This window comes from Amblyomma mixtum, chromosome 2, assembly GCF_055824585.1.
Source record: "Amblyomma mixtum isolate Tamu chromosome 2, ASM5582458v1, whole genome shotgun sequence".
NCBI lineage: Eukaryota > Metazoa > Arthropoda > Arachnida > Ixodida > Ixodidae > Amblyomma > Amblyomma mixtum.
Genome location: NC_143013.1, coordinates 107,508,651 through 108,085,366, shown reverse-complemented (window position 1 = coordinate 108,085,366; position 576,716 = coordinate 107,508,651). Strand labels below are relative to the sequence as shown.

Sequence of the window (576,716 nt, the reverse complement as noted above, 5' to 3'; positions counted from 1 at the left end):
TGCTTGGACCGTTTCTCCGATTCCCTTTCGTGGGAAGTTTTGTGCTGTTGCTATATCCTTGAAGTTCACCCGGCCCGTCGGCTTGGGTTTGGTTAAATTTGGGCCGATGCTCAGTCTCGAGCTCCTGCTCAGTCTTGTTCTTCTGCGCATTCTTTTGCTTCTGCTCAGGCTTTTGGTTCTTCTGCATTTGGCTCTGTGCAGCAATGTCTTTATAAGGATGACGTCGGATTACGGGTTCATCAGCTTTGCTGGTCTTTTTCCCTCTTGTGGTGTAGTTCTTCTGTCTTGCCGGGCAGTTCGTGTCAATGGTGGAGTGGTCCGATGTGTCGCAGACGATGCAGTACTTTTTGCAATCGACATGTCCTGGTGGAGGATTGCGTACTCCGCAATTGTAGCATCTTTTCTCCTGCGGAGTGGGACAAATGTCAGCACGGTGCCCTATTTTCAGGCAGCATCCGTAAACCTGCATCACTGGTCGGAATGGTTTGCACCTGTATTCGATGCCGCTGAGGTAGACAAACCGTGGCACTGCTTTGCCTTCAAAGGTATATAGACATGCCCCCTTGGTGCCGAAAGGCCTCGCTTGAATGATGTTGATTTGTTGGGGATATGTTTCCGTGCAGTTTAGTAATTCCTCTTCTGAAGGTATCGGTAAGGCGCCGGTAATGATGCCTTTACATGAGTTATCTGGTGAGGCTGCATAAGCGCTCATTGAATATTCCTTTCCTCCTAGATTGATTGCTTGGATGATGCATATCTGTTCAGTGAGGTCCGGATCTGGGGTGCTCAGAATAGCGATGTTTTGCTCTGGCTTGATCCTGACTCTGGCCTCGTGGGTCAATTGGCGGCTGAGCTTGAATTGCAAAGCAGCAAGAAGTGACCTACCGGAGTTGTTATGCAGCGTCACCCCTCCACGCAGACGTATTACCACCTTGTAGTCATCATGCGGCAGCCTCGGTAATTTGATGGGGCGTGCGGGTCGTGATCTTTCGGCAGGTGTGTGTGCTTCTGCCTCCGTTACAAGTTTGAATCGTTTTTTGCGGGCGTCGATCATCTTGAACCATGGCGTGCTTGTTCCCTTCCGATTATTAGAGCATTCTTGCAGGTTAACTTCATGACTCTACTTCCGAACTTAGTAGTTTCTTCCAATTTTACTGAACGACCCCGTTTACTAGGCTTTATGCAGGAAGTTTATTCCTCCGTGCGTTTTTTGACAGTTCGGTTTTCAAATGAGTACTTATATTCTGTTTCGCGCAAAAATTTGTACAGGGATTTGATATCGATGCTCTTCCCGCCCCCACTGTATCGTTCCGTTTACTTTGGGCTCATGGACCACGCCACGAGATGTTAACTAGTCAACTTATGTATCGTGATATGAGCAGCCACAGTTGTTTCCTGTTCTTTCCATTGCATGTAAATGTAGCAGCAGCATCTACGTGCTCGCAGGGGGAAAACAGCGTTGTTCAGAAGGACCTTTCAGGCCTGTTGGGAGTGCCAACGTATTCCGAGCCTTGACATACAGCGCATTGGCCTGTCAAACCGCTTGGGAAACTACAAGTTTCAGAACGACAGCTGTCCATTTTACTGTCTTAGCGCTTCTAATCCTTGGTACAGACCACAGCGTTGTGCAAAACTGCACTCCGGGGCATAAATTATTGAAATAATGCGCTAGGTAGCTTCAAAACCTGCGAGCATGGTAGCGACACACATCTTTCTAATCCAGCTGAACGTTTGAATAATGTAAACACACATGATGAGGTGACTGAAGATCGAGAGACTGCGCTGTCTTTTTTATATTGTACACTGGTACATCGCATGCTTGTCACGGGTTTTTTTCTTGTTGCGTTCCTTTCTGCACTGTTCGGAGTTATATTGAAAACAGCGCGCGCTTACGCTTGCAACGTGACGCACTATATGGAGCCTGCGACTGAGCGAGCCTTTGATATTACGTTGTTCGTTGCTGCGTCAGTGTCTTCGAGCCTATATTTTACACTTTGCAGAAAAAAAAAATTTCTTCCTTTCACTCTTGCTGGTAGCGCGTTTTTTGGTCACTCATATAAACGTTACCGCGCGATACGTTCATCGCTTTGAATAACGATCAGATATAACGACCACTAATCTGGACACTAAAGAACAAAAAAAATCAAAATTTCCGTGTAATATTTCAATAGTTAGCTGTCGAGAGGCATAATGTTTTTTTTTTTTCAAGAAAATCTTCACTGGTCAGTAAACAACCTCTCTCTTTCCAGACTGCCGACACTGTCATGAAAGCGTAAATTGTAGCCCCCCTCCACCCCAAGTAACTCCGGCGCTTGTGGCAATTATTTCATGCATGCCTTTGTGCGTACCACAAAGGCAATGGCATGAGAAATTCGTGTGAAATAACATCTGAATATGTCGTCCTATATTTCTGGATGGGGGTTAACGACGAGCAAAGTCACTTGAGTGGCTGATAGCCAATGACGTAAGAAAATCATCTGTTTTAACGCCAAAGAGTCTCTGTTGAGTTTTTATTGTCGAAATACATGAATACCTGACGTCGTGGTGACTTTCTAATGTGTCATAAGGAATACATGAACATGACACCAGAAACTCAACGCTCATTTTTGTAAGGGAAAGCCTTCGATTCAATCAAGCACGACATTCTACTTTAGAAATTTGACATGTATGGTATCCGCGAAACACCTCCCAGATTACTTCAAAGCTACTTGTCAAATCGCACTCAGTACACGCGACTAAATGGTGCCGTATCTGAGAAAGAAATAATAAAATTTGGCGTTCCTCAATAATCTATACTGGGGCCCCTTCAATTTACACTATATAGAAATGACATAGTAAACATTTCACCTTATTATAAATTGTTTTATGCGCAGATGACTCGAACGTTTTCTTTTTTGGTACTGATCGCGAACTCGAGCGTCGTTCGAACTCCTGGCTACAGAACTGATGCGGTGGCTTGCGGTAAACAAACTGGAATTGAATATTAAGAACACAAAGTTTATGCTTTTCCGTTTTAAAAGTAAACCTATAGATTATCTCATCCAACTTCAGTTCAGCAATACCCCGACTGTATCCGTAAACTACTGTAAATTGTTGGGCTTATTTGTTTTAGTGACCTAGGATGACGTCATCATGTAAATCACGTCCGCTGACATGTAGCTCGATCTATTGGTGTTATCCATCGTATAGGTACCTGTTGCCCGCGCAGACCAAACAAAAACGACAACTGTATTTTGCCGTAATCCATTGACAACAGATATATTGAAAGTTAATCTGGGGCACATGGAACAAAACTGATCCAGCCAGACTATTTTCATTAAAAAAGGGAGCTTTGCGAGGTTGTCCTAATTCTTCCAATGATGACTGCTTATTTCAGGCATTTCATGTTCCTCGATTCCAACTGTGGCACAAGCTTTCTGTAGCCGTTCATACAGCGTGTGTTCTAAAGTAGTAGGACTCATTTTTTAAAATAAAATTTATTCAAGAGAGTAGTACAACGATTAGAATTTTTCAAAGTAGCACCCTTCCGCACCTACATGCTGCTGCCAATGAGTTTTCCAGTTTTCGTACGCCTTCATGGACGCCTGGACCGGAATGCTGTTTAGCTCCCTCGTCACGGCCTGTTGGAACTGTCTCTACTGATCCGTGATGTTCCCTCTTGAGCGTCGATTTTATTGTCGGGAATAGAAAAAAGTCTGGCGGGGCCAAGTGGGGGCTGTAGGGGGCCTGAGGCAGCGTTGCCGCCTAGTGCTCGGCAAAATATCGGAGTCCTCATTCACCTGATGAAGAAGATCCTCGCAGATCGCTTTCCGGTTGGCCTTTCCCTCCTCTGACAACACTCCCGGCACCAACTTCGCGCACACTTTCCTCATGGCTAAGTTTTCTGTCACGATCTCAAAAATTTGGGTTTCAGGAATGCTCAAGTCATCAGCAATCATTCTTATACTCATCCTACAATCACTGTTCAGTAAATGTTTCACTCGCTACACATTTTCGTTGGTCTTGCTGGTCGAAGGGCGTCCGGAGCGGTCGTCTTCTTCCACTCTTTCCTGACCTTCTCGGAACAGCTTGTGCCACTCAAAAAACACCTGATCTATCCATGGCAGCGTCACCATAGGCCTCCTTAATCATGTCGTGAGTTTCTTTGCCCGTTTTACCAAGATTTACACAAAATTTGATCACGTATCGCTGATCCAGAAAACGCTCTATAATTCTGCGTGACGAGACGTTTCGACTGGGGTTCACAGTACAAGCGACCTGCTCTCTTCAACGGCCGAGAGCCGACTGCCGATTTTCCCCAGCATTCCCAATATCCCCCTTCAACGATCCGGCACGCGCAGATTGCCTCTCGTCCGCCCGTTTGCCCAAGAAAAAAACACTCCTACTACTTTCAGAACAGACCCTATTTACCCTAAAATTAAACAGGGCACGTTATCTTTCAGAAACACATTCGCGAACAGAAATAAAAGCTACAGTCTACGAGTTACCTCTCGCGCTCCCACTCACGCTCAGAGTAACTACGGCCCCCAACACACACAACCGAATTGCCACAATATGCACTGAGTACCCCTCAATAATTGATGACGCTGTAACCAGCAAAATTATTTTTAAATATAAAAAGAAGGTGATGTTATTTCGCATGCATGTGATATGTAGTGGTTGTAGCCATAGCCTCGTTACTGTTAACTTTTTTTTTGTGTGTGTGCGGCAAGTTGTAGCAATACTGATGGTTTTTCCTTTTTTTATAATGCCTTGTGTCCTGATTAGTTTCCCACTATGCTCAAAAATGAACAGAAGAATGTTGTTTTCTTTTGTTCTTTGTTGTTGTTGAATTTTGTTTTGAAATGAATTTGTTCACCCTTCTGTCACTGATGTGTTACCCGGGGTGAGGCCTCGTCAAGAAGTGTGCTGTTAGCTTCTTCCTCTTGCCTAATACCGTGGGCATGTTCCGTGTAATTATGCTGATGTCCGAATAAACTGATTTGATTTGAAATAAATGTGAGTAGGCACCTAGGCGGTGGCCTAGATGCTTGAGCATCAGCCTCGCATGCGAGAGGTGCAGGGTTCGATCCCCACGGCCACCGGGTACCCACCGGCGATACGGTTAGCACAACCTCTTCCTTGGCCTGGTGCCCGACTTCTGTGGGGTGCGATCCTAGAAAAAATTACCGACGATTACGTTACTTCCTAATGCGAAATTTGAGCGCAGCAAATAAGCTGTTTCACCTTTTCGATAGATTGAGGCAAAGAAATCGAGCAACACATGTATGCGCTATCACAGAATTTTTTTTTTAGCAGACGGAGGACTTCCATCGGTCGTCTCGCTCATGGCTCAGAAAGAACTGGCAGATAATTTCGCAGTGGCGAACGGCAGCGGCAATTTCGGCTCGGGCGGTGCACATATACAGATCCGCCGCCACCGATCTGGCTCTCTGATTGCCACCGTACAGGGGTTGCATTGGAGGAGGAGCGAAGAAAGGAATTAAGTTCGAGCCGGCGCTTTGACAACCGGACACTCGCAGGAAGAGGGGGAGGGGGGCGGCGTGTACACCCAGCGGCAAACGATGGGGGCAGAAGCGCGCGCAGCAAGCGGACAACACGATAAAGGGAGGAGGGAAGAGATAGCAGCGACTGACTGATGCCGCTGACGCCGATAGTGAGTCAACCCCAGCTGCGGATGAAAGGGGGGCGGAGCTGGTTACGAGGCCGACGCCGACGACAACGCCGACGCCGACGACGACGCGAAACCCAGGAACGGACGCCAAAGAGCTGCGCTCTAAAATTGGTCTTTAACCTGACCTTGTATAAAGAAAAGTACCTTGTACCATGGAGCTCCTCGGTCAAAGCTGCACTTGAGCCATTGAAATTAACCACTATCGAACGTGAGTATGCTTATTACTTCTTCAATAGCTGCCGCTATTTTATGCAGGACCGTTGTGACAGGCACATTCCTTCTTCTCGTGGTCTACACCATAGGCCTCATGGTGGGCGTGTCACTGACTATCTGGTACCGCGGATGCGACCCCGGCCTGTCAGGTGCGATCACCAGTCTTGACCAAGTGAGACTGCTTATTCTCACGTTTTGGAAAATGCAGTGCTGACCCTGTCGTACGTTAAAAACACTGAGAAATTCTCTGCATCTAGGTGATTCTCCGTGGGCAGAGCTCTGCTCATCGAAAAATGGAACCAGGCTTGCTTTTGAGATACCACCGAAGTGATTTTGGGATTTTCTCATACACTGTTGAAAATTTTTATCAGACACCTTCAGATATTTCGGCTGTGGAAAAAAATCCATAACAGGCAAATAACACGGGTGATCCTGTTGGAAGTCGCACCTATTAATTTACGCTTCGTGCATAACTAAGCTCAGGCCATTCCAGCCTCGCCGGCTTGAATGGCTCGGCTCGACCAGTAGCTTGCATTGCTAGCTAGGGCGACATGACAGAGCCTTTACAAAGAAAACGGCTGCTCTCACAATAATAGAGTACGAAGTTCCGAATCAAGATTGCTTTAATGACCTCATATACGACGCCATCAACCGCATTAGGGAAGTAATGGTATGATGTTTAACGTCCTGATGAACGCTTGATTGGTGTGTGAGCGTACGTGGCGAGGTGGTTCTGAGTATTATTTTTCTACGTCATCACCCGCGGAAATCCAAACTGAAACAAAAAAATCTACAGGGGAAAAACAACGCCGTTATGGATTTTATAAAGCACACCGGGAACATGTAAACTAATGTCATGCCTTAGAGTTTCTCCTCCATCGAAATTCGACCGGTCGCGGTTGCCGAATATCGACGGAGGAGAAATTCTAGAGGCCCGTGTGTAAAGAACCCCAGGCGGTCGAAATTTCCGGAGCCCTTCAATACGGCGTACCACATTGCTTGAGTCCCTTTGGGACGTTAAACCCCTATAAACCATAAACCGAACCTTAGGCACTGCGCACCACCATTAAGAAATAAAATGATAGACGATCAATGCGAATGATGGAGCGGAGTATGCGTTAGTATTACTGCTCCTTGAGTTCGGAGCAGCCGCTGCCTCTGACGGGTCCGGACAGTGCGACTGGGTGGCGTGATCCAATTCTCAATCATCGTGTGACACGCTGGACGCCCGCTCTACACTCCCGATCCAATCCGGCGGTCACAGTGGGACACGTCGTACCCCGCCCATTCTTTCCCACCTGGTACCTCCCACTCTCCCTTCGTCTTACCTGTCCAACTTGTAACCAAACATTCTAATCGGTAAATCCCTAGCCGTGTTTGTGGGCTCGTGCCAAGTGAAATAAATAAATAAAACAAATAAATATCCTCGACTGGGATTCGCGCCCGAGTGGGCGCGAACAGATCCCCTTCGCTGGCAACTGCTCGAGAGCATCGCCACAGCCGAACACGCCTCGTGTTAAACTGAAAAACACTCTTGCGCTGTGCATTGCACGTCATCTTCTTCATCAAATAATACTGCTATCAAACTAATATTAGCTTTATGGGCTACGTGGCGGTAGTGAAAGAGAGATGTCTGTTGCGTGCATTGGCTTGGACAACACTGCGGCAGAAACATAGCACTAGAGCAATACGTGTTGGTGTTGACAAGTTTATTGCAGAAACGCGGCACTGGAGTATATGCCATTGGCGTACATTGAGTAAACTGGCATTGAACAATGAAAAAGTTGAAGACGCGCATAAACTGGCACCCTGGGTCAGTGGACATCTTAATCGCGCTGTCAGGTACTGCGCGGCCGTGGTGTCCACCTGCAAAAAACTCTGCTTTTCCCCTGTACTTTGCGCTTAGCAATGCTAAACCGACAGCAATTTTTTCAGTATTTGCGCTTACTACTGAAATTTTCTTTTTTTCACGGTTTTTTAGTGCTATGTAATTTTTTATTTATGCGGCACTTCTTTTTGAATATTTGTACTTTTCCTAAATTTTCTCTTGTTCGCGTTTTTCCGGGATTCTACTGAGGTATTTGTTTCCATTTACCTTTTCACTTTTCCTTGAAAAAGCGCTTCTTCGCTTGAATTACATAATTTCGCTCTCTTCTGTGTACTCTACCCCTATATGATTCTCTGCGAGACATGAAGGCTTTGGAAATGAAATAAATTTCTTAAATGCTGAACATATTTCAGCGAAGTTAATTGTTATCCAACAATCAGGAAAGCTATCTAGCTTTTCTCATGAATATTTGTGGTAAGCTTCGAAGCCTGTGGGCAGAAGTAATCCCATAATAGAAATTCCGCGCGAACAGGGAATCGAGTTGCAAGTTTATCCGGGATCCGAGCAGTATAACATTTCGACTACTTTCGGGGAGTTGCGGGGATGGGCGCTTTGTTGGCCTGTGGCTCTTGAATTTCACACTACTCTGTGTTGCCCGGGGCATAACGGAAAATGCCAAATACTTCTTTGGAGTCCCATTATGTCCATTTCATATTTTCTGTTGTACGTGCACCTGCCAGCGCCCTTATAAAAATGCCTTATAGACAGTCTATAGAGGACATATTGCCTCTGTTGCCTTCCTGTAATTACTTCTTTTTATCTATTCTTTGTCTTTAGGCTTTGTATTGAAAAAATTCTACTAAAAGCGTATGGCCATAAATATATAGGTTGTCTATAGACTGTCTATAGAATTTGTATTGCCTATAGAGTGTTCTCTAGGATTTGCTTATAGAAAGTCTATAGACTTTACAGACAGAAGTCTATGGACAGTCTATAGAATGCCGTAAAATTTTTGTAAGGGGGGGCCTTACATTCTTGGTTTTCTGTAGGTATTGAGAACCTTTTCGGGGTTTCCATATTTGTTGCTAGTATTCTTCACTGTGTTGGTGTCGCAAAGTCTATAGTTGGTTATTCGAGCGTTTTCAGGTCTTGGTTTTAGACTTTTGTTTTGACATTGCTTTTCAGATCCTGCCATATTACATCAACAACAACCTCGTAAAAATACCAGGATTCATCGGCCTGTTCATGGCTGGTGTAGTAAGCGCTGCGACAAGGTGAGTGCACGAATACCACATGTATTCAAGTGGCGACCACTTACACGCACTGGAGTAGAGAGCCGTCGGCTACGCTGCATTGGCTTTTTGCCTTGCAGTCAGGACTAATTTACTCCACCAGAGTAACAGGCAACGAAAGTATTACTTCAAGCGTGATGTCATTGTCCTATTAAAACGAATACTTTTCACTTCAGTTGCATTATCTGCCGCTTTGACTACAAATAAACCGGGCTCAGTGAGCGCTGATATAGTGAGCTTAAAAGATAAGTTATTTGTGTGAAAAGAAACCCAATGAAAATTCACAGTGAGAAACTTGGGACCCCAGCCATTGGTATGCTGCCCCTCATAGAGGTGATTTGCGATTTTTACTATAGTCATAACTTTTATTTCTCCGAGGTGAAAAAATATGTAACTTTCGAGGCTCAAGCTGACTTTTCCAAGGAGAGGTTAGGAGACAGGAAGAGTCAAGAATAAACTCGGGCTTCTGAAGCTTGTAGCTGCACCTTGATCTGCACTGGTCTTATTTAATGATTAAAACGCCCACTTTAATAAATGAGTGTGCATTTGTGTGTAATCGTATACTACACAGTGCCGTGGGTTGAATAGGAACCGCTATATAGTTCTTAGAAATGTCGGACGCCCACACCGGCAGCATCTTTGTTTTATTTTTCAGGAGATGGCGTTTAAACCTTTGTTCTCAACACGTTTTTTTAAGCATTATAGAAGCTTGCATGTAGAAATATAAGCGCCAGATTAGTCGCTTCTACACAGTAGAACTTGCCACTTCTACGATAGGTTCATTTCTGGCTACAATTTTTTAACCCAACGAAGTGCAGGAATTTTTACTCGAACTCCGTGAATAGCTAGCGACATTTGTGAGGAGATAAACAGAGGAGGAGGAGGAGCAGGAAAAGGAAAGGCAGGGAGCTTAACCGGAAGAATAAACCGGTTTTGCTATACTGCATGGGGGTTAGAGATGAGGGTATAGAAAGATGAAGGAGAAAAGAGTGTGCACTCTACACCACATGTATTGAAATGGCTACCACTTACACGCACTGGAGCAGAGAGTCGTTGGCCCATTCTGCATTTCATATCGACATTCATTGAGCTGAAATTATTGGTGCCGAATGTGCACAGGCATTCGTGTTTTTAGTAATTTTCCGCCTCTGTCTCTTTGTTGCCTGGACGGCCGCAGAGATTACCGCGAGACACTATAAAAATCTAAACCAGTTTTACGAAATTGAAACAATTGTTAGTTTGGAACATAATTCGTTAATACGAAAATCTTTCAAGGACAAGTACGATTGATAATTTGGAACATAATTTTTTAGTACGAAAATCTTGCAAGGAGGAGATACAAGTGCGCAAGATTTATCCCCCTGATTTTGGGTGTCTGCTACATTTCTAAAAAAATGTTACATAACACTAAAACACCGCCCTTGCGCGGTCTTCTCAGATCACGTGTTGGCACCACATCTTGGGGAAAATCTTCCCAGTTGCGTGTGAGCGGGTCTAGAGAAACAATGTCTCGAGTTTCGCGAAAGGCACCCGCCTGTGTCCGCATAATGCACTTCGTGTATTGATGTCCTTGATTCCCGTCTGCTGATCTCAGAACAGCGAGAGTGTTTGTGGCAGTTGCCTCCCGTACGAAGTGCTTTGCATTTATTGTGCTCATAATTAATGCCGACAGTACTTAGTCACCTCTGCGTTATATGTATGCTACCTTGTAATTTCTTAAACAAATTTTTCACTAATTTAGAACGTTACAAGAATAATTACAGTCACTTTAGAGCCTTAAATTTTTTTTTTCAGCACAATATCGTCAGCTATCAACTCTCAGGCTGCCATCCTGTATGTGGACGTGATCTCGCATCGGCACAAGAAAGCAGAGCAGCATATGTCGTTGATCACGCGTGTCACAGGTAAGTGTAGTTGTTCGCATGTCCCAAGATGTCATTAGGGGCGGTGTAAAAGACAACCTGTTCCTCTTTAATGCCCCTGCCACCATAATGCGACTCTCCACGATTGCGAAAAGTTTATTTTATAAAGTGAGAAGCTGAAAGCAATGGAAGGCCACACGGGGCGTTCGTATTAAAGGCAGTGCGTTGTTGGGCGAATCCGTCAATCATGATCAACAAGTATACTGCGAACATGCAAACAAGGTCTTGCAAAGGCTAAGACATGCCGGAGTAGTGACCGTTGTAAAGAGAAGAGGCCAGCAGTGCTACCCTATGTTTATGCAGGTTTTTCCACAATTTGAAGAATGCGGCGTGTTGCTACAGTGTGCCGGTTGTGTTTTCTACTACCCCGTGCAAGTTGGCCTCATTGTGTCCCCGGATCATGTCCGAAGGGAAGAATGTTGCGGATTGTGTGGAGCGTCATGCCACTCCTTTCGTCAGGCGCCCGATGAGCGTTTTGTACGAAGTCCCCGTAACCTGTGGGAGGGTATACATCAGTCACACGGGCCGATTTTTAAATGGCCGATTAAGAGAACTCCAGCTTGCGCTGAAGTAAAAATTGGCTTAAATTTACCCCTGCAATGCGGCGCATGCCCGGATGCCACACGAAATAAGCCGTGCTTGCCTTTGCTGGCAAAAAGAAAACTTTTGAGGAGAAGCCGTGACCAGGTGGCATGTGAGCTTGCCGAGGCGTTTTTGTAATTGAGTAATTGCCCCACCAATCAACTTGTATCAGAAAAAAGACAGGCTTTTGGACTTCGCATATTCATTCATGTGACAGAAGTTGATTTTGAGCTTTGCGGTGCATCTTTATACCAGAGAGCACAAACTGATTGCAGTGCTCATTAAAGGGAATGTAAGAAATGTGCCAGAAGTGCCCAAACACCGGAAAAATCGAATCGAGTGGCGAAAAAGAAAAGGCTAAATTTCAGCGATAGAGGCATCTTTGCTTAGCAAGTCATCGTTGTGCCTTCTCGCTTCCTGTGTAAGTGGCGTTTTCCGCATCCGTGACACTGTTTCGCGAGAAGAAAATGAATTGGCAGATATTAAGGCGGAAACTTGGGCTAGTTGGAAAGCGTTTGAAATCATTTTTGCTAGCGCTTAGTGAACACACGAGACAAAGAACACAAATACACAGGACAGACGCCACTGTTAAACTGCCGTTTATTCGAAAAACAATCAATATATGACATCTCAAAAATACTGTTACTCACACACGCGCTGTGTTCTCGCCAGATTCCCGGCTGCCAGCCTCCAGAAACGGCGCAGCTTTCGTTTCAGGGACAGAAAACACATCGAAACACGAATTAGTTATCAAAATACCATGTGTCCCAAATTTCTTTACGCTGAGAGTTATTTAATTCGTAATATATCGCTGACACTGAATTTTCTGTACTTTTCTTCCCTCATCCTTGCAGCCCTAGGCCTGGGCATTGTAATGACCATTTACAGTACAGTATGCGTATATTTGGGATCCTTAACCAGGGTGAGTACGATGGCCGATTACAGTATATTAACACCAGGTGGTGCGCGTTGTTGGCGAGCAGGAATTTATATTTAGGAAAGGTCACACTTTGAGACGAGCTACAGTTGCACTTCTGACCTTACACGTGTGGATGGGCATTCAAGACTACAGACGCATGACATGTGAAAGGGAGGGAATATGACAAATAATTACTGTCTTCTACGATTAATTTAAAGGCAGTATTTTGGTTCAGAAAAAAACTGAACCATAAAGTCCTTCCAAACTTAAAGAAATACAGCTGCGTAGTCCTTAACACTTCTTCTGTAGAAGTATTCAGTCTGTCCATTTCACATTAAACTCGCGAAGAACCTTTCTGCTGAAAGCGCATTATTTGACAACACTAGCTTAAGCCAATGGAGCAAAGAAGCAGCTTAACGCCGAGGATGAAACTGGTTACATTCATTATTTGTAAATTGCTGCAGCCAGCGTCTTCAAAATTTAAAGGAACAATTTCATAAGCTACCCCTGGTATTATGTTCGTGTTAATTTCACTAAAAAAATCTGACTGCAGGCTTTTGAATGCATTGCTGAAATAGTTAACATTATGCGGACAGAAGATGTGTCTATGGCTTCTGATCGCAGCCCACGTTTTTGGCTAGTCTAATAATAATATAGTAATAGTATTTAAATTGCCACTTCCTAATTTAGTTGAAAAAAAAAATGGCAGGAACTTAGCTCTGCTAGTCCAGGAAATATGTGGCGAGAGAACGGTTAAACTTGGTTGCACCTTGTCGTTTAGCTTGATTTCCCTCCGGCTACGTCCAAAGTTTAGCTTTGTTTGTTATCCCCCGTTGCGTCTAATTGCGGCTACATTAAAGACGAGACATTTGTTATGCAGCAAAGTGTGACGCATTTATTTTATTTCCGGTTCTTCGTCTCGCAGTTGAAGCCTGGATTCTTTCAGTCTTTCCGACTCACTATCCATATCTGCCGACGGCTCATCTGAGCCGCCTTCTAAGTATATACAGCCGCACCAACCCCCTCCTCCTATGGCGCATGCGCACAGCTGTTACAACTCGGTTTCGCCGGCACGCCGCGGCACCGGCTCCTCCTGTGACGTCACGCCAGATGGCGTTGCTAGGCAACGACTCAAGGTCACGGTGCGGCCACGGTGAAACTGGTGCCACGGCGAAACGGCGAGACTTGCGCGTAATGTAGCTCTCGCTACAAAAATGACGGACGATTCAGCGCGGTTAGGCCAGACGAGAATTAGGTACGCTAGCATTTCGATTTCCATTCTCTGATTGGTCAATCTCTACTTCGCATTCATAGATCCCTGGGAGTCCTCGTACCCCTCCAGGTGCAGTGGTGCAGCGGTTAAGCGATGCGCCACTGCCCTGCGATGGCAGGAGTTGCCACCGGTGGGGCTTGAGACTCAGGTTGCTCTTCCCGACGAACCTGTCGCCAATAATCATTATTTGAATGGCCTCCTGCCACGGTCTGCAGTTTGCTTACAATCGGATGGGCGATTTTTGATGACGTTCACAAGATCACGTGACCTTAGTGGCCCACGTGCAACTCAGCTCTTCAAGGTCACACAAGGACCGGACAGACAACGTCAAAATAGGCGAGGGGCGTTATCCAGTACTACTGCACTAAAATTCTCAGAGAAGCAACGTAGGTGGCAGGTGAGCCAGCTAGGTCATGTGGCCTTGTGACGTCACCATAAACTACCCATACAGAGGTACCGCACAGACAACGGCTAAGCGGCTGAGTGGAAGTTTTGAGGCTAGCGCTCTAAAATATTAGGCATGTAGCATGAACTTTATATTCATAGCAGGGTTTAAAATTGACACGTTGTTAGATATTTTGCAGTGAACCTTATTTTTAGACCTGGCTGGCACCGTTATCGAGAATGTTCTTGTTAAGGCCGATGCCTTTTGGTTTTACTTATCTCAGAGCTCTACCGGACCCTTCTGTGGTGAAAACCCGCAATCTCTGCTGGACACTTTCGCTCCATGCGCCTGCGGCTAAAAGAAAATAGATTTCGTAGAACTTGGGGGGCCTATGTGAGAGTGATGTTTAGTGGACGTAAGCAAATGAGCTATCACGAAGGCATGCCAACACATTCCAATGAGCGACTGCATCGGCAGTATACGCGTAAGCATAGTAAAATTGAGGCCTGCCCGCATTTTAAGATGCCCTTTTCGACAGAAGACGATGGTCCTTGGTAAGAACTGAACCTAATATCGACCACGCTACTAAAGTGTTGGGCTTGACAGAAGGTTTCTACCACTGTTATATTCAAAGATTAATGCAGATTATGTGTGCAGACACTGCAAATCAGTCTTACTGAGGCAAGGTGCATTGTTGGGCTAGCTGGATCAGTGCTCATCGGCACAAAATTTGAGCGGGACATAAGACGAAGACATGAAGTGAAATAAACGAACAGCGACCATCCTGTCTTTGTACTTAGTGTCAACCTTCATTTCAACAAACTGGGTCATTACAATGTTGGAGTTTGCATGAAATGCGCGTGCTTTTACACTTGCCTCAAGCTTGCTTTTCTTTTTATTTTGCCCCTTCGCTCAAATAGTGGCAAGCGGGGCAGGGGCACTCCATTGGATCTTGTCGGTGGCAGGGATAAAGCCTAAATAAGATGGTCAGTGCAGGCAGGTAGGGAACTGGTCGCAGAGCTCTGAGCTTGGCTCGCTCTGTGGTGTAGGCTGCAGCGTCTTAATTATGCACAAATGTTTTTTAAGTAATGCTCTGAGTCCGTATAGTAGCTATGGTCTGAATTCTGGGTGTTCTGTTTTCTCCGTAGATCATACTCATGATATACAGTGCCGTTACGGCGCCGTTTGTAGGACTGTGTGTGTTGGCTGTGCTGTTCCCTTTCGTCCATTCAAAGGTACGTATCCACGAAAGATGTCGCTTTCTCCAAGTAAATCAACCGTGCAGTCGTGAAAAATGTACCCTGACTTTTCATGTTTAATTCAGGAGGAATGTTTGTGTGTTTGGTTTATTGGGGTTTAACGTCCCAAAACGACTCAGGTTATGAGGGACGCCGTAGTGAAGGGCTCCTGAAATTTCGACCCCCTGGGGTTCTTTGACGTGCACCGACATCGCACAGTACACACGGGCCTCTAGAATTTCGCCTCCATCGAAATTTGACCGCCGCGGCAGGGATCGAAACAGCGTCTTTCGGGTCAGCAGCCGAGCGCCGTAACCAGCCACCGCGACGGGGCACAATAAGAATGGATATAATTGTAAAGACTTTCGTGGAGGTACATAGCCGGCGTAGTGAACTAGAGAATTCTATGGGGCCTCACTGCGGCACCAAAGTTTCCAACAATGAGAGCAATTTTGTAAATTGTAGGAGCGTAACGGTAGTAAAGAAGCCGCGGATGAGAGGCCTTAAAGAATAAAGATTCTGCACTAAATTCTGAGATGAAGACATTTAACAATCAACGCTGGGAAATTTGTGTAGCTGGTGTATAAACGATAGTATTGCTCATGTGGTCCTTTTGGCCCAGATCAATCAATTTACCTTTTCTAAAATAGCTGAAGAAGGCGAGTTTCAGCAAACTACACTAAAAAATCTTAGCTACTTCGCTGTAGAATTTCCTCTTCTCTGTACGTAGATAGAGTGAACATGGTTCTCGAGTACACTGCGTTTAATGGCAGCAACGAGGCAGGGACCCCATGGCGTGATAATAAAGTCAAGTACAACTGTTGTTATTGTGGCTTCCACCCGCTTTGCCTTTTTTTTTGTTAAACCGCACTCACGTAAGACGGCAAACATTGTTAAGATATACACCTTGTCAGGAACCTCTTGAGAACGATGGTATCAAGCGCATGAATAAAGTAATCGTGCAGCGGACGAGCTCAACCAATTATAAATGCTAAGACTGACATTCAAAATGTGTGACACATCTGTGGAAGAGGTGATGACCAGCAGCCAAGTGTCCCTTGGTTGCTATCTTCTTCACTTCAGCGGCCCCCCTGCTAAGAACTTTACGGCGCAGGAATGTTACTGGCGGCGTGACACCATGTTATTGGTGGTGCATTTGTTTGGTAGACCGTTTCAGCGCGCAAAAGTAACCGCAGCGGGGCGCCCCAGTGGTTGCAGCAGATTTTATGGACTCCTTCTTTTTCTCAATGGGAAGGGAGGCTGTAAGGAGGCATTGCTACTGCTTGAAACGAAAGCTTTTTCGCTAATTGTTATTAGTTGAAAATTCAATCCATTGTCTTAAGCGGTTAGAAAATTGAGATAATTTACAGAGTTCGTATCATTAACAGGTTAATATAAGGAACAAGTTTATTACTTGGCAGCTTTAGATTCAAGGTTTTGGAAAGCATTCATTGACTAAAAGATTAAATGCCTCTCTTAAATGCTTTAAAAAATAAGACAGTACGATGTTACAAAAATTAGGAAGGTATGAATGCTACCTTGAATGCTACCTTGTGCTCTAGGCTATCCTTCAAGATTATTTAGTTTTACTCTTGCGAAGAGAGCGTAAGCCTTTTTGTAAAATTTTATTTAAACCACGTAACCCTCGTTATCATCATCATCATCATCATCATTTATTTGACCCTTAAAGGCCCCTGGGAGGGGGTATTACATAAGGGGGGGGGGGGGGGGGGAGTAGTACATTCATCATGACTCACATTGGTGGGGAAAAAAAGGGAAAAAAAAGAACAAACAAGAAAACACACACACAACAAAAGCATAAAGAGAAATAATGTCACGAAAGGGAAATGAAACCATTTATACAGCAAGATAACACATCAGACGTTCTTTAAACCTTACTGGATTGCTTTCAATGACAACCGATTCTGGAAGCCGATTCCAGTCTTGAATAGCGGCTGGCAAAAAAGATTTGTTAAAGGCATTAGTTGATCCGTGTAAACGTTGGATGCTCATGGAGTTGAATAAACGGGATGACGTGCGCACAGGAGGGACTAGAAGGGACTCGCGTAGGTTAGGAAAATTGTGATATAATTTGTGCAATAAACATAAGCGAGAAACTTTGCGTCTAAGGGCTAGTGGGCTGATAGCGATGGATGACTTGATAGCGGTAATGCTGTGCTGAAAATCGTAATCTGAAGTAATGAAGCGTGCCGCACGATTCTGAATGGATTCAATGGTGTTAATTAAGTAAGCCTGGTGAGGAGACCAAATTGCTGATGCGTACTCAAGTTTAGTGCGAATGAAAGTCTCGTATGCTAGTTTACGGATTGATTGCGGAGACAGTGAAAGTGACCTTCTAAAAAAACCCAGTGTTTTTGATGTGTCAGCAACGAGTTGATGTCAAATATGTATACAACCCTCGTTGTATACATATTTGACGAGCCTCTTGATAAAGTGTCTTGGTATCTGCGTGCGCACCGTAAATGAACGTAAATATGACATTTTAAACGAACATATCTTGCAACATTATTTAACAAGAGCTGTTTAATGCAGGGAGCTGGTATAGCGACACTTATAACAATAGCGTACCAGCTTTGGAGCATGACAGACACCATTCTACACGGAGAAAAGCCTGAGAGAATGCCGGTGTCCCTGGACTACTGCCCAGGAAATCTTACCACCATCCACTCAGTTTCCAACACAACGTACGCTACATCAAGTTATGGGTAAGGGTGCGTTTGCTGCTGTGCCGCATTACCAAGTAAAAGAAGATATCTACATTGAATCACGAAAGTATTCGGCACATCATGCACTGCTTAACTATTTTCATTAGGGAGGAGTGCTGCCATTATGGCAAGGCCATTTATGAATCTACAATGCAGGTGGATATTTCACAGAAATTTATCGACGAAGGAAATAAAACACTAGTGACTTCGATGGAATATCGGTGCATAACAGCCTGGCGAGATGGTTTAATACCTTTACTGGGATCACGCATTTCATACGAGTCCTCAAAAACATCCATGACCTATCAAAACCAAAAAGCTAATTTTATTCAATTTACTCGCTTTGCGGCATGTACATACAAAAGCGGGTGTCAACAAAATATGATTTAGCACGAATTCGTATAAAGTTAAAGAGCGCTAAGTCGCAGTGCGTAGTATATTTTTGTGAGGAGATGCTGGGACTACCCTATTGAAAATATTGAGCGTGAATTCTGCGTGCCTATCTTTGCGTGTTTATTGCCACGCACATTGTGACGATTGAGCGAGGTCGCAGAACGCGAGACATATTTCACACAATTTGCGCAAGCCGAGCAAGCTCGCAAATGCGAGACATCTGTCACATAACGTGCGCAAGCCGCGTAAGGCTCGTACAGCAGGAGACATCCTTGCGTGATATGCGCAAGCCGGGTGGGGCTTCCAGAATGTCCGAGAGCCAAGGGTGAGTCCCAGAATGTTCAAGAGCCTTGTCTGGCTCACAGAGCACTAGAGAGTGTCAAATGGAGTTACCATCATGATACTGATAATACCTTGCATGGCTGCAAGGCTCCTACATCACTGCTCAACACATTATGCCAATGCCCTACCTTAAGGCCTCCTCATCTGTCTGTCACTGCCTCATTCAGCATGCATGTTGTGAGATAACAAGCTTTGCAGCAATGGTGCTTCGTGGGATGGCTCTCATGTGTGTAGCATGCTTGCAAAAGGACATAGATAAGGTCACCTTAACTGGCTTTATTAATGCCACATCCCTCATGACGGGTGCCACACAGTGGCTAAACAATTTCTTCAGCTTCTCCAAGTCCAGCAGGTTGGCGTCTTGATCCAGGTTCTCACTATGCAGCACCTGCAAAAAGGTAGCAGTATATGCAAAAAAATTCAGTTAATTTGTTTTCTGGAAATTCCAGAAAAGGGCACAAGTAGTTCTTCCATTAATGAACTAATGATGATTTCTAAAAGTATCAGGTTTGAAATACAGACATTGGAAAACCCGACTCAAGCACGCAGGCTGCTCAGCATCAAACCTGCACAAAATCTAATAACCATGTCACACAGGCATTTTGAAGGCTTTCAAATGGCTATCAGCTCAGTGGCACTTGAATGCAGCTAAATGGGCATTTCCAATAGCCACAGAGTCCCTAGAACAGTGTGGACATCTATCAAGATTTTGAAGGCTTTTCAGTGTTAGAAATTTGCACTCAGACATGGAGCACTCGCAACTTACGGTAAGGAATAAAATCAAAGCAATTTAATCGCTGAAAGAATACTCAACATGAAATGTACAACTTATTTCACTGAAAAAAAAGAAGGCTGGCCACAAAACACTGCAGCAAGCGTATTATCACTGTTGCCAATAGAGCAAAAACAATAAATACCACCTTTTCAAAACTGCGTGAGTGCTACAACAGCTTCCCAGAAAAATTATCAACTGTGACAGTGGCGCCACAGCAGTTTGGTGCGAGATGATGAAATATCTCTACGGCGATCAAGTATTCTGTGTAGCAGCGGCATAACTCCCGAGTTGAAGTGCAAATCTCAAAGCTCAATCTCCCACCCTGATATCTTTAAATACATACTTAAATTCATTGCAGCGTGCTGCAGAAGTAGGTGGTCAGATCATTCGAGAGGATACCTGCAAGCTATCTCAGGAGACGAAAGATCTGATGAAGAAACGCCAAAGCATGAGGACGTCTAACTTCAGAGATAGAATAGGACTAGGAGAGCTATCGAAGTCATTTATAAGTGCAAGGTAGCCAACATAAGAAAGTTTAACATGGAGAAAACCTAGCATGCTCTAAAGCATGGAGGTAGCCTAAAATCAGTGAAGAGAAAACTAATCACTGGTAAAAACCAGATGTATGCGCTAAAAGACAAAGAGGGCAATGTCATAAGCAATATGGATAAGATAGTTAAAGTAGCCGAAGAGTTCTACACAAATCTCTACAGTAGTGAATGTAATCAGAACGTTACAGAGAGAGGCAGTAGAGCACAGCAATGGGACATCCCGCCAGTAACGAGGGAGGAAGTAAAGAAAGCCTCACGAGCAATGCAAAGGGGTAAAGCAGCTGGTGAGGATCAGGTAACAGCAGATTTGTTGAAGGATGGAGGAGAGATTATGCTAGAGAAACTAGTCACCCTGCATACGCTTGCCTCGTGACCACGAGCGTATCAGAAGCTTGAAAGAATGCGAACATTATTTTAATTCATAAGCAAGAAGATGTCAAGGACTTGAAGATTTACAGACCGATCAGCTTACTATCCATGGTCTACAAGGTATTTACTAAGGTAATCACTAATAGACTCAAGACAACCTTCGAATTCAATCAATCAAATGATCAGGCAGGCTTTCATAAAGGATACTCAACAAGAGACCACATTCATGCAATCAATCAGGTGATAGAGAAATGGGCAGAATACAACCAACCCCAATATATAGCCTTCATTGACTACCAGACAGCAACTGACTCGGTGGAACCACAGCTGTCATGCAGGCATTGTGGAATCAGGGTGTAGAAGAGTGTTATGTGAAAATATTGGAAGATATTTATAACGACTGCACAGCTACCATAGTTCTCCATAAGGTCAGCAATAAAATTCCAATAAGGCAAGGTGTCAGGCAGGGAGACACGATTTCACCAATGCTATTCACCGCCTGTTTACACGAGGTGTTCCGGGGCCTGAAATGGGAACAGTTGGGGAGAAGAGTTACTGGAGAATACCTAAGTAATTTGAGATTCCCTGATGGCATTGCCTGGCTAAGCCACTCAGGATATGAACTGCAAAGCATGATGAATGAGTTAGACAGGCAGAGCAGAATTGTGGGGCTAGAAATGAACATGCAGAAAACCAAATTAATGCTCAACAGTCTAGCAAGGGAACAGCAGTTCATAATTGGTAGCGAGGTGCTAGAAGTAGTAAGAGAATATGTATACTTAGGGCAGGTAGTGACCACTGATCCAGATCATGAGAGGGAAATAACTAGAAAAATAAGAACGGGGTGGAGCGCATATGGCAGGTTCTCTCAGATCGTGAAAGCCAGTTTGCCAATATCCCCCAAGAGAAAAGTCTAACACAGCTGTATCTTACTGGTACTCACCTATGGGGCAGAAATGTGGAGGCTAACAATGAGGGTTCAGCTTAATTCAAGGACAACGCAGTGAGCTATGGAAAGAAAAATGATAGGTGTAACGTTAAGAGACCGGAAGCGGGCGGAGTGGGTGAGGGAAAAAACGCGGGTTAATGAAATCCTATTTGAAATCAAGAGGAAGAAATGGGCTCGGGCAGGGAATGTAAGGCGAAGGCAAGACAACCGCTGGTCCTTGGGGGTAACAGAGTGGATTCCATGAGAAGGTAAATGTAGCAGGGGGCGGCAGAAAATTAGGTGGGCGGATGAGATTAAGAAGTTTGCGGGGATACGCAATTGGCAGAGGACATAGTTAATTGGAGAGACATGGGAGAGGCCTTTGCCCTGCAGTGGGTGTAGTCAGGCTGATGACGATGAATTTTAACTAATGTATACAGCACTCTATGCATTACAGTTATATGTGTCTGGCCTGCTACAGCCTAGAAATCTTCCATTACAAAATAGGGAAGTGGATAGCAAAACTACAGCACAACAGTGGCTATGAAAACAGATATGGCACATCTGCAGGTAGTAGTCCTGGAAAGTGCATGTTTTTCAGTCAGAGCCAATAACACTCTAAATTCATAGATGCCATCTCTCGTGTATGTCAACAGGCTATCACAGAAGCTCAGACCAGGAAGACTATCAAGAAGGAATAGGACCCAGAGATGAGGGGCAAAGAAAGTACACAGCATGAGCAATGACTCACAACTGAATTTACTGCCAGAAACCTCATTGCAATCGTAATTGCAATTGTAATCATGTAGGAAGGTTGATGCTTGCATTGCGCATGACACTGTTTTTAGCTGAGCGGTCGGGAGCTTGGCAGTTCCTTGCATCTGCTAGACATGGTGCCGAAAAACAAAGGCAGCATTGGAAACATTCCCCAGTCCAGATGGACAAGTTACAATGACCCACAAGATTGTGGAGATGAGGCAGCTAGGTATGCAAGTTCTACTCCCTTAATATTGGGTTGATGCAACAGCCGGCCTGGACAAAGTACACCTGCCTTCAAACCGTAATGTGCGAAATTTATTGGTGCACTATATAATTTGGACAATCTAAATTAGGCTATGAAATCAAAAATTTTCACTAATACTGCTTTCCATTTACTTTCATTTACTTTGATAGCACCTTTATCTTCAATCATGTAGCAAAGAAATTAGAAAAAACACAACCGAGCACAGTTTACATTTGTTAAGCTGTGCTTGACATAGTGCTTTTTTCACTTACTAATGCCTGTCTTCCATTAATCAATGAGTGGGCAAAGGTGCTCAAGCTTATTAGGGGCCAAAAGGCCCTCAGAACCTTGCACCTGGCTCCAGCATTCTTCAAAGAATGAGATAACTGGTGTATGTACGAAATGATCGCAATCCTATGTCACTTTTCTTCCAATGGACGCATTTCCTGATAGCTATTTTTGGCAAGGCTTTTGCATACAGAGGTTAAAACAGATGCCAAAACACCAGCACCTTGAAGGCCGGCTACAAGTCACAAAAACCTTTCATTTACAAAATATATGCACGAAGGCAACAGAGCTACAGAGGCAAGACATGTTATCCTAGCAGTAGCTGCAGTACAAGCACCACTACTGTCAAAAATCTAAAAAAGTTGTACTGCTGTTTTTCGCCCGCCTGTCTCACTGTTGCATTCGTGAGTATATTTGGCAGGTCAAAATTTCTGGCGGTTATCAGCCAGGCTTCATTTTTTTTTTCGTATGTTCTAACATTTGCAAGCACGAGCTTTGTAAAAAAAATGTAAAGGACAAAGAAATGTGATCACGGTTAAAGAATGCAGTGTGAAAAGACAAAAACAAACGAAGAAATGGACACACACCAGTCCTGTCCACTTTTTCATTTGTCCTTGTTTTTTCACACTGCATTCTTTAACCATGATCACTGACCAACAAGTCCAAACAGCCACTTTAGTTGAAAAGAAATGTGGCCTTTCAATTGTGGTCATTCCATACTTACACAAGTTATATTATTCTGTAAGAACTCTACTGCTATATACGAGGTCGAAGTGCCTTTCTGATGCCTACTCAGCTTACTGAGCACTTTTGGCCACTTTTTAACAAATGAAAGATGGGAGCATGTAAGCGAAATGAGTGCAATGTCGAGCACGCTGCAACTTGTATAGATAGTGCTATTGGTGCTCTGTATCTAACTTCTACATGAAGTTGTATAACCAGAACAGCTGCTGCATCAGCCAGACATGAAAAGTGTACGAACTTAGTTCGAGGAACACTGGCCTCACGTCTCGCTGCTGATTGTAAGACATTCCTCTATATTCCGAGTTTTCTAACACCACCATCATTTTTTGGCACCGTGACCATATCATACAAGAATGTGAGAGCTACTGCATACCTAAAGAAAATATGCGTGTAAGCCAAGCATCAGCCGTTCTATGCAATAAGAAGTCTAAGTGAAAAAGATTCGATGTAAATTAGAGAAAGACTTGCCATTTTTGTACTTCTGCTTCTATGACTGCTTGCTGGATTTTTTTCTTTAGTTGGAAGCATTCTTCCATCCCTTATCTCTATACACTATTCCTCTGCCAAATGACTGAGTAACCCAAATAGCAATTCCTAAGTAGGGAGGGGGCCTTCCACAGTGACCACACAGGGGCCTTCAAGTTCTTGCAGCAATCAAAACATCCCTTTGTAACACTGGCCTTGAATGCACCACTATACTTTTGTGGCAGGCCAAATACTTATACAATTTGTTTTAAAACCACACAGAAATCCACAACTGCCATTATGAAAACAACCTAGTAATGTAACCATAAGCGTACCTGGCCAGCATGATCAGCATGGAAAGGCGCACAGTTTGTGTGCAGCTCCTAAAATGAAAGCAAATTCACATGATTAATTGCAATTTCCACAAAGACATTCTTGAAAAATCATGTTTTTGCACCACTCAGCCTCAAGCCTGCCTTATTGCTCTTGCAGCACTGAGGCAAATCTGAGCACAGCTTGGGGTGAGCTGGTGGTATCACATTACGCACCTGACACTACGTGCATCAATCCATTTGTATGATTGAATTTCAGAATGGCGAAAAAGACACACACACAGGAAAAAATGGTGGGTGGATGAGATTAAGAAGTTTGTGGGGATACAGTGGCCACAAGTGGCAAAGGACAGGGTTAATTGGAGAGACATGGGAGAGGCCTTTGCCCTGCAGTGGGTGTAGTCAGGCTGCTGCTGCTGCTGCTGATGATGATGATGACAGCCAGAGCACACCTACAAAGTAAAACTGTGAACTCGACCCAGCAGCACTTTACTGTGTTGAAAGAGAACAGGTACAATTGAATTACTGCATTACCTTGTTATTATCATTAAAAAGTACAGGGCTCTAAGGACTTCCTAATTTACATCGAAACGAATGGTTTACAGTGAACTTTCACGGATTACACTAACAGGCACTGAAAATCCAATACAGCTGCCCAAGAGAATATTAGGCAGCCGCGCTAGCCTTCTTTTGCGCTATGCTACCTGATACCAGATTAATATTCGAGAGCAATTTACTCATACTCTAGCACTGGGATACGTTATGCCCCAGACTGATGCAGCTGTCTTACTAAAGGCAGAGAAGCTTTCAGTGTGGGTCATGTGTGCTGTGGCGTGAACACATGCACAGGATCGCCTGCTACCATTCAAGTCCTCTGTGTACACAAATGCAGGTGCAATAGAAAACCCACATCACAAATTTGGCTAGTCTGGTCGGCCAAGCATGGGCCAGCTGATAGCACGAAGCAGCAGGTGCGACACATACCATCATCATCAGCCTGACTAGGCCCACTGCAGGGCAAAGGACTCACCCATGTCTCCACATTAACCCTATCCTTTGCTAGGTGTGGCCACCATATCCCCGCAAACTTCTTAATTTCATCCGCCCAACTAACTTTCTGCCGCCCCCTGCTATGCTTGCATTCTTTTGGAATCCACTCCATTACCCTTAAGGACCAGCGGTTATGTTGTCTTCCCATTACAAGCCCCGCCCAGGCCCATTTCTTCCTCTTAATTTCAAGTAGCATGTCATTAACCCGTGTTTGTTCCCTCACCCACTCCGCCCCCTTTTGGTCTCTTAATGTTAGACTTATCATTTTTCTTTCCATAGCTCACTTTGCTGTCCTTATCGTTTGGCACGTGTTTTTTTCTTTGTAATAAGGCATAAAGTATTATACACGGATTACCACATGGCATCCTCCTATGACCGCTAAATAATTTATAATCAAATTTCTTTCTCCTGCTGTATTTGTTTCGGTTTCGACAGCTGAATGATGGCTGTGACGTCAAAGCGAGGTTATTGGTCACGTGAGGCATAAAAAACTGCAATACAATTGGTACTTCTGGCTCTTAAGGAATGCTGGCGTCAGCGCTGTAGCGAATTAAAATGATGAAGCAGCGATTATAAGTGGTTTTTCCACGCCTCACGTGACCTATAACCTCTCTTTGATGTCATAGCCATAGTCAAATTGTTCACCGAAACAGGATGGCGGAAAAAGTTGATTATAAATTATTTAGCAGTCTCACGCGAATACCAGATGGTGATTCATGCATAGTAGTGTCTTCCGCATCATTATATAGAAGAAAACATGCCACCAAGATTAGGTGTCTATACTCTTTTAAGCTGAACTCTTTTAATTAGCCTCCACGTTTCTGTCCCAAAAGTGGGAAACATGCAGGCTAAAGAAAAGATTTCAGCTAAAGTACCAAAGTGGCTCTAATCACACGATGAAGTGGAAAAACTCTCGACACTTGAACAGAGAACAAATAGGAATTCCAACAAAATTTTAGATTCTTGTAAGGCTATCAAGCATTTCTGAATATTATAAACTGCACTTTCACACATACAGTACGCATGTATGCCAAGCTCACATTCAGTAGCCCTGTTTTCCGGCTGTAATTATCACGGTCTGAGCTCAGTTGCAGATTTAAAACCAGCCAAAAGATGCAACACAGGAAAAGAGATGACAACAGGTTGGACTATCAATTGAATTTTTTGTGAAGGAAAAGAAGGCTCGCATGAAGATGTGCCACACATGACCCACACCAGCGAAAGGCAGGACAACAAATAACTGTCACTGATATACAAGCACGTCATCTAAAAGAGAAAATTCTTTCCGTTGAAGATTGACTAATGGCTTCGCTACTCATACAGCCGTTGCCTTGGAGATATGCATCAAATACCTTACAGATTTGTTTACCACTTCTACACACCACTGAAGTGTCACAGAAATCAGGCGTACACACTGATGGGTCATCTTATGATTTACACTCACGACACTGGCACTGTAGTGCCAGATCAGAAGCTGCCTTCCCCCTAACGAGTTAGTGCTCAGTCAGGAACACATTAAAGACACCTGCACATATCCCTGAAGTAGTTTCTTGCACAAGCTAGCAGAATGTGATAAACCACTTCCTGCAAGTCCTGAACCTAGTTTTATGGGATACCATACTGCTATCCCGGGTTTTAACAGCAGCGCAAAGGCCATCAACACAATGATTGGCGCAAAAATTACATTTAAAAATTTTCCCGACACTCGATTTGAACTCATGAAGTCTACACAAAGGACTCCATGATAACCGTTCTGAGGTGAATGGCAGTTCAGCCTAGCCTCTGGAATCTGTGCCAAAAAAAAAAACGGAGTCAGCGCATCGCAATTTACTTCCGAAATCAGCCGGTGCTGATGACAATTGTATGTTTTGCTTTCTCTGGCTTATAAAGCTCCACTTTCAGAAAAAGTGTCGTCTTTGTGGTTAGAATGCGGAACTTCATCATCACAGGTCAACTTCAGCTTGCCATCAGTGTCCCTTTAATGCCTCAAAGTTGAACAATAGCTCCATTCATAGAGGAGGGCTGTGCATAAATTTCGCCCACCAAAGATTCTTTAACATGCACTGACATTGCATAACACACGAGCAAATATGCATTTCGCCTTGTCGAAACAAAGCCACCACAATTCAATCCCGCGTCTTTGGGCTCAGTAGCCGAACACCAATGCAGTAGGCCACAGCAGCAGGTGAAAAACAAAAGAGAGCCCTTAATAGGCAACCTAACTTGCCAAAATAAACATAACGAGGGGTCACACAAGTAGCAGTGGACTAGGAAAATAAAAGCTACTTGTGTCGGAAGATGTCTTCAGTGCTTACCTCAAAAGCCTGCTTGCTTGCTGGGCATCCTAGCACCAAGTGAAAGGCTGGCACAGCTATACTGGAGAGCTTGGAAGAGGCATTGCTGGTAAAGCTATGTGGAGCTTGCTGCAAGGTAAAAAGACACATTTAACAGCAGCACAGTGCAAAAAATGGACTAGAATCAAGCATGTAAGGCAAAATGCAAGGCACAAAAAGGAGCCGGTCGCAGAATGGAACACGACTGTTTAACCACATTTCGAAGTGGGCCAGGCAACAAGAAATTCATAACCACGGCAGTCATTCACAAGCTAGCCTCAGACGAGACATCACTTGCATATCGATATCCAGCATCGTTTCTACAATACATACCACCATTCAAAAGAACAGACCACAGGAGAACGATATTTTCAGTAGAAGGCTGGTTTGCTTCAAATTCTGCATGCGTCCCTCAATTTGAAATCTGGCATGATTAGCACTGATTTCACATTCTCACAGGTATGATGAATTAATAGTGCCAATTGCAGAAAAACCACACTTTTTCCTTTAACATCAAATAAGGTATTGGAGAGGTACCTCAGCATATTTAAGTCAAAGTCAGATTTATTTGCGCCATTGGTTATAATCATGCAACAATCAAGTTTATTCTTCGTACATATTAAAGGCTCAATTACCCTTAAATTTCACTGCAACTTCGGGATTTAGGCCAAATGGAGCTAGGGCACCTGTGTGCATTTTGCAGTTGTTTGTACCATTTCAGCTCCGAGCCAAAGTATGAAAAAGCGAATGCCAAAATAGAGGCGAAAAACTTCAGAGCAATTTGTTTTTATCTCACCGTTCTGCTATTCAAGGCTCGACTACACTGGCTCGGCTATAAGTACGAACGCAGCTGGATCATACGGAGCTTCGTACCTTAAATACACAATTTATAAAAGTACAAGTGAAATACAAGTGAAAGAGGAGGAAGCTCAATCCTAACGGATACAGCTGAATCGCAGTCTACGTAGTTAAACTGCTCGAGCGCTGTTACTTCAATTACAGCGTAACATGCGGCGAGAATGTAAAGCCCGGGCCGAAGATCTATTGGCGGGCACATATTCCATTCTCGGCGAGAGATGAATGGCAGTACGGCGGCAGTACGGCGCCGATATCGTGCACCCCGCGATCGGATCAGCTGTGCATATTTGCATGGCATACTGACCATGACCGTGTGACCACTAACACTACACGCGCATTCATGCCCGTGTGCCGCCAGCAAACAACCTTTCAGCGCTGCGTGCTGCCGCGATAGGCACTGCGTCTTCGCGTCTCTGTACTAGCTGTGTTGACGTGGCCAGTTGTGCGCAAAGGCTTTTAAATAATGAACAGGTTCGAAGAAAATTAACTTACCCCCAAGATGCGAGATGTCACCCGGGTAGTGGTCTCCCACCAGCTGCTCCGCCATGGAGGAAATGAGCCCCGCCGTCAGCATAGCGTTTCCAGTGAAGGCGCGCAAAGGACGACGCGCTATCCGTCGAGCCCGCTGACGCACGCTATAAACACAGGTTTACTCAGCACCTTCACGTTTTCGTACATCGCACCAGCGAATTTCACTGCTGTCGGCACATCACATATCGGAAGAGTGACAAATGCTCATGCCAGCGATGGTTCACGCCCTCGACACCACAAAGGAGGACCACGACTATAGTGAACTAGAATGTATTCTCTATAACCACGACAAACGTAGCAACGCTGACCGCCATGTTGTCCCTCCCCAGACGCTGCGTTCGTTGGCTAGCGCTTCGGCCAGTTCCGGCTTCCATCGGCCCATTTAGAAAGGCATCGCCTCCAGGCATTCCTCCAGGTCGTCTCTTTCGGGCTCTATGCTTTTGGCGTGGCTTTTGGGCAGTGCGATAGCAAAGGATTAAAACCAAATGAAACTTTCGTTACAAAAATAATTAAGTTCTTGTGCACATATTAGCATTAAAAACTTGAGAAATTTGTGACGCGTGGACGCATGAATATGCGTGTCGGTACATGCGTGCGTGCGTGCGTGCGTGAGTGGGCATGGTCTAGCGCGTCAAATCCAAAGCCTATCCGACATGCTGCATGGTTTCTGAGATCACCGCCGTGAGCTTCGCTTGTTTTCTCGTGCTGCTGCTGGGCTGTCTTGCGCGCCGCTGTTACTGTGCTGGAATCGCAAAAGAAGAAGGATTACCGGTGTGTGCTGCCGGTGGGCGCGCTCTCATCCAAGAGTGGTAGCAGCTCCCAATTAAGCGATCCGTCGGGGCATATGTGTTATGGATGTCTGGTCGACAACGATAATGAGGTCAGCAGTGCGGTGCCGTCGTTTGATGAGTCGCACCTTTCGGCCTATTGCACTGCTAACTTCGTTGCAAAAATGCCTGGCTCATAAGCAGCGACAGTGGCCATTGTTTCTGTGGTGTGTTTCGATTACAACACGGCGCCCTTCTACAGTGTGGCTTCCTTGGAAACTTATTCGGCGGTGTGCCTGCAACGCCTGTCGCTGTCAGCTCAAACTGACCGCCTGCGAGCGCTGCCTTCTTTTGCGATGTGAACGGTGACGGGACACTTACTGCCTGTGGCCGGAGCTTATAGCAAAAGCGAAGAGTGTTTTGTGTGAAGGTTTGACGAAGTGCGTGTGTCAGCTGGACCCTTAGCAAGTCATACGAGATGCGACATGCAAAAGTGGTCCACCAGTCGCTTCAGCAGAAAGGAGTGCGGATGTTTTTTACGTTACTTCAATCGAGAACTGCCCACGCAAATATTTCAACTCGTCTCTTGCCTAAACAGCATAGTAAAGAAGCTAAAGCAACAGAACTGCTGTTTCCATGCTGTATATTGATTCCGCACTCGTGCTAGAGGTGGGAAATATGTAGCAGTTATTGGCGGAGTTACAGCCTATGAAGCACGTGCAGCTTCCTGTAATTGCAGGTTAGGATATGTGCCTTACTTGGTATTGACTTTGTAACCAGACATAGCCATCTGTCAACTAAAAGAAATTTTCTTGCTATAGGATTCTGCAGCATTATGTATGCTTCTGGACACTGAATACCGGGTGCGTCACCTCTCTTGAAAGCACTCAGATTTGTGTACTTATCAGTACGCTTGAGATGAGAAAATTTTATCAGCTTCTTTTCTTTATTTTATAATTAGCTACACAGCATGTTGCAAAAAAAAATGTTTTAAGGAAAAGTATTTCAGTTTAGAGTAGAACAGTTCAACAAAGTTGTTTTGGGCATTCTGGTAACTTCAAGATGGTATCTGATGGTTGCATACAGACGCGCAAGTCAAACCTCAAAGGGCATCAAACTTAACAGTACCGCTGAGCTTATCCTTTCGTGCTTTTTATGTGTGTGTAGATCACCTGGGGAAGTTCAGTATTGGATGTTGGATTTCATAGTTCTGCTACAACTCTTATCTTCCTTTCTACACATGAAACATGGCTGAACTTGATTACATTCCCCAAGCAAATACCTGACGCCTTACAAGCGTTCCTTACTGTGCACAGTTGTCCCAGTGCATTATATCCACTCATGTGCAGCACACTGTTGTGTTGCTCTTGGTCTTCAAATGTGACTCTCAGCAATATGATGGAATCATAGTTCATCCAGATGGTCTTTGTGGTAGTGCAAATTTCAAAACAGATTGAAGACGAATGAAGAGTGTGATACTTCGTCATGCATCATGCAATGCTGGTGCTAATCAGGCAACATGTGTGGTATATATACTTCGCACATTTGAGATTCATTGGATTTGTTCTGGAGCCATACTGGGAATTAATTAATCGATCTGTGATTTGTCACTGAAATTGAGAGAGGGCACTAATTTCTGAACTTTTGACACCAACTGTGAATTCAAAACTGTCTTTTCATGTAGGCTTACACGGCCTTTTTACGTGTATGTAAATTTATGCTAATGACTTTGGAAATTGCTTTGGAAATGGTTTTAGAAATTGCCTCGTAACATTCCTGTTACAGCTCACAATTCGCTTTCTGCACGTCATGTTTGATTGAACCTGATTATATCCCCAAGCTTGTTTGTTGCACCTAACAAACACTGTTGCCCTTTCAGAGTTATTCCATTGATTGACTCCTTTCGAGTGCAAGCAACAAATGGTTGTGTTGCTTCTGATTTCGAAATATGGCTGTCTGCATGACGGGCAACAACAGAAATGCTCTGGATGGCTTTCATCATGCATCTATAAGATATCTGTAACTTTCAGAATTGGTTAAAGGAAGAACTGAAGGATGCTGTAAGAGTCATTAGAAGCTTGTTTTTTACATTATTTTACAATGAACTTTCAATGTTGACAAGTTCTTGCTCAGTGTGCATGTTGTCATGTACAGGTCCCTGCAGTATCGAAGGGAACCATTTTGCACTAAAAGATAATTTTTTGGTTATTTGTTTGCTGAAGTTGAAAATGATTAATGGGTACTTACGCCAAGACGAAAATTATAAAACAGCAAAACGTGAGCTTATTGCTCATTATTGGGAAGTAATCATTAACTGAATGCTCGAACTTTGTTTGCTTTCACCCTAAATGGGCCTTTACAGTCTCGACAAGTTGCTACTAAGCAAGCAAACGCACACATGGCCACACGCAGCCTCACTGAGCTTGTTCAGTATGCACATAAGCACGCACAGCTTCGGCAAGCCCCCTCTCAGCACGCAGATGTCCACGCACAGAGAGTTGTCCACGAGAGTCCACGATTTTTTACACGCAAAGAGTGTGCGTGTACGTCTTTCAGCTCACAGTACGCGCATATGTACACACAGGACGCACAGAATGCGTACAGGTAACGCACAATTTCTGCGCATTCGTGTGCAAAATGAACGTGATCGTACAAAAATCACTGTTCTCGTGCAAGCTCACGCAGAGTTTTTTCAATAGGGTAATCATGACCAGCAATTCTGAACAAAACCGTTTTTTCAACAGCAAAGAGTTTATGCACGCAATGTTTTCATATATTGTAAGGTTTCAATATAAAAATCAATATATCCGCAGGTCTTCCCGCGGGAAGGCTTGAGTTGTTTTGCTATTAACGTTTTGTTGTAGTCAGAAACGTTCCCCGTTGGTTTTATACGGCAGTCTTAACTGCTCGAAGCAAGCGATGAAAAAACTGGAAACAAATATTTTGCTACACGTCGGAAGAGTGGACCATTACCTTAATATTTCCATAACAGTACCTTACAATACACCAGTATTAAAAATTTTCGTCCAGGAATGCTGGACATGACCCTGACGCATACGATCTCTTGTACGCGTCCCGCTTATCCGGTCCGTACCGTGGACCAGTACTAGTAGTAGTTGGTTGGTTTATGGGGTTTAACGTCCCAAAGCGACTAAGGCTATGAGGGACGCCGTAGTGGAGGGCTCCGGAAATTTCGACCACCTGGGGTTCTTTAACGTGCACTGACATCGCACAGTACACGGGCCTCGAATTTCTCCTCCAAAGAAATTCAACCGCCGCGGCCGGGATCGAACCCGCGTCTTTCGGGACAGCAGCCGAGCACCATAGCCACTGAGCCACCGCGGCGGCCACTAGTAGTAGTAGCTTTAGTAATCTCCCTTGGGGGCCATTGGCACAGCTTGATTTTTGACTGTAGGCAAGCGCAGAGAAAAAAGTGCTGTGATTGTCTCGAAAACTCCAGTTCTTTGAAGTACCACTGCTGCTACTTCGCGAGCGCTGTTTTATTTTTTGTAAAGTGGCCACTGGCCTCTGAACCTAATATAAGTATAAGGTAGCACAAAGCATTAAAAACCTTTTCTTTTCGCAATGATTACTCGTATTCTCTGGTGTTTTTTCCTGGTGTTTCCACGTATCAGAAACATACATTTGAGGGATCATTATCAGAAGAATAAATAGTGTTCAAAAAGCGAGGCAGTGGCGAATGAGATGTGAACGAGGTCATTCAATGTGTCTCTCTCCTTATTGCAGGTCACAAGAAACGCCTGGATTTCGTCTCTCACACTTATGGAGCAGCTTATTCGCTGTTTTTGCAACTATAATAATTGGTGTGGTTCTTAGTGCTGTTACAGGTATCGTACTGCTTACACATACCTCGTTTTACTGCTTTTTATTTTTGCAGCTGCAGCTGATAAAGCTATCAGATTGCAAGTTGCGTGCCGAACCCGTTCAACGCCGTAAGAGAGGGAGAGATATGATGCGGGGCTTAGCTTATGTTGCCAAACGTTTGCCACAGCTTGCCATGTAGCTGATTGCGGAATAGTTTTGGAGTGCGTAAATGAAGTTGGAGATAGGATAGCTGAACTAGCCATTACATAGGTAAACTGCCTTCCCGTGGGATGAAAAACTTGGAGCATATAGAATCAGTACACCTTTAGGCTTGAATCATTGTTGTCAAGAGACTGGTTTGCGGAAAGGGTTGTATACTTGTTTATTTATCAAATTCAGCTTACGTAAGATACGTCCAAAAGGAGAATGGTATCAATGCACCAGAAAACTTAATCAAATCAAATTTTGTTTTTATTTGTACAAGGTTCAAAGATGGAGCAGCCGCAAAAAACTACTGCTGCCAGCAGCTTGGTGAGGCGACTGCCCGAACTCATGACAGCAGCATAGGCGCAATATGAATATTCTCAGTGAGGAAACAAAAGCACAGATAAATTTTACAAGGAAGAAAACAGCACTGACAGGTTCACACTAACAGAAAGAAAAGCAGCACTCTGATTGCAAGGTGTTAGCTTACTATATATTCACACGGTTACAATATTGGCATCACAAGAAAACATTCTTCAAACGTTTTTTAGGCAGCCTGATAATATCAACAGATTCACGACCATAACTGCTGAGGCCAACTGGAAGATTATAAGTTAGTGATTGAATGGAATAGTTTTGTGCGGGGTTGGCATGTACCACACGTCTGGATAACGTGTTATATGCGAGAACGGCTGTCTTCAATGTGGAGCTTTTCTGGTAGAAATGGTTGCTTTTTACAGCTGCGCAGTACGATGCTGTAAGTCGGTAGTTGTAATGCTTAACAACATTAATGACTCTAAATCTTTTAAAAAGCTTTTTGCGCGAATCATACCTTATGTTAGCTCTTTCTCTCATTACTTTCTTTTCTAATAACAGTAATTTTTTAAAGTCTGTTTTTGTTGTTCCCCATACCAAATGGGCATAGATGAGTTGAAGTAGTATTGGCTAGTTCTACGGAAGTAGCCTAATCATCCGAGTTAATACATGTCTACACTTGTTTACAATGCCTGTAGCTCTGGTGACTTTCTTGCTGGTTTCATGAATATGTTATCCCAAGTTAGGTTTCAGTGTAGTAAGATTAGTAATGTAACAGCACTACACCAGTGTAGTAATGAGAAGCATATAGGTTGTTCATCAATAAACAACTACAGCAATACTACGTCATTAACGTGCGTAAAATAATAATATGAATCAATGTTAAAATAACAGCTGCCGTCTCGCCCTGTTCGTGCCTTCGTTCGTGCCTTCTCACGCTACGTTATCCTTAATAAAATAAACAGGTTGGTGTTTAAAATCTTTGCAAGGGCGGTCGTCATCTCTTGATAGTTTGGGCTGTGGCTTAGCTTGTCGCATTCGTAAATGTAATCCTTTATCAGCAGTTCATCATAAACTAGCTTTGCTTGATCACCAAAATGCCGTGTACATTGTTATGAATTTCCGTAGTTTTCTTTTCTGCAGCGTCACTTCTGAGTGATCTTGAGAGATCTGTGCTGCAGAATTTGAAAGCTCGAAGGAATTCTTGCGAATTGAAAGTATCTAATGATATCTAAAGGAGCCTGAAAGGATATGCCGACGCCCGCTATCACCCGGTTTTGTAAATTGGATGTTTGTGTTACACCGTACAGACTGAGACATCGCGTTCTCCTTTAGCATCCAGCGCCATTTTTCCTAAAACTACTCACGTGCAACAAAATATTCTTACGTTCCCGTCAATATTGAGGTAAAAAGCCAACAATGATCTGTGACGTAAGCGAGATGCGGTGGAGCTTACTGATCATGCACCGAAAATAAGCTTCATCCAGCGCTGCTTAATTCATGCCCTCACCATGACGAGGCGCTGCCATCGCGGACTTTTCGCCTCACGCGTTGCGTTTGAATCCGCTTGTTGAGCCCAGCTGCTGTGAGATTCGTGCGCTTAACAAGGATCACAAACAGCTGCATGGCTCCAGCATCGAAAGGTGCAGGAATAATAGCAGAGAGCTACTAGGGACCATGTTCCGCTCGCAGGCAGTGTAGGAAAAAAAAATAAATGAAATAAAAGGAGGTTGAGACAACTGCAGCTGCAAGGCAGCGTGTGGGAAGCACCACACAAGGGTAAGCGGAACAACTAAATGGCGATTCAAAACTACCAATGCAGGAAATCACTGTAGTTTTCTTGCGATAATGATTTCGCACAGAAAGGCACCGGTCTGTGCGAGGTCCTTGCCTTTTCCTTGCTCCTCTTCCTGCAGCCACGCTCGACTGCCGGAACGCGAAATCTCCACTAACAAACAAAAATATGCCTCTTCTGAAAGCCTTCAAGGCGCAAGGTGCGGTTTATGCCCAGTCAAAAAGGACAAAAAAAAATTTCTGTTGTCACAACAGATTTTTGGTAATGTATTGTACCAAAAGCTTTTAGCAACAACAGAAATTTCTGTAGTAACAACAGAATTTTGTGGAGTTACTGCAGAAGGGTACTACAGAGCTATGGATATAGAAAATTGCTACAGTAAAAAACTGCATTAGTGAAAAAAAATACTGAGAGAAAACTGAGAATTCCGTCGTTACGACAAAACTACAACATTTTTGACACGGTCGTCACGTCGTCACAAAAGTGTACACTTTTTTGACGACGACGGCAAACACGTTTTTTCCAAAAACTTTTACATTAAAAGCTGGCGCTGTAATAAGCCTGTAAAAAAACATCTGGCCAGGAAGGAAACTGACCCAAGTGCAGCTTAGTGCACCATCATGGTCTTCATGGTGCGAAAAGTGTATTGAGTTAGACGGGCGTTGACGAGTGGTGTCGATCTAATTCTCCGGAATGGGAGGGAGGGGGCGGGGGGCGGAATAGTTTAAGGAAGTTGGTTTTATAGGACCAGCTTAAATGCAGCTTGCCAGAATATTTGATTCTATTTAGAGGCTGCACATGCATCGTTCCTAAGTGAAAGCAGCTGAGTGAAAATATTCTGATCGCACCCTTGCTGTGAGGTACTTGACAGGCATGAAGGAATGACCGAATAGATATGGCGTGAAATAAACTCCAAATTCCCTAGGAAAGAGGCCAGTTATTCTAACTGAAGGAACAAAACCAAAGCGGCGAGGGCATTACGCCGAGGAGGAAAGGAAACAATTTATTGTTTGGTACTTTCCAGAAAGCCAAGTTAGAGCTAGCTTTAGCAGCTTGGAGGAAAATGGCTCCATGTGAAGTATCTTGAGGTCTATCTTCTCGGTCATTTTCAGTTCAGAATGTTTTAAGATTGTGCGTAAAAATCCTTTAACAAGAGCTCCTACAGCCTTTAGCAATTCGTAGGCATTGTATATGGTCAGCATTTTGTGCTGTAGCTAAACTTCAACAAAATTGTCCAGTGGTTTCTCCGAGGGGCGCTTCCAGTTTCGCTAATGCACTATAAAAAAAAACAGGGTTAAAACTTCTTTTCTATGGACAATCTGGAGGTGTCCCTTAAAACAATTCAGGGCCAATAACAGGGGTGAAAGGAATCTCAAAACCGTTGTTCAGAACACTCAGTGCAGAACGTGGCCGAATAAGTCGTGCGATACTTATAAGTGTTCTCTGTCTGGGAAATAGAAAATATTTGTCGAAGCTTTCTTCAGCGAACTTCTTCCATCCTCTCATCGCAAGCTTATGGACAAAGGTGACAGAAAAGCACAAAACACCGAAGGGCAGGAGGCCGCTAGGTTTACGTCTTCGTGGCACCGTGTTCATCGTGATTTCTGCATTTGGGACATAATTACGAACCATTTTCTTTCGTCCTTCAGTTATCAAGATTAAATGTATCGGGCCCTTACTGCTTGTTCGCTAAATGCGAGTGCCTTTTAACATCGTGCGCATCTAGCGGCGGTCAGAGGTTTCTGAATTGTATTCTTGAATAGAGTCTTAAGCCGATGAGTGTGCAGACCGTAAATTGGCAAGTGGGGTGATGGTGAGCTGGGTTGGCGTCGAGATGGCGCCGATAAGACAGTTGACTTGAACTGTAGCCTTCTTCCACCCTCAGATGACGGTAAATGAGAATCCTATGCCTACATCATCATCATCAGCCTGACTACGCTCACTGCAGGACAAAGGCCTCTGCCATTCCTCTCCAATTAACCCTGTCCTTCGCCAGTTGCGGCCACTTTATCCCCGCAAATTTCTTAATCTCATCCGCCCACCTAAATTTCTGCCGCCCACTGCTACGCTTGCCTTCTCTTGGAATCCACTCCGTTACCCTTCAGGACCAGCGGTTATCTGGCCTTCGCATTACATGCCCTGCCCAAGCCCACCTCTTCCTCTTGATTTCAACTAGAATATCATTAACGCGCGTTTGTTCTCTCACCCACTCCGCCCTCTTCCGATCTCTTAACGTTACACCTATCACTTTTCTTTCCATAGCTCACTGCATAGTCCTTAACTATGCCTACGCTTGTCTCAATTCCCCTCTGCCAGCGTGGAGACCGGGACTGGTGGGTTACGAAAACTCGCATCAGGGTCAGGTTGCTTTCTGCAAAAAAGGTTGTTTTCCTCACCATACACGTTGCTATGAGAGTGGGTAACTGCCAATTCAATATTAATTTCTGTAGCTGTCATAAGTGGTGGATTAAAGAGTCCGCCAAACAAAATTTTTTCCGTCTCTGCCATCTTCTGGTTCTTTTGATTGAATCAAGTCGGTCAATCTGTTCACCAAAGGCTAAAAAAATTCGCTGTGGCTTAGCTTGGTTAAGCCCGGTAATTGCGAAAGCAATATCCGTACCTACGTCATGGTTCAGCCGGTAGTGTAGCTGGTGATGGTGCTTGTGGTTAGACATGTGGCGATGCATCTGTTATACAATCCAATCCAATCCAATCCAATGCAATACAATCCAATCCAATCTAACGTAATCTAATGTAATCTAATCTAATCTATTCCAATACAATCCAATCCAATCCAGTCGAGTACAATCCAGTCCAGTACAATCCAGTCCAGTTAGGCCGCCGTTCATGTGCACCGCCGTCGCACACGGACGGCGCGAGATCGAGAAGCAATGTTAAGCCACTGGTGGTTGGCACAGCTACTGCTTTCTAGCGACGTGAGTCGAGCCTAATCTCTTCAGCGTAACGCCCCAATCGCACTCCTAGCGGAGAGCACAGGAGTTAGGCGCCGGTGGTGGCACCGCCGCGGCTTGCGACGGCGCGAGTCGGTCGCCCTTCTCTTCGGCGTGACGTCACAAAGCCCCTGTTGCGCTCCTAGCGGAGAGCGCAGGAGTTAGGCGCCGGTGGTGGCAGCGCTACAGTGCTCTAGAATATTCTAGAGCACTGTAGCACCGCCGCGGCTTGCGACGGCGCGAGTCGGTCACCCTTCTCTTCGGCGTGACGTCACAAAGCACCTGTTGCGCTCCTAGCGGAGAGCGCAGGAGTTAGGCGCCGGTGGTGGCACCGCCGCGGCATGTGACGGCGCGAGTCGGTCGCCCTTCTATTCGGCGTGATGTCACACATGACGTCACACAGAGGTCAACTAAAGGTCAATGGTGGCACCGCCGCGCCACGGCAAAGGCTGAAAGTGCAAGTAGTAAAGCTTTCGCTTTAAAACCAGAAATAACACAGATCAGAATTTCTGGCTGACAGAAAGATGAGGTATATCTTGAGGAAATATATTTTTACGAGATGTGTCATGAATATTTTGTTGTTCGCAGGTGAAATTACCAGCAAAAAGGAGCAGCCTAAATTGACCAGCGACGCGCTAGTGAAGTTGTGGCGAAGGTCAGCGCTTCCACCCTCTGATGCGGAACACAAGGTACGTATATCAGAGAGAAATTCCTTGGCACACCAACCAATAACTGTTTTCTCCATTTGCTGCAGGACGTGAAGTTCATAAAGATAGAAAGCACGAATAATGACAACGCTGGAGATGACCAGCTCCTTAGAAACCATAATGAGACGGATGTCTAAGAAATTCTCAAGAGGAGCCTCATGTGCACGAACCGCCTAGACGAGAAGGATCACTGGAAATAAAACATACGGTCACCACACTGAACCAATGCAAGAGAGCTGAGGGAGCGGCTGCGTTACGAGTGACAATGCCCCGCACACCTGTTTTCACGCATTTAGGTAAACATAAATTCAGGTAAACATTATTTAAACAAATTTAGGTAAACGCATTTAGGTAAACATAATAATTTCTGGTCCATTAGATAAGAACCAGAGTTTTGCGCTTGCCTTAGGAACTTTGTTACCATGTGAATTTATGGTCGCAGTTATCATCCTAACCATGATCGAAACGGGCTCACTGCAGAACAAGGGGTCCTTCGACTTCTGGAGCTACCTTTGCTTTGAACCAGGCTTTCTATTTTGAACATCACTGCATAGCTTATTATGAGCTGCCTTTGGCTAATATTTATTTCTCTTCATATCCAGTCTATTATTGTAATGACCGTTGGTGGTCATTTTCTACCCGGCTCTTCGCTTGCCCGCTATTCACGTTATGACTCCAGTAGACTACCATTTACCTAACCTGTGCATGACAGGCGTTCTTCTTGTTGAGCTTCCAATCTAAGCAGGAACAGTTGGTGCGGCCCTTGCTTTGTTTTGTTACTGAAGAGTGAGACATCATCATTATCATCAGCCTGACTACGCCCACAGCAGGGAAACACCTCTGCCATGTCTCTCCAATTAACCCTGTCCTTCGCCAGTTGCGGCCACCGTATCCCCAAAAACTTCTTAATCTCATCCGCCCACCTAACTTTCTGCCGCCTCTTGCTACGTTTGCCTTCTCTTGGAAACCTCTCCGTTACCCTTAAGGACCAGCGGTTATCTGGCCTTTGCATTACATGCCCTGCCCAAGCCCATTTCGTCCTCTTGATTTTATCTAGGATGTCATTAACCCGCGTTTGTTCCCTCACCCACTCCGCCCGCGTCCGATCTCTTAACGCTACACCTATCATTTTTCTTTCCATATCTCGCTGCGTTGTCCTTAAGTTAAGCTGCACCCTCTTTGTTAGCCTCTACGTTTCTGCCTCATAGGTGAGTACCGGTAAGATACAGCTGATGTAAACTTTTATCTTGAAGGATATTTGTAAGCTGCCATTCATGAACTGAGAGAACGTGCCATATGCGCTCCACCCCATTCTTATTCTTACAGTTATTTCCCTGTCAAGACCCGGATCAGCGGTCGCCACCTGCCCTAAACAGACATATTTTCTTACTACTTCCAGCACCTCGCCACCAATTGCGAACTGCTGTTCTCTTGCTAGGCTGTGGAACATTACTTTGGTTTTCCGCATGTTAATTTTTAGCCCTAGCTTTCCACTCTGCCTGGCTAACTCATTGATCATGCTTTGCAGTTCACGTCTTGAGTGGCTTAACAAGGAAATGTCATCAGTGAATCACAAATTGCTTAGGTATTCTCCATTACCTCTTATCGCCAACTGTTCCCATTTCACGCCCCAGAATACCTCCTTTAAACAGGTGGTGAATAGAATTCGCGAGATCATGTCTCCCTGCCTGACACCTTTCCTTATTGCAATTTTATTGCTGACTTAATGGAGCACGATGGTAGCTGTGCAGTCATTATAAATATCTTCCAATATTTTTACATAACACTTTTTACACCCTGATTCTGTAATGCCTGCATGACAGCTGAGGTTTCCACTGAGTAAAATGCTTTTTCGTAATCAATGAAGGCTTTATATAGGTGTTGGTTATATTCTGCGGATTTCTCTGTCGCCTGATTGATAGTGTCAATATGGTCTATTGTTGAGTGTCCTTTATTAAAGCCTGCATGGTCATTTGGTTGATTGAAGTCTAAGGCTGTCCTAGCTCTATACGCGATTACCTTAGTAAATAGCTTGTAGGCAGAGGACAGTAAGCTGATCGGTTTTAATTCATCATGTTCTTGACGTCTCCTTTCTTATGAATTAAGATAATGTTAGGCCCGCTGCGTTGTCTCAGTTGATACGGCACTCGGCTGCTGGCCCGAAAGACGCGGGTTAGATCACAGCCGTGGCGGCTGAATTTCGATGGAGGCGAAATTCTAGAGGCCCATGTACTGTGCGACGTCAGTGCACGTCAAAGAACGCCAAGTGGTCGAAATTTCCGTAGTTCTTCACTACGGCGTCCCTCATAGCCAGAGTCGCTTTGGGACGTTAAACCCCAATTAATCAATAACTCAAATTAAGATAATGTTAGTGTTTTTCCAAGGTTTTGGTACGTTCGAGGTCACAAGGCATTGCGTATATAGGGTAGCTAGTTTTTCTAGCATAGTCTATCCTCCGTCCTTCAACAAATCTGCTGTTACTTGACCTTCACCAGCTGCTTTCCTCATTTGCATTGCTCCTAAGGCTTTCTTTACTTCCTCCTTCGTTAGTGGCGTGGTGTCCCATTGCTGTGCACGACTGCCTCTTCCAGTAGCATTCTGATTACATTCGCTACCGTATAGATTTGTGTCGAACTCTTCGGCTACTTTAGCTATCTTATCCATATTGCTCATGACATTGCCCTCTTTTCTCTTAGCGCATAAGTCTGGTTTTTACCTATGCCTAGTCTCCGTTTAGGCTGCCTCCGTTCTTTAGAGCATGCTCGAATGTTAAACTTCCTTATGTCGCCTACCTTGCGCTTATTTATTAACCTCGGTAGCTCTGCTAGTTCTATTCTGTCTGTGGAGTTAGATGTCCTCATGCTTTGGCGTTACTTAATCAGGTCTTTAGTTGTCGCTATCCTGTCGAGCCATCCTGCCACCTACTTCTGTGGCGCACTTCGTAACGATAGCTGGGAGATTTACCATTCATTGTTTAAACACTACGGTCGTCTTGTTCAATTAAAGCGGAAAGTCTGCTCTGCAGCAAAATCTTGAATTCCTCTACTCTCCCTCTTACCGCTAACTCGTTAATAGCCTTTCGCTTCACCAGTTTCCTCCGTTCCCTCCTCAAATCTAAGCTAACACGAGACCTTACCATTCTGTGGTCGCTACAACGGACCTTACCGAGGACCTCCACATCATCTACGATGCCAGGGTGAGCGCACAGTATGAAGTATATTTCATTTTTAGTCTGACCATTGGGGCTTTTCCACGTCCACTTACTGTTTGCTAGTTTGCGGAAGCAGGTATTCATGATCCGTATATTATTTCTATCTTCGAACTCTACTAATAACTCTCCCCTGCTATTGCTAGAACCTATGCCAAAGTCACCTACCGCCTGGTCTCCAGCTTGCTTCTTGCCTACCTTCGCATTGAAGTCGCCCATCAGTACAGTGTACTGTGATTTTACTTTGATCATATCCTATTCTACATCTTCATAGAAGCTTTCAACGATCCTGTCTTTATGGATTGTTGTAGGCGCGTAGGCCTGCATCCCCTTCAACTTCTTGTACCTTTATTAAGCCTAATTACGATTGCTACTACCCTCTCGTTAGTACTATAAAACTCCTCTATGTCGCCAGCTGTATATTGATTTATGAGGAATCCCACACCTAGTTCTCGTCTGTCTGCTAATACACGATAGCACAGTATGTGCCCGTACTTTAGTACTGTATACGCATCTATCCTCCTAACCTCACTATGCATTATGACATACCATTTAATACCCGCTAATTCCTCCAACAGCACTGTTAGGCTAGTCTCACTGAATAAGGTTCTAGTGTTAAACGTTTCCGGGTTCAGTTTCCAATCGCGGTCTGTCCGGAGCCAGTGGTTCTTAGCATCCTCCGCTAAGTCACGGGAACAGAGGGACAAGGGTTAATTGGTTTGTTCATAGAAGGTTGCAGCCAAGTACTACACCAGGGTGGCTAAATCGTGTTCTGGTGAGGAAGTACGTTGCCGGTTCTGGTCACCGAAATCAGGCCGCACTCCAGGCCTACTTATGCAATTCCATCGACACGCGGAGTTTTTTTTAAAGCTGGTGAAAAATTGCCTGACACCGGAATGCGAACCGCGGTCCTCTTTCACACGAGGTGGATGCTCTACCTCTAGGCCTTCGCTGCCCCTCTTGTTTTTTCAGGAAGTTCAGGACTTGTCAAGCCGCTTTAGCAGCTTTTTCCTCAAACCTGACCGCTCTCAAATGTATATTGCTAACGGAAAAATAAACCACTTTTACTTTACTTACTTTGCTCACTTACTTTAATTACTTTACTTACTTACTAAGCTAATACAGCCTAATAATAATAATGACGATTGCGACGAGCTAATAATAGCTTGTCGCAGTTGCAGCAGAGAAGGAGCACCGACCACAATGTGATCCGCGTTGATCGTAGACCCATCCCTTGAGAAGACAGTGCACGGCATACAGCAAGAGCTTGGTGGTCGATAAGTAGCCTAAAATTCCTTCCCTCTGTGGGTACATGGCTGTGCTCACATACACGCACGCTTGCCAGTGATTTTCTCTCTCCGATAGCGTATTCGCATCCGTACAGCTTAAGGTAAAGATTGGGAGGCGAAAACGATGTCACGAAATTCGTCTTTGCAAATCTACTGCAATACATCACCAGTGCCTATTAGGAAGCGTCTGTAGTCAATGCCGAAGGCAGCGTAGGTCACTCATGTAAATGGACATGTCAGCTTCTTCAGAAGGCTAAAACGTTGTCTTGGCTTGTCATAATGGAAGGTTGCCCCTAGCCGCAGGAGCTGACGCATAGGCTTTACTGCAGCATAAGCGAATTGTATCATATATTTTGACTTTGCATAGCTTTTGCCTGAAAGTCGCAAAACTCTTCAGCATAGGTAGGCTCTGGTGTACCACGGTAACGTCGATTATAAGTTGTAAATGCACTAGAACGTTGTAGTTTACGGGACCGAAATGATAATGGTTCCTGGACATTGACTACACGTTTGGTGTTACGCTCTAGTCTAGCATACGATATGTGTTTAAAGTGATGACCAACTTTAGCGCCTCAACAGACTCGTATTTTTCGGAGACAGTGCAGTCTGTGTTGTACACCCTCCCTGGCGGTACTTTGCGGAACGGCGCTTACACCGTATTGTCTGAACTCACCTAGCACGACACATAGCCTACATCCTACAACATACGGCTACCACTGACTTTTCGAAGGATCATTAGCAGTTAACCTAAGCACCTATCGCTGAACCCGGACGTGGGTGATCGCGAATAAAGTGCTTCATGCTCACTTTGGTTCCATCGAATTTGCTCAAAAAACGGCAATAATCTTTGGAAAAGCGGCTCGCATAGAAGCAAAAACTGGAACACGCTCGGAAAAATAAGAACACGCCGTCACTCTTTAATGCCATGACTGCATGACTCACTGAGGCGAATTCCAGTTGGTGGAAACGGATTCTGCCAGCTGCTGCTAATGTTCTTCTGCGCCAGGAAGATGAAAGCCATCCAAGATGCCAGATTCCTTGCGAACATGTAGGCCCTCTTTCCCAGCGACGTTTATTGTTGACGTCCACTCAGAGATGATGCGTCGTCGGCAAACCTTGTCATGACCACGTGATCATAACGTCACCTCACCAGCGGGCTATAAAAGGAGCTGCCTGAATAAATCGTTCGTTATTGTTGTGTCATTCCTGCGTGATGCTATCTAACAGTGGCGACGATATAGCGCGCCGGCGCTAGGCGAACTTACGTGCGCAAGAATGAGTGGCGGGCGGCCACCGGAATCCACAGATGCAGAAGGTACGTGGCCTACGCATCGTGTTCGGCTAGAGGCTTACTTCGAAGCCCATAGCATCGCGGAAGCAACGAAGAAGCGAGCGCCGCTCATAGCTTCGCTCATGAACAGTGCGATGCGAGTAGTGCAGGGGCGGTGTCATCCGAAAAAAGTGAGCTGAGTTACGAAGAAGTCGTCCAGCATTTGGAAGACCACTACGCTCCGCAAGTTAACGAGATCGCTGCAAGTTATGCTTTCTTCAGGCGCTCGCAAAAAGGCGGGGAACCTGCCCATGACTTCATTGCAGAAATTAGACGGCTAGCGGAGAAGTGCAACTTCGGAATGTCACTGGAGGGCATATTACGGGACAGAATTGTGTGCGGTGTGCAAGATGACGCCGTCCGGCGACATTTACTGACTCAACGGAAGCTTACACTAGAAGAGGCGGAAGACTTTTGCTGTCTCGGCACAGAAAGCCTCCCAGAACGCCAAAAGAATGCACTCTGCAGAGCAAGGAGAGGTACATTTTGCCCGTCAAAAGAGCCGTTCATCGAAGCCGCGCTCAAGGCTTAGAAGCGCGATACATGTGGAAGGTGTGGTGGCGAGTCGCACACCGAGGATGAATGCAAACACCTTCACGCGGTGTGCCACCGGTGCGGCAAACGAGGACATCTGCGCCGAATGTGCCAGTCCAGCACAAGTTCCTTCGGCACGCATCGCACCCGGGAGGCCAACGACGCCAGGGCTCGTACGCAATGGCAGCAGCAGGGGACACGAGCTCGGACGACAGCGAAGCCCTGTACACTATTGCAGCGGTTCTCCACCAAGAAGCCAGCATCCGCAAGGTTCGGCCAATTTAAAAGGACATTAATGAACAGGCTTACGTTCCACCGTGAAGACTGACGACAACAAAACAAGCGTTTATTTTGCACGCGACTGTGTTGAGTAAGCCTTCAGAACTAGGGACCATTCAATGAAGCACGCGCAGCGAGCGGCCCCTGACGCGGCCGGATATAGGAACACAAAACGAATTTGTCAGTCTCTCCAACGCGCGCAAGTTTTTTGCGCGGCTCGCGTAGGTTTCAGCGCCTAGAAACGGGTCTTGAAGGAACGCGATATTACTTAAACAGCCCACTCATTGTATTTTCCTCGGTGCGGTTACGTGGAACCTGGTTCCTGTTATTTTCTGAAACGTTCCAGATAGATCTAGGTCACTGCTCGCGAGCGGAGAGGAAAAGGATGCGAGCGCATTAAGGAAAGTATTTTTTTTAGTCCACCGTTACGCACTCAACTTGTCTGCTCGTGATATCTTAGAGCGAATAGCCTTACAGTGGGTTGAATATCAAAAAGGGAAGGATAAAAGGAGGATCAAAAGAGGAGGAGAAATGCTGTGAAAGCAGAGTCCACATGAACCATTGCATCGGAATGAACATACTCTACCGAATGAAGCAAAGTTAAACAGATAATATTCGCTGAAAGCGCTGGATTACATGTCAGAAAATCACGTATTGCGAGCGATAGTGTGGAAAGATTAAGCATAAAGGAAAAAAAAAGACAGGTACTTCCAGTTTGTGCAGGCGGAAGAAAATGCAAAACGACGCGAGCCCATTGTCGGCGAGTACTGAGTCCTCAAGGGTTCGGAATGACAGAAGGTATCGCCATGGACATTAGCATTCTTATCTAGGTAACTGTACATAATCTGAGGCGGTGCTCAGCATAAGGGTTGAGATGGAAAAATTGATGAAACGCCATGCTAGCACGGATGAAAGCGGCAGGAAAGGGGCTCTAGCTCTGGGCCAGCGTACTGCACTCGGCGTCAGTGTTCGTGCTCGCCCTGGCCGCGCAGCCAAAGGCCCGCGCGAAGTGCCTCGTGCGGCGCAGGACGTCGTCGCAGCCGGGCTCTGCTCCGCCGGCGTCGCTGGTGAGGCCAGCGATGAAGCGAGCAGGCGAAGGCAGGCCCGGGCACATGGCGTAGCAGGCAGCCACGAACAGCAGCTGCGGCAGCGTGAGGCGTTCGAAGCCCACCAGCCGGCTGTCGGAGGCCTCGGCCGTCGCCCTGTACGCGTCGAAGACCACGTTGGAAGACAGCACCTGGGCAGTAGAAACGCAGGGAGTGTATGTGCAGTTGCCTGATCGTTAATTACAGAGAAAATGTTACTGTGACTCATCACTAAGTGTCAAGGATGCGCCTGAATCATTAAGGCCATCTCGTGCATCAGCTGGCCCTAGGCTCTCCAGGCTCTCCGCGTCGAATGAGAGGCGTACGGATGACGGATAATGCATTGCCTACACCCGTAGTGTCAACACGGGGCGCCTGGAATCCCTTTGGCTTTAGATATCAAGGCGGGACCACTACTCACTATGTTTCAGAAATATCTTCGTACTCTCCTTGTCCTTGACAAATCTCATGACAGCCTCCAGCTTTGCGCTTGCTAACATGTCATGGGTAAACAAGCCCTGCTATGCCATGTTGTATGCTTGTGCAGCTTTTTCTTTTTTCACGACGCCCGAAGAGGGAAACTAATCATAAGTCTTTCAGTTGGTTATCGTCGCTTTAGGTTTCCGATGTAGCTGCCGGGGATACTATAGGCCTTGTTTACAACGCAGAGGGCTTTTTCTGGAGTCGCCGTCCAGTGTTGAAGGCGCCGGTGGCGACCGGCCCTTTTCCGTGAGACAGGGCAAGAGCCCAACAATCCTTATGACCTTCCGTTCCAACATCGATTGGAAAGAGTACATGCAAATGGACAGCTTTCTCTTAAAACGAAGCGTATGGGGTGCTAACATGTTCAAGGAATGCGAGCATGAAAAAAATCTCTCAACATAGCTCCTGATTTGCACTATTCACTTCGAAGTCGGCACCTTGAGGATATATATACACCGATCCCGGCGTTTCTATACTGTCGTGCATCCGCGGAAACTCTCAAGCATGAGTGCGTTGAAGACTACCTGCGATTCCGACTGTACCTCTTCAATTGTGCTTGAACTTCGGTTGCTTATATATTGAACTTGGGCTGCGATCCAGGTTCCTCTTCTCGAGAAGCCTCTCACGATTAATTGAACTGCTGCCTGACACAGTGGACAGGTGAGCAGCCTGCCAGAAAACCCGCTTCAGATAAGCAGACAAATACAAAGGCTAAATGCGGGGCATTGCGGAATCAGGGTGTAGAAGAGTGCTGTGTGAAAATATTGGAAGATATTTATAACGATTGCACAGCTACTATAGTTCTCCATAAAGCCAGCAATAAAATTCCAATACGGAAAGGTGTCAGGCAGGGAGACACGATCTCGCCAATGCTCTTCACTGCCTGCTTACAGGAGGTATTCCGGGGACTGGAATGGGAACAGTTGGGGATAAGAGTTAATGGAGAATACCTGAGTAATTTGCGATTCGCTGATGACATTGCCTTGCTAAGCAGCTCAGGACAAGAACTGCAAAGCATGATCAATGAGTTAAACATGCAGAGCAGAACGGTGGGGCTAAGAATTAATATGCAGAAAACCAAAGTAATGTTCAACAGCCTAGCAAGGGAACAGCAGTTCGCCATTGGTAGCGAGGTGCTGGAAGTAGTAAGAGAATATGTCTACTTAGGGCAGGTAGTGACCGCAGATCCGGATCATGAGAGGGAAATAACTAGAAGAATAAGAATGGGGTGGAGCGCATATGGCAGGTTCTCTCAGATCATGAATGGTAGCTTACCAATATCCCTGAAGAGAAAAGTATACAATAGCTGTATCCTACCGGTACTCACCTATGGGGCAGAAACGTGGAGGCTAACAAAGAGGGTTCAGCTTAAGTTAAGAACAACGCAGCGAGCTATGGAAAGGAAAATGATAGATGTAATGTTAAGAGATCGAAAGCGGGCGGAGTGGGTGAGGGAACAAACGCGGGTTAATGACATCTTAGTTGAAATCAAGAGGAAGAAATGGGCTTTGGAAGGGCATGTAATGCGAAGGCAAGATAACCGCTGGTCCTTAAGGGTAACGGAGTGGATTCCAAGAGAAAGCAAACGTAGCAGGGGACGGCAGAAAGTTAGGTGGGCGGATGAGATTAAGAAGTTTGCGGGGATACAGTGGCGGCAACTGACAAAGGACAGGGTTAATTGGAGAGACATGGGAGAGGCCTTTGCCCTGCAGTGGGTGTAGTCAGGCTGATGATGATGATGATGATGAAATGCGGGGCATGGCCACTATAAGTTCTAGCACACTAATAAGCTTTCAAGAGCCCGATGTCCCCGCACCAACAGCCGGTGTCACACTTTGCCCCCTTGGCAGGGGCTAACAGGTGGCAGGTCGCAGCTGGCATTGCGACCTGCCCCGGCTGGCAGGATACAGAGTTTGAGATCTCTTATGGTTGGCAGGTGGCAATTTGGAGAGGATGATAAACCTGCCTCTCCTTTTCTCAGTGAGAGCAGGGAGACACCGGAAGGCGGCTGCCACGGGAAAAGCCCTGTCACCTGCCAAGTTAGGCACACGGCACAGCCAGCATGTAGACACTGTTGTGCATATGTATATATAGGTTGTTTTACCTAAGAATATACACAATATTTAAATATAGGCTTTTTTCGTTATGCGAGTACTTTTTTGGCACAGCATTGCCAGCGGTGTAGTTCTTCAGAATACAGTAAAGACGTGGTGACTAGCAATATAAGTGATATTGAATTGTATTTTTTAACTATTTCTTTTAGGATCCTTATTTATTGAGAGACCCGTAGCCCACCGTAATTAATAACCATATCATTTGTAGAATTTCGAAAACGCTTTTACCCTCGGCACTGTGGGCCAACAAGTTCTGGATATTTCGATGAGTTACGGGCCCTGCGGAGGTTGGTTTGCGTGAGTTTCTCAAAGAGTATTCATTTTGTTGGCGATATTGGGGATTTGGCTATATGTTGGGCCACAGAGCCGAGGGTAACCACGTTTTCGAAATTTTAAACACTTATATGGATATTACTTACGGTGGGCTACCGGCATCTCAATAAGTAAGGAGCCTAATAGTAATAGTTAAGAAGTTAACTAATCTATATCAGTTAACCAGCCTGCTAGTTAGCACGTCTTAGCTGCATATTGATGTACTAAACCGCTGACAATGCTATGCCGAAAAAAGCGGTATGCTATCTCGGAAAGCCTATTATTAAAAATGTGTAAAGTCTTAGGTGAAGTAGCCTATATAACTGTGATATCCCGAACAGTATATTTGCGCAATTAAAAAAAAGAAATAACGAGCTGGGACCCGCCACATGCTATTGTAGAAGGTGGCGAAATGGGAGAGAGAAATCCCCTTCCCGGCTCGTATGGTATGTGTGGTAACGCATGGCAGGTCACAACGACGTTCTTACGCTATCGCATTTTCACAGATAATGCCAGGTTAGTGTCCTTCAATCTTTTTGCTATTTTTTCGAATTTTACTGTTTTTAATTCAGCAACGAGTTAAGTATTTTCTTGCGAGTTTATTTTTTTTCTCTTGCCTTTCATATTGTTCGTACTTTGTTTTTATGTGTGTTTTACTAGATATAAAGTCCACCCTCTTTCTGTTAAACATGTAAGGGTTCTGAGGGTAATGCAATAAAAAAGTAAGTGTACAAGGTACCGCTCCGTGAAGGAATAGCGGGCGGCACTAAGTTCGCCTAAGCTTTCGAAGTTCCGCAAACCTTTTGGTAGCACCTCATGTGTTCAGTTTCCTTCGAATGAGAGCAGCGCTCCACCTTCCGCGGCTAATTTCTGGTCTAGACTCGCAGAATCGCTAGTCGTGCAGTGGAAGCCCCCTCACCTGCAACGCCTGTCTCTGCCCCTGGCGGACCTTGGTCGAATTTGGCACGAGGCAGTGCAGCCCTCGGGGGAGGAGGGAGTCCCCGTGTGCCTCCAGCAAGAGCTCGCCCAGCGCCAGCGCCACCTGCGGCGCATCAGCCAGCTGTGCATAAGGCTGCCCGTTAATCACAGCTATTGCAGTGCACTAGCACTAATCTAAAAAAACAAACAAACAAAAACAGTTGTCTGAGTGGCTGAAGCCAGTTAGACCTGCAGAAATGAAGTTAATGTGGCCGTGACTGCACCGTGCCTTGCTTTCGAGTCCGCGGCGGCGCGAACAGGCCAGCCTCGTTGGCCAAACCACGAGATCACTATGGTATCGCCGCAACCGATCACACCTCGCGTTTAACTGTCACTCTCTCGCACTGTGCATTGCATGTCGTCGTCTTCATCAGCTTGCGTACGTGCGCAATGGATCCAGAACACACTACTGGTTTGGTTTGGTTTATGGGGTTTAACGTCCCAAAGCGACGCAGGCTATGAGAGACGCCGTAGTGGAGGGCTCCGGAAATTTTGACCACCTGGGGTTCTTTAACGCGCACTGTTACTATAGCAGTGCCCTCCTAAAGTGCGTTAAGCGGTGCGTTAAGCGGTGCTTTAAGCACTGCTTAAGTTCTGCGGTAAAAGGTACGTTAATAGGTGCAATAAGCGGTGCGTTAATGTGCCTTTTTTAAATTGTTGAAAAAGAGGTCACATACAGTTTCACTTCAAATTTCGCGACAGGCGTTCGGTATGGAAGCTCGATTTTTCCGATTGACTAACTGAATTTAGCTCAGTCTGCCAATTCTCTTCCCCGCTTTGGTGTGTCATATACTTTGACGTTATCCTCTTAATGTTAACTTTACCGATTATAATCTTAACAAAGCGGCAGGATTCCAATGGAGGCGAAAAGCATAAGACGCACTGTGCGCTAAACGACCCCATTTGGTCCAAGTTAATCCGAAGCCCTCGAACACAGCGCGTCTTCTAGACCACCACGCATCTGCTCAGGCATAAAAGGATTCATTCACCATTGACCTTCCCTTCCGTTCCACGTGCACCACAAACCCCAATTCTCTCTTCCGCTCTGCTTTGCTGCCGCACCTGGCTGCCGAGGCCGGCGTAGCTGATGGCGCGCGCCGCGTCCTCGTCGTACAGCGGGAACGAGAAGGCGTACGGCAGCAGCACCGAGTCGCGCTCCACGACGGCGTGCAAGGAGAGCGACTCCACCGCGGACGCCACAGACGCCGCCTCTGGCGAGAACACGGCGGCTGGCTGCGCTTCCGCGACGCGGCGCCAGTTGTCGACCAGGGAGTAGCCCATGTCCGGGTAGCCGACACTGCTGCCGTTGTCAAACTTCTCGATGCTCGTGGCGTCGATGGCCTGCCACGGGGTGAGATGTGTTACTTGGTTAAAGGGAACTGGCTCTTTGCGTTAAGATTTGTATATGTAAGTCCGGCAAAATCACGTAGCAATCGTCGTCGGCGCTCATGGTGGAAGGAAAAACGAGAGGCGCTCGCTATCCGAGCTGCAAGCGCACACAAACTCCTCTTGTACCCTCTGCCACCAACCCAAAGCCACTCTAGACCATATTCTTTTCCTCTGCCCGGCGGATCCTCCCAGTCCCCCGCGGGGCCTGGAGCACCTTACCACTTGGGAGACCCTACTGCGCTCCGAGGACGCGGCCAAGCAAGCCATCGCCGCAGGCCGGGCTGCCAGCTTAATGAGCCTCCGGGACACGAACGCTTGAGCGCAGTGGGGCCGTGCGGGGGCCATAGAACCCATGTGTCCCAAACTCCTCTGTTGCAAATGAAGTTTTCACCACCACTGCCACCACGCCAGAAAGTGTGCTAGAAGTCACGCGCTTTCCCAAGGACTTCTGGGAGTATGCCCACCGGCGCAGCCAATAGCAACGCTGGGTGCCCCGGCGTCGTCTGCTGCTTTGTCTGCCGCGCTTGAGTAGAGTGCTGAGACGACGGTCAAGTAGGAGGGCGGGGCGCAAGGGGCTTAAAAAAATGTGAACTAATGGCTTCTATTTAATTCTTTCCTTCCTCCATACCCGGGCTCTTCCCCTCTCTCTCATCTTTTACCCTTGCCCCTTACCCCCGCTGCGACTGTCACGCCTGGTCACGCCGGACGCTCTCCTTATATATGTGGATAGGCAACGATGGTTTGGTAGGAGCATCATCTTTTAAACGGGGTAATGGTGGGCGCCACCAAGCTTGAAACGTTTTTCTTTAACCTGAAGCCCTATTCTTAACGACAAGCCCGCCGTGGTGGCTCATTGGTTACGGCACTCGGCTGCTGACCCGAAAGACGCGGGTTCAATCCCGGCCGAGGCGGCTTGATTTCGATGGAGGCGAAATGCTAGATGCCCGTGTACCGTGCGATGTCAGTGCACGTTAAAAAACCCCAGGTGGTCGAAATTTCCGGAGCCCTTCACTACGACGTCCCTCATAGCCTGAGTCGCGTTGGGACGTTAAACCCCCCGCAATACAAACTAAACTATTCTTTCTTAACCTCAACAAGAATTAGTATAATTAATCATTCCTTCAGGTGCAAACCTTAATTACTTAGAGGGTGTACCGTTTTGACTCCTAAAACCCCGTACGAAGGTCCCTTTTGCTCTTGAACGCCACCACTTTCCAACCGTTTTTTGCTGACCTCTATTGCTAAAACGCCAACGTAATCTTCCTTATCCCTCAGTTCGACGGCCTCACAGATACTTGCTTTGGGCTTACTGTCATCGGGATAGCTACTACGACATACCCACAAAATAGGTTCCGCTCACTCCTGAGGCTTAGAACGCACTACATGAATAATTCTCCAAAACATATTTCTGCTTGTCTACGCGTTTTTAAGCTAGACGATACCGGTCAGAAAAGTAGGACTCAGTTTCCTGATTTATTTTGCGGTGATTTTTTTACGATTTCGCTCTCGCCCCCTCTATGTGCGTTCATAGTCAGGAATTTCCCATCGAAATTGCAGAGTTTACCTTCAGCTTGTAATTTTCTTTTAAAGGCCTTTATTATGTCATTCTAGTATCTTCATGCTTGCTAGTTTCTTTCTGGCGTGAATCTTCCACTGGTGTAAAAACCGTTAACCCTTCCAACCCAAAATAAAATCGTTCAATATAAAAAATTGATAGGAAGAGGAAGGCGTGTGTAGGAAGAGGATAAATCAACAAGACCAGAAAATCAAAGATCTGTCGGTTCTTCATCAGTTTTTTCATAACCTCAAATGGAATCAATGGCATTTTCGGGTGCACAGCATTAGTGGGGTGATTTCTTCGAAAATGTAATATTTACTGCTTTGCTGAATTATAGGTACGCTTTAGAGTTGTTACAAAAAGCACGCGAAAATGACATGACACACAGCTTATACCCGTGCTGCTAATATTTCCTTGTGTAAAGAGCAGTGTGCGGTTCTATGCAAGTGGAATCCTTTCTTTGATTGAAGACAAGCACAGGTTCTTTTAACAGGTGGCGAGTAATAGGCTGTGCGAGCACTTCCCTAGTACATTTCCAGCTTCGAGCTCACAGCATCTTTCTGCACTGGATAAGATCTTAAACTGCAAAATTTTCAACGACTGACTCAGTGCGCAAACTATTGGTGAAGGTGCTCCAAGCAGGAGGGGTTCGCAACCTTTAATTCTTCCCTTTCAGTGGTATCATGCTGCGTCCCCAAAAAAGATTTTCCACTGATGACTTTTTGGATGCGCAGCACGTACTGTGCGCCCTGTTTTAAGTTTACCCTATAACTGAAAATATTCTAGCCATGGTGCATTTTTAATTCCATTGCTTGGACCCTCAATATGTAAGTAACCGCTGTCATCATAATTGTCTCCAAGATTTAACGTTACTTTGAACTTCCGTTTCTTTGAAGGTTAAAAAAATTCTACTGAGTCGTAGCTTTGTAGAACTTTTCTGTGGCTTTTGGACTTGTTACGAATTTTTTCTTTGGGGACTGCATATGAAGGATAAGAAGCCTTCTTTGCAAGCATTTCTTTGCAATATTGGTTCTGAATAAAAGAACGATTCAGTTTGTGTCCTATCCGCCCTTAATCCGGCCCTCGTTAATGCCCATGAACTCTCCTCGCTGTGGCTACATCTGCCGGTCGGTGCTATGGTCCATATGATTTGAATAGAATCCAAGAGAAAGAATTGGCACTGTTTGCTGGCCCTGATGCAAGACTAAATATATTGTGGGAAATAACAGGTCACGCTTTTCGCGGGATGCACTGCCCATATAAAACTCCGGTGAAACAAGCACAAGGCGGGGCAGTGTTTCGGTCGTAATGTGCATGTCACAGCCACTGCCTCGCGCCTCACTGTATACGCGCTGCGGATACAGTGAGGCCGGCAGCGAGCTCAGCGTACCATGAAGACGACGTCCGTCGATGTCCAGTCGGCAACGACGGTGCCGTTCTTGTCTTGGTCCGCAAGTGTCTTGCGGAACTCCCCGCGCACGGCCCTGACGAGGGCGTCTGCGTGGGCTCTCGCGTCGCCGTGAAACAGATCAGCGTTGTAGCCGGCGAACAGCGAAAACCCAGAGAGGCGGTAGGCGTGTGCCAAGCAGTGGAGGCTCTGCGCGATGGGACCAACCCTGTCGCACCCGTAGAAGCTGGCGACGAGCCGCCGGCTGGCGAACAGCGCGGCAACCTGCACGTCGGGTTCGGAATAATAGCAGATTCCTTTTGAAATGCGTGATATGGTATGACACGGTATGGTATGGTAGGGTAGGCTACGGTGTGGTACGGCACGGCACGGCACGGCACGGCACGGTATGATACCGTAGGGTACGGTATGGTTTAACCTTCCAAGACTGTACATGGGCTATGAGAGAGGCCATTGCGGAGGGCTCATGATGAGTTGGGTCCACCTAGGGTTCTTTAGCATGCACTGACAGTGACAAGACACAAGCCTTTTGAAATGAGGTCTGTCTTAAGGCGCTTAAAGAGCGAAGTTGGAGCTCAACCTTTGTATTGCATCTAATACAGCGTCGAAAGCAATGGTGGACATTTCAAGAGACGAGGTATCCGTTCCCTCACAAGAACCTCAGGACGTCGAAATTTCCGAAGCCCTTCACTACGGCGTCCCTCATAGCCTGAATCACTTTGGGACATCAAATCCCCATAAATCCAAATCAACAGTGTGTCTCTCGGCGTCATCTCAGTAACCATGCCGGCCATCAAGGTCAAAAGAGACAGATGTTTGCCGCGATTGAGATACATTATCCTGCACGACATTTGATGCAAGAAAGTAAGGCTATGAGCATAAGGGGAGATGCTCCTCGAAAACACTTTTTCTTTAATATTATAACCAAGGTTATGAAACTGTGGTCTCTGATAGAGTTTTTAATGCTGATTCCAAATATGCTTTTAGTTTTTATGTAGCTTTATTAGTTTTTGTGTAAGAGAGTCCTCAAGACTACAATATAGGGCTTTTTGTGCACACTTTTTTGATAAGTAAATATATGTTTACAGCAGCTTGCAATACCTCATTTTGCTGCTATAGTAATGTAGTATGCCGATATCTACTTCAAATTTATTCATATTATCCCATTATTTTAAAAAAAATTCAGGAACACCAAAGTGTATATTTTGGGCACTATGAGTCTAACATTCTGAATATTTAAAAAAAAATGTAGAAGAGATATTGAAAATTAAAATAGATATCAGCATTCTGCACACTTCGAAGGGACTGTGTGCAAAATTTCATCCAAATCGGACAATTTTATGCACTTGAAAGTTAGTGCACAAAACGCAAAAAATGCTGAAAATTAGAATTGGAGAAAAACGCATTTGAAAGTTTCAAACACCTGTATTCTTGAAAAACATGACACAGGCGCATGAAACTTCTTGACAAAATACAAAAATGAGTCTCAAACAAAGTTCTTGAGATGCAACGGCGTTGGCAAGCCGAGAATCGCACAAAAACGGGACAGCTGCTCGTGCCCGATGCCTATCTCGCGCGCAGCCACGGCGACCTTGACGTTCACGGCGAAGCTGTCGCGGGAGCTCCCGCTCTGAAAGTTCCGGCTTCCACTGGCACCATTCGCGAGTCCACCAGGCACAGCACGGCTCGACGTGTGTAGAAGAAAGTAGCGATGCAGGGCACTCACTATTTCCGCGGTGAAGTTCAAGAAGCGCCGAGAGGCCCTTATGTTTTTCGGCCGGTTCACGCACCGCAACGTTGCAAGTACGGCACGTTGGGCAAACAGCCCCGCTTACCAGTAACGTAAGCGCGCTGATGTCGCATATCGCGGCACTCGTGGGGTGACTGCTCACGGCTGTATCGCTTTCAGAGTCCAATCTTCACCTCCGAGGTGCTCACAAAGTTCACTGCGGCTTCAATTTCGCCCAAGTGGCCGTTGCCCTGGTTAGGGCTAGCTGGCGTCGGGCGACTGTCTTCGGCTGTCTCTTTCTGTCGCGGCTAGCGACAGCGTCCTCGGTACGCTTTCTTCGTGTCAGATTTCCGAGCTCGGATATCACGCTTCTTCGTCTCGCCGTTTATTTTGAACCAATTGAGAAAACAAACGCCGGAGAGATCGATGTAGACGCAGCACAAGCGAAAGCAGGCGATGAGAGAAGAGGGGGCTTCACCGCAGTTGCGCATCGGTCTCGGCCAATGGCGGCTCCGCTAAAGCACCACGTGATTTAAAGGTCCAGTAGAAACGCTTGAAATAGGCGCCGAAAACGTGTTTTTTTTATTATTTACAGCCCGAATACGAAACTGCAGGATATGCTGTTTGAGAGAAGAAGGCTTACTCTTTCTCTCCAAGCAGACGGCAATGGCGGGCGCTCCCGCGTTCTCGAGAGGCAGACGCGCGAAAGTTGACGATGTGCGCGAAAAATTGCAGTTTCTCGTGTCGTCGTGGCTCAATAAAATGGATTTTTTATGAACTTCGCGTTCGAATTTTGGCTTGATTTTTGGGGGGATTGTAGCTGAATGCCCAAAGATAATTTTACAGTAAAAACTGAAAACTGAAAAATGTCGCGAAAAACATGCTTTTTCGACGCGCATCTCCCCATAAACTGGACAATGCTCAAGGATGTATTTGCGAACAGACAGAAAGACAATAAACAGAATTATAAAAACAAAGGCATATATTAAAATTACAAACAGAAAGTTAAACAGACAGAAAATCATTCTAACAGAATGCCAAGAAGACAGAATCTTCAGTATGGCACTGGCTCTTCAAAGACCACTAAGGAAGTGCCAGCGGAGTTTTGTGGTCTCATTCCACTACTTTTGAAAAGCCATTCACAGAAGCCGCGCAGGAAACTTGAAAATGTTTAGTCATAGGAATCATTTGTACCACGAGCATGGAAATGCGGGACATGCTAAACTACTTGCAATATAAGATATGTATGGTCATGTATATGATGTAATACTATACTGCAGATTGAGGATTTTCAGTCTTTGCAAGTCGGTACTTGTTTTTAAATTTCAAAATCAGAGAACTGACAGCGATGTGTACTTCCTACTGCTTTCTGCTCCTGTGTGTTTTTCTGGACTTTCTAATTCTAAGGAAAAAATCTCCTGCATAATCTTAATTAATGGTGCGAAACCAAGGAAACTGATGTCCTCAGAGTACGTCCAAAGGGTTCGCCTACGTAGAGCCCCTTTCCTATGAAACATTACGAAGGATCGTAACCTGAATCGTGCACCAGGATACGAAGAGATGCATCTTCGCTTCGCCCTTCGCTTTCCAAAGGTCGAAGAACATGCGGACGAAATCGCCATCCACGGTGCGCAGAAGGACACGGTGGCCCCCACGGAAGCCATAATCGGCCATGGTGTTCTGCCAGTGGTCCTCCAGCGCAGGCCAGCCCGCGAAGAGCGCGCTGTCCTCTAGGGCTTCTGTTCCTTGCGAACGCTGCTCGCCAATTGTGCTGGCCAGGGGAAGTAAGAAGTCGGCGTCCAATAGCTGGGCAGCGTCGAAAGTGGTGGCCTGCAAAGACCAATCCGTGTTGCAAACGAGCTAGCGATGAACACCTGAGTAGTCCTGGTGGACATAAACGGCTTCTCACGTGCTTTTGCGCGGCAATACTTTTCACGATCAAAGCGGCGTCTGAATATGCTGCGCCAGGCTCTCAACACCAGAATGTTTTGTTTACCAAGGCACTCACACGTGCGGCACTGACATAAACTGGGAGGAGGCTAATAAAGATTGTAGTTGGACCACTGCCTCATACCATAGGGGGATTACAGTATGAGGCAAAGCAGCAGCGACAATTAAGCAGGATGAGCTGCACATTCGCAGAGTACAACTGCCAAGAGTGGATACAATTCTACGTCTCTTTATCCCCAAAGACAGATTTATCGGCTTCTATTCTGACCAGGTCTAAATACTGGTCGGTGCCTTCTTATTTCGTTTCCACAACATCAGCCTATAGCGTTACATTGAATAAAGGCCAGCAGGAAAGCATCTGGAATGTCCTGTATAGAGGTTTGGAACGTCGTAAGAGGTTTTCATAATGACTTCATTCTGTGTTAAGCTGTGATCACTCGTCTTGCAACGAATTTAGTTGGCTGTTAGCAGAATATGTTACTGTGGTCAGAAAGTAGCGCGCACAACGGCTGTGGTGGCTGACGGCTCCTGCATGTATATCGCGAAAAAGTAATGCCGTCGCGAGCATGTTGACGCTCGAAGAATGACGCAGTATTATAAGTTTCGTTTTTGTTATTGTTACCAGAGGCTGGCAAGGGACCTAGCTCTGCGGTAGCGTTCAGTGGATGCGAGCAGATCGCCGAAATTGTAATATTCAAATTCAGACTACCGAAACAACGCATGCTAGTGTAGGCAGACAACGCCGACCGTTGGCAGCGTACATGAAATGGCACGTGTCTAGTTTCTTCTGGCCAGGATAGATAGGATCGGAGTCGGCAGAATACGCACTTGTATGCAAGGCATGACTCATTGAGAAAACCTAGCTTTAATATAATGAGTAAAGCGATGTTCAAGTAATACAGTTATCGGTATAATTCCTTCCTGCTTGAGAAAATATACAAATGCTTTCACTTAAGTTACAGTTCCTCCATTTTACCAGAGCACATCTTGTATGCTGTCAACAAATATATCGAAACTTACTCAACCTTTAATAATGTACTCTACACGATATCTGATAATTATGCTCATGCCAGACGCAGCTACTAGGATCCACCTCCACACGCCAGTTATGTACCGGCTGCGGTTCACAAGATCAATGCAGATTTCATGGTTACCGTAAATCATTAAAAGCGAAAAATACTTAGCTTGACTAGAGAAGCTGCTACTTGTACTTAACTCTATGTTCTTGTTCGAAGATTTCTTTTTTAACAGCTCAGAGTTTTAGTGCCCAACAATATTAACTTCTCACTAGGTTTAGTAGATTCGAGAGTTCCTGGGAGCTGCGTGTCAGGTGTTCTAACGTCACTCAAGCCTTCTGAGGCTTCGGCAGCCGCGAATTTATATTTCTACGCAGAAAATTAACAAAACTATAATCATGAACATTTTGTTCCCTATGCACACTAACGAGCTATCCAACCGTGTCTCTTCTACGCTGTTGATCGTCCATCTGTTGACCGTCCTTATAGTACACATTCAACATCCGGACACTTATAACTGGTCACGTGTTATCAGGTAACCAGCGCCAGGCAAATGATCATGGGCCCGTTGCGGCAGTTGTGAGCCTCGGTTGCGACAAAATGTGTTCGTCTTGAAATTTACGGTTGGTCTTAAGCATTAGCTAGCGACAGGCAGCAGCACTGTGAAAACTTTTACTCAGTTTAGCATCTTACGAGAAAAGAGTGAGCATTTAGCAATTTAGCGAGCCTTTAACACCACTCCTTGTATACATGAGTGCGTTTGTATCCGCTATGCACACTGGCCAATGTTCCGCCGTGGATATGTGCCATTAAGCCTGAGGAGATCGTCATCGCCATCTACACGAGGCGTGTTGGCTGCGGCGATAGCCTAGTGGTCTCGCTGAGCGCCCTTAAAGGATATCTGTTCGCGCAGCTGTGGGTTCGGCTCCCAGTCATGGATATTGATTCAATTTCTTTTTCTCTTTTTCATGGTTTGACCTCTAACTCAGCTGAAGGTCAAATTTACACGGTGCTCGATTGAAGCCCGAGGTCCCGTATTGAAGCTTTCGCTTTGAAACTTGGAAAGGCTAGGGAACCACACTTACCGGCAAACGGCTTCGCCAAGCGGCACCAGTAATACAACACTTTCGAAGAACTATGAGTTAGCGGCAAGCTGCGACGACATCCGAATGCCTGGCTACTCACCGCAGAAGCGTCGGCACCCCCGTGGCCGAGTTCTTCGCTGAGCAAGTCGACATACGCAAGGCGCGCTGCCGGCGTTGCCCGCTGAGAATCGTACTTCCTCGCCAGCATGCCGAACTCGCGGGAAGGCGTCAGCACGACGGTGTGAATCTGCTGCTCTCGCGACGCTGCGTCGCCGTTGGAGACCGTGCTGCCACCTGGAGACGTGAGCAAATGGGCACCGCCACGCAGCCATCAGTGGATGAAAGCACGATAATCTTTCAGGGGTTCGGGGATGTGGGGGAGGGAGCGGAGGGGTGAAAGGAAGCATGGACGCGACTGGTACACAGCAACACTGCGTTAGAAAGTGCTACGGCCTACTGTTGAGAACCCAGTGGAAAATGTTACCCTCCCTGTACTTGCATGGAAGTGGAGAAGGAAACGTACATACGCTGCTTCACGGAGCCAGCTCAACATCACAAACGCACGAGATTATATCAAGAGGCATCTGAAAGAGAAAGACTGGAAATTAAAAGAATACAGGCGCAACAAATGCTGCGACCATAACTATTGCAGTGAATACTCATTGAGACACAACAGCATCCCATAGAGAGCACGATGCTACTGGAACTCAGTACGATCTAGGTGATCCTGCAGCTACTAGAAAAAAAATGTAAGTTTTTGTTTGAGCACAATTGTTCAACATTACGCTTTTTCTTACCCGGAATGTATTCAGTGAAGCAATATAAACTCGCCAATGGCGCGTTATTGTCTCCTATATCCAGCGATACGCGTGCTTTTACAAATCGAAGGTGCGTTTCGAGCCATTCAAGACTCGTGGGGACATGAAAGTACATTTTGCTCGTTGAGTACTTAGTTAGCGAGGCTTCTAAATAAGAGTACTGAAGGGAAGTGGAGCAAGTATCAGCACTCTCTCAATGTTTTTACTAATATGAAAAGAGCCTTAAAGAAGGCGTCCTTAAGACTTAAAAGAAAACTGGAAGTTATAATAGTTATACTGAAGATACCACGACACCTTTCAAAGAATAGCGTTTCTCATTTTACGCTGCTTTCTTTTGAATTGTAAGTTGTTCTTGCACGTTCTTCGCAGATGAAGTGCAGCTGCCACCGACATGTTTTTCATTTTCTTTGGTGGACAGTGCTTTGGTAGACAATGGTTGCACTGCTAATGAATTAGGCCTGCAACCTTTCAAGATGGCCGTCGGCAGGTTTTTCTGCATGCTTCCTGCATGTGGCTATTGACGTAAATGAAATCCCATTGAATTGTATTCTATTAATAAATGCTGCACTGTGCTCGGTGGAGCAGCCGCCACATCTTCGGGAGTGTCCAACAAAAGCAGTCAAAGACCACGTCTGTCCGGTGATCTGTTTGTCTCCTAAATTGTCCCATCATTTTGATTTGAGATGCCTCATGAACCAAGAAGCTCAAACCAGAGTTGAACTTTGCGTGGCAGCGGCTAATATTCAAGAAGTGCTCGCTCGTCAGTACCGTTTGTCGACGGCCGGCAGCTTGGCTACTGTTTCATTGAGCATCCGCGTCGGTAAGCTGCTCACAGACGTCGGCCTATTCTGAAGCATCGCTACGGGAGCACGGCTCCAGTGAAGTGGGCCTACAAAGGGCTAAGGGAAGTTGCGTAGCTCATGCAACAGCGTGCAGTGTATTCTTTGCGCACAGTGAAGATGATCTTAAAGCCGTGTTTATGGGTCACACTGGTGTTGTAGGACCTGGACAGATATCGACCACAGCTTCTGCTATGACACGAATTCTCTGAACCCGTTGCGCCGCTCATACGCTACGCTTGGCCATTGTTGGTCAACTACCACACAGCACCACCATCAACATCATCAAAATTTCCTCGTCTTTAAGAACATTGCCCGCAACTTAACTAGGACAAACGCTAAAAAATAAACACCTGTTTCGCAATCGCCAACTGACATACGTGAATAAGCTAGAATTATCTATAGAGTCTCTATATATACTTTATTGACTGCTGCTTTTAATCAAAATTAACTACGGATAACCAATTATTTTGAAATTAGTGCTTATAGCCCTAGTGCTCGTCTTTATACTGAATGATTTATCACGAACTTCAAGCCGATAGATGGGACTGCCCAGTTTCATGCACAAATTACGCCATTAAATTGTTACGAGTCATGCTACCATCAACACAGAACAGACTAACTAAAAAGTTTGGATTTGGGACAGCCACTAATTTTTCTGAAGTGCCCTTCGTGCTTCTATACTGACGCTATTTATTGCGATCATTGTTTGTGCATGGTCGCCTCATTTATATGTTCTTTTAATAGTTTATGTTTGTTTCACATTTTTACCGCGCATCTCACCTGCGTATTTGTGTTGATGGGGTTGTCAGCATATAATTATCTTTATAATTATACGTTCTCATAGACCCTCCTTTCAGTGCCGTCTATTTGATACGTACAAGCTAAGTCTGCTACTTCCGAGTTCGATTAACATTCATGTATGTTTTACGTTAATTCTGAAGCCGATATACTGCGTCAGTAAGTTCTCTTGTAACAATGGCTGCGCTCGTGACCTCTCTAGATGTTCGATAAAGTTTGATTCCTGGAAGATTGCTTTAAAGATACACTTCTGGACCTCTTAACGGAAGACGAGGGTTAATTAGACAAGGATAGTGCAGAAGCCTCGCTCCTGCTGAGCGATGCCGAGAGACAGTCCGACACAGGGAGTAAAAAGGGCGAGGTGGTCACCTTAGAGATTGAGGCGCAAGGCCATTCTAAGACAGAAAGCTATTAAAACTCGCCCCGTTGATGTCTGCTATAAATCTGTCTGGACGCCCATATAGACCAACACCCTGTTTAAATACAAATCGGGAAGAGGTTGCGGCACCCAGACTAGTCTGGTGGTGAAAACTGGGCTTAGCGCCTATAGGAGTAAATGGAAGCATAAGTTTTCAAACCGCTTCTAGGATTTCAAAATGAATGAGTCAAAACTTTATTATCGCTGATGGGTTCTGTCCACCCCAACAAATGGCTATAGGGGCTGAAGGCCGCCTCTTGTGCTCTTGCTTTGACCCGTAATTGTACTTTCTGTGAAGAGATGGCCAGCAGAGTCTCGAACTTTTCTGAGCGATCGTGCTTCTGAAGTTCTCGGGCGGTGGGTCTGCGCGGCAGTCCCCAAAAAATATCTTCCATCGTGACTCTGTCCACCACTTTTGGGCAATCGGATTCAAATTAGTCTGGGTTCATGTGGTGGATTCTGACCGGCTTTGGGAGAGCATTGGTTTGGAGTCTCCATTTTCCAGAAAAAAAAAAATTGTTTTTCTTTTTTAGACGTATTCTCTCCACTGTTTCTTCTTCTTTTTGAGCCCATGAACGTAAGCCGTTACTTTTCTCATTGGTTGTTGTGCTCTAATATCGTATCGCCAGCCGAGGATTTCTTCTATAATGTTTATTAATGTTTCCGTCTCTAGTTTTGTTTGTATTCCTGCTCTTAAGGATTTAAATTTTACCAACCTTTTATCACTATAGCCTGCCAGTTGTACCTTTTGCTTGTATTTGTTTGTTATATTGGTATGTACACAAACAACACTCCTTTTGTAATACCCTCAATGAGGTCCTTTAGGATGCCCGAAATAGCTTCTAAAGCTTTGGGAAGACCATTGAGAGGTGGCGGCATCTATTTTCTAGCTAGTTTAATTTATTAGTTTATTTCCTGGTAGCTAATGAGATTTTCCTCAGTGAGTTTCGGGCTCGAGTCTTTCCGCACGGGTCGGCCGATAGATCCTCGAGTCATAATGTAAACTGCCTCATTTCCAGGGATATCAGAGGTAGCGCCGTAATCATGTCCGTTCCACGTCCCTCTTTTTTTAGGGTAGTTACGGAGGATTTTGGGAGACCCCTTTCAGATTCTCCCTCTGGAGCAGTTATTAATGGCAGTTTTGGAGTCACTCTTAACGATTTCAGTTTTGGGGTTAGTTAAAGCTAGTGCAATGGCCGCTTCCCCCGCAACGTCGGAGCGTTCTACTCTGACTGTAGTAATCGATATTGCTTCTCCCTGCCTGTCCCTTATCACATACCTGTCGCCATTTCTTCCTCTCCAGCTCCGCGGTGTATTCTGTTATTTATTTTTCTAGTTCAGCTCAGCGTTTCTTTAGTTTACGGTTGTGTTTCTGCGATTTCCAGCGCTTTCGACGCCCTATATGTGCTCATATGATGTCGTCCCTTCGAGAAAATTAACCAAGTTCGCTATAGAACAGATTCTTAAACTATGAAGCGTTATTTTTAAGACGATGTAATGTTAAAACACAGTGAAACGTACGCATGGGAACGCTCGCAGCTGGGTGTAGGAGGCGGTTGTACGACTCTTAGAAAGAACGGTAAGAAAAAAGTACTAAATTATATTTCCCGTTTGAGAGAGCCCCCATGGAAGCGGCCATTGGTTAACAGTTGGTGAGTGCTTTGAAGAACAGTGCGACAAAGTACGCTTCGTCATTCTATTTGTCATTTCGAAGCTATCATTTAAAAATGACACGATAAATGTGTGTTGTTAAGGCGCACATACCCCAAAAGGCGATCTATCAGCTGGGTGTTATCCCAAATCGCGCTAGATTATCGTGTAGTGTGATATATATGCCGCGTCCGCTACATTTCTTCGCAAACACCACCGAATAAATGCGATCAAGTTTTAAATTTAGTAGAATCGCCAAACTGCTAAAGTGAACTGAGCCCTGCAGCAGACGACTAACAGTGTAATTCAAAAGATAGGTAGCGCTGGCTGACGCTGGAGCCGGAGATGGCCGAGGGTATCGTCTGCGGCGCCGTCTGCTAGAGTGCGTGCTTCTATTTTGTGCGCTTTCTATAGAGTTTGAGAAATTCTTATTCGAAAGATGCTGTCTAGGCTATGTAGTTTGTACGACTGTATTAGTGAGAAAGTGCAGCGCATGCGTAAGCATGTGGGACTATACGTTAAGCTTGCGTGATTCAGCGAAACACCCAGTGGAGAGAGTGCCTTATGGGCATACCCGGCTTCACAAGACATTTTTACTAGCATTTCAAAAAGGTAACTTCGAAATGATATCGCATAATCTGTCCTATCTTCTTCAAAGTACTCGCCAACTGCTAACAGACAGCCGTCTGCATGGGTAGTGTGTGTTTCAATGGGGTGCGTTCCATTTCCGTACCTACAGCCAGGTGTCACCCCATGCGGACATAATGCGGGCTGTTTTAAGAAATATATCGCCTTCGAAATAATTCATACTTTTAGAATCGCTTTTAGGATGAACTTGGTCGTTATTCTGTAGGGGACGACATCATTGGTGCGCTGTGAAAATAGAAAACTGCTTCCATTTATTAATGAGGCCACTAAGCCTACTTTTCACCCCGAGTTTTACCCCAGTCGTACCAGCCGGAGACAGCAGCGCCACCGCATCTTTCTTTCGTCACAGATCGGTGTTGGTATATGGAAAAACACTCTCTTACAGATTATTACGGTACTAGCTCAGTACAGGTTATTACTGTACTAGCTCTGGCATCGAAAAAGTGCCGAAATAAACAGAGCCTGAAAAAGCCGCACCGCTGTGCATGAAACGTTCACGCTGCATAAAATTAATCGCGTAATCATCACTGCTTCTTAGCTGCACTGTAGGTTTCGAGTTGACCGCCGCCGCTGAGTAACAATATGCAGTGCCATCGTGTGGTTTGCAGTTTGCTTTGAGAAAGAAATGCAGCATTTCAAGCCTCTCTCAAGTAAATTTGAAAAGTAGTATGTTAATTTGTTGACACCGACGGTGTTAGAAAGCCATGGAACGAATATCTGACCGCAATGATTTATTCGTGTTCTTGCGATTGCTCAATGCATAACCTCCAAACACTTGGACTGTACATACATGTGCTTGGTCACGTAACCTGAGGTTCTTGCTCATATTAACTGTCGACACCTGCTGGGACACGGTAAGCAGTGCGTGGTGGAAGACACTAATGTTCCCGGGAGCGGATCAATGAGGCACCGCCGACGCACCCCGGATGTCGACGCGCAAGATGGCCGCCCAGCCGAGGCGAATGGCGGAGAAGAGGAGCGTGCGCAGAGCGTCCGGCTGCCGTTGCGAGGTCGACGTCTGGCCGGGCCACAACACGTGCGCCTCGTCCAGGGCCCTCCTCACGCTGAGCAGCTCGTCCCGCTCACCCCTGCAGAGCGGCCGCGCGCTGCAGTCATCGGACTGGACCGTCTCGGTTTGGCCAGCAGCGTCAGCGAAGATCGCCAGTCTCGCTGAGTCAGTCTACTGACCAGCCTTGTGGCCACTAGCACTGCAGTCCAGAGCTAAATGATTTTACGAGGTTCTTCTAAACTTTTTTTTTTTCTATTCGAGAAGTGTGCCATGAATCAGAAGTTGAGAAAGGGCGAGTAGAATGTAGGAGATAGAAAATTAAAAGGAAGGTTTGGTTTGGTTTGTGGGGTTTAACGTCCCAAAGCGACTCAGGCTATGAGAGACGTCGTAGTGAAGGGCTCCGGAAATTTCGACCACCTGGGGTTCTTTAACGTGCGCTGACATCGCACAGTACACGGGCCTCTAGAATTTCGCCTCTAGAGAAATACAGCCGCCGTGGCCGGGATCGAACCCGCGTCTTTCGGGTCAGCAGCCGAGCACCATAACCACTGAGCCACAGCGGCGGGTTTAAAAGAAAGGGTGGAGGCGAGTATCACCAATGTAGTCGGATAGGCTGCTGCTGAACTAATTGTTCATAGTCGAACTTGACATAGTCACATTCGCGGTTCCAATGCGGGCCCATTCCTCGAGGAGCCGTCTTCTAATAGGGGCCATCACGGGGCAAGTCCACAAGAAGTACAGCGTATCACAAATGTCAGGTGGAGCACAGCAGTGAGGGCACCTCTCAGTTGCTGGCAGATCTTTATCACGCCACCAATGACGGACAGATGCGGTAAGAACCGCCCCTGCCCAAATCCGGCGCACGGATACCTACTCCTGCCGAGTAAGACTAGAGGGAGAGGCTGCGAAGATGGAGGAATTAGAGCGCGTGTTCGCTGGCGTAGAGCTTGAGAGTTGGAGACATGGGACAGGAACGAATATGGGGGAAGAAGGGAAAGTGGCGGGTTGTCTGATGTGCCAAGGGGAGCCATAGCATCCGCTTGAATATTATGTGGGTCGTGAGCATGTCCGCAAATCCAGTGTATGCGTACAGGACATTGGTACTTTGAGCAGAGCAGATGAATTGATTGTGTAACCTGGAATGTGCGTCGAACAGCCTTAAGTTGTTTAAGAGCGGCGAGGAAGTCGGTCTAAATATGAAGAGCATTGGATGCGGGAACAAGCGGAAGGGAAGCAATGACATTGTAAATGGCTTGCAGTTCCACTTCCAGGGTGGTGTATGTCGGGGGAGTGTTGAGATGTAGATGGGATGGACTGTACAAAGCAGTAACTCCTCGCTCTACAGTATGTGATGCATCGGTGTACGCTATGCCGCTAGCGTGCTTCGCAACTCTCCACAGAGTCACCTTGTTCAAACCGTGATCGCTACAGACATGAGAAAGGCGTATGATAACATCCTTCACTCTGCCATTCTTACCTCCCTTCAAACCCTTGCTCTCCCTCACCGGATTCTCCTCTCCATTCACGCCATTTTAACAAATGGAACCTTCGGTGTACAAGCCCACGGAAAGCCCTTTGTTAATTTCACTTGCAATAGAGGAGTACCGCATGGCTCCCTTGTCGCCCCCACATTATTAAATACGGTTTTTATTCCTCTTGTTCGAGCCCTAGAGACAATCCCTTCTATCCGTGTGCTTGCATACGCCTATGACATAACCTTGTGGTGCTGTCACCCAGATGCGTTTACCCATCAGTCGGTCCTCCAGCATGCGTTGGATGTCTTGTCTTCTCGCCTCCCACCTCTGGGCCTAACCCTCTCGCCTACTAAATCATGTTTCATTCGCTTTGCAAACGGCTTTACAGTAGATAGTTCTAAGATTCCTCACGTAGAAAATGTTCGTATTCTTGGCCTCCACCTTTATACATCTGGGACTGGCAGCCCGTGGCTAACAGCCACCTGTAAATCGGCGCACGCTAGCCTAGGTCTGATTCGTCGTATAGCTATGCGATCTGGTGGTCCGCGTGCTCATAGGAGCCACCAGGTTGTGCGCTGTGTCCTTCACCCACGGATAATATGTCAGGCACAATTTCAACGTCTCACCCACAGACAGTGGGACTCCCTTGAGGCTATCAATCGCGAGGCTGTGCACGCATAACATATTTGCCCCGTTTAACACCCATACCCGTGCTTTAGGAGTTCGCCGAACTTAATACTCAGTGAAATCATCGACCAACGGGTGGCGAACAGAACTCGCAAATAGTGTCTGCAACTTCATCGTTTGAGATACTCCCTCCGTCAGCTCACAGACAATCGACCCCCTGTTTCCCCGTCGGTATCAGCCGCGTATCTCCCTGAAGGTTGTAAACTCCTAATTTCGACTAATCCCTGTGGCCACAAAATATACGCGTGGCCACTTAACAGGTTGCGATACGGTGACGCCACAAATGAATAGAGCGTGGTGCTGTGGTTAGAGCCCTGCAAAGTGCATTTCTGAAGTGTGCACATGCTCTGAGCAGAGATGAGCAGTTAATCCGAACAGCCCAGGTGGCCTTACATTCTGGAAACCTATTGCTTTTGGCCTATACTCAGACCGCCGTATATTTAATACATGGACCCATCGGTAGCTTCGCAACTTGTAATATCAGAGCTCTGGCTGCAGTGCTTCGCCAAGCATACCAAATGACAATGTATTATATTTTTTTGCGTCTGTTTAGGTGAATGGCCCGTTTGATGGCGCCGAAATGAAACAAGCTGTGCAAGCAAATCGAGGATTAAGTTATGAAGCCTTCAAGACGCCTTTTCATGTTAGCATTACGCAGCCTAAGCTAACCTGACTATTCACGCTGGCTACGCGTGCCACGAAACCGTAATCCGAAATCAATACCATCATTTGGGCTATATAGTTTCGCAAGTTCCCGGGCTTACGCCACATCTTTTCAATAGGTGTCACGAAGAGCGATACGTGGCAGAGCAATGCGATTTTTTTATGTGCAAAACTTTCACACCTTTTCCTCCGTCTCACGTCAGAAGTGAGGCTTGGTAGAGTACCTAAGAAGATTTGTGACCAGCAACTTTTCACTGGGTTGTTATTTAATCACCTTTACCACCATCGTGTGTAGGTGATCCCGGTGGTAACGACTGAGTGTGCTGCAGCAGGTATAAGTGCGGGATGTAATGACGAAATATTGAAAGGGTAGGTATAGAATAGAATCATTATGCTTTTCTTTGCCTGAATCCTCTTAATGAAGGCAACCGCATGTTCCACGCATCGAAAGGACCGGTCGACCTCGACCATTTTGAACGTGCTGACAGCTTCTAGAAATCGGCTGCATGTTCAAGACGCGATCCCAATTTCCGCTTAAATGATAAGGAATTTTGAAAACCTCGCAGGTGTAACACTAATGCGGACATGTGCTTGAATAACCGATTCCGCATATAATGGTATTATACCCTGAAGAGAGAGCTTAAACGTGATTTCGCCGATATTTGCCTGAAGCCTGCGTGACCTTGAAAACCAAGCCTCAAGCCTCAAACCGGAGCCGATGTTAATACCGAGGTGATAGAGCACCTAATTCGCACTTGGCTTAACCGCGCTAAATCAACCGGCCCTTTTTTGCCATTCGCTTTCGTTTTTTATTTTAGCGCACTTCGCAAAAAGCTCACGGAGCAGAACAAACGAATGACAGTTGACAAGAGGACGCTCTTCTCTTGCCAGCCTTCGGAAACATACGCAGCGCAGAGCGAACGGATGAAAAGTGATGCAGACGACATGTCCAAAGCACTGGAGCGCGAGAAGCTGGATGTTTGACGTGCGCCGTGAAAGGCTGCGCCAATGGATGAGAGGCCTGAAGCAGCGGGAAGAACGTCTCCGTTGAGGCTTCCGCTTTATGCACACTCCGGAAGGTGGAGTTTCGGAGAATGATAGAACTGCTGTTAACGCAGTAAAAGTGCCATGCTAATACACAAGTAATATATAGCAAATGCGGTCCTACCACGTACGTACCGTGACTAGTAAGGCAAGGAAGCATTATTCTCGCCAATAACTCATTTATCTTATTAGTTAGCGATACTTTTTGCCTGTATGGCAATGTGCTCAGATCCGAGAACTGCAGTAGGCTGCTCTTTTGAGACGCTGAAGGACGCCTAATGTAATTCTTTCTTGAATCACAATCAAATGACGCGTCACTCACCTTCGTTAAGTCCAGAGGGAACTAAAATCACATGGTTATCATCTGCAACGCAGTGTCGGGTGTCCATCCAGATAGAAGTGTGTGCGTGTAGCTGTCAGAAACAACCTGAACAACGATTGCCGCGACATCCCAGGCACGCACCTGAGCACGGCGTCGCAGCTTCGGAAGAGGACTGCGCCGCGCTGCTCGGCGCTCTGCGGACCCCTGGTAACGCGGCTGACAGAGCGCGCGAGTCGGGACAGCCGCGCCAGCGCAGTTTCCAAGAGGTTTAATCGCTTGCTGAGGACGTTCTGCTGGTTCCAGCCGGCGCACACGAATCCCTCCAGGCTGTCGCACGGGTTGACGGAAAGGTTGAGCGACCGGCGGAGGCGCTCGGAGTACTCCAAGCACGAGTGGCTGCGGCACACCTTCACTGGAGGAGGGGCCGGCATGAGCATTTTCAAGACCGCGATCATCGCAGTCACCAGGAGCATGCCGACGACGGCCCGCAGCATTAGGCCCAGGGCTACCTTGCGGCACAAAACTTCCTGCAAAGGTAACGGCCAGCACTGGATTTGAGCATTAAAAATCTAACAGGACAGTTACCACGGTGTAAAGCGAGATTTAGAAACGGCTGTTAGGGCGAATATACGTGCAAGTTCTTTCAGAGCCGAAAAATTGCCACATTATCACCTCATTCGCTGTATTTGTTTTTCATTCTGTTGCAGCATTACCTTTCTTGCCTATGCACGGTCTGTGAAGGGAGTGTTTTTCTGCCAATTCTGATGAGGTCCTCCGCCTTTGGAAAACGTTTTTTAGTGAATCGCTACTGCGATCCTCCGCAGCACAGGCGACAGGTGCAGGCCTGCCACCTGTCGCCTGCCACGGGGCCTGCCACAGCGCAGGCTGCGTGCCTGGCGTAAACTTTCGCCGAAAGGGAACTTTCGCATCCGGAGGCCCTACAAGCGAGACGTACTGCCTTGGAGATGGGGGTAAGAATAGCGTAAAATATTTCTTTCAGTCTGAGGGCTATATACATTCCGTTATTTTTTGCAGGATAAATTTGCTTTAGCGTATTCCTTGGAAAATACCTGAAATCATTATGAGGATAACCATATTTTAGATCAGATGGTGCTCATGGACCCTTTAAATAACGGAATGCATGATAGGTTTGACGCCGGCCCCTTTGGGACGTTATACTTACAAGTGGCAGAACCAGCGCCTATCGCGAGGCCTATTAAAACTGCGTGCGCTGCTTGATGGCGTTGGTAACACCACCGCAGAATTGTGCGAGGCTGTCCGAAGCAGTGTTATTGCAAGCTGCGAGATCTTTATGCTAAAGTTACAATTTAAGTACCAAGAGTTGCGCGTTTGTTTTCCCTGCGCCGCTCGTGCATCTATTGGATAAATCCGATCGCATGGTTGAAAAGGATCCATTCATTGGGGAGAAGCGAACTCCTTTGCTTCGTTTAGCACTAAACCGTTGCTGACAGTCCATTTGTGCACCAACTGTTTGCGTGCTTTGCGACAGTGCACACGTTCACTGAAGAGGACATTTTCTTATCAATAAATGCAAATTTATCACTCGTGTTCACCGATTGTTAAAAAGAAAAGGTTTCTAATTTCTGACGTTCACGACAGATGGCGCTACCCATCCACTACATGGAACCACTACTACATCCCCTACTACACCCCTCCACTAGGCCCACCCAGTAGGAAACAAGCCAGTAAGTATGCCGGACCTGAGGACAGAGAAAGAAAGAGCATTAAACGACAGGTTAAAAACGCGGAAGTTAAAAATTGGATTGATTCAATGGAAAAGAACCATAGTGTCGAACTATATCGATACTGGAAAAGGCAGATCAGGAAGGAATTGCTCTATGACAACTGAAGAGGTTGTGCCTGACCCTTCAAATTTAGGTGAGAGTGTCTTAGAATGCGCAGCTACAAAAAAAAATTAACGAAGATGGTGACATATGCCCTGTGTGTGGTAGATCTAATTGGTTTGGTTTGGTTTATGGGGTTTAACGTCCCAAAGCGATTAAGGTAGATCTAATTGAACACCTCATACTTAAATGTGATGGTATCCATCTGCACTTCGATGCAGGTACAGTCACTCTTCGTGAGGCCCTAGGGTTTAAAGATAAACAATGGCCATGTAAATAAATCTGCGGTGGAAGTTAGCAAAAGGCGATTGGAAGATTGGTGGCTGAAAAGCAGAGAGGTGACATAAGGTTTGAAGTGCTGGAAACAGCACAGGAAGAAAATGGTGAATTTTAAGGATAATTTACAACCCAGTTAAAGATAAAGAAAAAAATCCGAGCATGGTGGCAATTCCCACCATCCCTTTTCAAAAAGGATGCTCCTATCCTACATTCATCCGTCCATCCGTGGCGAGTACGTTTTTCGTAACTAGTTGCGATAGGCCTCAGTGCAGCCGACGCATACTAGCCAGCTGCGTCATGCAGTTGAACAGTGATCTGTGTAGAACCAAGACGTTCGGCTGCCAGAAACAAGCGGATAGAGCCTGCACTCGCTCTAACCACTGCACCAAGTCCGCTTCCTGCATTGAAGAGTTGCGGCTTTCCCTCATAATTTGGGAGCTTGGGGTAGCAATATGGCGGACTTACGCGCAACTCTAGGTGTATTTTGCCTAGAAGGTGCTTATACAGTAGCTCTACCTTACCCGGTCGTGCGGCGCCCCTGTCGGCCTCTCCCTTGCAGTCTTCGCCCTCAGCCGCTGCTGCTCGGAGTAGCGGCGCATAAAGAAGTTCGAGCCAGCCCACGTGCTTGGCGACAGCGCCGTAGAGGAGGAGAAAGAGGAACGGAGGGAGCGCCCCATGTCGCGGAAGCGCCGGATCGTCGACAGCCTCCTCGTCGTCCGTTCGTTGGGGCCACCGTCCTGTTCCCGTGAAGTTTATAGTTGAGGAGCAGCAGAAGAAAGGAACGGGTCAAAGCCGCAAGTGGGCTAATTAAAGATGCCGTCATCATGCTACTTCTGACTTGCAAAAATAACCCATTGAGAAGATTGCTCGTGTCAGCCACACAAGTAGTGTGCATGAACTGTAGCAGGCTTACCGTATTGAAATAATTTTTAAGCTAAAAATTTGTCATCTCAGGAGGAAAAGAGCTTAAATAATAGATAAGTTACAATAGTCTCTCAAACGAGGTTTGCTTACGAATAATGTTAGAGCATACGTGAATGGGTTGCGCTTCCAAGATTTGATTAGTTTCACCGAAAATAGATGTTCATAAAGCTCTTCTACTCATGTTTATAGCAGACACCTTTGTACGCCCGGATTGTCCTGGTCTAAAAAGAAGAGGAGACGGGAGTAGGCTTGACCAAGGAATGAAATGATTAATTTCGTATTGGTTATTGAAATAGGTGCTAAAAAGGGGACCAGTGGTCCACACTAAGAGGTTCCCATGGTGGCACTACCTGCCTTTACGAGTGCCTCCGATAATCGCAATCAACAAAATGCACTCTTTTGTCAGCAGATAGTTCGAAGCCTCTATGTTACTGTCGAGCAGCTTTGCTTGTTTATTTTTTAATGCAGACAGGCGCCCACTCACGCCCCCCTCCCCAAAAAAAGCACATTTCGATAGCCCACACCTTGGAATTACCAATGACTGGCTTGCATTCTTTGGGCATTCAGCGAATAGTACTTATCATGCAGCGATTTTATTTCATGATAATTTTATCGTCGATGGCCCCACGACGACACTGAGGACAACGCTATTCAATTTTTCAAGTTGATAAAATTCAATTTTATGTCTCTCCGTTGACGCTGGTCCTTAAAGGGTAACGGAGTGGATTCCAAGAGAAGGCAAGCGTAGCAGTGGGCGGCAGAAAGTTGGGTCAGCGTATGAGATTAAGAGGTTTACGGGGATACGGTGGCCGCAGCTGGCAAAACACAGGGTTAATTGGAAAGACATGACAGAGGCCTTTGCCCTGCAGTGAGCGTAGCCAGGCTGATGATATTGCTGCGTCGATGCTTATGGGGCATAAAAAGGGCCATTATTTAATTAGAAATTAGACCTGAAATGAAACTTTTTGCTACTGATACATCATAGCAGAAAAGAACTGAGTGAATACCGTTAGGGCGCTAAAGTCAGTTGAGCCTAGCATCAGTTATCAGCGCCCCGAAAATTGGGTTTACGTCGCCGTACTTCACTTGCGAAAACGGCCGCTGGCAGCGACAACTGTAGATCAGTGTTTGACCTTCTCTACTTATAAGGCTGTTTTCAGTGTAAATAGAGTATTTATCGTTGGAAGACAGTAATAAATCCGCACATGTCGATCTCAAATTATCCTCAGTGAATTTTTATAGTTGCTTTATAGGCTTGAACTTTCGGCGTTTTTTAACCGAGCACAGTGATGAACCGTACTATTGCAGTAGTTGTGAATACAAAAATCAGGGCGCCTCACTTACTGAGCCTGGCAGAACAGGTGTATCCGCACCAGGAAAGAAAGCAAGAACCGTGAAAGACAATCGACATGCTGGTACCTTGGGGAAAGTCATGTGCCGGCGCATTCCTCTAATGAGGCGCAGTGCTTGAGCGTGAAAGAAACCTGAGCCACCGTAACGGGCCGTAACTGCTGCCGTGGAATATGCCTTTTGTGCCGCTTCTTTAGTTAGAGGATGGATACTGACCTGATGGCTGCCACGCAGCGTCTCTTCGGCCCCGCTCATAGGCAGAGTTACGTCAGACCGCCGCGATCGGATAATGCGACCGGCCATCTGTTCTTCCTCCCCGGCGGTCGGAGTTATCGCAGCGCTCGGAGGCGCAGGGGACATCGGACCGGTGAGCTCTTCGCCTGGCCCCTGCCGCCGCTGCTCATGGTCTCTGTAGGATACCGCATTGATGTCCTCGTGTGCTACCTCCACGGACCATGGAGATGGCACCACGACGGGCTCTTCGACGACCAAGGCGTTTTCGTCGCTTATGTAAGAAGTGGGCTGGCAGACGCTGGAGACCATGGCGGTGACAGGTGTGGCTGCGTCAAGTAAAACAACGAACATGTTAGATTGCTCCATCTGCATGAATTTCCCCTTGCATAGACTAGAACTGCCCGTAGGGACGACTCTGCATAGGAGTTTGTGTTGCATCATGCTGAACATTTTATTTACATGACAATGTATCGGCGACTAGACAGTTCAACTAGTACACCTGTTTGTCAGATGCGTCGGAAATTTTGAAAACCAGGTTAGGCCGGGCCCGATTCCTGCAGGCAGCAATGTCATTTGTCCTCTGGTGGTGTTCACAGTTCTGCGAAAAACACCTCTCCCGCCAACTCCTTCAACCACCCATCTCCCTACCGCCGTACAACATATTCCTCTAAATGTTCGGATGGTTGCCGCTTTCCAATGTGATATAAACATGATTGCTGCATCGGACTAAACATTTCAGCTGAGACCTCTGCTCAATTAGGGGGCACAGCTCGGTACGTAGCTGGGTGGTGATGCTGCTGGTGCGTCATGCTCCGCAGCAACATCCATTTTGCTTAAACCAGAACCTGCACATTGCACCATTTGATCTTCCGGCGTTCCCACAGCTGAAGCGGTGGCTATTTATGTGCAGCTCGAGCTAGCTGCTCGATTGTGAGATCCGTTTCACTGTGGAAACAATTCAGACTTCATATCAGGTCTACACGGCGTCTCCGCGCAGCACCTTCAAGTATACCCATCCGAAGGGAGGCTCGTTTAGTGAGCATACAGGCTATAGCAGCCATTGCCATACGCGACACTCGATTTTTTTATGGACGCGTGTCCATGCACATAAAATGCACTGCACTGCACGACCTTTTCAAGCTGATATTCTTTTCTGAACTGGATTCTGCGTGAAGCCGGTCCTATACCAAGCAGTCTTCAGCTCTTAAGCAGTTCAGTGACCCCTTTCCGTTGGACAACATCGATGAATGCCTTCGAGTGAGAATAAACGACAGCCTTTGGTAGCTGTACCGCCTGCTTTACCTGGCCATTTGAAAATGAATGACGTGCCCAGTTTGAATCGCACAACCGGTTCTCTCACGTGAGGAAAAGCTCTATGGCAAGTTGTGTGTTGCAATGATAGCATGTTTTTTCCGACTGACTGTTGGTGCATTCAGGGATGAGAGCTGGACAGCTTCCAAGCACACGCAGTAGAAATCTAAGCAGAAAACACCTTTCTTTCATAAGACCTGGCAACCTTCTTGTCAATCTTTTTTTGAGGGTTGTTCATGAATTCCAGCGGATGCAGGGTATTCGATGTTCAAGTTCTGGCGTTGTCACCTCTCAGCGCAGGGAATTTCTGACCTTCCTTTCGATCGCTTCTTAGATCCCAGGCCTGCAGGATGTGCTTCTGGCAAGTGTAAGGACAATCCGAGGATGCACACTGTGCAAACGCTCCAAAAGTTGCTCATCGATTGCCTCGGAATAATCACTTTGCTTTTCGACAGAAGATTCTAGTGTACTCCGGCAGCTGCAGTTGTCGTCGAATGCATGCCTTCAACTCGTCTGCCGTATTGCTTTGAGGACAGTCATCAAGAGCGCAGTGCATGACTGGTGACAGTATTGGGGCATAGCAGGTGCAGCGACCAACAGTCTGAGCATACTAAGAAACTTCTGATGGTGTTTCTAGGAATCTTAAAACAGGCGTTTATTTAAGCGCTTTCTCCTTTGAGCTAAAGGTATTCGGGCGAGTGGATCAACATTTCGGAGTTTACCTACAGCCTGTATTCCATATCCATAACTGGGTACCATCAATAATCACCGTTTGCTGTGCTGCAGTGGCAAAAAATTCTGGCGCTCGGGCACCATCCAAAAATGTTCATCTTAAATGAAATTCCTGCAGCCTCCACAAGGTATAGCAAGGCCTTCATGTTGTGACAGTGGAAAATTTTTATTGGCTGGTGTCATTGCCGTGAACTGACAGTTTTAAGTGAGCCTCAGCGTATAACTGCGTACGTCAATGCCACAAGTGAGGACGCACTGCCCCATGTCTTGCAAACAATCACGCTTTTCAACGGGGCAAACGCAGCACCCAAGAAGCGAAACGCACTGTGCTAAGCCATAGTTATAGTAACACAGAGTGGTTCAGCACTGGGCGTGCAAACTTTTTTGCAGTTAAACGAGAGTAATCAGCGCCTTAACATTGTTTACAGGGGTTGAAACGATAAAATTAGATGCTAGCGAAACAGCAGAAAAGCTGACTCCGAGTGGGAGCACAGCTTCATAGCGCATCCCTTGAATGACGACAACGTCAACTGCATATAGCCAGAAAATCTAGTTAGCAGCTAAAAAACCTCCAACAAATCTGAAAAACAACAACTTGTCTGCTCTATATTTACCTATAGGTGAAAATGCACTAATAACAAGCTAACCTCAAAATAATCAGAGACCGCTATCGCGATCAAAAATGCAGCGTTGACTCTGCATCTCGTGGAAACGGGGCTGTCGCCATATTGCCGACGCTATCCATGCAAGCCTGGCAAAGGCCTCAACGCTGACGCCCACTGTTTATGCATGTGGTTATGAGGCAAGGCTGGCGCTTCCGTTCTGCGCACCGCACTCACTACCAGATCCTTTCGTGCGCAGGGCTGGAGATGGACGCTGCGACATTGTCCGTTTTTCGGAAGCCGCAGTCTACATTGAGCTGTTGTAATTGATCGTCAATATTGCTCATCACTTTTCCCAGCACACATATTGAAGTGACGTAACAGCATGTAAATAGACCTTTTATAGGCTGTAGTGCATAACGAAATCAATGAGCTCAAGGAATCGCACGGCCTACACTCTGGATACGAATACGCTTATATGGGAGTAAAAATGGAGTCGGCTGTAAACTGACGCACTTTCTTTTATAAAAGGTTGTGTGCGAGAGGACAAATAACTCCATTTTTAGTCCTTTTTGTATAGAGCGAACTGAAAGCGTCGCCTTTTTGAGCTGCCCACTTCCGATTACTGCCCCTGCCATGCAAGCTGCACAGAAGTTCTACGGTGAACGGTGCTTCTAGCGGGTATCTGTTGCAGAAAGTGCAGGTCCGACGCAATGCTTGCAGCTCCTCCGTTTGGTCTGGTGTGGGCACGCAAGGAATATCTTTGTCTATGCCTTCTGGTGGTTGCAAAATTAGATGCCGTCCTCCTGGATTCCCTGGAGCACATGTTCTACAAGCGTTCTGTGCTGTTCCTGATTCAGACCTGTTGAAATGACCATAGAACTACTTGGGCATCATAAAGACCTTGCTGTAACTCGTACATTCAGCTCGGAAAGATTTCAGCTATTCATTGTAGCTATAGATGTTTACCGTGCGACACGAAATTTGTCATGGTGTAATGTGGTTGTCAGCAGGTTAGCTCATTCCCCTTCCAGTCTAAGGCGGTGGTATAGCCTGGAGAACGCGGATCATTGTGATGACTATGATCTCGACAAGCGGAACGGTTCCCTTCGAGCCTTTCCTCATATGAAGCAAGATCTCCTTCGTCTACTGCAGAAGATTGTCCTGGGTCTTCAACATTTGCGTCACCAGAGTGAATGGAACTGCCCGACGCGCACAGCCACACTGAGGGGATCTCTAATAAGGTTTTGTAGTTAGTAAAAACGAATTGTATGGTCCTTTTGGTTCGATGATGCTTGTCCGACAGTGAAACACGCTTTTATGGCCGACGAAATTGCATTAAAAAATTTCAAATCAATCGAATCAAACTTGTCATGTCTAGGTCCCCTCCTAGCCTAAAGAAAGCTCTGGTCGTGGTTAACTAGCGATTGTATGATTGGTATGCAGTAATTTATCGATACACACCAACTAAATTTGCCCTCACTCTCTGTTTAAGGAATATGGGGGAGGTGTTTTTCCAGCTCCACCAGTAATAGAGTTGCTTTGCTTCTTTCAACCCGCTTTGTAAACCTTCGGCAGACTTGTAGAGCACAGTTGATGTCGATGAACTCTGGGTCTTGGCTCTGCCTTCCAGCTGATATATCTTTACATGTATCCGGAGAGCTTTGAAGCAGCCACAGCGAAGTAGGACAGATCTTTGCTCTCTATACCACTATCAGACGCAGTCGGTCTTGTCCACCCTTGTGTATACCTGGACCGTCGCGGAGACGAGTTTTCGCAGCCTTTGCATGCTGTTCTTGCGAAGATAAAATTTGAACGGCTGAAATATGCGCTTGACATAAACATGAGTCGCATCACAGAGCACACATCTTCGTGTGAACTAATATTGTGACGAATCCATTAAATCATTAAATTCACTAAAACAGCGTCCATTAAATCATCTCTCATCCATCGCTCACCACGCCTCATTCTTAGGCTCGTCGCCACGCTACATTTGGTGTGAGGTGCGGGGTCTCTTCATCGCCATCCTGGTCCCGGAGCTTCGGCGTCCTGCGCCTGCCGTGGACGTCGGCCGTGAGTGCCTGGTACGCGCCGCCCGGCTATGCCCCCGCCCGCCTGACCTGAACCGACCTCGCCGCTCACCCCAGCCCCGTCCCCCGCCCGGACCGCAAGACACGACGACCCAAGACCCGACCGACCCGAGACCCGACCGAACAAAGACCCACACGTGAAGACACCACCCCCCTGCCCCTGCCGTCCGGTGCGTCCACGGACCTCGGCCGTCAGCTCCTGGCACCCTCGGGCCCGGATGCTTCGTGGACCGGGACTCATCCTTCAATCATCTCATCCACTGTGGCGGCCAGCACCTCACCACTTCCTCCTTTCCGTCCCACCATCTTCCGAAGCTCATCACCATTTTGCGCGTCTCCGTCACCGATCGGGACGATCGCTCGGTGGCCCCGGGAAGTGTGACGAAGACGACGAAGCTGGCAGTGGCGCGGGACGGAGCGCTTGGGCTAGGCCAGCGGCCATTAAATCATCTCTCATCCATCGTTCACCACGCCTCATTCTTCGGCTGGCCGCCACGTTACAATATCTTGAGAGGCTGTCCGTTGCCTTCACCAGACACGTCAGTCGCCGGCTCTACCACTGCCATTGGAAGATTCCGTGAACTTGCGTTGTTTTACAGCCGCCACGGCAACGGTTACTTAGTAAAACACGTTGCGGGGCTAGTTGGTTATGCATTTTCATTCGTTCAAATCTAAGCAGTGCTAACTTTTAGGACGAATACACAGAGGACATGAAAGGACGGGCGCTGTCCTGTCATGTCCCGTCCTGTCATGTCCTCTGTGTATTCGTCCTAAAAGTTAGCGCTGCTTAGATTTCAACGGCAACGGTTAGCACGGTCGCATCGAGGTTCGTGTTCTGGCTACACGCGCTTCGGTTTATTTTTGTGATGGCGAACTTATGCGACGTGCCCATGCCGTGGGTACACTGACATCACATGTGCTGTCTGAATTTGGGCTAAGTTGATTTCGGCATCGCTGCACTTCTTGCAGTGCACCAGAATAAGGAGAGACATAACGCAAAAAAAGAGCGCTGTGCTTGTTTTCCTTTTCTCCTAATCCGTGTCTTACTGAGAGTTTTCATGAACCCGAAAAAAGCTTCCTTTGCATGAGTCCGACAGGAGCGGATTGAGTCAGGCGTCTAGCCAAACAAAGCCCATGCCTCTGATTGCATGAGCTCGGACTTAGCGAGTAAAAACTGAAACGGCACCAACACCCAGCCCGAAGAGCGCAGCGCGAGCATCCAATACAACCTCCAAGATCAAGACGCACTACCGCCGTCTCGGAGATGCGGCAGTGCAAGCTAGAAACACGTTTTCATTTATCCTCTCTCCTCCCATTAGCCCCGCTCTTTGACACCATAACCGGGCTGACAAACAGGTGGTTTTCACCCCAGTCGGCTGCGGGGAGCGGTGGGTTCGATTCCCTGTTATTCTTGGTGCCTACCGGTTTTTTAATGGGTAGCAGCTTACCGCTGGCCTGATGCCTCGCCTTTTTTTTTGCGGTCAACAATTTCGAAAATAGGGTGTAATTGAACTTACTGCAGCAAGCGGGCTTCATTTTTTCGACGGCGGAAAGAATCACCGACATGTGGAAGCAGCGATTTCAGCGAAACGTTTGTGGTGGTGAAGTGATATAGCATCCGCATCGTGTGCGGGAGGTGCGAGGTTCGATCCCCACTGCAGCAGGGTACCCACCGGTGATACAATGGGTACAACCATTTCCCTGCCTGGTACTCTGCTTAATCAGGGTGAAATGCGTGGGAAACAGGTCTTCGACCCCACCTTGAGCAAACGAAAATCATTTGTGCCATGGCGCTCTTCGGCTGCAGATGCTCTTGCGCGATAAAAAATTCATCATCATTGAATACAAGTCCATAAAATTATTTTTCTGAGCGAAAAGAGATCCTCTGGCACTATCCGGCTATGTTGACTTCTGTCCGGCAAAAAAAAAAACTCTGCCTTGAGAATCGATCGCTCCGCGGTGTTCGATCCCCAGGGCTGCCAGGAACCAACAAGTTCTGTAGAAAGACTCGCTCTCCACCGGTCTATTACTCAACTTTCTGCTAAAAAAGCTTTAGAGAAAAAGACTTCAGCAAAAAGTTTGCTTGTAGAGGATTCGTTCGGTATTTAAACAACTGAATCGCCTTTCATGGCAAAGCCCAATTGTGGCCCTTTTTCATTCTTACCCCCTGTTCAAGCTCACAGTCCAGAAATGTATATGCCAGGTTCTTTTTCCGAGCGATTCACGGATGAGAGCAGAGCACCACGCCGGGAATTGGTTTGTGTTAGGGGTGTGCGAATATTCGAAAATTTAGAATAGCGATTCTATTAGTCTCCTAATCGATTATTCGAACGAATCAAGTAGTGCCGCCGCGGTGGCTCAGTGGCTATGGTGCTCGGCTGCTGACCCAAAAGACGCGGGTTCGATCCCGGCCGCGGCGGCTAGAATTTCTTTGGAGGAGAAATTCTAGAGGCCCGTGTACTGTGCGATGTCAGTGCACGTTAAAGAACCCCAGGTGGTCGAAATCTCCGGAGCCCTTCACTACGGCGTCTCTCATAGCCTTAGTCGCTTTGGGACGTTAAACCCCACAAAACCAAACCACAAAACCAACGAATCAAGTAGTGCGTAAGAAAAGGTATTCGAAAGGAAAAAAATGTTCTCAATAGTTCGAATACAAAGTTTCCAGTAATTACACCCGCACTCAAATCCTGCTCACACAAAAAATAGATAGTGTACTGCCGCGAATCTTTGTAGCGTTTGCTTGTTGTGTTTATTTGTTCATGCTTCAAGGCTGCCGGCACGCCGCTTTAAGGCTTCGTTTGTGACGCAAGACGCGCCTAGAATTATCTCGATGGATCGCATCCGGACGGAGCCGATTCTAGTTGGTTCCAGAATGTTCTAGTAACTTCTAAAGCTTTATCTCGAAGGTTCGCTATCAGCTTTAAAAAGAGCACGGCAGTCAGCGGCAGTCATTCTGTTCGACGACCGCCCAGCACGCTTGTTGCTACGCCGCTGCCGAGTGATTCAGTTCTCTGCGGGCGCAAGTCAGCCCGAATAAAGAGTTTCGTTTCGAGGACATTCTCGCTGTTTTCCTGTTCGCCGTACTGCAGTCACCACTACGTGACAGTATTAACATAGCTAAACCTATAGCAGGCTTGCAAAACATGTTTTTAGCTTTATAGGCTTATGGTTTCGCTTTGCTTGGTGGTAGGCACGCCTGGCTCCGATATTAGAGTCAGGCTAAGTCCTCATCGAGGTTAAGCTGATCTCATCTGTTCTCGCCGCAGATGGACGAAGACGACGATGTGCAGAGCACATCACATGCAGCTTAGCACTCGGTCTGATCGGCTGCGGCGATAGCATAGTGCTCTCGTGCACAGGCCAGTGAAGCTGATCGGTTCGTATCGGTGCCGGTTCGAATGCCAATCGGGGCAAGGTTTATTTTATTTATTATGTATTAGTGCTATGCCCTTGGCATAAACCCACAAACATCGCAAGATCTTTCTACGGCTTTAACCATCACAATAGTGCTTTCGCACACACACAGAAAAGACAACTGCTTCGAAGCGCAGCTCGAAGCAGTTGTCTTTTCTTTTGCCCACCTACACTCATCACACCACGCGGGGTTGCAAACGCAACATGGCTGTCCGCATTATGCAAAGCTCATCGCAAGAGCATTGGAAGGATGCTTTGATCAGCTCAAACCTGGAAGACCAGCGACGCTTGGCGGACCGGCCAAGAGCAGCTGCAGTCTCCGTGGGGACCTGGACTTGGGGCCCCACCCAATCGGGGAAGGTTTCGCAGGACTACGTAAATGGTTTTCATTCGTTAATTCATTTCCAATAATGAGCATAAGGTTCTAATCAGGGCCGTCGTATTTTTTCCTCGATGACTATTCCAGAAAAAGGACCAGCTACGACGGGGCGTATGCCATCCTGCAGTAGTCAGTATGCAGAATTGCAGAGTTCAGCACCGCGACGTGGTCCATTCGTGAGGCGGCGTTCATAATCCCCATAGACAGAATATAAAACGGGATGACGTTGCAGGCCGCAGGCAAGTTCAGCAAATCCTGCCTTGATGCCCCATCTCGGGGGCCATGGCTCTTACGCAGCTGTCGCCTTTGTCATGGCCTAAGTTCTGGCTCTCAATAGCAAATCGTCAGTGGCAAAACATAAGTTTCCTATTCATATAAGTTGCCAATCATAGTTATTATACTGTCTTTGTGCTGGGATCCCTTCGAGGATATTAGTGTTGAATCTTTAATAGGTATATATTGCCGCAAGTTATAGCAAGCTATCGCAGCGCAAAGTGTTTCGATGTTTCGCACGATTGCTTGTTTAATGCGAACATTCGGTGAATTTTGAAACATTAGTATAAATCTTCAGTAGATATTGTATTCGGTTCCGTCATTATTCGGTTAGCATTAAATTCAATTTTAGCTCCACTGTTAGTGAACGATTCGGTAGCGAAGCTACATTATTTGTCTCCAATTCGATTTTGAAAACGTGCAATTCGTACGCCACTACTTTGTACCTATTTGAGGACAGCGGTTGGTGGCAGGAAGAAATGGGAATTGATCCTAGCACGTCTCACTTACTATGTCGGCTACTCAAACCACAGTGTTATGCAACACTCTGAAGTGTCTGACTGTACCGCATGGGTTTCAGGGTCGATTCTCGAGTGAACATGCAGCGACATGGCAACACAGATTACGAACTGCCTTGACACGCGCGTCGTCCATAATGCACAGTCGCTACTGTTTAATTGCGAATTCTCGATAAACCACAGGTGTGACTTACTTGTTTTAGTCGCAGGTGTCCCGTCAGGTGTCGTGGAGAGCTGAACGGAAACTTCTGAGGTCGACGAGACGGCCGCATCGGAGTCGGGAAAGCCTGCGGATGAAGTTTCTCCTGACAGGGGTGTTTGCCGTTTTAGTGAGGACGCTCAGTCAAATAGAAGGTGTAGCTTACGTGCTTTCGATGGTGTTTTTACGTCTGGCGTCGAGGAAAGCCGAGTGGCGACCGCTGAAGTCGACGGGACCGCCCGATCAGCGTCAGGAATGGCTGCGAGGTAAGGTTTCGTTTTAGGCTAGCTTCTGCTGTTCCTGTGAGGGCGCTGAAGCACCCAAAAACTGCAGCTTACGTGTTTCCGCCACTGGTGTCATGTCAGGTGCGGTCGAAAGCTGAGCGGAGATTGCTGAAGTCGACGAGACGGCCGCGTCGGCGTCGGGAATGCCTGGGGGTGCGGGCTTCGCCTGAGAGCTTTCTTCGTCGGCCGCGGACAAACGGGACGACGTGGACGAAGGGGTGCCGTGTTTCTTGTGAGAACGGCGCGACGTCCTCTTCGACTTGTGCTTCGTCGTCGCAGCTTGCTCCGCAGGCTCCATAGCCCTCTGGGATGACTGGTCTGGAGGGAGCAGGCGACAACAGCTTTCTGGAATAGTTTGCCCGGTGAAGAGAAGACAGTAAGCCGACAACAGAACGCTGACCAGCCCGGGGAGTTCCTTCTTCTTCTGGGAGAAGGGCGCGTGCGTTCGCAGCTAGCTTAAAATCTTCGTCTCTTTCTTTGGCTACGGCTACTCACCTCCACACAGTGGTCCTTTATCGAAGTTTAAACACTGGCGCTCATCATAGATTGGCATGATTTAGGCAAATACATAAAAAATGTGAAGAGATTCATGCGAACAGCATGAAACGGGCGCTTAAAGCTATGTGGGTGAGTCATTTGTCCAGTATGGCCATGGGCGTATGTCCTCGGATATGATTGCAAGATAAAACAGCCCTACCTACAGACTTTACATGAACAAAGCCCGGCTGATGATGACGGCGATGACAAAATATCTCTTGAAACATTACTTTAAATCCTTCACATATCAGCCAGGTCGGAATGTATTCACAGGGGACTCAATCCTACCTATCAGTATCGGCCTCTGATTTCCTAAAATTAAAGTTTGTCATACTCTAAACTTTATCGAGGGGATACTTACCTGGCATTTAACATTTGTTCCTCGGTCAAGGGTTTGTGTGTGACATTGTTTTATAGGGACAGACAAGGTTACAGACTCGGTGGCGTGAGTTCAACAAAATTTTAGAAAAACTGCAATATAGGCGTTAATTACACCCATGTACTGTTCTTGAAGAGTTATTTATCAATGGAGTTAGAACTTTGAAACCTTGAAGGAGTATAGTCGCAAGATAAATTTCAAGTATAAAGTGTAATATTCAAGCAATCTTTGTCAAGAGCACATGAGCGCACAAACATGTCACACAGTCGGAAGGCGTGTTGAATCCAGAGTTGAATATTCAGAAAATACTAGTGCTCCAACTTTCAGCACAGCTACTTCTTCCTTGCATTACCATTGTTAACATAAGAGCAGAAAATCAGACCCTTCAGGCTTGGTTTGCGTCCACGTCAAGCAGCGTTATAGCTAGTGTGGGCGTTTTACGAACAATGGTAAAATATTGAGGTTTTGAAGGTTGTGAAGTGCGTTTTCGGAGACTTTTATTAAGACACCAATAACGACGCTGAAAGCATTCAGTCTATATACAAAGTATGCACAAACCTTCGAGAAGTGCAGATGAAGTACGTACTCAACGTAGAGTGATTAATAATTGCGCAGTCTGTGCAGCCTCTTCTCTGAAAGAGGTGAGGTGAGGAAAGTTACGATCGGTTTCCGTATTCTTCACAGTACCCTTATCTGTTGCAATGGATGCCCCTCAGAGCAGAAATGTTCTTCATGTTAACATCTGCTAAAATACCGTATGGCCAGGATAGTGCAGGCTAGAAACTAGTTATTATGAAATAAATCATAGAGCATGAAGGTGGACAATAGTGCATTGGATACTATATAGGTTAGGTGAGCGATGGATGATTGATAGATAATTTGGGTTTAAAGCTTGTAGTGAGAACAGGCCGTGTCACCGCGCCACGAAAAGTCATCAGAGCAAACTGAGAAGGAAATCGCTTCTTATGATCTCTTTTGAGTCCTGAGAAATCTTTTGCAAGATATGCCGTGCCAGCGACTAATAGTTTTGTTTAGAAGCTCTAATCAACTGAAGGGGACAGTCGCAAGTATGTTGCGGTTGACTTCAATTTTTCTTCTTGACAATAAAGTATCAACTGACTCCTCACTGCTTGTAAGAAAACACCTGGTTACTTGCTGATCGTTTAAATTAACCGCTGCGACAGCCGAGGCACCGAATACTCGGCTGTACGTAGAATAAATGCAGTAACACTAGCCGAGCACATGCTCCAGCACTTTGGGAAACTTAAAGAACACAATGTGGTTCTCTAGGAGGAGCGCTCTACTGAAGCATTTTTGTATTGTTTACGTTAATCCCCTCTATCATGACGCGGTTGAGACGTCCACCAGGAGTGAAACTATTACCCTACCCTTCCTCATAACTGATTCTCTTAGTGTTGCATTTTCATGCCAGTCGCCTTTAACGCACAGCATGTTGGCTCGCGAGCACGCGTGGGTCCTTTCGGCTGCCTTCGGTGGCAGCGTTAGGGCTGGGAGCATTCTCGAGGCTCATTCTTTCAGAAGCCAACATGCACTTCTTGACAGCAGAACACCTTTGTGCATAGTTTTTATTATTTTCCGGGTAGACATTTTGTTGTTTGGTATATCACTTAATACCGCTGGAAAGCTTTGCGATGCCGTCTGCATGTGACCTTACCTTTTTCTGCCAGGCGCGCACTACGAAGCCAGAGATTCACTCTGAGCGCCGTGGTCACGCATGGCATCTTCCGAGATGCGCGGGATAGTTGTCAGCATCGTAAGAGGGAAACAGCCTGCCTGCAGTGTCAGGCGGCAGCTAAATTAATCATGAGAGGCTCCTCGGGAAGAACAGCCTGAATAAAAACTCAACCCAAGTTTCACCCATGGCAGCCCCTATCATAGAAGGGCAGTGACGGATCGCTTGGCGGCTGCACCACTGCACCAGGAGTGGTAGGAAGACTCTCAGTAATCTATGAATGGATATAATGACCAATTCGACATATATGGACTTTAACCCATTATCGCTATCCAAACAACTACCGCCCGTGAACACTGGATCTGAACACCGGAATAGAAGTGAAAACCAAACTACTAGGGCACCTAATTCTATTTGGCCTAACTATGCAAATCGACCATCATTTTTTTTCTTTCCTCCATGGTTTAACCCAACAACGTAATCTCAGAAGCGTGAGGGCAGCCTAGATGGGGTGTTTGAGCCGCTGTTAGAAAATAAATGGAATGGCAGACACGTACAAAAGTGTCGTGGTTCAGCAGACAGCTGAGATCATGGTGGACGACTCAGTCAACAAAGGCAGAGCTGGAATAACCGGCAAATCTTCAATATAAGCAAGCCTTAATAATAAATAAGCTGGATTATACCGCATGCACCCACATTCAGGCCCAACTATAAAGCGGCCAAAATGTTCTTTAAATATGCGCCATGAGGAATAAATAAATTGAAATTGACTGCAGTTAGTGCACAAGTATTACTGCTCGTGATCTCACCGCCCAAGCTGACGCTTCAAGCTAAACAGTACAAGGCAAGCCCTTTGTCTCCCAAAAGTCTCAAAACAGGTTTACGAATGTTGCCATCGGCACGCCCGCTACTCTCCGGACTTCGTTGTCTTTCTATGTCTGCCGTTCCATCATATTGGCTCGTGCGAGGAGCATCTCAAGACACTACGTGGCTAATCCAATACGATATCCTCGATCCGAGCCCCATCCGATCTAGACGAACCATCCTAGGCCTAGACGTCAACAAGGCTTTCGACAACGTGTCCCATGCTTCCATACTGGCAAATCTCTCAAAAATTAATGTAGGCACATGCACTTACAACTTCATTTCCAACTTCCTTCAAAACCGTACAGCAGAAATTCACATAGCGGACCTCCGCAGCGAGAAGACCAACCCTAGGCACCCGAGGTACACCGCAAGGAGCAGTCCTATCTCCGTTCTTTTCCAACACTGCAATGAGAGGCCACCCTAAACTCCTGGAAGACATACCTGACTTTAAGCACTAAATATATGGCGATGACATTACCCTCTGGACCAACTCCGGCTCTGATGGGGAAATCCAAAGCTCTCACCACGGGACAGCAACTGACTAAGTCCACGCCTTTGTAGAGGCGAACGGCTTCACGTACATCCCCACGAAGTCCAAATTACTAGTCATCACGGACAGACCAGTTCGCCTCCCCGTCCCCGACCCGACAGAGCCTATAGTGCGCCAAGTCGACACACATCCCATACCTCCGGTCCGGACCATCCGTGTTCTAGGTATGGTAATACATAACAACACGCAAAACTCGGAAGCCATTCAGCGTCTCCGCACCACAGCCAATCAGATGAGCGGCCTCATCTGCCGCATTGGCACCCGCCGCAGAGATATGAAGGAGGAGTACCTCTGTCGGCTCCGGCAAGCTTTCCTCATTAGCAGGAGAGTCTACTCCTACCCATCACTTTCGCCGGAAAGACGAGGAAGATGTGAACAGAATTGTGCGTTCAGCGTGCAAAGCGTCATTGGAGCCGCCCCATTACGGCAGCACACAGCATCTCCTTCAACTCGGCATCTACAACACGCTCACAGGGCTCATAACGGCACACAAGGCCGCCCAAATCCACCTCCTCTCTCGCATCAAACACTGCCGCTCATACTTGACCGTCTCAACATCAACCCCATAGACGACGTCCACCCCCTCGGCCCCCAATCTGATAAGGGCCCATAGCCGCCTTGTTGTGAAACCAATCCCCAAGAACATGCGACCTGGCCGTCATGATACGAGCCGCCAGCTCAAAGCCCTAGCACTAGATGCCACATAACTTCCGACAAGCACGCAACATACGTTTTATCTACCACGCCATTGCATGTATATTTCGCGGTTGCACTCCCGACCATGAGATCAACTTGGTCTGGGCAGCCTCCACGCGGGAAACTCTGCAAAAAAAGGGGTCGGCAGACTAGCCCGAGGGCTAACCAACCGGGCGGTCGACCCCACGAACCAAGACGCTCTTGCCGAGGCTCCCCAGACCTTTGTCGAAATCATCAACGCCCACAGAGAGACGAGACGCCAGTTCCGGCCTCCGCACATTGACTTAAATGGAGCGCAAGCCACCTTGCTCCATAGGTTGCCAATACACTCGATCCTTAGCCATTCTAGGCTTTCACTCGTCACAGACATGGAATTCGACCCCGTATACCAAAATTGCAACCAGGGAGAAATCGCCACCCGGACGCACATCGTCTGGGGTTGCTCCAAGAAATCTGCGCCCTCGAAACTTACTGCCAGTCGCCTTCGAGAAGGGATGGAACCAACTCCTCAGAAGGCCAGGCAGGAACATGCAACTGGCACTCGTTTCGGGAGGTCAGGAAGTCGCCCCCACCTGAGGGCCACACCCAGCCCATCTGCCCTATATCCCGACATTTTATGCCAATAAAGTTGTTCCTCTCTCTCTCTCATTACATTCACCTTTACCTTGTTGTAACCCCATGACCGAGCCGAAGTTGCTGTTTTTGCGACAGAGAGAAGGATGAAAAGGAAATCGCATGGGCCTGCCGACTGGATCGAGTCGAGCCGCCACGGGTGCCACGTGCAGATAGAGGTGAGTTAAAAGATGAGAGGAAAGAATGAAAGAGAACGAACAGACGTGCGTCGCAACAGCCGCGTCTGCCGAAGCGAAGACGCTGGCTGCAATAACCGATACCCCAACCCCCTACTGTGAGCCGAAGTACGAAGTTGTGCCTTTGGACCTGAATTCAACATTCTTTGGATCACCTGTCTCTAGCATGAATATTGCACGCGAATGAAGGCTATCCAGACCTGGTACACGGGTTTTGTTTCCGTTAGCATTCATTCTCTTTACTTCCTTTCAGTTTTAAACATATTGGGCAGAACTGGTGCAGAACTTTGTGTTCCGATGTTTTACCCACGCTAGTGCCCATTTTTGCACCAATTGCATGCAGGATTTGGCACAGCCAGCGCCATCTGCTAAGCGCACGTGAATAGCAGAAGACGACGAAAGTGTCGCACTGGAAGCTGCTCTAGAGAAGAAGAAGAAGAAGGAGGAGGAGGCTCCTGACAGACAGCCGTCTCCATAGTGGACAGAGGAGTGTGAGAAGGCATATCGTCGTCGCAAAGCTGCCTGGAAAAGCCTTTCCTATAATCAGAGCCCAGCTAATTGGATAAATTATAAGTTCTTCTCTGCATCTTTCAAACGAACTGTCAAAAAAGCCAAAGAGGAATATAATCAAAATTTAGATACGTATCTCTAAAGTCCCCAAAATAGGAAGGCTCTGTATAGGTTCATGGCGCGCAATAAGAACTCTCTGGCCGCCAACTGCACTAAGTCAATAGTTTTGTCTCCTCAGGAGGCTAAGAAAAACCTTGGCCAAATCGCTCAGGGGCTGGCTTTGCGTTTTCAGATGCAGAAAACAGAACCATTACTCACACTCGCCCCAAGCTCGGACTATACTGAGGTCGCTGTGTAGGAGCTCCTACCAATTGTTTATTCGATGCATTCTCCTGCCCCTGGATCTGATGGGGTTACTGTGGGTATGTTGAATATTTTAGCGCAAGACTTCACCACTCATCTTCTAGATATCGTCAACGCGTCATTGGAAAACACGTGGATTCCTCAGAGTTGAAAGACTGCGAAAATAATTTTGCTTTTGAAGAATGCAGAGAATGGATTCCAATTAGACAATATACGGCCAATTGCTTTAACCTCAAATTTAGTCAAGTTGATCGAAAGGGTAGTACATAGTCGTCTCTCAAAGCACGTTAATGCCGTAAATGGCCTCAGCTCAGCGCAGATTGGCTTTCGTCGGGGATGTTCCATTTGGACCGCGCATGTGGATCTAGAAAGCCGAATCAGACTTTCGATGCGCAAGAGGGAAGTTTCGGCCTTGGTGACACTTGATGTTGCTAAGGCTTATGACAGCGTGGAACACACGATCCTTCTTAACAAACTTGCACAGCTACATCCACCGCACTACATTTATGCCTGGATTTGTGAATTTTTAAAAGACAGAATGTTCTTCTGTACAGACGGATCTTTCTGTTCTAATACTTATGTCCAATCCAGAGGTGTGCCGCAAGGATCTGTTCTGTCACCGCTGCTTTTTAACATATTGGTTCGAGACATCCCCATTCATCCCAACATTACAGTATTTGTATACGCAGACGATATAGCTTTTTTCGCCGCAGAAAAGAATATTCATGCTCTTTACCAGTCTTTGCAGGCATACCTGACTGCTCTTGAAGATTGGTTGGACCAAATTAGTTTATCACTTAATGTCAGCAATTGTGGCGTGCTGGTATTTCCTCCAGACACCCCTTTGTACATCTCTCTAGTCTACCGTACCACCCCAATTCCGCAGGTGGAGTCGGTTAAATACCTAGGTATAATTTACGACCCAAGATTGGACTGGCGCCAGCATATTAAGAATAATGTTATTAAAGGCGAACGTGCTCTAGGCCGGCTGACACGGATAGGCAATAAAAATTTTGGCATGCGTCGCGACACCTTACTGAATCTAAACTTCTAAATTCATTTCTAAAAAAACCACTCATATACCTGCGATATATAGACGATATTTTCATGATATGGGAGCATGGGGCTGAGACCCTGAAGGCATTCGTCACACATTTCAATTCATTCCACTCCAGCATTAAATTCACCTTCAACTCCTCGAAAACGCAAGTCAATTTCCTTGACACCACTGTACATTTAGAAAATAGCAAGCTCAAAACCACACTTTACAGGAAGCCTACTGACCGACAACAATACTTAGATTTCACTAGCCATCATCCAAGACACTGCAAACAAGGTATATTCGTAGGACAGGCAACGAGACTAAGAAGAATATGTAGCGACGACGATGACTACCTGAAACACCTCCACTCGCTAAAAAACACACTAATCACCAGAAACCATCCACAGACAACCCTTAATAATGCGTTCCAACGAGCAACCACTTTGAAACGAGATGTAGTTCTTAAAAAACGAACAAAAGCTAACAGTCAACGACCTCCTGCACTTATAACGAAATACTCAAACGCGCTTCCAAACATAAACAATATCCTGCGGAAATACCACCCCATTTTAACTGGTAACGACCGTCTCAAGAAAATATTTCCCGACGCACCAAGGGTAACATACAGACGCAACACAAACCTGAGGGACATCCTGGTGCATGCTAGGCTCGGTAAGAAACCACCACCGACAGTAACTTCATGCTCTCGACCCAGATGCAAGACATGCAAACATTTACAAAGGGACACTACGGTTAAAAGTACGGCAAGCGATTTCAGTTTCGATATAAAGACCAGTTTTGACTGCACATCGTCCAATATTATCTACATGCTCCAGTGCTCCTACTGCCAGAAACAATATATCGGAGAAACCGGACAAACAATGAGTGCCAGATTAAACGGGCACCGGGCTGACACAACACGGAATGAACAGAAGGCAGTGTCGACCCATTTTAATCAACGCCATCACAAATTCGACGAACTCAAATTGTTCATTCTTCAGTCAGGCTTCAAATCGACTAGGGACAGAAAATACAGAGAAGCATTCCTAATCCACAAATTTAAAACACTGCAACCAACAGGGATCAACATGTCCAGAGGAAACCTGGAATCTCTCAGGTACATTCCAGGGTCAGCATAATTTTAAATTAACAAATGTCTTGCACGTGGTCAGACTATTTCCTAGAACCTCACATAAGGATATTGTCGCTCCTTGCACCCTTCCCACGTCATATCTTCCACCCCATTTCCGGCCTTGTCACCCTCTCCCTTTGTTCACTTTTTTTTTTCTCCTAATCCCCTGCTACCAGTTCTCGGAAACCATGACACTCCTGTTACCCCCTCCGCCCCCACTTTTTGGCTTTCTCTGAACACGAGCCATTCCCCCCCCCCTGCCTTGTCCTTCCTTGGAAATGCCCCCCTTCCTTTCTCCTTCCAGTGCCAGCCCCCCCCCCCCCCCTTTTTTTTCCTTGTTCTCATTTCCCTGTACCACGCTGACTAATCCTTTCATCTGAGTTTTGCAGGTTCACCCAGCGCCTCCCCCCCCCCCCCCCCCCCCCCCCGTCGCAGCCCCTTCAAAGCCTTTTGTTCATTGCACACCCCCCGGATATAGGTTGTTCCACTATTGCAGCCTAGCGAATGATGATTCACCTCCCTCCCCTTCCTGACACGCATCCCCTCCCACACCACTTTCCTTCCCCACCCCCGGGGCCTTCCTCCTCGGAGCGAAGGCCCTATATAATCCCTGCCGATGATGAACGCTTTGCCCAGACGAAGACAAGTCCCCTTGTCGAAACGTTGGCTCCAGCAACCTGAGGTTTTCCCCTCCCTTGTTCATTTTGTGATCTCCAAGGACCATCTACCGCACCCTCTCTCTACCATGTTACTCTATAAGGCTTATATGAGACCAATTCTGGAATTCGGTTGCGTCTTGTTCTCTGGCAGCGCAAACTATAAGCTGCCGCCTTTAGCCTTACTGGAAAGGCGTGCCCTACGGCTATGCCTAGGGCTCCCAAGATCGGCTTCCAATGCTCTCCTTTATCTGGAAGCCCGTATTCCCGATCTATATTCCCGCTTCCAACTACTCACGGTGCGTACTTTCCTCAGGTCCTTTGACCCGGCCCCCGGTGTTAATGCTCCCATTTTTCTATCCCACCCACACCTGTTTTTCTCTGCTCATTGGCCACGTTATCAGCTCCCGCAAGTTCGGTTTACGCAGAACCTGTTGGCCCCGCTTCAGGTCGATCTGACCTCCTTGCAACGAGTTGCTGACACGCAGGCTGATCCCGTCTTCTGTTACGACCATATCTTTCCATCTCATGCAAAACACATGCCCGCAAATATCCTAAATGGTCTTCTGGCTGAGCACTTACAGCATTTTCCTCATCATGCTGTTCTCTCCACCGATGCTTCCGGGTGCTGTGAGAAGGCGGCAATTGGGATATATTCACAGGATCTGGCTTTCAGCTATTCCGTTCGTATACCGGATTACACTTCTGTATTCTTTGCAGAGTTTTTGGCACTCGGTTTGGCTCTTCTTAAAATTCCGACGCATGTAGCACAGGTACTTATCCTTGCAGACTGCCTTTCAGTTTTAGTCGCTCTCCAAACTTCCGGCACCTCTCTATTGATGCGTTCCCTTAGGTTTTTTGTTCCGCGCACAGTAAGGGAGGTCCGCTTTGTCTGGGTACCTGGTCATTCGGGAATCTATTTCAACGAGGTGGCCGATTTATTGGCAAGGTCAGCTCTCACTGCCCCTGTAATATATCCCGTGCCGCACCTTATTATGTTAGAGACCTCCCGTTTCCAGCGGTTCCAACATATCTCAGCAAGCTTGGGTGATCCGTTGCTGAATACCGTGGACTTTCAACATTTAAAGTTCCCATGGAATGTTCGATCATGTAAGACAAGGCGGTGTGAGGTGTCCATGACGCTTCTGCGATGCAGAATCCCCCACCTCAACTTGTACTTACGCAGATGCGGGTTCGCTACGAGTAAGCTTTGTAACACATGCGGAGAAGTTGAATCAATTGACCATTATCTCCTCTCTTGCCGGCGGTTCGCATTTCAGAGAAAACAGTATTTGGAAGACCCTCTTTCGAGGTTAGGACTCCCTTTGTCTTTACCAGTTCTGCTCTCGTTTGGTGCGAGCGCCACGGGATTCTCGTTAAGCACTATTTGCGGCTACCTTCATGATTACATCATTGCAACTGGGCGCTTACCCTGTTAAATCCATATAAAATTCCACTGAATGTCCAAAAGCGTATTTTATTTTGTTTCCTGATGTATCTAATTTGCTTATTATTAAACATTTCTAACAATTCATACATATTTTCTGATTTCAATCATTCTACTATTTTACTTAGCTTTTTTTCCGCACTCATACCTCTTTGGCATTCGCCTCCGTACCTTAGCCAATCCCCCCGCGTGGGTATGTGCCATTTTCATATGGTGAAGAAGAAGAAGGCTACTGTCTTGAGCCTGCGCTCCTAGAGCAACCTGTAATAGAATAGATGGTTTTGTGCGAGGACCGCACGAAAGGCTCTTCAGTGACCCGAGAGACCTGCAGGCGTTGAGGCGGGGCTTCCCGAGAATAATGGCAAGTCCTTCATATTGGCGTTCGCTTACACCTGGTTCGCCCTGGGCATCATGGCGGCAGCGTCGTTCCTCACGTTTTACTTCCTGTCCATGTCCGTCCACTTCGCCATGCATCGCGACCCGCACTGGCAGCTCTCTCACCGGTGGCGCCTCAACGTTAGCGAGTGCCCCCAGGAGCGCCGGAAGAGCCCCTTCGACGTCGCACCCGAACGAACGCTGGTGTGCACGCTCGGGCCTTACGCGCTGCAGCGGGCCGCCTACCCCTCTGACGGCGTCTGTAGCGTCATCATCTTCACCCACGTGCGCTACGACTCCAAGGCCAACTCCGTCGTTCCAGTCCCCAGTGACTCCGCTGCGAAGAAGAGCTGGCGGATCTTCCAGAAGCGTGCACTTCTCTACCGCGTCACTTCCTTCATGCCGTCCTTTGAGTAGAAAGCACTTCTCTCCACCCTCACAGAGCGTCGAGCCCGCGAGATTAACGCTACTCTGGTGCAGACCAACATGCTGGGGCTGGCGGTGCTGGGCGTGCGTGCTTCGGTCGACGTCCTGCCACACGTGACGTCGGCACTTGTCCTTATGAAAATCGCCAACCCGGGCATGTTTCTCGGCCTAGGTGCGTCCTTTGAAGGTATGACCGACGTCAACGCCGCTTCACGGATACATACGGAAGCGCTGGACGCCATGATTACGCTACTGAGACTCTTCGTGCTGGAGACGCACATACCGGTGCCGGGAAACGCTTGCGTAGCGGGATACGCGACGAGCATTGAGCCTTACGACGCCGCGCCACGACTTACATTACGTGGAGCCGGCTGGCTGCTCTCCCACCGCGCCTTCACTCTGGTGCAACTAGGCGTACTCACCCGCTGCCTCTCGGTGTTTGCCGGAGCCATAGTATTCAGGGCGGAGAAGGTGGCCACGAAGCTGCGGCCCGGTGACCCATGCTCTTCGTGGCACTTGGAGAGACTCTGCCACTTCTGCAACAGCAGCCGCGTTCGAGTGGACGTCGGGGTTCGGGCTGCCTACGGAGACATCCCCGGGGAGTTTGTCACTTTCGAGAGCGTGTACGAAGTTGACCGCAAGGCAATCCCAATGATGCAAAGGTTCCTGGACGCTGACATGCCTATCTGCCTGGCCGTCTACGGTCTCGACCTAGACACCATGCGCCCGACTAATATCGACAAAATGACATGCAGTGAACGATTCTCGTGGTGCACTCTCGCCGAGTGCCTACGCGAAGCCATGAAGGTCGTCAGGAAAGCAGACCTTCAGCCAAACGTGGCATAAGGAAACAGCTTCACTATTGCACTGGACTAAATTCGACTCAATAGCATCTGGTTTTCTGTAATCCCTCTTCGAACGGACGCAGTTAAGAGAATGGTGGTTTGCACCTCTCTGGGAACCGACGCCGCATGTGTTGCGGCTCCAACAAAGTACGCACGATGGCATCATGCGGGATTCTTTGAAGCTGGCCTCAGAGGCCAGTAAGCTTTTCTTTGACCTTCCGAATGAGCTGTTTCATTCGTCATCAATGCGAACTGTAATTCGTCGCGTCGATGCATTATATGCCTCATATCTCCTATAGTCCACATTTTTAGTCTTCTGGTTCAATTTAAGATATTTTTGCCGCGTAATTGTACCTGTGAATGTTGTGAATCGTTTAATTTATGGTCTAGCAGCCTTCTCTAATCACAGCAGTGTTCAGTGAATGAGTTCGCATGTCCTCTTTCGCCTCCAGAAACTTAACATTCTTAATGTATGCCACCAGTTCACCTTTAAGACTCTATTTCTTTTCAGATGATCGTTACGTGATACTAAATAACTAAGCCAGCTGCAATAAAATTCGCACAGACACTGAGAACTGCTTACGTGTGGCAACACGAAAGCATTGATGGTTCACTGTTACGCTGTAGACAAACAGTTACATCACAATTTTCATACAAATGTTTGGGAAGACATACAAAAGGCGCATATGTCGTCAGTTCGAATCCCTGTCGCAAGCTTGCCTCCAACTTGACTATTACATGCAGCTTATAATGAAACGCGAAATCGTATGACCCATCCGCAATGCTGCACGACGAACGGTTGCTCGCGCTACGTTCCGCTGGCGCCTCAGGGGAGTGGAACGTAAGTGTGCTCAGCTAAAAGTCTCCAAGTTACGTACGAATGTTCGGAAAAGTGGCGCCACTTAAAGATGGGCCAGTGGCGAGTAGATATAGACAAACTAAATGTGAGGATTGAAGTGGCGGTGCTCGGCACGTGTGTGTCTTATGGCCGCTTGATGACGCCATCCTATTTTTCTTGCCGTTTTTTCCATCCATCCATCCTTGCCGCGCACGCACGCACGCACGCCCCCCCCCCCCCCCCACACACACGCACGCACGCACGCACGCACGCACACACACACACATGCACAAGAGCGCGGCTCTTCCGGCAACCCTGGTGAGACAGTGCGCGAGGGAAGAGGGTCCGCGATGGTTCCAGCACTCTAAAGAGGACCTCGGGAGGGAGATGCAGACTAGCGCGGACTGCAGCGCCCAATGTTTCTGACAAAGCCATTTTGCGCCTCGAAATTTCTCGTACAATTATAGAAGAGCATGTAAGCGGTGGTACGCGGTTTTTCATCAAGCTTCGAGTAGCGAAGTATACATCCCCGCTTTACTGGAAGTCGTCAATTGAGCTCTGGAAGCTATGTGTGATGGTGTTGTTACTTTTCTGCGTGTGTGTTCTTGAACTAAGTAAGATTTTCCATGCATTGCCCGTTCTTCATCTGGTTGTCTGCTACACGTCCTGTTCCAAATAACGTGTGCTTCGGAAGAGCGAGGTGAAGAAGAATCTGACTTTACTGTCATCTCTACCGCTTTACTCATTTCGTACTTCTGTTTTTATGTTATGAGCTGATTCTGGAAACCTAGTCTTGCACACATCCGAACCGGTATGGTCTATAAATCGGGCATTGCTCCTAGACGCCCAGAACACGTTATATGCGCGGGTCAAATGAGATTATTCTCGGCGAATTTCAGCATCTGCAGTCTCATATGTGATTGGATGTTACATCTTCATGCAAAGCGCACAGCCAGGAATGTTTTTCAACGATTTTTTGGCCCAAACTTCGAAATAATGCATTTTAATTTTTCATCTTGTTTTTTTTTTCATTATATTTAGTGCCCTTTGTTTTCAGATTAACTTCTTTATCCGGAAATCGGATGGTAGAAATCGGGCGCTCTATGTTCAACTCAAGTACGGGCACAAACTGTGGTATTTAGAACTGTTGCATAATTCAAGTTTTTTTCGGGTAATATTTTGCAACAATTCTCGTTTTCTTGCGGGACATAAACTGCTCAGTTTTTGTCCATTATTTTGTAAACGAGGGGAAAATGTCATGTTGCGCTGCAAAGCGTTTAGTTATATCAGGTATTTCTTTGCTTTCTCATTTATTATTACTTCGCCGCGTACATTATCATCTGCTAAGCAGCACTTCCGCATACGTGCAAAATTTCCCCGTCTTTGTTCGTGCACTGTGAATACATTCATCGTCACAGCGATCATGATAAACGCATAAGAGCATTGGAGGGACGTAGTAAGCGGAGAAACACCTAAACGGCAACTGCAGAACTGAGAATTCGACGAGCTCAAAGGGGTTGAATGTGCGAAACTTGCAGATAAAGCTTGCGTAGTCCTTGTGGGTTAGTGTTTAAAACGGTGAAGTAATGGATACTAAAGTGGCGATGGCCTTCAACTTTCTCTGCCGCGCACAGCGCCACTTCTAGGTTGTATGATGCAATCTGCGGTACCAGTACATTTCCAACCCCTAAAGGTAAGAAACCAACACCACAGGAAGGTAAAGGCCGCCGAGCGTTGTTTCAAACCATACAACAAAGCCTGGCAGGATGTGGTTAATTTGGAATTTTGCAGCCCGTGATACCCGCCGCGGTCGATCAGTGGTTAAGGCGCACGGCTGCTGAGCTGTACTTCGACGGAGATGGAACGCAAAAGCGACCGTGTGTTGTGCGATGTCAGTGCACGTTAAAGATCCCCAGGTGGCGGAAATCATTCCGGAGCCCTCCTCTACTGTAGCTCTTCTGCCTCATAAGGCAAGCGTACAAAGCGGCTCTCGGCCTCCCCAGAAACACGCCCACCACGAGACTTCTGTTTCCTGGATTCCACAACACACTGGAAGGGCTCATAGAGGCACAACTCACGGCAGAGGAACAGCGGCTCAGACAGAGTGAGCGGGGTTCCGTATCGTAAGTGATCTGGGCATACGGGGAAAGGACCCCTCTGACCAAGCTGCTCTTCCGATCGAGATGCGCAAGCGCATACAAGTTAAGCCACTCCCCAAAAACATGCATGCAGGACGTCATGAGAGGCGGAGGAGGGGCAGGACGAGAACGCTAGGCAAAAAGTACGAATGGGAATTAAGTGTTATATATGTCGATGCGGCAAATACTCGAGGACAAGACCTGCTTTGCTATGGCCGCGGTCAGTATCTCACGCGAGGCAGCAGCCACAGTGGTCACGGACAAAGTAGCGGCGGCCGAGGAAGACGCCATCGCCCTGGGAATTATTCACGAAGGCGCTAAAATGATTCTTAGCGATTCCTAGACGGCCCTTTGCAACCTTGTGAGAGGACGCATCTGCGCCACAGCCAAAAATATTCTTAAAACGTTACCTAAGCACAGGAGCGGCGTGAACCTCCTCTCGGTCCCGGCCCTGTTACATGTATTTTTTTAATTAATGCAATTAGTTTATGATAGCAAACAGCTAAACAACCCATCAGTGAAACACGCTCTAGTCCGCCATGTAGTATGCTCTCCACATCATGTATTTTGACTTGCTACACTGTCCCCATTAAACAAATTTAATGCTCTAAAGATAATTCCTAAGGTTACGCTGGCAAAACGCCATGTTCCCCGCCCGTCCATTTTTTTGCCTGTCTGCCTGCAACCGGTTGTGTGGCACAGAGGGCATTCTGCCCCCTCTCTCAGGCGGCAGCCCATTCCATCGTGAGAGGCTGGTCGGGAAGAGCAACCTGGGTGGCAGCCCAACCCAAGCAACCCAAGTCCCACCGACGGCAACACCGGCCATAGCACTTGCCTTGTGCCAGTGCGCCACTGCTCAGGAGCCCACCGGGTGGCCTACTTGCCAAGGCGCAGCCGGTGGTAACCAGGCGAGAATCTGTGGCGCTGATTAGGCCCACTGCCTCTAAGCGCACCGAGCTAAGCGGAGTGTGCAGCAGCAGTTAGGAGGAGAACCTGATTCGAATGATGCTTACGCAGTATCAAAACGGGAGAAGTTGGGGTGCTAATCAGGTGGTAGCCTGGTACCACCTTGTAGGTCGCAGCTCCAACCGACAACTGACGTAATGCTAGAGCACATATCCCCATTTGGCCTCATTACCCAAATCGACTGACATTCTTTTATTTAGGTTAACGTCTGAGCTAAAGGCTTAGGGCGAATTATGCGAAGTCGTCTGATAGCATTTGAGATTTCTTCTCTTTGCATTTTTTTTTTCGAACAATCTTCAGCCAACAGAGTAGCCAGGATACTGAAAGCAGCAGAATCGCAGAGTTCCAACGGTTCAAGCTATCTCTAAACCACGAATTTTCATTGTGTCTAAGAATTCGCGCCGGCGTGTACAGTAAAAGAAAAGTTGAACGATGAGAAGAAAAGGCAACTTACATTTTTGCAGGAATTCTAGATCAGTCGAAAAGGTGCGGGGGAGGAGGGGGATGTAGGAAGACCAGGCTTTTCGTGTCAGGGCCAGTGCTTTCTATTAAAGGGACTGTGCAATAAATTAATTGAGATTATGTAAACCGGACAGGAGATAGGGATGCCATCACTGGTCACCCCATCGCAAGAATTTTTGAGCTAGCATCAATAACAACGAAGTTAAAGACAATTAAAAACTACGCTCCTCTTGTAGCCCCTGAACTCATACACGCGGGGCACCAGAAAAAAATAAAGAAAACAGCTCTGGAACTGGAGCCCACCCCTACTTACGTCATCCGCTGACGTTCGGGTCGCGATTTCCGTTTGTCGTACTCAGACACAGACTCAGCACTTTGCACCACAGGCACCTTTGGCCCAGTTACCCCCACGCACTCAGATATACTCGATCATTACAGTGGTCAGCGAAAACGCTACCCAGCCCCACACAAAAGGCTCACCAAAGAGGAGGCGGTAGACTGGCGCAGACTACAAACCGGTACCTACCCACACCTGCACAAACTACACAAGATTTTCCCTACACAATATGCAGACGAATGTCCGTGGTGTCAGGGTAAACCTACACTAGAACATGTCACATGGACCGGCCCTAAGGCAGACTTAGAGGCAAGAATAAACAACCCGAGTGTGATGCAGAGGGAGCACTTGCTGGCCAGCGAGGACGAGGAAGCGCAACGATTCCTTGTGCGCCGAGCTACGATGGCAGCAGTCAAGTGCGGCATCCTGGACCAAGGATCGACCACGGCGCCCAGTGACCCGTAAGGGTCAATAACACCAATTTATTAACAATAAAGTTTTTTCCATCCTTCTGTTTGTCGTAGCCAGCACTGCAGCAGCAGCGTCGGCAGCCTTTCTCCGGTATCTCCTCGCTTTCCTGAATTGCGCCGCGCGTCGGATTTCTTTTCTCGCCACTGCGACAAAGGCACTGCGAGTGGCTCCCAAACCCCCGACAGAAACAGGCGGCAGTGGTAAATTGAAACCATATGTGCGAAGTCAATGCCCTGGCTCGCAATTGCGCCCTAGGGGGCCCCGTGGCGGCACGAGTAGACGATTTTCACGGCTACCGGAAGTGTGACCGTGACGTAGAGGCTACCGTGGCTCGAGAAAATGGCAGCGTGTGGTGGCCTGCCGACGTCACGGGACCAGTGACGTCTATTTTCTCGATTTCAGTTTCAAAATCGAAGACTACGAGGACACCAACCGCGAATTTAAAAAAACACGGTTTTTAAAATTTCATAATTGCCGGTTCAGTTCTGAAGACTCATACTTGGTGTGAAGGCTTCTTAGCATCATTTATAAGCATTGAAAACATTTAACAGCGACTTTTAATTCGTTGCATAGTACCTTTAAATGTTTAGAGGTCAGTTCCGCACTTGAGGATGATGGGAATTGTACGGTGACCAGAAATAGATATAGCGAAATATTTAAATTTGTTTTGGGTTGAAGGCACTTCGGATAAACTGAGATAGATGAGAGGCGTTAGATGCAGCGGCTGAGGGGTGTCGAAGATGTTTATTTGCAGGAGTATCGAGGAGCACTTTAAGAAGGCAGCGGCAAGGAAGCGTCCAAGGCGGCGGCAACGCAGCATCGAAATAGTTCGAGCGTCCTTTTCCTCTTCGGCGGACACCTGCACTGTGCCCGCGTTCACCTGCTCCATTACTATTTGTATATTTCGCAGCTGGTGGAGTGAGGGCGTTGGTAACACGCAGGCGTATGCGAAAGGCAACGTTTCGAGTCTTCCTCCATAAGGTTGCCATAACGGATATGGACACTCCATTTGTACAGTCGGTGGGAGAGGCCACAAGAATGAAGGCGTCCAGTGCATGATATAATCCGAGGGGTGGCCAAGGGTCCACTCGAGCACGGCGGTGTCTGGATTAAGGTGTCCATCGTAATGTAGACATAACCCGAATGGCTCGAAGGGATGTGCCTGTTCTTCGGTGCCATTATGGCCGCCATAGAATAAGCGTAGATGGTGTCGCCATGTTGGTTGGGCTTGGCGGGCACTGCCTTGTATGCTTGCCACAGAGGGGTGGGTGTTGAGGGTGTCGCTAAAGGGGAGGGATCGTGAGGAAGGGCGTGTAGGGTTTGTGTTTCCTGTTTGGCATTTATTGCCGTGACGGCCTTGCCATATTATTGCTGGGTTTTCTATAAGGCTTCGATTGGGGAGGGGGGGTGGGACCTTATGAAATGTGGAGGTAGAGAGGCTGGTGGTTGGTGGTGCTTCTGGAAGGTGAAGGTGGGTAGAGGGTGTGAGGTGGTGGACTGACGGTGGTGGTGGGTGACTGGGCGCTAGGGTGCCTGGCGGATGTTGCTTGCAGAAGGTAAAGGCGTCACTCTCCCATGCTACACAGAGACGGTACTGATGCCTTTGTAGACGAAAATACGCGAGCCAAGGCGCTCATTCGGCAGGATTGCATGGCGCCATTAAAATAAAATCATCTAAGTGATAGTCGAAGTCTGTTCGAAGTCCAGTTTGAGTAACGAGAGCATACGGTTTAGTTATGATCCTACCTAACTTCACTGAGGCACTGCCATTGTCACAACGGTGGTCATACTGGTTAAAATATGTGAACGAAACTGAATTCAGGGTCCGGCAGGGGGCTAGTACACCAGGAAGTCTACAGACTCGAGGAAGGGGTCCAAGAAGATGGCGCTGGCGAAGTATGCCCCGAGGCCCAGCACCACGGAGAAGGGCAGGGCGGGCAGTGGCTTCCGGAACACGAAGAGCAGCATCACGGTAAGCAGGGCGCCCACCAGCACCGAGACGTAGCAGGCGACCGAGGCGGCCACGGTGCCGTGCCGGGATGCCTTGCCCAGCAGCATGCCGTAGAAGATGAAGTCGCCCAGGCCCAGCTTCAGCCCGCGCTCCAATGCGTTCTCCTGGCGGGGAAAAAGCACGGCTACATTTGAGGCGACTGTTCTATTCCGCGATAAGCCGGAATTTTTGTTGCAATTACTACTACTACTGCGGCAGTAGGTCTACACGCCACGTGGGAATTTGTTGACACTGGAGGGGTTGGTAGAAAATTAAATGGCGGACTTCTGGAACGCTTTCCGAGTGCCAGAGCACTAAATTGTCTTCCAAGACACTTTACAGCGAGAGCTGTTTAAGACCCGCTTCCTGTGTTTTCACTCTTGTAGTAGCGGCAGTAGGCGCCGTAACTGGAGGGCGGTTGCCACGAGAGCCACTCAACGGGTGGCTAACGTGAAAGGAGGAGGGTATACTGGGAGTGCCGTGAAATCCTCGACTGGGAGTTCATCGCCAGCGCAACCGCTCGAAGAATGGTTGCCATGGAACCAGGAGCATGAGTATGGTGAGAGAAGAGGAACGTGGGAGGTTCCGTTTGCGGTGGTGGTGGTGGTGAAAAACTTTAATCAAAGAGAGCTTGAGGGTTAAAAAAGAAATAACCCTGGTGCATGGTCGGTATCCTTAGTCGGGGACACCGCATGACGAGGCCCCGTCTCGCGCCCGCTTGACCAGAGCCCTTTGGGACTCCAGTGTGGAGCAGTTGATGAGGGCAGTCTCCCATGCCTCTCGGGTGGGGGTGGGGGAGGGGGGAAGGTGAGGATTCTGAGTACATGCCCAAACCATGTGAAAGATATTGCAGATCTCTCCACAGTGCGGGCAGCGCCCATCTGTGTTCGGATCGAAGTGTTTTGCTATTGCAGGACAGAGAAGGGTTCCTGTCTGCAGGCGCCGCAGAGTTCGCTCCTCCGCCTTACTCAGCCCCTTGGCAGGTGCCGGGTAGAGACGGTGGCTGTCGCAATAATAAATTAGGATTTCGCGGAACCGCAGAAGCGGTTTATGAGCTTCTGAGCCATGAGAGCTAGGATGAGGAGCCCGGTGTGTGAGCGCTCGGGCGGCCGCATCAGCGGCCTCATTGCCTCGTAGACCCTGGTGGCCAGGAGCCCAGATCACTTTTGTGCGAGTTGGATCGGCGAGAGCGCGTCTTAGAATTTGCGAGGCCAGAGGTGATATTTCGACTGCAAGATAATGTTCACAGGCCCGGCGAGAGTCTGTGATAACCGTTTTCGATTTTGGATCGGCGGCAGCGAGAGCTATTGCGACTTCCTCCGCTCGTGTTGAATTTGGGGCCCGAAAAGATAGCCCCTCGACATTCATTCCCCGGCGGACTACGGCAGCCGTGAAGAATCCCGCGGGCGACGGCCCTGTGATGTCCACGTAATAGGCGCCCTCTTTATAGCCATATTGCCTCTCAAGCGTGCGAACCCGCGCTTGTCGTCTGCCTTCATGTGAAGCCATGTCCATGTTACGCGGGAGCGGAGCGACCAAGAGCATGTGGCGCCACAGCACCGGAAGTTCTCCGTCCCCTCTGGTATGCATGTGTGTTGGATGTGTAAGCGGTTTAGCGGGCGGCGTCCAGGCACCGTCTGCGATAGCCGCGTATATTGGTTCACGAGGTGGGCCTCCCGCAACTCCTGATAGGAGTTTACCACTCCCAACGCCTTCAGTTTGGCGTTGGAGGTAGCCACCGGAAGGTCCAGTGCTCGCTTTGTTGCATTCCTGATGATGGCGTCAATGCGCTCGTCTTGTTGTTTGGTGGTGCGTAGGTACGGCACGGCGTAGAGGATCCGGCTGGTCACGAAGGCATAGGCGAGCCGTAGCGCGTCCCTGCCCCGCAGACCACCCCGCTTGTTGGAAACACGGCGGATCATGCGCCCTACCTGTTCACCTATGCTCTTGAGTTTCGCTATAGTAGAGTGCTGGGCAAAGCGCAGCCCGATGAGAGGGTCAGATGCAAGGACAGGCTCAACTATCATTACTGCAAAGGTGCAGCCTTGAGCGAGTCAAACAGTTTTTGCTTGAAAATGAATTTGCCAGCGCCATAAATGAACGTCATGAGTGTGGGACGCGCGCTTGCAGTATTCATTCTGCCTGGGATCAGTGACTAAGGACCCTAACCTCACGTGTCGAATCGACAGACTTTTTTCTCGTCACTGCTTGTCTTGCTCTGCACATTTCTCTTCTTTGGTTACGCCGGCAGACCAGACACCCGAAGACGCCTGCGGAACGATGGGGACGAACTGCGAGGAGCAGTCTTCGTCGCTCGGCTGGCTGCCTACTGCGGAGCCTATCGGAACAACAATAGTTCCTGACAGTCTATCAGCCTACAGCTACAGGCAGCCTGCTCGCAAGTAAGGTTTGGCCCAACACTCGGTCAAGAGCAAGTATAATTGATTCAACACCTCCTATTTGGATAACGTCTTGTAATGCATTAAACCCTCGGAGTTGAAGGAATGAGAGCAACCCACATCCGGATTGCTCTCACTCCTGCCCAAACTCGAGAGTGGCCTCAATTTCGAGACTTCCATCCCTGCCCCAGGTGTGCATTCTGCAAATCCCAGAATACTGAGGCGGATATTCAATACCTGCTGCTCGTTTGCCCGGCGCTGAAGTGGACAGAAACCAGGCACATGACATCTACGAGTCTCTCGCCGAACAGTCTTTCGTCATATTGCAGCGAATCTTTATAGCGTTCGTTTGTAGTATTTGTTTGTTCATGCTTCAAGGCTGCCGACGCGCCGCTTTATCGCTTCGTTTGTGACGCAAGACGCGCCTAGATTTATCTCGATTGATCGCATCCGGACGGAGCCGATTCTAGTTTGAGCCAGAGGGTTCTAGTAACTTCCTAAGCTTTATCTCGAATTTTCGCTATCGGCTTTAAAAAGAGCACGGCCGACAGCGGCGGGTATTCTGTTCGACGACCGACGAGCACGCTAGTTGCTACGCCGCCGCCGAGTGATTCAGTTCTTTGCTGGCGCAAGTCAGCCCAAATAAAGAATTTAGTTTCGAAGATATTCTCACTGTTTTTCTGTTCGCCGGACAGTAGTCACCATACGTGACAATATATAGCTTGGACACAGGGACAGCATCATTGCTCATTCCTCGACTTCATTAGGTCTGCAATCTCTTTTTTTATTTATTCAGCCATTCCTCTCTTGTAACCATCATTACTTACCTCCTTAATTCCCTGAGGCAATAACAGCGCCTAAAAAAATTCCCTCTAGGTGCATAGCCTTTCGGCAGGCGAGAAACTCAAGCTCAGGTAAATTACTTCATTGAGCACGGCATTTCTGTCCCTTTGACAAGTGCATAGTCTGTTAGTACTACCACGATGGAAAGAAACGCGAACAGTGCGGCGCCTACGCGCTCCGCTATTCGAATTTCTTTTGATGGCGATTTTACCTGGGCGCTCAAAAAAAGACGCCATGGTAGTTCTAGAATGCATTGCGGACAATAGCGTCTTTTTGCTACCACCGAAGGAAAAGCGTGTTTTAAAAAATTTGTCTGCCTCTCCCGTAACCGAGAGTAGAGTAAGCATGCAATGTTTACGGGCATAACACATTGATTGTAGATGATACTAGTCAAAATCTGGAAATATGTCTACTATTCAACACACCACACCAATGGTGACGTCACCACTGGACTACGTCACACATAATTGATGACGAACTAATGACAAACTACTAATTAGTGAATAATTACTGATTAATTACTAAAAACTAATTAACTGCTAATTAATGACGCTTAAGCTTCGCCTTTAGGAGTGCAACGCGACAGCGTGCTGTAGCGCTGCCAGGCAGTCCACGGAACGCCACCGCCCGCTCGGCGCGATGCCTTGGCCTTTGAACGCGACGCTTTTTGAGGAAAGGAAATTACGCAGTAATTCTCTGTCATCTCAGTGGACACACAAACCGCACCGCACAGGAAGGGAGGAACGCCATCACCCGTTCGGCGCGATGCCTTGCCCTTTGAACACAAGGCTTTTGGAAAGGAAATGGCGCGGTAATTATCTGTCATCTCGGTGGCCACCCGAACCGCACCGTAAAGGAAGGGAGGAACGCCACCACCCGTTCATCGCGATGCCTTGCCTATTGAACGCAGTGCTTTTTGAGGAAAGGGAATGGCGCAGTAATTCTCTGTCATCTCGGTGGACACACGAATCGCACCGTACAGGAAGGGAGGAACGCCATCACCCGTTCGGTGCGATGCCTTGCCCTTTGAACGCAAGGCTTTTGGAAAGGAAATTCCGCGGTAATTCTCTGTAATCTCGGTGGACACCCGAACCGCACCGTAAAGGAAGGGAGGGACGCCACAACCCGTTCGGCGCGATGCCTTGCCCATTGAACGCAGTGCTTTTTGAGGAAAGGAAATGGCGCAGTAGTTCTTTGTCATCTCAGTGGACACCCGAAGCGCACTGTACAGGAAGGGAGGAACGCCACCACCCGTTCGGCGCGAAGCTACCAGCGCTTGTATGCTGTTCCTGTAGGAGGGCTTAGAGAGTCTCATATGGAGAAAGTTACAGGCGGGAGTTTTTCCAATACCTCCTAGAAAGACTTGCTAGGAGGTATTGGTTTTTCCGAACCCACTCGCACTAAGCAGATGGCATCCGGCGATCCAAGACCAGAGGTGTAAACAGTCTAATGAAATAGCAGACATGATCCACATGGTGTGGACATGCCCTAGCCACAACGAACTAGACAGGAATATAGAGTCCTGGGAGGCTTTAATGGCCAGCCAGAAAGAAGAAGAACAAAACGAAGTCATCCGTCTGGCCCTGGACACCGCTGAATCCCAAGGGATCCCAGCCTGCTGAAAGGGGAGGAAGATGACGGCGGTCAAGACTCGTCTTTTTCGCCCTCTGATTCCTTGACGGGTGCAAATAAAGTTATTTCATCATCATCATTTAGATCTCGTGCGGTGGCCGGATGTTCTCGTTTCAGTGCCCGGATGAGTGGAATTCAGTGCCCGGATGTTGGCTCTCGGTCTTGGCGTGACGTGACCATACTGCCGACAACGGCAGCTAAAAGCATTACATGCTTAAAAATGCGAACAGCGGTGCGCCTAGACTCCGCACTGTTCGTGTTTCTTTCCATCGCTATAGTCGATATTTCGGAGCCCTTCACCACAGCGTTCCCCTAGATTGGCTCGCTTTGGGTCGTTAAACCCAAATAAACCATAAACCAAACCTTCTTACGGATGGAGCTCTTAAACAGGGTTCACCGCAGAGGCACACCATTTCCCTTAAGAGCATTTGGAGCCACCTTACGCGACGCCGACTGTTATCATGCCACTACTTATGCCTACCACCAGCAAACAAGCGGGCTTGAGGAGCGGGTTAACCGCCCGCTGGAGGAATGATGGCCCATGTGAACTCATCTCGCAATTTGGGGAGAGCTTCCTTTTTGAGGAGACCTTGACTTTGAGCTCAAAGTAGCAAGATTGAACGATGAGACACTCCACTTTACGGGGTATGGGCGTTCAGCCTAGTTTCCTGTGGAATCCACACTAACCAATCTCTGGCCCACAAGACGACGTGTCTACAAGAACGACTATGCTTTGGCGCTGTCCGTCATCTGTGCTAGGGCGAGAATCGCAATTAGGAGCTGACAGGTGCGACGCGACATCCTCTTAAAGTGCCCGTCCAAAGGAACGATTCACCAGGTGCTCCTACACCAACCAAGATGTCAGCGGAAAAGTTATTGCAAAGATACCAGAGCCCCTTCAGATTCGGGAGGCAGCTGGGCCCAGTAACATACCAGCTCTCGAGAAATCCTGAGCAGCCACGCAGCAGATCTGGACCCGCCATACAATATCCGGCCCACGTATCCCGGCTTGAACCGAACCTGATACGCCAACACGACTTATAAATTGTGGAATATCAGGACGACTCAGTACAACAAGAATGCTGAAGCCAGATCCTTCTAGGGAAGATAACGAGGAGGAAGAAACTGTGTTTTGGGGTACTTCGCCATGTTGCTAAACCGAAGCAGTGCTTGACGTTTCTACTTAATGACTGCCAACACAGGAGGAGTCGCTTACAGCTAAACTGACCTTGCACTACGCCAAATAACTTAAATCATAAACCGAAGCACGATCATGACAGAAGCGGTGTTGCTCGTGACTAATACGGATATATCTGTTCAGGCCGGCTAATATGGGCAATTCTTCGTGATATGGAGAACCACGTAAGTTTAAAATCGAGTATCAAGCCTCTTCACTGGCGTGCGTGGCATTCTCATGCTTGCCTGGTTAAACTGGCGCCGCTGTTCAAAGCCCCGTTGACGAGGTGATCGAGGGGAAGCCGTTCCGGACTTGGCCCTCGCTTGAGACGAAGGTGGAGCTGGTGATCGCTGTCCACTGCGGGCCCCGAACGAATCTTCTGAGTTGCACGAAGGTGTAAGAGAGAATTGCTCGTAGCCTCGTCGCCCCGGGTAGCCTGGAGACGGGCGTCCAATGGATGGGCTTCCTCGGCGCTCGTCCCCGCACCGTTTATGGTTGGTACACATTGCGAAGGGCGGTAGCGCTTCCGTGAAGGTCGGCTTCAGTGCTGGCCCTGGTGTCATATTAGCCAGAGAAACAAAACGTTGGCCTTCGCCGGCCTGAGTGCATCCCACTCTCGTGACTCGCTCCATAAATGGCTGGTAGGTGCCTTGTGATGTGACAGGCGGCGAGCCACTGACGATGGCGGCGGACGTCGAGGCATCATCTCCTCCTTCTGAAATGTTGCTGAAGTGCTGTGGTTGTATCCACGGTCCGCTATGATCTGTCGCTGAAGCCGGTAAAGTACATTCTGTCCCAGCAGGCACTTTCATTATTAAGGGGCGTCCAGGCGTGCCTGGTCGGCCTGCAGGTTGTTCTGGACACCCCTTTGTCGTGCCTGGATCTGCTTGGCACGCCGTGTCTTCAACAGCCGATGCGATCTCATAGCACCAAGCCGACGACGTGGAGAAGACTAGAGCTGGAAATAGGGGCTCCTTCCTTTTCTTGGCAGTCTCGTGAAGTATTCGCAGGGGACCGAGGAAGCAAAGCACGGCGAATACGTCCCATAAGGACACCAGCAACAGGAAAATCCACGACGTCCAGTTCGGAAAGGCCTCCTCCAGCACGACGGCCATCAGAACTGATGCGTAGACCAGGTAGCTCTGCTGCAGGTGGAAAGGGGCATCGAAATACAGCGCTACGATTCCACCGATGCCCACGTTCCACGTCACGAGAGCGCAGCTGAAGTGGTCCGTTGGAGCATTGAGGAGGAAGAGCAGGCGTCCCAGAAAGTAGTAGCCAGTGACGAGGAGGATTAGCGCGGATCCGGTGATGAGCCACGCCTTGACGATTCTGTAGTGGCCGGCCTTGTAGAGCAACACCAGGGTGCAGTTGGCTATCATGATAATCGCGAGGAAGCCGAATGCGTTGGCGAACGAGTTTATGAGAAGCACGGGCACTCCCCCTCCTTCATCCGGGTACCGCATGTAAGGGATCTCGAGGGCTGGGTTCCTGCTGTACGAGAACATTTTGACCAACCCTGCGACGCTGGACATGCAGAAGGTCACCGCCTTGATGAGTGTGATGATATCTCTTCCCAGATGCTGGTAACGCAGCGCCGTGAAGTCGGGGGACCTGGAGCGATTAGGAAGGCGGCCACCGCGGTCCATTCCAATTCTTCTTCTGAGCTTGGCGCTCGTGCCCCTTTAAAATGGAAGAAGCGTGAAAGCTCTTTCAATGGGTATGTGCGTGCACAATGCATTGTCTGGACAACAAACACAGAAAATTCTATTTAAAAAAAAAGCCAGTTTTGAAATGAACCCGGAAGTCTGAGAAGAAAAGCTGTTGTGGAAAACGAAATACTCCGTGCCTTTCTCCTGTCTCCTGGGCGACGAAGTGAAAGCGACAACAACCTCGTTCTTTAGCCATGCCATGACAGCACCCACTGACTCAGCTATCCAGAGCCCTCGCGGCGCAGCAGAGGCGCCGGCGCAGATTGAGAGAGTTGATTAATGCGCCTTTTCTTTCCTTTTTGGGTGTTCGTATGCTTTCTATTTTTTTGCATTCTATTGTTAACGAAGTAAGTTTATTTCGTCTGTGTACATTTTGTTTTCGTGTCGCTATTGTCTTCACAATCCCCCTCTCCTGTGAAATGGCAAGTCCTGGGAGATTAGGAATAATGAGTACAGCAATAAAAAGAATAAATTTTCTATGTTCATGTGCCGGTATGTCACAGACAGGTAATGTGACCACATTTTACGCATACTTTCGAGTGTATACAGTCGCAATATATATTCATGGCCAGCGAAAGACGGCACTTGCTCTCTCTTACAACGAGCTACGATCGAGAGCGACGGCGTGTCGAACAATGGTTTTTTGAAAAGCATTACGCCTTTTCCCTGCCAGAGGATGGAAAAAAATTATTCATTGTTCGTCCATGGCAGAAGCAAGCAAAAATGCATTGCAAGAAATGGTTGCATAAGCACTTTACTCAGTTGCTCGTAACTATCTGTATTCTGTGGCAGATCGCAGTCAGTTCCCATTTTTAATAGACCGGTTTTAGCCGCCGCGGTGGCTCAGCGGTTATGGTGCTCGGCTGCTGACCCTAAAGACGCGGGTTCGATCCCGGCCGCGGCGGCTCGAATTTCTTTGGAGGAGAAATTCTAGAGGCCCGTGTACTGTGCGATGTCAGTGCACGTTAAAGAACCCCAGGTGGTCGAAATTTCCTGAGCCCTCCACTACGGCGTCTCTCATAGCCTTAGTCGCTTTGGGACGTTAAACCCCATAAACCAAACTAAACCAAACCAATAGACCGGTTTTACAGAAACGTCTTTTTCTTTTGTAAGAAACACGTGCGAACAGTTTTACGCAAGTTGAGTGTTTTCTATCGGTCACGCACGCGCTGTGCCTATTGAATACAGGTCACCTTGCAGTCCAGAAGCATCATGCAGATTTTTTACTTCCCTGTATACAGCACGATCGCAGATGAATAACTGTAGACATGAGGCAACATTATTGACATGCCATTCGTGTACGAGGTGATTTTTTTTAATTATGTGTGCATTTTACATCAAGAAGCCGTCAAAGAACCTTTAGTGCGGTCAGTGCAGGTGGGTTTCATGACATGGCGGACAATATGCCCGCGCTAGTAGGTAGCGAAGTGACTGCTTGTTAACGTTGTTAACGTTGTTAACTGTTCACTCTTTAATAATTGCTGTCAGGGAACATTATAGGGCTGAAATGGGGCCATTCAACATCACAGACGCACCCAGTTTTTCCAATTTCTAAATCGACACTGCGGTTCAAAATGTCGCAAACGGGTTTATGCCCGAAAAACGAGTAAATACCGAAAACAACGCTCGAGATGAAAAGGTAGAAGTATAGATGCACTTCACTTAGGGGGCGGGGGGGATGAAGGGGGGGGGGGGGGGTGTTGAGTTTGAAAAACGAAGTAGTGCTCCTTCGAGGTCACGCATACCACGCCCTTTCCTCTCAGCGCCGCCGAAGTGAAATCGTACACCCAGAGAGGGAGCGAGTCGACACTCCCGAGTCCAGTGCTGAAATGCCAGTGTAAGTGCTGTGTCTCTGGAATAAACTGAATGCAATTCTTTACTTTCTTTCCATGGAAAAAGCAACCTGAGTCAAAAGGCTGGCTTGCCTGACGAAGGCCTCTGCACCCATGTACACTACGCAAGACAGTGACGAAAAAATAAAGAAAGGAACAAACCTTATTTGTATATATCAGTTCAGTAAAAGTACAAGTTAGGTACAAAGAGCGCGTATATGTTTTCATTCCATTTCAGTAATTTTTTTCATTAAAGGCCCGAAGGCATTACATAATGGGTGCGCTAACACATGTTTTTGCGTCAAGAACACATAAAAACAGAGAAATAATAATTGGATCAAAAAATAATATGGTAAAGTAACAAAAAAATTCAGGGGCCACTTTGACTGTCTAAAGTGCGTAGAGGCGAAAGCGTTTTCCGCACCACTTTGACTGCTTCTGTGGCACTGGTGGCGTCACATGTAATTGAGTACTAATTACTAAGTGATGACAAATCACTAATTAATGGTTAATTACTGATTAATGCCTGAATACTAATTAACTGCTAATTAATGACGCTTAAGCTTCGCCTTTAGGAGTGGAACGCGACCGCGTGTCTAGCGCTGCCAGGGAGTCCACGGAAGGCCACCACCCGTTCGGCGCGATGCCTTGCCGTCTGCTACTAGCACCTTTCTAGAGCAATAAAAGTCTTTCCTACCTACCTTCCGTTTGAACGCAACGGTTTTTGAGGAAAGGAAATGGCGCAGTAATTCTGTCATCTCGGTGGACACCTGAGCCGCACCGTAGAGGAAGGGAGGAAGCGGGAGTGAAAGAAGAAAGACAAAGATGGCTCGTAATGAAGAAAATTAAAATTGTATTTGAGGAAATGAAATTACGCAGTAACTGTCTCTCATATCTCGGTGGACACCCGTCAAAATTCAGGGGGGGGGGGGGGGGAAGGGGGGTGCACTTTTTTGACCTAAAGTGCGGTCACTGATGTGTGGTTAAGATGTTAAGCTTCGCCTCTAAGAGTGGAACGCGACAGCGTCTTGCAACGCTCCCAGTCCCAGGGAGTCCTTAGAACGCCATCGCCCATTCGGTTCTACGTCTCGCTCGTCGGTAAATTGGTTTTTGAGGAAAGGAAATGTATCTGTCTCTCATATCTCGGTGGACACCTAAACCTCGCCGGAAGGGAAGGGAGAAGGATGGCAATGAGCGAAGACACCGTATTCACTAGACGCGCCTTTGTTCATTCCAAACCATCGAGCTTGCATGGCGGAGTGTTGAGGTTCAGGCATATACGGCGTGTCCTTCGGGTCGATTTGTTTTGGTTGACCTCCTGTACGACAAAACATATTGGCGCATCATTTGTGTGTACGCCCCAAATGCGGTGGATGAGAGGACAGCGTTTTTTCAACGCGTACAAAAGCACTTCAGTTGTGAGAAATGCCTGATCGTAATGGGTGACTTCAATTGCGTCCTGAGGGGCTGTGACAAAACCAGTGCAAGGGCATTTAGGGACAGAAGCACTGAAGTACTCTCAGAAATTATAGACACGTACAACCTCGATGATGTGGCCGAATGTTTAGAAGGCGAGCGTTGTGTGAGACACCCATTTTCAACGGTCAAGCCATGCACGGCTAGATCGCATTTATGTGTCACCGAACGTTATTTCAAAATGCAGTAGCTACAATGTAGTACCGGTATCATTTTCGGATCATTGTTTAGTGAAGTGCGGGATAGGGACAAAGAAACGAGGAAATCAGTTTTCTTGGGAGATGTGGAAATTAAATAATAAGCTCATTACAGACGACATCTTTAGCAGGAAAGTAAACGAAGAAATCAGTAAATTAAAGCCGAGCGGGGAACTGAAAGTATGGCAGCAGTGGGAACTTTGCAAACAACAAATAAAAATAGCAGCAATCGAAAGGTCAAGTTGCATACGACAAGAGGAGAAGCGTGAGGAGGACAATTTAAGATCTTTACTAGCTAGACTTCTCGAAAGAGAAAGCGAAGAGCCTGGCAAATGGATGGATGACATTAGGAAAATAAAAAATAAGATTGAACTCTTTGAAGAAGAACGCTATCGTGGCGCACTGGTGCGGGCTAGGGCGCAAGATATAGCTGATGGGGAGACACCTTCAAAACGAGCGCTAGGAATGGAAAAAATGCATGCTCAACGAAACCACATTGAACAGATTGAATGGGGCGGGGCGTTATCTGGAGAAAGCGGGCATATCCAGCAGGCATTTCTTGAATATTATCAGGCGCTGTTTGCAAAGCAAGAAGTGGATGTGAGCGCATTCAAGGAAAAGTTTCTTGGCGCTTTGCCGCGATTAGATGACGAACAGAAAGAAAGGCTGGAGCTGTCGATAACTGCGTCGGAGGTCGAGCAAGCGATAGAAAATTTGAACCTGGGAAAATCTCCTGGACCTGATGGGTTAAGCGCCGCTTTTTACAAAGCATATAAACACGAAATAGTGCCAGTACTGACAGCAGTTTTTAACGAAGCCTACAAAGAAAATGAATTGCCCCCGTCTTATGGTAAATCCCATACAGTGCTAATCCCTAAATCCGATGACGCAGAAAAGTTAAAGCAGGTCACAGCATATCGTCCTATCGCCCTCACAAACGTGGATTATAAAGTTTTCATGAAGATTTTAGCCCGTAGACTACAGTCAGTAATTCAGGATATAGTCGGTCCCCACCAGACGTGTGGGATCAAGGGACGCTTTATTGTTTCCAATATTCATAAAGCGAGGTGTGTGCTGGAATGTTGTGATTACACAAATAGCTGTGTAGCCATCCTTCAGCTAGATCTTGAGAAGGCATTCGATTGTGTTTCGCACGATATCCTGTTCTGCATACTCGACCATGTGAATTTAGGGTCCATTATTTGTGAGGGAGTGGCCTTGGCGTACCGGAGCTGCACGACAAGATTAATTGTAAATAAGAGTTTGGGGGCCCCCATTAGCCTGCAGCGTTCGGTGCGCCAGGGTTGTCCCCTCAGCCCTCTTCTATTCTGCATTTACATTGAAGCGTTGTGTTTGAATATCATGGAAAGTGAAAAAATTCGAGGATTCCAGCTACAGGCAGCAGAAGTTAAGCTGCTGGCTTATGCGGATGATGTCGCGGTGTTCACAGTGAACCGGGAAGGTATAACCGAGGCCGTGACATGCGTAAAAGAATTCACCAAGATCACCGGTAGTAAAGTGAATTGGTCAAAGTCCCTGGGGCTTTGGCACGGAGAATGGCCAACGAAGCCCGGCAATTTTGCAAACGTGTCCTGGGTGACGACCCCAGTAAAGTACTTAGGCGTCCCACTGGACGGTTATCGCGATAGCGATTCGTACTGGAAAGCACAGACGCAAGCTACGCGTGAAAAGGTGGAAAGGTGGAAAGGGCGACACCTTTCAATTTTCGCAAGGGCCACAGTGTGCAATCTGTTTTTTATGTCTAGGCTGTGGTACGTGATGCGGGTGAAGGATGGCGGCCTGAGTCTGGGACACTTATTTCTGCGGCAGATTGTAAGCAGATTTTGTTTTGTGCGCGATGTAAGCGATCCGTTTTTGCGCACTGTGTGCCAATTAAGGCTCGGAAATGCACTGCCGGACTTTGTTGTCACAACCGAAAGTTTCTCGGGACGTATTTTTGGTTACTTTAGAGAGGTTGTCGCGAGTGTTCGATTCCTGTCTGTTCGATTTTCGTATGAATATTTATCTTCTGTTAGCAGGAAGAAGTTGTATAAAGATTTGTGCGATGTAGTTCTTCCACAACCTATGTACAGGGCCTTATACAATGGAGGCCAGGGACGCGACGTACTTAAGCGTGTGAAGGCGATGCAGGTGCCGCCAAGTGCAAAAACTTTTTTCTTTAAATTACATACCGGAACACTACCAGTAAAGGAATTCTTGGAAAGGAAGCAGTTATTTCTACCTTGGGGATCACATTGTTTAATTTGTAAACAACCAGAAACAATAGACCACGTTTTTTTGCACTGTTGGGAGGGGGTATACTTTTGGGACATTTTGCAACGGACTTTAAACAAGGAATTTCCGCTCGACGCTCATGGTATTCGGTACTTGCCTGTAGAGAGTGAGGATGGGACACCATTCGACCTCATTATGCTAATGGGCCTCCATTGTATTTGGCGCTCCAGAATGGCAGGATATCATTGCGATCCTGATGCACGGCCAGCACGGATCTATTTTCGGGAGTGCATGCATAAGTATATTGAAGTTCAGAAACTTGCTCCTGAAGCTCCCGAGTGGCTCGAAAGAGTCGATCGAGCCTTTGGTGACGCTTAAGGAGTTTTAATATGATGAAGCCACGCACCCCCGGGCGGATAGTGTTGTTAATTATTGCTCATTGCGCTCTGTAAGTGTATTTGTGTACTGTGGTTCTTGCCGAAGTCAGGCAATAAATAAAAAAAAAAAGCTTGCATGGCGGAGTGGATAGCATGCTCGTCTCGCACTCCGAAGACCGGGGTTCGATTCCCGAGCTCTACGAATTTCCTACTTGTTTTTTTTATTTATATGGCCTGACTAGAAAAGTTAATTAGGCTAATTGGGTAATTAAGCACTTAACTAAGGTTAGTCCCACTTACTTGGAGCATCACTATACGATCCCTTCAGTTGGTTGCATGGTTACTAGCCAAGGTACAATTCGCCCCGTTTGAAATTGGCGCACTGTGACGTCACGACCGTTTCGACCAATTGGAAAGCGTGAAATTTCTGTCGACAACTGCTGCTTACAACGATGAGACATTAAAGCGTTTCGCCTTAACATGCAGCAGTTAAATGATCTTGCCAGAGGTATACAATGCTAAGTGGTATGCACGAGCTGGCAACAAAAACAAAATTCATGTTTTGAAAACTAGAGCAATACAAGAGCAAACGCAGTGCAAAAGGGGTGACATCAAAAAGAAAAGTAACAACAATCAGCTGTTTGAAATGCCAAAGAGAATATGGCGGAAAAGTTTGCCATAGTGAAAAAAAGCCGTTTAGTTTTTCCCGGAATTATTTGCAGTTAGCGCACGATGGGATTTCACCTGGCAGGCCATTCAATAATGCTATCGCGTCCGGGAGAAGTGAAGATTTCAGTCCCAAGGTACGACCGCTGATGCGTGCAATGCTAAGGTCATGGCTTGGGCAGCCAGACGTCCTGTGCGGAGGTCCTAGATTTGGGCGTCTCGTGCGCTTGCGTTAATAGGAATAATGAAGAAGACAGAGGCGAGGTATGATGCGGCGTGACAAAGCAACCTCTGCCTCCCGATTCTTGGCCGATCCCCCCGTGTGGGTATGTGACATATTTTCAAGGGCTAACAAAACCACGTGGGTGACAAAGTTGCAAGGAGCTGTTTCAGTGCGGTGATGCTGGTTTTCCTCGACGGCATCGAGGTCAGCGGCGAGATACGCTTGTGATGGGTGCCAAATAGATTACGCGTATTCTACTTGTGGTCGAATGAATGCTACATATGCTAGTTTTTTATTACAATACAGTACAGTACAGTATGCATACATATGGGATCTTTAACTAGGGTAAGTGCTATTGCTGGCGGAAGCTGTATAAGCAATATTTTTTCGCCTCCTGTGCATTGTTCTGGCGCACGGCTTTCTTGACGGAAAGCATTCCTTTGTTTGCTGCACGGCTGTCTTGACGGAGAGAGAGAGAGAGAGAGAGGCATATAAAACATTTATTTAACAACTAGGGAATGTCACCAACCAGATGGTCTATATGCTCATTTGAGGACGCCAAATTTTGGGGATTTCGAATAGTTACATGCACTGGAGGCGTTCGTTTGCGTACGAATTTCTGGAAAGCGCGTGTATTTTGGCGTGTTATAACCACAATTAGTTGGGCCAGAGCTCCGAGAGCAATCGAGTTTTCAAAACTCTAAAAACTGATATAGGTATTGCAACCAAGTTTACAATTGCAATAGTTAAAAAAGTTAATTATCAGAAATTACTTAACGAACTAAGGAGCTAACTTTATTCATCTGTTTTCTGATGTCCACCAACGCAGGTATTATTGTCCCATAGAAGCCGTCTTCGTACCTCACAAAGGCTATATAGTAAAAAATTCCGGTTCAGTTTCGCTGAAACAACCTGTATAATTGAACTGCATAAGCTAACTTGAAATGTGTAGATGTGAACATTTTTTAAGCTCATTTTTTTTTGCACCTTCTGCGCTTTAGGCGTGTGTGACGGTTAGCAAGGAAGTGACTGTTTCTCTTCCACATGATGCCGGTGAGACGTAGCCTGAGCTGTGCAGGACAATGAGACGGGTAGCAACTTAAAATGGAAGTTTGCCTTGGGCTCACCATATGGCTTTGATTGCGTCCGGTGAATGCTGTTTATTTGCCTTAGTAGCCTTTCCTTTAATACTGGACACCGTGCTTTTTCTGAAGATCATACTCTTTATATGCAGCGCCGTCACGGCGCCGTTTGTGGGCCTGTGCGTCCTGGCTGTGCTGTTTCCTTTCGTCCATTCTAAGGTAAGCATGCTTGACACACTCTTACTGTCTTCTAATCTTTTTCCGTGTGGAAGCCTTTACCGTAAATGGCCCATTTAAGATAATACTTCTTCGTTTGACCGTGAAAGCCGAGAAATAATTCTCAAATACGTTCTACTCGTAGGCGCATAACAGAGGCGGTTAATTTCAGAGCTTTTGCACTTGCACCCCCGCGTCCCCCGAGTTGTTGCCTCTTCTAAAACTTGCGCCACTGCAGTGGCTCTGTGGTTGTGGCGCTCGGTTGCTGACCCGAAAGACGCGGTTTTGATCCCGGCCACGGCGGTCAATTTTCGATGGAGGCGAAATATTAGAGGCCCATCTACTCTGTAGTCAAAATTTGTCGAAAGTAGTCTAAATTTCCCGAGCCCTTCTCTACGGCGTCCCTCATAGCCCGAGTCGCTTTGGGACAATAAACCTCCATAAACCAAACCATCTTCTAAAACTTGTGTACAGGTGTCCTGCTGAGCACCTTTATTAAAAATGTTTGAACGTGTGCGCTCACTGCAAATGAACTTTAATTGATTGGCCATCGATACCGTAAAAGATAATTCAACGCTGTTTGTGCAGGGCGCTGGTGTAGCAACCCTTATTACAATGGTGTACCAGCTTTGGAATATGGCAGAAAATATTCGAACCGGAGAGAAGCCACCGAGAATGCCGGTGTCCGTGGACTACTGCTCAAGTAATCTTAATGCTAGTTCTTCAGTTTCAAGCACAGTTTACGCTCCACCAAACGCGGGGTAAGTCTGGCTTTCAGGCCAATAGATTTACGGGAAACCCACATTGTTGAGTTGTCATATGGCCGCACTCATGTGGTGTTTTAATGAGTAATACCTTTCTAAACTTGCCTTTCTTATTGTGAAAGTTTCCTCCACAGGACTTGTATTCGTCTGGGCAGAGCGAATCTGGAGTCCTCCTCGTCTCTCCTGACGAAGACAAGCGCTCTAGACGAAACATAGACTAGCGAACTGAAGCTCCTCCTCTACTTTTGTTCACTTTGTTTGGTGCTTCAAAAAGTGCCATCTTCTTGTCATCTAAAATATTTTGAAGTCTGCGACATTCTATGAAACCCTCAAGCACTGATAACTTCTGTTCTTTAGGGTAGCAGTGCCGGTGTTACGGCAAAAATGATTCACGTAGGTAGGGTGGAGCTGAATATCTTACCGAAATATATTTAAGAAATAGCGAAGGCAGAAAGAAAAGAGATTAAAATGTACGTCAGTCCACATTAGCCACCCGGTATGCATTAGTACCTTACGCTGGCTTAAGTGCATCTCACGAGTTCTCCTAAACTCTTGTTAGCTCTGTTAACCAGGAAGTTGAATAAGCTGCTATATATTTAGCATGAAGAATATGCGTGAAAGTCACACAGTGCGGGGGGTGGCTGTATTAATTTATTGGAGCCTGTCCGTGCTTTGATCGACACAGGCTATTCTAACTCGCATTAACTCAGGGCCGCGCGCAATATCTAATCTAATCTAACTAATGTGGGTGCCCAAAGGAAACGTCAACATAAATCTAAGCTAGGTGGTGGTTGTCCGTATAATCCAGGTATCCTGTTGTCTGTTTCTTATCCATGCAGTATTTCTCGGTGCAGTCGAATACAGCATGAATGCACTCACTACAGTGAGCTCCTAGATTACGCTTGTTTTTACTTGAAGGCAATCGTGGCGACGGAAAATATGATCGTTTCAAAATCAAAACCATTGAAAAGGAGTCTGATAATAGAAGTGTTTTTTTTTTTTATGCCAAGGAAAACTTTCCTCAAAAGCCGTATATGGTGCCTTAAAAAAAAAAACGGAGCCCGAGAACGGAGAACAACTTTAATCGCGTCAAGCTCTTCCAGCCGATGCGCATGTAAGGGCAAACGTGCCACACCCTGATGACCGGTACAACGCTTTTGACGTTCACGCTATCAGCGGCGCGTGCAACTCAGCGCAATTTTTGTTCAGGCGCGTGCTTCGTATTAATTTTCAGACACACAAGCACGGTGTACAGGAAGAGCAACAAGGCTTGCAGGTCACTTCAGAACAGTCACTGCTCGTAATGACTATTCTTGTATGTTTTCCCCCGTGTTCCAACGGAATGGGAGCATGCGGCCACACGACCGCCGCCAGAGAAATACAAACGTGCAAGACCCGAACTCTAGCTGTCTGTCACGCAAGCATTGCAGTCCCTCTGCTCTTGTTCTGTTTGCAGGTCGAGGGCAACGTCATTCTTTCGTCTGTCGCCCTTGTGGAGCAGCTTTCTCGCTGTTTTCGCGACTGTCATAATTGGAGTGACCTTCAGCGCCCTCACAGGTATCCGTGCCGTTCGCATGTACACACCTAGGTTTTCACTTTACCACGTGTAGCGGGGGGTGCCATGTATTTATTTATTTATTATACCCTCAGGGCCCGAAGGCATTACAGAGGGGAGTGGGAATACATAAAAATTCAGCCTAAGCAGCAACAACAAGGAGAGAAAACAAAAAGAAAACAAAACATGGACAAAAGTTTGCGGGATACGGATTCGCAGAAAAAAAAGGGCTGAGGCTTAACTTGGTTAAGCCTGGAGAATGCGAAGCATCATTGTGTCGCGTAATTTGGAGGCGCACAACCACAGCGACGGCGCGTGGTGGGCCCCCGTTTCTCCACTGTCGTGACGTCATCGTGTCACGTGGTGTGACGTCATGTATCACGTGATTTGGAGGCGCACAACCACAGCGACGGCGCGAGGTGGGCCCCGTTTCTCTACTGTCGTGACGTCATCGTGTCACGTGGTGTGACGTCATGTATCACGTGATTTGGAGGCGCATAACCACGGTGAAGGGCTGAAGTGGTAGCTAAAGTGGTATGCTTCGCATAAAACATTAATGCGGAGTGGTTAGCCACAACAGGTCAATGTAAAGCATAGAATCGTGGCGAGACTTGCGTGTTCCAGCTGGTGGAAGTATACCATCTTAGTCTCTAGCGAGGCAACGCAAACGTTTTTTCTTCCCGCGGACCTGCATTCCGAAAACTTCTGCCCATGACTGTAGATTACACAACGTGAGAGGAATAGACAACGCGACGCTGAGAATATGCGCTAAACTGTTGCTATGCTTTGACATTTAGCTAAGCCATAAGCATATACTCCTAAACGAATCCGCAATTGAGGACGGCACTACCTGACTACCTGTCGGTCTATCAACAGCGTTTTAAAAAGATCAGATAATCAGAGCTAACAAAGACATTGTTTAGACGTCAATCATCACAAGGCGCAGGTTGGTTTTCGGAAAATATATATTTTTTTGGTTATTTATGAAACACTGCAGATAAGGCTCTTCCAGGAGGAGAGGAAATTCAACAGATAAGTAAACGCAGGGTTTGTGGAGCCGAAGAGAATCCGTACATTAGTGAAATTCCACGATGCGTATAAACGGATCATTAATACATCATTCCCTGCATGCATGCAATAATGATAAGATGCTTCAAAATATTGTAAACAAGTAACAAAATAAATAGGCCCATTAATCTGGCCAGAAATCTATTGCAAGACGAGCTTTGCTGGTCATCACTTTTATTTGTGAGTCAACTGTGGAATATTATAAAATACTGTTATGAACATATCGATTCGAATGGTTAAATGTTCAAGTGCATAGCAGAATCTTGCTTTTGAAGTTTGTCCTCCGCTCGCACCGAGTAGTTAAAAGTTCCATTCAAAACTAAATTGCTGTTTTTTTTTACAATAAACAGCAGAAGAGAGGGAATCTGCGGATATATTGATTTTTGTTGTGCAAACGTATGGTGTGCAAAAAATTGCGCCCAAAAAACAACTTTTTATAGAAAAAAAATTGGCTTGTCCAGAATGTCTGGCGACACCAAACCGCGTTTTACAAACACCTTACAAACCGCATTTTGTTGATTCGCGCGTGGGGGGCTGAGAGAAAGCCTCGTCCCATGTTTACTTCGGTTGCACTGCAGCTTGCAGTTGGTGTGCGAACACGTCACGAAGGAAAGTAGTCAACGTCGCAATGGTCCTGAGATGTTGACGTGCAATAAGCGGTGTTGCAGCGCACACAAATTAGTAGAATTACAGAAATCAACACAGTGAATGCGGTGAGGAATGCAAGCAGGGGACAAAGCTGGTATCGAAAGTTACGGGAGCAAGCAATTTTCCCATAATCCTTTCCGTTGACTCCGCATAGGTACTACCTCACCCTTTAATGCACGTTGCCGTACCGGTTCCGGGTCGCATCTGCGCAGCAACGTGACGAGCACAGATCTGGGCTCCGCGCTCGAGCCTGCGGCTGCTGCTTTGCGCAGATTGACCCCTGCATAGGCGCGGGTACGCGGGCACGTTTCGTGTACGCCTAGGAAGTGTCCATCTCGGTTGAGGTACGCGGAACGACAACCACACGAATCAATCGTGCCAGAATCGTTTACCTCTTGAGGCTTCGCTTATCGACTTAGACTTTGAATACTGAACATACGGATCGAATAAAATATCCAATACTCTACTATTCGACCGAACATTCTAAATCTACAGATATTCGAATATGCCCCCATGCTACAGTTGTCTGGCTGATTGATTCCACGCTTAAATATAATCGTTCATCAGAAATTCGTTATGAATTCGGTTTTGCTTGCTCACCACGATGCGGGCCACTCTTGTGGATTTCCATAAGCTGCTGCAGTGTGGCTTGCGAATAAATGGCATTTGTACCGACCAAAAATCCTATATTTGAAGCAGTTATGAATGGCAGTTTCTTGGTATAGCTCAACAAGCGCAAAATGATTAGCACATACGGTTGTCGCAGGCATGAGAAATAGTTTCGACGCGATCTCCGCTGCTGATGAATGCACCGAGCTGTTCTTTACCTAGCCCCCCAATGACCTGCCTGTTCTTCTGGAACTCCTCTGCAACTCCAGAATCGACACCAATAATGAATCGATGCCAATAATGAGAGCCCTTAAAAGATAACTTTCAAAGTATAGGACAAGCATCAAAGCCGCCGCGATGGCTGAGTGGTTATGGCGTTCGGGTGCTGACCCGAAAGACGCAGGTTCGATCCCGGCCGCGGCGGCTGAATTTCGATCGAAGCGAAACTCCATAGGCCCGGGTACCGTGCGATGTCAGTGCACGTTAAAGAACCCCAGGTGGTCGAAATTTCCGGAGCTCTCCACTACAGCGTCCCTCATAGCCTGAGGGTTGCTTTGGGACGTTAAACCTCAATAAACCAAACTAACATGTCAGCTTCCAGCTATGAACAGATTATTATTGAGAACGCCCAGGTGTATCCTTTACCTATTGTTCTGTTACTACTATACTCTCCTAGCCCACCTGTGACGGGCTCTGAGAGTAGCGATTGCAAAATGCGTTGGGGATTGCGCTACTGGAGGCGCGAACTATCTGTACGAGAAGTAGGATCGGAGTTTTAAAGCAAATGTTGCAGCGTGGCGAGTATGAGATGGTTTGTGTGGAACGCCTCCTAAGACATTGAATCAGTGGTAGGGCCTTCAGGGATGACGGCGCTGGAAGGGAGGCTGGGCACGCCCAGTGTGCAGTATTTGTACTGAAGGCTCATTAGCACCTGAGTTTACTGCGTCGCGACAGAAGTCCTACGCACTCGTTAAGATTGGGGAGATTGAAATGGTCTCATCAGAGCTGTTGGAAAACAGCTGTACTTTCCTTGCTCGGATACGAGGTCTGTTAGAAAAGTATCCGACTTTATTTTTTTTTGCGAACACCTGATGGATGTGAAACAAGCGCGCTTACAGCAGCCGACCTTGAACCCTCGTGCGCATGCACGAATTTTTTCCCGCCTGCCGATAGCGTCAGTCGCTGGGAAGCAGCGTTTGAGTGAGGCAGTACGCAGTGCTCTCGTCGGTTTTTTGTTGCAAGGAAAATGGCGGAGCGAGAGGAGCAGCGCTACTACCTCAAATTTTGCCAGAAACTTGGCGATAGCCAAGTGGAAACCATTCGAAATGTTCAGACGGCTTTCGGTGATGATGCTATGAGCAGCACACAGATTAAGCAGTGGTGCAACTGGTTTAAAGACGGCCGCACATCCGTGGAGAGAGAGCCACGCTCCGGTCGGCCATCAACATGCCTAAATTACCAGGTAATTGCCGAAGTGAACGCTGTGGTGATGCGGGACTGTTGTGTGACTATCCGAGAAATTGCGGAAGAGGTGGACATCAGCAATTTTTCTGCACATTCCATTATCACCGAAGATTTGACCATGGAGAGAGATGCGGCGAAATTCGTGCCGAAGCTGCTGACGGTGGAGAAAAAGCAGCTTCGTGTTGAAGTCTCACAGGAGATGCTGGATTCCACAAACAGTTACCCTGACTTCACCGACGCCGTAATCACTAGTGACGAGTCTTGGGTGTACGGGTACGACCCGGAAACCAAATCCCAGTCGTCACAGAGGACGCATTCCACGTCACCAAGACCAAAGAAGGCGCGCCAAGTGCGCAGCAATGTCAAAGTGATGCTGACTGCTTTTTTGACTCCCTCTGTGTGGCACACCACGAGTACGCACCCCACAGGAGCAAAGAATGACTAAATAGTACTAAAGGGATGCCCTCCATCGCCTACGTGGTGCTGTGCGGCGCAAGAGACCGGAATTGAGGTCAACAAGAAATTGCCGCATCCCTCGCGGCATTGCTCCTGCACATTCCTCGCATTTGATTCAGACTTTTCTGTCGAAAAACCAGACTCCTGTAGTTCAACAGGCTCCTTACTCTCCTGATATGTCCCCCTACGACTTCTGGCTGTTTCCTAAAATGAAGAGGCCATTGAAGGAGCGCCATTTCAGAAAAGAAAGGACATTGTGGCTGCAACGACGGCAGAGCTAAATTCCATTCCGAAAAGAGCCTTTCGGAATACTTCCAACAATGGCAGCACCGATGGGAGATGTATATGGAGCCCCAAGGAGACTACTTTGAAAGTTATTAGGTTTCCAACGCTCCAGTTATGCCAGTTTTTTTTCTTCGGCCAAAGGTCGGATACTTTTCTAACAGACCTCGTACTTGCGGTTTTCATGTGAACTGTGAAATTCACGCCAGACGGTGGAAAGTCCCGGATTTACATCAGTAGCAGAAATCGTGAGCGATTTTGCGTTTCTATTCATGTCCTCATGTCCTGATGGCCACTAATACCGAGAAATTCTGGACAAAAATAACTCCACCGGTAAAAAGTTTATGAACGCAAGTTTTCGTATATTGTGAGATTTCACTATAATATACCTCCCGCGGACCGGCTTGAATTGTTTTGCTATTAGCATTTTTACTGTCGTCAAAAATCCTCCCCATTGACTTTCTATGCCAGTCTTAACGTCTTAACTGCTCGACGCGAGCGATGGAAAATTCTTAAAAGAACGATTTTGCTGCACACCGGGAGAATGGACCGTTGCCGTCCATGTTTCCGCAACAGTAGCTTACAATATCCCAACATTCAAAATTTTCGTCCAAGAATGCTGGACATGCCAGCGCACTGTGTCCTCTGAGCTGAGAGGTGGAGGAGGATGAGGAGGAGGAGGAGAAAGAGGAAAGGGAGGGAGGTTAACCGGAAGATTAAAGCGGTTTGCTATATACTCTACACGGGGGGAAGGGGGTGAGCTGAGAAGTCCGAGATTGTTTGCCGAGCACGGGGATATTCTGAAACAATTCGTTTACAAATTGGTGGCAGCACCTATACAGTTCGAAAGCGGATCAGAAATTGGATTTTGTTTGTGTCCCTCAAGAGAAAAGTATACAACAGCTGTATCTTACCGGTACTCACCTATGGGGCAGAAACGTGGAGGCTAACAAAGAGGGTTCAGCTTAATTTAAGGACAACGCAGCGAGCTATGGAAAGAAAAAAGTGATAGGTGTAATGTTAAGAGATCGGAAGCGGGCGGAGTGGGTGAAGGAACAAACACGGATTAATGACATCCTAGTCGAAATCAAGAGGAAGAAGTGGACTTGGGAAGGGCATGTAATGCGAAGGCAAGATAACCGCTGGTCCTTAAGGGCAACGCAGGGGATTCCAAGAGAAGGCAAGCGTAGCAGGGGGCGGCAGGCAGAAGGTTAGATGGGCGGATGAGATTCGGAAATTTGCGGGAATACGGTGGCCGCAACTGGCGAAGGAAAGGGTTAATTGGACCGACATGGTAGAGGCCTTTGCCCTGCAGTGGGCGTAGTCAGGCTGATGATGATGATTGTGGTGTACTCATTGATGGTTTACGCTCGTGATCGTGGCGTAAACCACGATTATGCTCGTGATCGTGGTCTATGCTCGTTTATGATCGTAGGAAGGAATACGCATTCATGCAGAGAGGGTTTCCAGGTTTCGTGATCAGCGACCGCCGTTTGGGGCCATTCTGAGCAGCAGTATGTATAAATCTTGTGCATATCCGTGTCGAGGAGTTCACCTGTCTCAGTTCACCTGTCTCAATGACATGCTCAATTCGGGCCCCTTTTCTTAAATGGTCCAACTCAAGACATGCTTTCTGTCGGGTGAGGATGTGTAGGGCGGTAGTGTCGCTTTCGGCGAGGGCGTTTGTACAATGGGAGCAACTGCGAAGTGTTGTAGCGTATGTCATATATTTCACTCCTCTTACGCCACTGCAGGAGAAATGTCCCGTGAGAAAGAGCAGCCTAAATTGTGCAGCGATGCGCTGGTAAGGTTGTGGCGAAAACCAGGGCCGGATCCCTCTGATCCCAAGGAGGAGGTATGTAATTAGGCGATGAATCTCGTGATCCACCAATAATCAATTCGCCATTGAATTTTCTACAGGACACGAGGCTTGCAGCGAATGGAAGCGCCAAGAACTACAACGCTGAAGATGAAGAGCTTCTTAGAAACTTGCGGGAAACGGACGTATAAGGAAGTACTTAAGGGAAGCTCTGTGAGGAAGAGCTACGTGGGCGCAATGGGGCTGTGTACCGGAAATGGGGCTTCCGTTCGCCCTGCCATTCTGACGGGAGCAGACTGAAGGAGGTGTACTGCCAACGGGAAAACCTCCACAAGTGTGCTCTCCTACTTTTGTTAGAATAAACTTTAAATTCGTATCTCTCTTTTGCGTGAGTGCATTTTATGATCTATTGAATACGAATCAGAGATCCCTGCGGGCACGATGTCGCAAAACTTGGAACCGAAAATCAAGTTTTGGCCCACTAGGCCTGTAAACGCGTGGTTTTGACATGCCTCGCCCGGGTCCAGGCCATGCTGGGGCCCATATGTAGAGGAATTGTGTCCGGTCTGTGATTCATTACTGCAGGAAGACGTGCGCTTGGGGCTTTCTATCAGCTATACAAATGAAATAGAGCAATGGTGGGGCTGAGAAAAGAGGACTTTTACGAGAGCAGCGCGGATGTTTCGGCGTTAGGTGTGATGTTGCAGCAAAAAAAAATAAAAAAATTCGCAGGCGTGTTGTGATTTTTTTTATCGCAAAATCAGACAGCACTGATACTCTTCAGTGCGTTTTAGTGGTGGGTTTGGTGACTTTTGAAACAACCACTTCCAACAGCCGAGACGGACGCCGAAACTACAAGGCCAGCTGCTGCCTCCTGCTCTTTTTTTCCTACGCTTCCCATAAAAGTATATCGGGATTACTCTCTCAGAGGATTTGCGATCTCTTGCCTCCCACCGACTATACATCTCCCCCCTCCCTCATTTCTCCCCCCATCCTCTCCTCTTAGAGAGGAGAAAATATTTCCTTCTCCTCTTCGCCACCTTTTCACCAAGGCAGGCGGCAGATGGAAGGTTGCGCTGCGGACGCCAACGATGAAGAGGGCGATGGCGCAAAATAGAGGAAAGAACTAAAAGAGCTAACGCTCGGAATATTACTCATGGCTTATTTAATCATTTATACCTGCATTTTTCTCCTGCAAGAAAAATCACAAATGTAATGTAGTGTGGGCCCAGTGCAGGCATACGCCGGAGAGGTGGAAGGAAGGAAGGAAGGGAAAACTTTATTTACACTAATGGTTTTTCCTGCGGTTTGGGGGCATCTTCAGAGACGTCTTGGTTCTACCCCCAGGAGCCTTCTCTGTCGAAGTCGTCCGCCTCTAATCAGTGGTCGGTTGCCCTCAGTCCAGGGCTCCGCTGGCCACTGCCGCCCGTTGAGCTCGCTGTACCAGACCTTGTTGGTCTTCGCAGCGGTCGCTGGACAGCAGAGTCTCCCACTGCTCCGCACTCGGGTTTTGTATTTTGGGGACCACGTCTATGTTTTGGCAGGCCCATGTGATGTGGTATAGTGTAGGTTTTTCGTCGCACCAGGGACATTTGTTCGTGTATATCGTAGGGTGCATTTTGTTTAGTATATGTAGGTTTGGGAAAGAGCCTGTTTGTAATTGTCTCCAAGTGACAGCTTCCTCTCTGCTGAGAGATTTGTGCGGTGGGGGATATCGCATTCTTCTGCCTCTATAGTTTTGTAGTATGGCCGAGTATTCCCTGGGTGCTGGCGCGAGTTCCGCGGTCTCGTCGGAAGCTCGGAAAGTAATGTATCCTCGAGCTATCCTGTCGGCCTCTCGGTTCCCTGCCACCCCAGTGTGCCCCGGTACCCACACAATTTTGTGTCGGATCTTGTCGTTTTGTTCTTCCCGGTTTTTAATTCTGTCACTCGCTGCGAGGAGTATACGGAGCGCGTGACGACCTATCCTGCCATTCATGTAATTTCGGCAGGCTGTTTGAGAGTCCGTAAGTATTGTTAGTGACCGCCCGGTTCTATAGCCCTCCGCCAACGCTAGAGCAACGGCTACTTCCTCGGACTCTGCAGCTGTGCAGCCTCGGAGAGACGCGCTGGTCATTTCGCGTAAAGACGAATCGACCACCGCCACTACAGCGATTTTGGTATCTCCTCCTCTCCAAGACGCGTCTGTATACACGGTCGTGGCTTGAGGAGCGTATGTTTTCTCAATGAATTCGGCCCTCGCTTCTCTTCTGCCTCGATGGAGGTTGGGATCCATGTTTTTTGGTATTGGCGCTACCTTGAGGGTCTTGCGAAGCTCGTCGGGGATTGTTGCCGTCCTCGACATTTCTCGCATCTGCTCGCGGTATCCGAGCCTCTGCAGGAGCGCTCTTCCTGTCGGTGTTTGCAACAACCTGAGTTTTTGCGACTCAAGCTGCGCCTCTCGTAGCTCCTCAAAGGTGTTGTGTAATCCCAGGGCCATGAGTTTTTCTGTAGACGTGTTGCGTGGTAGTCGGAGCGCTGTCTTATACGCTTTGCGTAGCAGGGCATCCGCTTGTTGTATTTCATTTTTGTTGAGGCACTGGTAGGGTAGGCTGTACGTGATTCGACTAACTACTAGGCTTCTGACTAGTTTTAGTGTGTCTTCTTCACGCATGCCATGTCGCCTGTTGGTGATGCGGGTGATCATGCGTGCAACTTGTAGCGTTGTTGCTTTCAGTAGGGTAAAAGTGTGAGTACTGCGCTGGTTGGATTGAACCCACATGCCCAAAATTCTTATTGTTGTCTTTTCGGGTATGGGCGTCCCTTCTATGTAGACGTTGAGTTTTAGGTCCTCGTTGGTTGGGACGGTCCGGTTTTGCTTGCCTCTCCAGACTCTCAGCAGTTCCGATTTCTCGGTCCAGCATGAGAGTCGTCTTTCTGCGAGGTATTGCTCTACACAAGAGGCCGCTGGCTGTAGCCTTTCTTCCTTCTCTCCGAGACAGCCCGTGTTTGTCCAGACTGTTATATCGTCAGCATACATTGCATGCCTGATGCCTTCGATGTTTTCTAGTTTTCGAGCTAGGCCTATCATAGCGATGTTGAAGAGTAGGGGTGAGATAACTGACCGTTGGGGTGTTCCTTTGTTTGGAGGGCGAATTTTTTCCGATCGAAGGTCTCCTATGCCGATGGTGGCAGTTCTATCGGACAGGAAGGCTTTGACGAAGCCGTGGATTCTGCGTCCGCAATCCAGGTTGTCTAGGCCCGTAAGGATCGCTTCGTGGCTGACGTTATCGAATGCCCCCTTGATGTCCAGGGCCATTATGACATTTTCTCCCGTCCGAGGTACGTTTCGCAGGACATCTTCTTGTATTTGGAGGAGAACGTCCTGCGTCGAGAGCTTCGCTCTGAAGCCGAACATGGTATGTGGTACACAGTCGTTGTCTTCCATATAATTTTGCAGTCTGAAAGTCACAACCCGTTCGTAAAGCTTGCCAAGGCACGACGTGAGTGATATAGGCCTGAGGTTTTCAATTTGTAGCTCTTTACCAGGTTTAGGTATCATTATTACTTCGGCGTGTTTCCAATCTTCGGGAACCGTCTCCGCCTCCCAATGTTTGTTAAGAAAGGTGACGAGCTCTTGTATGAGGTCGTCGCTCAGGTTGCGGATTAGGGCGTTGTCGATTCTGTCCGCTCCGGCTGCCGTGTTTCTGATGGTGTTTCTTATGGCCGCGTAAACCTCTTCCACAGTTATGGGGCGGTCGAGTTTCTCGTTTTCGGCTCCTCGATACGTTCCTTGGTATCGCGGGGGGTTGTGATCGCCGAAACATTTTTCTCGTGCCTTCTCCAGTAGGGCGATGTCTGATCCCTCGAAGGAGTGGATGAACCGGTGGATGGCTTTATTGTTTTCTGATTTTATTTTGGTCGGATCGATTAGTGCTCTTAAGAGATTCCAGGTTCTGGCCGTGCCTAGAGTTCCCCTAAGTGAGTCGCTGAGTTTGTCCCAATTTTGTTTCGCGAGTTGCGTCGCGTATTCTTCCGCCTTTGCCGTAATTTCTGCTATCTTTAGTTTTAGTTTCCTGTTGTGTTTTTGCTTCCGCCATCTTTTGGTGAGACTGCGTCTCGTTTCCCATAGTCTGAGGAGGTGGGCGTCTACTTCAGGCGTTGCTGTCGTTCTCCTTAGACTTTTTGTGCATCGTTGTCGCGTTTCTCTCAGCATGCCGCTCCATTCCTCCAGTGATTGGATACCGCCTTCAGATTTGTTGCAAGCCCCGCGAAACGCGTTCCAGTCAGTGATTTTCGCCTGTCCAATCTGGCGTCTTATGGTGTCGGATGCTATTCGTGTCCGGAGGATAAAGTGATCGCTGCCTAGATTTTCCATCATGTTTTCCCACTGTGACTCCCTGCTGTTCCTTACGAAGGTGAGGTCCGGGCATGTGTCCGTGCTCACGCTATTCCCGATTCTCGTGGGGGTCGCAGGATCTGTGATTAGACTGCAGCCAAAGTATTCCGCTACTTCCACTAATGTTCTTCCCTTGATATCTTGTTTCTGGTATCCCCAACTCCTGTCCATGGCGTTGAAATCTCCTACGATGATGAGTGCATTTTCTTTGGCCAGCTTGTGCGCTCCATAAAACAGTTCGAAGAGTTTGGCTTTTCTTTGTCTCGGCGGGCTGTACACGTTCAGTAAGAACGTGCTGCGTCCCTTTCGCTTTTTCGGAATAAGTTCAACAAGCGCGTGTTCAACGTCGGTGTCGGCGATGGTATCGTGCCTGATGGCGGTAATGGTTTTGCTGACTAGGACGGCCGCTTTACCTTCGTTTTGACTCTCGTAAACCTCGTACCCTTGTAAGGTCGGCTTGATTCCGGTCTCTTGGAGCGCAATTACATCAGGAGGTGTGAGTTGTGTGTTTATATATTGTTTTAAGAGGGCCTGCTTTTTGCGGTAGCCTCTGCAGTTCCATTGCCAAATATCTAAGTATTCTTGTTCTTGCCGATACGTATTGATCATGTTTACGCGTTACTGCTGTTGCCTTGTTCGCTTGCGAAAGCTGTTAGCGCTGGACGGTTGTACGCCCTTTCCCTAATGTTTTCGGTATGTTTTTGTTTTCTAAAAGCGCTTCTGATCTCTGAGATTTGCCCTTGGAATTGTACTTGCATCTGTTGAATTTGCGATTGGATTTGCTGCATCATATCCTGCATCATCTGCTGCATCATCTGTTGCATTCGTGTTTCAAGGTCTCCTTCGTTCGATGCCTGTGGTTGTCGTTTTGGAAGGGCTCTAGTCGTGTCGAGTTCCCGCTGTTGTTCCTTTAGTGTTTTTGTGAGTTCCTCAACTTTGCGTTCGAGCTCGTTTTGTTTGATTCGAGCCAGTTCTAGCTCGCGTCTGAGCGCATCGCTGTTCGCGTCCTTCGGTTCTGTGACACGACTGTCTTTGTTGTTTGTGTTGTTTATGTCACTACCCTTTCCTACCGAGTGCGAAGCAGTGGTAGAAGCCCAGCTCACCTTGCCGCCGCTTGTCTGGGAAAGCTTCTTCTTTTTCTTTTTCTCTTGCTTCTCCCCCTCCTGTGGGCCGGCTGGTGGTAGAGGCGGGAAGGAGTTGGACCTCGATCGGCTCCTCGATGTCTCTCCCTCTGAGTTGAGCCATCGCTTGAGTGGTCGCCCGCGTTGGTCGCTCCGTCCTCTGCCTCCTGTGGGTTTTGGTCTTGCTTTTTTCAATCTCTCTCGGCACTCCTTGGATCCGGTCCGGTGTGCCTCGCCACAGATTATGCACTTGGGCGCGCACTCGTGGTCGTCGGGCGGGTTTGAAACTCCGCACAGTCCGCACACAATAATGTTCGGTGTGGGGCAGACGTCGGAGCGGTGTCCTTGCTGGAAGCAGACGTAACACACTTGCCTAGTGGGGCGGTACTGGTAGCATGGTACTTCTCCTCCGTAATATATGACGAATTTCGGCAAGACCGGGCCGTCGAACGTGAGCACTGCCGTCTTGGATTTTCCAAGCATCCTTGCCTGAAGTATGGTCACTCCTTGAGTTCTGACTCGTAAGTGTGCTTTGAGTTCTTCAGGAGGGGTACCTGGGTCTACACCGTGGATCACGCCGCGCAGGACGTCTTCCGGTGCTGCCACGTAAGCGGAGAACGGTTGCGCCCAATGCGCGAGATCTGCCTGCTGTTGCGAATCACGTGGCATGGTCGGCCCGGAGAGGGGATGAGGGAGGACGGAGTCGAGGTTACGGGAAAAGCAAGAACTTTATACAAGCAAAATTAAACTTTATACGATTATAACAAGTATAAGTAATACTTTATACACGTAAAATTACATTATGTACGAACAGTAACTGAGGGAATGTCTCAGTAAGAGAGCCTCGATGACAAGGAGCTTGATGACGAGGAGCTACTCGGCCGTACTCGGCGCCCAGTTTTATAGCGTTTCGTTTCCTTGGGCTCCCTAGATGGGGGCCGGGCCTGTCGAGGAAGGAGTGTCCTGAAAAGTTCACTGTGGCACCCATCACACACTCTCTCATGAGGAAACACGCCCCCGTCAAGTGTTGGGAGAGAGAGGATTCCATTACGTCACGCAGAAGCTGGAATGTCCACGAGCGGCGTTCCCGCGCTTTCCATGTGGTCGCACGTGCAGGGTCCAGGCTACGTGCAAGTCTACGCGGTGTAGGGGAAACGGTCGCTGTTAACTTCCTCCTGGAAGACGGATGCTGCTGTCAAACTTGGTGACTGGACTCAGCTGATTCCCGGGCCCCTCGGGAAGTCAAGTACTGCTGGCCTTGGTGAGGGTGCACTGCAGAGCTGCGCTGGCTAGTTGCGGGGTGAATTACTGACGCCGCTTCCGTGGCTAATCCAGGCGTTGACCCCGCGTGCCTTCCATGACTCGTCGGCATTCCGCTGCGACCGCGCCGATTTTTCCTCACGACGAAGGCGAAACGTAGCACTGCTGGTGTTCCCGTTCTTCTCCCCTTCTGTGCGAACTCCAGGGATTCTGCGTTGAGCCCTTCTTTTGACTTATCTTCAAGAATTTTTTGCCGAAAGCGGCAGATTCCAATAACTGTACTCGAACTAGTTCAAGATTTTAAGTGCCCTTGTTGAATTATTTAAAATCAATTTGGTGGTCGTTTCCATTTTATTACTTTTTTCTTCTATTTAACTGCACGCCTCATGCACGCTAACCTTCCCCTGAATTTTGCCATCATTGCAACCAATATTTCTGGCATTCGTCCCCAAACTATAGCCAATCTCCCTTCGTGGGTATGTGACATGTCAGCAGGTGAAAACAACAACAACCGCGGTTCGAACTATCTCCACGCCGCGCTGCCGCCGTCTTGAACACTGCTTTACGACTGCCTTCTGGCCTTAAACAAGTGCCCTTACGTTTGATGGAGGTGCCACTTCATCCCCATTCTAGAACTCCGCAGAATATTTCCTCGGGCGTCCACTATGCCGGACGAAGGAGCACCTTATTTCCCGCTGAGGTCGTTTGTTGCGGTACCACTTGGCAACGCGACCCCCCTGCGTTTCCGATGGTCGTCGATCTGCAGGCATGCAGATCGACGACGGAACGAAAACAAGTTCGTCAATAGAACTGCTAGCGAGCGAGGCGTGCCAGGTGCCTAAAAAAGATGCGGGAAGCAAGAGAAAGCAAAAGCTCGTTCAGACGGCCACACACCAGGGGCGAAGATTAAGAGCCGGGTCAAAAGCATTACTACGAATCAGGCTTTTGCGCCAGCGTCCGCCTCGGAGAGCTGCAGCGACCACCATACAGCACAGGCCAATAAGAAAAACGATACTGTTGGCGCCTCGGCGACGCTAGCATCGTCTGATGAACAGTTGTCTGCGGTCTCACGGAGCAACTTCCGCGGCAAATACCCGCAGAAAACTCCGTGAAGGGCGCTGGTGCGCACGGCCCGTGGAGCTTGCGCAAAGTAGGAAAAAGATTGCGCCGATAAGACCTTCTCAAGCCGGCCGTTTGAGTTCCGAACAGAAGTTGGGCTCTTCAAGCCCTGTGGCCGTAAAAAATCCTCTCTGCAGACAGCAGTCGCTCATTTTTAACCTTCCGATGTGTCCTGGAGTGCCTGTGGACGTGACGCCTGCCAAGCGATGGGCAGCGCGGTCGTGTCGCCTCACAAGTCCACTTGGAGCCCGGAAGTCCAGCCTGGCTTTCGCCGGCCGAAACGATGATTCTCCACGATTCCGTGGTGGCTACCAATCCGGATCCGTGCTTTGGCTCTCCACGGGAACCTTGCAGCCAGGACGAGAGCCCAGAAGCAGATGCAGGGAAGGCCTTCATCCCCGCTGTCCTTTCTGGGTAAGCGTTTGATTTTGTGGGAATCATTAGCATACGCGGCCGCCGTGATGTTGTTGGTTTTGCGCCCGCGCACATTGCACTATCATTGTGCCTTTTCTTTCGGACGCTGGTGGAGGCTTGCTGTCGAGGAAGCCGTTTCATTCACAGACTCATGATTGAACACGACGGCAGAGCTTTTTCACTCCAACACTGTTTCTCGGCAACTTGCAGGCTTGCTGAGCCACACCTAATTTGTGCGTCCCAACGCTACTTTAAAATACGTTTTGTTGGTTGGTTGGTTTATGGGGTTTAACGTCCCAAAGCGACTAAGGCTATGAGAGACGCCGTAGTGGAGGGCTCCGGAAATTTCGACCACCTGGTACTGGCTAATTTCTCCGTTCGCGCTGAAATGTGCACTGGCACTTCCGTTTCATCTGCATAACATGCCAAAATTTCGTGACTGGTGTCTTCTCTCTGTCGCCAGCAGCGAACACTGCGTAACTCGGTGGGGACATTTTAAACTGGGAATTTTGCGAAAACTGTACAGTCCCGAGTGATTCTTTGTAAACATGGAGATTATCACGCCAGTCTGTTCTTCCTGGCTACAAAATCTGATCTATAAAGTTCTTCCTACGCTTACACCATCTTTTTTCAACGGGCAAGTAAAACGTGATGTACAAAAGATTCGGAATTCCCGTGATCATTCTGAGTATTCAGCGTTAAGCGCCACGTGGTAACAGCCGTGCAAACTAGAAGCAATCGTTCAAGCCGAGGTGTGTTGAAAGGGTGCCAAGCCAGTCATTATCTTATCTTGGGTGAGGCTTGCGAAAAAAGAATCGATTTTTCTCGGACAGCACACATTAAGCTGTGTCGAGGACGGACATGTTGTAACAATTTTTACCTGCAGAACAACGTGTTCTGCAGGTAAAATCCGCAGCGTCAACTCCGCCGCACTTCAGCTATTCAGAAATAAAGAAAGAAGATCAACTTGAATTAGAGGCCTTATATTTTGTTGAAGTATAGTCGTCATCGTGTCGATCTCCGCTTGCGATATCACGTACTTCCGTAACGCTGCGCTGTATCACACCGATACGAAATTGGCATTCTGGATTTCAGGATTTCAGGATTTATTTTCTTTTTGGATAATAATTATCATCCTAAATGAGTGCAGGTATCCTAGTATCTAGCCTTGCAAACGGCAGGTGGCGAGACCGAACATGCTTCCAATAGATGCCCTATGTGGCGTCAAGGAGGACAGACTTACCCGAGTCGCTTATGCTAATACGCTAATATTCCCCCCGCTAGAATCCTCTGGCGTTTACTTTGAATGTGATGCGAAATTTTACTTTTTACCCTGCACAAGAATCAGAGCAGGCATGCTCTAACCGGATCGTGGCTAGCCGCTGTCTCTGTGGCGAGCGCGGCCACATGGGGCGTGTTGCCATAAGGTAGCGTATCAAATTTCGCTCGCCTCTTTTTTTCCGCGAGGAAAAAAATGTACGGGCTTTTATTATTACTTTTCATTGCTTCACAGAAGGCCTCGTTGACTCGGCAACCCGTTGCGGAGCAGAGACAACTTGAAACAGTGGACATTTATTTGAAGCGTTATCCACAGCTGGTCGTCGGGCGAGTGCGACCTCAAAAAGACAAAACAAAACTCACGAAGACATAAAAAATCGAAGAATCAAACAAAGCGCGCACTCAGTGAGGTCTCTGCTTTACGCTACAAAACAGGCTTGACTCTGCAACCAAAGGTATCTCCGTCAATTTTTCGCTCCCTCCCAACAGATCCTCTGGAGACGCCTCCAGACCCGCTCTCTCTCATCCCCTCAGCTGCTATCCCACTACTGTGGCACCTCCCCTGCATGCACCCTGTGCGGCGACCCTCACGCCACACTCTCCCACATTCTTTTCGGCTGCCCTGCTGATCCTCTCCCGCAGGGACAGCCCACGTTAACAAGTTGGGAGGACTGGGAGGTCGTGGTTTCGTCCCTGGACCCGACATCGTAGCTTGCTGCGGTGATTCGGGGTGCCGACGTCATGGACGAACGCCAAATGAAAGTTTAGACGTAGAGTGGGACCGTGCGGTGATCCAGGGAACCAATGGAGGGGGGGGGGGGGGGGGGGGGGGGGGTCAAACACACTTGCCTCAATAAAGTTTTTCTCTCTCTCGCTCAGGCTTCGTCTGATCAGACAGACCAATCCCATACATGACGGAAGCCAGCAGTCACTGAAACCAAGGAGCGTAGGGGATTTTTTTCCTAATTTGTGGTGGTTTTCAACTATGGCAGAATAATAAAAGCGGAACAGGAAAAAAATCAGCCACATGCCGCTGGTGGGATCCGAATCCACGACCTCCAAATTTCGTGCGCGGTGCTCTACGAACTGCGCTACGGCGATGGCTGTCCAATATTCTGCTTTCGGGGCTATTTTAAGTCTAGTGTAAGCGAACCGTGAGAGTGTTCACCAGCGCCACCCTCGCCCCTGCCATCGGATGTGGTACGTCGTGTATTACCGCGAGTGACCCGTAGGAACGTGACCGAACGGTGAGGGCGGAAGCTGTGCGAGAACCCTGTTATGCTACCTATTGTATCAAGACTGCCAGATTCGAGGCCCTTGTTCAATAATTTTGCAGACAATCGAATGGAAAGAACTGCTCGTTGTGACATACGACAGAAGCCAACAGTAACTGAAACCAAGAGCGTGGGGGATGTCTTTTTTTTAATTTGTGGTTCATCATTAGGATAGTAATAAAGGTAGAAGAAAAACAACGGCAAAACCAAACAAGTGCTAGTCTCCTGCCAATGCAAAACACCTTACGCTGAACGGTTGATGGGACCAATTTGTGCTTAGCAAAGTTATAGTTTCGTAGGTGTGTAGGCTTGAAGCTTGTACTTTGCGTTTTCAGAAAAGGCGGGCACATGAGTATGCAGTGTCTTGAGTGTAAGACGGCCTGCCGTCCTGTTTTTTAGAAATGTGAAGTCCTTTGCAAAAGTAAATGTAAAATCAAGCTATAAATTTTTGAAAAAATAGAAATAGCATGACGCGGGATGATATCATATGAGCACCTTCAAAACTGCTGCAGAAAAGAGTTGCTTTATTACTCAATTAGAAGGGAAGGAAAGGAAAACAAAATTCTAAGGACGATTACGATACCGCCTAATGCGAAATATGAACGCAGCTCTGTAGGTGTTTTGATTTTGCGATACATTTAAGTGATTTGTAGTGCAACAGCAAAACGGCACGAGTCCAGAGGAAGAGAAGGGAGGAGGCACAGCGCTGTGTGTCGTCCCTTCTCTTCTTCTTGTCTCGTGCTGTTGCGCTGGTACACTACAAAAAGTGGTTATCGAAGACGGGGTCTATGCAAGTGTTTCGTGCGGTCGCCACTTGTGAGGAGTTATGAGGGAGAAGAACGGGATGAGCTTTGCAATCAGCTTGTGCAGAGCTGAACGATCGATGCTGAACTGAGCGATGAGCTTGAGCTTCGGCGGTGCGAATGTCAGGGTCCTGTCGAAAGAGCCGGGTAGCCTCTAGTTGGACACCGTGAACTCTTGGGTCCTCTCGGCGGTGGCTCAGCAGCTCGTTTATCAGCAGCGGCAGACGAAGCATTTCCACCGGTTGCGTCTCTCATTCTTCAGAAACGACTGCCTGAGACCATTTTGTATTGTATAATATACGCAGAGTGTTTTGGCGTGGCCGACGGGGGCAATCTATCTCGTGCAGCACATTTCACAGCACCGACCGCCAACGGAGCGGAGCGTGGCTCGACTGCGAAGAGGCAGCGCGTGGGCGCGTGCCGCCACACTCCCCTCCTCTACCCACCCCACCTACGCTCATGCAGTGGTGATGGTAAAGCCCCTCAATGGGTGATGTATGGCTCTGGCGCCGTCTATGAGCTAGCTGCGGTACTCTCGTTTGCTCGGTTATACCGGCGATGGCGACGCGGATCAACCAACGAGCGGTCGCTTAAGAGCTGCACCCTAAAAAGCTCTGTAAGCAAGCGCAAGTCAGCGCACAGAACATAAGCCCCACTTTCTTGCAGGAATAAAATTTGGAAGTATGCGCTCCCTCTGAGTGTCCGTCTTTCATGTCTTCCACTTTTCAGTGCTCTTAAGGGTTTGGTTTGGTTTATGGGGTTTAACGTCCCAAAGTGACTCAGGCTATGAGAGACGCCGTAGTGGAGGGCTCCGGAAATTTCGACCACCTGGGGTTCTTTAACCTGCACTGACATCGCACAGTACACGGGCGATCCTTTAATGCACAGCCAACTAGCAAAACACACAGCCGCTGCTGATCTAGAATGGCTGAGATTCATTGTCTTCGAAACACAAGTATTTGAGAGCCTTCTACCAAAGTTTTCATAAGCCTTCGGTCTGGCGTACCCATTCTTCACAGAAGAGTAGTGTGATGCATTGAAGCATTCAAGCCAACGTGCTCGTTAGTCATTCGGGTAAGCCACATGCAACGTATTCAGTCTCCGAAATAGCCACCACGTGCCCTCTTTCAAATCAGCTTATATCTCCTTCAGCGCCTTGACAACGCGGCTAGCTGTTCTGAACAATCTAAAACGTTATTGTACTCATATTATTCTACCCATTATGTATCGGGAACAATGGGCGAGGAGAAGGAGGAGGTAAACTTTATTGAACAAGGGGTTTTAGGCACGTGTTGTTGTTGTGTGTATTGACAAATATAAATGACTGGCCATGAAACAATTGCCATTATAATTACCAATGTCTACAGGAGAGGACGTGTTGCTCCTTCTAACTCTCCAGATATTTATGACTTCACAGCTTTGTAGCCAGTGTTCAACTACAAAGCTAGAAACCATTGTAGCCTCGAGTCTTCCGACCAGTCTTGTACACAGGCACATCCATGCGGTCCGGCATGGGGAATGACGAATCTTACGCGTGAGGATAAAGGAAGGAGAAAGATATTGAAGCCACAGTATACATGAGCCACGGCATCAAAATGATCATACTCTACCATAGGATACAAATTTAACTGATAATGCTTGCTAAAAGCGCTGGACTAAATGTCAGAAAATCATGTATTGCGAGCGATAGTGTGGAAAGATTAAGAATAAAGCAAAAAAGAAGTGCTCCGGTTTGGACAGGCGGATGAAGATGCCAAACAACGCGAGCCCATTGCCGGCGAGTACTGAGTCCTAAAGGGTTCTAAATGACAGAAGGAATCGCCATAGACATTAGCATTCGCATATAGGTAACTGTACATAATCTGAGGCGGTGCTCAGCATAAGGGTTGAGATGGCAAAATTGATGATACGCTGTTTTAGCCCGGACGAAAGCGGCAAGAAAGGGGCTCTAGCTCCGGCGCAGCGTACTGCACTCGGCGTCAGTGTTCGTGCTCGCCCTGAGCGAGCAGCCAAAGGCCCGCGCGAAGTGCCTCGTGCGGCGCAGGACGTCGTCGCAGCCGGGCTCTGCTCCGCCGGCGTCGCTGGTGAGGCCAGCGATGAAGCGAGCAGGCGAAGGCACTCCCGGGCACATGGCGTAGCAGGCAGCCACGAATAGGAGCTGCGGCAGCGTGAGGCGTTCGAAGCCCACCAGCCGGCTGTCGGAGGCCTCGGCCGTCGCCCGGTACGCGTCGAAGACCACGTTGGAAGACAGCACCTGGGCAGTAGACACGCAGGAAGAGCATGTGCAGGTGCCTGATCGTTAATTACAGAGAAAGCCTTATTTTCGACTCAGCACAAAATGTCAAAGGTGTCCCGCGCCTGAATCACTAAGGCCATCTGGCGCCCCTACCAGTGCGCTTCCGTGCTATACCCCAGACTCGCTCGTGTGGTTTGGGTTCCCTCAACCAGTCCCGGTCTCTCCACAGAACTCATTTCCAAGTACCACGGCCCGTACCGTGCCGTCTGCCAGACCTCTTCAGTCAACTACATTACTGAACCGCTTTCACCGTCCCAAGATGCGCGCCGTCGTGGCCGTAAAACAGTGCACGTTGACCGCCTCAAGCCGCGTTGACCGCCTCAAGCCGTACTACGATCCGCCTACCGTGTGTGCGCCCTAAGTCGGCAGGATGCCTCCTTTTTTTGCCGGGAGGTAATTGTAGTGTAACAGCCGCGCTCGCTCACTGTGGTCAACTGTGGAGGTTAAAGACGACGACGATCTTTAGGGGTGAAGCTCGCTCGCAGCCCGAACGCTTGGCTGAACCTTTGCTGAACTTTGCAGAGCGACCTAGGTTCTGCTTAAACAACCGTCTCCTATATATACATGGTCTGTTCTGAAAGTAGTAGGACTCATTTTTTTAAACAAAATTTATTGAAGAGAATAGTACAAACGATTACAATTTTTCAAGGTAGCACCCTTCCGCACCTACACGCTGCTGCCAATGAGCTTTACAGTTTTCGTATGCCTACAGGAACGCCTGGACCGGAATGCTGTTTAGCTCCCTCGTCACGGCCTGTTGAACCACCTCTACCGGTCCGTGATGTTTCCCCTCGAGCGTCGATTTTATTCTCGGGAATAGAAAAAAGTCTGGCGGGGCCAAGTCAAGGTTGTAGGGGTGCTGAGGCAGCGTTGCCGCCTTGTGATGGGCAAAAAATCGGGGTCCTCATTCACATGATGAAGAAGATCCTACCGGTTGACCTTTTCCTCCTCTGACAACACTCCCGGCACCAACTTCGCGCACGCTTTCCTCATGGAAAAGTTTTCTGTCATGATCTCAAAAACTTGGGTTTGAGGAATGCTCAAGTCATCAGCAATCATTCTGATACTCATTTTACGATCACTGTTAAGTAAATGTTTCACTCGCGACACATTTTCGTTGGTCTTGCTGGTCGAAGGGCGTCTGGAGCGGTCGTCTTCCTCCACTCTTTCCTTACCTTCTCGGAAAAGCTTGTGCCACTCAAAAAACACCTGATCTACCCATGGAAGTGTCACCGTAGGCCTCCTTAATCATGTTGTGAGTCTCTCTGCCCGTTTTACCAAGATTTACTCAAAATTTGATCGCGTATCGCTGATGCAGTAAACGCTCGACGATTCTGCGTGACGAGACGTTTCGACAGGGGTTCACAGTACAAGCGACCTCCTCTCTTCAACGGCCGAGAGCCTACGACCGATTTTCCCCAGCATTACCATTATCCTCCTTCAACGATCCTGCACGTGCAGACAGCCTCTCGTCCGCCCGTTCGCCCAGGAAAAAACCAGGCCTACTACTTTCAGAACAGACCCTGTATATGCGTCTCTCATAGCCTTAGTCGCTTTGGGACGTTAAACCCCATAAACCAACCAACCGGTTTGGTTTGGTTTATGGCGTTTAACGTCCCAAAGCGACTAAGGCTATGAGAGACGCCGTAGTGGAGGGCTCCGGAAATTTCGACCACCTGGGGTTCTTTAACGTGCACTGACATCACACAGTACACGGGCCTCCAGAATTTCTCCTCCAAAGAAATTCTAGCCGCCGCGGCCGGGATCGAACCCGCGTCTTTCGGGTCAGCAGCCGAGCACCATGACCACTGACCATATACATACATACATACATACATACATACATACATACATACATACATACATACATACATACATACATACATACATACATACATACATACATACATACATACATACATACATACATACATACATACACTCTCGCCCTTATACACCCTGCAGATAAAGAGCATGGAACAGTATTACACATGACGAAATAGCAGGAACTAAGAGTTCATAACTTTTCCCTCTTAAGTGCAATCTCAGCTTCACCCTTATATAGTTCTGCACAAGGGTGTCCTGTGCAAGTAGGCCACTAGCTGTGCAGATCTGGGCAGATAGTCGCCAGCAGATCAGCAAAGTTACATCAGTTATTACTATTAATATTCGTTTATTTATTTTAGGTGTAGCAGAAGTAATTAAGTTAACACGTGACGTTCTGTTAGCTGAACACCTTGATTCATTCATAAACAAAGTACTCATTAAGCACCCTCTTTTATGAGCCAACATACGAATGTCACAAAACTCGACGCGTTTTTGAAAAAAAAAGAAACAAAAACAGCGCCGCGCGGACGCTCGCCAGCGCGTGTCGTTAGAAAAAAGGGAGAAGGAAACCCGGAGAGCACCAAGCCTTGCGTGTGCTGCTCCCCTTTCCACCATCGCTCGCCCACACGGTGCCAAGGAATTATGTCAGCCCATGACGTCGAACCTTCTGGAATGTCGGAGTAGTTTCTGCTCGATGCTGACAGAGAGGGCGTAGCCTTGCGTGTGCTAAGAGATCCGCTCCCCCTCATCAATCGCGCGTTGGTGACGGCGCCGCACCAGTAAGATCTAGAAGGAACTCGAAGCCAGTCTCCGCGCCTGACCAATGGGGAGGCGCGCGAGGAGAAGGAGATTGCACAACCGACACTGTGTGCATGTGCGCACCTGGCTAGGAGCGAAGAACAAACAGACGCGGAGCTGGCCTATATATGAAGGGCGTTGACCCCTGTCGGGCAGCAGCAGCCGTCGTTCTAGCTTCCGAGAAGCGCGCCCGCTCGACTCCCGGGACAACAACACTCGCCCAGCCACTGTCCAACGAGGTAGCACGCTCTAGGCTGCGGAGCGGCACCGTCGTGGACCTCTGGTCGTCGGACTGTCGCAGTGCCCGGTGAACAAACTGTGTTTTGTTTGTTTGCCTCTCTCTTGTATTAGTGCACTTTAGGTGCAATATTTCATTTGTATTGTAATCTCTCTCGAGTGTAACTTTGCATGGGTTGCATTGTTTTGTTCATCACTTTGTATGTGCTTGTATACAAAGTTTGTTTTTGTTTGTGGGCCTTCAGCTCTGACGCGCTCTCTGGGTTGCGACCGGCGAAAGCTGGGCACCAAACGTTCACACCTCTTGTCACTTGGTAGGTGGTCTCCGCTGAGCTTGCACCACGAGCACTTTTACACACCGCACTCGAATTTTCGGGCTCGCAGGTACTTGCATGCGTTGTAGTGATGCCTTTGTTTTTCATTTGCAGCTCGAGCTAGGTGGTCGACACGAAATTTCCTCTACACCAACCCGAATACGCTAATATGGGAGTGAATAGGGAGTACGCTGTCCTCTGTTTAATAAAAAGGAGTGCGCTACAGGGCAGTTTATTTCCTTCGTACTCCTTTCTGTTCAGGTCCCGCCGCGGTGGCTCAGTTGTGACTGCGCTCGGGTGCTGACGCGAAAGACGCGGGTGCGATCCCGGCCGCGGCGGTCGAAGTTCGATGGAGGCGAAATTCTAGAGGCCCGTGTACTGTGCGATGTCAGTGCACGTTAAAGAACCCCAGGTGGTCGATTTACCCGGAGCCCTTCACTACGGCGCCCCTCATAGCCTGAGTCGCGTTGGGACTTTAAACCCCAGTAAACCAAACCAATCCAATATGCCTTTTGTAAGGGATCGGTAGCGTTCGCGGGGGTCATTGGAACGCGGCTGGGGGCACTCAAAGCGGAGCGTCTCCTTTCTTGGAACGCGGCCGCTCGCGAACGCGCCGGGAAGTACGGGTGTCCACCCGCCCCGCGGAACCGATTCGCGCACGTTCTGCGCTAAGGTGAGATGCTATGCATCTCCGGCTACGCCGAGTAGGGGCCTCCCCTAGTGTTAGCCAGATCCACCTTTTTGTTGTTTGTCTTTTTGCCGTGGTATCTAACTTGTATGTTCTGTGAATATTTGTATATAAATCTTCAGTTATTCCCTTTTTTTATCCCTGCGTGTCAACACATCTTGAGACCGTCTCTGACGGGGCACCCCTGGTGCAAAGATCAAGCTTCAGTCTTCCAGTTGGAACAAACCGTCTCTGGCGGGGCACCCCTGGTGCGAGGAAGACAAAGAACCTGTGAAACTTTACTCCTGTGAAGTCTGAACACCAGCTAGCCCAACATTTAACCCTTCTGAACTATATTCTATGAAGTATATTCTAATTAACTTCTCGACGTCAACCTGGTCCCGACCAATCCTTTTTCTTCACATTATAGAAAGGTATGCTCTCCTATAAAATTTGATTTTATGAGTGGCTGTTTGTGTGGAACTGCGCGTGTCATTTATAAATGCTGCGCATGGGCATGCAGTCAGCATTTCGCCCTGCATGTTTGTGATTTGTGTTGTTTGCCTTACGCCCGTCGCCCACTTTGCGCTTGCTAACATGTCATGCTAAAGAGGCCCAGTCATGCCATGTTGTAGGTTTGTGCAGCTTTTTTTTACTAGACCAATTATACGTCTTTCATTTGGTTACCTTCGCTTTAGGTTTCCGATGTAGCTGCCGGGATACTATGCACCTTGTTATACAGCGGAGCAGGCTTTTTGTACAGTCGCCGTCCACCGTTGAAGGCGTAGGTGGTGATCGGCCCTTTTCCGGGTCCATAACTACAGCGCAAACGACAGCACAGAGAAGAAGGGACACCACACAGCGCTGTGGTGTCCCTTCCCTGTGGAGGTTTTGTTGTCTTGGACAGGAACGTGTATTTGTCGAAAGCATCGGAAGCTGTTTATTTATTTTATTTATTTCAGGTTCGTTCATGGCCCTTGGAGGGCATTACAGGAGGCAGTGAGCGGTTACAAATTCGTACAGAATATATACACAACGGGTTTTTTAAAACAATATCTAACGCGTGTATTTAGCAGCATCATTACACAAGATTTCGAAGTGAAGAGAATACAAGTAAAAAATATTGCAAAAAAGTATGAAGCGATGTTTGAAAAACGCAGTGATGTGTCTGCCTAAAACAGCGCTGTGTGGTGTCCCTTCTACCTCTCTGTCCTGTCGTTTGTGCTGTAGTTATGGATCATCGAAAACACCAACTCGCCCAACAAATGCTTTTGTCGAACTTCTTTTCCGGATGGTAGGGCAAAAACCCAACAATCCTTATGGCCTCCCGTTGCAACATCGATTGGAAAGAGTACATCCAGATAGACAGCTTTCTCTTGGAACGAGGCGTACGAGGTGCCAACATGTTCATGGAATGCGATCGTCAAAACAAAAAAATTTCTCAACGCAGCTCCTGGTTTGCGCTATTCTCTTCCAGATCGTCACCTTGAGCATATATACACCGACACCACGTTTCTCTAATTCCACGCATCCGTGGAAATCCTGAAGCATGAGTGCGTTGAAGACTACCTGCGATTCGGAGTTTATCTACAGTATTCAATTGTGCTTGAACTTCGGTTGCTTATATATTGAACTTGGGTTGCTTAAATTGGGTTGCGATCCACTGGTTCCTCTTCGCGAGAAGACTCCGACGATTAATTGAGCTGCTGCCTGATACGGTGGGCCGGTGAGCAGCCTGCCAGAAAATAGGCTTTAGACAAACGGACAAACACAAAGGCTAAATGCGCGGAATGGCCCCTATAACTTCCAGCGCACTAATAAGCTTTCGAGAGCCCGATGTCCCCGAATCAACCGCCGATGTCCCTTTTTGCCCCCATGGCAGGTGCTAACAGGTGGCAGGTCGCAGCTGACATTGCGACCTGCCACGGTTGGCAGGTGACACAGATTGATATCTCCAATGGTTGGCAGGTGTTAATGTGGAGAGGATAAACCTCCCACTCCTTTTCTCGGGGAGCGGAGGGAGACACCGGAAGGTGGCTGTCACGGGAAAAGCCCTGTCACCTGCCAAGTTAGGCACACGGAAGAGCCAGCATGTAGACATAGGTCTACGTATGTACACCCAACCAGGCTGCATGGTTTGCTTCTCATTCGTATAGTAGAGCCTTTACGGCTTCTCTAAAGATCGAAAAGTTCAATGAAAGTTGAGGGCAGGGGTTCTCCTTACCATACAGAGATTTAGAGCTTGAGGGCTGACATAATAGTTTAAATATACGACTGACCATGCAGCCCGGTTACTTTGGTAAAGGCTGTACATAAGAATTTACACGTTTTAAATATAGGCTTTTTGTGTCATACGAGTGCTTTTTTCGGCATAGCATTGTCAGCGGTGTAGCACATCAGAATACAGTAAAGACGTGCTGACTAGCAATATAACTAATATTAAATGGTTGACGTTTAACTGTTATTGTTAGGCTCCTTAATTGTTGAGAGGCCTGTAGCCCACGGTAATTAATAAGCATATCGTTTTTGGAATTTCGAAAACGTTGTTACGCCCGGCGCTGCGGGACTACAAGTTTTGGCTATTTCGTCGAGTTACGGGCACTGGAGAGGTTGCTTCGTCTGCTAGCTTCTCGAAAGAGCGTATATTTTTTCACGATGTTGGCGATGTTGGGGATTTGGCGGTATATTGGGCCACAGCCCCGAGGATAGCCACGTTTTCGAAATTTAAAAACGGTATGGATATTCCGGTGGGCTACAGACCCCTCAGTAATTAGGAGCTTGACAGTAATAGTTAAAAAGTTAACTAATCTATATCAGTTAACCAGTCTGGTAGTTAGCACGTCCTAGCTTTATTCTGATGTTTGATGTACTACACCGCTGACAACGCTATGCCTAAAAAGCGCTTGCTAATAAAGCCCATTTTTAAAAATTGTATAAATTCTTAGGTGAAACGCCCTGTATTACTGACATCCCGAAGGGCACATTTGCGCAATTAAAACAGCTGGGACCTGCCACATGCTGTTGTAGGAAGGTGGCAAAAAAGGAGAAGAAAATCCTCTTCCTCACTTGTATGGTATGTGTACTGCATGGCAGCTCACAGCAAGGTTCTTACGCTACCGCATTTTCACAAATAATGTAAATTTGGTGTTATCCAAGATTTGTGCAAAATTTTCGAATTTTATTGTTTTGAATTGAGCCCTTAATTAAGCATTTACTTGCGAATTTATTTATTTTCTTTTCCCTTGCCTTCAACATATGTTTGTACTTCGTTTTTATTTGTTTCTTTATTAGGTATAAGGTCCACCCTCTTTCTATTGACCACACGTCCTGAGGGTAATGCAATAAAAAATAAATAAATAAATAAATAAATAAGTAAATAATAAATAAGTGCACAAGATACCGCTCCTCGGCGAAAATGGCGTGCTACACTAAGTTCGCGCACGCTGTCGAAATTCTTCAAAATTTTCGGTAGCACCTCGTATGTTCAGTTTCCTTCGAATGCGAGCAGCCCTCCACCTTCAGCGACTATTTTCTGGTCTAGACTCGCGTAAGTTCTGTTCAGCTATCGTCCATGAGCAGGATCGTTAGTCGTGCAGTGGAAGTAGACCCCCTCACCTGCAACGCTTGTCTCTGCTCCTGGCGGACCTTGGTCGAATTTGGCACGAGGCAGTGCAGCCCTCGGGGGAGGAGGGTCTCTCCGTGTGCCTCCAACAAGAGCTCGCTCAACGCCAGAGCCACCTGCGGCGCATCAGCCAGCTGTGTGTAAGGATGCCCATTAATCCCAGCCGTTGTGGTGCATTCGCCCTAATCTCGAAAAAAAAGAAACCAGTTGTCTGAGTGTCTGAAGCCAGTTAGGTCGGCAGAAATGAAGTAAATATCGCCGCGACTCCACCGTGCGTGGCTTTTGGACCCGCGCCGGTCCGAACAGGCCAACCTACGAGATCACTATGGTGTCGCCGCAACCGATCACACCTCGCGTTTAACCGTCTCTCTCTCTCGCACTGTGCATTGCATGTCGTCGTCTTCATCAGCTTGCGTACGTGCGCAATGGATCCAGAACAGCGCTTCGTTAAGCGCTGCGCTAAGCGGTGCGTTAAAAGTTGCGTTAAAAGGTGCGTGAAACTGCAGTTTTTAAATTGCAGAAAAAGAGGTCACGTAAATTTTCCTTTCAAATTTCGCGACAGGTGTTCGGTATGCAAGCTTCGTTTTTCCGATTAACTAACTGAATTTAGCTCAGTTTGCCAATTCTCTTCTCTGCTTCGGCGTCTCACTGGCTTTGACGTTATTGTCTTAACTTTACCGATTTTAACCTTAACGAAGCGGCAGGATTCCGATGGAGGCTAAAAGCATAAGACGCACTGTGCGCTAGAAGACCCCATTTATTCCAAGTTAATCCGAAGCCCTCAAATACAGAGCGTCTTCTAGACCACCACACATTTGCTAAGGCAAGGAAATATTCATTCACCGTTAACCGTCCCCTTTTTCCACGTGCACCACAAACCCCAATTCTCTCTTCCGCTCTGCTTTGCTGCTGCACCTGGCTGCCGAGGCCGGCGTAGCTGATGGCGTGCGCCGCGTCCTCGTCGTACAGCGGGAACGAGAAGGCGTATGGCAGCAGCACCGAGTCACGCTCGACGACGGCGTGCAAGGAGAGCGACTCCACCGCGGACGCCACGGACGCCGCCTCTGGCGAGAACATGGCGGCTGGCTGCGCCTCCGCGACGCGGCGCCAGTTGTCGACCAGGGAGTCGCCCATGTCCGGGTAGCCGACACTGCTGCCGTTGTCGAACTTCTCGCTGCTCGTGGCGTCGATGGCCTGCCACGGGGTGAGAGGTCAGAGTATTTTACTTGGTTAAAGGGAACCTGCTCTTTGCGTTAACATTTTTATATGGCAAGTCGGGCGAAATCACGTAGTAATCATCGTCGGCGCTCATGATGGAAGGAAAAAGGAGAGGCCCTCGCTATTCGAGCTGAAAGTGCACACACACTCCTCCTGTACCCTCTGCCACCACCCCAAAGCCACTCTCGACCATATCCTCTTCCTCTGCCCGGTGGATACTAGCCCGCGGGGCCTGGAGCCCCTTAGAACTTGGGAGGCTTGGAAGACCGTACTGCGCTCTGAGGATCCGGCCAAGCGCGCCAGCGCCACAGGCCGGGCTGCCAGCGTCATGAGCCTCCGGGACATGAACGTTTGAGTGCAGTGGGGCCGTACGGGGGCCCAAGGACCTATGTGTACCAAACTCCCCTGTTGCAAATAAAGGTTTCACCACCACCTCGCCAGAAGGTGTGTCGGAAGTCACGCGCGTTCCCAAGGACTCCTGGGAGTCTGGCCATCGGCGCAGCCAATAGTAACGCTGGGTGCAGCGGCGTCGTCTGCTGCATTGTCTGCTGCGCTTGCGTAGCGCGCTGAGACGACGGTCAAGCGGGGAGGGGGGTGCAACAAGGGGCTTCAAAGAATGTGAAGTAACGGCTTCTTCTTAATTCTTTCCTTCCTCCATGCCCACTCTCTCTCCCTCTCACTCATCGTTTACCCTTGACCCTCAACCTCGCTGAGTCTGTCACGCCTGATCACGCCGGACGCTCTCCTTATATAGATGATAGGTGACGGTGGTTTGGTAGGAACATCCCCTTTTAAAACGGTGTGATGGTGGGCGCTAACGGGCTTGAAACGTTTCTGTTTAGCCTGAAGCCCTATTCTTAACCTCAAGCCCGCCGCAGTGGCTCATTGGTTACGGCGCTCGGCTGCTTGGCCGAAGGACGCGGGTTCGATCCCGGCCATGGTGGCTGAATTTCGATGGAGGCGAAATTCTAGAGGCCCGTGTACTGTGCGATGTCAGTGCACGTTAAAGAACCTCAGGCGGTTGAAGTTATCCGGAGCCCTTCACTATGGCGTCCCTCGTAGCCTTAGTCGCTTTGAGAAGTTAAACTACCCAAACCACACTGCACTATTCTTAACCTCAAGAATCATTACTATAATTAACCATTACTTCAGGTGCAAATATCAATTACTTTGAGGGTATACCATTTTTGACTCCTAAAACCCCGTACGAAGGTCCCCTTTGCACTTGAGCGCCACGACTTTCCAACCGTTTTTTGCTGACCTCTATCGCTAAAACACTAACGTCATCCATCTTATCCCTCAGACGGCCTCGGAGATACTTGCTTTGGGCGAACTGTCATCGGGAAAGCTACTACGACATACCAACAAAATAGGTTCCGTTGTCTCCAGAGGCTTAGTACACACAACTTTATCATCCTCCAAAACATACTTCTGCTTGTCTATACGTTTTAAAGCAAGGCGATACCGGTCAAAACAATAGGGCGCAGTTTCGTGATTTATTTTGAGGTGATTTTTTTACGATTTGGCTCTCGCCCCATCCATATACGTTCATAGCGCGTCCCATCGAATTTACCAAGGTTATCTTGAGCCTCTTGTAATTTTAAAGGTCTTTATTATGTGATTCTATTATCTTCGTGCGTGCTAGTTTCTTTTCTAGCATGAATCCTTCACTGATGTAGAAACCTTTAACCCTTCTGACCCAAAATAAAACTGTTCAATAAAAAAATTGGCACCCAGAGACTGGCGTGCGTAGGAGTAGGATAAATCGACAAGACCAGAAAATCAAAGAACTCTCGGTTCTTTATCAGTTTTTTCATAATCTCTAATGGAGTCCGTGTCACATTCGGGTGCACAATGTTTTGCGGGGTGATTTCTTCGAAAATGGTAATATTTACTGCTTTGCTGAATTATAGGTGCGTGTCACAGTTGTTACAAACAGTACACGAAAAAGACATGACACACAGCTTATACATGTGCTGCTATTATTTCCTTGGGTAAAGCACAGTTAGCGGTCCTATGCAAGCGGATATTTTAGTTGATTGAGGACAAGCACAAGTTCTTTGCACAAGTGGCGAGTAATAGGCTGCGCGAGCATGCCCCTAGTAGATTTCAAGCCCCGAGCTCACAGCATCTTTCTGCATTGGTTAAGAACTTGAACTGCGAAATTTTCGAAGATTGAGTCGGTGCAGACACCTTTGAAATATTCATACGGTTAAGGTGGCCTTTGCAAGGAGGGGGGAGGGGGTCAAAACCGTTAATTCTGCCCATTCATCGGTATCATGCTCCGTCCACAAAAAGGTATTTCCAGTGTTGGATTTTTGGATGCGCAGCACAAACTGTTCGAGTAGGTTGGCTTTTATAATGTTGATACCTGGTCAGCTTTTGATATTCGGAGCAGTTGAGCTACCACTCGGTTCTGCATCGTCCTGCAGTTTTCAGTTTCCTGCCAAGGGCAGTATTCTATACGGTTGCAATGCTTTCGTGTTATACTTAGTGTTTCGGTTCTTGCGATGGATTTTAATTCTTCATTGATTGGCATCGATTGGATCGACACTTCTACAGATGTGGTGAGCCGCTCTAGGAACTTGTTTCTTTCCACACGACATGTGCTAGCACGAATGCCGGCGCAGTCTTCGGGGGAGATAACTCTATGGTTACATAGACAGCGCAAGAAGCGGCAGTTGCACTACACAAGCAGCTAAAGGTAACTCCAGTACGACCGCGTTGCTTATTATACAGTAGGGTCTCCAGGTCTTAGTGATTCCATTCGCAATCTATACTGCTTGAGAAATATTTTAGTGCGTGATGTGCTTCGCCGTAAGAATTTATTCCGAAGCAGTAACGTGATGCTTACTTCTACCCTTCCGTGTGGGTAGAGAAAAACAAAAATGGTTTCTTTCTTTTACACGGTGAAAGGGAGAAAGTGGCGCCAGCGAACGGCGACAGCAAAGCGTACGCAGCATCTATACCCCTCTCCGACCTACTAGCGCATGTCGGTCAGGTGAAAGGCCGCCAAAATGCGTTGCCGAATTGTTAAACATCGGAACTACTAAAAAACTGGTACCCTTTAAATTTAGTGTTAGCGACGGTAATCACTGCGCCTAAAAGTGTTAAAAATCTTAGCTGTCAAATGGTTTTCCTCCATCTTCTGCACTCGCTCGTCGTGCAAGTTTTACTCTGCGGTTCTTGGACTTCAAAGCAAATCCATCTGATCACCTCCAACATATCTGTATACTTTGGCTGTGAGGATTGCATGTTCATCTTCCAGCCGATATGGTTTATTTCTAGCCGCGCTTGCACTTCTCACCTTACGCACGCTACACTCTCAAAAGTTAGCCCAGGCGCCGTTATTCCTTTCCAAAATCTATCAGCAGCTTATACCTATTGGGTCTCCTCAGTGTTATATTATCATGGCACATCTCTTACCTTTCGCCCGTGTAGACAGTTCGTGCTTACGCATATAACGTTGTTTATCCGTACCTAGAAATATTTATACTCTCCTACCCAGGGTGTTTGATATCATTGGATTGTGAGTGCTTCCGAGTGATTGCACTGAATTCAGCAATCCACATTGATTTAGAATCGGTTTAAAGTACAGAACGCCACCTATGTTTTCATAAATATTCACGAGAGACGTGATCATTTTCACTAACAGCTAAAACGAGAATAAAATCTGCATGACTCGGGAGCAGCCCCTCCACAGCCGTTCCGCGTGGATTGAAGTAGACGTTGCTATCTAACTTACTATCATGTAGCTTGTTTTCCATCTTTATCGTATAAACCATGAATACCAATGGTATTAACGTTCAACCGTGTCTTATTCCTTTGACAACTTCACCCTACCTCCGTTGCTTACCCCTCCTATGAAGTTTGAACTCTTATTATCCGCCACTGATAGCTGTGATTCCGCCTTCCTTCTTCTAGTACTCTTCATAGGTGCTTCCTGTTTAAATTTGCGTACACACCATTGACATCCCAAAAAATTGAACAGAAACGCGTGGTTTCCAGCATAGCTATTTTATGTATTGCATATTAGCGAACAAGCCATAATTCTTGCACCTTAGGATTGTAAGCCCGCTTTGGAGTTTACCCAATAACTGTAAATCTTCTGGCAATGCTGCACTTTTAATTGTATTCCACGCATTCTCAAAACAGTTATCATAATATTCGCAGGAATTAATACTACTCTGAACTTCCTTTTATGTGAAGGTCAAAATAATTCTACTGTGTCGTGGCTTTGTGGAATTTTTCTGTGAATTATGACTTTTGCATCTGTTACGAGTTTTTTGTTCTGTTCGGAGTGCATCTGAAGCATAAGAAGCCTTGTTTGCGAGCATTTGTTTGCAACATTGGTCCAGAATAAAAGAACGATTTAGTTTGTGCCCTATTCTTCCTTAATCGGGCCCTCGTCATTACCTCATGCTATGCAACTCCCCCGCTGTGGCCACATCTGAATTGCCATTGTTTGTTGACCCTAATGCAAGAGTAAATATATTCTGGGTAATAACCGGCCATACTTTTCGCAGGGTGCACTGCGCATACAAAACTCGCCTGAAACAAGCACCAGGAGGAGCACCCTCTGGGCCGTAATGCGCGAGTCTCAGTCACTGCCTCGCGCCTCATGGCGTCGCTTTTAATTGTCATACGCGCTGCGGATAAAGTGAGGCCGGCAGCGAGCTCAGCGTACCATGAAGACGACGTCCGTCGATGTCCAGTCGGCGACGAGGGTGCCGTTCTTGTCTTGGTCCGCAAGTGTCTTGCGGAACTCCGCGCGCACGGCCCTCACGAGGGCGTCTGCGTGGGCTCTCGCGTCGCCGTGGAACAGGTCAGCGTTGTAGCCGGCGAACAGCGAAAACCCAGAGATGCGGTAGGCGTGTGCCAAGCAGTGTAGGCTTTGCGCGATGGGACCAATCCTGTCGCACGCGTAGAAGCTCGCGACGAGCCGCCGGCTGGCGAACAGTGCGGCCACCTGCATTTCAGGCGCGGAATAATAGCACAGATTCCTTTTGAAATTCGTGATATGGTATGGTACGGTATGGTATAGTACGGTAGGGTATGAAACGGTACAATACGGTACGGTTTTATATAGTATGGTGCACATCGTACGGTACGGCACGGCACGCTAATGGTATGGTATAGTACGGTATGGTATGGTTTAACATTCGAAGACTGTACATAGGCTATTAGAGATGCCATTGTGGAGGACTCATGTTGAGTTGGGGTCACGCAGGGTTCTTTAGCGTGCGCTGACAGTGTCAACGCACAAACCATTTGAAAATAGGGCTGTTTTTAGAAGCTTAAAGAGCGGAGTAAGCGGAGTAGCTGCTCGACTTTTGTATTGCATTTAAAGTAACGTCGAGGACATTGTTAGACATTTGAAGAGACTGATAATGTGTTCCCTCAAAAGAACCTCAGGTGGTCGAAATTTCCGGAGCCCTTCACTACGGCGTCTCTCATAGCCTGAGACGCTTTGGGGCGTTAAACCCCCATAAAACCAAATGAACTGTCTCTCTCGCCGTCATCATGGTGACCATGTCGGCGATCAAGGTCAACAGAGACAGATGTTTGTCACAATTGAGGTGCATCCTCCAGGATGACATCGAAAGTGGCTGACAGCAAAAATTCCGAAAGACTTCCCCATGCTCCATTTTTATGCTAGACAGTAAGGCTATGGAGCATGCATAAACTGGACCATGCATAAGAATGTATTTGTGAACAAACAGAAAGGCCATAAACAGAATTATAAACACAAAGGCACAAATTAAACTTACAAACACAGTCACAGAGAAAATCATTTTGACCGAAAGTCAAGCAGACACAATGACACAGCGCCAAGTAAAAATTTTTGCCAAACAAAAAGCGAGACTGTGCCTACTTTGACGTTTTATCCAAAACAAAAGACAGATGTTGCAGCACAGTCTTCAGTGTGGCAATGATTCATGAAAGACCAGTAAGCAAGTGCCAGCAGACAGTTTTGTGGTCTCATTCCACTACTTCTGAAAAGCCAATCATAGATGCCGCGAAGGAAATTGAAAATATTTAACCAAAAGAATCATTTGTACCACGAACATGACAGTACAGGGATTGTGTAATTGATTTGCTAGACAAGATATGCAAGGTCATGTATATGATGTAACACTATACTACAGATCGAAGATTTTGAGTCTATGCAAGTTGGTACGTGTTCTTCAATTTGAAATCACAGAACTGAGAGCGTGGTGTATCTTGTATTGATTTTTGTGTCTTTGTGTTTCTCTGGGTTTTATAATTCTAAAGAAAATATCTCATGCATCTTAATGATGCGAAACAAAGGAAATTGATTTAGTCCAGTATCAATGTGAATTGTCGGCAGAGGACATCCAAAGCGTTCGCCTTACGTAGAGCCGTTTTCGAATTAAACATTACGAAGGATCCCAACCTGAATCGTGCACCAGGATACGAAGAGATGCGTCGTCGCTTCGCCCTTCGCTTTCCAAAGGTCGAAGAACATGCCCACGAAATCGCCATCCTCGGTGCGCATAAGAACACGGTGCCCCCCACGGAAGCCATATTCGGCCATGGCGTCCCGCCAGCGGTCCTCCAGCGCAGGCCAGCCCGCGAAGAGCGCGCTGCCCTCCAGGGCTTCTGTTCCTTGCGAACGCTGCTCGCCAATTGTGCTGGCCAGGGGAAGTAAGAAGTCGGCGTCCAATCGCTGGGCAGCGTCGAAGGTGGGGGCCTGAAAAGACCAATCCGTGTTGCAAACGAGCTAGCGACCAAAACCGGAGTGGTCCTGGTGGACATACACGTCTTGTAACGTGCCTAACGCGTGTCGGCACGTGTTTCTGCGCGGCAGGTCTTTTATTGATCAAAGCGGCGTCTGATTATGCTGCACCAGGCTCTCAACACCCGTATGTTTTGTCCACCAGGCCATTCACACGTGCGGCAGTGACATAGGGTGCGTTCCAATACTTCCGAGTAGACGTCTACTTAGACGCCTTACCGGACAGCCGCCATTTTGAGATGCGTTCTATTTTTCACGAAGCCGTCCAAGAAAACTGCTGTACCGAAGTCAACATCGATGCAGGCTAACTTCCTGCATCCCGCTGCTTGTAGGCTTCCGGCTGCTTGCACGCAGCTGAAGATAACGTCGTCCAGCATGGAAACCAGATGTCTAAAGGAGACGCACACGTGCGCGCACAAACACGATTTGTGTAAAATAGGCGATCAAGTTTTTCTGAAAACGTTTAGGTCATAACGAGCTTCCCATTGCAGAGGCATTGACCCTTGGTTGGCTGAGGAAGATTACTATAAAAGATATCAAGCAAAATTGCATATCTGTAGAACCCTTTCGTTCGAATCATTTGTAATATTGATCTGTGAAGTGATTCATTTTCTTTTTCTCTTGTTCATTGTTTGACCTCAAACTCAGCTGTAGGTCAAATTTACACGGTCTTCGATTGAAGCCCGAGGTCCCGTAGTGAAGCTTTGGCTTTGAAACTTGGAAACGCTAGGGAACCACACTTACCGGCGAACGGCTTCGCGATGCGGCACCAGTAATACAACTCTTCAGGAGAACACTGAGTTAGCCGCAAGCTGTGACGACATCCGAATGCCTAGCTACTCACCGCAGAATCGTCGGCCACCCCGTGGCCGAGTTCTTCGCTGAGCAGGTCGACGTACGACCTGCGCGCCGCCGGCGTAGCTCGCTGAGAATCGTACTTCCTCGCCAGCATGCCGAACTCGCGGGAAGGCGTCAGCACGACGGTGCGCGTCTGCTGCTCTCGCGACGCTGTTTCGCCGTTAGAGACCATGCTGTCACCTGAAGACGGGAGCAAACGGGCACCACCACGCAACCATCAGTGGATGAAAGCACGGTAATATTTAAGGGGTTGGAGGATGGCAGGGAGGGGGGAGGGGTGAAAGGAAGCATGGATGCGACTGGCACACAGCAACACTGCATCAGAGAGTTGCGAACTCGGTCGAAAATGTTACCCTCCCTGTCCTTGCATGAAAGTGGAAAAGGAAACATGTAGACCCTCTTTCACACAGAGAAAGCACAGCGTCACAAATGCACTACTATAATCAAGAGGTTAAAAAGACTGAACATTTAAAATAACACAGACGTAACAAATGCTCTTACCATAACAATTGCAGTGAATACTTCTTTAGACACGAAAGCATCCTATAGAGAGCACGCTGCCACAGGAACTTAGTACGAGCCAAGTGACCCTGCAGCAGCTAGACGAAACGTTTTTTTCGAGCACAGTGGTTCTACTTTAAACTTTTTCTTACCGGCGTGCATTCCGTGAAGCGATATAAACATGCTAGTGGCGTGATTTTTTGTACTGCATCAGGCGATACCTTGTGCTTTTGCAATTTGGAAGGCCCGATTCGAGCAGTTTAGGAATCGTGGGGACCAAAAGAGTAGTTAGCAAGCCTTTTAAATCAGGGTACTGAAGGGAAGTGAGGCAAGTATCAGGACTCTTTCAGTGTATTTAATAGTAGCCAATGAACGTTGAAGAAGACGTCCTTATGAGCTAAAAACTGTTTAGAAGTTATGCCCGTTATACTGAAGGCATGGCGCCCCCTTTAAAAACATACTGCTTCTCATTATTTTACATGACTTTCTTCTAATTATGAAGTTTGTTTTTAATCTTTTTCACAGACGAAGTGCAGTTTACAGAATCCAATTTTCCAGCAAGCCGTGTCTATATATAGCCCCAATCTATCTAGCCGTATCTAGCCTAGTAATTTGCATGCACTGTACTCTCCTGCTTTTCTTTTGCTGCGGCCGAGATGTTTTTCAATTTTTCGGAATACATTATTGACACTGCTAATGAAAGAGGACTGCAACCTTTCGAGCTGGCCGTCGGAAGGTTTTTTTGCACGCTTCCCGCGTGTTGCTCTTATGTAAATAAAGTCCCATTAAATTGTATTGTATTGAATAAATGCAGGCCGCTGCGGTGGGTTAGTGGTTGTGGTGCTCGGCTGCTGACCCGAAAGACGCGGGTTCGATCCCTGCCGTTGCTGGTCGAATTTCTTTGGAGGAGAAATTCAAGAGGCCCGTGTACTGTGCGATGTCAGTGCATGTTAAGGAACCCCAGGTGGTAGAAATTTTCGGAGCCCTTCACTATGGCGTCCATCATAGCCTGAGTCGCTTTGGGACGTCAAACCCCATAAACCAAACCATTTAATAAACCAAGCATATAACAGATGCTGCAGTGTGATCGCTGAAGCCGGCGCCATGTCTCCGGGAGTGTCCAACAAAAGCAGTCAAAGACCACGTCTGTCCGGTGACCTGTTTGTCTCCTAAATTGTCCCATCATTTTGATTTGCGTCAAGAACCAACTAGCTCAAACCAGAGTTGAACTTGACGTGGCAGCGGCTATTATTCAAGAAGTGTTCGCGCGTCAGTAAGGCTTCTCAACGGCCGACAGCTTGGCTACTGTTTCGTCGAGCATCCGCGTCGGTCAGCGGCTCACGGGCGCCGGCCTATTCTGAAGCATCGCTACAGGAGCACGCCTCCAGTCAAGTAGGCCCACAAAGGGCTAACGAAAGGTGCATAGGTTCTGCAACAGCGCGCAGTGTATTCTTTGCGCACAGTAAAGGTGATTTTAAAGCCGTATTTATGCGTCACACTGGTGTCGGAGGACCTGGACGGATATCGACCACAGCATCCACCACGACACGAACGCTCTGAACACGTTGCGCCGCTCGTGCGCGACGCTTGTTCACTGTTGGCCAGCTACCACACAGCGCCACCATCAACATCACCAGAATTTCCCCCTCTTTCAAATACTTGCTCACAACTTAGCAAGGTCAGTCGCTAAAAATAAACACCTGTTTCGCAATCGACGGCTGACATACGTGAATAAGCTAGAATTGTCTATAGAGTCTAGATATATACTTTATAGACTCCTGCCTTTAAACAAGATTAACTATGAATAACCAATGATTCTGAACTTTGTGCTTTATAGCACTAGTGCTCCTCTTTATACTGAATGATTTATCAAAACCGTCATGGAGATACATGGCACAGCCCAGTTTCATGCACAAATTACGCCATTAAATTGTTACAGGTCATGCTACCTTCAACACAGAACAGACTAACTAAAAAGTTTGGATTCGGTACAGCCAATAATTTTTCTGAAGTGCTCTTCGTGCTTCTATGCTGATGCTATTTATTGCGAGCATTGTTGGTGTATGGTCGCCTCATTTTTATGTTTTTTTGACAGTTTATGCTTGTGTCATGTTTGTTTTGTACCACAAATCTGACTTCCGCATTTGTGTTGATGGTGTTTTCAACATCTAATTACCGTTAGAGTTTAAAGTTTTCATAAACCCTCCTTTTAGTGCTGTATATTTGATACGTAGACGCTGAGTCTGCTACTTCCGAGTTCAGTTATCACTCATGTATGTGTTGACTAATTTTGAGGATGAAATACTGCGTCAGTAAGTTCTCTATTAACAATGTCCGCACTCCTGACCTCTCAAGATGTACAATAAAATTTGATTCCCGAAAGCTTGTTTTGAAGATTGGTTTGGCTTATAGTTTAAAGTCCCAAAGTGACTCAGGCTATGAGGGACGCCACTGGGGAGAACTACGGATAATTTGGACCACTGTTGTGTGGCGCACTCTCGGGTCGACACACCAGTTGAGGAAACCTTTAAGGACCTAATGGCTCCACTTAGCAAATTCTGCGAATGTGGTCGGATAACCATGATGCTGCGGGCGTGAAGCTGTGTGACTGGTTGTTATTCGCTGTCTCAATAAATCTGCGGGGAACGGGCGCGAGCCCTACTTTTTCCCGCTCGGAACTCTGGAGTGGCGTTCTTCAGTGGCTTTGTACTGTCCGCGGACGCCGGGCCTCGCCTGGTGACTTGGAAGGTGTAAGTACACCACACCACAAACCCCTGGGGTTCTCTAACGTGCACTGGTATAGCACAGTACACGGGCCTCAAGGCTTTCGCCTCCATCGAAATGTGACCGTCATAGCCGGGATCGAACCCGCGTCTTTCGGGTCAGCAGCCGAGTGCCAGAACCACTACTCCACCGCGGCGGCGTTTTCTTTGAAGAGACACTTCCGGACTTCTTTAACTGGAGGGAAGAGTTAATGAGACTAGGATAGTGGAGAAGCCTCGCTCCTGCTGAGACAGTCCGTCACAGGGAGAAAAAAATGCAAAAGTGTTAAAATGAAAGATCCAGGCGCAAGGCAGTTAGAGCGCTAAGACAAAGCTATTTAAGCTCGCCCCATTCATGTCTGCTATCGCTATATCTGCACGCTCATATAGACGAACACCTCGTTTACAAATAAAGGGAGAGTTCGCGGCAGCCGAACTCGTCTGGTGGTGAAAAGTAGGCTAAGCGTCCATATGAATACATGGAAGCAAAAGTTTTTGAACCGCTTCTCTGATTTCTAAGTGAATCAGTCATAAAACTATTATCGGTGATGGGTTTTGTCGACCCCACCCGATGGGCCCCACCCAATGGGCCCCACCCGATGGGCCCCACCCGATAGGCCCCAGTCGGGGCTGAAGGGGACCTCTTGGGCTCTTGCTTTGACCCGGACTTGTATTTTCGGATCAGAGCTGGCCAGCATGGTCTCCCACTTTTGCGAGCCTACAAGCTTCTGGAGTTCTTCGGGCGGTGAGTCTGCGGGGCAGTCCCAAAAGATATTTTCCACGGTGGCTCTCTGGACATATTTTGAACAATTGGTTTTGAATTAATTTTCGTTCATGTGGTGCATTCTTACCAGGTTTGGGAGAGCATTGGTTTGGAGTTCTCAGCAATTCCAAGAAAAAAAATTCTTTCCTTTTTCAGCTTTGTCCGATCGTCTCTTGCTCCCTTTGTGTCCAAAACGTACGCATTTACTTTCCTCATTGGTTGTCCTGCTCCGATATTGTATCGCCTACCTAGGAATTCTATTATAGTGTTCATTAATGTTTTTATCTTTAGTTTTTCTTGCATTCTTGTTCTTATGTATTTAAATTTTACTGCCATGTTATCACTACCCTGTCAGTTGTACTTTTCAAGTAAGTTGAAATTCGGGCTGGTTGGTTCATACTTCGGAGCAATAGCGCCAACAAACAAGGGACCAAGTGTTCTTGTTGTTTGTTATATTGCAATGTACACTAACCCCCCCCCCCCCTGTGTAACACCCTCAATGGGGGCCTTTAGGAGAATCTTGAAATAACCTCTAGAGCTTTGACAATAGTTTTGTGAGGTAGCGATATCTTTTTTCTAGCTAGTTTAAAGTATGAAGTGGTTACCTGGCAGCTGGTGAGACGAACGAGCAGAGGGTGTTACGGTATGTGGATGATTTTCTTGTTCTTGTGGAGGGCTCATCGGATATCCTGGTAGTTGTAAATAGTTCCACTACAACATCTGGTGGTCTTAAATTAACTTGGGAAGCGCCACAGAATGACTGCATCCAGTTCCATGATTTCTGCCTGAATTGTTCTGAGCGCAGTATGTGTTGGATGTATAACCCGCGTTCACAGGAATACCTTACTCAATGCGTTTCAGGCTCGAGTCATTGATCACGGGTAGGCCGATAGAACCTCGAGCCATATTGTAAGCTGCCTCGGTCCTAAGGTTGCCAGAGTCTACCATGGCTAGGTCAGTTTCACGTCCCCCCTTTATTCAGGTTAGTTTTTGAGGATTGTGAGATACGTTTATGAGATTCTTCCTCAGGAGTAGTTATTAAAGGCAGTTTTGGAGTCGCTCATTACGACTTCTATTTTGGGGTTAGTGTAGTAGTAGAATACGTTTATTTGACCATAACTTACAGGCCGAGCATGCCGACCGCCTGGGCGACCAGAAGTCGCTGTTTTTAGCTAAAGCTAGTGCTATGGATTCTTAGAGTGCTTAGTCTTTGGACCGGTTCTCTTTTTACCAGGATTTTGAGATTCTGGATGGGGTATTGCTTTTTTCCACCGCCTATGTCACGATTGACTAGTATTACGGATTTAGGTTGTGAGCAGCCGACTCAAGGTCTCTACATGAATTAATGATGTCGACTGCTCTTTGGAGGGTCTGTTCTACGCTACTATTATGTTAGTCTATAGGGTGATGTCATACTGATATAAGGTGAACCTGAGATTAGATGTAGAGTTTAGCTTAGCCGGCAAGTAAATCAGGGCCAGGTTGAAGGGTGAGAACACCGAGCCCTGTGGTGTTCCGCGGTCACAGATCAATCAATCAATCAATCAATCAATCAGCCTTTTATTTTCTCTATATTAGAGAAGGAGACAGGACTAAAAGCTCGAAAGCTTGACAGAGGTCCTGCCCCCTTATGTCACGCTGGCATTGCAACAGACAAGCGGCAATAAATTCTGCGCTATACATTATAGCAGAAAAGAAAATAACACACCTTAAAAAAAAGCAAACAGTACCAACATAAAAATACATGCAGCGTCATGACACAAACTTGTTCAGAAAAAATTTCTTAATAACGATATTTGAATGCTGGAAAGGGTCAAACATTTCTTTGTTTAAGTTATTTAATAGCACTGGCAGCGTATACGAGATAGATTGTTGTGAGTAATATGCTCTAGGTGTAGGAACTAGCCACATTTCTTTATTTCTGGTTTGTGGAATATGGGTGTTTTTTGCAAGTTCTGCCAAATTACCAATATAATTTTCATTGCTCCGCGAAGCACTTTTGAAACTCATTAAAAGTCTGTGTTCATGTAAAGCTAAGACTGGCAGGATTTCATATTTTAAAAAGAGGTCACTCGTAGGGAAACAATACGGAACACCAGCAATGCATCTCACAGCTCTTTTTTGGAGAAGATGTAACTTGGTCATGTTCGTGATACCAGTGGTACCCCAAACGATAATGCAGTATTGTAAGAGAGATAGAATTAAGGAGTTATACAGCAACAGCCTAATTTTGACAGGAAGAATGGTGCGCAGGCGCGACAAAACTCCGACAGTTGAAGATATTTTGGATCTGATATAATCCACATGATCATTCCAAGTCAAGTGTTTTGAAAACACGACACCAAGGATTTTGACAGAATCCACTATCTCCACAGGATCATGGTTTAAACATACATTGAGTGGCCTAAACAATACCTTCCCTTTCGGCAAGTACAACACTATTTTAGTCTTTTTAGGATTAATCTTCAAAAAATTTGCTTGTGCCCATGTATTTAATGCATTAATTGTTCTACCTGCTTTTTCTTCAATATCATCTTCTGATTTCCCAGAAATGAACACTGAAGTATCATCGGCGTAAGATACAAATGTACTATCAGGTTCACAATGCACAATATCATTTAGATAAATTAAAAATAAAAGCGGACCCAATATGCTTCCCTGGGGAACTCCTGTGCAGATATTCTGTACTGAGGACAAGGAGCTTTTAAAGTCTACATACTGTGTTCTATGGGAGAGGTATGATTCCATTAAGTCTAGTGCTTTTCCACGGATACCGTAGGTTTCCATTTTATGTAAGAGAATTTTGTGACTTAATAAATCAAACGCTTTTGTGAAATCTATGTAGATACCTGCAACTATTTCCTTATTTTGAAATTTATCTATTATTATTTCTTTTTGTGTAAGTAACGCTGTTTCTGTGGATCGATTCTTTCGAAAACCGTGCTGAAAGTCAAGGAGGAGATCATGCTTGTTAAAAAATGACAGGACTCTGCCATGTAGTAACTTCTCTATACCTTTAGAGAATACCGGTAATATAGATATAGGGCGGTAATTTTGGATCAAAGATTTGTCGCCGCTTTTAAAAACCGGTATCACTCGAGCAGTTTGGAGTTCTTTCGGAAATACAGAGGTAGATAATATTAAATTGTAAATGTGCGTAATGGCTGGGCATATAAGGTGAAGAACATGTTTAACGGGCGCTATTTGGAGGCCATTTGTGTCCACTGACTGGCTATTTTTAATTGTGCTTATACACGAGAAAACCTCTGCGCAGTTTGTCGGAGCAAAGAAAAGTGATGATGAACTGTTGCATCCTTTCAAGAATGCAGTGTAATCTTGACTGCTGCCCATTTGATTCTGAGAAGCTTGCTGGATAAAAAAGTTGTTAAAAGTATCAGCTAAGCCAGTGTCACAAATACGCTTTCCCTCATGCTGAAAGTTATCAGGAAGATCAGGGTTAGATGGCCGTAATAAGGAATTTAATTTCCTCCACATAAGATCCGATCTTTGCTCAGTCGAGCTCCAAAATATATTTGTAAAATAAGCTTCTCGAGCGATCTTCAGTTTTGATGTAAGATTATTTCTGTACTTCTTGAATTGGCTAAACAAATTTGCATCTTTAGTTTTTACAAACTGTGCGTACAACTTATTTTTATGTTTTATCATTTGGAGCAACTCAGACGTTACCCAAGGTTTCCTAGCCCTAGATGGCGCGTTTACTTTTTTTTAGTGGAAAGTGCGCGTCATATACAGTTTTAAATGATGTGATGAAATTGTAGTAAGCAGTATCGCTACTATCCGCCTCAAAAACATTATTCCAAGTCTGTTGGCTAATAGCATGAAAAAAGGAATCAAGGTTTTTGTTAGTTATAGACTGTGTATAAATTATTCGCTTTTTCCTTTTATTAAAACGCACGGGCTTGTTAACTAGCATAAAGATTCCAAGGTGATCACTAATATCTGTGTAAACAACGTCTGCGGTTATTAAGTTAGTGTCAATATTTGTAATGAAGACATCTAATAAAGACGTACTTTCTAAAGTCACTCGTGTGGGCTTTGTTATTAAGCTAAAGAATCCATTCACTGCAATTAAAGAATGGAGTTCTTTTTGTGATTGTGAAGTTGAAAGCATATTTATGTTGATGTCACCACCTAAAACCATATCTATAGATTCCTCTGATGCATAGCTAAAGATATTTCCGAGAAATGCTAAGAAATGACTTATGGCGCCAGACGGTGGCCTGTACATGACACAAAAAAGTTGGTTTGAGCTTCGCAGAGTGAGCACTTCGTAATCAGCAGTTGTTGCCGTGTATTCCTCGACCATTTCACACGATATTGTATCTTTAAGTAGAAGCGCGACGCCGCCTCCTCTTTTATCGTTTCGGTTTTGATAGAAGCACTGATATCCAGGACGGTGATACACATTCGATGCTGAAGTGTACCATGTTTCAGTCAACATTATTGCTGTGAGTGGAACTTCGAGAGTATCCAGTAGAATAGTTAATTCATCTTCTTTGTTTATTAAGGATCTAATATTTAAGTGGAAAAAAGACAAAGCAGTAGTTTGAGGTTTAACCAAATGCGTAACCTCATGTGGCTCATAACCCATGTCACGAAACTAGTACTTAGGTTGGATGCCAGCAGGTACAACTACGCAATTTTGCGCAGATCATCCTGGTGGGTGATCGCAATGACATTTGACGTGTCAGTTTTGCGCACATATATTTTGCCATTCCGAGTCCATGCATACTTCTACTTCAGTTCTTTCTTTTTAGCATTTGCTGCACCAAACAGATGCTGACGGGATCTGAATTTATGTCTCCCGCCGAGATTTCCGCCGTTCTTTAGATTAAAAAAGATACGATCTATTTGCATGGTCTCTGGTCTGGATTGGGCGGGAATGGTTGGTGAGTATACTCTCATGCGTGACATTGTCAAAGGCTTTCTGCAGATCCAAGCCTAGGATTGCCCTCAGACAACTGCTATGCAGGATGACTTCCTGAGATTAGATTGAACCTGAGATCAGATACAGTTCTTAGCTTAGCCGGCAAGTCTATGAGGGCCAGATTGACGGGTGAAAACAACGAGCCCTGTGGTGATCCGCGGTCACCCATGCTGATGGGATCTGAATTTGTGCCTGCTGCCGAGATTTCAACCGTTCTTTCCATTAAAAAAGATACAATGTATGTAACTGTGCGTTAAGCTTGCGTGATTCAGCGAAACACCCAGCGGAGAGAGTGCCCGGCTTCACAACACACATATATTGGCGTTCCAAAAGATCACCCCCGTGCGCACATAATGCGGCGCTATAAGAATACATCACCTTCGAAATGACACTTCGTACATTCAAAATCCTCTTTAGGATGAACATGGTCGTTCTTCACGAGGAGACGGCATCATAGGTGGACTGTGAAATCATAAAACTGCTTTGGAAACTTTTGCTTCCGTGTATTCCTAACGGCGCTAAGCCCACTCCCCCCCGTTTTACTCCGGTCGTCCCAGCCGGCGACAGCAGCGCCACTGTATCTTGCTTGCGTCACAGATCGGTGTTGGTGTATAGAAAAAAATATGTTACAGATTAGTTTGGTACTGGCTCAGTAGTTACTCTGGCATCGAAAAAGGGCAGAAATAAACAGAGCCATAAAAAGCCGCACCGCTGAGGATTAAACGTTCACGCTGCACATAATTAGGAACATAATCATCAATGTCTGTTTATTAGCCGCACTGTAAGTTTTGATTTGAACGCCTGCGTTCAGTAAAAATATGCAACGCACTTATGTGGTTTGCAGTCACCTGTAAACAAGAAATGCAGCACTTCAAGCCTTTTACAAGGGAATTGTAATAGTAGTTTGTTCATTTGTTGCTACTGACGGTGTTAGAAAGCCAGGGAAGGAATATTTCGCTGACCGCAAGCATTTATTAGTGGTCTTGCGAACGCTTTCGGCATAGCCTCCAAACACGTGGGCTCTACATACATATGCTTGGTGACGTAACCTGAGGTTCTTGCTCATATTAACTGTCGACCCCTGCTGTGGCACGCCACACAGTGAGCGGACACTAATGTTCCCGGGGAGCGGATCAATGAGGCACCGCCGACGCACCCCGGATGTCGACGCGCAAGATGGCCGCCCAGCCGAGGCGAATGGCGGAGAAGAGGAGCGTGCGCAGAGCGTCCGGCTGCCGCTGCGTCGCCGTCGTCGTCTGTCCGGGCCACAACGCGTGCGCCTCGTCCAGGGCCCTCCTGACGCCGAGCAGCTCGTCCCGCTCCCCCCTGCGGAGCGGAGTGCGCGCTGCAGTTATCAGACCGCACCGTGTCGGTTTGGGCAGCCGCGTCAGCTAAGATCGCCAGTCTCGCGGGGTCGGTCTACTGACCAGCCTTGTGACCACTATCACTGCAGTCCAGAGCTCAATGATTTTACGAGGTTCTTCTAAACTTTTTTTTTCTATTCGAGAAGTGTGCCAAGAGTCATAAGTTGAGAAAGGGCGAGTAGAATGTAAGAGATAGAAAATTAAAAGGAAGGTTTGGTTTGGTTTATGGGGTTTAACGTCCCAAAGCGTCTCAGGCTATGAGAGACGCAGTAGTGAAGGGCTCCGGAAATTTCGACCACCCGGGGTTCTTTAACGTCCACTGACATCGCACAGTACACGGGCCTCTAGAATTTCGCCTCCATAGAAATTCAGCCGCCGCGGCCGGGATCCAACCCGAGTCTTTCGGGTCAGCAGCCGAGCACCATAACCACTGAGCCAGCGCGGCGGGTTTAAAAGAAAGGGTGGAGGCGAGTATCGCCCCTGTAGTCGGGTAGGCTGCTGGTGAACTAATTGTTCATAGAAGTCATTTCGCGGTTCCAATGCGGGCCCACTCCTTGAGGAGCCGTTTTCTAATAGGGGCCGTCGCTGGGCAAGTCCACAAGTATAGCGTGTCACAAATGTCCGTGCAGAGCCGCAGTTAGGGCGCCTCTCAGTTGCTGGCAGATCTTTATCACGCCACCGATGACGGACAGATGCGGTAAGAGGCGCCCCTGCCCGAATCCGGCGCACGGATACCTACTCCTACTGAGTAAGACTAGAGGGAGAGGGTGCGAACTTGGAGGAATTAGAGCGCGTGTTCACTGGCGTAGAGCTTGAGAGTTGGAGACATGGGACAGGAACGAATATGGTGGAAGAAGGGAAAGTGGTGGGTTGTTTGCTGTGTTAATGTAAGTCATAGCATCCGCTTGAATGTTATGTGGATCGTGAGCATGGCCGCGAATCCAGTGTGTGCGTACAGGACATGGGTACTTTGAGCAGAGCAGATGAATTGATTGTGTAACCTGGAATGTGCATCGAAGAGCCTAAAGATGTTTAAGGGCGGTGAGGACGTCGGTCTAAATATGAAGTGCATTGAATGTGGGAACGAGCGGAAGGAAAGCAATGACATTGTAAATGGCTTGCAGTTCCACTGCCAAGGTGGTGACGCGTCCCCGGTGTGTGTCGCGGGAGTGTTGAGATGTGGATGGGACGGGCTATACAAAGCAGTAACTCCCCTCTCTGCAGTATGTGATGCATCGGTGTATACGCTATGCTGCTGGCGTGCTTCGCAACTCTCCGCAGTCATCTTGTTCGAACCGTGATCGCTACAGACATAAGTAAGGCACATGATAACATCCTTCACTCTGCCATTCTTGCCTCCCTTCAAACTCTTGGTCTCCCTCACCGGTTTCTCCTGTCCATTCACGCCCTTTTAACAAATCGAATCTTCAGGGTACGGGTCCACGAAAAGCCCTTTTGTAACTTCACTTCCAATACGGGAGTGCCCTAGGGCTCCGTTCTCGCCCCCACATTATTTAATGCGGCTTTTATTCCTCTTGTTCGAGCCCTAGAGACCATCCCTTCTATCCGTGTGCTTACGTACGCGGATGATATGACCTTGTGGTGCTGTCACCCAGATGCGTCTATCTATCAGTCGGTCCTCCAGCACGCGTTGGATGTCTTGACATCTCGCCTCCCACCTCTGGGACTAACCCTCTCGCTTAATAAATCTTGTTTCATTCGCATTGCAAACAAAGCCGGCTTACGGAAAGCTCCCCCTTTAAAATTTACAGTAGATAGTTCTAAGATTCCTAAGGTAGAAACTTCGTATTCTTGGCCTCCTCCTTCATACATCTGGGACTGGCAGCTCATGGCTGACAGCCACCCGTAAATCGGCTCACGCTACTCTAGGTCTGATTCGACGCATAGCTATGCTCTTTGGTGGCGCGCGTGCTCATATGGCCCGCCAGCTTGTGCGCTCTATCCTTCACCCACGGATATGTCAGGCACAATTTCAACGACTCACCCACAGACAGTGGGACTCCCTTGAAGCTATCAATCTTGAGGCTATGCGCGCCATAACATATTTGCCCCGTTTAACACCCATACCCGTGCTTTAGGAGTTCCCCGAACTTAATACTCTCAGTGAAATCATCGACCAACGGGTGGCGAACAGAACTCGCAAATAGTGTCTGCAACTTCATCGTTTGAGATACTCCCTCCGTCAGCTCACAGACAATCGACCCCCTGTTTCCCCGTCGGTATCAGCCGCGTATCTCCCTGAAGGTTGTAAACTCCTAATTTCGACTAATCCCTGTGGCCACAAAATATACGCGTGGCCACTTAACAGGTTGCGATACGGTGACGTCACAAATGAATAGAGCGTGGTGCTGTGGTTAGAGCCCTGCAAAGTGCATTTCTGAAGTGTGCACATGCTCTGAGCAGAGATGAGCAGTTAAACCGAACAGCCCAGGTGGCCTTACATTCTGGAAACCTATTGCTTTTGGCCTATACTCAGACCACCGTATATTTAATACATGGACCCATCAGTAGCTTCGCAGCTTGTAATATCAGAGCTCTGGCTGCAGTGCTTCGCCAAGCATACCAAATGACAATGTATTATATTTTTTTGCGTCTGTTTAGGTGAATGGCCCGTTTGATGGCGCCGAAATGAAACAAGCTGTGCAAGCAAATCGAGGATTAAGTTATGAAGCCGGCAAGACGCCTTTTCATGTTAGCATTACGCAGCCTAAGCTAACCTGACTATTCACGCTGGCTACGCGTGCCACGAAACCGTAATCCGAAATCAATACCATCATTTGGGCTATATAGTTTCGCAAGTTCCCGGGCTTACGCCACATCTTTTCAATAGGTGTCATGAAGAGCGATACGTGGCAGAGCAATGCGATTTTTTTATGTGCAAAACTTTCACACCTTTTCCTCCGTCGGACGTCAGAAGTGAGGCTTGGTAGAGCACCTAAGAAGATTTGTGACCAGCAACTTTTCACTGGGTTGTTATTTCATCAGCTTTACCACCATCGTGTGTAGGTGATCCCAGTGGTAACGACGGCGTGTGCTGCAGTAGGTATAAGTGCGGGATGTAATGACGAAAAATTGAAAGGGTAGGTATGGAATAGAATCATTATGCTTTTCTTTGCCTGAATCCTCTTAATGAAGGCAACCGCATGTTCCACGCATCGAAAGGACCGGTCGACCTCGACCATTTTGAACGTGCTAACAGCTTCTAGAAATCGGCTGCATGTTCTTGCCGCGATCCCAATTTCCGCTTAAATGATAAGGAATTTTGAAAACCTCGCAGGTGTAACACTAATGCAGACATGTGCTTGAATAACCGATTCCGCATATAAGGGCATTATACCCTGAAGAGAGAGCTTAAATGCGATTTCGCCGGTATTTGCCTGACGCCTGCGTGACTTTGAAAAGCAAGCCTTAAACCGAAGCCGATGTTAATATCGAGGTAGTACAGCGCCTAATTCGCACTTGGCTTAACCGCGCTAAATCAACCGGCCCCTTTTTGCCATTCGCTTTCGTTTTTTATTTTAGCGGACTTCGCAAAAAGCACACGGAGCAGAACAAACGAATGACAGTTGGTAATAGGACGATTTTCTCTTGCCAGCCTTCGGAAACATGCGCAGCGCAGAGTGATGCAGACGACATGTCCAAAGCACTGGAGCGCGAGAAGCTGGATGTTTGACGTGCGCCGTGAAAGGCTGCGCCGATGGATGAGAGGCCTGAAGCAGCGGGAAGCAGCGGGAAGTACATCTCCGTTGAGGCTTCCGCTTTATGCACACTCCGGAAGGTGGAGTTTCGGAGAATGATAGAACTGCTGTTAACGCAGTAAAAGTGTCATGCTAATACACAAGTAATATATATCAAATACGGTCGTACCACGTACGTACCGTGACTAGTAAGGCAAGGAAGCATTATTCTCGCCAATAACTCATTTATCGTATTAGCGATACTCCTTGCCTGTATGACAATGTGCTCAGAACCGAGAACTGCAGTAGGCTGCTCTTTTGAGTCGCTGAAGGATGCCTAATGTAATTCTTTCTTGAATCACGATCAAATGACGCGTCACTCACCTTCGTTAAGTCCAGAGGGAACTAAAATCACATAGTTATCATCTGCAACGCAGTGTCGGGTGTCCATCCAGATAGAAGTGTGTGCGTGTAGCTGTCAGAAACAACCTGAACAACGATTGCCGCAGCATCCCAGGCGCGCACCTGAGCACGGCGTCGCAGCTTCAGAAGAGGACTGCGCCGCGCTGCTCGGCGCTCTGCGGACCCGTGGTGACGCGGCTGACAGAGCGCGCGAGTCGGGACAGCCGCGCCAGCGCCGTTTCCAAGAGGTTTAATCGCTTGCTGAGGACGTTCTGCTCGTTCCAGCCGGCGCACACGAATCCCTCCAGGCTATCGCACGGGTTGACGGAAAGGTTGAGCGACCGGCGGAGGCGCTCGGAGTACTCCAGGCACGAGTGGCTGCGGCACACCTTCACTGGAGGAGGGGCCGGCATGAGCATTTTCAAGACCGCGATCATCGCAGTCACCAGGAGCATGCCGACGACGGCCCGCAGCATTAGGCCCAGGGCTACCTTGCGGCACAAAACTTCCTGCGAAGGTAACGGCCAGCACTGAATATGAGTATTAAAAATCTAACAGGACAGTTACCACTGTGTAAAGCGAGATTTAGAAACGGCTGTTAGGGCGAATATACGTGCAAGTTCTTTCACAGCTGGAAAAATGCCACATTATCACCTCATTCGCTGCATTTGTTTTTCATTCTGTTGCAGCATTACCTTTCTTGCCTATGCACGGTGTATGAAGGGAGTGTTTTTCTGCGAATTCTGATGAGGTCCTCCACCTTTGAAAAACGTTTTTTAGTGAATCGCTACTGCGATCCTCCGCAGCAGAGGCGACAGGTGCAGGCTTGCCACCTGTCGCCTGTCACGGGGCCTGCCACAGCGCAGGCTGCGTGCCTGGCGTAAACTTTCGCCGAAAGGGAACTTTCGCATCCGGAGGCCCTACAAGCGAGACGTACTGCCTTGGAGATGGGGGTAAGAATAGTGTAGAATAATTCATTCAGTCTGAGGGCCATATACACTCCGTTATATTTTGCAGGATAAGTTTGCAGGAGCGTATTCCTTGGAAAATACTTGAAAGCATTATGAGGATAACAATATTTTAGATCAGATGGTCATGGACCGTGTTATAGTATTGTAAGTGGGCGAGCTTGGAAGCGCATGCCGAAACGGGTCACCGACGTGCCCTGAGGAGGGCGCGGGAAGGGGCGCCCGTAAAGCGACAGTACACGTTGCTGGCGGGAGTCAAACTGGCTCCTCTCCTTGAAAAGCGAGGGAGCGTTTATTTCCCTTTCCCTTCTTCCCCGTCCAGCTGGGTGCCGCTGAGACGGCGCCTGCGGTGTACTTCGCGTCCGCTGACTTGGGGAATCGTCACACTCCTCCCTTTGTTATGAAGCCTGCTGCACGACACTGGTGTCGAGCGGTGCTTGTTTACGCCTCTATAGTCCGTAGTAGATAACAGGCTTCCCGACCCGGGAAGACCGACGAAGCTGGGGGTGCAAAGGGGCCGCACTTGACTGCTGTTGCGGCGCCGAGGCTGTTGTAGACGGCTCGGTGCTTAATGAGCAGCGAGGTGGGCACAACTATTCCGTGTCCGTTGTCGCTGCCAGTGCAGGAAGAGGCTCCTCGTCGTCGGAGAGAACGCCGGGGGTCCTTCCGCTGAGCTCCTTATGGGCAGGCAACTGCAAACACCCATTCAACGAGTGCACCCCGGCCTAAGGGCGCATGTGGACTTCAAGCAGTTGAAGCAAAAGGCGCGCTGCGACAGCAACGCACGCAAAAGCTCTTTGCCTTCGTCCGGCGAGCCCGTCTTTGTTCGAAACTTCCGACCAGGCCCAGCTTGGATTGCCGGAACGGTTCGCCATCCCACAAGTTCTTCGTCGCTTCAAATACAGCTCGAAGACGGAACGCTGTGGAACAGGCACGCGGACCATGTGCGACCGCGAAGGACCCCCGGCGTTCTCTCCGACGACGAGGAGCCTCTTCCTGCACTGGCAGCGACAACGGACACGGAACAGTTGTGCCCACCTCGCTGCTCATTAAGCACCGAGCCGTCTACAACAGCCTCGGCGCCGCAACAGCAGTCAAGTGCGGCCCCTTTGCACCCCCAGCTTCGTCGGTCTTCCCGGGTCGGGAAGCCTGTTATCTACTACGGACTACCCCCGGCGTTCTCTCCGACGACGAGGAGCCTCTTCCTGCACTGGCAGCGACAACGGACACGGAACAGTTGTGCCCACCTCGCTGCTCATTAAGCACCGAGCCGTCTACAACAGCCTCGTCGCCAGAATTGTTATAGTATTGTAAGTGGGCGAGCTTGGAAGCGCATGCCGAAACGGGTCACCGACGTGCCCTGAGGAGGGCGCGGGAAGGGGCGCCCGTAAAGCGACAGTACACGTTGCTGGCGGGAATCAAACTGGCTCCTCTCCTTGAAAAGCGAGGGAGCGTTTATTTCCCTTTCCCTTCTTCCCCGTCCAGCTGGGTGCCGCTGAGACGGCGCCTGCGGTGTACTTCGCGTCCGCTGACTTGGGGAATCGTCACAGACCGTTTAAATAGCGGAATGCATGAAACGCTTTAAGGGCAGCATCTTTGGGACGTTAGACCTACGAGTGGCAGAACCAGCGCCTATCGCGAGGCGTATTAAAACTGCGTGCGCTGCTTGATGGCGTTGGTAACACCACCGCAGAATTGTGCGGGGGCTGTCCGAAGAAGTGTTATTGCAAGCTGCGAGATCTTTATGCTAAAGTTACTATTTAAGTACCAAGAGGTGCGCGTTTGTTTTCCCTGCGCCGCTCGTGCATCTATTGGATAAATCCGATCGCATGGTTGAAAAGGATCCATTCATTGCGGAGAAGCGAACTCCTTTGCATCGTTTAACACTAAACCGTTGCTGACAGTCCGTGCGAGCACCAACTGTTTGCGTGCTTTGCGACATCTTATTTTTTACAGTGCACACGTTCACTGAAGAGGACATTTTCTTATCAATAAATGCAAATTTATCACTCGTGTTCGCCGATTGTTAAAAAGAAAAAGTTTCTAATCTGAGACGTTCACGATAGATGGCGCTACCCGTTCACTACATGGAACCACTACTACATCCCCTACTACACCCCTCCACTAGGCCCACCCAGTAGGAAACAAGCCAGTAAGTATGCCGGACCTGAGGACAGAGAAAGAAGGAGCATTAAACGACTGGTTAAAAACGCGGAAGTTAAAAATTGGATTGATTCAATGGAAAAGAAACATAGTGTAGAACTATATCGATACTGGAAAAGGCAGATCAGGAAGGAATTGCTGCATGACAACTCTTTTTTTTATTTGGTACCTGCATCGCCTTTCAGCATTACAGCAGGGGGGCACTTTCACATTCAAAGAACAAAAAAAAAATCATGCACTTTTTTAGAACGCGCAGCTACAAAAAAAATTAACGAAGATGGTGACATATGCCCTGTGTGTGGAAGATCTAATTGGTTTGGTTTGGTTTATGGGGTTTAACGTCCCAAAGCGACTAAGGTAGATCTAATTGAACACCTCATACTTAAATGTGATGGTATCCATCTGCACTTCGATGCAGGTACAGTCACTCTTCGTGAGGCCCTAGGGTTTAAATACAAACAATGGCCATGTAAATAAATCTGCGGTGGAAGTTAGCAAAAAGCGATTGGAGGATTGGTGGCTGAAAAGAAGAGAGGTGACATAAGGTTTGAAGTGCTGTAAACAGCACAGGACGAAAATGGTGAATTTTAAGGATAATTTACAACCCTGTTAAAAATAAAGAAAAAAGCCGAGCATGGTGGCAATTCCCACCATCCCTTCTCAAAGGGGATGCTCCTATCTTCCATTCATCCATCCATCCATTTATTGCGAGTACTCCATTCGTAATTCCTTGCGATAGGCCTCACTGCAGCAGGCGCATTACTACCAGGCGGTGTCTTTCAAAGCAACAGTAATCAGCCTAGAATAAAGCAAGTTCGGCACCCAGAATCCAGCGAATTGAGCCTGCACTCGCTCTAACCACTGCACCAAGTCCGCTTCCTGCATTGAAGAGTTGCGGCTTTCCCTCACAATTTGGACGCTTGGGGCAGCAATATGGCGGATCTACGCGCAACTCTATGTGTATAGTGCCTATAAGGTGCTTATACAGTAGCTCTACCTTACCCGGTCGTGCGGCGCCCCTGTCCGCCTCTCCCTTGCAGTCTTCGCCCTCAGCCGCTGCTGCTCGGAGTAGCGGCGCATAAAGAAGTTCGAGCCAGCCCACGTGCTTGGCGACAGCGCCGTGGAGGAGGAGAAAGAGGAGCGGAGGGAGCGCCCCATGTCGCGGAAGCGCCGGATCGTCGACAGCCTCCTCGTCGTCCGTTCGTTGGAGGCACCGTCCTGCTCCCATGCAGTTCGATAGAGGAGCAGCAGACGAAAGGAACGGGTCAAAGCCGCAAGTGGGCTAATTAAAGATGCCGTCATCATGGTACTTCTGACTTGCAAAAATAACCCATTGCGAAGAATGTTAGTGTCAGCGCACAGTAGTAGTGTGCATGAACTGTAGCAGGCTTACCGTATTGAAATAATTTTTAAGCCAAATATTTGTCATCTCAGGAGGAAAAGATCTTAAATAATAGATAAGTTATAATAGTCTCTCACACGAGGTTTGCTTACGAGAGCATACGTGAATGGGTTGCGCTTCCAAGATTTGATTAGTTTCACCGAAAATAGATATTTATAAAGCTCGTCTACTCATGTTTATAGCAGACGCTTTTGTACGCCCGGATTGTCCTGGTCTAAAAAGAAGAGGAGACGGGAGTAGGCTTGACCAAGGAATGAAATGATTAATTTCGTATTGGTTATTGAAATAGGTGCTAAAAAGGGGACCAGTGGTCCACACTAAGAGGTTCCCATGGTGGCAGTACCTGCCGTTACGAGTGCCTCCGATAATCGCAATCAACAAAATGCACTCTTTTGTCAGCAGATAGTTCGAAGCCTCTATGTTACTGTCGAGCAGCTTTGCTTCTTTATTTTTTAATGCAGACAGGCGCCCACTTACGCCCCCCTCCCCAAAAAAAGCACATTTCGATAGCCCACACCTTGGAATTACCAATGACTGGCTTGCATTCTTTGGGCATTCAGCGAATAGTACTTATCATGCAGCGATTTTATTTCATGATAATTTTATCGTCGATGGCCCCACGACGACACTGAGGACAACGCTATTCAATTTTTCAAGTTGATAAAAATCAATTTTATGTCTCTCCGTTGACGCTGGTCCTTAAAGGGTAACGGAGTGGATTCCAAGAGAAGGCAAGCGTAGCAGTGGGCGGCAGAAAGTTGGGTCAGCGTATGAGATTAAGAGTTTTACGGGGATACGGTGGCCGCAGCTGGCAAAGGACAGGGTTAATTGGAAAGACATGACAGAGGCCTTTGCCCTGCAGTGAGCGTAGCCAGGCTGGTGATATTGCGGCGTCGATGCTTATGGGACATAAAAAGGGCCATTATTTAATTAGAAATTATACCTGAAATGAAACTTTTTGCTACTGATACATCATAGCAGAAAAGAACTGAGTGAATACCGTTAGGGCGTTAAAGTCAGTTGAGCCTAGCATCAGTTATCAGCGCCCCGAAAATTGGGTTTACGTCGCCGTACTTCACTTGCGAAAACGGCCGCTGGCAGCGACAACTGTAGATCAGTGTTTGACCTTCTCTACTTATAAGGCTGTTTTCAGTGTAAATAGAGTATTTATCGTTGGAAGACCGTAATAAATCCGCACATGTCGATCTCAAATTATCCTCAATGAATTTTTATAGTTGCTTTATAGGCTTGAACTTTCGGCGTTTTTTAACCGAGCACAGTGATGAACCGTACTATTGCAGTAGTTGTGAACACAAAAACCAGGGCGCCTCACTTACTGAGCCTGGCAGAACAGGTGTATCCGCACCAGGAAAGAAAGCAAGAACCGTGAAAGACAATCGACATGCTGGTACCTTGGGAAAAGTCATGTGCCGGCGCATTCCTCTAATGAGGCGCAGCGCTTGAGCGTGAAAGAAACCTGAGCCACCGTAACGGGCCGTAACTGCTGCCGTGGAATATGCCTTTTGTGCCGCTTCTTTAGTTAGAGGATGGATACTGACCTGATGGCTGCCACGCAGCGTCTCTTCGGCCCCGCTCATAGGCAGAGTTACGTCAGACCGCCGCGATCGGATAATGCGACCGGCCATCTGTTCTTCCTCCCCGGCGGTCGGAGTTATCGCAGCGCTCGGAGGCGCAGGGGACATCGGACCGGTGAGCTCTTCGCCTGGCCCCTGCCGCCGCTGCTCAAGGTCTTTGTAGGATACCGCATTGATGTCCTCGTGTGCTACCTCCACGGACCATGGAGATGGCACCACGACGGGCTCTTCGACCACCAAGGCGTTTTCGTCGCTTATGTAAGAAGTGGGCTGGCAGACGCTGGAGACCATGGCGGTGACAGGTGTGGCTGCGTCAAGTAAAACAACGAACATGTTAGATTGCTCCATCTGCATGAATTTCCCCTTGCATAGACTATAACTGCCCGTAGGGACGACTCTGCAGAGGAGTTTGTGTTGCATCATGCTGAACATTTTATTTACATGGCAATGTATCGGCGACTAGACAGTTCAACTAGTACACCTGTTTGTCAGATGCGTCGGAAATTTTGAAAACCAGGTTAGGCCGGGCCCGATTCCTGCAGGCAGCAATGTCATTTGTCCTCTCGTGGTGTTCACAGTTCTGCGAAAAACACCTCTCCCGCCAACTCCTTCAACCACCCATCTCCCTACCGCCGTACAACATATTCCTCTAAATGTTCGGATATGTTGCCGCTTTCCAATGTGATATAAACATGATTGCTGCATCGGAATAAACATTTCAGCTGAGACCTCTGCTCAATTAGGGGGCACAGCTCGGTACGTAGCTGGGTGGTGATGCTGCTGGTGCGTCATGCTCCGCAGCAACATCCATTTTGCTTAAACCAGAACCCGCACATTGCACCATTTGATCTTCCGGCATTCCCACAGCTGAAGCGGTGGCTATTTATGTGCAGCTCGAGCTAGCTGCTCGATTGTGAGATCCGTTTCACTGTGGAAACAATTCAGACTTCATATCAGGTCTACACGGCGTCTCCGCGCAGCACCTTTAAGTATACCCATCCGAAGGGAGGCTCGTTTAGTGAGCATACAGGCTATAGCAGCCATTTCCATACGCGACACTCGATTTTTTTATGGACGCGTGTCCATGCACATAAAATGCACTGCACTGCACGACCTTTTCAAGCTGATATTCTTTTCTGAACTGGATTCTGCGTGAAGCCGGTCCTATACCAAGCAGTCTTCAGCTCTTAAGCAGTTCAGTGACCCCTTTCCGTTGGACAACATCGATGAATGCCTTCGAGTGAGAATAAACGACAGCCTTTGGTAGCTGTACCGCCTGCTTTACCTGGCCATTTGACAATGAATGACGTGCCCAGTTTGAATCGCACAACCGGTTCTCTCACGTGAGGAAAAGCTCTATGGCAAGTTGTGTGTTGCAATGATAGCGTGTTTTTTCCGACTGACTGTTGGTGCATTCAGGGATGAGAGCTGGACAGCTTCCAAGCACACGCAGTAGAAATCTAAGCAGAAAACACCTTTCTTTCATAAGACCTGGCAACCTTCCTGTCAATCTTTTTTTGAGGGTTGTTCATGAATTCCAGCGGATGCAGGGTATTCGATGTTCAAGTTCTGGCGTTGTCACCTCTCAGCGCGGGGAATTTCTGACCTTCCTTTCGATCGCTTCTTAGATCCCAGGCCTGCAGGATGTGCTTCTGGCAAGTTTAAGGACAATACGAGGAAGCACACTGTGCAAACACTCCAAAAGTTGCTCATCGATTGCCTCGGAATAATCATTTTGCTTTTCGACAGAAGATTCTAGTGTACTCCGGCAGCTCCAGTTGTCGTCGAATGCATGCCTTCAACTCGTCTGCCGTATTGCTTTGAGGACAGTCATCAAGAGCGCAGTGCATGACTGGTGACAGTATTGGGGCATAGCAGGTGCAGCGACCAACAGTCTGAGCATACTAAGAAACTTCGGATGGTGTTTCTAGGAATCTTAAAACAGGCGTTTATTTAAGCGCTTTCTCCTTTGAGCTAAAGGTATTCGGGCGAGTGGATCGACATTTCGGAGTTTACCTACAGCCTGTATTCCATATCCATAACTGGGTGCCATCAATAATCACCGTTTGCTGTGCTGCAGTGGCAAAACATTCTGGCGGTCGGGCACCATCCAAAAATGTTCATCTTAAATGAAATTCCTGCAGCCTCCACAAGGTATAGCAAGGCCTTCATGTTGTGACAGTGGAAAATTATTATTGGCTGGTGTCATTGCCGTGAACTGACAGTTTTAAGTGAGCCTCAGCGTATAACTGCGTACGTCAATGCCACAAGTGAGGACGCACTGCTCCATGTCTTGCAAACAATCACGCTTTTCAACGGGGCAAACGCAGCACCCAAGAAGCGAAACGCACTGTGCTAAGCCATAGTTATAGTAACAGAGAGTGGTTCAGCACTGGGCGTGCAAACTTTTTTGCAGTTTAACGAGAGTAATCAGTGCATTAACATTGTTTACAGGGGTTGAAACGATAAAATTAGATGCTAGCGAAACAGCAGAAAAGCTGACTCCGAGTGGGAGCACAGCTTCATAGCGCATCCTTCGAATGACGACAACGTCAACTGCATATAGCCAGAAAATATAGTTAGCAGCTAAAAAACCTCCAACAAATCTGAAAAACAACAACTTGTCTCCTCTATATTTACCTATAGGTGAAAATGCACTAATAACAAGCTAACCTCAAAATAATCAGAGACCGCTATCGCGATCAAAAATGCAGCGTTGACTCTGCATCTCGTGGAAACGGGGCTGTCGCCATATTGCTGACGCTATCCATGCAAGCCTGGCAAAGGCCTCAACGCTGACGCCCACTGTTTATGCATGTGGTTATGAGGCAAGGCTGGCGCTTCCGTTCTGCGCACCACACTCACTACCAGATCCTTTCGTGCGCAGGGCTGGAGATGGACGCTGCGACATTGTCCGTTTTTCGGAAGCCGCAGTCTACATTGAGCTGTTGTAATTGATCGTCAATATTGCTCATCACTTTTCCCAGCACACATATTGAAGTGACGTAACAGCATGTAAATAGACCTTTTATAGGCTGTAGTGCATAACGAAATCAATGAGCTCAAGGAATCGCACGGCCTACACTCTGGATACGAATACGCTTATATGGGAGTAAAAATGGAGTCGGCTGTAAACTGACGCACTCTCTTTTATAAAAGGTTGTGTGCGAGAGGACAAATAACTCCATTTTTAGTCCTTTTTTATAGAGCGAACTGAAAGCGTCGCCTTTTCGAGCTGCCCACTTCCGATTACTGCCCCTGCCATGCAAGCTGCACAGAAGTTCTACGGTGAACGGTGCTTCTAGCGGGTATCTGTTTCAGAAAGTGCAGGTCCGAAGCAATGCTTGCAGCTCCTCCGTTTGGTCTGGCGTGGGCGCGCAAGGAATATCTTTGTCTATGCCTTCTGGTGGTTGCAAAATTGGATGCCGTCCTCCTGGATTCCCTGGAGCACATGTTCTACAAGCGTTCTGTGCTGTTCCTGATTCAGACCTGTTGAAATGACCATAGAACAACTTGGGCATCATAAAGACCTTGCTGTAACTCGTACATTCAGCTCGGAAAGAATTCAGCTATTCATTGTAGCTATAGATGTTTACCGTGCGACACGAAATTTGTCATGGTGTAATGTGGTTGTCAGCAGGTTAGCTCATTCCCCTTCCAGTCTAAGGCGGTGGTATAGCCTGGAGAACGCGGATCATTGTGATGACTATGATCTCGACAAGCGGAACGGTTCCCTTCGAGCCTTTCCTCATATGAAGCAAGATCTCCTTCGTCTACTGCAGAAGATTGTCCTGGGTCTTCAACATTTGCGTCACCAGAGTGAATGGAACTGCCCGACGCGCACAGCCACACTGAGGGGATCTCTAATAAGGTTTTGTAGTTAGTAAAAACAAATTGTATGGTCCTTTTGGTTCGATGATGCTTGTCCGACAGTGAAACACGCTTTTATGACCGACGAAATTGCATTAAGAAATTTCAAATCAATTGAATAAAACTTGTCATGTCTAGGTCCCCTCCTAGCCTAAAGATTATTAAGCATGAAATGCTTTTAGCCCCCGTTGTCGGCAGTGTGGTGACGTCACGCCGAGACCGAGATCCACTCATCCGGGCATTGAAATCCACTCATCCGGGCACTGAAATCCACTCATCCGGGCACTGAAATCGAGTCATCCGGGCACTGAAATCGAGTCATCCGGGCGCTGAAATCGAGTCATCCGGGCTCTGAAACGAGAACATCCGGGCACCGTACGAGACTTAACGAGATTTAACGAGACTCTCTAAGCCCTCCTACGCGACCGGCATGCAAGCAACGGTTGGTCTCCAAACGAGTCACAAAAAATAACTGCTGCCAGTGCCTTCTCAATGTTTATCAAGATATCAGTCGCGCTGTGCGTTTGATAATGCACGGAATTATAATTTCCGATTTCTAATAACGCCTGCAAAAAGCACATAAATGCCACGTACACTTCGTTGTCGTACGTGATCTCTTAGGGGCTTCGCGCATCGAAGCAAAGCTGCGCAGGTGCACAGGGGCCCGGGGGAGAAGCGCTGCGTTCAAAGGGCAAGGCATCGCGCCGAACGGGTGGTGGCGTTCCTCCCTTGCTTTACGGTGCGGTTCGGGTGTCCACCGAGATGGCAGAGAATTACTGCGCCATTTCCTTTCCTCAAAAAACCAAATGGCAAGGCATCGCGCTGAACGGGTGGTGGCGTTCCTCCCTTCCTGTACGGTGCGGTTCGGGTGTCCACCGAGATGACATTAGGCCCGTAAACATTTCATGCTTACTCTACTCTCGGTTACGGGAGAGGCAGAGATTTTTTGATATCAGCATATCATCCCTCAAATCACAGTCCAGCCTACCTACCCTTGCTCATCGCCGCTACATTGCTAGTTTATGTTTGTTTCACAAGTTTTTTTACTCTGAGCTACGACAGGAACCCTACATCTGCGCACCACCACCACGCATCTCCCTCCGCACCGGCCATCAGCAGCAAGTGTCACGACCTCGCGCCCGCACCACTACATTTTCTTCATCATTCTTCCCCCGGACCGCGAACGACTGGAACGGCCTTCCCCGAGAACTTGCTGCTATCACATGCCAATCATTGTTCATCGAAGAAATCACGCGTGTACTTGCTCAGTGGTAATCTTATATTTGTATAACTTTCAACTTATCTGTTAGTCATTCTGTTTTTCATTTCTGTGTGCCCCACCCCTTATGTAATACCCTCTAACGAGGGTCTTTAAGGTATTAAAGTGAATTGAAGTGAAGTGAAGTGAAAGAAAGCTGTGGTCGTGGTCAACTAGCGATTGTATGATTCTGTCGTGTCCGGTCGCTGTGTTGAATGCAGCGAAAGACGCACACGGTACTTTAAGACTTCGTTTATTTAAAGCCGATGAGGGTGCGACCAGCGTCGACCGAGGCAGGAGCCGAACTGGCCGCCCGAAGAAAGGAGGGAGCGGAAAAGCGTCCACGGGAGGGAGTGGCTTCCCAGAAGAGGAGGAGGATGCGGGGGTGCGGGGGCGCACCATGGGGGGGCATCTGGCGACAGCGTGCCAGTGGTCGTTAGGAGGGGCGAGTGGTCGTTAGGAGGAGGTCGTTAGGAGGAGGATGCGAGTGGTCGTTAAGAGGAGGGTGCGGGGGCGCACACACACAAAAGCGATAAGGGGACACAACACTTCCTTCCCCCTTAGAAAGTTGCCTGGTATCGTGCAGGGGGTCGGCGCTCACGCGTGGAGGCGCGCTGGCTTTGTGCGCTCGGGGGAGAAACACTTGTAGGCTGGCTGTTGTTCGCTGTGTCTCCTAGGTCTGTCCTGGGCGAAGTCTCTTCTTCCGGGAAGAGGTGCCAGGCTATGTGGGAAGATGGTGCACGTGTTCTCTCCGCTGGCGGACAGCTCTCAGACGGCGTCGTAAATCTACGCAGCTGGTTGAGATGTCGGCGTGCTACTGTGCCATGTATGTTGACGAGCCAAGAGCGCAGGCCTATGCGTCTGACAATTGTAGCTTCCTCCCAGCGTGGCTTTTTCAGGAACTGTCGGGCGAGGACGCGCTGCCCCTCATTAAGCGTGCCGCAGCGCGGAATTGCTTTTTCTTCCCGGAACGTCTCTGCCTTTGGCTCGGGGAGGATGGCTGTGAGCTGGGTTCGCATTTCACGCTCGAACATCATTTTCGAGGGGGTCTCGCCTGTTGTGCTCTGAACCGTCGTGTGCTGCTTGAAGAGAAAGCGCGCAAGGCGGCGCTGCAGCGAGCCTGTCTGATCTCTTTCAAGGGCGCGTTTTAGCTCGGCTACGTAGCGCTCGGCTTGTCCGTTTGTCGCTGGGTGGTAGGGGGCCGATGTAACTGAGGAGATCCCGTTGTCGCGATAAAACTTGAGAATCTCCGCAGACACAAACGGTGTTCCGTTGTCCGATACTACCTTGCGTGGCAGGCCGAACGTTGCAAATAGTGATCGGAGGTTGTCAATGACTGCTGCCGAAGTCGTCTGTCCCATTTGCCTTATCTCAAGCCACTTTGTGTAGGCATCTACGACCACAAGGAAAGTGCAGCCCTCAATTGGTCCTGCAAAATCAATGTGCAATGTGTGCCATGGTGTGTCTGGCTTTTCCCATTCTGGGACAGGAGCTTTCGGCGGGGCGCTCCGGCTGCTCTGGCAAGGCTTGCATTCTCGCACCACTGTTTCGATGTCGTTGTCAATGCCAGGCCACCACATGTAGCTTCTGGCACACTTTTTCATTGCAACGATGCCCCGATGTCCGGCGTGGATGAGAGACATAGCTTGTGCGCGTAGTTCTCTCGGAATCACAACTCGGGACCCAAATATGATGCAGCCGCGATGGGTGCTCAACTCTGTAGCTCGCCTGCGGTAAGCGTCGAAGTTGTCCCCTTTGAGTTTATGCACGTTGCCTTGTTGAACAGCTGTGTAAACTAGCCGGAGAGCTGCGCACTTCTGCGTAGATGCTGCAACTGTGCCTGCTGTAAGCGGAGGTTCTGGCAGTGCTTCGAACATCAGAACGTCTCCTGGTGGAAATGGTTCGTCAACAGTTGCGTCTAGTGGCAGACGGCTTAGCGCATCGGCGTTTTGATGTTTACTCCCATTGCGGTAGACCAGAGCGTAGTCGTACGCTGAGAGTTTGATGGAATGCTGCGTCGGCTCGATGACACCTTGCTGCTCCAGTTTGTCCAACTCTTTTTCAACTGAAGCTCGGAGAGCAAACGGCACCGGCCTGGCCTTCAGAAATTTGGGTTGCGCGTTGTCCAACAACTCCAGTGTGACCGGGGGCCCTTCGTTTCCTGGAATCTCTTCCGAGAATACTCTTTCGTATTTCTCTTGCAGTTGCTCAACCATGTTCTGGCTCGGCGTCTGGTGTATGCCGCATATCATCACGCCTAGTGGAGAAAACCAATTTCTCCCTAGAAGGCTTGATCCTGTGCCCTTCACAACAAGCAGAGGTAGCGTATGGGTCTGGCCGTTGTAGTTAACCTGCACGTTGGCAGAGCCCAATAGTGGCAGATTCTGTCCTGACCACGTTCGCAGGTGCGTGTCGTCTTGTTGCAGGGCTGGTGCGTCAGATGGCCATGAAGTTCGGAACGTGTCCTCACTGATCAGAGTACAGGCTGCGCCGGAGTCCACCTCGAACTTAATCAGCTGGTGATGTACGCTTACTTCTGTAAAAATCTTCGGTCGCGTGCCGAGATTCATGGTGTTCAGGTCGTACAACACAGATGGTGTTGCTGATGTTGTTCCATGGAGATCAGATAGCGGCGTATTCTCTGAGGCGTTGACGCTGTGATTAGGCTGGGAAGGTGACTTTGTCTTGGCAAGTCTCCGTTTCGTAATGCATGCTCTTTCGATATGCCCTCGCTTGTGGCAAAAATTACACGTGGCTGACTGGAATCGACATCCCTGGGGGTTGTGTTGGTCGTCACACCGCCAGCAGCGTTGTGCCTTTTTGACCGATTTTACAACAACAGAAGGCTTGCGCACCTGGTTGCTTGTCTGGTGTACCGGCTCGGTGTTCCGGCGAATCCCTCTCTGCTGGTGACCGGCGCTCTCCGCTCGAACGGCGATGTCGTAAGCTTTGCTGAATGTGAGGTCCTTCTCAGCGAACAGGCGCTGCTGCAGTGACTCGTCACTCAGTCCGCACACAAATCTGTCGCGTAACATCACGTCCAAGGGAAGCATGGTGGTGTTAGCAGAAGAAGCTGCGTCTCCCTCCTGCCCGGTAGCTGTTGTTGACAGCGTTCCAAAATTGCAGTCGGCAGCGAGCTTCTTGAGCGCGGCTACGTAGGCGCTCACAGTTTCTCCTCCCAGTTGATCTCGTCGTTGGAAGCGAGCCCGGCTGTAGACCTCGGATGGCCTTGGGTCGTAGTGCTTTTGCAGCGCTTTTACGATGTCGTCGTAAGACACTGCCGCTGGTGTGCTTGGCTGAATAAGGGCGCAGACAGTATCGTAGGTCTGCTCCCCGCACAGCGTCAGCAGGTTGGCCCTCTTCAAGGCTGGGTCTGTGATGTTGTTAGCTTCAAAGTAGAACTGAAGGCGTCCAACCCACGATGACCACGATGAGCCGTTGAATTCTGGTATCTGATTGGGAAACCCTCGCGTAGCCATGGCTTGTCAATAGCGTTGCGTAGCGCGGGTCGAATCCACTTTCTCGTCGCCACTGTCGTGTCCGGTCGCTGTGTTGAATGCAGCGAAAGACGCACACGGTACTTTAAGACTTCGTTTATTTAAAGCCGATGAGGGTGCGACCAGCGTCGACCGAGGCAGGAGCCGAACTGGCCGCCCGAAGAAAGGAGGGAGCGGAAAAGCGTCCACGGGAGGGAGTGGCTTCCCAGAAGAGGAGGAGGATGCGGGGGTGCGGGGGCGCACCATGGGGGGGGCATCTGGCGACAGCGTGCCAGTGGTCGTTAGGAGGGGCGAGTGGTCGTTAGGAGGAGGTCGTTAGGAGGAGGATGCGAGTGGTCGTTAAGAGGAGGGTGCGGGGGCGCACACACACAAAAGCGATAAGGGGACACAACAGATTCGTATGCAGTAATTTATCGATACACACCAACTAAATTTGCCCTTACTCTCCGTTTAAGGAATATGGGGGAGGTGTTTTTCCAGCTCCACCAGTAATAGAGTTGCTTTGCTTCTTTCAACCCGCTTTGTAAACCTTCGGCAGACTTGTAGAGCACAGTTGATGTCGATGAACTCTGGGTCTTGGCTCTGCCTTCCAGCTGATATATCTTTACATGTATCCGGAGAGCCTTGAAGCAGCCACAGCGAAGTAGGACAGATATTTGCTCTCTATACCACTATCAGACGCAGTCGGTCTTGTCCACCCTTGTGTATACCTGGACCGTCGCGGAGACGAGTTTTCGCAGCCTTTGCATGCTGTTCGTGCGAAGATAAAATTTGAACGGCTGAAATATGCGCTTGGCATAAACATGAGTCGCATCACAGAGCACACATCTTCGTGTGAACTAATATTGTGACGAATCCATTAAATCATTAAATTCACTAAAACAGCGGCCATTAAATCATCTCTCATCCATCGCTCACCCCGCCTCATTCTTAGGCTCGCCGCCACGCTACATTTGGTGTGAGGTGCGGGGTCTCTTCATCGCCATCCTGGTCCCGGAGCTTCGGCGTCCTGCGCCTGCCGTGGACGTCGGCCGTGAGCGCCTGGTACGCGCCGCCCGGCTATGCCCCCGCCCGCCTGACCTGAACCGACCTCGCCGCTCACCCCAGCCCCGTCCCCCGCCCGGACCGCAAGACACGACGACCGAAGACCCGACCGACCCGAGACCCGACCGAACAAAGACCCACACGTGAAGACACCACCCCCCTGCCCCTGCCGTCCGGTGCGTCCACGGACCTCGGCCGTCAGCTCCTGGCACCCTCGGGCCCGGATGCTTCGTGGACCGGGACTCATCCTTCAATCATCTCATCCACTGTGGCGGCCAACACCTCACCACTTTCTCCTTTCCGTCCCACCATCCTCTGAAGCTCATCACCATGTTGCGCGTCTCCGTCACCGATCGGGACGATCGCTCGGTGGCCCCGGGAAGTGTGACGAAGACGACGAAACTGGCAGTGGCGCGGGACGGAGCGCTTGCGCTAGGCCAGCGGCCATTAAATCATCTCTCATCCATCGTTCACCACGCCTCATTCTTCGGCTGGCCGCCACGTTACAATATCTTGAGAGGCTGTCCGTTGCCTTCACCAGACACGTCAGTCGCCGGCTCTACCACTGCCATTGGAAGATTCCGTGAACTTGCGTTGTTTTACAGCCGTCACGGCAACGGTTACTTAGTAAAACACGTTGCGGGGCTAGTTGGTTATGCATTTTCATTCTTTCAAATCTAAGCAGCGCTAACTTTTAGGACGAATACACAGAGGACATGAAAGGACGGGCGCTGTCCTGTCATGTCCCGTCCTGTCATGTCCTCTGTGTATTCGTCCTAAAAGTTAGCGCTGCTTAGATTTCAACGGCAACGGTTAGCACGGTCGCATCGAGGTTCGTGTTCTGGCTACACGCGCTTCGGTTTATTTTTGTGATGGCGAACTTATGCGACGTGCCCACGCCGTGGGTACACTGACATCACATGTGCTGTCTGAATTTGGGCTAAGTTGATTTCGGCATCGCTGCACTTCTTGCAGTGCACCAGAATAAGGAGAGACATAACGCAAAAAAAGAGCGCTGTGCTTGTTTTCCCCTAATCCGTGTCTTACTGAGAGTTTTCATGAACCCGAAAAAAGCTTCCTTTGCATGAGTCCGACAGGAGCGGATTGAGTCAGGCGTCTAGCCAAACAAAGCCCATGCCTCTGATTGCATGACCTCGGACTTAGCGAGTAAAAACTGAAACGGCACCAACACCCAGCCCGAAGAGCGCAGCGCGAGCATCCAATACAACCTCGGAGATCAAGACGCACTACCGCCGTCTCGGAGATGCGGCAGTGCAAGCTAGAAACACGTTTTCATTTATCCTCTCTCCTCCCATTAGCCCCGCTCTTTGACACCATAACCGGGCTGACAAACAGGTGGTTTTCACCCCAGTCGGCTGCGGGGAGCGGTGGGTTCGATTCCCTGTTATTCTTGGTGCCTACCGGTTTTTTAATGGGTAGCAGCTTACCGCTGGCCTGATGCCTCGCCTTTTTTTTGCGGTCAACAATTTCGAAAATAGGATGTAATTGAACTTACTGCAGCAAGCGGGCTTCATTTTTTCGACGGCGGAAAGAATCACCGACCTGTGGAAGCAGCGATTTCAGCGAAACGTTTGTGGTGGTGAAGTGATATAGCATCCGCATCGTGTGCGGGAGGTGGGGGGTTCGATCCCCACTGCAGCAGGGTACCCACCGGTGATACAATGGGTACAACCATTTCCCTGCCTGGTACTCTGCTTAATCAGGGTGAAATGCGTGGGAAACAGGTCTTCGACCCCACCTTGAGCAAACGAAAATCACTTGTGCCATGGCGCTCTTCGGCTGCAGATGCTCTTGCGCGATAAAAAATTCATCATCATTGAATGCAAGTCCATAAAATTATTTTTCTGAGCGAAAAGAGATCCTCTGGCACTATCCGGCTATGTTGACTTCTGTCCGGCAAAAAAAAAACCCACAAACATCGCAAGATCTTTCTACGGCTTTAACCATCACAATAGTGCTTTCGCACACACACAAAAAAGACAACTGCTTCGAAGCGCAGCTCGAAGCAGTTGTCTTTTTTTTTGCCCACCTACACTCATCACACCACGCGGGGTTGCAAACGCAACATGGCTGTCCGCATTATGCAAAGCTCATCGCAAGAGCATTGGAAGGATGCTTTGCTCAGCTCAAACCTGGAAGACCAGCGACGCTTGGCGGACCGGCCAAGAGCAGCTGCAGTCTCCGTGGGGACCTGGACTTGGGGCCCCACCTAATCGGGGAAGGTTTCGCAGGACTACGTAAATGGCTTTCATTCGTTAATTCATTTCCAATAATGAGCATGAGGTTCGAATCAGGGCCGTCGTATTTTTTCCTCAATGACTATTCCAGAAAAAGGACCAGCTACGACGGGGCGTATGCCATCCTGCCGTAGTCAGTATGCAGGATTGCAGAGTTCAGCACCGCGACGTGGTCCATTCGTGAGGCGGCGTTCATAATCCCCATAGACAGAATATAAAACGGGATGACGCTGCAGGCCGCAGGCAAGTTCAGCAAATCCTGCCTTGATGCCCCATCTCGGGGGCCATGGCTCTTACGCAGATGTCGCCCTTGTCATGGCCTAAGTTCTGGCTCTCAATAGCAAATCGTCAGTGGCAAAACATAAGTTTCCTATTCATATAAGTTGCCAATCATAGTTATTATACTGTCTTTGTGCTGGGATCCCTTCGAGGATATTAGTGTTGCATCTTTAATAGGTATATATTCAACGCCGCAAGTTATAGCAAGCTATCGCAGCGCAAAGTGTTTCGATGTTTCGCACGATTGCTTGTTTAATGCGAACATTCGGTGAATTTCGAAACATTAGTATAAATCTTCAGTAGATATTGAATTCGGTTCCATCATTATTCGGTTAGCATTAAATTCAATTTTAGCTCCACTGTTAGTGAACGATTCGGTAGCGAAGCTACATTATTTGTCTCCGATTCGATTTTGAAAACGTGCAATTCGTACGGCACTACTTTGTACCTATTTGAGGACAGCGGTTGGGGGCAAGAAGAAATGGGAATTGAACCTAGCACGTCTCACTTACTATGTCGGCTACTCAAACCACAGTGTTATGCAAAACTTTGAAGTGTCTGACTGCACAGCATGGATTTCAGGGTCGATTCTCGCGTGAACATGCAGCGACATGGCAACTCACAGATTACGAACTGCCTTGACACGCTCGTCATCAATAATGCACAGCCGCTACTGTTGAATTGAGAATTCTCGATAAACCACAGGTGCAACTTACTTGTTTTAGTCGCAGGTGTCCCGTCAGGCGTCGTGGAGAGCTGAACGGAGACTTCTGAGGTTGACGAGACGGCCGCATCGGAGTCGGGAAAGCCTGCAGATGAAGTTTCTCCTCAGAGGGGTGTTTCCCGTTTCAGTAAGGACGCTCAGTCAACTAGAAGGTGTAGCTTACGTGCTTTCGATGCTGGTTTTACGTCTGGCGTCGAGGAAAGCCGAGTGGCGACCGCTGAAGTCGACGGGACCGCCCGATCAGCGTCAGGAATGGCTGCGAGGGAAGGTTTCGTTTTAGGCTAGCTTCTGCTGTTCCTGTGAGGGCGCTGAAGCAGCCAAAAACTGCAGCTTACGTGTTTCCGCCGCTGGTGTCATGTCAGGTGCGGTCGAAAGCTGAGCGGAGATTGCTGAAGTCGACGAGACAGCCGCGTCGCCGTCGGGAATGCCTGCGGGTGCGGGCTTCGCCTGAGAGCTTTCTTCGTCGGCCGCGGACAAACGGGACGACGTGGACGAAGGGGTGCCATGTTTCTTGTGAGAACGGCGCGACGTCCTCTTCGACTTGTGCTTCGTCGTCGCAGCTTGCTCCGCAGGCTCCATAGCCCTCTGGGATGACTGGTCTGGAGGGAGCAGGCGACAACAGCTTTCTGGAATAGTTTGCCCGGTGAAGAGAAGACAGAACGCCGACAACAGAACGCTGACCAGCCCGGGGAGTTCCTTCTTCTTCTGGGAGAAGGGCGCGTGCGTTCGCTGCTAGCTTAAAATCTTCGTCTCTTTCTTTGGCTACGGCTACTCACCTCCACACAGTGGTCCTTTATCGAAGTTTAAACACTGGCGCTCATCATAGATTGGCATGATTTAGGCAAATACAAAAAAAAAATGTGAAGAGATTCATGCGAACAGCATGAAACGGGCGCTTAAAGCTATGTGGGTGAGTCATTTGTCCAGTATGGCCATGGGCGTATGTCCTCGGATAGGATTACAAGATAAAACAGCCCTACCTACAGACTTTACATGAACAAACCCCGGCTGATGATGACGGCGACGACAAAATATCTCTTGAAACATTACTTTAAATCCTTCACATATCAGCCAGCTCGGAATCTATTCGGAATGTAGGGGACTCAATCCTACCAATCAGTATCGGCCTTTGATTTCCTAAAATTAAAGTTTGTCATACTCTAAACTTTATCGAGGGAATACTTACCTGGCATTTACCATTTGTTCCTCGGTCAAGGGTTTGTGTGTGAAATTGTTTTATAGGGACAGACAAGGTTACAGACTCGGTGGCGTGAGTTCAACAAAATTTTAGAAAAACTGCAATACAGGCGCTAATTACACACATGTACTGTTCTTGAAGAGTTATTTATCAATGGAGTTAGAACTTTGAAACCTTGAAGGAGTATAGTCGCAAGATAAATTTCAAGTATAAAGTGTAATATTCAAGCAATCTTTGTCAAGAGCACATGAGCGCACAAACATGTCACACAGTCGGAAGGCGTGTTGAATCCAGAGTTGAATATTCAGAAAATACCAGTGCTTCAACTTTCAGCACAGCTACTTCTTCCTTGCATTAGCATTGTTAACATAAGAGCAGAAAATCACACCCTTCACGCTTGGTTTGCGTCCACGTCAAGCAGCGTTATAGCTATAGTGTGGGTGTTTTACGAACAATGGTAAAATATTGAGGTTTTGAAGGTTGTGAAGTGCGTTTTCGGAGATTTTTATTAAGACACCAATAACGACGCTGAACGCGTTCAGTCTATATACAAAGTATGCACAAACCTTCGAGAAGTGCAGATGAGGTACGTACTCAACGTAGAGTGATTAATAATTGCGCAGTCTGTGCAGCCTCTTCTTTGAAAGAGGTGAGGTGAGGAAAGTTACGATCGGTTTCCGTATTCTTCACAGTACCCTTATCTGTTGCAATGGATGCCCCTCAGAGCAGAATTGTTCGTCATGTTAACATCTGCTAAAATACCGTATGGCCAGGATAGTGCAGGCTAGAAACTAGTTATTATGAAATAAATCATAGAGCATGAAGGTGGACCATAGTGCATTGGATACTATATAGGTTAGGTGAGCGATGGATGATTGATAGATAATTTGGGTTTAAAGCTTGTAGTGAGAACAGGCCGTGTCACCGCGCCACGAAAAGCCATCAGAGCAAACTGAGAAGGAAATCGCTTCTTATGATCTCTTTTGAGTCCTGAGAAATCTTTTGCAAGATATGCCGTGCCAACGCCTAACAGTTTTATTTAGAAGCTCTAATCAACTGAAGAGGACAGTCGCACGTATGTTGCGGTTGACCTCAATTTTTCTTCTTGACAATAAAGTATCAACTGACTCCTCACTGCTTGTAAGAAAACACCTGGTTACTTGCTGCATCGTTTAAATTAACCGCTGCGACAGCCGAGGCACCGAACACTAGGCTGTACGCAGAATAAATGCAGTAACACTAGCCGAGCACATGCTCCAGCACTTTGGGAAACTTAAAGAGCACAATGTGGTTCTTTAGGAGGAGCGCTCTACTAAAACATTTTTGTATTGTTTACGTTCATCCCCTCTATCATGACGCGGTTGAGACGTCCACCAGGAGTGAAACTATTACCCTACCCTTCCTCATAACTGATTCTCTTAGTGTTACATTTTCATGCCAGTCGCCTTTAACGCACAGCATGTTGGCTCGCGAGCACGCGTGGGTCCTTTCGGCTGCCTTCGGTGGCAGCGTTAGGGCTGGGAGCATTCTCGAGGCTCATTCTTGCAGAAGCCAACATGCACTTCTTGACAGCAGAACACCTTTGTGCATAGTTTTTATTATTTTCCGGGTCGACATTTTGTTGTTTGGTATATCACTTAATACCGCTGGGAAGCTTTGCGATGCCGTCTGCATGCCACCTTACCTTTTTCTGCCAGGCACGCACTACGAAGCCAGAGATTCACTCTGAGCGCCGTGATCACGCATGGCATCTTCCAAGATGCGCGGGATAGTTGTCAGCATCGTAAGAGGGAAACAGCCTGCCTGCAGTGTCAGGCGGCAGCTAAATTAATCATGAGAGGCTCCTCGGGAAGAACAGCCTGAATAAAAACTCAACCCAAGTTTCACCCATGGCAGCCCCTATCATAGAAGGGCAGTGACGGATCGCTTGGCGGCTGCACCACTGCACCAGGAGTGGTAGGAAGACTCTCAGTAATCTATGAATGGATATAATGACCAATTCGACATATATGGACTTTAACCCATTATCGCTATCCAAACAACTACCGCCCGTGAACACTGGATCTGAACACCGGAATAGAAGTGAAAACCAAACTACTAGGGCACCTAATTCTATTTGACCTAACTATTCAAATCGACCATCATTTTTTTTCTTTCCTCCATGGTTTAACCCAACAACGTAATCTCAGAAGCGTGAGGGCAGCCTAGATGCGGTGTTTGAGCCGCTGTTAGAAAATAAATGGAATGGCAGACACGTACGAAAGTGTCGTGGCTCAGCAGACAGCTGAGATCATGGTGGACGACTCAGTCAACAAAGACAGAGCTGGAATAACCGGCAAATCTTCAATATAAGCAACCCTTAATAATAAATAAGCTGGATTATACCGCATGCACCCACATTCAGGCCCAACTATAAAGCGGCCAAAATGTTCTTTAAATATGCGCCATGAGGAATAAATAAATTGAAATTGACTGCATTTAGTGCACAAGTATTACTGCTCGTGATCTGACCGCCCAAGCTGACGCTTCAAGCTAAACAGCACAAGACAAGCCCTTTGTCTCCCAAAGGCCTCAAAACAGGTTTACGAATGTTGCCATCGGCACGCCCGCTACTCTCCGGACTTCGTTGTCTTTCTATGGCTGCCGTTCCATCATATTGGCTCGTGCGATGAGCATCTCAAGACACTACGTGGCTAATCCAATACGATATCCTCGATCAGAGCCCCATCCGATCTAGACGAACCATCCTAGGCCTAGACGTCAACAAGGCTTTCGACAACGTGTCCCATGCTTCCATACTGGCAAATCTCAAAAATTAATGTAGGCACATGCACTTACAACTTCATTTCCAACTTCCTTCAAAACCGTACAGCAGAAATTCACATAGCGGACCTCCGCAGCGAGAAGACCAACCCTAGGCACCCGAGGTACACCGCGAGGAGCAGTTCTATCTCCGTTCTTTTCCAACACTGCAACGAGAGGCCACCCTAAACTCCTGGAAGACATACCTGACTTTAAGCATTAAATATATGGCGATGACATTACCCTCTGGACCAACCCGTCTCTGATGGGGAAATCCAAAGCTCTCACCACGGGACAGCAACTGACTAAGTCCACGCCTTTGTAGAGGCGAACGGCTTCACGTACATCCCCACGAAATCCAAATTACTAGTCATCACGGACAGACCAGTTCGCCTCCCCGTCCCCGACCCGACAGAGCCTATAGTGCGCCAAGTCGACACACATCCCATACCTCCGGTCCGGACCATCCGTGTTCTAGGTATGGTAATACATAACAACACGCAAAACTCGGAAGCCATTCAGCGTCTCCGCACCACAGCCAATCAGATGAGCGGCCTCATCTGCCGCATTGGCACCCGCCGCAGAGATATGAAGGAGGAGTACCTCTGTCGGCTCCGGCAAGCTTTCCTCATTAGCAGGAGAGTCTACTCCTACCCATCACTTTCGCCGGAAAGACGAGGAAGATGTGAACAGAATTGTGCGTTCAGCGTGCAAAGCGTCATTGGGGCCGCCCCATTACGGCAGCACACAGCATCTCCTTCAACTCGGCATCTACAACACGCTCACAGGGCTCATAACGGCACACAAGGCCGCCCAAATCCACCTCCTCTCTCGCATCAAACACTGCCGCTCATACTTGACCGTCTCAACATCAACCCCATAGACGACGCCCACCCCCTCGGCCCCCAATCTGATAGGGGCCCATAGCCGCCTTGTTGTGAAACCAATCCCCAAGAACATGCGACCTGGCCGTCATGATACGAGCCGCCAGCTCAAAGCCCAAGCACTAGATGCCACATACCTTCCGACAAGCACGCAACATACGTTTTATCTGCCACGCCACTGCATGTATATTTCGCGGTTGCACTCCCGACCATGAGATCAACTTGGTCTGAGCAGCCTCCACGCGGGAAACTCTGCAATAAAAGGGGTCGGCAGACTAGCCCGAGGACTAACCAACCGGGCGGGCGACCCCACGGACCCAGACGCTCTTGCCGAGGCTCCCCAGACCTTTGCCGAAATCATCAACGCCCACAGAGAGACGAGACGCCAGTTCCGGCCTCCGCACATTGACTTAAATGGAGCGCAAGCCACCTTGCTCCATAGGTTGCCAATACACTCGATCCTTAGCCATTCTAGGCTTTCACTCGTCACAGACATGGAATTCGACCCCGTATACCAAAATTGCAACCAGGGAGAAATCGCCACCCGGGCGCACATCGTCTGGGGTTGCTCCAAGAAATCTGCGCCCTCGAAACTTACTGCCAGTCGCCTTCGAGAAGGGATGGAACCAACTCCTCAGAAGGCCAGGCAGGAACATGCAACTGGCACTCGTTTCGGGAGGTCAGGAAGACGCCCCCACCTGAGGGCCACACTCAGCCCATCTGCCCTATATCCCGACATTTGATGCCAATAAAGTTGTTCCTCTCTCTCATTACATTCACCTTTACCTTGTTGTAACCCCATGACCGAGCCGAAGTTGCTGTTTTTGCGACAGAGAGAAGGATGAAAAGGAAATCGCATGGGCCTGCCGACTGGATCGAGTCGAGCCGCCACGGGTGCCACGTGCAGATAGAGGTGAGTTAAAAGATGAGAGGAAAGAATGAAAGAGAACGAACAGACGTGCGTCGCAACAGCCGCGTCTGCCGAAGCGAAGACGCTGGCTGCAACAACCGATACCCCAACCCCCTACTGAGAGCCGAAGTACGAAGTTGTGCCTTTGGACCTGAATTCAACATTCTTTGGATCACCTGTCTCTAGCATGAATATTGCACGCGAATGAAGGCTATCCAGATCTGGTACACGGGTTTTGTTTCCGTTAGCATTCATTCTCTTTACTTCCTTTCAGTTTTAAACATATTGGGCAGAACTGGTGCAGAACTTTGTGTTCCGATGTTTTACCCACGCTAGTTAGTGTCCATTTTTGCACCAATTGGATGCAGGATTTGGCACAGCCAGCGCCATCTGCTAAGCGCACGTGAATAGCAGAAGACGACGAAAGTGTCGCACTGGAAGCTGCTCTAGAGAAGAACAAGGAGGAGGAGGCTCCTGACAGACAGCCGTCTCCATAGTGGACGGAGGAGTGTGAGAAGGCATATCGTCGTCGCAAAGCTGCCTGGAAAAGCCTTTCCTATAATCAGAGCCCAGCTAATTGGATAAATTATAAGTTCTTCTCTGCATCTTTCAAACGAACTGTCAAAAAAGCCAAAGAGGAATATAATCAAAATTTAGATACGTATCTCTAAAGTCCCCAAAATAGGAAGGCTCTATAGGTTCATGGCGCGCAATAAGAACTCTCTGGCCGCCAACTGCACTAAGTCAATAGTGTTGTCTCCTCAGGAGGCTAAGAAAAACCTTGGCCAAATCGCTCAGGGGCTGGCTTTGCGTTTTCAGATGCAGAAAACAGAACCATTACTCACACTCGCCCCAAGCTCGGACTATACTGTGGTCGCTGTGTAGGAGCTCCTACCAATTGTTTCTTCGATGCATTCTCCTGCCCCTGGATCTGATGGGGTTACTGTGGGTATGTTGAATATTTTAGCGCAAGACTTCACCACTCATCTTCTAGATATCGTCAACGCGTCATTGGAAAACACGTGGATTCCTCGGAGTTGGAAGATTGCGAAAATAATTTTGCTTTTGAAGAATGCAGAGAATGGATTCCAATTAGACAATATACGGCCAATTGCTTTAACCTCAAATTTAGTCAAGTTGATCGAAAGGGTAGTACATAGTCGTCTCTCAAAGCACGTTAATGCCGTAAATGGCCTCAGCTCTGCGCAGATTGGCTTTCGTCGGGGATGTTCCATTTGGACCGCGCATGTGGATCTAGAAAGCCGAATCAGACTTTCGATGCGCAAGAGGGAAGTTTCGGCCTTGGTGACACTTGATGTTGCTAAGGCTTATGACAGCGTGGAACACACGGTCCTTCTTAACAAACTTGCACAGCTATATCCACCGCACTACGTTTATGCCTGGATTTGTGAATTTCTAAAAGACAGAATGTTCTTCTGTACAGACGGATCTTTCTGTTCTAATACTTATGTCCAATCCAGAGGTGTGCCGCAAGGATCTGTTCTGTCACCGCTGCTATTTAACATATTGGTTCGAGACATCCCCATTCATCCCAACATTACAGTATTTGTATACGCAGACGATATAGCTTTTTTCGCCTCAGAAAAGGATATTCATGCTCTTTACCAGTCTTTGCAGGCATACCTGACTGCTCTTGAAGGTTGGTTGGACCAAATTAGTTTATCACTTAATGTGAGCAAGTGCGGCGTGCTGGTATTTCCTCCAGACACCCCTTTGTACATCTCTCTAGTCTACCGTACCACCCCAATTCCGCAGGTGGAGTCGGTTAAATACCTAGGTATTATTTACGACCCAAGATTGGACTGGCGCCAGCATATTAAGAATAATGTCATTAAAGGCGAACGTGCTCTAGGCCGGCTGACACGGATAGGCAATAAAAATTTTGGCATGCGTCGCGACACCTTACTGTTACTCTATAAGGCTTATATGAGACCAATTCTGGAATTCAGTTGCGTCTTGTTCTCTGGCAGCGCAAACTATAAGCTGCAGCCCCTAGCCTTACTGGAAAGGCGTGCCCTACGGCTATGCCTAGGGCTCCCAAGATCGGCTTCCAATGCTCTCCTTTATCTGGAAGCCCGTATTCCCGATCTATATTCCCGCTTCCAACTACTCACGGTGCGTACTTTCCTCAGGTCCTTTGACCCGGCCCCCGGTGTTAATGCTCCCATTTTTCTATCCCACCCACACCTGTTTTTCTCTCCTCATTGGCCACGTTATCAGCTCCCGCAAGTTCGATTTACGCAGAACCTGTTGGCCCCGCTTCAGGTCGGTCTGACCTCCTTGCAACGAGTTGCTGACACGCAGGCTGATCCCGTCTTCTGTTACGACCATATCTTTCCATCCCATGCAAAACACATGCCCGCAAATATCCTAAATGGTCTTTTGGCTGAGCACTTACAGCATTTTCCTCATCATGCTGTTCTCTCCACCGATGCTTCCGGGTGCTGTGAGAAGGCGGCAATTGGGATATACGAGGGGGGACCCAAAAGAAACCGGATTTTTTGTATAAAAACGTTATTTATTAACTCTTGCACAAAATTCCTTCAGTCACCTTCAAAGTACTCTCCATGAAATGCGATGTACTTGTCAAGTCTTTTTTCCCACTGTTTGAAGCATCTCTGGAACTCTTCAACGCTGATATCGTCCAGTGCCCTTTGCGAAGCTGTTTGTACGGCCTCCACATCACCAAAACGCTTCCCTTTTAGACTTTTCTTCATTCTCGGAAAGAGAAAAAGTCGCACGGGGCTAGGTCTCATGAATAGGGAGGGTGCGGAACGACAGTCGATCCACGAGAGGCCAAATAGTGGGTCACTCGTAAGGCTGTGTGTGCGGGGGCGTTGTCGTGATGAAGGAACCAGTCACCTGATCACCAACGTTCCTTGCGTTTCCTCCGCACATCCTCTCGCAGACGTCTTAAAGCTTCGAAATAAAAGTGCTGGTTAACAGTCTGGCCAGGGGGAACAAATTCTTGGTGCACAATTTCACGAACATCACAAAAGACATGATCATTGCCTTCACATTCGACTTCAACTGCCTTGCTTTTTTTTGTCTCGGAGAGTTGGGAGACTTCCACTGGCTTGACGCTTGCTTAGTTTCTGGGTCATACCCCTAACACCAACTCTCATCACCTGTAATGACTTTAGTCAAGAAGTTTGGATCACTTTCAATCACTTTTTTTAAATCCCTACTCAAATTTAATCGAATGTTCTTTTGATCCTGTCTGAGAATGCGAGGAAGAAATTTAGCGGAAACACGTCTCATTTGCAACTGCTCAGTCAAAATTCGCTGACGGGAGCTCCAACTCACCCCTGTCTCTTTTGAAATCTGGTCGATTGTGAAACGACGATCTTTGTTCATTTTTTAACAGAATTTACAACGTTTTCATCGTTTCGAGACGTTGAAGGACGCCCAGAACGAGCATGGTCTTAGACACTCATCTCACCACATTTCAAGCGCCTAAACCACTCGAAAACTTGTGTGCGGCTCATAGCATCCTCTTTAAAAGCGTGTTGCAACATTTGGTAAGCTTCCGTTGCCGATTTTTCAACCAGGAAACAAAACTTCAAACACACTCTCTGTTCTTTTAAATTTGCCATAAAGATTTCGCAGGCGGAACAAAATAACTGCAAGCGAAACACAACACTACGCTCGTATTTTTGCCTGAAAATTTATGCCGTCTGCACAGTTGTTTCGTGAAGGTCTCTACTAACCCCATCTAGCGGTAGAACTCTCTACTACGTCTACGAATGGCAGCGCGCTCTCAGTCCGGTTTCTTTTGGGTCCCCCCTCGTATTCACAGGATCTGGCTTTCAGCTATTCCGTTCGTATACCGGATTACACTTCTGTATTCTTTGCAGAGTTTTTGGCACTCTGTTTGGCTCTTCTTAAAATTCCGACGCATGTAGCACAGGTACTTATCCTTGCAGACTGCCTTTCAGTTTTAGTCGCTCTCCAAACTTCCGGCACCTCTCTATTGATGCGTTCCCTTAGGTTTTTTGTTCCGCGCACAGTAAGGGAGGTCCGCTTTGTCTGGGTACCTGGTCATTCGGGAATCTATTTCAACGAGGTGGCCGATTTATTGGCAAGGTCAGCTCTCACTGCCCCTGTAATATATCCCGTGCCGCACCTTATTATGTTAGAGACCTCCCGTTTCCAGCGGTTCCAACATATCTCAGCAAGCTTGGGTGATCCGTTGCTGAATACCGTGGACTTTCAACATTTAAAGTTCCCATGGAATGTTCAATCATGTAAGACAAGGCGGTGTGAGGTGTCCATGACGCTTCTGCGATGCAGAATCCTCCACCTCAACTTGTACTTACGCAGATGCGGGTTCGCTACGAGTAACCTTTGTAACACATGCGGAGAAATTGAATCAATTGGCCATTATCTCCTCTCTTGCCGGCGGTTCGCATTTCAGAGAAAACAGTATTTGGAAGACCCTCTTTCGAGGTTAGGACTCCCTTTGTCTTTACCAGTTCTGCTCTCGTTTGGTGCGAGCGCCACGGGATTCTCGTTAAGCACTATTTGCGGCTACCTTCATGATTACATCATTGCAACTGGGCGCTTACCCTGTTAAATCCATATAAAATTCCACTGAATGTCCAAAATCGTATTTTATTTTGTTTCCTGATGTATCTAATTTGCTTATTATTAATCATTTCTAACAATTCATACATATTTTCTGATTTCAATCATTCTACTATTTTACTTAGCTTTTTTTCCGCACTCATACCTCCTTGGCATTCGCCTCCGTACCTTGGCCAATCCCCCCGCGTGGGTATGTGCCATTTTCATAAGGTGAAGAAGAAGAAGGCTACTGTCTTGAGCCTGCGCTCCTAGAGCAACCTGTAATAGAATAGATGGTTTTGTGCGAGGACCGCACGAAAGGCTCTTCAGTGACCCGAGAGACCTGAAGGCGTTGAGGCGGGGCTTCCCGAGAATAATGGCGTCCTTCATATTGGCGTTCGCTTACACCTGGTTCGCCCTGGGCATCATGGCGGCAGCGTCGTTCCTCTCGTTTTACTTCCTGTCCATGTCCGTCCACTTCGCCATGCATCGCGACCCGTACTGGCAGCTCTCTCACCGGTGCCGCCTCAACGCTAGCGAGTGCCCCCAGGAGCGCCGGAAGAGCCCCTTCGACGTCGCACCCGAACGAACGCTGGTGTGCACGCTCGGGCCTTACGCGCTGCAGCGGACCGCCTACCCCTCTGACGGCGTCTGTAGCGTCATCATCTTCACCCACGTGCGCTACGACTCCAAGGCCAACTCCGTCGTTCCAGTCCCCAGTGACTCCGCTGCGAAGAAGAGCTGGCGGATCTTCCAGAGGCGTGCACTTCTCTACCGCGTCACTTCCTTCATGCCGTCCTTTGAGTGGAAAGCACTTCTCTCCACCCTCACAGAGCGTCGAGCCCGCGAGATTAACGCTACTCTGGTGCAGACCAACATGCTGGGGCTGGCGGTGCTGGGCGTGCGTGCTTCGGTCGACGTCCTGCCACACGTGACTTGTCCTTATGGAAAGCGCCAACCCGGGCATGTTTCTCGGCCTAGGTGCGTCCTTTGAAGGTGTGACCGACGTCAACTCCGCGTCACGGATACATACGGAAGCGCTGGACGCCATGATTACGCTACTGAGACTCTTCGTGCTGGAGACGCACATACCGGTGCCGGGAAACGCTTGCGTAGCGGGATACGCGACGAGCATTGAGCCTTACGACGCCGCGCCACGACTTACATTACGTGGAGCCGGCTGGCTGCTCTCCCACCGCGCCTTCACGCTGATGCAACTAGGCGTACTCACCCGCTGCTTCTCGGTGTTTGCCGGAGCCATAGTATTCAGGGCGGAGACGGTGGCCTCGAAGCTGCGGCCCGGTGACCCATGCTCTTCGTGGCACTTGGAGAGACTCGGCCACTTCTGCAACAGCAGCCGCGTTCGAGTGGACGTCGGGGTTCGGGCTGCCTACGGAGACATCCCCGGGGAGTTTGTCACTTTCGAGAGCGTGTACGAAGTTGACCGCAAGGCAATCCCAATGATGCAAAGGTTCCTGGACGCTGACATGCCGATCTGCCTGGCAGTCTACGGTCTCGACCTAGGCACCATGCGCCGACTAATCTCGACAAAATGTCGTGCAGTGAACGATTCTCGTGGTGCACCCTCGCCGAGTGCCTACGCGAAGCCATGAAGGTCGTCAGGAAAGCAGACCTTAAGCCAAACGTGGCATAAGGAAACAGCTTCACTATTGCACTGGACTAAATTCGACTCAATAGCATCTGGTTTTCTGTAATCCCTCTTCGAACGGACGCAGTTAAGAGAATGGTGGTTTGCACCTCTCTGGGAACCGACGCCGCATGTGTTGCGGCTCCAACAAAGTATGCACGATGGTGGTGGTGGCGAAAACTTTTATTTTGTGAAAAAGAGTTTGGGAGCCACAGAGCGGCCCCGCTACATGGTCGGCGTCCCTAGTCCGGGACACCGCACGACGAGGCCCCGTCTCTCGCCCGTTTCACCAGAGCCCTTTGGGACTCAAGCGAGGAACAGTTGAGGAGGGCAGTCTCCCATGCCTCTCTGGAAGGAGTAGGGGAAGGGGGGAGGTGGGGATTTTGAGTACATGCCCACACTATGTGGAAGATATCACAGGTCTCCCCACAGTGTGGGCATCGCCCATCCGTGTTAGGATCGTAATGTTTTATTATTGCAGGACAGAGTAGAGTACCTGTCTGCAGGCGCCTTAAAGTTCGCTCCTCCGTCTTACTCAGCCCTTTTGCAGGGGCCGGGAAAAGGCGGTGGTTGTCGCTATAATGTGTTAATATTTCCCTGAATCGCAGCAGCGGCTGGTTAGTCTCCGAGCCAGAAGAGCTGGGATGAGGAGCCCGGTGAGTAAGCGCTCGGGCAACCGCGTCAGCGGCCTCATTACCTCGTAAGCCCTGGTGGCCAGGAGCCCAAATGATTCGTTTGGGTGTTGGATCAGTGGCAGTCCGTCGTAGAATACAAGCAGCTAAGGGGGAGATCTCCCCTGCCAAGTAATGTTCACATGCTTTTCGGGAGTCCGTGATTATTCTCGAATTGGCGTGGGCGGCAGCAAGCGCTATCGCTACTTCCTCGGCCCGCATTGAATTCGGGGCTCGAAAGGAGAGTCCATCAACGTGCATTTCCTGGTGAACGACAGCGGCCGAGTAAAATCCCGTGGGCGATGGCCCTGCTACGTCAACATAATATACACCGGGTCGGGAGCCGTGTTGTCTCTCAAGAGCCCGAGCCCGCGCTTGTCGTCTGTTTTCATGCATGTCGGTGTCCATGTTACGGGGGAGCGGGGAGACCCAGAGCATATGGCGCCATAGTACTGGGCTACGCTCCGCCTCCTCTGGAGTGCAGTCGTGTTGGATGTGTAAGCGGTTTAGCAGGCGGCGCCCAGGAGCCGTCTGCGTGAGCCGTGTGTATTGGTTCACGAGGTGGGCCTCCCGCAGCTCCTGGTAGGAGTTTAGCACCCCCAATGCCTTGAGTTTGGCATTAGAGGTAGCCACCGGGAGATCCAGGGCTCGCTTAGTTGCCTTGCGGATGATGGCGTCTATTCGCGCCTCGTCTTGCTTAGTAGTGCGGAGATATGGCACGGCGTAGAGGATCCGGCTAGTCACGAAGGCATAGACGAGCCGAAGCGCGTCCCTGCCCCGCAGACCACCCCGCTTGTTGGAAACGCGGCGGATCATGCGCCCTACCTGTTCGCCTACTCTCTTGAGTTTCGCAATAGTGGAGTCCGGTCTGAGTCTCTGGTGAATGAAAAGGCCCAGAATACGGAGCTCCTCCACCTCTCTAATAGGACCTCCTGACAGAGAGATGTGTATTGCTGTCCTATCCTTTGGGTTCGCTCTGACATGCAGAAGCTCTGATTTCGCTGGAGCACCTTGGAGCCCACAGTCATTAGCATACGCATCGACTATGGAAGCAGCCTGCTGAAGGCGGTCCTCCATGTCCCCAAGGCTCCCCTGAGTGGTCCAAATTGTAATATCATCTGCATATAACGCGTGTTGAATGCCTTATACCCGGGCCAATTGGCTTGGGAGGCGCATCATAGCAATGTTGAACAGGAGCGGTGATAACACTGCTCCCTGAGGGGTACCCCGTGTTCCCATCATGTAAGGGCCGTATTCCTCGCCCTCAATTCGAAGAAAGGCCTGGCGATTAGGCAAGAAATCTCTTACATACGCGTAGGTCCTAGCCCCACAATCGGTAGAACTCAAGTTGGCCAGGATGCTTCCGTGTTTCACATTGTCGAAAGCCCCTTTCAGATCAAGGGCGAGGATGGCTTTGTCATTGTGTTGCATAGTTGTGGGTCGTATTACATCCCTGTGCAGCTGGAGAAGGACATCCTGTGGAGACATGTGAGGGCGAAACCCAAACATGGTGACTGCAAAGAAGCCTTTACTCTCCAGGTATGGAGAGAGGCGATCCCGTACCATCGTCTCCATAAGCTTGCCCGCACATGAGGTCAGTGATATTGGCCTCAGGTTGTCCGTATTCACGGCCTTACCTGTTTTAGGGATAAACGTCACAAGTGACGTTTTCCACTCGGGAGGGAGTGGACGCCCGTCCCAGATCTGGTTGATGTATTCTAATAAATGAAGGTAGGCTGAGTCCGGTAGGTTCGCCAACAGGTTCACTGTTATGTGGTCCCGTCCCGGAGCCGTACCCCGGCGCATTTTTGCTAAGGCCGCCTTAAGGTCGTGCAACTCAAAAGGGGCATCGAGTGTTTCATTAGGCCTGCCAGAGTACATGTACTGTGGCCCAGGCGGGTCCTCCATACGACAGAGATATCTGTCGCACAGAGTGTCCGCAAGTTGCGCCGTCGTACCTTGGAACCCTTGCAGAGCCCGCCGGAGCTGCTTTTGCGTCTCCCCTCTCGTTTGGGAGGGGTCGATTAGACTGCGAAAGAGACGCCACGTCCCCTTCGAGCTCATCTGATGAGCTGCGGCGTCGCAGCGTGCTATCCAATTTGAATCTGAGAGCTCGGCAGCATACGCTGCAGCCTGCTCTGTGAGTTTGGCTATGCGGTCGCGTAATTTGCGATTAGTTTTCTGCTTTTTCCACCGTTTAGTTAAGCTCCGGCGCGCCTCCCACAAATGCAGGAGGTGGGTGTCCACTGCGGGGATCTCTTCGGTGGTTTGTAGTGTTGTGACGTGTTGTTTCTGAATGTTGTAGATGTGTTTAGCCCACTTCGCGTAGCCGCCGGAAAATAGTACGGGAGGGATAGTGTGATTCCGGAATTTGTGCCAATCGGTCAGCTTGGCCTGACCCCATTTTTTGCGCGCTGCCTTTGCCTCGAGTGTAATCCGGAGAAGGAGGTGATCGCTGCCTAGAGAATCTCCCAAGTTCTCCCAGGCAGCCGCTCTAGCATTTTTAACGAGAGAAAGGTCTGGACACGTGTCGCGGGTTACCGAATTCCCCACTCGGGTGGGATACGCCGGGTCCGTGAGCAACGTGAGGCTGAGGGTGGAGATGAGCTCCGCCAGCTTACGTCCTCTTGCCTGTTCGAAGTGGTAGCCCCAATGAAGGCTGGGAGCATTGAAGTCTCCAACGATCACTAGAGGCTCTTTGGCTGCCAATTTTATCGCGCGAAGGAAGATTTCATTGAAAGTTACGCGCGGCTTACGCGGAGGGCAGTATATGTTGAGGATATGTATTGACGGGTCGCGGCGTCTGAGAGGCAGTACTCGGACCATTGTATATTCTTGCTCGGTACTCAAGTCCAAGTCGACCTGAACCACGGTGTAAGCCTTATTCACCAGGATGCACGTAGAGGGGCCCCCTGAAAGGTGCTGTAGCCTGATAATTTAGCGTCTATGCCGGGCTCCTGTAGGGCAATGAGCGCCGGCATGTCACCTAGGGACTGCAGGTAAAGCTGGAGGTGTGACCGCTTTTTCCAAGATCTGAAACCCCTGCAGTTCCATTGGATGATCTGGAATTTTTCCAAGTTTTTAGCATTAGTATTACATCTGCTAGCCATCTTGTCGTATTTATTTAAGGGTGATCGGAATAGCTCTGGCCGGGAGCCGGCGCAACCCCAGTGAGGGGCCGCACCGACCCACCAGCTGCCGAGCCTGAACCATGTTCCTCCGCTGCCTGACGGAAGGCTGTCTTACGTTTGAGGTGAGGGGATTCGCAGCTTGTGGCGTTCTTAATTTGGGTGCTGACCCAGGGCTGCACGGCTTTAAGGACCGAGTCAGTGACCTGGGCCATAAGGTCGGGAAGTGCTTGCGTTAAAGCTGCCTTGAACATGTCCTGGAAGGACTCGCGGACTGCCGACATGATTTGGTTCGGGAGGGCCGCCACTTGCTCCTCCAGTTGCTCGGTTTGGCGCTGCAGTGCCTCTAGGCCGGCGACGCGACCAGCTGATCCAACTACCGTGTCCCCGCTCTGCCGCGAGACGCTAGTGAGGCAAGATGTTACGGATGATCCGTCATCCTCGTCGTCTGGCTCAGCTTCTTGCATTGGTTCAGATGACCCGGCCTGTTTGGCCTCTAATTCCTGAATTTTGCGCGCTAGAATTTGGTTCTGGCGCCTGAGCTCCTCTACCTGCTGCTGTAGGGCGGTTTCGGTAGGGGAGGGACGGGTAGGGGAGGGACGGGTAGGGGGCCCGGAGACTGCCCTGCTCCAACTGCTCACCTGTGGTTGGACGGGTGCCAAGGGCGGGAAGTCCCTGGCGTTGAGGACCGGGGGCGCCGCCTGGGTCGCGGTCTTAACAGGTTTCGATGGCCCGGTTTTGGCCTTGGTTTCCTGATTGGCTGACGCTTTCTTGGCCTTGGGCGGAGGAGCCTGCTTGGGCCCCGTCTTTGTCTTCGGTTTGGATCCTGATGGGGAGCTGGGTTTGATGGGTTTCCGGAACCGCCCGGCACAGCCAGGAGCTCCGGTAGGGTGGCCGCCTCCGCAGACGAGGCAGCTCGGAACGCAGTCATGTTCCGCCGGGCCGTCAGGAGTGGCATCGGGAACCTGGACTCCGCAGCGTTTGCAGCGCCCCGGCTGAGGTCGCGGGCACGAATCGGCCCGATGGCCCACTGTGCCACAGCGGTGGCATGCAGGCACTGTTTTCTTGTACAGCATTTCTTTGACCTTCCGAATAAGCTGTTTCATTTGTCATCAATGCGAACTGTAATTCGTCGCGTCGATGCATGATATGCCTCATATATCCTATAGTCCACATTTTTAGTCTTCTGGTTCAATTTAAGATATTTTTGCCGCGTAATTGTACCTGTGAATGTTGTGAATCGTTTAATTTATAGTCTAGCAGCCTTCTCTAATCACAGCAGTGTTCAGTGAATGAGTTCGCATGTCCTCTTAACGTTTCGCCTCCAGAAACTTAACATTCTTAATGTATGCCACCAGTTCACCTTTAAGACTCTATTTCTTTTCAGATGATCGTTACGTGATACTAAATAACTAAGCCAGCTGCAATAAAATTCGCACAGACACTGAGAACTGCTTACGTGTGGCAACACGAAAGCATTGATGGTTCACTGTTACGCTGTATACAAACAGTTACATCACAATTCTCATACAAATGTTTGGGAAGACATACAAAAGGCGCATATGTCGTCAGTTCGAATCCCTGTCGCAAGCTTGCCTCCAACTTGACTATTACATGCAGCTTATATTATAATGAAACGCGAAATCGTATGACCCATCCGCAATGCTGCACGACGAACGGTTGCTCGCGCTACGTTCCGCTGGCGCCTCAGCGGAGTGGAACGTAAGTGTGCTCAGCTAAAAGTCTCCAAGTTACGTACGAATGTTCGGAAAAGTGGCGCCACTTAAAGATGGGCCAGTGGCGAGTAGATATAGACAAACTAAATGTGAGGATTGAAGTGGCGGTGCTCGGCATGTGTGTGTCATATGGCCGCTTGGTGACGCCATCCTATTTTTCTTGCCGTTTTTTCCATCCATCCATCCTTGCCGCGCACGCACGCACGCACGCCCCCCCCCCCCACACACACACACGCACGCACGCACACACACACACACACACATGCACAAGAGCGCGGCTCTTCCGGCAACCCTGGTGAGACAGTGCGCGAGGGAAGAGGGTCCGCGATGGTTCCAGCACTCTAAAGAGGACCTCGGGAGGGAGATGCAGACTAGCGCGGACTGCAGCGCCCAATGTTTCTGACAAAGCCATTTTGCGCCTCGAAATGTCTCGTACAATTATAGAAGAGCATGTAAGCGGTGGTACGCGGTTTTTCATCAAGCTTCGAGTAGCGAAGTAGACATCCCCGCTTTACTGGAAGTCGTCAATTGAGCTTTGGAAGCTATGTGTGATGGTGTTGTTACTTTTCTGTGTATGTGTTCTTGAACTAAGTAAGATTTTCCATGTATTGCCCGTTCTTCCTCTGGTTGTCTGCTACACGTCCTGTTCCAAATAACGTGTGCTTCGGAAGAGCGAGGTGAAGAAGAATCTGACTTTACTGTCATCTCTACCGCTTTACTCATTTCGTACTTCTTTTTTTATGTTATGAGCTGATTCTGGAAACCTGGTCTTGCACACATCCGAACCGGTATGGTCTATAAATCGGGCATTGCTCCTAGACGCCCAGAACACGTTATATGCGCGGGTCAAATGAGATTATTCTCGGCGAATTTCAGCATCTGCAGTCTCATATGTGATTGGATGTTACATCTTCAAGCAGAGCGCACAGCCAGGAATGTTTTTAAACGATTTTTTGGCGCAAACTTCGCAATCATGCATTTTAATTTTTCATCTTGTTTTTTTATCAATATATTTAGTGCCCTTTGTTTTCGGATTCACTTCTTTATCCGGAAATCGGATGGTAGAAATCGCGCGCTCTATGTTCAACTCAAGTACGGGCACAAACTGGGGTATTTAGAACTGTTTCATAATTCAGGTTTTTTTCGGGTAATATTTTGCAACAATTCTCGTTTTCTTGCGGGACATAAACTGCTCAGTTTTTGCCCATTATTTTGTAAACGAGGTGAAAATGTCATGTTGCGCTGCAAAGCGTTTAGTTATATCAGGTATTTCTTTGCTTTCTCATTTATTATTACTTCGCCGCGTACATTATCATCTGCTAAGCAGCACTTCCGCGTACGTGCAAAACTTCCCCGTCTTTGTTCGTGCACTGTGAATACATTCATCGCCACAGCGATCATGATAAACGCATAAGAGCATTGGCGGGAGCAACACCTAAACGGCAACTGCAGAACTGAGAATTCGACGAGCTCAAAGGGGTTGAATGTGCGAAACTTGCAGGTAAAGCTTGCGTAGTCCTTGTGGGTTAGTGTTTAAAACGGTGACGTAATGGATACTAAAGTGGCGATGGCCTTCAACTTTCTCTGCCGCGCACAGCGCCACTTCTAGGTTGTATGATGCAATCTGCGGTACCAGTACATTTCCAACCCCTAAAGGTAAGAAACCAACACCACAGGAAGGTAAAGGCCGCCGAGCGTTGTTTCAAACCATACAACAAAGCCTGGCAGGATGTGGATAATTTGGAATTTTACAGCCCGTGATACCCGCCGCGGTCGATCAGTGGTTAAGGCGCACGGCTGCTGAGCTGTACTTCGACGGAGATGGAACGCAAAAGCGACCGTGTGCTGTGCGATGTCAGTGCACGTTAAAGATCCCCAGGTGGCGGAAATCATTCCGGAGCCCTCCTCTACTGCAGCTCTTCTGGCTGATAAGGCAAGCGTACAAAGCGGCTCTCGGCCTCCCCAGAAACACGCCCACGACGAGACTTCTGTTTCTTGGATTCCACAACACACTGGAAGGGCTCATAGAGGCAAAACTCACGGCAGAGGAACAGCGGCTCAGACAGAGTGAGCGGGGTTCCGTATCGTAAGTGATCTGGGCATACGGGTAAAGGACCCCTCTGACCAAGCTGCTCTTCCGATCGAGATGCGCAAGCGCATACAAGTTAAGCCACTCCCCAAAAACATGCATGCAGGACGTCATGAGAGCCGGAGGAGGGGCAGGACGAGAACGCTAGGCAAAAAGTACGAAGGGGAATTAAGTGTTATATATGTCGATGCGGCAAATACTCGAGGACAAAGACCGCCTTTGCTATGGGCGCGGTCAGTATCTCACGCGAGGCAGCAGCCACAGTGGTCACGGACAAAGTAGCGGCGGCCGAGGAAGACGCCATCGCCCTGGGAATTATTCACGAAGGCGCTGATTCTTAGCGATTCCTAGACGGCCCTTTGCAACCTTGTGAGAGGACGCATCTGCGCCACAGCCAAAAATATTCTTAAAACGTTACCTAAGCACAGGAGCGGCGTGAACCTCCTCTCGGTCCCAGCCCTGTTACATGTATTTTTTAATTAATGCAATTAGTTTATGATAGCAAACAGCTAAACAACCCATCAGTGAAACACGCTCTAGTCTGCCATGTAGTATGCTCTCCACATCATGTATTTTGACTTGCTACACTGTCCCCATTAAACAAATCTAATGCTCTAAAGATAATTCCTAAGGTTACGCTGGCAAAACGCCATGCTCCCCGCCCGTCCATTTTTTTGCCTGCCTGCCTGCAACCGGTTGTGTGGCACAGAGGGCATTCTGCCCCCTCTCTCAGGCGGCAGCCCATTCCATCGTGAGAGGCTGGTCGGGAAGAGAAACCTGGGTGGCAGCCCAACCCAAGCAACCCAAGTCCCACCGACGGCAACACCGGCCATAGCACTTGCCTTGTGCCAGTGCGCCACTGCTCAGGAGCCCACCGGGTGGCCTACTTGGCAAGGCGCAGCCGGTGGTAACCAGGCGAGAATCTGGGGCGCTGATTAGGCCCACTGCCTCTAAGCGCACCGAGCTAAGCGGAGTGTGCAGCAGCAGTTAGGAGGAGAACCTGATTCGAATGATGCTTACGCAGTATCAAAACGGGAGAAGTTGGGGTGCTAATCAGGTGGTAGCCTGGTACCACCTTGTAGGTCGCAGCTCCAACCGACAACTGACGTAATGCTAGAGCACATATCCCCATTTGGCCTCATTACCCAAATCGACTGACATTCTTTTATTTAGGTTAACGTCTGGCTTAGGGCGAATTATGCGAAGTCGTCTGATAGCATTTGAGATTTCTTCTCTTTGCATTTTTTTTTCGAACAATCTTCAGCCAACAGAGTAGCCAGGATACTGAAAGCAGCAGAATCGCAGAGTTCCAAACGGTTCAAGGTATCTCTAAACCACAAATTTTCATTCTGTCTAAGAATTCGCGCCGGCGTGTACAGTAAAAGAAAAGTTGAACGATGAGAAGAAAAGGCAACTTACATTTTTGCAGGAATTCTGGATCAGTCGAAAAGGTGCGGGGGAGGAGGGGGATGTAGGAAGACCAGGCTTTTCGTGTCAGGGCCAGTGCTTTCTATTAAAGGGACTGTGCAATAAATTAATTGAGATTATGTAAACCGGACAGGAGATAGGGATGCCATCACTGGTCACCCTACCGCAAGAATTTTTGAGCTAGCATCAATAACAACAAAGTTAAAGACAATTAAAAACTACGCTCCTCTGCTCGCCCCTGAACTCATACACGCGAGGCACCAGAAAAAAAAATAAAGAAAACAGCTCTGGGACTGGAACCCACCCCTACTTACGTCATCCGCTGACGTTCGGGTCGCGATTTCTGTTTGTCGTACTCAGACAAAGACTCAGCACTTTGCACCACAGGCACCTTTGACCCAGTTACCCCCACGCACTCAGATATACTCGATCATTACAGGGGTCAGCGAAAACGCTACCCAGCCCCACACAAAAGGCTCACCAAAGAGGAGGCGGTAGACTGGCGCAGACTACAAACCGGTGCCTACCCACATCTGCACACACTACACAAGATTTTCCCTACACAATATGCAGACGAATGTCCGTGGTGTCAGGGTAAACCTACACTAGAACATGTCACATGGACCTGCCCTAAGGCAGACTTAGAGGCAAGAATAAACAACCCGAGTGTGATGCAGAGGAAGCACTTGCTGGCCAGTGAGGACGAGGAAGCGCAACGATTCCTTGTGCGCCGAGCTACGATGGCAGCAGTCAAGTGCGGCATCCTGGACCAAGGATCGACCACGGCGCCCAGTGACCCGTAAGGGTCAATAACACCAATTTATTAACAATAAAGTTTTTTCCATCCTTCCGTTTGTCGTAGCCAGCACTGCAGCAGCAGCGTCGGCAGCCCTTCTCCGGTATCTCCTCGCCTTCCTGGATTGCGGCGCGCGTCGGATTTCTTTTCTCGCCACTGCGACAAAGGCACTGCGAGTGGCTCCCAAACCCCCGACAGAAACAGGCGGCAGTGGTAAATTGAAACCATATGTGCGAAGTTAATGCCCTGGCTCGCAATTGCGCCCTAGGGGGCCGCGTGGCGGCACGAGTAGACGATTTTCACGACTACTGGAAGTGTTACCGTGACGTAGAGGCTACCGTGGGTCGAGAAAATGGCAGCGTGTGGTGGCCTGCCGACGTCACGGGACCAGTGACGTCTATTTTTTCGATTTCAGTTTTAAAATCGAAGACTACGAGGACACCAACCTCGAATTTAAAAAAGCACGGTTTTTAAAAATTCATAATTGCCGATTCAGTTCTGAAGACTCATACTTGGTGTGAAGGCTTCTTAGCATCATTTATAAGCATTGAAAACATTTAACAGCGACTTTTAATTCGTTGCATACTACCATTAAGTGTTTAGAGGTCAGTTCCGCACTTGAAGATGATGTGAATTGTACGGTGACCAGAAATAGGTATAGGGAAATATTTAAATTTGTTTTGGGTTGAAGGCACTTCGGATAAACTGAGATAGCTGAGAGGCGTTAGAGGCAGCGGCTGAGGGGTGTGGAAGATGTTTATTTGCAGGAGTACCGAGGGGCACTTTAAGAAAGCAGCGGCAAGGAAGCGTCCAAGGCGACGGCAACGCGACATCGAAATAGTTCAAGCATCCTTTTCCTCTTCGGCGGACGCCTGCACTGGGCCCGCGCTGGCCTGCTCCATTACTATTTGTATATTTCGGAGTTGCTGGAGTGAGGGCGTTGGTAACACGCAGGCGTATGCGAAAGGCAACGTTTGGAGTCTTCCTCCATAAGGTTGCCATAACGAATGTGGACGCTCCATTTGTACAGTCGGTGGGAGAGGCCACAAGAATGAAGGCGTCCAGTGCATGATACAATCCCGGGGTGGCCAAGGGTCCACTCGAGCATGGCGGTGACTGGATTAAGGTGTCCATTGTAGTGTAGACATAACCCGAATGGCTCGAAGGGATGTGCATGTCCTTCGGGGCTATTATGGCCGCCATAGAATACGCGTAGATCGTGTCGCCATGTAGGTTGGGCTTGAAGGGCACTGCCTTGTATGCTTGCCACAGATGGGTGGGTGTTGAGGGGGTCGCTAAAGGGGAGGGAGCGTGAGGAAGGGCGTGTAGGGTTTGTGTTTCCTGTTTGGCATTTATTGCCGTGACGGCCTTGCCATAATATTGCTGGGTTTTCTATTAGGCTTCGATTGGGGAGGGGGGGGGGACCTTGTGAAATGTGGAGGTAGAGGGGCTGGTGGTTGGTGGTGCTTCTGGAAGGTAAAGGTGGGTAGATGGTGTGAGGCGGTGGACTGACGGTGGTGGTGGGTGACTGGGCGCTAGGGTGGCTGGCGGATGTTGCTTGCAGAAGGTAAAGGCGTCACTCTCGCAGGCTACACAGAGACAGTACTGATTCCTTTGTAGACGAAAATACGCAAGCCAAGGCGCTCATTCGGCAGGCTTGCATGGCGCCATTAAAATAAAATCATCTAAGTGATAGTCCAAGTCTGTTCGAAGTCCAATTTGCGTAACGAAGAGCATACGGTTTAGTTATGATCCTATCTATTAACTTCACTGAGCCATTGCCATTATCACAACGGTGGTGATACAGGTTAAAATATGTGAACGAAACTGAATTAAGGGTCCAGCAGGGGGCTAGTACACCAGGAAGTCTACAGCCTCCAGGTAGGGGTCCAAGAAGATGGCGCTGGCGAAGTATGCCCCGAGGCCCAGCACCACGGAGAACGGCAGGGCGGGCAATGGCTTCCGGAACACGAAGAGCAGCATCACGGTAAGCAGGGCGCCCACCAGCACCGAGACGTAGCAGGCGACCAAGGCCGCCACGGTGCCGTGCCGGGATGCCTTGCCCAGCAGCATGCCGTAGAATATGAAGTCGCCCAGGCCCAGCTTCAGCCCGCGCTCCAATGCGTTCTCCTGACGGGGAAAAAGCACCGCTACATTTGAGGCGACTGTTTTATTCCGTGATAAGCGGGAATTTTTGTTGCAATTACTACGACTACTGCGGCAGTAGGTCTACACGCCACCTGGTAATTTGTTGACACTGGATGGGGTGGTAGAAAATTAAATGGCGGACTTCTGGAACTGGGCGGAACTCGCCCAGCAACAAACCTTACTGGACTTCTGGAACGCTTTCCGAGTGCCAGAGCACTAAATTGTCTTCCAGGACACTTTACAGCGAGAGCTGTTTAAGACCCACTTCCTGTGTTTTAACTCTTGTAGTAGCGGCAGTAGGCGCCATAACTGAAGGGCGGTTGCCACGAGAGCCACTCAACGGGTGGCTAACGTGAAAGGAGGAGGGTATACTGGGAGTGCCGTGAAATCCTCGACCGGGAGTTTGTCACCAGCGCAACCGCTCGAAGAATGGTTGCCATGGAACCAGGAGGATGACTATGGTGAGAGAAGAGGAACGTGGGAGGTTCCGTTTGCGGCGGGTGCTGGGCAAAACGCAGCCCGATGAGAGGGTCAGATGCAAGGACATGCTCAACTATCATTACTCCAAAGGTGCAGCATTGAGCGAGTCAAACAGTTCTTGCTTGAAAATGAATTTGCCAGCGCCAGAAATGAACGTCATGAGTGTGGGACGCGCGCTTGCAGTATTCATTCTGCCTGGGATCAGTGACTAAGGGCCCTAACCTCACGTGTCGAATCGACAGACATTTTTCTCGTCACTGCTTGTCTTGCTCTGCACATTTCTCTTCTTTGGTTACGCCGGCGGACCAGACACCCGAAGACGCCTGCGGAACCATGGGGGCGAACTGCGAGGAGCAGTCTTCGTCGCTCGGCTGGCTGCCTACTGCGGAGCCTATCGGAACAACAATAGTTCCTGACAGACATCAGCCTACAGCTACAGGCAGCCTGCTCGCAAGTAAGGTTTGGCCCAACACTCGGTCAAGAGCAAGTATAATTGATTCAACACCTCCTATTTGGATAACGTCTTGTAATGCATTAAACCCTCCGAGTTGAAGGAATGAGAGCAACCCACATTCGGATTGCTCTCTCCTGCCCAAACTCGAGAGTGGCCTCAATTTCGAGACTTCCATCCCCGCCCCAGGTGTGCATTCTGCAAATACCAGAATACTGAGGCGGATATTCAATACCTGCTGCTCGTTTGCCCGGCGCTGAAGTGGACAGAAACCAGGCACATGACATCTACGAGTCTCTCGCCGAACAGTCTTTCGTCATATTGCCGCGGATCTTTGTAGCGTTCGTTTGTAGTATTTGTTTGTTCATGCTTCAAGGCTGCCGACGCGCTGCTTTATCGCTTCGTTTGTGACGCAAGACGCGCCTAGATTTATCTCGATTGATCGCATCCGGACGGAGCCGATTCTAGTTTGCGCCAGAAGGTTCTAGTAACTTCCTAACATTAAAACTAATTTTCGCTATCCGCTTTAAAAAGAGCATGGCCGACAGCGGCGGGTATTTTGTTCGACGACTGCCGAGCACGCTAGTTGCTACGCCACCGGCGAGTGATTCAGTTTTTTGCGGGCGCAAATCAGCCCAAATAAAGAGTTTAGTTTCGAAGATATTCTCACTGTTTTTCGGTTCGCCGGACTGTAGTCACCACTACGTGACAATATATAGCTTGGACACAGGGACAGCATCATTGCTCATTCATAGACTTCATTAGGTATGCAATCTCTTTTTCATTTATTCAACCATGCCTCTCTTGTAACCATCATTACTTACCTCCTTAATTCCGTGGGCCATTAACAGCGCTTAAAAAAAATTCCCTCTACGTTCATAGCCTTTCGGCAGGCGAGAAACTCAAGCTCAGGTAAATTACATCATTGAGCACGGCATTTCTGTCCCTTTGACAAGTGCATAGTCTGTTATTACTACCACGATGGAAAGAAACTCGAACAGTGCGGCGCCTACGCGCTCCGCTATTCGAATTCCTTTTGATGGCGATTTTACCTGGGTGCTAAAAAAAAGACGCCATAGTAGTCCTAGAATGCATTGCGGACAATAGCGTCTTTTTGCTACCACAGAAGGAAAAGCGTGTTTTCAAAATTTGTCTGCCTCTCCCGTAACCGAGAGTAGAGTAAGCATGCCATCTATACGGGCATAACACATTGATTGTAGATGATACTAGTCAAAATCTTGAAATGGGTCTAGTGTTGAACACACCACACCAATGGTGACGTTACCACTGGATTACGTCACACATAATTGAGGACGAAGTAATGACGAACTACTAATTAGTGACTAATTATTGATTAATTTTTAAAACTAATTAACTGCTAACTAATGACGCTTAAGCTTCGCCTTTAGGAGTGGAACGCGACACCGTGCTGTAGCGCTGCACGGAATGCCACCACCCGTTCATCGCGATGCCTTGCCTATTGAACGCAGCGCTTTTTGAGCAAAGGAAATGGCGCAGTAATTCTCTGTCATCTCGGTGGACACACGAACCGCACCGTACAGGAAGGGAGGAACGCCATCACCCGTTCGGCGCGATGCTTTGCCCTTTGAACGCAAGGCTTTTGGAAGGGAAGGGGAAGGGAAAACTTTATTTACACTAATGGTTTTTCCTGCGGTTTGGGGGCATCTTCAGAGACGTCTTGGTTCTACCCCCAGGAGCCTTCTCTGTCGAAGTAGTCCGCCTCTAATCAGTGGTCGGTTGCCCTCAGTCCAGGGCTCCGCTGGCCACTGCCGCCCGTTGAGTTCGCTGCACCAGACCTTGTTGGTCTTCACAGCGGTCGCTGGACAGCAGAGTCTCCCACTGCTCCGCACTCGGGTTTTGTATTTTGGGGACCACGTGTATGTTTTGGCAGGCCCATGTGATGTGGTATAGAGTAGGTTTTTCGTCGCACCAGGGACATTTGTCCGTGTATATCGTAGGGTGCATTTTGTTTAGTATATGTAGGTTTGGGAAAGAGCCTGTTTGTAATTGTCTCCAAGTGACAGCTTCCTCTCTGCTGAGAGATTTGTGCGGTGGGGAATATCGCATTCTTCTGCCTCTATAGTTTTGTAGTATGGCCGAATATTCCGTGGGTGCTGGCGCGAGTTCGGCGGTCTCGTCGGATGCTCGGAAAGTAATGTATCCTCGAGCTATCCTGTCGGCCTCTTCGTTCCCTGCCACGCCCGTGTGCCCCGGTACCCACACAATTTTGTGTGGGATCTTGTCGTTTTGTTCTTCCTGGTTTTTAATTCTGTCGCTCGCTGCGAGGAGTATACGGAGCGCGGGACGACCTATCCTGCCATTCATGTAATTTCGGCAGGCTGTTTGAGAGTCCGTGAGTATTGTTAGTGGCCGCCCGGTTCTATAGCCCTCCGCCACCGCTAGAGCAACGGCTACTTCCTCGGACTCTGCAGCTGTGCAGCCTCGGAGAGACGCGCTGGTCATTTCGCGTAAAGACGAATCGGCCACCGCCGCTACAGCAATTTTGGTATCTCCTCCTCTCCAAGACGCGTCTGTACACACGGTCGTGGCTTGAGGAGCGTATGTTTTCTCAATGAATTCGGCCCTCGCTTCTCTTCTGCCTCGATGGAGGTTGGGATCCATGTTTTTTGGTATTGGAGCTACCTTGAGGGTCTTGCGAAGCTCGTCGGGGATCGTTGCCGTCCTCGACATTTCTCGCATCTGCTCGCAGTATCCGAGCCTCTGCAGGAGCGCTCTTCCAGTCGTTGTTTGCAACAGCCTGAGTTTTTGCGACTCAAGCTGCGCCTCTCGTAGCTCCTCAAGGGTGTTATGTAATCCCAGGGCCATGAGTTTTTCTGTAGACGTGTAGCGTGGTAGTCGGAGCGCTGTCTTATACGCTTTGCGTAGCAGGGCATCCGCTTGTTGTATTTCGTTTTTGTTGAGGCACTGGTAGGGCAGGCTGTACGTGATTCGACTAACTACTAGGCTTCTTACTAGTTTTAGTGTGTCCTCTTCACGCATGCCATGTCGCCTGTTGGTGATGCGGGTGATCATGCGTGCGACTTGTAGCGTTGCTGCTTTCAGTAATGTAAAGGTGTGAGTACTGCGCTGGTTGGATTGAACCCACATGCCCAAAATTCTTATTGTTGTCTTTTCGGGTATGGGTGTCCCTTCTAGGTAGACGTTGAGTTTTAGGTCCTCGTTGGTTGGGACTGTCTGGTTTTGCTTGCCTCTCCAGACTCTCAGCAGTTCCGATTTCTCGGTCGAGCATGCGAGTCCTCTTTCTGCGAGGTATTGCTCTACACAAGAGGCCGCTTGCTGTAGCCTTTCTTCCTTCTCTCCGAGACAGCCCGTGTTTGTCCAGACTGTTATATCGTCAGCATACATTGCATGCCTGATGCCTTCGATGTTCTCTAGTTTTCGAGCTAGGCCTATCATAGCTATGTTGAAGAGTAGGGGTGAGATAACTGACCCTTGGGGCGTTCCCTTGTTTGGAGTGCGAATTTTGTCCGATCGAAGGTCTCCTATGCCGATGGTGGCAGTTCTATCGGACAGGAAGGCTTTGACGAAGCCGTGGATTCTACGTCCGCAATCCAGGTTGCCTAGGCCCGTAAGGATCGCTTCGTGGCTGACGTTATCGAATGCCCCCTTGATGTCCAGGGCCATTATGACATTTTCTCCCGTCCGAGGTACGTTTCGCAGGACATCTTCTTGTATTTGGAGGAGAACGTCCTGCGTCGAGAGCTTCGCTCTGAAGCCGAACATGGTATGTGGTACACAGTCATTATCTTCCATGTAATTTTGAAGTCTTAAAGTTACAACCCGTTCGTAAAGCTTGCCAAGGCACGACGTGAGTGATATGGGCCTGAGGTTTTCAATTTGTAGCTTTTTACCAGGTTTAGGTATCATTATTACTTCGGCGTGTTTCCAATCTTCGGGAACCGTCTCCGCCTCCCAATGTTTGTTAAGAAAGCTGACGAGCTCTTGTATGAGGTCGTCGCTCAGGTTGCGGATTAGGGCGTTGTCGATTCTGTCCGCTCCGGCTGCCGTGTTTCTGGTGGTGTTTCTTACGGCCGCGTAAACCTCTTCCACAGTTATGGGGCGGTCGAGTTTCTCGTTTTCGGCTCCTCGATACGTTCCTTGCTATCGCGGGGGGTTGTGTTCGCCGAAACATTTTTCTCGTGCCTTCTCCAGTAGGGCGATGTCTGATCCCTCGAAGGAGTGGATGAATCTGTGGATGGCTTTATTGTTTTCTGATTTTATTTTGGTCGGATCGATTAGTGCTCTTAAGAGATTCCACGTTCTGGCTGTGCCTAGAGTTCCCCTAAGCGAGTCGCTGAGTTGTTCCCAATTTTGTTTCGCGAGTTGCATCGCGTATTCTTCCGCCTTTGCCGTAATTTCTGCTATCTTTAGTTTTAGTTTCCTGTTGTGTTTTTGCTTCCGCCATCTTTTGGTGAGACTGCGTCTCGCTTCCCATAGCCTGAGGAGGTGGGCGTCTACTTCGGGCGTTGCTGTCGTTCTCCTTAGACTTTTTGTGCATCGTTGTCGCGTTTCTCTCAGCATGCCGCTCCATTCCTCCAGTGATTGGATACCGCCTTCAGATTTGTTGCAAGCCCCGCGAAACGCGTTCCAGTCAGTGATTTTCGCCTGTCCAATCTGGCGTCTTATGGTGTCGGATGCTATTCGTGTCCGGAGGATAAAGTGATCGCTGCCTAGATTTTCCATCATGTTTTCCCACTGTGACTCCCTGCTCTTCCTTACGAAGGTGAGGTCCGGGCATGTGTCCGTGCTCACGCTATTCCCGATTCTCATGGGGGACAAGTGCATAGTCTGTTATTACTACCTTTGACAAGTGCATAGTCTGTTATTACTACCACGATGGAAAGAAACTCGAACAGTGCGGCGCCTACGCGCTCCGCTATTCGAATTCCTTTTGATGGCGATTTTACCTGGGCGCTAAAAAAGACGCCATAGTAGTCCTAGAATGCATTGCGGACAACAGCGTCTTTTTGCTACCACAGAAGGAAAAGCGTGTTTTAAAAATTTGTCTGCCTCTCCCGTAACCGAGAGTAGAGTAAGCATGCAATCTATACGGGCATAACACATTGATTGTAGATGATACTAGTCAAAATCTTGAAATGGGTCTAGTGTTGAACACACCACACCAATGGTGACGTCACCACTGGATGACGTCACACATAATTGATGACGAAGTAATGACGAACTACTAATTAGTGACTAATTACTGATTAATTACTAAAACTAATTAACTGCTAATTAATGACGCTTAAGCTTCGCCTTTAGGAGTGGAACGCGACACCGTGCTGTAGCGCTTCCAGGCAGTCCACGGAATGTCACCACCCGTTCATCGCGATGCCTTGCCTATTGAATGCAGTGCTTTTTGAGGAAAGGAAATGGCGCAGTAATTCTCTGTCATCTCGGTGGACCCACGAACCGCACCGTACAGGAAGGGAGGAACGCCATCACCCGTTCGGCGCGATGCCTTGACCTTTGAACGCAAGGCTTTTGGAAAGGAAATGGCGCGGTAATTATCTGTCATCTCGGTGGACACCCGAACCGCACCGTAAATGAAGGGAGGAACGCCACCACAAGTTCATCGCGATGCCTTGCCTATTGAACGCAGTGCTTTTTGAGGAAAGGAAATGGCGCAGTAATTCTCTGTCACCTCGGTGGACACACGAACCGCACCGTAGAGGAAGGAAGGAACGCCATCACCCGTTCGGCGCGATGCCTTGCCCATTGAACGCAGTGCTTTTTGAGGAAAGAAAATGGCGCAGTAGTTCTTTGTCATCTCAGTGGACACCCGAACCGCACAGTACAGGAAGGGAGGAACTCCACCACCCGTTCGGCGCGAAGCTACCGGCGCTTGTATGCCGTTCCAGTAGGAGGGCTGAGAGTCTCGTTAGATCTCGTGCGGTGGCCGGATGTTCTCGTTTCAGTGCCCGGATGAGCGGAATTCAGTGCCCGGATGTTGGCTCTCGGTCTTGGCGTGACGTCACCACACTGCCGACAACGGCAGCTAAAAGCATTACATGCTTAAAAATGCGAACAGCGGTGCGCCTAGACTCCGCACTATTCGTGTTTCTTTCCATCGCTATAGTCGAAATTTCGGAGCCCTTCACCACAGCGTTCCCCTAGATTGGCTCGCTTTGGGTCGTTAAACCCAAATAGACCATAAACCAAACGTTCTCACGCATGGAGCTCCTAAACAGGGTTCACCGCAGAGGCACGTTGTAAGGGCGTGAACCTTCAGGTCACGACCCCCAACACCTCTCTCTATGATTAATAAATGTTTTCACCACCACCACCACCATTTCCCTTAAGAGCATTTGGAGCCAGCTTACGCGATGGCGATTGTGATCATGCCACTACCTATGCCTACCACCAGCAAACAAGCGGGCTTGAGGAGCGGATTAACCACCCGCTGGCGGAATGATGGCCCATGTGAACTCATCTCGCAATTTGGGGAGAGCTTCCTTTTCTAGGAGACCTTCACTTTGAGCTCAAAGTAGCAATATTGAACAATGAGACACTCTACTTTACAGGGTATGGGCGTTCAGCCTAGTTTCCTGGGGAATTCACACTAACCAATAACTGGCCCTCAAGACGACGTGTCTGCAAGAAGGACTTTGCTTTGGCGCTGTCCGTCATCTGTGCTCGGGCGAAAATCGCAATTAGGAGCTGGCAGGAGCGACGCGACATCCTCTGAAAGTGCCCGCCCAAAGGAACGATTCACCAGGTGCTCTACACCAACCAAGATGTCAGCGGAAAAGTTATTGCAAAGGTACCAGGGCCCCCTCAGATTCGGGAGGCAGCTGGGCCCAGTAACATACCAGCTCTCGAGAAATCCTGAGCAGCCACGCAGCAGATCTGGACCCGCCATACAATATCCGGCCCCCGTATCTCGGCTTGAACCGAACCTGATACGCCAACACGGCTTATAAATTGTGGAATATCAGGGCGACTCAGTACAACAAGAATGCTGAAGCCAGATCCTTCTAGGGAAGATAACGAGGGGGAAGGAACTGTGTTTTGGGGTACCTGGCCATGTTGCTAGACTGAAGCAGTGCTTGACGTTTCTACTTAATGACTGCCAACACAGGAGGAGTCGCTTACAGCTAAACTGACCTTGCACTACGCCAAATAACTTAAATCATAAACCGAAGCACGTTCATGACAGAAGCGGTGTTGCTCGTGACTCATACGGATATATCTGTTCAGGCCGGCTAATATGGGCAATTCTTCGTGATATGGAGAACCACTTAAGTTTGAATCGAGTATCAAGCCTCTGCACTGGCGTGCGTGGCATTCTCATACTTGCCTGGTTAAACTGGCGCCGCTGTTCAAAGCCCCGTTGACGAGGTGATCGAGGGGAAGCCGCTCCGGACTTGGCCCTCGCTTGAGACGAAGGTGGAGCTGGTGATCGCTGTCCACTGCGGGCCCCAAACGAATCTTCTGAGTTGCATGAAGGTGTAAGAGAGAACTGCTCGTAGCCTCGTCGCCCCGGGTAGACTGGAGACGGGCGTCCAATGGATGGGCTTCCTCCGCGCTCGTCCCCGCACCGTTTATGGTTGACACAGTGTGCGAAGGACGGTAGCGCTGCTGTCAAGGTCAGCTTCACTGCTAGCGCTGGTGTCATATTAGCCAGGGAAACAAAATGTTGGCCCTCGCCGGCCTCAGAGCATCCCACGCTCGTGACTCGCCCCATAAATGGCTGGTGGGTGCCTTGCGATGTGATAGGCGGCGAGCCACGGACGATGGCGGCGGACGTCGAGGCCTCGTCTCCAGCTGCTGTTCCTCCCTCTGAAATGTTGCTGAAGTGCTGTGGTTGTATCCTCGGTCCGCTATGATCCGTCGCTAAAGCCGGTAAAGTACATTCTGTCCCAGCAGGCACTTTCATTATTAAGGGGCGTCCTGGCGTGCCTGGTCGACGTTCAGGTTGTTCCGGACACCACTTTGTCGTGCCTGGATCTGCTTGGCACTCTGTGTCTCCAACAGCCGATGCGATCTCATAGCACCAAGCCGACGACGTGGACAAGACTAGAGCTGGAAAGAGGGGCTCGTTCCTTTTCTTGGCAGTCTCGTGAAGTATTCGCAGAGGACCTAAGAAGCAAAGCACGGCGAATACGTCCCATAATGACACCAGCAAGAGGAAAATCCACGACGTCCAGTTCGGAAACGCCTCCTCTAGCACGACAGCTATCAGAACTGAAGCGTAGACTAGGTAGCTCTGCTGCAGGCCGAAAGGGGCGTCGAAATACAGAGCTACGATTCCACCGATGCCCACGTTCCACGTCACCAGAGCGCAGCTGAAGTGGTCCGTTGGGGCATTGAGGAGGAACAGCAGACGGCCCAGAAAGTAGTAGCCGGTGACGAGGAGGATTAACGCGGATCCGGTGATGAGCCAAGCCTTGACGATTCTGTAGTGACCGGCCTTGTAGAGCAACACCAGGGTGCAGTTGGCGATCATAATAATCGCGAGGAAGCCGAATGCGTTGGCGAACGAGTTTATGAGGAGCACGGGCACTCCTCCTCCTTGATCCGGGTACCGCATGTAAGGGATCTCGAGGGCTGGGTTCCTGCTGTACGAGAACATTTTGACCAACCCTGCGACGCTGGACATGCAGAAGGTCACCGCCTTGATGAGTGTGATGATATCTTTTCCGAGATGCTGGTAACGCAGGGCCGTAAAGTCAGGGGACCTGGAGCGATTAGGAAGGCGGCCGCCGCGGTCCATTCCAATTCTTCTTCTTCTGAGCTTGGCGCTCGTGCCCCTTTAAAATGAAAGAAGCGTGAAAGCTCTTTCAATGGGTATGTGCGTGCATAATGCATTGTCTAGACAACAAACACAGAAAATTATATTAGAAAAGCCAGTTTTGAAATGAACCCGGAAGTCTGAGAAGAAAAGTTGTGGAAAACAAAATACTCCATGCCTTTCTCCTGTCTCCAGGGTGACGAAGTGAAAGCGACAACAACCTCGTTCTTTAGCCATGCCATGACAGCGCCCTCTGACTCAGTTATCCAGAGCCCTTGCGGCGCACCAGAGGCGCCGGCGCAGATTGAGAGAGTTGATTACTGCGCCTTTTCTTTCCTTTTTGTGTGTTCGCATGCTTTCTATTTTTTGCATTCTATTGTTAAACGAAGTAAGTTGATTTCGTCTGTGTACATTTTGTCTTCGTGTCGCTATTGTCTTCACAATCCCCTCTTCTGTGAAATGGCAAGTTCTGGGAGTTTAGGAATAATGAATACAGCAATAAAAAGAATAAATTTTCTCCGTTCATGTGCCGGTATGTCACAGACGGGTAACGTGACCACATTTTACGCAGATTTTGTGTATACAGTCGCAATATATATTCATGGGGCAGCGAAAGACGGCACTTGCTCTCTCTTACAGCGAGCTACGATCGAGAGCTACGGCGTGTCGAACAAAGGTTTTTTGAAAAGCATTCCGCCTTTTCCCTGCCAGAGGATGGAAAAAAAAGTTGGAGGCTTATCAAGGTTAAGCCCCAGTGGATGCGAAGCAGCCTTCGTTTTGCATTCTTATTATTAACGTCCTTAGCGTTTGGAGGCATCTTGACCGCATACACACCCGGCGCAAAGACGCTGGCGCGGTTGAGGGCACAGAGACTGACGCGACGGCGGGCGCGCGCCGCTTCATCCCTGGCATGACGTCACATATCACGTGATGCAGCGATGGTGGCGCCGCGCCGCGTCGCGCGCGACGGCGCGAACCGAAGCGTGGAGGCTTCCGCCGGGCGACGTCCGACGGCGCGATATGAGGCCCCATCTGCAGCCGGTGTGACTTCATCACGTGACGTCACATCATGTGATCTCACTTCAAGGTCAATGGTGGGCACCGCCGGGCGTCGCGCGAAGGCCCGAAACCTACGTTAATATGCTTCGCATAAAAATTATTCATTTTGTCGTCCAGAGCAGAAGCAAGCAAGAATGCATTGCAAGAAATGGTTCCATAACCACTTTACTCATTTGCTCGTAACTATCTGTATTCTGTGGCATATTGCAGTCAGTTCACATTTTTAATAGACCGGTTTTACAGAAACATCGTTTTATTTTTGAAAAACACGTGCGAAAACAGTTTTGTGCAAGTTGAGTGTTTTCTATCGGTCACGCAAATGTTGTGCCTATTGAATACAGGTCACGTTGCAGTCCAGAAGAATCATGCAGATTTTTTACTTTCTTGCATACAGCACGATCGCAGATACAAATGAGCAACATTATTGACATGTCATTCGTGGACTAGGTGATTTTTTTAATTATGTGTGCATTTTACATTAAGAAGCCGTCAAAGAACCTTCAGTGCGGTGGTGGTGGTGGTGGTGAAAAACTTTAATCAAAGAGAGCTTCAGGGTTAAAAAATAATAATAAAAAAAAATAACCCTGCTGCATGGTCGGTATCCTTAGTCCGGGACACCGCATGACGAGGCCCCGTCTCGCGCCCGCTTGACCAGAGCCCTTTGGGACTCCAGTGTGGAGCAGTTGAGGAGGGCAGTCTCCCATGCCTCTCGGGTGGGGGTGGGGGAGGGGGGAAGGTGAGGATTCTGAGTACATGCCCACACCATGTGAAAGATATCGCAGATCTCTCCACAGTGCGGGCAGCGCCCATCTGTGTTCGGATCGAAGTGTTTTGCTATTGCAGGACAGAGAAGGGTTCCTGTCTGCAGGCGCCGCAGAGTTCGCTCCTCCGCCTTACTCAGCCCCTTGGCAGGTGCCGGGTAGAGACGGTGGCTTTCGCAATAATAAATTAGGATTTCGCGGAACCGCAGAAGCGGTTTATGAGCTTCTCAGCCATGAGAGCTAGGATGAGGAGCCCGGTGTGTGAGCGCTCGGGCGCCCGCATCAGCGGCCTCATTGCCTCGTAGACCCTGGTGGCCAGGAGCCCAGATCACTTTTGTGCGAGGTGGATCGGCGAGAGCGCGTCTTAGAATTTGCGAGGCCAGAGGTGATATTTCGCCTGCAAGATAATGTTCACAGGCCCGGCGAGAGTCTGTGATAACCGTTTTCGATTTTGGATCGGTGGCAGCGAGAGCTATTGCGACTTCCTCCGCTCGTGTTGAATTTGGGGCCCGAAAAGATAGCCCATCGACATTCATTCCCCGGTGGACTACGGCAGCCGTGAAGAATCCCGCGGGCGACGGCCCTGTGATGTCCACGTAATAGACGCCCTCTTTATAGCCATATTGCCTCTCAAGCGTGCGAACCCGCGCTTGTCGTCTGCCTTCATGTGAAGCCATGTCCATGTTACGCGGGAGCGGAGCGACCAAGAGCATGTGGCGCCACAGCACCGGGATGTTCTCCGTCTCCTCTGGTATGCATGTGTGTTGGATGTGTAAGCGGTTTAGCAGGCGGCGCCCAGGCACCGTCTGCGATAGCCGCGTATATTGGTTCACGAGGTGGGCCTCCCGCAACTCCTGATAGGAGTTTACCACTCCCAACGCCTTCAGTTTGGCGTTGGAGGTAGCCACCGGAAGGTCCAGTGCTCGCCTTGTTGCCTTCCTGATGATGGCGTGAATGCTCTCGTCTTGTTGTTTGGTGGTGCGTAGGTACGGCACGGCGTAGAGGATCCGGCTGGTCACGAAGGCATAGGCGAGCCGTAGCGCGTCCCTGCCCCGCAGACCACCCCGCTTGTTGGAAACACGGCGGATCATGCGCCCTACCTGTTCACCTATGCTCTTTAGTTTCGCTATAGTAGAGTCCGGCCTAAGTTTGTTATTGATGAACAGACCCAGGATCCGGAGCTCCGCCACTTCTCTGATGGGACCGCCTGACAGATATATGTGTAGAGACGTGTTGTCTTTGTGGTTTGTCCTGACGTGTAGAAGCTCTGATTTGGCGGGAGCACATTGGAGACCACAGTCGGCAGCATATGCTTCGACTATGGTGGTGGCCTGCTGAAGGCGGTCCTCTATCTCCCCAAGGCTCCCCTCGGTGGTCCAGATTGTAATGTCGTCTGCGTAGAGTGCGTGTTTTATGCCATCTACCTGAGCCAGTCGGCCGGGCAGGTGCATCATGGCGATGTTGAAAAGGAGCGGTGATAACACCGCCCCCTGTGGTGTACCTCGTGTACCCATAGAGTACGGGCCGTACTCCTCGTCCTCGATCCGGAGGAGTGCCTGACGCGCAGAGAGGAAGTCTCTGACATAGGCGAAGACCTTCGACCCGCAGTTAGTGGTGTTCAAGTTAGAGAGTATGGTGGCATGTTTAACATTGTCAAACGCCCCCTTAAGATCGAGGGCGAGAATGGCCTTGTCGTTTTGTTGCATGGCTGTGGGTCGTATTATGTCCCTGTGTAGTTGGAGTAGGACATCCTGTGCAGACATGTGCGGGCGGAACCCGAACATAGTGTCTGCAAAGAGGCCCTTACCCTCCATGTATGGAGAGAGGCGATCCCGAACCATCGTCTCCATGAGCTTTCCCACACACGAGGTTAATGAGATGGGTCTCAAGTTGTCCGTAGTCACGGCTTTACCTGCTTTGGGGATGAACGTTACAAGGGATGTTTTCCATTCGAGTGGGAGCGGACACCCATCCCAGATCTGATTTATGTATTGTAGCAAATGGAGATATGTACAGTCGGAGAGGTTCGCCAACAGTTTCACTGTTATGCGATCCCGACCCGGTGCCCCACCTCGGCGCATTTTAGAAAGGGCCGCCTTAAGGTCATGCAACTCAAAAGGGGCGTCTAAATCCTGATTTGGCTTGCCGGAGTACGTGTACTCGGGCCCAACCGGGTCGTTTGTGCGGCAGAGATACCTGTCGCACAAAGTGTCCGCAAGTTGCGCCGTCGTACCTTGGTACCCGTGCAGAGCCAATACCTCCCAGAAAGACTTGGTCTTTCTAGGAGGTATTGGCAGAGCCCGCCGGAGCTGTTTTTGCGTCTCCCCTTTCGTTTGAGAAGGGTCGATGAGGCTGCGCAAGAGACGCCAAGCCCCCTTCGAGCTCATCTGACGCGCTGCCGAGTTGCAGCGTTCTATCCAACTGGTGTCTGTGAGCTGGGCGGCATATGCCGCAGCCTGCTCCGTAAGTTGTGCAATACGAGCTCTAAGCTTGCGATTCGTCTTGTGTTTCTTCCATCGTTTTGTTAAGCTCCGGCGCGCCTCCCACAGATGCAGGAGGTGATTGTCCACTGCGGGGATCTCGTCGGTGGTGTGAAGGGTTTGCGTGTGTTGTTTCTGTATGTTGGTGACCTGTGTTGCCCACTCCGCATAGCCGTCGGAGAATAGTACCGGAGGGACGTCCTGAATTCGAAATTGGTGCCAATTGGTTATTTTCGCCTGGCCCCATTTTTTACGGGCTGCCTTCGCCAAAAGCGTGATGCGGAGAAGGCAGTGGTCGCTGCCCAGGGTATCCCCCAGGTTCTCCCATGTGGCGTTTGTAGCGTTCCTAACCAGAGATAAGTCAGGACACGTGTCACGGGTGACCGAGTTGCCCACACGTGTGGGGCAAGACGGATCCGTGAGCAACGTAAGACGAAGGGTGGAGATGAGCTCCGCCAGCTTGCGTCCCCTGGATTTCTCGAAGTGATAGCCCCAATGTAGACTGGGTGCGTTGAAATCCCCAATGATCACCAGGGGTTCATTGTCAGCCGACTTGAGAGCACGATAGAAAATTTCGCTGAAAGTAACACGCGGCTTATGCGGGGGGCAATACACATTAAGCACATGTATTGACGGGTCGCGGCGCCTGAGGCAGAACCCTCACCATGGTGTATTCTTGCTCAGTCTCCAGATCAAGATCGACCTGAATCGCGGTGTATGCTTTATGCACCAGGATGCAGGTCGAGGGGCCCCCCTGAAACAAGCTATACCCAGAGAATTTAGCATCATTGCCGGGCTCTTGCAAAGCAAGAAGCGCCGGCATGTCACCAAGGGACTGCAGGTAGAGCTGGAGATGTGACCGTTTTTTGCAGGCTCTGAAACCCCTGCAGTTCCATTGAATGATTTCGAATTGGTCTAATTTTTTAGCTTTCTGAGAAGGTTTGCCAGCCATATTGATGTTTTTATTTTACAGTGCTGGGTAGCCACTCGGTTCGGGGGCCGGCGCAGCCCCAGGTAGGGGTTACATCAACGCCGCGGCTATCGGCCCGGAACCGCTTTCTTCCGCTGCCTGTCGAGGAGCTATTTTACGTTTTTGCTGCGGGGAGTCGCTGGAGAGATAATTTTTTATTTGGGAGCTGACCCAGGGCTGCACCGCCTTAAGGACAGAGTCAGTCACCTGGGCCGCAATGTCGGGAAGCATTGCAGCAAATGCGGAACTGAACATGTCCTGAAAGGACTCGCGGACCGCAATCATAATTTGGTTCGGGAGCGCTGCCACCCGCTCCTCCAACTGCTCGGCTTTACGCTCCAGGGCCTCGAAGCGGCCGGCGTCCGCGGGGGCCGAATCGACCACCGTGTCCGCGGTTTGCCGCGAGACGCTAGTTAGGCAAGATGATACTGAGGATCCGTCATCAATATCCTCGGGCTCAGCGTTCTGCATGGGCTCGGACTGCCCGGCCTGCTTAGCTTCTAATTCTTGAATTTTACGGGCGAGAATTTGATTTTGGCGCCTGAGCTCCTCTACCTGCCGCTGTAGGGCGGATTCGGTGGGGGAGGGAGGGGGGGTGGGCCCAGAGACTAGCCCACTCCAACTGCTCACCTGATTTTGGCGCGGTACCAGAGGTGGGAAACCCTCGGCTTTCAGGACCGGTGGCCTCGTCGGGTTCCCGGACTTCACAAATTTTGGCGGCCCGGACTGGGCCTTCTTGGGTTCGGGCTTGGGCCCCGGGGCCTGCTTGGGTCCGGCCGTGGGCGTCTGGGCCTTTTTGGGTCCCGGCGTCTGCTTCTGCTTTGGGGTGGGTGAGCGTCCCGGCTTGACGACCTTGCGGTACTTGCCCGCGCAGCCAGGCGCTCCGGTGGGATGGCTGCCTCCGCAGATGAGGCAGCACGGGGAGCATTGATGTTCAGCTGGGCCACCGTCAGGAGCAGCAGCAACCTGAGCCCCGCAGCGTTCACAGCGTCCAGGCTGCGGCCGCGGGCAGGCGTCGGCCCGATGCCCCACCGTGCCACAGCGAGGGCAGGCAGGGATGGTTTTCTTATAGAAGCGGACGGGGAGACGCTCGCAACTATAAAGCACGGTCCGCGGCACCCTTGTCCCCACAAAGGTGACCACAGCAACCTGCGTTTTGCCCAGTTTGCGCACGGATACTACGTTGGGGTCCTCACTGAGTTTTTTCTTGACAGTCTCAGATGTCTCGTCCGGGGAGACGGTGATGACGCCCTTGCAGAATTCGCCGGAGAGCTTAGGGTGGCCCCGGAATAGCAGCGTGCGGCCTCAGACCGGCAGCATGACGTCCCGGAGCAGCTTCTCCGCAGCTTCCACTGATTGCAGTGTGCACACGAGCACATTTTGCTCCCACACGGGCCACACTGCAAGCCCCACACTTGCGGCGTCCCCGAGGATGCTGCGAACGGCAGCGCCGGCTTGTCCAGGACCTAAGGTGGCCTTCAGGTCGATGGTTTCTCGTGGCTTAAGCACCACAATGATTTCGTCTTTCCCGATGCGGGGCGTGTGTTGCGGCCGCCACCGGGGCTGTTTTGCTTGTTTCACAGCTGCATGTTCCGCGTTCTCGCCCTGCACATGTGCAGAGCGTCCCGCCACCCGTTGCTGGCCGGCGTCCGTGTTGGCGTCCCTGGAGGCCTTAGTCTTCCTGCGTCCGCGCCATACGCGGACCATGTCTTGGAGGTATTCCTCCTCGCTGGGAAGAGGCTCTTCATGTTGAACGGTTTCCATGTTAACGATCCCTACGGAGGTGGGATCGTATCCGGTGACTTGGCCTTGGACCGCCATTGCCGAGGAATCCCAGAGGAAACCCCGAACGCTGCCGGCGCAGGCCTTGCCACCGTCAGGCTTAGCGCCGCAGAGATGGGGCGAGGTCTTCAAAGCACTGAAAATGGAACAAAATTCAGCGCACCTTGGCAAATGTGGTGTCCACGGATGCCGCTTAGGTTGCCGGAGACGATGGTGCCAAGCTTTCTACGGGAAAGAGTTGAGGACCGCAAATAACAGCGATCATTGGTAGAGCCGACGTGGCGTGCGACCGCTCGCGCTGCCTACCAACGGCGTTCCTCCTTCAGTGCGGTCAGTGCAGGTGGATTTTCACGGCATGGCGGACAATATGCTCGTGGTACACGGCAGCTAAGTGACTGCCTGTTAACGTTATTAAATGTTTACTGTTTAATATTTGCTGTCAGGGCACAACAAAGGGCGCAATCTTGGTCATTCAACACCACAGACGCACCCAGTTTTTCTAATTAATTTCTAAATCGGCACTGTGGTTCAAAATATCGCAACGGGAATTATGCCCCAAGAAGGATTCGATACCCAAAATAACGCTCGAGATGCGAAGGTAGAAGTATAGCTGCACTTCACTTAGGGGTAGGGGGGGGGGGAGGAAGGGGGGGGGGTTAGAGTTTAAAAAACGAAGCAGCGCTCCTTCGAGGTCACGCATACCACGCCCTTTCCTCTCAGCGCCGCCGAAGTGAAATCGTACACCCAGAGAGGGAGCGAGTCGACACTCCCGAGTCCAGTGCTGCAATGCCAGTGAAAGTGCTGTGTCTCTGGAATAAATTGAATGCAATTCTTTACTTTCTTTCCATGGAAAAAGCCACCTGAGTCAAAAGGCTGGCTTGCCTGACGAAGGCCTCAGCACCCATGCACACTACGCAAGACAGTGACGAAAAAATAAAGAAAGGAACAAATCTTATCTGTATATATCAATTCAGTAAAAGTGCACGTTAGGTACAAAGAGCGCTTATATGTTTTCATTCCATTTCAGTAATTTTTTCATTAAAGGCCTGAAGGCATTACATAATGGGTGCGCTAACACATGTTTTGCGTCAAGAACACATAAAAACAGAGAAATAATAATTGGATCAAAAAATAATAAGGTAAAGTAACAAAAAAATTCAGGGGGCACTGTGACTGTCTAAAGTGCGTAGAGGCGAAAGCGTTTTCCGCACCACTTTGACTGCTTCTGTGGCACTGGTGGCGTCACATGTAATTGAGTACTAATTACTAAGTGATGACAAATCACTAATTAATGGTTAATTACTGATTAATGCCTGAATACTAATTAACTGCTAATTAATTACGCTTAAGCTTCGCCTTTAGGAGTGGAACGCGACCGCGTGTCTAACGCTGCCAGGGAGTCCACGGAAGGCCACCACCCGATCGGCGCGATGCCTTGCCGTCTGCTACTAGCACCTTTCTAGAGCAATAAAAGTCTTTCCTACCTGCCTGCCGTTTGAACGCAACGGTTTTTGAGGAAAGGAAATGGCGCAGTAATTCTGTCATCTCGGTGGACACCTGAGCCGCACCGTAGAGGAAGGGAGGAAGCGGTAGTGAAAGAAGAAAGACAAAGATGGCTCGTAATGAAGAAAATTAAAATTGTATTTGAGGAAAGGAAATTACGCAGTAACTGTCTCTCATATCTCGGTGGACACCCGTCAAAATTCAGGGGGGGGGGGGGGGAGGGGTGGTGCACTTTTTTGACCTAAAGTGCGGTCACTGATGTGTGGTTAAGATGTTAATCTTCGCCTCTAAGAGTGGAACGCGACAGCGTCTTGCAACGCTCCCAGGGAGTCCTTAGAACGCCATCGCCCATTCGGTTCTACGCCTCGCTCGTCGGTAAATTGGTTTTTGAGGAAAGGAAATGTAACTGTCTCTCATATCTCGGTGGACACCTAAACCTCGCCGGAAGGGAAGGGAGAAGGATGGCAATGAGCGAAGACACCGTATTCACTAGACGCGCCTTTGTTCATTCCAAACTATCGAGCTTGCATGGCGGAGTGGATAGCATGCTCGTCTCGCACTCCGAACACCGGGGTTGGATTCCCGAGCTCGACGAATTTCCTACTTGGTTTTTTTATTTATATGGCCTGACTAAAAAGTTAATTAGGCTAATTGGGTAATTAAGCACTTAACTAAGGTTAGTCCCACTTACTTGGAGCATCACTATACGATCCCTTCAGTTGGTTGCATGGTTACTAGCCAAAGTACAATTCGCCCCGTTTGAAATTGGCGCACTGTGACGTCACGACCGTTTCGACCAATTGGAAAGCGTGACATTTCTGTCGACAACTGCTGCTTACAACGATGAGACATTAAAGGCTTTCGCCTTAACATGCAGCAGTTAAATGATCTTGCCAGAGGTATACAATGCTAAGTGGTATGCACGAGCTGGCAACAAAAACAAAATTCATGTTTTGAAAACTAGAGCAATACAAGAGCAAACGCAGTGCAAAAGGGGTGACATCAAAAAGAAAAGTAATAACAATCAGCTGCTTGAAATGCCAAGGAGAATATGGCGGAAAGGTTTGCCATAGTGAAAAAAAAGCCATTTAGTTTTTCCCGGAATTATTTGCAGTTAGCGCACGATGGGATTTCACCTGGCAGGCCATTCAATAATGCTATCGCGTCCGGGAAAAATGAAGACTTTAGTCCTAAGGTGCGACCGTTGATGCATTCAATGCTGAGGTCATGGCTTGGGCAGCCAGACGTCCTGTGCGGGGGTCCTAGATTTGGGCGTCTCGTGCGCTTGCGTTAATAGGAATAATGAAGAAGACTGAGGCGAGATATGATGCGGCGTGACAAAGCAACCTCTGCCTCCCGATTCTTTTCCGATCCCCCCGTGTGGGTATGTGCCATATTTGCAAGGGCTAACAAAACCACATGGGTGACAAAGTGGCAAGGAGCTGTTTCAGTGCGGTGATGCTGGTTTTCCTCGAATACCAAGATGTTCTAAATCTGATGGCGCGATTCTGTACGGCATCGAGGTCGGCGGCGAGATACGCTTGTGATGGGTGCCAAATAGATTACGCGTATTCTAGTTTTGGTCGAATGAATGCTACATATGCTAGTTTTTTTTTTTTTTGTCAGGTGATGCGGCATTCAAGTTACGGCGCAGGTATCCGAGTGTGCGTGAAGCTTCAGCGAAGATGTTTTTAACGAGAGTTACACAGGATACAGATGGTGTTAGGTGGAGGCCAAGGTATCTGTAGGATAGTGCGGCGTTAGTGCGTTTTCGGGTTAACGACATGGATTTGCGTTTGTTTAGGTGGAGGAGGGATTTCTCACATCAAAAGGCGAGTGTGTCAAGATCGGACTGAAGCAAAGATGAATCGCTGGTTACCGTAATCAGGCTGTATATGGCGCAATCGTCCGCAAAAAGCCGTAGTTACAATTTTATATTGCAAGGGAGTTGATTAAGGTAAATCAAGAATTGTAGTGGTGACGGTCCGGCACCCTGAGGGAGTCCGATGTTAGATTAAAAAGAGGTGAGTGGCCGATCAAATGATCTGGAGTAATCTCGAATATAGCATCCATTTGGAGGTTAGCGTCCATGCATTCGAGAAAATCGTGAATGTTCTCGGCAGGCTGGGCTGGAACGAATTTAATTAAGCTGTCGAAATCTGAGCCATGATTTGCGTTGCACAACACTCGGCGCGCTGGAGATAACAGTTAACAAAAGTAAGACTAGCAAATATTTCACAGTGATTATTTATAGAGAATCTCTGACAATTGCTTCGAAAGAGGAGCCAGTCATTCGTTATTCATCGGCCATACAAATGGCTGCCTGTTAAGAAACCTAGATGATGTGGACCTTTAAGGCTGTGTGATATTTTTGAATGGCAAAGTGTAGCAGCTCTCTCTTAAAGTCGTTGATCTCTTCTGTATACGTATACATGAAGTAATTTTTTCTAGGTCACGCAGGTTAGTAAGGTGCAACCGAGCTCAAGAAGATAAGGTCGTTTTCTAACGTGATTTGGCCTATGCTTCCTTGTCCAGGTTTTCGCACTCTAACTTTAATAGACGTACCTTCTGAAATATGAAGAGATCTTCCTTTGCTCATGATTGTTTCAGACAATAAGTTGCTCAGCGTTGAATTACTTTATCCGACAGCAGGTAACCCATCTTCCGGATTTCCCCGTGAGGGTGGAGTCTACACCTAGTGTGTCTCCCTGCCTGAATAGACGCAATGCTGCAATAAGCGATGAAAAAATATGAGCACTACCCACTAGACATACGCAGCAAATATTTGTCAGCAGAAGTATAAAACCTGTCTGGCTTTGAGCTAGGCATTCAATGGCAATATTTTAAACGCGTTCTATCGCCCTTTTCTGCCATAACGCAGGGATCTATTTATCAGTGAAAATGGTAAGCACACCCGTGCTGCGGACAGAACATCGAAACACTAATCGTTCCTCCTCGCTCCAAAAATAACTAAAGTATGAGAAAAGTAGACTTGTGCGCACATGAAGAATTAGCAATGAAAGGTAGAAGTGGCTTTGATTTGCTTCTGAGGAGCACTCACATATGCCACTCTTAACTCTCTGCCCTAAATGCGAGATCAATGTGTCATAAGCCGCTGTTTATGGCTATACCATGCGAAAGAGCTGACATGGGGGTGTTTCGCTGCGGAATAGCATACATCTTCTGGAGAAGCGTTTCGATGAGAAGCGTTTCAATTGACTACGTTAACGCTGTTATGAGGGCAAAAAAGGCTCTGAGAAGATTGTTTCCCCTTCTGCAAGCATAACATGGGTTTCCTGACCTGCAGCCATGCCAACGTAAATAATAAAGGCGCTTACGCAGGTATTTTTCCCGTCTAGTGGGCATACCAATGATGCTAAGGATTACTACTTCAGTACAGCAATTCTCTCTACTTTCGGTGCCGTTTGTAAGTCAATTAACGACATCTTTGAGAATGAGGAGGCGTGACTGAGAGGTGTTAGGCCAGTGGACGGAATAATCGCGTTGGTCGATTCCATGAAACTAACCTCATCTGCTGGTATAGATGAAATTAACACAAAGGTTCTCAAGAATACTAAAAACGTTGTAGCTGTTCTTCTTTGTCGTATCTTCCAGCAATCACTCGAGTGCGGTATTGTACCCCACGACTGGAAAGTGGGGAAAATCATCCCAGTACACAAAAAAGGCCCCCCATCGTCTAGTAAGAACTACCGTCCCATCTCCCTCACTAGCGTTTCCTCTAAATTAATGGAGCACGTAATTTACTCACACATCATGACCTTCTTGCAGTCTGTCAGCTTTTTTGACCCTTCTCAACACGGATTCCTGAAAAACCTATCCTGCTCCACCCAACTGGCCCTCTTTACTCATGACATCAGTTCTAGTATGGACACGAACACACCCGTCGACGCTATTTTCTTAGACTTTGAAAAAGCTTTCGACAAAGTTTCCCATCAACGCCTCTTATTTAAACTTTCGCGCCTAAACCTCCGCCCACTAGTATACGATTGGCTCCGGAATTTTTTGACTAACCGCCAACAGTTTGTATGGGCTAGCAATCGTGCATCTTCCATCTCCCCTGTTACCTCCGGCGTACCTCAAGGCACGGTTTTAGGACCTCTACTATTTTTAATTTACATCAACGACCTCCCAAGTAATCTATCTTCCACCGTTCGTTTGTTCGCCGACGACTGCGTCATCTACCGGAGCATCACTTGTAACAGAGACACTTACCATCTGCAGTGCGACATAGGACTTGTGGAAAAGTGGTGCGCAAACTGGCTGATGTCTTTTAAACGTTAATAAAACAACGCTGGTATCATTTCATCGTCGTCAATCGTATCCTACTCCCAATTACACCCTTCGCAGTTCCATGATAACACACGCATCTTCATATAAATATTTAGGTATTAGCTTTACACAGGACTTCTCGTGGACCACCCACATAATGAACATAACCAACGAAGCTAACCGTGTTCTTGGTTATCTAAAGCGTAACTTGCGTTTGGCACCTGCTTCCGTAAAAGTGTCCGCCTATTTAACTCTTGTCCGTCCTAAACTTGAATATTCATGCTCAATCTTGGACCCCCAACAAATTAACCTAGCCAAAACCCTTGAGTGCGTCCAGAGCCGCGCGATAAGATTCGTATATTGTGATTACTCATATCACACGAGCGTAACAGCATCGAAAACAAAAGCTAACCTCCCCAGCCTTGAATCCCGTCGAAAAATAGCCAGACTCTGCCTTTTCCACAAGTTTTATCATTCGCATTTCAGCCAATCCGTTATCACTCCTGCATACCGCCTTTCACTTCGCATCAGTCATCCGAAAGCTGTTCATACACCTCGAGCATCTACTTCTGCGCACCTAAAATCATTCTTCGCCCAGACCGCAAGAGACTGGAACGACCTCCCCGCTGAAGCTTTCATCCATCCTGGCCTGGAATACTTCAAATCATTCATCACTGATTTTTTTTTTTTCAATGATATGTATGCCCACCCCTCATGTAATGCCCCTAGTGGGCCTTTGAGGTACTAATAAATAAATAAATTTGTTTTAATCCCGCGACTATATGTTTCAGCGCCAGCTGCAATCTGCTGGTCTTCTTTGAAAAGCGGCTCCTTACATTGGGATGCTCCATAGCGATGCTGCTGTCCACGGAGTCTTCGGAGACGTTCAAGGCTCCTGCCCGTGAACCCGAGCCAACGAAGCTGCATGTATTTTTCAAAATTAATTTGCACCCGCATCAACGCACCACCTGGTTTCTTTATTACCTGATCTTGGTCTCTGAAGAATTTAGTCTAAAAAAAAACACAGGGATAATTATTCCGGTGGTTCTTACGCCAACGGCCCCTGGAGGTGAAAGAAGAAGAGAGAGCCCCATTCCTTGGCAGGCTGCGTCGGTAAGTCCGCCGCCAATTTCCCACTCTGAAGGTGATTAATCGTTCTTTGATTCGTAGAAAAAGAATCGGGAAGGATTCCTAATGAAACGCTACGGCCCTCTTTACGCAGTGTCGAAGCCGCGTTAATTTTATTCCGCATTTTCGCTGATGCAAAGGATCAGCATAACTTAAGCCTGAAGCACAGCGAGCCTTCATTTGCATGGTGGATGCAGTGCTTTGTGATCACGGGGTCTTGTAGCATGGCCGCGGTTCTGCGCTTAGCATGCTGTCTCATTGCCCCGCATTGACTATCGATCTCATTCAGAAGCTCAAAAATATTCAGCGTGAAATGACTGCCGCCGACAACGTTCGAGGCTCTCGTGTCATCTGCACTGGGTTTCCACCTTGACCAACGAGAGCAACTTTTGAGCTGCATGCGTCTTAATCCGCGAAGCTCAAAAATGTAAAATAGCACTTGTGACTTTGACCCTCCACGGTGGCTCAGTAATTAAGGCGCTTGTCTACACAGTCGGAGTACCCGGGTTCGAGCCCGACCGCGGCGGCCGCGTTTTGTTTGAGGTGGAAGGAAGGGAAGGGAAGGGAAAACTTTATTTACACTAATGGTTTTTCCTGCGGTTTGGGGGCATCTTCAGAGACGTCTTGGTTCTACCCCCAGGAGCCTTCTCTGTCGAAGTCGTCCGCCTCTAATCAGTGGTCGGTTGCCCTCAGTCCAGGGCTCCGCTGGCCACTGCCGCCCGTTGAGCTCGCTGTACCAGACCTTGTTGGTCTTCGCAGCGGTCGCTGGACAGCAGAGTCTCCCACTGCTCCGCACTCGGGTTTTGTATTTTGGGGACCACGTCTATGTTTTGGCAGGCCCATGTGATGTGGTATAGTGTAGGTTTTTCGTCGCACCAGGGACATTTGTTCGTGTATATCGTAGGGTGCATTTTGTTTAGTATATGTAGGTTTGGGAAAGAGCCTGTTTGTAATTGTCTCCAAGTGACAGCTTCCTCTCTGCTGAGAGATTTGTGCGGTGGTAGATATCGCATTCTTCTGCCTCTATAGTTTTGTAGTATGGCCGAGTATTCCCTGGGTGCTGGCGCGAGTTCCGCGGTCTCGTCGGAAGCTCGGAAAGTAATGTATCCTCGAGCTATCCTGTCGGCCTCTCGGTTCCCTGCCACCCCCGTGTGCCCCGGTACCCACACAATTTTGTGTCGGATCTTGTCGTTTTGTTCTTCCCGGTTTTTAATTCTTTCACTCGCTGCGAGGAGTATACGGAGCGCGTGACGACCTATCCTGCCATTCATGTAATTTCGGCAGGCTGTTTGAGAGTCCGTAAGTATTGTTAGTGACCGCCCGGTTCTATAGCCCTCCGCCACCGCTAGAGCAACGGCTACTTCCTCGGACTCTGCAGCTGTGCAGCCTCGGAGAGACGCGCTGGTCATTTCGCGTAAAGACGAATCGACCACCGCCGCTACAGCGATTTTGGTATCTCCTCCTCTCCAAGACGCGTCTGTATACACGGTCGTGGCTTGAGGTGGAACGCCAAAGGCGCCCGTGTTCTATGAGATGTTAGTGCAGGTTAAAGATGCCCAGGTGGTCAAAATTATTCCGGAGACCTCCACGACGGCACCTCTTACTTCCTGTCTTCTTTCAGTCTCCCTTTTATCCCTTCGCTTACGGTGCCGTTCGGGTGTCCACCGAGATATGTGAGACAGTTACTGCATCATTTGCATCCTCAAAATCAGTTTTCAATTCTTAGGTTTGGTTTGGTTTATGGGGTTTAACGTCCCAAAGCGACTGAGGCTATGAGAGACGCCGTAGTGAAGGGCTCCGGAAATTTCGACCACCTGGGGTTCTTTAACGTGCACTGACAACGCACAGTACACGGGCCTCTAGAATTTCTCCTCCAAAGAAATTCCAGCCACCGCGGCCGGGATCGAACCCGCGTCTTTCGGGACAGCAGCCGAGCACCATAGCCACTGAGCCACCGCGGCGGCGTTTTTTCAATTCTTAGAGCGCAGCTCTTAGGCGCCCGTTTCTGCGTTTTACGTCGTCTCCGTCACCGCCGCCATTGCCGTTGTCCGTTGTAACCAGCAGTGGATAGCCTTAAGCTGCGAAAGCAATGGAGTGGGAGCTTGGAAAGGAGAAAGTAAAAGAGCAACCTCCGCCCACACAAACGCAGTCCGCCGCCAACCATACGCATACAACCACAAGCCACCCTTCGATGTTGCGGCGGTGGCCTACACAGACGCCTGTCTCACGGAAACCGCGGGCTCCACAGCAGCCTTCTTCATCCACCCTTGCCTCTCTACAACCAGCACTCTCACAACCGGTCCATACTCCTTCCCGCCCTCCATGGTTGCCCTAGAAATACACAGGTTTGCCGATGCCATCACAGACTTTGCCACCGTGCCCCCCGCCCTCCATACGTTGTCTATACAGACTCGCAGGCAGCTCTGCGTGCCTTCCATGAAAGAGTCTTCCCTTTCCCCACCCGATCGACCTTAGGTGCTGCCCTGATAGCATTAAGCCCACGACCCTTTGGTGGACCCCTGGTCACATGGGCAGCCCCGGCAATGAGCTGGCTCGCCAGCTTGACTGCGATACTATACACCTGGCGCCGGGGATCCAATGGACGAGCCCACCGACCGAGCAGGCGGCCAGGGCTTATAAACACACTGTCGACGAATACTACACGCAGAAAAAACAGGACTTAGCTGATTTACCACCACCACACACATCCTTATCGATCCGTGAAGCTCGCATTCTTCGCCGAGTACAGTTTAATCTCCTACGTACACCAGCAAACTATATGTACCGGTACACTTCCACACCTCAGTGCCCAAACTGTCCACACACATATCCAGACATAGAACACTGCCTTACACAGTGCCACGTAGCCTTCCAGTCCCCCGCCTATCATTTCCCCCACCCCCGCCGTGGCCCATCTGGCCTGCCTCCGTGGATCTGAAACTGCAACGCGCCCTCGTCACCTTGGCCCAGGACCTACTGAGCGCCTAACGTAAAAGCCGTTTTAATAAAAGTGTCCCACCACCACCACCACCACCACTACCTCCTCCCCTCCTTAGCAACCGGCGCGCCAATAGGGGGCGCAGCTCTGCATAGCAAACGTGACGTCGCACTGTAGCGGTAGAACGAGCACGCGCGCGTCGGCGGTGGCAGCTACACTGCCGTTCCTTCGCCAGACGTCTTGTTGCAGTCGAGTGAGCCAGACTGATGGCTCCGAGGCGGCCCAGTGATTCCGCGCCAAGCCGTTCGGGGAAGCGGCAGTGGGTGGACCGCAAGGCTTTCGCCCAGCGCAGTTTAGAATTTCCAGTGTCTTCGGTATTTTTTTGAGGAAAGGAAATGCGCAGTATCTGTCTACCACAGCGCCGAGACCAATAGAGCGGGGGCTTGCAGAGCAGAGGGTAAAATTTGTAAATTGGTTTTTGAGGAAAGGAAATGCGGAGTATCTGTCTCACACAACTCGGTGGGCACCTGAACCAAAGGGAAGGCGAAAAACTGCCCTCTTGGAACAGTGGACACCTCAATCGTGCTTTGACTACGGTATGTGCCCTGCATGCTTTGGCATTGACAACGTTGTGCCAGAAACGCTGCCACATGCCAGGGTGGCAAGGCGGGGGGTACTGTAATGTAGATATATAGACAAGCGGGAATTTCTTACCACTTATCCGGGAGAACATCCTGTTCCTCTCGCTCGTAATGGCTCCCGTATCTGTGACAACCTTGCTAAATAATTGCGCAGACCTCGTCTTTGAGAACCAGGCATTGGTGCAGCAAGTCGAGCATATATCCATCTAGTTCTCCGTCCAAAAACTTCCCTCATGACAATCAAGAACTGTTATTGAAGTGTCTCTTGAGGAAGAAATATGTGTGAAAAATAACAAATCTGTAAATCAACATACATGTCTTGCTGGAATTGTTTGCCTCAATCTATTGAAAAGCTGAAACAGCCGATAAGCTGCGCTCAAATTTCGCACTGGGAAGTAACGTAATCGTCGGCAATTTTTTCTAGTGACTTTGCCTTAATGGCTACAATTTCTAACACTTGAATCGGTAACAGACTAGCAACCAGCCTTTTTATCTTTAAGATCAGGCGCAATGAGCACTTTGCTTAAAATGCTCCGCCGTGTTATATCACAGTACAGTGCCGGGTATGTGAGCGATGCTCATATCTCTGCAGGACTGATCCGATTAGATTCAGCTCCTGCTTTCAGACCTCTTTGCCACTCCTGCCGGTGCCAGAGGTTAAGCACCGTGGAAAGCTGCCATTCGCGCTTTATGGAATCTTGGAGTGACTCCGGAGTCAATGTCCTGAGCTTGAAGCTAGGATGAATTTATTATTGCCAGTCGCGTCGTGGCCTTCGTATCTGGGAAAAAGGGCGCATGCTTAGGATACTAGAGCAACGGGAGTTAACGATGTGCAACGTAAACAAGTGCGATGGACGCATTGATTGTTCCTTGCCTGTCAGTGGCACTGAATAATCACGTTGTACCCTCTCCACCAGTATAACAACACAAGAACACAAGATTTCCACAGCAGCAATACATGGTAGGCCTGCCAAAGCCACAGTGGGCTTGAAGGGCAGGCCATGCAGGCAACGGCAACAAAGTGGAATACCGCGAACACCAGATTTTGTGGTTTGGTTTGGTCTATGGGGCTCAAAGTCCCAAAGCGACTCAGGCTTTGAGGGACGCCGTAGTGAAGCGCTCCGGAAATTTCGACCATCTGGGGTTCTTTAACGTGCGCTGACATCGCACAGTACACGGGCGTCTAGAATTTCGCCTTCATCGAAATTCGACCGCCGCGGCCGGGATCGCATCCGCGTCTTTCAGATCAGTAGCCGAGCACCGTAACCACTGAGCCACCGCGGCGGCCGAACACTATAGTTTCTGTTGAAGCAATTGAAGTAGGAACAAATACAAGGAAAGGACTAACAACAATGAGGAGATATATTATAAAAACAAAACAAACTACTTACGCGGAAGTGCAATGTGAGGTAGCGCCCCCAATACAGAGCAGTCAAACAGTGCCATGTAATCATAGAATACATAAAAACAATCAGTATTCCTGAGCAAAAGTAAGCAATAACATTTGGGATCGAAATAGAAATGGAACATATATTGATACATCCGCAGATTACAGGACATCAATACATAAATTCCTCTGTTCACGCTCTATTCTGACGCGTCAGCAGAATAAGTGCCACAACAGTATGTCCTCTAAGGTTTCGATTTTATGCAGTTATGTAGGATTTAAATGAACATAAAGAAAGGAAAAAAATGTTGAAGGCTAGAGTACTAAAGGTTAATGCGGCGAATAATTTGTTTCAATTTGAACTTTGTTTTCACGCGAAATGTACCAGCTGGTAATTGACTGAGGCAAGATGGTATATAGTAAATACGGGTGCACTGAACATATCTGGTTGAGCAGCAAGGCACCCGAAAGCGGTATTTAGACTGGATGCAACGCGAAGGAACATATTCAGTTTTATTCTTTTGCGACCAGAAATGTCTCAGGGTAGCCGTTTCAGTGAGAAAAGCGTTAAAATTTTAACACCGTCACGTTTTGAAAAGGTCAGCGCCAGAAGGTAGTCCCACGTCGTAGCTAATAATATTCAGAATAGATCAAAGGATGGAGTTTATTCTATTTCGCCAACGAATCGCGCAGCGACCAAACACCGTAATCACATCACGCAGCATGCTACAACCCAAAGCTAGTGAATTCATTTTATGAACTGAGAATGACATATATACTGTATAATGTTCCTGAAACTTCACGAATCCTTGAACATACCTAAGCCAAGTGGGAATTCTAGGCGAAGTCACTGTCAAGTAGGACACCCAGGTATTTAACAGATGAAACATATGGAACGGGCGAACAGGTACAAGGAAGGCAAGGAGAAGGGTGGACCAGCAGATGAAGGTTTAAGCTAACTTTCTTCAAGGGATTGTGGACACAAATAAGCTGCGTTTTGGAGACATTCACTTTAATTACATTTTTATCGAACCAGTTTATAAAGCTAAACGTTGCACCTTGCAAACGGGAGATTGGATCTGAAAAACTGGAATCTTGAGACAGGATAACTGTGTCGTCTCCGTACTGAAAATTATGGGTAGGAATAGCGGTGGTGAGGTAATTGACATATAGATTAAAAAGAAAATTATGGGTAGGAATAGCTGTGGTGAGGTAATTGACATATAGATTAAAAAGAGGCGGACCTAATACTTATCCCTGAGGTACTCCGGCTTTTATAACAGTTATATTTCTCCGTTACTCTCCAATCACGGTGTTCCAATCATGTGGGTCGAATCAAGTTCACAATAACGTGGTTCCATGCACCGGACAGCCGCTGCACCACTCTTCACTGTCCAAACATTCACATTGTCGTTGCACGATTTTGCTCTGTTGCCAAACTAATCAGCTCCTCTTGTTCGGGACGCAGGTATTCGAAAGCACTGTTCAGACCTTAGGTGGCGCCCAAGTGTCGGAAAACGCTTTCGACAAATAAAAGAGGTCTCGTTACCAAGACCTACCTCTTCCCGAATAAAGAATAAGGAGACAGTGTTCTGTGAGGTGGAGACTGTTTCGGAATACGGAGGAGGCTTCGAGTTCTATAGAGTGACCAGCGACCAAGCATGCAGATCGAGGCCACCGCAAAAACAAGTCCATCAAGAGAACAGGTAGCGATCGAAGCGCCACAGCCGCCTAAAAAAGGTGCGGGAAGAAAGAGCAAAAGCTCCCGCTCAGTTCATTCCGACCGCCATGCAGCGGGGACGAGAAGTAAGAGTCGGGCGAAGAGCTCTACTTCCAATCAGGCTTCTGCGCCAACATCCGCCTCGGACAGCACCGCCGATCTCCGTACCCCGCAGGCCGTTAAGGAAAACGGTGAAGCTGGCACCTCTGCGGCGCTACCGTCGCCTTGTAAACAGTCTTCTCCGGCCCCACGAAGCAACGACCGCGAAAAATCCCCGCAGAAGGCTCCCGCCGATGACGCTGGTCTGACTCGCGACAAACCACAGCCGGCGCAAGTTGGGCAAAGCGCGAAAAGGATTAAGCCGACGAAATCCGGCAAAGGCGACCGCTTGAGTTCCCAACAGAAGCCAGGATCGTCAAGCACTGCCGCTGGAGGAATATCCACCTCGCAGACAGCAGCGGCTCGGGTTTCTACCGAGGAGTCCGGCGGTGCCTCTGGACCTGCGCCCGGCCAGGTGATGGGCAGCACGGACTTGTCGCCTCCAACGTCCACCGCGAACCCAGCAAGCCCGATGTGGCTTTCGTCAGCTGACACGATGCGCCTGTACGATGCCCTAGCGGCCACCAACCCGGATCCGTGCCTTGCTTCACCCCAGGACCCTCGCAGCCAAGTCGAGTGCGCAAAAGCCGCAGCAGGCAAGGTCCTCAGCCCTGGTGCCTATTCTGTGGAAGCTTTGGATATTGTCGGAAACGTGAGTATGCGCGGCTACTGCTATGCTGTGGGATCGACGCGGCCCAATGCCCTGTTACTGAGGGCCCCATGCCCTGTTACTGAGAGCTTTCTTGCGGAGGGTGATGTAACCCTACTGTCGAGCAAGACGAATGATTCGGGCACGAAATGATTAAACACGACGGCTAAGATTTTCCACTTGAGCACTGTTTCTCAGCACCCTGGAGGCTATGTTGAATGACCCATAATTTGTACGCCGCTGCACTTCTTTGAAAGAGCGTTGTGTTTAATAGCAGCGAATTTGCGGTTTTCGGCGATGAAGAGTCGCTTATGAAATGTTCACTGCCGCGTGTTGGTTTATCTGAATAACGTGCCCAGCTTTCCTGCACTTTAGTGTTCCTAAATATGCTCCCACAGGCAGCTGAGCTGTGCGAATGCTTCCCGCACATCGGTTGTAAAGTCATTCGCGGAGTTAAGAACCCCCTGGGGTTCTTAACGTGTCAGTGCACCTTAAAGAACACCAGGCGGTCGAAATTTCCGGAGCCGTTCACTACGGCGTCTCTTATAGCCTTAGTCGCTTTAGGATGTTAAACCTCATAAAACCAAACCAAACCAATGCTGCACACAAGAAGACAGCTGCTCCACAATGGAGCAGTTGGCGCCATTGATTCTTCTCTAGCTCCATCATCTATCGCACCATTAGAGACATTATAGCCTTTACTTTGTTACCGCTACCAGAACACCCGTGACAAAAGAACGCATGGGCAATATTTACCGGAGGTCACGACGGTAACGGAGACGCACTTTTTACCGAGAAAGCTTTATAGCCCTTGGCGGGAGTAGAAATGCGCAGTTAAAGCTCCGTCGTGCGCTTCCTTAGCCATAAAGACTAACAGTGCCAGTAAACATGGCTGAACCGAGAATCAAAGCCCCTGCATGTGTCAGTAGGGTCACCTGTGCCGTATAAATAAGCTGATAATATTGATCTTACGGCAGCTGGTTGTCAAGGGCTTTGCATTGCAAAGGAGACTCGCAGTTCCGCTGTCTCGAGGGCTAAACCGCTTGAACTTATTTGGCTAATCACTGCTCTCGTTTGCCTAAGTGAAGGCAAAGCACTATTTAAAAGATTCGAGAGCGAATAAATCTTCGACAATCGGCGTTGGCACTATCGGTTCTTTGGACATGTGCATCAAAAGATGGTTCAGTAATTTCACTAGTGTCTTCCTAAAAAGGCGAATAAGCAAGTTTTGTGAAGTACGTGAACTGCTCGGCTGTTGGCCTCTGAAAAGATATAAAGATGCGAAATGTGAATAATGTGGAACATAGCTAAGAGTAAAAAGCACAGTATTGCCGCTTTGTCGCAAAGGGCGTCTGGACTAGAGCACTGCACGGGCCTCAATCTGAGGCCCGAGCCCGGCCCAGGCCCGAGACCTGAGGCCCGAGCCCGGCCCAGGCCCGCGAATTAAAGCCCGGGCCCGGCCCGGGCCCGCTAAATTATCGCTCTAGCGAGCCCGGCCCGGCCCGTGAATCCCGTAGTGAAGCCCAGCCCGGGCCCGACCCTGCCCGTTTCAAAGTAACGCTTGAGGTATACTGCGCAATTATGTTTGCGCAATTTTTTGCGCAAATTATTTGCGCAATTATGTTTGACCATGAGGTATACTGCTCACTTTGAGCAAGTAGACTGCTACTACGCCAATAAGGAACTGGCCGACAAAGGTTCTGAAACCGCAGTTTGACTTCCAGAAAGCTGGTTCTTTTTAACCCAGAAGGAAGAGATGAAGAGTAGTGCTCTCCAGGCCCGTCTTTTGGAGACCGATCTGGTGTAGGTTCGCAATGATAAACTCGGAAGTTCCGAGAGCTAAACAAAAAGGGCTGCATACACGCGTAGTAGTCTACTTTGCGTTCCCCCATTTTTTTAAATCAGTTATATTCTGCCGCCCGCGAAGTATATTAAAGCTGCCTAGCAAGCAGTAGGATGACATTTTTTTTAGTGAACGCGTTCTCACAGGTTGAGCTCATAGCCGAACTGGTCGCCTCTCTACAGAAACGAAAAGCTAAAAGGCTCGAGTATTTCACGGTATGTGCTTGAGGACTACAAGCGTCCTAAACTAATATGTTCTTCCCGAATGCATTTCTAATAGTGTATATGTATGTTTTGGGATGACGAACGATCAATGGCCGATTAAGGCCGGTTGAATTTTACTCTTACTGCACTGCGGCGTGGAAATAAGGAAATGAATAAGTCAATGAATAAAGCTTAGTTTTTTTCTCAGCGCGTACTATAACTCATAGCTCATCCGTGTCGCTGCTTCAATGCCGCAATTGTATACTTCACTTTGCAATAGTGAATGAAAAGTCAGACACCAGCCGTTTCTGTACGGACCCAAGCCCGGCTCGGGCCCGCAGCTTTAAGCCCGAGCCCGGCCCGGGCCCGCAAATACAGGCCCGGGCCCGGCCCAGGCCCGGCAAAATAAATCATGTACCGGCCCGGCCCGCGGGCCGGGCCGGGCCCGGGCTTTCGGGCTGGCCCGAGCCCGTGCAGTGCACTAGTCTGGACTATCGCAATAAACGAACGCTCCTCAGTGGACGCCACGGTGGCTGAGTGGTTGTGGCACTCGGCTGCTGACCCCAAAAACGCGGGTTCTATCCTAGCCACGGTGGCCGAATTTCGATAGAAGCGAAATTCTCGAGGCCCGTGTACTGTGCCATGTCAGTGCGCGTTAGAGAGCCTCAAGTGGTCGAAATTTCCGGGGCCCTTCACTACAGCGTTTCTCGCAGCCTGAGTTGCGTTGCGAAGTAAAACCCCCCTAAAACCAAACTAGAAAACGCTCCTCAGTTGTGTAGAGAAGCGTGGTGCAACCTTTTGCCGACTGCGGTGTCCTCCCGTATTTTGATGCTCCCGGCGAGACGGCATCGCTACTAACTTCTACTATATCAGCCTACTATATCATCCTCTAAAATTAATATGCAATTAGGTTACATTCACTTTTTTTTGGTGTGTGTTAATTTCACGCGTTTTTACCTAATGTACCAGTGTTTTGTGTCCTGAGCGTAACCATAAATGCATTTTTTTTCGTCTATTTATATGTGCTTTACATCGCAACATTTGCACATGGGGTCCAAGCGGCGAAGCAGCTTTTTCTGGGCTGCTGCTTTCGTTGAAGGGAAGGAAAAATGTGGCTACCAACGCGGTCTGAAGTAGGCCGGAAGGGTTGAGTGCATTATCGATGCGACAGCGATTCGAGGCACTTTCGCCGAGGTGAGCTGAGGCGCTATGAGCCTCGCGTACGTTCCATTAATGTCCATGTGACATTTGGGGGGCAGAGTAGTAACTCTACAGTGGTAGAAAACAATTTATCCAGGAAATGAACAAGAGAGATGATTGCTGAACGTCTGAGTGGACGCCATTGCAGATGGCCGCTGCCGGGCGCGCGCTACCGAGGAGCGTTGAGCTTCCAAGGTGGAGCAGCCGGGCAGGTGTTCCTCCCAGGCCTCTCTAGTAGGGATGGGGAAAGGGGATGGGAACAGAGTGGAGCGGCGGGGCACGAAGCCACGACGTGAAAGCTCTCGGAGAGGACATGTCAGGTCAGCCATGTGCCAGAGATTTGCAGCACTAAGTGTCGGGCGACCGCCGGACTAAAGAAAGTACTGGTCTGAAGGCGGTGTAATTGTCATTCGTCCGCTTTCGCCAACTCTACAGCTGGCACTGACAGTACCTTACTCAGGGTAAGGGGTGGTACGCTGGTAGTTATTGCTTCGGCAGCCAAGTTTGCAAGTCAACAGCGGTCGTCGAGTATCAAACCAACGCGTACCGCTTCCAGGCCGCCAGCTGTTCACAATGCATTCTGACACAGCCGGTTCACGTGGAACTAGTTGGCAAACTTTCAGCAGCCAATTTTTTTTGTTGGTTATTATGCTACGGCAAGGATTTACATGTTTTAGTAACATTGCTGCAGCTTCATCCTATTCGCGAGATTTCATTGTTGTGTTTTGCCATGCACCGCCTTGTCAGTGTAAGCCACTGCCTTCTTGGGCCTGAATGTTGGCGTGTAGTGTCAATAATTTAAGTTTTAAAAAAAATACCACTGTAGTGCATACTGGCTCTGCCCCAGGGAGGCATGTGTCAAAGCGCCGCATCTAAGTACCCGCCGATATAAGAGAAGGACAAAATGGCGGAGATGTTCAGCTCCGCGTCTGCCTTTCTTTCTTGCAGCAAAAAAGTCCAGAGAACGCATTTAAGAGCGCAAGGCGACTCTGCTGCCGGGAAGAACTGATCCTTGCCATGGCGGTAACGGTGTCTCTATTCCTCGTCCTGGCTGTCGTCCTGATCGTCATTCAGAGCGACTCGCGCAAACGGAGCAAAGTGCTGTGCACCACCGAAGACTGCCGGCTGCACGCGTTCCTCCTGAATGACGCACTGAACCACAGCGTCGACGCGTGCGAGGATTTCAGAGCTCACGTATGCTCCAAGTGGTTGCCGCCAAAGGGGAGGGAACAGCTGCGGGACTTGGACACATCCGCCATGCACGACATGGTCTACTCCTGGCTTTTCGGCATCAGGACTACACTGCAGGACGGGTCGGCGATGTTCCCTATCGGCTGTAAGGCGTTGGCCATGTTCGAGTCCTGCATGAGCAACCTTTCCGAGTACGGGTCGACGCTGCACGAATTTCGCACCTTTCTGGAACGGCTGGAACTTCCGTGGCCCGAGGCGTCCCCCACGGATACCGACGCCCTCCGTGTGCTCGTCACCCTCGCTTACAACTGGCAGGTGACCCTGTGGTTCTCTCTGCGAGCAACTATGAAGCATGGCAAGTGGAACATCGTACTGAATGCTTCCCCTCGACTGCCCTTCTACCTCCACTACCATCGCAGCGTGAAGATTGCGGGGAGCTACGTTGCTTATTGGACGCAGTACTACCGTGCCTTCATCGGAGACATCAAAGCAGGCAGTGAGCAACGCGCCATCGAGGCGCAGAAGCTGGAGGGCGAAATTCTGGAAGCTCTCAACGCTGCCCTGGCAGCGTCGCCCAAAGAGGCGTCCGCATTTCCGATCGGCGAGGTAGATGTTTACACACCGAGCATGGAGACATCTCGGTGGTTGAGGACGCTGCAGAATGGCACCGCTTTAAGGCCCGAGCTGACAGAGCAGGACGAGATGGTCGTGAAAAATAAGCACTTCCTCCTAACCATCGGAGAGCTCTTCGGAAACTACACGAACGAGCAGATCCTGGAGTTTCTGGCATGGCAGTTTGTCCAGCATTACGCGCCGGTGGCAGACAGCCGTCTGCTGCTCACGCGCTATGGAGACCAGCAAAAAGTGGACCTGTTGCGACCGGCCTTCTGCGGTCTACACGTCGAAGTTGCGTATAAAGTGCTTCTGCTCACGATGTATTTTTCATCGCGAGTAACGCATACTGACAGGCAGCTTGTCGACGGCGCGTTCCAGCGACTGGTGTCAACCGCCGTAAGGTTAGTTAACTCGACTGAATGGCTGGACACAGACAGCAAAGCCGTGGTGAGCGATAAGATTGGCTCGGCATATATGCGCTTGTGGCCGCCGGCCCACTTTCTCACGAACGCAAGCCTGGAACATATCTACGAGTCGTTCCCAACAAACGCGTCATCTTTCGGCTTCTACTGGCTCGAGTCCATCCAGAGCATGCGCGCAACGAACAGGACACCAGAATACGAGGCTGTGCTCGACCTGCCACTGAACTACGCGCAACCTTATTTCGAATACGACTACGTGGAAAACAGCGTCGATGTCGCCATTGGCGCCGTCGCCCGTCCCCTGTTCTACGGCAAGGGCACGAAAGGCATGCTCTACGGTGGGCTTGGGTTCTCCGTTGCTGTCGAACTGGTCAAGGCGATTGACCGGGAGGGTCTCCACTGGAGGCCGGGCGGCGGACTGGCTCCATCGATTTTAAGTGCACGCTCGCAGGCAGCCTTTGAAGCGAAAGAGCAATGTGTGAAAACGAGCAGCGGAGGTGCCAGCCAGACCCTGTTTCCCGAGATTCCGGCGCTGCAGGTCGCTTACTCCGCTTTCCTGGATGCCACCAAGGATGTGGGGAGCACGCCACCAATCAGCGAGGAGCTTACTGAGGCGAAGGTGTTCTTCATCACACTCTGCTATATGACGTGTAGCCGAGCGGGTGTGAAGAACGCTTTAGCTGCCAACTGCAACCAAGTTGTGCGCAGCTCTGTGGCTTTTGCAAACGCCTTCGAATGCCCGCCAGGATCGAAGATGAACCCCATAAAAAAGTGCAAATTCTTCGATTAGGTCACATTGTTATCGAAGGACAGCATCAATCATCACACTTATAGTTGAACTCTGTGAAGATCACGTCACTGTATTTGTTAAGAGACTTTGTTGAGGCGGCACCACATTTTCTTCATTAGCAAATTTTAAATTTTATTGGGCACCTGGAACATAACGGAGGTTGATGTTATACGGGCTGCTCTACAGTACTGCATTCTCAACGCGAGATACTTTTGGTTCTTGTGTACAGCGCGATTTTCACCGCGGTTGCCGCACTATAGCAGTCTGATAGAATTCGGTCTTTACCGTTGTTGTGATCGGATACCGGCGTCCATGGCAGATATTAATTTCGAACAATACAAAAAAACCTTGAGCGGAAAGGTTGCTGCGAGATATTTGTACTTCGCAAAGGCACAGTTAGCCTGGGATATTCAGTTGTAAGCCGAAAGTGTGAAAAAAGATCAGAATGCATCCGAAAAATGCTTTGCTTCACATGTGCATGCGAGTGTTCAATTTGTACATGCAATTTTTCCGGATTTTATTTTTTGTATTGTAGCGTTTAGCAGATTCGTTCATCGACAAGTTCACACCGGTGCCAGGCATATGCATGAATAAAATATTACCATACTTCCACTCAAGCACAGTTTAGTGCGAAAACTCCACCCGTCGCGGTGGCACAGTGGTTACACGCTTGGCTGCTGACCCGAAAGACGCGGGTTTGATCTCGGCCGCGGCAGTTGAATTTCGATGCAGGCGAAATACCAGAGGCCCGTGTACTGTGCGATGTCAGTGCACGTTAAAGAACCCCAAGTGGTCGAAATTTCCGGAGCCCTTCACTACTGCGTCCCTTATAGCCCGAGTCGCTTCGGGGCGCTGAACCCCTCTAAACCAATAAACCAAACTACTTCATGAGGTCAAACCGGCTCGCCCGTTTGTGTAGCTTGACCTTGAAAGAGAGCTGGGCAAATCAATTATTGTCGCGACAGGGATTCGAACCCACGGCGCCGCGAACGGATCAAATTCGCTGGCAACTGCACGAGGGCACCAAGATATATCGCTGCATTTTCTTTTCTCGCTGCAGGCGGTCAAGCCGCCTCGAGTTAATGATGATGATGATGATGATGTCCTCAGGCTGAATGGCACATACCCACGGCGGGGGATTGGCCAGGGTGCATAGGCCTCGAGTTAGACCGCAATACACACTCGCGCTGCGCACTGCACATCTTCGTCATCCACTAATGCTAACTATCAAACTAATATTCGCGCTTTGAGCTATGTGGCGGTAGTGACAAGGATGTAGGCTGCATGCGTTGGCGTGGACAACGTATAGCAGCAGAAACAAGGCACTAGGTCACCTCGCTGGCATTGACAACATTGATGCAGAAACGTGGCATTGGCACATAGGCCGCCGGCGTATACATTGGGTAAATTGACATTGACGATGAAAAAGTTGAAGACGCGCATGATTGGCTCCCTGGTTCAGCGGACACCTGAGTCGCGCTTTCAGGTATACGTGGCGGTGGTGTCCACTAGCAAAAAAGTCTGCTTTCGCACAATATTTCGCGCTTAGCAATGCTAGAAAGCCAGCCGTTTTTTTTTCTTTTAATAAATATCAAGCCTGTGGTTTCCTTTGAGAGTTTTCACGGCGAGAGCCATTATACAGAGGCCAGCCCAGCCGTCGCGTATATGATGCCGGTCCATTTTCACCGCTGCCATTGTCATTGAGCTGCCGCTGGGGACGCTCACAATCCACAGGTAGAGCCAGGCGCCAACGCCCACGTCGTCAAGTGCATCGAGAATGGCGTCATGAAGGACGTTTTCGTGAGTTCTTTTGGTGTCTAAGACAGCAGCGACTAGTCGCCGGCGACGTCTGTCATGTTTCGAAACGAAGTCCATGAATCTTCGACTGAAGATCTTTCTGGGTCATTATGTCTGGATGTAGAGAATTCCTCTCAGAAACCATCCAGGCCTCGCGAGCACCATTCGCTCCATAAGCTTTCCAACAAAGCTCGTAGGGCAACTGGTTGGTAGTGCCATATGAATCATTTTTTGCTCCCTCGACTTCCTGCTTCCTGCTCAGTGCGAGTAGACGGCAAAGAGGAAGAGGATCTGTGAAAATCGCTCGTCTGCGTCGTGATCGCTTCGCCTGGCTCTGGTTTCTGTTACACCTGCGGTCATAGTCTCCTGGTTTCTCGAGTCTCAACAACGCACCCGTGGCATTCGGGTGGAGGTGCTGGTTGACTCCCAGCTTCTCGCCTCGCTGAGTCCCATTCCCGCCGCTCCTTTGCCGAGGGAAGCTGCGACCCTGTGCGAGGAGCCTTCCTGTCCGTCCCCTTACCAGCCAACACACGGTGCCGCCTTCAGGTGTCGGCAATGCACCCCAACTGTCTGCACACGAGAGAGACGAGCTCATCGGACTGCTTGCTGAGTTCCACGACTGCTTCTCTACGTCTCTCGGGGTACGCCGGACTACCATCTCTAAGCACATAATCATTGCCGACGATTCTGTTCACCCTGTGCGTCGGTAGTTTTATCGGGTTTCGCTGAAAGAACGCGAAACTATACACAACCAAGAGCGCGAAATGTTGATCGATGACCTCATTTAACCATCTCACAGCCCATGGGGGAGGTGGTGGTGCAAAACATTTTTAAAACTCAAACAGGGTTTGGGGGTCAGAAGACCCCGCTACATGGTCGGTATTCTTAGTCCGGGACGCCGCACGATGAGGCACCGTCTCGCGCCCGCTTTACTAGAGCCCTTTGGGACTCCAGTGTGGAGCAGCTGAGGAGGGCAGTCTCCGATGCCTGTCGGGTGGGGAAAGGAGGAAGGTGAGGATTCTGAGTACATGCCCACACCTTGTGAAAGATATCGCAGATCTCTCCACACTGCGGGAAGCGCCCATCTATGTTCGGATCAAAGTGCTTGTCTATGGCAGGACAGAGAAGAGTGCCTGTCTGCAGGCACCGCAGAGTTCGCTCCTCCGCCTTACTCAGCCCCTTGGCAGGTGCTGGGTAGAGGCTGTGTCTGTTACAGTAATGAATTAAGATTCCGCGGAACCACGGAAGCGGTTTATGGGCTTCTGAGCCAGGGGAGCTAGGATGAGGAGCCCGGTGTGTAAGCGCTCGGGTGGCCGCATCAGCGGCCTCATTGCCTCGTAAATCCTGGAGGTCAGGAGCCCAGATTAGGTTTGGGTGAGTTGGATCAGCGGGAGCCCGTCTTAGAATTTGGGAGGCAAGAGTTGATATTTCCCCTGGAAGATGGTGTTCACAGGCCCGGCGAGAGTCAGTGATAACCATTCTCGATTTTGGATCTGCGGCAGCGAGAGCTATTGCAAGTTTATGCGCTCGGGTTGAATATGGGGCCTGAAAAGATAGCCCACCGACATTCATTCCCCGGTGGACTTCGGCAACCGTGTAGAATCTCGCGGGCGACGGCCGTCTGATTTCGACAGAGTAGACGCTCTGTTTAGGCCCATAATTCCTCTCAAGCGTGAGAACCCGCGCTAGTCGTCTGCCTTCGTGTGAAATCATTTCCATGTTACGCGGGAGTAGAGTGACCCAGAGCATATGGCGCCACAGCACCGGGATCTTCTCTCTCCCCTCTGGTATGCATGTGTGTTGGATGTGTAAGCAGTTAGCAGGCGGCGCCCAGGAGTCGTCTGCTAACCGCTTACACATCCAACACACATGCCGTCTGCGAGAGCCGCGTACGTATATTGGTTCACGAGGTGGGCCTCCCGCAACTCCTGATAAGAGTTTACCACCCCCAAAGCCTTCAGTTTGTTTTTGGAGGTATCCACCGGGAGGTACTGTGCTCGATTTGTTGCCTGCCTGTTGATGGCGTCAATGCGCTCGTCTTCTTGCTTGGTGGTGCGTAGGCACGGCACGGCGTAGAGGATCCGGCTGGTCACGAATGCATGGGCGAGCCATAGCGCTTCCTTGCCCCGCCGACCACCGCACTTGTTGGAAACGCGGTGGATCATACGCCCTGCATGTTCGCCTACGCGCTTGAGTTTCGCTATAGTTGAGTCCGGCCTAAGCCTTATTAAGATCGACGTCAGCGGGTCTCGTTTGGAACCAGCCAGCACACCTGTTTCTACTGTGCATAGCTGCGAGCAACTTCAGCGTGATTACTTTCGGGCCTGCCGCCATGGACCGCACGCACAGAGAGGACCCAGGTGACAGCTGACTTCAATTACGGAGTTTGCCCGGTCGGAGTACAGGACCAAAACGAAGGGGCTGAGTTTAAGCAAAACCAGGCCCCCTTTCCGAAGTGCCTGCACGTGTAGAACGCCGCCGCCGCCTCGGGGAGACGAACGTTATCTTCCCCATTTGCCGTGGCCATGCCGGGGAACAAAGGGCCTCGTTTGCTGTGGCTCTTTGGCGTGCCAGGCACCGCGAGAAGCCGCCGGTCATCATCTCCGACCCTCGCGAACGTCTCTAAGCACGAGGAACCACTTTCGGCCTTTTCGTGACCTTGCGTTCCGGACTCGAGCGGCGACAGCAGATGTCGGTGACCCGCGGGATGGCCGGAAAGCACCACCTACCGCAGTCGGCGCTACCTCGACGACAACCTTCTTTCCCTCAGACTCCACATGTGACGGGGGCGTGGCCCTAAGTGCAGTGGTGTGTTTGTGCGCACAAGTTTGTGTTTGTGATCTGGGCCCCTCCCACCCCGGCGTGGGCGTCCTCAACCTAGGGAATTTAGGGAAGGCGAACAGTATAAAAGTCGACAACGAGTGCGGCAGGACAGCCCCTTTTTGAGCCTCACTTAGCCTCCCATAGAGCCTCATTTGGGACCTCACTTCTAACCATGATGTAAAGAGATGTAAATAAACCCTCTTGTAATCTTCCTCCCATCACTTAACTCTCTGACTTGGCGGCACTCCTGTCCTGGTGGTGGCGGGAACGGGTGTCGGTAGCTTGACCGCGGTTACGTCAAGCGAGCAGCAGCAGCAGCAGCGAGCTAGCAACGACCCAGAACCGACCCATCTTCGCCAACAACTGGTGGCAGCGCCAACAGCCTGTTATTGAATTGATGAGCAGACCCAGGATCTGGATCTCTGCCACTTCTTTGATGGGACCGCACGACAGAGATGTGTAGAGGCGTGTTGTCTTTGTGATTTGCCCTGACGTGTAGAAGCTCTGATTTTGCGGGAGCACATTGGGGACCACAGTTGGCAGCATATGCATTGACAATGGAGGCGGCCTGCTGAAGGCGGTCCTCCATCTCTCTAAGGCTCCCCTCGGTGGTCAAGATTATGATATCGTCTGCGTAGAGCACGTGTTTTATGCCCTCCACCGGAGCAGCCTGTGAGCAGTTCCGGTGGTGCTGGGAAAGAAGAAACATTCAATTTGGTTTTGTGTTGACTATCGGCTCCTCAGCAAAATCACCAGGAAGGACTTATCCATTGCCGAACATCGATGACGCTCTTGACCGCTTGCGTCATGAACATTAGTTTTCGTCCATCGATCTTAGAAGTGGTGGTGAATCGAAGTCGATGAACGCGACAGAGAGAAGACTGCTTTTACCACCTAAGATGGACTCTATGATCCTAAGGTGATGTCCTTCGGACTCTGCATTGTCCTAGCAACCTTTCAGTGCGTTATAGACACATTGGTGGCCGGCCTTAAATGGAAAACGTACTTGGTATTCCTTGACGATGTCATTTTTTCCACTACGTTCCACCAACGTATTGTCGACCTAAAAGCAGTCCTACAGGCTATCTGAAACGCCGGCCTCACTCCCATACCTACGAAGCAGGGGCGTAGCCAGAGGGAGGGGGGGGGGGTGTTTCGGTTTCATAACACCCGAAAAATTTTCTGAGCGCTGCATCCCGCCTCCCTCCTATCGGCCTTTTATTGCGAAAGCAATACTGCGCTAGGTTTTGAGCCTTCAGCGTCGTCCCGGCGGATCCACGTTTGACCTTTAGCTCGACCTCTGTGATGACATCACGCCAGACGGAAAGAAAACTGGGGCCCCAGCTCGGCTCGTCGCTGCTTTCCCAGCGGATCCACGCCGAGCCGCGCAGCAGCTGCGCGCCGCTGCCGCGAGGAGGCGCTCGCTGTGATGACGTCACGCCGGACGGAGAGAACACTGGGGCCCCAGCTCGGCTCGTCGCTGCTGTCCCAGAGGATCCACGCCGCGCCGCGCAGCAGCTGCGCGCCGCTGCCGCGAGGAGGTGCTCGCTGTGATGACGTCACGCCAGACGGAGAGAAAACTGGGGCCCCAGCTAGCGCGGCTTCGGCCGCTTATCTGTTTTTTGAGCAGCGTCCGCTCCGGCGGACGCAGTTGTTGCTGCGACGCGCGTCTTTTCTTTCCTCTCTCTCCTTCCTCTGATCTTTTAACTCTCCTCTATCTGCACGTGGCAGCGGTGGTGGCTTGGCTCGAGCCAGTAGCAGGCCCGTGCAATTTCCTTTTCATCCTTCTCTCAGTCACAACACAACGGCTCGTCGCTGCTGTCCCAGAGGTTCCACACCGCGCCGCTGCCGCGAGGAGGCGCTCGCTGTGATGACGTCACGCCGGACGGAGAGAAAACAGAGGCCCCAGCTCGGCTCGTCACAGCGGCGAGCGCGGCTTCGGCCGCTTATCTGTTTTAGAGCGCAGCTCTTTGGCGTCCGTTCCTGGGTTTCGCGTCGTCGTCGGCGTCGGCGTCGGCCTCGTAACCAGCTCCGCCCCCAATGTCATGCTTTTCAATTGGTCGAAATGCTCGTGACGTCACAGTGCGCGAATTTCAAATGGGGCCAATTGTACTTTGGCTAGTAACCATGCAACCAATCAAAGGGATCGTATAGTGATGCTGCAACTAAGTTGGACTGAGTTTAGTTAATTGCTTAATTAATCAATTAGCCTAATTAATATAGAGGAGAATGAAGAGGCCAGAGAAAGACGCGCGCCGCAGCGACAACAGCGTCCGCGGAAGGAGACGCTGCTGAAAAAAAAACAGATAAGTACGAAGCCGCGTTCCCTCCACCACCACGCACTTCCCCACTCAGTAAGACGTTGCTCGTTTCATATACGTTGTGTCGAACATCCTAGACAGTTCCAAAAATTGACAGGTTAATGACAGAACACGATGGATAGAAATGCAATAATGTAAGTATGAAATAGCCTAATTAACCTTTCTAGTTAGACCGCATAAATCTATAAAACCGAGAACGAAATTGGTCGAGTTGGGGAATCGAACCAGGGTCTCCGGAGTGCGATACGAGCATGCTAGCCACTCCGTAATGCCAGCTGAATGGTTTGGAATGAACAAAGGCGCGTCTAGCTAATACGGCGTCTTCGTTCACTCCCATCTTCCCCCTTTTCCTTACGGCGAGGTGCAGGTGTCCACCCAGATATGCGAGAGAGATACATTTCCTTTCCTCAAAAAATAAATTTACCGTCCAGCAAGGCGTACAGCCGAATTGGCGATGGCGTTCTGTGGACTCCCTGGCAGCGTTGCAAGACGCTGTCACGTTCCACTCTTACAGGCGAAGCTTAACATGTTAACCACACATCAGTAACACACGCAGACAGCCAATGGACGCGTCATTCGCTGGCAGCACTTGATTCATCATTCACAACCACATTCTTAACGTACGCTCCCTTGCCGCACATGCCAAGGACGTACACCACGATCACATTCTGCGCCATTCCTCTGTACTTTGCTTTGCTGAAACCTGGATGGATCCCGAAGAGCCTCTCGAAATCATAGATTTCCTATACTGCTGTGGTGCTCGCAGAGACCACAACACAGCGGCGGGAGTCGCTATCTACTTGCGCACAGGTCTCTCTGCAATACCAGTCGAAATGTTTGGCACGTCACATGAACTTGGCGAACTGTGCGCCGCAAAGTTGCCCAACGGCTTGCTGGTAGTAGCTGCCTACTTCGCCCCTACCGCACTCACGAAAGACGTCGTGCACTTCCTGCAACTCGCATTAACCGTCCATCGATCCACACCGATGTTAGTAGTGGGGGACTTTAATGTTGACATAAAGACAAACAGCAATTTCCTAACACTTATGCGGGAGAACATCCCGTTCCTCTCGCTCGTAACGCGTCCCACGGCTGTGACAACCTCGCGAGGCACTTGTATAGATCTCGTCTTTGAGAATCAAGCATTGGTGTACCAAGTAATAAGCATAATATAATGACACCTTCACAATTTGGATTTCGGAAAAGTCTGTCAACGGAACTCGCTTTGTTAGAACAAAAAGAATTCATTTTAAACTCTTTCGATGACAAATGCTTAGCTTTAGGAATATATGTAGATTTTTCGAAGGCCTTTGATCATCTTAACCACATGTTACTGCTTAAAAAGCTTCAGGTATATGGTTTCCGTGGACAATCCTTGTTACTTTTGAGCAGTTATCTAAGACATCGACAGCAGTATGTAGAATTAAACGGTCACCGATCAGATGTCAAAGCTATCTTATCTGGTGTGCCCCAAGGCAGCATCTTGGGCCCATTCCTTTTTAATATATATGTGAATGACATAACGCAAATAGACAAAGAAACAAAAATTGTAATATATGCAGACGACACCACCTTGCTTTTTTCCGGGTCATGCGCCTCATCTATGATTGCAAAAGCAAACACAACGCTTACTCAACTTGAAAAGTGGACAAGATTTAATGCCCTCAAGATTAATACCTCAAAAACTAAAGCTATTATTTTCCGCCCCAAGAACAAGAACATCCAAAATAATGATGGTATATTTCTTGATAATTTTAAAATAGATGTTGTTAGCTCTTTCAAAATACTAGGTGTATTTTTCAATGAGAAAATGACTTGGGACGAGCACATAAATTACATAGCATCTAAACTATCCCGTGTCATAGGAACAATTTACGCTCACAAAAACATTCTCCCTGTAAATGTGAAAATGCTTTTGTATAAGTCATTGTTCTGCTCGCATCTTAATTACTGTCACTTGGTATGGGGAAATACATCTTTCACAAACCTCCGAAAATTACTTACCCAACAAAAAAGAATTCTTAGAATAGTATATAATGTAGCATATGACCACCCATCCAAACCACTTTTCGAGAAAGGGGACATAATGCCAATTAAGGATTTATATGCATACTACTTACTCTTTAAATACAAAACCGAAAATAAAAACAATACTCCTTTCATTGCCACACTGGCTTCATTATGCAAAAAACACGCATCGTACAAAACAAGAAACAACGAAATATGGCACATTTATGCATACAGAACAGGGTATGGCAAACAGATGCTTAGGTATAGTCTACCGCACTATCTCAACCTCTGCCATAGTCACAACATGACTGTTGAGCACTCGAAAAAAAAAGAGTTGCAAAACTTTGTTTCAAGTATATGTAACCGGGTGTAACTTTGAATTGTAATTTCTGTAATTTTGTATAATTTTTGTGGTTGTTATTTTGTAACTTCTAAATTGTAATTCCTGTAATTGTGTTTAAATTTATGTTATTACAATTTTGCAATTTGTAATTTTTGTGTAATTTTGCCTTTACGTTTGATTTTTACGCGTTACAAAGTGTTACAGTTGTGTCAGAAAATAGGTTCTGTTCATGCTTCCTTTATTTCGTTAGTATTACTGCCACGTTTTTCTTTTTTTCTTTTTTTTTCTTTCTTTTTTTAAGTTTTGCCGGTATGCTGTTATGTTGTCTGCATATTTTCCCTGTACAAGTTATATCTATTTTTGGGGAGGCGAGAGCTCGTCAAGCTACACCCCTAGCTTTTTCTCTCTGCCTCCCTCATCCTTGTGATGAAAAATAAAGGCATTATTATTATTATTATAAGTCGAACATATATTTTGAGCAGCGTCCGCTCCGGCGGACGCAGTTGTTGCTGCGACGCGCGTCTTTTCTTTCCTTTTAGAGCGCAGCTCTTTGGCGTCCGTTCCTGGGTTTCGCGTCGTCGTCGGCGTCGGCCTCGTAACCAGCTCCGCCCCCAATGTCACGCTTTTCAATTGGTCGAAATGCTCGTGACGTCACAGTGCGCGAATTTCAAATGGGGCCAATTGTACTTTGGCTAGTAACCATGCAACCAATCAAAGGGATCGTATAGTGATGCTGCAACTAAGTTGGACTGAGTTTAGTTAATTGCTTAATTAATAAATTAGCCTAATTAACATAGAGGAGAATGTAGAGGTCAGAAAAAAAGAAAAGAAAGACGCGCGCCGCAGCGCCAACAGCGTCCGCGGAAGGAGACGCTGCTGAAAAAAGATAAGTACGAAGCCGCGTTCCCTCCACCACCACGCACTTCCCCACTCAGTATGTGTTGTTGTTGTTGTTGTGACTGAGAGAAGGATGAAAAGGAAATTGCACGGGCCTGCTACTGGCTCGAGCCAAGCCACCACCGCTGCCACGTGCAGATAGAGGAGAGGAAAGAGAGAAGGAAGGAAAAGACGAGCGTCGCAGCAACAACTGCGTCCGCCGGAGCGGACGCTGCTGAAAAAATCAGATAAGCGGCCGAAGCCGCGCTCGCCATGCGCCATTTCTCTAAACGAGATTTTCCCACTCAGTAAGACGTTGCTCGTTTCAGACGTTGCTCGTTTCATATACGTTGTGTCGAACATCCTAGACAGTTCCAACAATTGACAGGTTAATGACAGAACACGATGGATAGAAATACAATAATATAAATATGAAATAGCCTAATTAACCTTTCTAGTTAGACCGCATAAATCAATAAAACCGAGAACCAAATTGGTCGAGTTGGGGAATCGAACCAGGGTCTCCGGAGTGCGATACGAGCACGCTAGCCACTCCGTAATGCCAGCTGAATGGTTTGGAATGAACAAAGGCGCGTCTAGCTAATACGGCGTCTTCGTTCACTCCCATCTTCCCCCTTTCCCTTACGGCGAGGTGCAGGTGTCCACCCAGATATGCGAGAGAGATACATTTCCTTTCATCAAAAAATAAATTTACCGTCCCGCAAGGCGTACAGCCGAATTGGCGATGGCGTTCCGTGGACTCCCTGGCAGCGTTGCAAGACGCTGTCGCGTTCCACTCTTACAGGCGAAGCTTAACATGTTAACCACACATCAGTAACACACGCAGACAGCCAATGGACGCGTCATTCGCTGGCAGCACTTGATTCATCATTCACAACCACATTCTTAACGTACGCTCCCTTGCCGCACATGCCAAGGACGTACACCACGATCACATTCTGCGCCATTCCTCTGTACTTTGCTTTGCTGAAACCTGGATGGATCCCGAAGAGCCTCTCGAAATCATAGATTTCCTATACTGCTGTGGTGCTCGCAGAGACCACAACACAGCGGCGGGAGTCGCTATCTACTTGCGCACAGGTCTCTCTGCAATACCAGTCGAAATGTTTGGCACGTCACATGAACTTGGCGAACTGTGCGCCGCAAAGTTGCCCAACGGCTTGCTGGTAGTAGCTGCCTACTTCGCCCCTACCGCACTCACGAAAGACGTCGTGCACTTCCTGCAACTCGCATTAACCGTCCATCGATCCACACCGATGTTAGTAGTGGGGGACTTTAATGTTGCCATAAAGACAAACAGCAATTTCCTAACACTTATGCGGGAGAACATCCCGTTCCTCTCGCTCGTAACGCGTCCCACGGCTGTGACAACCTCGCGAGGCACTTGTATAGATCTCGTCTTTGAGAATCAAGCATTGGTGTACCAATTCGAACATATATCAATCTATTTCTCCGACCACAAAGCTTCCTTCATGACTGTCAAGAACTGTTAGTGGAGTCTTTGTTAAAGGAATACGTGTGAAAAAATACAAAAAAAAATTACCGACGATTACGTTACTTCCTAATGCGAAATTTGAGCGCAGCAAATAAGCTGTTTCACCTTTTCGATAGATTGAGGCAAAGAAATCGAGCAACACATGTATGCGCTATCACAGAATTTTTTTTTAATTTTTTCACACGTATTCCTTTAACAAAGACTCCACTAACAGTTCTTGACAGTCATGAAGGAAGCTTTGTGGTCGGAGAAATAGAGTGATATATGTTCGAATTGGTACAGCAATGCTTGATTCTCAAAGACGAGATCTATACAAGTGCCTCGCGAGGTTGTCCCAGCCGTGGGACGCGTTACGAGCGAGAGGAACGGGATGTTCTCCCGCATAAGTGTTAGGAAATTGCTGTTTGTCTTTATGTCAACATTAAAGTCCCCCACTACTAACATCGGTGTGGATCGATGGACGGTTAATGCGAGTTGCAGGAAGTGCACGACGTCTTTCGTGAGTGCGGTAGGGGCGAAGTAGGCAGCTACTACCAGCAAGCCGTTGGGCAACTTTGCGGCGCACAGTTCGCCAACTTCATGTGACGTGCCAAACATTTCGACTGGTATTGCAGAGAGACCTGTGCGCAAGTAGATAGCGACTCCCGCCGCTCTGTTGTGGTCTCTGCGAGCACCACAGCAGTATAGGAAATCTATGATTTCGAGAGGCTCTTCGGGATCCATCCAGGTTTCAGCAAAGCAAAGTACTAGGAATGGCGCAGAATGTGATCGTGGTGTACGTCCTTGGCATGTGCGGCAAGGGAGCGTACGTTAAGAATGTGGTTGTGAATGATGAATCAAGTGCTGCCAGCGAATGACGCGTCCATTGGCTGTCTGCGTGTGTTACTGATGTGTGGTTAACATGTTAAGCTTCGCCTGTAAGAGTGGAACCGACAGCGTCTTGCAACGCTGCCAGGGAGTCCACAGAACGCCATCGCCAATTCGGCTGTACGCCTTGCTGGACGGTAAATTTATTTTTTGAGGAAAGGAAATGTATCTCTCTCGCATATCTGGGTGGACACCTGCACCTCGCCGTAAGGGAAAGGGGGAAGATGGGAGTGAACGAAGACGCCGTATTAGCTGGACGCGCCTTTGTTCATTCCAAACCATTCAGCTGGCATTACGGAGTGGCTAGCGTGCTCGTATCGCACTCCGGAGACCCTGGTTCGATTCCCCAACTCGACCAATTTCGTTCTCGGTTTTATTGATTTATGCGGTCTAACTAGAAAGGTTAATTAGGCTATTTCATATTTATATTATTGCATTTCTATCCATCGTGTTCTGTCATTAACCTGTCAATTGTTGGAACTGTCTAGGATGTTCGACACAACGTATGTGAAACGAGCAACGTCTTACTGAGTGGGGAAGTGCGTGGTGGTGGAGGGAACGCGGCTTCGTACTTATCTGTTTTTTTTTTTTCAGCAGCGTCTCCTTCCGCGGACGCTGTTGTCGCTGCGGCGCGCGTCTTTATTTTCTTTTCTTCTGACCTCTTCATTCTCTTCTATATTAATTAGGCTAATTGATTAATTAAGCAATTAACTAAACTCAGTCCAACTTAGTTGCAGCATCACTATACGATCCCTTTGATTGGTTGCATGGTTACTAGCCAAAGTACAATTGGCCCCATTTGAAATTCGCGCACTGTGACGTCACGAGCATTTCGACCAATTGAAAAGCGTGACATTGGGGGCGGAGCTGGTTACGAGGCCGACGCCGACGCGAAACCCAGGAACGGACGCCAAAGAGCTGCGCTCTAAAAAAATTCTGTGATAGCGCATACATGTGTTGCTCGATTTCTTTGCCTCAATCTATCGAAAAGGTGAAACAGCTTATTTGCTGCGCTCAAATTTCGCATTAGGAAGTAACGTAATCGTCGGTAATTTTTTTTTTCTCTGTCCTCTGATCTCTCAACTCTCCTCTATCTGCACGTGGCAGCGGTGGTGGCTTGGCTCGAGCCAGTAGGCAGGCCCGTGCAATTTCCTTTGCATCCTTCTCTCAGTCACAACAACAACAACACGGCTCGTCACAGTCGTCCTAGCGGATCTACGCCGCTTCTCTCGTGCTCTCTGTCTCTTGTGCTTTAAGGGAAGAGCACATACTGCATGAGTGTTTCAACCAGGCCATGTCGACCGCTTTACCAAGCTAAGCCTCTGCCAATTTTTTAATGCGATAGCGTTAAAGAGCTCGTGTCGCAGATAAGCCGGTGTCGGCGTTGTTGGCGCCGGCGTTGTAGCAAGAGAATCTCCAATCGAGCCCAGGCCTTTCAGAATGCCAGGAAAGCACGCGCAGAAAACGCTGCGAAGGCTCGTTGGTTAGAATTGAATAAAATGGCTGTGGCTCAACTTGGTTAAGCCTGGAAATTCCGAAAGCAATTGCGCCCTACTGCAATTGCGCACGCAATTACATGTAATATAGATGCGTATGCATCTAACCACCCCCTGAAATTGGTGTATGTAGCCTTGAACGTGAATAGCTTGCACGTTCTCGCCGAGCTGCATACTGGGAACGTCGCTTAGAGAGTCTTCTTTCACGCTCTTCCTCCGTCTCTGTAGCTCGCTTTCGTTTCCTCCGTTCGTTACGACGAGCTGCCTTAGCGCTAGGCGGCATCGTCGCGAAGCAGATGTTAAGCCGCCGGTGGTTGGCACCGGCACTGGTCGCTGACGGCGCGAGTTGGGCCATCAGCTCTTCGGCGTGACGTCACAACACCTGTTGCGCTCCTAGTGGAGAGCGCGGGAGTTAGGCGCCGGTGGTGGCCATCGCCGCCTTTCGACGGCGCGAGATGGTCGCTAATGGATGGATGGAAAAAACTTTATTGTCAATAAATTGGTGTTCTTGACCCTTACGGGTCACTGGGCGCCGTGGTCGATCCTTGGTCCAGGATGCCGCACTTGACTGCTGCCATCGTGGCTCGGCGCAGGTCGCTAAGCTCTTCGGCGTGACGTCACAACGCCTGTTGCGCTCCTAGCGGAGAGCACGGCTGTTAGGCGCCGGTGGTGGCCACCGCCGCTTCTTTCGACGGCGCGAGATGGTCGCTCAGCTCTTCGGCGTTTCGTCACGCATGAAGTCACACAGGGTTCAGCTAAAGGTTAATGGTGGTCACCGCCGCCGCACGGCAAAGGCGTGAAAGTGCAATTAGTATTGCTTTCGCAATAAAAAGTGCACCTCATGAATGCGTTGGTGTTTTAAGCATGAAATGCTTTTAGCGCCCGTTGTCGGCAGTGTGGTGACGTCACGCCGATACCGAGAGCCAACATCCGGGCAGAGGGACGGATGTCTCTTTTTTGCTCGAGGGTCAAATAAACTTCTCTTAAGCCCGGGCACTGAATTCCACTCATCCGGGCACTGAAACGAGAGCATCCAGGCACCGTACGAGATTTAACGAGACTGTCTAAACCCTCCTACAGGACCGGCATACAAGCGCCGGTAGCTTCGCGCCGAACGGGTGGTGGCGTTCCTCCCTTCCTGTACGCTACGGTTCGGGTGTCCACCGAGATGACTGAGAATTACAGCGCCATTTCCTTTCCTCAAAAAGCGTTGCGTTCAAAGGGAACGGCACCGCGCCGAACGGGTGGTGGCGTTCCTCCCTTCCTTTACGGTGCGGTTCGGGTGTCCACCGAGATGACAGAATTACTGGTCCATTTCCTTTCCTCAAAAAGCGTCGCGTTTAAAGGCAACGCATCGCGCCGAACGGGTGGTGGCGTTCCGTGAACTGCCTGGCAGCGCTACAACACGCTGTCGCGTTCCACTCCTAAACGCGAAGCTTAAGCGCCATTAATCAGCAGTCAATTAGGATTTATACTCCGTTTCATACATAGCTGTCAACGCAGCCAAGGCTACGGCGCCTGTTCGCGCTCCTCGTCCGCATCGTAATGTAGTGCGTCGAAAGTGAAAAGAGTAATGAACTCAATATTAAAGTTATTGTTGGTTAATATTGCAGTATAATGATAATGGTGTTTTATTTTGCAAAAAGATTGCTTTTTCTTCAATGTTCTTCAAAACAGAGTGCCTTAGTTTTCTGGGTTTTTTTTCGGCTCCTCCTGTACCAGGTTTTCGCAGCTAGGCCGGCCGGCGATGTCGTCTGCTTTCGTCTTTGGGTTTCCGAGTATGCGAAAATGGCACCGCTATCTCCTTCTCGCTTGTTTTCTTCGCCCACTGCGGCTTTAAAAACATCTCCTGCTCGCATATTCTCCAAGCTGTAGCCTCCGAAAATTTCGAGAGACTGCAAGCAGGTGATTGTCAACGTTTACTGTAGCGTAAGGAAGCGCTTCCCGGAGAAGACTGCGCGTGAAGTTCTCGAAACTGTGGGCGAGGTGACCGGGGTGAGCCCTCGGACAGTTGCGAGGTTCAAGAAAGAAGGTATCTCTACTGGAATAAGATCACCTTGTGTGCCGCATGCTAAAAAGTCGCTCATTGCCCGAGAAAAGCACTTCGCAATCACGTCCGTCGCCAATAGACTACACTGCCTTTTCCCTTCGAAGCAAGTAAAGAGCGCTGTGTTTTTCAAGGTAGGCATTAGAGTTTGACAGTTTCGACTTTCTACCTAATGATGATTTTAATAAAAATAAAAAACAGAAATAAAAAAAAACCAGCCAAGCCGGGAGTCGAACCTTGGCATCTTGTAAAATGAACTCATAGGCGCGCGCTTCGTACCACTCAGCCACGACGCGAGGCGGACGGATACATTTTGCTTGTTTTTTGCAGCGGACTACTTTCGTACCTTTGGCAGCGTTGACAGCTATGTATGAAACGGAGTATAGTCATTAACTAGAGTAATTAGTCACTAATTGAAAATTTGCCATTGCTTCGTAATCAATTATGTGTGACGTAATCCAGTGATGATGTCACCAGTGTCACATAGGTGAAGTGGTGCGGAAAACGCTTTCGCCTCTACGCACTTTAGACAGTTTCGAACGCGCTGCATATACACTCTTGTCAGGCCTGCGTCTCGTCGTGTCCGCGTACGCCTCGTGTTGTGCCCGTAAACGTTTGATGCTTACTTTACTCTCGGTTACGGGAGAGGCGAAGATTTTTCTTCTTTCACTCCCTCCTTTATCCCTTCCTTGAGGCGCGGTTCGGGTGTCCACCAAGACACATGAGACAGTTACTGCATTTCCTCTCCCGAATAACCAATTTTCGATTTTTATGGCGAAAGCTATACTACTCGCACTTTCAAGCCTTCGCGTGACCCGGCCGCAGTTACGTTCGACCTTTAGCGGAGTGAATATGGGCGGCCAACTCGCTCCTTCAGATAGCCCGGCTGCAGTTACGCCGCGCCGCGCACCTGTGGCGCTACTGCCGCTGTGACGTCATACCAGCTGTAGATTTTCTTTCTCTCAGTCGCAACCACATCAAAAAAATCTCTGCCTCTCCCGTAACCGAGAGTAGAGTAAGCATGAAATGTTTACGGGCATAATGCGAAGCGCACGCGGACACGACGAGACGCAGGCCTGACAAGAATGTATATGCAGCGCGTTCGAAACTGTCCGAAGTGCGTAGAGGTGAAAGCGTTTTCAGCACCACTTTGCGTATGTGACACTGGTGATGTTACCACTGGATTACGTCACACATAATTCATGACGAAGTAATGACAAATTACTGATTAGTGTGTAATGACTGGAGCAGTAATTCTCTGTCATCGCGGTGGACACCCGAACCGCACCGTACAGGAAGGGAGGAACGTCACCACCCGTTCGGCGCGATGCGTTGCCCTTTGAACGAAACGCTTTTTGAGGAAAGGAAATGGGGCAGTAATTCTCTGCCATCTCAGTGGACACCCGAACCGCACCATACAGGAAGGGAGGAACGCCACCACCCGTTCGGCTCGAAGCTACCGGCGCTTGTATGCCGGTCCTGTAGGAGGGCTTAGAGAGTCTCGTTAAATCTCGTACGGTGCCCGGATGTGGCATGTATGTGATTTTTGCACGCGTTATTGGAAATCGGAAATTATAATTCCGTGCATTATCAAACGCACAGCCCGACTCATATCTTGATAAACATTGAGAAGGCACTGGCAGCAGTTATTTTTTGTGACTCGTTTGGAGACCAACCGGCGCTTGCATGCCGGTCGCGTAGGAGCGCTTAGAGAGTCTCGTTAAATCTCGTTAAGTCTCGTACGGTGCAAGGATGTTCTCGTTTCAGAGCCCGGATGACTGGAATTCGGTCTCGGCGTGACGTCAACACACTGCCGACAACGGGAGCTAAAAGCATTTCATGCTTAAAACAAAATAAAAAATATAGCAATTAATTCTTTCTTTTTGCTCGTATTCATGCATAAAACGCTTTCGACGACGCCAGCTTAAGAGTAGAACTGACCAAGTTACCTGGCGGAGTTTGTCCAGTTTTTAAACTTCAGGAATTTTGCCAATTCTATACATCTCCGCCTCTCGACGTTAACAGGAGGTTACCCCTGCACGATTAGCGAAAATGGGTGGCAATTAAGTAGAATGCAATTTATAAATATTGACTACAGTTTGCACTTGATGTATTCTCCCCGACTCTTCAGTCTTTTTATCGGGCAGTTCCAACTGGTTGGCGGTGAGGCGCGGACTCTTGTCCGCTATAATGGCCACACGTTTTCTATTGGCAATGTATTACACTTGAAAGTCTTCAGAGTGTGGCCCCAAAGTGACTTGTTGCGCTCAAAACAATGTGGCTAAGTCGGCATGGGTTTACAACGAGCTCATTACACGAGGCTGCAAGGGGAAGGCTAGAAGCAACCTAGAAATAATTCGTACTTTGCCCTTTAACCACCAACCCCGAGAAGTACTCGTCATGGGAGTTTTGTACCAATACCGCTAATGACAAGTCACACTGGTCTATCGCGATGTTGCGTTGCTACCACTGGCAAAGACCGGTTGCCGCCGTCAATTGCATTAATTGCAGTTGTGAACACTAGATGGCGCTAATTGTCCACAAAAGTCAGTTTGCACTTTTAGCCGTGCTCGCTCTAAGCCTGATAACAGTACTTTTCGACAGAAATCGCTAAAAGAATACAGCGAGTGTGGCTAGTTTTTTTCGAAGAACAATTGCCCAAACATCTTACCGTCAAATTAACATTCATAGCATGATTATCAGTGCAACATTGTAGTTAAAATGAAAAGAAAAAAATGTCTGCCTCTCCCGTAACCGAGAGTACAGTAAGCATGAAATGCAGGACGATGCAGAAGCGTACGCGGACGCGACGAGACGCAGGCCTAACAAGAATGTATATGCCGCGCGTTCGAAACTGTCTGAAGTGCGTAGAGGCGAAAGCGTTTTCCGCACCACTTTGCCTATGTGACACTGGTGATGTCACCAGTGAATTACGTCACACAATTGATGACGAAGTAATGACAAATTGCTAATTAGTGACCAATTACTCTAGTTAATGACTAAATACTAATTGACTGCTGATTAATGGCGCTTAAGCTTCGCCTTTAGGAGTGGAACGCATACAGCGTGTTGCAGCGCTGCCAGGCAGTCCACGGAACGCCACCACTGGTTCGGCGCGATGCCTTGCCCTTTGAACGCGACGCTTTTTGACGAAAGGAAGTGGAGGAGTAATTCTCTGTTATCTCGGTGTACACCCGAACCGCACCGTACAGGAAGGGAGGAACGCCACCACCCGTTCGCGCGTTCGCGCGAAGAGAGAGAGAGAAAAAAAAACTTTATTTGGTAGAGCTGGCGTGAGGCTCTGTATGCCTGGGTCAGCTCACTGAATGAGTGCATGCGCTCGCGCGAAGGTACCGGCGCTTGTATGCCGGTCCTGTAGGAGGGCATAGAGAGTCTCGATAAATCTCGTTAAATCTCGTACGGTACCCGCATGCTTTCGTTTCAGTGCCCGGATGAGTGGAATTCAGTGCCCGGATGTTGGCTCTCGGTCTCGGCGTGACGTCACCACACTGCCGACAACGGGAGCTAAAAGCATTTCATGCTTAACATTTCATGCTTAAAAAATTAACGAAGACGCTTTGAGTCGTCGCGCAGCGGCGGCCGTTAGCCACGCGTGACCTGCAGTATATTCAAAGTCAAAGTGTTTATTTTGACAACTCAATGGTACAGTTGCCTAGGGCGCAGACTAAAAAGCAAGTGGATGCCTGACAAAGAGTCCACGCCCTTCTTGCTCCCATTCGAAAGCACAAGACATTCAGTGCTTAAAAAAAGAGACACAAAAACGAAAATGGAAATACAGAAAGGATTGGTTAACAGTGAACTGCAGTAATTTCATCTTGAACATTTATCTACAGTTGGAGAATTACTATGAGAGACAACAGAATAAAAAAAAACGAAAAGAGTGGTTATGCCTGGAGTGACAACAGATACATGGTGATGCAATTTTTGAAAGCTTTCAATGATTTGCTTTCTTGAATAATGTTTACAGCAGAATGGTGATCGTTTAAAAAACTGGAAATTCTGTAGCTAAGTTTCTGGGCGCCGTAGTTCGTACGTATTTTTTCCTTATTTGACACTTTTAGTTGGCCGTACGTAACGGGCTTACGTACGCAACGCTCACTACGATGCGTACGGTACGAATGGCGCGTCCATCACACTTTTAGTTAGCCGTACGTTAGCGTCCTTTCGAGTGGACGTACCAAGCGCATCCTAAAATTCTCCGCTGTGCTTCTCCGCGCCATCTGGCGCAAGAAATGACAACTGATGTTTGAAAGGTTCCTGACATCAGCCAAGCCATGCCTCTCGCCAATCCTCCTCCAGCCGTTTTCGCTGTTTTGTTTGCTTCAGGTTGTGATTCTCGTGTGCTCCGCGACTACCACAGCAGCTATCGAAATGCCGAGAAGCATTTAATTACTGGTAACGAAGCTGGCTGCATCGCGAGTCTTTTTTTTTTGTTCTAAGAAAAACTATGCAAGCAGAAGCAAACGAAATAATTGACTAAAAGCCAGAGAAGTGCTCCGCTAGGTGTCGTTGCTACGAGGTAAACACGGTTAGGCCTGCAGCTTGAAAATCGCCAAATTATCTTAAAAACAGGGGCTAGTTATCGCTTATACTTCTGCGTGTGGGCGAGAGTGTGCGAAATAAAAGCGAACCGCTACCATTTGAGCGAGTTATCCCGTCGGAGAATGCAGCGGCGACATGTATTTATTTCGAAGCGGGCGAGCTGGGCGCCGCCATCTTGTCAACGCAACCCGTAACGTGCCCGTAGCGCACGCACGCAACGACACGATGCGTGCGTGCGTACGCAAGCGGCCCAGCGGTACGGAACGTTCTGCGCATGCGCACTCGCGACCCGCAACGTTCCTGCGTACGTAACGCCGTTCCGTACGGCCAACAAAAGTGTCTATTATAACTTATGTGCCGTATGTTGTAGCTGTGTGGTTTCGTGAGATACTTATGACAAAAGGCGGCAAGATCAGAATGCATTTGTTGGTAAGTGGCTAACGCCATCTTTTTGTTTATAACATTCCACAGTGTAAGCAATTGGTGTTTCCTAAACAATGGGGCAGTGTGGCTAAGGTATGGTGCATTATCCATTAGTCGCAGGAAGGACGGAAGGAAGGAAAAACTTTATTTTACTCTAGTCTTTTTCCTGCGGTTTGGGGGAATCTTCAGAGACGTTTTCTCCTTGATTCTACCCCCAGGAGTCTTCTCTGTCGAAGTCGTCCGCCTCTAATCAGTGGTCGGTTGCCCTCAGTCCAGGGCTCCGCTGGCCACTGCCGCCCGTTGAGCTCGCTGTACCAGACCTTCTTGGTCTTCACAGCGGTCGCTGGACAGCAGTCTCCCACTGCTCCGCACTCGGGTTTTGTATTTTGGGGACCACGTCTATGTTTTGGCAGGCCCATGTGATGTGATAGAGAGTAGGTTTTCCGTCGCACCAGGGACATTTGTCCGCGTATATGGTAGGGTGCATTTTGTTTAGTAAATGTAGGTTTGGGAAAGAGCCTGTTTGTAATTGTCTCCAAGTGACAGCTTCCTCTCTGCTGAGAGATTTGTGCGGTGGGGGATATCGCAATCTTCTGCCTCTGTAGTTTTGTAGTATGCCCGAGTAATCCCTGGGTGCTGGCGCGAGTTCCGCGGGCTCATCGGATGCTCGGAAAGTAATGCATCCTCGAGCTATCCTGTCGGCCTCTTGGTTCCCTGCCACCCCCGTGTGCCCCGGTACCCACACAATTTTGTGTGGGATCTTGTCGCTTTGTTCCTGGTTTTTAATTCTGTCGCTCGCTGCGAGGAGTATACGGAGTGCGTGACGACCTATCCTGCCATTCATGTAATTTCGGCAGGCTGTTTGAGAGTCGGTGAGTATTGTTAGCGACCGCCCGGTTCTATAGCCCTCCGCCACCGCTAGAGCAACGGCTACTTCCTCGGACTCTGCAGCTGTGCAGCCTCGGAGAGACGCGCTGGTCATTTCGCGTAAAGACGAATCGACCACCGCCGCCACAGCGATTTTGGTGTCTTCTCCTCTCCAAGACGCATCTGCATACACGGTCGTGGCTTGAGGAGCGTATGTTTTTTCGATGAATTCGGCCCTCGCTTCTCTTCTGCCTCGATGGAGGTTGGGATTTATGTTTTTTGGTATTGGCGCTACCTTGAGGGTCTTACGAAGCTCGTCGGGGATCGTTGCCGTCCTCGTCATTTCTCGCATCTGCTCGCGGTATCCGAGCCTCTGCAGGAGCGCTCTTCCAGTCGTTGTCTGCAACAGCCTGAGTTTTTGCGACTCAAGCTGCGCCTCTCGTAGCTCCTCAATGGTGTTATGTAATCCCAGGGCCATGAGTTTTTCTGTTGACGTGTTGCGCGGAAGTCGGAGCGCTGTCATACGCTTTGCGTAGCAGGGCATCCGCTTGTTGTATTTCGTTTTTGTTGAGGCACTGGTAGGGTAGGCTGTACGTGATTCTACTAACTACAAGGCTTCTGACTAGTTTGAGTGTGTCCTCTTTACGCATGCCATGTCGCCTGTTGGTGACGCGGGTGATCATGCGTGAGACTTGTAGTGTTGTTGCTTTGAGCAGGGTAAAAGTGTGAGTACTGCGCTGGTTGGATTGAACCCACATGCCTAAAATTCTTATTGTTGTCTTTTCGGGTATGGGTGTCCCGTCTAAGTAGACGTTGAGTTGTAGGTCCTCGTTGGTTGGGACGGTCCGGTTTTGCTTGCCTCTCCAGACTCTCAGCAGTTCCGATTTCTCGGTCGAGCATGCAAGTCCTCTTTCTGCGAGGTATTGCTCTACATAAGAGGCCGCTTGCTGTAGCCTTTCTTCCTTCTCTCCGAGACAGCCCGTGTTTGTCCAGACTGTTATATCGTCAGCATACGTTGCATGCCTGATGCCTTCGATGTTCTCTAGTTTTCGAGCTAGGCCTATCATAGCTATGTTGAAGAGTAGGGGGGAGATAACTGACCCTTGGGGTCTTCCCTTGTTTGGAGTGCGAATTTTGTCCGATCGAAGGTCTCCTATGCCGATGGTGGCAGTTCTGTCGGACAGGAAGGCTTTGACGAAGCCGTGGATTCTGCGTCCGCAATCCAGCTTGTCTAGGCCCGTAAGGATCGCTTCGTGGCTGACGTTATCGAATGCGCCCTTGATGTCCAGGGCCATTATGACATTTTCTCCCGTCCGAGGTACGTTTCGCAGGACATCTTCTTGTATTTGGAAGAGAACGTCCTGCGTCGAGAGCTTCGCTCTGAAGCCGAAAATGGTATGTGGTACACAGTCGTTATCTTCCATGTAATTTTGAAGTCTTAAAGTTACAACCCGTTCGTAAAGCTTGCCAAGGCACGACGTGAGTGATATGGGCCTGAGGTTTTCAATTTGTAGCTTTTTACCAGGTTTAGGTATCATTATTACTTCGGCGTGTTTCCAATCTTCGGGAACCGTCTTCGCCTCCCAATGTTTGTTAAGAAAGCTGAGAGAAATTTCTTTTATAATAAGTATATGTTTTCTATGCTTGTTTTAGATGCTGTGCCCCAAACAAGAAGACAATAGTGGAAACACGAATGTACCAGTGTGTAGCATAGTTGTTTCTTTAGCCACATAGGCAAAAGGTCCTTTAATTTATACATGATACCAATGGACCTAGAGATACCTGTGCGAACTTTTTCAATGTGAGGGGACCAGTCGAGATGTTCGTGAAATATGACGCCAAGAAATTTATGAGATATTGCACGTTCAATAGATTCATCACGAAATTGAATCAGTATTTCTTGTTTAATGCACTTGTTACGTGCGCGGAATATAATGTACTTAGTTTTTTTAGCGTTTAACTGCAGTTCGTTAGTGCGGAGCCATGTGGATAAGTTTTGCAGCCATATATTGGTTTCTACTTGGAGGGCTTCCAGATCTTGTCCGCAGAAGAATACATTGGTATCGTCAGCGTACAGTACTATTTCTGGTGTAGAGGGCACGTTAATTACATCATTTATATAAAGAAGAAATAACAGTGGCCCAAGGATTGATCCTTGCGGAACTCCATAATGTATCAGACCTAAGCTGGACTTTGCATTCGGAATGTTCGTGTACTGTTGGCGATTTGAGAGGTAATTCTTTATTAATGTGAGAGCCGTTCCTCTAATGCCATATTTATATAACTTGTACAACAATATCGGGTGCTTGATAGAATCGAATGCCTTTTTAAAGTCAAGAAAAACACCTAGTCTATTATCTTATCCTTAATTTTTATTAGCGCCATTTCAGTAGATTTCTCTTTCTGAAATCCATATTGCTGTTCTGCGATGATATCGTTTCGCTTGCAGAAGTTTAGTAGTCTGATGTTTATAACCTGTTCAGCTACTTTCGAGAGGACTGGTAGTACCGAAATTGGTCTATAGTTATTTATATCATTTCTATCGCCTCCCTTGTGTATGACGGAGACTTGCAATTTTTAAATTGTCTGGAAATATTCCGCTACTCAAAATCAGGTTGCATATATGCGTAAGTGGCTGACTAATCATGTGACTAAAGGATTTTATAGGTTGAACTTTAATATCATCAGCACCACATGCACTGCTACTTTTTAAGTTTTTGATTACTGTGCAGATTTCCAATTCTGTAGTTGGAAACATGAACATTTAGCTTTCGATGTTGGATGTGAGATACGATGTAAAATCACAGTTACTTGCCTGAGATTTACTTGAAGCCCCTGATATGAGAAAATGCTCATTAAGTTTGTCAGCAAGCGACGCCCCTGTGTAAGGCACACCATTTATAACGAGTTCAGAGATGCCGTCTCTCATTTTTGGACATTAGCTTGTTTACGGTATTCCATACCTGTTTAGGGTTGTTGCAGATATCAGTAAACTTATGTTCGTAATAACTGGTCCTGGCTTTTTTAATATCAGAGCTTAACTTGTTACGAATTCGTTTATACTCAATCAAACTGTCTATATTTTTTGTTCTTACAAAAGAGGCAAATAGTCTGTCACGATTTCTAATTCTTTTCAGAAGTTCAGCATTTATCCATGGTTTTCTGGCTTTTTTACACTCTTTGAATTGCACTGTAGGAAAGGCTTGATTATAGAGCTCGGTAACTGTTTTAATAAAGACGTCATATGCTGCAACGGGGTCAGACAGTTGAAAAACCTCTGCCCAACTTGTTTCTGCTACTAAGTTTCTAAATATTGTGGTCTTTGCTTCATTAATGATTCTATATGTAATCGGTGCACTGATTTTGGAATGACTCTGTGTTGTAAAGTATGGTTTAAATAACATGAATATAAATACCTGCAGGCACTATACCTGTAGACGCGGCGCACTGCGTTCCAAGACGCTTTCAGTCGTCGCGCAGCGGCGGCCCGTAGCCACGCGTGACCTGTTGACGCGGCGCACTGCGTTCCAAAACACTTTCAGGCGTGGCGCAGCGGCGGCCGGTAGCCACGCGTGACCTGTAGACGCGGCGCACTGCGTTCCAAAACGCTCTCAGTCGTCGCGCAGCGGCGGCCGGTAGCCACGCGTGACCTGTAGACGCGGCGCACTGCGTTTTCATTCGTCCCGCAGCGGCGGCCGGTAGCCACGCGTGACCTGTAGACGCGGCGCACTGCGTTCCAAAACGCTATCAGTCGTCGCGCAGCGGTGCCCGGTAGCCACGCGTGACCTGTAGACGCGGCGCACTGCGTTCCAAAACGCTCTCAGTCGTCGCGCAGCGGCGGCCGGTAGCCACGCGTGACCTGTAGACGCGGCGCACTGCGTTCCTTCAGTTGGAGGCGCTGCACTTTTGCTTTCGCAACCTACCAGACTTAACCAAAGCTAAGCCCCCATCAATTTTAAGCATGAAATGCTTTTAGCTCCAGTTGTCGGCAGTGTGGTGACGCCACGCCGAGACCGAGAGCCAACATCCGGGCACTGAATTCTACTCATTCGGGCACTGAAACGAGAACATCCGGGCACCGTACGAGATTTAACGAGACTCTCTAAGCACTCCTACAGGATCGGCATACAAGGAGGATAAACTTTATTTTCGTCGACAGATGTATCTGACGGTGTGGGGTTATAGCCCCATCAAGTGGCCATGAGCCCGTGGCGTTCGGCGACTTCTAGGGCTCTTGTCACAACCCGGATCTGTGTGTCCGAGTCGGAGCTGAGCAATGCGGCCTCCCACTGGTCTGGATTCGAGAGCTGCAAGCCGCTAGGGGGGTAGTCCCGAGGGCAAGCCCAGAGTATGCGGGATAGAGTGGCATGTTGGCCACACATTTGACAGGAAGGGGAGTAGACCCCAGGGTATATGCGGGCATATATCGCGGGGTTGGGGAAGGTGTTCGTTTGGAGTTGCCTCCACGCAACTTCTTGGGGTTTGGTGAGAGAACTAAGTGCGGGGGGATATAGAAGTCTACCTAAGCGGTAGTGCATGGTTATGTCATGAAATGTGACCATACGATCTCTCGCCGTCCGCAGGACGGGCGACACCACAACCCGGTCGACGAATCCTCGGGCATAATTGTGGGCCGCCTCGTTGCCTGGATGCGACGAGTGCGCAGGGACCCAGATCAATTGGATCGGGCGGAGTTGAAGTTTGGTGGAGTGGAGGAGAGAGAGGGTGACAGGGGAGACCCGGCCTTTGGCGAAACTACGAATCGCCGATTTAGAGTCGCTGAAGATGGTTTCTGCAGAGGTGGAGACCATCGCCAAGGCTATGGCCGCCTCCTCGGCATCTTCAGGCGATCTGACGGGAATGGAGCACGCAACTAGCGGCAGTCCACAGTAGTTTACAACCGCGAGCGAAAAAGCTTCGCGGTCGGGGTATTCAGCGGCGTCGACATAGACTGCTGTCTGATCTGTTAAATATTTTTTGTGCAGAGACTTAGCCCTGTGCTTGCGGCGAGCGACATGATACTCTGGGTGCATATTTTTAGGAAGAGGGGTAACGATAAGGTTACTGTGGATATGGTGTGGAAGCTGGACCCTGTCGGGTGCGGTTGTTTCGAAGCGTATTCCAAGCTTGTCGAGTATGTGACGTCCCGTGGAGGTGTGAGTGAGACGCTCGTACTGAGAAGTGAGATGAGCTTCCGAGAGCTCCGTCACAGTGTTGTAGACCCCTAATGCCAGTAGTTTATACGTGGGGGTCCGGTGGGGGAGATGAAGAGCCGCCTTGTAAGCCTGTCGAATAAGGCAGTCAACGCGGTCCTGTTCCTGGCAGCTAAGGTAGAGGTAAGGGAGGGTATATGTAAGGCGACTGATAACAAACGCCTGAACAAGACGTCAGAGGTCAGCCTCTCGCATGCCTCTATGTTTATTAGCAACGCGACGAATTAGACGAATGGTCTGCGATACAGAGACTGTAAGTTTAGCTAGAGTGTCAGTGTTTTTATTGCTCTGGATGAGGAGCCCCAATACCCTAATGGTGGATACTTCGCGTATGGGCTGACCACTAGCAGTAATGCAGATGGGAGGATGGCCGTGGAGGCCGGGTTGACCTCGGATGAGCAGCAGCTCGGATTTCTGAGGGGAGCACGAGAGGTCGGCTGCGGCTACATGGCGCTCAATGACATCGACCGCTTGTTGAAGTGCGGATTCGACCTCAGCATCGTTGCCTGTTGAAACCCAGAGGGTAATGTCGTCTGCGTATAAGGTAAGGGATAGCCGGGGGATAGCGTCTAATTTAGAAGGTAGCGTGAGCAAGGCGACATTGAAAAGAAATGGGGAGAGAACGGATCCCTGGGGGGTGCCATTGCTACCGAGGTTTATAGGGTCTGAGAGGAGAGAGCCAAAGCTAAGTTCAGCTGTACGACCAGAGAGGAAAGTACGTATATACTCGTAGGTACGGTGACCAGGATTTAACAGGGAGAGGTTAGTGAGAATAGCTTGGTGCGAGACACTGTCAAATGCTTTAGTTAAATCAAGCCCTAGAATAGCCTTTGTGCCCGCTCTGGTAGAGGGGCACAGTATCTCTCGTGAGAGCTGGATCATAATGTCTTGCGTAGAGAGATTTGAGCGGAAGCCAAACATGGTGCGAGGTAGGAGATGGTTATCTTCAACATAATTATTGAGACGGTTGAGAATGACGTGCTCCATCAGTTTCCCAGCACAGGAAGTGAGGGAGATGGGGCGGAGGTTTTCGAGAGCTAGTTGTTTGCCTGGCTTCGGTATGAAAGTCACGCGTGCATGTTTCCATGCTGCGGGGATTTTACCCTCTCTCCAGCAATCATTCATAAAGGCAGTGAGGGCCTCAATGGACGGCTCATCTAAATTACGGAGAGTTTTGTTGGAAATGCCGTCCGGTCCCGGGGCAGAGTTAGGACGGAGCTGAGTGAGAGCGAATCTTACCTCAGCTTCCGAAATCTCCTGATCGAGGGCAGGGTTGGCACCGCCCATGTAGGGGGGGAGAGGGTCCGGGGAAGTAGTATTGAGATAGCGTACACGAAGTTCATCGAGAAGATCCTGGTCTGAGCCGGGGTGTTGATGGACTATGCGGGAAATGGTGTCTCGTTTGGATGTTTTGCAACCGTCTGGGTCTAAAAGGTAACGGAGAAGGTGCCAGGTGCGAGTTAGCCCGAGCTGTCCACGCATGTTGTCACAAACTTGACCCCATTGCTGGGTAGTCAGTGCGATAGTGTGCGCCTCAATCTGTTTGTCTATCTGAGCTACTCTACGCCGAAGCGTTCTATTGTGGCGCTCTTTTTTCCAACGGTTTTGAAGGCTTTCGCGGGCCTGCCATAGGTGGAGGAGACGGCTGTCTGTATTGGATTGATCAGCCGTGATAGGTGATCCTTGAGTAGTAGCAGAGACATCTGCCTGCAGTTTGGAGATCCACTCGTCCAGGTTATTAATCCGGGTAGGCGCGTTCTGAGCACGTAGGGAACGAAACTTGTCCCAATCCGTGATTAGGGTCGGGCGACCTCTCCGGCGGAACGGGGACATGCTGAGGGTGGTCGCGAGGAGATAGTGGTCGCTGCCGAGGGTATTCCCAGTGTTCAGCCACTGATCGAACCGTACGTTTTTGCAGAATGTCAGATCAGGTGAAGCGTCAACAGAAACGCTGTTTCCTACGCGGGTGGGAGTGTGAGGGTCAGTAACAAGGGTGAAGCCCAGTTCCTGTGCTCGCAACCACAGAGTGTTACCCTTTCGGTTGGCGGTGCGGTAACCCCAAGCGGGGTGGTGGGCATTGAAATCTCCTACAATGAGGAGACCAGAATGGTGCGCAAGCCTGTTGACCCGGGAAAGAAGGGTGGTGAAGTTGCGTCTTCTGTCTCTTGGAGGGCTATAAAGGTTAAGAGGGCTCACCAGCTACAAGGCAACTCAGATTTGAACTTTTTCTGTCGATAGATGGCAGCACCTGAGTACCCCAAAAAGGAGGGAAGTTCTATTCCCCCTCCAGGTGTGTAAACTACACCGCGACACGAAAAAAAGTATTCGTTCTTCCGCGTACACAAAGTAGAGCCCAGAACTATCTGTAGGTATGCGGCCAAGGTTCCAGAGACCGAAGCACAAAAAAGTTGACCCCCCTCTCAAGCCATTGAGCACAGAAGGATGTGGGGGTCATACAATGGACCATTTCCCAGTAACCCACCAATTTAGCGTTTCTGGTTTGGGTCGCCTAAGCTTCCTTCAGTCTTTTCTGCGAAAATTCTTTTACAATGGTAAGGTGGGGTGACTGGTTTCGCCTGAGCAGACAGGTGTGGTCGGTTAAAATGGCTTGGTGCATCCGCAGGACATTACCCGGAAAAGGTTCCATTGTGTTGAACACCTATGTAGTCAGTCTCTAAATAAAAGGAAAGAAAGGAGCTCCTAGCACTGTAACGGACACGTGTCGTGTTCGTATCAGTGCCGCGCATCAGTGATTGCATCGCGCCGATGCGCAACAGTAATGCGCAGTAGGTTACAGCGTCCCGCTCGGCTCGCCCAGAACGCCGGCGCGCGTCCCGCTCGGCTTGCCCAGAACGCCGGCGCGCGTCCCGCTCGGCTTGCCCAGAACGCCGGCACGCGTCCCGCTCGGCTCGCCCAGAACGCCGGCAAGCGTCGTCCCTCCGGTACAGCGCTCTTGCTCGTGCCTATAAAAGCTGTGCCTTCAATAAACAGTGGTTCATTCTTGCACTGACCATGCTGCTGTAAGCGTCGTCCCTCCGGCTGGTTACAAGCACAAGGCTCATGGCTGGTCTTCTTCCCTTTCCCGCGTAGCCTTCTAGCTGCAGAAGGATGTCCTCGATTGTAGTGACAGCGTGCAGCTTACTTTGCCTAGTCTCGTACGAGCGTTCCCAGGGCCGGACACCCATCTTCCGCTTCTCAGCACCAACAAGGCTTGAGTTTGGCTTGTTCTGACGGTAGCCATCATCTTGTGGCACTTTTGTGCGCCATACTTTGTTCCCTGATTTGTCTCAAGGTGCTTGAATACCAGCAGGCAACAAGTCAGCAGAAAATGCCAGCAAAGAATTTCAGGTACGGGAAGCGTAAACGTGCAGGTGCACTGATTGCGAACACCAGAAAGAGGCAAGCTCGTGATAACGAACCTCCTACGTGCAAAACACACTATCCCCTCTATGGTGGCGACCTTGCCCACCCTGCTGAAGATTCTGCGTCCCCAGAAGTCAACGAGCACAACCCAAGGCCGGCAGACGTTGAAGCCCCCATCAAAGAATCCGAGGTGTCAGGAAGTGCCCTGTCATCTTCAGTGATGAGCACAACAGAGTCGTGCGACGAAGATATTGCTAATGGAGGTCCCGCGATCACCACCGTAAAGAGCGGCAGTGCAAATGCTGGAATTCAAGGGCGGCGCATTGTTAGCCTTCAGTACCTGTTGACCAGCTTGCAAAAGACCGCCCTCCATGTTCCCTTCAACTGCACTTTGGCGGATATGGACTGTGTGTCTGAAAGAAAGCAAGGTCTACGAAGCACGTTGACTCTTGTATGCAGGATGTGCCGAAGGAAGGATGTCATCCACACAGACCCGCCATCTGATGCGCAAGCTTCCAGCGGCTGCGGCGATATAAACACATCAGCGGTGTGTGGAATAATGTAAATTGGCTGTGGCTTCTCAAACCTTAACGAACTGCTTGCGTCTATGAACATCCCAAGAATGTCATCGGACACTTACACGAAAATAGAGGACGACGTTGGCAACATTCTCAATCAAGCCGCCTGGGAGGAAATGAAAACAGCGGGCGCAGAGGAGGCAAGGCTGGCAAGAGAATGCGGCGACATTGACAGTGACGGTACACCCACGATAGCAGTCATCGCAGATGGTGCGTGGTCAAAGAGATCCTACAGGAACAAATATGACGCTCCGTCAGGCGTGGTGAGTGCACGAATTTATTTAGTTGCCATAGCGGTAAAAAGCGCTGCATTTTGTACTTGAAATATTTCCCACTTGTTCTTTCGGCTAATTGGGGAGGTATGGAAAAGATCCGCGCTTTCATAACCTAGCTGCATGTACACGGGGCTATGTACCGTTGTGATCGAAAGGCATCAAACTGCCTAGAGGTAGTTTTAAAGTAGCACTTGAATAGCAGGCATGATAAGCTGAAATACCTATATGTTCGAGCGATTAGCAGTGCAGCCAGTAGGGCAGCTTCTTGACTAATATTGGTCTTACTCTTTCAGGCTGCTATCGTTGGTCACAGAACTGGAAAGGTCCTGTACCTTGGCGTGAAAAACAAGATATGCGCAATGTGTGGCCGGACTCCACAAGGTGCCACCCCGAAACAGCATCAGTGCCACAAGAACTGGCAGGGAAGCTCAACAAGCATGGAGCAAGCTATTGTGGTGGAAGGCTTCAAGAAAAGCGTTGAGCTACATGGCATCAAATATACAAAACTTATTGCTGATGGCGATTCCAGCACTTACAGATCTATCGTAGCAGCAGCACCGTATGGCAACCAGCGGGTTGAAAAAATTGAGTGCAGGAACCACCTACTTCGAAACTATGCAGCAAAAATAAGAGAGATCGCTCAGAAGAAGCGGCTAGAAAAAATTCCTCCTAAATTAAAGAACTCTATTCTCCAAGCAGCTGTTCGCCTACGGCATGGAGTTGCAACAGCAATAAAAGTTAGAAGCTCTGAAGAGGCATCGTTTTCTGAAAAAATAGACCGTCTTGCTCATGACATAAAGAACGGCCCAAATCATGTGTTCGGAGACCACGCTAACTGCGCTGATTACTTCTGTTCCGGAAGCAAAGCGGGAGAAGAAAATATATTTCCTGAAATAGTTCAAAAAGGCATCTTTGAAGAAATTTGTGTTGCCATGAGCAGAGTGGTTGCAAACACGGCGAGCCTAATAATGGACGTCGATAACAATGCTGCCGAACATTACAACTCCATTGTGGCGAAATTTGTAGGAGGAAAGAGGATAAACTATTGTTTGAAAAGATCCTACGAGACAAGGTGTTTTGCAGCCTCCTTATCGCTCAACTGCCGAGGAACATACCACGAAAAAATCGCGCGCAGGATTTAGGGAGGGCAGCTTGGAGGATGCACAGAATCATTTGTGAAGGCGATAGTTTCTAGGAGGAATTCAAAGCGAAAGCTACCGAAAAAGAAGATACCAACCACTTCACGCTGCAAGCGCAGAGAAAAGGAGCGACATACTGGTGCCGATGCTGATTACGGCTTACCAGACATGGAGCCCGGTGCTTTTCAATCTACTTCCGACACCTTCCTGAAATCGCTTTCGCTATCAGCAACCAACATCGAAGACCTGCAGCGAGCAACGTCGAAGCAGAGTGGATGCACTCTGTGGAAACAAGAAAGGCGAAAGAGATTGACAGCATCATTGTTTGGTGCTATTTGTAAAATGAAACCAACGACGGGATGTGGGCGGACAGTTGGCGACATCCTGTACAAGGAAATAACTTCCGAAGCGATTCGGTATGGAAAAGACCACGAGTGCTTAGCACTCAAGCAAATCGAAAATGAGTGCAACGTCGTGGTGAAGGAGTGCGGCCTGTGTTCTTGACGACCGGTGTTCTGACGACCCTTGTTGCGGCTCGCATGCATGCCAAAAAAAAACCTGCCCTTGACGACGCACTCAACTAAAAAAAAGCACGAACACGCAGTCACAAACTTGTCTTCGCCCCCAAACCACTCACACACACATCTCTCTAAAGAGTGGACGCATGCCAAGCCACCAATGAACCATTTGCAGAAATCTGTAAGTCAGTGTCTCGTTCCCAGGTGACACTCTCGCATTCTTTGTGGAAGAAGTTCCCTCTTCTGAGAAAACTCAGGAATGTCGCCAGTTTACTTCAAGATGGCCCTAAGAGAGCCGTGGAAAGAGTACAATGGTACAGCACACAAAAGGGGATCGCAGTCAACCAGCTGTTTCTATCTGCAACTCCGGCTACGTTTCTCGTTATTGAGCTCCTAAGCGAGCGAAGCTGACCTTGAACACCTTGACGTAAACACTCGCATTTTTGCGATAATTACGAAGGTTCAAGTAAAAAAAAAAATTTTTATGTGCGCAAATATATTTTTTCAGGAACTATGACATTTACATTTCTTTGTTGCTACACAATTTCCGCGTAATTTCGTAAGCAGAAGCACACCAGAATTACTGTAAATTTGCTCAGTTCAGCTATGTTTTCTTTGTGAAGTTGGAATTATATGAGGTATGAGCTTTATAAAACTGTTATCTTGAGTTCTTACAGCAAAGACGCACTGATTAAAATTTATGGCCATGGAGTGACGGCAAAGTAACGTGCGATACTTTTTTTCGGTAACGGTAACGCGTTCCTTTTTTTTAGTGTAACGAGTAACGTATTTAGTTACTTTTTTTCGGTAACGCCTACAACACTGTAATTATTAAGGCGGAAGCCTTTAATGTCTCATCGTTGTAAGCAGCAGTTGACAGAAAATGTCACGCTTTTCAATTGGTGGCAACGGTCGTGACGTCACAGTGCGCGAATTTCAAACCGGGCCAATTGTACTTTGGCTAGTAACCATGCAACCAATTGAAGGCATCGTATAGTGATGCTCCAAGTAAGTGGGACTGAGCTTAGTTAATTGCTTAATTGTCCAATTAGCCTAATTAGCTTTACTAGTCAGGCCATATAAATAAATAAAACGGAATCGAACCCCGGTCTTCGGCGTGAGAGACGAGCATGCTACCCACTCCGCCATGCCTGCTTGATGGTTTGGAATGAACAAAGGCGCGTCTAGTGAATACGGTGTCTTCACTCACTCTCATCCTCCTCCATTCCCTTCCCGCGAGGTTTAGGTGTCCACCAACAAATGCGAGACAGATACATTTCCTTTCCTCAAAAACCAATTTACTGACGAGCGATGCGTAGAACCAAATGGGCGATGGCGTTCTATGGACTCCTTGGCAGCGTTGCAAGACGCTGTCGCGTTCCACTCTTAGGGGCATCAGTGACCACACACTAGGTCAAAAAAGTGCCCCCCTGAATTTTGTGAGACAGTTACTGCGTAATTTCCTTTCCTCAAATACAATTTTCATTTTCTTCATTACGGCTCCTCTTTATCTTCTTTCACTCCCACTTCCTCCCTTCCTCTACGGTGCGGTTCAGGTGTCCACCGAGATGACAGAGAATTACTGCGCCATTTCCTTTCCTCAAAAAGCGTTGCGTTCAAAGGGCAAGGCATCGCGCTGAACGGGTGGTGTTCCGTGGACTCCCTGGCAGCGCTACAACGCGCTGTCGCGTTCCACTCCTAAAGGCATTAATTAGCAGTTAATTAGTATTCAGGCATTAATCAGTAATTAACCATTAATAAGTGATTTGTCATCACTTAGTAATTAGTACTCAATTATATGTGACGCCACCGGTGCCACAGAAACAGCGAAGGTGGTGCGGAAAACGCTTCCGCCTCTACCCACTTTAGACAGTCAAAGTGCCCCCTGAAATTTTTGGTAATAAGAAAGTAAAAAGAAGGACCAGACGTCGCGTGTTTGCATAAACTCGATTTTAGCGAGTGAAGACCGGTTCAACTGCAGCGACACCAAGCTTCGAGCCTCGCATTGCAAGCGAGCAGTGGTAACATATCCAAGATTGAGGCACGCCACCGCTGCTTCGGAGATGCGACGGCGCAAGCAAAAACAATTTCGCGCTTATCCTTTCCCCTCCGTTTTTTCGGCTCGACAGCGTTTACAAGCACATCGGGGCAGGGAGGAGTTGAGTCAACCTACCCCTTTGCGCGGAGTTGACTGGTCCCGACTCCTGACCCGACACGGCGCGTTTACATGAACCCAGTAACCGGTTTTTGGCCGGATAACTCGACACACCTGCGTTTTGGTGCAAACAGTGCCTTACTGTGTGTGTGTGTGGGGGGGGGGGGGGGGGGGGGGGTAGCTTGTAGGTGTGGCCTTGCATCTCACTTCTTTTTAGCACCACCAGCTCGAGAAAAAAAGAAAAGCAGGAATCTTTTAGAAATACAGCCCAAGCAAGAAAAAAGGAAAGAAAGAAATGAAGTTCGTCCGGGTTCTAAGAAAAACGCATGCGCACGAACACAGACAAGCAAGAAGTTGGTGGTAGAGTGCAGTAGCGACAAAATATTCTGTCGCCAGATGGAGCCACGCCGCGCTAGTAAATTTTGGCGCGAAATTCAAATCCCCTCAGAAAATACATACACAACTTTCAGAGCCTGTAAAAGGCTAACACTAACTTCGATATGGATAAAAATCGTGTCTTAACAATCAAGAAAGAAAAAGGGAGGAAATGTTGCGGACGAAATTTTAATTTTTGGCTTGGTTTTTTCACGAGATGACATGAAAGACCTACATATCTAAAAGCACCATTTTTCTGGAACTTTGCGTCTAATTGGTAAAAAAGTGAAACTTAAACAATAAAATCTGCCCGCAACATTTCCTTTATTCATTCAAGAAGAAAACGCTGCCACAAACCTCATGAAAATCGAGCCATATTTAGACACGGTATAGCTTCTGAAAGTTCCCATGTATTTCCTATGGACACTGCCACTGGTGAACCCTCTTAAGAATGAAGAGGCTTTGGTCGCCCCTTTTACGAGGGAGGAGTTCGAGCTAGACGCAGTCTACCCCAACGTCGTCTAAGGAGTGTTGGACGGCTGTCAGGTTGCGTTGAACCAAAATAGCGGTGTCGGGAGTGGTGACATCTAGGGGGGAGTATGGTTTATAGCCAGGTAGTTTAACTGGGCCATGAGTTTCCTGAAGGGCGATGATATCAGGGGGGGTGTCAGAACTTTGGACATACTGCTGCAGGTTGCCTCGCTTGCGGCGAAACCCCCTGCAGTTCCATTGCCACACATTAAGTAGGTGGCGGGGCGCCATGGTGAAGTGTGGGTAAAGCTAAAATGGGTAGGGTGGTGGGAGCGTGCGGCAAGCGACCGTATGGTTTAACGCGCGTCGTGTGGAGGGCGGCCGTTGCGTCTCCCCTAGCTTCAAGGCCTGTGACGCGTGTTTGGATCTGTTGCATGAGGGTGTTAAGTTGTTGTTGGATTTGCTGCTGCATTTGTTGTTGGAACTGGAGCATTTGCTGTTGGATTTGTTGGGAGAACTCAGCAAATTTCGCTTCGAGCTTAGCATCAATTTTAGCCTCTAATTTTTCCTCTAGGCGAGCCTCAAAATCCTCAAGGTCGGCAAAATTAACATAGCGTTCTGAGCGGGAGGTAGCTTTCCGCGTAGAGGGAGGACTAGAGGTAGTATCTTTGGGTTGCGGGGGAGTAGATGGGGGCGCCTGAGGTGAGATGGTAGGAACAGGTTGAAGTGGTAGACTGGCATTTGTTTGAGGTGGTGGATCGGGTGCAAAGGGTGGACGCTTTAAGGAAGCGTTTTGTTGTTGCAGTCTATGATTGCTAGCTTTAAGGGCTGTTATCTCGTCGCGCAGGGCTTGCAGCTCTGAATCACGAGACTGAGATTGCTGAGAGTGAGAAGCCGCAGCTGCCCAGCTCACCTGGTTTTTCGTGGAGGGCTCTCGGTGAGGAGACGACTTGGAGTCCAGGGGTGGGAAGGACTGGGAGCGATTCCGGCTGGAGCGCCGGTAAGAGGAGGAGGAGCGGTTAGAATCCATTTTGGCCGAGGTGTTTCCAGACCCTTGGCGACGGGTCCGGGATCGGGAACGATGGGAGGTGGAGGCACTGTCTGAGTCAGCTTGTAGCTGGCGTTTCAGTACGGCAGCAGGCACTTTGTAGCGGCGTTTACACTTGGAGGAACCAGTCTGGTGAGGACCAGAACAAACTATACAAGTGGGGGTGCATTCATGGGTTTCGTCAGGGTCGCAAACTCCGCAGTGAGGACACTTGGAGAGCTTGGGAGACGGGCAAACGTCCTCTCGGTGTCCCGTTTTGCGACAGTTAAGGCAGGCTTCCACTTTGTTCTTGAAGATGTAGCAGCGCACAGCACTTCCTGCGTAGGAGACTTGGCGGGGGACCTTTGTCCCTGCGAAAGTGATGACAATAGATTGGGTCTTGCCTAAACGGCGGGCGTAGAGAATGCAGTGTTCTGGATTCTGGGGTATCAAGTACTCCATGATTTCCTCCTGGGTCTCATCCACGTACTGGTGGTGAATGATACCTCGGACGTATGCGCCTGGTGGGGCCAAATAGGTGGCAACTGGGTAGCTTGTCGGGCCCAGGATGATTTCCTGTAGCTTCGTGTAAGTGATGGCGCGGTCCCGGTTCGGGGTGCTAAAGGTGAGGGTGTTGTGAACGAAATTCACCCGAAGGCGGTCCTCTGCGGTATCGGAGTACGTCAAACGAAGGCTTGAGGTGATTGCTCTGCGAAGAGCGTTCTCGCCCCAGGAACGCAGATTGAGGCCCCCGCGAGGGCGAATGATGACTTTAAAGTCTTCAAGAGGGAGACGTGGCAGTGACGGTGCACCTCGAGGTAGCTTACGTGACGTGGAGGGAGGTAGCTGCTGGGACGCGGTATGCTGGGCGGACGCGGAAGGCGTCTCCGTCAGCGGTGGCTTGGGAGTGCGTTTCGATGAAGAAGCGGCGGAGCCGCGTTCGTAGCAGCGGGCTACGTAGGTCCAGTCCGTGGGTATATAATCTTGAGGGGCTAGATCCTCCCCCTCCACGGTGACGACGTCCATGCTTGGCGAAGCACTGGGCCCGGCTGCGAAGCAGAGCCTATCGCCAGCGGCCGTAGGCTTAGCGAGGCTGGCACTGGACTCGGTGGAAACGTGTCCATGCAGGTCACAAAAACGGAGTGCCGGTCCCGAAATTGGGCTGGGCAGGTGCCGAGCACCTTCGTGAACTTCGGGAGACACAATAAGAGTCGGCGGAAGGTGAAAAGTCGGTCAAAATAGCAGAAATGGCCGGAGCCCATACGCACACGCGTCTGCACACCAGGCCAGGAACGCCGACTCCGATCGGCATACAAACGCCGGTAGCTTCGCGCCGAACAGATGGTGGCGTTCCTCCCTTCCTGTTCGGCGCGGTTCGGGTGTCCACCGAGATGACAGAGAATTACTGCGCCATTTCCTCTCTTCAAAAAGCGTTGCGTTAGAAGGACAAGGCATCGCGCCGAACGGGTGGTGGCGTTCCTCCCTTCCTGTACCGTGCACGGTTCGGGTGTCCACAGAGATGATGGAGAATTACTGCGTAATTTCCTTTCCTCAAAAAGCGTCGCGTTCAAAGGGCAAGGCATCGGACCGAACGGGTGGTGGCGTTCCGTGGACTGCCTGGCAGCGCTACAACACGCTGTACGCGAAAGGCGAAGCTTAAGCGTCATTAATTAGCAGTTAATTAGTATTTAGCCATTAATCAGTAATTAATCACTAATTAGTTATTTGTCATTACTTCGTCATCAATTATGTGTGACGTAATCCAGTGGTGACGTCGCCAGTGTCACATGCAAAATTCAGGGGGCACTTTGACTGTCTAAAGTGCGTAGAGGCGAAAGCGTTTTCCGCACCACTTTCAGTGCTTCTGTGGCACTGGTGGCGTCACATGTAATTGAGTACTAATTACTAAGTGATGACAAATCACTAATTAACGGTTAATTACTGATTAATGCCTGAATACTAATTAACTGCTAATTAAGCTTAAGCTTAAGCTTCGCCTTTAGGAGTGGAACGCGACAGCGTGTTGTAGCGCTGCCAGGGAGTCCACGGAACGACACCACCCGTTCGGCGCGATGCCTTGCCGTTTCAACGCAACGGTTTTTGAGGAAAGGAAATGGCGCAGTAAATCTCTGTCATTTCGGTGGACATCTGAACCGCACCGTAGAGGAACGGAGGAAGTGGGAGTGAAAGAAGAAAGACGAAGATGGCCCGTAATGAAGAAAATGAAAATTGTATTTGAGGAAAGAAAATTACGCAGTAACTGTCTCACATATCTCGGTGGACACCCGTCAAAATTCAGGGGGGGGGGGGTGCACTTTTTTGACCTAAAGTGTGGTCACTGATGTGTGGTTAAGATGTTAAGCTTCGCCTCTATAAGAGTGGAACGCGAGAGCGTCTTGCAACGCTGCCAGGGACTCCATAGAACGCCATCGCCCATTCGGTTCTACGCCTCGCTCGTCGGTAAATTGGTTTTTGAGGAAAGGAAAGGTATTTCTCTCTCATATCTCGGTGGACACCTAAACCTCGCCGGAAGGGAAGGGAGGAGGATGGCAGTGAGCGAAGACACCGTATTCACTAGACGTGCCTTTGTTCATTCCAAACAATCGAGCTGGCATTGCGGAGTGGATAGCATGCTCGTCTCGCACTCCGAAGACCGGGGTTCGATTCCCGAGCTCGACTAATTTCTTACTAGGTTTTATTTATTTATATGGCCTGACTAGAGAAGTTAATTAGGCTAATTGGGTAATTAAGCAATTAACTAAGCTCAGTCCCACTTACTTGGAGCATCACTATATGGTCCCTTCAATTGGTTGCATGGTTACTAGCCAAAGTACAATTGGCCCCGTTTGAAATTGGCGCACTGTGACGTCACGACCGTTTCGACCAACTGAAAAGCGTGACATTCTCTGTCGACAACTGCTGCTTACAACGATGAGACATTAAAGGCTTTCGCCTTAAAATGGTGCGGAAAACGCTTTCGCCTCTACGCACTTTCGACAGTTTCGAACGCGCTGCATATACATTCTTGTCAGGCCTGCGTCTCGTCGTGTCCGCGTACGCTTCGTGTTATGCCCGTAAGCATTTCATGCTTACTCTACTCTCGGTTACGGGAGAGGCAGAGTTTTTTTTTTAGAGGCCTCCTACACACTTCGAGCGACTTGTTCAACGGGCAAGGCGTCGCGTCGAACGGCCGATGGCGTTCCATGGAGACCTTCGCAGCGCTGCAACACGCTGTCGCGTTCCATTGTTAAAGGCGAAGCATGTGTGTCCTCAATTTTTTTATGCGAAGCATACTAGCCGCACAACCGAGCTCTTCCTTGTTGCGCCGCGCGCGGCCGCGTAGCTACCATTTGACCTACATCGGCGCACCACGTGATATGACGTCACAACAGCTGTGAAAACTGGGGCTCAACTCGCGCGCTCGCTTGCGGACGCGCAGCCTCCACCGGCGGCCTAACTCCCGCTCCTTCCGCTACGGGCGCTGACGTCACAACAGCTGTGAAAGCTGGGGCTCAACTCGTGCGCTCGCCTGCGGACGCGCAGCCTCCGCCGGCGGCCGAACTCCCGCTCCTTCCGCTAGGGGCGCTGACGTCACAACAGCTGTGAAAGCTGGGGCTCAACTCGTGCGCTCGCCTGCGGACGCGCAGCCTCCGCCGGCGGCCGAACTCCCGCTCCTTCCGCTAGGGGCGCTGACGTCACAACAGCTGTGAAAGCTGGGGCTCAACTCGTGCGCTCGCCTGCGGACGCGCAGCCTCCGCCGGCGGCCGAACTCCCGCTCCTTCCGCTAGGGGCGCTGACGTCACAACAGCTGTGAAAGCTGGGGCTCAACTCGTGCGCTCGCTTGCGGACGCGCAGCCTCCGCCGGCGGTATGCTTCGCATCCTAGGCTTAACCATAAGCTAAGCCAGGCCATTTTTATTTGTGCCCATGCTATTTGCACACCGCATCGATATACTAAAATATAGTAATAAAAATAATAGTGTCGGTTTGTTGAAAAAAATGTTCCTGTTCTAGAACCAGAGGGCGCTATTAAGGTGAAGTTATAGAAGTTATCACTGCGTCTTCGTTTGCATACGCTGAACCAAAAGTGCAGATGTAACTGTGTAAATTCACGCAAAACGCTTGCATTTAGCGTGAGCGTTGGGGTGTAGGCAGCTAGCAACAACGCCTCCGGATTAGCGCCTAAGCTATTTGAAAATGCTTCTGTCCCTTCGCTCATCGCAGAGATACCCGTAAAGACTCACAGCCGCCTCGCTAAAAGCTTCACCTTGTTGATTTTGACATTTCCGGTGACGTTTCATTGAAATTTTAACGCGATAGGTTAAGGGCCGCGTGTCGCAGAAAAGCCGGTGTCGTCGTCGGCGGCGTTGGCCGTGAGCGAAAAATGCCAGGTGCATAAATTAATAAAAATTGGTCGATTTGGGGATTCGAATCAGGCACTCTGGAGTGCGAGACGCGCACGTTAACCTCTCCGCCACGCCAGCTCGATGGTTCGGAATGAAGGCGCCGCCGTGGCTCAGTGGTGAGGCGCTCGTCTACCGAGCCGGAGTAGCCGGGTTCGAACCCGACCGCAGCGGCCGCTTTTCGATGGAGGCGAAACGCAAGAGGCGCCCGTGTGCTGTGCGATGTTAGTGCACGTTAAAGATCCCCAGGTGGTCGAAATTATTCCGGAGACCTCTGCTATGGCACCTCTTTCTCTCTTTCTTCTTTCACTCCCACCTTCCTCCCTTCCCTTACGGCACGGTTGAGGTGTCCATCGAGATACGTGAGACAGATACTGCGCCATTTCCTTTCCTCAAAAACCAATTTACCAATTTTACCGTATTCACTGTGGCGTTAGAAGGGTATTTTAGAGACGTACTGTGGTGTCCATTTCTTTCGGGTGTACGCCGAGATATGAGAGACAGGCGTATTTCCTTTCCTTAAAACCAATTCTCATTTCATTCTCCATAAGGCCCATACGGCGCGGTTCGGGTGTCCACCGAGATATGAGAGAGACAGGCATGGTCTGCTTTCCTTAAAACCAATTTCCATTTCATTTTCCTTCCCTTACGGCGCGGTTCGGGTGTCCACCGAGATACGAGAGGTCGTTTCCTTAAAACCAATTTTGATTTCATTTTCCTTTCCTTACGGCGCGGTTCGGGTGGCCACCGAGATTTCAAAGACAGGCGTCGTTTCCTTTCCTTCGGGCAAGGCGTCGCGCCGAACGGGCGGTGGCGTTCCGTGGACCCCTTGCCAACGCTGCAACACGCTGTCGCGCCCCACTCTTAAGATTAAGCTAAAGCGTCCTGCAAATTTTTACACATACTTTCAATCTCGTGCTTGCCGAGTGTATGTGTGTGTGCGGGCCCTTACGTTCGCGCTTTAGAAATGAGTTCGCAGAAACGACTTTCTTCGAGAAGTAAGAATTCGACGCATACTCCATGTGCTGCATCGGCGACCCCAAAGGAGGTGGCACAAGCGTCTCCAACAAGGTAAGTGGAACCTTCAGATCAGGCAGCCTCGTCTACCTGTTTGATCGAGAGCGATATTTCCTTCAACTGTATCGAACTGCAAATATCTGCGGTTTTTCGTACGAGGTAAGAAAATGTTCATGAATAAAACCCTCAGAGTTCTGTGTGCGCTCATATTTGTATGTAGATATTACAGTGAACAAAACAAGTAACCGCACGGCTTTATTAAAACATAAAGATGGCTAAGATATAGTTTGGGCCCAGGCGCTCTTTTTTTTTCCGACGGCGTATAGCAGTCCCTGAAGTATATTTCTGGACGCCACTCCTACGAGGGGCCAGTTTGCTTATGAAGAACTGAAATTTCTCGGCCACTGCAGACACGACGGCGTCCGTCTTGATACCGATAAAAAAGCGGCCGTCGCTTTCTTCCCGACGCCATCGGACAAGAACGCTGTGCGGAGGTTTCTGGGCCTCTGCGCTTACTACCGACGTTTGTTCACAGTTCTCGTATATTCCTGCGCCGTTTACTCGCCTCACGAAAAGGACGTCGGCTTCCAGTAGTCTTATGAACAGCAGCGAGCATTTGACTGTTTGAAACGGCGCCTGCAGTTTAGCTAGGGCATTTTGACCAGGACGCCGAGACTGGAGTTCACGCTGAGGCTAGAAACAAGGGCCTCGGGGCCGTCCTCATCCAGAACAGAAAGGTGCCGAACGTGCCGTTACGTACGCAAGTCGTGTATTATCGAAGGCGCAAACTAATTATTCGACGACAGAAAAACGATGCCTCACAGTATTTTGAGCGTTCGGACCTTACTTGCGTGGACGCCCGTTCCAGGTGGTCACAGACCACCCCACTCTGTGATGGGTTTTGAGATGCCAACAAGACAGGTTGATTCCAGCCAGGCGAATACCAGCACGTGGACGAGGCACGTGCCAGCTGCAACGAGCCTCGCGCGAGCGCGCAGCAACGCAGCCAAGCTAACCGACCTAGCCGCTGCATGTGGCTACTACTTACCACATTTCCCCTCACATACGATGCCTTGGTTGTCTCCTTTTCCGCAGGCTTGAGAAAAGGCATAAGATGGGTTCGACTTCGCCGTACAGTGCCGTTCCCAGTGTCATTTAGACATGATCTGAGCTCACTTGCAGGAGCCACCACATTCCTTTTTCGCTTTGTCTGTAACCCAGACGTCATCTCCTTCCAGAAGTGTCGAAAGTTGTCGTACGCCATGTCGTCCATTGTAGTCTCTTCACTGCTGTTGGTGGTATTGGGTTCCAGAATTCCGAAGTTTAGTGGCGTCTGGCAAACGGGGAACAAGCCTTCCGGGGGTCAGAGGAATCTTTGTCCGCAACCGCCTTCCCTTCAATAATTCAGAGGGGCTGAAGCTATCTTTCAGTCGAGTTGACCTTTAGGATAAGAGGGTCAGGAACGGGTCTTGGATCTGCTTCATTGAAGTTTCGATGATGTTGACTGCTGCCTCAGCGAGTCCGTTGCTCTGAGGGTGGTGTGGGCTTGATGTGACGTGTTTCAACCCGTATTCTTGAGCAAACTTAGTGAAGTCAGAGGACGAGAACTGCGGACCATTATCGGAGACCACCACCTCTGGAATGCCGTATCGAGCGAAAATTGATTTGCAGTGATTGATCACTGTATTAGATGATAACTTCTCTCTAGACGAGTCAGATCCGAATATCTGGAGTAATAATCAGTCACCATTAACCACCAGTGGCTGTTGAAAATAACAGGCCCAATGCAACTCTCTCCCACGATTTTGAAGGAAACTCGGTGCTTTGAAGGGGCATTTTTCGGTTGCTGGGCGTCTTGACACATTGCGGACAATGTTTTATGGTGGTTGCCATGTCTTTGGCCCCTGTAGACCACCAAACGCAGTCCTTAGCGTGGGCCTGGGTCTTCGTGATGCCGAAGTGACCATGGTGCAAAAGGCGCAAAATTTCTTTTTTTGCACGTGAGTGGAACACCCACGAGGGCTGCATAGAGTAACAGATCGTCCTCTACGTTGAGCTGTTGACGATGGTAGTAGAAGGATCTCACTTAAGGGCTAAATCTAGTCGGGAAGGCCATTCTTTTGAGCAGAGTTATCATGATATACAGGCACACGCGATCTGATTTTTGGTATTCTTTCAGCCACACAAGGCAGTGCTGCTTAATGGGAAGGGTTGCCCTCAGGTAGCACAAAATACCTCGATGTCGATTTCTAGCCCTATGTCGCCAGTATCCTGTAGAGGCGCTCTGGAAAGAGTGTCGGCCGCGATCAGTTCTTTCCCAGGTACACATACAACTTCGTACTGGTACCTCATTATTTGCATTTTAAGTATGTGTGGCTGCGGTGTAAGGTCATCAAGACTTTTTGACATAAAGATAGGTACCAATAAAGATAGGTGGTCTGTTTCGATTTTGAATTGCTTGCCGACCTAGCCATTGAATTTTCCGCAAACCCAAATCAAGCCAAGAGCCTCTTTCTCTATTTGCGCATAGCGTTTCTCGGTGTCACATAGAAGCCGGGAGGCATAAGCGATGACCAAAAACTTGCCACTGGTCTGTTTCTGTCAAATCACTGCCCCTAGTAGAAAGGAAGAAGCGTCTGCACTGACCACTGTCTCCTTAGCGGGATCGTAGAGCCCTAGCACTGGGCGAGATGAAAGTAGCTGCTTCCATTTGTCGAACGCTTGCTGTTGAGGAATGTCCCAAACGAATTCCTGCTTTTTAGACAGCAAACAAGTAAGCGGCTGGAGCAGTTCCGCAAGGTTGGTTACCAAGTGGGAAAGATATGTAGCCACTCCCAGCAGCCTTTGCAACTCGCTTCTATTAGTGGGACTGGCGACTTTTAAGATGGCTTCAACCTTTTTTTCGTCGGGTTTGAGTCCGTGCTGGTCAAGCTTGTGACCTAGGAATGTGAGCTGGTCGAGGAGAAACAGGCACTTGTTCTCGTTTAGCGTGACACCTGCCTCAGTTGGTCGTTGAAGAAAGGTGTGAAGTGTCTCGTGCTCTGTTTCGTCTAAGCCCCAAATAAGGATGTCGTCCATGTGACACACAACTCTGTCGACACCTTCCCGAATTTTTGACACCTGCTTCTGGAAGTACTCGAGAGCGGACGCGATGCCAAATAGAAGCCGGTTGAAGGAAAACTTCCCGAATGGCGTGATGAGGGTAGTAAGATTCTTGCTGTCTTCACTGAGTGGTATCTGCCAGAACCCTGAATCGGCATCGAGCTTCGAAAACACCTTGGCCACGCAGATTCTAACACCACTGTTTGGTTTTTGGACTACCACCATAGGAGCACAACAGTCAGTAGGCCATCAACACGTGAAATGACTCCAGTATTTTCAATTCACTCCAGTTTAAGCCGTGTTTTTTTGTAGAGCGGAATTGTTATGCAACGAGGGGAGTTCAGGGCAAATGGTTTCGCATAGTAACTAGCGGAGGACTTGAAACAATGAAGGAAATTCGTCTCTTGGGCTCACCTTCTTTACGACGGCGCTGACGAAGGTTAGCAACTGCAAGTCTTTGATGGCTGGCTTTCCGAGTAAGGGCACTCCCTTACGTCTTGGAGCGTTTCACGTCCTCGGTAGACGAGTTGAAGACGCGCTACGCCCTTGACTGCGAACGGTCTCCGATCAGGACCGTACACCTGCCGAGGAGCACACAACGGAGTCTGATGTCGGAGCATGCTGAAACTCGTATGTGGGAAGAGAGATTGGTCGGCGCCTGTGTCGATCTTGACTTTAACAGGTTTGCCTTGCATGAGGATGATCGTCTCCCATGTCGACGTATCGAAGGACGAGACGGCTCCCAGAAATTCACCTTCGCTGTCGGGTCCTGATGCTTCAAAGATGTCAACCCGTCGTGACATGCAGACAGACGCTTAGTGGCCCTTCTTATGGCAGCCCTTGCATACCTCTTTCCGCGCTGGGCATAGCGAACGCGGGTGTCGGTCGACACCATGTCGGAACGCTGTCAGCTGGACGCGAATTTGGCCTTGATTCAAAGTGCTCTCGGCCGTCGTTGACGTGAGGGGTTGCCTGACTTGCTGTCTGCCTGATCCAATTTTGTTGTTGGTCAGCGTTTCGGGGTGAAGCCCCGCTTGCTGCTGACGTACGCTTTCGACCTGCTTGATAAACTCAAGTGCCTTCTGAAGAGTAAGATCAGCGTGAAGTTGCAGTCTCGCTGACAGTTTCTGGTCTTGAATGTCGATTACCCGTCTGTCTCTAACCACTTCCCTTCGGAGGTTGCCATACTCACAATGGCTGGAAAGCATGTGAAGGGCAATTACGAAGTCTCCCACGATTTCACCGTCGTTTTGGACCCTCGTGTTGACTCGTGCCCGTTCAAAAACGACGTTTCGCCGCTGTATGAAGTAGCTGTCGAACTGCATCAGGACGACTTCTAAGTACCGGACGTTCTCTGCGGAGAGTTTGAAGGTTCCGAAGACTTACTTGGCCTGGTCACCCATCAAGTAAAGGAGCGTGTCGACTTGGTGGGACCCTGACTTGTCGCAGTGACCGGAAGCCGTGAAAAAACGCTCGAACCGCTTCCTCCATTTCGGCCAGCAGGCAGGAGTCCTGAAGCAGAAGGGCTCGGGTGGTTGAATGACGAAGGGCGCCAGCTAACTGTGGCAATTGCGTTATTTCTGACACCATGTTGAGATGCCAACAGGACAGGCTTATTCCATCCAGGCGAATACCAGCACGCGCACGAGACACGTGCCAGCTGCGACAGAGCCTCGCGCAAGCGCGCAGCAGTGCAGCCATGTTAATCGGCCTAGGCACTACATCTGGCTACTGCCTACAACAATGGGTGCCTAATCTCAGAGACCTTGCAGGCCGACTTGCGCGGTGGGCCCTTCGGCTGCAAGAGTTCTACGCTACATTCGTCTATAAGTCTGGTCGCAGGCACACCGATGCCGACTGCCTCTCCTGTGCTCTCGTGGAACCAGCGCCTACAAAACTCGGAGGACGACAATGAAGACGCCTTCCTAGGAGCCCTCAGTACCGTAAATACGGCAGTGCGGCAGCGACTAGACCGGGAACACCACGACGTGATCTCGCATTTGGAAGGTTAAGGAGTCGTAGTTACACGCATCTTTGTACGCGTACTACCTGATTTATGTCTTCGAGACAACGCTCTCTATATGAACTTTGCCGCGAGTCTGAGGTCACGACTTCTCGCTGTGCCCACTGATCTACGCTGCGAAATTATAGAAGTCTCTCATGATGACCCCACCTCGGGACATTTGCGCTTCAGTCGAACGCTCGCGCGTATACGCTCCATGTATATTGGCCACAACTGCATAACACCGTTCCTCATTACACCAGGACCTGCCGTGACTGTTAAAGGCTGAAGACTCCGCCCGTGAAGCCTGCAGGACGTCTTGACCCCATCGTGCCACCACTCACTCCGATCCAGCAAATCGGCATGGATCTGCTCAGGCCTTTCCCTACGTTGTCGCAGTTGGGAAACCTATGGATCGCTGCTGCGACGCTCAGGCCTTTCCCTACGTTGTCGCAGTTGGGAAACCTATGGATCGCTGCTGCGACGAACTACCTCACGCGCTACGCCGAGTTGCGAGTTTTGACTTCATTAACAGCTGCGGATGTGGCGAAATTTTTCATCGAGTCAGTCGTTCTTCGACACGTGCCCCAGGGGTCCTTATCTCTGATCACGGTGCCGCATTCTTGTCGCGACATTTGTGAGATTGGGAGCCACACCACACCACACGTCACAAAACTACTGCATACCACCCGCAAACCCAGGCTCACCGAGCGCTTTAACAGGACTTTGGCTGACATGCTCTTTACGTATGTCGATATCTAGCACAAAACCTGGTTAAAGAACCCCAGTTGATCGAAATTTCCGAAGCCCTTCACTACGGCGTCCCTCATAGCCTGAGTCGCTTTGGGACGTTAAGCCCCAATAAACCAAACCAAAACCTGGGACGAAGTGCTACCGGCACCATACACTGTTTTTGCGTGCAACACCACAATTGAGGAAACCAGCGGATTTTCACCGTTTCGCCTGATGCATGGCCAGTAAGTGATCACTGTACTGGACGCTATGCTGCCACACCAGCCAAATGTTTACACTCACGCCGATGCTCGTCGACCAGCATGCGGAAGAAGCTCGACAGCTGGCAATACTTTGCATCCAAGCCCGCTAGCGCGTCGATGCACGCAGGTACAACCTAGGGCACTGTGACGTTCATTTCCATCCTGGTGATCGAGTGTGGGTGTGTACTCCACTTCGACGCCGCGGTATTAGCGAAAAGCTTTTGAAGCGTTACTTTGGATTGTACGACGTGGTGCGTTGTATATGCGAAATAATTTATGAGGTGCTGCCAATGGTATGCGGTCGTCCCGCCGACTACCTTTCTCGAAAGTCGTTCACCTGTTTCGCTTGAACACTGACCGCTAGGAGCACGTCTTCTTACTCCTTGCACGCAGTTGTGCTTTTCGAGAGGGGACCAGTGTCATTTTTATGATTTTGGCTCCTTCGACTTCCTGCTCGGTGCGAACTGACGGCAAAAAAGGGGGAGGATTCGTAAAAACCGCTCTGTTAATTGTCGGCGGTTCGCATTTCAAAGAAAGACGTATCTGGAAGTCCCTCTATTGTGGTTAGGAATCCCTGTCTCTTCCAGTTTTTCTCTCGTTCGATGCGAGCGCCAAGGGATTCGCGTTAAGTAGATTTTGCGGACACCTTAAAGATTACATCACTGCAACTGGAAGGTTAGCTTGTTAACTGCATACAAAACTGTTCCGCGTGTCCGAAAATGTGTGTTTTTTCTATTCCTGGTGCTTCAAAATTGTTTTCATTTACTTGAATTTTTCGACAATGGTTGGTATTTTTTTTCGTTTCAGTCATTCCACTATTCTACTCCTCCGCCTCATGCCTTTTTTTTTTTCTGCGCGGATACCATACGATTTTCCTTGCCATTCACCACCAAACTTTGTTCAATGCCCCTGAGTGGGTATGTGCCATGCTTAATGAGGTAAACAACAAGATTTCCCGTGGTCTGCGTCGCGACCGCTTCGCCTGACTCTGGTTCCTATTACACCTGTGATCCCAGTCTTCCCGTTTTTTGAGTGTTAGGTTTATTGAGGTTTAAGTTGCCAAAGGGACTCAGGCTATGAGGGATGCTGTAGTGAAGGTCTCCGGAAATTCCGACCGCCTGGGGTACTTTAACGTGCACTGACATGGGCCTCTAGAACTTTGTATATATCCATCGAAATTCGACCTCCGCGGCCGGGATAGAATCTGCGTCTTTCAACAACCCGTTACAATATACACTCTAAAAGGTAGTTACGGTTACTACATGTTGGGGTAGCAACAACCGTCACATATATGACTGCCTATGTAGTAACTGTGCGTAGTAACTGCAAGGTAGTAACATTTACTACATCTGGAGAGGTAGCAACAGTAAGTACCTGCAGTAACATTTGCTAGATTTGCTAGATTGTTAGATTTGCTGCCATTCAGGAAACCCTTTTCATTATATAAAAACATGAGGCATTGAGTAGCAATGTCACCAGGAATGTTAGTATACATACATGTGCATATTCCGATCATCTATTTCGTGATCAAGGTAGTAATGCATACTAACAGGGTTATAATGAGGTAGTACAAGTGTAGTAATTACCAAAAAACGTAGTAACACGAGCAGTCACTACCTTTACTACTATATTTTTTTTAAGGTAGTAACAAAGTCGTATGAACATGTTACGTAGGTAGCAAGGGTTAAAAAAAGGTTGTAACAGCAGCCGTTACTACGTTTCCACTACCTTTTTTTTCTAAAAGTGTAAGGTAAGCCACTGCTGCGCTGTGGGCAAATAAACAAATAAAGAGAAACCAGGCGGCTGATCTTCCAGTGTTCTGGAACTTTAACTGAGAGCGTTGTTGCATTGTGAAAATTCAGCGGGGTACTTTGTTGACCTAAAGTGCGGTGAGGCGAAAGCCTTAAGCGCAGTGTTGCTGCTTGTGTCACTGATGTGTTGTTAAGATAAGCTTCGCCTCTAAGAGTGAAACGTGACAGCGTCTTAGGCTAATTGGTTAATTAAGCAATGAACTAAACTCATTCCCACTTAGTTGGAGCATCACTATACGATCCCTTTAATTGGTTGCATGGTTACTAGCCAAAGTACAATTTGCCCCGTTTGAAATTTGTGCACTGTGACATCATGACCATTTCGACCAATTGAAAAGCGTGACATTTCTGTCGACAACTGCTGCTTAGAACGATGAGGCATTAAAGGCTTCCGCCTTGATAACTGCAACAGAGCAGATTGACCATCTGTACCAAGTTGAGAGATTTGAGCATGAAATGCCATCATGACCAGGTGCAGTTAAATGCCTACACGAATCAAGAACGGCCAGGTCTATTCCTCGATTATTCATTTCGGCACTTCCCCACAGATTGTGATAAGTACTCGCCCACAATAATTTGAGATGCGCTGCCTTTTCGAGCACATATAACGGTTTTAGTAGATTGGAACATCGCTTGCCACCATTACTAAACAGACTTCAAGACACAGACATGGACATAAGAAGCGTCAAGACCCGCACTTGTTAAATATTTTAGGAATCTTACTGTATGAAGTAATAGATTAAGGATGGACATTCCATATTGTAATTAAAGGCAAATTTCTGTATAAATACGTTTGTGTATGTTTCTGATTTAATTTGTGAAGTACGTACATGTTGTATACATTTTTGTGTATAGTCAATATATATATATATATATATATATATATATATAAAATGTGTGTGTGTGTGTGTGTGTGTGTGTGTGTGTGTGTGTGTGTGTGTGTGTGTGTGTGTGTGTGTGTGTGTGTGTGTGTGTGTGTGTGTGTGTGTAGGTTATTTGTACTCCCGAAATCCGATTTGCCAGCCGTCGCCGTAGCTCAGCGGTAGAGCACCCGAAGCGTAATTCGGAGGTCGAGGGTTCGGATCCGACCGGCGGCATGTGGTTGTTTTTTCTTCTGCTTTTCTAATCAATTAGCTTTAAGCGATAACATATTCAGTAATATTGTAAATTGATCAACACCACATAAATAAATAAATTAATTAAAAAAATCCTCTGTGCCCCTTGGTTTCTGTGGCTGTTGGCTTTTCTCATATATATATATATATATATATATATATATATATATATAGATATAGATATATTGTGTGCTGACTGGGTATAATGCTTTATGGTGTATGCGCATGAAATACTTGATCATATTTTGTGCTGTAGTGCAACAACTTCTGCAGAAACTAATCTGAAAATTGTGTGTGATTTGAAACCGCTGTACGCTGCCATCAAAGGGGGCAAGGGCCTTAGTCAAGCTGCTTAACTAGCAGCTTTTTGTCCTTGCCGTCACCGACGATATTCTTCCATTTGTCGATTATGATCTCTTGGGCTTGTCCCTGAACCACCTGGTTGAAAAAAACTGTCAGTCTTTCTTTTTTTTCATTATTCGAGATGTTTGCTCAAACGGAAAGAAAGTTATAAGAAGGAGTACTAAACAAGCCTCGCTTAAAAAGTGGCAAAAGTTCGCGATAAAGCGATTATCATGAGTCCACTTGCGATAGTCGCCTGCAACGTCCCATCGCAGGCCTACCGTCTTTAGGAAGCGTCAGTCGCTGTCCGTTTAGGGTGTTCAGATTAGCCGTCGCCGTTGTTGGTACGAAGGGCACGGAGAACACCCCTGGTTTGTCAACAGTGTTAGTTGGTGACTCACGCGCTGTTGTTGTTCTGCGCAATTTTCTTCTCAGGTGGCGCTACCCGACAAGATGCAGCCGCAGTCGGAGGCCCCCTCAGTCACCGTAGAGTCATCTGCAGAATCTGGAATCTCCACGTCCGCCACATTGAGGTAACCGACGGAGTGTGCCGCAGTCTTCTCGACGGCGACGACGGGACGGCGCAGGGTACGTGTGCCCGGCATCCCGAAAAATGACGAGATCACGGTTCGCTCACAAAGAGAAACGTTGTAAGTAGGTTTCAGCAAGAAGCAGTGTGGATGTTCCTACTGGAGTAACATAGCGCAAAATAAACAACTGTTTTAGAACGAGTCACAGGCCTCAGGATAAACATTTGTGTCACGGGAAATAATTAATGCGAACTGGTACGAAATCGCAGTTAGATATTACAAAGCATAGCTCTGGAAGCCTCACGGCCGCTTCTCGCGGACCTCCCAGTGCCGTTCAAATCCAGCGCGCAGCTGACGAAGCTCCACACCCCGTGAAGTCTATGGAGGAATAAAGCGAAGTCACCCACCCACAACAAGCGCATCACTAACGATAGCAGCGCCTACGCATGGCTTACCGGCCATAGACTAAAGTTTTAAAGCGTTAAAGCCAAAGCCAAATAGCCAAAGCCCCATAATGGGCCACAACACGCATTTCGCGGGCACTTCATGCGAGCTGAAAAGTGTTGCGAGTACGAGCCCGATTTCGGCAAATTTTACTTGGAACCGAATAATTGAATCTGCTCGCGATGGAAGCTGTGACATTTAGCTGCTGACAGTCGTCACCGGCGGAACTAAATGACAGTATAGTCCCCGGTCAACGCCTTCTTCGTTTCTGCGTGGCGCGATGTCGGACTCGGATTTGGGCGAGCAGGCAGCATGCACGAGTTCGGCAAAGCATTCCCGACAGTCCCGGCTTGTCTACCCGTCCGATCATTCCGATGATTCACCGGACGACATCGTAAGCCCCAACTCCGCCACTCTAATACCTGTTCATGCTTGCGCTTCGTCAGTCGCCGCTGCTTTGTACCGGTGACAGTTTGCCTTTCTGGTGCCGAATTCGGCTCAGACCTCCTGTCGCTTTTTTTTCTTCCCAAGCTGTTGCGCATGAGGCAGGTGTTTTTCACCATGCGGAGTGCAACGACTACGTTGCAAGCCGTCGCATACCTCTTAACCTCACTGCGTCATTGGCAGCGCGGTTAGTGCGCTGTATTTTAATTGCCCTCACTTTTTCCCAGCGGATGGTCAAGCGCAAATAATGAACTGGTATGAGGATTTAGGCGCTGTTGTTCCTTGTCTCCTAGTCGGAGAAGCTGCGCGCAAACTGGCGCAGGTCCGATTTTTCGACCTGGCTGATGCGCCTCTTGCTGCGTGCATGCGCGAATAAGTAAATAATAAATCTCTCGCAGCATGTGTTGAGCGCGCGCTTTTCGTCGTTTGCCCTCACGCTGTGTGCGGCGTAGCTCGCTGCTGTCGCGAGCCGATGCGCGAGTGTCGTCGTGCACTACGTCGCCCGTGACGCGCTAATCTCTGAGCTCCGTAATCAGGGCCCCCGGCGCGCTGAGCAAACGCCCACACGAGACTAACGTCGAGAGGGGCCGTGCAGGAAGTTCCTCCTTTTCAGCTCCCTTGTCGGCGCCGGGGCACGACGCCGCTTTTGAAGCTAGCCGGATTTAGCGCGAGAATGGTAATATATCTGCTCACCCCGCCGTTCGATTTGGTGTCATTTCGTTCTCTCAATTCAAGTCCGGCGCGCGAGCTTTCGCCCTGTCGTGTCCACCGCTTTTTTTTTTTGAACCATATCAGCCGCTCTAGTTGGAAGGACCAGTTTTCGTTAAGCTCGCGCCGTGGGTTCGGGAAGGACGGCTTGGAAAAGATGAAAATGAAAAAAAAAAAGGAAAGGAGACATTCTATTAATTTGTATGGCTCTCGTGTTCGGACCCGCCTGCAACCTTATGTACACATGGTGTTTGTTGATATGGATTTGTTGATTCACGCGCAATTTCGTCGGGAGTAGTTTCGCTTTTAACCGGTAGTGTCGTTTGCATGTCTTGTGTGTATTGCAGACAGAATTCGTTTGGAACCATATTGATATTCGTGTCACTCTGCATCATCAGCAGTCATTTCGCAGCTGCTTCTGTGTCATGCAACAGCATATTGCAGCCAGTATCTCCTAATTATGTTACAGGAAGGAAGAAGTTTGTGTGCTCTCTTGTCGGGGCCTGCACTGCCATACTTTGTGGCTATCGTTTATTCCTCAGTGCCTTTTCCTGGTGTGCTGTTGTACTGTGCTTGCATGGTGCACACCATTGTCATACTTTGCTGCCGCACACAACAAAAAAAAGAAATGACAGAGACCTTCCATACTCCGGTAATGGTGTTGATAGTCTGAATGGCTTGATGTAGTGTGTCAATGCTGACATATCTGCAGGGTGTGCTTTGCATGGTGTGTGAAAGAAATGTGATTGGCATGTAAATGCCTGTAACACTACAATTCTGAAACTTTGTGCATTTTGTCTGAATCCCTCACTGATAGTGGATTTCCTATTCAAGACAGGTTAAATGTTCTTTTTCCTGAACGGTCACACAAAATTACCAAAATGTTGGTGGGTGTCTTTCATGTCATCCATGAAAAATAATGTTTGACAATCACATTTGTTCCATGTTTCTGCGTCACATATTGCGGTTCTAGATTAGGCATCCCTAGAACTGTTATCACAGAGTTAAGGTGTCTGTCTTTCATCTATTTCTTTTGTCGTTAATACGTGCTGGTAGATGTTTTGCATTAGTAAGCCTGTTTATTTAGTAATAATAAGCTGACTTATCACCATTGTAAACAGTGTTTAAAACTACTTGTGTGTTGTTAGCCATTTAAAATATCTATACTAAGCTGTGTAGTAAAAAAAATTGTAATTACCCATCGTGTAATAGGTTTGGAATGGGCCTTTAAGGAAATAAAAACTAATGAAATGAAATTGTTTTGCCGTTACCTAGAAAATGAACTTTCTAAAAATGAACTTCTGCTCTGTCCTGTGCTTCTTTACCAAAGAACACCAGTGTGTATAAAATAGCAACTCTTACAAGAGATTTACATATTTTCAAAAGACTTCTACAAGCACTTATATTGTCCATCAATAGTGCGAGATAGCAATAAACATTTAGTACACGTTGTTACATCGTCTACTCAATAACCCTTTCAGTCGCATCATGATGTGTAAATTAACACAAGTTCATGCTGTGCTTTTTTTTTTATTATTATTCAACTGCTGTTATCAGTTCAAAGTTTTTAGTGATGGAGTTTCGCTTACAACAGTGCACCGGATGTCAGTATACACAGCCATGTAATAACTTTGTCTTATCGTCGTTGTTTTTGTTTTCTGTTATCGCCGCTGTCTAGGCTGAGTTGGGACCAATAATATGCGCATATAAATAATGAAATAGCCCTGGTTGTTAACCTGACCTAAAGGTTAATTAGGGTATTCTTCGCTGCGTGGCAGTCCTTGCCTGCAGATATAGAGATCGCCCTATTAAACCATTTCTCCCCGTCGCCTCCAATCATGCAGGATGAAACGTCAAGCGTGGGTAGTGCATCAACCGCAGACAACACCTCGCGGAGTGATACGCCCACACAGGGTCGTAGGGGTCGCCGGCGCAAAAGCAAGTCCAAGCGTTGTAAACTCATCTACAAGTGCTCCACTTTTGTCAAGGTGAGAGAGATAGACTTTTACTTCTAACAGGGCTTTCCCTCTTTGACACTAACGCTTTCTTTTCTTTCACTCTTCCTGTGTTGGCTTTGTCTCTCTATGTTACCGAGCTCTTCGTGTTTTTTTTTTCCTTACTCAAGGTGCATGCTTCAGAGAGACTCTGAGGATGACTTGAAGTTGGCTTGTATCGATAGATTACTGCATTGTAATGGCAAAACAATGCTTCTATAAGGTAGAAAAGGCCAAATAATTATTCTATTGGTCTTTTCCCCAAGAAACTGTAAATACATCCGTTCTGTTTTTGTATATGAACCAGAGAGGCTAGATCACGCTGTCATCCACTTCCCATCGGTGGTCGTGGAGTCCTTTTAATCGCTGACATCATGAGTTTGGCCGGAGTAGCGTGGCCCATTGACAACTTTCAATTTTCTCAGCATAAATGTGTCTCTTGCTGCCGCACAAATGTCAGAAGACCCGCAAAAAGCCGAAAAATTGACTTTTGCTGAAAACAAATATCAAATGTGGTTTTTGCAGTGTCCCTGTAAGAATGCAACATCTCTGGTCAGTGCATTGGGCCTCTGACAGTGAGAGTGCACATAGTTTACGAGTGGATATGTTATATGAATCTGCTCTTTCTTTTTATTTGTGTCCGTCCGTCCGTCCGTCCGTCCGAGCGTGCGTCCGTCCGTCCGAGCGTGCGTGCGTGCGTGCGTGCGAGCGTGCGTGCGAGCGTGCGAGCGTGCGTGCGTGCGTGCGAGCGTGCGTGCGTGCGTGCGAGTGCGCGAGTGCTTGTGTGCGATTCTTGCTTTCCATCGTGCACCGTGCGCTTGGAAGATGCTTGCTGGGTAGCCGTGCGTCTCTCTCTTATCTCGCGCCTTCGCGCTGCATATATCTGTTACTAACTGCACGAGCAGGCGCTCCACGCGCCTTTCCGTACGCTGTACACAATGCGCGCAGCGCCGATATCCGGCCATCTCTGCGCTGCGATAACGCGTGTAGCAACGCCGCCGCGTCATTTGAAAATGCGGCCCCGGAGTCCTTAAGCTCCAAGTCAGCGAGCGGGTGCACTTTGCGCATGCGCACCTTTTAAGCTGTGGGAGGCAACGCGCGGCACGTGACGCGCGCACGAGAGTAGGTGCGATGGAGCTCTGCCGTTTCCGCACCGGCCGGAAAGCTTCCCCGCAGAACTCGCTCCCGCAAGATGGCTTCTTTGCAGCAATAAGGGATGGTGCGCGGAAGCCACCTTGTCAGGTTGCGCTTTGTTGCGTGGACGCATTTTTTGTCGACAGTGCCGCGCGGAAGTCCCGAGAGTGCCGTTGCGCGGGGTCGCCGTGGTTCGCGGACGCGGCTGAAGTTCGTCTTTACCGAAGGACGCGCAAAACAGGTCGTCTGAAGCGGCTTATTTTTGCATCGAGTCCTATGGGAAACCAACCAAATGGCCTTGCATTATTCATCTTATCCGAGAATTCATCTTATCCAAGAATTCGCCTTATCCGAGAATTCGTCTTATCCGAGAATTCGTCTTATCCGAGAATTCGTCTTATCCGAGAATTCGTCTTATCTGAGAATTCGTCTTAACGGATTTTTGCGCAATTTTTTCAGTATGCGTCTTAACGGAGTTCGCCTTATCTTGAGTCTGCTGTATTAGCTTCAGCGATGAACAAACTAGATGGGAACAATATTGTTACCATTGAGCTGTTTGGGACATATGTACTTGCTGTATTACCTCTTTATATTTTGTGCTGCTGTTCTTGGTGAAGCTCTGGCTGTCTGTGTTTGTACATCCCTGTATTCAGTCAGCTTTGCCACTCAGTCAGTTTTGCCACTACTTTGCCATAACAGCTCCTGATTAAGCAGATGAGGTTGGCCGAGCTTAGACGATCATGTTAGAGCTTCAGGAGGCTGGGCTGTCTAGTTGCTGGAAAACTAACTTTTCACTCAAGGCATTAACGATTATCTGATATGACTGGATACGAGCATCATAGCAGAAAATTGAGTTAGGAAGGTCAAGTCTTCTCCGTTATCATTTCATTCTACGTTTGGCAATACCAACAAATGCTGCGAACAGTAACAAGCAGAGATATTTGCTTGTGTAACGTTCTCACAAGTGGAATACGATTCTTGTGACTAATATTGCTAATTGTGCTTTGAAAATTACGGTATGGGCGCTTAACTAGCGGCTAGATAGATTTCTTTACTGATGGCAGCATGAAATTTGAGATCAATCAATCAAGTACCGCAGATTTCCGTTCATTGGACTTTGATTTATTTGTTTTGTCATTTCACTGAAGTGGGTTTGAAAGCCTTGGACAGTGACCATACGGAAAAACAACATCCGATTCTTTTCATGTATCCCATCAGTCCCCTAGGGGCAAATTATTGACTGCAACAGCATTAGGGCATCTTGATGTTAAGGCTTTTTGTTGTTAGTTTTCATTGTAAGGGGTAGCATGTCTATAACCTAGGAGTACTCATCTTAGCTATTTATTCCCAGTAGACAGTGACTGCAGCTTGTGCTCAGCTAGAAAGAAGTGGGGTTGTGCCTACTTCAACTTGTGTTCCTCGCACTTTTCTGCCTGCTATGATGCTCTGATAGCACTGCAAAGACAGCTGATGCACAGACACTAATGATAATCAACACTGTGCTTCCTCGAAGGGCATTCAGTGGGGCTTAGTGTTGTTCCCATGCGAGAAATGTGGCTTGGCAAGCCGAGCTCTGATTGCTTCCTTTGTGCCCGTCATGGACTGCCCAGGAGGACCATGGCCAGCCTCTGTTTGGTGTCCAGTTCAATCCACACCTCAAAGGCGGCCTGTATATCTTCGCTGCTGTGGGCAGCAACAGGGTGAGCAGCTTTGAATGTCAGCTGTGGAGGGACAATCAGTGATGGACATGTGGCTGTGTGTGTGAGTGATGAGCTGTGTGTTCCACTAGCTCTTCACTTGCAGTACCGAGTAGTAGTACCGAGACATGCGCAGCCATTAAATTCCCCATTTGGTACTTGCACTCTCAACAGAAAGGAGTAAAAAGGGAGTAAAGTTGTCCTCTAGAGCGCACCCTGTTAAAAAGGGTGTTCTCTAGAGGATAACTCCCTTTTTTACTCCCATATGGGTGCATTTGTGTTTAGAGTATACCTGGCTTACAAGTTTTTGTGGTGCCTTCATCTATTGTTTCAAGAGGTTTACGTGTGCGACACCGTAGGAAGTCTAAGAAACTAATACTCTGTGCAGGAATCTCACATTTTCCAACTTACAGCTGTGAAATTATTATCCAAGCAAGACATTTTTGTGCGAAAGTCTCAAAGGGAAACGGGGGCTCTAAATTACAGCTAGTGATTCTCTTGTTTTGTACAGTTCTCCTTTTCCTTTGTTCGGCATTGCTGATGCGTCGCTGAAATGTTTTAGGACGCACAAATTCTGTTAGAGCTTTATAAACTGCATTTTTTTGTTAAGTAATTCTACACGCCAGCCTTTACACACATTTCTAGTTGCTGTGTCTTTTTCACTGAATTCCTCCGCACTCTCCTTTGCCTTTCCACCCAAGGTGACCCTCTACGAGTGCTTGGAAAGCGGTGGCATCAAGTTGCTGCAGTCATACTGTGATCCTGACGTATCCTTTGTGGTTGTTTAGAGCTGTGAGGGCATATGGCTCATGCTTGTCTGATTTGTACTCTGATTGCCCAGTTGCAGTTCACTTTTAGCATGTGTTATATTATAATGCTTTTTGTGCTGCTCATCACTTTCTTATCTCTGAATTTGAAGCATTGGCGTGAAGTTTCTTAATGGGAGCAGCAAAATCTGCTTTTCAGATGAAAGGCAGTTTGCTTTTTGCCTATGTACTCTTCCTCTTTTACTCTTATGTAAAGGGCCACTAATCATCTGTACAGCTTGTCTAAAGTATTATGTATTTAATTAAAATCTGCTATGTAGAAGGTGAGATTGGAATGAGATATTGGAGTGAGATGATGGAGTGATTGGAGTGAGGGGGCTTGAGACGTCACGAAAATTAAAAAGTAAAAAAAAAAATAATGCGATCTCGGCTTGTTAAAGCCAACTAAAGATGAGGGCTCGGAAAAAAACTGAGACTGCATGCAGAAATACAGAGGCAGTGGACACGTCGATGTTATTTGAGAGGTGCAGCTGTTCACCCTTCTTTTTCTGTCCCAGCTTCACTCGGCTCTTTTAGTGTATTCGTAGCCACCCTGTCATTTTCCCGTACGCACCACGCGGCCCCAAGGTCGTCAAAAAGTTGGCTTCTCCTAGCACCTCGAAGTCGTGTGGTGAAGGTCGCTTTAGCTATTTTGAGGTGCAGCGCGACAAAAGAGAATCTGAAACCGATGAACCGAAGAAAAAAACTGGCGTTGTATTCATGTAAATTAGGTACTCTCATTCCGAAGCTGCAGCGCTGGATCACAGAGTCCTTCGCATGACCTCTGGTTCTGAGCGCTGCCTCGCCGTGAGGCCCACCTTCTCCCACACCGCGAGGTAAAAGAAACCGCGCGGCGAAAACCCAATCACTTTGAAGAATGGTTGTATATTACTCAGCGTTATTTCTGTAAGTTCTTTTAAAGTGTCCTTGCCATGTTTTGCATTGTGTAAATTATCAAAATCACTTTTATGTTTTGCCATGTGTTAATGCTTTTATTCTTCATGTGAAAACATATGTGCTAATTGCGGCTGTTATATCAAGCCTTTATATGAGGTGCTGTAGCGCAGTGTTCTCAATGTGTGTAGTTTTTTTTTTGTGTGTGAATTATCTTTTTTATGTCACTTGGTTTTCTGTTGCCAAAAGGGGGGCCGTTGCTTTGTCGAGCTGTTGAAAGACTGCTTTTACTTCGGTCCCGTGCATCATTGTTTATGACATGGCGGTCAGAATAAGCTTATTATTATTATTATTATTATTATTATTATTATTATTATTATTATTATTACAAGAAGCCAGCAAATCAAACAAAACCGCAATAATCTACATTTGTGTCCTTGGGGAGGTCCAAGAATGCAGATGGTGCATAGTAGTAGATAATTCCAGCAGACAGGACAACACACAAAAGACTGGCAAAAGCATGGGGACTGCTTTTGCTTGGCAGTATGAGGCTGTGGGCCACCCACTAACATAAGAAGGTACTACTCAGGATTTAGCTGGCCAGTGTTAAGGCACATGGCACCATAGTACAGTTGAACCTCGATATAACGAACCTCGATAGAATGAAGTTCGCGATGCAACAAACTTTTTTTTGTTTCAGTTTCTTGCTTCCATTGAAATGCATGTGTTTTTTCTCTCGATTTAACGAAGTGGTTTCGCGCCGCAATTTCGATGCAACAAAGTTTTTGGGAGCACAGAAAAACTATTTTGGAAGAACTCCGCCACTTTGTAAAGTAAATTAAAATTTTATTTTGTAAAAACGTTTTTGTAAAGGAAAATGTTTCCCCACTGCGGTGCCCCGGGCGCACAGACATGTGAATAGTGCCCCTCTGACAATTCCACGTCTAGAGCAACGTTGTCAACCCAATCCAATCCAAGCCTAGAGCGTCTTGCTGTCATTGGCACGGGAAGGCACGCTGCCGCAGCATGGTGCTCTTTTCTGCAACAATGAGTGGTGCGCCCCGGAAGAGAAAAGTGCTTTCTCTTGATCTTAAAGTGACGATGATCAAAGAAGTCGCCGCCGGCGAGAAGAAAAAGAAAGTGGCCGACAAGTATGATGTAACGCTGAGTACCCTTTCGACCATTTTAAAGGCGAAGGACAGCGTAATGTGCGCTGTCAGCGACAGCGGCCTGAGTGGGACAAGGAAAAGGCTGAGAGCGGCTATGTATGGCGACGTGGAGAAAGCCACATTCACATGGTTCATGGAAATGCGCGCTAAGAACATGCCTCTGAGTGGCGCCATACTTCAGCAGAAAGCCCTGGACTTTGCAAGTGTGCTTGGGTGCGACGAATTTAAGGCTAGCAGCGGGTGGCTACAACATTTTAAAGAGCGCCACAATATCATTGGCAAAGTGATCAGTGGTGAAAGTGCGGAGGCGAATGCCATTGGAGCTGCTGATTGGCTCTGTGACCGCGTTCCAGGCATTCTCGCCCGCTATGACATCGCGGACATTTATAACGCCGATGAAACGGCTTTATTCTATCGCCTTTTGCCGAAGAGGACCCTGGCTCTAAAAAATGAGCGTTGCCATGGCGGCAAACAGAGCAAGCAACGTCTAACCGTGTTACTCTGTGCGAACATGGATGGTACCGATAAACGCAAGCCTCTGGTTATCGGAGTTAGTGGAAAACCGTATTGTTTCTGTGGAAGGTCGATGCCGTCAAGTACGTGAGTAATACAAAGGCTTGGATGACACGAGCTCTGTTCAGCGACTGGCTTAAAGATCTGGTTGAGGAAATGGGCCAGCAGAAAAGAAAAATCTGCCTTCTCCTGGACAACTGTTCAGCGCATCATGCTGACGTGGAGCTTGCAAACGTCGAGTTGGAATTTTTTCCCGCAAGTTGCACATCTCTAATCCAGCCACTGGATCAAGGTGTAATAAACAGCGTAAAGTGTGCTTACAAGAAGCGCATGATCGAGAGAATTTTGCTCAACATGCGCTTTAAACGGGACACCAAGATTGATGTGTTTATGGGCATAGAAATGCTATCTGCGTCCTGGCAGTCTACGAGCAAGGAAACTATTGTGAACTGCTTTAGAAAGGCTGGCATAAAAGCTGTGTGCGACTCTTTGGATGCGGCAGACAACGAAGAAGCGAGCAAAGGAGAGGCGCTTGCACAGTCAGATTTCGCCGATTCGTGCCAGCAGCTGAGCGACGAAGGCGGCGTTCCCGAGGATGTAAGCCTTACAGACTTCATCGCCAGTGATGAACATGCTGTCACAACAGAAGAAATGGACGACACGGCAATAATTGAAAGCGTTCAAGAAAAAAAACGTTGTAGAGGACGGTGATGACATCGACCAAGGCACCAAGGAGGCAACGCAAGCGCCTACAGCAACAGAAGTGCTCAATGCCATAGACATTTTGCGGAGGCATGCCGGCGTGCATGAGCATGTACAAGCATTGGTAGCGGTAGCCACCTATGAACGGCTCATTACACCGACGCTCATGAGCAAACGTCAGGCAAAAATAACTGACTTCATGACTGCATCATGAAGTGAGTTGCCTTTTGCAAAGGTTTCAGTAAAGGTTCTTCCTTTTTGAACTCGCGTCAATGTCGCCCGGTTGTGGTGGTTACGGCGGTGGGCAGCTGATCCAGACGCGGCGGTTGCGTTTCGACGGAGGTGAAATGCAAGGCGCCCGTGTATTGCGTGATGCAACGCAGGTTAAACCGCATGTGGTCGTAATTTTCGGAGCCCTCCACTACGCCCTGTTCGGTGAAGTTAGTCGACAGTCAGTAAATCACGCCCCAAACCACATCCGCTGCACAAAGCCAGCCTAACCACCTGCGCCATTTTGCTGGGCGTCCTACTTTAAGTCCCATTCCCATCAGCCCCCGCGAGAGCACTTGATGGATCGCACTATTGCTTGACGCCATTAATGGATTTCAGCGCCGCTCGGTTTCGTTTTCGGTGATGCCGCACGCTTCATGGCATGTCTTCGCAGCAACATGCGAAGCTCGCTTTAATTTTTCAATGGCGGCATTTATCTCCATCTCTCAGTCAAAATTTCGTGATTCCCGCAATTTGCTGAGAAAACAATGCAAGGTAATGGGTAACAAAATGCACGGCGCCGTGAGCAGCTGCTCGGCTCTACAGAAAATTTCAACTGAAGCAATATTTTGAGATTTGCGATTTCGAGGCAACGAAGCTTGATTGAACTACTAATGCCGCTCTATTTGCCTGTCGTTTCTTCTAAAATCGGTTGTAATATCGTCACGAACGCACGTGAGCAGGATAAAACAGAATAACAATGTTATTTGAATGCACAATTTCATTAGCGGCACTGAAGGACAAAAACCTCGATGCAACGAAGTTCGTGATATAACGAAGTTTTCCCCCGAAACGTACTGCTTCGTTATGTCGAGGTTCAACTGTAATTGGTCTGTGTGCAAAGGTACAAGTACAGCATGAGTTCTTGCAATATATAGACTTAAGGAAGCACTACCATGGATATTGCTCAGTTGCTTATTATCTACTAATCTCCAGGTGCTTCCCTCATGGACTCCCCTTGCGCATCCGAAGCAAGCATTGGCTCAAACTGCCATTCCATCTTCATAGCAACATGTGTGAAACGTGGCATGAGAAGCATAGCACAGTTCTGTTTTTACATTGTAGTTTTGATGGATGTTCAAGTAGCGCTTGAGGCATTGGCAATCTTGTGATGAAAAGTAATCCGCTTTAAACCTATTCAGAGTTTTAGAAGCAAGTTTGGCTTCAGTACTAACCAGGGTCTGTGCGGGGCCACATTTTGAAGTTGCGGCCTTTGACTCTGACTGCACGGTGTGCCTCAGCCCGAGGAGAACTTCTACACGTGTGCCTGGTCGTACGATGACGTGACGGGCTACCCGCTGCTGGCTGTGGCGGGGTCACGAGGCGTCGTCCGCATCATCAGTCCGGCAGCCATGAAATGCACCAAGGTGCGTGCATCACTTCATGGGAAATGGAAAGGGGAATAACAGTAGCAGTGCAAATATAGTAAGAAGAGGAAAAACTTCATTTATGCAGAAAAGCAGTGTGAACAACCCCTCAGTCCAGTGTCTCAGGTAAGAGCATTTTCTGGAGTGATAGACTAGACATAAAAAAGAAGCTAACAGTCACCGAAACCAAGGAAGGCATCGCGGAATGCAACTTTTGTGGTTGTGGTGGTGTTGACTAAGTTGGGAAATCAGTTTCGTAATCATTCAGGTAGGGGATAATTTCTTGGAGTGTTGTAGAAAATACAACCACGCTGTTAGTGGGAATCGAACCCGCGACCTTTTCATATCGCATGCAGTGCCCATGGAGCTGTGGTGGCAGATATCTCCCCTTCTACTTTGTGATGATCTGGAAGATGAGTTGAGATACTTGAGTCAGCCGTGCTGGCTTGAGCGAGGCTTGCATCTTAGTGACACAGGGGACAGAAAGGCATGGTGGTGTAGATGGGCTGGAAGGAACAATAAAAAGCAATCATTGGAGATATACGCAAGGTACACGTGTTTTAAATGAAGTTTTAGGGCTCCAACCCCTTCTGATGCTCGCATATTCAAGACACTGCTTTTCGTAATGTATGCTTTCTAAGGGAAAGGAACTTTTGATAGCTGCTCTCATAGTACCTGTCCAGCTGCACCTGTTAGTTTGTTGATGTCAAGAGTTGGGGTCCAAGAGTGTGCTTCCTGAAATATCAAAATAGAAAAAGATCACCAGAGGCGAGGTCCCTAGAATAGGCCTGTTGAGCAGTTTGTCTACTTATATACGGTACTTGCAGGCTGGAGCATTGCCTTGAAGCAGAAAAATTGCCGGAATGGTTGGTGCCTTGTATTTTTGAGCATTAATGTGAACTTAGTCAGCCCATTTGACGGACTATGCACTCCATCATTCCATAGGTTACATCAATACTCGCCATTGCATCCTTAGTACCCATTTCATGGCCGCATTTTATCTTCGTTTTTTTTTTTACCTCTTCCACGCTGCTCTCCTTCTGTCTTTATCTCCCAAATTCCCCTCCCTACGCAGAGTAGCATGCCAGCAATATTGAAACGCCAGCTAAATTCTCTGCTCTTCATTAACTCTTTCGCTACCGCGGAAAAATAGCTTATTTGGAGTGCACTGACAGAATTTTTTTTTTTACAAGAAATAACAAACCTAGCGCACATTGCAATACATGAAAATGTAGCTTATTAGTTGTACTTCTGAATGAAATACACAGAAGAGTCGTATGTGCAAAGGTACTTGAGTATTTATTAGTAAAATACGGCAAAAACACGAAAAAAGTATATACAAAAAACACAAATTACCGGCTGCACTTGGCCGGAACTTGATTACAGGAAAACTGAAATATACAAATTGTTTCGCATGTCTGTATCTTTCATTCCTCCGAGTTTCAGTTCTGAGAAAAATTTTTTGCTTTTTCTACGGCCGGTCAAGTTAGGGGTCATGACTGCGGTGCCACTGTGCGAAGCAATCACGTGATGACGTAAAGCAGAGGTTTACTTTACACGTACTGCACACAACGTTCGTTTTTTGTTCACGTTTTCTGCTCTGATAGCAGACCTTGCAGTTCCTTCGTTTTTTTCGTTTTTTCCGGTTGGTGACGGATTGATTGTATGGGAGAATAGGGGTCGTGGCCTTCTTTTACTTCATCACACTCGAAGATTTGTTGCATGAGCTGCTCTCTGAAAGCCAGCTGATCAAATTTGGCGTGTTGGGCGAGCTCTGGAACATCCGGATGATCTCTTCGGTGTGCTTGGTACAGAATATAGCTGTTCACGCAAGCGATGTCAACACAGTGGAAAAATAGTTTTCCACCAGCGCACGCATTTTCTCGAGACGTTGTATGTGCCAATTATCTGATCAGATTTGTCAACGCCCAACATTCCGGCATTATACAGTCGAACCCGGATATATCGAATTCGAAGGGGATCGGAAAATAGTTCGATATAGCAAAAATTCGATATACAGATATAGGCTAAAACTGCACTCCCGATCATAACAAATTGTGGCTTACCGTTTGGAACAGCCGCGAATCACATAGTATGGGCGCGCAATGTGAAAGCGCTTTATTTCGCGGAAAAAAAGAATCACTAATTTTGGGCTGCTTTTTCCCCTGGGAAACGAAGTTCAAAACACTGGCCTCGATCTTCTCGAGACTGTCCAGGTGCGAGAGCACAGTGCCTTCCATTTCGCCGCAACAGCGCCGAATCAGGCTAACGCTGACGCCAGTTCAGTGGCTGCGCACGGACGCGTTTCTTCGACAACACAGTTGCCCTCGTCGTCGCTGGAGTCGGCGTCTTGAACGCCAGCTACCGCTTGAACTTCGCTGTCAGCGTTAAAGTCCTCAACAGTCACTTCGGACGGAACGGCGCCGAGAAAATTGGACAAGTCGCGAAACGCGTCGTCCAAGCACTCATCGTCATCTAAATCTTCCGGACATTAATCTCCGGCCACTGTTTTGGCAAGGCCTGCCTTGCCAAAACAGTTGGCTACTGGGGCCTGCTTCACGTCGCGCGTTGAAACACAGGCACACACACAAAAAAAAAACACGCGAGGCGCAGATGGAGCGATAAGAGCGAAGCCTATGCGAGCGGCAGTCAACGCGGCTGCGAAGGAACGACAGAGGGAAAAGAAAGAGCAGGGAGAAAGATCGGCGCTCTGGGCTTCGTTTTTTTTTTTTTTTCTGAGCTCTCTCTTTTCCCCAGACCCACGATGTGCCCACGAGCGACCGTTTTCTCTCTCTCTCTTTCCCCAAGAAGCGTGGTCGCCGCGCGTCTCCATGCGGCGCTCTCTCTTCGCTGATCTCCAATGACCTTGACGGAGCACACGCCGGCGGTACAGGAGGAGAGGAGGAGTGGGAAAGCTCGCGCCGGTGGGGCGCAAAAACGGGGAACAAAAAAAAAAAAAGGGCCCTGCGCCTGCTGACTGCGGAAATGTTCTCCGCTGAGGCGGCTGAGGACCGGACAGGAATGTCTTTGGGGAAAGCGCACCTTCCAGGGGCGCGGCGCGGCGCGGCGTTCGATATATCCAATGTCCGGCGAAAATGGAATTCGATATACAACGCAACTGTCCTATACTTTCACATAGTATTTTCAAGGGGGTAATCTGTGTGTTCGATATAGCCAATAATTCGAAATATGCGGGTTCGATATATCCGGGTTCGACTGTATTCATGGATCAGGAGAGGCTTCTTGATGATTGTCACAGTCCACGTGTCTCCTTGTTTCTGCCTTCGTTTAGCGGGAACATGCTGGTTAGCTGTGTGAATGGTGCTCATAAGGTTCACAGCACGCCGGTCCTTCCACTGCATGTACAGAATGTTGCCATCCCGAAGCCACCGGACGTCTCCTCGCTGAGCTTGCCTCTCCCACGTGATGTCCTTCAACTCGGATGGGAAGCAGCGGCGATCTTTTCTGGTTGTGCCACATGCAAGAGTTTTCCGCTCAAGAAGGTGTTCGAAGAGTTTGGTTGACGTGTAGAAATTGTCCATGTAAACCCGATAGCCCTGGTCAAGGTACTCCGCGCTTAGTTTGCTGACTACATCAAAAGCTAGACCATGTGGTCCTGCTACCTCACGTTTGCCAGTGTAGACAGAAAACTGTAGGGTGTACCCTGTTTCGGAGTCAGCCAATACCCACAATTTATAACCCCACTTCGTCACTTTATCTCTCATATACTGTCGAATTCCGGATCTTCCTTTAGATTTGACCATTCGTTCATCAACGGAGAGGTCACGTTTTGGTTGAAAAAAATTTACTGATGTTTCATTGATGTGCTTCAAAAGCCAGGACACTTTCCATGTCTTGCCAAAAGATGCAGCTGCTCCTGAATCCTCCGGGTCCGCTACATGAAAAAAAGCAAGCAAAGCGAAAAACCGATTTCGGGACATTATTTTTGATGGAAGAAGGCCAGAATAGATCGCTTCTGTATTCCAATAGAGATGTAGTCGCGGCACGTCAACAATTCCCATGTATATGATGATTCCAATAAACTTCAGCATCTCCAGTGGAGTCACCTCTTCCCATGAGCCGTCACGCCGAGAGTATGTTGGCTTGTCCAAAATCTTCATCCATGCGTACTTGTTAGTGCTTTCACAGAGGGTCTTCATCACCTCCGCCGTGAAGAACATCAAGAAGAAGTCTAGAGGTCGAGCGAAGCGCCGAGCGCCGCTCCGCAGCGATGCGCCGATATGGACTCCTGGTTGTCGCCTTGGTTGAAACGCGACTCGACCTTGCGCATTCGGCAAACTGTCTTGGCCATATGTTGTGAAGACCCTGAAGCACAAAAATAAACCACTGTCATCAATTACAAACCCCATGCACCGCAGAAAACAAAGAGTGAACGAAAACAAAACTAACGTGCGAGTACGCGCTTATGTTCCAGGCCTCTGCAGCGAAGTCTCGCTGTCAGAACTGAAATCCGACGTTTGCACATCGTTGTCTGACTCCTCACCACTGCTTTCGTCGCGAAAAACGGCATCAGAAGCGGCCGAAGTGCTTGGTATGGGTTTTCGTGTTCGAGGAGCGCGCGACGAAGCGGACGCCATTTTCGCGTTCAGATGCTGCTCACCCCGTTCAGAGTTTCATTTTTCACGGCGCCCCCTGATGTCGAAACACCCAAACAACCACTGAAATCAGAAGAGTAGTTGTTGAAGACCACACTAGATGGCGCCGCATGTCCGCAACGCTCTGGAATCAGCGTTTTTTTGGCGGGCGATTTGAATCGATCCTATGCGAACGATCGCCTATGGCGCGGTAGCGAAAGAGTTAAAGAGTCTCTCTCTCTCTCTTTTTATCCAGTCACTAATGCAGCGCAGCCTGCAAATTTCATGAAAGCAGAACCATTCTACAGTGAAAGTGGGCATTAATATTTTTTTGTTATTTGGTAAACCAGCAGAATCTCATTGAGACTAGATCACTCTCCATTCAGTCTAGTGCTTTACTGAGAGGACATGTGACCTTGTTTTTTGCAGCATTATGTTGGCCATGGAAATGCCATCAACGAGCTGAAGTTTCATCCACACGATGTCAACCTTCTTCTATCAGTCAGCAAAGGTAGGTGCCTCGCAAGATCAGTGTTTGATAAGTTAGTAATCTACGTAGATGCCAAATTTGTGATTCAGCTGGGATTAAATGCTGGACTATCTTTTGGCACGTGAAAGCCACCTAGGCCAATCTCGACAATGATGCAATTTTGTGTGCCTGGAGCATTTTGCTTTCTTGCAACCAAGAAATATATTTTCATTACATGATGCACTGTTCTGCACAGTTCACTATTGGTGACTCCATGTCTGTTTCCTGAAATCTAGTGATGAGTTTGTGCGCCTAGTGCTCAATATTTTGCCCATTTTGCAGGGGTGCGCAAATATTCAAATTTGCTAGTATGATTGTGAAGGAAAAAATGCCTTCGAATATGAAATCGATTACGCATTCGGTAAGGAAAAAATATTCTGAAAACGATAAATAGGCAAATAAGCGCACTTCCTCGTTGTGATTGTTTGAAGCGGGTGGGAAGCCCACTTGCAGAATTTCACATTAGGTCCAAGCATAACAGCATTCGAATGTGATTGGTCCACGTGATAAGGAGGAGACTGTGGAAAGGACACCTTTGTACCCTTTAAGTGTATCTGCAGACAATGTACCCAGAAATCTGGTTTTGGAGTGGTTGTATTTATGAAGTATTTGATTGCTGCTGAATATTTGGAAAACCTCGTGCATCAGTTTCTCTAATCGAACATGAATCGCATAACAAACGCATAGGTTAGGTTAGGGTAGGTTGCGCATCAGTTTCTCTAATCGTACATGAATCGCATAGTAAACACATTCAATCCGTATTTGGAACTTTTAATACACATGCCCCTGGTGTTCTTATTTCACAAAGCTACTGCAGTAAAAGGGGAGCAGAGGACAACGGTTATGCTAGAAGCCGATAGAATTAGTTCAGTGTATTCAGGAGTATCTGCTGTTTTCAGGGGAAACCTCATAATTTTTGAGAAAGCTGCTTAGGTTTCCCTTGTTGCCTTATGGCTACGCTTGGGTATTGAGTTACTACTCCCTTGTTTGAGTCATATTGGATTGAAACAATTTTTTCTTTTTCTTATATGTGGTTCTTCATTCTTTGTATATCGCACGCATGTTATTCGTCTGGCTTGTCAGTGCCACATTGCGGAGTGCAGCGGTGAAATTTGTGAGACTGCACACTGTGCATGCTACGAGTTTTCTATGCTGGTCTATTGAGACCATGGTTTTCTATTTTGTGCCTACTACTTTTGCGGTGTTCTTTTTATTTTTTGTAACATCTTGCAGACCACACCCTCCGGCTGTGGAATGTCAAGACTGACCAGTGCATCGCCATTTTTGGCGGCGTCGAGGGACACCGTGATGAAGTCCTGAGTGCAGTGCGTGAATACCGTTCAGTTCCTCTCGTTTGTGAGACCTGCTAAATGCCGTATTTACTCGCATAATAGGTGCACTTTTTTTTCCAGAAAATTCGGCTCAAAGCTCGGGTGCACTTCAGTTTTTTTGCGGCTGTCAGTCCGGGATATGTGGTAGCGTGTTAATTCATCATATTGGTGGCTTTGCCGCCGAGCGTTGCTATTTTAGCACAATGGGCAAGCAAGCACCTTAGTAGCTACTCGGCTGGGAGTTTGCTCTCGAACATGGTAAGTATGTGGCGGGCCGGAAATTCGATGTGGCCGAGAAGTGTGGCAGTTGCGACTGCGGCGTGCCAAAATTTTCGTATGTGACTCCTATTGCCGAGGTTTTCGTGGGCCTGAGTCGGGAAGGTTTCCGGCTGGAGAAAAAGCTTTCCAAACAGATGTTGAAAGCGAGCGTCCCTCAAAAATGTGCGGCTGTTTCATGCAATGTCGTTGTACGTGCTGTGGGTCCGTAGCAGCTGCGACGGCAGCAGCACTAGGAGGACTAGTACCGTATTTTCCGGTGTATAAGACGCGGTTTTTTTTAAAAAAATCTTGCTGGTGCGTCCTATACAAGGGTGTGTCTTATATGCAAATTTTCCGGGTTTTTTTGCGAGTTCAGAAATTACTCAGGTTCATGTTCAAGCTTTTTTCACCGAAAAAATATTACTAACAATAACGCGGCTGTAACATGGTTAATACTTCAATACGCGGACCGCCGTGCGCAACTTTTTTAGGTTAACTTTATCATGAAACGGCGGGGCTGACCACTTCCGGGATCTTAAACACGCGGCCGTTTCGGAGACCCCAAGAAAAGGTAATGTGAAATGCCAAAAGATGGTGACAGTCGCACTTCTCGCCATTGTCAAGATAAGCCAAGAGAAGCCGATGTTTTTTTTTAGTCACCCTTTTCAAGTACGTAGTGCGAAGAGAATGCTTCAGACGCGTTGCCTTTTCGATAGTGCATCCGAAGATGAAGACTTTGAAGGTTTTATGTAAAAAGAAATGGTTATGGACATAAAGAGAGTTCCTTCGCTTTTTTTTCTTTTGTGCTAAAACATGGGCTGGTATGGCGTGAGTGTTGCCTTTTTCGATCACTTAGCGTTGCTTAAGAATTCACACGTACGGTTCATTTTGCGATGGTCGCATAAGCATGTTTAATTAAGCCTCACTAGCCTAACTGGGTAAATTGGGGTGCGTCTTATATACCAATTTTTTCAGTGACAGCCTGCATATATGGCGGGTGCGTCTTATACAAGGGTGCGTCTTGTACACCGGAAAATACGGTAGTCAGTTTGGAAAAACTTTGTTAAACTAAACATTTGGGAGGTGGGGGGAAGGCGTAGGCTTGCAATCGTGTAAATACAGTATTGATTACAGTGCCATGTTCAGGGTGCACCTATTATGCGCGGAAATAAAAAAATCTGATTTTTTTCGCGACCAAATTGGGGGTGCGCCTATTGTGCGAGTAAATACGGTATGCATTGTTCAGTTGCTTGTGCCAGGGATTCCAGAAGCTCTGTTTCGCTTGATGGGAAAGTTATGCTGTATTTGACCGGTAGCATTGGACCCTTCAGAAAATTTGGTGCCGTCCGGTGCGTGGCGCAAGAACTATATTGCATCCATCACTACTTGATCAGGCACTTATCTGACTGTATGTGAACTGTGTAGCACGGTGCCCAGCGACGCTGCCTAGAGCGATATATTTATTCTTCTGCTCCAGCCTTGCATCCCTGTCACTAATTTGCATCAAAGCGTTACGGTGGGCTACGCAGGTGTACTGGGGGAGGGTGGTGGAATGCGAGGTTTCTTAGTGGTGAAAAGGAACAATACTGTTATGTGTTTAGGGGTGTAGTATATGCAGGGTGATGAAGCAGCGTGGACGGCCGTGGATCGTAATAAGAATCTTAAAAGGCTACATTGAAAAGTGCATCTTGAGGGGTTGTGCAGACAGGCGGATGGATGAATGCGCATGCGAGCGGACAGATGGATGGACTTCTTCCTCCTGAATTAGTATTAACTTTTCTGGAAAAAAATGGACTCATTACACAAGCAGGTGCGGTACATGACAACATCATGAGTATTTTTTCTGTTCGGCCGTTGTGCTGGCTTAGTGGTTATGGTGCTCAGCTGTGGACGCGAAAGGCGCGAGTTCAACCCTGCTGCGGCAGTCGCATTTTGATGGATTCAAAATGCTAGAAACCGGTGTACTATGCGATGTCAGTGCCCTTTAAAGAATCCCAGGTGGTCAAAATTATCCGGAGTCCTCCACTACAGTGTCTCTCGCAGCCCGAGTCGCTTTGGGACGTTGAACCCCATGAACCTAACTTTTTCTGTTTGAGAATAAACCTTGCACGTGCTTTTCCAAGGTTTATGCCAAGGTGTGAAGAGCCTCGACTCTTGATTTCTTGCCTTGTTAGGCAGTGCTGTGCGTGAAGTGATTGCTCCGTGCTTGGTTGTGCACGTGCAGGACTTTGACCTGCTGGGGCAGAAGATCATGTCCTGCGGCATGGACCACTCCCTGAAGCTGTGGAAGCTGGACACGGACCAGTTCCACAAGGCCATCCGGGAATCGCACGTCTACTGCCCCTCCAAGTCACAGAGGTGGGGGCCACTCTGCTTTCTGCATTCTCTCTCCTCTCTCAGGGCCCTTTTCCATCTCCAGACTGACGTTTAGGGGAGATCATTTCTCCAGCACTCATCAGCTAGTCGCACTCCTTACAATTGTCATCCATTTGTTTCTTGCAAACAGATGTTTCTTCAGCCAAGGAAGTCACAATTCCTTGCCTGAATTGGTGTTTTGTGCACAAAATTTACTGGCAGTGTCAAGTGTGATGTTAGGAAAAGGCTCAGTTATTGAACCATTTGCTTGTGATAACATCATTGTGGGTTTTTCGCATTTTAAGAGCGTGCGCTCTTACTCAGCACGTTTCGAGATTTCGTGGGGTCTGCTACCACCCCGAGATCACAGCGCCATCTGTGGCAGCAACTAGAAAACAGCACATCTCGCATTGAGACCTGCTGCGTGCCAATGATCACGTCACGCTCCAATATGGTGAATTCTAGTAAACCAAACAGCTAACACTCGTTACTTCAATGTCTTCCAGACAGTGGCAGCATTTTTTTCATGCTTTTTATGTGCCACATTGTTTTTATGTATTACATTGTTTTTGTGTTATTACAGCAAAGGAACTTCCTTTTTCCTTTGGAAAAAGTTGCAGATTTTCTGTCTTGTTTTGATGTTTGCTCAGTGTTATATTTTTTTGGGGGTTGCCGCGGTGGCTCAGTGGTTATGGCGCTCGGCTGCTGACCCGAAAGACGCGGGTTCGATCCCAGCCATGGCGGTCGAATTTCAATGGAGGAAAAATTCTAGAGGCCCGTGTACTGTGCGACATCAGTGCACTTCAAAGAACCCCAGGTGGTTGAAATTTCCGGAGCCCTTCTCTACGGGGTCCCTCGTAGCCTGATTCACTTTCGGGCATAAACCCCAATAAACCAAACCAGTTTTATATTTTTAACAGGGTGGTGTGATGGGTTAGTTAGTGTGGCATATTGGAAGTGTCCGTGCTGTAAAACTTCACTTCTTTTTATTCACCTTAAAGGCACCTTTCAGGGGGTTATTACATAATGGGTGGGTTAGCATATTGAGCAACAGCGAATGCAAGTTATTGCCAAATGGGACAAACGAACGAAAGTAGGACACAAACACAAAAAGAAACTGTAGCAGTCTTGTGGGTTTGTGCACCACTTGCATTCTCTCATCCGATTAAAGCATAGTGTTGTGCAGAGCAGTCATATTCAGGACAGTAGTTTGTTAAGGGAGGAAGAAGATCTTAGAAATAGATATTTATTAATGAAGTCAGAGCTATGAAATCTTCAGGCAAAATGCATTTCTGCGTGCTGATTCCAAATATGTAATTTAATTTTATGTACAGCAAGTCCTTGTGCACTTGTGCATTATGTTAGGTAACTTTTTCTGAGAGAGTGAAAGAAATTAAAGTGCAGGGAACTTGTAAGATTGCATGCCATTGGTTTCTCTTGACATCAAGCTTTGCAGTAAGGGTGAAATTACCATCCTGCCTGGTATAGAAGGTGAGTTATAGGATGTTGAAATCATCAGTTTCTTCCCACTTGTGAAGTGGCAAATTCAAAACCCTTCAACTCAACTTCTATGATAGGCACAATAATAATTTTGCCCTTATTGCATAGTTTGATGTCAAGACAGGCCAATGGCACGCGTCGTAGCAATTTTCCTGCAGCAAGGTTTATTGAAAGCTCTCGGCAAAAAGTTACCTAACATATTGCATAAGTGCATAAGGACTTGTTTTACATAAAATTAATTTACATATTTGGAATTGCCACGCAAAAATACATGTTTCTTGAAGAATCCATTATTGTGGCTTCCTTAAAAAAAATTTTTTCTAAGACCAGCTTCCCCCCTTAAAAACTGTAATCGACGTGTGCTCATAAGGCGCTGCCAAGAGAACCATCCACATGACCATCAAGTGGGCCACGTTCTATTCTCTAATGAGATGGGGCCGAGTTTGGTAGTGAAAATCCTCCTTGTTGGCAGTGCGCTGCGGTTTGTCAACAGCATCTCATGATATACTGAAGACACAAAACTACGCAGGAAACAGGACACAGAAAAGAAGCAGACAGGACGAGCGTAGTTTTCTGTGTCCTGTTTCCTGCGTAGTTTTGTGTCTTCAGTATGTCTTACCAACTAGCCTCTCATCACACACTTCTAGATCTCATGATATGCTCAAGTTTTCATTCAAAATAACAAAACAAAACTTACACCTATGTTCACTCAAAATTATCCAAATTTCTTGAGTGCCACATGAGTTACCTTACCCCGTTATCTTATGTATGGTTATCGCCTCACACTGACGATTGTATCGTCTTTAGTAAGCATTGCTGTAAACGTTTTTGCTTTTACTTATGTTTGGTTAGGCCAAAGTTATCGGGCCTTATAGCAAATCTTGTGAAGCTGTCTTTCCCTGATTTTGAATTCTTCATCCGGGACTCTGATAATGTTGTACCCCCCTGCAGTTTTTCCCTGGTTCATTTCTGCTTTCTTTTTTTCTTTCTTCTGCAGGCCGTTTCCCACAGTGCGGCAACACTATCCCGACTTCACCACTCGCGACATTCATCGAAACTATGTCGACTGCGTCCGCTGGTTGGGAAACTTCGTACTCTCCAAGGTACGGGGCTTGCACAGCTGCACACGCTGTTGGGGCTTTGCATAATTTGAGAAAACTCCACTTGTGAACGGATGGAAATGGATGCAGATGGTCGGCAGGTTGTGTAGGAGCAGCAGCATACTGTAGATATTTCATGCTGTGTTGTATTGTTTTTACTGTTTATTTTTCATTTTTATGTCTCTTCCTTTGTTCAAGTGGTAACTATTGTACAGTCGAACTTCGTTATAATGGAATGGTTTATAGCAAAATAATGGATATAACGAAGGAATGACGATTCCCCTTGGAAGCTTGGTCACCACGGGTATAACGAAGCTACGGCTGTAATGGATTAGTCACCAGCCCCTTCAACTTTGTTATAACGAAGTTCAACTGTATTTACGCATGTAATGAACATTATTTTTTCTTTAGTTAAGTTGACATCAGTTTGGGAGGAGGGCTTATTACGCTGGGAAAAAAGTTTAGTCAGATTTCTTTGCGAGAATTGAAATTTCACATACGTTTGCCGGTCCACTCGTCTGTCCGTCCATCCATCATGAGCAAAAGCACGCGGTCAGCTATGTACGTGTCGCTGGTGTTTAGCATTGTTCGCTTCAAAAGGTATTTGCTACATCACTGCGTTATACAACAATTTCATGAAAATGGACACCGCTCGCCAATCGCGGAGAGATAAAGTGAAAATGCTGAACACCGGTACCCAGGGTCAGGTGCTTTGTTTTATAACACGAGGTTAAAAAACTCAAAAAACTCGCCGAATGGTTACAAGCATTGTTGTGCCATAGAGGTGGTCCCGTTGCGCTCGCCACCCGTTTCGTGACTGAGCGTTGCCAGCTCTCTTAGCGGTAGCGAAGACTCCGAGTCAGGCGTCGGTGAGACTAAGAAAATGCTTTATACATTATGTACAGGGCATAATATAGTTCAACATCGGCACGGGGGCCGAGAGCTATACAACGCGACTGTTCTCGCACAGTGACGATCAGCGAGACACCAGCACGTCACACCATCCGACTCCACTCGTGAGCAGCACTCGACTCACGGTGGGTCGGTCACTCGGTCACTCCGTCACACACTGCCAAGCTGCAGCGTTGGGGCTTATATAGCCTGAGGAACGGTGGCCCCTCAGAACTGGCCAATCCAAAGGCAGCACTCGACGGCAGTCGGAAAGGACCAATCAGCGATCGCGCGGGCCAACCGCTTCAAATTTTGCCGCGCGCGGTGGCGTCCGGGAGAGAAGGAATCTGGCGCCTCGCTGTCTGGCCTCTTGCGACAGGTCCAGGCGTGTTGCTTGCAGATGCTTCTCCTTAGGACGCCGCTGCCGTACGGCGCAGCATCGTGGCTTGTCAGGGAGCGTTAGGGCGCGTGCCTTGCGGCGCAGCACCAGGGCTTGTCAAAAGGGACGCTCGTAGGAGAAAGTTAGCGGCCGGTAGAATTGGAATCCGGGCGGGTTTCCCGGCATGACAGCATCCCCGCCATCAGATAAGGCGCCGGGAAGACGAGCTGCTTCCACGTGGCTCGGATGCCAGGCGCGCATCTTCGTCAGGCTCTTCCAAGTTCACGTCCAGTCCAGGTAACTTCACGAGCACCAGGTCCCACTCGCAGGCCAGGAGCTCTGTTGACCTCGTTGTCGCCAAGGCACCTCGACCAGCTTCGCTGAGGTCGTTCCGATCCCCTTGCTTCTCGCCACTGGTCATGGTTGGTCGTTCTGCAGACTACAAAACCGACCGGCAAAAGGCAACACCCAACACAAGCAAGTGCCCTCTGTCTCCCATCAAACACCAGACGAAGCCATAATCCAAATTAACCTAACTAAATTATGTCCCCATTTATTCCCGCTGCAACAAGAGGCATGTGTACGATCTGGTACACAAGGTTCAAACAGCCATTTTGCAAAGTATCTACACATCAAAATAGCAGGAGCACTTAATAATCAACAATAATAATGAAAATAAGATTGGTCCCCTTGAAATCATTTGGACCGAAAACACACTACTGAGGAAGCAAATGAGGTCATTCATTTTTGCCCCTTTCTTCCTTCGAACATGATAGTTTGCTGCAAAGCGAGAGAAGGTAAGTAACGAGGAGGTCACTGAAAGAAGCGAGGCCTAGAATGCACGACTTAGAGCATCGGCGTTCGCGTTCAACCTTCCCTTCTTATAGTGGACAACCAGATTGTGCTGCTTGAGGGTCATGCTCCACCTCAGCAAACGGCCGCTTTTAGACGACATGTTACTTAACCAGGTTAGGGGGCAATGGTCCGTTTCCACAACAAACTTAGAACCGGAGACATAACAAGCCAGCTTCTGAACTGCCCACACAAGGCAGGCGCACTCTTTTTCAGAGGTGCTGTATGCCTCTTCCCTACAACTTAGTTTTCGACTCAAATACAAAATTGGTCGTTCATGACCACTAGCATCTTCTTGGCATAGCACCGCTCCCATTCCGCGATCACTCGCGTCACATTGAATGATGAAACCTTTCGAAAAGTCTGGCACCGTTAGAACCGGCTTATGGCTCAATGCTTGTTTCAACATTTGGAACGCATTTTCTTTCTTCGAGTCCCACGTCACCTTAACGGGCTCCGATTTTCAAAGCGCGTCTGTTAGCGGGCTGGCAAGGTCAGAGTAGTCTCTCACATAGTGTTGGTAATATCCAGCTAAACCTAAAAAAGCCCTTATATCCGTCTTAGTGGTTGGCCGGGGATAGTTTACAATAGCGGCTACCTTGATGTCGGAAGGTCTACGCCGGCCGCGCCCCACCACATGGCCCAAATAAGTCACCTCACCGCAACATAGGTGACATTTAGCTGGTTTCACAGTGAGGCCTGCCTCTTTCAACCTGCACAATACAACTCGCAAGTGCTCGAGATGTTCTTCCCAAGTGTCCGAAAAGATGGCAACATCGTCGAGGTATGGCAATGCAAACTCGCCCAAACCATGAAGCACTCTGTCCATCAGGCTAGAGAAACAATACGGCGCGTTTTTAAGTCCGAAGCTCAGCATGAGTGGGCAGAAGGTTCCGAACGGGGAAACGAACGCGGCGCAACGGCTAGCCCGTTCCGTAAGGGGTACTTGCCAATAGCCTCGCACGAGGTCCAGCGTAGATATATAATTTGACTTCGACACCGTCTCCACTCTTTCTTCTAGGTTCGGTATCGGATATGTCTGATCTCGGGTGATCGCGTTCAGACGCCGATAATCGACGCATGGCCTCGGATCCTTTCCCGGAACCTGGACAAGTATCAGGGGCGATGTGTAGTCGCTCTCACTTGGCACTATAACCCCCAAGTCACGCATGCGCTGAATCTCCTCAGCCATGATTTTTTTCTGCACGGGTGAACAACGATACGGTTTACTGCGGATCGGTTGCTCAGATGTTAGCTCGATGTCGTGCTCTAAGACCGTGGTCTTTCCGGGACGGTTCGAAAAAACCTCCTTAAACTCGGAAACTATTCCCTTTAAATCCTCCTTTTGGGTGGTACTTAGACGCGCGTCCAAAGTCAGCTGTTCCAACATTAGCTCTAAACCACAATCTTTCATGTCAGCTGTCGTCAGGATTTCCGCCCCTTCCTCATCGGCAGCATTTATCGTCATGCTTACAATCGCGTGACGCTGAATGTAGGGCCGCCGCGGTGGCTCAGTGGCTATGGTACTCGGCTGCTGACCCAAAAGACGCGGGTTCGATCCCGGCCGCGGCGGCTGGAATTTCTTTGGAGGAGAAATTCTAGAGGCCCGTGTACTGTGCGATGTCAGTGCACGTTAAAGAACCCCAGGTGGTCGAAATTTCCGGAGCCCTTCACTACGGCGTCTCTCATAGCCTTAGTCGCTTTGGGACGTTAAACCCCAGAAACCAAACCAAGCTGAATGTAGGGCTTCATCAAGTTGCTGTGATAAATTTTGTTGGGCCGTCTCCCTAATTTCACTTCGTAGTTGGTATCGGAAAGCTTCGATACAACCTTCGCGGGTCCTTCCCAGTGAACCTCGAGCTTGTTTTTCTTCGACGGACGCAGCAACATCACTTGACTACCCACTTCGAAGGTGCGTTTTTTTGCTGACTTGTCGTAATATCCCTTTGACAAGATTTGCGCCGCCTTCATGTGCCTCTCTACAATATCTTTTGTTTTCCCGAGCCTCTGAAGAAGGTCGAGGACGTAGGAGACTACATTTGGGTCGTCATCACTGCCTTCCCAAGACTCTCGCAACATGCGCAGCGGAGTTCTAAGGCTTCGGCCATACACGAGCTCCGCGGGGCTAAAGCCTGTGCTCTCATGGGGAGCAGACCTCAAGGCGAACATAGCGGCGGGAATGCAGGCCTCCCAGTCACAGTGACGCTCAAAGCACAGGGCTCTCAATATGCGCTTCAGCACGGAATGCATTCGCTCTACTGGATTAGATTGCGGGTGATGGATAGAACTGTGCACCACTTTAATGCCGCATCTTTCCAAAAAGGTAGAAGTTAGGCAGCTGGTGAAGACGCTGCCATTGTCGCACTGGATCTGAGAAGGGAACCCGACGCGTGCGAACATTGAGAGCAGAGCGTCCACGACCTGGGAAGAATTTAGCTCCTTAAGTGGTACCGCCTCCGGGAACTTGGTCGCGACGCACAGGGCCGTCAGAACATACCTACACCCGTTCGTTGATTCTGGCAAAGGACCTACAATATCAATTACCAGTCGCCGAAAAGGTTCTGTTATGACTGGCACTAACTTCATCGGCGCCTTCCACTTGTCAGTGGATTTGCCCACTCTCTGGCAGGTTTCGCAAGATCGCACGAATTGTTCGACATCCTTCCAACAATACGGCCAGTAAAACTCCTGAGCCAATCTAGCCTTGGTCTTTTTTAAGGGGGGACCCTGGTCTTGAAAAGAAAATTTTATTAATCTAGATATAGTAACGAAATTTTCAGGCCACGTGTATTTTTGTGCGCTGATTTTAGATATGTCATTTAATTTCGTGTAAAACAATTCCTTGAGCACTTGTGCAATTTTTATGCAAGTCTTTTGGAGAGAGCATATAAGAAAATTTGCCACAGGAAACTCGCTGAAATGCATGCCATTGGGCTCTCTTGACACTAAGGAATGCAATAAGGGTAAAATTATCATCCTGGCTACCATAGAACTTGAGTCATTGGGTACTGAAGCTGCCACTTCAGAAACAGGAATACACACTTTTCTTCTCATTTCTGAAGCGACAACTTCAAAACTGTATAACTCAAGTTCTATGATAGCCAGGATCACAATTTTACCCTTATTGCATTTCTTGGTGTCAAGACAACCCAATGGCATGCATTTCAGCGAGTTTCCTGCAGGAAATTTTCTGCAACACTTTTTCCAAAATACTTGCATAAAAATTGCACAAGTGCTCAAGGAATTGTTTTAGACGAAATTAAATGAGATATCCAGAATGAGCGCACAAAACTACATGTGGCCTGGAAATTTCATAACTGTGACTTCATTAATAAAAATTTTTTTTCAAAGACCAGGGTCCCCCCTTAAGCCAAGATGCCCTGCCCACGCATTTTCGTGCGCGAGTTCCAGTAACTGACAGCGATATTTTCGAGGGATCAAAATCTGCTCATATTTGCGACCCTGCTTATCGGTGTAGCAGCGATACCATAAGCCAGATCGCTCGTAAAATGAAACCCTGTTTTTCTCTACTCCCAGTCTGACGCTCTTCATCAGATCGGCTATTGAGCAGTCTTGCTGCTGCTCGCGAATGAGCGTTTCCTTTTCAACTGCGGCCAGCTCCTGCCAGCTGGCGGAAACCGGAGCGAGTATGGAGCCCGCGTCGCCTAACTGCGGCGTCGTGTCTAGATCGCGGCTAGCAGTGCACGTATCACTCTCAGTCTCGTCCAAACCGCGCTCTCCCAAGCCAGTCTCCGAGCTCTGCATCTCCCGTGTCTGCCCGCCACTCAAGTTACCTTGATCGCTCCGCGTGCCGCACGGCTGTTCGCTCACCGACTCAAAGTCCAGTTCCCTCGACAGTTGGCGCGCTTTGGATCGCGTGAGGGCCATGTACGCCACGTCGGCAAAGAATGATTTGCCCTGATCCTTCAGCATCTGCTCCGAGCTATTTGAGAACAGGTAGGGAAAGTGCTCCGGAAGGGCGGCAGACACAGCGGCTTCTGTGTTAAGTTTTCCAAACTCTCCTTCAATGATGACCGCTGCGATCGGTAAGCAGACACTCTCATCCTCGGCCACTTGCCGTATCCAAGCGCATTCTCCTGTAAAGTCACTAGAGGAGACGAAAGACGGGTGGACGACGTCCATAGTTGCTGCCGAGTCCCGAAGTGCTCTGCACTTCTTGCCGTTTACTTTAATTTCCTGCATGTATGGCTCCAACAGTCGCATGTTTTTGTTTGTTTCCTGTATCGTTGCAAAAGCAACTTTCTCTTGGCAGTTCGCCGCGATGTGCCCTTGCTTTTTGCAGTTGTAGCAGATTAACGGCTTCCGTTTTTCAAAAGAACGCGTCGCATCGTTTCGCTGCTTGGGACCATCGCTAGCATTCTGAGATGCATTCTGCCCTTCCTTCACAGTTTCTTTGGTAAGGGACTCACTCGTCTTTCCGAAACTCGCGACGCTTGATTTGCTTCCGTTCGTTGGGCTTCCTTGAAAACCCGTCTCTCTTATCTGCTTTTTCTACACGCACTGCCCTGCTGTGCAAGCTGCGGCGGAGGTAATACTCTCCAGCTAATTCTGCTGCCTTGTCTAGCTTAACCTCCTTTAGCCTATCTTGCAGCCAGAGCTTGACATCCTCATCAATGCAACGGTAGAACTGTTCTAACGCGATGCATTCGACGACTTTATCGCGGTCGTCGTAAACCTCTTCGCCTTTCAGCCATTCAACCAGGTCGGCTTTTAGACGAAACGCGAAGTCAACATGTGACTCCCTGCCTTTCTGTGCATACCGGAACCTCTGCCGCAAAGCTTCGGGCGACAGTTTGTACTTTCGCAATAGCGCCTCCTTCACATCACTGTAGCTCTCAAACGCCTCTTTCGATAAGCAAGTTATCACATCAGATGCCTCCCCGGGAAGCAAGGCTAACAGATTCTGTGCCCAGAGGGATCGCTCAATGTCATTCCGTTCGCACACATGCTCAAATTTAACGAGGTATTTAGCCATATCCTCGCCGACTACAAAGGGCGGCAGTTGGTCGCGTATTTTTGGAGCGTTAGAGGGAACCGTCGTCGAAGCAAGACTAGGTGCTGGCGAGGTTTTTCGGAGCTCCAGCTCTTTCATTTTAACCTCGTGCTCTCTAAGCGCCTGGCGCTCTCGCATCTCCTTTTCTTTCATTTCCTCCTCGCGACTTTGACGTTCCTTTTCTCTCTTTTCCTCCCGTTCACGCCTTTCATTGATATCAGCCCAGGCCTCTTCGGCTTCCTCAGCCGTCATGTCCGCAGTCCTCATGACCTCAAGGATCGCATTCTTTCTTTTTGTTGAGCCCAAATCAATGCCCAACTCCTCACAAATTTGGAGAAGTTCTTTAACCTTGTAACTCTCCATCGTTCACACTGCCTCTTGCTGTTTGCCCTTTTAGAAACTACTTGCCGTACACTACTATATCGCTACTAGTTCGGTACGCGCAAGAATTTCACACACTGCCTTGTTTACCCCTTCAGCATCCCTTGGTTTTCAAAACACTCTTCCTAGGCTTGAAACACACAAGGTTAACGCAATGCTACACCAATTCTTTCTCTAAGCTACTATAACCTGTGTTAGAGAAAGTCTGGCGTTTGAGGAAAACTTCAGGCACTCACCGCGCCGAGGTAGCTGATGTCGGTCGATCCCACCGCTGCCACCAATGTTGTGCCATAGAGGTGGTCCCGTTGCGCTCGCCACCCGTTTCGTGACTGAGCGTTGCCAGCTCTCTTGGCGGTAGCGAAGACTCCGAGTCAGGCGTCGGTGAGACTAAGAAAATGCTTTATACATTATGTACAGGGCATAATATAGTTCAACATCGGCACGGGGGCCGAGAGCTATACAACGCGACTGTTCTCGCACAGCGACGATCAGCGAGACACCAGCACGTCACACCATCCGACTCCACTCGTGAGCAGCACTCGACTCACGGTTGGTCGGTCACTCGGTCACTCCGTCACACACTCCCAAGCTGCAGCGTTGGGGCTTATATAGCCTGAGGAACGGTGGCCCCTCAGAACTGGCCAATCCAAAGGCAGCACTCGACGGCAGTCCGAAAGGACCAATCAGCGATTGCGCGGGCCAACCGCTTCAAATTTTGCCGCGCGCGGTGGCGTCCGGGAGAGAAGGAATCTGGCGCCTCGCTGTCTGGCCTCTTGCGACAGGTCCAGGCGAGTTGCTTGCAGATGCTTCTCCTTAGGACGCCGCTGCCGTACGGCGCAGCATCGTGGCTTGTCAGGGAGCGTTAGGGCGCGTGCCTTGCGGCGCAGCACCAGGGCTTGTCAAAAGGGACGCTCGTAGGAGAAAGTTAGCGGCCGGCAGAATTGGAATCCGGGCGGGTTTCCCGGCATGACAGCATGTAATGCGAATGTGCGAGAGAGGTTAGGCATTTTTGCTTTCAATCTTGAGCTTGCCAAATGGCTTGGAGGTCTGAAGGTCCTGCTTCCTTTATGGAATTTCAGTTTAGAGAATGTTTTGTAGGGTTTTGGTTTAAGCTGTTGTGCTCCTCTCCGATTCTCGAGTGCTCGTCAGCTTTCTGAGCATACACTGGTGCTGCTGAGTGTGCATCAGTGTGTCGAGCCAGCACTCCTGTCAAGGGCGTACAGTGTGCCAACCCCACGGGAGTTTTCTTCATGTAATAAAAACATGCGAGCCTAAATGGTAAATCTGAGACTGTCTTGACGCAGACCACACTGCAGTGGTCACAACAAAAAAAAACGGGGTAAAAATCCATGCACCCGTTGCTATGCTACGTTTTCCAAAACAAACTTTCAAGAAAACAAGCCTGAAAGTTCTAAGCTAGCACACACTGTCTATGTGTAGATGCTAACAAATGTATTTATTTGGAGCGGTTGAGGTCTATTTTTGGGTGAAATATTTCAGTACAACAGAGAAACAGTGTCGGAGATGCTAAAAAGTGCAGTTTTCAAAAATGAACTTTTTTTGTGATTTTTGCAATGTGATCCCTATGTGCCCCCTTAAACTGAGTTTGGCATATAGACTTAACACTGATTTGAACTTTTAGCGAACTCTGTGCAATTGCGAGAAAAAGGGGCACGATGCTGAAGGATGGATCTCCAAAACGCAGTGGCGCTCATGTCTTCTCCCCCACTTGATGTGTGATGCAGTCGTGCGAGAACTGCATCGTCTGCTGGAAGCCCGGCCTGCTGGAGCAGCTGGAGGTCCGGCACACGGACACCAACGTGACGGTGCTGCACCGGTTCGAGTACCGCGAGTGCAACATCTGGTTCATGCGCTTCTCCATGGACTTCGAGCAGAAGGCAAGGGAACAGCCCACCACACTGCCCGCTTGCTAGTTTGCTGTGTTTACTACTTGATGTGCCATAATGTTTGCAGATAGAAATGAGAACCCTTGAAATAGACAAATGCCACAGATGCTCGGGAGAGAATTTCGCAACTTTTCTGGAAACTCAGCATAACTCTGCATCTGCATCCCAGGGCCATCCTGTCTGCACTAAATAGCTTATGAGTGATGGCATTAGATTAGTGCCGTGTGAATTATGTACTCTTCACTCTAAGATAGATTGCAAGAAAGGGGCATGGCAGCCGAAGCTCTGGTAGGAGTGCAGCATTGACGTCTGATGTAACGCTGCAAAGTTCTGCACTGTTTTTCTAAATGGAGCTAAGTTACTTGCCGCTGAGCATTTCATGTTAGTGCCTGCTCTCAGGAGCAGGATAAGCTAGCATTTTTAAGGCCTTTAATGGCTCATACTGTCGTCCATTAACAAAGTGTTCCAGACGCGTTTAACTCGGGAACTAAAACGGATAGAAGAAAACCAGTGGTTGCTTTAGATAGAGGAGGAAAAAATGAACCTAGAAGCCAAGTTTGATGACTGGAATAATTAGTTAATTAATTATAGTCAAAAATATCGAAATTGCGTCAAAATAGCACAGACTTCGATACAGCCACGGGAACGGTGTGACATCACATCCACCGGAAGTCGTCACGGCATAGTGTCCTCGGCTTTCACCTCTCAACACTTTAGTTGCCAAAGTGTCCTCGCAATATTTAGTGCCACACTTAATGCTTCTCCTGTAAAGTGATCGCAGGCGGCCAGAATGACCACCTACTGCATTGAAATACCGTTATGGGAACTGTCACCCATTATAGCCCACCTAGCAGGAGACCTGTGTTTCTGAATAATTTTTTTTTATTTGTTCAAAAAATCCGGCAGGCCACAGTGTTTGCTCAAGTAGGAGTGGTTACTGTTTATTCAAAAAACTGCAGTAAAGCACAACCGGAAGAGAAAAAAAAGGAAGGGAAAATCAAAGCTGTGTGCATTCGGCGTTGATGTTAAATCGTGCAAGGAAACAAACTTGCCTAAAATGAACGAATGCAAAACCTTGCCCTTGGCCGGCCTGCAATGCTGCAACAAGTGCCGTCAGTCTTGGCTAGTCGTGTGCTGTTGGTGCCATGAGCTACTGCTGAGTGGCACTGAGCAATTTTGTAGTGCAGTGTGCAAAAATGTGAGTGTATTGAGAGAAAGATATGCTGCAGTGGACTGGAGAACAAGCTGAAGTTTGGGACATTCTAGCTGAAATGAAAAGGATGAATCGACGGGGGGTGGGCGGTAGATAACTGTTCACTGATCATGGTATCGGAATGGATTTCAAAGGATGGTACCAGTCGTCACTTGTGATAGAGTTTGGTCATAACAGCTGTTGCAGGCTGTGGTGAATAGGAGGTAAATGGGAAGTCGTTCGTGTTTGGAGTGTACTTAATGTGGCTGATAATGATGTACGGCTTAAAGTGAATTGGCAGATGCCAAAGACGGAGATATGAACTTAGGTGTCTGATACTACGCTAGACTTCTACTCTATGCCAGGTACCTTCAGCAGTGGTTTAGTGGCGGTGGACGCTGCCTTGATGTAGTCACATTGCAGTTCCCTGCACTCCTTGAGTAAAACCCTGTTAATTCGGATTTCAATAGAGCAGAAAAAAGCATGTGAATTATCCTAATGTCGAAATATCGTATGGCCCCCCTGAAACTGCCACAAACCATTCACGTGAAAGCAAAATTTATTTTGTGGACATCTGGGCAGTCATTAACTTCTTTTAAGACTAAGACTGCACGACAGCAGTGATTTCTTGCAGTTCCGTCAGGTGCTTTATTTGTGCATGCGATCCGAATTAACGGGGCCCAAATTAACGAGGGTTTATTGTAGTATATAATAATGAGTAGTAGTATTGATTACCAGAAGCAAATGGTCGTTCAGGGATTTCTCGTGCAGTTAGTGACTGAGTGGTCAGTGTTAACATTTAATGTGAATGTTTAATCCTTATGGCCACGGCATCTTGTTGATAGAGTGCAGTGCACTTTATTGTTGCTTCTGTTGTGATCGGCCAGGCGATCAGCAGGTTGTGAAAGATACCACATCACTGTCTGAGACATGCTTGTGTTATTGCGTTTTTGTTGGATTGTAATTGATATCGTTTTAAAATGACATTACATTTTACTGTGTAGCACTGCAAGGGCCACTGTGATATTTGATCTACTGAGTGTCATTAATTTCACATGACATTGTCCTTTCTGTGTAAGAAGGGCGTAATGTTTGAGTTATTTTTTTATGGTGCTGTGAGTAGTTGCACTGAGTGTAATATTGGCAAGAAAAGTAGTTGTTTATTCTCATGCTCCTGTAATTTTATTGGTGTGCGCCAGCTTAGAAAGAAAAACGGAGTCTAGCATTTCTTCTGCACCCTCACCTTCCCTGTTTCTTTCCCAGATCCTGGCCCTGGGGAACCAGGTGGGCAAGACCTACGTCTGGGACATCGATGTGGATGACCCAACGACCTGCAGGTCGGTTGCAGCACAGTACATCTATACATGCACTGGATGATTAGTGTTCCCACTCGTGCATAAGTGCACACGAATGTAACGTGAGAGTTGGTATTCATGGGCACGAAGCATGCACAAAAAAAAAGTATGCGGATACAACTGCAGGAACATGACCACGGTATGCGGAAAGTTGCAGAGAAGTTTGTGAACAAGAGTGCCTCATTGAAAGACTTGCCTGTGGCTTGTTGTCACAGAAAGGCTAGGTCATCTTCAAGGCTTAACATAGTGCAGCATTTGCTGCCATCCTTACTGCACAAAGGTTTCACCTGCACAATCTATTTCAAGACAGGCCGCCGCGGTGGCTCAGTGGTTATGGTGCTCGGCTACTGACCCGAAAGACGCGGGTTAGATCCCGGCTGTGGCAGCGGAATTTCTTTGGAGGAGAAATTCTAGAGGCCCGTGTGCTGTGCGATGTCAGTGCACATTAAAGAACCCCAGGTGGTCGAAATTTCCGGAGCCCTCCACTACGGCGTCTCTCATAGCCTGGGTCGCTTTGGGATGTTAAACCCCATAAAACCAAACCAAACCTATTTCAAGACAGCTGTGCAAAAGATTCTCGAATAAGAGGATTATAAAAAACTACAGAAAATGTTAATCAGTGCGGAAGCATGGATTGGTGCTGCGTTGAAGACGACTGTGAGCAGGCAGTGCCACAGGATGGAGCAGATGGAAGTTGATGAAGACAACACTCTGCAATGCACAGTGCAAGAGTGTGGTGCAGTTTAACACAAGGCATGTTCGGCTGTGGCGATAACCTAGCGGTCTCGTGCAGTGGCCTTTGAAGCTGATCTGTTCGACTCGAAGTCGTGGATATTAGTGTGATATTTTTTTCTGCCTCTCTTTTCTAAGCTCCCAAGGTGCACATACAAGATGCGATTTTGCTAGGCTCTGAACCTCCAGAGTAGTGCTTTCGCAGTAATGAGCACGGAGTTCCTCCATGCGCTCACCTCGTCGACTGTGTGGTAGAGGCCTTGTCATAAAAAAAAACTTTTTCCCAGTGCCTCAACAGTGGGGCGAATCGTGCCTCCAGGACATTGGTGACCATTCTCGGCAGCATTTAAATGAGTCATCAAGAAATCTTATGGCAGCATGCGAGTTTGCCGTCACTAAAAAGAGTACTGGAAACTAAGGAAAGCGCCAAGGGTGTCTTTTTGCATGCTGTAGCGACTCCAAGCTTTCCGTGCTCCCGAAGCAGATTACTGCTGTCAGCGTACAGCATCGGTGGCTTTGTGGACAGCGAAGGTGTCTGCTGAACTTTAATGGAACGAAACAAGGGCCTTTCCTTCTCAAATGTTCTGTTCCACTTCACTTGGGACAAAGTGTTGAGTTCGCACTCAGTGCGCAGTGTCATCTCCGGTGACAATTTTCTCATTTTTTCACTGCTACTTCAGCATGTGATGTGACTGTCACCTTAGTTGAATATTTGCCGCTTGAATCTTACCTATGCGACGTTTCAGCTCTTTTTTTCTTTCTCGTTTCCCAAAGTTGAAAACAGCATGCCAGTAAACACAGTATAGCATGCCTTTGTCCCTGCATAGTATTCGATCATAACGCAAGGGGTGACTTTTAAATACTATTTTCGATGAAGAAACTCATTACATTTGAGTAATCATGGTAGGTTAATGACAACTGCTTTATCTTCAGACCTAGCAGACTGCCATTCTTGTCGATTTTGCAAATCCTTGCAATGCCTGAAGACAGTGTGAGCTATGTAACACTGGTCCAGCCACTGAACGAGCCCTGGCATGCTTAAGGGCTCATGTCATAACTTCACTACGATGTAAGCCTCACGTTGAGATGATGAGACCGTAAATGGTATTGGATTTCAAAGCATATTAGCACTACAGTGTTGGCAACAATTCTTGTCTCCTTTTCAACAGGGCAAGGTAAAATTGGCAGACGTGGCAGAGGTCTTTGTCCTGAAGTGGATGTAGTTAGACTGATGGTGATGATGAGCCTCAGTGAACTGTAGTAGCAGAGACTTCCATCACCTCCCACCCTTCTTGCAGGAGCACCGTGCTGACGCACCCCAAGTGCACGAGTCCCGTGCGGCAGACCAATCTCAACAGGGACGGCAGCATCCTGCTGTGCATCTGCGACGACGCCACCATCTGGCGATGGGACCGTGTGGGGCGCTGACGTCACGCCCCGTCTTCCTTCTGAGAGCCCAGGGGACTTTCTGGGGGTGGAGCCTCGCAGACTGCTACGACAGGCCCCGTGCAGCTGATGTCGGCACTCGCGTCCACAACATGCCCCAGGGCGGAGTGACGTTTGCACATGCACAAGTCAGCACTGACCCAGCAGTAGCACTTTTGAGGCCCTGTTTGCGCTTCGAGTTGCGTTCATGTGGCACTTTGTGTGCCGTGCGAGAGAGCGGCAGTCTGCGAGTTAAGGTGCCATTAGACATCTTTAGCATACCGTGTACCGTGTTACCGGTACCGGAGTACCGGACGCCCGCGTGCAGCCAATGCGCATGCGCAGATCGCCTTGTCGGCGCCAGATGGCGCCACGCACCCGGCAACTGCGCGCGCGTGTAGCATTGGGACCAATCAGCGTGGGCTCAGCGGCGGTGGGCGGGCACCCGGTACTCCGGTACCGGTAACACGGTACACAGTATGCTAAAGGTGTCTATACTGCGGCTGAAACGCAGCTCTGGCTGTGTTCCAAACCTCTGTGACATGCAGGGGCGCGACTAAGCTTCACTAGCATGTGTGGCAGTCATTCACAAAGAAAACTCCGCAAAGTACAGGTACAAAAGAGAAACGTACACGACAGGACCAGCGCCATCCTGGTCCTGTCGTGTGCGTTTCTGTTTTGTCCCCGTATTTCGCACCGTTTTCTTCGTGAATCATGAACCAAGTGACCCAAACTAGAGTTCTTCAGTCGTTCAAGTTGCAGCTCTCGTAACTGCTGCAGAGAGTAAAAGACACACGTTAGCAATGTTTGTGGCTTTCCCAAGTGAAAGAAAATCTGACGCTCCAGAAGTGACGGTTTCTGGATAGTGAACAGTTTGAATAGTAGACCCGCTGTTACGTTTTTTTACGGGACCGTAGGAAAAAAATGTGCCGGGATGGAATCATAGTAGCTGAACACAGCACGTGAGCGAATTTTACATTATTGTCTGCAGCTTTTTTACTTATTTATTTCCTGCGGGCATAACGCGCTTATCCAGAATTCGCGAAGCCTTTTTGGCTTTCATGATCATTTTGCATGTGTAGCGAGTCCTAAATGTCCTGCGATGGCTTTTCATCTGACACAGATATAGTCAGTGGAAGGGAGGAAGCACTTCCACACTGTTCTTACAGCGGCTGCTTTGATTCTAGCAGAATCCCCGTCTTACAGACATTTGCATTGGACGAGGAAGATCTCAAAACGCCTCCTGTCTGGAAACTGCCGCAACCAGTTTCACTGCTGTTTCTTTCATGCAGGCACAGAGTGCTCATGAGAGTCCAGCGAGCACGATAGCGATGCCCAGAGAGCCCTTATTGTAACGGTCTATTGGGATCTACAAACCATGTCTTTCAAGCTGTAGGGGACTACTAGAATAATGCGGTCTTTCGGTGCAAATGCCTTGTTCCATCGTCGTACCGCGTGTGCTAAACGTAGGCTGTTGAAATGTTGACACGGGGTCATGTGACATCTGCAATGTACCCTACGAGGACGCTGCTGCTATTGCTGTGTAATGGTGGAGTTTTATTGTATGTGTTTTGTTGAGAGCAAGAATGGGACTGGCTGACAACAACATAGCAGCCGGGAAAATGCAGTGCCCGGGAAATTGACAGCGGGATTCTGCTGTATAAAAATAGTATTGGCATTTGCCTTGAACAGCAAAGCCTATGTCGACGCATGTGATGTAAACATCTCGGCTCGTCTCTTTTTCAGTCTGCATGACACATGGGACTTGAGATGGCTGCCATGTCGATAGAGTGAATTGGAGTACAGCTTCCATTTTTATTTTCCTTTTTGGTTTGCACTGTGGCCTTTTACAGTGACGCTGTGAATGTAATTTGGCCTTTGGAAGGCCACTGTTTCAGCTGTAATGAATAACAGGATGGTTCTGTATACAGGAAACCAAGAACTGCATTTGGTTGCTGCGACAACTTCTTCCAGTGTTTGGTTTAATACTAGTTTGTATTGCTTTTATAACGTGCAAGCTTATAACGGCTAAGCTCATGCATTTACTGCAGGTATCATGTAGAGCACAATTAAATTATTTTAAACCTCGAAACTTTGTGTGTACTAGCGTAGCTCATGCTTTTGTGGGCAAGACTCGTGACCAGTGGCAGCCATTTGTGTCAGACTTGAGGTGTTGGATATGTTGTGTACTGTGGGAAAAGTATTTGTGCTGGGTTTAAAGCACCACAAATACCGTATTTGCACGTATATAACGTGAGGAGGATGAGACCTCATGACAATGACAAAAAAAATGGTATGGTTTTAACGTAGTTAAACCGAGTAGGACGTGCGAAAGCACTTGAGGCAACACAGCCTCAAAGGCAACTGCATGCAAGGTCTTATCGTCAGCGGCTATCAGCAGCCAGTAGCAGCTGATGATAAGATCAAGGCCATTAAAAAAGTTGGCTTCTTGTAACAGCTCGCGAGTCTGGTGGTGAAGGTTGCTTCAGCTATACTGAGAAGCGAGAACTAAAAAATAGCGTTATATTCGTACCTCGGTTCCGAATATAATGCGATACACGTTTGGAAGCTGACCAACTGATAAAAACAAAAAAATCTCGTTATGTTCGTGTAAATATGGTACGCATCATTTTTTAGGAACACTCAGGATGACTCTATCCGTTTTTTGTTCTCAGTAAAAACTGACTGTTTGGCTTGGCTTTTTGTGATTATGTTGGTGTTTGTTTGTCACTAATATATGTATTTATTGTCGGGAAAATCAGATTCCACTATGGAATCTTTTGCAGCGGTAGCTGTTTGTGCGATACCTTGGCAAAACACGGCGTCCGACTTTACACCTTCAAATCTGTATCCTCCAATAAACTGCGCGTGCACGAGAATTTTTTAAAAACGAAATAAACTTTTTTTCACACACTCATCCAACTGTTTTTCCTTCTTTCGTCACTATGCCAGTGTCTTCTATTGTTACGGCGCTTGGCTTTTACCGCCGACACCGCAGCAAGTGCAATAGCTGTGCTGCATTTGTGGCATTGCCAGAAATCTCTAGGCTATGCAAGGTTTGCATACCATCCGAGGGCTGGCTGTGGTGGATGGGATGCACTGAACAGAATAGGCGAAGTGATACAGTGGCTTGAAAACGAAGGTGGACACAGAATGCCAATGATGGCCCATGGCAACCAGCATGCATCCAACTGCGACAGAACCAGTATATGCGACAAGGGCGCTGCGCCACCTGTACGTCTGCACCCTTTGTGGAGACACCCAAAAAATTAGGCGTGGTTTAGCTCTGGCTAAGCCTGGTCAGTTGCGTTAGCTGCGACGCTTTTCGAGTCATGCAGCGCGTTCTTCTGCTGTCTCTCGAACGCGTTGTCTCTTTCGGGCTTGTTCCTGTTGCCGTTGCTTCTCTTTAGCGCTCTCCATAACGAAAAGATTCCACCGAGGCAAAGCGCGCATATACCACTCCGAAGCACCACATCCTCACCCTCTACCTCGGCGGAGAGCACGCATGTGGCGGGAGCGAGCGACTACGCGCGCGGCAGCGACACGGCGCCGACGACGCCACCTGGCGGAGCTTGGCTGAAACGTTTGTTAGGCAACGGCTCTTCCAAGGCCATTCGTGCCCACCAGCTATGCGAAGGGGCGAAAACCTGGCGTAGTGTTGCTAAAGCAACAAAACTGTGGCAGGGCACGCAACGCGCTGTTTGCTCCGTAATGCATTTCAGTGTTTGCTTGCACGTGATACATGTCTTTCTTTCCACATGCCTCCGCAGCTCCAGTTCACTCCTGCCGTGTCTTCCAGAGTTCTCGCCGCTGTCGTAATCCAAAAAAGAAAAAAAAGCTATGATCAAATTATGGTGCACTTTCAAAAAGATATCAGGCTGTGCGAGCTCCTTCCGCAGCTCAAACGTGAAGAAAGGAGCAGTGCTTCTTTCACACGTCTCTGCTATAGAGCAGAAACGTAGTAGTCGTGGGTGGCAGCAATTATTTCTGTTGATGTGAGGGCTGCTCCCAAAAATGAGAGTCGTCAAAGAGAGTGTCAGTGGACCCTCTCCAGCACACGGCAGATGCCGCGGTGGCTCAGTGGTCATGGTGCTTGGCTGCTGACCCAAATGACGAGGGTTCGATCCCAGTGGCGGTGGTAGTATTTCGATCAAGGCGTAATGCTAGAGGCCCGTGTACTGTCCGATGTCTGTGCACGTTAAAGAACCCCAGTTGGTCGAAATTTCCGGAGCCCTCCACTACGGCGTCTCTCATAGCCTTAGTTGCTTTGGGACGTTAAACCCCATAATACCATAAAATAATCTCCAGCACTCACCGTTGCTGCGCACAAATGCGTCAGTCAAGACTGCAGCCTTCTCTCCCATGAACAGCAGGAACAGAGACTCCGCTGCTGCTTTAGCTTAGCAGGAGCCAGTGCTTGGCTGTCGCATATTTGTTGACCCCCCTTCATGTTAACAAAACAAGAGCTGCCACTTTGAATTCCCCCAAACAGCCAAAAGATCTCTAACCTTTTACAGGATGACACGTTGCCCTGTGTTCGTCACTGTGTCTTCATTCATTCCGCTGGCTTTCTTCTCGTACTAGCTATGTGCGCACCTATGTGCCAACTCGCCCAGCACTCTGCTCTACCGAGCCTTCATTCTTAAGCGGAATACTACCTAAAAAAACTATTTCTGAAGCCCACTCATTTAGACTGAAACATTTTGTATGTAATGAATATTTAGACATTTTGTGCCAAATTTTACTACTGTGTGGTCATTCCGGCAGAAGTTATGCTCATTGAGAGAATGTTGTTTGTTTATAACAAGTTAACAACACATAAATCTTTGCGTATTCTGTGTGATGTGTTAGGAATATCCAGTCACATTCCCATATATCAGTTTCTGCAAAGAGAGCAGTTTATGAGCACTTGTGGTGCTTCCCTTGTTCTCATTGGTCTCTGAAAATTTCTATTTTTCGCTCTGAAAAATGACATATCAAATAACTCAACTCATAGCCCCCTTCCTCAAAAAATTTCAAATAAGAGGTCCAGTAAAGCCATAATTTGTTGCTTGATATGAAACTATTCATTTCCTAAGGTCACAGGCTCCTTGAAAATAAAACTAGTCTCTCAAAGCCAGCTAAATATCTGAGTATTGCTGTTATTGCCGGCCAAAGTGGTTGGTCTGGCATTGGTGGAGCAATGCCGTGTTCCCGTTTGCCAAATGCCTGAGGTGCCTTCTTCGTAGATGACATTGCCAGTTGTAAAGATACACATTCAAAGCTACAAGGCTATTAAGACATTTCCAAGGAGGATGACGTAGTGGCGGGGAAAAATGCTTGATTGGTCGCGGATTGAAGTTTGTGCTAATCAAATCTCAGATTTCGTTTTTCTACTCACCGAGGCCTCGCTACTTTGCGAATTTCATGTTAGGCCTTGAAACTTCACATTAGTGCGCTTGAGAAAGGAGAGCGTGTGCATTAGAAAGAGTGAAGAACAACCTTTTTTCAAACAGGCGCCCACAAACGCACTTTGAAAACACACAGCTCGTTTTCCAGGACTTGAAGCAGCATGCAGTTCATGTTCGTGATGATGCGGTTGTTATACATTATATATTAATCATTACTTCTCGCTTTCTCGAGCCCACCAATAATAACAGGTTTCCAGTTAGATTATTTGTAAGTCCAGGAATAGAAAAATACAAAAATAAGAAACCCAACTAGTTTGGCGAAGAGCGCCTGTTTTGCACTGGTCTGTCCTCCTCGTCAAGCGCGCACGCGAGACGGATGCTCTTTTGTAAGCTCAGGAATCGAAAAATACAAGGAACCCCAGTACTTAGGCAAACGCCAGTTTCGCACGCACCTTTCTCTTTCTCTCCTGTGAGCCTTGTGCGGCCCAGGTTGCTCTTTCTGAGTGACCAAATAACTGCCACGGTGGGCAGTTTGCTTACAATCTGGTGGGAAGGTTGTGACGACGCCACAAGATTACGTGACCTAGTTGACCCACCTGGTTGCTTGTCCGAAATTTTTCGCTCACGAAGCCGACGCTGGATTTTCTGCAGAACAGGCGCCTTAACGCTGTCACATTAAAAGAAGCACAGTGACATAATTTCTATGACGCATTTGCATAAGAGATCTCTGACCAATCAGAGGTGCTACGTCCAAAGATCGGAAACATGGCCAGAAACCGACACTACTCTAGTTTGCTGGTCAAATCAGCCGTCACGGCAGCAAGGTGCTAGAGGAGGCCATGCAGACCTCCTATGTGCCACCCCCTCCCCTTAAAGGCAGATGCTCTCCACTGCATTGCACATGTCTGTGTCTCATTGCAATGCTAGTGCAAGGCAGAAATAGGTTGCGTTGCTGTGAGGGAAACTACGCGAGATTGGTAAGGGCAGCTGCAGAGTAGACTGCAGTACAAACTGCTGATCACGTTCATGCCCGCGTCGGCGGTAACGATGCAAGCATGTAGCCTTCGGTGTGTTGTGTGATGTCAAGTGTACACGTAAGCTTAGAGGGATCCTCAAACGCATGCGAGCAGCACTTGTGCTGCAACATATTCCATTCAACAACACATTCGAGTGAAAAACTGCATGCGCATTGCTTATCAAACAGCATGCTTGTGTTGACTAACTACGCAGCAAGTATGATCGCAAACGACATTGTGATTGACTCTGCTGTGGTCATTGGGATATCTATGTTTGTGAATTGCTTCCGATGGGTTCTAAGCGAAAAAGAACTGGGGTACATTCTGCTGAACTGTAGCCTGCCACTTGCTGGCTGTAGCTGTCCTCTGGGAATGCATGCATAATCTTGACAAACACACATCATCGCAGAAGTGTGCGTACCATTAGTAAGAAGTTAGCTGCATAACACACTCTCTACAGCTTCGCCGTAGAGAACAAGCACAGAGATGAAATAAGCTAAAATCATGCCCTGCACGCCGGCATCTCACATACTGCAGGCATGATAACCTGTGATAGGGAACTTTTTTTTCTATAATGAGCCACATGAGAGGTGATGGTGCATGCAGAGATACTTCAATTCACTTTTATACTGTGCAGAAAACTTAGAAAGCAACCAGCTTGCATCACGCTTCACATGTTGATGACGTGCATGCATGTATGTGGGTGTGTGAGAGTGTACTAAAAAGGAAAAAAAAAAATGGTTGCAATTTCCGAATGCCCACAACTTGCAAAGAGCAGCTGATTCGACAGCTGAAGTGAGAACGAAACTGCTTTTATCATACACCTAACGGGCACAACAGGGCATGAATGCCATTGAGAGCTTGCAGTTCTTAATTTGCAGTGTACAACACCCACACGCAGCCTGAGAGCACGAAGTGTAAGCTGAAAGATGCAGTGCTTGTTATTGCCTCCCTTCGTTGTCTGTTTTGTTTTTCTTTCAATATGAGAGCCTTTGTATTCGTACCGCATTGCCTTCCCCGTATTTCGACAGCAACTGCTCACTGACTGCGAAATGGCGTTCCTCGAGAAAGTGCATAAATACATCGCCAGCCATAGTTGTACAAAGCTGCGCGTGGCATCGCCACATGTGTTTTGCTCTTACGCAGTTTTCTGGCTTATGAAAGCTTTGTTTCCTGCAAAAGTGACATATTTGCTATCATGTGATGCTAAGCTATCAGTCCAGCCTGACTTAGTATTCACCTCTGATTCCCCTTTGGTGTAACTTTAACAGTTGTTTTTTTCTCTCTCTGTGTGCGCACGTGCGTGCGTGTATGTGCGCATTCACGCGCGTGTGTGTACGCGTGCATGCATGCACATCAAACACTCAGGCAACTTCACCAGTCCAGCCCCTGGTCCAGTTTTTCATGGAGCAACAACAGCAGTGCTTCCTCAGGTCTTATTTTCCACACACCTCTTTCTCACCTGTGACATCCACAAGCACGCCACCATTTATTCAGAGTTCATTGCACTCACAATCTCGGTCAAACACACCAGCCCTAATCGTGCATGCACTATACACTAGGACTCCTATTTCCCTCATGTCTGTCCCTTAGTGCTGTCAAGTGTCCTGTCATCCTGCGCCACACTTTTTTTATCACCTTCCAACAAGGCGTCCTTTTTCTCCGCGCTTTCCGTGCCTTCCTTGGCTGCCTTGCCGTACCTCCACGGCAAAAGTTCAGCTTTCATGTCTTCGATCTGCAGAAAGTCTCTGTCTGTGGCGGTGCTTTTTGATGTCTCATACATGTTGAACACTCCGAAGTACTTGAGCACGCTGCGCACGTCCTGCTCGCTGAGGTTGTACTGTGTGGCCAGGGCCTGTGTCGTGAACTGGGCCGGGTCGTTCTGTGCGTCGGCCAGTAGCTGTGTTGCCTGGCGCAGTGTCAGTTTGCCCCGTGGCACCACGCTTGGCTCAAAAAAGCCGTATTTGCGTAGCTCCGGTGTGGTTCGGCTCTGCGGAAGCGGCCGTTCGGACTTGGGCGGCGGTGTAGTCTCCTGGACCTGGGACACATGAGGAGGCACTCTTGTAATGGTGACTGGAGACACTTGCCTGGTTACGTACAGGCACCCCACACAAGCTTTTGGAGCAGAGAAGCTGCTTAGTTCCTTGACCTGAACGGTGCGCTCTTCATTTCCATGTGCACCAATAGAACCTAGCTAGTTTGTGCAAAACTGTTCAGTCTAAATGTTTCTCCAACACCCTTCAGTAAAGTTCTCCCAGTGGAGACTGTCATCATCATCATCATCAGCCTGACTGCGCCCACTGCAGGGCAAAGGCCTCTCCCATGTCTCTCCAATTAACCCTGTCCCGTTGCGGCCACCGTATTCCCGCAAATTTCTTAATCTCATCCACCCACCTAACTTTCTGCCGCCCCCTGCTACGCTTGGCTTCTCTTGGAATCCACTCCGTTAGCCTTAAGGACCAGCGGTTATCTTGCCTTCGCATTACATGCCCTGCCCAAGCCCACTTCTTCCTCTTGATTTCAAGTAGGATGTTATTAACCCGCGTTTGTTCTCTCGTCCACTCCACCCGCTTCTGATCTCTTAACGTTACACCTATCATTTTTCTTTACAAAGCTCGCTGCGTTGTCCTCAACTTAAGCTGAACCCTCTTTGTTAGTCTCCACGTTTCTGCCCCATAGGTGAGTACCGGTAAGCTACAGCTGTTGTATACTTTTCTCTTGAGGGGTATTGGTAAACTGCCATTCATGATCTGAGAGAATCTGCCATATGCACTCCACCCCATTCTAGACTCTGTCTGCTGCAGTCAAAAAATATTGTTCATATCTCTGTCCGGGAATGTTTTTCTCAACAGTTCTTATTGATCCTGTGCCTCAAGGTAGGAATAAAATTTATTTCATGGCGTCTTCCATGTTCCTGAAACTTTTGTGGGCACCTGTAGCTGGCAGGCTACTCAGTATGAGGACTAAAATGTATGAAGTGGTGCTTTTGCACAAAAGGGATGCACACGGATCCAAGCATGCTTAATTAAGATTCTTCACAGTGCACCGATAAGTCCTTGTGTCCACGAGGGACGAGATGCACTATAGTCATGAGAACCAACGGCCAAGCTTCTGCATGGTTTGGTTATTTAATTTGCTAATTTGATGTCTTACTTTTGCTTTCCAGACACGCTGTTCACAGACATAACAAATTCTTGACGGAACACGGGCTAGGCTTTAAAATCCACTGCGCAGAAAAAGGCAAACTTTACACTCTACCGTAGTGGCAAGGACAACAGTCCACAATACAACTGTGCGCGTTAGAACAGTACATTTTCATATGGCAGTACTGGTTAGAACAGAACATAAATGTGCAAAAAATAACAAGAAGGCAGCAAAAATGCAACATAATTTCTTTTGTTACTGTTTATGAAAAGCAGCGGAAGGTATGTCACAGCCAGAATCTGATGAATGTGATGTTAACTCATCATGACATATATGCAAAAAAGCCACTGTGAAAGAAATCAAGAACTAACCAGAGTGTGTGATAAAATTATGATTTAAATAAAATCATGTTGAAAAATACAGGTAGAATAAAGCATGCTCAGTGGTTATGTGATGAATTCTAATCCTAAACCAGTGCAGAAAGCTACGGGAAATTGGAACGGCCCTTTGATAAGAACCTTTAATACTACTAGCACGGTGCCACTGATACCAAACACTGGTGTGAATAATCACGGGGGGGGGGGGGATATGCTATTACTTAGGAAGTGCTAAAAGCAGTAAGCATATTGAGAGGCTCTGAATGCGCCGTTTTTCTGTATGAAAATGAATGCCAATTTTTGTTTCACACGTGGAATTTCATGCATCTGTTTTCTGGTTTTGCGCCTGCCTTTGCTTTTTATTTCATACCAGTCCAGTAACTTTCATGTTCACGTCTTTTCCTTGCACCTTTCATATTTTTTCGGTCAACTACAGGTGCCCGCATAGGTGAGCATGAGAAGCATTTGGTTGCGCTTTAATGGTTTTCTCAGTATACGAACGTGGTCTGTGATAGCAAAACACCTTTATGCAATATGAAAATGCGCGCATCAAAGCTGCCACTTTGCAGTCTCCACCTAGCTGTTGATAGCTCACCATCCTTTCGCCACTAGAAGTCACAGCTGCCAACTCAACAGGCACTGAAACTGCATAAGGTGCTGTGCAACCAAACAAACAAATATAAGAATTTAATACCTGATGAATCTATCCTCTAAGAATGCTTGTTGCTAAGAAACTGCAGGAGCTTTTCTGAGCAAGACTTCACGGCTAGCGTACATACCTGTGCGTTTGGATCCGAAGAGACCACCCTAACACTCCGCAGGCGCTCCAAGAGGTCCTCCCTCTTTTCCAGCAACTTGCTCGCGTCTGCGGGAATCCAGAAGTGTGCTCATTGCGACACGGTGACAGCTCAGAAACCGTACATTTGGACACGCGGCGTGTTTGTAGGCATTTCCAACGTTACTCTATATTTGCTTTAGCGCACCCTATTTTTGTGATTTTACTTCAAATGGACATCCTTTCGTCGGCCGTGACGATCTCCTGGTTCTCTTCTTATATTAAATTTGCAGAGAAAAGCAAACGTAGACCTCGAGAAGGGAAGCGCCATCGCGTACGTGTCAGCCAATCTGTCGTAGTTTTCCCACACACATACCCCAGTGAGAGACTTTCTTTACGTACTTTCGTTTCTAAAATAAGGTGCACGAAAACCACAAACTGTGCCAACAACGTTCTAGGGGAATGCGCGTAGTTCATTTGAAGGTCAACTTCACACCAACGCGGCAGGAACATCGGAAACATGGAAATTTGAAGCCTTGACTAGCTATTACGGTTGTGAAGCTTCCGGATAAATAAGAAGCACAAATTTGAGGTTTGAAACATGCTCACCGGCTAGCTTCATCTCGGTTTCATGCTTGGCATCACTCGGGTGGCGAGGGGCCGACTTTGGTTTCGCGGCACTGATAACCTTTCCGACACGGTTTTCGATGTTGAAGTCTCTCACGGGTTTGCTAACGAAATATGCCAGCCGGTTGCCCATTTCCAGGGATCAGAAGAGGTGCGATCTCAACAGAGTAAATTCATTCTGTAGTACCACATGGGATTGATGAATGCGGATCAATGAAATAATTAGCGCCCGATCCCAAACATGCTTTCTTGGCTTGGATTGGATTGATACGACTTCAAAACGTCTGTTTACTTGAATAGGTCATTATTAACACTGTTAGTTATGCAAGCAGTCTTGTTAACATTGTTTACTATTTTACGCTCAAAAATGAAAGTATAAAATGTTAGACAACGCTTTTAATTGAAACATAGGGTTGCTACGCAACCGTAGTTAGGCAACGGTAATACCGAAAACAAAACTGCATCCGAAGTTCGTCGCAGTTCGTACGCATTCCAAAACCGCTGAGGGTGGCTGTTACTGTCGTAGTTATTCCGTTTTAGGTGCTTTAACGATGGCTGTAACGATGGAGCGGATTCATCTGGTGCCGTCGGATGACGACGATCTATATTCGGGATACAATGAATTTGATCCGTCACTTGACACAGATGTAAGTTGACAAAGCAGTGCGTGCAAAACAGTCCAGATTCATCGAACGTCTATGTAATAGCTCTGCGTAATGATGCAGCTAAGTGGAATACACAACGAGTTTTGTGAAACTAGCTCTGTGGTTCTGGGTCGAACATTTCACTGCTGCTTATTTTAGTGCGAAAACACTTCTAGCCCACTGCCGGGTTTCAGCGGTGTGTGTCTGTGTGAAGCCTCTGAGTAGCAAAGTGTAGCTGGGTTAGTGGACACCTCAATCGCGCTGTGAGTAGGCGAGGGCATCCACATACGATTTGAGGAAGTTATGTGCATTTCCTTTCTCAAAGCCAGCGGAAAGTTCAGACTCCACTGATTTTGAGGAAAGGAAAGGTGCGTAACTGGATCCTTGGGTCAGTGGACACACAATCGCGCTTTGAGGTACGCGGAGGTGGTGTCCACCTGCAAAAAAAGGCGTGCTTTCGCACAGTATTTCGAGCTTAGCAATGCTATACCGCCAGCCATTTTTTTAATTGATTTAAAATATCTTCCAACTCACTTCCAGGGCTTCACACGAGATGATGGATTCCAACAGACTACTGCGAGGACAAGTTACAGCCGTCGACCTCCGGTAAGCTTGCTTATAAATTTCCTTGTCCTTGAATAACGAGGACTTGATAAGCGATACACGAGTATCCCCCCCCCCCCCCCCCCCCCCATTTTTCCGTCCATGCCTCAGAGTTCTGTTAACCTAAATCTGGACTACTGGTTTGATTTCATTTCTTTCCATCCAAGCAACCGTTAGTGCGAAACTGAAATAGCACTTTCTGTTACTGTTCAACACAGAACAAAAAAAAAACGGTATTGCTTCAACCTATTTTTGAACAACGCAATGTAGCACCACCGTACAAATTTGTTGCCGCAAAACGCACATTATATAGATAAAATACTCAAGGGGGCATCTATTCCTTAAAGAAAAACAGTCAATGGTGTCCGTTTCATGGAACATTGCGGCACAATCATAAGAAGCAACACGTTGCCAAGAGTTTGAATAGTTTACGGTGCGACACCTCTGCGTGGTTCGCTTTTGCCACCTTCCCAGTTCTGAACTGCTAATTTGCCTGCTCTGGCGCTGCGCTGAACATTAACTCTATAACAGCTAGATGGCAGGCAAAAAGTTCTGCAACAAAAAATCCAGATCATCGGCATACATGCTGACATTCAAACTATCAATAGTCACGGAAGCAAGCGATACATAAAGAAATTAACAAGATAAATATGGACTACGAAGAAGTTAAATTTAGAACTAAGGTGGGGTGCCTCAGTTGCTATGCTTATGAGTCGACTGAAAGTTAACAACTGGCCTTTATATTCTCCACAAAGCGCGTTGTAAAAAGTACTCTTCTTTTCTCGTTTCAGACAAGTTCTGGTTTTCACGCTGGCATGCCGAGCACCAGTACGGGCGTAAGTTTTTCATTTTTTTTTTACGAGGAAACGAAATGGCGCAGTAATTCCCACATATCTCAGTGGACACACAAACCATGCAGTCAGGGAAGGGAGGAAGGTGGTAGTGAAAGAAGAAAGAGAGAAAGAGGTGCCGTAGTGGAGGTCTCCGGAATAATTTCGACCACCTGGGGATCTTCAACGTGCACTCACATTGCACAGCACACGGGCGCCTTCTGCGTTTTGCCTCCATCGAAACGCGGCCGCCGAGGTTGGGTTCGAACCCGGGTACTCCGGCTCAGTGGCTGTGCGTCCTAACCACTGAGCCACCGCGGCGGGTCGGGCGTAGTGATCTGGGTATTTCTAGGTCGGCGCTTGTCTTGGCAACCCGATCTTAAAGGGGTCATAAAACACTTTTTCTCCGACGATGCTGCTTCTCGGTATTAAGCGTAGAAAGCAGGGCTAGTTGCTTGGGAGTACAATTGTGAGACATACCAGCGGCGAAATAGAGACACGTACGAAGGTAGAAGAGACAGGACGAACGCCGCTTCTCGGTGTTCGATGCTTGCATATTTCCTTCCTTCTCTGCATGGCTTGCGTGCTAGAAGGCACAGGGCGAACGCGTGCCATTGGGACATCAGACATTGTCGAGTCTGCTGGCACTATAAAGTTACTATATATAGTCGGATACAGCTCACGAACGAGGCGGCAGATGACCCTCAAAGGAGTTAGACCCTCCAGCCAATGTCGTCTAGTGATTTTCGGGACTCCGCGGTTAACCCCCTTTCATCTAATATCCGTTGCGATTTCATGTTAGCAGGTCAAAGGGGATTAATTAAGACGTCATGAAAATCGGTCGACGCCATTGGCTGGAGGGTCTAACTCTTTTGAGGGTCATCTGCCACTAAGCCGCACACGACTTTAGCTTTCACCGCGCATCCAGTCTCATTTTTGCTGCTGTATGGCTCCTACATTCGTCCGAACAATTTATGTAACCGAAGTCCTATCTCTTGTCGAATCGAGCGCTCACGGGCAGAAAACGGCAGCTGAGGAGAGGAGATGCGTTGCTGTTTAGAGCAGTTGTACTAGTTGGTGTTTCGAATAGTGAGACTGAATTCGACGAACAGCGATTCTTCGAATAACGAGAATGTTAAACATCTTCTGGTAATTGACCCTTGTCAGGCGGATAACAAAAAGAGATGATTGAGGTTTTCTCCGATGAAGGTAAGTCATCGGGGGCTAACTTGGCTTCCCAAGGTCTAACCAGCTCACTGAGTTGGCATGAAGCTTGACCTTGAAAGTGACCTTTGCAAAACCTGCGACAGCCCATGCAGAATTAAAATAAATATTGCCGCTTCTGGGATTCGAACCCGCGGCGGCGCAAACAGATCAGCTTCGCAGGCCACTGCACGAGGGCGCTGAACACGCCCATTGCACATCGCCGTCTTGATCAACTTCCATCCGCGACGCGGACAGATAAGATCAGCTTAATTTTGATCAGAACTTAACCTGAGTCTAATATCGTTGCCAGACGTATACCGACAACCCAATTAACCAGGCTAAACACATGCATGCTTTCGCATGCCTACTCGGTTTAGCGACGTGTAAAACCCGACCACTTTTTTTCGTTGACGCTGAAGATTCGTTTTATTTTATTCCCCAAAATGACCTCCCTGAAGGAGTGCATCCAATCTAAGGCAATCTATAGGCTTTGAAAATCAATAAGAAATTTCCTTGCATAACCTTTTATCGCTTCCAAGGTTTAATATTTTTAACATTGTTAATTTTGAGGGTTAGGCTCATGGTCAGCGTGAAGGATTCCGCATTGTCTGGTGCATCTCCCCCCTTTTCAGCGAATTATTTTAAGCCAGTTTGACCAGACACACTGACGCGTTCCATGATAATGACAAGATTTAAAATATATTTAGTAGGACTGGGCGAATATTGAAATTTTCCACTACGAATCGAATACAAATAAAAAGAAAAATACCTCCGGATATCGAACTGAATATCGAATAGCTGGGCCAGTGCGAAAAATATTTCAGGAAAAGATAAATAGGCAAACATTTTTTTTACAACATTGTACGGACTTTGTTATTCAAATAAACAAAACTAGACTGACTCAGCACCATACATAAACGTATATAATGTCCTCAAAAACGCATACTACTTGATTAGACAGCATAACAGTATGCAGCTTCTAATGTGGTCAGGCAAAATGAGCAACGAAATGAAATCCCGAAATTCGCGTATGACTGGCAACAAAAAATAATATCGTGGGTAGTAATACCTCACAAATTCTGACTTGAAGGAGGCGCATGAAACGCTCGAATTATCCGAAGGCCGCAAATATGGCGAAGCCTTTTAGAAGCCTCCATCGCACAAACACCACAAGAAGTCCGTTGAAGAGTAAAAACAGTAAAAACCGAAAATTAATATTCTTTAGTTATCCCTAACTCAATCCATCCTATTGTACGTGATCGTCTGACGTGAGCAGCCGTATCGCCCTTTGCGAGTCTTTCCTCCGCCTTTCTCCTCGTTCTCCTCCTCCTCCTCCTCATCATTATCATCACCAACCTGGTTCGTACACTTTGCGGACAAAGACCTCTCACTGCTCTCTAATTATATCCCCGTCCCGCGTCGGCTGTGGCTACGCTTGGCCCCTGCAAACACTAATCTCATCCGCCCACGTGACTCTCTGATATTCCAACTATATTATATTCCAACTATATTAACCACAAAACCGTGCACTGTGCTCGACATGTGGAGTTCTATGGGACCTTCAACGCTTAGCCTGGGGCTGCCGTAATTTTGCAGCATCCTGTAGAACATTTGAAATTGCTGTGGGTCTCCCACAGGGCAGTATCCTGTGCGTGGTGCAAGTACTGTCTGCCAAAAGTTGGTTTGGTTAACATCCTAAAGCGACCCAGGCTATGAGGGGCGCTGAAGTGCACGGCTTCTCATAATTTCGACCACCTGGGGTTCTTTGATGTTCACTGACATCATCATCATCATAATCAGCCTGACTACGCCCACTGCAGGGCAAAGGCCTCTCCCATGTCTCTCCAATTAAACCTGTCCTTCGCCACCCGCGGCCACATATGTTCCCGCAAGTTTCTTAATGTCATCCGCCCACCTAACTTTCTGCCGCCCCCTGCTACGTTTGCCTTCTCTTGGAATCCACTCCGTTATACCCCTAAGGACCAGCTGTTATCTTGCCTTCGCATTACATGCCCTGCCCAAGCCCACTTCTTCCTCTTGATTTCAACTAGGATGTCATTAACCCGCGTTTGTTCTCTCACCCACTCCGCCCACTTCCGGTCTCTTAACGTTACACCTATCATTTTTCTTTCCATAGCTCGCTGCGTTGTCCTTAACTTAAGCTGAATCCTCTTTGTTAGCCTCCACGTTTCTGCCCCATAGGTCATGATCATGATCATGATTCATTATCTGAGAGAACCTGCCATATGCGCTCCACTCCATTCTTATCCTTCTAGTTACTTCCCTCTCATGATTCGGATCAGCTGTCACTACCTGACCTAAATAGACATATTCGCTTACTACTTCCAGCACCTCGCCACCAATTGCGAACTGCTTCTCTCTTGCTAGATGTTGAATATTACTTTGGTTTTCTGCATATTAATTTTTAGCCCCACCGTTCTGCTCTGCCTGTCTAATTCATTGATAATGCTTTGCAGTTCATGTCCTCTAAAATTTCGCCTCCACCGAAATCCGAATCTTTGTAAAACCAGGCAGCATGGTTTGCTTCAGAGTTCCGTAAAGAAACGCATACAGCACCCATAAAGGCTAAAAAGTCTTTAAGCGTGAGGACAAAGGTTCTCCTCAGCTTATAGAGATTTAGTGTGTGAGGAGTGGCATATGTGCTCCACTATACGGCTGAGTAGCAAAATATGCAGCGTAGCAAATTTGACAAAGACTACTTGTTCCCTGGCGTTGCGCAACTTCGGCGTCATGCGGTACAGAAGTTGTCAGGTTTTTTTCAAGACACGTGTCTGATATGAACCCTCGGGAAGTTTTTCTTGTGCATATTTGAGTGCGCGAGTGTCTTGTGCGCATGTTTCGCCTCATTTTTTTTCACCCTCATCTGGAGTAGCCTGCCATGAAGTATAGGCAGACATCTTCAGTAGTCATTAAAGATGCGCGACTGGAAAATTTCGAATTGGGAGAAACCAATTGGAAGCCAATCAGTGCCCCGATTGGGATCAGAATATTGCTCTCTATGAACACAAAATTTTGAAGGAATGAGGTCTTAGTAAAAAGATGTGAGCTGCTTAATCTACTGCATTAATTTAATCGTTAGAATTATCACTGCGGGCATGAATCAATTTAATAACTTTACTAATGGGCAAGTGCCACTGGCTCCAACAGCAGTGTTTCATGAATGTGGTATATAAGTTGGAGCAAAAGTATGTTCTGTGGATATCTATTCACTGTGTTTGTCTTCCCTTGCCTAAACGTTTCGAATTGTCACAATTTCAATTTCTATGTGAAAAATTGGCAGAGGCTTAGCTTGGTTAAGCCTAGTGGATTGCGAAAGCAAGGACGCTGAACTTGTAGATGCACCCAGACCAAGAGATGTTGAACGCATTCGCCTGGCTGCATAATATGCACGCCGTTTAGCTAAACGTTGTTCCCGCTCTTCATCCGTTTCTTCCGCACGCCGCCGCTTCTTAGCTGCAGCACATCGTTGCAGCTTCACCTTATACACTTCATCCGACATCCGAGTGGATTGCGAAAGCAAGGACGCTGAACTTGTAGATGCACCCAGATCAAGAGATGTTGAACGCATTCGCCTGGCTGCATAATATGCACGCCGTTTAGCTAAACGTTGTTCCCGCTCTTCATCCGTTTCTTACGCACGCCGCCGCTTCTTAGCAGCAGCACATCATTGCAGCTTCACCTTATACACATCATCCGACATCCGAGTGGATTGCGAAAGCAAGGACGCTGAACTTGTAGATGCACCCAGATCAAGAGATGTTGAACGCATTCGCCTGGCTGCATAATATGCACGCCGTTCAGCTAAACGTTGTTCCCGCTCTTCATCCGTTTCTTCCGCACGCCGCCGCTTCTTAGCTGCAGCACATCGTTGCAGCTTCACCTTATACACATCATCCGACATCCGAGTGGATTGCGAAAGCAAGGACGCTGAACTTGTAGATGCACCCAGATCAAGAGATGTTGAACGCATTCGCCTGGCTGCATAATATGCACGCCGTTTAGCTAAACGTTGTTCCCGCTCTTCATCCGTTTCTTCCGCACGCCGCCGCTTCTTAGCAGCAGCACATCATTGCAGCTTCACCTTATACACATAATCCGACATCCGAGTGGATTGCGAAAGCAAGGACGCTGAACTTGTAGATGCACCCAGATAAAGAGATGTTGAACGCATTCGCCTGGCTGCATAATATGCACGCCGTTTAGCTAAACGTTGTTCCCGCTCTTCATCCGTTTCTTCCGCACGCCGCCGCTTCTTAGCTGCAGCACATCGTTGCAGCTTCACCTTATACACATCATCCGACATCCGAGTGGATTGCGAAAGCAAGGACGCTGAACTTGTAGATGCACCCAGATCAAGAGATGTTGAACCCATTCGCCTGGCTGCATAATATGCACGCCGTTTAGTTAAACGTTGTTCCCGCTCTTCATCCGTTTCTTCCGCACGCCGCCGCTTCTTAGCAGCAGCAGCGCATCATTGCATCTTCACCTTATACACATCATCCGACATATCCTGGAGGATTCGCTGGGGCGATCGCGACGAGCCGAGTTGGGCCCCGCTTTTACACAGCTGGTATGACGTCGCACATAGGTCACGCTAAAGGTCAACGGTGGATTCTCCGGGACGACGGCCAAGAGCGGGAACCTCGAGCAGTATTGCTTTCGCAATAAAAATTAGGCAGTGGCTTAGCTCTGGTTAAGCCTGGATATAAAAGCGAAAAGCTGGAGTTGTGCTTGGTTTGACGTCGTGGCTGTCGCAGGTGGCGCACAATGCACTGGGAGCACCACGATAATGGTGGATGCGTTCGGCCGTCCACACACTGCCTGTACGGGGGCGGAGGAGGAGACGCGCGTGTAATGAATACGGTGCTGTCTTAGAAGGGTGATTTAGAGACATGTACTGTGGTGTCCATTCCTTTCGGGTGTGCACCAAGATATGAAAGAGGCAGGCGTTTCCTTTTTTTAAAACCAATTTTAATTTTCCTTCCCTTACGGCGCGGTTCGGGTGTCGACACCGACATGCATGAAAACAGACGACAAGCGCGGGCTCGGGCTCTTGAGAGACAACACGGCTCCCGACCCGGTGTATATTATGTTGACGTAGCAGGGCCATCGCCCACGGGATTTTACTCGGCCGCTGTCGTTCACCAGGAAATGCACGTTGATGGACTCTCCTTTCGAGCCCCGAATTCAATGCGGGCCGAGGAAGTAGCGATAGCGCTTGCTGCCGCCCACGCCAATTCGAGAATAATCATCACGGACTCCCGAAAAGCATGTGAACATTACTTGGCAGGGGAGATCTCCCCCTTAGCTGCTTGTATTCTACGACGGACTGCCACTGATCCAACACCCAAACGAATCATTTGGGCTCCTGGCCACCAGGGCTTACGAGGTAATGAGGCCGCTGACGCGGCTGCCCGAGCGCTTACTCACCGGGCTCCTCATCCCAGCTCTTCTGGCTCGGAGACTAACCAGCCGCTGCTGCGATTCAGGGAAATATTAACACATTATAGCGACAACCACCGCCTTTTCCCGGCCCCTGCAAAAGGGCTGAGTAAGACGGAGGAGCGAACTTTAAGGCGCCTGCAGACAGGTACTCTACTCTGTCCAGCAATAATAAAACATTACGATCCTAACACGGATGGGCGATGCCCACACTGTGGGGAGACCTGTGATATCTTCCACATGGTGTGGGCATGTACTCAAAATCCCCACCTCCCCCCTTCCCCTACCCCTTCCAGAGAGGCATGGGAGATTGCCCTCCTCAACTGCTCCTCGCTTGAGTCCCAAAGGGCTCTGGTGAAACGGGCGAGAGACGGGGCCTCGTCGTGCGGTGTCCCGGACTAGGGACGCCGACCATGTAGCGGGGCCACTCTGTGGCTCACAAACTCTTTTTCCCAAAATAAAAGTTTTCACCACCACCACCACTGAGATATGAGGGTTTTCTCGAGCACTGTTTGTATTTTATTTATTTTTTTATTTGTGCCGCGTGTGACGTCACTCGGTTTCACGCATGCGCAGCTGTGGCAAATCTTGGCTCCGACGGCTCACGCGAAGCGCGGCTGGGGTGCGGGTAGTGAAGCTTTTCGCTTCAAAATGTTAGCGCTCTACGCACAGCGCCTCCTAAACTCCTGGGAGAAAATCCACTTGGTTCTACACCATTCGAATCAAACTGGAAACAACTGGATGTGAAATGAATTGACTCGTTGGTTTTAACCAAAACACATGCGCTGATGACGTAGGCCGAGAAAGGTCTACTGGATCAGGTAAAATGACGTCTCTGATTTGGGGTGGATCACTTGGTGCCTGTCCAATTGGAGCTGACCATTTGGCGTCGGCCAATTAGAGTAATCTAAATGGTATTTTCCAATTGGTATTCTCCAATGGTGTCGGAAACACATTTGGAAATATCCAATAGACGATATGCGAAATTGCTTGGTGGTCTGGCAACACCGCGCTCACAACTTCCGGTTTCCATCTTGGTTCGGGCGAGCTCGTCGAGCAGGTGCATCGTTTGCTATGCGTACATTTTTGATATCGGTGTAGCTGTCATGAACCTTGCGCGTGAAATTTGAACAGGCAAGCTTCAGCTGCTGCATTGTTTTCACTGCTGATCTTTTAACAAATGTAGGTGCTTTCAGTAAGCGCCAACTTCCTCCTACCGCGTCCTGAGCTTCGCTTGAAGTCTGGCGCTGATGATCGGCACTGGGAAGCGTGTTGGCAAGTCGAACTCAGCGCCATTGTCATTTTAATTCGCGCATTAAAGCACCAGTTCAAGCATCATTCATTATCACGGCCAGGTGGACGCGATTTCAACTGGTGGGGTAGCGAGCGGTTATTTTGCGCTGAGTGCACAGATGTCTTCACAAACTTCTTTTCGTGCATTGTAGTATATTCACACAGGACCCTCGACCAGCTGCGCAATGTGATTCCTTTAGTGCAATGTACAATGCACATCCGCGGTTTTCAACGTCACCGTTTCAGAGCCCGGCGCCGGCTGGTTTTCACCGCAATTCGTTGAAACCACGTCTTGCTTAAGACGCAGTTGAAGCGAGTATTGCAATGTTGTCAGTCGATATTAACAAGAGTAAAGTGGGCACATATAATTCAAAATATTGTAAGCAAATACGCATGTTTTTTTTTTCAGATAAGCACTGAGCTACAGCGGCGGCTTGATTAGAGAAAGAGCGTACAGGTGTAGGTGCCTGCACGGACTCGATACGCTGGTCAAGCTGTGTATGCGGGGGTGAAATTCGCATGTTCGGTTCCCTCCGACACTTAATTCGCTTCCTCCCAAACCTACACAAATTTCTTTGTTGCGAAGCAAGCTGTTGCAGCTTGCCACAACGATAAAATCTGGTGGCCTGAAGAGTTTTCAGTACAATATTGTCACCGACAAACGGTTCAAGAAACAGACCAGGTTCTAAGTCGACGAGGTGGGCGTGCCAGCCAGCAGGCAGCTCGAGCGAGGAAGACGACGTTCTTCGAGCACCTCGAGTGCCCAAGGCTTGGCAAATCCCAGCTTAAACAGTTCGGCCGCGGTTCGGCGCCACTGAATAGTTCGTACGGTGGCATCGCTTCCCCTCTCTGAAGGGCACCGACTCGGTGCCGCAGCAGTGGGCAGCACGAACATAAGGGACGCCGCATGTGTCCGGCGGCAGCTGTAGACACGCCTGAAGCGCTAGCGGGCGTGGTACGGCTTCATCCGGGCGACATGGATGACTTCGGAGGTCGGCCGTCTGGAGGAGCGAACTGTTCCTAGGGGAAGAACTTCGTAGTTCACCTCACTGACTTTGCGGAGTACCTCGTAGGGGCCGAAATATCTCCGCAGAAGCTTTTGGGAGCGTCCACGCATGCGGATTGGGCTCCAAACCCAGACTTGTTCGCCGGGCTGGTAACTAACAGCTCTGTGGCGGAGGTTATAGCGGCGAGCGTCGTGGGTTTGCTGGTGCCGGATGCGCTGTCGAGCGAGTTGGCGGGCGGCCTCGGCGTGACGAACGAAGTGGTCAGCACCCACAACAGTTGAGTACTGCTCGGAAGCAACATTGCGTCCAGCATGGTGGTGGCTTCGCGACCATGCACTAAACAAAATGGAGTGAAGCGCGTCGTTTCTTGCAGAGCAGTATTATAGGCGAATGTTACGTAAGGAAGTATGGCGTCCCAGTTCCGGTGGTCTGCGTCAACATACATGGAGATCATGTCGGCGATCGTCTTGTTGAGCCGTTCGGTGAGTCCGTTCCTTTGAGGGTGGTAAGCGGTTGTTTTGCGGTGACAGGTGCCACTAAGGCGCATAACCTCCTGCGTAAGGGCCGAGGTGAACGCCGTTCCTCTCTCAGTTACAACGATGGTCGGTGCACCGTGACGAAGCACAATGTTTTGAACGAAAAATTTCGCAATTTCGTCAGCAGTACCACGAGGGAGAGCTTTAGTTTCACAGTACCGGGTGAGGTAGTCGGTGGCGACCACAATGTAGCGGTTACCCAGCGAGGACTGTGGAAATGGGCGGAGTAAGTCCATGCCAACTTGGTGGAAGGGGGCTTGTGGCGGATCAATAGGCTGCAGTAGTCCGGCTGGCTTAGTCGGTGGCGTCTTGCGACGTTGGCACTCGCGACAAGTTCTGACGTAACGCTGTACAACTGCAGCAACCCTGGGCCAGTAGTACTTCTGGCGTATCCGCGCCAAAGTGCGGGAAAAACCCAGGTGACCAGAAGATGGGTCATCATGGCACGCCTGCAGGACTTCGTCGCGCAAGACCACGGGTACGACGAGCAGATAGACAGCTTCCGTCGGGTGGTAGTTTTTCTTATACAGAACGCCATCGCGCAAACAGAACGATGACAGTCCACGTGAGAAGATTCGCGGTGGAGACTCAGCTCTTTCTTCAAGATAATCAATGAGAGGCCGTAGTTCAGTGTCGTCTCTTTGGTGTTGAGCGAGGACGGACGTGGAGATGGCGCCGAGAAAAACAAAATCGGTGTCAGGATCAGCTCCGTTGTCCTCAACAGGAGCACGAGACAGTCGGCATCACTGTGCTTCCTGCCGGACTTATAGACGATGGTGACGTCGAATTCTTGAAGGCGAAGGCTCCAGCGTGCAAGCCGCCCCGAGGGATCTTTGAGGTTCGCCAGCCAGCACAGCGAATGGTGATCACTGACGACTCTAAAAGGGCGGCCGTATAAGTACGGGCGAAATTTGGTCACTGCCCACACAATTGCCAGGCATTCCTTTCCAGTGGTGGAATAGTTCGCCTCCGAGCGTGACAAGGTGCGGCTTGTGTATGCGATTACGCGTTCGAGACCATCCTGCCACTGCACAAGGACCGCACCGAGGCCGATGTTGCTGGCGTCTGTGTGCAGTTCAGTGTCGGCTGACTCGTCGAAGTGGCCAAGGATGGGCGTACTTTGCAGACGAGTGCGGAGGTCTTCGAAGGCCTGTTGTTGCTCCTGGCCCCAGAAGAACGGTTCGGCATCTTTCATGAGGCGGATGAGGGGCTCAGCAATCTGGGAGAAGTTCCGCACAAAACGCCGATAATAAGCGCAGAGGCCCAGAAAGCGGCGCACACTTCGCTTATCGGTTGGCATGGGAAAAGCAGCGACGGCGGCAGTCTTATCGGGATCAGGGCTTACTCCCTTAGCGCTCACGATGTGGCCCAGAAACTTCAACTCCTGGAAAGCGAAGTGACACTTTTCGGGCTTGAGGGAAAGACCGGCCGAACGAATTGCGGCGAACACGGCGCGCAGGCGCCTCAGGTGCTCTTCGAACGTAGCGGAGAAGATGACAACGTCATCCAGGTAGACGAGGCAGGACTGCCATTTTAGGTCGGCAAGCACGGTGTCCATCATCCGCTGGAAGGTGGCAGGAGCCGAGCACAGTCCGAAAGGGAGCACCCGGAATTCGTACAGACCATCCGGTGTAATAAAGGCGGTCTTTTCCCGGTCGCGCTCATCCACCTCGATCTGCCCATAGCCACTACGTAAATCTAGTGACGAGAAATACGTGGCGTGGCGTAGCCGGTCCAGGGAGTCATCAATCCGCGGCAGAGGATAAACGTCCTTTTTGGTGACTTTGTTTAGACGCCTGTAATCAACACAGAACCGTAGGGTTCCATCCTTCTTCGCCACAAGAACAACAGGCGATGCCCACGGGCTCGTCGACGGCTGTATCACGTAGTCCTGGAGCATTTCTTGAACTTGTCGGCGAATAGCGTCACGTTCCTTCGAAGAGACCCGATAAGGCGGCTGGTATACCGGTCGCTGGTTTGCGTCAACAATAATGCGATGCTTTGTGAGCGGAGTCTGCCTAACTTTAGAGGTCGATGCAAAACAGTCGCGGAAAGATTCGATAATGCTCTCCAGGCAGCGTTTCTGATGAGACGGGAGGTTCGGGTTCACGTCGGTCTTGATGGGAGTGGTCGTCGGTGCCTCCACTGATGCCCGGATTTCGGACAACGCGTGCTGTCCTGCGAATTCACAAAGTTCTTCGAAATACGCATTAGCTGTTTTGCCAGGCAAACACTGAGGTGCAGAACCAAAATTGGTCACCAGAAGTTCGGTTCGCCCACTGTTCAATTTAATAATTCCGCGAGCTACACAGACTTGCCGACCAAGGAGCAGTGAGATGTTGGTTTCAGCGATGCCACGAGTGCTGGGGCTGTTATCGCACTCTACGGTAACAAACATGCTGGCTCTTGACGGGATTACTACCTGGTCGTCACAGACGCACAGCTTAGCCCTGCGTGGCTCAGTATCGTCGTCGACAGGGCCTTGGGTGGAAAACGACACGATTAGCTCCTGCAGATTGATAACGGCACCGTACTCCTGAAGAAAAACCAAACCGAATATGAGGTCCTTGGAGCACTCGGGTAACACAGCAAAGCAACCAGGGAAAGTAACTCCGCGGATCTGGATTCGTGAAGTGCAGACACCGATCGGAGTTACGACGTGGCCACCAGCTGTCCGGATCTGCGGCCCAGACCAAGGGGTCAGAACCTTCCTCAGGGCCGTGGCTAACCGACTGCTCATTACAGAAAAATCGGCGCCGGTATCCACTAGGGCGGTAACGTCGTGGTTGTCGGCGGATACCGGAATTTCGGCAGAAACCAGTCGGTCGCAGCGCGTCGTTGAGGTCGTCGGGTCAGGTCGTCGTTGGTCGGAGCGTCGCGGCGAATCTTCGGATGGAGGCTCTTGATACGGTTCAGTAGCGGCGGCCCTACCCCCGGAGGACTCCGTCTTCAGTTTTCCCGATGTGGGGACGCACCTCTGAACTGGCCAGAGGACGACGGGCGGCCGGGCGAAGAGAACCGCCTTGGGGATGGCGATCGGGACTGACGCCGCTGCGGGGTCGAGGACTGCACGTTATCAGCCAGGTACAGCTCGATATCAAGTGGTCTTTCACCGTAGCGCGGTCGAGGTGCGTCAGGTGAAAACCCCCTTAAACCCATTCTCCGGTAGGGGCAGTGACGGAGGATGTGGCCGGGCTCCCCGCAGTGGTAACAGAGCGGCCGATTGTTTGGCGTTCGCCACACGTGGGCTTTGCTCATGGGGGGCCTGTACTCCTGCGGCACAGATGGTACTGCTGCGCTCGGGTACTGCAGAGATGGCACTGGCATGGGAACGGCGGGGGGAAAGGCTTGCCTCGCTGGCCCAGGACTTCGTAGTGCCTCGCTGTACGTCATAACAGAGGGCGCCAGGTGTGGAGCTGGGGGCGGCTGCACAGCTCGTCGGATTTCGTCACGGACCATGTCGGTTACGGCAGCGACATTGGCCTGTGGAGCTTCAAAACGAAGTTTCGCCAATTCCTCACGCACAACGCTTCTTACAAGCAAGCTCCCGAAGCTCCTTGGCGGGCAGCGACGTAGGCGTGTACTGGGAAGCGGCTGCTACAGTAGCCTCACGTCCGTAGTGCGCGCCCCGTTCCTGCAGAGAGCGCTCGATACTCGTTGCCTCCCTCGTGAAGTCGGCCACTGTTCTTGGCGGGTCACGGACGAGTCCGGCAAATAGCTGTTCTTTTACGCCGCGCATTAAGTGGCGCACCTTCTTCGCCTGTGGCATAGCAGGGTCGGCGCGATTGAACAGTCGCGTCATGTCCTCGATGAACATCGCGACGCTCTCGTTGGACTGCTGGGACCTCGAGTGCAGAGCGATTGCAGCCTTTTCTTTTCTTTCGCTGGTAGTAAACGTCGCTAGGAGTTCTCGGCGAAAAGCCTCCCAGGTGGTAAAGGAAGCTTCGTGGTTCTCGAACCATGTTTTGGCCGAGTCCTGCAGCGCAAAGTATACGTTGCGCAATTTGCGCTCGCCGTCCCATTCGTTGAAGCCCGCCACTCGGTCAAAGCTGGCCAACCAGTCTTCTACGTCCTCGAACCTGTCCCCGTGGAACGGTGGCGGCGACCGAGGTGCGTGAAGGACGAATGGCGGGGCATTCCCGGAACTCTGTGTTGTCTGGCTAGCCGCGGTTGATGTCATGGCTCTTACCGCTCTTACCGGCGCTGTCAGTTGGCCGAACTCTGGTTGTAGGCCTCGCAGGCGGCGGCTCGCTTTGTGGACGGGTGTTGTGTCCACGCGTGGAGAACAGGTGTCGAGAGAGTCCTCGCAGTCAGAGTACATGGGACGCTACCCAGCTGCTCCACCAAATATGTCACCGACAAACGGTTCAAGAAACAGACCAGGTTCTAAGTCGACGAGGTGGGCGTGCCAGCCAGCAGGCAGCTCGAGCGAGGAAGACGACGTTCTTCGAGCTATAGTTCGAGCACCTCGAGTGCCCAAGGCTTGGCAAATCCCAGCTTAAACAGTTCGGCCGCGGTTCGGCGCCACTGAATGGTTCGTACGGTGGCAATATGTTGCACGTAGCTTGGAAATGCGTCCCGCCTTCACAATAAAGTAGCTATTTTTTTTTCAGACTTTCGCCGCCGGAGATATCGAATGTATAGGAATCCTCAAAAAAATAAAGCATTCGCATCTCAGTTTTTATACGTAGGATGTATTGCTTCACAAAGACGCCTTAACGCGCATAACATATGCGGGCGCGATCACGTACGACATTATAAGAAAACAATGTGTGGGATCTTGCAACAACCCCATAGTCCAGAGAGATTGCTAGCCCTTCCAAAACTAATCTAACACGGGAAAAACTTAATTGAACACGTAACAAAAGCAGCAATGTGCGTGTGGTTCTTCGAGTGCGCTTAGTACTCCACGGCATGAGCAATCGAGGTTTTTAGATGGAGCGCACTGAGTGCCCATGGCCGCGATTTACCTGCACATTAATGAACGTGCTTCTTCGCGACTGGAATACACGCTTGAGGAACACAGGCGTAGGCTCGCTCAAAAAAATTACCGTCTCTATTACGTTGCTCAAGTATGCGTCTACATATATTCACGCCCAACCGGAGAGTTAATAAATGCACAAAATCGTCTTCTAATTTTGATCAGAGGCAACAAAGGATGTGGTCCGTATCTTAATGTAAACGCAAATCACCTAGAAAGCTTTGTGAAAAATCAGCGCAGAAAGCGCAAGCTGTGCACTGAATGGCTTGCTGACACACGATACCTCACATGACATTTGCTTTTACTAAAACGTTGGGACAGAGTAAAGAAAAAATAGAAAAGCGAAAAGCTGGAACGCACCTAGTTCTGGCACGCATCGTAGTTTCTTTGCATAGCGGACAGCACAGCGTAAGAGCGCATCGTCATTCCACTTTTCAAACGAAGCGCAGCCGTTTTAACCCAACGCAGGGCCGCGGTTTCGTTTTCTGTACCGTACCAACATGGAGGACTTAGTTCTCGGAGCGCCGAGAGATGGCGCTGCGCATTTCGCATATCGTCTATTGGTCCCAACTCGCAATTTCTATTTGGAACCCAATGGTTTTTTTCGAATGGGCCTCCTCCTTTTCTTGCCACAATTCTTTGTTCCCTTCCAACACCATTGAAGGTCATGCTTTAGCTTCCTTTCACACCAGTTTGCAGTCCTACCGCTGTGCTTTTTACACTTTTATGTGCTCAGTTATGCCTTGCGATTCCTCGCCTGAGTTTCTAGCTCTGCGGAACCCAGCCCTCTTAATACATCATGGGGAGGTAGCGTTGCCTTGCCTGACATGTTGGTACATTAGTCTCAATAGCAGTCAAACCTGCAAAGATGTGATGCCTATTCTTTCCTCCTTGTCTCTTGCGCCCCGGCGCAAAGCGCAGTTCCGCGGCCAGACGTCGGTGGTGCCCCCGTCCAGGCTGAACACGGCGGCTACTAGCTTCAGCTCGCGGCCCATGACCGCCGTGCGTGGAGCAGGCTACTCCTCGGCAGCGCTGCAAGGTGGGCATGGATACCCGTGCGAACTACGCGCAGTGGTCACGAGAAGGAAACATGCCCTCATCTCCGCGTAATAGTTCTACGGTGCACTGGTTCTTTGTTTATTTCAAAATACTCCACACCTCTGTGCTTGGCTCAAGCAGGACCAGATTATCAGTACAATACAGTACCACAGGTTCTCAATACAATCAGAAGAATAAAACATTGTCGAAGACACTTTGGAAATTCGAAAGTGTGCTTGGGGAAAGCCTTGTGGTCAACCCACTGCCGCTTCCCTGAACCGTTTGGCGCGGAATCACTGGGCCATTTCGGAGCCATGCGTCTCACTCATTCGACTGCAACGAGACGTCTGGCGAAGGAACGGCGGTGCAGCTGCCACCGCCGACGCGCGCGCGCTCGTTCTACCGCTACTGTGTGACGTCACGGTTGCTATGCACAGCTGCGCTCCCCACCGGCGCGCCGGTTGCTAAGCAGGGGAGGAGGTTGCTCCGCTGCGCGGAGGAGATGCCTCAGTTGGCACGATTCCAGCGCACGGACGGACACCGCGAGCATGAGCCATTAAAGGCTTTCGCCTTAAAATTGGCAGTGGCTTAGCTCAGCTATGCCAGGATATACGTAACGAGAGTTACAGTTCCCCCCTGGTTAACCATGGTGTCGAGCTTGTTGTTGTGACTATAATGTTAAGCATTGAAGAAGTATTCGGTGAAACAGATTGTTTATTTGTTCAATTGTTTTGACACAGATAAACTCTGCCCGATGATCGGTAAAGTAACACGCAGTTGCCTGAATGGTGCCTACACAGTATTTAGACTGGTTGGTTTCTCATGCGCCGCGCATCTGCTGCCCTTCTCCGGTTGTCGCGCATGCGCATTCACGCACGGAGCCGGCGAGCGTAGTTGGGCCGGCGCGGCTCCTCGCGCGCCGGCGGCGGCGAACTGTGACGTCATGCGCCGCGCACCTGTGTAAGGAAATAGAGGCGAGAGAGGGACGTCAGCTATGCTCCGTGCAACTTTTAACATTATTCACATAAAAAAGGAGGTGCATTGGGGAACAGAAAATTTCTCCTTTTGTTAGAACCCCCTCGCCCTTTCCGGCCATGTCCGAACGCGTTAGAATTGGTCGCGCATGATTGCGACCCTTTGTTAACTACGTAGAAGTTTCATCTGGTGACAGTACGGAATGGTACTAGCCCCCGTGATGACAAATGTGATAGGATTGTTTGCGGGCGGTGGCAAACAAATAACACTCTTTAGAATGGTACAGATAACAAACCACCGTGACAGCACTACATGTATCTGTAAAATTGAGCGGAGACCATAGTCTTCCACCAGCCGCTGGGAAACCAAGAAGCTCACTGTGCGGGTTGATCATTTTATTGTTTTTTGTTCTTTATGCGCTACGCAACGTTGGGGCAGAGGCGACCCCCTAGAGTTGACCAGCATAGCCTGGATTCCTTGGAAGCGAGGTTAAAGCTATAATCTTTATCGAAAGGAGGCTGGCACGAGGTCGGACGGGGTTACGGAAGGGAGAGGAGCTATGTGTCCGCCATGCAGGCCTCCGGCATGAAGGCCCACATCGAGGTCTATTAATGGACACTGCAGTGATTAGCCTAATCCACTCCTAAAGAAAGTTAATCTAGGCCGGACAGTGCTTCCTCGAGGCGACCCCTCCCCCCACCCGCCCCCTTTTTTCTGCGTTCCGCATTCTCGCTTCCTCGCTTGGTTGCAATATTTGAGCGGTCCATCTGGGGAGGGCAAGGGAACTCATACGTAAACGACTTCTTTTGACTGAGACATCCACTGTCAGCGGCCATTTCCAAATGGTGCACGCTTAGATACGTCAGCAAATGATTCCACCACCTCCTGTCCTTGCTCCTAATTAGAACCCCGTTTACGCTCAACTAACAAAGACGAGAATGTTTTGACGTTTTCTGGTTAATACCTCTAGCAACAACTTAAGCAAGCAGTATCATCATGTGCGCTGAAAATGAAGTGAAAGCAGGCAAGGGGGTGTCTACTAATTTTTGTGGGAAGTGTCCGTGCGCAAGAGTAGATGGCCGCTGAATTTCAGCTTTGTTCGGGGTAACGGGAGGCGTAGCTGAGGGAGGATTCGCATTTTGGCGTAGCGGGGTGTATGAAGTGGCTTGTATAGCGCCGGACTTTGCACTGATACTGCTGTTCGCAGCAACTGAGCGGTATCCGAGAATGCACTTTGAGGAATGCACTGCGTTATGAGAATGGATCAGGAAATGAAGTTGTTATCTTAGTCTTTCTTGAGATCCGCACAGAGGCGCCATTGAAATATGTACGCGAGCGGTGCCACGTCTCTTCACCTTCGCAGGTCCGGTGGGCAGCACTTTCGATCCCTTGGCACAAGCCAAGACGTCGACGCCCTCCTTTAGCAGTTCCAAGGAGAGCACCAGGTCAGTGACAGCGTGTCGTTCCTGAATACAAAAGCAGTACTTCAGTAAAACCCCGCCTCGGTGGCTCAGTGGTTACGGCGCGCGGCTGCTGACCCGAAAGATGCGGGTTCGATCCCGGCCGCGGCGGCCGAATTTCGATGGAGGCGAAATTCTAGAGGCCCGTGTGCTGTGCGATGTCAGTGCACGGTAAAGAACCCCGGGTGGTCGAAATTTCCGGAGCCCTTCACTACGGCGTCCCTCATAGCCTGAGTTGCTTTGGGACGTTAAACCCCAATAAACCAGTAGTTTAGGAAAGCGGCATGTGGGCACCGAAGCGTCGGTGGGCAGTCAAAAACAGCTTGGAGAGCTGAGTCAAGAACACGTGATATTGAATGGTACGACAAAGCAGCGCTGACGGACGGGACAGAAGAAGAGACAGACACATGCGCTGACAGACACGTGTATCAGTGTATTTGTCGCAGCTGCTGGCAAAATGTCAGCAGCAGGCGTCAGCATGAGCACAGACAGAATAAAGAGTACTGGCAATTGCTCGCTGTATGAAGTTCGAAAGAAGCATGGGGCGTTCAAACTGTATGGTTGCCCTTTAGTTTTACAAGAGTTCGGATCACGTGAAGCTTGTTCCACACCAGGATGCAAATGCGCAAGAAAGGTATCACGAGTAATTGCAAACCGCCCGTGATGCACAGCGACACGATTGCTGGGGTCTGTGGGGCAGCCCGCCCCCCTCCCCCCAAAATGGACTGACTTCGCAAAGTTCCTCCTAATCGTAGTTGCATGATCTGTCTTTAAGTGAGGGTAGCGCACCTGACACTAGTCAGTAGCCAGGCGGACATCGTCGAAGAAGGTTCTGGGAGCTTGTGTTGAATCCCCTTCAGAAATCGTGATGTTTCACCGTACCGAGGAGTGAATTTGCTTGAGACTTTGTTTTCGTTCTGAAGAAACGGCCACCTAACATGAAATGCATTACATGGTCTTTGGGGAAGAAGCACTGAGCCGTACACATGATTTGGATTGGTTTGCCTGTAAAAAAAGAAAGAGAAATGAGCGTTGAGGATCCTCCTCACTCTTGGTGGTCGTATACGATGGGAATGTCGAAAAAGATCGATAAAAGGTCAACGAGTATCGTCGGTACGCAAATGATGAGGTTTCAGAGCCTACAGTTGTGGGTTGTAACTCCTGTAAGCGGATTTTCATCGTGGATTTGAATATGAGACGCGTTGCTGCGAAATTTGTTTCCCACCTTCTTTCATGATTGGCGTCCTGCCTAATCCACTGCACTGGCTTACCATAAGCCTTCAAGATTATATGATTGTAGTATCCACTGCCCTTGAGTCTATCAATCCGAGCAGAAATGATATGTTGGCATAGAATGACGCAGGATTTCGTAATGGCTGTATTTGTACAGTACATCGCGCAACGCACTACCCAGCTTTCAGTATTGACTAATGTGATCAAGAGAACCTATCAACTTTCAAGAGAACCTGTTCCGCGGTCTACCTGTACGTCTCTTACGACTGGAGCTCACCTGGGCAACATTTTCTTTAAGTGGCGGGTGGAATACTGCAGGTCGGTAGCCTTCCAGGTAGAAAAACGTTGCCGCGACCAGGAAATACGCGCTGTTACTCGCCCCCTTTTCCTTACATCCTCTGTCTGCAGCCCCGAGGAAAGGCTCAAGCAGCTGGAGGGTGCCGTCATGGAGCTGGTGGAGCAGAGCTCCATCTCCGCCTCCAAGCAGCAGTACAAACTGGTGAGTGCTCGCGTCACTTACAGCTGAGGGATAACAGAATGAGAAATGAAATTTGCTCGGCCCCTGCCGGCCATCCCTTGTACAAATGTTCTGGTGGGGCAAAAGAAAAAAAAAAACAATGATGGTCGATTTGCGTCGTTAGGCCTAATGCAAATTAGGTGCGCTAGCAGTTCGGTTTTCCCTTTGGTTCCGGTGTTCAGATACAGAGTTCACGGATGGCAGTTGTGCGGGTAGCGATAATGGGTTCATGTCCATATATGCCGAATTGGCGATTCTCTCCATTCGTAGATCACTGGGAGTCTTCCTGCCACAATGGCGCCGTGATGCAGCGGTGAAGCGATGCGCCGGTGCCCTTCTATGGCAGGTGCTGCCATCGATGGGACTTGGGTTGCTTTGGTTTGGTTACGACCCAGGTTGCTCTTCCCGAGCAGCGTCTCATGATTAAATGAGCAGCCTCCTGAGACGGTGGGCAGGTTGGTAGGTGTATATATACATATATGAATATATACCTGGGCAGGTTGTGGGCAGGTGAGCAGCTGCCACAAAACTGACCTCAGACACATACAAACCCACAGCGGCTAAATGCGGGGAATGGCCACTATAAGGGCTAGCGCACTAAAAATATGAAAAAAAGTGTCCCCGCCTGTACTACTCCACCTTTATGCAGGTATAGATCTGCGCAGATAAATTGGGCACCGCTGTGCACAGGAAGGAATAGTGAGCACATCACTATCAGGGCAGCCCGCCAACGGCCCAGGAGAAACAAAGGGCACCTGTAGCACAGCTGTGCTACACAACACGCGCCTAGCGGAGGCCCTGTACCGGATGGCGCACGAGCTACCAGTGTGACATGTCAGAAAGGCTGGTCGAATTCTCAGTATGAAAATGAGCAGTGTGAGGTATTTTTGGCAACGTCTGCCACATTGGCAGTGCCAGTGGCCACTTGTGATACCTCAGCTACTCTGCTGGCACTCCTACATTTTGTGGGGCTTTCGTGACTATGTACGAGTATATAAGAATAGCACCAAATGCGCAGGGAGCTGCAACATGAACAGGAACGCGTTATGAGAATTCAGCCATTTATTACTCGTTTGTTTGCACGAGTGGCACTCGCTACAAATTTTGGAATTCAAAGCAGTAATGACAACAAATTTCGTTCTGTTGTACAAGTAAGTGTTCCCTTTCATACTGCGTCTGGCTGCACTCTTGTTTGGCACGGCTCTTGTTTGCCCGTCACGTGTTTTTCACAAACCACATGCGGAATGCGCACCCTTGATACGCGCGCCGGGTTGTGCTCATCATCGTGCTGTTTTGAAATGACAGAACACTACAGAGCACCCCAATCCGGTGGCGGGTGGGGGGGTATACTCCATGCACTGAGTGCGAAAGCTTGGCAATTCCCCACCTTTCGCAAACATAGCTGGGCAGTACACAATGTTTTTAAGCCTACGGACATTCACGTTATTAGGAGAGTACTGCAGCGTGTCACTTGTGCATATTTGCAGCTCTCTTCCGAATCACAGCCGAGTAGGACGCACTAGCTATGCGGAGCACCGGAAGTGACATGGATTACGGGTCTTGTGTCTGAAGGACGGTGGTCGCATCGCTTCCATCATACTGGTGCTACGCTTGCACTCAAGTACTGTCTAGGAAATCAGCAGTTTCATGGAAATAGCCCCGTCTCAGCCCAGCAAAGCACCGCGATTAAGAAAGAGAGAGCCAGGCCTTTAGTGAGAAAGCATAGATCTTACCAAGCGTGCTTAGCTAGTCGACATCCTACTCTGCGCAGGGGCCGGATACTAAAGGGGCGATATGTGCAAAAAATAATAAAAGAAAAGTATAATAAAAAACAAATTTTGATACCGGAATTTGAGCATGGGCATATCAAGCAAGAGTTTAAAGCTTTTCCGAACGCTCAGTGTCTTCGGGATAGACTAGGAAAAATTCAGAGTGCACTCAAGGCTGCTTACTTGCTGTAAAGACGAAAGCATTGGAGTCTCACTGTGGGTGTTCGGCCTCGACGCATGTTGCGCACTGAGAAAGGAAAAGAAAACGCGCTTTCGAACGCTGTACCCACAAAGGTCTGAATGAAACATTCGAACACTCAGTTCGAATACCTGTCACGAGCTAGCATTTAACCTGACTAAGAGACGTACGCTGTAGCAGCGATAAATCATATTACGCCACCTGCAACGGTGTACGACGAACGGTTGCGTCACAATTTTGATACAAAAATTGGTTTTCGGTTGTCGGTTTGGCCTGTAGCTGTGCTGCTATGAATAGCCGCGATGAATAGGGAGGCAACAGCCGGCAAACCACGGTGAAATCTTACGAGCGAAGAGCTACGAATATCGTCGCTGCACTCTCAATGATTTTCGAATATCTCCCTAGATATCGCGCGCATACCAATGAAGGGATTACAGCATGTAGGGAGTAAGGGTGTGGCGCCAATGCCTTGGCGCAGAAAACTCATAGAAGCTTGTGCTCATGCGCATTTGCATTACGTGATCTGATGTGGAATGTACCGTGCGTTACACCGGTCCCGGATTTTCGATGTGCTCTGACTGTCGAATCAAGCACAGCTTTTGCGTACACTCTAAACCAGAGAGCGCTAAAGTGGTATCAGAGTTATCCTTAGGGCTTAACGGCATGGCCAAGGGCTAACCATCTGTAACGAAAATAACATGCTTCGTTTAGACACATTTCATCGGTTCTCGGCTAACAGTGTGTAAAAAGTTACGCGGAAGAGAGCCCTGACTGTTGCCGCCCTTTCCATCATGATTGCTGTCAAGTAATGGCTGCAGGCTGGCTGTGAAGCTGTTCAATATATATCTCGTACCGTATTCCTCGATGACCACAAGTTTGCCCACTTTCCCCATTCCCCAATGACCACAAGTATATACGACCACTTTCAGGCCCTGGACCAGGCCAAGGACGCAGTGGCCAAGGAGAAGAACCTGTCGCGGCAGAGGGAGCAGGCTGCCTCCGAGGTCCCGCCCAACCTGGACCTCATGTACTGCGTGAGTTGAAAACGCAAACGAACCCTCGGGTAGATTGCTCGGTCACGCAAATGAGCTCTCTCAGACTGGCTGTTTCCTATGCGAGGCGCATTTGTAACGGTCGCAAACAGACGGAAATGAGAGAAACGGGTGTTTCGTGTACCGGGTCATCCTTATCATCACCAGCGACGTGAACTCCACAGTCGACACTGCACATACCCAATAATTCTGTAAAAAAAAAGTTTTGATGCGCAAACCTTTGATGAACGCAGTTTTTCATATAATGTAAGATTTCACTATAACAATGAATATATCCACCGATGACCAGACGGCAGTCTTGAGTTTTTTTTTTGGTTTATTAGCGCTTTTGATATCATCAGAAGCATTCCCTGTTGGTTTTCTATGTCAGTCTTAACTTTTCAATGCGATCGATGAAAACCCTTTAGAAGAATGATTTTGCTACATATCAGAGGAATAGACCATTGCCTTCAATATTTCCTTAAGAGTACCTTACAATTTTCCAATCTACGAAATTTTTATCCTAGAATGTTGGACATGTATCTCACTGTTGTCACGCAGCCCTCCGGCTGCGGCTACCGCCTCCCAGTAGAATAACCTCATAACTCAGCTTGAGCGTACATCACCCACTTCGTTTCCCCTTCCTTGAATCTACTCTGTCATTCTCAGACACCACCGGCTAACAGGTGTGCGCAAAGCGTATCGTCCGCAAATTGACTCGATGCCTCCTCTTAATTTAGTGGGTTATGTCATCAGCTCCCCTTTGATTACTAATTAGCCTTCCTCTTCCATTGTTTCTTGTCACACCTGTCACTTTCCTGTCCATCGTTCACTGCGTTTTGTGATGTCTCATTTCGAGGTTCTTCGCTAGCCACTAATTTTCGGCTTCACAGGCAATCATTCGCATGATCCATTAACTATACATTATACGTTTGCGGGATATCGCGTATTCGCTATTCGTAAACTGAGGGATCAACCGGATGTTCTGGTGTGCTCAGCATTAATCTCCTCTAATTATTCGTCTCATAATCCTTATCAGCAGCCAAAACCTTTTCTGGCCATGTGTTCTTTCTCGCTGCTTTTAAGTTCCCCAGTACCCAGACTGCCCTTAGAGGTCCGGAAGCTTGCACGACGACCGCCTCCGAGTGACTCAGAGTCTCTCCGATGTCAGACCATATGCTGAGGCTCAGTGAGAGAGAGGCAAGACGAATCAGATGACATCCGTTTATTACCGTAAGCAGGGTGGAATGCTGAAGCTGGCTCACTGGTCGCTGACAAGCCCGATGGCTTCACTGTGGCTGAGTCCTGGCTGGACTCGGACTCCTTGCGCTCACATTGTCCGGCTCGTAGCTGCAAGGGCTCCGGGTTGGCCACTGCGCTAGTGGTCACTCAGCCAGTCGGGCTTCTGAGACTCTGCTAGAGCGCGCATTATTTCGCGTACGCCCCGGCGACATCTCGAGCATCTTCTATATCAGATGTCCGATCTAAAGGTAACCAGGCTTTTAAAAAAGGCAAAGTGTTGTAGCCGCAGTGAAACCGATTGGGGGTCCCTGGGAGCCGCGTGGCCTAATCTTCAGTATCGTTTTCGTTCTGTAAATTTAATTAGCAAATACTAATTGCCTAAGTTTTAAAATAATGGCTTCGTGAATAAAGCGTCCATTCAGAAGTTGCAGGTTCTCATGAAAAAGAGTTGGCTCAGTATGTTTGCACCAAGGTACCATTTACGCAGCTTTATTTACTTTCCTAAAGGGGCTCTGAAACACTTTCTGAGGAGAGTACACAAACTCGCTCAGTGACTACATTTTGTTGTCATGGAGACCTGAGCCAAATAATCCACTTCTACACGCAGCAGATAATTGAAAATCTTGCGCGAAAGTTGGGGAGTCCTCTCCGGAGACTTTTTCATGCTCGCGCCCTACTCTGTCGCATGTAATTCTGTTAGAGATGGCTACTGGTTAGATTCTTTTAGGCCTCACGCAGATACCATGGTCGCGGCCAGTCATCAGCTTCGTTCCAGCGGGTCAGGAAACTTCCCCATTGTGGAATCCCCGTGGTGAGGGCAGCGTAGGAGGAGGCGATGTATCGATTATTATTATAGAATGGGGGGCGGGGGTACAGTGAAAGACGGGGGATGCAGCGCTATAACTGTCTCCTCTACAGGGATCACCGCAACGGCGCTGCGCAGGGGGTATGGAATTAATGGATGCGATGAGAAGGGGGTGAGGGGATGGGAGGTACGGGAAGAGCACCGACCTTTGAGCGTGCAAAAAGTGACGAGAAGAGAGGGAAAGGCACGAAGACGCCGAAATAAAAAAAAAGAAATTGCTGGAGCATATTCGTGAAGCGGCTTCCTTTTAACATCCCAGGAATACAACACCTTTATTGAGAGCCCCTTTGAGAGCTTAAAAAAAGGTACCTCGTGACAGCTGCTGGCGCATATCTTTCACCCAGTGCACACCCAAAGCCGCTTCGGGGAAAGCGCTCCAGAGTAATTCGGAGTTCTCTCTAATGTGGCCTTCTCTCTCATATGCCGGGAGAAGAGATGTAGCAACATTGCCATGGAGCGCCACACTGGACAAGGGAAATAAGGTTGCAGTTTTACTGCTATAGCAGTGCCATTGGAACTTGGCGAAAATGGCCGCGTCTTCGTGTTCAGCCTTGGCGACCCTCCAGAAGCGCCACCCAGCACCAAATTACCTACCTCCACCCCACACAAGGCCTGCACCCACTGGAAGCATACAAAGCAGCGGGATGAAAAAGCGAAGGCGAAATCGAATTCAAAGACGAATTGAGAAAGCCAGTTTTCGTCCAGGAGCGGCACCCTCCATCCACCTCCCCACCCCATCTCCACCCTCCAGAAGCGCCTCCCGCTCACCAACACCAAACTTCGCCCTCTGAAAAAATGCTGTCGCGTGTGTGAAGCCCCGGTTTAGAGTAAAATCATTCTCATCAAAAGTAATCATTGACGTCATGGAGCGAGTGACTACTAGAACGGGATTCATGTCAAGCGAGACGCCCGAGTCATCGAGCTGCCTTGCCGTTCTGAGAGTAAATCCAGCTCCTATCGCAGCCTACTGGCGTAAATTTGCATCTCGCAGTGAGGGCGACTTTTTAGACAGATAATAAAGTTATCTGTGTAGCAAAACTAGATCGCGTTTAATTCACAAAGTTGAGCTTAGGAATTTCGCGAGCCAAGTGCATCTACTGCTTCGGCTATGTGAACGGGCATTTGGAGGGAAAAAAAATGTGTCCGATGTGTTTCCGGCAGGCGCTGTTCAATCTGGCCGTGCAGTACACCAACAACCAGATGTACACCGAAGCCTTGGGCACGTACCAGATCATCGTCAAGAACAAGTCCTTCTCGAACGCAGGTGCGGCTGCCGTTTACTGTATAAGGGCGATACCGCTTATATAGAATACTGCACACAGGCCCTACATGTGTGCACTGATAATTCGCGGTGTCATAAATCTTAAGTCTGCGAGGACTACGATTGCTGCTTAGGAATCTTTGGCGTAGCCTTAGAGCGTACCAAGTGCAAATTAAAGTCTAGAATTAATTAGCTGTGCAGCAGTCGCTCGGCGGCGTGCACTAGGTTCCGTGGAATTTCTGCGGCAATTGTGTGAAACTTTTCTGTAGGTGTGATGGCTACGGCGCTATAGCTGCCGCTAAGGCTGTATCGTGCGCTGTCGCGCTCGTGGCAAAGAAGTTGAAGTTTTTATATGCTACAGTTTTCTTTAAACATTTGCTTCTTTAGGACCCAACACTTGTACAGAACATATAAGGCCATTGTCTCCCAGAAGAAAGCCGGATGTGAAGGAACACCTTCGTCTTACAATAACGAAGAACATCCTTATAAAATTTTTCCAGCTTTATGCCTTACAATAAAATCCCCGCCACGTTTCATGACAATCAAGCCTCTTGTAAGATGTGAATGTCTTATTTCAAAACGGGACGGAATCACTTCTATAAAGCGTACTTCGTGTTTATAAGACTTCCATTCTCCCAGGAACGGTTTTATTAAGTGCACTTTGTTGTTGACATCCTACACCCACGTATTTTGTGCATTGCACTTACAGTTGTTTAAACGGCTTCAAGAAACGCATATTTAACGGAAAGCGAAACAATGGAGTTGAAGGGTGGCAGCAACTACAGTAAAAACAACCGCCTTATGATTATAGACCACAGTGCCCGGCATTTACTTCGATTTTTCTGACCCTTTAGACAAAGTACTATGCGATGAAGAAAAAAAAAACACGAATACACCAAATGCTCGACGAAACCACGGCTGAACCGTTCTCGGCTGTCGTGTTATGTGCAGTCTCGATTGATTGCATGGTTTGTCACGAACAGAGGATACCTACTGTAATAGCTCTAAAGTGAAATTTGCCCAATCCATCCATGGCATTTCACATCTCTGTCATCGTCGTTGAAGCGAAAGCGTAGGAGCAAGTGTAAAGACTAAACATGCGTGTCACAAAACTATAATGCGCGATGGAAGCTCCGTTTGCCTAAAAGAGCTCCGCTCAGTCGAAACTTTTCCACGACACGGCACCTGAATGGTTAGGACCCCGTTAGCACAGAAGCCCCGAAGATAAGTGCAGCGCTTTTCAGAAGCTCTCAGGCTGTCTGACTTAAAATCATACTCGCGTTCTGCACTCTAGCCATTGCCCAGAGTGAGAACAGGGCCCACTGCTTGAAGCACCCACACAATGGCGCCTCAGGAGTCCACGCTAAAGTACAGGCATCTGCGCAAAGCACAATGTGCGTGCACTGGCGCCCTCCTTGCGTCGCAGGTCGACTGAAGCTGAACATGGGCGACATCTACTTCTACCAGGGCAACTACAGCAAGGCCATCAAGTTCTTCCGCATGGCGCTGGACCAGGTGCCCAACACCCACAAGGACATGAGGTTAGCGTGACAAGGATATCTGTGGACACGCTTTGCGGGTCTACTTATTGTTGCCTATCTGCATTATGCAATCTCACTAAAAGCAAAATAGTGCGGTTATTCTAGAGCAATAGTGCACAGAAAGTCGGCTCGCCGTTCTTCCTTCCGCCAGCGAACAAATTTCGCTACAAAATTATTCTAATTTCAAAAATGGTCATTGCCTTCGTGCACTGGGGTCAGCGAACTGTTACGTAGCAACATTTGGTTGGCCCGTTGTTTACTAGCGGGGAAACTACACTCTAAACGGAAAGGAGTGAAAAGAGGAGTAAGTTGTCCTCTAGAGCGCACCCGTATTATAAAAGGGTGTCCTCTAGAGGACAACTTACTCCCTTTTTACTCCCACATAGGCGTGTTCGTGTTCGGAGTGTACGAGCTGCAGAACATTTTCGTGCCAAAAGCTAAGCGCGGAATCATAAATCGGACGCGGTATGCCTCGGTTCTGTGAAGACCGCAGTTGGTAAAGGAAATCAGAGCTGCACCTCTTATTACAACGCTTATGCGTGGACAGGATAATGAACGATTGGTGCGCTCAGTGGCATTGTTACTGTTAGCCGGTTGATATAGCTAGCACAACGAGATAAATGAATTCGCTCAAGACGAATTGCTGGGATAGTTGCTTTAACAAGCTTTACCGTGCTTCTATTCCCCAAAGCGGGTGTACAAGAGACATGGATGGACCTGCGCTTTGTGGTGTGTTTCATTCCCTATATGTCTCTTGCATGTGCGCTGTGGAGAATTGGAGCATGTGCTACATGTTCTGCTTGTTTAAAGTTGAGCCATGCGCATGCATCTGGGCGCAGGCTGAAGATCATGAAGAACATCGCGCTGGCCTTCGTGCGGATGGGGCAGCTGGTGGATGCGGTCACTTCGCTCGAGTACATCATGGCCGAGAGGGCGGACTTCCGCACCGCCCTGCACCTGGTCGCGTGCCAGTACCACCTGGCGGTCGCCGGCGCCGGAGGGGCGGACAAGGTGCGGCGAAGCTTCCTCAAGCTGCTCGACGTGGCGCCCGACCACACCGACGAGTTCGACAAGTTCGAACCGCACCAGGTGGGCCTCGAGTCGCTCGCTGGCATTATCGGACGGGAGCTGTGCGCATCGTTACGCCGTGCTGCCTCTTTGGTTGGCCTCTTACTATCGGCATAAAGGGAGCATTCACACAGGCGGGTCGCGCTGGTCGCACATTTTTTTCGACCGGCGATGAGCGACGACAGGCGTCCATACGGGCAATCGACATTTTCGGCTTGTGTTTCCCGGAGGCGCTTTACACATTTTGAGGGCCGGCATAATAAGAAGTGCAGTAGACGGTGATTGCGGAGGTGACCCTATCAGAACAGGGGCAGGAAATGAAAATTAAGAGTACATAAATATTAGTCATTTGGAGGGAATAAATTTAGTAAAGTAGGCTGTCCTAAATGGCGTTCCTGCCGCGGTGGCTTAGTGGGTACGGCATTTGGCCTCTGAGCCCAAGGTGGTGGGGTCTAATCCCCACCGAGACGGCAGCATTTCAAAGGAGGCGAAATCCAAAAACGCCGTGTGCTGTGCGTTGCCTAGGGCAAGCCTAGTTTCCCAATGCAGTGCAGTGCTGCGACATCGCTGGCATATAGTGGATCGAGCGTCCGTACCGTATATAGGAGGTTCTGGTTTCGATACGTACCGCTGGGTGCCGGGCTCTATCTAAAAGGCTCAAGGCTTTTCCCGGCTGAATGCTCAGATTTGTTTGAAGTGAAATGTTGGTGAGAAGTGTCTGAAGAAAACGGTTGGCAGACATGATTCAAAGGCGACGGCTCTTTCCCCAAGCGAATCACCCCCCGAAAAAGCCGAATTCCTGGCTGGGGTAACGCTTGTTGTTATTTGAGAAAAAAAAATAAACAATTGCGCAGGCTGGCGACTGCGGCAGTCGAACCTCAGACTTCCCGCAGTTTTCTGAGTAGGAATGATCATAGTGAATGATTATCACTGAGTAGGAACGTTTATGAGTTCCCCATTTTTGTGGCAAGTGCTATGCTCGCTTCAAATGTGCATCTGATGCGAACAACGCTTCATCTTTCGTAGGTATCTGACCTCCACTAGATCGAGGCGCGATACGTGAGAGTGGCGATTCCGCAAACCTATTTGTAGCTTCATCATCCATCGTCAGAGTTTTATTGAACTTAACTGACGTCAAGCATTTTAAATAGCGCAAAAACGTAAATACAAGAGAATAAGAAAAGGGCACGCACTAGACTTGGAAGTATTTATACCATTTACATTTACCAGTAACCAACTAGCGCAATTAAGAACGTTTGCACTTGCCTGACTCTCCTTCTATTCGCAGGAGCTGCCTTGTAATTACTACTCGTGAGTGCTTGCAACTCTGTAGGGAACACAGACACTGCGTTTGCAAACAGCTGGGAGTGCCGCATGATAAACCACGCTCATTGTGAATCCGCCCACTTTTTTTCTAGTAAATGCTGGACATGTGACCACTGTAGACTATGAGGTAAAGGGAGAGCACTGGTCGCGTCATATTGCACCTAAAATAGAAGTGTGCGCATAGATATAATGCATTCATGAGATTCTGTGAAACATTGGTCAAACCCGGGGGTCATTAACTCGCAAGCGTCTGATGCACCGGTTCCTCTGCCAGTAAGTTTATTCAGAGATGCATTTGGACATGTTACAGTGCCCTTTCACGATAACTTTTACGACATCTTGTGCACTTTCTCGTCCTCGTGACATACCTACTACTTTCAGGATGATCCGGCAGAGATGCTGTACTACGAGGAGATCAAGAACGACTCGCTCCAGCAGATCGAACGAGAGAGGTGAGAGGGCGCACTTTGCTGTCACTGCAGCTTTCCTGAGGTGGCATATTACAAAAAATGTTTTAGACAGTCTATAGAGTGTCTATTGACTTCTGTCTATAAAGTCTATAGACTCATCATCATCATCAGCCTGACTACGCCCACTGCAGGGCAAAGACCTCTCCCATGTCTCTCCAATTAACCCTGTCCTTCGCCAGCCGCGGCCACCATATGGACTGTCTACAGACAAATCTTAGAGAATAATCTATAGGCAATACAAATGCCATAGACACTCTATAGAGAATCTATAGATTTATGGCCATACACTTTTAGTAGACTTTTATCTATAGACACTCTACGGACTATCAATAGACAAAAAGCAACATCTGTAGGAAGTCAATAGAGTCAATAAGAAGTCTATAGACTGTTTGTAGACCATTTTTATAAGGTGCATCTCAATCACTTGCGAGCGAATCGGGCGGTTCGCTCGCTAGCGATTGAGATGCACGAGACACGATGCCGACAAGATTTTCAAAAAGAAGGCCGGATTTTAGAAGAGGGAGTGGGCGACAAGAGAAAAGTTTTTAATCAGAAATCATAATTGACTTCCGTTTTTTTTCCACAAAGGAATTTATAATATATGCGTTGGACAAATAGGACCATGATTGCCCCCTTAGGTAACTGGCCCTATATTATATAGGAAGCATGACCATAGTAATTTCAGTCGATCCTTTTGACATGTGTTCTTAGCATCCTATCGCGGTATGTTAGGAAAGGGGACGAAATATTGTTGCCTATGCTTCATTATGGGAATTTTGTTTCTACTAACGCATTGTGAACGTGAGTGCAGAAGTATAAGGATGAGGCATATTTACAACGTGGCTCGAAATTAATTATTTTATTTTAGCCTGTGCACCATCATCATTCACTGCAATGTAGAAGCAGAGCTGCGTCCCAGCGCATCTTCACGGGTCAATTAAAATCGTTATCGTGTGAAAGTTTATTTGCCTTAAAATGACCCCACCCTGAATGATAATTATTACGTGGTGTTGTTTTTAAGAAGGGAACGTAAACATTTTATTTAGTAAGAATAATAGCGTGCTGGTTATGGTAAGAGTAATAACAATATTCTTGAAATCCGTGCCTTTTGCTAGGTTGATGGCGTTGCATGTTATGTTTGTTATCTTTCTCCAGGAAGCACGAAGCTGAATGGTGCATATCAACCGCCGCCAAGCTCATAGCCCCCGTGATCAGCAGTTCATTTTCGGAAGGCTACGAGTGGTAAGCTGCAAAGCAACCGGGGTCATTATTATTCTTTACATATTTTGCGCAGAACTATGTATAAGGTAGGAGTCGTGAGCGCTTGTATCAGTACTTGTGGGGCACACCTGCAGTCATAAAACTAAGCTCGCTTATCGGAGGCATAAAAGTGACCGTCAAGCTCTCATACTGAGGATACAGGTAGTCAACTTTTAGAGGTGTAATCCGCATGACTTCGAGCTGCCAGTCTTAAGCGGCGGCAAGGCTGGCAGGTAGTTTTGAGTGCACGCCGAATACGAGTGATGGTTATTGACCGCACCGTCAGTGACTCGAAGATTTGAATGTCGGCACGTAGCATTAGTTGCATTAAAACATAACTTGTATTTATTTCCCCACATAGTCTTACAATAAATAGTTTCTCACCTTCTTCTTGGTCTGCCTCCACAATTTCCGGCATGGCCTCGCAGCCATCGCACCAAACCCTCATTGGTATACACTGTGCACAGACTCCATGGCTGCCATAAGGGCGCTCCAAACTGCACGCATACCCTCACCATTAGAGACGACCGGCACTCAGCGCTAGAACACCAACGACTTCGCACTGTCAGGCTCCGGTGGGTCCTGGCCACGCTGGAATTGCAGGAAATGAGCTTTTCCACCGGCTCACCAGAGAGATCGCTCACCGGCCACGTGCAATCCCTTAGCCTTTACAACCAACGTAGGAAGATAACCTTGAGTACAGACGCAAGATAAACACCCATTATGACAACGCTGCCTTCCCCCCACCAAGCGCTACCAATACCATCACTCCGCATACTCTGCACAATTCAGCTAAACATATTACACACTCCTGCCCGGTCCTATCTACACCGTTTTCGAGCGACCCTAGTCTTCCCTAACTGCCCTGAACCTTACGCAAACCTAGAACATTGTCTCTACACGTGCCCAGTCGCCATACGATACCCCATTTTCCTTACCCTCCTCCACTCTCCTGGAGTACCTGTTTGGACTCGGACCAGTGTGAGGATGAAGTGGCCCTGGTGGAAAAAGCTTGTTCCGTCCTCGGCGATTAATACAAAGTTGCTAAATAAAGTGCTGTATCTCTGTCCTTCTTCGTGCTGCCACCCACATTTTATTCCGGATATCTTGCACACTGACTTATGTAAATGGGTGGCTACCGTGAGCTCTATACTGTAGTTTAGAAACCCGAAACCATAGCGAACGACTCGAAAGGAGTTAACAACAGAATTAATCAACATTGCATTTCAAGCAGGCATGTTGAGCTGAAATAAATGGTTTTACTAGACAGTGCTATTCTCCCGACAATGAATGATCTGTGTCTGGTAACAGCGCTGTCATTGTGCAAAGAAATCGAAAGCAGAATTAGAAAAATATAAGCCTGAGGGAAAATATAAGCCTGAGGGAGTAAAAAGGCTAACGGGAGAGGGCATAAGATATAGGACATCGTGAGCGCTTCTCTTTCAAGCACGAAATGCTTTTAGCTCCACTTGTCGGCAACAACGTCTGGAAACCGCAGCAATGATGAACTCGACATTACCCGAAAACCTCTCGGCTTTTTCGTCAGAACGGTATTAAGCAGAAAAAAAAGGAAGCTTAATATTGCCCGTAGAGAGATTCGAACCTGCGGCGGCGGAAACCGAGCAGCTTCGTTCCCTGATGTCTTATGGCGTATTCCCGTCGTCGACCGGGAGCAGCTTTCCGAGTCCGCGTAGGAGCAAGATGTACGTTGCGTCCAATCAAAACTCAGGATTCGAATCCAAATCGCCCACTTAAACACGCACTCCGGTTTTGCGGAGTAAGAACTTGCTCTGGATCTCCGATGGGAATACTCCTTTAAATGACTTCTCATTTTTTTTTTACCGTCGTATAATTTTCATCGCGCTGGAAGCGAGACGGTCTTCTTTTTCGTGTCCAGTTGTCCATTGACGACAAAATCGATAGCGCATTTGGAAAACTGCAAACCATTTCCGCAGGTGTTTGGAGCAAATCAAGTCTTCTGCGTACGCGTATATCGCCAACGACCTGGAGATAAGCAAGGCTGTCGCTTACCTGAGAAAGCGAGAGTTCAATCAGGTTGGTACGAATTTCTTGATTGCTTGCGCCTCGATTGCATGCAGAGCTAGAATGATGCTTGCAACCCCATGGTTAATATGCGCCCTCATATTTTTCAGGCAATAGAAACCCTGAAGGCGTTCGAGAAAAAAGACACCAAGGTTGCCAGCACCGCCGCCACCAATTTGTCATTTCTGTATTATTTGGTGGGTACTGGTTTTGACATACATCAAACGTAGTCTAATTAGACAAATGTTATCTTTCGGTTCTATTATGTGGGAATCGTCTACCGCACCGACGCTGGTTTACTTAACATTAAATCAGCGCTCAATTCTGGCCATATAGCGAGGATAATAGCCTAGGGAAAAAATTTTTAAAAATGTCATGCTATTGTAACATAACAATTTATACATAGAAGCGCACATTCTGGGTTTCCACGTTTGAAGGAAGCTCAGCTGATGACACGTAAGGAAATCTTGCGAGCGAGAGGCGCAAAAGTTAAATAACGAGCCTTGTGAAATCGACAAATTCTTAAATTAGGAAGGGGAAATAGTTTTTGAGAATTCGAGGATATTCAGGAATTCGAATCTATGAAGCTTCTTGGTGAAGCATCCAAAGTAGTTTTGCGCTATAAAATCGTGGCCTAATCACCGATTGAAACCAGGACGATGTTCACGCTTCCTCATTGCGTTGGAGAAGTGTGGGGCAACTCTTGGTGACGTCACTGTTGCTGAAATTTCGGATGTCCGCTGCCTTCGTCTATACATGATGCCGTGCGTCTTCCGATGCCACCAAACAATGCTTTATGAGGTACACCTTCGACGGCATTCGTTTTCTTCCTTGAAACAACCGCTTCTTTGCTGGAAACTTAGCGCCGCCGTATGTGACGTCATGTAACAAGTGAAGGCGGGCTAGTTGGTGGTTGACATTGGAGTGCATACTGCAACCGCGCAAAACGACGAGGGACGAAGAGAGGAATCCGCGTCTTGTCTTGTGCTTTCCTCTCTTCGTCCATCGCCGTTTTGCGCGGTTGCAATATGCACTCCATTGTGACGTCATCTCTGCTGCCTCTGCCGGTAGCTGTGCACTGCGGAAAAGCGTGAACGCCGACTCTGCTTTAGTCGGCGATTAGGTTACTTTTTCAAATGCTAGCATAAAAGATTTCGCATACTTGACCTGCAAGTTTCACACATTAGGCTCATATTGAATTTTAATACCTCTAGTCTTGCCCTTTAAATTCTTCTTTTAAATAAGCAAGTGTCGTACAAGTTGCAGACTGAGACGGTTGCATTTCTAGGCGAACACATTATTGGTTCATTTTAAGACTTGCCTTTCAAAAATAGCTGCTTTTTCATGAAGATCATCCAGTTCCATCTTTAATGCCGTTTTGACTTTCACTCCATATGCATCGAACCGCAAAGCAACTAAAACAATAAGTTAACTAGGACCGACAGACTGATTATTTTCGAGAAAGGAGGTGGACTCACTTTTGGAGAAGGCATTGATATAAAAACTGTGAATAAGAATTTGTGGTTTTGCAGGACGTAAAACAAAGTAAGCAGTGTCTATTTAAAGTACAAATCAACGATACCCGCAGGACACGCAGGGAGTTAACTTACGCGACTATGAGTGCCATTTCTGAGAGTAAAACACTAATAAGCGTGTTTTGTTCGTAGGCATGGTAGTTTAACTGCCCACACGCGCCTCACAGCGCCCAGAAAACTGCAGCAATACTGGTCTTGTTCAACTTCGCTTCCTGAGCGTAACACAGCTTGTGGGCTGCTGTTCCAAGCCTGTGTGAGGCTGATTATTCTCAGCTTGGATGTCATTGAGCGGTTAATTTTTACGAGATACTGAAATGGAACCTACACCCCTTTCTTGATCATGCAAAGATAGAGCGGACGACGCAGTGCAGGAAGATACTTGTAGCGAGTCGAAGTGAACGGTAGGTGTATTTAATGAAACCGGTGTAAGATAAAGACGTGCTGGATGGTGTACATCGATTATGAAAAATAGAACAAAGTGGTGCATGAGGCGCTTCGTGCCGACTACTGATTACTGAAACCGCAGAATCATATACCTATATCCCACTCTAAAGCGTGGGATACACTGCTTGCGAGATGACAGCTTGTAACGGACATAAAAGCTTGAATTTATATTCCCGAGTCTTTCCCTTTGTGCATGTTAAGCTCTTCCTTGTCCTTCGTTGCCTCTTCTTGAACCTGTGCAGCAAAGCGACCTCACTCAGGCGGATAAGTACGCCGACCAGGCCGTGCAAGCTGACCGATACAACGCCGGAGGTACGTACGAACACACAGTCACGGCGAAATATCGGCTCATCACAGGCACAATTAAAGTACCTGATCACGTGTTTCTCTTAAGCAAGCCTATTACCGCTCTGATGACACAGTGACAGGCGCACCCCCGCCATTTTAAAGATGACCCGTGGCGCAATTGTAACCTTGTCTGTTCATGGTAACGACGTTTTGATTTGAGCTCTGTGCCAGCAGACCCAGATCAGCTCGGTGGTAGTAAGCGGCAAATGTTTCTGAAAAGGTTTTTCGTCTTTGGGCAAAAATAAACTGCAATCCCGGGAGAAACTCGCCGTGAGTTTACAGTCTCAAAATAGAAAAAAAAAACGCTAAGTACAGGACGTGCTGTACGTAGAAGACCACATGCTTTCAGTTGCCGCTCGTGCACACAGTTTTCAGCGTTCAGTAACCTGAATAAGAGATGCACGACCAGACGGCTAAACATGACACAACCACTTCAACAAGTATCTGTTGCAGTGAGCTGACCCATCCGCTTTAAGTTCTTCAATGCTTCGCATTGCGTAATCACCCTGTCACTGTTTATTATTTTCCTTCTTGTTCTAATAATCACCATCACTTTTGTTACCATAGTCGGTGAACAGCACTATTAGCTTGGTCTGGGGTCACATGCGGAAGCGAGGAATTGCGTAGGTGCTAAAAAATAAATAAGGAAAATAACCTTTCCAAGCATGGCTCAAGCTGGCAAGCAGTTGTACCATATTAAACAGCTCCTGAAGCTACTCTTGCTTCTAGACATTCGTTTCATTGGCGAAACCTAGAACGTGTGATTTTTCTTGCCTTTTACAGCGCTCGTGAACAAGGGTAACTGCTGCTTCGCCAACAGTGATTTGGAGCGGGCCGTGGAGTACTACAGAGAGGCCCTAACCACCGAGGCAAGCTGCGTAGAAGCACTGTACAACCAAGGTGAGAGCGCACTGGTAAAAACAACGAATTAATTTGAGGCGAAGACAATTGGGTAGCTGCGACAAAGCACGCAGTAGATGTTTTTAGGAAGCGGTAATAGATTGATGTTGCCGCCGCGGGGGCCCAGTGGTTATGGTGCTCGGCTGCTGGCCCGAAAGACGCGGGTTCGATCCCGGCAGCGGCGGTTGAATTTCTTTGGAGGAGAAATTCTAGAGGCCCGTGTACTGTGCGATGTAAGTGCACGTTGAAGAATCCCCGGTGGTCGAAATTTCCGGAGCCCTCCACTGCGGCGTTTCTCATAGCCTTAGTCGCTTTGGGACGTTAAACCCCATAAACCAACCAACCAAGAGATTGATGTTGATTATCCACGAGAAAAAGACGAAGCGGAAACCGTCTGTGGTAGGCAGTTACTGGGCTCGTGGGTTACACACTGGCTCACATTCGTTACACAAGTTACTACACCTTTAAAAACTTTCCATTGTCTTGCGGAAGTATAGTTTGGCAGTTGAGTTCTTTATTTCTTTTCGCGTGCTATTGCTCGAATTGGCTTGAAGAACAAATCGCACCAGTCATGCCGCTGATAACACAAGGAGAAGGCTTCGTTATATTTGTCGGGAGTCAGCCGGGCTAGGCTGCAATGTTACTAGGTATTCGATAGTGTTGCCGGTAACGCAGACCTCCAGTGTCCAGGCAAGGAGTCCTACAGCAAATTTATAGCTTTAATGTTCACGTTCAGCATCTTTGAACTCATTCTAACGAAAACTAAATATATTTTGTTTCTCTTTTACGCGGATATAAATAAACACAAATTGGCTGTGGCTTAGCTAAGGTTAAGCCTGGATATCTCGAAGCGAAAAGCTCTCGCTGTTTTCCAGCCAACTCCCAAGCTACCTGTGAAAGACATGAGAGCGCAAAACGGGGACACGGACGAGGAAGGGAACAGGACGAGCGCTGCACTTTCAACAGGATTTATTCAGAGAAGAACGTTTAAATAGCCTTTGCTCTTATCCATGCTCTTGATCGCAGACAATCGCCTCTCACAGATACGCATCAAGAAACAGCATTTCACTGTGGCGAAGAACAACTGACGTGTCACTAATACAACTATCACCTCGCTTCTTGATATAGAAGGCTTCCACAAGCTCACGTTCAGTCCTATCTCGGCTTTTCAATAGCACTTTGCAATCATATAGTCGAGGCTTGCAGGCTACACGCTTCTCTTTCGAGCAGGCTTGGCAGTGGTCTGGAAGATGTCCTCTCTTGTTTAAAGAATTCTTGTGTTCAAGCAGGCGCTCATTAAGACAACGGCCGGTTTGTCCAACGTACACCTTGCCGCATGTAAGCGGGAACTCATAGACTACTGCTTTCTTGCAGCCAACATGTGGCATTCGGTGTCTGATGGTGCACTCTTGTACTTTTGTTCTTCCAATCCGTGAACACATTTCGGCGAGTTTTCGCGGCGCTGAAAATACCACATCGACGCCATACTTATTGGCCACCTTCTTCAGGTTATGAGAAGTGTGGTGTACGTAAGGTACAACTTCCGGCCTTGCCTGCTTTTTTTCTTGAGGTCGGTTGTTTTCCTTGCTGCCCTTCATCTTTTTCAGCAAGGTCTGCGCCACGGAGAGAACCAGGGAAGCCGGGAAGCCTGCTTTCTGCAGCCTGGACACCTGAGAAGCATAGCTTGCGTGCATGGCATGGTGGCAAGACTTCTTTAGTGCGGAAGCTAAGCACTGGGAAGCGATAGCCCTCTTAACGGTCTTAGAATGGTTCGAATGGAAAGGCAACAAATCTTTCTTTGCGCGTGGACAGTACTGCCAGCAAACGTGTGAAGGGTGGAAGGTTAGGGTGAGATCTAAAAACTGTAATTTGTTATTACTGCTAGGCAGTTCGTGTGTGAAGGTGAGACCCATGCTATTCCTACCAAACGTACCTAAAACATCAGCTACTGCTTCGTCAAAAGTAAAATCGTTATCTGCCAAAAGGACCAGGTAATCGTCTACATACCTAAAAACGTGGACTATACAATCCGTGTCAAGTTCTTCACTCAAGGAGCGGTCTGCGATCAAGAGCATGGATAAGAGCAAAGGCTATTTAAACGTTCTTCCCTGAATAAATCCTGTTGAAAGTGCAGCGCTCGTCCTGTTCCCTTCCTCGTCCGTGTCCCCGTTTTGCGCTCTCATGTCTTTCACGAATATGCACCAACAAGCCCAGTTTCAAGTACTTCTTAGCCATATTTCTTCTACATCGGGCTCTCTGTTTTGTGTTCAACCCTCGCCTTCCCATGTTCCCCTGCTCATCGCAAACATCGTCACCTCAACGTGCCGGGCCAGGCTACTTGGCATCTTCCTGCGAAAAGGACTCGTTCCTAGTGAAGTCACCGGCCTCTTCGGTCTTTTTAAGCCTACCATAGGCCACGCCAAACGAATCTGCAAGATACTCCGGTCCGAACTGTGGTACCAAGTGAGGCTGCTTCAAGATCTTTTACGCGCAGCATGCTACGCCCAAGACCAAGAGTGGCTGGCGGCCATCAGACATCGAGAAAGCAAGAAGCTCGCGGCCCAGACAACCGAACTTTGGTGGAAGTGTTCTATGAACCAAGTAACGAGACACTTGGAACAACTCAAGAAGGGGGAGACCAAGAATCCCGGACGCCACGATGTGATAGTCTTGGGAGGAGCCGAACTCCCGGAAGGAATAGCAGCAGTCCTAAAGGAAGGACCAAAATTCAGCGTACAAGCCAAGCTTAAGCCACACGAATGGCTGGCCCTCAACCGACGACTGGCCAACAAAACAACGAAGGAAAACCAGGAAAGGTGCCTCTTGGACGGCGTCGACACCCTCACCAGGTCAGTCAGGGATCCAAACCCTCCCAGCCATCGAGCTGATCCCACGGCGAAGGTCGTTTCGTTTTTTAGAGCGAAAGATCTGCAGCTCGTGCAGGCAGACAAAGAAGGCGGTTTTGTGGCAATGCCGTCCGGTTTATTCAACGAAAAGGCAATAGAAGCAGTGAAGAAGAATTTCAGGTCCGTGAAAGTGAAGACGACGCAAATGAAAAAAGATGCTGTGTCGTTGTGTGATGAGCTGCAACTGCAGACACTAGCCAGGGCCATCAACAAGTCTGAAAAGAGCAGCCTTTCGGTTTTTTTCGCCGCCAAAACACACAAGCGGGAAATGCCTTTCCGGACTATAGCAAGCGAAAAGGAAACTTGGCAACGACAAATCAGCCAATTTTTGCTCAAGCACCTGAAGACTTTGGAAGTAGAAGACCCCTTTGCAACTAAGAACTCGGATGACGTGATAGCCTTCCTTCAGACTCATAGGAACATAAGCTCGGGTTTTTCTATTGATGTAGAAGATCTTTTCTACTCTGTTCCGCATGTACATCTCTATTCTGCAGTGCGTAATTGCATTGACAGAAATGGAGCCACTGCTTTTCAAAACGCTACCGGTTTGAATGTGGAGAATTTTTTGTCATTACTTGAGTTTTATCTCAAGGCCACTTTTATTGACTTTAATGACCAAACGTATCTACAAAAAAGGGGCATTTGTATTGGCTCGTGTGTCGCCCCGGTACTCTGTAATATGTTTTTATCTGAGATTGACCGCTCCTTGAGTGAAGAACTTGACACGGATTGTATAGTCCACGTTTTTAGGTATGTAGACGATTACCTGGTCCTTTTGGCAGATAACGATTTTACTTTTGACGAAGCAGTAGCTGATGTTTTAGGCACGTTTGGTAGGAATAGCATGGGTCTCACCTTCACACACGAACTGCCTAGCAGTAATAACAAATTACAGTTTTTAGATCTCACCCTAACCTTCCACCCTTCACACGTTTGCTGGCAGTACTGTCCACGCGCAAAGAAAGATTTGTTGCCTTTCCATTCGAACCATTCTAAGACCGTTAAGAGGGCTATCGCTTCCCAGTGCTTAGCTTCCGCACTAAAGAAGTCTTGCCACCATGCCATGCACGCAAGCTATGCTTCCCAGGTGTCCAGGCTGCAGAAAGCAGGCTTCCCGGCTTCCCTGGTTCTCTCCGTGGCGCAGACCTTGCTGAAAAAGCTGAAGGGCAGCAAGGAAAACAACCGACCTCAAGAAAAAAAGCAGGCAAGGCCGGAAGTTGTACCTTACGTACACCACACTTCTCATAACCTGAAGAAGGTGGCGAATAAGTATGGCGTCGATGTGGTATTTTCAGCGCCGCGAAAACTCGCCGAAATGTGTTCACGGATTGGAAGAACAAAAGTACAAGAGTGCACCATCAGACACCGAATGCCACATGTTGGCTGCAAGAAAGCAGTAGTCTATGAGTTCCCGCTTACATGCGGCAAGGTGTACGTTGGACAAACCGGCCGCTGTCTTAATGAGCGCCTGCTTGAACACAAGAATTCTTTAAACAAGAGAGGACATCTTCCAGACCACTGCCAAGCCTGCTCGAAAGAGAAGCGTGTAGCCTGCAAGCCTCGACTATATGATTGCAAAGTGCTATTGAAAAGCCGAGATAGGACTGAACGTGAGCTTGTGGAAGCCTTCTATATCAAGAAGCGAGGTGATAGTTGTATTAGTCTTTCACGAATATGCACCAACAAGCCCAGTTTCAAGTACTTCTTTTCCCAAGCTACCACTTCTGGATCGGTGTTTCTGCGCCGTCTGACTGTTCCTTCTTCTTCTCCTTCCATGGCGAGTGTCTGCGCCTGTTCTATGGGCAAGCGCGCCTTATATACCCCTCCTTTCAAATGCGCACTCCGCACGACCAGCGCTGGATTAAGGGGGGGGGGGGGGTCTAAGGGGGCTGCAGCCCAGGGCCTCACCTCGGACAGCAGGAGAAGAGGCCCATTTATTCTAACTTGCTTAGTATATGGAACCGCGGGTATTGGAACTTTGAGCAACACGTATGAAGCGAGAAAACCAGAACGAGGAGATGGGCCCCCACCTTATGTAACTTCGTTTAGCCTAATCAGTTGGGGAGAGCTTGTCGAGCTGCAAAAACAGGATTCCCCCGCCACTCAGAGGGGCCCCCTTTCTTACGAAGCGATATATGCATTTGCTTACGGAATGCGGAAAGGTTTTCTTGGTTTTCTGTCAATCCCCCCGTCCAGTGGCGTCTGGAGGTGTGCTGTGTTTGAGAATCCTGGCATCGGCATAACAGGCGGGCTCCCGCCTTGCCGCCAAGCATTCTGCTGGAACTGCTTTCATTATCCGCTAAAAATCCACTAATTTATTTTTAAAACACACATATCTGCTAATATGCAGTGCGCTGCTAGATGTAAAAAATACTTGCTTTGCGCCCTCTGCATGGCTTACAAATATAGGGAAATGCAACGCTTTAGTGTCACACGTATGATTACAGCAGGATAGACAAAAACGAAACCAGAATGTGCAACGGCATTTGAAGCGGCGTCTGCTTGTGCGAGTATCATATACAGACTGTTGAGAAAATAAACGCCTACAGTAGAATGCTTCTCTCAGCTACATGGGTGGGTTGTTCGCGTTCGAATTTCGCACAGATATGAAAAATGGTCGTCAGAAATATTTTATACAACATCGGGTTTTCTTCTTTACCTTTACCTAATTGAAAAACAGATCAGGCTGTGCTAGCTTCTTGGAAGTCCCACGGTTTCACTTTGTGCTCCGACAGCCACTAGGGAAGCGAAACACTCGTTTATGGGCTTAAGCTTAGGTTTATGGGCTTTAACGTCCCAAATCAAGTCCGGCTACGCGGGACGCCGTAGTGGAAGGCTCTGGATAATTTCGACCACCTCAGGTTGTTTAAAGTTCACTGATATCGCATAATGCACGGGCCTCTAGCATTTCGTCTCCAGCAAAATTTGACCGCCGAGACCGGGGCAATTTATTTTGTTCGTTCTTTTTTCTTGGGGTTGGTTTTATAGAGCCAGGGGAAATTTAATTTTCGAGGAAATAAAAGGCGCAATAACTGCCTCACTTCTAGGTGGATACCTCAACCATATCTTGAAGTGAGGGAGGAAGGTGTGAATGAAAGGAGAGAAAGAGGTGCCGTCGGTTTATTGGTTTATGGCGGTTTAACGTACCAAAGCAACTCAGGCTATGAGAGAGTGAACGGATTCTGAAATTTCGACTACCAGGGGTTCTTTAACGTGCACTGACATCGCACAGTACATGGGCCTCTAGAATGTCGCCTCCATCGAAATTCGACCGCCGTGAGAGGGATCGAACCCGCATCTTTCGGGTCAGCAGCCGAGCACCATAACCACTTAGCCACCGCGGCGGCAAAAAAAAAAGTGGTGCCGTTGTGGAGCGCTCAGGAATAATTTCGACCACCTGGGGATCTTTAACATGCTCTGAAATCGCACAGCACAGGGGCGCCTTTATGCATTTTGCCTCCATCAAAACGCGGCCGCTGTGTGGCTGGGTTTGAACGTGCTAGGCTGAGCAGCCTAGCACGTTCGCAGGACTTAAATTCTTGTATTGAAATGTGTCCCATGAGGGCAATAGTAAAGTTTATTGTGTAATCAAACTAATTTTAATAACTGTTAATAATGCCCTATCGGGGCACGAATTAACGAGTGTTTCTATTTCCTAGTCGTTGCCGGTGGTGGTGAGAAGCATTTATTTAGTATTTTACAGAGAGGTGCTCGAGGAGAGGCCCCTAGTGGGTCTCACGTACCCCTTACAATACTAGGCGGAGTCCCTCATTCCGGGATCCCGTAGGTCATGACCGCTACACAAGTCCGCCGAACCAGGGCCTGTTGGGCCGATAGTTCCTGGCAGCTGAGCAGGGCCGCTTGCCAGTCCTCTCGGGTAGGGGAAGGGGTGATGGGGGGGGAGAGAAGGGTTTTTTCTGCATGCCCAAACCACGTGGAAGGTGTCGGCCACCTCCCCACAGAATGAGCAGCGGCCGTCAAAAGAAGGATTAAAGTGTTTGAGAACCGCCGGGCACAGCAGGGTGTTTGTAAAGAGCCTGAGGAGAATTCGTTCGCCAGCTTTACCCAGTCCTTTCATAGGAACTGGGTATCGCCGGTGTTCGGCAGCGTAGTGCTCAGTAATGTCTTTAAAAGAAAGGAGAGGGCTGTGATCTGGGTTAAGGTCCTCCCAAGGGACGCCTGGTGCCCGGTGAGTGAGTGCGCGGGCTGCCTCATGGGCGGCTTCGTTGCCTGGCATGCCTTGGTGGCCGGGGACCCATATGATTGAACGATGAGTTGGATCGCCGTCGCGAGTACTGTGGTGTAAAATTTGGTGAGCGAGTGGAGTGATCCAACCGAACTCAAAGTTACGACAGGCTCCGCGAGAGTCTGTGAGGATGAATTTAGAGTCGGGATGGGAGGTTACGAGGGCGATCGCCACCTCCTCCGCATGCGTTGAGTTGGGGCGCTCTGAACGAGAGGCCGTCCACCTGTTTTCCCTCGTGTATGACTGCAGCCGTGTACCATTCCCCCCTGGAGCGGTAGAGGCCTGCAATGTCGACGTAGAAGACGTGTTTCTTTGAGCCATAGTGGCGGTGCAGGGCATCCTCCCGCGCCTGGCGCCGGCCATTATGGTCCTCCTTGTTCATCTTAGTCGGATGGGGTCGAACGTAGAGGGCGCTTCTCCACAGTTCTGGCACTCGAACCCTTTCCATGGTATGGTGATCATGTCTGATATGTAACCGGTCCAAAAGACGGCGACCGGACACGATCTGGGCGAGACGCGTGTATTTAGTTATTTATTAGTACCTCAAAGGCCCACTAGGGGTGGGCATACATGACGGGTGGGCATACATATCATTAAAAAAAATCAGTGATGAATGATTTGAAGTATTCCAGGCCAGGATGGATGAAAGCTTCAGCGGGGAGGTCGTTCCAATCTCTTTCGGTCTGGGCGAAGACTGATTTTAGGTGCGCAGAAGTAGATGCTCGAGGTGTATGAACAGCTTTCGGATGACTGATGCGAAGTGAAAGGCGGTATGCAGGGGTGATAACGGATTGACTGAAATGCGAATGATAAAACTTGTGGAAAAGGCAGAGTCTGGCTATTTTTCGACGGGATTCAAGGCTGGGGAGGTTAGCTTTTGTTTTCAATGCTGTTACGCTCGTATGATATGAGTAATCAGAATATACGAATCTTATCGCGCGGCTCTGGACGTACTCAAGGGTTTTGGCTAGGTTAATTTGTTGGGGGTCCCAGATTGAGCATGAATATTCAAGTTTAGGACAGACAAGAGTTAAATAGGCGGGCAGTTTTACGGAAGCAGGTGCCAAACGCAAGTTACGCTTTAGATAACCAAGACCACGGTTAGCTTCGTTGGTTATGTTCATTATGTGGGTGGTCCAAGAGAAATACTGTGTTAGGCTAATACCTAAATATTTATATGAAGATGCGTGGGATATCATGGAACCGCGAAGAGTGTAATTGGGAGTAGGATACGATTGACGACGATGAATTGATACTAGCGTTGTTTTATTAACGTTTAAAGACATTAGCCAGTTTGCGCATCACTCTTCCACAACTTTTATGTCTCACTGCAGATGGTAAGTGTCTCTGTTACCAGTGATGCTCCGGTAGATGACGCAGTCGTCGGCGAACAAACGAACGGTGGAAGAGAGATTACTTGGGAGGTCGTTGATGCAAATTAAAAATAGTAGAGGTCCTAAAACCGTGCTTTGAGGTACGCCGGACGTAACAGGGGAGATGGAAGATGCATGATTGTTAGCCCATACAAACTGTTGACGGTTAGTCAGAAAATTCCGGAGCCAATCACATACTAGTGGGTGGAGGTTTAGGCGCGAAAGTTTAAATAAGAGGCGTTGATGGGAAACTTTGTCGAAAGCTTTTTCAAAGTCTAAGAAAAGAGCGTCGACGGGTGTGTTCGTGTCCATACTAGAACTGATGTCATGAGTAAAGAGGGCCAGTTGCGTAGAGCAGGATAGGTTTTTGAGGAATCCGTGTTGAGAAGGGTCAAGAAAGTTGACAGACTGCAAGAAGGTCATGATGTGTGAGTAAATTACGTGCTTCATTAATATAGAGGCAACGCTAGTGAGGGAGATGGGACGGTAGTTCTTACTAGGCGATGGGGGGCCTTTTTTGTGCACTGGGATGATTTTCCCCACTTTCCAGTCGTGGGGTACAATACCGGACTCGAGTGATTGCTGGAAGATACGACAAAGAAGAACAGCTACAACGTTTTTAGTATTCTTGAGAACTTGTTGAGAACTTGTTTGATAATTCTTGTTAATTTCATCTATACCAGCAGATGAGGTTAGTTTCATGGAATCGATCAACGCGATTATTCCGTTAGGGTCGAAACGTATGTCAGGCATAGGAGGGTAATCAAAATAAGGATAGTCAGGCATGTCGCCTACTGGATCGTAGGTAAAATTGGATGAAAAGGTATAATTTAATGCTTCAGCCGTGTCATCGTGTGGAATAGGTGAACCGTGTTCGTCGCAAAGCGATATTGGCGGGGTTGCTTTTGGGTTTATAGCCTTCCAAAATTGCCTGGGGTTGTTGTGAAGCATATGAGGTAATGTGGATGAGAAGAAGGTTTTTTTGGCTTGTGCTGTGTGAGAAAGAAAGTTCATTTCGCCAGCATGATACTTTTCCCATGCGAGGGCGTCATTGGAATGCTTTGCAGAACAAAAGAGCCTGCGCCTCGAGATGCGCCTCGCGGATTTCTCGATAGGTGTTCACCACCCCCAACGCGAGGAGTCGCGCGTTGGAAGTGGATATCGGGAGGTCGAGGGCTCTCTTGAAAATTTTGCGGAGTACAACCTCCAAGTGATCTTCGTCATGTTTCCGTAGGCAGAGTTAAGGAGTCGAGTACAGTGCTCGACTAGTTACGAAGGCATGCGCGAGCCGGAGCACCCAGCTCAACTGTAGGAAGTTAGCTCAGCCTGTTTTTCTTTAATGCGTTAGCATTAAAACAGTGCTGCGAACAAAAACCCGTCTTTCAGCTTGTGTACGGTGTCATTAAAAGAGGAGAGTAGGCGGCGCGCGCAGCGCGCGGCAATGCAGCCCCGCTCACTTGCCTCTTACGTGACGTTCGGCGCTTGGCCACAGACGGACACGTGTCGCGCGTTCCGAGAGTTGCGTTGTGTTTTGTGCGCTGTACAACTAATCCCATTGATCGCACTTCGTTCTTTTTAATTAGGTGAAATTGCAATGAAACATGGGATATATTCCAGTAGTGTAGCAGGGGGCAGGGGGGTCAGTGGAGGGAAAGGAGGCCTACATACGCATTAGCGCAGGGCCCCCATATTTCTTTATCCGGCCCTGCGCCCGGCTGGGGCGAAAGGTCAAACGGTGGCGAGGAGGAGAAGCGGCGGCGCATATGCGCAGTAGCGCGCGGCGGCGGCGAAAGGTCAGGCGACGGAGTCAACGGCGGCGGCGGCGACGGAGGCCACATGCGCCGTGCGTGACGTCGCTCACTCGGTTTCGCGCATGCGCAGAAGGGGCAAATCTGCGCTCCGGCTCACGCGAAGCGCGGTGTTTACTAGCCTAGTGAAGCTTTCCGCCTCAATAAACTTTGCCGCGGTTAGGATTCGAACCCGCGGCCCTGCTCGCCACAGCCGACCACACCTCGTGTTAAATTGCAGCACGCACTCGCGCTTGCATTGCACATCGTCGTAGTCTTCTATTGACACTGATATCTGACTGGTATACGCATTCTCGCGTACTGTGCAGAGTACAACGTCGTATTCTTCAACTAATACTACTATCGAATTAATATCGTCACCATACGGGCCGACAACCCAGCAAAGCAAATAAATGAGTCTACAGAGCCTGAGACAAAATAACAAAATAAGAACTCAAGTCCCAGTCTGTTAGGTATTTCGAAAAATTACCTTCTTGCTCATGAAGGAGCTGATATATTGTGTCATTTTATTAAACCAGGAGAAATAATGCATGCATCCCCCTCGATGTCACCAAGGAGGCCAGGGTGACGAACTTCGCGCCATGTATCACACTAAGTACATCCACCTATCATCAGACTCGTCAAAATGGGTGAAGCTTGTCGAGATGAGTGTGCACGCGTCCGTTACGTCATTTTGCTTCATCCGACGTGTATGTCCGATTTATGCTTTTTATTTGCGGCGCATAATAATGAATGCCCGGATGTTAATCTCCGTAGGACTGGCCTACCAGAAGCTCGGCTCCCTGGAAGAGGCCCTGGACTGCTTCTTCAAGCTCAGGGCGATCGTCAAGACCATCCCTCAGGTGGTTTACCAGATCGGACGAACGTATCCTTTGGCGCCGTGATCGCAAAAACTCCGTGCGTGATAAGTGGTGCGTGATAAGTGATAAGTGGTGCGTGATAAGTGGTGGTGATAAGAGTGGTGGAGTTGTGGAGCCCAACGCGGGCTTCCTCTAAGACAGACGTCTAGAGGGAATGAACAACCATTTTTAGCCCCCGTTGTTGCCCTCTTCCCTCTTAAGATAAGTGAACCTGTGTTTGTAGCCGTGTTTTTATATAAAAAAATGTTCTCGGACACGCCGGCTGATCGTTCATAGACACAGAATCATTGTGCTAGGCGGTGTTGAAATCGTGACATAGACTCCATGAGCAGTGCGTGAGAAAGATCAAGTTCGAAAAACTGAAACAGTGGGGTTGGCTGCATAAGCCAGCAGCCCGGATCTCGTGTTTTCACGTTGTATACGCGTCGTGTCAGCCGTTGAAATCAACAAACATCGTGTATATTGCAAATTCAGCTTTGATTATGTTATCTTTAACTAAGAAGAGCACATAGTAAGGTGCAGCATAATCCAATTCCTGAGTCGTTTTTTTTTTCGTCTCCATGTGGTATTCTTACTTGTAGCGGTAAGTACATACCAACTCGGCCGCCAAGTAGTTCTTGATGAAACATAACGTATCTTACCGCGGTAGAAAAACTAACATCTGGCGACAAGTCCTTTTTTCGAAACGTTGGCTAGCGTACTAATGATTCCCCACGCCCCTTGTTCATTTCGTGCCATCTCTGATTTAGTTGGTCATAGCAAACAACACACATGTCCGCTCCAACCGCGGCCATTAACTCTCTACCTTAGAAAACGACGTAGGTAGTTGTCGAGCTTCGTGCGAACAAGGTCGGATAAGTAAGAGTCCCTGTCCCCAATAGTAGCCCGCTTGCCGAGCCCGAGTACTTGTTCTCATTGAAGACTTTTGTTTCAACCCTTAACGTCGGGAAAGGTACGAGCTGCAAGGAAACGTGGATGAAGCACTGGAATGGTAAGCTGTACGCAACAGCCAAATGCCATAAACATATTGCATTACTCAGTGCTGACAAGGCTTGAAGAGAAAAGTGGTTCGTATTCTTTCGGGCGAATAAGGAGATTGTATTCTTTAAGATGCTTGTATGGACTTCGCCGGATACGATCACTACTCATCTGAATAATTATATCTGACTTCACTTGGGTCTTTCATCCAAGATTACTTTCATCAACATTGAGACAAGACGAGACACACGTAGAGGTAACGGAATGAGGGTAGAATTGTGTGTTACTACCGGAGCCACTGGTGTGGCACACCACATTCGGGAAACAAGCACAAAGCAAACTGAATCACGGCTAAAGGGGCGCCGATGAACTAAACTGACTTGTGTGAATAGAGAAGTGCAAAAAAAAGTGCATTATAGTTACTGCTCCACGTGCTGCCGAACTAGAAAGCGTCGTAAACACAGAATTGAAAAAAAAATCCCTGACTGGTATCTGACGAAGAAATTAACAGGGAATATTAAGAAAACTAAATGTAACTGTTCCAGTCACGAATCAAATCATTGGATTCTACTGATATTAGATTAACTATTAGCAGACTACGCTTGAATCAACCAAATCTCTTTAAGTACCTTGGCATGACCCTAGATAAGCACTTACACTGGCAACCTCAGATTAATTTGGTTTGCAAGAAGTCTGCGTCCGGTTGCTATGCTCTGCATTAGATACGTGAATATTTTGATACCAGTGTTCTGCGAGGGCTGTACTTACGCATTAGTACATACCTGTCATATTGCATCTAGTCGTGGGGTTGGACATACATATATCCCTACTTAGAGCCCATTAGACCATCGCAAATGCGAACACTTTGGGTAATTTCGTTTTATGACTACGCTCGACCTAGGCAGAAAAAAAAAGCTTCGGAATGTATCCCCAAATTAATAAGTAGCAATATCCCGTTTGATATATCTATATTTAAAATTCCTTCACGTGCAACACAGAACCATGCCAGAAAAAAAATTAAATTACCCGTAAAAAGAAGCGATTATGGTGAGCGTATGGTAGAGTTTACTGGTGCAAAAATCTTTAATCCTCTGCCGTAGGAACTAAAGCTTACCAGAAACTTTTCCATTTCAATAACAACTCACTACCTTAAAACGAATGAAACACGTTGATGTCAGGCTCGCGCTTCATTGCTTTAACTTTAGGTCATTCGCTTGGTATTATGTGCATGTAACCCCATACAAACTCCTGTATTTAATATGATGTGGTATTTCTTTTTGATCAATGATATTATGCATTCTTTCTGGTTTCTGCGATGTAATATTATTTGTAGCGTTTGGGAAGTGATATTATGGATTCATTGAACATTGCTTTAATGCTTGTACAAGTGCTACGCGCTCTTGTTTGATTGGTAAGTTTTTAGTTTATATATTCTTCGACTTCTGTTTATTTGTAGTCTCACGAGTGTTTAGAGTGATAACTAATTTTTTCGCCGCCGCGGTGGCTCAGTGGCTATGGTGCTCGGCTGCTGGCCCGAAAGACGCGGTTTCGATCCCGGCCGCGGCGGTTGAATTTCTTTGGAGGAGAAATTCGAGGCCCTTGTACTGTGCGTTGTCAGTGCACGTTAAAGAACCCCAGGTGGTCGAAATTTCCGGAGCCCTCCACTACGGCGTCTCTCATAGCCTCAGTCGCTTTGGGACGTTAAACCCAATAAACCGACCGACCGACCGACCGACCGACCGACCGACCGACCGACCGACCGACCGACCGACCGACCGACCGACCGACCGACCGACCGACCGACCGACCGACCGACCGACCGACCGACCGACCGACCGACCGACCGACCGACCGACCGACCGACCGACCGACCGACCGACCGACCGACCGACCGACCGACCGACCGACCGACCGACCGACCGACCGACCGACCGACCGACCGACCGACCGACCGACCGACCGACCGACCGACCGACCGACCGACCGACCGACCGACCGACCGACCGACCGACCGACCGACCGACCGACCGACCGACCGACCGACCGACCGACCGACCGACCGACCGACCGACCGACCGACCGACCGACCGACCGACCGACCGACCGACCGACCGACCGACCGACCGACCGACCGACCGACCGACCGACCGACCGACCGACCGACCGACCGACCGACCGACCGACCGACCGACCGACCGACCGACCGACCGACCGACCGACCGACCGACCGACCGACCGACCGACCGACCGACCGACCGACCGACCGACCGACCGACCGACCGACCGACCGACCGACCGACCGACCGACCGACCGACCGACCGACCGACCGACCGACCGACCGACCGACCGACCGACCGACCGACCGACCGACCGACCGACCGACCGACCGACCGACCGACCGACCGACCGACCGACCGACCGACCGACCGACCGACCGACCGACCGACCGACCGACCGACCGACCGACCGACCGACCGACCGACCGACCGACCGACCGACCGACCGACCGACCGACCGACCGACCGACCGACCGACCGACCGACCGACCGACCGACCGACCGACCGACCGACCGACCGACCGACCGACCGACCGACCGACCGACCGACCGACCGACCGACCGACCGACCGACCGACCGACCGACCGACCGACCGACCGACCGACCGACCGACCGACCGACCGACCGACCGACCGACCGACCGACCGACCGACCGACCGACCGACCGACCGACCGACCGACCGACCGACCGACCGACCGACCGACCGACCGACCGACCGACCGACCGACCGACCGACCGACCGACCGACCGACCGACCGACCGACCGACCGACCGACCGACCGACCGACCGACCGACCGACCGACCGACCGACCGACCGACCGACCGACCGACCGACCGACCGACCGACCGACCGACCGACCGACCGACCGACCGACCGACCGACCGACCGACCGACCGACCGACCGACCGACCGACCGACCGACCGACCGACCGACCGACCGACCGACCGACCGACCGACCGACCGACCGACCGACCGACCGACCGACCGACCGACCGACCGACCGACCGACCGACCGACCGACCGACCGACCGACCGACCGACCGACCGACCGACCGACCGACCGACCGACCGACCGACCGACCGACCGACCGACCGACCGACCGACCGACCGACCGACCGACCGACCGACCGACCGACCGACCGACCGACCGACCGACCGACCGACCGACCGACCGACCGACCGACCGACCGACCGACCGACCGACCGACCGACCGACCGACCGACCGACCGACCGACCGACCGACCGACCGACCGACCGACCGACCGACCGACCGACCGACCGACCGACCGACCGACCGACCGACCGACCGACCGACCGACCGACCGACCGACCGACCGACCGACCGACCGACCGACCGACCGACCGACCGACCGACCGACCGACCGACCGACCGACCGACCGACCGACCGACCGACCGACCGACCGACCGACCGACCGACCGACCGACCGACCGACCGACCGACCGACCGACCGACCGACCGACCGACCGACCGACCGACCGACCGACCGACCGACCGACCGACCGACCGACCGACCGACCGACCGACCGACCGACCGACCGACCGACCGACCGACCGACCGACCGACCGACCGACCGACCGACCGACCAATTTTTGCGCGTTTCCTGTTAACTTCTGTGTACTGACATCTCTAACTTTGACAAATGGTTGTCTGCAGTTAAAGTACCTTTCTTTATTGGATCCATCACAAGCCACTGACTATTACAAGCAGTGTATTCGTAAGTCGTGTAGTGCAACAAAGAACAAGAAACGAAAGAAAGAAAGAAAAAGTAAGGAAAGAAAGAAAGAGAGAAAAAAAGGCGGAAAGGAGGAAGGAAGTAATGTGCGGGCGTTGCTTTCCAATTCGACAATGCATCCATACAGTACCGAGACTATTCTGGTGATCTGTTATGAAGATATTGTACATATTTGTTATTTCATGCATTCTCTTGTTATTGTTTTACTGCTGTCTGTCATCGCCGTGCCAAGCCGCTACGGGAGATGGGAGCTTTGTCAAGCCGCGTGTGCGGCTTTTTTTCCTTTCTCCTCAGCCATTGTACATGACTGAAATAAATGCACTGAACTGAACTGATGTTTACTAGCATCCCCAAAGATTTTGTGCTCTTGTGGCGCTTTATGGCTAGAAGCTGCTATATTTTGCTTTTCAAATTGAGTAGGATGGCCAGCGTCGATGCCTAAATATTTTTAGCAGCCAGATGTAAAGCAAACGAGCCGCCTGGTGCAAAACATTAAAAGAAAAATGTGCGGGGGCACTTTGCTGTTACTAAAGTGCGATGATGGGAAAGCCACTTCCGTCTCTGTTGCTGCCCTGCTACTGTGGTGATGACGCCTTAGGTGACATCACTCGTATGCGCAGTACATTTCCGGTTACGACATGCTACGCTATTTGATGACGACAATAGTTAATTTTTATGTTTATTTCGTACGCGTTTATTTTCATTATATTTTTATATTTTTATGCTTATGTTTACGTTTGTTTTCATTTTTGTTATTTATTTTTATTAGTTTATTATTATTAGTAGAAGCAGTATTTTTATGTTATTATTCTTACGTTAACTTCTGTTCGTTCATTTTGTTGTTATGTTCTGATGATTTGAATGATGTTTGGTTACGCGCATTACACCGCTGATGACGCATTACACCACGGCGCATTACACCACGTCATCAGGATGATTGACAGCTACAGTATAACAGTTTTCACGGACGGACGCACAACGATTAGCCATTAAAGGCCTTCGCCTTAATAACTGCTAATAAAACAGTCCCGACGAAGAACCCGTTTTAACGACACATGTTTTTCTCATGACAAGCGAAATACGTGAGTGCCGTTGTCATTAATCGTATCAGCACGCTTCATTAAAGAGCTGAACCCCCCTAAGCGCCAAGTGCTCTTTGTTACGCGCTCCAAACGGCGCTTCCCGCAGATGGCTTCCAGCACACAGAATCAGACGGGATGACGGGGCAGTTCAGACACTATGTGTCGAGATAACCAAGCCTGGAGCAATCTGTACCTTTGAGCGAGCGCTGACAAAAAACGTTGTGGCGCAGAAACTATGTAAATGTTACAAAAGAGTGAAGATTTTTCAGCCTAATGGTACTTTTATGATATCACACGCCAGTTGTGCATGCACACAGTGAATTGGGATTATTGCATTCAATTTTAGGTCTCATTTTTTCTGTAATCTTTCGAGAGCGTGCTATAGTGCTTCGTGGCTGTGCTTGAAATATGAATTTTTTCTCGCTTCCCTGCGCCGTTATGCTGAAAACCTAAGATGCAATAACTGTTTACAACTCAACCAGTGAAAACGGGAACGAGCTGAGGGCCGCATTGTCTTCTCCGTGCAGGTACCAGCAACTCGCAACGATGGTGCCCACGGATCCGAACCTGCTGTCCAAGATAGGAGAGCTGTACGATGCTCAAGGGGAGAAGCAGCTGGCCTTTCAGTACCAGTCTGACGTATGTGGCTCAGTCAAATGGTGTTTATGCGCCATCTCTCGCGCAGCAGAAATAAATCCTGAACGAGCGTTGTGGAGTGGCTAGCAGTAGCTTAGCATGGAGTTTTGATAACTCTTTTGTTTTCCACTAACTCCAGGAACAACGAAGATGTGAAGACATGCATAATAGTTCGCATGATCTGTTGCAAAACCACCGAACGACCAAGTTAAAGGCTACGCATGAAGTTTCATGCATGACCGGTCCCACGTACACTGCATACAAATTATATAGTAATTTATTTTATTTTCAAATTATCTGCAGAAAGGAATGTATTAGTTGTCTTGCATATAGTGGAGTGTTGGAACTTGGTCGTGGTAGGTGCCATTTCAAGAAAAATAGCACGTATAACGAACCGCGCTTAAATGTATCATTGCCCATTTTTATTGGGATTGGCCTTTAAGCGGAATTCACACCATGTTTTTCGAGGGAGAGGGGAACCAGCCCTGCCCCCGTCGTCGCAGCTGTATTCAATGAGCTTATCTTCTCCATCGCTTTTTTCGCCACCGCCACAGTGGCTGCCGGCCGTCTACCCGATAAAGCAGGGAGCGTTAGTTCCTTACGAGCAAATGCTCTCTCACTCATGAGGGATGAAGGAACTACATACAGTACTTATACAGCAGCGCTTATGGTCGTTGACTGCGCCCACTCGTTTCCATATTTTGAGTTAACTTCCATATTTTGAGAAACAATTTGTTTTACGAGCCTTTGGCAGTGACGAACCTCTTAAGAGCTAAATTTCATTTCCGTGCACTTCGATTACACTGCATTTTAGGTAAACAGTTAGAATTTATATTTGTATGCCCGGTCAAAACTTTAAATGAAAAGTAAGTAGAATAATACCTTTCTAACTTCAGAAAATGGTAGCAAAAAGAAGTCTGCAATGAAAATTGGGTTGAATTAGGTTCACCAACGGACCTCTCACTGTGAACGTCTGCTGTCAAACATAGCTTCAGTAGAAGAGTACTTCAGACGTATTCACGCTAAGGCTACACATGATACCTGTCATGCTATGTTCTTTTTATTAAAGTTAGGTCGTCATGAAATTACCTTTTTGCCGATACACTCAAATATACCATGGTATACTGTGTCTGGTGGTATAGTCTGTGTGACATGGTGTGCATAGTGCCACCGTGTGACATGCACCATTAAGGCTTCTAATGAGCATGGTGCAGCAAACATTATTTGGCTGAAGCGCGAACAGACGGGAACTTAAGATAGATGATGACACACGAGAGATCTCCTGTTATATAACGAATGCAGTCTACCTAGTGTTGTTCAGCGTCTTGTTAGAGCTCTGTAAAAGCATCTCTGCCGCACGATGAAAATGTCTTCTTTATGGAAGCTACCAAACGCACCCAAGAAAAAAGCACGAGATGAAGAAGCACACCAGCGCTGACACTTGCTAGTGAATTTTTATTTCCACTAAGTATACCAATTAGTGACTAGCCACTTGTCTTCACGCCAGTCTTGCTCTCTTCCAACCGATGTCAACCCCAGGTTGGGCGGTTCCGTAAGACCAGCATGCTTTGCTTTTGTATTTAAAAAAAAAACAAATAATACGTGCGTAGCACAAAAATAACAACAATATAGAAATGATGCCAGGAACGCACAATTTCGTGCACCAGCCCAAAAACTGCCACGACGCGAAATTTCTCCTCCGCTCGCGCAGTCCTACAGGTACTTCCCCTCGAACATCGAGATCATCGACTGGCTGGGAGCGTACTACATCGAATCGCAGCTGTACGAGAAGGCCATCAAGTACTTCGAGAAGGCGGCCATCCTTCAGTGAGTGTGTTCTCTTCAACCGCACCCAGGCGGTTTCAGATTCTCTGCTCTCTTTTTTATCGGGGAAGTGGCAGGGCCAGGTGCACAAAAACCCGAGGCCTTTGTAGTAATTTGCAGTCCTAGAATATTTTCCGCGTTGCGTCTTGAGCCAAACTGCAGCCATCAAATGTGCGATGTTTCACATCTCGGGTTTTAACGAACACGAACTAGGAAGCAATGGCTACTCTGGTGGCGCACCAGTGGCGTCACACCAAGTCCATAGTCCGCCCGCAGATTTCACATGCGGGCTAAACGTATATTTTAGTGTGTGCCTTAGCCTTCAAGTCATCCGTCATTCCACAAGTGGTCCAAGCGCGATGTATCTTTGTGTTTTGTCTATATATGATACAACTTTGCGGGGGGTAACATCCAAGTAAAAAATACGCCTGCTCTCCTTCCCCCTAACCACGCTCTTCAACCGCTGCTTTATATAGCAGCTCTTTTGAACAGAAGAGAAAGTGCGTGATTTAATAAACTCAGTAGCTCGCGACGTTTGTTTTTAAACTATGTAAGAATAATCCAGATGTTGCGTTCTCCACCGGAGCGAGCAAGAGGGCGTCATAAGCAAGGGCCACCTAAAGTATTTAAACCAGGATCGTCACATAACGGCCAGGGCAGATTATCGAGAGAGAACGAAGAGAAAGAACATTACTGCGACGTAGTATTAAGCGCCAAGGATGTTCCGATCTAGAGTCATAAAGGCCAGCTGGTCCGAGGCTAGCTAGACCCGCCTCCTCGGGAGAAAGAGGCATGGAAATGGTTTGGTTTGGTTTGGTCTGATTTATGGGGTTTAACGTCCCAAAGCGACTAAGGCTATGAGAGACGCCGTAGGGGAGGGCTTCGGAAATTTCGACCACCTGGGGCATGGAAATGGGAGCGCCTACTCACCGAACCCACATTGTCATTAGACGCGGGGCATTTTGGTCACGACATATTGGATGGTAATGGTTGCCTCGTACACCTCGGATAAGCTCTTCTACATTTGTGTCGCTGTAAAAATTCTTTGACGCGACCACACTGATTGACGATATCAGGTTTGCTGTTGCGCATATGAGCACCTCTGACGAGGGTGAATGTGCCCACTAGAGCCCCTCCTGCGACTCTGTCTTCATCAAAGTCGGAGGAGCTCCTTCAAGCCTTCCTATCGCTTTTCTACAGCATCGCGCTGTTGGTCTTCATGAAAGTGCATTGGTTTTCGCTGCATGCGTGTGTCGTTGGCTAGAATTATTTGGACTTACAGCTTTGAACTACGCTCGTTTCATATAATATAGAGTACGGTATGTGTGGCTTGACGTCCCAAGGCTGCAGGTGGGCTATGAGGGGCGCCGTAGTGCAGGACTTCCTATCAACTTCGACCCTGTGGAATTATTTAATCGACATTAACATTGCACAGCGGACGAGATTGCATTTAAAAATGCAGCCGCGGCGGCTAGGATTTGGTCCCACTGTGACCTTGGGTTCACGAGTTGAACTCCATAGCCACTGAGACAATGCGCTTTTCATAACTGCATCACAGCGGTCGTTTGGGCCAGTTGGCGTATGTTTACGCAAACTGATTAACTAAGAAACAAGCATAACAGAGGCCATGGAAGAAAAGCGATATGCTACACTTTTAAACTTAAGAGCTGGAGGGCTAGCCTTTGACATCATTTCCTAAGCCTATGTCCCGCTGGTGCAATATGCGCAATGCTTCATATACCTATCCGCTGACATAAAATGCGTCTAGATATAATCGTTCGGCTCTTTTTCCCCTAAGTACTCCATGCCACGCAAAGAAAGTGGTGCCAGTGCGTCGCTGACTGCGAATGCACACCACCACGCTTCAGCGTACGGTTGCGATACGTGCAGGCCTACCCAGGTGAAGTGGCCCCTCCTGGTGGCCAGCTGCCACCACAAGAGCGGAAACTACCAGCAGGCGCTGACCACCTACCGAAGCCTGCACCGAAAGTTTCCCGAGAACGTCGAGTGTACGTACCTGCACGCGCGCTGACGCTTATCGTATAGAGCACTTCCGTGGCGAAGGTCGATAGGGCTGAGAATGTACGCTACTCTTTTACGCCCAAGTACGCTCGGGGCAGCCCTGCAGTCTTTTGAAGCCGAAACACACGCCAGACACTGACAAAAGGGTTGCTAGGAAGTAGGAAAACTTTTGCTTAAGCGGTTAATCGCGGAATGTTCTGAAATCTTTGTGTCAAATAAGAACCTTCGAAAACGAATCATCCACCAACACCTTACGGGACTTAGGTTTGTCAACTGTGACACTCCGTGTTGCAAATAAGGTTGCCACGGCAGCATTAGTCGCTTGTGCGTATGCGCGGTATCATACCACATCGTACCGCATTGTAAGTTATCATCTGCTCTTAGATTAGGACACATTTTATCCTATTCGCATCAATAGAAAAGCAGTGAAGGCACTACAGAGATGTGCGTGAGTAAAAACATACAGCCAGTCCAAATTCGCTTTTGTTGCCTGGTCTTTCCGCTATCAGCGGTAGGGTGAGCGAATGCTTTGTCTTGCCAGAAAAGGACAGCCTTGAGGAAGGAAACATTTGAGCTTCTCACGCGAAAACACATTATTTCTCGGCAACCTAGCTGTCACACTGGTTCACTCGTCAGCTGCAGCACTCTAAACAGAAAGGAGTTAAAAGAGAGTAAACTCTCCTCTAGCGCACTGTTTTATATAGAAAGGAGTGCGCTGGAGGACAGCTTACTCCCTCTTTACTCCCATTTAGGAATATTTGTGCTTAGAGTGTGCTGCTTTATTTTCGCTCCGGAATGCACGTGCACGTCGTCCCTCTGCAGGCCTACGTTTCCTCGTGCGGCTGACCGGCGACCTGGGCCTGAGCGAGTCCGCAGAGTATGCCGCCAAGCTGAAGAAGGCTGAGAAGGCCAAGGAGATGAAGGAGCAGGTGCGCAGCTGGACACAGACAACTTAGTTGAAGGGCGTCTTTTATAGAATGCCTCTTTAAAATGATTTGCTCCACGTGGTATCAGTGTGGCCGTCTGCACGCACCGGTAGTCCCGCAGCCTGGGCGTACGTTGGTTTGGACGATGCTGGGTTTCGTAAAGCAATCGCAAGAACTGGGGGGGGGGGGGGGGGGGGGGTCTGAAAAGAGTAAAAGACGGATAGCTGCTTTTCTCCCATGTTTTGTAGCGTGAGCTACATTGCCCATAGTCTCGCCATTTCGCGTGCTCCCTCCGTCGACCACACTGCGCATGCGCGAGGAGCGAGTGACGTCACTGCGCACAGCTGGCGCGCCGCGCCGCTGCTGCCGTCGGCGCACAGCTACGTGGCGTCACTGCTCACGCAACGTATATCTTGGCATAGCAGTGCTAAGCCACTGCCAACATTTTTTTCCCGTTGCTTCGAAGCGAGGCGTTTTTTCCTCATGAGGATTGATACATTGGTTATCGCGCATGTTCCATCTTCCAGCGCCGTACATTCCCTCGATGACTCCCTGTAAGGCAGTTAATTAGAAGCAGTTAATTAGAAGACTAGGCCTAGCATTTAAAATGAATAATGAATTACATCATGGGCGCGTTATACTTTCTGTCAGCTTACTCATTTAAGCGATTGATCAGCGATGGCTGAAGAAGACGAACAGCGCTCCTTACGTCCTTGCAGAGAACCAGCAGCAGCGGAAGTCGGAGCGGAAGCCACCGAAGCAGCGGTCGCCTGTCGAGAGACGGCTCTGCCAGCAGTAGTAAGTGCAACTCGGCTGCACTTAAGCTGCTCTGCCTTTTTTCTAACTAGTATTTACGGCAGCTATTTCTTCAACTAGAGAGCTAAACAAATGCTACTTGCTAAACTGCTGCCTTAGCTGCTCCGAAAATGTTCTTGGAGAGAGCGGGGTGTTGCTTATCTATTTATACCGCACTTCTTGGTCATATACTAGCTGAAAAACTCTCTAGAGAGTACGTGCATCGAAATTCGGCACTGACTTATCCGAAATTTGGAAGTTAACTATCAACACCACATTAAGGCATTCACATACACTGCTCAGTACTGCTCGACACGTGTATTGGAGTGAGAAAAGAAAGGTGCAAGGCATCACCAATTCATCACAGGAGATATCATAGGCGGCCTCAATTAGCCTTCTCGCGCCCGGGAACAAGCCGCAGGTCTTGTCCAGATTTCGATTAGGATTTGCGTAGCTGGTACGCCGAATAGCTGTGATTAATGCTGCAACAGTCTGACATAGACACCCTCGATATGATTAGACATTTCATCGCCCTTAAGGTTGGTGCCTGAAACCTCGTATATACAAGGAGATTTTTGTTAACCTTTACAGATTTTTATTAAAAAAAATTACATCCGATTTAGCTTAGCCAAACGCGAAGTATGTGCCCTATCACGTCGTCATCCCCAGGATTCCGGCCCATGCGCCTCGGAAAACCGGTCGCGCCATCTCGCGACAGCCGGCGGCGCGGCGGCGCGTAACTGAATGGCGATGAAAAATAAAAAAATCAATATCTCATCACGCATAACAGTTACAAGCGAGCTCTGACCCTGAGGGGTTAAATTCCTCATAAAGTTTCTTTTACTAAAGTTTCATCACTGTGGCTTAAATATTGCGTTTACCCTGCGCGATGAGATATGGTCGCATGATGCCTATGACGAGGTCGCGAAAAAAACCCCACTTGTCCTCATTTGATCACTCACCGCTGCCATGATTTACAATATATCGGACTGCTCTGGGAGCTTTAGGTAGCGAAATGTCCCATCTTTTAATAGATGTAAAGTATTTTACATTTGAAAGAGGCAGAATTTTTCCCTGGCTATTTTTCTATTCATCATGCATCCTCAGCATCGGCAAGAAACGTGTGGCGCCATCTCTTGGTGCGTTTGGCTAGGCGCACGTCTACGCTTTTTTTTATTGCTTTAAGGAGATCAAGTCATGCCTTGTGAATGCGCCCTTTTATTAAAAGTGTCCCCACCGGATGTAGGCACACAAACATGGGCCGCTACAAGAAAGTGCTCGCCATGTATGGGTATTATAGAGGATTATAAGCAAACTCCGGAGCTTTACAGACACATTTACTATTGCAAACGCATACAGTGGCTACTTGAGGATGAGTGATAGTGGAAATGCGTGCGCATTAACTATACAAAGCCAGGAAACTTAGGTATTAGCGCATTAATCGCTACATATTAAAGCTCAATAGCGTTCAGCTCTTCGAAAGTTTAGGCGATGCGGTCAAAATGCAGCAGGGATGCTTTGAAATCAGTGTACCTCTGTAGTCTCTTTATTGAATATAAAGCTATTTCTGTAAGGGTACAAGCCCAATCAAGCCGAATTCGTTTGGCTTCTTGCTGTACTCCTGTCATCTGTACATATATAGATGCCCATAAGCTTGTACGTTGCAAGTACTGCAGGAATCTATGCAAGAAACCTGGTGCTCCGTTTCGTGCCTGTTTCACTAACTGATTGTGCGCATTAGGCAATTTGTCCAATGTAACAATTCGTAGTGTGGTAATTCACAGCATTCTAGTTTGTTAAAGTGCCTCCAGTCATTCGATCATTCACCGTCGCTAAGGGCTTTGCCATTGCCATAATCGCTGCTAATTTCCGCGTTCATGTCAAAAGTGTGTGCAAACTATGAAGCGATAACGAAGTGTTTATAGAACGGCATGTTGTGAGCTATTCTGACAAATCCGCCATTTGCTGTGCAGGAAGCTACGCCTTTTCCCAAAGCTGCAACCCAGAGGCAAATCCAATTAAAATTTTATGACTATAATTTGCATTTATTTGAGAAGTAAACGCCAGCCAAATAAGTTCTTGTAGGATAACACGACGTTTCAAAGCCGGCTCTGTTTCTGCTTTAAGGCAGCAGCTGGGCGCTCCATCCGGGCCACTTGCGCAATGCGCCGCTCGCGCTGTCCAGTAGCGACAGGACGCTACGTGCACGCGGCCTAGAATATGCACTTAATTTACGCGCGTTGTAAATGTGTACAACAATGCTTAGGCACTAGCTTGCGAGCGGCGCGAACTTGATACTTTTTTGCATTTTGTGAATTGTGTTCAAAACTTCCCCGTCTTTTCTGCCGGTCGCTTTCCTCCGTACTTTTCCTCGCTATCCTCTCCCTGTGACTTCCCCGGCTCTGAATTCCGTGAATTCCACCGGCTGCAGCTCTCGTGTTTCCTTTTTGTATTTCTTTGTCAGTAAACGATTACTACTACTTCTTGAAGGTGCGACTGCGGGCGCGTTGCGGAGCCTTCTTTAAGCTCACATAAGGTCGACCGCAGGGTCACGGAGCTTAAACCGTGGATGTAGGAAAAAGGAGCGGTTCCCAGAAAACATTCAACATTCTCCTCCGTCATGACTCAAGTAGAAGGCTTCTGCGCAGTTTGGTTCGGTTTCCACCACAATAGTGCCGTCAAAGTCACCCCTGTGGTGGCATGGCTGGGAAGTACGGCCACTGCGCTTCTGTTCATTTGCTTGACATAAGCTTTGTGCTGCTTCACTCTTTCCGTCATATTGTTGGTGTCCCCAGCCTAAGCCTCGTTTACATGAACCGGACTGCGGTAGATCGAATCGGGGGGTCAAGTTGTGTAAGGTCAGCCCGACTCGACGATTGCGTGTTTACATGAACTAGATTTTAGCGAGTCGAGACCGGTTCAACTGCAGCGACACCAAGCGTCGAGCAGCGCAGCGGGTGAGGGCAGTGGCAGCCTCCAAGATTGCGGCACGGCACCGCTGTCTCGCAGGCGCGATGGCGCAAGCGTAAAAACAGGATCGTAATTTATGCTGTCCACTCCCGCTAACCCGACTCTTCGTCTCTATCCGGTTTACGTGCTATCTTCCGTTGGGATTGAGCGAGTCAACCCCCCCCCCCCCTGCAGCGGAGTTGACTGGACTCACTTCCTCGACTCCCGGAACCGACTGTGCGGTGTTTACATGAAACCAGTAACCGGTTTTCAACTGAATTCCTCAACTAAACCCCTTCAAGTAAACGCCGCTCTAGACACCAAGCACTCGAGCAGGGTTCTTGCGTACCACGCCTTGCATCTTTTCTGTAGGACGACGGGTCTTCGGGACATGGGAGGAGGCGCCTGATAATGATGTCCGGCTGGTACCCAGTTTCCACCGCTTCCTTTCCGCGAATGCTGGCCAAAGTTTTGCTGACGCCTTTTACGTACAGATTGCATACGCGTTTTTGCTCCTGGCGTGTACTTAGCCTACGCGTAGAATTGTTTTCGTTACGTTTTTTCCCATAAGGATGTTTTCTTTTGTTGACAAGTTTTAATGGTGCAAGGGCCGCCTTGCACCAAAGAGCGCCATGGAACAGTGTTTTCTTCTACATAAGGTTAGGTGAAAGACATTTTTCGAGTCAATTCACCTCAGAGAAACCGCGAAAAAATTTGTATGCATTGGAAGGCGATAGGTACCCGGGGGGCACTGGGAATCCAACAACCGAACCGCCCGCGAACCGCATGCTCAAAGCACTGCTATCGCTGATTTTAAAATAAATAAGGAAGAATTGGGCATCGCTTTCAACCTAAACTTGCTTGAATTTCACGCTATCCTTCCTACACAACTCTTTGACAATATGTTCCTCTCAGAAAGGCTATGACAACGCGACGCAAGATTCGCAGAATTATATGTATGACGAACACAGGGAGAAAAGGGCGTTTTTATCCAGAGGTACGTAGGTGACCGGTTGCGGGGGTAAGGGGGAGGAGAGAGCAAAGGGCAGTAGGGAGAGGGTGCTGTCTCCTGCTGTACCTTTGTGTGCGCCTTTCTCTTTTTCACCTTTTACTTTTCCTCGAGCCGTGGACCGCAGGCCGAGCTTTCTTCTAAAGTGGGCTGTTTTTTTTACTTCCGACGCTGAAGAACGACAAAGCTGGCGCGTCTGCCAAACCGGTCCTGAAAGGTCTCATGCATGAACGCATCCTTGCCGGCTCACGTAAAAAAAAAAAAAAAAAACCCTTACAGCTGCTAATGTGCCACTCCTGACTGAAGCGGTCAAACATTTCCCAAAAATCCCATCAGAGTTTTTGGAGAGAATCAATTGCATTCTCTGACGTCCTGGTTACGCAGGACTGCCACCAGCTTTGTGAAGAGAGCAGTGCAAGGCACAAAGAGTGGCACAAAAATAAATTTTGGTCCATTTGTCGTGGCTACGGCAAATGCGAATTAGGCGTTTTAGCACTGCGGTTTCGATATTCGAATCCACTGATCACGGCTGCAAGTTGATGCAGAAGATACCCAAAGCACAGCGCGAGAGACGGGTAGTTTAGGACACGCGATGTTCGGCTGCGGTGATGTAAGAGCGAGTGCTGTGCTGCTGAGGTGTGTCGTATTACGTGTCATGTCGATCTGCTACTGTTTTCCATATGGTTTGAACATGGTTCATGTACATAGAACAAAAGACAGTGATGTATTGGTCTGATGCAGTGGCCAGCAAAACTAATCTAATCGCGCCGTCCGGATTCGCAACCCACTCAGTCCGTAAGGTATTCTCTTTTAGTTAACTTTATTTAAGGTCAAGAAAACTCCAGACATACAGACGGACCTAGGCGAACACTAAGAAGCCTCACCACCGGGTAAAAAAAAAAAACTTTGATCGCATCAGGTCGCTGTTGTTCCACTGCCATGTGGAGCAAGACCTTTCTGCGGCCACGTAATTGGTGGAAGCTTCGAAAACCACGTGTCCTCAGCCTGTGTGTCAAGAAACCAGCCGTATTGCGTTTATTTTTTCTTTTCTCACGCAGCGTGTTCAAGGCGGGCTGGCTGTGCGGCTGCCCTCCGTGTTCCCTTTGTTGGCGTGCAAGAAAAGGAAAAGTCGGGTCGCGGCTAACAGGGCTCTGTGCCTTCTTCGTGAGACTTCGAGCGATGATTTGTCAAAAATTACTGCAAGTATACACATCACATAAGACATGACTAAACGTCCCATAAGCGGCACAGAACTTTTTCGAGACAACGGGACAAGATTTTGCTGTCACGAGCCTGGACAGTGGTTAGATGGAGAGTGAACTGAACAAATAATGGAACTTAAGAAGTTTGACAGCCACGAAAAAATACATTTGCGTTGAGGAGCCAGAAATTGAGGTAGCCTCGTTATTGCGTTTAGTAAACGTCCTACATAACGCTAATTGCCTTTTGTGTTTACGAAGTAATTTTTAGCTCAATTTTTTTTTGTCTGAAACTAATTTCTGCACGCCAGGAACGGTTTCAGAATCAGCCGGGGCATTCTCATATCGGCTAACAAGAAACATGTGTCATAAGCTTCAATCTCAGTTACAGCACGAACACCTTAAGACACAAGCCTAGTGTACATGAGCATAAAGCGTGGAATAGGAGACTTTAGCGCTGCACCCAGCTTCTCCCCCTGGGACGGTCCGCCTTGCCATGGTAAAGGGGCTTTTGCTCTGAAGAAAAGCTGACGCACAGAGTTTTGCTTAGGGCCATAGCCATCATGCAGTATACTTACGAGCTTACTTCATTTTTTGGTTTGCCTGCGCGATGTCTCATAAAAGCCCTATCGCAATTGGCAGATCACGCCGTGCGCTTTCCATGCTGGAAGAATGTGCTGATCGCACTTTCAAGATTATGCTAAGAGCGGCGTCGACTGCTCACTTCCAGAAGGTGAGCGCGCACGCTTCATTCAGAACGCGCTTGGCAGCGCTACAATGCAGTAGCGCAAGAGCGTAATGAAGTGTTTTTTCTTTTGCATATTTAGCGAGCATTCCATGAAAACTCGAAAAAAGGGCCACGGACGTTGCTACAAAAAACTGGATCGGTTCTTTCGTAACGCCCCTGTACAACTTAACAAAATGCACGTTCCCTTACAGTAAACGTTAAAATTATGTATAATTGATCTTAAATAAGGAACTAATTAAGCGAAAATAACAAATACTCTGAGGAGCGCCACACAGTGAGCAACAACATGTCGTTGGTTTCACCTAGCTACGCAGCAACCCTTTTTTTTAATCTTTGGTGCAAGTTCCGTGAAACACCCTGAATAGATTTGGCCTGCAATTGCGTCTATCTGGAATGAGGCAGGGGCCCTTGTGCTTGCCTCGTCCTCTGGAATAATGACACACGCACCATATGGCGCCTCTTGGAAAGCGCTTGGGTGCTTTATTTCGTTGCTAAGGCGTTTCACTAAAAACCTAGCGTTCCGTGTTTTCAGTATTTCTTTTTTTTCCATTTGGGGGTTATATGGTGTTTATTTTTTCTCTTTGGTTCGATGATTTTCGCTTTTTACTTTCATTGCCGGAGAGAAATCGGCGTTTATCGGGATAGGTGTTGTAAAGCGGCTGTATAATTACGGAAGAAAATATAACGCACCTGAATTTTTTTATTAAACACATATACCAAACACCCTACCCAATGAATTAATGCCCAAACGAGTAAAAATAAAAGAGAAATGCTATGACAGCAACGGAACGCTGTACGACGTAAGGTTATTCAAAATTTTGGCGCGAATGTAGTTGGGAATATTGCCACCGCATTGAGCCTTTGCCAGTGATGGCATCGCTTGGATTGTCTGTAGTGTATGTAGTACATACACACGCAAATACTTGGAACGGCGAACGCACGGCGCCTGATTTTCTCGTAATGGAACTATAAGGCTTTAAAGAGTATAAAATGTTATATTTACACGTAGTGAAAACAAAATGGACACGTACATTGAGAGATTTGTCAGCCATCGGAGGAATGCGGTCAGAAAGCACACGTTTTACATTTGCGCTTGATGGGGGGATGGCAAGAAAATCAAGAGATGGTTTTAACAAGGCCGGCCATTCTTTACAGCGCGCTCTCCATAAGCTGTGAAAGCAAACGTCAGCAGATGTAATTTTGAACAGCGATTATTCTGAGATCCTTCTTTCAAAAACAGGTGGTCTGCAGAGCTCACAACAGGCTAAAATAATCCATTAAAGACTTCTTTGTCATCAATTCCTGCTCTATGGACGGGTCCACAACTTGCACTTGATGCCAGAAGTCATCGCTATCAAGTGAGTTTTCGCGGAAGCTGCGCATATATTTCTCGCGGACTTCATAGCTTCTCGAGTAGCGAATATATCGGTCTTCGCACCAAACGCTGACCATTCAGGAAGGTATTGACCAGTGAAGGTGCAGGCTAGATGAACCAGGATTGAGTACACGCGGCAGACAAGTGCCTCCTCTGATTCCAATGAGTTTATTGCTGTGTTTATTGCTTCGATGTTCTATACCACGTGATTACACTTCACAAAAACTATATATACAGTCATGTCTTCGGGGATAGCGAGTACTGCTAGCAGGCTCTCGAGCTTTTCACCTTTTGTTTGATTGCTCTCCAGAAACCAAGAACATGAATGAACGCTAAAAAAAAAGTACCAGCTCTCAGGGGAACCACAGTGGCAAGTTGCCAAACTGGCAATGAGAGAGACGTGCAGGCAATATGAAAATCCTGCCGTATTCCCCTGGAGCCTGTAAGCACTGCTGAGCGGAAAGAGCAGAAGATTTTGTCGGGTGGGGAGCTTGTCCTGGGTACTCTCGTGTCCTGTTGCGTTCCTCGTTACAGGAAACTTATGCCTGACCTACAAACTCGAAAACCGTCACGCTGGTAAAGAGAAGACAAAGGAACGCGACAACAGAATTTGGTTTCGATTGAAAGGAATGGTACCAAGGACAGTTCAGTGGGGCTGTGTTCCGGGTGAACTGGAGAAAAAAAAGTAGAGTATACATTTCTTCACTTGAAACTGGCATTCTTTTCTTCAAGGACGGCTGCAAATCAGTGTTTATTGGTTTTCCAGCATTCATATCAAAATGCCGCGGGGGTCATTTTTCGGAGTTTAACGGAGTTTAACGGATACCGAAAACACGGCATCTCTACTTGTAACAGGGTTAGTTGGTGCGATTGCAATGTTATACCCCTGTCACACTAGCAAATTTAATGTCATTCGAATCGAATGACATTAGCACCTAATGTCATTATTCGACTGCTACACGGGAACATGTAATGTCATTAGGTTCGAATGACATTCGCCATCGAATGAGTTAAGGGAACTCATTCGCATTCGATCTCGAACCGAATGCGTACTCTGGACACCAGATACGCAGCAGGAACAAGCGACGCGAAAAAAATAATGTGCACACTGCCAAACCTAGAAAGTGCATTTATTTAGTTCTGCTAAAAAAAAGTTAATGTTGATGTGAATCTGTTCACACTAGAGGCTGTCGTGGATAGCTATTACTCTCGGTCTCAGCAGCCTACAGCAGCGGCCGAGCACGAAGCAGCGTCTTTCCCGCGACCGTCGGTCATTTTGGGATGCGTGATTCTTGCTGACTGGCCTGCCCTGTTTGTTAAGCTCGAAGCTACTTAAAGACGTAACTGAGCAGTTCACCTTTTGGAAGTCATTTCCAAGCTCCGCGCGTGTCCGCGCGCCGCCATGTCAGCCATTTTGTTTGTTTACATTTATCGGATTTGTGGTTGACTTTGTACTTGGCTTGGCTTTTGATGGCTAAAGTGGTGCAGAATGGCCGCAAATAATATTTTAAGCGTATAATACGGCACACAAATGTTCTCACCCGCTTTTGAAACACTGCACAACAATTTCAAACATCTTTTATGTGCTCCGATGACGTTCGGTTGGACTATTTTTTTTTTCAGCGATCGTCGATGCCATCATTTTCGAATGACATTACTTTTTTCCGTGTGGCACCGAAAGAGACCGAATGACATTCGATGCATCGAATGCCATTAGGTTCGAATGACATTAAATTTGCTAGTGTGACAGGGGTATTAGAACTACGCTCACTTCAATAAACCGGCCTACACGGATTCGTGTACTACCAGTACGTGTGGGTCTTTGTTCTGTACAGTCCAGCCAGCGCAGCTCTAACGCAATATGTTTTCCTCTTTCCGACTTTCTCACGGGAGCCAGATCGTTTTCAGCTTAACTTCCACACTTTCACGCAGCTGCTGCGCGGCTTCTAGAACGGATATGATAAAACGTTCCGCTGACAAACCACTTGCCCGAGTGCCTGGCATACCGAAGTTTACCAAACATGAACCGATGCTGCAAGCAGTACAGCGACGGCGTACGCCGAACGGGCGCCGAAAAAGGGCATGCACCTCCATGTTCTTGGTGCTGGCTGGCTCCCCCTCTGAAGCCGACGGAAGTAATTTCGAGCCGTGAAGAAAAGAGGTTGGGTGTTCTGAAGGGAAACTCGAACCGCGAAAAGTTCTGGGAACCTGATAGAGCTTCAAGCCATAAAGAAAAGAGTCGCCGAGAGCCCCGCTGTCCTCCGAATGTCGTAAACCGGACCCCGCTTCCTACGCGTGCGCGAGCGCCTGTGCGTTCCGGTGGTGGTCCGGTATTCCAAGAGCGCCCACCTTGAGCGCGTACGCCAAAGAAGGGCCCTTGGAGCACACTTTCAGCATATCGAGTGCCCTCAACAACCGAACATTCTCGTTCGAAAAATGAGGGGGGAGATGTCGCTTTGTCAATATAAGACAGAAGTTGTGGAAAGGATGTGAGGAGCGGGTCGGGACAGGTACTTGTCAAGAGAACGCATCATGGTAACCTTTCGGCAACTTCTTTTTACACTATCTCGATGGCTGGAGGCGTGCGTCGAGGCTTCAGGTTCCGGCATATTAGGGAGCAGCCCCCCTCACCATCTTCCAAGAACGATACAATGGAGGGCTACTGACTCATCCCCCTTCGCGCTAACCCCTTGAACCAGCCGAGCAGGAAGTGGAAACGCGGTCTGTGAACGAGGTTCTTGGTTTGAAGAGACCTTCATGTAAATAAGCTTTCCTGCAATTCTGCAAGTTGTCCATTTACTTCAGACACAATGAATGCCGGCACGTCGAGAGTATGCTAGGGTGCGTCAGCGGACATCAAGGCCGCCAAGCGACCCACAGTGAAAGCGGGTATCTTCCACGGAGCTGCCTTCGTTGTCTGCATTCTCAGTGCACGCTCTGCGACGTATTAACATCGACAGCTGTTGAGGGCATGTTTCTTGGTTGTGCATCGTCGGTGTTGGCGTTGACGTCTGAGAGGTACGAGCACAGTTACATCACGAGTGAAAGAATAGTGAGGCCATGCGTATTGAAAGCAATATGAAAATAAATGCCAATAAGAAATACGAATTTCATCACCTGAAATCTCGCGTTCTACAGTGGTAATCACGTCCTGTGATTTTTGTGTTCTACTCTGAGCGTTTTCTTTTTGTTTTTGATATAGTGACATTGGAGCCTCGACGCTTTGTCGTCGCCAGATGATCTCTGGAGAAACGGAAAGTTTGCTACATTCGACTGGTTTCTAGCCACACAAGGCGAGAACACGCGGTTTTTGAAGCTTTCACCAATTACGTGGCCGCTGAAAGGTCTCGTCCGTTCACAATGGTTTGCTTTATTTGATACTGCACACAAGCCATAATAACACAGTGCACGCATGTTTAATGAGAAGGAACGAAGTAAAGGCTCTAGGAAAAGCCTTTCAGCATGTCGTATTTTTCGGTAAGTGAGCAGACGAGAACCACGGCCACTCGGTGTTGCGGTTCCATCGAGCGGCCGTTTTTTTATCAACCGCCACCTCCACGAACTGGTAAAACAACAGCCAGCTGACGCGGTCGCATTTTTTGGTCCGGCACTAAGGCTTGAATTCTCGATTTCAACGTGGTCTGTCTGTATGTCTGAAGCCTGCTTCACCTGAAATAAAATAATCGAAAATGTTTTACGGCCGCGAGTGGGTTTCGAACCCGGGCCAGCGCGAACAGATCAATTTTAGACAACTACATCGCCGCAACCGAGCATCCCGCATCCTAAACTACCAGTCTCTTGCGCTGTGTTTTGGATATCATTTCTTCAACAGCATCCTTGCGCAATGGATCCGAAGATTCCGAACACCGCAACCGCAGTGAAAACCGGAGCGCGGGCGCACCTGCGCATGTGGAGTAACCGCGCTAAATCGTCTGAAATTTATTTTTGTACAACTCTTCGTACCACGCCATGACCACGCGCTCTGCTTTTAACAAAGCTGGTGGAAGTCCTTAAGCTGGTGGAAGGCTTTAAAGAATGTAACTGATCCTCTGCAAAAGCTCTGATGTCATTTTTGGGAGATTTCTTTCGCGCATGGAATGACCCTTCGCCAGGACTGACACATTACGGGTTGTAAGTTTTTTTTTTATGACAGCCTAGAGACAAGAGTGCGTTCATGTATGAGACCTTTCCGGGCCGTTTTCGCAGAGGCGCCGACTCCGTCCTGTTTCACTGTAGGGAGCAGAAAAACAGCGCACTCCAGAAGCAACCACGGTCTGCGCTCTACGACTCGAGGAAAAGTAAAAGGGGGAAAAAAGAAAGGCAGGCAAAGGCACAACAGGAGGCCCCCCTACTGTCATTTTCTCTCCCGCCCCCTTACCACTCACGACCGATCCCCCGTTGCAAAATAACCGCTCTTAAAAAATAACACCAATTTCTCCCCTATGCAACAGCTCACATGAGTCACATCATCCTTCGCCCTTCATGATACTACCCCTCCCTCTTCTTCATCAGTTCCCTGCTGGAAAAAGTTGTATGATGCAATAAACTCATACAGTTTGTCATACAAATATCATATACTGATCATACAAATCATAGAAAATTATCATAGAAATGTCATGCATTTCCGTAAAATCACACAGTCATCATAGAGATGTCACAGAATATCATACAAATTGTATGATATGTCATAAAAATTGCACGATATTCTATGATGAAGCCTCTATGAGGTTATTGCATCATAGACCTTTTTTTCAGTAGGGTTTTATGTTGCGAACAGCGCGTCTTGTTCTTGTAGCCTTTGTGGGAAGAACACTGCCAAAAAGTCATGTCCGAAGGGTACAGTAAAATTTAAGCAAGTTTTGATTAAGACGAAGTCAGCGAAACCGTGGCCAGTATTTTCAAAAAGGAAGGGATGTAAACTACACACAAGCCGGCCACCATTATCGGACGCCTCCTCCACCGTCCTAAAGACAGTCATCCTAAAGAAAAGGCCTAAGGCGTGGTATGTAATACCTTGCTTCAAGAGCTTGGTGTCGTAGGCTGTGAAATATGGGGGTAAGGTGAAGCAGCACAATGCTTACGTCAAACAAATGAACGTAGAGCGAAGCGCGGTGGCCTAGCCCTTCGAGGCGTCTGTCAACAGGACTGACTTCAACAGAACCATTGTGCTCGAGTCCGAGCCAGACTTGCGCAGAACGAAAATAGTCGGCCTAGTCGGTGACGCCGCAGTGTGATTTTCGCGCAGTGCTTTCACATGCAACGCGTATCCAGCGAATTCGGTCGGAGGGACACGCAAGGTTGGTCGATGTTTGCATAGGCAACCCACGATTAAACTCGACAGAAAGGCTGCACGGAATGTGTTGACGATGTTATGGCCAGCGTGTTTTTAGATGCAAGGCAATATTTCGTATGTTGTGATTAGAACAAACAGTTTTGATTACGCCGCGGGAACAGCTCCCACGTGACCCCATGCCGAGACGGCGCGTGACGTGATGTCACGTGGGAGCTGTTGCCGCGGCGGTCTCGACACGCGCGCCTCGAGACCGCCCGTGGCCGCGGCAACAGCTCCCACGTGACACGCGCCGTCTCGGCGCTGCCCATTGGTCAGTCGCAGAGCGAACACACCGACGCTGCGACTGAATTCCAACCGGACGGAACTTGGTCGCAGGCCGTCTGCGGCTGGACCGACGGCCCTCCCCAGTCACAGCGTCGCAGGCGAGAATCGCATGCATGTGAAACGGCCCTAAGTCATGGCACAGTTAATTGTGTGTGTGTGTGTGTGATGGAACAGAGTAAAACACCGGGACAGCGGTTTTTGCGCTGTTCCATCACAAATGCAAATGAGTAACCAACATGCCCAAACTGCTGCCCTTGCTGATTTAAAAGTCGCGGGGGAATGTTAATCGTTCCCTGGAAATGGCTCCCTCTTCTTAACCCGCGTTTGTGGGCTTAAAAAGAACCTGAAACTCCCCTGCAGTCCCTCCTTGAAGAAGTAGTAGTAGTAGTAGTGGTTTGCCAGAGGCAACAACAACTGACAAAAATACAATAACGAAATTAAAAATGTTGCCGGCCGCGGTGATTGCTATCTAATACCTTTGCCCTGCAGTGGGTGTAGTCAGGCTGATGATGATGAAGGTGACCTCAAACATTGGAGCTGCGCCGGTGGAATTAAAGGCAAAGGGAAAGTATAGCGAGAAGTACGTAGCGAAGCGACAGAGAAAAAAGGCAGGGGTAGCTTTGCACAACATATGCAAAATGAAAAAAAAAATTATATGTTCGCACCACTCGCGTGCGCGCGCCTAGGTATTGTTGCACGTATTCGCATCCGTGACGGGTAAATTCACTGCATATTCAGGGCCGCGCGCACGTAGCGTCCTCTCGCTAATGAATCGCACGAGCGGCCCACTGCACAAGCGGTCGGGGTGGAGCGCCAAGCCGCCGCGCTTGAGAAACCCAGTCAGCTTGTAAACGTCGTGTTATCTAAAAATAAGTTCTCTTCATTTCTCAAGAAATTTAAATTATAATCAACAACATTTAACTAAGGTTTGACTCTTGAGTGCTGCTCTGGGTAAAGGCGTAGTTTCTTGCCGAACAGACGGGAAACGCTTCGGAATAGTTCCCAGCATGCCGTTCTATGAAGTCTTCTTTAGATCTTCAAAGTTTGCGTACACCACTGGAATATTTTCCAAAACTAGCATCGCTTGCAGCAGTGGTAAAGCCCTTATCGACGGTGAACGAATAATCATCGGAGGCACTTTACCAACCTAGAAAAAATGTGAACTACCACACTACTAATTGTTACATTGGATAAATCGCGTACCGCGCACAATGAGTCAGTGAAACAAGCATGAAGCGCAGCATCAGGTGTTGCCGCTTATTATACTGCAGCACTTGCTCACTCAACGCATTCGTACTGCATTTTCACCACATCGATAGAAGTTTCGAAGAGCTTACTGCTATCGAAGCCAATATGTTTAATGCACAGAGTAAGAGCCGCATACAAGTATTCGTGAGTGAGCTCTAAGTATGAGCGTCGGGAATTACGCATTTCGCCGCTTGAACGAGTGTCCCTGGAAGTTTCATTGCTTTTGTATTGTTAATGCGTACGCAATATCAGTGCCACTTATGCATATGTGGTCACTGTACGCGCTTAATAAAAAATGTACCTATCACGCAAAAGAGTCCTTGTAATCTCCTCTATCCACCCCGGGCGCGCTTTCTTGTCGCACTTTATGCAGCAGCCCATAGTATAGCCTCACTGCGATGGGAGCACTTTTGATTAAAGTACGCATTCATGTGGCACGACTCAACCTCTCAAAGCAAACAACCAAAGCATAGCACGGCCGGTCTCGACGCGCTCGCTCACGAGCGAGCGCGTCGGGACCACATAAAAAACTTGCTTTCGAAAAATATTTAGTAGTTAGCAGGGCTAAACCGCCCCCAAATTTTTTGACGCAGTTGGCATGCCTACACCGCACTAGCCACGGTCCGGCTTCTTTTCTTTCACCCCAGCAAAGAAGGGAGCGAGTAGGGGAGCGACACAATCAGCGCGCCTTGAATACGCTGGGTGACAAAAGAATAAAGAGAATCTCTGCCGGGGCCCCGAAAAAGCTGGGTTCACGTGAGGGGAGCGCACACAAAGTGGAGAATGCGCGAAGGTGAAGGCATCTCTCCCCCAACCCAGGAAGCAGGAATGTAAGAGGAGAAGGAGGAGCTCAACTTCATGCGGCGCGTGGTGGCAGATTTGTGAACTAGGGGCGCATGAACCAGAATCCTGGCCATAGTATTGCGCTTTCTGTTCGAGGCTAAAGTTTCGAGGTCAGGTTCAGAAAATGATTGGCGAAATCGGCGACTGGAGCTTTAGTGCACCCGCCACGGTGGCTCAGTTGTTAAGGCGCTTGTCTACTGAGCCGGGGTACCCGAGTTCGAACTCGACGTTGGCGGCCGCGTTTCAATAGGGGCGAAACGCAAAAAGGCGCCTGTGTACTGTGCGATGTCAGTGCACGTTAAAGATCCCCAGGTGGTTGAAATTATTCCGGAGACCTCCACTAGGGCACCTCTTTCTTTCTTCCTTCTTTTACTCCCTCCTTCATCCCTTCCCTTACTGCGTATTTCGGGTGTCCAAGACAGGTACTGTTTCATTTCTTTTCCTCAGAACCAATTTTCAACCTTAGTGGTAGCACACTATAAATTTTGGGACCGCTTAACGCGCGATAGTAGCGTGATCTGGATCCATTGCACAAGGATGAATGTTGATGAAGACGACGACAGGCAATGCACAGCACGGGAGACAGTGGCAGTTAAAAATAACGGGTGATCGGTTGAATGCTTAGAGCGAGCAACCTGAATAGATGCCAGCATAGAGTTTCAGTAAGAAACTCTATGGATGCCAGTACTAAGGGATTTGGCAAACTTTAACCGTTTTTGAGTCGCACGGCAGCTTTCAACTGCGGCTGTCACTTTGAATATTATTTTATTTTTATTATTATTTTGCTCTGCTACGACTGTATACTTTTTTTTTTCACCGTGAACTGGAAATGAAAAAAATTGCTAAAATATTGCTAATAAAAAAAATAGCTGAGTGCTTTCGTGCAGTGGCCAGTGAAGCTGATATGTTCGCGTCGCCGCTGATTCAAAACCAAGTCGCAGCGATGTTTATTTCAGGTCTCGCTGGCTTTAGACAAAGAGACAACGGGTTTTTTCGAAATCGGAAACCTTAATTCTAGCTCAATAAAGCTGCGAAGCATGCGTCGGTGAATTTTACAGCATGGTGGATATTATGTACCTTTTGTGGATCAATAATTAGACGCTTAATTAACCTAAATTAACCAGTACAACATTATATGCTAGGGGGCCAAATTATACTACGAAATTGATGGTCGTCAACACCGAATGGGGAGCCCTGTTTTTAATTTTTTCAAACGCCAGTGTATTTCGAAATATAGAACGTCGAAAATATGCGTTAGAAGTCACGTTGAGTGAACTTTTCCGCACTGCAAATTTATAAATTGCGTCTTTCGCACTTCTTATGCACCAAATAGAGGCGCAGTTGGTTTATTTAGTGATGCAGGAGACATTAACTTGATGTCTGCGACAATAACATGCGCAGCGATGCCATTTTACAATTAAGTAATTCGGGAAAACCATCTAAACAGTTATTCTAATGTGTGTTTCTCGCATTCGATATTTCGAACCTCATTGCCGATTCAGAGCATTCAAAAGCGGCTCAAATGCAAATGCTGTTTTAATTTAAGTTAATTGATAGTCTAATTATTTATCGGTATACATATGAGGTGCATAATCTCCAATTTGCAGTACAATCCATCTCAGCGATCGCACCGACATATCTATCATAGATTTCAAACTACAAATCTCTAAAGGTTACAAAAAAAATGCCCTGTAAATCTCCATGCTGTTCTGCTCGTCACTGCGCGCCTTTGTTCCTCAGTGAACCAGGTTCGAATCCTATTCGCGCCTGGTTTGTTGCGTCGCACTATATTGTGCACAAACGAAACAGTTGTCATTAATCATTTCAATCTATACTTAGCATCTGGAAAATGAAGTACCCGCCCATAGCAGCAACATCCACCGTGACCACCTCTACGAAGCGAAGAAAGGTCGTGCTCAGCAGTCTTGCATTCATTTCTCTTCCCTTGTCGCAGGCACCAGCGTGCAGTCAGAGCACGCTGCGACCAAGGGCCGTGCATCCACCAGCAGTGGTCGGAGCAGGCCCCAGATACCGCTGGTCGAGGCCGAGGAGACGTACAAGGCGTCGCAAAGGGAAATAGGTACGTCGGGGCGAATGAATTATAACGCCTATGATTACCTGACTGTATCGCGCCATAGTACGGGCTGAAGCCTGGTAGAGAAAATCGTAGATACGTGCGTCTTCTTGAGGAAGACGATGTATATAGAGAGCGCCTCATTGAAACCAGTGAAGAGAAAATTCGTGGCAGTGGGCGCGAGATAAGGCGGTGAAGGCACGCTCGATAAATCAGTGGAAAAAAAAAAATACCGCGGCAAATTACTCCGCGCTCCACTGAAGGGCACAGTAAGTATCGGGGACAGAAGCTGCGGGTCATAGAAGCGCAGACCGAATACCATTCCTATGTTGCCTTGTGGCCCGGCACCCTGCTATATGGGCCGACCTGCTCGCTCGGGTGCTGGTAACGAATCGTTCAGCAGTGCCTGCGCTACAGCTTTTCTTGAACTAGTTCCGGCATGGAGCAGCTTTACCAATGCGGTCTGCCACAATAAGCGGAAACATGCGTCTTTTCTTTCCCCAATATGTTCTTGTTTTCGTACCGCCCATTGCGTTAACCTAAAGATAGTTTTAAAGTCCAAAGGAACCCGTCGCTTGTGGCATGGAACTCGGAGAACTGACCAGTGCACGCCAATTGTGGAACAAGCCCCGTTCTCCACACCGCCTCCCTTGTGAGCGTAACATGGCCACGCTTATCACAGTCCCGACAGCAAAGTCTGCAGCCACCAGATGACGCGCTGCTACAATCTGCCAGGCGCTTACTCACATCGATGTGAGTGAAAAACTGGGGTCTTCAAGAGAAAGCGTTCCAGTAGGAAATCGTTGCACCTGGTATGACTCCAGCACCTTGAAAATTTCCTGCTTTAGAATGCTCTTGTTGTGAACGAAAATGGCAACCAATACCCGCCATAAACCTTGTTTCCTAGAGTCAGGGACACGAAGATGCAGTGTATGCACATATACTTTATGTCTTTGAACGTACTGAAAGAACAGCTGCCCAATTGGATTTTATTTTTCATGATGTTTTCCTACTTCGAACTTCGAGTCAGTATTACCGAGCCGCTTGCTTGTTTTCAGACAAGCGAAATGCTTAGAGCAAGCGCTGAAAAGCCTCTCTCTCTATAAAATCCACTTGCATTTGTCAGGCGGTCCTCCGCTGAAAAAAATTACCCGCTTTCTCTTCATCCACCGCTAACTTCTTTGGCGAGCCTAATGCAGAAGTGCCTGGCTAAGCCACTAGGGCGAGAAACAGGAGTGGTTTGTACGACTTAATAGGCGTGAAAGCCGATAACCATATCAGCACACACACTGTACGATGATGTGTATGCTTGACAATTTAGAGGCGTGTGATCCCCGTTATGGTACTCACCAGTCGCAAACTTCATTTCTTAAATGAAGAAAGCGCCGCAAAAGACATGAGGTGATCGAGAAAGCGTTCTTTTTTAAGCGTGTTCTTCCATCTGCTCCCTTTCAGCGCTTACCCCGTCCATATGCTCTTTTGGAGTGCTTATGCCATCAATCTACTGTCTTTTGACATCTCTGTCGGACCACATGCATTGCCCAATAGAATAACGAAGCTACTAGCGCAACACAAAAACACAAAAAAAGTCCGGCCACGTGGTCTGGAATAATTGCTTTAAAGCACCAAGACAAAAAAAGACGCTTTGCCACTATCATTCCGAAGGTGATGGTATTAACATGCAGGCATTATTGGCCTTACATTTCATATGTCGGTAATCGTTTTGCCTGTATCTCACTGCCTAACCAAAATGCATCATATACCCCTGCCTGAGAAGGCCAGTGATCTCTGCAGGTTTCGAAACTGGCCTTGATAATACGCGCTTCTTAGTTCGGGTACCTTCAAGTTACAAACAGTGGCACATTCCACCTCTGAAAGTCACAGAGCACTGCCTCACGGTCATCGCATATATATGGGTAAACTAAGAGAATACGCTCTTCGTCACTGACGACAGCAAAGCGTGTGCACAGTACAGTGAACTTTGGGCAAGCCTGCTAGCGCGTAGGCGGGGTCGGTAACTGTCCATACAATGCAGTTTCTCTGTGCCACGAGGGAGTTGCAAAAGAGGAAAAAGTGCAGTGGTGTATAACAAGCTGCTTTGTAAATTCTTTTCTTTCTGAAGTGTTACCGGCTCACTTATACTGTTTTAGCGTAGTGATTCACGAGTTAAGGTAAATAGAGGGGCAGTATGCTATCTTATACATTATGCGAGCTAGCACATAGACAATGCTGTAACGCTTCTTACACATTAGCATTGAAACCACTATGGCTGAAGAAAATTTTATTGTTTCAGAAACCTTTCCATATCAGGTTTACATTGTCACTGCCCAGAGGCGACCATAAATAGGACAAAGCCCCAGAGTTAATGCACGTTTACCAGGCAAGAAACAGGGTTGTGCACAAGCACACTGGTGGGCGCACGGGCGGCCCATCAAAGATGTGAATTTGGCTTCCGCCATGCAGACGCCTCGTACGAGGACCCCCTGGGGCCCCTGGAAGAGAGGCCCCGAACGGCAGCGAGGGCGAGGAACCAGGTCGATGACGACTTCGACAACGACGAGCTCGGTGACGACCTGCTGCCGGAGTGAACCGCCCGTGCGATCGTCCAGAAAAGAATTGCGACGAAAATAAAAACGTTGAGTTCTTCTAACCGTAACAGCTACCGTCCCCATCGACAAAAGAACCCGGGAAAGTACACAGAAGAACAAAGGCGTCTCCGATAGAATTACCACCTGCCCTGTCGTGTGCCACTTCTAGGCGCCGTACACCGGCAAATTTCCTGATATCTCATTGTGACCCTATGCCACCCATGGCCACGTTTCAGTTCCCCTGGTGTCCGCATTTTTGCGTAAAACATTCCCGCTCATCTCTTCAGAACATTGCAAGTCTGCTTAAACCTATATCCTTAATTTGATTTCACCTGTAATATAAGCTACCAGTGTCAAGCATGGGGTCCTATTGGAAACGTAACAGAAACTGGACTTTCTAAGACATCCTGTATCATAGGTCTGCACATACCTTAAATGCAGAGCCATTTGTTTTCCAGCGACTGTTTTAAAGCGTCCGTTCCTGGGTTTCGCGTCGTGATAGTTGTAGTATTAAGTAGCTGTAGTAGTAGTAGTAGTAGTGGTAGTAGTAGTAGTAGTAGTAGTAGTAGTAGTAGTAGTAGTAATAGTAGTAGTAGTAGTAGTAGTAGTAGTAGTGGTAGTAGTCGTAGTAGTAGTAGTAGTAGTAGTAGTAGTAGTAGTAGCAGTAGTAGTAGTGAACTAGTAGTAGTGTGTCGTATTCGTCGGCGTAACGGTGTTTGCTTTGTCATAGGAACCATCCCAGGGTGGTTACCGTGGAAGAAGGAGGGTAAAATGTTAGTAAAGAAATCCGTAACCGGCTGGTGGTTACCACCGGGCAGGCTAGAGTGGAAGGAGACGGGCACCTATACAGTTTAAGTTTAGGAAGATGCAACCGGAAGGTGGTTACCATGGAAAAGGGGGATGCTGTGTGGCGGGGGAATCGCAAACGGAGGGCAGTTACCGTGGAAGGAGGCGTGTATGGCGAGAGTACAGGAAAGCTTTAACCAGAGGGTGGTCATCGGGGAAGGAGGTAGACATAGCGGAAGCGTAAGGCGCAAACGGGGGGTGGTTGCCACGGGAACCACCCTGAACCACCCTTGGAACGAGAGTGTGGCAAGAAGGGAGGAAGTTAGCGCGGTCCATCTGCAGAAGCTACTCCGGAACGCACCGCGTGACGAGAGGGTCATTTGTGGCGCCGCGCCTATAGCGGAAGACTGGAGAGAACAGATAGTCCGAAACATGAGTATGCGGGAAAAACTAAAAAAGTGCTCTAGAACTATAATGATATGAGAGAGAGAAAGGAATTTTAGTGAGAGAAAAAGGTGGAGAGGTCGGCCCGTGGTAACATGGTTAAGGTGGGGAATATGAAATCGCTCTATATTCTCTACCTGAACATACCGTAAAATACAAATACCCTAACAGCTGTCACTGAATCCCGCGTAACGCAGCGGTAACCGTCCTTCCATTTTTTTTTGTGTGCTCAAAATGCTGCTTGCCAGACAAGCACAGATAGACAACGGGCGTTCCACAAGAGGCTGTCGTCATCCATCTGTTGTTCAATGACCTGCTGAGCTGTATTTTGAAGAACTTTAACACAACCTTTAGCTTGCGACGATGATCCTGTGATTTCAAAGCGATAATATGAAGGCTCTCGTTCCGCAGAAAATCCGACGTCGTGGGTGTCGTCGTCGATGTTGTGAGCTAAAAAGGACGTGGCCCACCTGCCACCTACATCAGGTGACCTTGTGCCCTCATCACAACCTGCCTGCACAACTGTGGCAGGTGGCAAAATGTACACCATGGTAGGTGGCAATTAAATTAATGATTGGCCGCGAGAGGTTGCCCGGGAAGCGCAGTCTGGGTCTCACAAGCCCCGCCGGTGGCAGAACCACTGCGCCAGCAAGGATATGAGAACTCCCCGCGATTATGAATGCAAGATAGAGAATGACAAATTCCGGGCATATGGGCATGTTGACAGGGCCTAGGCGACAAAGAAGAGTGCTTGCACGGGAGGGCTCTGTAATGATATCGCATATTGTACGTTTAAGAGTAGGTTAAGCGTTGTGTGATGGTGAGAGAAAGAACAGCGCTTGTATCTGCGAAGTCATATGCCAAGAGCACCCCAGGTAAATAAATAAGTAATAATAAAGTTTACAAAAGGGGCAGCAGAAGCAAAGGGAACTAATTTTTCACGTCATTTGTACAGATGCTATGCAGCCCCGCCGCGGTGGCTCAGTGGTTACGGTGCTCGACTGCTGACCCAAAAGAGGCGGGTTCCATCCCGGCCGCGGCTGCCGAATTTCGATCAAGGCGAAATTCTAGAGGCCCGTGTTCTGTGCTATGTCAGTGCACGTTAAAGAACCCCAGGTGGTCGAATTTCCGGAGCCCTTCGCTACGGCGTCCCTCATAGTCTGATTTGCTTCGGGACGTTAAACGTCAATAAACCAATAGATGTTGTGCACAACTGGTTGTAGCAGTAGGCTTGTTGACCTTGATGACTCGATCATGTTAGCGCACTTGTGCTTGCAGTCCACAACTTCGAAAGTGCTCGTTCAACATTAGTGATGAATTATTAGTTGATGAAACGACAATGTGCGGTGCACAACACCGGAGTGTGTATATTAGTTCCATAGTCGTATTAGTTGATGAATACTACTATGTGCATTGCACAGCGCGAGCGTGTGTTGCAGTTTAACACGAGGTGTGATCGGCTGCGGTGAAAGCGTAGTGTTCTCCTGCAGTCGGCAGCGAAGCTGATCTGTTTATTTATTTTTTATGGTTTGGCCAAGTGCCCTCAATGTCAAGCTTCACAAAAACTCGGTGACCCGGTTTGACCTCTTGAAGTAGTGCCTTCGCACAAAAATCATTCATATAATTCAGTCGGCTGCCTGCGTTGAAATCCTCGGCCTTTCCCACTAAGGCTTTTGAAGGAGAAAGTGAAGCCAACTGTGGAAACGGTCGTTGGTTTTCCTCAACGTGCCCAGAAACACGTGCTTTTCGGTTGCAAACGACTCCACGTTTTATTTTGTATCGGTGTTTTTCGTTTAATGCCGGAATGGACGCTGCTGAATGTATATCGGTTTCATATTACACTTTGTATTGGTGTCTACCTCCGGCCTGCTTTTGAGCTTCACGCTTTTGTTCGTTCGAAATGGATAGAATCGCAGCAGCGTCCAAGTCAGAGGCTTAAGGGCACATGCTGTCCCTGTGACCATGGTTTCGATTCCTGACGGCGAACATTCGTTAAGGGAACTGAACCTTTACTGTTAATTCTTCTCCTCACGAGTCTTACTGGGGTATCTACTGACATTGTTTACATACTTTATTTGTAAATATTTCAGCTCTCCATGGTCTCATACATGCGTTCGTATTTGATGTTATTCCGGCTGCTGAGTGGCGAAAGGCTCATTTGAGGTTGTCGACATTTTCTACTATAAGGACAGCTTATGCTGTCCCGCATTTTGAGTGCCTTGTTGAGTGCCCCAAAATTAATCTCCTCACAGAGATTGCAATTGCAACCGCTGATTCATCCAGAGGATGTCGAGTGTTGGATTTTGCAAACTTCTAACAGATACCCACATTTGTACGGGGCACGCACTACAGGTGCTCCATAAATCGGAAATAGGTCGGTACCCCAAGTATGGAACGTGCCGCCAAAAGTTCATATTTCCCTACTCATCGAATTGGTGCCTTTAAGATCCACTTGAATGTGCACCTGATATCCAGTTCAGTGTCATGAAGAAATTGGTCCAAAAGTCCAGTTCAGTTGGAGAACGAGAAGGCGGGATGCCTCCATCCTAACTGACCGACTCCAAGGAAGGTAAACAATGTCTTGCAGAGAATCATGTGGCGCCCTCTGCCCCGTGAGGGAGGCGATCAGGACCTGTTACTCCGCGTCGTATTGGAGTCAACTCCAGAAGTAATGCAAGTTCCGCAAAGACAAGATCAACGCAGTGAAGGCGAGGTGAGTCCTGCATTAAGCATCCACGTTGAAGTAAGAGCAGAACCCGTGAGTATGCGGTGTTGTAGGGTGGCATGAACTCTTTTCAGCCCCCTGGACACACAGGGTTGCGGCCACCACAAGCATTTGAAATGGTTTACCACTGTCTGAAAAAAGTCTGAAAAAAAACAAACGAATTTGCGCACATCGAGCGTGCGCTCACAATTTTTTATGAGATAAGTCTTTCTTCCAAGTGATGTACTTTTAAACGCATGATTTGCTTCGATTTTTTTAGGTATACGTGTTCCTGGGCCTTTCTTTGTCAGTTTGTTCTATTTTGTCTCACCATCTGCTAATGCGATGCAAGTGCCGCTGGCGCAGGGCCCTTTAATTATTATAACAGACGATGAAATAAATCTCATAAAAAAGCGAATGAATTCATAAATAGAGGGGAAGGAACATGTGTGTCATTAGAAAGAAAAAATGATACGGGCAGAGCATGCGTTGCAAAACATAACTTGGAAGAAAAGCGTATCTCATAAACAGTTCTGTGTTCGCTACTCATGTGTGAAAGTCTGTCTTTTGTCTCGTCTATCGTGTGTGTCTGAATACTACGCTGTAAGCTTAGTTGCAGAATCAACTGTACCCTGTCTTACCCCCGATGGCAAGATCTTAAGGTTACTCCACCATGGAAGTGTACCGTACTGAAAATTGACTATTACCACAAAAACTGCTTCCCGCCAATTAAGGTTCTTCACTTTGCCTTGTAACCATATACGTGCGATCTGTTAATAATTAAAGCAACTGACAATAACCCTAAGATATATGGTATAATTTTTCGTTTTGTATAATACAAAGTTGTGACCTGTGCCGTATACCAACAAATGAAAACGGTTGGAGCAGAGCGATGAAATTTTTACTTTTGCAGGTCCTTGCGCTGTGTACAGTCCGTGCAGTGGTAGAAGGCAAAAAGGTGACTGGCTTCGATAGCACGACTGCACGAGTTTAAGATAGAATTAGGGGCTACCCAGCAAATCTGGTTTTTATTTAAAACCTTTTTATCGGAAAACGGAAAACACTTCTACCTTCCAAAACGACACCTCACCCTTGTATAATTCGAAAGCTGCATGGTTATTACACACGAAGAACATCCTTGCAAATATTAACATGTGTCAAAAATTCTTGCTTCAAAAAATTACGAACAAAGTGCGCAGAGTAATCGCCTGTTTCAGAAGTGCTACATTTTGCTGCCCTAATAACGCATGAAATGCTGAATTAGGGGCATTAGTTGATTTAAAATTATAACGCTCGGCTAAAAGAAAACTGACAGAATTGGTTTGTACATGTAATACTACGAAAGCTCTCCTGCGAGAGCACAAGCACCGAGCTGTTGACTCACACCTTAAGACCAGGTAATACCAATGAGCAGGGCGCTACTTTATACTGCTATCAACGTGACTACAGATTTTATCACCTGAGAAAATTTCGAATGTTGCAGAAGTAATCTACAGTGAAACACTAGCCGTAGAATTAAATCGCACAAAACGTAAATATAGCATCTATGTGCAATTCCAAAAGCACAGTAATTTCATGTCTCTAATCAAAAATAGAAACTACAAAAATGTCTTTTAAATTCGGCTGCACGCTAGAAAAAAATCTACCTAAAGATGTCTATGTGAAATTAATGTACAATACTGTTACTGGAGAAAAACGACAGGTAAAATATTCTGTGCTGTAGCCTTGTATCTATAGATGCAGCTAAAATAGCCCACGGTTAAGAGCGTATATAATACTTTGCATACATCCAACGGCCGCAGCATTATGGAGGGTAGTAATACAACGGTTATGAGAACGGCATTATACAGAACAATCAGTGAAAATCAGCAGTTAAGATTATAGGGGGGCAGGGCAAAGCATTGCCATAATTACCAGGAAAATATACGGGTGATCGAATATAGCATAAATAACAAATTTTGCAATAAGCTCTGCCTTTCTTGATCAAGAATGGGTCGTAGTAAATTAACAGCTTTGCTGTCTTTGCTAACCTACGATTTCATTTGTTTTACGGCGAAACAATGCTCTGTAATGGGGCGGTTACTCGGGAGGCCAACGACAACGATGGCCACAATTTGACAGCAAACGGGAAAGGCACGGGGGGTCCTTAAAAGCCACTGTGTATTGATGTTAGTAAGGAAGAAATGTGAAAATGACGCGTTACAAAATACTGCTCCTAACTACAGCACCTATACGTTTCAGTAGCTCTTGCACGCTAGTGTTGCATGGCAAGAAATCTCAGAGTACACTCTGTATTCGCGTCTTCAGGCGATCCAAGTCAATGTCGGGATTGATCTTCAGCATAAGCTCACTCTCCAAGACACGAAGCACATCGTCAGCGGCCTTCATGTGGCGTTCCTCCACCACTCGGCCACTCGTCGAACGGCGGCGGAGTCGGCCATTCACTAGGGTGACCCAGGAGTTGTTCGTGAATCGTACCGCCATCAACACGTTGCGAAGGAAGGACTGCGGATGCAGCGAGCGGTGCCAGTAGTGAGGCACGAAGTCAATCCACTTCTGCGGAGCCGAGAACACGTGGTAAAGGGGACGCCAAGACGACGATGCATTATCGCGTCCCGTATGCTTAATGGCAACCTCCACGTAGTCTTGATCGTCTAGTTTTTGCACGCGGTAAGGGTTCGCATCGCCTTCCAAGGGAAGCGCTTTAAAAGGATTCGGGCTACCGAAACCCACGTCAGCAAAGAATTGTCCTCCTTCTTCATCACCCAAGTCTACACAGAGCAGGACGTGTCCTAGCGGGGTCACCGGCGTGCTCTCAGGAAAGCCCCAGCGTGTGCGGGCACCTCTCAGGTGGAACTTGAAACCGAGCGTCAGCAAAAGCCTGCCGAACACGCTGTTCAGTTCGACGCAGTAACCCCCGCGTCTTTGTTCTATCACCTTGCGGAAAACTGAGTCGTCGTCTAGCAGGGGAAGGTCGCCGCAGAACGTGTCTATCCCTTGGTAGGGCAAACGGTCGACGTGCGCGATGATTATTGTGTTCAACGTGGCGAGGCTCCGGACGGCCAGTGATGCTCGGTCTAGTTCCAGTGCGTCCATGTAGAGGCGAAGTTCGCTGTCACTCAGCGGTGCCATTCGGTAGCCGCTTAAATCTATCTTCCGCTTCGAAGCTTCAGCAAATAGCTCGGGGGCATGCGCCAGCGCATTCATGCTGCACAAACGGCAAGCAGGCTATGGCGACGTAAGCTGATTTCGTGCTTTCTTCCTCAGTGTCAGTTCGAGCTTACGCTGCGTTTCGTAAACGTGCTTGACACACCTGCTCGTTTAGTAACGGGCCCGGGGATATCCATCTATCAGACGCGAACCGGCATAAAATCTGCAGCTGTAACGAGCACACGTCCAGCTGGCGCCGGTCTGCGTCAACTTTGACAAGGAGCTGTGAAGGTTCTCTGTGCGACGGCTTGCGGTCGAAAATGTTGAGAAAATCTGGAGTTACATTGGGGTCGGTGCGAAACTGCACAAATAATTTATCTTTCTCGACACTTGATTGCGCTGCAGTTACGACGGACAAAGAGACATGATAGAAAGTACACGTGCGCGAAATGAACTACTATAGTACGTTTTACGGCGAGAGGCCGTAATGAGTGCCAACCGTGAATCAGAAATTCAAAATTTCCGAAATTTTAGAATACCAGAAAAAGAGCAATAAACAAATCTTTTTTTTCCGAATATATTATGAAAATTTGAAAAATTCTGGAAAAAAGATTATGCACGCGACTTATTTTCAGGCATGTCGAGCTTACAAGAAAAAGATATATTTACGAATTTTCGCTTAGTGCTTGTCTGGAGCTTTGCCTGGTGCTTTAGCTTCCTGAAGACTGCCGTTTGCTGAAGTTTCATCTGCTCACTGTGTAAGGGACGGTATTTCAATCGGTTCGCCAGTTTACAGTTCATCGAGGAGCCAGTTGAATGAAGTGAGAACCGGGAGTATACTGTCGAAACCTGACAGCACCAATAGTAAGAAAGAAGCTGAGAAACAAGCCAATCAGTATACGTCCACAGCAACGTCTGATGAATGCCTCCCACCAGAGTGCCAGAAAAGTCTAGTGACCCGCTGCCCCAATGATACACACCAGGAGGGCTGCTTTCTTTTGTTTTTTGGAAACGATACCATCTGGAGGCACACAAGCTTCGAAGGCTGGCATTCTTGCCGCCGTCCAGGCATTCGATGGGCGGACGATTCCTGGAGGTTCAGTACGCCCGGAGAATTGTTTAACAGTATTGACTACGGTGTCGAACTAACCGTTCTACAGCTTCCTGTGACGATGCGAGGCGGCAAAACGGGCCACAGAAAGCACATGCGCACAGTATGAATAAATAAAAAAATAAAGTTCGCGCCGTTTTCAGCCTGTTTTCTTGTTCCGCTTTCTCACAGGGCGCTTTACGGCCGTTTGTTTCACACTCTGGTGGTACTGTTAGGGAACTGCACTCTAAACAAGAATATGTCTACATGGGAGTAAAAGCGGAGTAAGGAATCCTTACTCCCTGGTCCTTAAGGGTAAAGGAGTGGATTCCAAGAGAAGGCAAGCGCAGCAGGGGGCGGCAGAAAGTTAGGTGGGCGGATGATATTAAGAAAATTGCGGGAATACGGTGGCCGCAACTGGCAAAGGACAGGGTTAACTGGAGAGACGTGGGAGAGGCCTTTGCCCTGCAGTGGGCGTAGTCAGGCTGATGATGATGATGATGATGATGACGGAGTCCTCTAGCGCCCTTTCTTTTACAAGGGGCAGTGGGCTGGAGGGCAGCTTACTCTCCTTTTATTCCTTTCTGTTTAGAGTGTGGCTAGAGGGGTGCTAATCCACTTCACTAACATGAAGACTCATGACCACAGGCAGATAGAAAAGTATGTATCTCTCGGGACTTCAAAAGATATTGAGTGTTTGGGAGCCAGAAAGAGTTTGCCAAGGAGCTACAAGAATGCGAGCACCTCGAAAGCTGCATGTGGGTGGCAATAGAAGACAATTTTCTTATGGCAAAGCGCAGGGTTGCACTGCCCACGCACTTAACTTGCTTTTGTCTGAAGTAATTAAGCTAATGACTCTGCGACAAATTGGACGACAGGTAAATAAGTCGATGCTTTTCGTACTGAATATAAACAACTCCCAACTAACATATTTTCCTTTTACAATGCAGGAAAGTGTGTTGTGATGGAATAGATGTTTTTTTTCTCCAAGACTGTCCCACTTGGAATTTTACTGCTATGATTTTTTTTTCAGAAATGAAAGACAGAACTGCCGCAATCTCTCCACACTTCTGTCTGCATGAAAAAACTGAAATGTTTCTTGCAGACACAACCGGTAGCAAGAAAACAGCTGATATAAACACACAGTTTTGTAATTCTCACCTTGTATAGTCACGTTGTCATGCAGCATCGTACCGCAAAACTTTTGTGACACCATCTTGGCGCGAGGTCAGTTAGAAAGGAAAAAAAATGCGGAGTGCAAGAATATAACATGCCAGTGCTTCGGGCCCGCAATGGTTTCAGCCTCTCTATCAGGTGAAAAGCATGCACGGCAAAACTCCAAAATATTTTGCAACTGAGCCATAACGCCAACACAGACAGTACTTTTACACCTTTTTTTGATGACAAAGCCTTCTACCATATTTTGAATGCGGACCGCAAAGACTGTTAATTAGGCTTTTTAAGGGCCAATGAACCATGCCCGGTTTTCCAGCTAACCTTCCATGCCTCGAGAAAAAACTGGAAATAACCGTTTCTTTCCAAAGACTCTTTTTCCGAGGCTCCCATCACTGAGTCGTCGCGTAACTTGAGTCCGCTGGAGCTGCAGTAGAAATCCGCCAGGCAAGGCAAGACTACAGTCACTGTAGCATGACCAGACGAAATAAAAGAAAAGGCAAGGCAAAACAGAAGAGAAAAAAAAGAAAAGAGGAAGGAAACAGAGAAAATGGAGGGAGATTTATTCCCCTGGCAACAACAGCAGCAATAACGACATGACCGATCTTTGCGAATGTTTTGCCGAAGCCTTACCCCGATTTACTCAGTATTTTGTTCCTTACACGAACGTCTACTTTGGAACCCCTGGCGGCGTGGTGAAAGAATAAGTAGGAAAGACGCAATGAGAAATGAAGAAAAAAACATGAGAAACGGGGGACAACTTGTGCGCAAGAGACGTGTATTCATGCTTCAAGACCACAACTTCTTCCTTGGTGAAAGACGCTGAGAGCACGCTGACACATTTACCATAGAGGCCTAATGTCATGAAGCAAGCGTTTGTTACCCCTCTTTTGGTTTGAGAATCCCATCTTGCCTGGGGTGTTAATTCCTCGTTGGCAATTTTCGCAGTTCTTACAATTCGCGGCGTTGTTTCCTGGGGCCTATACCTGTTCATTTATTGTTCATTTATTGACACTGCAATTCGTGTTATTAAAATTATGGGAAGGTGAGAAAACAAGGGAATTGCACAAAACAAGTGAAATTAAGAATTAACAAAACACTACAAGATGAAGGTGTGGTTTTAGCGTCAGCAGTACAGTCGTTTGAACACGAAGTCGCAAAACAATACCTTAGAACATGTTCAACGTTGTTGGGCAAAACATTTTAATATTAGAAAATCGTAAGGTACTGGTATACAAATATTGAAAGTAATGGTCAGTTCTTCCCATACGTATAAACATATTTTTATTACAGTGTCTCCATCAATCAGTGCAAGAAATGTTTATTCTCTTGCAGTACATGACAGATGGGTTAGAATGGTTATCTGTGCGGCGATAACTTCGAGTGGCAGACATCCTGCTTCCGCAACTGCTCCCAAGGTAGAGGAGCTGTTCGGGAGGCCAAGACAGATCCACAGGCAGGTGTTTCGCGCTGCCTCTAGCGTACATATAACCCACAGCAATTCCGGCTTTCGTCAAGTTGTGCAGCTATTGCATCTTCCTGCCATCAGTCAGCCACGTAAACAACTGGCTCCAACTTTTCCTCCTTGGACCCTGACAGTATCAGGGTCAAAGGAGGAAAAGTTGGAGCCAGTTGTTTACTTGGCTGACTGATGGCAGGAAGATGCAATAGCTGCACAACTTGACGAAAGCCGGAATTGCTGTGGGTTATATGTACGCTAGAGGCAGCGCGAAACACCTGCCTGTGGATCTGTCTTGGCCTCCCGAACAGCTCCTCTACCTTGGGAGCAGTTGCGGAAGCAGGATGTCTGCCACTCGAAGTTATCGCCGCACAGATAACGATTCTAACCCATCTGTCATGTACTGCAAGAGAATAAACATTTCTTGCACTGATTGATGGAGACACTGTAATAAAAATATGTTTATACGTATGGGAAGAACTGACCATTACTTTCAATATTTGTATACCAGTACCTTACGATTTTATAATATTAAAATGTTTTGCCCAAGAACGTTGAACATGTTCTAAGGTATTGTTTTGCGTAACATGGACACCGACATGCACGTAAACAGGCGACAAGCGCGGGCTCGGGCTCTTGAGAGACAACACGGCTCCCGACCCGGTGTATATTATGTAGACGTAGCAGGCCCATCGCCCACGAGATTTTACACGGCCGCTGTCGTTCACCAGGAAATGCACGTTGATGGACTCTCTTTTCGAGCCCCGAATTCAATGCGAGCCGAGGAAGTAGCGATAGCGCTTGTTGCCGCCCACGCCAATTCGAGAATCATCATTACGGACTCCCGAAAAGCATGTGATCATTACTTGGCAGGGGAGATCTCCCCCTTAGCTGCTTGCATTCTAAGACGGACTGCCACTGATCCAACACCCAAAAGAATCATTTGGGCTCCTGGCCACCCGGGCTTATGAGGTAATGAGGCCGCTGACGCGGCTGCCCGAGCGCTTACTGACCGGGTTCCTCATCCCAGCTCTTCTGGCTCGGAGACTAACCAGCCGCTGCTGCGATTCAAGGAAATTATAACGCATTATAGCGACATCCACCGCCTTTTCCCGGCCCCTGCAAAGGGTCTGAGTAAGACGGAGGAGCGAACTTTAAGGCGCCTGCAGGCAGGTACTCTACTCTGTACTGCAATCTTAAAGCATTACGATCCTAACACGGATGGGCGGTGCCCACACTGTGGTGAAACCTGTGATATCTTCCACATGGTGTGGGCATGTACTCAAAATCCCCACCTCCCCCCTTCCCCTACCCCTTCCAGAGAGGCATGGGAGACTGCCCTTTTCAACTGCTCCTCGCTTGAGTCCCAAAGGGCTCTGGTGAAACGGGCTAGAGACGGGGCATTGTAATGCGGTGTCCCGGACTAGGGACGCCGACCATGTAGCGGGGCCACTCTGTGGCTCCCAAACTCTATTTCCGTAATTAAAAGTTTTCACCACCACCACCTTGGACCCTCTCACCTCCTGTAATCAAACAGTCCATACCGGGTGCCACTGCGAAGAACGACATGCCGCAGTCTGCGCTGCTACAAGCTGCTCTGAACTACTTAGCTTAGCAGTATTCGCAAGACACACACACTTCTTCACTGATGGCTCAACTTCTCACGACTACTCATCAGGCTGCCTTTATGTGCCCTCATCAGGCCAAATGCTTTCATGGCAGCAACAGCATAGGACATCTTCCACCACAGCAGAGCTATACGGAATAAAAGAAGCTGCCTCCTATATCCTGCGCCGTAACCCAGGACGCTGGGTAGCCTTCATGAACTCGCAAGGAGCGCTACAAACCTTGCCCAACCTACTCAAGAGAACAAATCACCAGCCAATTTCTCACGACATTGGATACCTGCACCACTTGGCTGTTGATGAAGGCCACTGTATAATTTTTCAGTGGATTCGAGCTCACTGAGACATCCTGGCCAACGAGACAGCAGACGAAGCGGCCCTCAAAGGTCTACAGCCCTGTAACTACAAGCGCATCTTCTTAACATAGTCGGATGCGTCCCAACTTGCCAATAATATACCAAGGATGAAAAGAACCGCCTCCAGATCTCGCCCACTCATTATTACCCTTTTCTCCATTCCATCGACCCACAGCTCAAATCAAGACTACCACTCGGGCTTTCGCGTCAACTAGAAACAGTTTATCTTCGCCTTTGTATTAATGTTCCGTTTACGAACAGTCTACGATACCGTTTCAAGCAAGCGCAGACAGTCCGTATTGCGACAACTGCGGCGCAACTCTGCTTCATATTCTCTCCGCATGTCCAGCGTACGCCAACGACCGTGCGCGCTATGAGCAATGCATGCAGTCCGTCACCCAAGTGCCCCTCACAGTGGACTCCGTATTAGGTCTTTTGGGCTGCTACAGACAGCAGCCACGTGCAATGTTATTCTTGTTTGCCTATTTAGAGGCTATTGGTGTTTTAGACAAACTCTGATTGCTGAACAGTTGATGACCCCGCTGTCCACACACAGCTGTCCATGCACAGAACTTGACTTTGGCCTCAGCCAAGGTAGTCTTCATGCAGAGAACTGTTGCCTTGCAACCCTCTTAATGAATGTACTCGTTTCTACCACCCTTCTTCCATCTTTACTCCTCTGTTCCCCTCCCTACGCAGAGCAGCATATCAGCGAATATAGACGCCGGATAAAATCTCTGTTTTTCCTTAAAGAGCTCTCTCTCTCTCCATCACTCGCATCACACAGTTAAGACTGCCATCGAAAACCAATCGAGAGCGCTTTTGACGGTAGCAGAAGCGTTAATAGTACAAAAATGCAAGCTTTTCAATGGGAGATCTGAGGATATATTGATTCGAATACTGGCACTTTCCAATACGTGAAAAAACTGCGTTCATAAACTCTTTCACCTTAAGAAATACTTTTGTCGCGAATTGTTGGGTATTTAGTGACTGTCGGCAATCGCATCAAAAGGAATGTCGTGCCCACTGGCCATCCTCTTTGGACGTCGTTATTGTGCGCCGTTTAAACTGAAGCGAATGTGCAGGAAAGTGAACACTGAGCCACGCTGAAGAGCAGCGGCATACGAGTATCATGTCAAACGTGAAACAAGATTGATTGTATGAAAGAAAGAAAGGAAGAAGGAAAGAAAGAAAGAACGAAAGGAAGAAAGAAAGAAAGAAGGAAAGAAAGAAAGAAAGGATGAAAGAAAGGAAGAAAGAAAGATTCGGTCCACAAAGTACCTCTGACATGTGGCAGATATCAAATAGGGTAGACATTGTGGTGCGTCACAGAGAGATTGCGCAAACTCAAAAAGGTATGCGCTATGCTACAGGCCAACGGGAAATTCTGGCGCGCTATGCAAAATGTCCAAATTCTCACCCAAATTTTAAGAAGAAAGCCACCTTGTCTAGGTAAAATTGTTGTTGTTGTTGTTGCGACTGAGAGAAGGATGAAAAAGAAATTGCACGGGCCTGCCAACTGGCTGAAGCCGAGCCACCACCGCTGCCACATGCAGATAGAGGAGAGCTAAAAGATAAAAGTGAAAGAAAAGACGCGCGTCGCAACAACCGCGTCCGCGACGCTGGCTGTTAAGCTGAGAGAGGCAGAGATAATGGAACATCAGTTCACGTCATCTGGCTTCCATGTTCAATGTGTTTAATGCGCCGTCAGCGTGACCAATGAAAGAGGTCCGGCTTCTGAAGGGCGGATGTCCCCCTAATGCTGCCCAATTGTTTTAAGACAACGCCGCTGCGCACACTCAGCTGGCATTGTTTTCCTTTCTTTTTGCAGCGACAGCTGCTGTAACTTTGGTTTAGCAATATAACCCCGCATGCTACCGTTGAATCTAGAGCGTTCGCCGTAAGACATTAATTTCTTAGTTAAGTGATTTAATTTTACATTTGAGTTTAATTGAAGTAAATAAAAGTAAATTAAATTAAATTGGGGGTGGTGGTACTTATTTCAGTCCGCGTCTTCGCTTCGTCGGACGCGGTTGTTGCGACGCGTGTCTCTTCTTTCCTCATGTTTTAACTCTATCTGCACGTGGCAGCAGGCCCGTGCACATTCCGTTTCATCCTTCTGTCAGTCGTGACTGGTAAAAGCAGCGGTGTGTCAAGTTTGTTCGCCTGTGTGCTTGCTCTTTTGAAGCGAACAGCTTCACTACGCTAGTCAACACCGCGTTTCACGTGCGCCGACGTATGTCGGAGCGCGAGTGACGTCACGCACGGCGTAGGCTACTGCGCATATGCGCCGCCGCTTCTCCTCCTCGCCACTGTTTGACCTTTCGCCGCAGCCGGCGCAGTGCGTATTTGAAAGGGCATATAAGGCGCGTTTTCCCATAGAACAGGCGCACGCTGCCGCGCGCTATGCGTCATCGTTTGATGTTCGCCGCAAGCGCGTGTTTATCGTGGATCATCGCAGCTTTTCGCTTCGAGATATCCAGGCCTAACCTTGGCCAAGTCCCAGCCAATTTTTTTGGTATCATCCACAGTCGTTTACGCACCAACGTATACAGCCCGTTCGGTCGAAAAGCCGTCGGCGTCGTAGTAGTTGCCAGCACCACTCGTCGGAAAAATTCTTATCATGCCAACAGTTTGCTCCGAATGTTCCAGATGGTGTAATACCATTCAGATTTTCGATCAGCATAAACTTACTAGTTAGCTTGCGTCAGGATTTCGAACCGGCGACCTAGAATCGGGGCCGCGGGTGTCCACCGAGATGTGCGAGACAGTTACTGCAACTTGCCTCAAATCCTCGTTTCCTTCATTACGGCACCTCTTTCACTCACCTATCTCCCATTCCTTACGGCGGGGTTCGGGTGTCTACCGAGATGGGAGCCATTTCTTCTTCTCAAAAATGCGTGGCGTTCAAAGCTCTATCCTGCGCGCAAGGCGTCGCGCTGAACGGGTGGTGGCGTTCCGTGGACTCCCTGGCAGCGCTGCAACACGCTGTCGCATTCCACTCCTTATGGCGAAGCTTAAGGGTCTTCCAATTTTTAAGGCGGAAGCCTTTCATGCCTCATACTGTCGTGACCAAGGAATGTTAGCATGAGAGTCCGTGTTTCGACGTCACTACTACTAAAAAAAAAGTGTGTCGAGGCTGGGAATCGAACAAGGGCCTTTGGCATTTGAAGCGGAGACGAACACATGACACTACAAGAACACATGACACTAAGCATGGAGGGCGAGCCAATTAAAGAGGTACCATAAACATCTCAAGTAACTAACAGGAATGGCTCTTGGGCGATGTAAAACAGGATAGCATACCTATTGAGAGAAGGGTTAAAAGGCAATAATTTGACATTGAAACACTGAAAAGGAGACCTTAGCGCCAGTTTGGCCTAAAACCCAGGACAAGACGGCTGTTATTTACAGAAATGAATGGGCATTACCATCGCCGGAGAAACTCTTCCTCACCCAAGAAAAAGAGTACCTCGGACAAAGAACTGATCAGCTCCAGTCGGAGACGGCCGAGAATTGGCCACACAGCGCGGCGTCGAAACCCACTAGCGACCGCGGTGATGATGAAAAACATTTATAATGCAATAAATATTTACAGAGAGGTGATTGGGGTAGGCCCTATTGGCCCTTTCCCCTAACAATACTAGGTGGAGCCCCTATTCCGGGGCCCCATTGGCAAGCAACGCCGCCCGCGTCCGGTGAACCAAGGCCTTTTGGGTCTTTAGGTCCTGACAGCCGAGCAGGGCCGCCCCCCAGTCCTCTCTGGTGGGGTTGGAGTTGGGGGGGATAGCTGGGTTTGACTGACACGCCCAAACCATGTGGAAGGTGTCAGCCACCTCCCCACAGAACTGGCACGCGCCATCAAAGGATGTATTGAAATGTTTAAGCACCGCCGGGCACAGTACAGTGTTAGTAAGAATTTTGATGAGGAGGCGCTCGTCAGCCCGATCCAGACCCTTACAAGGGGCCGGGTAGCGCCGGTGCTCCTTTTTGTAGTAATCGGTGATTTGTTTGAATGTAATGGCCAGATTGTCTGATTGGGAGTACCCTTCCAAGGACAGGGAGATAGCCCGGGGAGAGAGTGCGCGGGCGACCTGATCGGCCTGTTCGTTTCCCTGGAGTCCCTGGTGACCGGGGGCCCAAATCAGGTTGCGTGGAGTTGGATCTTCAGATCGACAGCTATATTCCAGTATGCGCCAGGCAAGCGGGGGAGCCCAGCCCAACTCGTAGTTCCGAGAGGCCCCTCGCGAGTCGGTGATGATGTGTTTCGACTTGGGAGTAGTGAGAGCAAGAGCAATGGCAATCTCCTCCGCGTGTGTTACGCTGTAGGCTTTGAAAGTGAGCCCGTTGACTGTGTTTGTGTTGTGTAAGACTGCGGCCGTGTACCACACCCCGTGGTGTGGGCCGGCAACGTCCACGTAATACACATGTTGTTGGTTACCATAGTATCGCGCCAACGCTTCCGCGCGCGCCTGGCGACGACCGCTATGGTCTGCTCTGGACATGTTGCGGGGAAGGGGTCGGACCCGGAGGGCGCGTCTCCAGGGTTCTGGCACTCTCTCCCTTTCCTCAATATGGTAGTCATGTTTGATGTGTAGCCGGTCCAAGAGGCGGCGACCGGACGTGGTCTGTGCAAGACGCGTGTATTGGTTGACTAAGTGGGCCTCTCGAAGCTCCCGAAATGTGTTCACCACGCCCAAGGCCAGAAGTCGCTGGTTGGACGTAGTGACCGGGAGGTCGAGAGCCCGCTTGATGACTTTCCGGTGGATGACCTCCAGTTGGTCATCATCATGTTTGCGCATGTGCAAGTAGGGGGTTGAGTAGAGGATTCTACTCGTTACGAAAGCATGGGCAAGCCGCAGTGCATCCTTGCTTCGTAATCCGCCCCGCTTGTTGGAGACCCGGCGGACCATGCGGCCCGCCTGGTCTCCCACCGTGCGATGTTTGGCTAGGGTGGTGTCGACTCTGCGTTGGTGGTGTATGAAGAGACCAAGGACGCGGATCTCCTTGGACTCCCGGATCGGTCCCGAGGGGAGACTGATGCAAAGCGGTGTTGTGTCCCGAGGGGAGGGACGTATGTGCACAAATTCTGATTTAGACGTGGCTCACTGGAGTCCGCAGTAGGCCGCGTAGTCGTCGACTAGGGTCGCCGCTGCTTGCAGGCAGGATTCCATGTGGCCCAGGTTACCTTGCGTGGCCCAGATTGTAATGTAATCCGCATAAAGAGCGTGATGTATCCCGGGCAAAGAGGACAATTTGGAGGGAAGATGAAGCATTGCCAAATTGAAGAGGAGGGGAGACAGGACCGCGCCTTGAGGTGTTCCCCTCGAGCCGATGGTGTATGGCCCGTGTTCCGCATCTTGTATGCGTATGTAGGCTTGACGTTCTGTAAGAAATTGCTTTATGTAGTTGAATGTTTTGTGGCCACAGTTGGTTTGGTTTGGTTTATGAGGTTTAACGTCCCAAAGCGACTAAGGCTATGAGAGACGCCGTAGTGGAGGGCTCCGGAAATTTCGACCACCTGGGATTCTTTAACGTGCACTGACATCGCACAGTACACGGGCCTCTAGAATTTCTCCTCCAAAGAAATTCAACCGCCGCGACCGGGATCGAACCCGCGTCTTTCGGGCCAGCAGCCGAGCACCATAACCACTGCGCCACCGCGGCGGCGTGGCCACAGTTGGTGTTACTGAGGTGGTCCAGGATTACTTCGTGTTTGACGTTGTCGAATGCGCCTTTAAGATCCAAAGCCAGGACCACCTTGTCGTTGTGGGGACATTCGACAGGATCTAAGATGTCGTGGTGAAGCTGCAGAAGTATATCCTGTGCAGACTTGTGAGGGCGAAAACCGAACATGGTGTCCGCGAAAGTGTGCTGTGTTTCGAGAAAATCGGAGAGTCTGTCGCGCACCATCGTCTCCATCAGCTTGCCGACACAAGACGTGAGGGAGATGGGGCGAAGGTTCTCCACATGCCGAAGGTTCTCCACAGCTTTGCCGGCCTTCGGAATAAAGGTCACGAGAGCCGATTTCCAATCGAGAGGGAGAGGAGTCTCTCCGTCCCAAATGCTATTGATGTATTTGAGGAGCGCGGCGTAGGCTGCGTCGGGAAGGTTGGCCAAGAGCTTGACCGTAATCTTGTCGCGCCCGGGTGCAGTGCCCCGCTTCATTTTGCTCAAGGCCGCCCGGAGGTCGTGGAGCTGGAACGGCTTGTCCAGCTCCGTGTTCTCTTCGCCTGCATACGAGTACGCCGCCTGCCGGGGGTCCTTAGTGGTGCACAGGTAGCGATCCCTGAGCGTGTGCGCTAGTTGTTTTGTCGTTCCTGTAACATTGTGCAAGGCCTTGGTAATTGGCGTTGGGTTTCCGTGCGTGTTTGTATTGGACCCGGCGCATCGACTGCGCCATAAACTAAATAGACGCGCAACTATTAACAGGCGAGCAAAACGGCCGCTGGGGAAGCGGCCGCGGGTGGTGGTGGAGGTGAAAAGCTTTTATTTAGTATTTTGCAGAGAGGTGCTCGGGGAGAGGCCCCTAGTGGGTCCCACCCCTTACAATACTAGGCGGAGTCCCTCATTCCGGGATCCCGTTGGTCATGACCTCTGCACAAGTCCACCGAACCAGGGCCTGGTGGGCCGATAGTTCCTGGCCGCGGGAGACGAAGCACGAAATGCCCTGCCCACGGAATCCCGCATGAACCGCGCGCCAAAAGACGCGCTGTAACGTGGCGATTACATTTTGGGAGCGGGCATTTCGGACATGTACTGGAGCACAACACACCCCACCGCTCTAACCGATCACTAGTAGGGGATGGACTTAAAGACGACTTCAATCCCGGCCGCGGCGGTTGAATTTCTATGTAGGCGAAATTCTAGAGGCCCATGTACTGTGCGATGTCAGTGCACGTTAAAGAACACCAGGTGGTCGAAAGTTCCGGAGCCCTTCACTACGGCGTCCCTCATAGCCTGAGTCGCTTTCGGACCTTAAGGAAGGGAAAATTTTATTTTCAGTAATGCTTTTTCCTGCGGTTTGGGAGCATCTTCAGAGACGTCTTGCTTCTACCCCCGGGAGCCTTCTCTGTCGAAGTCGTCCGCCTCTAATCAATGGTCGGTTGTCCTGATTCCAGGGCTCCGCTGGCCACTGCCGCCCGTTGAGCTCGCTGTACCAGACCTTGTTGGTCTTCAAAGCGGTCGCTGGACAGCAGAGTCTCCCATTGCTCCGCACTCGGGTTTTGTATTTTGGGGACCACGTCTATGTTTTGGCAGGCCCATGTGATGTCATATACAGTAGGTTTTTCGTCGCACCAGAAACATTTGTCCGCGTATATCGTAGGGTGCATTTTGTTTAGTATATGTTGGTTTGGGAAAGAGCCTGTTTGTAATTGTCTCCAAGCGACAGCTTCCTCTCTGCTGAGAGATTTGTGTGGTGGGGAATATCGCATTCTTCTGCCTCTATAGTTTTGTAGCATGGCCGAGTATTCCCTGGATGCTGGCGCGAGATCCGCGGTCTCGTCGGATGCTCGGAAAGTAATGTATCCTCGAGCTACCCTGTTGGCCTCTTGGTTCCCTGCCACCCCCGTGTGCCCCGGTACCCACACAATTTTGTGTGGGATCTTGTCGTTTTGTTCTTCCTGGTTTTTAATTCTGTAGCTCGCTGGGAGGAGTATACGGAGCGCGTGATGACCTATCCTGCCATTCAAGTAATTTCGCCAGGCTGTTTGAGAGTCGGTGAGTATTGTTAGCGACCGCCCGGTTCTATAGCCCTCCGCCACCGCTAGAGCGACGGTTACTTTCTCGGACTCTGCAGCTGTGCAGCCTCGGAGAGACGCGCTGGTCATTTCGCGTAAAGATGAATCGACCACCGCCGCCACAGCGATTTTGGTGTCTCCTCCTCTACAAGATGCGTCTGCATACACGGTCGTGGCTTGAGGAGCGTATGTTTTCTCGATGAATTCGGCCCTCGCTTCTCTTCTGCCTCGATGGATGTTGGGATCCATGTTTTTTTGGCATTGGCGCTACTTTGAGGGTCTTGCAAAGCTAGGTGGGGATCGTTGCCGTCCTCTTCATTTCCAACCAACGAAACCATAGACCGAACTGAATAAAATAACCACTCGATCACCTTCGCATCACATCGTATCCTTAAAAAGTAACAAACAAAGCTGTAACGATGTAAGTGAATACTTAACCCTGGGATTAAACAAAAAAAGCAAAATAAACGGTTAGCAACCATTATCTACGTTTCGCTCAAGTATTAGCGTGAAAATTTTAGTTAAATTTTAACGCTCTTTTTCTGCTGCAATAATTTGTCGGCGCCAACAAAACCACCTCCAAAGCCCTATATTTTGCTAGTTGAGACTACCAAGAGCGGGTGCTAGGCGCTCTCGAACATAAAAAAATAGATAAAATTGGTAAATTGCTTTTTCCGAAACGAAATGGCAATGTATCTGTCACACATATCTCGGTAGACACCTGAACCGCCGCAAGGGAAGGAAGGCGGGAGTGAAAGAAGAAAGAGCGAAAGAGGTGCCATAGGGGTCGTCTGCGGAATAATTTCGACCACCTGGTCACAACCTCCTCTATAGAGGGGGTCGTGCACCTGGTTCAGATGTCCGCCTAGATATGTGAGACAGATACTGCGGCATTCCTCCCCCCCCCCCTCCCCCTAAATAAAAAGAACATTATTACTATTATTTCGACCACCTGGTTGTTCAGGTGTCCGCCTAGAGATGTGAGACAGATACTGTGTCATTCATTTTGCAAAAAATTATGAGGAACTTTCGCGGCTAAAGTAATGAAAGGCGAAAGCCTGAGTGCTGCATTCTACTACGCGATTGTTCACTTCGCATTCTGTTAGTGCATTGATGAACTGCCAATTAATGACGCTTAATCTTTGCCTTTAGGAGTGGAAAGCAACAGCGTGTTGTAGCGCTGCCAGGGAGTCCACGGAACGCCACCACCCGTTCGGCGCGATGCGTTGCCCTTTGTACGCAACGCTCTTTGAGGAAAGGAAATGGCGCTGTAATTCTCTGTCATCTCGGTGGGCACCTGAACCGCACCGTACAGGAAGGGAGGAAGTGGAGGAAGAAAGAGAAAGAGGGGCTGTAATGAAGAAAATGAAAATTGTATTTGAGGAAAGGAAATTACGCAGTAACTGTCTCATATATCTCGGTGGACACCAGTCGAAAATTGTATTTCAGGAAAGGAAATTGCGCAGCAACTTTCTCAGATATTTCGGTGGACACACGTCAAAATTCGCGCGCAGTGACGTCACGACCATTTCGACCCATCTGCAAAGCAGACAAATTTGCTAACACGTCCTGGTCACGACAGTATGAGCCATTAAGGCTTTCGCCTTAGAAATTATGCAGTGGCGTAGCTCTGGTTAAGCCTGGATATACAAGCGAAAAGCTGCAGTTATGCTTGGTGTGACGGCATGGCTGTCGCAGTTCGCGCACCATGCACTGGGAGCACGAAGATAACGGTGGAGGCGTTCGGCCGTCCACACACTGCCTGTGCGGAGGAGGAGGAGGAGGAAGAGACGGTAATCGGCGCGGTTAAATTCAGGGGCACTTTGGGTGGTGGTGGTGGTGGTGAAAATATTTTAATGAAATGGTTTAGGAGGTTCTAGCGGTGGTTGGAGCTCTCAGTCCGGAACCCCATTGGCGTAGGCTGCTGTCCGGGCACTTTCGATGAGTTGCTTTTGACTCTTTTCGTCCGAGCTGGACAGAGCTGCCTCCCACCCCTCCTGCGTTGGGTGGTTATTAAGAGTGATCGCCTGATTTCGTTGGCAGGCCCATACCATATGGTACAGGTCCGCCTTCTCCCCGCAGAATTTGCATTGTGAGTCAAATGACTCCGGGTCTATGGCATGTAGTCTTCGTGGGTTGTTGTAAGTGTTGGTCTGTAGCTTTCGGAGGTGTTGTTCCTCCCCTTTATCTAGTGTCTTAGCCGGCGGAGGGTAGACCCGACGGGATAATCTTAAGTGCTGAAGTATGTCATTGTAAGTTAGTAGTGGGGTTGGAGGTTCCACGGCATCCGCATTGGGTGCCCGGGGGAGAAATGCTCGGGCTGAGGCATGTGCGCTCTCGTTCCCTGGGATGCCCTGGTGACCTGGTACCCATATTAAGTGTTTGTGTGTGGGTTGGTAGCTGGTGACCACTTTTTAATGAACAAAAGGAGAGTTTTCAGGTGGTTGGTTGGTTGCGACTGAGAGAAGGATGAAACGGAAATTGCACGGGCCTGCCAACTGGCTCAAGCCGAGCCACCACTGCTGCCACGTGCAGATAGAAAAGAGTTGAAAGATAAGAGGACCGAGTAAAAGACAGAGTTAAGACGCGCGTCGCAACAACCGCGTCCGCCGGGACGGACGCTGGCTGAAAAAACAGATACACGGCCGCAGCCCGAAGGTTGCAACCGAATGCCCAAAAATGGCACTTTACATAGGTGGAGTCCTTAGCCCGGGTCCCCGCTGAACGAGGCCGGTACTCGCACCCGTTGGACTAGAGCCCTTCGAGACTCCAGCCCCGAGCAGTTGAGCGGGGCTGCCTGCCATGTCTCTCTGGAAAGGAAAGGATTGGGGGGAAGGGAAGGATTCTTCTGACAGGCCCAAACCATGTGGAGAGTATCAGATAATTCCCCACAGTGAGGGCGGCGCCCATCACTTTTGGGGTCGAAATGTTTCGCTATTGCAGGACGCAATAGAGTGTTGGTCTGCAGGTGCCGCAGAGTTCGCTCATCGGCTTTACTCAGACTCTTAGCAGGGACCGGGAAAAGCCGTTGGCGTTCGCAATAGTCGTCCAGAATTTCGCAGAAGCGGTTGCACAATCTCTTAGCCGGAAGAGCCTGGGTGAGGTGCTCGGTAGGTAAGCGCTCGGGCAGCCGCGTCCGCAGCCTCATTAACTCTAACACCCTGACGGCCCGGTGTCCAAACTATGCGTTTGGGCGAAGGGTTTGATTCTCTTACTGCGCACTTTAATATTGCCACGGACCTGGCTCGAGCTACCTGCGCGCTAAGCCGTGACGAGGACGAAGTGGTCGCGTTCGCGTGAGGCGCGCTCGAGCTGGCTCTGTTCTGGGCGATTAAAACCCTCGGCCGTTCTGCGGTCCCCCTCTACGTCTACGACTGTTCTCCGTCTGGCCTGTGACATCTGGTGGAGGTGCGGGGTATTCTCGGCTGATGCTCCATCCTTCCTCGGAGAGCCGAAGCACAAGCCCGGTGCCTCTTGTGCGAACCCCCGTCCATCGTGTCAGCCGCAGGCTCCGCGGCTTGTCTCCAGAATTCGGACTCCGGCCTCAAGAGAGCGCACCCATGGCTACGACCACGGCAGCAAGGTCAGACAGCGCCCCGTTCATACCTGCTTCTTTTGTGAGCCTGCAAAATCCCCGGATCCCGAAGCCTTTTCACGGCGGATACTCAGAGGACGCCCAAGACTGGCTTGATCAGTTCGAGCGCGTTGCGCGTTTCAACGGCTGGGACGACAGTGCTAAGATCCGGAACGTCTACTTCAGCTTAGAAGACGCCGCTCGGATCTGGTACGAAAACCGCGAGACGAGTCTAACGACGTGGCAGGACTTTCGTCGCCAGCTGTTGGAGACTTACACCAGCAGCGATCGCCGTGAACGGGCCGAGCGTGAATTGACCGCTCGCATTCAGCTACCAAATGAGAACGTAGCGATGTACGTGGAGGAAGTGACGCGCCTCTGCAACCGAGCGGACCCGACCATGACGGAAGAGAAAAAGCTCAGACACCTGATGAGAGGCGTGAAAGAGCAATTGTTCTGCGGTCTTGTGCGAAGCCCGCCCAGAACAGTCGCCGAGTTCCTCTCCGAGGCTGTGCTCATGGAGAGGGCGCTCCAGCAACGGTACAATTTCTACGACCGGCAGCTAAACCCTATCTCGGCTCTACACCCCCTGGATGCTGCTTCGGGGGCCAATACAAGCTCCCTTCGGGACATCGTGCGTTCTGTGGTCCGTGAGGAGCTGCAGAAACTTCAGGGGATTTTTCCTGTGGACTCTCTGACTAGCGCCATTCGGGAGGAAGTTCAGCAGGCGCTCAGACCACCCGTCGCTCCAGTAGAGCCGCCACCACAGCCAGCTGCTTGGCCGCCAGCGACGTATGCGGACGTGCTGCGCCGTCCTGCGCCGGTTCCCTGCGCGCCACCGTATGCCCCTTCGGTAGTCGCAGTACACGCCGAGCAGCCGGTTCCCCACTGGCAAGCTCGAGGACAGGCGCCGAGAAAGACCGATATTTGGCGTGCGCCAGACCGACGTCCCCTGTGTTACCATTGTGGCGAGGCCGGTCACATCTTCCGGCGGTGTCCATATCGGCCTCTGGGATTCCGAGGCTTGTCTGCAGGTAGTCCCCGTCCGCGGCATGCCGAACAGCCTCAGGAGTTTGACGAATACGTCACCCGCCGGCGTGGTTCACCACCTCCTCCGCGCCGAACGTCCCGATCGCCTTCACCTCGCCATTCGTCGCCTCATCAGTCCGGTTATGGACCTGGTGCACAGCGTGGGTCCTCGAGCCCGCACCGGGAAAACTAGAACAGGCGACCTTTGGAGGCGAGGCCGCCGAACGCCGTATTGCCGAAAAGCTTCCACCGACGCGCCGACTGACCCTTCCCGAATTGACGACTACGATACCGATGACGACGACGACGACACCGACGAAGACGGCGCCGACGACTGGGTCTGGTAAGACCAAGGTCTCCCTTGACATACCCGTGCTGATTGACTCTAAGGAGGTTAGCGCACTAGTGGATACGGGTGCGGACTACTCGATAATGAGCGGTAGGATGGCTAAGATGCTGAAGAAAGTTATGATGCCGTGGGCAGGGTCACAGATACGTACGGCTGGTGGCCACGTGGTTACGCCGCTCGGAATGTGTACGGCCAGAATTACGGTGCGCGGATGCACGTTCGTGGCAACGTTCCTCATTCTGCCTGAATGCTCACGAGACGTCATTCTCGGTCTCGACTTTCTTCGAGAAAATGGTGCGACTATAGACCTTCGAAATCGATTGGTTACATTTTCAACTGAACTCGCCGCCACCAAACCCGCCCCCGAGAATTGCAGAGCCGCACTGCGTATATCCGACGATGTCTTAACGGTGCCTCCACGGGCGAGTATTCTGGCTAGGGTCACTTGCGACGCGCCACATTGCGGACAACGTGTTGTTGAGCCAAATGTCTCTCTTTTGCTCACCATGGGTGTTTGCGTAGCAAGAGGGCTCGCCTTTCTATCTGACGGTCGCACTGAAGTCCTCGTGACCAATTTCAGTAATGAACACCGCCATTTATTTGGTGGCACAGCCATCGCCCACGTCGACCCTGTCCAAGAGGTGGCTGAGTGTTTCGCATGCCTAGAAGACACGCCTGGTGAAGTTGACGAAGAGGCAGTACACGCCGTTCACATAAACGAGGGCCTCCCGCCCGCAGAAAGGCAGCAATTGCAAGAATTGTTGCTGCAGTTTAAGGACTGCTTTACCTCGTCGTCTAAGGTACGTCAGACGCCCATCACTAAGCATCGGATAGTCACGCACGATGGCGCGCGCCCAATACATCAACAGCCTTATCGCGTATCTCCCCGAGAGCGGGAGGCCATCCAAACGCAAGTGAAGGAGATGCTCAATGACGGCATAATCCAGCCATCGAATAGTCCCTGGTCGTCTCCTGTTGTTCTCGTAAAAAAGAAGGATGGCACGCTGCGCTTCTGTGTGGATTACAGAAAACTTAACAGCGTAACAAAAAAAGATGTCTATCCGCTACCTCGTATAGATGATTCCCTCGACAGACTGCGCCAAGCAAAATACTTTTCTTCGGTAGATCTGCGCAGCGGATATTGGCAAATAGAAGTTGATGAGAGAGACCGGGAGAAAACCGCCTTTGTCACCCCGGACGGCCTCTATGAATTTCGTGTGCTCCCCTTCGGACTCTGCTGTGCTCCAGCAACGTTCCAGCGAATGATGGATACCGTGCTCACCGGCCTTAAATGGCAAACATGTCTAGTATACCTGGATGATGTAATCATTTTTTCAACAACGTTTTCGGAACATTTGCAGCGGCTCAGAGTGGTGTTAGAAGCCGTCCGATCAGCTCATCTTTCTCTAAAGCCGCAAAAATGCCATTTTGGATTTACTGAATTGAAGTTTCTCGGGCATGTCGTCAGCTCCGAGGGCATCCGGCCAGACCCTGACAAAATTTCTGCCGTCGCGGACTTCCCGGTTCCCACTGATAAAAAAGCCGTCCGACGATTCCTAGGCCTTTGTTCGTACTACCGACGTTTCATAAAAAACTTTGCTAAGCTGGCCAGTCCTCTGACGCGCTTGACACGAGATGAGGAGCCATTTTTGTGGGGCGCCGAGCAGCAAACTGCTTTTGACGATCTACGACGTCGGCTACAATCACCACCAGTACTAGCCCATTTTGACGATGATGCCGCCACTGAAATTCACACCGACGCCAGCAACGTCGGTCTTGGAGCGGTTCTCGTCCAGCGTCCGAACGGTGTCGAAAAAGTGATCGCTTATGCTAGCCGTGCACTTTCCCGTGCAGAGTGTAACTACTCTACAACTGAGAAGGAATGTTTGGCCGTAGTATGGGCCATCACAAAGTTCCGCCCCTATCTGTATGGCAGGCAGTTCCAGGTTATTACTGACCACCACTCATTGTGCTGGTTGACAAACTTGAAGGACCCATGTGGCCGCCTAGCACGTTGGGCATTACGCTTACAGGAATTTGACTTCACCATCATCTACAAGTCTGGTCGCAAGCACACCGACGCTGACAGCTTGTCGCGTTCACCCGTGCAACCTTACGAAGGTAACGCAGAAGACGATGCATTCCTTGGTGCAGTCACGTCGTCCGACATCATCGCCCAACAACGTGCGGACGACGAGTTGAAGCTGCTCATAGAACATCTAGAAGGTCACCATCCCTCGATACCCTCCCACCTGGCTCGCAGGCTGCCATCCCTATGTCTTCGAGGCGGAGTGCTGTATAAGAAAAACTCCGCCTCCAGTGGTAAGAGTTACCTTCTGGTTATACCAGCCGCCCTCCGTCACGAGATCCTCCTCGCCTGCCACGACGAGCCGACCTCTGGGCACCTTGGATTCACGCGAACACTTGCCAGAGTGCGGCAGAACTACTATTGGCCCAACCTTGCCTCATGTGTAAAGCGATACATTCGGACCTGCCGTGAGTGCCAGCGTAGGAAGACGCCGCCTCTGAAACCGCCTGGCATGTTGCAGCCTATCATGCCTCCTAACACACCCTTTGAACAAGTCGGCATGGACCTCCTCGGACCATTTCCCTTGTCGTCGGGAGGAAACAGATGGATAGCTGTTGCAACCGATTACCTGACGCGTTACGCCGAAACGCAGGCTCTCCCTCAAGGCACAGCGTTCGAAGTTGCGCACTTCTTTATGCGTGCAATAGTGCTTCGACACGGCGCTCCGTCCGTCGTCATCACAGACCGAGGGAAGGCATTCACAGCTCAGCTTGTCCACGACATCTTTGAGCTGAGTCACACCAGCCATCGAACAACGACAGCATACCATCCCCAAACAAATGGGCTCACAGAACGCCTGAATAAAACACTGGCCGACATGATTTCCATGTACGTGGATGTGGAGCACAGAACCTGGGACCAAATACTCCCGTACATCACATTCGCGTACAACACTGCGACTCAAGAAACAACCCGCTTTACACCATTCCGTCTAGTCTACGGCAGAGAAGTGCGGATGATGCTGGACGCCATGCTCCCGTGCGTGGATGATGACTTGACACCAGATGCGGGCTCCTTTGTCGAACAAGCCGAGCAAGCTCGCCAGCTTGCTCGTTTGCACATCACAGCTCAACAAGACACGGACTCCAGACGTTACAACCGGCGCCACAGGGAGGTTACCTACAACATCGGTGACCGTGTGTGGGTGTGGACCCCTGTCCGCCAAAAGGGATTGTCCGAAAAACTGCTGCACCGATATTTCGGACCTTATGAGGTGCTCCGTCGTGTTGGGAACGTGGATTATGAGGTTGTTTCACGTGGAACTGTGTCTACCGGTCGTCGGCAACCACGGACCTGGCATTGTGCATGTAATGCGACTTAAACCATACTTCTCGCGTGAGAGCGATAACGCTCCACTTTAAACTGTGTTTGGGTTCTGCGTTTTAATTTATTCCTTTTTGTTCGTTTTTTTAAACATTGTCTTCCTGCTTTCCCTGTTCGTTTTCTGCTTTGTACATACCCTCGCATCGGGACGATGCTCTTCTTTTTCGGGGGACTAATGCCACGGACCTGGCTCGAGCTACCTGCGCGCTAAGCCGTGACGAGGACGAAGTGGTCGCGTTCGCGTGAGGCGCGCTCGAGCTGGCTCTGTTCTGGGCGATTAAAACCCTCGGCCGTTCTGCGGTCCCCCTCTACGTCTACGACTGTTCTCCGTCTGGCCTGTGACAATATACAGTAGGCTAAAGGTGAAACCTCGCCAGCCAGGTAGTGTTGACAGGCTCGACGCGAATCTGTCACGATTACCTTCGAATTCGGGTCCGAGGCGGCAAGCGCAATGGCTACTTCCTCGGCCTGCGCTGAATTTCGAGCTCGAAAGGAGAGGCCGTTAACGCATTGGTCATGGTGAACTACTACGGCCGTGTAGAATCCAGTGGGCGACGGTCCGGCCACGTCAACGTAGTATACACCCTGTTTAGATCCGTGTTGGTGTTCGAGGCCCCGAGCACGCGCCTCTCGTCTGCCTTCGTGTGTATGCGTGTTCATGTTGCGCGGGAGTGGAGGGACCCAGAGCTTGTGACGCCATAGCTCCGGAATCCGACACGTCTCCTCTGGAGTGCACTCGTGTTGGATGTGCAAGCGGTCTAGCAGGCGGCGCCCGGATGCCGTCGTCAGAGTCGCGCATATTGGCTCACGAGCTTATGGAGAAGATGGTTAGGGACCGCCTCTCTCCAAACATTGAGACCAAGGGCCTCTTTGCAGACACTATGTTCGGGTTCCGACCGCATATGTCTGCGCAGGACGTCCTCCTCCAGTTACGCCGCTACATAGTACGACCCACTGCCAAGCGCCACAACGACAAGGCCATCCTTGCCCTCGATCTTAAGGGGGCCTTTGAGAACGTTCGTCATGGCAGCATCTTGGCTAACTTGACTACCACCGCTTGTGGGCGCAAGGCATTCAAATATGTACGAGACTTTCTCTCGAAGCGTCAGGCCTTCTCAAGATTGAGGACGACGAATAGGGACCATACACAATGGGCACACGGGGTAAACCCCAAGGAGCGTTCTTGTCGCCGCTTCTTTTCAACATTTCCATGATGCAGGTCCCGCACCAATTGGCCGGGTGGAAGGCGTCCATCACGCACTCTACGCGGATGACATAGCAATTTGGACTACCGAAGGGAGCGTTGGGGAAATGGAGGACCGCCTTCAGCGAGCCTGCACCATAATCGATAGCTACGCTATCGGCTGCGGTCTCCAATGTGCTCCCGCAAAATCGGAACTTCTGCACATCAGATCCAATCATAAAGACAACACGAGTTTGCAAATCTCTCTGACGGGAGGTCGTATCAGAGAGGTAGAGGAGCTCTGCATACTAGGCCTGTTCATCGATAACAGGCTCATCCCGGATGGATGGATGGAAAACTTTATGCGAGCGAGTTTGGACCGTGCAAGGTCTCAGGGCAACCGCACAGCCCTCACATTACGCGTATGTGTCCAGGCCACGTAGGGCCATGGCACTGGCACCCCGGTTCACACAGCGAAGTTGCATGTCCGGCTCCTTTGACGCAAGGAGGGCCTCCCATTCCTCCCTTGTACCGATGGCGGGCTCTCCCTGCGGGGGAGGATCGGCAGGGCAGCCGAAGGGGTGTGGTCCAGGGTGGCGTGCGATTCTCCGCAGAGAGTGCACTCTGGGGAAACATGGCGGAATCCACTATTGCCAAACTCAAGCGTGTAGGCGAACAGGTCGGACGCATGATCCATCTCGTTTTCTAACAAGCGCGGCGGGTTGCGAGGCAGAGACGCGCTTCGTGGTCGGCGCCTGGCACGAGCGGAAGCGCTAGCCCGATATTATGGCAACAAAACAGGTGTATACTACGTGGACGCCTCCGGCCCTCACCACGGGGGATGGTACACGGCCGCGGTAGTTCACAACAGCAACACAGTTAACGGCCTACCTTTCAGAGCCCGCAGTGCAACACAAGCAGGAGAGGTCGCGATTGCTCTCGCGGCCTCACATTCCAATTCAAAATACATAATCACCGACTCGCGAGGGGCCTGTCGGAACGTCGAACAAGGCTGCACTCCCTTCCTAGCCTATCGAATATACCAAAATTACATGCGGGATACGGACCCCGCACACCGTTACCTCATATGGGCCCCTGCTCATCAGGGGTTGGCAGGAAACGAGGCAGCAGACGAAGCCGCCCGCGCGCTCTCTCACCGGGCTGTTTTCTCCTCCCCATCCGATCAGGAACCCGATTTCAATTCGGTATATACATTCAAAGATATTACAACATATCAAAATTGTCATCGCCTTTACCCTAGCCCATGTAAAGGCCTGAAGAAGGCGGATGAGCGGCTACTTCTCCGCCTTCTCACCAATACATTGCTGTGCCCGGCAGCGCTAAAACATTTTGACCCCTCATTTAGCGGCAGCTGCCCACACTGTAGTGCAGTGTCTTCTGACACCTATCACATGGTGTGGGCCTGCCCCTCCAACCCCGCTATTCCCCCCATCCCCAACCCAACCCGGGAGGACTGGGAGGCGACCCTGCTCGGCTGCCCCGACTTACAGACCCAACAAGCCTTAGTCGGGCGCGCCCGGGCGGCGGCAACCGCCACTGGGGTCCCATACTAGGGACCTCCACCTAGTGTTTGTAAGGATCGGTCCCTTACGGGCTGATCCAAACATACCTCCTGTTCATTCGTAATAAATATTTTCACCACCACCCGGCTCGCCCATGCCTTCGTGACCAGCAGGATCCTCTACTCCGTTCCCTATCTACGCACTACGAAATAACAAGAAATAAGAATAGACGCCATCGTTAGAAAGGCTACAAAGCGAGCACTGGGCCGCCCAGTGGCCACCTCCAATGCTGAGTTGTCGGCGTTGGGGTGACCAACTCCTACCAGGAGTTACGGCGGCACTTTGGCTCTCTATAGAGCTGCAAGGCGAAAGCATTTCCTGGCTTTTCGCTTCAAAAATAATTTTAGCTCAACTACTCACGAACCTGGCTAGAAAGCGAAAGGTATGGCGTATCGGGCAACTATACGCGGCTTGGCGTCTGTAACGTTGAGTGCGTTTGGGACACTGGATAGGCAGTCCGCCCCATGCCACCCTGGCAGGTAGCAGTTAAAGGTTGATTGCGAATTTGCTCACACAATGAACGCTGCGCCCTGGGTAAAGCTGGCGAACGAATTCTTCTCAGGCTCTTTACAAACACCCTGCTGTGCCCGGCGGTTCTCAAGCACTTTAATCCTTCTTTTGACGGCCGCTGATCATTCTGTGGGGAGGTGGCCGACACCTTCCACATGGTTTGGGCATGCAGAAAAAATCCTTCTCTCCCCCCAATCACCCCTTCCCCTACCCGAGAGGACTGGGAGGCGGCCCTGCTCAGCTGCCAGGAACTATCGGCCCAACAGGCCCTGGTTCGGCGGACTTGTGTAGCGGTCTCGACCAACGGGATCCCGGAATGAGGGACTCCGCCTATATATAGTATTGTAAGGGGTGAGACCAATTAGGGGCCTCTCCCCGAGCACCTCTCTGTAAATTACTAAATAAATGCTTTTCACCACCACCACCTACTGCTGCAGTGCCGCGTGTCTTCCGCGTGTCTGTCACGTCACAACGTGCCCAGCGCTACCGCTTGCAGCCTATACACCACAAAACGCGATTCAGACATCCACTAACCCAGGGAGCCAGCTATGCGCACTTCCTTTCATCATCGGTGTCTAAAACGTGCGGCCCATGTGCTGTGCGGTGTCAGTGCACGTGAAAGATCCCCAGGTGGTCGAAATTGGTGTGGTTTGGTTGGTTTATGGGGTTTAACGTCCCAAAGCGACTAAGTCTATGAGAGACGCCGTAGTGGAGGGCTCCGGAAATTTCGACCACCTGGAGTTCTTTAACGTGCACTGACATCGCACAGTACACGGGCTTCTAGAATTTCTCCTCCAAAGAAATTCAACCGCCGCGGCCGGGATCGAACCCGCGTCTTTCGGGTCAGCAGCCGAGCACCATAACCACTGAGCCACCGCGGTGGCGGACACCTCCAGCTCACCGATGATGTGGTGGTGGTGGTGAAAAACTTTAATCAAAGAGAGCTTGAGGGTAAAAAAAAAACCCTGCTGCATGGTCGGTATCCTTAGTCCGGGAAACCGCATGACGAGGCCCCGTCTCGCGCCCGCTTGACCAGAGCCCTTTGGGACTCCAGTGTGGAGCAGTTGAGGAGGGCAGTCTCCCATGCCTCTCGGGTGGGGGTGGGGGAGGGGGAAAGGTGAGGATTCTGAGTACATGCCCACACCATGTGAAAGATATCGCAGATCTCTCCACAGTGCGGGCAGCGCCCATCTGTGTTCGGATCGAAGTGTTTTGCTATTGCAGGACAGAGAAGGGTTCCTGTCTGCAGGCGCCGCAGAGTTCGCTCCTCCGCCTTACTCAGCCCCTTGGCAGGTGCCGGGTAGAGACGGTGGCTGTCGCAATAATAAATTAGGATTTCGCGGAACCGCAGAAGCGGTTTATGAGCTTTTGAGCCATGAGAGCTAGGATGAGGAGCCCGGTGTGTGAGCGCTCGGGCGGCCGCATCAGCGGCCTCATTGCCTCGTAGACCCTGGTGGCCAGGAGCCCAGATCACTTTTGTGCGAGTTGGATCGGCGAGAGCGCGTCTTAGAATTTGCGAGGCAAGAGGTGATATTTCACCTGCAAGATAATGTTCACAGGCCCGGCGAGAGTCTGTGATTACCTTTTTCGATTTTGGATCGGCGGCAGCGAGAGCTATTGCGACTTCCTCCGCTCGTGTTGAATTTGGGGCTCGAAAAGATAGCCCATCGACATTCATTCCCTGGTGGACTACGGCAGCCGTGAAGAATCCCGCGGGCGACGGCCCTGTGATGTCCACGTAATAGACGCCCTCTTTATAACCATATTGCCTCTCAAGCGTGCGAACCCGCGCTTGTCGTCTGCCTTCATGTGAAGCCATGTCCATGTTACGCGGGAGCGGAGCGACCAAGAGCATGTGGCGCCACAGCACCGGGATGTTCTCCGTCCCCTCTAGTATGCATGTGTGTTGGATGTGTAAGCGGTTTAGCAGGCGGCGCCCAGGCACCGTCTGCGATAGCCGCGTATATTGGTTCACGAGGTGGGCCTCCCGCAACTCCTGATAGGAGTTTACCACTCCCAACGCCTTCAGTTTGGCGTTGGAGGTAGCCACCGGGAGGTCCAGTGCTCGCTTTGTTGCCTTCCTGATGATGGCGTCAATGCGCTCGTCTTGTTGTTTGGTGGTGCGTAGGTACGGCACGGCGTAGAGGATCCGGCTGGTCACGAAGGCATAGGCGAGCCGTAGCGCGTCCCTGCCCCGCAGACCACCCCACTTGTTGGAAACACGGCGGATCATGCGCCCTACCTGTTCACCTATGCTCTTGAGTTTCGCTATAGTAGAGTCCGGCCTAAGTTTGTTATTGATGAACAGACCCAGGATCCGGAGCTCCGCCACTTCTGTGATGGGACCGCCCGACAGAGATATGTGTAGAGACGTGTTGTCCTTGTGGTTTGTCCTGACGTGTAGAAGCTCGGATTTGGCGGGAGCACATTGGAGACCACAGTCGGCAGCATATGCTTCGACTATGGAGGCGGCCTGCTGAAGGCGGTCCTCCATCTCCCCAAGGCTCCCCTCGGAGGTCCAGATTGTAATGTCGTCTGCGTAGAGTGCGTGTTTTATGCCATCCACCTGAGCTAGTCGGCCGGGGAGGTGCATCATGGCGATGTTGAAAAGGAGCGGTGATAACACCGCCCCCTGTGGTGTACCTCGTCTGCCCATAGAGTACGGGCCGTATTCCTCGTCCTCGATCCGTAGGAGTGCCTGACGCGCAGAGAGGAAGTCTCTGACATAGGCGAAGACCTTCGCCCCGCAGTTAGTGGTGTTCAAGTTAGAGAGTATGGTGCGATGTTTAACATTGTCAAACGCCCCCTTAAGATCGAGGGCGAGAATGGCCTTGTCGTTTTGTTGCATGGCTGTGGGTCGTATTATGTCCCTGTGTAGTTGGAGTAGGACATCCTGTGCAGACATGTGCGGGCGGAACCCGAACATAGTGTCTGCAAAGAGGCCCTTACCCTCCATGTATGGAGAGAGGCGATCCCGAACCATTGTCTCCATGAGCTTTCCCACACACCAGGTTAATGAGATGGGTCTCAAGTTGTCCGTAGTCACGGCTTTACCTGCTTTGGGGATGAACGTTACAAGCGATGTTTTCCATTCGAGTGGAAGCGGACACCCATCCCAGATCTGATTTATGTATTGTAGCAAATGGAGGTATGCAGAGTCGGAGAGGTTCGCCAACAGTTTCACTGTTATGCGATCCCGACCCGGTGCCCCACCTCGGCGCATTTTAGCCAGGGCCGCCTTAAGGTCATGCAACTCAAAAGGGGCGTCCAAGTCCTGATTTGGCTTGCCGGAGTACGTGTACTCGGGCCCAACCGGGTCATTTGTGCGGCAGAGATACCTGTCGCACAAAGTGTCCGCAAGTTGCGCCGTCGTACCTTCGTACCCGTGCAGAGCCCGCCGGAGCTGTTTTTGCGTCTCCCCTTTCGTTTGAGAAGGGTCGATGAGGCTGCGCAAGAGACGCCAAGTCCCCTTCGAGCTCATCTGACGCGCTGCCGAGTTGCAGCGTTCTATCCAATTGGTGTCTGTGAGCTGGGCGGCATATGCCGCAGCCTGCTCCGTAAGTTGTGCAATGCGAGCTCTAAGCTTGCGATTCGTCTTGTGTTTCTTCCATCGTTTTGTTAAGCTCCGGCGCGCCTCCCACAGATGCAGGAGGTGATTGTCCACTGCGGGGATCTCGTCGGTGGTGTGAAGTGTTTGCGTGTGTTGTTTCTGTATGTTGGTGACCTGTGTTGCCCACTCCGCATAGCCATCGGAGAATAGTACCGGAGGGACGTGCTGAGTTCGAAATTGGTGCCAATTGGTTATTTTCGCCTGGCCCCATTTTTTACGGGCTGCTTTCGCCAAAAGCGTGATGCGGAGAAGGCAGTGGTCGCTGCCCAGGGTATCCCCCAGGTTCTCCCATGTGGCGTTTGTAGTGTTCCTAACCAGAGATAAGTCAGGACACGTGTCACGGGTGACCGAGTTGCCCACACGTGTGGGGCAAGACGGATCCGTGAGCAACGTAAGACGAAGGGTGGAGATGAGCTCCGCCAGCTTACGTCCCCTGGATTTCTCGAAGTCATAGCCCCAGTGTAGACTGGGTGCGTTGAAATCCCCAATGATCACCAGGGGTTCATTGTCAGCCGATTTGAGAGCACGATAGAAAATTTCGCTGAAAGTAACTCGCGGCTTATGCGGGGGGCAATACACATTAAGCACATGTATTGACGGGTCGCGGCGCCTGAGAGGCAGAACCCTCACCATGGTGTATTCCTGCTCAGTCTCCAGATCAAGATCGACCTGAATCGCGGTGTATTCTTTATGCACCAGGATGCAGGTCGAGGGGCCCCCTTGAAACGAGCTATACCCAGAGAATTTAGCATCGTTGCCGGGCTCTTGCAAAGCAAGAAGCGCCGGCATGTCACCAAGGGACTGCAGGTAGAGCTGGAGATGTGACCGTTTTTTGCAGACTCTAAAACCCCTGCAGTTCCATTGAATAATTTCAAATTGGTCTAATTTTTTAGCTTTCTGAGAAGGTTTTGCCAGCCATATTGATGTTTTTTTTTTATTTTACGGTGCTGGGTAGCCACTCGGTTCGGGGGCCGGCGCAGCCCCAGGGGTTGCATCAACGCCGCGGCTATCGGGCCGGAACCACTTTCTTCCGCTGCCTATCGAGGAGCTATTTTACGTTTTAGCTGCGGGGAGTCGCAGGAGAGAGAATTTTTTATCTGGGAGCTGACCCAGGGCTGCACCGCCTTAAGGACAGAGTCAGTCACCTGGGCCGCAATGTCGGGAAGCATTGCAGCAAATGCGGCACTGAACATGTCCTGAAAGGACTCGCGGACCGCAATCATAATTTGGTTCGGGAGCGCTGCCACCCGCTCCTCCAACTGCTCGGCTTTACGCTCCAGGGCCTCGAAGCGGCCGGCATCCGCGGGGGCAGAATCGACCACCGTGTCCGCGGTTTGCCGCGAGACGCTAGTTAGGCAAAATGATACTGAGGATCCGTCATCACTATCCTCGGGCTCAGCGTTCTGCATGGGCTCGGACTACCCAGCCTGCTTAGCTTCTAATTCTTGAATTTTACGGGCGAGAATTTGATTCTGGCGCCTGAGCTCCTCTACCTGCCGCTGTAGGGCGGATTCGGTGGGGGAGGGAGGGGGAGTGGGCCCAGAGACTAACCCACTCCAACTGCTCACCTGATTTTGGCGCGGTACCAGAGGTGGGAAATCCTCGGCTTTCAGGACCGGTGGCCTCGTCGGGTTCCCGGACTTCACAAATTTTGGCGGCCCGGACTGGGCCTTCTTGGGTTCGGGCTTGGGCCCCGGAGCCTGCTTGGGTCCGGCCGTGGGCGTCTGGGCTTTTTTGGGTCCCGGCGTCTGCTTCTGCTTTGGGGCCGATGATGTGTGGCTGTGTGATTTCTGTTCACAACCTAGAAACTAATGAGTCCCTGAAACATAATGTGCAGTGGCACGGTGGTGAACTAGTGCATGTGCGCAAGCTGGGACAATCAAACGTAGCTGTGCTTACTTTCGTGGGACGCAACGTTCCGCGTTACGTTCAGTATAACGCAGAACTGACCCCCGTCAAGGAATACGAAAAAAAAAACAGTGCCACTGTGCTACCGTTGCAGCACACAGGGGCACCGGGTGGACAACTGTCCCTCCCCTATCAAAGAGACGTGCGGCCTTTGTGGCCGAAACGTGGGGATTGGTAATTAGGAGATGGCCCCCCACGATTGCAATCCCATGTGCATAATCTGCGGGGCCCCGCACCTCACCAGCTCCCGCGAATGCACCGGCAAATTCAGCAACCTTCCGTAGCCAGGGCCCAGCACGCCAATCAAGCCGCCCAAGGGAGCCAATTCTGGCGCGACACGGGGATGGTGGTGGAGAAAAACATTTATAGTGCAATAAATATTTAGAAAGAGGTGATTGGGGTAGGCCCTATTGGCCCTTTCCCCTAACAATACTAGGTGGAGCCCCTATTCCGGGGCCCCATTGGCAAGCAACGCCGCCCGCGTCCGGTGAACCAAGGCCTTTTGGGTCTTTAGGTCCTGACAGCCGAGCAGGGCCGCCTCCCAGTCCTCTCTGGTGGGGTTGGAGTTGGGGGGGATAGCTGGGTTTGACTGACACGCCCAAACCATGTGGAAGGTGTCAACCACCTCCCCACAGAACTGGCACGCGCCATCAAAGGATGTATTGAAATGTTTAAGCACCGCCGGGCACAGTACAGTGTTAGTAAGAATTTTGATGAGGAGGCACTCGTCAGCCCGATCCAGACCCTTACAAGGGGCCGGGTAGCGCCGGTGCTCCTTCTTGTAGTAATCGGTGATTTGTTTGAATGTAATGGCCAGATTGTCTGATTGGGAGTACCCTTCCAAGGACAGGGAGATAGCCCGGGGAGAGAGTGCGCGGGCGACCTGATCGGCCTGTTCGTTTCCCTGGAGTCCCTGGTGACCGGGGGCCCAAATCAGGTTGCGTGGAGTTGGATCTTCAGATCGACAGCTATATTCCAGTATGCGCCAGGCAAGCGGGGGAGCCCAGCCCAACTCGTAGTTCCGACAGGCCCCTCGCGAGTCGGTGATGATGTGTTTCGACTTGGGAGTAGTGAGAGCAAGAGCAATGGCAATCTCCTCCGCGTGTGTTACGCTGTAGGCTTTGAAAGTGAGCCCGTTGACTGTGTTTGTGTTGTGTACGACTGCGGCCGTGTACCACACCCCGTGGTGTGGGCCGGCAACGTCCACGTAATACACATGTTGTTGGTTACCATAGTATCGCGCCAACGCTTCCGCGCGCGCCTGGCAACGACCGCTATGGTCTTCTCTGGACATGTTGCGGGGAAGGGGTCGGACCCGGAGGGCGCGTGTCCAGGGTTCTGGCACTCTCTCCCTTTCCTCGATATGGTAGTCATGTTTGATGTGTAGCCGGTCCAAGAGGCGGCGACCGGACGTGGTCTGTGCAAGACGCGTGTATTGGTTGACTAAGTGGGCTTCTCGAAGCTCCCGGAATGTGTTTACCACGCCTAAGGCCAGAAGTCGCTGGTTGGACGTGGTGACCGGGAGGTCGAGAGCCCGCTTAATGACTTTCCGGTGGATGACCTCCAGTTGGTCATCATCATGTTTGCGCAGGTACAAGTAGGGGGTTGAGTAGAGGATTCTACTCCTTACGAAAGCATGGGCAAGCCGCACTGCATCCTTGCTTCGTAATCCGCCGCGCTTGTTGGAGACCCGGCGGACCATGCGGCCCACCTGGTCTCCCACCGTGCGAAGTTTGGCTAGGGTGGTGTCGACTCTGCGTTGGTGGTGTATGAAGAGACCAAGGACGCGGATCTCCTTGGACTCCCGGATCGGTCCCGAGGGGAGATTGATGCAAAGCGGGGTTGTGTCCCGAGGGGAAGGACGTATGTGCACAAATTCTGATTTAGATGGGGCGCACTGGAGTCCGCAGTAGGCCGCGTAGTCATCGACTAGGGTCGCCGCTGCTTGCAGGCAGGATTCCACGTGGCCCAGGTTACCTTGCGTGGCCCAGATTGTAATGTCATCCGCATAAAGAGCGTGATGTATCCCGGGCAAAGAGGACAATTTGGAGGGAAGATGAAGCATTGCCAAATTGAAGAGGAGGGGAGACAGGACCGCGCCTTGAAGTGTTCCCCTTGAGCCGATGGTGTATGGCCCGTGTTCCGCATCTTGTATGCGTATGTAGGCTTGACGGTGTGTAAGAAATTGTTTGATGTAGTTGAATGTTTTGTGGCCACAGTTGGTGTTACTGAGGTGGTCCAGGATTACTTCGTGTTTGACGTTGTCGAATGCGCCTTTAAGATCCAATGCCAGGACCACCTTGTCATTGTGGGGACATTCGACAGGATCTAAGATGTCGTGGTGAAGCTGCAGAAGTATATCCTGTGCAGACTTGTGAGGGCGAAAACCGAACATGGTGTCCGCGAAAGTGTGCTGTGTTTCGAGAAAATCGGAGAGTCTGTCGCGCACCATCGTCTCCATCAACTTGCCGACACAGGACGTGAGGGAGATGGGGCGAAGGTTCTCCACATCAATAGGTTTGCCGGCCTTCGGAATAAAGGTCACGAGAGCCGATTTCGAATCGAGAGGGAGAGGAGTCTCTCCGTCCCAAATGCTATTGATGTATTTGAGGAGCGCGGCGTAGGCTGCGTCGGGAAGGTTGGCCAAGAGCTTGACCGTAACCTTGCCGCGCCCGGGTGCAGTGCCCCGCTTCATTTTGCTTAAGGAGTTGGAAATGCTTGTCCAGCTCCGTGTTCTCTTCGCCTGCATACGAGTACGCCGCCTGCCGGGGGTCCTTAGTGGTGCACAGGTAGCGATCCCTGAGCGTGTGCGCTAGTTGTTTTGTCGTCCCTGTAAAGTTGTGCAAGGCCCTATGTAATTGGCGTTGGGTTTCCGTGCGTGTTTGTATTGGATCGATGAGAGCGCGGAACAGGCGCCACGTGTTGCGGCCAGACATCTGGCGAGCAGCCGCGTTGCACCGGTCCACCCAGTTAGTGTCGGCTAGCTGAGTAGCATATTCCGCTGCCTGTTGTGTGAGTTCGAGGATGAGGTTCTTTAGGCGTCTGTTATGTTTCTGTTTCTTCCATCGCTTCGTGGGGCTGCGACGGGCCTTCCAAAGGTGGAGAAGGTGGTTGTCCACGCCTGTTTGTGTTTCTGTGAGCTGTATCTGCTGTTCGTGTTGTGTGAGTGTAGACGTGAGCGATCTGGACCAGGCGTCGTATCACGACTGGAGGGGGTCTACAATAGGTAGAGAGGTGCGGAAAGTCGTCCAGTCCAAGACACGAGCTTCTGTTAGTGGGCGTTTCAGGGGACGCATGTAAATGGTTGTGTTGATTATACAGTGATCACTACCTAGAGTGTCCTCTGTATTCAGCCAGTCGGCATGTCGTATGTTGCGTGTAAATGTGAGGTACGGGCAAGTATCTCGTTGAATGGAATTGCCGACACGTGTTGGGTTGGCGGGGTCAGTGTGCAGGGTGAGTCCAAGTGTGGAAAGAAGTTCCGCAAGCTTCCTCCCACGCCTGTCCTCCCGGGGGTATCCCCATAGCCTGCTCGGGGCGTTGAAATCGCCGACGATTAAGAAAGGATCCCTACCCGCCACCTGCATAGCTTGAGTGAAAATTTCATTGAACGTGACGTTCTTAAGGTTCGGTGGGGAGTAAATATTTGGAATGTGTATAGGTGGGTCAGACCGCTTTAGGGGCAGCACTGAAACCATCGTGTATGGGAAAGACGGTGTTGTGGGAAGTGTGACCTCCTGCGCAGTGTATCGCTTGTGAACAAGTATACATGTCTGCGGGTTGTGTTGAAATGTAGTGTAGTTTGTTAGTTTAGCACCGGCGCCGGGTTCCTGAAGGGCAACCACGGCGACGAGAAACTCAAGGTTCTCAAGATAGAGGCGGAGATGAGTAAGGCACGCCACCGGGCGGCAGCAAGTCAACCAAAAGACACCACGCTGTGGCTTGGCGCCTCCCCTGGCAAGACAGCAGCAGTAAAGTCACCTCCAGGAGAAGCAGAGTTCCCAGCTCTCAGCGCTCCATCTGGCGGCGCCGCCTGCAACGAACCCAAGGTAGGCAGCTGGGCGAGGGTCGCCTCCACTCCTTCCCCTCCTCCGTCACCAGCACTGCCGAGACCATGGTGTTAGATCATGGCCGAGACACAGGAACTCAAGCGCGAGCTCGCCCTCTTGCGAGCTCAAAACGACACACAAGCCAGCGAGCTTAATTCGCTCAAAGCCCAATTCCCTACTGCGCCCGCGTCGAGCGACGAGGAAGAAAACAACAGACAGGAAGATTTCTAAACCTGTGGAGAGTCGCGCCGCGGCCCTGGAGACCCGGGTGACCGCGACTGAAACACAACTGGCTGACCTCCCCAAAATTATACACGATACCATCGCGTGTCAGATGGAGAGTGTCATCACACAGGTGACACAAGCCGTAATGCACATTATCCAAAAATGGATCAAAGACAATCCACGCGTCCTTAAACACGTAGGGCCCATCAGGGACGCTAACCGCCCCTGGATATTCAACAGAGTTATTCCCGATGAGTTTGAGTTCTCAGAAGACTCCTGCACGTCTGCGCCAGGAACGAGCGGACTGGAGGGTCCTAACAACGTAACCCCACTCTCCGCCTCCGACCGTGGCCCTAAACCCTAAGTCACGAGCAAGATCAACTCAGCCGCTTACACTAACGCAGTGGAGCTGCCGAGGTCTCAAGAACCGCAAGAAGCGGACTCATCGCCTCTGTCTTGAGACCTTTGCGCAGGAGGTCACGCTCCCCATAACACCGCCTTTCCCATACACGATGGTCTCAGTGCTGCCCCTGAAGCGGTCTGACCCACCTGTACACGTTCTAAACATTTACTGCCCACCGCAACTTAAGAACTCACGTTCAATGAAATTTTCACCCAAGCTATGCTGGTGGCGGGAAGGGATGCCGTTCTGACCGTCGGCGACTTCAACGCCCCGAACAGGCTTTGGGGGTACCCCCGAGAGGACAAGCGTGGGAGGAAGCTTGCGGAACTTTTTCCACACTTGGACTCACCCTACACACTGACCCCGCCAAACCAACACGTGTCGGCAATTCGATTCAACGATATAATTGCCCGGGCCTCACATTTACACGCAACATACGCCATGCCGACCGGCTAAATACAGAGGACACTGTGGGTAGTGATCGGTGTATAATCAACACAACCATTCACATGCGTCCCATGTAACGCCCACTAACAGAAGCTCGTGTCTTGGACTGGACGACTTTCCTCCCCTCTCTACCTATCGTAGACCCCCTCCAGTCGGGATACGACGCCTGGTCCAAATCACTCACGTCTACACTCACACAACACGAAAAGCATATACAGCTCACAGAAACACAAACGGACGTGGACAACAACCTGCTCCACCTTTGGGAGGCACGCTGCATCTCACCAAACGATGGAAGAAACAGAAACATAACGGACGCCTAAAGAAACGCATCCTCGAACTCACACAACCGGCAGCGGAATATGCTACTCAGCTAGCCGACACTAACTGGGTAGACCGGTGCAACGCGGCTGCGCGCCAGATGTCTGGCCGCAACACGTGTCGCTTCTTCCGCGCTCTCATCGATCCAACACAAACACGCATGGAAACCCAACGCCAATTACATAGGGCCTTCTACAACTTTACAGGAACGACAACAGAGCTAGCGCACACCCTCAGAGATAGATACCTGTGCACCACTAAGGACCCCGGCCAGCGGCGTACTCGTATGTAGGCGAAGAGAACACGAAGCTCGACATCCCGTTCCAGTTAAATGAACTCCGGGAGCCCTTAAGCAAGATGAAGCGAGGCACTGCGCCCGGTCGCGACAACGTTACGGTCAAGCTCTTGGCCAACCTTCCCGACGCAGCCTACGCCGTGCTCCTCAAATACATCAATAGCATTTGGGACGGAGAGACTCCTCTCCCTCTCGATTCGAAATCGGCTCTCGTGACCTTTATTCCGAAAGCCGGCAAAGCTATTAATGTGGAGAACCTTCGCCCCATCTCCCTCACATCTTGTGTCGGCAAGCTGATGGAGGCGATGGTGTGCGACACTCTCCGATTATCTCGAAACAGCACATTTTCGCGGACATCATGTGCGGTTTCCGCACTCACAAATCAGCACAGAATATACTTCTGCAGCAGCACCACGACATCTTAGATCCCATCGAATGTCCCCACAACGGCAAGGTGGTCCTGGCCTTGGATCTTAAAGGCGCATTGGACAGCGTCAACCACGAAGTAATCCTGGACCACCTTAGTAACACCAACTGTGGCCACAAAACATTCCATTACATAAAACAATTTCTCACAGACCGTCAAGCCTATATACACATACAAGATGCGGAACACAGGCCATACACCATCGGCTCGAGGGGGACACCCCAAGGCGCGGTCCTGTCTCGCCTGCTCGTCAATTTAGCGATGCTTCATCTTCCCTCTAAATTGTCTTCTTTGCCCCAGATACATCACGCTCTTTATGCGGATGACATTACAATCTGGGCCACGCAAGGCAACCTGGGCCACATGGAATCCTGCCTGCAAGCAGCGGCGACCCTTGTCGACGACAAAGCGGCCTACTGGGGACAACAGTGCGCCCCAGCTACAATTTGTGCACCTACGTCCCTCCCCTCAGGATACAACTCTGCTTCGCATCAGTCTCCCCTCGGGACTGATCCGGGAGGCCAAGGATACTCGCGTCCTTGGCCACTTCATACATCACCAACGCAGGGTCGACACCACCCTAGCCAAACTTCGCACGGTGGGAGACCAGGTGGGCCGAATGGTACGCCGGGTCTCCAACAAGCGGGGCGGATTACGAAGCAAGGATGCACTGCGGCTTGTCCATGCTTTCGTAACGAGTAGAATCCTCTACTCAACTCCCTACTTGTACCTGCGCAAACACGATGATGACCAATTGGAGGTCATCTACCGAAAAGTCATCAAGCGGGCTCTCGACCTCCCGGTCACCCCATTCAACTAGAGACTTCTGGCCTTGGGCGTGGTGAACACGCTCCAGGAGCTTCGAGAAGCCCACTTAGTCAACCAATATACGCGTCTTGCACAGACCACGTCCGGTCGCCGTCTCTTGGACCGGCTACACGTCAAACACGACTACCACATTGAGGAAAGGGAGAGAGTTCCAGAACCCTGGAGACGCGCCCTCCGGGTCCGACTCCTTCCCCACGACATGTACAGAGAAGACCATAGCGGTCGTCGCCAGGCGTGCGCTGAAGCGTTGGCGCGATACTATATTAACCAACAACATGTGTACTTTTTTTATTATTCGAGCTGTTTGCCATCAGGCATAATGAAAAAGGAAAGAAAGTTAAACATGTGTACTTCGTGGACGTTGCCGGCCCACACCACTGAGGGTGGTACACGGCCGCATTCGTACACAACACAAACACAGTTAACGGGCTCACTTTCAAAGCCTACAGCGCAACAAACGCGGATGAGACTGCCATTGCTCTGGTTCTCACTAATCCCAAGTCGGAACACATCATCACCGACTCGCTAGGGGCCTGTCGGAACTGTGAGCTGGGCTGGGCTCCCTCGCTTGCCTGGCGCATACTGTAATATAGCTGCCGATGCGAAGATCCAACTCCACGCAACCTGATTTGGGCCCCCAGTCACCAGCGACTCCTGGGAAACGAACAAGCCGATCAGGCCGCGCGCGCGCTCTCTCCCCGGGCTATCTCTCTGTCCTTTGAAGCCTACTCGCAATCAGAAAATGTGTCCCTTCCTTTCAAATACATCACCGATTACTAGAAGGAGGAGCACCAGCACTACCCGGCCCCTTGTAAGGGTCTGGATCGCGCTGACGAGCGCCTCCTCATGAAAATTCTAACTCTGCCCGGCGGTGCTTAAAGATTTCAATACGTCCTTTGATGGCATATGCCAGTTCTGTGGGGAGGTGGCTGACACCTTCCACATGGTTTGGGCGTGTCAATCAAACCCATCTATCCCCCCAACCGCAACCCCACCAGAGAGGACTGGGAGGTGGCCCTGCTCGGCTGTCAAGACCTAAAGACCCAAAAGGTCTTGGTCGAACGGATGCGGGCGGCGTTGCTTGCCAATGGGGCCCTGGAATAGGGGCTCCACCTAGTATTGTGAGGGGGTAAGGGTCAATAAGGTACTACCCCAATCACCTTTGTGTAAAAATTTAATAGACGATAAATGTTTTTCACCACCACCACGACGGCACCTCTTTCTCTCTCTTCTTTCAGTCCCACCTTCCTCTCTTCCCTTAAGGCGCGGTTCAGGTGTCCACTGAAATATGTGGGAGATACTGTGTATTTCCGAGCGTTATGCGCATTTTCTTTCCTTAAAATGATCGGAGTGTCAAACGTTCTCGACGCCATCGCGAATGAAAACAATGATTGCCGACGGCCTATGGCTTAAGCGCCGCATTTCTGGCACACGTTGTCAATGCCAACGCATGCAGCGATACCGCCACATGTTCCAAGAGGGCAGTTATGCGCCTTCCCTCTGGTACAGGTGTCCACCGAGATCTGCGAGACAGATAGCGCTCAAGTTCCTTTCCTCAAAAACCAATTTATCCATTTTACTCTCTGCCTTCCAAGCTGCCTCTTCATTGGTTTCGCATCATAAAGCACGACTAAGGTGTCCACTGCTGGTTACAACGGACAACGGCGGCGGAAACGGTGATGTCGACGCCGCGAAAGACAGAAACGTGCGCCAGAGAGCTGCACTCTAAAAAATTTCGCAGTTGCTTAGCTCTGCTCACGCCTGGACATACAAGCGAAAGCCTCAGTTACGGTTGGTTTGATGTCGTGGCTGTCGCAGTTCGCGCACAATGCACTGGGAGCGCCAGGATAACGGTGGAGGCATTCGGCCGTCCACACACTGCCTGTACGGAGGCGGAGAAAACGAAAATCGGCGCGCGGTTAAAAAATTGGCAGTGGCTTAGCTCTGGTTAAGCCTGGGTATACAAGCGAAAAGCTGCAGTTATGCTTTGTTTGACGTCATGGCTGTCGCAGTCCGCGCACAATGCTCTGGGAGCACCACGATAACGGTGTAGGCAAGCGCGTTATGTAGCCTTCCTTCCGGATGCGTAGTAAATGTGGTAAACACGCGGCTGCAGCGAAAGGTCAAACGGTGGTGGGGAGGCGAGCGCGCAGTAATGGCGGCGGTGAGGAGGCGTCACACATGCGCAGTAGCGCGCGGCTGTGCCGAAAGGTCAGATGGCGGAGTCGGCTATAACTGCGGCCACCTGCGCCACGCGTGACGTCACTCGGCTTCGCGCATGAGCAGAACTCGCCATTCGGTTTCACGGCATACGCGAAGCTCGGCTCCGACCCTCATAGTGAAGCTTTTCACTTCAAAAGGCGCGTCTACTCCTGGGCCAGTAGGGGACCACACTGGAAGATTTTTTAGAGCGCAGCTCTTTGGCGTCCGTTCCTGGGTTTCGCGTCGTCGTCGGCGTCGGCGTCGGCGTCGGCCTCATAACCAGCTCCGCCCCCCAATGTCACGCTTTTCAATTGGTCGAAATGCTCGTGATGTCACAGTGCGCGAATTTCAAATGGGGCCAATTGTACTTTGTCTAGTAACCATGCAACCAATCAAAGGGATCGTATAGTGATGCTGCAACTAAGTTGGACTGAGTTTAGTTAATTGATTAATTAATCAATTAGCCTAATTAATATAGAGGAGAATGAAGAGGTCAGAAGAAAAGAAATGAAAGACGCGCGCCGCAGCGACAATAGCGTCCGCGGAAGGAGACGCTGCTGAAAAAAACATAAGTACGAAGCCGCGTTCCCTCCACCACCAAGCACTTCCCCACTCAGTAAGACGTTGCTCGTTTCATATACGTTGTGTCGAACAGCCTAGACAGTTCCAACAATTGACAGGTTAATGACAGAACACGATCGATAGAAATACAATAATATAAATATGAAATAGCCTAATTAACCTTTCTAGTTAGACCGCATAAATCAATAAAACCGAGAACGAAATTGGTCGAGTTGGGGAATCGAACCAGGGTCTCCGGAGTGCGATACGAGCACGCTAGCCACTCCGTAATGCCAGCTGAATGGTTTGGAATGAACAAAGGCGCGTCTAGCTAATACGGCGTCTTCGTTCACTCCCATCTTCCCCCTTTCCCTTACGGCGAGGTGCAGGTGTCCACCCAGATATGCGAGAGAGATACATTTCCTTTCCTCAAAAAATAAATTTACCGTCCAGCAAGGCGTACAGCCGAATTGGCGATGGCGTTCTGTGGACTCCCTGGCAGCGTTGCAAGACGCTGTCGCGTTCCACTCTTACAGGCGAAGCTTAACATGTTAACCACACATCAGTAACACACGCAGACAGCCAATGGACGCGTCATTCGCTGGCAGCACTTGATTCATCATTCACAATCACATTCTTAACGTACGCTCCCTTGCCGCACATGCCAAGGACGTACACCACGATCACATTCTGCGCCATTCCTCTGTACTTTGCTTTGCTGAAACCTGGATGGATCCCGAAGAGCCTGTCGAAATCATAGATTTCCTATACTGCTGTGGTGCTCGCAGAGACCACAACAGAGCGGCGGGAGTCGCTATCTACTTGCGCACAGGTCTCTCTGCAATACCAGTCGAAATGTTTGGCACGTCACATGAACTTGGCGAACTGTGCGCCGCAAAGTTGCCCAACGGCTTGCTGGTAGTAGCTGCCTACTTCGCCCCTACCGCACTCACGAAAGACGTCGTGCACTTCCTGCAACTCGCATTAACCGTCCATCGATCCACACCGATGTTAGTAGTGGGGGACTTTAATGTTGACATAAAGACAAACAGCACTTTCCTAACACTTATGCGGGAGAACATCCCGTTCCTCTCGCTCGTAACGCGTCCCACGGCTGTGACAACCTCGCGAGGCACTTGTATAGATCTCGTCTTTGGGAATCAAGCATTGGTGTACCAAGTCGAACATATATCAGTCTATTTCTCCGACCACAAAGCTTCCTTCATGACTGTCAAGAACTGTTAGTGGAATCTTTGTTAAAGGAATACGTGTGAAAAATAAAAAAAAAAAACTCTGTGATAGCGCATACATGTGTTGCTCGATTTCTTTGCCTCAATCTATCGAAAAGGTGAAACAGCTTTTTGCTGCGCTCAAATTTCGCATTAGGAAGTAACGTAATCGTCGGTAATTTTTGTGTAATGAAGCTGTTTCCATCCATCCTAATGAATACGGTGCTGTCATAGAAGGGTGATTTAGAGACATGTACTGTGGTGTCCATTCCTTTCGGGTTTACACCAATGGATGGAAAAACTTTATTTTCGTCAGAGAGCATGTGTGGACGATTCCGTGTTAGATGGCCATCAACCCGTGGCTGACGGCGACCTGGGTGGCCCACTCCACGGCCCTGGTCTGGACGACCGGGTCTGAGCTGGCCAGCACGGCCTCCCACTGCTCGAGGGAAGGATCACGCATAATGTCCGCCGGTGGCGGTGCTATGCTACAGCTCCATAATACGTGGTCATAGGTTGCCAATTCGTGACACCATTTGCACTCCGGCTGAATGTCCGGGTAGATTTTGCTCAACACGTATGGGTTGAAGAAACATCTGGTCTGCAATCGGCGCCAGACGCATTCCTGCGCCTTCACCAATTGCTTGTCCGGGGGTGGGTAAATCCTCCGGTTAAGTCTGAAATGAGTAGTAATGTCATGAAAGGATACCAGCCCATCTCTCGTGGACCTTCCCGGGACGTCCGGCTCACCTACTCGGCTGACGAAACCTCGAGCATTCATGTGAGCCGTCTCGTTCCCAGGGTTCCCAGAGTGTGCAGGTACCCAGACAATTTCCGCCTCTGTAATCCCTCGCTCCGTGGCCCGATTCAACAACCGCGCCGCTGTGACAGATATTCTGCCCCTCGCCATTACATTCAAACAAATCACCAATTACTACAAGGAGGAGCACCGGCGCTACCCGGCCCCTTGTAAGGGTCTGGATCGCGCTGACGAGCGCCTCCTCATCAAAATTCTTACTAACACTGTACTGTGCCCGGCGGTGCTTAAACATTTCAATACATCCTTTGATGGCGCGTGCCAGTTCTGTGGGGAGGTGGCTGACACCTTCCACATGGTTTGGGCGTGTCAGTCAAACCCATCTATCCCCCCCAACCCCAACCCCACCAGAGAGGACTGGGAGGCGGCCCTGCTCGGCTGTCAGGACCTAAAGACCCAAAAGGCCTTGGTTCACCGGACGCGGGCGGCGTTGCTTGCCAATGGGGCCCCGGAATAGGGGCTCCACCTAGTATTGTTAGGGGAAAGGGCCAATAGGGCCTACCCCAATCACCTCTCTGTAAATATTTATTGCTTTATAAATGTTTTTCACCACCACCACCCTCACCAAATTTCGGATGGCTGTTTTTGAATCGCTGAAGATCAGGTCAGCATTACTACTAGTCATAGCTAGTGCTATTGCCGCTTCCTCTGCAGTTTCTGGGGAGCGGGTTTTGACTGATTCAGAGGCGATCAAGTGGCCCCGCCCGTCCACCACCGCAATTGCAATTGCATCCTTGTTCTTATACTCGGCGACATCTACATAGACTGCCCCGTTGTACTTCCCGTACTTAGCATGTAAAGCTTTGGCTCTTGCCTTCCTGCGGTCCTCGTGATGTATTGGATGCATGTTCTTGGGCAAAGGTTTTATGTACAAGCCCTTGTGCATTTCCCGCCTCACCTGAATTTTCGTGTCACCGGCTGGAACGTCAACTCCAATGCCGATCCTTTCCAATATGTCCCTCCCTGCTTTTGTTTTTGAAAGCCTACCGAGCTGCATAACCAAGTGCGCCTCCCGTAGTTCTTCTAGGGTGTTGTGCACCCCTAATCCCAGCAGCCTTTCGGTAGACGCATTCTGAGGCAACCCAAGGGCCGCTTTATACGCCTGCCTAATCATAGCATCCACCTTTCCTTTTTCCGCCGCGTCCAGCTTCAAATAAGGCGTCGCATACACTATTCTACTGAGCACAAATGCCTGCACTAGCTTACACAAGTCTTTTTCCTTAACACCTCTCTTACGATTGGCGATTCTCCTGATTAGCCGCACGGTAGCATTGACCGTATTTTTAAGCCTTTGCAATGACTCGCTATTCTTCCTGTTAGTCTGCAGATACATACCCAGGATCCTGATCGTTTGGACCGCAGCGACCGGTACTCCCCCCACTCTCACCTCTAAAGGTGGTGGCGGCACATAGTGCCTCGCATGTATCCCTCTTGGTTTATCCCTCAGCACAAAAAGCTCGGACTTGGGCTGAGAACACGAGAGTCCTGCTTCCCCTGCTAGCTCCTCCACAATATCCACCGCCTGTTGTAGAGTTTCTTCCAACTGTGCGTCACTGCCTCTTGTTACCCATAGAGTAATGTCATCCGCATAAAATGTATGTTTAAGTCCCGATATCCCTTGCAGCCTGGGTGGTATCTTGATCAGGGCGAGATTAAATAGGAAGGGCGATAATACCGACCCTTGCGGTGTCCCCCTGCCCCCCAATGGGAAGGGATCCGATTTCATTTCTCCGACTACAATCTCCGCAGTCCTACCCTCCAGAAACGATCTGATGTACCGGAAGGTTCTACCCCCCGGTCCTATGTCCGATAGGTTCCTCAATATTGCCTCATGGGTAACATTGTCAAAGGCCTTAGTGAGGTCGAGCCCCAAGATAGCCTTGGTGCCCGTGCCGTACCCAGGATCAACCACGTCTGTTTTGAGCTGTAACATGACATCCTGCGTCGATAAATTAGCCCTGAAGCCAATCATTGTTTCAGGTATCAACTCATTGTCCTCTACATAACCCTGAAGCCTGTTCAGGACTACATGCTCCATCAATTTGGCCAAGCATCGCGCCGTAAGGGCCTTAAGGAAAATGAAATAAAAATTTGTTTTAAGGAAAGGAAGTGCCTGTGTCTCAAATCTTTGGTTTACACCAAAGATTTGAGACACAGGCACTTCCTTTCCTTAAAACAAATTTTTATTTCATTTTCCTTAAGGCCCTTACGGCGCGATTCGGGTGTCCACCGAGATATGAGAGAGAGAGAGAGAGAGACAGGGGGTCGTTTCCTTTCCTTAAAACCAATTTTCTTTTCATTTCGCTTCCTTTACGGCGCGGTTCTGGTTTCAACCGAGATATGAGAGATGGTCGTTTCCTTAAAACCAATTTTCATTTCATTTTCCATTCCTTACGGCTTGGTTCGGGTGTCCACCGAGACATGAGAGACAGGCGTCGTGTGTTATGGACCTCAGGAACATAAACACTTGAGTGCAGTGGGGTCGTGCGGGGACCCTGGGGCGTGCCCCGAATTCCTGTTGAAATAAAGTTTTCTCTCTCTCTCCTTTCCGTGAAGCCCCTCGGTCGCGGCATACGGCATACGCGAAGCCAGGCTCCGACTCTCATAGTGAAGCGTCTCCCTTCAAAACCAGTTATTATTATTAATCAACGCATTGAACGCCGAACGCCTATGGCTAAAATTGGTAAATTGGTTTTTGAGGAACGGAAATGGCGCAGTATCTGTCTCACTTATCTCGGCGGACACCTGAACCGCGCCGTAAGGGAAGGGAGGAAGGTGGGAGTGAAAGAAGGAAGAGAGAAAGAGGTGCCGTAGTGGAGGTCTCCGGAATGATTTTGACCACCTGGGACACCTGTAACGTGTACTGACATCGCACAGCACACGGGCGCCTCTTGCGTTTCGCCTCCATCGAAACGCGGCCGCCGCGGTCGGGTTCGACCCCGGGTGCTCCGGCTCGGTAGACAAGCGCCTTACCACTGAGCTTCAGTGCCACGTTTATCCCAAGATGTTGTGAATGGCAGCGCATGCATCGCACATATGTACTACCGCCACGCAGCTTAAAACACGACTGAGGTGTTCGGTGTACCAAGGGGCCCAGTCATGCGCCGTTCCTCTGCTTTGGAAGGTGCCGCTCTTCAATGGTTTCGTAGCCTAAAGCGCGACTAAGGAGCTCACTGTTCCGGGGCCACAGTCCTATGACTTTCCTTTGCTTCTGAAGCTCCCGCTCATCATCGGTTTCGTAGCGTACAGCGCGGCTGAGGTGTCCACAACCTCAGGGGGGATTGATTGTAAAACATTTTTGTAGCGAAAGCTACATTGGCCACGAACTTGCGATTTCGCTGTGGCAGTGCTCCGAGGAGGCAGAGAGACCGATTTTTAGCCGTCGGCTAGCAACCGCCGCAGCTGGCGGACGCCGCGCGCTCACCGCGACGTCTGGCATGACCTCACACCGCGCTTTTTCCGCGTAGCCGCCCCCACCGTTTGGTATGACGTCACACCGCTTCTTTCGTCGTTGTGCTCGCTTTCGCCACGTATCTGCTGGCATCGTAAGTTGATAGTTACTGCGTGTTATGAAGTTCAGATTTCTCTGGAGCGGGTTAAATCAATGTACGATGAACCCTTCCATCTCCCTCACCCTAACCGGTGGTGGTGGTGGTGAAAACATTTATTACGAATGAACAGGAGGTATGTTTGGATCAGCCCGTCAGGGACCGATCCTTACAAACACTAGGTCGAGGTCACTAGTATGGGACCCCAGTGGCGGTTGCCGCCGCCCGGGCGCGCCCGACTAAGGCTTGTTGGGCCTGTAAGTCGTGGCAGCCGAGCAGGGTCGCCTCCCAGTCCTCCCGGGTTGGGTTGGGGATGGGGTGAATAGCGGGGTTGGAGGGGCAGGCCCACACCATGTGATAGGTGTCAGAAGACACTGCACTACAGTGTGGGCAGCTGCCGCTAAAGGAGGGGTCAAAATGTTTTAGCGCTGCCGGGCACAGCAATGTATTGGTGAGAAGGAGGAGAAGGAGCCGCTCATCCGCCTTCTTCAGGCCTTTACATGGGCTAGGGTAAAGGCGATGACAATTTTGATAATATGTTGTAATATCTTTGAATGTATATACCGGATTGAAATCGGGTTCCTGATCGGATGGGGAGGAGAAAACAGCCCGGTGAGAGAGCGCGCGGGCGGCTGCGTCTGCTGCCTCGTTTCCTGCCAACCCCTGATGAGCAGGGCCCATATGAGGTAACGGTGAGCGGGGTCCGTATCCCGTATGCAATTTTTGTATATTCGATAGGCTAGGAAGGGAGTGCAGCCTTGTTCGACGTTCCGACAGGCCCCTCGCGAGTCGGTGATTATGTATTTTGAATTGGAATGTGAGGCTGCGAGAGCGATCGCGACCTCTTCTGCTTGTGTTGCACTGCGGGCTCTGAAAGCCAGGCCGTTAACTGTGTTGCTGTTTTGAACTACCGCGGCCGTGTACCATCCCCCGTGGTGAGGGCCGGAGTCGTCCACGTAGTATACACCTGTTTTGTTGCCATAATATCGGGCTAGCGCTTCCGCTCGTGCCAGGCGCGGACCATTATGGTCTTCATGTGACATGTTTGCTGGAAGAGGCCGCACGTGGAGGGCACGTCTCCACAGTTCCGGGATGCGAAACCTGTCTTCCATTGGAGGGGTGTGTTGGATATGGAGTCGAGCAAGAAGGCGGCGACCCGACTCCGTTAGCGACAAGCGCGTGTACTGGTTTGTAAGGTGCGCCTCCCGAAGCTCCCGGAAAGTATTCACCACCCCAAGAGCCATAAGCCGGCTGTTTGAAGTAGTGATGGGGAGGTCAAGGGCACGCTTAACAATTTTGCGAAGGGTGACCTCAAGGGCGTCCTCCTGTTTCCGTAGGTGGAGATAAGGAGTCGGATAGAGAATTCGACTAGTTACGAAGGCGTTTGCCAGCCGCCAGGCATCCTTACTTCGTAACCCTCCGCGTTTGTTGGAAACCCGGCGGACCATGCGGCCCCCTGGTCCCCCACCTTACGGAGTTTGGCCAATGTAGTGTCTGGCCGCCTGTGTTTGTGGATGTAGAGTCCGAGTACCCGTATCTCATCATTTTCGCGTGTGGGACCACTCTCAAGAGAGAGATATATTTTAGTTGTGCACTTCTGTGAGGGGCGGAGGTGCACAAATTCCGATTTTTGAGGGGAACATTGAAGACCGCAGCGGCGGGCGTAGCGATCTACTATCGTCGCCGCTGTTTGCAGGCTGGTTTCAATGTCTCCTGTGCTGCCCTGCGTGGCCCACAGAGTGATGTCATCGGCGTACAGGGCGTGCTGCACGCCGGCGACACCACTCAGCTGGGCCGGCAGGTGCATCATGGCCAGATTGAAGAGCAGCGGGGAAAGTACCGCGCCTTGACGGACAGCGCAACCCCGTGACGACTCTTGTCGCTCGCGATCCCGAGCAGGAAGAGAGACTGAGCAGTGAGCGAAGGCCGCAGAAGAACTTTGTTTACACAGTGCATTCCGGCTGCCCTGCTCCATTTTGTTCGCGCCACTGCCGAGGCTGGACTCCGGCGCCATCTTCCCAGGGGCGGTAAGAACGCTACCGACTCCATGGTCTGTTTCCAGAGGCTCGTATTCAACTACCGACGAGTCGCGCCGCTTCCGCGGATCATAAACAAACCCGCCCTTCGACCCCATGGGCGGTCCTCCAGACCCTCATGTACGGCTACGTAATATGACGTGAAAACATAGGGACAATGTATGGGGACCTGGGGAACATTTTCTCTACTTTTAGAGAGCACCACTATGTATCAGCTCTCTCTTGCAGACAACCCGCAATATGTAACCTTTTGTATAAAGCTCTTCGTCTTCCCGCAACTTCGGATCTCTGTTGACTCGAGCCCGACACCGTGCCGGACGCGCCGATGTCGCTGACCAAGTCCCAACATCGCAGCGGGAGCAGACCTTTCGGACGCCGTGGTAATCTCACATGGCGCGGTGGCCCAGTACGGAGACGAAGTTAGGTACAGCCTTCTGCATCTCCATCCGGACTAACCGCTGCCCGTTCCCGACGTGCAGCCGGTCCTTTAGCGCTGGGTGGGTCACCTCGAGCACTTTCCCGTAAGGGCTTCGTGCCGAGGCGAGCGAGGTGTCACCTAGGAAGAGCGGCAGCCGGAACACCGTCACATTCACGACTGCTGCACCCAGGCAGGCGAACGGGACTGGCGTGCCGTTCACAAGGAAGGCCCCGTCTGCGAGTAGCTTCTGAGCCGCCACAGCCGAGGCTACGGCGACGCAGAACTTGAAGCCCTCCTGGTGCTGGAGCCACTCCGTCCCCTTGGGGCCGACAACCGCCTCGATGCCGTCGACGATGTCGTCGGCCGAGGCCTCGATCTTCAGCTCGAAAATGAAGCAGTGCGCCTTCGTGCGAGGCGCACGAAACGTCGGTCCTCCGAGAAACCGGTGGTTCCCATGCTGGTGCCGGGCCGGGATAAGTAGGTGGTACCCTGATGGGGGGCGGGGGGCTGCGGGCAGCACCTCTACCGGGCTCCCGGGTCAGCAGGGCGGCAGCAGGAATACCCGGGCAGCCGGCAAAAAGCCGGGCGCCGGGGCGACGATCCTCCAGGGGGCACGGCGCCTCTTTCCGGAGGTCGTCTTGTTCAGCTTCGAGAACGCTTGAAGAAACGGCGGCTGAGCACGAGAGGAATACGCGAGTAACGCGGTGATGAACGGGTGGCTCGAGCTACTTGTCGCGCCGTATGTACATGCTTTAAGCTAAGTGGCTGTAGTGACAGGTGTGTGCTGCACACGTCAGCGTTGACAACGGTGTGTCAGAAACGCGGAGCTGAAGCCGTAGGCCGTCGGCGTTCGTTGTGTTCATTGGCGTTGGCGTTGACAGCGTTTTACACTCCAATCATTTTAAAGAAAGGAAGGGCGCATAATGGCTCCCTGGGTCAGTGGACGCCTGAATCGTGCTTATAGGTACGTGGAGTGATGAGAGAGAGATGTGAGCTGCAGGCATTGCAAAGGTTGTGCCAGTATATGTAGAAAAATTTTATTTAGATCTTTTAAGAGATTCGCGGATTCGAAGCCTCCGTCGTCTTTCGTGGCGCCGGCGACTTGAGGCTTCTCTTCAGCAAGGTTGGGCCCCTAGTCCAGGGCTCCACTGAGTCGCGCTGCATCAGTAGCGTGCCGCACTAAGGCCCTTTGGGCCGCGAGCTCGCTGCTGGTGAGCCGGCTCTCCCATTGCTCCGCACTCGGGAATTCGTGTTGGTGGAATGCTTTATTTCGTTCGCACTCCCATGTGATGTGGTATAGTGTGGGTGTGTCGCCGCACCAGGGGCAGTTTGCTCTGTATTGTGTTGGTGACATCTTGTTATAGATGTACAAGTTGGGAAAGGAGTTTGTTTGTAGCCTACGCCAGCCGACTGCTTCCTCCCTCGTGAGGGCTTTGTGTGGTGGTGGGTACTTGAATCTAGTCCCTCTGTATAGTTGTAATGTCTCTGTGTATCCCCCCTCGCATGCTAGTAGCTGAAGCTCCAGAACATCTGACATGCCTGCTCGGTATGTAAGCCCTCGAGCTAGGCTGTCTGCTGTTTCGTTCCCCGCTACGCCAGCGTGGCCTGGGACCCAGATTATGTGTTGTATGGGTGTCTTCTCAGCAGAGGCTGCTGCCCCACTGATTATCCTGAGGGCCATGCCGCTAATTCTGCCCTTCGTATAGTTTTTACACGTGTCTTTCGAGTCTGTTAAGATGTTTAGGGATCGGCCTTTCCTATAGCCTTCTGCTACCGCCAGCGCGACGGCAATTTCCTCGGCCTCCGTTATGCCCACGACCTCCACTGAGGCGCATGTGGCCATGCCTCCTGTGCTATTAACTACCACCGTAGCGGCTAAGCGCTTCCCTGCATGTACGTACATGGAGGCGTCCGTATAGACTGTGTTCTCTGATCGGCCTAGCCTCCTTTCTATCTGCTCGGCCCTTGCTTTTCGTCTGTCCTCGTGTAGGTTAGGATCCATGTTTTTAGGCAGGGGTCCTACATTAAAGGTCTTTCTAAGGTCGTCCGGTACGTCCGCGTATCTGTCTATGAGTCCGCACGTGTTCCGACCCAACCTTCTCAGGAGCGCCCTTCCCGTAGAGGAGCCTCTGAGTCTGATGAGTTGTGCCCCCAATTGATCCTCGGCAAGCTCATCGAAGGTATTGCTGATTCCGAGTTGGAGTAGCTTCTCGTTTGATGCGTTTCTGGGCAGGTGTAGAGCAATCTTGTATGCCTTCCTGAGAATACAGTCGGCTTGCTCTCGCTCCGCCTTTGTTGTTGCGTGGTAGGGCAAGGAGTACATAACTCTGCTAACGATTAGGCTGTTGACGAGTTTGAGGGTATCTTCTGGCAAGAAACTACAAGTGGAAAACCTCAGACCGATCTCCCTTACGTCTTGTCTAGGCAAGATGTACGAAAAAGTAATAACGAAGAGAATCCAGTCGCACCTGGAGAGGAACCAACTCTACCCCGATAGCATGTACGGGTTTCGAGCTCACCTGTCCACGCAAGACGTACTCCTCCAGCTAAAGGAGGAAGTACTGGAGAAGATGCCAAGAAGCGGGGAGAACGTTGTCATGGCCCTCGACATCAAAGGGGCCTTTGACAACGTGAGCCACGCCGCCATCATGGAAGGCATAAACGACACGAACTGCGGGAAGAGGGTCCACGACTACATCAGGGCCTTCCTAAGTGACCGGACAGCAACCGTAGGGCTAGGCGAGTTACGAAGCGACGTCTTCGCCACGCCCTGCAAGGGAACACCCCAAGGCTCTGTCATATCGCCTGTACTCTTCAACATGGCGATGCTAGGACTAGCGAGAAGGCTCAAAGAGATCCCGGGTATTCAACACGCGATGTACGCCGACGACATTACCGTATGGACCACCCAAGGGTCGCTAGGAGAGAAACAAGATCGGTTACAAGAAGCTGCCACCTGCATAGAAGACTACGTAAGGGAGAGAGGCCTGAGGTGCTCGACCGAAAAGTCGGAGATCATCAGAATAGGGAGACACCCCACCCAAGCTTCACTGGATGTCGTCCTCGAAGGACAGCTGATCCAGGAAAAGAACCTGGTCCGCATCCTGGGTATGTGGCTGCAAAGTAGCCGCAAATGCAGTCACACCATCACCCTGCTCAAGAGGGCCGCGGAACAAGTGGGAAGAATGATCAGCCGAGTATCTCAGAGAAGATACGGAATGAAGGAAGAAGACACTCTAAAACTCGTGAACAGCTTGATCGTCAGCAGGGTCATGTACTCGCTGCCTTACCACGCTACAACGAAAGCGGAGAGGGAGCAGGCCGACTGTGTCCTCAGGAAGGCCTACAAGATCGCTTTGCACCTACCCAGGAACGCATCAAACGAAAAACTGCTCCAGCTCGGAGTCAGCAACACCTTCGACGAGCTCGCAGAGGCTCAAACGGGTGCACAACTGGTTAGACTCAGAGGCTCCCCCACAGGAAGGGCGCTCCTGAAGAGGTTGGGTCGGAACACCGGTGGTCTGGCTGACAGATACACAGAAGTACCAGACGACCTCAGAAGGACTTTCAATGTAGGGCCATTGCCTAAAAACATGGATCCCAACTTACACGAGGAGAGGCGGAGGGCTAGGGCCGAGCAGATGGACAAAAGGCTAGGCCGATCCGAAAACACACTATATACGGACGCTTCTATGTACGCAAGCGTAGAGAAGCGCACAGCCGCTGTAGTGGTAGTCAATGGTACAGGGGAAATGACCTCCTGCGCTTCAGTGGGAGTGTCGGGGATAGCGGAGGCCGAAGAGATTGCCGTCGCGCTGGCGGTAGCCGAAGGCTATAGAAGAGGCCGCTCCCTGAACATTCTAACGGACTCGAAAGAAACATGCAAGAGTTATACGAAGGGCAACATTAGCGGCATCGCCCTTAGGATCATCGGCGAGGCGGCAGCTTCCGCTGGAAAAACGCCTATACAGCATATCATCTGGGTGCCAGCTCACGCAGGCGTAGCAGGAAACGAAAGGGCGGACAGCCTGGCTCGAGGGCTCACTTACCGAGCAGGCTTATCGGACGCCCCGGAGTTACGGCTACTCCCGTGCGAGGGAGGCTACGCAGAGACCCTACAACTTTATAGGGGAACTAGATTGAGGTATCCACCACCACACAGAGCACTGACTAGGGAAGAGGCTGTAGGATGGCGTAGGCTACAGACGAACACTTTTCCTAACCTGTACATATACAGCAAAATGTCACCAACGCAATTCAGATCAGACTGTCCCTGGTGCGGCGGTACACCTACACTCTATCACATTACCTGGGAGTGCGAAAGAAACATAGCATTCCACAGTTATCAAACACCGAGTGAGGAGCAATGGGAGAGCTGTCTCTCCAGCAGCGAGCTCGAGGTCCAGAGGGCCTTGGTACAGCACGCTGTTGAAGCGGCACGACTCAGTGGAGCCCTGGACTGAGGGCCCACCCTTGCTCGAAGACTCAAGTCGCCAGCGCCCAAGCAGGACGACCAAGAAGTCTTCATCTCCGCGAATCTCTTGAAAGAGCAATAAAAGTTTTCTCTCTCTCTCTCTCTTCTTTCATCCCGTACCTTCTCTGAGAGACTCTACTGATCATTCTGCCAACCTGCTCCGCGGCTCTTCTCAACAGGCTGATGGTATGGCTGCATTTTCGGCTGCTCTGCAGCCACATGCCTAGGATTCGTACCATGTTCTGTTCTTGGATCAGTTGCCCCTCTAGAACTACTTCCAGCGAGGCTTTGGTAGGATTTCTTCCGATCCTGATGATTTCCGACTTCTCCGTCGAACATCTGAGGCCTCTCTCCCAGACGTAGGTCTCTACGCAGGTCGCAGCTTCTTGTAGTCTGTCTTGCTTCTCCCCTAACGATCCTTGGGTGACCCACACCGTGATGTCGTCGGCATATATCGCGTGTTGGATGCCCGGGATTTCCTTGAGTCGTCTTGCTAGCCCGATCATCGCCATATTGAACAGGACGGGCGATATCACGGAGCCTTGGGGTGTTCCTTTGCAAGGCGTGGTGAAGACGTCGCTTCTCAGCTCGCCTAGTCCCACGGTCGCTGTTCTGTCGCTCAGGAAGGCCCTGATGTAGTCGTGGGTTCTTCCCCCGCAGTTGGTGTTGTTGATGCCTTCCATTATGGCGGCGTGGCTCACGTTGTCGAAGGCTCCCTTTATGTCGAGGGCCATGACAACGTTTTCGCCACTTCTCGGCATTTTCTCGAGTACTTCCTCCTTGAGTTGGAATAGTACGTCCTGCGTAGACAGGTGGGCTCTGAACCCGTACATGCTGTCTGGGTACAGTTGGTTCTTCTCTAGGTGCGACTGGATCCTTTTTGTGATTACTTTCTCGTACATCTTGCCCAGGCACGACGTGAGGGAGATCGGCCTGAGGTTCTCGACCTGGAGTTTCTTGCCTGGCTTCGGGATCATTACCACTACCGCGTGTTTCCACTCGGCCGGCACTGTTCCTTCTTGCCAGAGCTTGTTGAAGTAGGCTGTGAGCTGATCTATGGCTCCATCGCTGAGGTTTCTTATGAGCGAGTTCTTGATTCTGTCCGCCCCCGCTGCTGTGTTTTTTGTTGCCGACCTGATCGCCTCGACGACTTCCTCTCTCGTTATGGGCCGATCCATGGTTGGATTCTCTTCGCCCTGGTACTCTTCTTGGTAGCTTTCGACCTGGTCTCTGCCGTAGCATTTGACCCGGACTTCCTCGAGTAGCTGTTCGTCCGTGCCCGTGTACTGGCGCACCAGCCTCTGAATCGATTTGCCGCTTTCTGATTTGTTCTTGCTCGGGTCCATGAGGGCCCTGAGGATCTGCCACGTCCTGGCCGTGCTGAGGGTGCCGTTCAGCGCGTTCCTGAATTGCTGCCATCCTTGCCTAGCCAGCTGCGTTGCATACTCCTCCGCTTGTTTAGTTATTTCGGCAATTTTAATCTTTAGCTTCCTATTGAACTTCTGTCTTTTCCAATGCTTGGTGAGCCCGCGTCTCGCCTCCCATAGCTTGAGGAGCCGCTTGTCCACCTCCGGAGTTTGTTCGGTTCTATCCACCTCTTTAGTATAGAGTTCTTGGATCTGTCTGAGTTGCTGGCTCCACTCCTCCGCAGATACAATGTCGCCCTTGATCTGCTTGCAGTGTGCTCTGAAGGCGTCCCAGTCCGTTAGGCGGACCTTGCCTATTTTCCGCTTGATATTGTTTGCGGTTGTGCTGATCCTTATTATGTGGTGGTCGCTTCCAAGGTTCTCGAGCAGGTTCTCCCATTCTGCTTGTCTAGCGCCCCTTACGAAGGTTAAGTCAGGGCACGTGTCTGGACTGACGCTGTTCCCCTGTCTAGTTGGGTGATGTTCGTCGGTTAGCAATTCGCACTCTGCCTGTTCTGCTGCAGCGCAAATGCCACGTCCCTTCTTGTCGTCTTTATTGTAGCCCCACCTCGGGCTCTTGGCGTTGAAATCACCTGCTATTACTAGGGTGTTGTTCCCCGCTAACTTTTTCGCCTCCGTAAAGAGCCTAATAAAGTCCCCATCTTTCTGTCTGGGCGGGCTGTATAGGTTTATAATATAAGTGCTTTTAGATCGTGCTTTCTTTTTGGGGATTATCTCCGTGATCACGTGTTCGATCCGGGTGTCCTCTATTTCGTTATGTGCTATGGCTACTACTTGTTTGCTAATGAGAGTTGCCGTACGGCCATTTTCCTGACACGTGTAGCCCCTAAGCGTAGGGGTGCAGTTTGTTTCCTGTAGCATAATTACGTCTGGTGGGGTTCCTCTGGCATAGATGAATTGCTGCAGGAGGCCTTGTTTTTGCCTGTACCCCCTGCAGTTCCACTGCCACAGCTCTAATTGTTGGAGGCGTTCTGCCATGATGGGTTACCATTATTTGCGTTGGGGGTTTCTGTGCCGAACCTGCGTTCGTTAAGTAGTCTGTCTCTAGCATCATTGGTTATTCTCTGTGTGTTTTGGCTCTTGATGTGCGTCCTGACATTCTGTTCTAACAGGGCAAACTTTTGTTGTCCCTGCTGCATTTCGCTTTTTAACTGCTGCATCTGCTCTTGCATCTGCCTCTGCATGTTCATCATGAAGGTTTTAAGCTCATCGTTGGAGGTCCCTCCCTCGTGGTGTTGTTGCCCCGTCTCCATCGCCCTAGGCGGTGGGGTCTGAGTCCTAGGCGGTGCATAGCCTGTCCTCGATTCACGTAGTTCTCTGATTACCTCGCTTAGCTGCTTCCTAAGCTGCTCAAGTTCACGTTTAAGTGTCTTATTTTCCTCCGCTAGCTGTTTCTCGCGTGCGGTTTGTGTGTTGTTTGTGTTCGAGTGCGGAGCAAAGAGTGATTTGGGAGGGCCGTCTCCCCAGCTCACCTTAACGCCGCCGCTCTTCTTCTTTTGCTGTTGCTGCCCTTGCGTCTGCTTCTGCTGTTGCTTGCCGTTGCTGCCCAAGGGTGGGAAGGACTCGTCCCTTTCGGATCCCCGGCTCTGGCTCCGGTTCCGGCTGCCCCCGCGGCTGCTCCGGCCCGACTCCTGACTCTCGTCACGGAGCCATCTTGGTTTTCTTCACCGGCTGCGGCCCCGGCTACGGCGTTGCTGCTGCAGGGGGCCCCACCGCAGCTCGCTCGCCGACTTGAGTCGCTGTTTGCAGTCTCTCGTGCCCGCCACGTGGTCGCCGCCACACAGCAGGCATTTGGGTGTGCATTGGTGGTCTGCCGCCGGGTTCTGGAGTCCGCACTGTCTGCAGGCCCTAGTCTCCGGATTCGGGCAGACGTCCATTCGGTGCCCCTGTTGGCCGCAGGTGTAGCATACCTGCCTCGTGGGCCGGTACGGGTAGCACCAAAATTCTCCGCTGTGGTAGAGAACTTGCTTCGGGAGGGTGGGGCCGTCGAAGGTGATGATGGCCGTGCTGGATCTCCCGAGCATTCTGGCTGTTAGGATCTTCACGCCTTGCGTGCGAACTCTGAGGCTTGCCTTGAGTTCCTCGGGCGAAGTCTCCGGATCCACTCCGTGGATCACCCCACGTAGCGTGCCTTCCGGCGCCGCCACGTGTGCGTTTACGGCGTAGTTCTTGCCTCCGAAGCTGAGCTGCTTGATGCGCATAATCTTCTTGGCCGCTTCTTCGTTGCTGGTGCTCACAATTATGATGTTTGATCCATTGCGCAGCCGGATGATCAGGTCTTCTTCCTTACATCCCCGCTCGGTAGCCGCGACTACCGCCCGCGCCACGTGGTGTTGGTGCAAGTCTCTGACTGCGAGTCCTCTCGGCCGGAGGACGATTTTAAAGTCGTCTCTGGGGAGCGGAGGCAGGCGTCGCCTCGGCGCTCCCTCCCTCTCCTTCTTCTCCGCCGCAGCTGGCGCGCCAGCTGCGTTCTTCGTCGCCCCTGAAGAAGGCGCGCAATCTAGGCCGTTTCCCTCCAAAACTTGCTGCTTGCCGCCGCCATCTTGGCGTTTACTTTGTTGTTGTTGTTGTTGTTGTCCTCTAGAAAATGGCGCATACCCACTGCGGGGGATTGGCCAAGACACAGGCGGCAACTGATAGGTGTACAAAATGTTAAACAAGAAAATAATGGTGGGGAAAAATAAAATAATCATGATAATAATAGCAATTAGGAAATAAATGAAAGGATCTCAGATGTGTAATTGAAATAGGCTAAACAAATGCTGTGAGATCGGTGACTGAAATAGAGAACGGGGCTAAATATTCCACGTTTCAGAAAGCTTTCATTCCAGAGAAATATTGATCATGAGAAAGAGCACAGCTTAAGACGGCAGCCGTTTAGTGTCTGTAAGGAAGTTTTGCATGGCGGAGAGCACATTCCAGTTGCTGTGCCCAAGGGAGGAAGCCCCAAGAGACAGAGCAACCCCAGCTGACAGACTTAGACCAAGCTGTCGTAACGGAAGCTCCAGCAGGCGGCTCCGTAAAGAGGAGAAACGGCGGCAGGTCAACAAGAAATGATCTATCGTTTCGGGTTCTCCGCAGAACGGGCACAATGGGGAGACCGCCAGACCAGATCTATAAAGGTAGAAGTTTAAAAGAGGCACGCGACAACGTAGACGCGTGAAGGAAACCTCAAGCTTGCGTGATCGCCATCCTTTACTGCACCACGGGTAAAGGAGATGCCGGAATTCGGGAGAGGAGGTCAGAGCTGATGCTGCGAATTCTTTCAAGAGCAGATACCTGCGAAACCTGGCCGCGGTAATATATGCGCTGGGTGGAAGCACAGATACGACTGGGCCTTGAAGAGATGCCTTCGCCAGGGTATCAGCAACCTCATTCAAATGGATTCCTCTGTGCCCAGGCACCCAGACCAACCGCAATGAACACACGTGGGGTGGAACCAAGCATTTGAGTAACCGAAGTGCCTGAGATGTTGTAGGCGCGGTGAGAGAGGAACACAACGATAATGAATCTGTCATAATTATGACAGAAGACAAGGAGCTGTTTAATTTGCGCAACGCTAAGACTACTGCTAGAAATTCGGCCAAATAAATAGGGGTGTAATCGGGAAGGCGGAGTGAGAATGACCAGTCAAGGGAGATGGAGAAAATGCCAACACCGGCCTTTTCTTCACACTGTGAGGCGTCTGTCGCTATGAGCACATGAGATTTAAAGCACAGCAGGTAATCCTGCAATAAACCGCTGAGCAAATGAAAAGGCATTAACTTTGCATGTTTTGGAAAGATGTCATCGAAGACAATCTGAATAGATGAGTTGGCGCATACCGGACGGATGTCCGAAATGCGGACGTTTAAGGGGTCCAGGAGGGATTGCACCAAACATATCTGAGGGGTATGGAAACGAGACCAGGTTTCGTTGAAAAATAGCCTAGGCTGACGAAGGAAGATCAAATTGGAGGCATGGAGCGAAGAATCGCACATTCTTACGAACGTTTTCACCGTTAAGAGCCGAAATCTAGAAGTCAATGATGGAGTACGCGCTTCCAGGTACAAAACGGAATTCGCCACAAATTTTGGAAGGCCCAAACAAAGGCGCAACGCCTCCCGCTCCAAGAGAATCAAGGGGCGAAGTTTATACGCTGGTGCACCAGAGAATAAAACACAGCCGAACTCTAAGACTGGACGGACGTACATTCTATAAATCATAAGAAGTGAGTGCCTTCTCATGCCAGAACGAACACTGCTCAGCCTGCGCAGCATACCGACTGCTCGGACTCCTTTCACAGTGATCTGCTCGATATGGGCCCCCCAGGAAAGAGAAGGATCATAAATTACTCCGAGGTATTTGACACTTTGCACTTTAGGAATTACATGGTTCCGGTAAACAATAGAGATATTAACTGGACGAGAGAGCGGAAAAACCAATAAAGCACATTTATTGACATTAAGGGACAGATTAATATCTCCTAACCATTGGTCTAGGGCATTCAGGTAGGACTGTAAGGACTGGTACAAAGAGGAAATGTCGTTCTCTGAAGCAAAAAAGGCGATGTCATCAGCATACACATAAGTGGACACCTGAGGACTGCAGGGAATACTGCTGAGTAAGATGTTAAAAAGTACAGGGGAGAGGACCGCCCCTTGGGGCACTCCTCTCGCTTGTCGAAATTTGCTTGATGAAACACCGTTCTGAAAGCAGTAAAATTCCCTGTCAGCAAGGAATTCAGCAACCCAAGCCACAAAGTATCTCGGAAGTCCTACTGCCTGCAGTCTTTGCAAGAGCGTCTTGTGCTCAACGCTGTCATAGGCTTTAGATACATCTAAAGTAACAAGCGCTGCGTATTGGTTTCGGCGCCGAGCTAACTGTATGCGGCTCTCCAGATCGGTATGGGCACACCATATAGAGCATCCTGGTCTGAAACCAATCTGGCAAGGGTTCAACAACCCAGTCTCTGAAATAACAGACATTATTCTATCATGCAACACCCTCTCAATTAACTTAACGAGATTCGAAGTTAAAGAAATTGGCCTTATATTGTCTAACACATAACCATCTCCCTGCTTTTTAAGCAACGGGATAATCTTTGCTAAACGCCACTCATTTGGAATCCATAGCCCCTTAAGAGAGTAATTTATAAGCGCCAGTAAGTCAGTGGGAGATTCCTCGAACAAAATTTTAATCATAGAAGAAGTCACACCATCAGGGCCAGGGCCACGGGTGGAAGGCGGGATACAGTGTTCGAGAGCTCAGTGAGGGTGACCTCCTCGAAATCGTCCAAAGTGGCAAGAAATCTCTGAGGAGAAGGAAGAAGAGCCGTAAACCGGCGCTCAAGACCTCTGCCTATCTCTTCCAGGGACTGTGCAAGTTCAGCCGGTGACTGAACTAGGGAGACAGCGTTCATGGTGGACGAGATTAGTTTCCTGGATTTTAGGTAATTGAATAAAGCGCGCCTATTACCAGATTTTGAAAGGAATTCGTAGCGTTCAGTATCGTGCAACTCCTTTGCACGAGATACGGTGCGCTTAAACGTAGCTGCAACGAACTTATAATCGATCCAGTTTTTGGGACACTGATTATGGAGAAGTTTCTTCCAAGCAGCCTTTCGGCGCCTATAATCGCGAGCGCACTCTGCGTTCCACCAAAGGCACGGCGATGTTCCCTTATGTGCCTGAACCAAGAACTTCGATTTTTTACGAGCTCCATCCAAAATTGAACAAATGCGGATGGCATTATCTCCACTGTTTGAATGAGATAATTCCTGAAGGTCTGCTTTGAGGGCATTTTTAAAACTGTCGTAATTTATGAACGTGCGCCGTGTGCTGTTAGGAGAGGTCAACTGGCACATAACTTGGAAGCTGATCGGAAGGTGATCACTATTGGAGGCACAGTCAACTGGCGCCCAAGAGGACACAGTTATTCCGGGGGAAGAAAATGACAAGTCTAACGCTGAGCGAACCTGACCACGGACAAATGTGGGGAGACCCTAATTTAAACATATGAGGTTATTCACACAAGCCCAGTCCCATAAGAGCGTACCGCAGCGATCTGTACGAAACCCCCACGAAACATGATGCGAGTCTCCAACAATTAAAACCTGTTTCGTGCAACTAGATAAAAACGAGTCAAGAGGCCGAACGTCATGCACACCTGTTGGAAAATATACATTAGCCAGAGTGAGTGGCTGATATCCAGGAATATTGAGATCAAGTGCCTGAATTTCGCACTGCCTGTCCATATATTCAAATGACACAGTTGCCCTGTGGCAAAATTTTGTGGATACGAACAATAGCAACCCACCACCTCTTGAGGGCCGGTCAAGCCTGAAAGAACGATAATTTTGTAAATTGTACCGAGAATCTTTAGAGAGCCACGTTTCCTGAAGAGCAATTAAATCTGGACTTAATTTACTGATTAAACAAACTAAATCTGTTGAAGCAGAAAGAATAGACCGGCAGTTCCACTGCAACACCTTCAACGACCCTATGTCGCCGAAAGGGCCGCAGCGGAGACCGCCTGATCCAAAATGCTGCCTTTGGGTGTAGATCTAGGGTGATTCTTTTTATTCTTCGACTGAGAGCAAGACGGACTAGCACCACCTATCGGAGACGCACTGCGCTTTTGAGCACGCATCTCAGTCTCCATATCAACGCACTCTTCAGATGAGAGTTCTGTCTCACTGTGATGTGAATAACTGGTTGTAGGGATAGACGAAGGCTGTGATTGAGTCTGACTCAGTGGATTGGAAGTCACGGGCACAGAAGGTTGGAGAGGTGCAACCAATGGAGAAGTGATTGTGCCACAAAGGGGGGCAATAGAAGCTTGCAATAAAGTTTCTTCGACATGGCGACTATCCAGTCTTCTTTTTCTCTGTCGATTCCGCTTACTTGTGAGCGTTGGATCGGTGAGGTGCTGCTTCCCGGGGCTTGGATCCCTGCTGCAGCGAGGCCGTCTCGGTCTTGCTGCATGTGGGCCACTTCGATGGTGTCGTGGAAGTCTTCTTCCATGTTTTCCTGGGATTCAGCCGAAAATCTTGTCGGTCCTAAGGTCACGGGTTGGTCGTAGCTCGGATTTCTCGTTCGGGACATCGCTCCGATGCGTCTTCACCGCGGGCCGAAGCCGGGAAGGCCGCGGAGCCCCGTACTTAACGCCTTGCCGACCACGTGGGAACTTCAAATGCCGATAACATCCGAAAAAATAGACCCACCGGCTTGAAATTGGTATCCTCGTGGTCCTCTTCACTTCCGACGTCGATTCCGACCAAAATTTCGGTCGTCCGATGGGATTAACCGGGTCAAAGGACCCCGAAATCACGGAGCGCATGTGAGGCACGTCCGCACTCTTCGGCGAACGCAGCGTTCCAGAAACGCGGCGCTGAAACCAGAGGCCGTCATCGTTCATTGTGTTCGTTGGCGTTGGCAACGTTTTACACTCCTATCTTTAAGGAAAGGAAGACGAGCGCGCGCGACGAGGCACACCAGATGAGCACCGTACGACATTACTGCTCCTCGCGCATGCGCAGCACGGCTCTCCAAGAGCCACGCCAAAGTGCTCAACCTGGGCCAGCGGCACAACAGGAAAAAACGAGCCCATAATGTCCACCACACGGTCGGCGACTATTCTTACATACGTGAAAAAAAGGCCACTGTTATATTATACAGAGCAGGCTGTGAGCAGCGCCAAGAATACTCAACAGTTACATAACCGGCTCGAAACGACCACATTACATGCTATCATTAAAAAGAAACAACCAGAGCTGTAGCGAGCATAAATCACATGGAACCGTGCGATTTAAAAAAGCAATAAAAGAAATCGTTTAGCAATAATTGCCGACATTTTGATCAAGTATCTACGTTGGAATGTTCGTTGAATTTTCTTACCACGCGATGTTTGCTTTCTACGAAGGCTACCCGGAGTACCTGCCAGGCGTTCTAGAACTTAAAATCGCGGAGCTGTAAAAGTGCAACAAATCCAGTAATTTTCCCACATCTCGGTGGACACCCGAAGCGCGCCGTAAGAGAAGAGAGAAAATTGGGAGCGAAACAGGAAGAAGTGAAAGAGGTGCCGTAGTGGAAGGCTCCCAAAAAATTTCGACCACCTGGGGATCTTTAACGTGCACTGACATCGCACAGCACACGGTCGCCTTTTAGCTTCGCGTCCTTCGAAACGGGGCCTCCACGCCTGGGTTCGAACCTGGGAACTCCGGCTCATTAACCGAGCTCCCTAAGCACTGAGCCACCGCCGCGGGTAGAGAGAGACGACTTTATTCACACCGACATGGGACTCGGGGCAGGGGCTCAGCCAGAGGAAGGGTCTCCCCCTTGCCTGCCCTCCTGCGCTGTGACCGCAGAGAAGGTCTTAAAGGAAGCCTCCTCCGCCAGGCGTGGGATGATCTTTTGTACATCCGCATTTGGGCTGCGGATGTACGACTCCTAGGCAACTTGATCAAGGGGAGCAGTCTGTTTAGCTCCCGGAGATTCGGGGCGTTGCCAGATTAGATGATTTTGACCCAGAGGTACGTTGTAGAGATTGCAAGCCTCTGGGTCGCCTGTAAGCTCAATATGCAGAGTAACATAAGGGAAGAAGCGATGGGCCTCAATTTTTCACCAGACCCTACATTCTGACGGTGTTAGGGACCTATCTGGTGATGGATAGATCCTTCGGCCTAGACTGGGAGTCTCAGAGAGCTCCTTGTAGGTGATGAGGGGGTCTTTGTCTCCGTGTAGTGGGGTGTCTACGGCCGCTCGGGTGTATACATCTCGAGCGAGGCGATAGGCAGCCTAAACGCCTGGTAGACCCTCATGAGCTGGAACCCAGATGACTGTGACCTCCCGGTTTAGCGGGTGCTTCCTCAGTGGACTGGCCGCCTGCCTGGAAATTAGGCCTTTGCTGAAGTTCCTAACAGCCGCCTTATTGTCACAGAGAATAGTTTTGGCTCTGGTACCTGTACATGCTAGCGCTATCGCAGCCTCTTCAGCTATTAAAGCGTTACGCGTATTAATGAATCCAATTACCTTCTGGGAGTGGTTCCCATCTACCATTGCTATAACTGCGGCCCCTTCTAGCCCGCAGGAAGCCTCGCAAAAGGCTGATACCTGAGGAGGGTCTTTCATTAGTTTACTTTGAATAAATTTTGCTCTATACCCCCTTCGTTCCTTGTCATGAATCGGGTGCATATTCTCAGGAATCGGTGCAATTTTGAATAGTTTCCGTGTTCCAAGCTACAGGAGTTCAGCGACATAGGGTGGTTCTCCTGACGTATGCCGTAGTTCTTGCAGTATTTTTCGGCCCGCTACAGCGGAGCTGAGTCGCCAGATGTGCGCCTCCCTGACCGCTTTGGCAATCTCTTCCCAGGTATTATGCATTCCCATAGCTAGAAGCATCTCTGTCGAGGAGTTGGGGGGACGCCCATTCATGATGGTTTCCAAAGCGCGACAAGACAGAGACAAAAGGAAAAGAACACACACGACAAGCGCTTACTAGCAACAAAAAACGTTTATTGCAAGGCTGGGAATAAATAGGGCTCACAGAAAACACAAAGAACCAAAAAATAACAAGCCAAAAGAAGAGATTAGCCGTTACTATTTAAAAACGCACGTTCCTTCTTCCACAGCAAAATTGAAGGCTCACTGACACAGCCCTTTGTCTAAGCAATATGATAGGCTTCGATGATTTCTCTAGTCTTCTGGTCGTGATGCGAAAAGATCACTGTCGTTAGATTCAATTGGGCTTGGCAGGACTTATCTTGTTCCCCGGGCTTACGCACATTACTTGCCAGGTGCGTACCTGTGCCACTTCCTAAAGCCCGGCGATGTTCTGCGAGGAGCGTGTTAATGCATCGACCAGTTTGGCCGATATACACAGCCCCACAGGACACGGGAATCATGTACACCACGTTTCTTTTGCATGTGACATAGGGGTTTTCGTGCCTGAATGCACATTTTTTTACGCGCACCAGCGTTTTGCTTTGAGGCCTTCTCTTCTACCGCACGACAAATCCTGCTCAGCTTATTTGGTGCTGGCAATACAACATCGACACCGTAGCGAGCAGCAACCTTTTTTAGTCCGTGAGCAGTGCGATGAATATACGGTAGTAGTAGTGAAAACATTTATTTTTTTTTTCAAAAGGAAGAGTTAGGGAGTAGGGGGATGGGGATAGATAGATGTGGAGCTTCAGTGGTCGGTATTCCCTAGTCCAGGATCCCGTTGGCCTCCGCCGCTGCCTTGGCCCTCGTCACCAGCATAAGCTGTGTGCTCGGGTCGGAGTCAGCCAGGAGGGCCTCCCACTGCTCTAGACTAGGGCTATTTACCTTTGGTAGTAAAGAGCTTTTTTCGCAGCCCCAGGTGGCGTGGTACGTTGTGGCGTAGCCCCCACACCACACGCACTCTTTCGCGTATCTGTTCGGCCACATTTTGTGATACATGGCTCTGCTTGGGTAGGTGTCTGTTTGTAGTCGTCTGAGCGTGGTGGCCTGCTCTCTGTCGAGGATATCTGCCGGAGCCGAGTACTTCTTGCGCGCTCCCAACAACGCCTTCATTGCCTCCCCGTAAGATTCTGGCGTGCTGAAGGGTTCGACCGGCAAACCCGCCCTCCGGTTCGTGAACCCTCGGACAACGGTGTCTGCCATGAGATTTTCCTCAACCCCAGTGTCAGGGACCCAAATGATGGTGTGTTGAATGCTTGTGTTGTTTGATCCATGTCTGTGTTGTTTTTGTTCGAAGAGGATACTCGCGGCTTTTCGGCCGATCCTTCCATCTCTGTATGCCCTTGCTGCAGCCTGAGAATCCGTCGCTATCCAGTAACTCAGTCCCTGCCGATTGGCTTCAGTCAGGGCTAGAGCTATGGCGATCTCTTCCGCTGCTTGTGTTGTCCTTGTGCGCACTGATGCACCAGTAACTATATTCCCATTGGCGTTCACTACTGCTACCGCCCTAGCGTTTTCCTTCGTTCTGTACTTGGACGCGTCAACATACAGAACCATCTGTTTTTTCTTTAGGAACCTGTCCAACTCCAATGATCTCGCCGCCCGTCTTCCTTCGTGGTTCTTGGGGTCCATGTTTCTGGGCACTGGTTTAACCAAGAAAGTGCTCCTAATTTGGCTGTCAATGTCTGTCTTGTCTTCGCCCTCGTCTTCTGCCGGGTATCCTAGCTTGACCAGTAGTGCGCGGCCAGCGGCTGTTCTTTTAAGTCTTTCCATTTGAAATCTGAGCATGGTTTCGCTGTGCTCCTCATACGTGCAGAACGGCCAACTTCTTTCGCTGCCTGTCCTTAGCTTGGCCGGTGGGGCTTTTTATGTGAATGGCCATCTTTTCGCACGACCGGGAGATCACTTTTGAGGGTAGCCAGCGGATATTAGGCGTGAAATCTGCGCATCCAGGCTGTCTTTCACTTTATGATGGCAGGTTTTGAACAGAGCCGCTCTAATGGTGGACTGAGCAATCCCTTTTTTTACCAGTTTTGAGTGGCCCGAGATAAAGTGCAGCAGGGGTTTAGCGGATCTTGGGTTGTACTGCCAGCACACATGGTCTTCCTTAAAGTGGAGTCGATGGTCTAAAAACTGTAGCACACCATCCTCAGGAACATCAACGGTAAAATTGAACCCGAATGACCTTTCCTTGAAAACCTTTAGGATATCCACAAGCAGGCGGTTGAACGCATTTTTATCCGTAAAGAGGACGTAGTCATCAACGTACCTAAACACCTTTAACGACAATTCCACTGATGTCCGGTTCGATAGCTTGATCGATCCTAGACAAAAAGATGCCGCTTAGGATTGGGGCCACACACGAGCCGATGCATACTCCAGACTTTTGTCGAAGCGCGCTTCCTTACCATTGCACATAAGTCGAGGCAAAACGTTCTTCGCGATAGTGTAGCGTTATCTCGTGATTTGTGATCCGCGGTTCTCGCGCTGCCGGTGTCCTCGGCACCCGCCGCTCGGAAGACGTATGCTCGAGCAGGGGAATGGGCCGCTTGGTTACCGGGATTGCCCGAATGGGCCGGTACCCTGTCTATGTGTATGCTGCGAGGTGGATGAGGGTTGGAGATGAGAATTTTATAGGCGGCAGAATGTATCTGACCACGGGCAAAATTTTGAATGGCGGTTTTGGAATCGCTCAAACGATATTGCTAGCGCGATGGCTGCTGCTTATCCTTCTATCGAGGCGTTTGACCTGAATGAGCCTGATGTCGTGCGTTTTAGGTTGTTGGAAAGTACACAGAGGGCGTAAGCTGAGGGTTGGGATAACTCTGCGGCATCTACGTAGACTATGTCCCGTTCATTTTCGTGTGCTTTATGGGGTTAACGCTGGCGTGAGCCTCTGTAGGGCTGCGTCCGCTCACTGAATGAGTGCATGCGCTCCTTCATGAATCCCCGACCGAGGTCTCCTGAGCCCGGTTTAAAGAACCTCTAGCTTAAAGGTTGGTGGCCTCGTTTCCATGATTCCCGGAGTGCGTAGGCACCCATATCGGCTCCACTTGGCGGGGTGGGGGTGCGTCGGGCGAGTCCAGTATGCCAAAAGCAGGGACAGGGAGTCGGCCTCGAGCAAAATTTAGAATCGCAGTTTTAGAGTCACTTAAAATGTACCGGGCTTCCGTGCGGGTGATAGCAAGTGCAATGGCGGCTTCGTTCTTTAACGAAAGTTTTAACGAAACCAGCTGTGCAGACAGCAGAGCCTGAAAAATTCATGCCGTCCGGTTCATTTAATTGGTTTCAAAAAATTCTAAAACAGCGGATAAATTTCCTGACTTAAAAATTATATTACCAACTTTATTAAAATTGGCGATTTCGGTGGTGTATCAGAGTATCGACGACACAGTATTGAGTATCTGTATCGGAAATAAGTTTTGGTTCGCTATCTTGTATCGGTATCGAAGATATTAAGGCGAAAGCCTTTAATGGCTCATGCGCGCGGCGCCCGTCCCGCTGGAATCGTGCCAACTGTGGCCTCTCCTCCGCGCAGCGGCGCAACATCCTCCGTGATTTCTTCTTCTTCTTCCTCTTTATAATGGCACATACCCACATGGGGGAATTGGCCAAGGTATAGTGGCATAAAGAAGGAAATTTCCATAGGATGACGACAAAATATCGGAGCCAAACGTGAATTTCGAAAAATGCCTCCGTGAAAAATGACAGAATTTTTAAAGTGAAATAACAAAGAAAATTTTGGTGAAAAAAGAAAAACTTCAAAACTTTTAAAGGAGTTAGCAAATCAACCTACCAGTTGCAATTATGTAATCATGGAGATTCCCATAAATTGAACCTAGTGCAAATCCTTTGGCGCTCGCACCGAACGATAATAACACTGGCAGAGATCATAGGAGCACTAACCTGGAGAGAGGGACCTCCAAGCAAATCTTTCCCTGAAGTGCGAACTTTGAACAGTAGAGACGGAAATTGTCCACAGATTCAACTTCCCCGCATGAGTCACATAGGTTTGTCGTTGACCACCCACATCTGCATAACTATAAATTTAAACTGGGAATACTGCACCGGAACCGCGTAATTGCTACCTCACACTGCCTGGTTCTACACGAACGGACGTGACGTTCCATTTATACGCTAAGTGCTGATAATCAGTTGTATTCAGTAAGGGATCGCGTAACCTTGCGGATATGTGTTGGACCCGCTGAAACCTGGAGATCGCCAGCAGACTGAAATTCGGGACGGGATGTGTCACTGACCCGCCAAGAGCTGGCCTTGCTAAGTAATCAGCCACCTTGTTTGAATGAATGCCTGCAAAACCAGGAACCCAGACAAAACGGACCTCCTTTAAAGTGGATGGGACAAAAAATCACAGGAAACGGCATCACAGGAAACGGAATCAAAAAATCTTTTTGTGAAGTTTCAAGGGTGTCTAAAACTGACAATCAGCCAGGATGATAACGTGAAATACATGACACGGAAGTTTGTGCAGGGCGCCAATCCAAGAGTCAAAAATTCCGCAAAGAATATAGGAATATAATCTGGGATGCGGGCAGAATAGCTCCATGAAAAATTCGGCGAAAGTAGTAGTGGTTATTTATTGAACATTTGATATGGAAGGTAAAAGAATGTTTGCTACCCCGGTATCTACTATCGCGACAGGAAGCGCCTGAGCTGGCGGCGAAAAGATGCCAACTACAGTTTTTTGGCAGCTGACGGAGGCATCGGTAGAAAGCACCACATGATGGGGGTATTCCGCTATGCGACCAGAAAGAATACCGTTTAAAGAGTTTGTGGGCATGTGTTTCGCATGAGATGGGAAGATGTGGTCAAAATAGAATTCCACTGCTGCCGGCGTGTCGTCAACCCACTGCAAAGAACTGAGATCAACACCAATCGATGTTAAAAGGTTCTGCGCTAAGGTAATTTGTGGCATTTGATAACGTGGCCATTGATGATAAAAGAATATGGCCGGCTGAGACACAAAAATAGGAGTACTGACATCAGTCATCGGGTCCAACGACCTGAGGAAAGCTCGCGCCGTGAGTATTTGAAAGCGGGAAATTAAATCGGTCATACTGGCTTCGAGATAAAGAAGGGCGTTTGAAACGGATTTTGGGAGACCAAGGCAGAGACGTAAAGCTCGCCTTTCCAGAAAGATTAAGGGTTGAACCTTGTAGTTTGCGCTACCAGAGAACAGGATGCAACCAAATTCAAGTATAGGTTCTACATAAGCTTTGTATAGTAACAATAATGTGTCGCGGCGCATCCCAAACTTTTTACTGGCGATTAGTGTCCGCCGGCCTAGAGCACGTTCTCATTTAAGCACGTTGTTCTTTATATGAAGGCTCCAATCTAAGGCTGGATGATAAGTAACACCTAGATATTTAACGGATTCCACTTGTGGAATCTGGTTAGAGTGATGGACTAATGAATGTGCAAAGGCGTGTCTGAAGAAAATACCAGTATGCCTCATTTGTGAACATTCAGGGATAAATTAATACGGTGCAACCAAACTCCAAGAGAATCCAAATATCGCTGCAGAATGTGGTAAAGGGAATGGATATCCCTGGCCGAGGCGATAAAAGCTTTTTCATCTGCATACACAAAAACTGTTATATCAGGACGAATGGGGATGTCATTGACCAAAATATTAAAAAGCAGTGGTGGTAGCACCGAACCTTGTGGCACTCCTCTAAATTGATGATACGTATTAGATCATAGGGTTCCCTCTGTGCAGTAAAAGTATCTTTCCTTTAGAAATTCAGATATCTATGCATAAATCTAGGTTGGAGGATGTAACTGCCCAAGTCTGTTAAGTAAAATACTATGTTTTACACTATCATAGGCCTTTGCTACATCATGAGTCACCAAAGCTGAAACTTCCCTTCGGCGTATCGAGAGCCAGATTCTACTCTTTGGATCCACACGCGCGGTCCATATCGAGCATCCGCGACGACCGCCAATATTTGCCGAGGTATGGCCATTAACATCCTTAACATGTTTTGTGAGACGACTGTGCACTATCCTTTCTAGTAATTTGACTAAATTTGAAGTTAGCGCAATTGGCCGAATGTTATCTAAGACGTAACCTTTCCCTGCATCTTTCATCAATAAAATTATTTTCGCTGTCTTTCAAATGCTTGGATTCCATGCATTTTTCAATGAAGCATTGACAATATATAAGAGGTTGCTTGTAAAATCCTGGGCTAAAATGTTTATCATACCAACAGTGACACCATCATGTCCTGGAGCTGCAGTATGCAACATTGCCAGGACTGGAAGGAGCTCTGATGCGTCAACCTCCGTATAATCCGAAGAGGGTGAGATTGCGCACAAAGGGAGGCTTCTCTGTGTCTGGAAACGTAACGCCAGTGCCTGAGCAGTCCTCTCCAGGGTTTCCTGAGCCTGTTGTGGTGATAACACTGCTGCAGAAGTAAGGTGAGAGACTGCAGAACTGTTGTTACGTTCCATGAATCTATACAGGGTCTTTCGATTACGAGGATTTGAAAGATAAGTGTTTAAATTTTGGTTATGCTCCTCCTTGGCTTTTTCAATCGTTATTTCGAAAGATGCAGAGAAAAATTTGCAATTTAACCGATTAGCTGGACTCTGGTGACAGGATAGCACATTCTTCTGTCCATCAGGGAGACGGCTGTTTTTGCGAGGCTGTTGCAGGCACAGTGAATATTGAATGGTGTACTGCACTTTGCAAAAATGAAACCGCCTGGTGAACTCTGTCATCCCGGCTATTACTGGCTATAGAGGCAAGTGAGGCGGACATCAAACTTTTATAAAATTTTGTGATTGACAAATTTATGGGTTACACAACTATTTTTGTGCGGAGATAAACGGATAGTGAAAGTTACAGGAAAGTGGTCACTAGATGTACCCGAATCGTCTGTCAACCAATCAGACACCTCTAGCCTACCTGCTAATAATGTTAAGTCAATGGCTGAGCGAGGATCACCTCGCATAAAAGTCTCTTGAATTACCGCAGCGTGCAGTATTTGCAGACAGGCACGACCAGAGAAGCTGGCCGCAGAAATCACTGCGACTTCCCCAATCACTATGGTGGGCATTAAAATCACCTGCAATGACTAAACTGCTTGCGCCAGCCACCAAGCTGTCTAAACAGTCTGTCCTGTGTACGCCTAAAGGAAAATAGATATTAGCAATTGTAATATCAGCACACTGCGGAAATGAAATTTTGAGCGCTAAAAGCTCACAGTCAGGGAGAATTTTCGTAGAGAGAGATGCCTGATGACACACATGTTTAGATAGCATGGTTAGCAATCCGCCTCCCCTACCAGGATTTCGATCTAATCTGAAAACTCGAAAGTTTTTCATTGAAAATGATCTATAAGGTAATAACCACGTGTCTTGTAAAAGCACAATATCAGGGTTATTTGTCGTGAATAAGTAGTTCTAGATCTGGAAGAGAACAGAGTACGGAACGGCAATTTCATTGTAACACTATGATACCTACCATTATTATTAACCAATTGAAGAGGCAGAAACCGCCTCTTTGAGGATATCAACACTGGGAAGAAGTTTGGGTGGTCCTTTTTTAGCTTTAATCCGAGGAGAACTAGATTTAGATGGTGACGAGGAAGCACCACGCTTCTGCGTAGGACACGACATTTCGACATCTGTTGTGCAGATGTCGGTGGAACATGCACTGCCAGGACCTGCTAGGTGGGACCTGGGAAGCATCAGGAGGTGATGCTGAGCGGCTAGCAGTAGGTGCACAAGCTGAAACAGATGCAGGCTTTGCTGCCAGAATGGATGTAGATGGTGACACAGATTGAACTGCAATAAACTGAGCCAACGCCTCAGGAAATGTGTTTAGCATTCGCTCAACAACATTGTTAAGGGCTTTTTCTACAGTGGTCACAATGGAGGCAGTCAAGTTGGACTCAATATCCCCAACGGAAACGCGCACACGAGTAGCGTATGAATCTTTTTTCCTGTTAAGAAGAGCGTAAGCATTGGCCCTTGAGCACCGCTTCTCTTTGATAATGTCTAACAAGCTGCGCTCCTCACTGCGTTTTGCGCAATCGGCATCATCTGCTGGGTGGTTATTGCTGCAGAGGCAACAATGAGTCTGCTCTGAGGCGCAGTTATGCTTTGCCGCTATGTCCGAACCGCCAACAGTTGGTGCATTGAAGAGGGTGCGGTTGCAGAGTGTCCACACGGTGTACAATTGGCCAGATTTTTAGTTAATTAGGGCAGGAAGAGCCAGCAAAAGATGTTATTACCGACTGAGTAGCAACACGCATGCCATTTACCTCTCTACTGCACCGATAGACTGAAAGGACTCCAACTCCTGCATCCTGAAATTCTTCTAGAATTTCTCGCGAAGAAAATGCTGGGTCGACACCGCGTACAATACCCTTCACACACGAAAGTTGCTCGGGAATGAATGCTTTCACCGGCAATGAGCTGAAAATTTTGCACTGCAGCAAGTCTGCTACACAAGCGATGTCTGAGGACTTGCAGACAATGCCACTACGGCAAAACGGACGCACTTCAGAGATTGCAGATACTGGGCTGTCAATGATCTTAGCTCCTAAGTTTGGGGTTTTTTATTTCATGGCACCCTCACCGACTGAGACGAGAGCCACAGGAATTGCATCAATGTCCTTTTTCTGGAAGCACTCAAGCGGCAGGCTTTGGGCTGGCAAGCTGGCAAACCAAGATGTCTTTGACCTCCACCTGGGGAGGTCAAAGACATCTCTCAGCGAAACGCCCCCTCAGATTCACATGAACTGCGTCTTAACCTAAGCCTTGGCCAAAACCCCCAACGTAGAACGGCCTCGCCAATGATGAACACGCCGGAACCACCAGCAGCAGAGTCCAGCAGCAGCCGGCAAGGACCGTAATTTACTTCACTCAAATTAATTTTCTTTATTGCGGGCCCTCTTTGTTTCTTCTGTAACTCACACTTCCTCCCTTCCTCTACAAACGGATGACGGGTGTCCACGGAGATATGGGAGACACATTTTCTTTCCTCAAATAATGTCATTTTAAAGGGAAAGCCTTTACTGACTCATGCTCGCGGTGTCCGTCCGCGCGCTGGAATCGTGCCAACTGTGGCCTCTCCTCCGCGCAGCGGCGCAAACTCCTTCGTAATTTCCTTTCCTCAAATTCATTTTCTTCAATACGGGCCCTCTGTTTCTTTCACTCACACTACCTCTCTTCCTCTACAAACAGATGACGGGTGTCCACCAAGATATACGAGACAGTTACTGCATAAACGTCTACGCCAACGCCAATGAACACAATGAACGCCGAACGGACAACGGCGACGGTGACGCCCCGAAACTGGCGCAAAAGGGCTGCGCTCTAAAAATTATAATAAAAAAAGATGCCCAGGCTTAGCTTGGTTAAGCCAAGAATGCGTTGCATATTGCGCGGTCTTTTTGCGCCAGGTATTGCTTGGCGGCACTCGATTTTCTCAGCAGCTTTTCCTCCGTGACATATGGATGGATGGATGGATGGATAGGAGCGCCGCTTTGAAACGGGGCGGTGGCAACCGGCACCATGCTCAGCCGTTTTTTTTCTGTTTTCTTCTTCAGTTTTTTGTTTTTTTTTTCTTTTTACTGTGTTTGCAATTCTCACCAAGAATCGCCATCATCTTTACCTACGGTTTTTCCTCCGGCTGTCGTGACGTCACGTCACGTGGTTTGGTGGCTGCCCGGCCGCGCCCAAGGGCTGAACTGAGTGATTGCAATATGCTACGCATAAAAAGCGACCGCAGTCGCCAAAGACAATAAAAATCGCACATGCGGGAAGCCCGGCACGCGCCAAGCGGTTCGGGGTAGCGGCAGTGGGTTCACCACAACGCTTTCGCCAAGCTCACTTTACAATTTCAAGTCTTCGGTAATTATATTTTTTTTTACCCCTAAGTCTTCTGCATGAAGTTGAATCTTAGGCTGGAGCTTTGATGCATTTTGGCGGTATTTCTTTCTTTAAAATAACAGTCTCTGCCAATTCTCGTAAACAGGCAGCCACAGTGCCACAGATTATGAACTCGGTCAGCCATGTTCATCATGTACGGAAAGCCTTCACAGAAATCGAAGGAACCACTCATCTGTATTCCTGGATGTAATTTTTCAGGACACTTTTTCTCCTCGAGTTTATTAGCCGAAGGTCTATTTTCATAACCGCAATGCTTCATTCTGTATGCTTCAAGAATACAAATAAAAAATACAACCATGGAATGTAAGAAAATGCGCGTTCTCTTTCACAGGTTGCCTTATAAGGTAGAGGTGCTGTATCTCTTCAAAGGCAGCACATAGTAATGCTCCCTTGTCATCCATCTTCCGGTCAGTCTGTCACGAAGACTTCCTGGAAATCCAGCTCTTCGTTGTTTTGGCACGACATTCCGTAGAGTGGGTGCACTGGGATTCCACGTCTGCGTAAAGTTCAGATGAATCAATAGATACGTTACTACGAACTCCATTTTTTTTTCTCAAGAAAAAGGGTTCCGCGTTTATGAACTTTAGTGTGCTATGGCAGCCCGGATGACGAAGACGATGGCATGCTCCAGAACGTTCGGCTGGTGAGCGCAGTGCGGACTCGGGCAGTTACGCAATCGGATGTCGGCAGTGCACATTCTCGGCTTGCCTACGGCTTCGGTCCTTCTCCGCTGAGCAAGCCCTCTTTTAAATAAACGCGTGCACCAGACACCGTCGGCCATTGTGTCACTACTGAACATCAGACACCATCAGAAAGCACCATCCGATCCGACAGCCGATCGCGTAACTGTCGGAGTCCGCACCGCGTGCGCTGGCCGAGAAAGCTGGGACGTGACGCCGTCTTCGTCAGCCGGGCTGCAGCAGCACGCTATAGACGAATTCCGCGCTGAAAGCGGCCAGATGTGGAGCCAAAAGATGCGCTTGACCCTAATAGGCCGCCTGAAGGAACACTGTTTTTGGCGAGATGCAGACAACTTCTATGGGGCGACGTCACACACAAACACATATGTGTGTATCAATACAAATTTTTAGAGGAGCAAACTGTGAATAAGGAAGAAAACATTTGCGGCGGAAAAAGCACAGCTCCTCGGAAAACCGTAAAAAGGACAGGGAGGGGGGTACAAATGTCACACCGCAACACTCTCAGTTAGTTTTGGGCCTGTTGCGGAGCCTTCACTACATTGTAAAACGCTGCTCTGACGAAAGTTCATGTTTTTGCAAATCACTACCATAAACGCAGGAAATTCTCTCTCGTACCGCATGACGCTGACAACGTTGGCACCCTCCCTGAGTGATCTGCGCTTGCTGCTGTACGAAAGCAAAGCCGCAACGCACTTCAGTAAGTCATTTTCATGAGTCATCATTGGAAGGGTATGTGCAAGCGGTAATGGCGACCAAGGTCTGTCAATTGGCCCACCTGCCACGGTGACCAGGTGGAAACTTGCCCACCTGGCTACGAACGACCTTAGTATACTACCTCGAAAGTATCAAACCTGAGTGTGATGCCACACTAACCTCGAAAGTATCGAACCTGAGTGTGATGTCACACTGTATACAACGAATTTTCAATTGGGTATGAGTAAGCCACCACACGGACGCTGAACGCATTTTCCGATGAAAACTTGCGCTATATTTGTTTTGGGTTTATTTATAAACCCGAAGCAACTCAGGCTATGATGGAAACAGTAGTGCGAGGGCTCCTGAAAATTTCGGCTACCTGGGGTTCTTTAAAGCGAACAAAGTATACTTAGGGGCCAGTTGATCAGACATACCGTTTCAAAGAAGGACGTAGCGTTTGAGACAGAACAAATAGCAAAGCCTTTGCGGTCCCAACTTTTCCTGTGTGTCGTTCGAACAGCTCTTTAACGTGCAGTGACGTTGCACAGTACACGGGCCTCTGGCATTTCGCCTCCACCGCCGGGACTGAACCCACGTCTTTCAGGTAACCCGCTATTTTAGATCAACCTAATAAATCTAAGGCATTCTAGCAGTGTAATCTAGAACGCTAGATTTACTGACAATGGCAAACGCACTCGACACACAGTGTCACTTTCAATTACCAAACTATGAAGCAGTTTTCAAGCAGCACTCTCATAATGATAACTAAGCAACCTATGATGCATTGCGCCTGTTCAGGAAAAGATTATGAGTCTTTGAATTACTAACTGCTCTCTAAGGGCCTCTAATTGCAATGAGACACCTGACTGTACTAGTGAGAAAATTCACTGTCCACCTTTTGAGCCGACACAGGAAGGGAAACGAGTGGCTCATAAGAACACATACGTTTGTTTAGTTTTCTGCCCCTCCCAACCACTCGCATTACATCACCTTAGTAATCGTGTTATTACCTCCCAAGGTTTGATTTCAAATTTTACCGAAGTTGTTCACTGACGGAACGGCCAAACGTTTTTCTCGTTTTATGCAGATACACGTCTGAATGTGGGTATTAACGGAGCAGTTGCTCATTTGCATCCACTGAAGCCCAGCCACACAAAGATATACAGCAGTATAGTTTTGTTGCGAAAGCAACACTACGCTAGTCGCCGAGCCATTTGACGGAGCTCTGCAAAGGCCAAGCTGCGCATGCGTGAGGAGCGGGTGACGTCACACGGCGAACAGCTGGCGCTCCGGGCCGCCGCCGGAGCCGACACCGCGCGCTCTCCATCGCCTCGCCGACAGTCTCCCCCCCCTCTCTCCCTCTCTGATGCGCAGTAGCGATTGCGCATCGACATCTGCGTGTTTGTGGTGTATATAAAATTGGCAGTGGCTTAGCTCTGCTATGCCAGGATATACATAGCGTGAGGTGAGGTCGAGGTGTCCACATCTCGGTGGACACCTGAACCAGAGGGAAGGCACATAACTGCCCTCTTGGAACAATGGACACCTCAATCATGCTTTAAGCTAAGTGGCGGTAGTGACAGGTGTGCGCTGCATGAGTTGGCATTGACAACGTTGTGCCAGAAACACGGCGCTGAAGCCATCGGCCATCGGCGTTCATTGTGTTCATTGGCGTTGGCGTTTTCAACGTTTTACACTGCGATCATTTTAAGGAAAGGAAGGCGAGAGCGCGTGGCTAGGCACTCCAGCTGTGCGTAGTGATGTCGCTTGCTCCTCGCGCATGCGCAGTATGGTCGTGCAAGAGCACGCGAAACGGCAAGACTGTGGGCGATGTAGCGCCGGCAACAATATATGGCTACGCGCAGATGTTGCTTTCGCAATCCGCCTTCGATAACGTCAAACACGAGGTCATACTAACTAATCTGGCGGAGATTGCCCCTGGAAAGCGGACCTACGATTACGTAAGGGACTTTCTAACCGGCAGAACCGCACTAATAAATCTAGGAGACATCCAGTCAGAAACTATTAAACTGGGAGATAAGGGAACTCCGCAGGGCTCAGTGCTCTCTCCTTTCTTATTCAACCTGGCGTTGAAGAACCTACCGCCGCTATTGAAGACTGTCGAAGGTATAAACCATACGCTATATGCGGATGACATAACAATATGGACGCATACAGGAAACGATGGGGAAATAGAACAAAATCTCCAACACGCGATCGATATTGTCCAGGAATACGCGGAATGGGCAGGACTTAAATGCTCGCCAAGCAAATCCGAACTTCTGGTGATCCGGAAGGCTAGCAAACGCGATACCAACGCAGGAGACATTCACGTACTGGTAAATGAGACTCCGGTAGCCAGAGTTGACAAAATCAGGGTCCTAGGACTTATAATACAGGACAATAGACAGAACACAGAGACAATAAACAGGCTTAAGTCCACAATTAACATGACAACCAGGCTCATAAGGCGAATAGCTAACAAAAGACGGGGAGTCAAAGAGAAAGATCTCTGCCGAATGGTTCAGGCTTTCGTGATAAGCAGAATAGTTTACGCAGTTCCCTACCTCAAGCTAGGGCTGGCGGAACAGAACAAAATAGATGGGATCATAAGGCAGGCATATAAAGCAGCATTGGGGCTGCCCCACTGCACTCCTACGGATAGACTTCTTAAACTGGGGATCTACAACACCACCACGGAACTATGCGAGGCACATATATTTGCGCAATTAAGGAGGCTTGCGACCTCACCCCCGGGGAGAAAGATCCTGAGCAACCTAGGATTACATGATAAAATTCCGGAAAGAAACGCGCAGGCAAAATTACAGACCAAAGTTAGAAATTTACTCACTATTAAACCACTTCCAAAAAGCATGCACCCTGCTTTTCACGAAGGCAGGAGGAGAGCCAGAGCAAAGGCCCTTGAAGCCAAGCTCGAAGGCTCGGAACACACAACCTATGTAGACGCGGCGGAATACGAAGGAGGCGACTCCTTTGTGGTCGTGGCGGTGAACGACTCAGGTGAAACATTAACGGCCGGTTCGGTCAAAACAAAAAACTCAGGGACAGCGGAGGAGGCGGCTATCGCCATGGCAATGGCCAGCACCGAAGAAGTCACCATAATTAGCGACTCCAAGGTGGCTATCAACAATTTTGCGCGGGGTATGATCTCCCAGGAGGCAGAACAAATATTAAGCCATAAAGACTGGGACCAAAGAGAGGTGGAACTAATATGGGTGCCGGCACACTCGGGGAACAGGGGAAACGAGTTGGCTCACAGTATAGCTCGAGGTTATGTCAGCCGAGCAGTGAGCCGGGTCGAGTCCCCAAATTTCACGAGAGATGCATTCATATAATTTCACGAATACACCAATCAGTTTAAACTGGAAAGGAGGATCTATCCGCCACCAGACAAAAAGCTCGACAAAAGCCAGGAGGTAACGTGGCGTCGGCTCCAGACGCGAGCCTTCTTTAGCCCGTCGAGACTAGCACACATGTATCCAACACAATACAACGCTACTTGCAAACAATGCGGCGAGATAGCCGGATATGACCACATTTTATGGAGCTGCAAAAAGGCGCCGCCACCGGCGGACCTACTACCAGTCCCTTCTCTAGAGCGGTGGGAGGCTATACTGGCCAGCTCAGACCCGTTGACGCAAGTCCGGGCCACTGAGTGGGCTCACAAGGTCGCCAAGAGCCATGGGCTCGAAGCCACCTAGTATAATGCCCACTAGGGCTCAGTGCTGACAATAAACGTTTTCCAATCCAATCGAGGTTTAACCAGAGCTAAACCACAGCCAATGTTTTTCATTGTAGCCCTGTGACTGCGCTTGCGTGGATGCAAAAAATTGCTCCCTTATCTACTCGTTCTTGGGGGATTCCCCTGAACTTTTTCCAAATATGTGTATACATGAAGCGTGCTTGCATGAAGCGTGTTTCTGACATTCTGTAGTACTACTTTCTAAATTACATCAGCATAAAAAACTTGTACGCTATGCAAGCGCTGCTGGCATTCAATGCAAGTAATATCGAGTGTTTCAAGGAAGAGTAAGAAATTTAAAAAAAAATACGATTTTTGGGTAAAGGTATGGTTTGCGGACACCACAAAAACGGTGAATCATTATAACAAGTCAGCTGGTTAACTAATTTATAATAATTAACTTTGTAACTATTAGATTTAGCCACCTGGTTGCATCTAGAGATTTGTAGCCAGTCGTTAGTGACCGCCATACAAGTTTCTAGAATTTCGAAAACGCAATTACCCTCGGCGCTGTGACTCGACAAAATTTTGCTATTTCGACTATAGCTACGTGCACTAGAGGGGTTGCTTTGCCTGCGTGCTCTTCGAACGCGCATGTATTTTGGCACGTTGTCGCTGAAATTCATTGGGCCACAGCACTGAGCGTAATCGCGCTTCCGAAATTTGAAAAGCTGATATGGCGGCTACTAACGACCGGCTACAAAACCTCTAATTGTAACCAGGCTCCTAACTCAAGTAGTTAAGAAGTTAATTGATAGAAATTAGTCGACCAGCTTACTAGTCAAGATAATTCACCCATTTTCTGGTGTCTGTCAACCCTGGCAATACCAAGCCGCAAAGGCCTTATTTTTACCCAATAAAGCCTATTTATGAAAATTGTCTTCCCTGAAACACCCGGTATATAACTGCGGCCAACTGACCTGAGCATGCGACAGCGGTGCGCATTCAGCCTCCAGGCAGCCCGATCAGGGCTGTTCAACTCGCGGCTGCTCCACAGACGCTCCGCCACAGCCGAGGCCCTCGGCCTGCGCATCAAAGTGAAAAAGAAGTGAGTACGCTCAAAATACTGCGGCACGGAAAGGTAGATTTGGCACCAGTGCCCACTTTCTTGAACAAAATCGGAACTCTAGGGCCGAAACGAGCGAAGCAGCTCCGGCCGATTTTTCTCGTTTGCCGTCTGTACGCTTCCAGACCTTTGCTGGCGTGTTAAAGCTAACAGTTTCCCATGCAATACGCTTCGCAACAATATAGTTTAAGTGTCACACGGCACGGGTACTGCAGAATGGGCTTGTTCCGATTTTAAACGCTATTCTGAAGCCATGAAGCCGCCGCGTTTGCTGAGTGGTCATGACGCTCGGCTGCTGACCCAAAAGATGCGGGTTCGATAACGGCCGCGGCGGCTGCATTTCGATGGAGGTCAAATGCTAGAGGCCCATGTGCTGTGCGATGTCAGTGCACGTTGAAGAACCCCAGGTGGTCGAAATTTCTGGAGCGTCCCTTGTAAGGTATCGGTAGCGTTCGCAAGGGTAATCGGAACGCGGCTGGGGGCACTCAAAGCGGAGCGTCTCCTTTCTTGGAACGCGGCCGCTCGCGAACGCGCCGGGAAGTACGGGTGTCCACCCCACCCGCGGTACCGATTCGCACACGTGCTGGCACGGATGCGTATTTGTGTTTGTTTTTATTTTGTGGTGGAGAGGGTTCTTCACCTTACGGGAGCTGGAGGGCTGGTCAGGCTCTCCCTAAACCAATCATGTGAACATTGTAAAATGATTGGAAGCCACGAAATGTGGGCCGGGCCTTTAGGGCTTTAACACCGGGCCCCGGAGCTGGAAGCGGGGTTCTGCGCTAAGGTCAGATGCAACGCATCTTCGGCAACGCCGAGTAGGGGCCTTCCCCTAGTATTAGCCAGATCCACCTTTTTGTTGTTGTTTGTCCTTTTTGCTGCTTAATGTGTCTAGTGCCTGAACTTGTATCTATTGTAAATTGCTGTACATAAAATTTGAAGTGTTCGCCTTACCCCTGCGTCTCCACTGAACACAAGACCGTCTCTGACGGGCACCCCTGATGCGAAGAGCTTCAGTCTTCCAGTTGGAACAAACCGTCTCTGGCGGGGCACCTATGGTGCAAAGAAGAAGAAGAAGAAGAACCTGATCTTTACTGGCGCAGTCGACGAGGATCCTGCGGCCATCGGAAGACGGCGCAGGAAGAAGACAAGGCAGGGAGAAAGGTGACGACAAGGCGACAGGTCAGCGTTCGTGAACGGACCTGCGGAGACATGGCGGCAAGGACGCAAGGACCACGGCAGTAGTCCAGCGACGCGGGACTGCGTCCGGTCAAGGAAGCAGCGCGTCGGGAACTCGACGATCACCGGCGGCGGACCAGCGGCGTGCGACAGCTCATCGCAGCGTCCGGGGAAAGTGGCGGTGGACCCCGACGCCAAGGAGCTGGCAATGCGGATCGACGCATCGAAACCGTGAGTTTCCTTGGTCGCATTGTTCACGTCCCTGTGTTCGAGCTGGTAGGACAGTTGAGGGATACGGAAGGCGGTATGGAGAGCTATCCATGCCGGCCCTCACTCGATGTGAGGTGCCAGGTTGAGTTAGCGAAGGCGCGCTTAGCGGACCTTCAGGCTCAACTCGCGAAAGTGAATGGCGGAAAGGCGGTGCTTCGCGAGGAAGAACCTCAGGATGTAAAGTATGTCTTGATGGTTATAGAAGCAAGACGCCAGCAGGTAGAGCTCGAGATCTCTAGGATCAAGGAGAGCAGAAGAGCCAGTCAATCAGCCAGGGAGAACTTGCCCGAGTCCCGAGTGGAGAGGCCGCCTGTGCTGGAACGCGAAGGCAAAGACCTGTCAAGCACAGGTCAAGAAAACAGCCAGGCAGAAGAAAAGAGGGAGCCAGCTTTCCACGAAACTGTAATCTCTCGTGAAGAAAGTGTCGTGACGGAACGCAGCGTCGCGGTATTCGAGGCGGTGAACGCGCACTCCGACGATCCAGCTGCACAAGTTAGCTCAACCCCTAATGAGACCAGGGACGCGGACGCGAGTTCAGGATTGTTGGAAGTCACTCTGACAATTCCGAAAACGCAGTCCCAAGCAAGCTGTGAAAAAGAGCATTTCGTGCAGCAGGAAACGGTCGGTGAGGACAGACGTCAGATCGGCGAGCGAGTGAAAGGAGGAAGTCTGGCGTCGCTGCAACCGCACACTGTGTCGGGCATAGGGTATGAAGTGCCCCATAGCGTTGATAGTGGCAGGAGCTTTCCATCCGAGGCAAAGAACGAAGGTTGGCCTGATGGGCCGACGGGACCGAGCGCCACGCATTTGTTGAACGCACCCGGTGTGTGCCCGACCAGGTCAGTTGAGGACCCGGAGATGCGTGGCGACTTGCCGCAAGGCAAATTAGGGTCAAGCGACTGCGATGGAGCTCATGCAGCCTCAGACTATGCCACGAAGCCGGCAAGCGCCGATCAAGCACGGAGCGGCAATTTCAAAGTTTGCTCGTGCAGTAAAGGTGCAGATGGCCCCGGGCGAGGTGGAGTGGCAGGAGGCAGGTGCGTGGCTTTCACGCTGAAAGTCGACGCGAGGAACAGTATGTTCCGTGCTAAAGGTCGGCATATCAAGTGTAGCGAGACTGACTGTACTGCTATATTTGGACGGGCCAGGGGCTATGCTCTTTACGCACCACGCGTGTCGTACTGGTGCGCCGGAGAGAGAGTGCTCTCAAGTGCGTCGCATGGTCAGAGATTTTCACCTATCGATGACCAGGACGTTTTTGATCCTGGAGGGCACCGTCTTTTCAGTTCACGCCCCGTTGTGGGGCCAGCCTAATGAGTGAGTTACCGTTTAGGCGTTAATTGTGTTACTGACAACACGTGGTGGCTCGAAACGCACACAGGGACGCTCGGTGCGACTAAGGAGGCTCACGTGGCCACTTACGGACGTCGTGCGAGTGCTACTGAACGCTCAAGTTGCGAGTGTCTGTGTGTGTGTGTGTGTGCTCGTTCGCAAGCAGGACGAGGGTGTCCACTTGGAGGTGGTGAACTGAGTGCAACGCACCAACTTGGACGCTGTATTACGGCGCACGGCAGGCATGCCACTGTGTGTATTTTAGTGTGCAATTTGCCTATGTTTTCTTGGTGCCTTAAGCATTTTCCTTAATGTTGTGTTGTCGCCCATGTGCATTTTTTGCTTTTGGTTTTGTTTGTGCCAGTGTTAGTGTATCCGCGGCATGTAACCCACAGGGTGGTTTTGTGACCCGTACCGATCCCTTTGTTATAATTCTAAAAGTGCCATTTGAGCCCTTTGTAGAATCTTGGGAAGGGCGTGTAAGGTATCGGTAGCGTTCGCGGGGGTAATCGGAACGCGGCTGGGGGCACTCAAAGCGGAGCGTCTCCTTTCTTGGAACGCGGCCGCTCGCGAACGCGCCGGGAAGTACGGGTGTCCACCCCACCCGCGGTACCGATTCGCACACGTGCTGGCACGGATGCGTATTTGTGTTTGTTTTTATTTTGTGGTGGAGAGGGTTCTTCACCTTACGGGAGCTGGAGGGCTGGTCAGGCTCTCCCTAAACCAATCATGTGAACATTGTAAAATGATTGGAAGCCACGAAATGTGGGCCGGGCCTTTAGGGCTTTAAAACCGGGCCCCGGAGCTGGAAGCGGGGTTCTGCGCTAAGGTCAGATGCAACGCATCTTCGGCAACGCCGAGTAGGGGCCTTCCCCTAGTATTAGCCAGATCCACCTTTTTGTTGTTGTTTGTCCTTTTGCCGTTAATTTGTCTCGAATGCCTTAACTTGTGTGTGCAATGTAAATAGCTGTACATAAATCTTCAGTTATTGCCTTTTTTATCCCTGCATCTCAACTGATCACAAGACCGTCGCTGACGGGGCACCGCTGGTGCGAAGATCGAGCTTCAGTCTTCGAGTTACCAACCGTTTCTGGCGGGGCACCTCAGGTGCAAGGAAGACGAAAGAACCTGATCTTTACTGGCGCAGTCGACGAGGATCCTGCGGCCATCGGAAGACGGCGCAGGAAGAAGACAAGGCAGGGAGAAAGGTGACGACAAGGCGACAGGTCAGCGTTCGTGAACGGACCTGCGGAGACATGGCGGCCAGAAACGGTTGGTAACTCGAAGACTGAAGCTCGATCTTCGCACCAGCGGTGCCCCGTCAGCGACGGTCTTGTGATCAGTTGAGATGCAGGGATAAAAAAGGCAATAACTGAAGATTTATGTACAGCTATTTACATTGCACACACAAGTTAAGGCATTCGAGACAAATTAACGGCAAAAGGACAAACAACAACAAAAAGGTGGATCTGGCTAATACTAGGGGAAGGCCCCTACTCGGCGTTGCCGAAGATGCGTTGCATCTGACCTTAGCGCAGAACCCCGCTTCCAGCTCCGGGGCCCGGTTTTAAAGCCCTAAAGGCCCGGCCCACATTTCGTGGCTTCCAATCATTTTACAATGTTCACATGATTGGTTTAGGGAGAGCCTGACCAGCCCTCCAGCTCCCGTAAGGTGAAGAACCCTCTCCACCACAAAATAAAAACAAACACAAATACGCATCCGTGCCAGCACGTGTGCGAATCGGTACCGCGGGTGGGGTGGACACCCGTACTTCCCGGCGCGTTCGCGAGCGGCCGCGTTCCAAGAAAGGAGACGCTCCGCTTTGAGTGCCCCCAGCCGCGTTCCGATTACCCCCGCGAACGCTACCGATACCTTACACGCCCTTCCCAAGATTCTACAAAGGGCTCAAATGGCACTTTTAGAATTATAACAAAGGGATCGGTACGGGTCACAAAACCACCCTGTGGGTTACATGCCGCGGATACACTAACACTGGCACAAACAAAACCAAAAGCAAAAAATGCACATGGGCGACAACACAACATTAAGGAAAATGCTTAAGGCACCAAGAAAACATAGGCAAATTGCACACTAAAATACACACAGTGGCATGCCTGCCGTGCGCCGTAATACAGCGTCCAAGTTGGTGCGTTGCACTCAGTTCACCACCTCCAAGTGGACACCCTCGTCCTGCTTGCGAACGAGCACACACACACACACACAGACACTCGCAACTTGAGCGTTCAGTAGCACTCGCACGACGTCCGTAAGTGGCCACGTGAGCCTCCTTAGTCGCACCGAGCGTCCCTGTGTGCGTTTCGAGCCACCACGTGTTGTCAGTAACACAATTAACGCCTAAACGGTAACTCACTCATTAGGCTGGCCCCACAACGGGGCGTGAACTGAAAAGACGGTGCCCTCCAGGATCAAAAACGTCCTGGTCATCGATAGGTGAAAATCTCTGACCATGCGACGCACTTGAGAGCACTCTCTCTCCGGCGCACCAGTACGACACGCGTGGTGCGTAAAGAGCATAGCCCCTGGCCCGTCCAAATATAGCAGTACAGTCAGTCTCGCTACACTTGATATGCCGACCTTTAGCACGGAACATACTGTTCCTCGCGTCGACTTTCAGCGTGAAAGCCACGCACCTGCCTCCTGCCACTCCACCTCGCCCGGGGCCATCTGCACCTTTACTGAACGAGCAAACTTTGAAATTGCCGCTCCGTGCTTGATCGGCGCTTGCCGGCTTCGTGGCATAGTCTGAGGCTGCATGAGCTCCATCGCAGTCGCTTGACCCTAATTTGCCTTGCGGCAAGTCGCCACGCATCTCCGGGTCCTCAACTGACCTGGTCGGGCACACACCGGGTGCGTTCAACAAATGCGTGGCGCTCGGTCCCGTCGGCCCATCAGGCCAACCTTCGTTCTTTGCCTCGGATGGAAAGCTCCTGCCACTATCAACGCTATGGGGCACTTCATACCCTATGCCCGACACAGTGTGCGGTTGCAGCGACGCCAGACTTCCTCCTTTCACTCGCTCGCCGATCTGACGTCTGTCCTCACCGACCGTTTCCTGCTGCACGAAATGCTCTTTTTCACAGCTTGCTTGGGACTGCGTTTTCGGAATTGTCAGAGTGACTTCCAACAATCCTGAACTCGCGTCCGCGTCCCTGGTCTCATTAGGGGTTGAGCTAACTTGTGCAGCTGGATCGTCGGAGTGCGCGTTCACCGCCTCGAATACCGCGACGCTGCGTTCCGTCACGACACTTTCTTCACGAGAGATTACAGTTTCGTGGAAAGCTGGCTCCCTCTTTTCTTCTGCCTGGCTGTTTTCTTGACCTGTGCTTGACAGGTCTTTGCCTTCGCGTTCCAGCACAGGCGGCCTCTCCACTCGGGACTCGGGCAAGTTCTCCCTGGCTGATTGACTGGCTCTTCTGCTCTCCTTGATCCTAGAGATCTCGAGCTCTACCTGCTGGCGTCTTGCTTCTATAACCATCAAGACATACTTTACATCCTGAGGTTCTTCCTCGCGAAGCACCGCCTTTCCGCCATTCACTTTCGCGAGTTGAGCCTGAAGGTCCGCTAAGCGCGCCTTCGCTAACTCAACCTGGCACCTCACATCGAGTGAGGGCCGGCATGGATAGCTCTCCATACCGCCTTCCGTATCCCTCAACTGTCCTACCAGCTCGAACACAGGGACGTGAACAATGCGACCAAGGAAACTCACGGTTTCGATGCGTCGATCCGCATTGCCAGCTCCTTGGCGTCGGGGTCCACCGCCACTTTCCCCGGATGCTGCGATGAGCTGTCGCACGCCGCTGGTCCGCCGCCGGTGATCGTCGAGTTCCCGACGCGCTGCTTCCTTGACCGGACGCAGTCCCGCGTCGCTGGACTACTGCCGTGGTCCTTGCGTCCTTGCCGCCATGTCTCCGCAGGTCCGTTCACGAACGCTGACCTGTCGCCTTGTCGTCACCTTTCTCCCTGCCTTGTCTTCTTCCTGCGCCGTCTTCCGATGGCCGCAGGATCCTGTCGACTGCGCCAGTAAAGTTCCACAGGTTCTTCTACTCTCCTTGCACCAGCTGTGCCCCGCCAGAGACGGGTTGGTTTCAACTAGAGATGTAAAATTTCAAGAAATTTTGAACGGCATGAAAAAAACCATTCTTTTCAGGGTTTTTTTCATGACAAATTGGAAATTTTGAAAAACGTGTTAAAAACAGATTTATTCGCAACAGCACAACGATCAATAATAATGCTCCGAAGTTCAGTCGAATATGCTGTTATAAATGCTGGTTGGTTGGTTTATGGGGTTTAACGTCCCAAAGCGACTAAGGCTATGAGAGACGCCGTAGTGGAGGGCTCCGGAAATTTCGACCACCTGGGGTTCTTTAACGTGCACTGACATCGCACAGTACACGGGCCTCTAGAATTTCTCCTCCAAAGAAATTCTAGCCGCCGCGGCCGGGATCGAACCCGCGTCTTTCGGGTCAGCAGCCGAGCACCATAACCGCTGAGCCACCGCGGCGGCTTGTTATAAATGCCATATTCTGAAACGAACTTCTTGTTCTATTGCACCGAAAAGATAAATAATTATTTGCACTCCAGGCGAATATGGAGATATAAATATCGTATTTGTGGAACGAACTTCTTGTTCTATTGCACCGACAAAGGGAACATGAAAACTGATCTATAAGACACTCCATATCGGATTCAGAGTCACTGCCGCTGGATGCGGCACTACGCGAAGCAGCGTGGATTGAAGTTGTGTCCACAGCTAGGTTCGACTGCACATACACGAGCTTTCGAACGCGGTCTCCTGAAAGCCTGTTGCGAATCCTTGTATGGACGTTTCCGAAACGTGACCAGTTTCGTTCGCAGCTGGCGGATGATGGTGGTATCTGAAGCAGTCGGCAAGCCAGAGGAGTTAGCGGCTGGTTGGTGCAAAGGCCTTGCCACCAGGTAGATGGGGCCACGTGCTTCGCTGAGTCCCAGACCCCTGTACTGGATCAAATTCCTGCGGGTGTCCTGTACTCTGCTACGTTGGAAATCAAGAAGCCAGGCTTGTATTTGGCTGGAACGGCTTACGTGCACAGCAGCCTATGCTATTTATGCCGTGTGTGTCGCGCTCTAGAATTTGCAGTCATTTTGTTCTACTTCAGCCGTGAGGTCAAGTATTAGTGTGTTTTTTAGTCAAGCCTGGATCTTATATGTGACCTGGCCTTCAACCCGCGTACTCGCCGCACGTACGCTTTAAAAGCACTACCTGGCACCGGCGATGACGACTGCTCTCCAATCGTTCAACGATGCAAACTGTTATGGTTTTCAAAGCAAAAACAAAAACCTAAACTGAAAGCAAGAAATCATAGAACCTTGAAATTGCATTGTGAAATTTACGATGTTTCTTTCCATTTTTTTTCGTCTGAAAAAAACGAAAAAAACCGGTTTTTTTCAAAAATTGCAGTGTTTTTTTCAGGCCTTCACATCTCTAGTTTCAACTCGAAGACTGAAGCTCTTCGCACCAGGGGTGCCCGTCAGAGACGGTCTCAAGATGTGTTGACACGCAGGGATAAAAAAAGGCAATAACTGAAGATTTATATACAGATATTTACAGGATGTACAGAAGTTTAGACACTCGAGACAAATTAAACGGCAAAAGGACAAACAACAACAAAAAGGGGGTTCTGCGCTAAGGTGAGATGCAACGCATCTTCGGCTACGCCGAGTTAGGGGCCTCCCCTAGTATTAGCCAGATCCACCTTTTTGTTGTTGTTTGTCCTTTTGCCGTTTAATTTGTCTCGAGTGTCTAAACTTCTGTACATCCTGTAAATATCTGTATATAAATCTTCAGTTATTGCCTTTTTTTATCCCTGCGTGTCAACACATCTTGAGACCGTCTCTGACGGGCACCCCTGGTGCGAAGAGCTTCAGTCTTCGAGTTGAAACCAACCCGTCTCTGGCGGGGCACCGCTGGTGCAAGGAGAGTAGAAGAACCTGTGGAACTTTACTTCCCTCATATATTGTAAATTGGTTTTTGAGGAAAGGAAATGGTGCAGTGTATTTCAGATATCTCGTTGGACACCTAAACCGCGACATATAGAAGGAAGGTGGGAGTGAAAGAAGAAAGAGAGAAAGAGGTGCCGTAGTGGAGGTGTAGTGGAGGTCTCCGGAATAATTTCGGCCACCTGGATATCTTTAACCTGCCCTGCCAGCGCACAGCACACGGGCACCTTTTGCGTTCCGCCTCCATCGAAACGTGGCCGCCGCAGTCGGCTTCGCACCCGTTGAACTCCCATAAATCATAAACCAAACTTATCACATAAACAATCAAGGGGGACAAGGAGCTTCCTTACTACATTTTCCTTCATTAGTTAACTTGGACGCACTTGGTTAAAGCGGAAGTTATAGCGATCTGGTGATCTAACTCGCAGCCTTTCATTCAGCCAAAAAGTTGGCAAAGTGCATTGTGCGGTATCAACTTTGTTCACAAGGAGTGAATACAATCACGTGCATAGTATGTAAGGCGATAGAGTCGGTCGTTGAAAATGAGAATTCGGTGTTGCTTTTGGCACTACCTGGGGGGGGGGGGGGGGGGGGGGTGATTTCACAACAGCGTTCGACTGAGATGGCGGGAGATTGCAGCTGTAAGCTTTCCATGTTGAAAAAAAGTATCGGTAGGCGACTGCGCTCTTACCACAAGTTGGGAAGCAGATTAGTCCGGTCAACGTACTCCGCCCAAATGCACGCCTCTCCACCCAGCACCAGACGCTGCTCCTTCGATGTGTCTGCGGACAATATGGCGCGCTCAGCACAACAGTCCCCCCTTGTGGCCCTGTCGTCACATTTCCACGTTAGCACGACAAGCTTTCATGAAGGACTTCGTCTCTATCTGCAAAAATATAGCTGCGTTCTATCGGAACAAAGCTCTTGCCCAGTCACGAGTAAGTGTTGCAGTGATAGGCCTATTGATTTACTGCGCCACCGATGTGAAATGAACCACTTGCCTCCACAATTCATTAGTGAGTGGCGTATTTCATTCAGGAGTGAGTTGGTGCAACGCGAGGATCTCATTCTCATTCTAATTCTATTCCTTTTTATCTCTTCGTCATAAACTTAGGCACTGCCATACCGTCAATATCGGTGAAGAGCGAGTCGGCGAATAAGTACAATGAAATAGAACCGAATGAAAGGGATCCCTTATTATATCACTAAAATTTGCGGAGATATTGTATTGTAAATTTGCGGACAGGGTTAATTGGAGAGACATGAGAGAGGCCTTTGCCCTGCAGTGGGCGTAGTCATGCTGCTGATGATGATGATGAGTGGACGCAGCTTTTACAGGGGCAAGGTTAATGTGGGTTGGCAACGGTTTTCAAATATTCGGTATGTAGTAGTAGTACTAAAAGCTATTGCTACTAATTTTGCTAGGAATCTGCTAAATGGATACAGCTTGCATTAAAGATCGAAATTAGATAAAGTACTTTGTTTGTATTGCTCATTTTTATTCTGTTCACTTAGGTACTTTTCTTTCCTAGTCAAATTTTTATGAGTTGAAACCCTTCTCATACACAACCAGAACTGAAATAATGCGCTAGGAGCGAAACAAAATTAAGATTTTCATGGTAATGGTCCTAGTTCGGCTTATGTAAGAGGAATTTATAGAAATTAGCGGAAAATTTTGTTTTTTTATGCCTTGTACTTACTGAGAAGGAGGTAAATATCAGTCCTGAACTGCTGTCTTGACGAAAATGCAGATAAAGTCTCTCAAAACTGCCGGCCTTCCGCTCGACATGACCGTAAGAAAGGTTGAAGAAAGGTGTTTTAACGTCGGGATATCCACGTGTAATGTGTTTTCTGAAAGCTAAAGAAACGCTCTATCTGAATGTTGTAAAATCTAAAAGTCCATTTGTTTATTAGGTAAGTCTCACCTCCTTTTAATCTGACTCATATATTGGAGGGGCCTATTTTCTACAATGAGCATAGTTAGGCATATGGTGATGTTGATATTACGAGTCCGCATCTTGCTGCGGCAGTAACGTGTAGAGCTCCAGGAAGGCGTGCTTACCTTGTGCTGTTGTTGAAATTCATGTCTTCGTACCGCTGTCAACCGACGCTATAAACCTTGTCAAGTGCTTTTAGTACCGTTAAAGGAACTCGGACAGTTTTCTACTCCCTTCACGACGAAGCAGTGACCGTAAAGGACGTGCGCAACACCCCCCCCCCCCCCCTTCCCCCACGTCCTGCCTCTATTACACGAGAGAGCTCATCAGTTCATGCAAGGTATGTTGCTGGGCGAGTAGGTCGGTACTCAATTCTTAGACAGGCAGCCCTGGCGGACGGCAGATAAGTTGTGCCCAACTCCGATCTTGTGCCCAACTCTCGTCCGGTAGCGGCCTAGCGGATACAGCATAGGAATGGAACGGTAGAGAAAGCGTGCTTTTTGCCTACGATGTACTAAGAAAGCGCCACATTTACCTTCGGGCGAGCCCCTTTTCCAGCGATGGCTATAAAATCTCGCTTCCTCTGCGGACAAGTGCAGCATATTGCGTAATTGTAAAGTATGTGGCTCTCTGCTCTCGCGACAGAATGAACGCGTGCTTATCACGTGGTTATCCTGTTGATAGCGCGTGATAATCTTTTTGGTCTTGATATCTGCCGGGTTATCAAACACTCATAAACATGCAGGGCCTAGAAAAGAGACCTAACACCAATGTTCACAGACGTGGCGAAGTGTGCCGTCTCACCAGAGAACTCCCTGGGATCGCAAGCATAGTAGTGCCTCCAGTCCCTGAAGTTCTCATAAAGGTCGAGATACCAGCAACTGGACACCACCATCTCGTACCCGCGGCGAGCTATGGAGGCAACAAAGTCGTGCCAGGCACCCGCCTTCCACACCTGCACCACCGTGGCGTTGGGCGACGCCTGCGAACGCGAAATAGAACTGAAATAAGGCACGGCAGCACAGCGCGCTCACACCTTGGGTGGCCGCGGAGTTTCGCGTTCTGAGTGTGCAGCAAACTATTGTCCTGTAACTCTGCTAGTTTCGCATAGCGGCTACAGATCCGTAGAGTACAACATGTTCCCGCAACCACCACTGGTTGATATTTCTAGAACAGAAAGCAGTTCGTACACTCGAACGTGAGCTCCATCCCTGTAACCACCACTAATTTACATTGCTCGCGCAGAGTGAAGTGATTACTCTGGGCTGTTTAACACTAAGTACAAGTTCCTTTGGGCTATGAAGGACAGGGGAAGGAAATTTTTGATTTCTGGCAATATCGGTATGAATATTTTGTGGTTCATATTCAGCGCTAACTGTTAGAAAGTATTTCTTTTCAAGGCGAAAAATTCTTGAATCGATAGAACAGTGCAATGTTTATTTTGGCTGTTGAATACTCCACATAACATGTGCTTCGTACGCTGTGCTTTATTCCTTGCTGCAGCGGCACTACAGGGGCAACAGTCGTTACTGACAATTAAGACATGTGTGAAGGTTTTGAGAGTATGATGGATTTGGATCGCCCAAGGTTTTTGAGCCGGAGAACAGAGTATACAGAATTCATGTGCAAGCCATCCGTGCTGCACACAAAATACAAACGCTTAAGACGTAAGAAAAGCCACACTACCATCTCATATTTGGAACCTAGATGAGACGTCAAGGAAGAAAACCAGCCAAAAAAGACGGAAACACAAGAAGAGAACGACACAGGACAACGGCTGGACTAACAACTGAATTTTTCATGGAGTACAGACCGCCAGGTAATCACCACGCATGCGCCAAGGCAACACTCAAACATGATCACTTAAATAATCAAATTCTTTTGCCGTTAATGCTATCGATGGTGAGCTGACGCAAGCATCACCATGTTTGGCAATCTGGAAGGCCTCAAAGATTTCACGAGCCTTCCGTGTTTTTCCGCAGCCCAGGATGGTGACATCTGCGAAACGTGGGGAACATTTTCCGGGACATCTACTGCAATGCAGAGCAAGATTACCATCTTCACCAGCGCCGACTTTTGTTCTGTGCTTGCGCAACCTCTCGTTCACACAGTCCCCTGTCTGACCTATGTAAAATTTTCCACAGGTCAGTGGAATCTTGTAGATTCCTTCGGTCCGGCACGTTGTGTACATAGTTCTATGTTTGGTCGTGCAACGCTTCTTATTTCCGCCAGGCATAATTCGTGCGCAAAGACCTGAAAGCTTAACTGGCGCAGAAAACACCAAATTGACCCCCTGGCGCTCGGCGACTTTCTTAACATTGTAAAATTTTACATAGGTCAGACAGGGGACTGTGTGAACGAGAGGTTGCGCAAGCACAGAACAAAAGTCGGCGCTGGTGAAGATGGTAATCTTGCTCTGCATTGCAGTAGATGTCCCGGAAAATGTTCCCCACGTTTCGCAGATGTCACCATCCTGGGCTGCGGAAAAACACGGAAGGCTCGTGAAATCTTTGAGGCCTTCCAGATTGCCAAACATGGTGATGCTTGCGTCAGCTCACCATCGATAACATTAACGGCAAAAGAATTTGATTATTTAAGTGATCATGTTTGAGTGTTGCCTTGGCGCATGCGTGGTGATTACCTGGCGGTCTGTACTCAATGAAAAATTCAGTTGTTAGTCCAGCCGTTGTCCTGTGTCGTTCTCTTCTTGTGTTTCCGTCTTTTTTGGCTGGTTTTCTCCCTTGACATGCCTTACCAACAGGCCCACCATTCTGCCCTGCTAGATGAAACGAACTAGAAACAAAAGCTTTAGAATAGACTTCAAGTAGTAGACAAGAGGCTGCCCGCGGCCACGACTGCTAGCCGAAGTCACGGCTCGGGAAAAAGAGGGTAAAAAAAGGCACAGTTCTGAGGAGAGTGAAAGGCAAAATATAACCGCAGATTGTAGGATGGAAAAACTGAGTGTACGAGAAAAAAAAATTCAGAATGACCGTTATGCTTCTGAATTACAGGAGAGGTGAAAGAGTGCAATGTGGAAATTTTAAAGCCGCGTACAAGCTACGGCAACAATGCATAACTAGCCCACGTTTATATTTAAATACTGTAGAATTCAGCCGAACGAAGGATGGGAAAGGAAGAGTAGCTGCAGAGCAGTAGCCCGCAGTGGAAACAGAAAGTGAATGTATTGTTAGAGGGAAAATAAGTGAAGAATGTCAAATAGAAGAAGGATGATGATGGTGTTGAACTTTATTGGGGCAAGGGCAACTTTGGCCCGTGAACGCCATGACACAAGGTATTTTTATTTACGCAAGGTTGAGCGAAAGATTCGGTTTCCAACAATCTCACTCGAGAGAACACCAGCTCCAGGTCCGCGGAAAGCTTCTACCCACTGCATCAAAGATGCGCACCCGGCTGGCCAAGGGATCGAACCTTGCACCTCCCACATGCGAGGCGGGTGCCTAAACCACTCGGCCATCGCTGTGGTTAATGAGGAAAGGATAACAGCGAACTTAGAATACTTGGACGGTCGAAGACTAAATTCTCTTGAGGCTAATAGAATCAGAGCCACCAGGAACGAAGCAGTTTTAGATGTAATGCAAAATTCTATACAGAAAAGCATATGCAAGAATGCTCTTCACCGAGTATTGTTAGATGCGCGTCGGTAGTACATACCACTTTTTCGCTTAGCCAGATTATTCAAAAACACCTAAAAAACATCCCCATAATCTGTAAAGCTAACTGCTTCGGAAAAAAAACTGCGAAAAGAACTTTATAACTATTCCTATCGGCATTTTCTATGCGCCATAGAGAGCCTTGGCGTGCTTTTGAGCATTATAGCATACTTCATTCCATCGTCTCAAAATACTCAATATCTGCATGTTATCACGGGGAAGACAACCTGGGCTAATTTTATATTTCATAGTTAACGGTAATTGATAATTTCTGGAGGATCAATGGGCTAGTATACATTAAGCCCTTAAGAAAACAAAGAAGCACTCTGGTAAGCCAGAGGTTGTTTTTAAACACGAGAAACGACCAGGAATATCGCTTCATTCTGACGAATGTTTCCGTGAATAGAGGTGCCTGTAGTAAGTTTCTCCTTCAGAACTCATTGTTATGCGCTCTTTTCATAGTAACTTCCACTCAATAAAAAAAAGGAAGTGTGCCCACCTCCACGCCGTTTTCTATGGGGTCCTGCCAGATTATGACCTTTAGGCCAGACCGGACTATGTTCTTGAGCGTGCGTCTCACATAGTGTTGCTCGACATCGCTCGTGGATTTCAGGTTGTGCTGCAACTGGAACTCCCGGATCTCAGGGCTTGACCTCCTGCGAGCATCAGTGCAGGCTGGTTAAACAGATTTAGGTCAAATGCTGGCCCTTCGTAGCTTCTCAGCGTAGATTCTGACTACGCCCAGGTGCTCAGATGGACGGTTCCCTCAAAGCCCTTGGCCCCCTCAGGTTAGGAGGAAATCAAATTTATCGTTACAAACGCGGGCAAGTGTCATTCTTAAGCACAGATATTACTGGTAGTATATTTTATAGGTTTGGTTTGGTTTGGTTTATCGGGGTTTAACGTCCCAAAACAACTTAGGCTATGAGGGACGCCGTAGTGAAGGGCTCAGGAAGTTTCGACCACCTGGGGTTCTTTAACGGGCACTGACATTGCACAGCACATGGGCCTCTAGAATTTTGCCTTCATCGAAATTTGGCTGCCGCGGCCGGCATCGAACCCGCGTCTTCCGCGGTCAGCAGCCGAGCGCTGTAACCACTGAGCCACCGCGGCGGGTTAGTATATTTTATACTTTACTGATGGTGTTAACCCTGACTCGAAGGTCTCCTTTTTGAATATACCTTATCTTAATTGTCAAAGGCTTTATCTGTAAAAAAAAGTTTAGCATGGCTTTTTCGGGTTTATCATAAATCAAGTCGACATAAACGCAGCTTTGCCGTCCCCGGGTATGTCTTTTTTTACCTTGAAGAAATAAAACGAGCAGCTATTATTTTATTTCTCTCTAGCTTCTATTTTAAAATTTGTTGGTGGGGACTGCAGATAACTCGACCGTAACTGAAGATATCATACCCAAAAATTCTGATCAAAATCATTTTTGCGCGGGAAACAGTTTATGAAGGTAATTTTTTCATATAATGTACAATTTCAGTATAACAATCAATATATCCGCAGATGACCCGATTATTCCAGCCTCGATTGTTATGCAAGCGCGTGATTACAGTCGGGATTTCCCGGTCGTACCAGCAATCGTAGTAAACTTCGTCCATGCCGAGGTGCACGTAGCGGTCCTTGAACAATTTGGTCACCTGGGAAATGAGGCTCTGCACCAGGCTGTAGGTAAGGTTCTTCGTCGGATCGAGCATCTCGAAGGCCCCGTGCTGGCCCGGGCTAGCGGTGCCCCTGCTACCGTTGCCGTAGCAGGGCGTCAGCGCGTCTGCGTCAGATGGACATGGACAGAGTCTTCATCCGGATCTTATACGCTCTCCAAATTTTCATACAACACGCGCGTCATAAAGCACTGTACTACTGATGAGGTTCCAGCTTTCCACTATTCAGGCGTGCTGCCTACCTTCGGCTTCACTCGGCACAGTCGCGTACAATATAATGCTAACGAGGTGCTTAAGGAACTATAGCCCTTATTAAGCCTCGCTAATCACTGACACGCGACTATATGCTTAAACACTACTGAACAGAGCCACGTTAGAATATGCTTCTGTGAAATGGCATCTACACAACGCTAATCTATCAACATGTGTTTAATCAATTCAAAACAAGCGTGCTAGATTCATTCTCGTTCCCACTACGCTAGTCAGTATTTTTGGAGCTCGATATATCTCATAATCTTGTACCTTAGCACGCGACGGGAATCTTTACGCCCATAATTCTTTCGTTCAATATATCACGCTGATCTATCGTTCGCCATCCCTGATATCCACCAAGAATATCGCATTTGAGTAGCAATGATCAGGCGCAGAATGTGTCCGCGATTTTTGTTCGCACCAAGCAATATGAAAATTCTCGTTAGTGTTATCATAGAAGAACGCCATTTTTTACCTGCCACTTTAGTCAGCTTTACGTAAGATATAGTTTTCAGACCACCATAACGACGTTATTGCAATAATGAGAGGGAGGAAAGCGCAAGAAACTTCCATGCTGGCTTATTGGAGAAACCTCCGCTGAAGCCGTAACTGTGTCCCCGCCGGCTATGAACGCAAGTGGAGGGCTTGGCGCTAGCGGCTGTAATAAAGAAAAATTGCCGGGGGCTCAGCTTTGGTTAAGCCTGGTAGGTGGCGAAAGCAAAAGCGCAGCGCCTCCTACTGAAGGAACGCAGTGCGCCGCGTCTACAGGTCACGCGTGGCTACCGGCCGCCGCTGCGCGACGACTCAAAGCGTCTTGGAACGCAGTGCGCCGCGCCTACAGGTCACGCGTGGCTACCGACCGCCGCTGCGCGACGACTCAAAGCGTCTTCGGTAATTTTTTTATATTTTGTTTTTTTCTGCTGTTGCGACTGAGAGAACGAAAACATCATCTTCAGCTGGTATGACGTCACAGCGGCAGTAACGCGACAGGTGCGCAGCGCGGCAAACACACCGTAACTGCAGCCGTGCTCTCTGAAGGAACGAGTTGTTCGCCCATAATCTACAGCTGGTATGACGTCACAGCGGCAGTAGCGTCACAGGTGCGCGGCGCGGCGTAACTGCAGCCGGGCTATCTGAAGGAGCGAGTTGGTCGCCCATATTCACTCCGCTAAAGGTCAAACGTAACTGCGGCCAGGTCACAAGAAGGCTTGAAAGTGTGAGTAGTATTATTTTCGCAATAAAAAGATCTAACCCTAAAGATGGTTAAGGTTGTGAAAGGAGAAAGCCTTTCTCTCTCTCACTATTCCTTTTGAATTCCTGACCCGCGCTGCCGTTATAACTGCCGCGCATGTTATGCAAGTTTCGCGAACTCCGTCAGTCGCGTTATCTCGGGCGCTGTCGCCTGCATTGCGGCGCCGGTCGCAGACACTTTGGCGCTGTGTTATTTCATGTGTTAATGATGTTGGTTCTGCGACAGCTGCGGTGGTGTTTGGTTTAGTGCGAGTGACCTTCGAAATTTTGAACAGCGCTACGAGACCCGCAGGTATAGGTCGCGAACCGTTACCTGTGCTCGCTTTCTCGGGAGCTACTGTTCACTTCTGCGGCTTGGATCATGAACTATGAATGAGTCACGGCTGTTGGTGAAGCAATCGTCTTGTTTTTGGAACTCCTGTGCGCTAAATTAACGTTCACAGTAAAAAGGAGAGATCAGAAGACAGAAGTGCGACTTTCAACTTCAGTAACCGCCAAGTGATGCCAGGCGCGATTATGCCAGCGAAACTAAATAATCAAGAAGTTGATGTTATCAATACCTGCCGAGGTTTGATAAAAGGTTGAGAAAATTGGCATTCATATGGCCTGAAAAATGTGCATAGCAACATGAAAAAAAAACACAAGTGCATGAAGAATTGGTGAGAAGAAATTGGTGAGAAGAAATTAAAAAGCTGATAAAAAGATAAGATAAAGCCCAAGATAAAAAGCACAATAAAATTCTAAAAGTGAACTAATATAATGAGAAGTGACAGTGGGTCAGAAGCTAGAAGTAACCATCCAAAAAAGAGTTCATTGCTAGAAAGGTGAATAGAAGGCACGCTGACGCACTTTTAACTAACGACGCATACGGTTGCCATTGAAATAGTATAGTAAGAGCAATGATCTTATATGCTCTTTTTGCGTCAACATACCTGTGCAGCATTAAACTTTTTTAACGTTACAGCGTTAAGGCTTCCACTGAGCAGAAAATCCAACGTCGGCGTTGGTATCGGTGTTGTGAGCGAAAAATCCCCGGAGCAGCAACCTAGGTCACGTGACCTTGTGGCGTCATCAGAACCTGCCCACCGGATCGCGAGAAAGCTTCCCACAGTGGCAGGTGTCAGTAAAATTAATGATTGGCCGCGAGAGGTTGCTCGGAGAGAGCAACATGGGTCGCACAAGCCACGCCGGTGGCTGCACCTGCAATCGCAGGGACATCGCTTAACCTCAGCACCCCTGCGCCAGAAGTTGTATGTCTCCCAGGGATCGATAAATGTAAACTCAAGATTGACAAATTCCGCACATATGGACGTTAACCATTATAGCTATCGCGTCATGCCCTTAAGCCGGAGCTAAAGTAACTGCTCCAAATTTTTACATTGGTTGTGTTTTGATGCCTTAAAAAAGATAGAATACTTTTTGGTAGCATTCGATTTTGACAGTAAAGCGGGGCGCTATCCTTGGAGGCTTCGAACTGTGAATAACCGCAAAAACGCGCTTACGTTCGGTTTTCCGCAACCTTCTGCTCAAAGAAGGCACATAAACTCTCTACGTAATGAACGGCTATCTCTACACTAACCCATCTATTTGGAAAATTGAAACATTCTTGTCACCTATAGGCGATTTACTCACTCGTGCTAGAAAATAACGCGTTTTACAGGTAATATCTACATTTTACAGCCCATATATTGCTAATATACTCTGTTCCATACATAGCAGGCAACGCTGCCAAAGCTAGCATGCCTATTTGCGCGGACGAACTCCACGCCCAAACAGTTTTTTCCCATATAATCGAAGTGAACGCAAGCATGTTTCGTAGCGCGAAACCGTGACTGGCACCACCTCAACTTCGTTTCGCCTCTTGCCTCATTTTCGTCCTGCGACTGATAACAGACTTTGAAAAGCAACAATTACATGTGATGGTTTGGTACGCGGTCGGTAGGGAAAATCGCTCCTATTCAATCCCCTCCCAAAAGTCAGTTGCACTCAATGCATATTATAGCCAAAGGACCCGAGCACTGAGCGCCTCACAACTTCCGCCGAAAATTTGAATGCTACCAGATCGCTTTATACTGCTCATTGTTTTCGCCTAAACGCTGAGAGGAGTTTCGAGAAGAACGAATGGTAAGTGGCGGAGTAATATGGTTTGGCGGACGCATTACTTCCGCAGTATCTACAGTGTTGCCTGCTATGTATGAAACGGAGTGTAGCCTGAGTGTGCACAATATACTGAAATGGCTGCTCTTCCTGACCTCTTTCTGAGGGTCTGCCTACGTTGGAGTACGAAGCCCCTACGCACCATAGCAGAAGGTGCCAGGCTTTAAAGGACCCACCTGGAAATGCCTGGCCCAGCGCGTGCGTGTGTCCCGGAGTGTCGATCTCGGGGATGACGCGTATGCCTCGCAGCCGAGCGTACTCCACCACGCCGCGCACGTCCTCTTCAGAGTACACGTGGCGTTTAGAGTACGCGCCCACCTTGGGGGAAAGGAGAAAGAGGCATGGTCGTGCGTATTCTCAACAAGCAGTGCGGCAGGCCCGACAGCTCTCGCAAGCTGGAGCAACGGAGGTAAATTCATTGACAGGAAACAAAACAAGCACTACAAACTCGAAAATGCTGCTACATTGCTACGGTGTGTAAGGTAGTTTGGATTTGATATGTCGTGGAATACCGGTGATTTAAGCTGCTAGGGCTTGTTGGTCAGTGATCATGGTTAAAGAATGCAGAGCGGAAAGACAAGGACAAACGAAGAAGTGGACAGTACTGGCGTGACAGTCAGCGCCAGTCCAGTCCACCTTTTCGTTTGTCCTTGTCTTTTCGTGCTTCATTCTTTAACCATTTCCTCGCCGTGGTGGCTAAGTGGTTACGGCACTCGGCTGCTGACTTGAAAGAGGCGGGTTTGATCCCGGCCGCGGCAGCTGAATTTCGATGGAGGCGAAATTCTAGACGCCTGTGTACTGTGCGATGTCAGTGCAAATTAAAGCACCCCAGGAGGTCGAAATTTGCGGAGCCCTTCACTACGGCGTTTCTCATAGCCTGAGTTGCTTTGGGACGTTAAACCCGAATAAACCGGCGTCTCTCATAGCCTGAGTTGCTTTGGGACGTTAAACCCGAATAAACCAATAAACCTGAGACGTTAAACTCGAATAAACCAATAAACCAATCTAACTATTTCAGCAACCACTTTTTCAAAATTCTTAACAGTATGGACTTCGAAATAAAAAAATCTTTTGGGAACTAACAGGCAGCCGCTAAGAACGTTAGTTACTACAGTAAATTACTCTAGTTGGGTGGATATGCACTGAAATTCACTAAATACCTCCTTTAATTAACACAAAATATCGATTAGTGCCTATGCGGAACACGAAGGCATGTTGCCGAATCAGTTTTAGGAGTTGTCCAGCTCGAGGAGGATCTTTACTTTCTCCTTACAGGACCGAAACTTTGCGCATGATTAGCGGGCAGATTTTCTTGCACTGCCGAGCTAAGGAGTATGTATTTTTCTGTTTTGTTCCATGGCTTCAAACTACCCACTGGCACGAACCACCATACTGCAGTAATCAAAATAGCAACTTATGAATTTTCGTAATTATTTTCATAATCATGGTATCTTTATACCATTATCTTTTCAAAATTCGTTCCTCGAAAATGTGAGCTCGACAGCTTAGTCCGCAACACCACTCAGTGGGTGCACCTCCGGATACATTAGGCCCTCGCTGCTACGGCCTAGTGGTTACAGCGTAAGGTGTCTGAACACTCTAAACACTAATACGCCGATTTCAGAGTAAAAAGGGGCTAAGCTGTTCTCTAGAGCACATCCTTTCATAGAAGGGAGTGCGCTTGGACAGCTCTTTCCTGAGATTTGCACTTTATGCTTCGGCATCCGAAAGCCGGCCGCTAAGCACCCACGGGTAAAATTGCACCATTCGGCACCCAGCGGTAAAATTGCAGCTGCGGCATACCAGACAAGCTGCTCCCGCACAGCACCTTCCGCCACCGTGAAAGGTACCGGTTTAGATTTAAACAGTCAATCGGACGGACTGGCTTAGGATAGGTTTGGCTATTAGTTCTTCATTGTTGTCACTCGTGACAATGGCGCTCATTTCGGTGCCATCGAGGTTCCTATCGAGGTGGTCAACAGCGAGCTCCCGGTAACGTTAAAAACAAGAGCGCTGCAGTCTCCACCGCTGGTTGGACGGCACCACCAGCGATGAGGGGCAAATGGGAGGTAGAGGGGGGGTACTTTCAGAGGCGCTTGCTTCATTCCGGGCTTTACCTCTCTGGGTCTTCGCGAGCGTCGTCGTCCAAAGAAAGACAGTTGATTCGTTCGCGGCCTGACGTGCGGCTGCGTCGCACCCTTTTAAACTGCAACGTGAGGCGGTCTAATATCTAATCTAATGTAGCTTGCAAGCGGCCGGTGGGGAGCGGCCATGTTCGCAATTTTTAAAGAAGGTTTTTCGCACAAAACAGATTTTCCCTATGTTTACGGATATTTGGGACTGGTAGATTATTCGGACAATTTCTGGGTCGCACCGAGTCCGAAGAATCGGCCGGTGACTGCATGCACGGCGTGTTTGCGTGTTTGTGCGCGGAGAAATGGGGTTGAGAGATGAACAAGCTTTTAAATAAGGCAGTGACCACGCCAAGTGCAAGTTAGACGTGTGCCGCTCACCGCAGTAAGGTTTGGGAAAGCCGCCAAGTAGAGTGGCCATGACTGGTCGTCCACCAAATGCCAGTGCAGAACGTTGAACTTGTTGTACGCCATGGCGTCCTGTGCAAGAAAACCGCGAACATGAAATCGCTGTTCGCATGCAAGCGTCGCGTTATGTCAGGTCTTATAGTGAGCTTGGGCTACGCTAGCTGCCATACAAACTGTGGGCACAACCGTTAGTTTCAACGTTGCAGATTATGTCTGAAAGTTACCAAGGAATGAGGAGACCGCATCTAAGGATGAACCTGCTGTTAATGCAACGCAAGAGCAAAGAAATTTTCCTCGCGATATAAGTCGTCACCTAAGGAGATTGAATATTCTTGGAGTTCAATGTTCTCTTCTTGATCTAACTTTCAACACACCACGACGCACGCCCATCTACCAGGGTATACTTTAATGCCTCTACAGTGATAACTCCATGAGACGGTTAATGCGGCTCTACACTACACTTTTCTATGAGAGGCAGTGCGCTAGACTACGGCTTGCTCTCTTTTGACTCCGCTCCGATATAGGTGTACTCTTGCTTAAAATGTACGGTGCCCACTGTAGCCGTTGTCAGTGTCTTGGGATTCACGACTGAAAACTCCCGTCAGCGGCTGGCGAGGAAGGTTGTCTTGCGCGTGAGTTATGTGAGGGGGGGGGGGGGAGGGTAATAGGAATGGAATGGCTGCCGTGATCAATTCTCCCAGTGGAAGTGCGAATGCTCTAGAAGTTTGCTTCTACAAATGGCTGTCATCAATTTCTGTACCGCCGGTATCTTATCTAACTTCTACTGCGTGTGACAGAAGCCAACAGCCACAGAACCCAAGGGGCACAGGGGATTTTTTTTTTAAGTTATTTATTTTGTGGCGTTGATCAATTTAGAATATTACTGAATATGTTATCGTTTAAAGATAACTGATTAGAAAAGCAGAAGAAAAAACAACCACCTGCCGCCGGTGGGATCCGAACCCACGACCTCCGAATTACGCGTCCGGTGCTCTACCTCTGAGCTACGGCGACGGCTGTCAATTCTTCTGCTTTCGGGGGTATTTATGTTTACAAGTAACCTAACCTTGAGAGTGTTCATCAGCGCCACCCACGTTCACAAGCGGCGGACGTAGAACGTCCCGAGTTACCGCAGGTGTGACGTAGAACGTCATCGAACGGAGAGGGTGGAAGCTGCGTGAGAACCCTCTTACGCTTCCTAAGGCGTCAAGGCTGCCAGAATCGAGGCCCTCGCTAAGCAATTAAGCAAACAACGGAAGGGGATGAGGGGCTCGTTATAAATATGACAGAAGCCAACAGCCACAGAACCCAAGGGGCACAGGGGATTTTTTTTAAAGTTATTTATTTTGTGGCGTTGATCAATTTAGAATATTACTGAATATGTTATCGTTTAAAGATAACTGATTAGAAAAGCAGAAGAAAAAACAACCACCTGCCGCCGGTGGGATCCGAACCCACGACCTCCGAATTACGCGTCCGGTGCTCTACCTCTGAGCTACGGCGAGGGCTGTCAATTCTTCTGCTTTCGGGGGTATTTATGTTTACAAGTACCCTAACCTTGAGAGTGTTCATCAGCGCCACCCACGTTCACAAGCGGCGGACGTAGAACGTCCTGAGTTACCGCAGGTGTGACGTAGAACGTCATCGAACGGAGAGGGTGGAAGCTGCGTGAGAACCCTCTTACGCTTCCTAAGGCGTCAAGGCTGCCAGAATCGAGGCCCTCGCTAAGCAATTAAGCAAACAACGGAAGGGGATGAGGGGCTCGTTATAAATATGACAGAAGCCAACAGCCACAGAACCCAAGGGGCACAGGGGATTTTTTTTAAAGTTATTTATTTTGTGGCGTTGATCAATTTAGAATATTACTGAATATGTTATCGTTTAAAGATAACTGATTAGAAAAGCAGAAGAAAAAACAACCACCTGCCGCCGGTGGGATCCGAACCCACGACCTCCGAATTACGCGTCCGGTGCTCTACCTCTGAGCTACGGCGACGGCTGTCAATTCTTCTGCTTTCGGGGGTATTTATGTTTACAAGTAACCTACCCCCGAAATACTACCCCCGAAAGTAACCTACCCCCGAAACCTACCCCCGAATACCCCCGAAAGCAGAAGAATTGACAGCCGTCGCCGTAGCTCAGAGGTAGAGCACCGGACGCGTAATTCGGAGGTCGTGGGTTCGGATCCCACCGGCGGCAGGTGGTTGTTTTTTCTTCTGCTTTTCTAATCAGTTATCTTTAAACGATAACATATTCAGTAATATTCTAAATTGATCAACGCCACAAAATAAATAACTTAAAAAAAATCCCCTGTGCCCCTTGGGTTCTGTGGCTGTTGGCTTCTGTCATATTTATAACGAGCCCCTCATCCCCTTCCGTTGTTTGCTTAATTGCTTAGCGAGGGCCTCGATTCTGGCAGCCTTGACGCCTTAGGAAGCGTAAGAGGGTTCTCACGCAGCTTCCACCCTCTCCGTTCGATGACGTTCTACGTCACACCTGCGGTAACTCAGGACGTTCTACGTCCGCCGCTTGTGAACGTGGGTGGCGCTGATGAACACTCTCAAGGTTAGGTTACTTGTAAACATAAATACCCCCGAAAGCAGAAGAATTGACAGCCGTCGCCGTAGCTCAGAGGTAGAGCACCGGACGCGTAATTCGGAGGTCGTGGGTTCGGATCCCACCGGCGGCAGGTGGTTGTTTTTTCTTCTGCTTTTCTAATCAGTTATCTTTAAACGATAACATATTCAGTAATATTCTAAATTGATCAACGCCACAAAATAAATAACTTAAAAAAAATCCCCTGTGCCCCTTGGGTTCTGTGGCTGTTGGCTTCTGTCATATTTATAACGAGCCCCTCATCCCCTTCCGTTGTCTACTGCGTGTGTCAGAGCTGTGTGCCTGGTGACGCAGCCGCAGTGTAAGGTACTGAAGTAAAATTGCAGCAAGCATCTTGAAACTGTCGCAACATGCGTGGCTTAGGGTCTGGTGTCATAATCGCTAAATTAATCCAATCAGTGGATAATTTTGTACCCTCAGAATCTAAAACTGCAACGCAAAAGAGGGCCTTAATCAGTACAAAGCGACACTGGTCAAAATGAAGACCATATGAGCGGTTTAATTAAACGGTTGCACAATACCATGACTCATGTTGTTCATCGTAATCCTTCTTGGCTCTGAAATCTTTTCTTTTAATGCGGTGGTGGGCCTGTCGGCAGTCAGTTCATACTGTGAACCCCTTTTGGGTCTTAGCTTTCTGCATAGAGCCACGTCGCAGGGAAGGTCATGCAACGCCACAAGGGAGAACAGCACTGCACCTTGTTAGCTATACAGCAGCACTCTCTACTAGAGCACTGCACGGGCCTCAATCTGAGGCCCAAGCCTGGGCCGGGCCCGAGACCTGAAGTCCGAGCCGGGTCCAGGCCCGCGGCTTCAAGCCCGCGCCCGGCCCAGGCCCGCTAAATTATCGCTCTAGCGAGCCCGACCCGGCCCGTGAATCCCGGAGTGAAGCCCAGCCCGGGCCCGGCCCGGCCCGTATCACAGTAACGCTTGAGGTATACTGCTCACTCTGAGCACGTAGACCGCTACTACACCGATAAGAAACTGGCCGACAAAGGTTCTGAAACCACAGTTTGGGTTGTAGAAAGTTGGTTCTTTTTAACCCAGAAGGAAGTGATTAAGAGTAGTGCTCGCCAGGCCCGTCTTTTGGACAGTGATCTCATGTAGGTGCACAAAGATAAACTCTGAAGTTCCGAGAGCCAAATAAGAAGGGCTGCATACGCGTGTAATAGACTGCTTTGCATTCCCCCATGATTTTAATCAGTTTATTGCCGCCAGGTGTCCCTGGGCGGCGCCGAAAGGACGAAGAAGTCAGGGACTCGCGTGCTCTCGGAGCTGGTACTCTGCTTGTCTGCTGCGACCTGTGCCTAGCCCTTTTGTTTCCTGTTCTATTAGTGACATTTGCGGTGGAGGTGCTGGGTAAATCGCCCTGGAATATGTCGCACACCCCTCCTAACACCGAGGATCCCAGACCTCTCCCTGTCGACACGCCAGTGCATCGGGTCAGTCGCCGAAATCTAGGACTGTCCCCTGAGCATGGGCTATTGGAGACTACCGCGGCGCCTGGCCAGCTGCCTCCTGTGCTCAGGCCATTTGACTCAACCCCGGCGCCTGCCCCTCGACCAGTTATGCAAGGCGCCGCGTACTACACCATCCAGAACCCGCGGATACCAAAGTCCTTTCACGGGACTCAGCTGGAGGACGTGGAAGATTGGCTCCTCCAGTTTGAACGTGTCGCTGCATTCAACCAATGGGATGACGCCGCCAAGCTGAGGAACGTTTTCTTCAGCTTGGAGGACGGTGCTCGAACGTGGTATGAGAACCGTGAGGACACTCTTTTATCTTGGCATGAGTTCAGACGTCAACTGCTCGCCGCGTACGCCAGCGCTGATTGTCGGGAGCGAGCTGAGCGGGCCCTGCAGTCTCGGATGCAAATGTCCAACGAAACGGTTGCGATGTACGTCGAAGACATGACGCGTCTCTTCCGACGGGCTGACCCAGCCATGTCGGAAGCCAAGAAGCTGCGCCACCTAATGCGTGGTGTTAAAGAAGAGCTCTTAGCCGGCCTCGTGCGCAGCCCCCCAAGCACTCTTGCCGAGTTTCTAGCAGAGGCTGTCACGATGGAGCAGGTCCTCCGGCAGCGTTCCACCACGTATGACCGGCCAGTCCTTGCTTCTTCTGTTACGGAGTCTCTACCGGCGTTAAACAGCAATGCCGACTTCCTCCGTGACATGATCCGCGCTGTCGTCCGTGAAGAGCTAGCGAAAATATGTGGTACGTCGCAGCCAACGGCCAGCTCCCTTATGGGCGTTATCCGTGAAGAGGTGGAGCAAGCTATCAGGCCTCCTTTACTACGCGGCGAACCACAGCCCATCCAGACCGATTACTACCGCCCGACGTACGCTGAAGCTCTGCGGCGCCCTGCCCCACACCCAGCGGCATTTCCACAGCCCGTCCAGACAGACTACTGCCGCCCGACATATGCTGATGCTCTACGACGCCCTGCCTCAAGTCCGGCGGCATTTGTTCAAACACCACACGACGTCCCGCTACCCTCCGTGCAGCCAGTGCAGCACATCCCGACTAGTGATCGACGATCCCTGCGCAGAGCAGACGTCTGGCGTGGCCGTGACCGCAGGCGTTTGTGTTTCCATTGTGGGGAGCCCGGTCACCTGTTCCGCCGGTGCCCATATGAAGAGCTTGGCCTGCAGGGTTTTTCCTCCGATGCGCCACGAACCCGATTTGGCCAAAGGCCCCCTGAGATTGAGGAGTACGTGACCCAGCAGCCCCTGTGGTCCACGGCGCGCCGTGAGTCCCGATCGCCGTCACCTCGCCGATCATCATTTTCACGGAATCCGCAGAACTTCTCGCGGGAGAAGGCGGCCCGTTCGCCCAGCCCTCGCCGGGAAAACTGAAGACGACGACCTCCGGGGAAGTGGTCGCTGGATATCGACGCTGTAAAGACCCCCTGACGCCGCCGACATCCGATGGTAGAGCTCTGACGACGCCGACGACAGTGGGTGAAGTAAAGGACCGATTCTCACTGGACATACCCGTGCTTCTCGATGGTCACAGCATTAGCGCGTTGGTGGACACAGGAGCGGAGTATTGAATTATTAGTGGCAAATTGGCAGCGCTTCTCAAGAAAGTAACAACTCCCTGCTCTGGCATGCAGATCCGGACGGCGGGGGGCCATATCATTACTCCGCTTGGACAGTGCACGGCTAGGGTCCAGATCACCGATTCGACGTTCATAGTGAGCTGCCTGGTGCTCCGCGACTGTTCTCGTGACCTGATTTTGGGCGTAGATTTTCTCCGTGAGAATGGTGCCATTATCGACCTGCGGCAAAGAACAGTTACGTTTTCTACAGCGAAAGCCGACGACACCTCCGATGTTCGTCAACGCAGCTCCGCCCTTCGTATTTCCACTGAGTGTGTTTTGATCCCGCCGCGCGCCAGTGTTTTTGCAAGCGTTGAATGCGATGATAAGCTACGTGATGGACCTGCAGTCGCCGAGGGCAACCTTTCCTTGCTACTGACACACGGCATTTGCTCGGCCCGAAGCCTTGTCCACTTCCATAACGGTCGGTCGGAACTCCTGAGTACTAATTTTACGAACGAACGTCGTCGCCTTTTTCGAGCTGCTGCCATCGCGTGCGCCGAACAATTGGCAGATGTTACTGAGTGCTTTGCGTCCGAGGCCATGGTTCAACCAGACACGTCCCTGGATCGCATCGATATTAGCTGCGGTCTATCAGCGACTCAACAGCGCGACCTACGCGCCCTACTGCTCCGATACAAAACCTGCTTCGCATCCTCCTCGAAAGTGCGGCAAACGACGGTCACAAAGCATCGAATCATCACTTCCGATACTTTGCCACCGGGAAGTACAAACATTAAAGCTGCCTAGCAAGCAGTGGGATGACATTTGTTTAGTGAACGCGATCTTACCAGTTGAACTCATAGCCGAACTGGTCGCCTTTCAGCAGAAACGAAAAGGTAAAAGGCTTGAGTATTTCACGGTGTGTGTTTTGTAGACTATAAGCGTCCTAACTAATATGTTCTTCGCGAATGCATTTCTAATAGTGTATGGGTATGTTTCGGGATGACAAATGATCAATGGCCAATTAAGACCGGTTGAATCTTACTCTTACTGGTGGAGCAGAAGATAACGCTCGAACCACGTGATAACTTACAGGGCAAAACACTTGTCATGACATCCAGGCTGAAGAAGCGAGAAGGGATAGATGTGGTTATGAGATGAGATTTACAAACTCTCGCGACCTTTTGTGGCTATTTCATTTACGAGACCTTCCGGTCAGCTTATCAAAAAGAAAACCAAACGCGCTTTAGTTTGTGAATTTTCTCACATAAGAAAAATATAGGTATAAAATAAAAGCTATGTTTTTGGGGCTTAAGGGTCCAAGCAGAGTCAGGCTGTGAGAGACACCGAAGCAGAGGGCTCCGGATCATTTGGACCACATGGGTTTCTTCAACGAGCAATGATACCAGAAAGTATAGGCTGTCATGCTTGCCGCTGAAATAGAAATGCGGCCACCAAGGCTAGGAGCAAACCCGGGTTCCACGGCTCAGTAATCAAGCGCCTTGACAACTAAGCCAGCGTGGCGTGGAAATAGGGAAATAAACAAGTCAATGAATAAAGCATAGTTTTTTTTTTCTCGCGTACTATAACCCATAGCTCATCCGTGTCGCTGCTCCAATGCCGCAGTTGTGTACTTCACTCTGCAATAGTGAATGAATTGTCGGACACCAGCCGTTTCTGTACGGACCCAAGCCCGACTCGGGTCTGCAGCTTTGAGCCCGAGCCCGGCCCGGGCCCGCAACTTCAGGCCCGGGCCCGGCCCAAGCCCGGCAAAACAGATCACGTCCCGGCCCGAGCCCGTGCAGTGCACTACTATCTACACTGCTGGACCAATGTAGAACCTGGGCAGTTCTTTCAGCGCGATAAGTGTTAGTCCTGCTAAAAATCAGTTATCATACTATCGCCATTTGATGATAAGCGCAATGTTCTCTGTATGAACTATGCTTGAAGGCATGTTGTGAAGTCACTAGGGGCTAATTGACGTGATCGAGGAAGAATTGATGTCGGTGATCGGAGGTGTTGGACTTGCGGGGCATGGTGTTCCCCCTTCAGGCACCACATTCCGCGTGCGTACCACCAGCTCAAGAGCCTTTAGAGGATAGTCATTTGCCAAAATATTAGTCTAGACAGCACAAGCCCATGAATAAGAAGATAGTTGGTACCACTCCAGCTATCGTGTACCGGTGCCGTATTTAATAAAATCTTGTTTGGTTTGGTTTACTGGGGTTTAACGTCCCAAAGCGACTCAGGCTATGAGGCACGCCGTAGGAAAGGGCTCCGGAAATTTGGACCACCTGGGGTTCTTTAACGTGCATTGACATCGCACAGCACACGGGCCTCTAGAACTTCGCCTTCATCGAAATTCAGCCGCCGCGGCCGGGATCGAACCCGCGTCTTTCGGGCCAGCAGCCGAGCGCCGTAACCACTGAGCCACCGCGGCGGGTAATAAAATTTTGTGCAAATAAAATAAGTGTTTCCTCATTAGTGTGACCAGTACCTAGCGATACGCATGGCTACCAGGTGTGATGTGGGCCCATGAGGTGTTCGCCATCAGTGCAGTGAAGACATTCTTCGGCGAGTTCTACCGACCGCTGTTATTTTAAAGCAGCTGTGACTAATTTCAAAGGGCCTTCAACCAGGCCGCGAGTTTACTTCTTATCAAGCCCATTTTCTCATCACAAATCCGAAGCTTCGTGCCTGGCACTGTCGTTTTGTCGTGTCTAGGATGGCAATAAAGAAAAAAAAATGGTCCGCGATATAGTCAGGACGGCGTTTGGCTCCGAGCTCAACTGCTGCGAATTCGATTCATCGCTAGTGTATAACCTTCTTTTCAATGCCTAAGTTCGCTTTGTAGCGCATCATGGGAACAGCGCAATAAACTCCGAAAGTGCCCCTCATGCAGTTGTCGGTCGAAAGAGCGGCTGCTCCTGTGAGAGCTGCAAATCACCAGGTTCTGCTTGATGATGGCCACGGGGAGGAAGTGCCGGGCAGTGTCCATCAGGATGCCGCGGTGCGAGAAACGGGGGAAGTCCTTCACTTCGCCTGAATTCACTACAGCCTGCGCAAATAAAACAGTCGCAAAAGATAAGCGTGCGCAAGTTAGTTTGGGGTATTTTTCGTCCACTCTGCGAAACCTTATTGTTCTTCAAAGCATTGCAAATAAAAGATGCGATTTGGTCCTAAAGTGCGAATACAAGAGCTGTTGAAGCGGAAATCAGAAAGAATATATGTTATAGTTAAAACTGCTGTTATTTCGGGGCGCAAGCTTAATAATAAGATCCATTTACGTGACACCATATTTGCCCCCTGCCAAAGCGTTATATACGGGAATACTCGTACTTAAAGGTTAATCTCCTCTTTGTCTTTGAACATGGCCTAGAGGAGATATAGGAAGCCCAATTTTAAGTGCGAATTCATCTGTTTAGCATTTAATACCAAGAACTGTGCCCTGGATGCTGACAAAGCAGAAATCCACGCTTATGTAGTGCTTTCTATTCATTCGAAAACAGCTGTACGTTTCCCTCGAAGCTGAGCTAAGCACGTTAGTCTCGAGCGCATGTTGATGACGTCGGATACTGGGGTACGTGGGTGCGAGGATTAAATCGCAAAAAACTGCTTTCAAAACTGTTTTCGTTTACTGCACCTACCCTCATCTGTATCCAGAGGCAGCCGCTGTACAGGAACAGGATTGATAACTGACGGAAAACACAACGCTGTCTGTCTAGTGTGTTGCTCTTGACCACGTTCTTTAGCGCTGCGTTTTCTGTCAATTAGCAATGCTGTAACAAACCCGGCAAAAGCCCTGGGTCAGAATTGATAGATATCCCCAAAAAGTAATAACTGTAAAGTAGTTCTATTGCCTCCCTAAATTCCCCATCGCACACTTTCCTTTGTAGAGGCAGTTCCCGGCAGCCACGCAAGCGGTAAGCGCTCGGAACGGGTACGGCGATTCCCGAAGAGCCAGAGTTTTTTTCGGGAGGCACAGTGACAACATATTCATGAAAGCAAGGGCGGAGACTTCTGCATTAAAACTATTTGAAGTTTGCTTGTATAAATAGACAAAAGGCACTCACGTAACGCTCGTTGTGTCGCGCCAGTACCATCTGGCTGAATGTCTCCAAGCCTAAGCAGGAAAGAAAAAATGACCAGAAAAATAGGCATTAGCTTCTTTATCACTTGGCGGCTGCCACAGAGGCTTTGATACCTCTTATACATGCTAAGTTTCAACTGATGTCCAGTTGATCGGCAGTACAGCATCCTGATTAGTTTGCTTCAGTTACACGGAACGTTCAGTAAAATTCAGTTCAACCTCTCGATCACACCATGCCGTCGTATGTGCGAAATTTTTAATACAAATTGGTCGTGCACGAGTATTTGAAACTTAAAACACAATTTATACAATTTATTTCATTTGTTTTCAATTACTGCTCAAGGTTCGGGCTTTGCGTGCGGTCGCAGCTAAGCTTCATACTGAGCCAGAAGAATCCAGAAGAGGTGTGTCCAGCTTCACCGCTTGGCCGCCTTTTTCTGGGTACTAAGGTGGGACTTTGTGCGTTCACGTTTATTCCCTTATGAAGTGTAAAGTGGGACTTATGCATACTATAAAGGAACCAATCTTTCGCGTTATTTGAGAACGTATGGAAGTGTAATATCCTGCCGACTCGGCAAAATGGGCGGGTCCATCAACTCCAACTTTCTCAGTTGATACCGTCAAATGAGGCCCCTGACATAAGCGGACCTCAACTACACTGAGCTGTCCAGTGAAGTCCAGAGTTGAAGCGATCTTCAGCTGAACTTTTATCCAAAGCGCCTCCAAAGCACAGTTATCCAAAGCACAGTTATAAGCTTCTCTGGGATTACGGAAAAGTATCAAATAACCAAGATTTGTTTATTTCTAGCCACTGGAATGCGACACACCACTCGGCACACTATTCTGTTTCACAAAAGGAGCTTGGAGAACTATTATCACAAGTGTGCGCTGTTCTTCTGGTAACATATTTTTCACCTTGAAATTACCACGGTGGGCTCGGTCGTGAGTCACTGTGCGTTCCGCTTGGCCTAATATCAACTGCCTCCATGACTCTTCTGAAGTTTGCCGCAGTATTACTATTCTGGGTTTTGGATTTCAATCCGATAGCAACAGGCTTCAAGATAGCATCTTCACTGTCTGACTAGGCAAAAGCTGCAGGCCTTCTGCTTCTATTAACATCGTCATGTGGACTAGTCGGTTGTTAATTATGGAAAATATTAGCGCAAAGAAAACGGAGACTAGACTGAAGTAACACACACCGCAGGACCTACGCTGAACTACCAACTCAATTTTTATTGACAACTAGACCACATTTTGCGCATGCTAAGGCACCACATGCCTATTTATCAGGATTAAGCCTGATTACGCATTCTGCAACACAAGAAAACTCATTCTTTTATCAAGGTAGATGGGTGAACTGCTGAACAGACGTCATCGAAAAGGCAGTAGGCTTAACAACCAACTGGAAGCAGGTGCCACCTTTTCTTCATTGCAAAAGCTGTGCCACCGCATCGCAGCAAAAACAGTGTCAAGTAGCACGTTCTTTAACAGTGCAATGGTTTTTAATAAAAAATGGATTGGTAGTTCAGAACTTGACCTGAGGTATATGTTCGATGTCGTCCCCATTTTCTTTGCGAACAGTTTTCCATGGTTTCTACTTCTGCCTGGTAACAAGCCAGACCACCTCCGGTCAGCAAGGAATGCAAAGAATGCAATGAATTCAGCATGGAATGGTGAAATTCTTCTGAGCACAGTACATTTTTAAACAGGTTTGCATGAAATTTGCCGCAGCAAGATTCGCGTACTGTGGCAATGAGTACTATAGCAAAGAAGCAACAACGGCACCCCCATTTCCAGCAGTTCTCACCTCGCAGGGCTCCCCATACCGTCTCCGACGTCAGATTGGCATCGCCGCGACCTGGTATCTTCAGCGTGTCTGCCAAAAATGGGAAGACGTAGTAAGTGATGCGCAGTTTCTTGTGTTTCACTCTATCGGTATTCAAGGAAAACACAAGCTCCGGTGAAGAAGCTCCAGCTTCTTCCAGCATGGTTTGTGCACCGAGACAAGCGGCAGCGCAGAGAGCGTCTTCCCCAAAGCTCCGCATTGTACAGCCGCAGCGCGGATGTGTAACAAGCTCCCGTTTACTCTGAAGCGCCCCTGATTTGTTAGCGGTTTGCGCCACGCAGCTGCAAAGCTAGAAAATGGAACAGCATCCTACTGGCCTGACATTGTCGCTTTTCGGCCGGAGCGTCGCGCTTCTACCAAAACGTCCAGAGCACCTCCGCGACTCGCAAGTATGAACGGGAAGGCCGAGCCCGTTCGAGCGATCACGACCTTCTCTTCCAGCTTGGCAAAGGGCAGCGAAAGTATATGTAACTAAATATTTAATGCTGCAACCTATGTCTCACAGAAACCACAGAAGTTTTCTTCAAAAAGTTCCAGCGTTCATCCGCCAGGATGTTCAGCGCCCCTAAGAGTGAAAAACTTGTGAAAGGCAACATTGCTACCCTCCTGGCACCAATCCCTCGGCAACTTCTCACGCTGGGCTCATTTCGTGTACTCACAGCTCTCGTCGGCCTTGGGTGGCGGGTACGCGCAATTGTTGGCGCCTTGGCGTCGCCGCACCACCACGTGCAGGCTGTTGAGCAGGTTGGCGGGCGCATCGCGGTCGCCGTCACCACCGCCAGGGGTGGTCGACGATGGCAGTGTCAGCTTCTGGTAGCGGGCGATGGCACTCGTCACCACGTCGCAGTCGGTGTTTGATGTGATCCGGAAGTGGCGGGCATCCAGCACACGCGTCTGCTTCAGCGACACCTTGAGGCGCCTGGGCGCTGGCCACAGCGGAGGAAGCTTGCGCAGGTTCATCTGTGCAGAAACGCAGTGAGCGCGAGTGAAGGACGATGTTTCGTGAGCCGGTGACGCCCACTTTGGCCGGCGCGAGTAGGTAGGGTGCTTGAGTTCGTAAGCATGAGGCTTAAACACTGAAATTGGAGGTGCACAAACTAAATATCGAGATTTGGAATTTGTTCTGAGGACTGTCGGCACAGCGAAGACAGGAGCAACACTTCTAGGTTGAAAAGTCTTGGCACTCGGTTTTAGTTTTCCTTCAGGGTTTGTGAGCTGCCTGTCAGTTGTTGCGCGACACGATGCACCTGGATAGCAATTCGACAAGCTCAAAACACCTTACCTACTTCTAGATTCTCGGGAAATATTCCAGTCAGCCGTCAGATAGCCCAACTGCATCATCGGGACGCATGGAGGGTGTGTTTTTATGGAAGTTGCATTGTTCTCAGGCTTCCCTTTACTGATCCTCCCCTGGTCCTTTTGACCGGCCGAAGTACATCCTCACGAAATCGTTAAACTTGCCCTAGCTTTTCCAGTCTGTTTTTGAGATATTAGATGGCGATTCGCACAAAGATATTGCGTTTTGCTTAAAGAGACGGAACATTGAATTTTAAGCACCAAATCTTTTTCGGAGGAACAGTACGCTTGCTCTATAAGCTGCTCGACTCCACAACGGCTCTTTTAGAAACGCTGTAGAAGATTTTTACCAAGAAGTTTTTGGTCAGTGTATGGGCCCGTCTTTACGTACCGCGGTGCTAAAAACCATGTTCACAGAGCTTGATGGCGATTGCACGTTGGCAGAAGTAATGTACCAAAACTAACGTAAATCTAATCCGCGGTAAACAATGACACATTTTTAGTATATAGTAGCGTTCATTTCAGTTTCCACATCCAAAGCTGTTAGCTCAGTGTGCCTCACGTCGACGAAAACTTTGATGGACCGTAGTTCCTGTTTCATCCAAGAAATTAAAAACACTGTGGCGCAACCTGGTGAACAAAGCTAAAAGCACACCGCCTGCCGATCTAAACGCGCCCTGAGGAGAGCGTAATGTACAGTGTCATTCCGTGCACAACACATCACAGTTTCCGCTCGACCCTCTGATTTCTTTAAAAAAAACTTGCTTTTTATTGAAGTGTCAAATGCAAATTTCCGCAATATCTCCCGGGAAAAAAAAAATTTCTCGTCATGTGACAGCTCTGCATTTCCCTGACTAGTGCAGAACAAGGGCTCTATATAAACTCTTTTCTGGACATAAAATATTTGATCAACTATGTGTATCAGTTGTAGTTTTCAGACAAGCAGGATTTGGCAGTACACAGTTTTCAGTGTTCGTGAAGTTCGTTTTAACGCAAGAGCGTTGTACCCTAATGTCGAAAAAACGAGGATCTTTCGATGATGCTGGCTGATGCTGCTGCTGCTGCTGTTGCTGCTGCTCTCTGGTGGCTACAGCTGCGCCCTCTTTGGATTCTGCTGATGTGTCGGAGGATGACTGCTTGATCTTCTCAGCCTGGAAGTAGAGGGCCGACGGTCGCAGGACTATTCTGTTCCCCGAAGGGGTCACGGCACAGGCATTGTCCGTGCCAAGAACTAAGGTAGGTGGCGCACCGATTGGCTTTGTCTCTTTGTTCTCTGTGCTGTCCGCCCCACTCTTTGTCCGTGGGGTGGTCTTGATGGCAAACGGATTCTGCTGGATCTGTGACAGCCCCAAATTCAGGGGAGCACTTTGTTGACCTAAAGTACGGTGAGGCGAAAGCCTCAATGGCGGTGTTGCTGCTTGTGTCACTGATGTGCTGTCATGATGTTAAGCTTCGCCTCTAAGAGTGGGACGCAACAGCGTTTTGCAACGCTGCCAGGGAGTCCACAGAAAGCCATTGCATGTTCGTCTCTACGCTTGCTCGTCAGTTAATTGGTTTTTGAGGAAAGGAAATGTATCTGTCTCGCCTATCTCGGGGACCACCTGAACCTCGCTGCAAGGGAAGGGAGGACGATGGGAGTTGGTTGGTTGGTTTGTTTATGGGGTTTAACGTCCCAAAGCGACTAAGGCTATGAGAGACGCCGTAGTGGAGGGCTCCGGAAATTTCGACCACCTGGGGTTCTTTTACGTGCACTGACATCGCACAGTACACGGGCCTCGAATTTCTCCTCCAAAGAAATTCAGCCGCCGCGGCCGGGATCGAACCCGCGTCTTTCGCGCCAGCAGCCGAGCACCATAGCCACTGAGCCACCGCGGCGGCGACGATGGGAGTGAACGAAGATATCGTATTCACTAGACACGCCTTTGTTCATTCCAACCCATCGAGCTGGCGTGGCGGAGTGGTTAGCGTGCTCGTCTCACACTCTGGAGGTGGTGGTGACCCTGGTTCGATTCCCGAACTCGACCAATTTCCTACTCGGTTTTATTTATTTATCTGCTCTGACTATAAAGGTTAATTAGGCTAACTGGCTAATTACGCAATTAACGAGACTCAGTCCCACTTACTTAGAGCATCACTATAGGATCCCTTTCATTGGTTGCATGGTGACTAGCCAAAGTACAATTGGCCCCATTTGAAATTCGCTCACTGTGACGTCATGACCATTTCGGCCAATTGAAAAGCGTGACATTTCTGTCGACAACTGCTGCTTACAACGATGAGGCATTAAAGGCTTCCGCCTTAAAAGGGTATCCTGCGTCGACAGACTGGGAACCGTTTGAAGCCTCGAAGCTGAAGCGGGCGGGGCAACCGGCCGCTCCGGCAACCTATGTGGGTCGCCTAGGTCATGTGACCTAGTGGTGACATCATGACCTTCCCATCATATTGTAAGCAAACTGATCACCGGGGCAGGCGGCAGTTAAATTAATGACCTGTCGCGAGAGGTTGCTCGGGAAGAGCAACCTATCTCTCACAAGCCTCGCGCGTGGCAGCACCTGCCGTAGGAGGGCAGTGGCGCATGGCTTACTTGCTGCACCACTGCGCCAGGAGGGGTATGATAACACCCCGGTTATTTATGAATGTAAAGTCGATAATTGCCAATTCCGCATGTGTGGCCTTTGACCAATTAACGCTATCGCGTGGTACCCATAAGGCGGAGATTATTTGCCCCGTGCTGTTTCTTTTTTTAGCACAAGACTAATCATGTTTCAAAAACTCTACATCAAATTTGCGAGAAACATAACACTTTTTTAATCGCCTCGCTAAAAGATGCACGACTTAGAAGAAATATTTTCACGAATTTTGAAATGAAGAGCTCTAAAAAAATGTCAAGCAGCAGTTGTATAAAACTTTAGTCCGCAAAATCAAAAGTTGTAAAAAAGTGCATAGTGTTGCGTACTATTCGGAATAAAATTTCATACAAGGGGGGCTCGTTGCAAAAATGCAAAATGTGGAGGCGAAACGCAAGAGGCGCCCGTGTGCTATGCGATGTCAGTGCACGTTAAAGATCCCCAGGTGGGCGAAATTTTCCGGAGACCTCCTCTACGGCACCTCTTTCTTCTTTCACTCCCACCTCCCTCCCTTCCCTTACGGCGCGGTTCAGGTGTCCGGCGAGATATGTGAGACAGATACTGCGCCATTTCCTTTCCTCAAAAACCAATTTACCAATTAAACTGGCCACCTTTCATTGTGAATTCGGTCTGTAATATTTGTCGAGGTCAATTTGAAGTTGCGTGCCTCAGCACTGGTCATGGCTGCCCCGTACTGTAACTTCACTCCAGAACACAGCCTCGCGTTCTCCTTCCGTGCCCTCACGTGTTCAAACGTTGCCCATCAGCATTGAGCGATGCCGCCATTATCGATTTTCGCGTGCTGTGTTTACAAGACCAGTGCTATGCGATGATAGAATAAGATGAATGGAGGGGGCATCTACAACAGCAAATATGATCCCCTCTGGGGTATGGAGTCCCTTCAACAAGTAATGTCAACGTTCCTTATCACAAATACACAATAAGGTGTCTTGTTCAACCACGCATTCATCCAGAAGGTAGCGGTGACGGGACTTCGGTCTCCCGAGACGATCATATTCGGTGGTGTGGATGCATCTGATTCCATCCTCGCATAGCACTGCTCTGGAAACACAGCAAGCGAGAAGAGGTAATGCCGGCTTCGCTCAGATCGGATGAGCGATGGCTTAAGACGTGAATGCGCGGAAGGGAGCCATATAAGCAGCGCTGTGTTGCAGTGAAGTGACATTATGAGGCAACCATGACCACCTAGACGTGAATTTTTTTCCCTCTAATAAAACAAAAAAAGACCTCCACTAATATTTCTGAGCGAAATGAGAATAAAACGGGCTATCACTCGAATTGTATTTTGAGTTTTTCCAGTCAGCGCCTTAAGTATGTAAGTTTCGTGCGAATAAGCAGCACAATGAACTATGTGCTATTTCGGCACTTTTTTCTGATCGTTAACCAGTTCAACTTCAATGTAATTTTTTTTTTAAGTAGTACATGTTATGGCGTACCTTCAGGAAGAAAGGATGTGGAAGACGAATCGGAAAACATTAGAGACATTCCTTGAAGTACATTCACGAAAGCAGATAATAATGGCATTCAACGGCATGTAAGGGTCCTCAGTGTGATCCAAAGTTGCCCTCGACCACGAAGATTCGACTGCGCGTAGAGTTACTGTATAAGTGCCCAGAGTTACGCGCTTGTTTTCCCGGCGGTGCTCGTGGCTCTATTGGCTAAACGCGATCACATGGTTGAAAAGCAGCCGTTCATTGCGGAGAAGCCAACTACTTTGCATCGTTTAGCACTAGACCATTGCCGACAGTCCGTTCGTACACCCACTGTTGTCTTGCTTTGCGGAATTTTATTGTGCCCGATAGCACAGGTTCACTGAACGCGGTGTTTTCTTATCAATAACACGCAATTTTATCACAAGTTTTCGCCGATTGTTAAAATGATAAAGTTTCTGATTTCTAGCGTTTTCAACAGATGGCGCCACCTTCAAGGCGAGTACTTTGTTCGTAGCTCGTTGAGAAAGGCCTTGGTGCAGCCGACGTATTAAGTAGAAAGCTGGTCAAACGTTTAGGGGAATCCCCCAAGGTGGAGTAAATTTGTAATAAGGGAGTAATTACTCATTGGCATCCACCCAAGCGCAGCCATACGGCTACAAAGGAAAGCTATACAGCTTTCTCAGAAACCTCGTAGTTAAAGAAAAATTCGTCCTGGTCCGGGGTTCGAACCCGGGACCACCGCTACACCGGAGCAGTCGCTCTACCAACTGAGCTAACCGGGACGGCAAGCTTATGGTAGGGCGAGAGCGAATTGATCAATAACTCGAAGTGGATGCCAATGAGTAATTACTCCCTTATTATAAGTAGAAAGCTGTGTCACTACAAGCAGCAGTAGTATGCTTAGAACCAGCCAGAATGAAGCTCTCCTGCATGCAAGAGTAGCGGCGTTTTCCCTCTCTTTGGAGGAGCACCTACGCGCCACTCTAGGTATTTTACAGTAACGACAAGTGACTACGCGGAGCGAGAGAGCAGCGCCGCGGTACGGCCCCGCGGACGCTGCAGCTGCCTGAGCCGCGGTCCGTTTGCTTCTTTGCCGATAGTACATACATACATACTCTGGGCCAGAAATCTAATCATGTCTTCTGTCGGGCTACTTGGTGCATTTCGTTGATTTTCAGACCACGCGAAACAACGATGACAGAGCCTGCATTGTGATGCATTCCCGTTATATGTGGCAAATCATCTGCAAGGAAAACCTTTCCTAATCGCTGAGCTGTTATATATCGGAGACCATATGCTCCTTCATGTCAACAATAAAAGCGATAGCATTGCTTTTAGTACGCGCACAGCAAGCCTTATTAGAAAGCTTTACTAGGAGGTTGGCGTGAAACAGATCCTGAGAAAAGTTACGTTACCGTGCTGCCAGCGACTAATTCCCACATAGCACTTCAGTTTTGTGCTCTGCAAGCATTAATAGACGCGATCTACCTTATATAGCGGCATAAGGCCATTGAAAAATGGTTGCCCCTGCACACCAGTGCTTTAGAGCTGATTATAGCAATAGTGATCATAAGTGCTACTGTCACGCGTGAATGAGGAAGATCACAGATCACAAGAAACAGCGGCGGGCTTCGACGAACTTCTTGACCACAGCTCCCAATCGCTGTCACTTTCACTTCCTGTTCTTTGAGGCGGCGTGGGCTTCAGGTCAGCGCTAGGCGAACATGCTGAATGCACTGCCTCGGCGATTGAAAGTATATGAAATTCATAAGTATGAACACAGTGGCGCCATCTCATTGTTAAGAAAATGCTAAGTAAGAACATCTCGAAAATGAATAATTTTCATCACACGACACGTAAGGCAGACGGCTGCTTCTTGGTCTAAAGCGGGTGGTTGTCGCTTCGACAAATACCGCTGTTCTCACGCAAAATGCGCCGCAGCCGCAACGCTAACTCCTGAAAATTGCACCGGTATGCGCATGCGCAATATGGACCCACAGTTCCGCTATGCGCGGAGCCATGCAAAGCTTACTGCTGTATGCGCAGGCCAGAGTAGTACAGCGTTCTGTGGATAGCCTTGCATCCTGCGCATTCTTTACATTTTTTTTATGCTTTAGCCCTCTTTTTCTGCATTTGGCCTTGAAGGTGATTATCAGCATAGCGCCCACTTACCTGGAGTTCGGCGATTTTCTGCACGTCGCTGCGGTCTTCAACCTGACCCCAGTCGGCCTGCGTGCACAGTGTAAAGGAAAGGGCCCTAGCTTAGTCATTGCTGTCTGTGCGTAAATTTATTGCTTAGCCATTCTGCACTGTGGTCAATAGCCCTAAAAGCGCGGGCTTCATTAAAATGGCTGACGCCTTTGTACGTCATTTCACTTCATGAAACAATGTAGTCGCGCTACCATCATCATCCCACACTAACATGTCTAGAATTCTTGTAGCAATTTTTTTTATATTTTGTATATTGTTAGTTACTGCTATGGAAATATTCAAGGTAAATAGTCCATTTTCCGACGCGTAGCAAAATCTATCTTTTTTCCATCGGTCGCAACGAGCAGTTAAGGCTGCCATAGAAAACCAATGGGGAATGTTTTTCACGACAGCGAAAATGTTAATAGCAAAATAATGCAAGCGTGCCGACGGAAGACCTGCGGGTATATTGATTATCTTAGTCTTACGATATATGAAAATTGGGTTCATTAACTCGATCTTTTCCTTTGAAAAATGCTTTTGTTCAGAATTTCTGGGTATGCACGCACCCACGTGTGGGCGGGATGGTGTGAGCGGCACTGGCAACGAGATCTGGTGGTGCTATTAAACGGAAATGTTTTTAAGCTACGGCAGTAGCCAGCCTCCAGTTTAAAAGCGAACCATGAGTGAGCGGCGCTATGAAGACCACTGATTTCAAGCTTGCGCCAGCGCTCCTCGTCTGACTGGCTGGAGGTAAATATGCAGTTAGTCTAGTCATAAACAGGATAACCAGTTGCAGTGAAGCAGCATACACGACTACTATAGCAAGAAATAAATAGTCGAAACATTTAGAGCTCGAGCGAAATAAGCAGACCATAAGTAACGTGTACCGCGGCGAGCAAACTTTCGCCACCTCCATCCGTTTTCTTAAGTGAAGGCTCGTCTCTATTAGAGCGAGGCTAGCACCGTGTCTCCCATCTGTTCATTAAGGAGACTATCCTTCACAACTCTTTCAGCGCCACAGAGCACTATATGTGCTTTTTGAAGATGGAACTGTACTACTCGTCCAGTAAGCAGTCTTGCTTCATTACTTTCTGCATAGCATGCGCTTAAGACTGGCCCATATATTGGGTTAGGGCAATCTATAAAGATTGAAAAATAATAAGCCCCTCTATGCACCACATACGTATAAAAGGCTTAACCCAATTTGAAGATAAAAGAAAAGGCCCAAGGACAATGATAATTTTACCACCCGCAGGTGGGAAAAAGGAAAAAAAAAGTTGAGGGGAGGGGGAATCTACTGTAGCGACCCACAGCCGGGGGAGCGGGTCCGGGGAGACTCCCCTGATCTGCCCTGGGAAGAAGCGGAAAGGATGGGCGAGATGGATGGGATAAAAGGTTGTCAGGGATAACAGGTTGTCAGAAAATGGGTTATGGGATTTGGGACGGGAATGGGGACAGCAAGTTTTTGCTCTGATCCTTCAATTATCTCGCCTCCATTCCTGGCCTGCCTGGCCAGGGCAGGGACAGCGTCAGATTGCCCATGGTGCGGCCCTGCTCACGGGGTGCCCGACCACCCACCAAACGCAACGGCCTCCGACCGCCGGAGATAGGAGAACCTATCAGGGTCACGTAACTGCGGCCCCTCCACGACTTTTAGGGTTTGTTTCCAACCTGCCAGCTACCAACCGTCGAGCGCTTTTCGCGGTTTTTCAGACACCTGCAGTGTGTGTGGTGTGATCCGGCCAGCAGAGGCTTAGGTCGCCAGCCTATCGGACCTCCAGCCCTCGGTACCATGACCTAACACTTCCGAGGGGACCCATCTGGGCTTCCAACCAACCAACAACATGCACTTATTTTCTCCCCTAGGTTGCTCCGCTCCTACTGAGGAGGGAGTGTTCAAGGCTGGACTGACCGGGTCACAAACCAACAACGTGGCTTAGGGCGAGATGACTGGGTTTACTCCGCTGGTACTACACAACATCGGCGGCTTTCGCACTAAGCATTGGTCAAAGTCATTGACCAGCTGCGTTCTAGTGCTGTGATTTACAGTGGTTCAACCTGCCTTATTTGTTATGCATTATGTAATTGCCACCTCGCTGCTGCAGAGTGAGCCATGCCTTTTTAAGCCTTTTTTCCCGCTGTTCATTGAATATTGCTTGAGCTGTTTGCAGTAAGGTAAGTATTAGATAACTGCGCGTGCAGAGTAGACGCTCCACTGTAGTTGACAGTTTAAGCTCCGTTACTATAACATGTGTTGTTATATATACGGAATCATTTTGGTTACACTAGTACTAAACTCTACTATCCCGTCTTGCTTCGCTGATTTTAAAACCGTGTTCCCTGCTCATAGACCGCGGAGTTTTGTTATATAGCACTAGACTGCTTAAAAGGAAGCGAATAAGAAGAAAGAAAAAATAGCCACGCACCATGAGCTGCCTGCGCGTGAGAAAAAAAGCGACCAGGAATGCGGCCAGTATCTGCAGCGCCTTCCAGGCGCCTCTGGCGTAACGCCGGGGCAGGAATCGCAGCAGCAGTCGCGGGGGACACTGGGTGAGGCTTAGCGCCGATCCCGCCAGGTAGCGCAGTGGGCCGCTGCCAGGCACCGCCTTGTGGTCAGCCTTGCCCACGCTGCGGGCAATTCGCAGAAGGGCCGGAAAAAAAGAAATGACATTTGAAACTCATTCGAAGCTATCTTCTCTACGCCTGTTCTTTGTAAAAAGTAGGGGCGTTAAAGCGCAGACATGATATTGTGGAGCAATAGCGCAAACAGGACAAGGGACCAAGAACGAGTAGACACACACAGCGCTACATAGCGCTATGTGTGTCTACTCGTTCTTGGTCCCTTGTCCTGTTTGCTCTATTGCTCCGAAGTATGAACCAACAAGCCCGAATTTCAAAGGCTAAATTGCTCTCGCCCAGTGGGGTGTCAACGGTACTGACCAGAATGGTTGGCCAAAAGGAGCCACAAAACTACCGACTCACGACTTCAACGCGGATTGAAGTGTGCTAAATGAGAATATTTTAGCATTAGCGAGCCTTTTGATCTCAAATACTTTATACTTTACAGGAATGACGTCTCTAAGTTTCGGTTTATCGAACAGGAAGGTTTATGTCCACGTCATTACTTACAACTGGTTTAGAGGTCTACATTAACTTCCTTTTACTGATTCCTGTCGTATAAATTGGTTTTTTAAGGAAAAAAGCACATCATAGGTACATTACACCGTTCGCGTTTACACAACAAGTAGGTCAAAACACACCCACCGGAACCATGCTCGGGTTATGCCCTAAACACAGCGGCGTCCATTTATAAACGACTCACGGCTTTCGTTTTGAACATCAGGTCTGAAGCTTTTTGCGCATTATTTCCTACTCCAATGACAATTTCTTCAGCCCATCATTGTGGACGCAGCTCCCTTGTAGGAGGATTTGGCGGTGTTCTCTTCGCATTCGCAAATGTTATCGCACTGCCTAAAGAGAATAGCACTGCCCTCAGTAGGTGAGGGTAGTGAAAGCTGTGTCCGATTAATTTTTAGTAACCCGATAATTTTTAATAATCCCAGCGACCGGACGAAGCATCCTCTAAGAAGCATGTAGCTTTCTCGCTACACTCGTCACCATGCAGCCGACAAGTAAAGAATGCAGAGAAAAATATTACCCGAAGCTAGACTTTGAGGCCCGTGCACTCTGTCGTGTAAGTGCACGGTAAAGAACTCCAGATGGTCGAAATTTTCGGCGCCCTTCTCTTCTAGAAGAGCTCCGGAAAAAAAAAAACTCTTCTAGAAGTTTGCAATAAAGTTTTGATGGTGATGGGTGGTGGTGGTGGTGGTCAAAAACCTTATTTGGAACTGGGCAGTTTGGGACATGTTGGTCTTTAGGCCCCCGCACGGCTCAAATTCTCTCAAACCATGTCCCGGAGGCTCATGACGCTAGCAGCCCGGCCTACGGCGATGACTTGCTTGGCCGGGTCATCGGAGCGCAGTAGGGGCTCCCAAGCCTCCCACGTGGTAAGGTGCTCCAGGCCCCGCGGGGGAGGGTCCGCCGGGCAGAGGAAAATATGGTCGACAGTGGCTTTGGGGTGGTGGCAGAGGGTACAGGAGGGATTTGTGTGGACTTGGTGATAGCGCGAGCGCATATAAGGGGAGGGTAAATGATGCCTGTTTGCGTGTTAACGTTTCGGCAGAAACGCGGCACCGAAGAAATAGGCCGCCGGCGGTCATTGAGTTCACTGGCGTTTGCGTTGACAACGTTGGAGACCGCTGATGTTGAAGAAAGGTAAGGCGCATAACTGGCTCCTTTATTGAGTGGACACCTCAATAGTGCTTTCTGTTACATGGGGGTGGTATCGAATAGCAAAAACTTGCTTTCGCGTATTATTTCGTGCTTAGCAATCCTAAACCGCCAGCAATTTTAGAGCACAGCTCTCTGGCCCCGTTTCTGCGTTTCGCGGCGGTGCCGCCGCCGTAGCCGTTGTCCGTTGTAACCAGCAGTGGACACCTTACTCACGCTTTAAGCTGCGAAACCAATGGAGCGGGAGCTTGGAAAGCACAAAATGGGTAAATTGCTTTGTGATGAAAGGAAATGGCGCGCTATCTGTCTCACACATCTCGCTGGACACCTGAACCAGAGACGGCGCATAAGTGCCCTCTTTGAACAGTGGACACCTCAATCGTCCTGTAAGCTACATGGCGGTAGTTACAGATGTGCGCTGCATGCGTCGATATTTACAACGTTGTGCTAGAAACGCGGCGCTGAAGCCATAGGCTGTCGGCGTTCATTGTGTTCATTGGCGTTGGCGTCGAGAACGTTTTACACTTCGATCATTTTAAGGAAAGGAAGTGCCCTTAACTGGTTCCTTGGGTCAGTGGACGCCTAAATCGCGTTTATAGGTACGTGGGGTGATGAGAGAGAGATGTGGGCTAGCCGTATGCGTTAGCGCTGACAACGGTGAGCGAACGCTCGCGATCAGTCATAAACTATCACCTGCCAGGGTGCTAGGGTTGATGGGTGCTTTAATGTAGATGTAAAGACAAACAAACAGGAATTCCTTACCAGTCATGAGGGAGAAATCCCGTTCCTCTCGCTCGTAACGCCTCCCATGGCTGTGACAACCTCGCGAAACCCATGCATAGACTTCTTTGAGAACCAGGCATTGGTACAGCAAGTCGAGCATATATTTATCTATTTTTTCGACCACAAAGCTTCCCTCATAACAATAAAGAACTGTTAGTGCAGTGCTTCTTGAGGAAGGAATATGTGGGAAAAACAACAAGTTGTCTGTAATTGAGCATACATGTCTTGCTCGAATTCTTTGCCTCAATCTTTCGAAAAGCTGGAACAGCTGATGTGCTGCGCTGAAATTCCGCATTAGGAAGTAACGTAATCATCCGCAATTTTTTTTTGCCTGTGTGCTCAGGATTGCGTAACTGTCGCAACGTGATCGCCGTTGCATTATGCGAATGACAACACGCAGCTGCAAGAGGCAGGGAATGCGTAGTTCCAGAACCAGGTGAATAGCTGAGGTGTGCTTCAGACGTTTAAAAACAATAGAAGCTTTTGAGTGCAGATCAGAAGTCATGAGGGCTACTTAATGTGCGCCCAGGGTTTAAGGCGTCAAAGCCTTGGTGTGCTGCAATGAAGTGGCACAAATCGCTATTCCTGGGCGGGCCATCTATGGACGGAGCTGCATGGTAAATAACGTCGCAGTAGTCTGTCACGCACCGAACGCGACGGGAGTGCCTAAAGTGCTTTCTCTTTCTTTGAAGTCTCATTCCTTACAGGGCACGCAATTGTTACTCTCGGCTGGTTCCGACTCTCTTCCGTTAACCCCAGTCCCATTGCTGTGGGTGCGGCCGCAGGCTCGGATTCCAGATGCGTCTACCACCCCTGGCTAGTGCAACAAAGCTCTCTTCGGTTCGTTATTACATAATCTTTGTTTATGACCACCGCAGCTCAACTGGTAGCTAAAGCCTCCTAGCTAACAACACCAGATGTGCCGGGCAGCTGGGGCCTCACCTGGAAGCATTGGCGAGCGGTTGCCACGATGGCCCTTTGTCCTCCATGTCTTCTTCCAGCACGGCGTAGAGGGGCTTCTGCGTGGCTTTGAAGGGCAGCGATGGTGCGAGGATGTTCTTCGAAACCGAAGCAGCGAATGGTGACGGCGGGTCACGGGTGGTGTCTACAGCCCAGTGCGCGTGCAGTGAGCCGAATGCTCGGGGTGCGCGCAGAAGGTGGGTCTCGCGTCTTCCTCCTTCCCTTCGGGCGCATACCGGCTTATTGTTTTATCGAATGTTGTACGAAGCTTACAATTGTCACTTCGCTATCATCTGCAGTGCTGCCGGCCGCGAAAGGTGTCTATGAGGATGCTTACAGCATTCAGATCCAGGAACAAAAAATTTGTACATTATGTTGACGAACGGAATAGCAGACGCTGCAGCTGTGGAAGTACGTTTCGCGCCTTAAGAACACTGCTCTTGGCTAGTTTTAGAGCCTATGCTGGTCTCTAGCGAGCGTGCGTGATAGAAGAGGCTTCGTTTTTGTTCCCTTCAGCATCTCTCAAAAGCAGCTCAGAGTCAGTGCGAGTACATTCTACAATGGCGGTAAAAAAAAATGTAAGCGTCTTCAGTGGCTACAACAGCAAGAGCTGTACGGCTGAAACACATATTTTGTTATCCACATCAATCGCGTATCGCTGTCCTACTGTTCCCAGTTACGACAATCACCTTACCACCTGCCGTGGCGGTCTACTATCATCATTGACGCAATTGCCGTGCGCAATAGCGGCGCTTCCAAGCTTCAGGGCCAGCCAACAGTGAGGACATAAACACATCAGCGCTAGTGGCCGCCTGCAACATGGTAGCGGCGGCAACAAAAGGAGGTGTGCGGCTGAAACGCTGGTCTGATGATGATGATGATGTCCTCAGACAATCGCTGGTCTGTTGTTGTTGTTGTTGTTCACCTCATAGAATGGCGCATACCCACAGAGGGGGATCGGCCAAGAAGAGGGGTGCAAAGAAAGTTTTTGAGATTTTTTGTTTGGTTTGTTGTTCTTCGTTGTTTTTACTGATCTTGTTTTTTTTTCCTATTTCCGCTGCCATGTTCACTTTGAGTCATGCCTAGCGAACTTGATAAGTTGCGCACATGACCTAGGAAACGAATTCCCCAAGGACACTGCGGCACTGCGAAACGCAATCGAGAGATAATTTTGCAAACAAAATGGGGAACTATTCGCGATCACCGAGTACTGAAGCACGAAGTTTGACGATTTGAAGGCTGAATGCTCTGCACTAAAAGAGGAGAACAAAACACTGAAAGCAGAAAATCTGGCCGGCCACTCTGAGCGGCAATTTTTAAAATAAATTAGTGCCCGGCTTCAAAGATCACTTAACGGATCTTAAACAACTTCAAGAAATAAAAATATTAAAATCAAAGGTATTTTGTAGCCAAGAGTGTTAACAAGATCGAAATCATTCTGAAAGTTGGTGACGTCATCGAAGAGGCGGTAATATTTAGTTTCTTGATATCTACCATCGCGTGCCGGCAAAAAAATTGGCAGTGATTTACCCCTGAAAAAACCTGGAGGGTTGCGAAAGCAACGAAGAGAGACTGAGGGGGGCGATGGAGAGCGCGCGGCGGCGGCGGCCACGGCGCGCTAGCTATGCGCCGCTACTGCGCATGTGCAACTGCCGGTCGCTACGGCGTGATGGCTCTGTTGCGCGGCGGTTGTGGTCGGACACGTCCCTATAGGCACTATAACATCACGTTGGCGACGCTGTGCCGGGCTGAAATTCGCGCCCTATACTCCAGCCGCGTCGACGCGATACGGCGCCGAGCGTTAAGCGGCGCGCATGCGCAGAAATTCATTTGTCTGGCCTGCTGCCTCCGAGTAGCGGCTACGCGCTCCGCAGACGACGCGCGCGGTGCATTCAGTGTTCGCGGCTTCGACGCGCCCGGCGCAGAATAGACACAAGTTGCGTTTCGACGCCAGGACCGTCAGAGGGCGCCGAAGTCGGCGAAGACGTCGGTGGTCAAGCGGCGTCGCAGTATAGAGGGTCCCACTTTGGCTAATGTGACGTGGCAGTGCCGCGAGCGCGCGCGCGCGTAACGTCGAAGGAAAGAGCAAGTGACGTCACGCGTCGCCATATCAACGGAGAGGCCGATGTCACGCCATCTGTTAGGCGCGGCGGCGGCTCCTCGAGGTGGTGGTGGTGAAAAACATTTATAATACAATAAATATTTACAGAGAGGTGATTGGGGTAGGCCCTATTGGCCCTTTCTCCTAACAATACTAGGTGGAGCCCCTATTCCGGGGCCCCATTGGCAAGCAACGCCGCCCGCGTCCGGTGAACCAAGGCCTTTTGGGTCTTTAGGTCCTGACAGCCGAGCAGGGCCGCCTCCCAGTCCTCTCTGGTGGGGTTGGGGTTGGGGGGGATAGATGGGTTTGACTGACACGCCCAAACCATGTGGAAGGTGTCAGCCACCTCCCCACAGAACTGGCACGCGCCATCAAAGGATGTATTGAAATGTTTAAGCACCGCCGGGCACAGTACAGTGTTAGTAAGAATTTTGATGAGGAGGCGCTCGTCAGCGCGATCCAGACCCTTACAAGGGGCCGGGTAGCGCCGGTGCTCCTCCTTGTAGTAATCGGTGATTTGTTTGAATGTAATGGCCAGATTGTCTGATTGGGAGTACCCTTCCAAGGACAGGGAGATAGCCCGGGGAGAGAGTGCGCGGGCGGCCTGATCGGCCTGTTCGTTTCCCTGGAGTCCCTGGTGACCGGGGGCCCAAATCAGGTTGCGTGGAGTTGGATCTTCAGATCGACAGCTATATTCCAGTATGCGCCAGGCAAGCGGGGGAGCCCAGCCCAACTCGTAGTTCCGACAGGCCCCTCGCGAGTCGGTGATGATGTGTTTCGACTTGGGAGTAGTGAGAGCAAGAGCAATGGCAATCTCCTCCGCGTGTGTTGCGCTGTAGGCTTTGAAAGTGAGCCCGTTGACTGTGTTTGTGTTGTGTACGACTGCGGCCGTGTACCACACCCCGTGGTGTGGGCCGGCAACGTCCACGTAATACACATGTTGTTGGTTACCATAGTATGGCGCCAACGCTTCCGCGCGCGC

The 576,716-nt window shown here is 48.9% G+C and overlaps 12 protein-coding genes, 1 long non-coding RNA gene and 4 pseudogenes across 18 annotated transcripts in view; 7 read left to right on the top strand and 10 right to left on the bottom strand.

Annotated features, from left to right (window-relative positions):
- The window catches only part of LOC149360505 (sodium-coupled monocarboxylate transporter 2-like), a 169,378-nt gene extending 38,773 nt beyond the window's left edge, over positions 1-130,605 (top strand). The window contains exons 7-15 of the mRNA XM_089572358.1: positions 5,930-6,059; positions 8,901-8,989; positions 10,802-10,911; positions 12,366-12,433; positions 15,237-15,323; positions 122,338-122,510; positions 123,970-124,070; positions 130,350-130,450; positions 130,516-130,605. Of these exons, the coding sequence (XP_089428484.1) occupies positions 5,930-6,059; positions 8,901-8,989; positions 10,802-10,911; positions 12,366-12,433; positions 15,237-15,323; positions 122,338-122,510; positions 123,970-124,070; positions 130,350-130,450; positions 130,516-130,605 (949 nt within the window). The remainder of the gene's footprint in view (positions 1-5,929; positions 6,060-8,900; positions 8,990-10,801; positions 10,912-12,365; positions 12,434-15,236; positions 15,324-122,337; positions 122,511-123,969; positions 124,071-130,349; positions 130,451-130,515) is intronic.
- LOC149360507 (uncharacterized) lies at positions 19,049-29,349 on the bottom strand. The gene is made up of 4 exons (XR_016288839.1): positions 28,976-29,349; positions 27,608-27,715; positions 24,246-24,293; positions 19,049-19,175 (listed from the first exon to the last, which is right to left on the bottom strand). It is a non-coding gene; the product is annotated as an uncharacterized LOC149360507 (long non-coding RNA).
- On the bottom strand, positions 105,529-113,382 carry LOC149360506 (presenilin-1-like). The gene is made up of 2 exons (XM_089575315.1): positions 112,348-113,382; positions 105,529-105,807 (listed from the first exon to the last, which is right to left on the bottom strand). Exons 1-2 carry the CDS (start codon positions 113,380-113,382, stop codon positions 105,529-105,531), a joined length of 1,314 nt encoding a protein of 437 aa, XP_089431441.1.
- Positions 130,606-144,009: 13,404 nt separating the features above from the next.
- LOC149360504 (uncharacterized) lies at positions 144,010-157,818 on the bottom strand. The gene is made up of 4 exons (XM_089567862.1): positions 157,728-157,818; positions 152,702-153,016; positions 151,816-151,956; positions 144,010-144,315 (listed from the first exon to the last, which is right to left on the bottom strand). Exons 1-4 carry the CDS (start codon positions 157,728-157,730, stop codon positions 144,010-144,012), a joined length of 765 nt encoding a protein of 254 aa, XP_089423988.1. The 5' UTR covers positions 157,731-157,818.
- Positions 157,819-170,886: 13,068 nt separating this feature from the next.
- On the bottom strand, positions 170,887-195,086 carry LOC149360503 (uncharacterized). 2 transcript variants are annotated; one of them, XM_089569300.1, is made up of 7 exons: positions 194,490-195,086; positions 194,318-194,410; positions 194,147-194,239; positions 181,189-181,532; positions 179,230-179,445; positions 175,220-175,605; positions 170,887-170,958 (listed from the first exon to the last, which is right to left on the bottom strand). In XM_089569300.1, the coding sequence occupies exons 1-6, from the start codon at positions 194,731-194,733 to the stop codon at positions 175,240-175,242; spliced, it is 1,356 nt and encodes a 451-aa protein (XP_089425426.1). In that variant the 5' UTR covers positions 194,734-195,086; the 3' UTR covers positions 170,887-170,958; positions 175,220-175,239. The 2 variants fall into 2 exon arrangements, with proteins under 2 accessions (XP_089425426.1, XP_089425427.1); XM_089569301.1 differs by lacking the exon at positions 179,230-179,445.
- Positions 195,087-214,729: 19,643 nt separating this feature from the next.
- On the bottom strand, positions 214,730-281,521 carry LOC149360501 (presenilin-1-like). Of its 3 annotated transcripts, none has more exons than XM_089572354.1 (3): positions 280,923-281,521; positions 226,453-227,905; positions 214,730-218,161 (listed from the first exon to the last, which is right to left on the bottom strand). In XM_089572354.1, the coding sequence occupies exons 2-3, from the start codon at positions 227,866-227,868 to the stop codon at positions 217,883-217,885; spliced, it is 1,695 nt and encodes a 564-aa protein (XP_089428480.1). In that variant the 5' UTR covers positions 227,869-227,905; positions 280,923-281,521; the 3' UTR covers positions 214,730-217,882. The 3 variants fall into 3 exon arrangements, with proteins under 3 accessions (XP_089428480.1, XP_089428482.1, XP_089428481.1); XM_089572356.1 differs by having other exon boundaries at positions 280,938-281,521; XM_089572355.1 differs by lacking the exon at positions 280,923-281,521 and adding an exon at positions 233,787-233,914.
- On the top strand, positions 249,117-255,557 carry LOC149360502 (endothelin-converting enzyme 2-like). The gene is made up of 2 exons (XM_089567861.1): positions 249,117-249,296; positions 253,488-255,557. The coding sequence occupies exons 1-2, from the start codon at positions 249,117-249,119 to the stop codon at positions 255,555-255,557; spliced, it is 2,250 nt and encodes a 749-aa protein (XP_089423987.1).
- Positions 281,522-284,890: 3,369 nt separating the features above from the next.
- On the top strand, positions 284,891-289,688 carry LOC149360500 (uncharacterized). Its single transcript, XM_089572357.1, has 2 exons — positions 284,891-286,923; positions 287,229-289,688. The coding sequence occupies exons 1-2, from the start codon at positions 286,690-286,692 to the stop codon at positions 288,075-288,077; spliced, it is 1,083 nt and encodes a 360-aa protein (XP_089428483.1). The 5' UTR covers positions 284,891-286,689; the 3' UTR covers positions 288,078-289,688.
- A 9,123-nt stretch (positions 289,689-298,811) lies between these two features.
- LOC149360499 (uncharacterized) lies at positions 298,812-301,366 on the bottom strand (annotated as a pseudogene).
- Positions 299,750-308,011, bottom strand: LOC149360498 (uncharacterized; annotated as a pseudogene).
- A 424-nt stretch (positions 308,012-308,435) lies between these two features.
- Positions 308,436-348,791, top strand: LOC149360497 (polycomb protein EED-like). 2 transcript variants are annotated; one of them, XM_089572352.1, is made up of 12 exons: positions 308,436-308,774; positions 311,377-311,520; positions 314,271-314,360; positions 315,059-315,124; positions 319,953-320,078; positions 325,103-325,184; positions 326,436-326,527; positions 329,016-329,149; positions 331,644-331,749; positions 341,009-341,161; positions 343,626-343,699; positions 345,748-348,791. In XM_089572352.1, exons 1-12 carry the CDS (start codon positions 308,661-308,663, stop codon positions 345,875-345,877), a joined length of 1,311 nt encoding a protein of 436 aa, XP_089428478.1. In that variant the 5' UTR covers positions 308,436-308,660; the 3' UTR covers positions 345,878-348,791. The 2 variants fall into 2 exon arrangements, with proteins under 2 accessions (XP_089428478.1, XP_089428479.1); XM_089572353.1 differs by lacking the exon at positions 308,436-308,774 and adding an exon at positions 309,333-309,500.
- Positions 348,792-353,756: 4,965 nt separating this feature from the next.
- On the bottom strand, positions 353,757-357,443 carry LOC149360496 (NADH dehydrogenase [ubiquinone] 1 alpha subcomplex assembly factor 4). Its single transcript, XM_089569299.1, has 3 exons — positions 357,186-357,443; positions 356,581-356,666; positions 353,757-354,318 (listed from the first exon to the last, which is right to left on the bottom strand). Exons 1-3 carry the CDS (start codon positions 357,334-357,336, stop codon positions 353,857-353,859), a joined length of 699 nt encoding a protein of 232 aa, XP_089425425.1. The 5' UTR covers positions 357,337-357,443; the 3' UTR covers positions 353,757-353,856.
- A 224-nt stretch (positions 357,444-357,667) lies between these two features.
- Positions 357,668-439,233, top strand: nompB (intraflagellar transport protein 88-like protein nompB). The gene is made up of 25 exons (XM_089569298.1): positions 357,668-357,850; positions 358,388-358,453; positions 359,242-359,286; positions 374,688-374,805; positions 377,143-377,224; positions 378,881-378,971; positions 381,887-381,991; positions 385,257-385,359; positions 386,783-386,897; positions 387,737-387,986; positions 389,673-389,743; positions 390,917-391,003; positions 392,977-393,076; positions 393,175-393,261; positions 395,286-395,355; positions 396,175-396,291; positions 407,381-407,489; positions 408,437-408,475; positions 413,893-414,004; positions 415,713-415,828; positions 417,716-417,834; positions 418,670-418,776; positions 419,493-419,571; positions 436,511-436,636; positions 439,094-439,233. Exons 1-25 carry the CDS (start codon positions 357,755-357,757, stop codon positions 439,216-439,218), a joined length of 2,535 nt encoding a protein of 844 aa, XP_089425424.1. The 5' UTR covers positions 357,668-357,754; the 3' UTR covers positions 439,219-439,233.
- On the top strand, positions 398,386-404,784 carry LOC149360495 (uncharacterized). Its single transcript, XM_089575314.1, has 2 exons — positions 398,386-399,410; positions 404,778-404,784. The coding sequence occupies exons 1-2, from the start codon at positions 398,473-398,475 to the stop codon at positions 404,782-404,784; spliced, it is 945 nt and encodes a 314-aa protein (XP_089431440.1). The 5' UTR covers positions 398,386-398,472.
- A 61,776-nt stretch (positions 439,234-501,009) lies between the features above and the next one.
- On the bottom strand, positions 501,010-507,788 carry LOC149360493 (uncharacterized; annotated as a pseudogene).
- Positions 507,789-520,255: 12,467 nt separating this feature from the next.
- On the bottom strand, positions 520,256-575,807 carry LOC149360491 (beta-hexosaminidase subunit beta-like). 2 transcript variants are annotated; one of them, XM_089572343.1, is made up of 15 exons: positions 573,616-575,807; positions 570,027-570,228; positions 567,580-567,636; positions 560,690-560,990; positions 559,992-560,060; positions 558,168-558,217; positions 557,042-557,152; positions 548,409-548,507; positions 546,072-546,213; positions 542,150-542,342; positions 541,068-541,224; positions 537,702-537,879; positions 535,652-535,742; positions 526,039-526,143; positions 520,256-520,454 (listed from the first exon to the last, which is right to left on the bottom strand). In XM_089572343.1, the coding sequence occupies exons 1-15, from the start codon at positions 573,660-573,662 to the stop codon at positions 520,367-520,369; spliced, it is 1,890 nt and encodes a 629-aa protein (XP_089428469.1). In that variant the 5' UTR covers positions 573,663-575,807; the 3' UTR covers positions 520,256-520,366. The 2 variants fall into 2 exon arrangements, with proteins under 2 accessions (XP_089428469.1, XP_089428471.1); XM_089572345.1 differs by lacking the exon at positions 548,409-548,507.
- On the top strand, positions 553,223-554,929 carry LOC149360492 (uncharacterized; annotated as a pseudogene).
- Positions 575,808-576,716: the final 909 nt, after the last annotated feature.

Coding starts and splice junctions, on each gene's coding strand:
- nompB (XM_089569298.1), top strand. CDS start 357,755: ATGGCTGTAACGATGGAGCGGATTCATCTGGTGCCGTCGGATGACGAC. Junction 389,744..390,916: donor CAGCAGATCGAACGAGAGAG/GTGAGAGGGCGC, acceptor ATCTTTCTCCAG/GAAGCACGAAGCTGAATGGT. Junction 393,262..395,285: donor TGTCATTTCTGTATTATTTG/GTGGGTACTGGT, acceptor GAACCTGTGCAG/CAAAGCGACCTCACTCAGGC.
- LOC149360506 (XM_089575315.1), bottom strand. CDS start 113,382: ATGGACCGCGGTGGCCGCCTTCCTAATCGCTCCAGGTCCCCCGACTTC. Junction 105,808..112,347: donor TTATGGAGCGAGTCACGAGA/GTGGGATGCACT, acceptor TTTCCCCGCCAG/GAGAACGCATTGGAGCGCGG.
- LOC149360504 (XM_089567862.1), bottom strand. Junction 151,957..152,701: donor GAGCGGAAGAGAGAATTGGG/GTTTGTGGTGCA, acceptor CCTTACACACAG/CTGGCTGATGCGCCGCAGGT. Junction 144,316..151,815: donor AGCAGAGACAAGCGTTGCAG/GTGAGGGGGTCT, acceptor TCTACTGCCCAG/GTGCTGTCTTCCAACGTGGT.
- LOC149360497 (XM_089572352.1), top strand. CDS start 308,661: ATGTCGGACTCGGATTTGGGCGAGCAGGCAGCATGCACGAGTTCGGCA. Junction 311,521..314,270: donor AGTGCTCCACTTTTGTCAAG/GTGAGAGAGATA, acceptor TGGACTGCCCAG/GAGGACCATGGCCAGCCTCT. Junction 329,150..331,643: donor TGCCCCTCCAAGTCACAGAG/GTGGGGGCCACT, acceptor TTTCTTCTGCAG/GCCGTTTCCCACAGTGCGGC.
- LOC149360496 (XM_089569299.1), bottom strand. CDS start 357,336: ATGGGCAACCGGCTGGCATATTTCGTTAGCAAACCCGTGAGAGACTTC. Junction 356,667..357,185: donor AACCGAGATGAAGCTAGCCG/GTGAGCATGTTT, acceptor GGATTCCCGCAG/ACGCGAGCAAGTTGCTGGAA. Junction 354,319..356,580: donor CTTCGGATCCAAACGCACAG/GTATGTACGCTA, acceptor CATGTGTCCCAG/GTCCAGGAGACTACACCGCC.
- LOC149360491 (XM_089572343.1), bottom strand. CDS start 573,662: ATGGAGGACAAAGGGCCATCGTGGCAACCGCTCGCCAATGCTTCCAG. Junction 537,880..541,067: donor CCATAGAAAACGGCGTGGAG/GTGGGCACACTT, acceptor TCGCGTTCGCAG/GCGTCGCCCAACGCCACGGT. Junction 526,144..535,651: donor AATCTGCTTCCCAACTTGTG/GTAAGAGCGCAG, acceptor TTTGATGCGCAG/GCCGAGGGCCTCGGCTGTGG.
- LOC149360502 (XM_089567861.1), top strand. CDS start 249,117: ATGTGGCTTTCGTCAGCTGACACGATGCGCCTGTACGATGCCCTAGCG. Junction 249,297..253,487: donor CTTTGGATATTGTCGGAAAC/GTGAGTATGCGC, acceptor TCTTTCTTGCAG/CAAAAAAGTCCAGAGAACGC.
- LOC149360501 (XM_089572354.1), bottom strand. CDS start 227,868: ATGGACCGCGGCGGCCGCCTTCCTAATCGCTCCAGGTCCCCTGACTTT. Junction 218,162..226,452: donor AGCGGCGCCAGTTTAACCAG/GCAAGTATGAGA, acceptor TTTCCCCGTCAG/GAGAACGCATTGGAGCGCGG.
- LOC149360503 (XM_089569300.1), bottom strand. CDS start 194,733: ATGGAGCCTGCGGAGCAAGCTGCGACGACGAAGCACAAGTCGAAGAGG. Junction 194,411..194,489: donor GACACCAGCGGCGGAAACAC/GTAAGCTGCAGT, acceptor CTTCCCTCGCAG/CCATTCCTGACGCTGATCGG. Junction 194,240..194,317: donor AAAACCAGCATCGAAAGCAC/GTAAGCTACACC, acceptor CTTCATCTGCAG/GCTTTCCCGACTCCGATGCG.
- LOC149360500 (XM_089572357.1), top strand. CDS start 286,690: ATGAACATCCCAAGAATGTCATCGGACACTTACACGAAAATAGAGGAC. Junction 286,924..287,228: donor ATGACGCTCCGTCAGGCGTG/GTGAGTGCACGA, acceptor TTACTCTTTCAG/GCTGCTATCGTTGGTCACAG.
- LOC149360495 (XM_089575314.1), top strand. CDS start 398,473: ATGTCTTTCACGAATATGCACCAACAAGCCCAGTTTCAAGTACTTCTT.